Source organism: Stenella coeruleoalba (genome assembly GCF_951394435.1).
Source record: "Stenella coeruleoalba genome assembly, chromosome: 18".
NCBI lineage: Eukaryota > Metazoa > Chordata > Mammalia > Artiodactyla > Delphinidae > Stenella > Stenella coeruleoalba.
In genome coordinates this window covers 868,094-1,444,809 of record NC_137164.1, presented here as the reverse complement: position 1 = coordinate 1,444,809, position 576,716 = coordinate 868,094, and the positions used below count along the sequence as shown (strand labels likewise).

At 44.8% G+C, this 576,716-nt stretch overlaps 12 protein-coding genes across 24 annotated transcripts in view; 7 read left to right on the top strand and 5 right to left on the bottom strand.

The window, feature by feature from the left end:
• The window catches only part of MICU2 (mitochondrial calcium uptake 2), an 85,965-nt gene extending 62,542 nt beyond the window's left edge, over nt 1-23,423 (top strand). Inside the window, exons 7-12 of the mRNA XM_079903370.1 lie at nt 7,997-8,062; nt 12,782-12,879; nt 17,415-17,586; nt 19,352-19,460; nt 19,878-20,035; nt 21,601-23,423. Of these exons, the coding sequence (XP_079759496.1) occupies nt 7,997-8,062; nt 12,782-12,879; nt 17,415-17,586; nt 19,352-19,460; nt 19,878-20,035; nt 21,601-21,705 (708 nt within the window). The 3' untranslated portion in view covers nt 21,706-23,423. The remainder of the gene's footprint in view (nt 1-7,996; nt 8,063-12,781; nt 12,880-17,414; nt 17,587-19,351; nt 19,461-19,877; nt 20,036-21,600) is intronic.
• Nucleotides 23,424-30,900: 7,477 nt separating this feature from the next.
• On the top strand, nt 30,901-104,770 carry ZDHHC20 (zDHHC palmitoyltransferase 20). Of its 4 annotated transcripts, none has more exons than XM_079903072.1 (13): nt 30,902-31,244; nt 58,458-58,484; nt 62,437-62,540; nt 68,108-68,228; nt 76,779-76,848; nt 78,156-78,188; nt 78,782-78,902; nt 88,514-88,646; nt 91,873-91,999; nt 96,321-96,410; nt 97,790-97,905; nt 99,291-99,368; nt 100,749-104,770. In XM_079903072.1, the coding sequence occupies exons 1-12, from the start codon at nt 31,127-31,129 to the stop codon at nt 99,326-99,328; spliced, it is 1,098 nt and encodes a 365-aa protein (XP_079759198.1). In that variant the 5' UTR covers nt 30,902-31,126; the 3' UTR covers nt 99,329-99,368; nt 100,749-104,770. The 4 variants fall into 4 exon arrangements, with proteins under 4 accessions (XP_079759201.1, XP_079759198.1, XP_079759199.1 ...); XM_079903074.1 differs by lacking the exon at nt 30,902-31,244 and adding an exon at nt 37,402-37,635; XM_079903075.1 differs by lacking the exons at nt 99,291-99,368; nt 100,749-104,770 and adding an exon at nt 97,397-97,441 and having other exon boundaries at nt 30,901-31,244.
• A 208-nt stretch (nt 104,771-104,978) lies between these two features.
• MRPL57 (mitochondrial ribosomal protein L57) lies at nt 104,979-105,603 on the bottom strand. Of its 2 annotated transcripts, XM_079903076.1 has the most exons (2): nt 105,550-105,603; nt 104,979-105,440 (listed from the first exon to the last, which is right to left on the bottom strand). In XM_079903076.1, exon 2 carries the CDS (start codon nt 105,433-105,435, stop codon nt 105,127-105,129), a length of 309 nt encoding a protein of 102 aa, XP_079759202.1. In that variant the 5' UTR covers nt 105,436-105,440; nt 105,550-105,603; the 3' UTR covers nt 104,979-105,126. The 2 variants fall into 2 exon arrangements, with proteins under 2 accessions (XP_079759202.1, XP_079759203.1); XM_079903077.1 differs by having other exon boundaries at nt 104,979-105,579.
• A 53-nt stretch (nt 105,604-105,656) lies between these two features.
• Nucleotides 105,657-128,936, top strand: SKA3 (spindle and kinetochore associated complex subunit 3). The gene is given in 9 exon segments (XM_079903071.1): nt 105,657-105,862; nt 109,219-109,280; nt 109,388-109,553; nt 112,701-113,100; nt 116,683-116,768; nt 123,021-123,106; nt 124,988-125,191; nt 126,564-126,611; nt 126,613-128,936. Coding segments are annotated over 9 exon segments (1,317 nt in total). The 5' UTR covers nt 105,657-105,759; the 3' UTR covers nt 126,775-128,936.
• Nucleotides 128,937-132,678: 3,742 nt separating this feature from the next.
• SAP18 (Sin3A associated protein 18) lies at nt 132,679-139,032 on the bottom strand (the record flags this gene model as incomplete). Its single annotated transcript, XM_079902950.1, has 4 exons — nt 132,679-134,441; nt 134,701-134,823; nt 138,664-138,773; nt 138,904-139,032. 4 exons carry the CDS (start codon nt 139,030-139,032, stop codon nt 134,285-134,287), a joined length of 519 nt encoding a protein of 172 aa, XP_079759076.1. The 3' UTR covers nt 132,679-134,284.
• Nucleotides 139,033-139,169: 137 nt separating this feature from the next.
• On the top strand, nt 139,170-220,007 carry LATS2 (large tumor suppressor kinase 2). 4 transcript variants are annotated; one of them, XM_079902788.1, is made up of 11 exons: nt 139,170-139,256; nt 139,826-140,052; nt 171,890-171,965; nt 173,185-173,253; nt 187,981-188,530; nt 207,683-207,815; nt 208,806-210,079; nt 210,998-211,580; nt 212,708-212,890; nt 214,526-214,632; nt 217,843-220,007. In XM_079902788.1, exons 5-11 carry the CDS (start codon nt 188,189-188,191, stop codon nt 218,338-218,340), a joined length of 3,120 nt encoding a protein of 1,039 aa, XP_079758914.1. In that variant the 5' UTR covers nt 139,170-139,256; nt 139,826-140,052; nt 171,890-171,965; nt 173,185-173,253; nt 187,981-188,188; the 3' UTR covers nt 218,341-220,007. The 4 variants fall into 4 exon arrangements, with proteins under 4 accessions (XP_079758914.1, XP_079758916.1, XP_079758915.1 ...); XM_079902790.1 differs by lacking the exons at nt 139,170-139,256; nt 139,826-140,052; nt 171,890-171,965; nt 173,185-173,253 and adding an exon at nt 177,717-178,246; XM_079902789.1 differs by lacking the exons at nt 139,170-139,256; nt 139,826-140,052; nt 171,890-171,965; nt 173,185-173,253 and adding an exon at nt 178,336-178,692.
• Nucleotides 220,008-245,828: 25,821 nt separating this feature from the next.
• Nucleotides 245,829-350,660, top strand: XPO4 (exportin 4). Of its 5 annotated transcripts, XM_079902869.1 has the most exons (24): nt 245,829-246,000; nt 260,595-260,700; nt 265,851-265,992; nt 270,172-270,310; nt 280,258-280,374; nt 281,082-281,235; nt 297,582-297,694; nt 300,695-300,775; nt 301,931-302,088; nt 302,318-302,492; nt 324,060-324,236; nt 324,712-324,854; nt 325,358-325,503; nt 326,352-326,529; nt 329,871-330,030; nt 330,550-330,719; nt 331,495-331,669; nt 334,789-335,082; nt 335,999-336,182; nt 339,321-339,439; nt 340,801-340,932; nt 341,443-341,559; nt 341,972-342,064; nt 344,603-350,659. In XM_079902869.1, the coding sequence occupies exons 1-24, from the start codon at nt 245,932-245,934 to the stop codon at nt 344,798-344,800; spliced, it is 3,540 nt and encodes a 1,179-aa protein (XP_079758995.1). In that variant the 5' UTR covers nt 245,829-245,931; the 3' UTR covers nt 344,801-350,659. The 5 variants fall into 5 exon arrangements, with proteins under 5 accessions (XP_079758995.1, XP_079758993.1, XP_079758991.1 ...); XM_079902865.1 differs by lacking the exon at nt 300,695-300,775 and having other exon boundaries at nt 245,830-246,000; nt 344,603-350,658; XM_079902866.1 differs by lacking the exons at nt 245,829-246,000; nt 260,595-260,700; nt 300,695-300,775 and adding an exon at nt 265,603-265,743.
• LOC307176482 (small ribosomal subunit protein uS19-like) lies at nt 317,529-318,709 on the bottom strand. Its single transcript, XM_079902643.1, has one exon. It carries the CDS (start codon nt 318,426-318,428, stop codon nt 317,991-317,993), a length of 438 nt encoding a protein of 145 aa, XP_079758769.1. The 5' UTR covers nt 318,429-318,709; the 3' UTR covers nt 317,529-317,990.
• A 2,845-nt stretch (nt 350,661-353,505) lies between the features above and the next one.
• On the top strand, nt 353,506-377,284 carry EEF1AKMT1 (EEF1A lysine methyltransferase 1). Of its 2 annotated transcripts, none has more exons than XM_079903369.1 (5): nt 353,506-353,591; nt 367,762-367,912; nt 369,722-369,801; nt 374,087-374,367; nt 375,280-377,284. In XM_079903369.1, the coding sequence occupies exons 2-5, from the start codon at nt 367,769-367,771 to the stop codon at nt 375,414-375,416; spliced, it is 642 nt and encodes a 213-aa protein (XP_079759495.1). In that variant the 5' UTR covers nt 353,506-353,591; nt 367,762-367,768; the 3' UTR covers nt 375,417-377,284. The 2 variants fall into 2 exon arrangements, with proteins under 2 accessions (XP_079759495.1, XP_079759494.1); XM_079903368.1 differs by having other exon boundaries at nt 369,719-369,801; nt 375,280-377,280.
• A 38-nt stretch (nt 377,285-377,322) lies between these two features.
• Nucleotides 377,323-401,684, bottom strand: IL17D (interleukin 17D). The gene is made up of 4 exons (XM_079903367.1): nt 401,597-401,684; nt 400,013-400,484; nt 399,282-399,577; nt 377,323-377,687 (listed from the first exon to the last, which is right to left on the bottom strand). Exons 2-4 carry the CDS (start codon nt 400,361-400,363, stop codon nt 377,405-377,407), a joined length of 930 nt encoding a protein of 309 aa, XP_079759493.1. The 5' UTR covers nt 400,364-400,484; nt 401,597-401,684; the 3' UTR covers nt 377,323-377,404.
• Nucleotides 401,685-403,691: 2,007 nt separating this feature from the next.
• IFT88 (intraflagellar transport 88) lies at nt 403,692-479,727 on the bottom strand. The gene is made up of 26 exons (XM_079902562.1): nt 479,603-479,727; nt 473,509-473,604; nt 470,008-470,070; nt 464,370-464,426; nt 463,187-463,240; nt 462,513-462,576; nt 461,784-461,853; nt 458,787-458,877; nt 457,271-457,375; nt 455,012-455,114; nt 453,829-453,943; nt 451,736-451,967; nt 450,698-450,768; nt 442,895-442,981; nt 437,619-437,718; nt 432,595-432,681; nt 430,271-430,457; nt 427,670-427,778; nt 425,583-425,733; nt 424,974-425,089; nt 423,187-423,239; nt 421,448-421,513; nt 418,045-418,151; nt 408,661-408,727; nt 404,231-404,341; nt 403,692-404,011 (listed from the first exon to the last, which is right to left on the bottom strand). Exons 2-26 carry the CDS (start codon nt 473,596-473,598, stop codon nt 403,890-403,892), a joined length of 2,478 nt encoding a protein of 825 aa, XP_079758688.1. The 5' UTR covers nt 473,599-473,604; nt 479,603-479,727; the 3' UTR covers nt 403,692-403,889.
• Nucleotides 479,728-491,159: 11,432 nt separating this feature from the next.
• On the top strand, nt 491,160-564,184 carry CRYL1 (crystallin lambda 1). Its single transcript, XM_079902642.1, has 8 exons — nt 491,160-491,748; nt 499,328-499,435; nt 512,309-512,435; nt 539,873-540,034; nt 543,583-543,777; nt 557,669-557,774; nt 562,826-562,932; nt 563,287-564,184. Exons 1-8 carry the CDS (start codon nt 491,228-491,230, stop codon nt 563,398-563,400), a joined length of 1,440 nt encoding a protein of 479 aa, XP_079758768.1. The 5' UTR covers nt 491,160-491,227; the 3' UTR covers nt 563,401-564,184.
• The last annotated feature ends 12,532 nt before the right edge of the window (nt 564,185-576,716 follow it).

Sequence of the window (576,716 nt, the reverse complement as noted above, 5' to 3'; positions counted from 1 at the left end):
CACCCAGCAGTCTCCTTTCTGTGTGGGCAGCCTCTGCTCCTGCACCTGTTGAGCAAACCTGCCTCAAAAGCTTTTCAAGTACTTGTTTTAACGTAATAGTTGAACACTCTGAATTTACAGAACACTTTCTAAATACTACAGTTTTTTCCTTAAATGTTTGGGAAATTCTTAGATGACCAATCCATGAATTAAGGAAACAAGAAAAAGAATGTTAGGATACATCACTGATTTTTTTTTTAAGTTTAAGTTTATAAAGCTCAACCTTCTAAGCCTATAAAGGGTTCTTTGTGCTGATCTTAGGAATAAAACACTAAACTTGATAACCCATGAGCATGATGCAGTTTGTCGATTTAAAATAACAGCATAGGGGACTTCCGGTGGCGCAGTGGTTGAGAATCCGCCTGCCAATGCAGGGGACACGGGTTCGATCCCTGGTCTGGGAAGTTCCCACATGCTGCAGAGCAACTAAGCCCATGCGTCACAACTACTAAGCCTGCACTCTAGAGCCCGCGAGCCACAACTACTGGGCCCGCACACCTAGAGGCTGTGCTCCACAACAAGAGACGTCACCGCCTTACAGATGAGGAAACTGTTATGCAGCGCATGGTTTGATTCTAAGTCTGTCCAGCTCTGGAGCTCGCTCTTTCTTCAGTGTTACCCTGCCTCGCATGTGGGAGAATTCAGAGGAGGACCGGGCTGAGAAAGGCTGCACACTGCAATGAAGAGTAGCCCCCGCTCGCCGCAACTAGAGAAAGCCTGTGCACAGCAATGCAGACCCAACACAGCCAAAAATAAATAAATAAATTTTTTTTAAATAAAAAGTAAAATAACAGCATAGAGGAGAAAAAACTATGCTTACATTAATTATTTAAATAATTATTTCATTTCCATGGTCCTTGTGTTAGGACACCTAAGTTTGTAGCATCTTCTACTTGAAAGTTTTTTGTTTTTGTGGTACGCAGGCCTCTCACTGTTGTGGCCTCTCCTGTTGCGGAGCACAGGCTCTGGATGCGCAGGCTCAGCCGCCATGGCTCACGGGCCCAGCCGCTCCGGGACATGTGAGACCTTCCCGGACCAGGGCACGAACCCGCGTCCCCTGCATCAGCAGGCGGACTCTCAACCACTGCGCCACCAGGGAAGCCCTGAAAGTTTATTGAAAGCACCAAACAGTTCTTTTCAGATCAGAAAAGCATATTTAAAAGGCAGGGTTTTGTGGGTTTGTTCTTTTTTTCAGCTTATCTAAATGTTTCCCCTGTGCATTTTATTTGTTGCTAGAAAAGTAATGAGAGTTACTTTAATACCCAAAACATAGATATAACAACGTGATTTGAACAGCAAATGCAAAAGTAATGAAGAAATGTATTAATATAAAGTCTTGTAAAGATGTCCTAAAATACAAATTGCCTTAGTTTATTACTTTTGTGTTTTGTGGTACATTCCTGTCTTATTAATATCCAGATCTACAAACTGTGTTGGTAAGTGTATCGCTTACTTCTTTCTCCCAAGAACAAGTAAAATAGCAACTAAGCGTATAAGCCATTCTCTGTCAGATAATAACACACAGTGCCAGCAATGATCAAAGCCAGTAATAGTAAGTCCATTTAATTTTTACCTTGATGGGTAGTACATCTGCTTATTGGGATGAGTGCCAGGGTTTCAGTGCAACTTCTTTAAACAATAAATAGATAGACTGACAAGTCTGTTTACTAGTATAAATTTCTCCTTAGGTGGTCCTCTGGTTTCACATTGTTTCCATACTGGTAAGAAGGACTGCTCTTAATGCAGTCAGGTTATAATTTTATCATGCTAAATACACCTGCTAGAGTTATTATTAAATATAAAGGCCTTCAGTAGAATTTATCCTTCTTGATTTTGGAACAGTGTTCTTACTCCAGAATTTAATAGTATGATCCATCCTGGAAGCAAAAATAAGTTAGATTGACCCTATGTACTTTCTTCATTTTCAGCCTGAAATTGAAAGTATGGATCAGTATAAAGTCAGTCAATTTGTTGGTAGTTTTTTAGACATTCAGAATTTGTATTTGAATGTGTCTTCCTGCTTCTTTTACCGCTTATGTATAAAAGCTTTACCTTTTTTGGTTTCTCTAAGAAAGCACCCCTGTTTCTGCCAGACTTTGCTCTTACCTCCACCTAGAATGCCCTTTCCCCCATCTGAAATTCTCTTATTTATTTGTTCACTTGTTTGTTACCTCTGGCCCATTAGAATGTAAGTTAACAACAGCAAGGATGTTATCTTTCCGTAACCACTATATCCCAGCACTTAGAATGGTTGCAGGAGAGGCACTTAGTCCGTTGCTGTCATGAATCAGCATCATGCACAAGCCATCTTAGAAAGTATCTTGGTAGACCAGAGAGACCTTTTGGCCTAAGAGGATACCTGGATACAAAATAGTTTCTAATGGGGCTATTATAGAACTAAATATACAGCACTGTAATTTCAACATGCACCAACCTGGGTAACACTCTCCCTGAGTCCAGACCAAAATGTTCTAGATACGACTCTGACAGGACAAGCTTTATGTGGCACTAAACCCACATGGGTAGACTTTAGGACAGACCCTTGTTCTAAATTACACTAAATTGGAATAAGCCAGTACTGTAAAAAGCCTCCTAAAAAATTCGTATTTCAGTCAACTAATCCTATTTGCTTTTTTGTTTCGTTTGTTTGGTTTTAACTATTTATCATAACTATGTGAAGGTTATTATAACATTATTAAGTGTCTTATAATAAAAAAGATGTTTTGAATTTTCTATAAAATTTATCATTTTATGACTAACATCTATTGTTTTTTTAATTATATGATAAATTTTGACTAATTTTCAGTACTTGATCTAGCAAAAACAAACAACAAAAGGAGATCCATATTACCAGTATTAGCAATGAAAAGAGAGAAATCACCAGAGATCCTAGAGGTATCAGAAGGATAAAAATGGAATGTGAACAACTGATTCGTATGTGACTATTAACCTGATAACTCAGATGACTGGACAAGTGCCTTAAAAAAGCAAAACTCACGGCTTCCCTGGTGGCGCAGTGGTTGAGAGTCTGCCTGCCGATGCAGGGGACACAGGTTCGTGCCCCAGTCCGGGAAGATCCCACATGCCGCGGAGCGGCTGGGCCCATGAGCCATGGCCGCTTAGCCTGCGCGTCTGGAGCCTGTGCTCTGCAACGGGAGAGGCCACAACAGTGAGAGGCCCGCGTACCGCAAAAAAAAAAAAAAAAAAAAAAAAAAAGCAAAACTTACCAAAACAAGAGGTGGGGTAGAAATCTAAATAGTCCTGTATCAAAGGATTGGGTTTGTTATCAAAAACTTTCCCACAAAGAAATGTCCAGGCTCAGATGGTTTCACTGGTGAAATCTGTCAAACTGTGCCCAGTTTGCATAGTTTCTTTCAGAAAATACAAGAAAAAGGAACATTTCCCTCATGTTATGAGACCAACATATCCCTGATAACTAAAACTTGGCAAAAACCTAACAGGAGAAGTAAATTATAGACCAACTTTCCTCATGAACAGAGGTATGAAAATACCTAACCAGATAGAACAAAACACATCAAGCACCATATAAAACAATACATCACAACCAAGTGAGATTTATCCAAGGAATACAAAATTCATTTCATGGTTGAAAATCAGTCAGTGCAGTCCATCATATTAACAGAATAAAGGAGAAACCAACATGATCATATCAGAACATGCAGACAGAGCATCTAACAAAATAAGCACTTTTGTGTAAAACTCAGAGTAGGAATAGGAGAGAACTTCTTCAAACTGATAAAGGGCATTTACAAAAAAATTTTTTTAATGTCATGCTACAACACAAAATACTGAATGCTTTCCCCTTAATCAGGAACAAGGCAAAGGATGTCTTTTCTTACCTCTGCTGTTTAACAGTTTACTGGAGATTCTGAAGATAACAGCAATACAGGAAAAGAAAATAGAGAGATAAAAATATTAGAAAGGAAGAAGTATATTTGACTTTATTCACAGATAATATGACTAAGGAACCAACAACAAAATCAAAGCATAGAAGATCAGTATGGAAAAATCTATTGTATTTCCATATAATTAGTAGCAAACATTTGGAAAATGAAATTAAGATCAGTTCTTTTTGGATGGTATAAAACAAGTAGAAATAAATTTAACAAAAAACATACACCAAAAACTTCAGACATCGCTGGTAGAAATTCAAGGAGGCCTCAGTAAATGGCGGAATATACCATGTTAATGGATTAGAAGATTTAGTTCTTCCCAAATTGGTCTAGAGATTAAACTTTGCCAAGCAAAATCCCAGCAGTCTTTTTTTATAGAAGTTGACAAGCCGATTTTAAAATGTTTGTTAATTTATTTTTGGCTGCATTGGGTAGTTGAGGCGAGCAGGGGCTACTCTTCGTTGCAGTGCACGGGCTTCTTGCAGTGGCTTCTCTTTTGCAGAGCACGGGCTCTAGGCGTGCAGGCTTCAGTAGCTGTGGCATATGGGCTTAGCTGCTCCACGACATGTGGGATCTTCCCAGACCAGGGCTCGAACTCATGTCCCCTGCATTGGCAGGCAGATTCTTAACCACTGCGCCACCAGGGAAGTCCCTAAAGTGTATATTTAAAAGCAGAGGACCTGGGACTTGCCTGGTGGTGCAATGTTAAGAATCCGCCTGCCAATGCAGGGGACAAGGGTTCGAGCCCAGGTCCGGGAAGATCCCACATGCTGCAGAGCAACTAAGCCCGTGCGCCGCAACTACTGAGCCTGCGCTCTAGAGCCCACAAGCCACAACTACTGAGCCCACGTGCCACAACTACTGCAGCCCACGTGCCTAGACCCTGTGCTCCGCAACAAAGAGAAGCCCCTGCAAGGAGAAGCCTGCGCACTGCAACTAAGAGTAGCCCCCGCTCGCCACAACTAGAGAAAGCCCACGTGCAGCAAGGAAGACCCAACGCAGCCAAATAAATAAATAAATTTATAAAAGAAAAAAAAGACAGAAAGAAAAAAGCAGAGGACCTGGGAATTCCCTGGCGGTCCAGTGGTTAGGACTCTGCACTTCCACTGCAGGGAGCCTAAGACCCCTGGTTGGGGAACTGAGATCCAGCAAGCCATGAGGCGTGGCCCAAATAAATAAATAAATAAAAGCAAAGGACCTAAAATACTCAAATCAATCTTGAGAAACAAGAACAAATCTGGTTGACTCTCACACTACCTGACTTTAAGACACTACAAAGCTATAGTAACAGTGACACTGTGATATTGCCCACAGGATGGACAAGTAGATAGTGGAGGATAGTAAAGAGTCCACGCTTACATGGTCACTTAATTTTCAATAAAGACACCAAATCAGTTAATGGGAAAAGTCTTTTCAACAAATGACACTAGAACAAACGGATAGGATGTATATATGAAAACGATTAGTCATAACCTCTGCCTCACACCACATACAAAAATGTATTTGAAAAAAAATGTATTTGAGATGTATTATATATCTAAACATAAAAACTAAAACCACTAGGCTTCTGGGAAAAAATATAAGAGAATATCTTCAGAATCTAGGGTAGGCAGAGTTGCTTAGGGCACTAAAAGCAGTAACCGTAAAAGAAAAACCTGATAAAGTAGTCATCATCAAAATTAATAACTTCTGTTTATTAAGAAAACGAATAGGCAAATTGTAGGATAAGAGAAAATATTTTCCAAACATATCTAACAAAAGGCTTGTATCCAGAATATATAACAAATGCTTACAACTTAATAGTTTTTAAAAAATTTTTTAAGTACGCAAAAGACTACAACAGAAACTTCACGAGAGAAAATGTACAAATGGGAGATAGCACTTGAAAAAGTGCTCCACGTGAGTTCTCAGGGAAATGCAAGTTAAAACCACAGTGAAGTAGTACAGTACTTCCAACAGAATGGCTGAAATTAAAAAAACTGATCACACCAAATGGTGAGGATGTGAAGGAACGAGAATTCACTTTGGAAGAGGGTTTGGTGGTTTCTTGTAAAGTTGCACAGACCTAACTGTTCCCCTCCTGGGTATTTATTCAAGAGAAATATTAAAACATGTCAAAAACAGGAAAGTTGGTGGCAGAGCTGTGCTGTACAACATAATGGGTGTAGTTAGCAATATGGTACCCTGCACTTGAAACTCCGTTAAGAGGCTGAGTGTCATGCTAAGTGTTCTTACCACCAAAAAAAAAACCCCAAACAAACAAAAACAGAGGTGATTGATACGTTTATTACCTCGATTGTGGTGATGTATCATGGGTGTATGCCTAGGTACAAATTCATCAAAACGTGTACATTATTGTGTGCAATGTTCTGTATATTAAGTATACCTCAGTAAAGCTGGGAAAACGGAAAGTTTATGGCAGCTTGATTCACAGTAGCCAAAAACTGGAGACAGCAATGCAAACATCTATCATGAGTGAATGGATAAATATTGGTGTATTTATACAAATGGGATACAACTCAGCAATAAGTGAGAACAAACTACTGATATGCAGACAACATGGATAAATCACAAAATCATTATACTGAGTGAAAAGAGACGCAAAGGAACACGTACTCCTTGATACCATTTATTTGAATTTGTAAACTAAGTGAAACTAATTTGATTCTGCCTCTGTGGGGATGCAGCTAGAATGCATTGCCTGGGAATTGACACAAGAAGCATTCTGAGGAAAGGAAATGTTCTGCTCTGTGGCAGAGGATTGGTTACTCAGGTTAAAACTGTATGGCTAAGATGTGTACGTTTCAGTGGATAAAAATTTTTCCAGAAGAGATATAAATAATAATAATTGAGAAGGGAACCAAGAATAGGTAGTAGAAGTATAGCTGGACCGAGAATGGCAGGATACTGTGAACTGTGGAAGCTGAATAGTGTATATATGGTGGGTTATTATAGGAGTCTCTTTGCTATGTCTGAAATTTCTATTATTAAAAATTTTAAGAGGAGGTGTGGAAAACAAAGCAAGAAGTGTTTGGGTATTGAACTTGGCAGTATGTTGATGGTCAATTTAAAAATAAAGGATAAAACAAATGAAAGCTTTTCAACCTCATTCCCTAAAATAAGTGGGGGTGGGAGAATGTTGAAAAGTTTGAGGGCTTTAGAGAACTAGAGATAAACCATATGCCTAAAACAAATAAAATAGAAGCAACTACTTCATTAATTTGGAATTTAGTGGCAGCAGTTTTCAAACTATTAAGAAAGAAGTAGCCTAGAAAAAATGGGTGAAGGTTTGTCTCCTAATTGATTTGAATCCATAGTTTGAGATTTTGTCTACATTTAATTTTTTTTAAAAACTTTTTTTTTAATTTGCTTTCCATGTGAGGATTGGTACAAATGACTCTGAAAGGTAGGTAGGTTTTTTAATATACTCAGTCTGAAGGTACTGGTTTTTTTTTGTTTTTTTGGGTTTTTTTTGAAGGTACTATTGACAGTTTATAATTAGTAGAAATGTAGGCCTTTAAATTATTTTAATGCTTTGTAAATGCATAAGGAGAAAAAGGAAGAGCATTTATATGATACGAATAGCTTTTTAAGAGCTAGGTACTTGAAATGTGGTCATAAAGCACCAGAGATAGAAAAAGAAGAGAAGAGATAGAGAAGAAAAGAAGGGAATAAAAATTCTCTTGAAGAATGAGGGTAATCATGAAGTTTTTATACAGTGATGCCTTTAGAATATATATATGTGTGTGTATATATTTTATATAGATAGATAGATAGATACACACATAAAGTAAGCCAGCTTTCTTAGGAGAACAAATGATCCAACTCATAATAATCTTAATACTTGCATATCTGTTTTCTCCTTTGATTCATATATGATCTAAGGGGTAAAAACTAATATTAGGAGTTACAATGCAAAAATAATTTAATATTTAACAAATAACTAGTAAACATTTTATAATAAAAACTTAGCATCTGTTTTTTAGGTTGTTTTTTAAAATCCAGTAGACATGCATCTAAATTCATGTTTGCATTCTTTCTAGCTGCAGAAGATCATAAGTAAACAGGATGACTCGAAGACAAGAATAACTAATGAAACAGAATGCCAGGTATGTGCAAATGAACTAAATATTTCCAAGCAGATGTTATTTACAATAGCTTCTCTATTCTGTTTGCTCAAATAAGTATTCCCAAATAGTTGGGGAAATTAACAGTAACTTAATTTTTCTAAATATTTTAAATAGATTTTCTACATTCACATGATCCAGACCTCAAAAGACTCACAAGAGGATGTATGCAGGGCAGAGCTTTCCTCCCCATGACCCAGGTCCTGGGTATTCTTCCAGAGATATTTCATGTGTATATAAGCATGTATGTAAATAAGCAACTAAACATTTCCATGTGTTCTTTTTACCATTTTTATACAAGCGGTAGCATACTATACACTGTTCCATATCCTCTCATTTTTTCTTACCATATCCGAATATCTCATTCTTTTTAATGGCTCCGCAGTACTTCGCTGTATGGATGGATGTACCAGTTGATGTAACCATTCCCCATTTGAAAGATATTTAACATGTATCCAGTCTTTTGATATTGCAAATAATGCAGTTAGTAATCTGTAATCATATCACTTTATATATATGTGAATATATCCAAGGGGTAACTTCCCAGAAATTCACTTGCTGGGTCAAAAGGTATGAACATTTCTAAGGTTGTTGATAAACTTTGATAAATATTGGCACATATCTTCTGTAGAAAATGAACCAACTTTCATTCCCACCAGCAATGTATATCCTTAAATTTTCCATTGATAATCTTTTAATCAGTTGTAATTCCACAATTTGCTTTCTGTTAGATTTTCTTAAATTTCCAAATCATTTCATCTTTTAGAGCATGTCTGCTTCAAATTTTGCAAATTATTAAAATCACAATTTTTTTATATTTCGTTCCCTCTGAGCAGCCCTGTGCTGGACTTGTTTCACGTGTGTCCAGGCCCTCTAATGGTGCCCCGCCTCCCAGGTGTGCACCTCCTCTGTGTCCTCAGCTCCCTGCGTGTCCTGCCACACCACCTGCCCCTCCTTAGGGTAATCGTTTAATCGTCTGTGTCTTCTGGAGCGTGCGCATCCTCATTCTTTCTGAGGTCGTGTGAGGTTAGGGAGCAGGCCACGCGACCACCCTTACCTCTGATGCCAGCTGGAGGCTCAGGGGGCCCCCAGTATCACCTTGGGTCTGATAATTCATTGGAAGGACTCATAGCACTCCCCAAAAGTTGTTAGGTCCGGGGCTACGGTTTATTACAGCGAGAGGGTGCAGGTTAAAATCAGCCAAGGGGAGAGACTCATAGGCAGAATCCAGAGGTTCTGGTCATCCTCTCCCAGGGGAGTGTGGAAAGCACTGACTTTCCCAGCAGTGACTGTGACAGCACACACGGAGTAGTGCTAGCCAGGGCTTTGGTGTCCAGAGACTGTTGGGGTCAGCCATGGAAACCTGGTTGGCTGTCCTCGTGGCTGACCTCAGACTCTAGGCCTTCTGGAGGTCAAGCTGATACGCTATGGCCCAAAGCCTCCACCCCAAATCTCATTGTTGGACTACCTGTTGTGGCCCAAGGCCCCCAGGTAAACAAAGACACCTTCTCTTAGGGACCACCTCCTAGCAGCCCAGGGCAAAGGCCAGACATCTGGGTAAGGTTAATTCCTTACTATACAAGTTGTATCTGCATAGCCTGGTAAAGCACCAGGCGTACCCTATATACTCCGTAAATAGTTTTTAATGAATGAAAAAATACCTAATCTTATGGGTATAACACTTTTTTAAAACTTTTTTTTAATAGATTTATTTTATTAATTTATTTTTGGCTGCGCTGGGTCTTCGTTGCTGCGCGGGCTTTCTCTAGTTGCGGCGAGCGGGGGCTACTCTTCATTGCCGTGCGCGGGCTTCTCATTGCGGTGGCTTCTCTTGTTGCAGAGCACAGGCTCTAGGCGCGCAGGCTTCAGTAATTGTGGCATGTGAGCTCAGTAGTTGTGGCTCACGGGCTCTAGAGGGCAGGCTCAGCAGTTGTGGGCACAGGCTTACTTGCTCCGCAGCATGTGGGATCTTCCCAGACCAGGGCTCGAACCCGTGTCCCCTGCATTGGCAGGTGGATTCTTAACCACTGCGCCACCAGGGAAGCCCCAGATATAGCACTTTTAAACATTGACCTGCTCTTGGTCATTAAGACTGTTTCCAAATCTTTGCTGTACGATGCAGTAAATAGCTACATGTGTAAATTTAAGACAGAGATCTAAGAGTCAGGTTGTCGGGTGAAGACATGACTACTTGTAAGGCTTTGACCCATATTGTCAGGCTGCCTTCCACAAAGGTTGTAACAGTCTACGGGCCTGCCGGCAGTCTCTCCAGGGTTGCTATCTTTTTTGTTTTGTTTCTTAATCTGTGTCAGTATGACTGGGGGAAAGGTATCCCAGATTGTTTTTTAAGATAGTTATGTATACCATTCATGTTTCTTATTTTATAAATTTTCTGTTTCTTTTTTTTTAACATCTTTATTGGAGTATAATTGCTTTACAATGGTGTGTTAGTTTCTGCTTTATAACAAAGTGAATCAGCTATACGTATACACATATCCCCATATCCCCTCCCTCTTGTGTCTCCCTCACACCCAAATTTTCTGTTTCTGTTCTTTGGGAATTTCTTTAGGGTTTTTCTTCATATACTTGAGAATATTAACCTAGTGTCTGTCAAAATTATTGAAATATTTTTCAGATTTGTTTTTGTTTATGATGTTTTGGTTATAGATGTTTTTATTTTTAATGTAGTCATGTTTAGCTGTCTTTTTATTTATTCAGTTACTTTCATTCTTTAAAATGCCTTCCCCACATCAAAGTCAGTTGTTAAATACTAACCTATATGATCCTCTGATTTACTTATGGTTTTATTTTCTTACATATAATTTTTTCATTCATCTGAAATTTGTTTCTTAAGGGCATCCCTAGGGATATTTCATTACTTAACTTTTTTACTATTATAAATAGACTCTTTACCCTCAAAGGAAAAATTATTGCTGTTAAGCAGGAAATTCATTTAATTTTTAATGTTTCTGTACCAGTCTATCTTTACTGAATTTTCTTATTTTTTCTGTTGATTTTCCTGGTTGTTCTAAGTATAAAATTATTTCTAAATAATTAATCTTAGTTTATTCCTTTATGTATTGGACAAAATTACCCCCAAAAATGTTTAGTAATAGTGTTCTTGGTAGACATCCTGATCATATTCTAACCTTAACGAGAATACATACGGTTTTGTGTTTTAGTATATCTCCTGAGCATTTATATGGGAATTAAGAAAAAACTCCAGGCATGACTTCCTGCCCACACTTGTGTGGAAGTCCAGTTAAAATCCACATTTGTATTTATAGTGGCTATTTTATAAAATTATTAGACACAAAGTCAAGTGTTTAAGAGTCAGTACTGTGGAAGGCTCTGTGTCAGTCAGCCCCACTGGGACCACCGCTTCCTCCCCATGAGCCGACCCCTTGGCAGGGGCGATGAGGTGTGGGCGAGCCCCCTGCAGCCCTAGGGCCGTGGCCGGCTGGTTGCTGGATGTGTGGGTGACTTGCCTGCGCTGAGTCTCTGCAGTCTGTCCCCTCCAGAACCTGAGGCTGCGCTCGTCTCTGCCTGGCCTCCCGGGAGCTGTCCCCATGTCCGCACGGCCGGTGTCGAGCAGAGACTGAGCAGAGTGTCCGCTTGCAGATGCAGCCCTGCTCACGGGCTGGGAGGCTGGGCCCCCGTCCCACCTCAGGCTCTTTTCAAGTCTGTCGCTGCCTTCCCCGGGCCAGCTCTGGTTCTGAGCTGCAGGTGGTCACGTTTTGATGCCCTGCCCTGCAGCCCTTGCTGGAGGACTAAACTGTGCTCACTTTCCTGTGCTGCCGTAAAGGCCCTAGACCACAGCCCACTCCGCCCTCCAAGGCGCATTCCCCTCTCTGGGCTCCCGATCATCCTTCAGTTGAACAGTGCCCAGAAGGTTCTAAGTCCGGAAGCCGGCCCGCCCTCTGCCTGAGCCCACACGCTGTCTCGGAGCCTCGCGGGTACCAGCCACCTTCTCGCCCACTACACCCAGGCTTTCATGAGTTCTCACCATGTGACAGTCACCCCACCTGCTGCTGTATCTGGGAAGTGGGGGCAGGATTGGGGAGCAGGCTGGACCATCCAGTGCCTGAATTTCTTTCTGCAGATGCTCTTTTTCAGATTATTTGGTTTAAGTTTGTACCCCCATTTGTTGTTTAGTTGCTGCTGATAATCTTTTTAGCAGCTCTGTTTTGTTATTATTTTTGTTTATTTTATTGGAGATTTGAAGGAGGAAGAGTCTATGAATCTGCTTCTCTCGTAGCCTTGAATGGAATCCTCAGCCGGTAACTTTATAACTAGGAAAAGCTAGTGCTTTATTTCTAGCATTCAGCAAAAGGTCCAAGACTTCCCTGCTTTAATTCTCTCAGTCCTGCTTTACTAGAAAATGCCTAAGGGTCACATTTGAAAATAACTCATCTCACTATTCTAAGCTCTCTTTTTGGCCTGATCCAAAATGTCGTTCACTGCTAAAGTCCACCTTGGGTCCTTTGAGCGTTTTAGCCCTGTTGTTTTCCTCCCGCTTGAGCCATGATATAGAAGAGTGTCATGCAGAGTAACAGACAGAATGGCGACATCTGTTCTCGCCCTCTTGTTGTTGTTACAAGAATCTTTTGTGGGTATTGTCCTAAGAATTCCAGGCTACAGGATCCATTTTTTGTTCTTGGTTATATAATTACTTGAAATTATTGTATCATTTTTTTACAGGAACCAACAGTGAAAGAACCTGAAATTAACACAACCCTTCAGATACGTTTCTTTGGAAAAAGAGGAGAAAGAAAACTTCACTATAAAGAATTTCGAAGGTAAATGCAAATATTTATATTCATTTAGGGAAATTTTATAGGTAAGAGGTAAAGAAACAACTGAATACATTTATTTATGTCCCAGAACTTCAGGCCATAAAACCAGATACAGTATCTCAGAGAGCAAAACCTGTGAAATGTAAACTAAAGTTACTATGCTCAAAAATACCTCTAACCTATTATGAAAAGTAGTATTCATTTTACAGACTACAATAATTAGTAACTTACTGTTTGCAGCTAGAAGAGAGAGATGCCCCTCGTATCAGTTAGTTCTTAATTCACAACAAACCAGCCCAACTTAAAACAGTGACCATTCGTTATTGCCATGAGTCTTTGGGTCAGCTGGGTGCTTCTCCAGCGGGGGCCAGAATCGGGCCTTCTAGACTGGACGGGCCCCTGCTGTTGCCGTCTGCTGATGGTTGGCAGGAGCTGGGGCCGGCTCTGCTGAGACGGCACAGCTGGGACAGCCCAGCTCTGCTCCCGCCGTCCCCGCCCCCAGCCCAGGGGTCGGCAGCCCTTCTTTGTAAAGGGCCAGGCAGTGAGTACGGTCTCTGTCCTGGCTGCGCAGCTCAGCCGTCACAGCGTGAAAGCAGCTGTGGACAGCACAGGCCTCTTGATGCGTTGGTACGTGGTGGGCGTGTCTGTGGTCCAGTCCAGCTTGCGGGCGTCGCTGCACTCACGGACGTCGCTGCACTCACGTCTTCATCTGCAGGGAGGGAATCGCACTTACAGTCTGTGGCATCGTAAGCACCGCAGTGCCGTGTCCTGTTCACCTCCTCCCCGGCAAGCACAACTCCATGCGGAACCAGACACTGTGCTGGCGGGCCTCCCCACTAACCAGAGTCTTAGAACAAATACCAGGAAGCAGCTCAGAATGGTGGAAAAGCACCGATTTGGGAGGAAGGAGACGCCTCTTGTCAACTCAGTGCAGCTAACTAAAGACTGACGGAGTGTATTCCACGTGCTGCTATGTGCCGGGCTGTGCCTCAGACGCAGGGCTGGTCCCTCCTGGGAACCATCTAGTAAACGTGCAGAGAACATTTAAACGCATTCGGTCAGTGCTATCACAGGTGGATAGGGTTTGGGGCAGCGCAGAAGATCACTTCTGGAGTGGGTGATCAGGAAGCTTTCTGGGGGAAATAGCCCTACGCCGATCTTGACAGGTGAGCAGGAATTAGCCAGGGAGAAATGGTCGGGGAGGGAGGGACGGAGAACAGCACGAGGAAGGACACGCGGGAGAACATATGGCTTGTCCAGGAATCAGAGAGGGCAGGCATGGTAGAGAAATAAACAAGCATGAGGGGTGGGCAGAGGTGAAGGTGGAGGCCTGGGAGGCGTATGCTTCCCGTGTGAGGGCTCACGCACCAGAAGGTCCAGCTTGAGTTACGCCGTAAGGGAGTAACTCCCTTACGGCAGGCGTCCCGCGCTTGGTTGCCTGGTCAGATGGGCGTCACTCTGGCAAGGTGGTGTGCAACGACAAGGGGGATCCGATGCGACACGAGCCCGCTGGGCTACTGCAGATGAGGAATGACAGGAGCCCTGAACCAGTGGGGTGGCGATAAAGACTTTGGACTGGGAGTTTTCAAGACACATTTAGGAGATAAAATTGTAGGGCTTAGTGATTGTTTAAAGTTGCTTCTAACTTTAATTTTCCTTAAAGGGAATAATTTCATTTAGAATTCTTACTTTAAACTTTTTCTTAAAGTTTCTGTAATTAATGGGCCCTGTGAAATTTGTAATACCATTACGCAATTTAAAAAAAGATCCAATTAACAAAGAATCCAATTAACAAAAAATGCAGTTTTTCAGGAACTTGGCTCTTAGATGGAGGAGGCCACCCCTGAAATTAACGTTACAGGTGCACTGGGCTAGAATTCGGTAATCATAACATGTCTTTAACATTTTGCGTAAGTTGTAAAGTAACAGAAAATAGCTTCCATATATTATATTATATTATGTATATATAATATAATATAAAATTATATATATAATTTTTAACCGGTCACCATTATAGTGGCCAAATTACTCATTGAAATTGCACAAGATGTTCTTTCAGTATGTGTTATGTGGAGCTTATAGTTTTGTTTTTATGGGAGTATGACGTATAATCCTTCCTTATAAAAAGATGTTTGCTTTTCTCTTCTGACCTTTGTCTTAGCATCCTCTTTACAGCTTGTCTGATAAAGGATATTGTTTTATAAGGTACAGCTTATAAGTCTCAAGGAAAGGCAGGGAAGGTGACACAGAGTTAGTGTTGTGGTAGCTAATTATGGTATTTACCTAGAGATACTAGTTTTCTCATTTAGAGAAACAATATTATACTTTGAAAAAAAACACATATTTATGATTTAGACAACCTGGGTTCCATTGCGGAACTTGACAGTTTGCTAAGTGTGATTTGATTTGACAAGCGATTGGACCTGAGCGTCGGGTCTGTTCCTTCACCAGTGAGATGGTGATGATGAGACCCACTCAGTGAGGCTGTTCACAAGCTTACATGTGATGCAGGTATAACTATTATAATAGATCATGTAACTAGAAATTGGAGAGGTGAAATTCAGACACAGGTTTGTCTTAAGTTTTGAGCAGTCACAGAGTTTCTGAAAGAGGTGGTCCTGCAGTTGCTTGCTAGGTGGTTGGGGGCACTGGGTGGGCTTTCAAGGAAGTAGTCCCCCCAGGTGACCAGAGGGACAGATGGTCTTAGTAGATGCCATCAGGTGTCAAGAGAAACTTACCAGTGACTGAGGGAACATGTGGATAAATTGGTGGCTTGTTTGGGTTTTTTTTTTTTTACTTCTACAACTAGTCAGATTCTCCAGCTGAAATACCACTTAGCCATTTCAGTAAAAGCTAAAGTATAATTTAAGTTCTATTTCCTGGAATTTTGGTGTCTATTCATTGTTATGAAATCAACAGGTAATTTAATTGTGAAAATTCAGTTCTTTATCAGCATATATATAGTTCAGGGGAAAAAATACTGAAGCTCAGACTCCGCAGGCAGCTGGCGATGGTGTTTACCCACTCTGTGCCAGTGCCTGTTTGTCTTGTTTGTTTTTCCTGTCTCTTCCTCCCTGTCGTCTTACTTTACTGGGGACTTGTCTTCTGCATTTCTTTTTCTCTTCCTCTAAACTCAACGGTTAGCCCTAAAACTAGTGACCAGAAATAACCCCTGTGTTTATTTCCTGTGTGGTATGTTTGACCTCATTTTTTATTCCAATAAATAGTTAAAACTTAAAATAACTTTGTGACTGAAGATAGGGAAGTGGTTGGAAAGGGAAGAAAATTGGTCTCAAGTTTTCTCATCAGGAAAAATTAGGAAGATATTGATGCAGATATACTTTCTAGGACTGGGATTTTTTTTTTATTCTGAAATACCAGTGATTAGTTGAGGATGTTCTAAATTCATGAAGAGCTTTTATAAATTCAGAGATGTCTGTAAGCAGTGCTGTGCTGGTAAATATATTCCGCGATCGGCTCTCGGGAAGAATGGCCTTGATTGGTAAACTTGCAAATTAGTAGTAAATACTCTACAAGACACTGTGGCCTAAAAAACCCAGATAAGCAAAACAGATTTCTCCCGTTGTTTCCAATTATGACACTGTCTTCCAATTAAGACACTAATTTATAAACTATTTAATTTGTTCAGGATGCATTTGGTGGCCTTTTGTACTGTAAATTCTTCAATTCAGATATTTATGTCCAGTATCATGTCCCAGACTTTCATGTCTTGACAAGACGTATAATTTGAGACAAGATTTTATCATTAAGCATATTTAATGTTCTTCAGAAGTAGTATAATTAGTTAAGATGAAAGAGCTTAAACCAGACAATGGATAGTTTAACAACAATTAAGTTTATAATATTTCAGCCTCAGGTAGAGCCCAAAGAAAAAGAAAAAGGAAAGGAACAGTTAGTAATGTTTTTATACCATATTTTCTACCTCCCTTATCACTGTACACTCATTTGCAAGTAAAACACCCTTTTAACAGTCTTTGTAAGAATCAGTTGATGCCATCACAGCACCCAGTACAGTAAAACTCAGTAAAACGGAGGACAAAGCGTATCACTAAAAGAGTTAGTTGATCAGCCCAAACTTGAAATGCTTCAAATTTTAGATAAAATTCTGCTTTGACCCAAAGACACACGGCATTGATAAATAAATTCATGTATCCAGTACATTCAGAAAATGTTGTAGGAAACCGACTCTTACCTATCACATAGGTAGAAGCCTGAAATCAAACTTCCCCGTCATACTTTTAAGGTCTGCGGAATAAATGCAGGCTCTAAAGCAAGTAAATTTTTAACAGTGACAGTTCTTCTCCCATTGAACGAGAATATATTTTGCTCCCCATGTATATTTCTGTTAAATTGTGACATGACATGTAGTACAGATCTTTTAACACGTGGAAGGTACGTAAGGGGATCTGCAACGTATTGAAACTCATAGAGGTGCTGCTTAAGGTGCCTGCAGTCCGTTTATAGCACTAAGGCGAAGCCATGAGTTACTGACATCCATCTCATATTTTAACATTTAGATTTATGGAAAGCTTGCAGACGGAGGTCCAAGAAATGGAGTTCCTTCAGTTCTCTAAAGGTCTGAGTTTCATGAGAAAAGAAGACTTCGCAGAATGGCTCCTTTTATTCACCAACACTGAAAATAAAGACGTTTATTGGAAAAATGTGAGAGAGAAGCTGTCCGCAGGAGAGGTTGGTGTGCCTTTTTATTACGCTCATGATGAAAATGAAACAGTAAGTTAGACGTGTTTATATAATTCAATAAAGTAACTTCCAAATTAATGAAGACTAACCTACTGTCTATTATATAAGTGTGTGATGCATGAAATGATGATTGTTAATAATAGTTAATGGACAGTGGTAAGATTTTGAGTAATTTTTTACTTTATTGTTCCAAAAAACTTTTTTTTCAAATGGGCAGGTGGTTTTTTGGGGGTTTTTTTGTTTTTTAAGTTCCCTCATTATGTGCCCCGCTACCCCAAATTAAAACCCAGACCTCAGGACTTCCCTGGTGGCACAGTGGTTAAGAATCTGCCTGCCAGTGCAGGGCACATGGGTTCGAGCCCTGGTCTGAGAAGATCCCACATGCCGCGGAGTAACTAAGCCTGTGCACCACAACTACTGAGCCTGCGCTCTAGAGCCCGCGAGCTACAACTACTGAGCCCGCGTGCCACAGCTACTGAAGCCCGCGTGCCTAGAGTCTGCACTCCGCAACAAGAGAAGCCACCGCAGTGAGAAGCCCGCGCACTGCAATGAAGAGTAGCCCCCACTCACCACAACTAGCGAAAGCCCGCGTGCAGCGAGGAAGACCCAACACAGCCAAAAATAAATAAATGAATACTTTTTTTTTTTAAACCCAGACCTCATTTTACCTCTTAGTGGGCATGTGTTTTTACATAATTTTTTTAAATCTATCTCTGTAATGAGGAAAAAGATAATAAAATATAATGAAGATCTCATTTATAATTGCAATAGAGATATATAACAATCAGAAATAAATTTAACAAGAAATATATAGAAAAAACTTTAAAGCCTTGATGGATAGAAAAGAAAACTTATCTAACTGTAGAGACACCCCCTGGTATTGACTAGAATGTCTTACTATTATAAACATAGCAGTTGTCCCTTAAATCACTCTGTAAATGTAATGTTGTACAGTCTGAACAGCTTAGGTTTGCTGCACTTTCACGTTAGCCCTGGAAGCCCAAGGCTGACATGGGAGAGCTTCCTTCTCAGTCATGCTGCACATCCCTTGTGGGCTGGTGGGAGACCCTGCCCACGCAGTTGCTGGGGGACCCACACTCTCTGAGGCTCCGCCCCTTTGGAGCTCCCCCATCTTCTAGAAACGCCAGCCTCAGAGGCAGGAAAAGAAAGGAGTGAGTCACATTCCAGCAATTAAATTTTTTTTTTTTTTTTTTTTTTTTTTTGCGGTACGCAGGCCTCTCACTGTTGTGGCCTCTCCCGTTGCGGAGCACAGGCTCCAGACGCGCAGGCTCAGTGGCCATGGCTCACGGGCCCAGCCGCTCCGCGGCATGTGGGATCTCCCTGGACCGGGGCACAAACCCGTGTCCCCTGCATCGGCAGGTGGACTCTCAACCACTGCGCCACCAGGGAAGCCCCACGTAGGACCTTTGAGGAGATACAGCGGGGCTGTAACACACGCCCACAGCCCCACGCTCACAGCCCCAGGGCCCCCAGCCATGCACTCACGCTCACACAGTGCTCAGTCTGCACGGGCACACCCAGGGGCCCTGCATGTAACCTCCTGGGGTTCCTCCTAATCTCTAGAATCTATAGTTCTGTTGTTATCCTGCATCTCAGATTTTTCAATAGACTTGCTTAGAAGGATGTAAGTGCACAGGCTTTATGACAGAAAAGAGGACGCACAGTTGTATTCATAAAATCATTTAATGTGTTTACAAGATTGTAATAAAAACTCACTTTGTTATTTTATTAGAGCATTAGTTTGGATGAGTTCAAGTCATTTTGTCATTTTGCGACCCACTTGGAAGACTTCGCTATTGCCATGCAGATGTTCAGTCTAGCTCATCGCCCTGTCAGACTAGGTAAGTTACATGAATCACTTAATTTGTATCATCTGTAAACAGTATCACTCTGTTCTTCACCTGGTTGATACCAATCAAGGGACCACTTACCAGAAAAAACAGTTGATTGGCCTTTCAATGAATTCAATGTGGTTATTCCAGATTTACAACAGTTTATTAACAATTACTTTTTGCTTTTACTTTACCTTTCCCCCGAGAAGTAGAAGAAAATATTTAAATATCTGTGTTCAAAACACTGATTACATTAAAATAGCGTGCTGACATTTCTCAGCCAAGTTTATTATTTGAACACATTTTTGTTCTTGTTTTACTTCCCAAGTGATAAATATATAGAGTTGTTTTTACTTCTCAAATAATAAACATTTAGACTTAGACTATTTTACATTGTTGATGAGTTTTTATATTTTCTCCTTTTAGCGGAGTTTAAGAGAGCTGTGAAGGTAGCAACGGGACAAGAACTCTCCGACAATATCTTGGACACCGTCTTCAAGATCTTTGATTTGGATGGTGATGAGTGTCTCAGTCACGAAGAGTTTCTTGGGGTGTTAAAAAACAGGATGCATCGAGGTTTATGGGTAACAGATTTTGAGTTTTTAAATAGTTACATGTTCAAATGTAGTTAAATGAATGGAAGTAAACCTAGAATTTGAGCAAATGTACAGTCTTAAATGGAGTTTTCATCATTTTTAAAGAGATCATAAGCTATAGTTACAAAACTGAAGTATCTCCTACAGATGGGATCCACCGTTTTTCTTTGCTTTTTTTAAAAATAGTCTGAATCAGGAAGTGCTACTCAGAAGTCCTAGCCTAGAATTTTGCTTTGGGCTTTGTAGTTAGACACCTAGACTCAAACCCCAGCCCTATCACATACTAACTGCCAAATCTTGCAAAGACACTTAATTTTTCTGAGCCTCAGATTCCTCATCTGTAACAGTGAGAAACAGAATCTACCAGAAAGAATTATTATGAGAGTTGAGCGTAAAATATTTAATGTAGTGGCTGAGACACTTGAAGTAGATGTTAGCTCTTATCATTGTTCACTCAGATTCACGTAGTGGTCTATACCTGAGGGACAAATCAAACTCAAAATCTTGTTTAGATTAGAATCTGCTAGAGACACTCATGAAAGCCATCCGCAGGCTGAAAACAAGGTTCCAGGAGATGATAAGTAGGTAATGAGTGCAGAAGAAAGGCAGGAGAGAGAACAGGAGAGAGACTGCGGTGGGTTCATGTAAACAGAGCTGTTCAATTACAACTTAGAAGAGCACATTCGTTTTCCTGCTGCAAACATTATTTACGGAAAATGAACAAATAATGATTTCCACTAGCTTGTGCTTATCCAGCACCTCATAGTTAACGATCACATTCCTGGAAATTAAACCAGCCTTTCCAGTTAACAGTTTAACATATCCAGCAGCCTCTTTGCCGTTTCTCAAAAACATATTAAAGAGAAGAGCTTCAAATCAGTGATAGGAAAAGGACATAAATATAATCTGAAATCGACTTTTGCTTCCACTTGGTGGATTTCCAGCCATGCTGTGCATATGACCACCAGGAGCCAGATGGTTTCTAACCTTTGCTTCTCCTTTAACTGAGAGAAACCGTAGCCACACAGTACTCGTGAGAATTACAGTATATTATATATCACCATATCATTGGGTTGGCCGGAGAGTTCATTCGTGTTTCCCCAGACGAACTCTTTGGCCAACCCACTGTTTCTTCTTAAGGCTTCTCATCAAGTATATTGTGACTTACGGTTTCTTTCTTTTTAATTTTAGCCAAGGGTAGGTCAAAGTTTTAGGCTTGTAATTTTTGTTCCACATAGCTAACTGAAGTTCACCAGAAAACCAAAAACATTATGAAATAATTACATTTTAAAACCAACATATGAAAGAAAGCCACACGAAGTCTTTGTTTCCTTGTTGGGGAGGAGCCTCTATTCTCTCGGTACCCTGGGATACTCGCAACTCACATTCACTTCTCATCCTTTACCTTTAGTTTACAGTCTGCTGCAGTCACCTTCACAGCGCCATCACCTCCAGTCCTTTCTGGAGGAATGTGGGACTGTGCAGTGACAAGCACGTGTGAACCGGGTTTAACTCGCAGACTGTGACCCTTCGTTTTCATTTTTGGTTAACAGGTGCCGCAACAGCTCAGTATACAAGAATACTGGAAATGTGTGAAAAAAGAAAGCATTAAAGGAGTGAAAGAAGTCTGGAAACAAGCAGGAAGAGGTCCTTTATAGAAAAACATAATGTGGGAATTACGTTGCTCCAAGTGTCGGAACTGGGGATTTCTTAAAGTACTAGATGGTTATCTTCTTAAGTCTTCATTGATTTCCTTTGTAATATAAAGATGCCTTGTATTTGCTTTCTGATTCAATAATTTCTCAGTAAGATTTCATTACAGAACTTCGTAAAAAGAAAGTATTCTTTTACAAAAACAGACAGTGGACTCTGTCCAAAGCCTAGGATTGAAGTAACACTTTGATAAGATGGAAAACCTGGTCATTCACTGGTGTCAACACAGCAGCACAGCACGTTCTCTGGAGCAGTCAACAGGCGCACAGGAAGAGTCACTGACGTGAGGCCAGGATCAATTCTGCAGTCCTGATGCTCCTAGTAGGGCAAATTAAGTTAAAACATTTCAGGCTTTCTTATCTGTACCTTACATCTCATAGACTTCTTGTACATTTTATTTCAGTGAGCTGTATATTAGTTGTCTTTAAAGTAATATGTAAATTTCAGTATTCTGGAATGTTCTGGAAACAGAATAAAGTATTTATAAAGATAAAAAATTACTGAGGTGCATTTTGTTTTATATGTACTGTTTAAAACTACATTTTGGGGGGCTTCCCTGGTGGCACAGTGCTTAAGAATCCGCCTGCCAATGCAGGAGACACGGGTTTGACCCCTGGTCCGGGAAGATCCCACATGCCACGGAGCAACTAAGCCCCTGTGCCACAACTTGTGAGCCTGCGCTCTAGAGCCCATGAGCCACAACTTTTGAGCCCGCGTGCCACAACTACTGAAGCCCAAGTGCCTAGATCCCGTGCTCCGCAACAAGAGAAGCCACCGCAATGATAAGCCCATGCACCGCACCAAAGATCCATTGCGGCCAAAAATAAATAAATAAATTTTTTTTTAAAAGTGTGATCGGGAGAACCTTGATCACATGATAAGGGTCTCTTGGGATATAGTGGTTTATGGGTGAATGTTTAAAATTGTACTAGAATTTAATTGGCATTAAATATAAATATTTTAAATATGGCAAATAAAAATTATTTTTTAATATGCTTCTCAAGAATAGTGCAAATATTTAAAACATGCTCCACTCTCTGGATAAACAGCTGATTCCAAGACAGGTGCAGGCAAACCTTGGAAATATTATGCTAAGTAAAGTAAGCCAGACACAAAAGGACTAGTATTGTATGATTCCACTTATGTAGGTCCCTAGAATAGGCAACTTCATAGAGACAGAAAGTGGACTAGAGGTTGCCAGGGGCTGGGAAGGACAGGGGATGGGGGATTGCTGCTTAATGGTTACAGAATTTGGGTTTAAGGTGATGGAAAATTATGGAAATGCATAATGGTGATGTTTGCACATTTAATTAATGCCACTAAATTGTGCACTTAAAATGGTTAAAAGGGCAATTTTGTGTGTATATACATATATATCCTTTTTAACGTAATTTTTAAAAATCAGTATTGTAATACACCAATAGACGCTGAATTGTTTATGTGGGTAAACTATATGGTATGTGAATTATATCTTAAAGAAGCTTTTTTTTTTTTTAATTTATCTTTGGCTGCGTTGGGTCTTCATTGCTGCGCGTGGGCTTTCTTTAGTTGCGGCGAGCGGGGGCTACTCTTCATGGCAGTGCATGGGCTTCTCATTGCAGTGGCTTCTCTTGTTGCGGAGCACAGGCCCTAGAGCACGGGCTCCAGAGTGCAGGCTCAGTAGTTGTGGCTTGTGGGCTCAGTAGTTGTGGCGCACGGGCTCTAGAGCACAGGCTCACAAGTTGTGGCGCACGAGCTTAGTTGCTCCATGGCATGTGGGATCTTCCCGGACCAGGGCTCGAACCCATGTCCCCTGCATTGGCAGGTGGATTCTTAACCACTGCACCACCAGGGAAGCCCCTTAAAGAAGCTATTTTTAAAAAACAATGTATGATATGGACAAGGTTAACCAGTGGTAAATAGCTGAGAAAAAGTATTTGGAAATGTCAGAAGCCAAGAAGGGATTCATATCTACATCTTGGTTCTCCACCAGGTGAGACCTAATATCCTTTCCCCACCACCACGATTTTTTTTTTAATTTCTTTTTCTAATGCCCTTATACTATCCTGAAATGAAATTTATACGTAACATAACCTTACATATTTTTAATAACATAAAGCACTAACCTATATTTTTTAATTTATAATAAAATAGCATATAATCAATATGCACATGTTCAGACACTACTATACTAAAGGACCCACCGGGGCCCGCACCACCGTTTGCTCTGTGCGTCACTTCCATCCTCTCTGGCTGCGCCAGGCCCAGCGCAGGACCAGGGAAGTGCTGCTTGGCTGCCGCCGGGGCCAGGGTCCACCCCTGGCCAATCATGTGTGCCCCGAAGGGTGGCGTCTGTACGGAACGCGCGCAGCTTCCTTGACCCCCAGGGCTGGAGGGGGCAGAGAAGGAGGCTTATCAAAAGGGGGTTGCTGCTCCCAGAGGGCGGCGAGGGTGGGTGCTTCCTCCCCACGTGGAGAGTCTAACGGCTGAGACCAGTTTGGGGGTCTCCGGGGGCCCGCAGGTCTATGACTCAGCGCCAGAGATCAGGGGCGATTTCAAGAAGTCGGCTGCCCACTGAGGACTTGCTCCAAGAATTCTCCATATGTAACCCTTTGTCACCAGTATATCTGAAAGTGTTCCCTAAATTAACAGCTATGGAAAAGATTCTCATTTGATTTGTATATTTTATTTTCTCCTCCTCTTACTGGGGCACGTTTTAGACTTTCGGTGAGACGTGGCGAAGCAGAGAGGAGCCGGCCAGGCCCTGTAGCCCCGGGTCTTTTCTCTTTTCTAAGCCTCCGAGTGTCCCGTATCCCGCCACCCCTCACCTCCGCCCGGGTGGTGATGAACAGGAGGAAGGAGAAGGGAGAAAAGGCGGCACCTGCCCTGCAGTACGGGCGCCTGAACCTCCTCTCAGTGACCCGTGAGGCCTTTCTCCAGACGCCGCCCTGTCTGCCGACCTTGTTCCGAAGGAAAGCACAAGGTGAGCAGCTGAGCCGACCTCCAGTCAGCCCGGGACAGAGGCTGGAGCTCAGCGGAGGATTCCTGACCTCTGGAGAGCTGTTCAACTCCACGGTCGCCCCGCTCTCCTCCTAAGCGGCAGGGATTTCCCTCTAAATTGTAACGGTTACGTGGATTTTTAAAGAAATTTCCCCGATCTTCCCCGGGGAGGTACGAAGCAAACAGCAAAATCAGAGTCTGATGCTAAGAAGGAAACAGAGAAGTAGATAAAGGCAGCACAGGGCAGACGAGGAGCTAAGGTGTGTTTAAGGGAAACGGCACGTCCTCAAAAGCTGGGGGCAAACTGACACCAATAGCATCCCAGTGCCGTAGAATAAATGAGACAGAAAGATGAGATTCAGGGAGAAAATGAGGAGAACCCTGCCCGTCCGGGGACGTAGCCCGGCAGCTCCTTTAAAATAAAAGAACTGCAACACAAATGTTCCACAAGATGGCACTCTTGCTTTTCCAAAATAGTTTATCTTCCTTGAGCACCAAGCGTGACCTTTAACAGAAAAACCAAGCAAATACCCAGAAAATTACAGAGTATTTCAAAAATGACTTATTGAAGGAGCCCCGTAGGAGACTTTGGCCGGACGAGCCTTGCTTAAATATCCCCCAGCTCGTAGAGAAATGAACACAGGGCACTACCATGGTGCCCATTCACATGAAATTTGTGTTTGCTTATGTTCAGTGAGGAAGGAAATTAACCTCTGGAATCTCTAGGTGACGCATTGTATTTGGGGTAGGTTATTTCTTCAGCAGCGTTAGTATCAAATCTCTATTGAACCTGCTCTATCCAGTGCACTCTGCGAGGTGCTAGACTTCCCTGTATGGAAGCTTTCTTTCCAAGAGGATGAAACGGGAGAAAATATTTTCCTTCTAACATTTATAACACCTGGATTTACATAATATTTAGACATTCAATCTTGGGAGAAAACAGTGTTAATTAATAACTCCTTTATGGTTTACAGCATGTCATACAAGCTCTCCCCAGCGACAAAATGTTACAATCCAAAGGGAATTGAAGGAGTTTTCATTGCAGCATCATCTCAATTAATACCAATTTAATTTGTATTCATTTGAACTAGCTTGAATGTCCAGCACCATGAAAGTGATAAATAAATTGTGCTAGAGTTGTACAATGGAATTCCAGGCAGTGGTTAACGTGATGAACGCAACAGATTAAGTTCCGTGATTTTGCTAGTTGCTGAGCTGTTGTCTCTGTTCCCAGCCCTCCCTCCCATACACAGTCAGCCTTGTGATGCTGGGTTGGGCCGTGCTCCCATCTGCTGCTGCCCTGCCAATGTCCCCAGAGCCCCAGCCGGCACCCTAGCAGCCCTTGGTACCAGTCTCCCACTGTTCCGGTTGCTGTGAACGTTCTGGCACTCCCAGAACCAGATCGCTGTGTTCTCCCGGACAACCAGCACCATTGGCAGGCTTCCCTCACTAAGCAGCCCGGGGCCGTTCCTTCAAGCTTCTGGATCCTAACACACTGCCCCTCTTCTCTTTGTGCCCCAGCCTCAGGGGTGGGGGGCTCTTCCTGCAGGTGCTTCCTCTGTGGGACCTCAGTCCCCTTTGCTCTTTGCTTCTCTAACACCTGTTTAACCACGTCCTTGTAGTAAATTTTCTCTGTCGAAATACTTAATGTGAATCCTAACTGATAAAATGACCATACGTCAGGAACCATAGATACACTAGATAGGTAGACGAGTATACGTATATTCATACTAGTATATATACACACAGTAGATGTACAGGTTCCTGTATACATACAAGTACATATATACATATTTTTACATATATACCTGTATATACATACATTGTATATAAAATTTCATCTAACCCTCCCACTGTGAGATTGATGCTATTATCCCTGATAGAAGAAACTGAATCTCAGGGAACTTAGATAAATCCCACGATATTATATAGCTAACAAGTGAGGAAGCTGGGGCTTGAATCCAAATGTCACTGACACCACAACCCATCTTTTCTCCACTATGCCCAAGTCACTTTATCCTTACTAGCGTTCCACATCATGGTTCCATCCCTAGGCTGGTCCACAAATGTTTCTTCACCTCATGATATAAATAAGCTTTAACGCTATTCTAATAATACTAAGAACATCACCACCGTATACAAGACTGCTTCTGTGATCAGAGTCATGGGGAGTTTGAGAAAACTGTGGGGAAAGCATGGACACACCTAATTCCAGGTTATGTCAATTAATATGATTCGGTGCCTCTTCTGTGCCCGACTGTGTGCTGGGCTCACCATGGAAGCAAAACAGACCTAGTCCCTCTTTCAGAAAGCTCACAGTCTGGGGAAACTATCTTTAATTAAATAATCATACATAGGAGAAGTACCTGAGTGTATCATACAGGGGTTTAACATAGAGAGGCTGAATGACTACAGGGCAGTTCCAAATACTGACACCCCCTCACGCACACACACACCTACACACGCACAGACACACACTCAAGAGCTTGGCCTGTGCCCCTCTCCTGTCTGGAATGGCGTGTCCACTCTGCCTTTGTTTGCCAGAAACTTGTCAGTTCTCAATCCAGAACAATCATAGAGAGATAACAGCAATGCAGACAGTAGAGCTGCGTAATGTTTCTTAAAAACCTGCTCTTTTCTGGTAGGGAGTCAATGTTCCCTGAGGCAGCAGCCACACCCAGGCTTTCCCTGTAGCCTAAATGCAGTCAGTAACATGTGCCTGGACCGATCAGTGAACCAGTGGCCCGGAAGCTTTCTGGGGACAGATTCCAGATGAGCCAACACAGATCTAACCAAACCAGAAACTCTTGCAGTCATCAGGGTCAGGAATCTATTTGTCATCCCACCGTGACAGCTGAGTCTCTGGACACACTTTTTGGCTGCATTTCATTAGTCAACAAACAGATCATTAGTCAACTACACAGCAAAGAAAAAGAAAAAGGCCTGGTGCGGCCAAGGGCCACCAATGGATGTTCAAATTAGTGGGAGAAGCTTTGCAGAGAAGCAGGATATTTGCATAGCCTCAAAGTACCTCCCCCAAAATTGAACAGATGGCCACAAAGTCCTTGACATTCCTCCCTGCAGGAGGTAGAATTTAATTCCTTTCCCTTTGAATGTGGCTGGACTTGACGACTGTTTTCTAATGCAGAGTACAGGGAAAGGGAAATTGTGACTTTACAGTGGACACAGTACCTTAAGCACGTGATGAAGGCTAACGTCAACAGTAGGCTTGTCAACATCACATCCACCTGCCATGATGAGAAAGGCACACATCTCTGTGCTTTTCTTCCCCAAATCCACAACCGCAGTCTAGTCATGGGAAAACATCAGACAAACCCAGATTGAAGGACATTCTGAAAAATACCTGACCAGTACTTTTTGAAAGTGTTTTTCCATGCAAAGCAAGGAAGACAGACTGGAGGAGACTAAGAAGATGTGGCAACTAAATGCAAAGTGGGATTCTGGGGCAGAAAAGGATATTTGTGGGAAAACTGGTAAAAATCAGCCTGTAGTTTAAAGTGTTGTATCCATGTTAATTTCTTAGTTTTGATAAATACATCATGGTTTTATAAGATGTTAGCATTAGGGAGGCTGAGTGAAGGCTATATAGGAACTCTACTATCTTAAAAACTCTTCTGCAAACTTAAAATTGTTTCAAAATAAAAAGATGAAAAAAGAAAAGGGCGGAAAAGGCACCATAAACTGGAACCCATCTCTGCTGATGGATGGAGCGTTTCTGATGTTTAAGGGATGGGTAGTGGAAATGTTACTTTTACATTCAGTAAAGTCAAGGTCTGGGGAAAAGTTGGTCCTGTGAGATTGGGACCAATTCCTTAGCAGCCAGGCAAGGACAGGGATTAAGGGAAGGCTCCCCTGAGCCAGAGATGGGCCAGGTCTGACGGAGGGGTGGGAGATGCCAGGGGGAGGGGAAGGGCCAGTTCTTTACATTTTCTGCAGAGCAATCCCTTATCAGATATATGATTTGCAAATGTTTCTCCCATTCCATTGGCTGCCTTTTCACTTTGCCTTTGCTCTTAAGTGATCATTTCTCTGGTTATAAAATTTAGGGATATTAATTACTTTCTCTCAGCACTGAAAATACCACTTTGTTGTCTTCTGGCATCTGTTATCGCTGAGAGGGAAGTCAGCTGCCAGTGTAGTTAGTGTTCCTTTGGTTACCAAAGGAAATTTGATTTCTATCTCTGGAATCTGAAAAATCCTAAAGATTTTTCTCTTTATTCTAAATGTTTATAGTTTCACTACTCTGTGTCTAGGTTTTAAGGACTTATGTCTTTCTTCAGTTCTGGAATATTCTCATACTTAATCTTTTCAAAACTCATTTCTTTGACATTCCTCTCATCCTCTTCTGGAACGCTTATCATAAATGTATGTTTAAGTCTGCCGGTATATCTTCCATGCTTTTCATATTTAAAAATTATTCTGTGTTGTGTTCTGGATGAATTAGAACCATCTTCCAACTTGCTAAATCCCTCTTCTCCAGTGTCCAGATTAGAATCTGTCTATTCAGAGTTTTAAATTTGACAATATTTTAATATTCTGAAGATTTCTAAATGGTTACTTTTAAAATCCACCTGTTCTTTTTTATTATTATCCCAATTTATATTCTTTTGTTTCAAAAATTTTTGTTCTTTTCAGATGGAAATTATTTTTTCACTTACCCCTTTGGGCATGCCATATACTGTTTTTATTATATTTACTTTCTGGCCACACCACACACCCAGGCCACGGCAGTAAAAGTGCTGGATCCTCATCACTAGACCACTAGGGAACTCGTGCCATATACTGTTTTTAAAAGCCTTTGTAAGACTGCTTCATAAAATTATTTTCAGTGAATTCAAGTTCTTTTTTTTTTTTGGCCACACCACGCGGCATGTGGGATATTAGTTCCCGACCAGCCCTCCTGCATCGGAAGTGCAGAGCCTTAACCTCTGGACCACCAGGGAAGTCCCAAATTCAAGTTCTTATTGTTAATTATTATTATTTTTTTTTTTTGCGTTCTCTCTTAGTATTAGATTTGTGTGTGTGTTTTGGAATTGTAGTTTAATTCTAAATTTATGAGTTTCCGGGGTTTTTTCTTCTTCACTCTCCATATTTATAGCTACATGGCTTCTGTAAACTGTGTCTAATGGTTTCACAGCTACCTCTAGTTGCCCTTATTCTTCCCCAGCCCTCAGCTCGGAACGGGAACTTAAAATGTCATTTTGGAGTTCCTGGGTGGCGGTGACAGTGGGGACTCTGCAGATGCAGTCCTCAGGGCAGCTGCACACTTCCGGGACGGAGAGCTGCCCTATGTCCTCCAGGCTCTGTTGAACGCCACGGTCCTGAAGGAAGAAGCTGTCCCACAAGGCGGTATGGGGGAGCCGCCTTGGCTGGGACATGATTTGTCCCCTTTACATGAACTAGAACACCTGGCTTAGGGCCTGGCAAACAGGCGTTGTCCATCTGCTTTCGTCACGAAAGAGAAGAACGCGGTACGGGGAGATGAACGTCCACGCCCTGGGCAGGGATGAGTGCCTGCCCTTCCTGTGCTCCCTCCGCGGCAAGGTCCATCCCAGAGGCCAAGGTCAATCCCAGAGGCCAAGGTCACGGACTCACTCAACAGGGTCATCTGTCTCCCGCGAATCTGCAAGCAGCGAAACTTGAAGGTTCTTTAATGATTACAGGCGTTAATGACTACAGCCGTTGTTTAGATTCGCCAGGTAAAAACAAATTCTGGAAATTTCAGTAGTTTTTGCCGGGCACGGAGAGGGTTGTTACCCGTTCACAACTCAACCTTAAATTTGGGTTTCAAATCAAACTGACACACTACACGGCTTCCATTCTAAATCACACGCACCTACGATTTCCATCTCCGAAAACGGAGGGCTTCCGCCCGAAACACGAGCAAATTATTTCAAAGGGCGGGGGTCCCAAATGAGACGCACATGGGGCCCCTGAGGCCACAGCTCGAGTGGGCGCGGTCGCCCCGCGGGGAGCCTCCCACGGGAGCCTCAGTCAGCCAGAGCCGCGCCACGCCCTCGCCGGCCGCCAGGAGACGCTGCACACTGCGCCTGCACGCTCCCTCCGCTCACTTCCGCCGCCCGCTACCCCGCCCCTTCCGCCGCCCGCCGAGCAGGCCACGCCCATTCATGCCCCGCCCCCGGCGGCGGTGGAAGCGGACGCAATGCGACGGGGGCGGGGCCGGGCGCGGGCGCGACGCGGGTCGGGGAGGGGACGGGGCGGAGGCGGGGGCGGGGCGCCGAGCCGCGGGGAGTGCCCGAGTAGACGCTGCTGCTGCTGCCTCCGCCCCCGCCGCCGTCGCCGCCGCCGGGGGTCTGGCGCGCCCCGCCACCCCGGGCAGCTGGGTGCCGAGGCAGCCGGCGGAACATGGCGCCCTGCACGTTCTGGCGCTGCTGCCAGCGCACCGTGGGCTGGGTGCCGGTGCTCTTCATCACCTTCGTGGTCGTGTGGTCCTACTACGCGTACGTGGTGGAGCTGTGCGTGTGTGAGTACCGGGCGGGGCGGGGTGAGGCCCCTCGGCGCGGCCTCCGGCGCCGGGCAGGCGCACTCGGTGGGCAGGGCGCTCCCCCGCGCTCGCGTGTGTACGCCCGAGCCCGGCCGCGGGGCCCGGTTCAGCCCGTGTGTTTCGGGTCGGCGTCCAACCTCTTAGACACAATGTGCTTCTGAGGCGAGGGAGCGGCGGCCGCTGGGCCCGGCCTCTGTGTCCCGGCTGTTTGCGGAGTTGACGTTCCCTCCGCCTGGGTTCCGAGGGCGTTCTCCTCGGCCCTGGGCCCTGAGCGCGGGCGGAGGGTCGCCGCGGAGCGCCCACGCCGGGGCCGTGGTCCAGCCGCCGCTCCCCGGACCCGCCGGCCTCCTCCGCGTCGCTCGGCGTGTCTGCCGCTCGTGTCGGTCCGTGCTGTCGGAAAACCTGGTGCCTTGGTCCCCCAGAATGATCTCGTCTGGGTCTACGCCGAGTGTGCAGTTTTCTGAAGGGCCCAGCAGTGTATACCTTAAGCGGAGAAAAGGCATAGGAGGTAGATGCTAATTGTCTGAATGGGAAGAAGTGGCACCACCCACTCTACTTGGAAGGGCAGAATCGGGACCCTTGGGTCAGGGCCCTGCGCTGGTACAGCTCGCGAATAAGTACTTGGTTAAAACCGAGTTCTGCACGTGAGAGAGACTGCTTTGGCTCAGAAGTTTTGAGAGCAGGTTTTTAAATGAAAATATCCACGTTTGAGAAAGTTATTTTGTACCTATAAAACATTTAATTTTCAAGGAAACTATCCCTGCAAGTAGATCTAGAATAAATTAGTTGTGGAATACATTTGCAAATAATAATGGAGTTCATCTGTTGCATGGGATTGTTTAGTTTCATCCTTTTGGATACCAAAATGTTTGCCGAAAATGTTTGCATCAATTAAAATTGACCAGATTTAGGTATTTCTTAAAGCTACTTCCAGAAAGTGATCATGATCATGGGACCCTCAACAGCTTGGTGATGATACTTTACCTTCTCTTTTTGACCGCACCCCTCTGGCTTGCGGGATCTTAGTTCCCCCACCAGGGATGGAAGCCGTGCCCTCTGAAGTGGAAGCCCGGAGTCCTAACCACTGGACTGCCAGGGAAGTCCCATACCTATTTACTCTGAAGTGGGAATAAGATTTATTCCACCAATCTTATTTCTATCAGAGATTATTCCCTCCCTCTTCTAATTCCATAGTGGTTTTAAAGTAAAGGTTCTGAAGCTTTACTTGAAAATGTGCGTTTATGTTGAAACTGCACATTTAACCTGTAGATGGTTATCATACATATCAAAAGGTGACATCAAACACGAAGGGAGGGACTTTCCTGGCGGTCCAGTGGTTAAGACTTAGCCTTCCAATACAGGGGGTGCGAGTTCCATCCCTGGTCAGGGAGCTGGGATTGGGATCCCACATGCCTTGCAGCCAAAAAACCGAAACAGAAGCAATATTGTAACAAATTCAATAAACACTTTAAAAATGGTCCACATCAGGGCTTCCCTGGTGGCGCAGTGGTTAGGAATCTGGCTGCCAGTGCAGGAGACACAGGTTCGAGCCCTGGTCCAGGAAGATCCCACATGCTGCGGAGCAGCTAAGCCTGTGCCCACAACTGCTGAGCCTGTGCTCTAGAGCCCGCGAGCCACAACTACTGAGCCCACGTGCCACAACTACTGAAGCCTGTGCGCCTAGAGCCTGTGCTCCACAACAGGAGAAGCCACCACAATGAGAAGCCCGTACATCGCAACGAAGAGTAACCCCGCTCGCCACAACTAGAGAAAGCCTGTGCGCAGCAACGAAGACCCAACGCAGCCAAAAATAAATAAATTTATTTTTAAAAAAAATGGTCCACATCAAAAAAAAAATTCTTAAAAAAAAAAGAAAACATGAAGGGAAAGGAACGTGCATGTGCTAGTAGGGGGGAACATTCCATCGTTCTTCCCTTTACCCCTTTCATGCCTCTGAGCATAGGTGTCTCTACAGATGAAGGGAATGAGACTGGTCCTTTGGTCGGTCACACAGCTGTTGAGTGGCTACAGGGGTATGACCCACATCTTTCCACTCTGCATATAACTTTTCGTGAGCCAAGAGGGTCACTGGAACTGTAATTGTTCTGTCCACGATGGGGAATTGGGGCAGAGCTAAGTGGTTGCCCTCTTAGGAGATCAGTTAGGCTTTAGGCCCGTCATTTAGAGATCACACCCCCAGGATTTCATTAAGTTAAAACATTCTGCAACAGTTAAGGCCCAAATGCTTGGCAGAATTTTGAAATACTCAGTGGTGACAGGTCTTACATAGGGACTGCGTTTACTGTTTCTAAGTTATCAGACTTTAACTAGGGAGCGTTTGGGAGCTGTGCAGTGTCACTGGCCTACATGGTGGAGCGTAAAAGCTCATTCACTCTCACATTAAAACTGTCCTTTTTTTTTTTTTTTTTTTTTCCCTGCGGTACGCGGGCCTCTCCCGTTGCGGAGCACAGGCTCCGGACGCGCAGGCTCAGCGGCCATGGCTCACGGACCCAGCCACTCCGCGGCATGTGGGATCTTCCCGGACCGGGGCACGAACCCGTGTCCCCTGCATCGGCAGGCGGACTTTCAACCACTGCGCCACCAGGGAAGCCCTAAAACTGTCCTTTATGCTACTTATGTATAATTTATTTTTGTATAAGCACAGACCATCCTACTGAGATACATCAATGTATAACTTTATAGGAGCTTTAAACTGAGTGAAGTGTGAGTTTTATTTAAAGTGCTGTTTCAATAATTTTTACAGAATTTTCTCCGTTTCTGGTGTTCTTTATCAAATTAGATGGGAGAGAATGATAATTGTATCTTTAGATATGTTAATTTATTTAATTCTCATAATAAAAAAAGTTAAGTGATTTGTGCAGGGTCATACAACTAGTAAATGGCATAACCAGAATTGGAACTCAGGTGGTTTGGCTCCAGGGTCCATGCTTTTATATTTAACTACTGTGCAAGAGTAGTGGACTTGATTATCCAGATCTGGACACTCAGGGCAGATTTCAGTCTTATCTATAATTATTTATATAAGGTAATTTTTTCCTGAAAGGTAGTAGCTGAAGGTTCCTAAATATCTCAGATGGTAAAAATGCATGGCCCACCGTAGGACATTTGAAAAAATAAATTGTTTATGAGAGGCCCTTGTTCCAGCCTAGCCTCTATAACTTCTTAATTCTGTAATTCCATACACATACACACATATATACACATACACATAGAAATATATATAATCAGCAACTCCTATTACTGGTAGGAGTAATATTGAGGATAAAGTTGAGTAAGAAGTAATGCATCTGAGATGGCCATCTCACGGGGTGAAAAGCGGAGAAGTAACGATGGAGTAATTAGTAATATTGGTCCTTGATTTTATTTTTTATTTTATTTTTATTTTTTAAAATTTTATTTATTTATTTATTTTTGGCTGTGTTGCGTCTTCATCGCTGCTCACGGGCTTTCTCTAATTGTGGCGACAAGGGGCTACTCTTCGTTGCAGTGCGCAGGCTTCTCATTGTGGTGGCTTTTCTTGTTGCGGAGCACGGGCTCCAGGCACACGGGCTTCAGTAGTTGCAGCACGCAGGCTCAGTAGTTGTGGCACATGGGCTTAGTTGCTCCGCAGCATGTGGGATCTTCCCGGACCAGGGCTCGAACCCGTGTCCCCTGCATTGGCAGGCGGATTTTCAACCACTGTGCCACCAGGGAAGCCCCCTTGATTTTAAATTAAACTGAAATCCTTCATTTTTTTCCTCAAGGCTAATATTCAGACATATGAGTTTAGTTATGGGTGGATTGACCAACTTTTCCAGCTTGGTCAAGCTGGTTATTGTTGGGGAAAGTGCTAGTACAGTTTCCTAGGATTTTATCAGGTCGTTGGGAGCTGTTAGTAGTAGATGTGTACCTGTTATTTGGCATTTAGATGATCTGAGACCTTAAAGAGATCTTAGAGATGATCTAATTCAATCCCTTTATTTTACTTCTGAGAAAACTATTACTTGGAAGATCTGTATGGTTTGTCCAAGGATGGGCATGCCTTTTATCTTTTTTCAGAGGATATGTAGGATAGAACGGTAACCTCTGAATCTATGTATCTAAAAATTCCTATGTTTCCTGCATAGTTTCTTCAGATTTAGAAAGAGACAAGATAAATAGCTTAAACATCAACATTGAGCACACTGTCTTGACACAGTTGACTCCAATGTATTTTATTGATTTCAAAAGAACCAGCTTTTGATTTCACTTATTTTTCTCTATTGTTTTTCTGTTTTCTATTTCACTGATTTCTTGTCTTATATTATTTCCCTTTCCCTTTTACTTTGGGATTAACTTGCTCTTTCTCTAGTTTCTCAATATGCAAATTGAACTAATTGATTTGAGCCCTTTTTTAAGTGTTTACTCCTATATATCTACCCCAAATACTGCTTTATTCACATCCCATGAATGTTGATGTATTGTATTTTCATTTAAATTCAGTTAAAATTATTTTCTAATTTCATTTTTCATTTCACCTTTGACCCACAGGTTATTTTATAAGTATGCTATGTAGTTTGCAGTTACTTGGAGATTTTTCAGATCTCTTTTTGTTACTGATTTCAAATGTAATTCTGTGTGGTCAGAATTACTTGTCCTTTAAGAATTATGACTTGTCCTTTAAAATATATTCAGGCTTGTTTTATGGCCCAGAATGTGGTCTGTCTTTGAAGCGTCCCATGTGCATTTGAGAAAAATGTATTCTGTATTCAGCAGTGTATTTTGTTGTTTGTTGTTGGGTATTCTGTTATGTCATAATGCTCCATAAATGTCAGTTAAGGCAGGTTGGTTGATAGTGTTTGAATCTTCTGTGTTCTTGCTGACTTTCTATTTGTTTTATCAATTAATTACTCAGAGAGGTATAACAATAATTGGATTTGTCTCTTTCTCCTAGTAGTTCTCTCAGCTTTTGCTTCATGTATTTTGCAGCTCCGTAATTAGGTACATAAAATGTTTAGGATTGTTGTGTCCTCTTCATGAATTGACCCTTTATCATTATGAAGTGACTTTCTTATCCCTGGTGATATTGTTTGCTTTGAAATCTACTTTAGCAGATATTAACATGTCCACTAATCTTTCTTTTGATTAGTATTAGCATGGTATGTCCTTTTACTTTCCCCTGTTTAATTTTTATATTTAAAATGTATTTCTTGTAAGCAGCATATAGTTGGGTCTTGCTTTTTTAATCCAGTCTGAAAATATCTGCCCTTTCTTTTCTTGTTTTAAATTGAGCTTTAATTGACATATAACATTCATTTCAGGTGTCCAGCATAATGAGTCAATATATGCATGTATTGCAAAATGATCACCACAAGATTAGTTAGCATCCATCACCACACATAGTTACAAAGTTCTTTCCTTGTGATGCAAACTTTTAAAATTTACTCTCTCAGCAACTCTCAAATACAGCGATATCACCGTGCTGTACCACCTCTGCCTTTTAATTGGCCTGTTTTGACCATTTGCATTTAACGTGATTGTTGATATGGGTAACTTTAAGTCTTATCATTTGCTTTTTAAAAAATCTGTCCTGTCTGTTCTTTTTTCCCTTTTCCTCCTCGTCCTGCCTTCTTTTGAATTAATCAATTTTCAAAAGATTTTAAATGATTTTGTATGATTCTGTTTTCTCTCTTTTGTTGGCTTATTAGCTGTAACTCTTACTTTAGTCATTGCTTGAAGGTTTATAGCATACATGTTTAATTTATCTTACTCCACCTTCCATTGATATACCGGTTCACGCACAGTACCCTGTAAAAGCGTTCTTCCATTTCTTCCCTCGTAGCCTTTGTGCTGTTAGCATTTTATATGCTATGAAACTAACACTATATTGCTGTTACTTTGTTTAGACAGTTTATTATCTTTTAAAAATATTTAAATAAGTAAACAAATCTTATATGTTTACCTATGTAGTTATCATTTCTGGTATACTTCATTCTTTTTTATAAATCTATATTTCCAACTGGTGTCATTTTCTTCTGCCTGAGGGCTTTCTTTAACATTTATTGTAATGCAGGTCAGTTGGTGATAAGTTATTTCTGCTTGTGTATGTCTGTAAAAGTTTTTATTTTGCCTTTTTTTCAAAAAGCAACTTTATCGAGGTATAATTTACATACCATAAAATTTATTTATTTGTAGTGATTTTTAGAAAACTTAACCAAGTTACGCAGTCATTACGACCATCCATTTTTAGAACATTTTTTATCACCCCAGTCAGATCCCTTGTGACCATTTGTGGTTAATTCCTGTTCCCATCCCCAGTCGCAGGCAGCACTAATCAACGCTCTGTCTCTGCATGCCTTTTCTGGACATCTCATATAAATGAAGTCAAACAGTAAGTGGTCTTTTGTGCCTGGTGTCTTTCACATGTTTTGGAGGTTCATCTGTATTGTAGCATATATCAGTATTTCTCCCTTTATTCTCTACTTCACATTCTAATTTGTATTTTTCTGTTTCTAAAATGCAGTTTTATTTAAGAATATATTTCTAGTAAGCCTCCACAGGTCACTTGTGCATTGAATTAGAATATAAATAAAAACCATACACTTTATTACGTTTAAGTATTTTAAAAATCCTGCTTTTAAGATTTATAGTATGGTTGGGTCCTGTTCATCTTTGTATCCACTAGAGAATCTAGTTACTAGTAGACTTTCAATAAATACGTGTTGAATCAAATGGAATCATACTCCTATAAACTCACTTGAATCATTTTTGAATATGTTGAACAAACATCCACAATAACAATTAAATTATAATTACCAACATATATTTCAACATTCTTTGGGGTTAAAGGCTACATGATATTGTTTATTGGTTCTGCAGTCTCTGTTTTGGATTTTGAAACAATGATTCTTTGAAATTATGATGATACTGTTTTGAAAAAATCTGGCTCCCTAAATCTCATCCTCAACAGAGGACATAATTATAGGAATGACATGAATTAGAGTGTTTTTTAAAATGTTTTAATTTTGTTATTTCATATCTGTTTTTAGACCTGGAGTGTAATACTTTTCTATATAACTTGCCTTTTGAAAGCTATTGTTAAAAAAAAAAAGAAAGCTATAGTGTTCTGCAAACTTCATTATTTGCATTCTTCATTATCCTGGCCTTTTTCTTTTCTTTTTTTGAAGAACAATTTTTTTTTCCTTATGACTGCTAGTGATTTAATCTGGTAGCATTTTCTGTTGATACTAGAAAGCAGATTGGTCTGAGAGAACTCTGTAGATAATACCCCAAAAAACCCAAGCCCAAACGAACAAAAAGAGCTTTTATATTTTCTTCCATATAAACTGAACCTTCTTTGGGCCTTTAGTGCTTTCTTATAAGTCAAGGAAGATGGAAGAGGTGCTGGACAACTTAGAAACCAGGTTAGACTATTTGGAAGAACAACATTATGCCCTAGTCACATGGATAAAACTTTTTTTCTCTGCTGGTCACTTCCACTTTGTGGCAAAGAAGACGTCACATGCTAAACTCCAGCTTCTAATGTCTGTTTACTTGACATCTCTGCTCATATATCTTAGAGGCATCTCAGACTTATTGTCCAAAACAAAGCTCCTTTGAGTTTTTTTCTCTCTGCTGAACTGCGCCTCCTATCTTAGCTCAGTAAATGGCAGTTTCATCCTTTCAGTTCCCTGGTTGAAAAGTCATTTTACATCCCGTTAACCAGCAAATCCTGTCATTAAGTGTACCAAAATCCAGTTGCTTCTCACCACCACCATTGCAGCTATATTTCTTCAAGCCACCATGATCTCTGTCGTGTGTAGTAGGTTGAAAAACGTGGCCACAATAATTTCTACTTCCTCCCAAGAGGTGGAGTCTGTTTACGCACCCAGTGAACCTGGGCTGGCTTTGTACTTTTTTGACTAATAGAACGTGGTGGGGGTGATGTGTGAGATCTGGAGCCTAGGCTCAAAACAGCATGCATCTTTCATGTTAACTCTTCTGGAACGTTCTGGTCACCGTTCAGGCTGGACCACATGGAGAGAGAGGCCAAGGCAAGATGAGTTAAGCACCAAAGTGCCTGAGGTGTGGATGAGCTCCTGCCCCAGTCTAGCTGCCTGTTGACTGCAGCTATAGTAGAAAAACAGCCCAGCAGATCACAGGCTGAACTGCTGATCCACGCGATCGTAGGAAATAATAAATGGTGGTTGTTTAAAGTCACTAAGGTTGGGGGATTTCCCTGGTGGTCCAGTGGTTAAGATTCCACACTTGTACTGCAGGGGGTGCAGGTTCAGCCCCTGGTTGGGGAGCTACGATCCTGCATGATGTGCTGTGCGGCCAGAGAAGAAATGATAATAAAGTCACTAAGTTTGAGCTGGTTTGTTATGCCACATTATCACTTTATTTTTATTTTTTTATTTTTTTTTGCGGTACGCGGGCCTCTCACTGCTGTGGCCTCTCCTGCTGCGGAGCACAGGCTCCGGACGCGCATGCTCAGCGGCCATGGCTCACGGGCCCAGCCGCTCCGCAGCGTGTGGGATCCTCCCGGACCGGGGCACGAACCCGTGTCTCCTGCATCGGCAGGCGGACTCTCAACCACTGTGCCACCAGGGAAGCCCATATCACTTATTTTATTGTAGCACCCTTATGTCTTGTCTCTTCCTCCTCATTTCGCCCCGATCTTCCCACCTGTACCCTATCTTCCACAAAGCAGCCAGAATGATCCCTTTAAAACTAACACCAGATTTGTCACTCTAGTGAAAACCTTGGCTGGCCTCCTCTCTTGTTCAGTGGAGCTCTTAACGCCCTTACTGTGGCCTCTTCCCCTCATTACGTCTCTGACGTCATTTCCTTTCCACTCTTTTAGTTGTTCTGCAGCTGCACACTGGCCTCCCTGCTGTACCTTTTTACTTGTCGAATGATCTTAATAACTCATTTAGCCTCTGAATTTGTCCCTATGGTATAAAACGGGGTAATGCCTGTCTTACAGAATCACGTAAGGTTCTTAGCAGGGTAAGCTTTCAAATGTTACTGGGGGTGGGGAAAGATGTAAATAGCCTCGAGCATACTTTTTCTTGCCTTCCCTTTTTCGGCAGGAAGTGTTTTTTTTAATTCTTAGCGTTGTGTTCCCCCCATGCCCACACACAGTCTTCAGTGAGTGAAGGAGCACATTCTCACACTTTTTAAAAAACTGGCTGCATTTGAAGATCCTGTTGTAAAAGTGGGTTCCTGTTTTGCTATGAGCTTGTGATAGTGTCAGTAGTGTGCATGTGGGAGAACTGTTGTCAAAGGGGGGAGCTCGCCACACCATCATCACGTGGGACTTTAAGAAGATTAGTACCTGCTGCTATTCCTGGGAGCAGATAAGCTACACAGATTTACATACTGCTGAGACATGCGGCACATCTTCTTGAGCAGATGGGCACCTACACTTAAGTAACTGAAATAGTCACAAATAATGGGGATTATGGTTTCATGAAGAAGCGATTTCTCTAAGACAGAGATCCGTAAGTCTTGATGATAAGGATTTCTTTTAATTGTTTTTAAAACGTCTCTCTTCTCTCTGTTCTTTCACTCTTCCCGGTGCTGCGTTATCCTCACTAACGTGAACTGTGGCCCACCCAGCTGGACTCGTAGGAGGGACAGTGATTATTAACATACTAACTGAACAGGAGCTTATTAGACGTGAAGTCCTCAGGGAAGCCTTTTAAACCACTTGCACGGAAAGGATGTCATCAGCACCTGAAGGAAATAATGCCAGCACACCAAAATGTTAACAGTGGTGTCAGCGTTAAGAAAGGAGGTGTGGCGTCGTGGCTGCGGCACACGTCATGTACACACGTGCCCTGGCCTCCTGACGGTCCGCTCTTCCCCCACCCTCCAAAAAGCCAGCGTGAATCTTTTAAAGTCGAAGTCAAGATCTTTAGTCCTCTGCATGCTCCAGTGGCTTCCTCCTTTGCTCTTAATGAAATCCAGAGCTCTTTCCGGAGCCTGTGAGGCCCTTAGTGCCTTGGCCCGCCCCTGCTTCTGACTCATCTCTTCCTTCACTCATTCTGCTTCAGCCAGCCAGCCCTCCTTACATCTCAGGCCTTGCGTGGTCCCACCTGAGAACCTTTGTACTTACTCTTCCTTCTGTCTGGCATGCTTTCCTCCCGGATTTCCACAAGCCTAGCTCTCTCACTTCATCTAGATTTCTGTGGAGATATTCCCCCATCAAAGAGGCTTTCCTGACTACCCTATATAAAATAAGTACTTCCTCTTTCACTTTCTCCTTACCCTGCTTTGTGGTTCCTCATAGCACTTATTAATTCTTGACATGTAGTTGTTTGCGTTTCTCTCCTGATAAGTGTGTTCACTGCTTTATTTCCAGAACCTAAAACAGGTCCTGTGTAATGTGTACTCAATAGATTCATTGAATGAGTGAATTGATTGTGTTTCTGCCACTTCCCGTCCTAGTACAAGAGGGAGAATTGGAATGTATTCACAGAGTAGATAACCCACAATTTCAAATACAGATACTCTCCTGACCTTAAAAACACCCCTATGCTTATTTCAACCTAAATAAAATGTGAATTTTGTTTAAGAAAAAAAAATCTCTATGTTATTTTAGTAATGTAACAAACATGGACTGTTTAGTGTTCCAGGTACTGTATTTGACACTGTGGATTCAAAATGTATAAATGCACATTGTCAGATTCATTTGGACTTTATATAATGGTCTCTATCGTTATTTTCACAGTGCTAATTTGCACATTACACATTTTAAGAAGCCCTGCTGTAACTAAGTATGTAAATTTGTTTAATCCAGTAGTTTTCTAAATTCTTTTTTGCCGTAGAATTCTTTTTCATGAAACATCTATTTAAATCCTTTTAGACTAAGACAGTTGTTGACCTTTGGGAACAAAGCTCCATTAGTGGTGTTGGGGGTGGTGAGCGATCAGAACTGAAGGGACTTGTGCCTCTGAAGGAAATGGTGTTAGCAGTGGATGTAAAGGGTAATAACTAATTCCTTCTACTTTTGTTACTTGATTCATCATATTAATACATTTAGGAAGAAAAATCATGATTTCTATAGATGCCAAAAAGATATTTGAAAAATCCAACATCCATACCCGATTAAAAGCATAATAAAATATGAGTAAACGGTTACCTTTCAAACAAAATTGCACACACACAAAATACTTAATTTCCACTAAAACCAGCAGTAAATACATATCACTGTGTCCATTGCTATGTATTGAATAACATTGTATTGACAAAACCAGTTACCACATTCAATCAAGAGAGAATAATTAGAAGCATAAGATATTGGAAAGGAAGAGGGAAAGCTATTTCTACATGCAGATGACGTGATAGTATATGTTGAAAAGCCAAGAGAGTCAATAACAACAGAACACCTAAACAAAAGGAATTGAGTAAAATGGCAGGATATAGAATTAGCAAACAAAACCCAATACTTTCTATATGTACACAGTAAATAAAATAATGAATAATTGAAAATATGGTAGAAGTCAAGTCTCCATTTCCAATAACATCAAAAAGATAAAATACTTAAGAAACTCAAGAAAAATGCCAGGTCTATAGGAGGAAAGCATTTCTGAAAAACATAGAAGTAGACTTGAACAAATGGGAAAACATTACATATTTCATGTTCATGAATAGAATAACTCGGCATTACGAAGACTTCAGTTCTCCCCAATTTAATGCATAAATCCAGTCCCAGTAAATGGTTTTTTGTTTTGTTTTTTCTGGCACTAGACAAGTTGATCCTAAAGGTCACATGGAAAAATAAACAAGAAAGAGCAACCAAGAAATCTCTGAAAGAATGATAAAGAGTGCAAAACATCACTTGATTTTAAACCACAAATCGCTATAATTAAAACTGTGAGAGCAGGGGGTGTAAATAAGAACTCTGTCTACTTTTTGTTCAGTTTTGCTATGAACCTAAAACTGCTCTAAAAAATAAAATCTGTTATAAAAATTGTGTACCAGTTGTATGGTATGATGTGTGGACAGACATATTGGCCAATGGAATAGAATAGAATGTCCAGAAATAGACAGTAAATATAGAAATTTAGAATAAAGAGGAGAGGAGAAGGTGGGACAACTGGATAGATATTTGATAAGAGATAAAATTGGGTCCATATCTCACACTGTATTCCAAGATAAACTACAAATGGATAAAATACTTTTTTTCTTATATTTTACACTTTTTATTTTCAAATAATTTTAGACTTGTGAAAAATAGTACAAAGAATTTTCATATATCCTTCACCCAGATTCCCTAAAGGTTATCATTTGCTACATGCTTTATCATTTATTCATTCTGTCTTTGAAATATTTGAGAGTAAGTTGCAGACCTTATGTCCCTTTACCTGTAAATACGTCAGTGTTTGTTCTAAAAACAAGAGTGTCTTAGTCTGTTCAGGTTCTTTAACAGAATACCATAGACTTATGTTGGTGGTTTATAAACAGTAGAAATTTATTTCTCACTTAGGGAGGCTGGAAGTCTAAGATCAAGGTGCCAGCAGGGTCTGGTGAGGGCTCACTTCTTGGTTCATAGATGGCCATCTTTTCACTGTATTGTCACATGATGGAAGGAGTGAGGGATCTCTTTCTTATTAGGGCACTAATCCCATTCATGAGAGCCTCACTCTTATGATGTAATCACTTCCCAAAGGCCCCACCTTCAAATACTATCACACTGGGCCTTAGGATTTAACATGAATTTTGGGGGAACACAAACATTCAGTCTATAGCAGAGAACATTCTCTTATATAATCAGAGTACAGATATCAAGGTCAGGAAATTAGCATGATAAAATGCTACTCTCTAATCTGTAAGCCTTACTGGGACTTCTCCAGTTGTCCCACTAAACTGTTGTTCTGCTCCACAGGCCGGGCCGGGCTCACACATTGCAATTAGCTGTCAGGTCTCTCTAGTGTCCTTTGATCTGGAAGAGCTCCTCAGTCTTGTTTTGTGTTTCATGACTGTGACATTTTTGAAGAGTACAGGCTTCTTGTGTCGAATGTCCCTCAAATTAGGTATGTCTGATGTTTCCTCATGTATACATTTTATAGCATGAATACCACAAAAGTAATGCTGTGTCATTGATTGTACTGTCTTGGGAACTGTTTACTTTGGTCACCACACAAGCTGGTATCAGCCAATTTCTCCATTCTGTAAAGGTACAGTTTTCCTTGTAATTAATACGTATTCTGGCAGACCAGACAGCCCACACATATCCCTCTTTGAGGAAGGGCTTGCTCAGTTGTGGCACGTGCAGTCAGCAGACAGCTTCCAGCAGTCAGCTCAGTTTGTTCAGTGTGACTCAGCTCACGCAAGGTCACGCCCTTCCTGGGCGGTGGCATCCAGTGCTGAGTGAGAAGGGGTGGACTTCTTCAGAGCTCCCTGCCTGTGGCTGAAGCTCGGATAGGCCTGAACTATAGTGAGACGTCTACCTCTGCCCAGTTCTGCTTCCCCCACTTCCTTTCACACGTGTTGATCCCTAGTGAGTATCTTGCACCCCAAACTCTGTCTCAGCACCTGATTCCAGAGAACGCAACCTGAGACAAGTGTCTTTGTGGGAAAATCTGTTCGTGGTTACTTGCGCTCACTCTTTTGTAGCATCTGTTGAGGACTCTTGCTTGAAGCAATTACTGTGCTGGTTGCCGAATGGTGATGTTTTAAACTCTGTGATTTCTTCTACATTTAAGAACTGAACTGAAAGGAAGAGCTTCCCCTCCTCCCCAGTTATTTACTTATTCATTCATTTACATCGTCCTGCTCTCATGGGTTCTTATTTTATGGATTATAACATATCATTTATTTTTTATAAACTTATTATTTATTTATTTATTTTTGGCTGCGTTGGGTCTTTGTTGCTGCACGTGGGCTTTCTCTAGTTACAGCGAGCGGGGGCTGCTCTTCGTTAAAGTGTGCGGGCTTCTCGTTGAGGCGGCTTCTCTTGTTGAGGAGCACAGGCTCTAGGTGTGCGGGCTTCAGTAGTTGTGACACACGGGCTCAGTAGCTGTGGCTCGCGGGCTCTAGAGCGCAAGCTCAGTAGTTGTGGCGCACAGGCTTAGTTGCTCCGCGGAGTATGGGATCTTCCTAGACCAGGGCTCGAACCCGTGTCCCCTGCATTGGCAGGCCGATTCTTAACCACTGCACCACCAGGGAAATCCCTGTATCGTTTATTTTGTTGCTCAAATTGTCCCAGATTTAGCCAGTAGGAACCCTTTCAGTTTGGTTTCTGTGTCCTTTTGACATGTCACCATCATTTTTCTTTCCTTATCTTCAGGTGCCAGGAGATTTTTTTTAGGCTTATCTGATACGTTTCCTACCCCTGGAATCTGCCATTTCAAAATGGGCCAAATCTGAATATAAAAAATAAGAACCTTCCAATACTAGGAGAAAACGTGGCTGGACGATCTTACAACCAGGGAGTGAGGAAAGCCTGATTTTAAAAAAAAAAAAAAAAATGGATGTGACATAGTTCATAGGGAAAAAAAAAACAAAAATGGCTTATAAACATATGAGAAGATTCTTACCCTAATTTATTTAATGCAAAGTAAAATTACCCTGTAGTATCAAAAGTCTGAAGATATTTTATTGTAGAGAAATAAGCAGCCTCATGCATTGCTTGTAGGAGTATCAAAATGGTACAACCCCTATAATTGAGTTTGGGGAAAGCAGACAGATTTACTTTCAGTCCAGTAATCCCACTGTTCGAAATCTGCACTGAAGATAAACTTCCACAAGTAAACAACACATGCATAGGGTTATTCATTGCTGCACTGTTTGTAACAGCAGAAGATTGGAGACAACCCAGATGGCTATCAATAGAGGCCTGGTTGTATAACTGGAACACCCACACAGTGGAATACCATGCAGTGCTTTAAAAAGGAAACAATAGTTGTCTCTGTGTACTAATGTGTAGTGATTTCTAGGGTGTAAGTGAAAAAAGCAAGGTGTAGACCAAAATATATAAAGGAAGAAATTAGAAATACATACTTGCTTATTTTGCTAAAAGAAATAGTGGAAGGATAAAACAAACACTAATAAAAATGATTATCTGGGGTGAGGGGGTGAGGAATGAAAGCCAGGCCTTTCTGAGTACCTTTTTTACATAGTTTTAATGTTGAAACATTTATATTTGTTACATATCCAAAATAAAAATAAAACAAAGAGGGGTAAAAGCAAACTGTAAAATTTGAAATCATGAAACGAACTTAATTTTATGAAGTTGGTACTATAACTACACAGAGGAAAGAATTATTTCAAGTGAGTTTTGAAAGTAACACAGGACTCCTTAGTTGGATGTAGTTTAAAGCCAAAACAGAATAAAACAAAAAAACTGCAAAGAAATCTTAAACTAATATGTAGTTTTTAAACTGTTTTATGTATATTTTAGTTTAAACTGAATAAATAAGTAAATTACTTAGGAACTAAGATTTTCATTGTGAAAGTAAAGAGATACAAATATAATGCCGAGAAATTAAGGAAAAAACCCTATTTGTTCTATTTGAATCGTTCAATTTGAATTGGAAATATCAGTGTGAATATAAATATAAATGTATAATGCTCCTTCTGTAACCCAAAGGGCCTAAAAGCAATGAAACTCCAGTAGCTGTGAGTACCCTGAGAATTCAGAGCTTGGTTTCTAAATAGCATTAAAAGGAACCAGTGACCTTTGAAGAAGTGGCTAATGTCAGGTCCAGGGGAGGAAAATATAAAATGAGCCTGGGACATCTTGTGCTGTGCAAGGAAGTGCTCAGAGACTAATGGGATGATCGAGATGCTACAGGAGTCAGCTGGAAGAGGCATTAGCCAAGTGAGACAATTTGAACATAAAAATGAGTGTACTTGATGACACATCGAGTAAATAAAATCTGTAAGTTTCTGTATTGATATTCAAGAAGAGAAAAACTAAATTTATTTGCTAACAATGGAGGTGAATTTTTTAAATTAATTAATCTATTTATTTATTTATTTAGGCTGCGTTGGGTCTTTGTTGCTGCGCGTGGGCTTTCTCTAGTTGCGGCGAGCTGGGGCTACTCTTCATTGCAGAACGTGGGCTTCTCATTGCGGTGGCTTCTCTTGTTGCGGAGCATGGGCTGTAGGCGCAGGCTTCAGTAGTTGTGGCACACGGGCTCAGTGGTTGTGGTTCGCAAGCTCTGGAGCACAGGCTCAGTAGTTGTGGTGCACGGGCTTAGTTGCTCCGTGGCATGTGGGATCTTTCCAGACCAGGGCCCGAACCCGTGTCCCCAGCATTGGCAGGTGGACCCTTAACCACTGCACCACCAGGGATGTGCTGGAGATAAATATTATACCAAAATCTTATTCTGAAAACGGGTAATTAAAGGGAAATAATTATATTTTTGTACTGCCTTTTTAGAATGACTCTAGTTCATCTCCAATGAGGGAAAGCTCTTTACAGAAGAATGCCAGCTTAAAACTATGGAAATAAATAATAGAGGGCTTGGGCTTCCCTGGTGGCACAGTGGTTGAGAGTACGCCTGCCGATGCAGGGGACACGGGTTCGTGCCCCGGTCCGGGAAGATCCCACATGCCGCAGAGCGGCTGGGCCCGTGAGCCATGGCCGCTGAGCCTGCGCGTCCGGAGCCTGTGCTCCGCAACGGGAGAGGTCACAACAGTGAGAGGCCCGCGTACCGCAAAAATAAAATAAAATAAAAAAATAATAGAGGGCTTTTAATGGTGATTTTCTAATTCTACGAAATAATAGATTCAGGCAAGTCATATCAGTGGATGCTAAAACCGTTAGGGGAAGAAGATATTCACATACCCTTAACGTTTTACTCCACAAAAGATTTCGTAAAAAAAAAAAAAAAAAAAAAGATTTCGTGATTGTCCAAGTCAAAAATGGACCTTTACAAAGGAGACATTTGGTGGTCACTACCTTACCAAATGGCCAAACGTAGCATCACTGATAGTGACAAACTTAAATAATGTGTCTCCTGAGTATCTCCTTAAATACTGTACAGTACCCAGATGAGTATTCTTGTCCATCCTCTTCCCCCTGTTCCCTCAAATTATACTCAAGCCATTAGACTTTGAATGGAATGGTAGTAGGAGGAGAAGGTTGGGGTAGATGAAGAAGTAAAGGACACCAAAAAGAAACAAGTTCAGAATGTAGCACATTTCGCAAGACATCTGGCCTCCTCTCTTCAAAAAGTCACTGTCAGGCTTCCCTGGTGGCGCAGTGGTTGAGAATCTGCCAGCCGATGCAGGGGACACAGGTTTGAGCCCTGGTCTGGGAAGATCCCAGATGCTGCAGAGCAACTAGGCCCGTGAGCCACAACTACTGAGCCTGCGCGTCTGGAGCCTGTGCTCCGCAACGAGAGGCCGCAACAGTGAGAGGCCCGCGCACCGCAATGAAGAGTGGCCCCCGCTTGCCACAACTAGAGAAAGCACTTGCACAGAAATGAAGACCCAACACAGCCAAAAATAAAAATAAATAAATTAAAAGAAGGCTCAACATTTAAAAAAAGTCCGTGTCTTTTGGGATTCTGGGAAGATGATGGTAACGGTTTATTATTTTTGAGTCTCCCCCAAATCACTGCATATAAACAGAACAACTTGAATTGTATCTACGACAAAACCAGTTTGCTAGAGAATGAGGATGTGCTTTAGACAACCCAAATGACTACAGAGACAGCAACTTAAACTATGATATGAACATTAAATATGTACATATGTTCTTATAGACCTAAGTGAGGAGGGTTATAAGGAAGAGAAAAATATAGTTTGTAATGGTTATTTGCTCTAACAAAGTATATATGGTACAGCTATTAGAGAATATAGAGCATATATGCAACAAGTTATTTAAACCTTTCAGTAATCATATTACTGGCAGTATTAATGGTCTCATTGATTGAAATAATATCAGGCATCTTATCTGGCCACAATACTATGAGACTAGAAATCAACTACAAGAAAAAAACTGCAAAAACACAAACAAGTGGAGGCTAGAAAATATGCTACTAAACAACCAATGGATCACTGAAAAAATCAAAAAAAATATGGAGACAAATGAAAACAACACAGTGATCCAAAATCTATGGGATGCAGCAACAGCAGTTGTAAGTGGGAAGTTTATAGTGATAAAAGCCTACCTCAGGAAATAAGAAAAATCTCAAATAAGCAACTTAACCTTACGAGAAAGGATGAGAAAAACAAGAACAAAACCCAAAGTTAGTAGAAGGCAAGAAGTAAAAAACAGAGCAGAAATAAATGAATTAGTGACTTAAGAAAATAGAACAGATGAATGAAACAAAGAGCTGGTTCTTTGAAAATATTTTTAAAAATTGATAAACCTTTAGCCAGACTCATAAGAAAAAAAGAGAGGGCCTGAATCAATAAAATCAGAAATTAAAAAGAAGTTAAAACTGACACCACAGAAATACAAGAGATCATGGCAGATTATTACGAACAGCAATATGCCAATAAAGTGGATAACCTAGAAGAAGTAGACAGATTACTAGAAGTGTACAATCTCCCAAGGCTGAACCAAGAAGAAATGGAAAATATGAACAGGCCAATTACCAGTAATGAAATTGAATCAGTAATAAAAGAAATCCCCAACAAACAAACGTCCATGACCAGATGGCCTCACAGGTGAACTCTACCAAATTTGAGAAGACTTAATACCTATCCTTCTCAAACTATTCTAAAAAACTGCAGAAGATGGAGTGCTTCTGAACTCATTCTGTGAGGCCGGTATCACCCTGATACCAAAACCAGACAAAGATATCACAAAAAAGGAAAATCACAGGCCAGTATCGCTGATGGACATAGATGCAAAAATCCTCAACAAAATGTTAGCAAGTCAAATTCAACAGTACATTAAAAGGATCATTTACCATGATCAAGTGGGATTTATTCCAGGGGTGCAAGGATAGATCAGTATCCACAAATCAATCAGTGTGATACATGATATTAACAAATTGAAGAATAAAAACCATATGATCATCTCAACAGATGCAGAAAAAACTTTTGACAAAATTCAACATCCATTTATGATAAAAACTCTCCAGAAAGTGGGTATAGAGGGAACTACCTCAACATAATAAAGGCCATAGATGATAATCCCACAGCTAATATACACAACAATGAAAAGCTGAAATCATTCCTCTAAGGTCAGGAACAAGACAAGAATGCCACTCTCACCATTTTTATTAAACATAGTATAGGAAGTTCTAGCCACAGCAGTCAGAGGAGAAAAAGAAATAAAGGCACCCAAATAGGAAAGTAAGAGGAAAACTGTCACTGTTTTCAGACTACATGGTACTATACATAGAAAATCCTAAAGACCCCAGCAAAAAAACGACTAAAGCTCATCAATTTTGGTAAAGTTGCAGGATACAAAACAAATATCAGAAATCTGTTGCATTTCTGTATAGTAACAACAAACGAACAGAAAGAGAAATGAAGGAAACTTGCATTTACCATCGCATCAAAAAAAAAAAAACACACCTAGGAATAAACCTACCTAAGAAGATAAAAGATCTGTACTTAGAAAACTATGAGATACTGATGAAAGCAATTGAAGATGACAAACAGATGGAAAGATGTATTATTTTCATGGATTGAAAGAAATAATATTGTTAAAATGACCATCCTACCCAGGCAATCTACGGATTCAGTGCAATCCCTATCAAAACACCAAGGGCATTTTTCATAGGACTAGAACAAATAAGTTTAAAATTTGTGTGGAGACACAAAAGACCCCAAATAGCCAAAACAATCTTGAGAAAGAACAGAGCTGGAGGAATTACGCTCCTTGACTTCAGACTATACTACAAAGCTACAGTAATCAAAACTATGGTACTGGCACAAAAACAGACACATAGATCAACAGAACAGGATAGAGAGCCCAGAAATAAACCCACTCACTGATTGTTAATTAACCTATGACAGAGGGGGAAAGAATATATAATGGGGAAAAGACAGTCTCTTCAAAAGTGGTGCTGAAAAAACTGGAGAGCTACATGTGAAAGAACGAAATTAAAACATTTTCTCGCACCATGTACAAAGATAAACTCAAAATGGATGAAAGACCTAAATGTAAGACCTCAAACCATAAAACTCCTGGAAGAAAACAGGCAGAACACTCTTTGACGTAAATTGTGTCAGTATTTTTTTGGATCTATCTCCTAAGGCAAAGAAAATAAAAGCAAACATAAACAAACGGGACCTAATTAGGGGACTTTCTTGGCGGTCCAGTGGTTAAGACTGCGCTTCCACTGCAGTGGGCGCAGGTTAGATCCCTGGTCAGGGAACTAAGATCCTGCATGCTGCGAGGTAAGGCCAAAAAAAAGGAAGGAGGGGGACTAATTAAACTTACAAGCTTTTGGACAGCAATGGAAACCATCGATAAAATGAAGAGACAAGCTACTGCATGGCAGGAAATATTTACAAATGATATGACCAATAAGGGGTTAATATCCAAAATATATAAATAGCTCATACAACCCAACATCAAAAAAAAACCTGATTAAAAAATGGGCAGAAGACCTGAATAGACAATTTTCCAGAGAAGACATACAGATGGCCAACAGGCACATGAAAAGATTCTCAACATTGCTAATCATTAGAGAAATGCAAATCAAAACCACAGTGAGATATCACCTCACACTTGTCAGAATGTCTATTATCAAAAAGGCCACAAATGAGAAATGTCGGCAAGGATGTGGAGAAAAGGGAGCCCCTGTACACTGTTGGTGGGAATGGAAATTGGTGCAGACACTGTGGAAAACAGTATGGAGGGTCCTCAAAAATTAAAAATAGAATTACCATATGATCCAGCAGTTCTACTCCTGGGTATATATTCTAAGAAAATGAAAACACTAATTTGGAAAGATACATGCACCCCAGTGTTCATAGCAGTATTACTTAAAATAGCCAAGATATGGAAGCAACTTAAGTGTCCATCAACAGATGAATGGATAAAGAAAATGTGGTATATATATTACCATGGAATACCACTTCATCATGAAAAATAATGAAATTTTGCCATTTGCAACGACATGGATGGAACTAGAAGATATTACACTTAGTGAAATAAGTCAGAGGAAGATACTATATGTTATCCCTTATATGGGGAATCTAAAAAAAAAAAAAACTAGTCAGTATAACAAAAAAGAAACAGACTCACAGATATAGGAGAACAAACTAGAGGTTACCAGTGGGGAGAGGGAAGGGAGGAGGGGTAACAACTGATGGAGGATTAAGAGGTACAAATGACTACGTATAAAATAAATAAGCTACAAGGATATATTGTACAGCACAGGGAATATAGCCAATGTTTTATAGTAACTATAAATGGAGTATAATCTTTAAAAATTGTGAATCACTATGTTGTACACCTGAAACATATAATATTGTAAATCAACTATACCTCAATCTTTAAAATGCTGATTTATAATTGCATCAACAAATTAAATAAAAGGGATAAATCTAACAAAATATGTGCAGGGTTTGTGTATTGATCAGGTAAAATCTAAAGTGAAGAGAGACGCTGGGATCATGGAATGGAGACGATACTATAAGGACATCAGTTCTTTCTAAAGTGATCTATAGAGCCATACAGTACCAGCCAAAAATCCCAGCAGGCTTTTGTTTGTTTGTTTGTTTTTTGGGGTTTTTTTTGCGGTACGCGGGCCCTCTCACTGTTGTGGCCTCTCCCGTTGCGTAGCACAGGCTCCCGACGTGCAGGCTCAGCGGCCATGGCTCATGGGCCCAGCCACTCCGCGGCACGTGGGATCCTCCCGGACCGGGGCACGAACCCATGTCCCCTGCATCGGCAGGCGGACTCTCAACCACTGCGCCACCACGGAAGCCTGGCTTTTTTTTAAAATCAAAGATGAGCTTAAAATTTATATGGAAATGCAAAGGACCTAAAATAGCCCAAACTCTTTAGAAAAAGAAGCTGGAGGAGTCATACTGTCTGATTTCAGGATTTTCTAAAGCTGCTTGGAATCAAGTCAGGGGGGTGTTAGAGTAGGAGTGGACTATATAGATCAGTGGGGCAGAGTAGAGACTTCAGAAATAAACCCTTACAAATATGGCTGATTAATTTTCATGAGACAATCCAAGGTAACTCAGTAGAGAAAGTATAGTTTTGTTGGCTAACGATATTGGAACTATTGTCCATCTCTAGGCAAAAAAATTAACCTCAGTCCTCACTTCATACCATATTTTTTTAAGATCAGCATTTAAAATCTATTACAGACCTAAATGTAAAACCTATAAACCTTATAGAAGTGAACATATGAGAAAGTCTGTGTGACCTTCGGTTGGCAAAGATGTGGAGGAGACCCATCTTTAGAACTGGAAATTTTAGAACTGAAAAATACGATAGCCAAATTAAAAAACTCATAAAAGTCTAGTCAGTAGCAGAATGGAGAGGGCAGAGGAAAGAATCGGCGAACTTAAAGATGGAATAAAAATTACCCAGCGTGAACAACAGAAGAAATTAAACTGAGAAATAGAAATGAATAGATCATCAGGGACTTGTGAAACTATTAAAAAAAAATCTAAACTATGTGTCATCAGAGTTCCAGAAGGAGAGAAGAACGAGAGTGTGGCTGAAAAAGTACTTGAAGGAATAGTAGCTTAAATTTTTGCAAGTGTGACAAAAGACATAAACCTGCAGGTTCTAGAAGCTGAGTGAATACTAAATAAGATAAAGAAATCCATGCCAAGACACATCATAACCAAACTTGTGAGAACTAAAGACAGATAAAATCTTGAAAACAGTGACAGAAGTTTACCTTACCTATGGGGGGAAGTTAGAACAACAGCAGGTTTTTCATCAGAAGCTGTGGAGGCCAAAAGGAAGTGCTGTGGCATTTTTCAAGCGTGAAATGAAAAGAACTGTCCGCCCAGAACCCTGTACCCAGCAAATAGTCCTCCCTCGAGGTTGAACGCTGGCAGTTACAGATTGTCAGCACATCCTTACATTATAAGTATGCAAAGCAAAAACAGGGTGAAGGCAGTAATACGGCTTTCTCCTCACATGCTTTTCACTTGTCAAGGAAGAAAAAGGTTTTTCCACCATAACTTTTCCTTTTCCAAAGATGTATCCATTAGCCAAAACTGTATCACATGGCCACAGTAGATGCAAAGGATGGTGGTAAAGTGAGAGTATCTGGGATTTTCAATCTCAATTAGTGGGGAGTAGGTGAGAAAAGGGGGCAGTTAAGTGGAGAAGAGCATGTGGCCAGCTCTCAGGTTCACAGAGAAACTTAGATTAATTTAGATTAATATTATCTGCAAATGAGATTATACATGGTCACTGACATGACTGAAAAAAGGACATTCATTATACCTTTACAAGGCACATGTAACCATTAGTATGTGTAATGTTTTTTATAGTTCTGACTTTATCATCAAAAGAATTTTTAAAACTATATTGGGATCCTCAGAAAACGGAATATCCCCCTGTGAGGCCAGAGGCTCTGCAGACGGCCCAGTGTTGGTTGTCCCTAACTGTCCTTTGTCTGTGTAGTCGGAGGGGCAGCTAACAGATCCTGAGGGCTGGCTCCACTCCACCCTGTGCCAGGCGTTAGTGACTCAGTCGTGTCCCTTCCTCCAAGAAAAATCTGGAAGGAACTACAGATTAGAAACTAGTAGTTACATACCAGTGCCAGGAGTGTTATGATAAGGGAATTGTATAGATTTATTTACGCCACTCCTGTGGTCAGGAAGGCCCTCTTGACGAAGTAGTTCTGGTCATTCTTGGTTTGTCTAGCTTTGTTTTTGGTATGGAACAATTTTGTTGCTTCCTGTAGTTGCGTGCTGTCTTAGTGGGAAGTTGGAAGAGGCAGCCACCAGAAACTGTTAGCCAGATGCAGTTTAAATCAGAACTCTGCTCTGACAAGTGTGATCACACAGTATGTTATCAACTTTTGATCTGTACTAATACGATTACTAAAAATGGTATCTTCTTGTAGTTTTACTTTGGATTTCTGTTATGAATGAGGTTGACCATCTTTTTTATGTTTGAGATGTTTGTATTTCCTTTTCTGTGAAAAAGTGGGTTGTTTAAAAACAACTCTTATTGATTTGTAGGTACTCTTTAAACAGAGAAATTAGTTTTTAGTCCATAGTAAGGATTGTGAATATTTTTTCCTAGTTTCTTGTTGTCTTGTAGTGATTTTTTTCGAGCGTTTATTTTTACTTTTATGCAGTCAAATATATCAGTATTTTCCTGTGGCTTCAGTGTTCTGTGTCATACTCTGAAATACCTACTTAGCTCCAAAAGCGTATATATTTTAAATTTCCCTTGTTTCACGTAGTACACGCATGATTTTGTTTTTATTTTTTGCATTTAAATCTTTGATACTTTTGGGATTTATCCTGACCTGTGTTGTGAATCTCAGTGGTATCTTTTTTCCACATGGCCACCCGTTTATTCTGATGCTATTTATTGGCTCTATCCACACTGATTTGAAATCCCATGTTTATCACATAGCGAATTCTTACATGCATTTGGTTCCATTTGGGAGCGTTCTGTTCTGTTCCAGTGATGTATTTATTCATGAGCCGGTACAAGTGTTTTAATAATTGCGGCGTTTGTAGTATTTTTAGAATACTGTGCTCTAGGATTTGACTTGACTAGTGCTACTTCATTATTCATCTCTTTCAAAATTTTCCTACTTCATCGTGTAAGTTTATTTTTCCACAAATGAACTTTGGAATCTGACTGCTTAAAAAAAAAAAGTATTTTTATTGAGATGACACTAAATTTATAAGAATAACCTCAGGAGAATTGTCATTTTAATGATGACTCCTCTATGTAAGAATATAAGCCTTTCCACCTGTTCAGATTTTTATTAGTGTCCCTCAGAAACATCAAAACGTTTCTTTTTGTATAGATCTTGCTCAGTTCTTACATTTATTCCTAGGAACATTATTTTCTTAGGTGGCTTTGTAAATAGAACTTTCTTTTATTATAACTTCTACATAGTGATTACGTGTATATTGGGAAACTACTGATTTCTGTATATCAGTTTTTGTACACTATCACCTCTTATAATAGTTTTTCAGTTGGTTTTCTTTGACTATAAAAGAATGTAGTCATATAACCTACAAGTAGTGATACATATGTCTTCTTTTCAATTTCTATACAATTAACTTATTTCTCTTTTATAATTGTGTGGCTACTGTAGTGCTTCCCAATCATTTCATATCATGGCACGTAATGAAGATTATATTTTTAGTAGTGTACACTAGCATAAAGGGGAAATGCTTTGTGAGGCCAGAGGGGACCAGCCCAGGGTTTAACTACCCCAGACCATACCTGAATGACCTAAGATGGGCTGGAAAAAACCCTATGCCTCTCTGAAACAATATTAAAGAAAAAAAAAAAAGTAATGATCATGAACCTTCTTGTTATGTTATGTTCCTGACACAATACTTCTATTGTGTTTTCTCATTAAATTATGTTGGTTTGGGGATTGAGATAGATATATTTTAGTTTGTTAAGGAAGTATCCAGATACTCCTGGATACTTTAGTCAAAAATGAGATTTTAGTCAAAAATGGATATTGAATTAATAAACATTTCTTAAGCATTGTTGCTGTATGCCAGGCTTTGGAACTAAAATACTGAATAAAGTGAAACACTCCAGGAAAGAATACAAGTCCAAGTAGACCTGAGTTCAGATTTTTTTTAAATTAATTTTACTTATTTATTTTTGGCTGTGTTGATTCTTCATTGCCGTGCACGGGCTTTCTCTAGTTGCAGCGAGCAGGGGCTACTCTTCGTTGCGGTATGCGGGCTTCTCATTGCGGTGGCTTCCCTTGTTGCGGAGCACGGGCTTCAGTAGTTGTGGCGCGAGGGCTCAATAGTTGTGGCTCACGGGCTTAGTTGCTCCGCGGTATGTGCGATCTTCCTGGACCAGGGCTTGAACCCGTGTCCCCTGCATTGGCAGGTGGATTCTTAACCACTGCACCACCAGGGAAGCCCTTGAGTTCAGATCTTACCTACACAGCATGTACTAGCTCTGTGACCTCAGGGACGTCCTTTAATTATTTTGAGTCTTAGTTTATTTATCTGTAAGAAGGAACTAATGATAACTGTTAGGTTTGTTATTGTTCTAAGACATGATTCCACACTAATGCAGTCCAGCGGGGTGAGACAGACATGTCAACAAGTAATTGTGAAAAATGAGGTGGTATGGTAGAGATGGAGGGGTGAGCAACGTTGAAATAAAGGAGTGACCCGCTCTGCCTAGAGTGGGACTCAGGAAGGCTTTGCCAAGGAGGGAGTGTATACACCGGGTCTTGAAGGATGAATAGGGGAAGCAATTGTGTGTGAAACATCTTGATGTATTTAGGAAACTGCAGGTTTTTTTCAGGATAATTAGACCGTGGGTATGGGCAAATGACAAGAGACTGGAGAGGGGGACAGATTGTAGATCACAGAGGGCCTATAGTGTTTGCTACTCTGAAGATTGTGGACTTTTTTCTGTAAGTGACCGGTGGGTGTTGAAGAGTATTCCATCTTCAGATTTGCTGGTGATGAGGACGTGTTAAACTGCGAGTAGAGTTGCTTTAAGCTATCGCAATTGAGAAAGTCCTAAAACAAGGCAATGGGAGAAATGGGAGGGGGAGGCGGATGTGAAGAGACTTAGGTAGTAGAATCAACAGGACCCAGAGGCCATTGGACTATCCAGAGAGGAGGAATAAGGAGCAGTTCCCAGGGTTTCAAACTAGGAAGAAAAGTGCTCTAAAAATCACAGGATAAGTTCCTCTTTTTTTTTTTCTGTAGAAAAATAACAATGTGTTTTGTGTGTAGCTTTTACAAAAAGTTTGGTAAGTTACATCACAGACTACTTAATTAAGTGCCCAATGAGTGCCGTAGAGGAGAGTTCTACTCATTCTGTAGGTAGCATTAAGAAAAGAGCTAAAGAAAACATCATAACTATAACCATATAGATACACTTAAAATTACCAAAGGTCTGAAGAAAAATTTTAGTGTGATTGCAATGTTTATGGTAAAGAAGAATTTGAATTTTAGTGTTTCCGTGGTTTTTGAGTGTGCAGTTCTGAATTTGCCTTATTGTTTACATTTTACAACTAAAGTTTATGTTTATGAAAATGATATTAAGGTGATGAATAGTCAACCTGAAATAAAGGTTATATACGAGTGTTTAAAATATATTCACTGTGTTTTCTTCTATTCTAGTTACACTTTCTGGAAATGGAGAAAACGGTAAGGCGCTTTTAACTTTTACTCTCAAGTTAAGTAGACTACTTATGGTATCTTAATTACAACCCATATACTTGTTATTTAGTGATGACTCTGTGTGTTTTGGTTTCCAGGAAGGAGATATATATTCTTAAAGCTTAAGTAATTAAAAGGAGATGTGTTATTAGGTTTATTTTTATACATTCAGTATATTCTCATTTGTGTTATTTATGTAAATTGAAGTTGCTGTTATTTTGTAAGGCATCTGGTACCCAAACTTCTTTGATGTATTTATATACATATTTTTGCCTTGTATATTCTTCAGAACTCTTTATAGTAGTGGTTCAAAGATTTTTAATATCAGTTCTAGCTAAGTTTGAGGAGGAGGTGTTTCATGATGTCTAAATTTTATTGGTGGTTCTCTTGTTTATGCATTTGTTTAAAATAGTACTTCACTACTCATAGTCATTTGATTAAGTAACCAGACTCTGAATTTGTAAATTGTATTACTAGTTCATTTTGAAATGGAATTAAAGTTTTAATGACTAATCAAAGAGACAGTGTCTGGAGAGAAAAATCATTACTCAAAATTTTATTGAGATAAAAGAAAATTTTAAGTCCTTTGAGATCAAATTTCAAAAATAAAATTTGATTTGAGATATGAAAATCCAGAGGATTTCTCAAACAGTTGAATAATTAGAAATTTTTTTGTGTGGTGGTGGTTTTTTTGGCCGAGCTGCGTAGTTTGCAGGATCTTAGTTCCCTGACCGGGGATCCAACCCGTGTACCCTGCAGAGGAAGCGCTGAGTCCTATCCACTGGACCGCAAGGGAAGTCCCTAGAAATTATTAATAAATATTCTTATTGTTGAAAATAGAAGGCATTAAGCATGTAAATCTCAAGTTGACTTTGGATCTAACTTCTCAGTAACAATAAATATAGACTCAATCTTGGTAGGCTTGTTTTTCTTGCTTAAAATCAAAACTGTTTCCTGTGTGTTGAAAGCACAGACGTAGAAAGCAGAGAATTTCTGAAGTTCTTATAAAAGAACTTTTAACTTGGATCATTATTTCTTGGGGCTATTTTCCCCATGTCTTTCAGAGAGTCTTTGAGTAAAGTTTTTTGTTTGCTTATTTGTTTCTTAATTCAGTTACAGGTGATTTTTGAGTCAGACCTTTTGATTTATAGGTTCAGTTTTTCTTTGAACTTTGATTTAATTTGATGAGTTAAGCTTTTACTTTAAGTATTACTTCTAACCAATAGTTTATAGCATATATATGGGATTATTAGTAATCACACTAATTTGAACTTATTTAAAAACAATATCTCCTGTTATTATTTATATTATAATTTGATAACTACCGTCTATTAAGTGCTTACTATATTCCAGGCAATATACTAAGAGATTTATTTTATCTTTTCTTTCTTTAACTGAAGGTTAAGATTTTTTAAGGCAAAAACCATGTGCTTTTGTTCTCACGGAGAGCAAAAATATTCTAAAAAAATATTAAATGTTTAAAAAATGTTAAAGTATATTGTTCTGTATTCTAGCCTTAGTTGTAAGTAACTCAGTGATTAAGAAGTTTAAAGTTAAAGTAACCAAGCTATGCAATAATACGTAGATGAGGATTGACAAACTTGATTGAATGTGGGGGCAAGGCAGTAATATAAAGAAGTGAGATGAGCTATAGGTGAAGATAAAATTGCAGGCTTGAAAAATGGCTTCAGTGTTGGTGTAACAGGAGACTGAGCTCCAGCCTGTTTTTCCAAAGGAGAAACAAATGAGGGGATGCTTTTGAATCCATTGGTTAGACCATGGGGTTTAGCATAGAGGGAGCTGGAATGATAGAGAATGCAGATTTTGCGAAACCACAGTATTCAACGAGGATGACATCAGTTTTTGTGAAAGTGAAAAGAAGCATATTTGAGAATAGAAGGAAGTTGTGGTTAGGGCTTCGTCTTGGCACCAGATGTTATCTCTGAAGTAGGATGTGACCACTAAGATAATAATTTAAAAAGCAGAGGAAAATTAGTTTAGATATGACACAGTGACAAAGACCTTGGGTTTTTATCAAGCATATATGGGTTTGAATTCTGGCGTTATCATTTAGTAAGTAAGTAACACTGGGCAAAATATTAAATTTTCTGAGCCTTCAATTTCACATTTGTAAACTGAAAGAATACCCACGAGACCATTGTGAGGGCTAGAAATACGGTAACGTTATATGTCTTCTAGTAGACTTTCAGTAGGTAGAAGGGCTGACTTGAGTAGCTATAGTTAAAATAAATATGGTTACTAGGAAGTTTCAGAGTTTTAGAATGCATTCATTAGTCATGTAGGTGGAGCTATTTCCCAGGAATTGCATAGCCAAGGGGGATAAGAAACGGTGAGCCACATATCTTACGCTGACCACTGAGATGGATTGGAAGCAAGAGACTGGAAGGCAAGGGCGCCCATTGGCTTGTGCAGTGACCCATATGAGATGAGCAGCAATTTAAGAACTATTGCACTAGCAGTGAAAAGAATGAGAAGTTTACTTTGAAAGAGATTTTAGGAGCTAGAAGTTGAAGTACGCGCTCTGTGCTGATTAGCCAGCCATGCGTTGTGAGGGCCATCGAGCCCTGGCTTCCTGCATCAGTCATCTGTGTGTCTCAGGGTTCTGCTCTGTTAGACCAGACATGGACCAGTATAATTGAAGAAGAAAATGCTGGGGTCCAGCAAGTTGTCAATTTTGTATCATTATTTTATGTGAAAACAATTTTTAAAAACCAAAAACATAAGGAAAAGTAACCTCAGACCAAAGGAAGGACAGTACTTCAAATTGAATACATGTTAGCTTTATAAAAACTTCACTACATTTTTCTTAATGTTTCTCATTTAACTGCAGACCAGTGAAAACTTTTATCAGTCTATATACTTGGGTAACACTGAAATAGGGAATGCACAAAAAGAACCAGTTTTTGAGAATAAGGAACTACTATACTTGGACAGCAAGGATGATAATAGCCAATATTTATTATGTGTCAGACACTGTTCTAAGTGTTTTGCATTTATTAACTTATCAATATTAAGCAGCTAACTTAAAGGAAACACATTAAGTGCTTTAATTGAAGTCTGAGTAAATTATTTGGGGAGAATAGTATGAAGGGATAATAAATTCTGAAAGTAATGGAGGAGGCTTTTGGAAAAAGTAACATTTGATCCAAACTTTACAAATGAGTAGAATCTCAAACTTTTGTGCTCATCTCTGCTTTGTTTTCTTCAGTGAGTTTGTGGTGCTGCATTCCAAACTGAAAAAGAATTTAAGCACTTGGTAAATAGTTCTGGCTTCTTAATGGAAACCAGTCCCACTTCTTACAGATAGAAAAACCACAGAACACAACAAAAAGTTTTTAGTTATATCAGTGAGTTAATATTTGGAGATAAAGATGTTGCAATGTTACACTAATCCACTTAGGAAACAGTTATGGCAGAAATTCAGAGTGGCTAAAATTTTTTCGTTACCCCGTGTTGAAAACGACAATGGAATTTAGGATACCTTTCCTGACAGTCCAGGAATTGAGTTGTTTATTTTCAGTATATAGTTCCTTGGATTTAATGTTCATAGTGAACATTAAATAATAATTTTTAAGTCATTTAAAATCTAACTTTTAGGAAGTGCTTTTGAAGGAGGTGCTCATAAGAGTTCAGCTTAAATCTTCAGCAACTTAATGAAATCAAATCTCATCTCAGAATACAGTCTTTATTTATAAACCAGGCCAATAACCCTTAAATGCAGGAATAGAATGTTTTTTCATATCTGTAATGTTAACGTCATGCAGATAAAGGAGTGTATATATTTGATGTTTTTAATACATTTTAATTAAATTTTTTATTGGATCGAGCCTCCTGACCCTAAATATTGTGTTTTAATATGTAATGCTTTTTCCTGTTTTCACCTGGATTCAATGAAATGTTATTTGTTTTTATTTACCAGGAAAGGCCGTTGTTTACCTTGTGGCTTTCCATCTGTTCATTGTTATGTTTGTATGGTCCTATTGGATGACAATTTTCACATCTCCCGCTTCCCCCTCCAAAGAGGTAAATTTAATGTTGGTAAATTACCAAATGTTTTCACTAATTATGGAATTATTTTCCCTGTGTTACCTTTGTTAAAACTTTATTACATAATGCATTTGTTCTGTTTTCATTCATAAATTGCTTGGTAACTCTACATTGTGAGTGTGAGTCATCAGCGTATCCCTCAGATACAGCCCACTGACGCAGCCTCGTAAAAGTTGGATGATGGCGCTGAGGTTTAGCTGTGCTAATATTCTTCTGCCATGCTATGTTTTCTTAAATTAAAGATGTACTTTATGTCACTGGAGTGAATAATCTTAAGGGACAGAATTGAGTTAGGAAAGTAGAGTTTATTTTTGGAAACTTTCAACATTTATTTTTTCTCAGGCCTGAACAAATAAGCTGCAACTAAATAAAGTGCTTTGATCGTGGGAAACAAATTGTCTGTGCTGTGGCTCGTTACACCTAGTGTGGCTAGTGTTTTTGCTGCTTGGAGGTTCCACTTGGAAATAATATGAGTACACATTTATGTGGAGTAGAGCTGAAGACCACTATGTCTTTTTTGCCTTGATGTAGCTGACTGAATTCTCTTCACCTAAAGTTTAGAATAGCTAGATAGATAAGAATATATTCTCTGGAGTTAGGACTGCCTGAGTTTGATTTTCTGCTCCAACACATTACTTAATGAATCCAAGGCTTAGTTTTCTATTTGGAAAGTGGAGCTAACAGTCATGCCCGCCTCTGTAGGATGTTTGTGAGGATTAAGTGAGATTCATTCATGTAAAGCATTTAACATAGGACTTGCCACATGGTTAGCACTCAAATACTAGATGATGGTAATAATGTAATTGTTTCCCTTTGTATTAGATCCATCAAAATCCATTAAAAGTTATAGACGTATGTTTAAAGATATCAACTTCCATTTAACTTTTTATAGAACATATATGCAGAAAACTGTACATGCCATAAATGTACACTTGACGAATTTTCATGAACTGGACACGTGAGTAACCAGCACCCAGTTCCAGAAGCAGAACGTGACTGCTTTCCCATGAGCCCCTCACACTCCCTGCAGCCACTGCTCCCCCGACCCCTGCCCACCCAGTTACTGCATCAGCTGGCTTTGCCTGGTCTGCGCCTCCCGTGGATGGAGTCACACAGGATGTGTGCTTGCGTGTCTGCCTTCTTTCATTAACGTTCTCTTCGTGTGCGATGCATGCATGTTGTTGTATACAGCCGTGGCTCCCTCCTCTGCTGTGTTATAAAACACAGTTTATCTGGTCTGCTGTTGATGGGCGTGGGCGGTTGGGCAGCTTGCAGTCTCAGGCTTCTACACGTAGGACTGCCGTCAGCATTCTGGCACGTGTACGTACGTACGTAGTCCTTAGGGGCAGATGCCCAGCAGGAGCATTGCCGGGTGCTGCCCGTACATTCAGCAGTAGTGGGTAACGCCAGACTCTCACTGCCCGTTGCTTCTACTGGGGGCTTTTGTTTTAAGGGATAATGTAAACCACAAATCAAGCTTACTGTTTCTTCAAATATATTCTTCAAACATTTGCTAATAATTAGTCGGCCCTTAAAGTTATATTACAAATTGCCACCCATATCTTAATCTCTTAAGTTGAAAAGGACCTAATTTTATCTAATCAATTACTAGTAGTGATGGCTGTTGGAAACATAGCATGTGTGAAAGTAAATAGTTTTTATTACAGGAAATAAAAAATATAATAAGAAAAACAATTGGCAATACTTTTGAGAAACAGGATAGTACAGAGGTTCAGAACTCAGGCCCCAGCTCCAGACCCCCTCGTCTGCCTCATCCCTCTGCGTTTCTAGCCGCGTGACGTTGGACACACTCCTTAGCTGTCTGTACCTCAGGTACGTCCTCTGTAAAGTGAGGATGGTAGTCGTATGCACCTTATTGGATTGTTGTATGGGTTAAATAAATTAACCATACGTACATGTGATTGATGGTATTTATAATAATATATAATTAATGCTATAGGGCAAGTGCTTAAAAGAATGCCTAGCACATTAGTGCCATCTAACTTACTTTTTTCTTTTTTGGTTGTTGTATTTGCAATGTTGTACCCATTTAGCATTTAGCCCAGTGCTTAATTAAGCCTTTACGTCCACTCCATCCTTCATGCTCCCCTATTCCTGTAAGTGTAATTGTAAGTGTAATTGACAGCCTGTGTCCAGTGGCCCTTCTATGGCACGATCTACCTTCCCTGTCATGGACCTTGTCATCTAGTATTGTAATTGCTTACCTGTATGTATCACCTTATTAAATTGCCGGTTGTTTAAGGGCAGGGATCATTTCTATCACGTTCTCCACTATATCCCTCTCCCACTATCCGGCACACAGTGGGCATCAGTAAGTATTGAATGGATTGATTATTCAGTCATGAAGGGACAGCTAAGCTAGGCTGCAGTGACAACCAGGGACAGGAATGTAAGATTATCTTTCTGAATAAGCTTACTCTGGGCTGCCTGAGTAGCTCTTGATAGGAAATCGCATAGTTGTGAGATAGATGTTCATGACCGCATTACAAGGACTCTAAACGTAGAGGCTCGAGCAGCACTTCAGGCTTGGATCTAGGGGGATTGGTTGGGTCGAAAAAGCAAAAACTATACATTTTTAGGGAAGTTAAGTTATAAAGGTAGACATTCTTTTTTCATTCTTTCAGGCGGCAAGTATTTCCTAAGCATCTGCTCTTTGTCAGACTGTGGTGGGCTCTGGGAATAAAAAGAACAAGACAAACATAAAATGTTATAAATCGTGATACATTTAGAAAAAGGACGCGATGATGTGGCAGAGCATAACAGTAACAGCTATTAGGAAAAAAGCTGTTTTAGATAGTGTGATCAAAGAACTCTCTGAAGAAGTGGTATTAAAGCTGAGACCTTTGTAAGTTATCTCTTCCACTAAAGGATAAGCTTTTTGAAGGAAGACTCTGTTATTTACTGCTGTATCTTCATTGCCTAGAATCAGACCTAGTATATAATAGATTGCTAAATACTTGAGTGAATGAATGGTAAGGAGGAAGCAGCATAAGAAAAGCTGGTAGGCATCTTCCATCACTAAGTGTCATCTTTCTAAAAAGAAAATACGGTTCTGTCGCTTCTCTGGCATTCCTGCAGAGGTTGCCAGTGGGCTGGTCATTTGCCTGGTACACAGACCCTTCACGAGCTGAGGTCCTACTTCATGTCCATTGCTTCTTCCTGGAACTCTGTATTCAAGTAGTGTGTTGCCCTGAATATACTATTTTCACCTCTTTGTGTTTTCCATATGCCGCTTCTTTTGCCAAAGTTTTCTTTCTGCTTTGTCTTCCTGGACGATTCCTGTTGATCTTTCTAAACCCCGTTTAGGTACCTCTTCTTCCAAGAAACTTTCATTGACGGCCCTCACCCCTCCCAAGGGAGCTTTGATCACACCTTGCAAAGAATTGCTGATTTGTAATTCTATGTTTACGTGGTTAACATTCTTACTGAACTATAGGAATGTGTTTTTGAAGGCAAAGGCTGTATTTTTATTCATCTTTGGATCCCTGGTACCTGGGACAGTGCCAAGCTCTTAATTGGTGTGTAACAGATACTTAAATTGAACCATTTGAACACTAAATTTAAAATAATGGCATTTCATAGTTTGAATTCTGTTCAGTAGTATTTAATGAAAAATAGACAGGAATAATTTCAAACATCTAGCTCATTTTAAGTTTTGTTTTGTTCCATTCCTCATCTAAAATCCTGGTGTCTCTTGAGATTTTCATTTGGTTTAAGCTTTTCGTAATTTATAACCATAGTTCTTACGGAAAAGTAACGACTTTGAGGCCTGGCTAGAAACAGCTCAGCCCAGGAAAATTCTGTTCAGATTTTACAAGGAAACTGTAAAATTTGATTAGAGCATCTTTCTTCCAAATATATATTTAACGTTATACCATATGATTTTTATTCTCTGTTCTGAATGTTTCAGAGATGCATCATGTCAGGGAAGAACTTTCTAGCAAGTTACAGTTCTCTTAAAGGAGAACGGGCCGTCTTACAAAGTAGGAAAGTATTTTTGTACCTGACAGTATTCGAGGGGGTGGATCTCAGAAATGTCTGAAGATTCCAGCCTGCCTGGAGTTTAGCTGAGTGACCTCCAGAGTGTCAACGTCAAGCTTGTGTGTGATTTTTTTCTGTCCTGTTCATGTGTCCATGTTACTTCTTGTCCTTTATGAGCAGCTTGGGGGTTTCTTGTGTGCCACCAAGATTTAGTTGTGGGAGCTGGGCTGGGCCATCTAAGTGGACTCTGCTACTTCTTAAGCCATCGTGTTTTGGCCAGGCTAGAGTAACAAGTCTGTAAAAAGAAAGAACACGTATTTCACATGAGCAGCACAGAGGGAAACATACTAGGGTAGAACTCAAGAGACTTGTGTTTTTATATCAGCTCTGCCAATAATTCTGCAGCTTTAGAAAATTCCCTGAGCTGCTTGGGATCACAGTTTCCTCACCCCAGAGCTCTTAATCCTGCCTGTGCTGCCCTATCGCCCCATTTGTAACAGAAGAGGCTGCATCAGGAAGGCAGTGCCGTTGTTGACAATGAGGCGTTGAGAGTGTGGAAGACTTGGCACTTGAGTTCGCAGGTAGACCAAAATACTCAAATTTTAAAAGATAAAGTTTAGTCACGACCCCTTAGACCTTTTCAAGCAAAACCCTGTAAGTAAATAAAAATTGAGGAACAGTATTGTTAAAGTATGAACTATGATCAAGAGCATGTCTAGGCCATTTTTTTGTTTTTTAAAAAAATCTGTGAAATAAAGACCAACAGACACTGAAAAATAACTCCTGGTTACATAAAATAGAGGCATAAAACTGAGGTCCTTGAGATGCTGGGATGACATGAAAAGAAGAGCAACTGAACAAGTCCTTTGTAAGGAAAATGCTATTTAAAGAAATAGACTGGAGGCTGCCCACACACGGGAATTAAAACTTCAGAAGTGGAAACTGGAAACAACTCTATAAAGGAATCTGTCCTTGAGAAAAGGAGATTGTGCTTACCTTGGCAATCCTTAATACTTCTGGAGAAAGCACCCTGATTGATTAGCTTTTTAAAAGCAAAAACAGAGTAGTGAAAGAAGGACTTGTTGTCCTCATTGAGAAATTTGGCCAGAAAATAGTAGGGCCCCATGCCTGTGATATAGCCTGTTACGCAAAGCAAGTGACTCTTTGGACATTCTTCCAAATCTCTTGACACTAACTTTCAAACACCAGAATTTTTACTAACAGAAAATATATATTAAGCCCTTTTTGATGGGGAAAGTTAATCTTCTCTGTAAAAAACAAAAATGCAAAAAATATTTAGTTCATGTTCTTTGCCATCATTAGTATGGAGGGCAAATATTTCTCAATCTGTCAAAGGTATGTGTGTGGTTTTGTTAAAATGTGCTTGATTTAGCTTCCTAAACAAATTCGAAGACAAGTTTTGCCTTTATAGAAGGAAATATTTTTGTTTTTTCTGTTCTGGATACAACTTTGTTTTTCTGAGCCTGATAGTTAATAATTATGGGATTAAAAAGAATTAATAGTTATTTCTCCTTTTATAGTTCTGCTTGTCCAATTCTGAAAAGGAACGTTATGAAAAGGAATTCAGCCAAGAAAGACAGCAAGAAATTTTGAGAAGAGCAGCAAGGGACTTACCTATCTACACCACATCAGCTTCAAAGAGTAAGAAAAACAAATCTTAAGCTCTTCTTCCCAAATAATGTTTAAAATATGGTAATTTTTGCCAAGATATATTTGCATGATTTGACAATTAAGTGGATATTGCGGTTGCCACAAATAACATCTGTGGGAACAGGATTTTCACGTGTTGTGTATCTTACATGGTATTTCAGATAATAGGTATGTACATATGTTGATATAGATTTTTCAAATGAATTTATTTATTTATGGCTGCGTTGGGTCTTCGTTGCTGCGCGTGGGCTTTCTCTAGTTGCAACGAGTAGGAGCTACTCTTCATTGCGGTGCACAGGCTTCCCATTGCAGTGGCTTCTCTTGTTGTGGAGCACGGGCTCTAGGCACGTGGGCTCAGTAGTTGTGGCATGTGGGCTCAGTAGCTGTGGCACGTGGGCTCAGTAGTTGTGGCTCACGGGCTTAGCTGCTCCACGGCATGTGGGATCTTCCCAGGCCAGGGCTTGAACCCGTATCCCTTGCATTGGCAGGTGGATTCTTAACCACTGTGCCACCAGGGAAGTCCCCTGATATAGATTTTTTAAGGAGCTCACTTTAATGTGGATCTCTTTTTTCTGCATTTCTTTTTTTTTTCCAACTCAATCTTCATGGCTAAAAATTTCATTTATAATTTTTAGCAAACCGTCATTTTGGAAATCCTGATTTGAATTTGAATATTTTGTGTCATCACTGAGTAATTTTTTTAAAAATCAAGAACGTGGTAACTTAGAATGGGGAGAAATAAAAGACATCAAGGGGAAGAAGCTTGTTCAAGGCTATAAAGCTAGTATTCAGAGAGCCAGAATTTGAAGTCAGGTTTGTCTGGTTCCGAAGCTGTGTCTGTCCCACTGGCCCCCTTGACGTTTGTGACTGCAGCAGCTTCCTTTTCTCAGGGGCAGAGCCTTACTGATAGGGATGGACCTGTGAGCGGCCAGACTGGTCATTTAAGTACAGGAAATTGTTTTAAATTATGTATTATACATCTCACTAATTCATGCAAATACCAGATAATGGTGATAGCTAACAGTTACTCTGACCTAAGTTCTTTACACATACAGACTCCTCTAAACTTCACACCAGCCTGTGACGGAGACACTGCTCTCTCCATTTTACAGACAGGTTAAGTAACTTGATGAAGGTCATACAGGTAGTCATACAGGTAGTCATATAGGTAGGTCATACAGATAGTATGTGAAAAGGTGCTCTGCCTATAGAACCCCTATGCTTCTCAGCTCTGAGGGGAAATAAAAGGAGCTTTACCTTTGTATAATTATGTACACATTCTGACTTAGGAATTGTAGAAGGAGATGTTTGACCGACGTTTAAATGTTTCATGCACTTCATATAGGCACACCTTGGAGATACTGTAGGTTTGGTTCCAGCCCAGTGCAATAAGGTGAATATCACAGTAAAGCAAGTCACGTGAACTTTTTGGTTTCCCGGTGCGTGTAACTGCTATGTTTACACTGTACTGTAGCCTGTTGAGTGTGCAGTAGCATTATGTCAGAAAAACACATACATACCTTAATTTAAAAATACCTTATTGCTAAAAAGTGCTAACCATCATCTGAGCCTTCAGCAAATCATAGCAGTAATATCAAAGATCACTGATCACAGATCACCATAACAAATAAAATAATAATGAAGCTTGAAATATTTTGAGAATTACCAAAATGTGACACAGAGACACAAAGTGAGCAACTGCTGCTGGGAAAATGGCACCAATAGATTTGCTCGATGCAGGGTTGCCACAGACCTTCAGTTTGTAAAAAAAAAAAAATACAAAAAAACGCAGTATCTGTGAAGCGCAATAAAACGAGGTATGCCTATACTATCCCTTTGCATAACCAATATATTACCGTATAGAATGAAAACATGGATTTCAGATCAAACCCCAGCTTTTCCATTGCTAGTGCAATGAGAGTCACTTAAACTTCCTAAGCCCTGGTTTCCTCATTTTAAAATGAGAATAATAGTCTCTAAATCTCTGGAAGTATACAAAAATGAGACAAGCACTTAGTATAGATCTCAGTGTACAGTAATACATTTTCAGTAAGTGAGAGCTTATTTATATATTTATTTTTAACGTTTATTTATTTTTGGCTGCGTTGGGTCTTCGTTGCTGTGCGCGGGCTTTCTCTAGCTGCGGCGAGCGGGCCTGCTCTTCGTTGAGGTGCGCGGGCTTCTCATTGCAGTGGCTTCTTTTGTTGCGGAGCACGGGCTCTAGGCACGTGGGCTTCAGTAGTTGCGGCGAGTGGGCTCAGTAGCTGTGGCTCGCGGGCTTTAGAGCGCAGGCTCAGTAGTTGTGGTGCACGGGCTTAGTTGCTCCACGGCATGTGGGACCTTCCCGGACCAGGGCTCCAACCCGTGTCCCCTGCAATGGCAGGCAGATTCTTAACTGCTGCACCACCAGGGAAGTCCGAGAGCTAATTTAAAATAATCCCTTTTTATATTCAATTATAAAATGTTTAGTTTACAGCAGTTGTTAGTAGCTGCAGTTATGTAGATTAGATTTTTTTTTTTTTTGGCCATGCTGCGGGGCCTGTGGGATCTTAACTCCCTGACAGGCGAACGAACCCATGTGCCCTGCAGTGGAAGCGCAGAGTCCTAACCACTGGACCGCCAGGAAATCCCCTAGGTGTTTTTAACCCAAAGTCCCAAGATTTCAGAGAATTAATGAAACCGTGAGATTAAACGCAAAATTTGGGGTACTTTTTGAAGTAACCCGTTCTTTTGATTTCCAGAGCAGTACCTATGCCCCAAAGAGTTAAAAGCTGCTAACGTAAAGTCTTTGCCTTTAAAGCTTTATTACCTTTCATTAATTTTAATGGCTTTCCACTACTCTGAAAAATGCCCTTCCTCTGTTGAGTAGTGCAGGAGAATTTTGCTGAGCACTTCATGGTGATTATTTACGCCCCTCTGAGACAGTGCAGCACTTATCCCCACATTAGAGACAAAGAAGTGCGACACAGGGAGGGCCCTGACGTCCCCGAGTGGCAAGGTCTGGGATTTACACCTTATCTTCTGACTGCAGACAGAGCCCCTGCCCTTGAGCACCGTTTTATACTGCATTTCTACTGCTTAGAATCCCAAAGAACATTGGGGGTTTTTCTTCTTTTTTTCTTATTATAGAAATAATATCATGCATTCTTTAAAAAATGAAATTACAGAACCACATGTTATAGAAAGTGGGTCTTTCTTAGACCAGAGATTAGTGAAAGTGACGGAGCTGCCTTCGTGGAGGGGCGTGGGGGCTGTCACTGCGCTCCTTTTTGTGCTTTTTTGAACCACGTGGACATCTCGTCTATTAAGGAAGCAAAATGAGTCTTTCTAAACCTCCGCCCTCCACAGTCTGGATACAGCCAGTGTTTCTCTTTAGCTTTCTCCCGCTCCATTTCCCTGTGTCAACTCCGCTAAAACTCTGTCCTTCCCCACCTTTTATTTTTATGTCTTTTCCTCTTCCTAGAATGATAATTTTCTCCTCCCTAAATCTACTTTAAAGTTTTAATTCACTGTCCAGCTCTCTTCAACCATTTCTATTCACTTAAGCAAGAAGAGATTTTTGAAATCTTCTCTGAACTTCTCACACTCTTGCCTTGTAGATCGCAGGTCGCCGTCTGCTGGTTGTCTGTGCTCCTCCCTCCTTGACTCTGTCCTGAGGCTCTGGCACTGGGATCTCCGTCCACGGCCCTAACACAGCCAGTGCGTCACCCCCCAGGCCCCCAGGAGGCGTTTGTGGGATGAATCTGTTCCTGGGTGTTCTCCATAATGGCTGCTCATACACTTGAAAGATCTCCGTAGTTTTCTCCCCTTCACTAATTTTTCCCATCCTAGAGTCTCACTTTGTGTTTTATCAAAAACAATAACATTATTGTAACGATAATAACTGCTTTACTGGGAATTTGATATGTTCCATATTTTTTTTGATCTGCACAGTAGTCCTTTGCGCTTGATATTATTTGCATTTACAAAAGAGGAAATTGAGGCTTTCAGAAAGTGAGTTACTGACCCAAGGTCACAAGCTAGTAAGTAGGAGAGAACGAGTGTGAAATATGGCGGCAGAGCCCCAGCTGCTTCCAGGCTCGGGGGCCGCCCTGCACCTGCACGCACTTGGCTGTCCCTCAGGACCTCGCTTCCTTCTTGGGGTCTGCATTCTTGTCCTTTATTAAACTTGCATAAAGACTGCTGACCTCTTTCTTCCCTTCTCCCACAGTTTGCTCCTAAAAATCTTCTTTACTTAATAATTTCCAACCCATTTCTTCCCTCTGCTTTCAGGTATACTTCAAAGTGTATCTCCTCTTAAAAACAACAACAAGGGGCTTCCCTGGTGGCGCAGTGGTTGGGGGTCCGCCTGCCGATGCAGGGGACGCGGGTTCGTGCCCCGGTGCGGGAGGATCCCGTGTGCCGCGGAGCAGCTGGGCCCGTGAGCCATGGCCGCTGGGCTTGCGCGTCCGGAGCCTGTGCTCCGCGACGGGAGAGGCCGCGGCAGTGAGAGGCCCGCGTACCGCAGAAAAACAACAACAACAACAACAAAAATTTGGTTCTTACGTGTTCCAACTACCATTCTATTTTCTCTTCCCTTTGACCGTGGTGGGTCCCCCATAAGTTGTCTGTACCCTGGGCCTCTTTTCCTTCCCAGCAGATTCCAGGCAGCTGGCTTTCATTCTTCCTAACCAAGTTGGGTGGCTTTTCATTCTAACTGCTTGAAAAACTTTCTTCTTTGGAAAAGCTTTCTTCTTCGTGCTTTCTCATCCTAGTTGTTTCTGCATCTTTGAATGTTTATTCTTCCTCCTACGTTTTTTTAACCCCACTTCACAAGGGCGCCTCGTCCCAATTCTTTTTGTACTGTTCCTTCAGCTGTTTTTAACCATGGAACTCTGACACCACAATATTGTGATCGTTGGTTCACTGTGTCTCAGACGATTTGTTTTCTTTAATAGTTGTCAGACTGAGTTATCTTTCCTTACTGTGAACTAGCAGATTGAGGGATGTTGTCACACGAGCATACGCTTGCTGCCCAGACCCTTTCTTGTTGTCAGGCAGAGGGGTGGACTGCAGCTGCGCCTTCAGAGGGGCGAGGCTGCCTTGCCCTCCCCCAGGGCCCTGGTCGGGGCTTTGGCACTCCCCTGGGCATGTGCGCCCACTAGAGCTCCATTCTCGTATCCCCACCTTCCGAAGGATAGCTGTACCTGAGTGACCTGTTATCCCAATTCAAGTGGAGCAAAACCTAACACCATGGGGGCAGGAGGGAAGTCTGTCTTGTTCAACTTTATATTCTCAGCATGGAGCAGTGTTTGTCACAGGGTAGAGACTGAGTATTTGTTGAATGAATGAACGAAAGAAAGAAAAACAACCTAACCCCCCTCCCATACCCACCCACTCCCTCCACCCGCCAGCATCAAGCTTGTTTCTGGCACTGGCAGCATCACTCTTCTGGCCACCCCTCCTAGAAACTGCAGTTTTCTTGGACAGCTGCTTTTACTTCAGTTCTTCTATCTACTCAGTCATCAAGACCCTTAAAAAGGCTTCTTGAAAAGTCTGTTTCGTTTCATCTCATCTCAGAGCAACGGCAGAATTTTGAGTGGAGGAAATGTAGAGGAAGAGGAAATAAGACACCGGGCTTCTGATCCCGATCTGACCACTCGTTTAGAGAGAGAGGGAGATAATCTTGGGCAAACTACTTGTTTTCTCTTTAGGTTTTGGGGTGTTTCTAACCTAAAAAATGAGAGGTTGAGTTAGAAGACCTCTCAGGTCCTTTTTACCTGCTCTGCTTTTCCTACCTTGTATGGGTTCACTTCCCTAGTGTCCAGTCTAGCCAAGGTACTACAGAAGGCCCTCAGTAAGGTACACGTTATTCATTTGATAAGGGGATATTTGTATAAATTCCCTTCATCTTGAAGTTTGGTTTAAATTATAAAAGTAATACAGGAACATGATTTAAAAAAATTGTTTTAAGGATACCAAATGAGAAGTGTCTGCCCCTTACCCTGGCATTACTCCCCAGAGGTTGCCATGCTTCTTGTATATCCTTGCAGAAATTTTTTATATATAACAGAATATTGCAAAACTTATATACAATCAATTAACATTTTAACAATGAGAGTGGATAGGTATTAACCAGTCCAGATTTGGTTACCTGGGTAGCTGCCTTCTAACAGGTGTAACTGCTAACACTGCTTCAAAATGACACTTTGTGTCTCTCTTATATATGTTAATTCAAGTCTGAAGGTGGATGCATTGTATTGGGATGAATAATAGAAAAATACATATATTCTTCTCCCCCCTCAGAGATATGAAACATGCTGTGTATCAAACTATTCTGCAGTTTGCTTTTTTCCACTTAATATGTTTGCACTCTTCCAGTTTAGGGTATGTGTCTATTTTGTATGGAGAATTCTTGTTAAAGTCTGTGTAGTGTATCATAAAATGCTTAACTACCTTCATAATTCGTTATTCCTAGTGCTTTGTTATTGAAACCATGTTGTGGTGAGAGCATGTCTATAGAATAAATTTTCTAGCGGCAGAGATCCCGGGCAGAGAGTGTTCATGCCTTACGCTTTTATAGATATGGCCAAATTCTTTTCCAAAAACACTAACATGACATGGTCCATCTACTTTTTAGAGGGTATGTTTAATTTAAATTTTTATTTGAACCTGTTTTCTCTGCTGTTACTATGTCTGTTAGCCCTAATGATCACAAGTAACAGACAATAGCGTAAGCTTTTTAACTCCCCCTTCCCTCCAAAAGAAACTACCATAACGTACGGGGTGGTGTAAGAAAGTGGTGGGTGTCTCCTGTGCCCTGAGGGCAGGAGTGCAAGAAGGGACTGGAGCTGAGACCCGGGGGCCAGAGGGGCTCCTGCAGCTGTCCTTGCTGCTCCCTGGCATCTGCTCACTTCCTACACTGTCGCCCTTAAAATGATTCTCCCTTTCTTATCCCATCCATGTGGCGAAGCGCGGCCATCGCGTGTTACTCAGTTCCACCCCGTGAGATACAGCTCACTGCCCCTCAGCCCTGATTCGTAGGAGAGAGCGTGGACCAGAAGGGGGAGGTGGGTGGGTTCACACAGTCCAGGTAGAAAAGGGGTCTGAAATCCTTTCCTGGAAAGAGAGTGGCCTGTAGACCAGGCGGATACCCCCAAAGAAGTCTACCGCACTTCCAGTAGATCCCGCAGAGTATGTATTAGTCAGATGCTCTAAATCTGTGAACGTTTCAGCTCTAGCGAAAGACCCGTAGTCATTTGTCTTGTTGCCAAGAAGCATTTGTTTGCTTTGGAGGCCACGATGTGGAAAAAGGTTAGTATCTCACTGTCATTTTATTATTCTCTGTTCATCCAAAATAATGGTTTTAAAGAATTATTGATTTGTGAAGTCTTGGGACATTTCCCTCATAAATCTCAAAGAACTAGTTTGTCACTTACTTAGATTTCAAAAACCAGAACCTCAGGTTCTGAATGTTCTGCAGGTTCTGGTGGAGCTCTTCGTTCAGTTGGCTTTTTGTTTTTGTCTGTGCTGTGTGGCATGCAGGATCCTCGTTCCCCGACCAGGGATTGAACCCGCACCCCTGCGTTGGGAGCATGGAGTCCTAACCACTGGACCACCAGGAAGTCCCCTCCAGTTGGCTTCTTTTCTCTCAGAGTACTTGAGCGGAGTGGGGAGAGCAAGCCTTACCTGATGCGGCTTCTCTGACCCTGCCTTGTGTCCTCCTCCTCTCCCCTCTGCTCCAAGCACACCGGCCCCTCGCTGTTCGTGCACCCTGAGCACCCTCCCACCCGAGGCCTGTGCCGTCTCCTCAGATTCCTCTTTTCCCACAGATCTGTGTGACTGACCAGCTCCCTTCTTTCAGTTTCAGTTTTCTCAAATGACTCTAAAATTACATTACCCCAACTCCCCTTCCCTGCTTTATGTTTCCTGTCAGCACCTATCACTAATATACGACTTATTTTGTCACCTTGCCTTGGTTATTACTCCCCGTCTTTTCCACTAGAGCGTGAGTTCCGTGAAGGCAGGGATTTATGCCGAGAGCAATATCTGGCCCCTAGTAGGTGCTCATTGTGTTTTGAATGAATGAAGATACAAACTGTATATATTAGAATTCAGTGGGAAGAAGTTTAGAGTTCTTTCGCAATAGTATGTTTGCAATTTTGCTATTTATCTGGGATGGGGTGGGAGATGATTGAGAACGTTTGTTTTGATATTTTACTACAGACATCATGGTACAGTAGGAGAAGATACTTGATTCAGGTCTTAGTGTATCTGAGTTTTGCCACTAAACTACATGCCTGACTTTATACCAGTCCCTTATTTCCTTGGATCTCCTTATGCATCTGAACATTGCTGGGCCAGCTACATTTCTGAGGTTCCCTTCTGCCTCCCGACATTTGGATTTCATAAACTCTCCAATGAACTTTGGTATTATTTTAAAATTATTAGTTGTCAGTTTCCTAGAGTTGTTTCTAAGAAATGAAAGCAAATTTTATAGTCAAATGAACTCAACTCTCAACATACATTCTTCAACAACTTCCTTTTAATTCTTAAATGTAGCCATCAGATACTGTGAAAGATGTCAGCTGATTAAGCCTGACCGTGCGCATCACTGCTCAGCATGTGACATGTAAGTGTTTCTCTTTGGCTTTCATTTAACCCCAGTACTGGAACTGGAGATGGGAGAACAGAAAGTGAAGGAACTTAGCAAAAGCACTGCAGCCTCTCCCATTATTTGCTCTGTATGCAGAGCTAACATAACTATGTATATAAGCTGAATATACTTTGAAGTAATCTTTGATAACAGTTCCTGTACCAGTTGTTAGAATTTTCTTTAAGTATGTGTACTTCTTGTGCATATGCTTAATGTGGTATTGATGACCAAGTAAGTAATACCCCCCCCTTGAGAAAGATAACTTTAATTCCTGGATGAAAAAGACCATCATGACACTTTTCTTGTTTTTATTATTAATGTTGGTATTAAAGCCTAACAATCCACAAAAATATTACTTTCTTTTTTTGATATTTACTTATGTATTTATTTGGCTGCACCGGCTCTTAGTTGCAGCACGCAGGATCTTTAGTTGTGGCGTGTAGGATCTAGTTCCCTGACTAGGGATCGAACCCTGGTCCCCTGCATTGGGAGCATGGAGTCTTAACCACTGGACCACCAGAGAAGTCCCATTATTACTTTCAGTTACCACCTCTGAAGTTGTTCCCCCAAAAATTTCAAAGATTTTATCCCTTATGCTCTTGTGAGAAGGTAGTGTGTTGAAAGAAAGACCCCTAGTATGGGAATTCCAGTGAGTCCTTGAACTCGAGTGAGACAAGTCGTTTAACCTTTTGGGTATCAGTTTACTTATTTGTTGTATACTTGAAATGATCCCTTGTCTAACTTTATGCAAATATACATTACGTATACTGGTGGGGAGGCAAATTTGGGGTTTTTCTTTTTCTGATTATAAAAGTACAGTGGTTCTTATACATGGGATAGAATTGTATAAAATCTGTGGAAAAAAAATAACCACCTACAAGCCCATCAGTGTTAATATTTTAACAATATTTGCTTCTAAAGTTTTATCACTTGCACGTTTGAAATAACTTTCATTTTACTTTCCTCAGCTGACTTTGTAAACTAGATCTAGCTAGTGTACCAAGTGCTATATGCACCACATCTGTATATTAAAATGTTGTTTGATGTGGTCCAAGTCAGCTGGCTGTGCTCAGCTGATTTCTCAGTGTGAAAAGTCATTACTTCTTACCTACGAAAGTATTTGTGGAAATAACAGAAATGGTCTCTAACCTAATGTCTACAGGGTTGGTTTTTCTAAGATGTATTGCTGAAGAGAAAATTTTAAGTAAAAAACAAAAATTATCAGAAATTAGAATCAGGGAAATTTTTCTACGTGGATTTTCTTATGCTCGTTTGTTTCTTAGGTGTGTTCTTAAGATGGATCACCACTGCCCTTGGTATGTGTAAACCACAGAGGAAATGACGTGGGGCTGGAGAGGTGGGAGGGGGGTACTTGGAGTGATTTACCTCAGCATTCCTAAATGTTGAAGGTTAATTTAATTACTCATAGATATCAAGATTGATCTAGTTTTATGTTTCTGCTACATGTTTTCCTTTAAAAATACATTCTGATGTTATTAACCCAAATAATTGTCTACTAAGAATTAACATTGAAATTCCAAATTCCTTACAGAATTTATTTAAAACACACATCCATAATTAAGACACTGCTCTCTACTTCCCAAATGACCCATTTTCTAGTTATAGTGATTTTAAGTTTTTTCATCTGTCCTATTTGTTGTTATTATGGTAAAAAAAACCATTAAATTTGCCGTCTTAGCCATTTTTAAGTGTACAGTTCAGCAGTGTTAAGTATGTTCACATTGTTTTGCAACCAGCGTCCAGAACTTTTTCATCTTGCAAAACTGAAACTCAGTACCCATTAAACACTCCCCACTGCCCTCCCCTCAGCCCCTGGCAAACACCATTCTAGTGTTTGTTTCTGTGAGTTTGTCTTATTTTTACAGTGTGATTTTCTTTATTCTTCTAGGGTGAATAACTGTGTGGGATTTTCTAATTACAAATTCTTCCTGCTATTTCTATTGTACTCTCTATTATATTGCCTTTTCGTGGCTACAACAGTTTTACAGTACTTTATAAAATTTTGGACGGTAAGTCTTTTTTTCTATCTTAAAACATATATTTAGGGCATTTTAAGATGCTATTTCATAAATAATTCCTTCATTCTTTATTATAAGTAGACATACTTAATTTTACTAGTTAGAGTTTATAATGGCTCAGAAGACAGTTGGGGTTAAAATTTACCTTCATATATACATGTTTGTAAATAAATGAATATTAAACAGGATATAGTGAGCTTCTTTTAGTAATCCAAACTGTTTCGAACCATACTATCAGTTTTAGGGAAGTAATTACTTTTATTTCAGATGATGAGACTCAGTGCAGTTTTACGGTAATAAAAGTGAAATCCCCAGCCCCAGGCAACCACTAATCTGTTTCCTGTCTCTGGAGATATTAATACTTTTTCTGTTGTGAGTTGCAAATTGTGAGTTTTTCCGCAATTTTGATCGATGTCTTGTAACCCTGTTTGCTTTTGTTTTTACTAAATCAAAATTTTATATTTTTAAAGCAGTACTTTTAAATTACGATTTCTGGCTTTATTCTGCTCACTGTAAATTTATACAGATATTTACCCAGCTTTTCTTCTGGCATTTTTATTGTGTTTTTTTTTCCTCCCTCCATTTAAATCTTTGATTTTGAAGGTGGGGGTTATTGTGGTTAAAGGTACTTCTGTATTTACTCTTCCTAAAAATCCTATGAAGGTATTTTATTTGATTTTATTTATTTATCTTTGGCTGTGTTGCAAAACCATTGCGCCACCAGCGAAGTCCCCATGAAGGTATTTTAAAATGTAGGTTTTATTTGTCTTCAGGTATGGTGAAGCTGACAGATCAGGAGATGATAACCATTGAAAAGATAGTTTGTTACTCACAGTTCCAAGGGAGGGTTCATGCCACCCCGTGCAGGGCCACACAGGGAAGCACCAGAGTTGCTTAGGAAGCAGAAGGCGCAGGGCCCCTGGGAAAGCATGGTGAGGCAGGGTAGATGCACTTAGGGTTAACTAGTCTGAATGATTTCAGTGGTCTCCGAGGATGCAGGCTGTCCCCCTAGAGTGTGAGAGCCAGAGAAAGGAGGTGTTTTGGAGTATGGGCTCTGGATTGATTAGTTTGTATATGAGAGGTACATTCCTTGCTATCTCGGTAAGAATTGGATGGCCCTGGGAGAGGCACTCTCTCCCCAGTCAGCAAGGCTCCAGATGCGAGAGCATCAAGAATACAGAAAGGAAGAAAGTATAATGAGTGCAGAAGGAGCTACTATTATTCCAGCTTTCAGAGTTGGAAACTGAGGTTGCAAAAGTTAGGTAACTAACCAGGTCACATACTTAGTAGTATAGGAAGCCAAAACTTTAACTTAGATCTTTCTCTTCCGACATCCAGATACTTGAGTCATCAAACAGAATTAATTTTCCAGGAAATGTCTAATACATTTTGGAAGGATTTTCATTAAAACATCATTAGACTTTTAAAGCTTGGGTATTTAAAACCAGGGTATGCTAGCACTTGCAGTCCCTTTGTGCATATTAGAAACGAGCACCTCAGTTCTGTGTGGTATCAGCCTAATGAATTTTAGCCCCTGTTGTTCCCCTGGTTGGGCAGCTTTGTTCAGTGTACAACCTACTTCACCATACTCAGTGGTCCTATTTAAATGAAGAGGAGGGAATTCCCTGGTGGTCCAGTGGTTAGGACCGCTGCTTTCACTGTTGTGGCCCAGGGTTCAATCCCTGGTTTGGGAACTAAGATCCTGCAAACTGTGCAGCACAGCCAAAAATTCTTTTAAAATAATAAATGAAGATGAATCTGTGCCAGATGAAAGAAGTCCAAATTGTAGAATTTCCCATTTCTTTATCAGAAACTTATGTTTGCATGTGATGATTTATTAATTAAAATATAAATATTTTAAAACTTTTTGAGGGCTTCCCTGGTGGCGCAGTGGTTGAGAATCCGCCTGCCAGTGTAGGGGACACGGGTTCTAGCCCTGGTCCGGGAAGATCCCACATGCTGCGGAGCAACTAAGCCCATGTGCCACAACTACTGAGCCTGTGCTCTAGAGTCCCCGAGCCACAACTACTGAAGCCTGCGCACCACAACTACTGAAGCCCGCATGCCTAGAGCCCGTGCTCCACAATAAGAGAAGTCACTGCATTGAGAAGCCCGCATACCACAAAGAGTAGCTCCTGCTCGTCGCAACTAGAGAAAGCCCGCGCGCAGCAACAGACCCAACGCAGGCAAAAATAATAATAAACAAACAACAACAACAAAATTTTTGAGTCAAAAAAAAAAAATTTTTGAGAGTCATCATGAGTAAGGAAAGACTAATAGACTAAAGTCTACTTTTTTCTCCATTCTTCAACAATTACTATGTGCCAGGCACATATGTTCTAGGCACTTGGGATATATCAATATACAGAAGAGACCAAGAGCTCTGTCTTTGTAGAATGTACTTTTGAGAAAGGGGAAACAAATAATAAACATCATAAATAAGTACATTATATTGTATATTAGAAAGTAAATGCTGTGAAGAACAAGTAGAGCAGAGTAAGGGGTTTAGCAAGTGTGTGGGGAGGGAGGTATGACGGGCACAGGTTATAGCACTAAAGAGAGTGATCGTGGCAGACCTCCATAAGAAGATTAGATTTGAGCAAGACTTGAAGGAACTTAGTGGATATCCGAGATAAGAATATTTATGCGGGATTTCTCTGGCGTTCCAGTGGTTAAGACTCCACGCTTCCAATGCAGGGGGCATGGGTTCGATCCCTGGTCAGGGAACCAAGATCCCACATGCCACACGGCACGGGGGAAAAAAAAAAAGAACATTTATGCACGCAACAAAGGAGCACCTAAATATATAAAGTAGATATTAACAGAAGTAAAGGGAGAAATAGACAGCAAGACAATGATAGTAAGGGACTTTAATACCCCACTTTCATCAGTGGATGAATCATCTAGACAGAAATGAAATAAAGAAACATTGGACTTAAATGACACTTTAGTCCAAATGGACTTAACAAATTTATACAGAACACTTCATCCAAAAGCAACAGAATACACGTTTTTCTCAAGTGCATATGGAACGTCCTCCATGATAGGTTACGTGTTAGGTCACAAAACAAGTCTTGCAAATTTAAGAATATTGAAATCATAGCAAGCATCTTTTTTAATTACAGTGATATGAAACTAGAAATCAATTCCAAGAAAAAAAAACTGGAAAATTCACAAATATGTTTAGATTAAACATGCAACTGAACAACCAATGGATGAAAGAAGGAATCAAAAAATATCTTGAGACAAATGAAAATGGAAATACAACATAACAAAACATATGGGATGCAGCAGAAGCAGTTCTAAGAGGGAAGTTCATAGAGATAAACCTGTGTTAAGAAGTAAGAAAGATCTCAAGTAACCTAATTTTACACTTCAAGGAACTAGAAAAAGAAAAAAGCCTGAAGTTAGGGGCTTCCCTGGTGGTCCAGTGGTTAAGACTCCATGCTGCCATTGCAGGGGGCTTGAGTTCAGTCCCTGACTGGGGAACTAAGATCCCACATGCCCTGCAGAGCAGCCAAGATTAAAATTTTTTAAAAAGCGCTAAAAGGAAGGAAATAAAGATCAGAGTGAAAATAAATGGAACAGAAACTAAAAAGATGAGTGAAACTAAGAGCTGTTTTTGGGGGGTTTTGTTTTGTCTATTTTTGGCTGAGTTGGGTCTTTGTTGTTGCACGCAGGCTTTCTCTAGTTGTGGTGAACGGGGGCCTCTCCTCCTTGTGGGTGCACAGGCTTCTCATTGCGGTGGCTTCTCTTGTGTGGAGCACGGGCTCTAGGTGTGTGGGCTTCAGTAGTTGTGGCACGCGGGCTCAGGAGTTGTGGCTCGTGGGCTCTAGAGCATAGGCTCAGTAGTTGCAGCGCACGGGCTTAGTTGCTCCACGGTATGTGGGATCTTCACGGACCAGGGATCGAACCCATGTCCCCTGCATTGGCAGGCAGATTCTTAACCACTGTGCCACCAGGGAAGTCCTCTTTCATTTCTGATTTTGAGTCTTCTCTTTTTTTCTTGGTGAGACAAGGGAAAGGCCTGTCTATTCTGTTTATCTTTACAAGAAACCAGCTCTTAGGGCTTTCCTGGTGGTGCAACTAGAGAACCTAGAGAAATCCAGTGCACAGCAACAAAGATCCAACACAGCCAAAAATAAATATTAAAAAAAAAGAGAGAGAGACATTACAACTGATAAATACAAAGGATCAAGGAGATTTCTATGAACAATTATATGCCAGTTAATTGGATAACCTAGAAAAAATGGATAAATTCCTAGAAACATACAACCTACCAAGACTGAATCATGAAGAAATAGAAAATCTGAACAGACTCATTAATAGTAAGGAGATTGAATAAGTAATCAAAAACGTCCCAACAAACAAAAGTCCCAGACCAGGTGGCTTCACAGGTGAAGAGTTAACACCTGTCCTTCTCAGACTTCCCAAAAATGGAAGAGAGAACACTTCCAGATTCACTTTATAAGGTCAGTGTTACCCCAATAGTAAAACCAAACAAGGTCACCACAAGAAAATTACAGGCCAGTATCCCTGATGAACATAGATTTAAAAATCCTCAACAAAATATTAGCAAACCAAATTCAACAATACATTAAAAGGACCATACACTATGATCAAGTGGGATTTATTCCAGGGAGGCAAGGATGGTTCAACATCTGCACATCAGTCAACGTGATACACCACATTAACAGAATGAAGGATAAAAATTGTATCATCATCTCAATAGATGCAGAAAAAGCATTTGTCAAAATTCAGCATCCATTTATGATAAAAACTGTCTACAAAATGGGTATAGAGGGAATGCACCTCAGCTTAATAAAGGCCATATATTGACAAGCCTACAGCTAACATCATACTCAGTGGTGAAAAGCTGAAAGCTTTTCCTCTAATATCAGGAACAAGACAAGGTTGCCCATTCTTGCCACTTTTATTCAACATAGTATCGAAAGTCTTAGGCAGCCAGGACAGTTAGGCAAGTAAAAGAAATAAAATGCATCCAGATAGGAAAGGAAGAAGTAAAACTGTCTCTGTTTTCAAGTGACATATTAGAAAATTGTAGAGTCTACAAAAAAACTGTTAGAAAAAAATAATCTGTGATTATGGATTGGAAGAATTCATATTGTTTAAAATGTCCATACTACCCAAAGCAATCTACAGAGTCAGTGCCGTCCCCATCAAAATTCCAATGCCATTTTCCACAGAAATAGAACAATCCTAAAATGTGCGTAGAACCACAAAAGAGCCAAATAACCAAAGCAGTCTTGAAGAAAAAGAACAAAGCCAGAGGCATCTCACTTCCTGATTTCAAATTATATTACACATCTGTAGTAATCAAAACAGTATGTTATTGGAATAAAAACAGACACATAGATCAGTGGAACAGAATAAGAGAGCACAGAGATCAACCCATGCACGTACGGTCAGTTAATTTATGACAAGGAGCCAAGAAGGTACAATGGGGAAAGGACAGTCTCTTCAGTAAAGGATGCTGGGAAACCTGGGCAGCCACATGCAAAAGAGTGAAACTGAACCTCAATCCTACATCATAGACAAAGATCAATTCCAAATGGACTAGAGACTTGAACATGAGACCTGAAATCGTAAATCTAGAAGAAATACAGGTGGTAAGCTCCTTGACATCAGCCTTGGCGATGAGGTTTTGGATTTGACATCAAATGCAAAAGCCACAAAAGCAAAACTAAACAAGTGGGACCATGTCACACTAGAAGCTTCTGCACAGAAAAGGAAATCATTAACAAAATGAAAAGGCAGCCTGCTAAATGGAAGAAAATATTTGAAAACTGTGTATCTGATAAGGAGTAATATTCAAAATATATAAAGAACTCATACAACTTAATAGCAAAAACAAAACAATCTGATTAAAAAATGGTCAGGGGCTTCCCTGGTGGCGCAGTGGTTGAGAGTCTGCCTGCTGATGCAGGGGACACAGGTTCGTGCCCCGGTCCGGGAAGATCCCACATGCCGCGGAGCGGCTGGGCCCGTGAGCCATGGCCGCTGAGCCTGTGTGTCTGGAGCCTGTGCTCCGCAAAGGGAGAGGCCGCAGCAGTGAGAGGCCCGCGTACCACCAAAAAAACAAAAACAAAAACAACAACAACAACAACAAAAAATGGTCAGAAGATCTGAATAGACATTTTTCCAGTGAAGACATGCAGATGGCCAACAGACACCTGCAAAGATGCTCGGCATCACTAATCATCAGGGAAGTGCAAACCAGACCACGGCAGGGTACCACCTCACACCTGTCAGAATGGCCATTACCAAAAAGACAAGAAATAACAAGTTTTGGCAAGGATGTGGAGAAAAGAGAGCCCTTGTGTGCTGTTGGTGGGAGTGTAAATTAGCGCGGCCATTATGGAGAATGGTACGGAGAGTCCTCAAAAAATTAAAATTAGAACTATTATACAATCCAGGAATTCCACTGCTGGGAGTATATCCAAAAGAAAGGAAAACACTAACTCAAAAAGATATCTGCATCCCTGTGTTCATTGCAGCATTGTTTATGACAGCCAAGACATGAAAACACTCTTAAGTTTACATTGGTGGATGAAGAAATTGTAGTATAAATATGCAACGGAATTTATACCGTTGCATAAATGGTATAAATTCTGCCATAGAACAAGAAGGAAATCTTGCCGTTTTTGACAACTCAGATGGACCTTGAGGGCATTATCATAAGGGAATAAAGTCAGACAGAGAAAAACAAATACCATATTATCTAACTTTTATGTGGAATAAAAAAAAAACCCATAGATACAAAGAACATTTTGGTGGTTGTCAGAAGTGTGGGGTGGGGGATAGGCGAAGTGGGAGAAGGTGGCAGAATAAGCCTGGGGCTGTAATGTACGACATGGTGACTGTGGCTAATAAGTATATTTGGAAGTGTCTAAGGGTAGGTCTTGAAAGATCTCCTCACAAGAAAAAAGGTTTTGTGACTCTGTGTGGTGATGGATGTTAACTAGACTTACTGTAGTGATCATTTTGCCATTTAGACATATATGGAATCATTATGTTGAACTACTGGAACTAAAATAACATTATACGTCAATTACATCTGAAGTTTTTTAAGCGTGATTGTGGTAGGCCTCAGTAAGAAAGCTGAGCGAAGACTTGACGGGACTTAATGGATACCTGAGAGAAGAGTGTTTCGAACAGAGGAGACATCTGACCTTTAGCGTAAAGGCCCAGAGGAGCACCATGCCAGACCGCTGGCAAGGCTGGCCTAGATGAACAGGGGAACGGGTCCAGGAGGCGGCCAGAGATGCAGGGTCTTTGCGGGCGTTGCAAGGGCCGTGGAATGGGGAGCAGGGGGTAACGCCATCGGCCTTATAAAGGGTCCCTCTGGCTGCTTTGTGGAAAGTAGACCGGAGGGGAGGAGACGGCACCCCTTGGAAGGCTACTGCAGTACCATTGAGGCAGGTGAGAAATTATTAGATCTAGCTTTTAGAAACTACTCATCCGAAGCTTTTAAAAACCTGTTTGCTAAAAAAATCAATTTTATGCTTTCCTAGATACAAATCTCTGTTTTAAAAACTTTGTGGAAAGGTGTGTAAAGTGTACCCTAAATGTGCTTGGAGAGCGGAATGTTCTTTTGTGGTTTTTGAGGAAACGTCGTTGATGGCCTTTAGAGAGCCACGTCTTAGTGGTCCTTCCAAACATGAAAGGTTTATAACAATAGTGCGCAGGATAGTTTTGTATAAAAAGTGGTTTCTTGGGCTTCCCTGGTGGCGCAGTGGTTGAGAGTCCGCCTGCCGATGCAGGGGACACGGGTTCGTGCCCCGGTCCGGGAAGATCCCACATGCCGCGGAGCGGCTGGGCATGTGAGCCATGGCTGCTGAGCCTGCGCGTCCGGAGCCTGTGCTCCGCGACGGGAGAGGCCACAGCAGTGAGAGGCCTGCGTACAGCAAAAATAAAGAAAAAAAGAAAAAAAAAAGTGGTTTCTTAATGCGTTGTCTCTATTTATACAAGCTTTGCCACCGGAAATCTACAGAGTTGTCCAGAGGTAAAATACATCATTGCAGGCCTCCCTGGTGGCGCAGTGGTTGAGAATCCACCTGCCAATGCAGGGGACACGGGTTCGAGCCCTGGTCTGGGAAGATCCCACGTGCCACAGAGCAACTAAGCCCGTGTGCCACAACTACTGAGCCTGCACTCTAGAGCCCGTGAGCCACAACTACTGAGCGCATGTGCCGCAACTACGGAAGCCCACACGCCTACAGCCCGTGCTCTGCAACAAGAGAAGCCACTGCAATGAGAAGCCCGCGCACCACAACGAAGAGTAGCCCCTGCTCTCCACAACTAGAGAAAGCCCGCACGCAGCAACGAAGACCCAACGCAGCCAAAAATAAATAAATTAAATAAATTTAAAAAAAAATACATCATTGCCATGATATTCTTGCCATCTTTTTTGTGACATTGATAGTGAGTATGTATAGTACTCATTTGTCTCACAAGATGGGGAGATAGAAGAATCACTTGATGTATTTAAAAGGTATTGCGGCTACTCTGGAAGAGAAGAGGAGAAGATAGATGTCAGAATCACCTAATGCTAAAAACCGTCCTGTTAGCCTGTAAACAGTGTTTAAATCAAGCAGGAGCAGCTCTTGTTGTGTGAGGCTGTGGTTGGCTGTGCGGCTTTGTCGTGAGAGCGAATGCGTAAAGGCTTCCTTCTAATCCTCATGCTAGAGACTGACTTCTTCTGGGTTAACGCTTTGCTTCTGTTGAAATGAATCTAGCCATTAGAACGGGTAACAGAAGCTGTTTTCGTTCACTAGTGCCTCGTGGCAAATTGACATACCAAAATCGGTAATTACCAAAACAGGCTCTGTAGGAAAGGAGAAAGGATTGAAGAGGTAGGAATGGAAGCAGCTGAAGGGATGACTGTGTGCAGTGGTGTTCCGAAGACAGAGACTAGGGAAATCCAAAAATAAATTTATCACAATTAGTTTCTGGTTATATAATTAAAACAAGCAAATAGTAGCGTAGATGGAGAAAACCCTCGTGTATCCTGGATGTTGGGGAAAGCCTGAATATGTGTATAAAGTACAAAAGAAAAACGTTGGGTAAAAATGTCCATCCTTTTATTTTATTACTGAAACTATTGCTAAAATTTAAGAGCGGTTTTTTACTTTTGTGTGTGTGTGTGTGTGTGGTACACGGGCCTCTCACTGTTGTGGCCTCTCCTGTTGCGGAGCACAGGCTCCGGACGCGCAGGCTCAGCGGCCATGGCTCACAGGCCCAGCCGCTCCGCGGCATGTGGGATCTTCCTGGACCGGAGCACGAACCCGCGTCCCCTGCATCGGCAGGCGGACTCTCAACCACTGCGCCACCAGGGACGCCCAAGAGCGGTTTTTAAAGTGACTCTTTCTGACATGTTATGTAAGCAAGCCCCTCTGATAATACCAATTCTCTGCTTTGGGAAATGTTGTTTTGGATGTATTACCTAATTTATTTTATTACTTCTCATATCTGGTAATTTTTTGGCGAATTCAGCAATCTTCAGGAAGAACCAAATTTGTAAGAGTATATTTTGGAGGTTGACTATTCTGAAAAGTAAGTGTTCTTTTTTCTTTCCTCAGAATGAACTCTCAGATACACGTGCAAAATTCCACATACTTTTTCTATTCTTTGTGTCGACAATGTTCTTCATCAGCGTATTGTCACTTCTCAGCTACCACTGCTGGCTAGTTGGAAAAAACAGAACAACCATAGGTAAGTAGGTTAAAATAAAGCATAATTATTTAGGAAAATGGACACAGATGAACATGAAATCTAGAGAAGGACAAAAGATGATAAAGATAAAATAATTCTGTATTAAAATTAACTTGGACGGGATAGGAACAATGGCTGTTTAATAAATGTAAAGGTTCATAATTCTGAGAAGGTTGAGGAAGTAAGATTGACTTTTCTATAATTTTTCAGTAGTGTGTTGTACATAAAAGTAGAGAACTGACTATATTTTATAAATTTTAATAAAAGCTGTTTCCTGCATTTGTTGTATCACTAATGTTAGCACTTATGTCCCTTTTTTGCTCATTTTTTTAAAATGAAAATATTGGGGAAGAATTCAGTAAGGTATTCCAATAATTGGACACACACTTTTTTTTTTTTTTTTTTTTTTTTTTTTTTTGCGGTACGCGGGCCTCTCACTGCTGTGGCCTCTCCCGTTGCGGAGCACAGGCTCCGGACGCGCAGGGTCAGCGGCCATGGCTCACGGGCCCAGCCGCTCCGTGGCATGTGGGATCTTCCCGGACCGGGGCACGAACCCGTGTCCCCTGCATCGGCAGGCGGACTCTCAACCACTGCGCCACCAGGGAAGCCTGACACACACTCCTTAAACAACAGTGGTGTGGCGCTCAGACTAAACCATTGGCATGTAAACAGCAACACCAGCCATAACTGGAATATTGAGGTATTGGCTAACAAAATGGGGATCTGTCACAGCGTTTCCAAAGAAAGTTAAACACTCCCTGCTGTCTAAAGGAGAGTTGGACATATTTTAACACAGAAAGATGCAGACGCTGTAGGGAGATTCTTAGGTACTTTTTTATTTGGATCACTTTAATCTCGTGTCTTTGGAGTCCTGTAAAATATGACGGCTTCCAGGGTAAGGGTGCGGTGCCCCGCCTTTCCCAGCTCACTCTGCTGTTGCTTCTCCTCCACTTCCCATGCTTTCATCCCTTCCCATGTGAATAAGCTTCCTCATGTCAATTAATTTATCATCGTCACAGAATATCCTGTCATCTCTTCACCTTTAACCCGAGGTCACAGAAGGCAGCCCACATGCAAAGCCTAGCTCTTCAGACCTCCCAAGCAGCTGGACACTGAGAGATTTCTCACAGAAAAGGAGATTTCTTCTTTTCAAAACTGACGGCTCTGGTGGCCCTCTTTTCCCACCTGGTGTCATTCGGTAGGAGCTCAGTAGTGGCTGACTGCTTCGGTGGCCACGAGCATTTAATTGGCCTCGGTTCCCACCCTGCTTCATTTGTTTCCCACCCAAACCCTGTAGGTGTCTGAGAGGTGAGTGCTTCCTGGGAAACACATTGTTCTTTTAAAAACAATCTTTTTCAAACGTTTTTACCAGTGACTCCGGTAAGAAATGCATCATTTTATATCACTACCTAGTGCATGCACACACATTTATAAAATTATGTAAGTAGAAAAAGCAGAATCTTCGTAAAACATCATTAATGTCTACTCTGTCCAAAATACTCTAATATTTTCTGTTCCAGTTCTTTAAAAAGAAATGCTGGTTTCAAAGCACTGAATTGATTTTACAGCCTATTCAGATGTTTAAACCCACACTTTGAAAAACCTTCCCCTAACACACCACTCCCCACACACCCTGGTGTTACCCAGCTCTCCACTGCTGCTTCCAGATGTCCTTTGGGGCATCACTTGTACCTTCCTCATAGCTGTCACCGCCCTACCTTGAATCATTTCTCATGTTACAGAGTTTCTATTAATACATTCAAACTGCCGCTGTCACCCCAGAAAGGCTGGTTGGTCTCTTTGATCCTGATAGCCAGTCATTCCTGTACCCAAACACTGAACCTTTCATCACTTGAAACTGAAGAGGCCTCACATTTTCACCTTGAAGTTTCCATTCTCTGACCACAGTCTTTATCTGTTCAGTTTTCCCTTTCCGTGTTCCAGTGCGCGCCCTTTTTAGCTTACTGAGTCCTCCACACTCCACCACTTTTCTCCCACGTTCCTTTCCCTTCTGGTTTTGTTTCTCACCCTTTTCCATTCTAGATCCTATAATAAATGCCCCCAAGCTCCCAGCAGCACCCTCGCATTACACACGCCCCTAAGTGCCTCTTCTCCCATAACGCCTTTGCCAGCCCCTGACCCAGGTTATTCCAGCGATGCATTCTTCTCCCAGTGCGATGGGGCTGGAGAGAGCTGGTGAAGGCCGTCTCGCTCCCCCAGAGGTGGTCACAACTACAGATTCAAAGCCTCAGACCTCACTTAGACCCTCAGCTCTATTTGGCAGTAATGTCATGTGTTTCTGATCAGGTTTGCCACCTTATTACCCACAATAGGTATTCCAGACTTTCATCATCCTCCCTATTTTCCTTACCTATTTTGTGAACGCTTCATAGAAAAATTAGAAGTTGCCACAAGTAAATTCTTATCGTCTCACCTTTATAACCTCACACAAACATTCCTACTTTCAAACCCATCACTGTCACCCTCTTTCTAACTTCTGCGGACACGATGTCTTTTCTGGTATCTGTCTCTATCTGGTATCTATCTAATCTTTAGAACTTTTCTAAAGGCCATCCCATTTCTTCTACAACTTTCTTCCATCAGTTTTTACTTCACTTTTCTGTGTCATCAACCTTTCCCAATCCGGCTCTCCCTGGCTCCTTCTTATCCATAGCTTATAAAACATTCCGCAATGCATTCTTTCTTTAAACAGAGATCCTAGGTTCCGGCCCCCATCAGCTTCCTCACTTGTTATTATTCATAGCCCAGGATCGAGCTCAGGCGTCACCTCCTGCATATTTACCTTCCTTGGCCACCACCCCGCCTGTGTCTCTATCACACTGTCATTCTGATAGACGTTTGTTAGACTGGGTTCTCTGGTCAGAATTTCATCTGCTTTACCTTGGGATCCCAAAACCTGGTGCTTTGCCATAGGCACGTAGTAGGAAGTTGATACATAATGAATGAGTGAAGTTGCAAGAGATAGAATATCTTTAAAAAAAAAAAAGAAAGGAAAAGGCTACGGTGTATTGAACATTCTTCAGTCGATCTTCCTTAATATCACATAATTATTTTGACATTTTCATTTTATAAGGGTGATGAAATATTCAAGAGGTTATATTTTTTCCCAAAAGAGTTTAAAAAGAAAAAAAATTGGTACTTTCCTTCCCTCCTATAATTTTCGAATAGGTTAACTCTTCTTTTTTGTAATATATATCTGTAACAGAATCATTCCGTGCACCCACATTTTCATATGGACCTGATGGAAACGGTTTCTCGCTTGGATGCAGTAAAAATTGGAGACAAGTCTTTGGTGATGAAAAGAAATATTGGCTACTTCCAATATTTTCAAGGTAGTTTATAAAATGCACGTCTCAGGAATTATGGAACCTGTGATTGTCTCTCTGATTAAATGATTCAGAGAATACAGTATATTATGACATTATGAGCCTTAAGAATGAAAACTCAGAATATCTTGATTACATGAAATATTTTATTTGTCATGTTTTTTATAAGGGTGAAGGAGAGTTGAGGCATATATTTGAATGAGAAAAAAAAGATGATTCATAGAAAATAAGAATCACTCTTTTTCTTTCAAAATGAAAATGAGTTTGTGAAGTAAAGAATCATAAGAATTTATATTTATTAGCCATATCTTCAAAGATTGCCAGTACAGGTTATGTATTCTGTTGTGTCTTAAATCAAAGAAGACCCAACACATAATGCAGTTTTTACCTGCATTTAAATTTAAATGAGAATATATGCTCAAGATGATTCATAAGTTCCTTTTCTCTCAAATTCTCAGCCATCCTAGGCCATGTATATACCAAAAGTCATTATAGAGAAGGAAAAAGTATTTGAAATTCAAGTACCATATTTGTAAGTGTTGTGGGTTTTTTCCTTTTTTCCCTTAACAAGGAACTGTATTGCTTGTTATTTTGTCTGAAAATGACATATTTGCATTCTTTCTTTTTTTTTTTTTTTTTTTTTGGCCACGCCACATGGGATCTTAGTTCCCTGCCCAGAGCTTGAACCAGGCCCCAGCAGTGAAAGTTCAAAGTCCTAACCACTGGACAGCCAGGGAATTCCCAATTGCCTTCATTTTTTTTTTTTTTTTTTTTTTTTTGGTACACGGGCCTCTCACTGTTGTGGCCTCTCCCGTTGCGGAGCACAGGCTCCGGACGCGCAGGCTCATGGCTCATGGGCCCAGCCGCTCCACGGCATGTGGGATCTTCCTGGACCGGGGCACGAACCCGTGTCCCCTGCATCGGCAGGTGGACTCTCAACCACTGTGCCACCAGGGAAGCCCTTGCCTCCATTTTTGAAAGACGTTTTGCTTGGTTGTAGAATTGTGGAATTGTAGGTGCTGCTTGCATTGTTTCTGATGAGAAGTTTGTGGATATTATGTTTATTATTATTTGTGTAATATGTTTATTATTATTTGTGTAATATGACATTTTTCTCTGGCTGCTTTTAAGATTTTGTTTATCACTAGTTTCTTGCAATGTGATTATGACATGCCTGGTGTCGTTTTCTTCATGATTCTCGTGCTTAGGATTGTTGAGCTCCTTGGATCTGTAATTTTTAAACTTTCATCAGATTTGGAAAGTACTTTTAAGTATTTCTTCTGCCGCCTCCCTCGCCTTGTCCCTGCAGGGACGCCAGTTACACGTCTGTGGCTCCTCAGGAGGCTCCGCCACGGCTCACTGGTGGCTGCTCACCTTCTGTTCAGTCTTTTTCCTGAGTTTCATCTTCAAGTGCGCCGGTCTCTTCTGTGCGCTTTATCTGTTGTCTCTTACGTTCAGGTGTTTCCACTCCGACTGGTTGGAACATAGACTATTATTTTTTAAGGTTATTTTCTCTAAACAGAAATTTCAATGTTGGCAGTTGGGTTTTTTGTCTTTGTTTTTTTTTCCCCTTCTTTGAAGATGTTGTTCCATTATCATCTGGCTTGTGTTGTTTGTGTCAATAAATCAGCCTCTCTCTTATCTTTATTCCACTGTTTGTACAGGCACACCTCGAGATTATTGCAGGTTTGGTTCCAGACCACCGCAATAAAGCAAATATCATAGTAAAGTGAGTCATACGAATTTTTTGGTTTCCCAGTGCATATAACAGTCTATAACCATAGACTGTTAATTGTTCAATAGCATTATGTCTAAAAAAAACAATGTACATACTTTGATTTAAAAATACTTTATTGCTAAAAACTGCTAATCGTTATCTGAGCCTTCAGCAAGTCGTAATCTTTTTGCTGGTGGAGGGTTTGAAGTATTGTGAGAATTGCCAAAATGTGACACAGAGACGCAAAGTGAGCAAATGCTGCTGGGAAAATGGCACTGATAGACTTGCTCAATGTAGGGTTGCCTCAAACCTTTAATTTATAAAAATCACAGTATCTGCAAAGCACAGTAAAATGAAACACAATAAAACGAGGTATGCTTGTAAATTACTATGTCTTTTTTTCCCCTGTGGCTACTTTTAAGATTTTATCTTTATCACTGGTTTTAAGTAGTCTGATGATGATGTTCCTTAGTATGGTTTGCCTTGTGTTTATCCTCTTTGGAGTTCATTAGGCTTCTTGGATCTATGAACTTGTAGTTTTCATCAAATCTGAATTATTTATTTATTCATTTGGCTGCGTTGGGTCTTCGTTGCTGTGCGCAGGCCTTCTCTAGTTGCAGCGAGCAGGGGCTACTCTTTGTTGCTGTGTGCGGGCTTCTCATTTAGTGGCTTCTCTTTGTTGCGGAGCACAGGCTCTAGGCACACGGCTTGCAGTAGTTGTGGCACACGGGCTCACTAGTTGTGGCACATGGGCTCAGTAGTTGTGGCTTGCGGGCTCCAGAGCGCAGGCTCAGTAGTTGTGGTGCATGGGCTTAGTTGCTCCATGGCATGTGGGATCTTCCCGGATCAGGGCTCTCACCTGTGTCCCCTGCATTGGCAGGAGGATTCTTAACCACTGTGCCACCAGGGAAGTCCAATCTGAATAATTTTGAAATAATTTTCAATTGTTTTTTCTGCCTGCTTCCCTCTTCCTGTGCCCTTCCCCCACTAGCTTTTCAGTTCTCTTAAATGTATGTCGTGACCCACCGGTCATTGCTGTTGTCCCTCCCTTCTCCCCCTCCATCTTTTTTCTCTTTGCTTCAAATTGGATTGTTTCTGTTGTTACGTCTGTGAGTTCACTTATCTTTTCTTCTGTATTGTCTACTGTTAAGCTCATCCAGTGAATTTCTTATTTCAGATATTCTATTTTTCAGCTCCAGAAGTTCAATTTGGTTCTTTTTTATATCTTACATTTCGTTTCTCTTTATATCCACTTTCTCCAGTTAATTCATGGACATATTTATAGTCACTGGTTTAGCGTCTCTGTTTCAAGTGGTCACGGTCATTTCTAAATCTTTTCTGTTGACTTTATTTTCTTCCGGTTGTGATCACATTCTCCTGCTTTTTAGGCTGGTAATTTTTGATTGGATGGTGGACATTTTGAATTCTGAGTGTTTAAATTTGGTCTCCCTTTAAAGGATGTTGAATTTTGTTTTGGCCGACTTCTGTTTCAGCTTAGTCCTCCTGATGCTTGCTGAAACCTGTGCTTGGGTGTAAAGTAGCATTTTCTCTAGGGCAAGTTTAGTCCTACAGCAAAGGTGAGAGCCTGCTGCGGTCTCTGCCGTATCCACATGTTCAGTGAGGTCTCTCTACTCTGGCAGGTCGAATGCAAATGGCTTTCAGTGCTGGGCAGGCTCTGAATTGTTCAGCTTACACTCCCCAGTTGTTCTTTTCCCAGATTCACATGTGTGGCTTAGTATTCATCAGAAGACTCAAGTAAAACCCTGTGCAGATTTCTGTAGCCCTTTCTCTGCACATATCCCTCTTCCTCAGCTCTGTCCGATAGAAGCAAACCTCTTCGTCTTCTCGGAACTCCCATCTCTGTCACCTTAATTCAGTGAGACCACCTTGCTCTGCACATCCCCCTGTTGGTGCTCAAGTTCTGGCAGAAGCTGCAACTCCTTGGTTGGTTTCTCTTCTTTCAGACACCACAGTTCTGTGCTGCCTGTTTTGAAAAGAGTTGTTGTATGTACTGTTCAACAGGAGGTCAAATATACCGTTTAATCCATCTTGGCTGGAAATGGAATTCCCTGCGGTACACAGTTTTGATGTTTTTAGAATGTAGAAGGCATAGCTGTACTTTTTTTTAAGTTGTGAACTTCTTGAAGCCAGAGATTTTCTTTTCTTTTGTTCAGTGGTATATCCCTAGCACTTCAAATGGTACTCAGAACATCCAGTATATTTTCGTTTAATGAACGTTGTTGAATAAATAAATATGTGGAACTTACATCTTGAATTTCAGTTTGAGCATTTATGATATCTTTAAATGATTGTGATAAGCAGGTCAGTTACCCAAATATTTGAATATGTATGTTTATCATAACTTTAATAGACATGATCATTTTAATAGTCATGGAAGATACTATTTTTAACTATATGTAAATTATAAAAGAAAAAGACTTACTTCCTCAGTAGAGTCTAATAACTGTCTAAATTAGAAATCTTAGAAATCATTCTCTGAAAGACAAGTTGTGATCATTTTATACCATGCCTCTGGAAAATAGGTGTTAAATTGACCACTTAGATTGAACTGAACATGATTAAATTATCACTGATATTTTTCTTATGCAGTCAGGGTGATGGCTGCAGTTTTCCGACTCGTCTTGTGGGGACGGATCCAGAACAAGCATCTGTTTCAAACCACAGTGAAAATACCAGAAGGTGCGCTTCTTGTCATTACGTTTTTCAGAATTCATTATAGAGCAAACTGTGTGTGTGTGTGTGTGATACATAGATGAATATAGTAGTGACGTAGCAAGCCAGCACAGATAAAGAGAAATTCTATTCAGTTTTTTTAACTGAGGGTTAAAATGTGGATATAGCTGATATGCTCAGGATAACCATATTTTTTTATGATTCAAACCAGAACACTTTTGAGAGTAATAAAGTGAACGCTTGCTGTTAGTAGTTGAAGCAGGACAGTCTCATGTCACTGGATGCGTCTGGCAGGGTAGGAAGCACGGCTACGCTACCTGCGCTGCCTCTTCCTAGAAACGAAGACTCTTTCAAGATTTGATTATGTTGGTTTATATCAGTTACATTTTCAAAGAAGTTAGTCATTGTACTATTCACCATTTTATTTTGATAAACAGATTTTAACTGCAGCGTGAAAATGATATTAATGAGGATTCAAAAATACAAATACAAAATTTTTCTTCTTCGTCTTAGAGGATATTTTCTCAGAGTTTGTATGGCGAGCACACTGATTCATAAATTCAGAGAAATAGTTCATTTTAAATGAAATTTTAAAGGAGATAGAGATGCTTCTGTCAAAGTGAAACACTTGAAACTTACTGACTACAGAAATAAGTTGTGGGGGAGGAGGGATTATAAATTCCAAGCTAGCGGATTAATTTTGGAAGAACATAGGCCTTAGAACCTAGGACCTCAGAGCTCCAAGAAGTTACTTAAACTGTCTGAGCCTCAGCTGCCAGCTCTATGAGAGGAGGATTTGTACTCCCTTCGGGGGTTATTGTGAAGATTGCGATGGTGTGTAGAAAGCACCCAGCACAGCGTCTGCCCATAGTGGGTCCCCAACAATACTAGTTCCCTTTTCCTTCTTTTTTTCCTCCATTCCCTCCCTCCCTGGATGTCTTAGCTAGAAAACTAAGTCTACGCTAAATCACTAAATCATTTTTTCCCCTTAGATCTATACTGCAGAGGTAGAAAGCAGAAAACTTGGGAAATGACAGGTAATCTTTTTGTCCTGGCCACAGACATAGATCCTCACCTGTCCTTGTGCTACCTTACGGCTCTTGATTAACATGTTAAAAATGTTTCAGATTGGCCTCTGAAGCTGTTTTTCTTTCATCTAATTGTTTTCGTTGGCAGTGCTGAGTACAAGTTCTTGGGTCTAGAGAGCCATTTAATGCGGGGGGTTGGGGCACATTTTCTCCTGAAGATGGAGCTTTTTCAGAGTGCTGAGATCTCATGAGTTGCCCTCACATATTTAGGAGAAGGAATACTAATTTGCTGCTTATTAATTAAGTATTATTAATTGAGCATTAGACTATTTACTAAATTATTTGCTCCTCTTTCAGTGTTGGCTCAAACCCACCCTTTCCTATCAAACCGCTTAGTGAATCAAAAAACCGCTTGTTGGACAGTGAATCTCAGTGGCTAGAGAATGGATCTGAAGAAGGTGTTACCAGATCAGGTAATGCCGTCATCTGAAAACATTGCTTTGTCTGGTTAAAATGAAAATCACCAGGTTTAATAAATGTGGAAAAATTAAAATACATTATGTGCTATTTTAAAATACTAAAATATTTGAGACTTTTTAATAAAATATCTTACACGTGGGCCGTTAGCGTTTACTGGTAGCTTTCACGGAGGCGAAGGTTGAGTGAGGAAGTGTAGTGGCTGCTGCTGTGTTTTTTTCTGTTCATAATTTTGTTTTTCCTTGTTGTTACCCAGCCGTGTGTTTTGTCACCTCAGATGTAGAAAATTCTTTCGGCATAATATTCTGGATAATGCTTAAACAAGGTTAATTTGGGGGTCATAGCTTTTGCTTATTTGAAAATAATTTTGAAATGCCTTGTACTCTTTGGCTGTCTTGTCTTAGTATAAAAAGAGTGCACTGAATGTATTTGAACCATGATGACTCTTAATCATTTCATGAACTGTGGTACATTATACAACAGTTGATAAGACACAAGTGGGCTTTTGAATCAGGCCTCGGTTTATAATATAGTCTGGCCACTCACTAGCATTATAGCTTAAAACATATCTGTGGTTCTTAATAATACTAGTAATAACATTCTTCTTGCACTGTAGGAAAATGGTTTGGTACTAACTCTAGGAAATACCCTAAAACTTGAAAGCTTGCTGTCACGATTTCTGATTTGTTGTTATTGTCATTTTGGCTTTCAGCAGCATTTAAATTCTCTTAAATTAGTTTCATTGAGACCTTCATTCAGGGGACTTCCCTGGTGGCCCAAGGGTTAGGAATCCACCTGCCAATGCAGGGGACACAGGTTCGAGCCCTGGTCCGGGAGGATCCCACATGCCACAGAGCAACAGAGCCCATGTGCTGCAGCTGCTGGGCCTGTGCTCTGGAGCCCGTGAGCCACAACTACTGAGCCCGTGTGCCACAACTACTCAAGCCCACGTGCCTGGAGCCTGTGCTCCGCAACAAGAGAGGCCACTGCAGTGAGAAGCCCGTGCACCACAACAAAGACCCAGCACAGCCAAAAATAAATAAATAAAATAAAATAAATTTTTAAAAAAAGATCTTCATTCAGGTCATTAGACCCTCAGTATAAAATAAAGGGAAAAATCCATTTGTGAACTTGAAATTATTGCTCCTGAACATCTTTAGAGCCAATGGACGTTTTTACAAAAATAAGCATAAAACCAGACTTTGAGATTTTAGCACTGCTTTCCTTCCTTCTGGGTTCTAACGGAAGGCAAATGGTTGGCACCAGAAGCCTATTTAGTGCTTACATATACTTGCTTTTACTGTAATCATCAATTTTACCATTTAGCCAGAAACTTAATACTTCTTTTTTTGTCATGTCATATATAATTATGTGCTTACAGGGACAAATAACCATGTAACAGTGGCAATAGAAAATTGAGTACCACTTGTTCATAACTAACCAGTTGAATAAGAGCAAGGTAAGACAGTATAAAGGTAATTTCTCCAAAAATTAGTTTATTTGCATGTCATAATCTCAAAACAGTTTGCAATTCAGTCTTTTTTACTCTTTCCATTATATCAGCAAAATCAGGTAGTTCAGGAGAGATTGGAAGGTAACGTCTGCCTAACTCCCATTTTTCTTACCACTCCTAGCATGATCTTACTGGATATTTATTGGTAGATTAATGAGGAAACTAATAAAAATTGTTAGGATTGGTATATGGACAACTACCCTTTTCACTGAACGGTACCTTATTAATTAGTTTAAGGAAAAAAGGTGACTTTTGCCCACTACTGAAGATATTTGATCCAGAGAAGAGTGACTAAGATTAAAGTCTGAAAAAAAGACTTAAGAGGTTCATTGATGTTATTTACTTGGTAAAAGATACAGCAGAAGAGCAGCTTACTGCAGCCAAGTACATGAGTCAGTGATGCCTTTGCAGTAGCCAGAGGAGGCGCGGTAGCCAGAGGAGGTTGATTGAAGTAGGAATAGAAGCCCTTCCCCATGGGCCAGTAGGAGCAGTGAGGGCAGTGCTAACACTGACTGAATGCAGGGATGTAGTGAACTCTCCTGCTGCTTAAAAACAGAGAAGACAGGTATGCACATTCAAGTCGGAAGCTAAGCTCACTGGCTCAGCAGCATCACGCGCAGCTGTTAGAGTTTTGAAAACCTACGTGTAGTGTTTCTTGGTTACCTATTGCTACCTAACAAATTATCACACACTTAGCAGCTTAAGACAACACACCTTTATTACCTCAGTTGCTCTGTTCTCATCTGTAGTCTCATCTAGGGGACATCTGCTTCCTTGCTTGGTGTTTATCATTAGCATTCAGTTCCTTACAAGGACCTGGAGTCCATGTCCAAGTCACAGCCAGAGCCTAAGACTCAGAGAGCATCAGAAACAGCCCCCGGTGGGGCTCCGGGCAGGCAGAGGGCAGCAGGAGCTGCAGGCGGTGATCCCGTGTCATTGGCAGCCCCACCGCGTCTTCTCAGTGTAGGCTGTCGGCGGAACAATGGCTGATGCTCGCGATGGTTGAGAATCCTCACTGAAATTCCCATAAACATCTGATAGCAGTCTTCTCAGATTATGCCCAAGTTAACACTAAGGGAAAAGTGTAAGGATCTGCCTCTATTAAAATGCTCACTTAATGGCTTCAGGGAAAGTCAGTGATCTGTCCCTTATTTACAGCATCTAAGAACCTTTATTATTATTAGAATATTAGTAATATTAAAGTATTTCTTTCCTTTTGTGTTGTATTAGCAGCTTTATACCTTAGCCCAAAGAACTATTTAATCTTATTTTCAGAAATATAAAATCAAGTTTTAATCAATAATTCAATTGTTTCCGGTTTTATAGGTTTATAAAAAACATTATGGACTGAATATTTTCAGTTTTATACGCAAGATGATGATCAGTGGAATTAAATAATTGAAGTATAAATGAAGATATATTTTTTAAAAAAGGAAACCTTTGTACAGATTGTTGGATCCACAGAAGCACTGCTCCAGAGCTGGAAGATGCCTTAATCTTAAATGAGCCCACTTGTTCAACACTGACTTACAGCTACAAAAGTGACTTAATTTTACTTTGGAAATAACATTTACTCATAATAACGTATTATGATATGCTATAATATGAGCTGTCAGGTCACATGTTAACATGGCGTATGTATTCTTTTGATACCTGAGTTACATTATTAGAGTTCTTAGTATCCATATAAATTTTCACTCCAGAAACACAAGGTAAAAAACTTGTTTTAAGTGAAGTACATCTAGGTCAGTATGGTGGCTGAGAGTGCTTGTACTGTGTAAGAAAAAGAAAATAATTGCTTTAAAAACAACTTGGTGTTTGCTAATTTATAGTTACTGTTTTATACTTTTCAACATTTTTACTAAAGATTTTTTTTATTGTTGCTATAAAATAACACTCAGAAGGATTTAGATACCTAATCATTTAAAACATGGAGCATATTTGTATAATTCATTGAAGGCTTAGTTCTAAGCATTAATTAAACCATGTGCAGTGTTGTGCCCAAGGCTTAAAGAAAATTTGGCAGTATAAGAAATTTTTTTGTTTCTCTCTGCTCTCAATATACTCTTGTTGAACTTTCATGGGTATTTATACAGGTAGAGAAACAAAGGTTACGTGTGCTGTAGAAATACTGGACACAGTAGGATTGGGTAGAAGTGGCTGGAAGAAAAATAAAGCGAAAGACAAGCTACAGAAAGCTGTTAAAGTATGTTTTCAGAGTGCTGCCTGCTGCTGAGCTGACTTGCAAATTTCAATTTAGGTAATGACTGAAATTTGCTTTGAAACTTTTTACAGTAATCCTATAATAGCTTAAACAGCAACATAAAATACAATTTGAACTAGGGTCAAACTGTTCAGCGTAACACTGCTCTCGAGAAGGAAATTCTCACTTGAGTATCATTCAAAGCTTCCATTCTCTGAGAGGTGGATTCCACTCTTACATGCAGGATTTTAAATCTGACTTCCTAACAGCAACCCCTTTCTGCCTAGACACTTATCCCCCTTTTCCTTTTGAAATCCAATCTAAGTGACAGGGATCGTTGCATTGATTCTAAAGGAAAATAGTGTCCTATAGCGGAGAAACAATATACAGATGTTACTCCTCCTTTATACTCTGCTTAGTCAGACACACACAAGCTAAAATGACTGATTGCTTCCAGTGGTGGGTGGAGATCAGTTTTAACCAGCGTCTGTAAAAACATGTTATAGTTTCCTTGTCTATAAAATGGGGTTGGGGAGAGGGGTGTTAAGAATGATTTCGACTGGACGACCTTTAACATTCTTCAATTTCTAATTTTGCATAATACCTTACTTAACATTCGTCCAACAGGTATATTTGGAGTTCCTTCTGGACGCCAAACAATATACTAGGGATAGCTCTATAATCTCCTAATGTAGCACAAATTTTATAGCCTACTATTCCAGGTTTATAATTTATAGGATTTGTCTAATTCCATGGGCTATATTAATATTAGATGTTAAAAGCAAGTAATTATTTCCCCCTTTGAACTAGAGGAATGAGTTTAGCTTTGAAAATATAGTTTGGAATACTGTAATACAGTTTCTACCTTTATTTCAACACTGTAGTCTTAATAATCTTGATTCTAGAAAACTTATGAGAGTTAAGGGATATCAGTTTACCAACCAGAAACACCACTTCAGTTTGGCGGTTTGAGTATTATAAGGAAATAGTAAATGTTTAAACGTAAGTGACTGCTTTCAGAAATGTCCTGGTACTTCTTGTGGGTATTTTTACATTCAGGTCAAAGGATTTGCATGCACCTAACAACTGAGGAAACTTACTTTTCCCTTTAACCTATTTGGGTGCTTTTGTGGTGTTTCTTTTTCAGTTCTTTCACTATGTTAACATCATCTTAATAGCATTAGTAAACACCTTTTCAGGAATTTTCAGCTAAAGCCTTTTAATTTAGTTACCTTTGGTTTAATTAATTTATGGCCAACATTTGCCATGTTCTAAATATTTGGCTTCGTTTAGTTGTACATATTAATGACTGTTGGCAAGGGCCTACAAGTGGTATGGGAATCAGGGAAAGGCTGACTCTTTGGTATTTCTCTGGGATTGATTAGTGCTGCCAACCTTTGCGGAGAAATGGTCAGAATGAAGCCCTGTCAAAATTTATTAGTACTGTCTTTGTTCCTTCAAACACTTGAACAGTTGTGATAATACTTAAGGAAAATAAAAGTTGAATTTCAGGTCTTGCCATTGCCATTAAAAACAAATTAGACAGGAAACTTGGTTTTACGTGGGTACAAACTTACTTGAATATTCAGTACCTGAGGCACCTGACCACTGTCACTGTGCCAAACCAAAGAGCAGCTACAGCTTAGTGGTCACTGAACTTGCACCGCTTACATAGTATAGTTTCATCTTTGCATATGGATGATTTTTTAAAATCCTTTGACATATTTAGTGGTTATGATCCAAAGTGTCATAAGTTAACTTAGCTTAAATCAAATATGCAATGTTTACTTGAATTTATTTCTATTAATAGCAGATTTTGACTGTTTGTAGGATTTTCAGATTTTCAGTCATGTGAGATTTCCCTTCCGTCATCTTTAAAGCAGATGCATTTTAAGGGCTCAGTGTTAGGATCTGCATATTTGGGGCGCTGATAAGACAACTGACTTACAGATGTTTTGCTTACATTTTGTTCTAGGACTAGCACTGCTATCAATGGAAAGTATTTTTAACTAATCTGTTAGAGAAATTAACCATATTTTTGCATTTCAGCCAAAATAAAGACCGTATCTCATATTCTATAAGATACAGCTAATATGTAAGTCTAAAATTCATGTGTTTCTTATGATCTGAACTATATTTTCCAACTTAAATTAAAAATGCAAGATAGATTCAGCAAGGTCCATATTTTTCTAACGACTTCACTTCGTATTATTTTGTTGAGTTGCATAAAGCAGCAAGGAATTGTGTTTGTATTAAAAGCTTCAGAAAGCTGTTGAGTTTATCACATTTGTACATGATTGCAGGTTAGTCTATGCCCATTTACAGAAAAGGTGGACACTATTTTAAAGTGATCTTTAATATGTTTTTATATAAACAAATTTGAAATAGTTTACTTTGGTTGTTTTTACATATCATGTCCCGTAAATCTTGTATTTCTTTTTCATAAGTGTAACCCTGGACCATGACTTAATGTTATCTTTGCTTTGCCTTTTGGGTGGCCTAACCTACATTAACATGAAGGCTGAACATTTTAAAACTTGTTTTTTTCCAAAAATCGTAATAATGATTACTTTATTAATAAATAAATAAAGTCCTGTATTTGAACAGCTGTTGTTGCTGTTGTTGTTGTTAGAGTATGACTGTTGCTTTAGTCACCTGGCAGGTGTGGCAAGGTACAGTGTTGCCTTGGGAAAGCGATGGGGCTGATCCTTCGGGTAACCACGGGGACTACCTGAGTGCGACGACACTGTGGTCTGCCTACGCCAGAGCACACACGGCTTTATCAAAAACGTTTTAATTTAGCTTTTATTGAACAATTTTCAATTGTCCCCTTCATCAAACCTAAGAACTTCCATTCTTTGAAAGCCATTCTGTTAAAAGAATGAAAAGTCGAACACTGGAAAAAGAATACCTGAAAAAGGACTCATATCCAAAACACATAAATCATCCTTAAATTTCAATACTGAGGTGACAACCTGATTTTTTTTAAACAGACTATTGTTTGGTTTGTTTTTTGGCTGCGCCGCCTGGCTTAAGGGTCTTAGTTCCGGGGGAAGTCCCCCAAAATAGACGCTGTCCAATTGTCCAATTTTTGGAGCAAATCTCACCAGAAACCGCTATTTTTAGGAGCGCGTTTAACTGGAAAAGTAGATTTTTTTCATGTCCGCTTAGGCAAGACCTGTCGGCAGAAGGTAAGCGAGCATGCACGGCAAAGCCCCCGGCAGAATCTCGCACCGAGGCCCAGAGGCCAGAGCGCGGTCGGCAGCTTTATTGCGGCTGCGCGCAGGTTGCGTTCCGCATCCCGTAAGACGCAGGCGCCGTCCGTTCCGGCCTCAGGACAAGAGAAACGAGACGCGATCCGACCGAAACACACTGCGGGCGGTGGGGAGCGCGGGCCCGGGGCCTCCGTCGCAGGCACTCGCTCGGCTTGGCCGGGGCTCCGTGGGGCTCCGGCCAGAGGCTCCCGCTCGTCGCCGCAGGACGCAGGCGGCGTGGCGCGGGTCAGGACCACTTCCCGGTGACCTTGAGGTGGCCGAGCTGGTCCTCCAGCCGCCGGGACGCGGGGAACTTGGACGCCTGCGCCGCCTTGAGCGCCTGGAAGGCGGCCGCCCGGCGGGCCGCCGCGTGGCCCCGCTCCTGCTCGGCCGTTAGGAAAGGCCGGCTGAGCCAGTAGTGGTTCTCCGCCTCGACTTCCAGGCGGCGGACCATGTTCTGCTTCGCCTGCGCCGACACGGGTCGCGGCCGCCGGTGCTTCCCGATCCACTGCCGGCCGGGGATGCGGCCGCGGCGCAGGAGCGCGGTCAGGAACATGGCGCCTGCCGAGGGCACAGAAGCGGGAGTCGGCAGCGCGCCGGCCACGGGGAGAAGGGAGAGGGGAGCCCCGCCGCCGCCCGCAGGCCAACCCGACCGCGCCCCAACACTCACCAGCCGCGCCTCACGGCCGCCCTCCTCACACCGGCACACGACGCCGGAAGCCGGAAGCCGCAAGCGCGCTTTCTCGACGCGCCGCCCGTCTCCTCGCGCGAGGCTTCAGCTCTCGCGAGAAGGGCCTTGCGCGAGTCGCGGAACCAATGGCGTTTCCGGCGCCGGGATTCAAACGTGCGCGGGCGCTGAGGACGAGCGTGGGGCTGGTCCATGGATCTGATCCGGGGCTTCTGCGGGAAGCTGCGGTCTCTGGCCGTCACCCTGGACGGCGAGACGGCTCGGCTGCATCGAGCGCTGGACGGAGAGGACAGCGGTGAGTGAGCCGCGTGAGGGGCGCTGGCGCGCGCACTGGCCGACCGACAGGCGGCTGACTGTGAGGAGCCCTCCCGGGGGAGGCGGCGGCGCCCTTCGCCCCAGGCACCCCCGGGCCCGACCAGCGCTGCGCGCAGCCTCTGCCCCACCAGGGACGCGGGGCGGAGAAACAGCCGCACTTAGAAACCAAAGCCCTAATCGAGCCGGCAGGCTGGGCTCGCAATGCACACGCTCATTTACACACGACGAGCTTTCAAGTGCACGTAGTGGGGGCTTATCAAGAAAAATACGACCAAGAGAACGTTTCTTCTAACCGCAGCCGCTCAGCCCTGTTCTTGACATGTAGAGTGACTTTGGTCTCACCCAGATGGTCCACAGTTGCAGTGTCTGTATTTTTCCCAACAAACCGTACTGCCAAAACGAAAGCTAATACGCAGTACTGCTTTTTAAGATATAGGTAAAGCAAAATTCTCCACCACTAACGTTTGTATTAAGAGACTTTTTGAAGTTGTTGCAAGAGTAGTGCAGATTTTGAGATTATTTTGTGCGTCATAACTGTAATCCGCCTTAAAATATCGCACCCTGTAGACGCAGACTCATTTTCCTTTAACTATATTATGAATAGTTTTCCAGCCATTTAAAAATGTTTATGCTTGTGCCTGTGAAAGCAATATTATGTGCACGGCAAAAAATTTGAGGTAACAGAGAAGTAGAAAGAAGAAAATAAGTCTTTGCTATAACTTCATCGTCAGAAGACACAGCTATTAATAGTTCAGTAGCTTTTCTACCATCCTTACTTTTAGCGTTGCCTTGTTTTGCTTGACTTTGTTTACGTAGTTGAGATAACACTATAAGACACAAAACTGTATTAATGGTTTTGGAATTTTTAGACAGCTGAATAGTTTTCCATAAAGCTTTTGCTAATTTACCTCCTTACCAATCTATTGCCTGGTTACACACATTCTTTCTTTTCTTTTGGTTTTACAAGAAAAAGTTGGAATAATTTTTTCAATTCCTGGCCTGCATGTATTACAGAAAATATGGAATTGTGATAATTAGAGAAAATGAACATCCCCTAAATTCGCCTTCTATGATCACAGTTATGAATCTCATAAAATTCACCATGTTAAAGGATACAATTCAGTGGTTTTCAGTATCTTCACAGAGGTGTGCAACCATCATCACACTGAGTTTAGATTTTCATAACCCCCCGAAACAAACCCCGGTGACTGTTGACAGCCAGTCCCCGGAATCTTGCTCCCACCTACCGCACTGCTTTATGCGGCCGCTAATCTACTTTCTGTCTCTCTAGATCTGCCTATTACGGACATCTCCTATAAATGGAATTGTACAATCTGTACTCTTTTGTGACTGACATTTCACTTAGCGAAGGGTTGCAAGGTTCATCCCTGTCATGGTAGCATGTATCAGTATTTCATTACATTTTATTGCTGAATAATATTTCATTGTATGGATTTACCACATTTTGTTTATCCATCAGTTGATGAACATTTGGGTTGTTTCTACTTTGGCTATTATGACTAATGCTGTTGTAAACACTCGTGTGCCAACGCTTTATGTGAACGTAATATCTTCAGTTCTCTTTGGTATGCATTTAGAAGTGGAATTGCTGGGTCATATGGTAAATCTGTGTTTAGCTTTTTGAGGAACGACCAAATTGTTTACCAAAGTGTACCACTGTACATTTCCCCCAGCAGTGAATAAGGGATGCAGTTTCTCTACTTCCTCATCAACATTTGTTATTGTCTTTTTTTTTTTTTTTTTTTTTTTTTTTTTTGCGGTACGCGGGCCTCTCACTGTTGTGGCCTCTCCCGTTGCGGAGCACAGGCTCCGGACGCGCAGGCTCAGCGGCCATGGCTCACGGGCCCAGCCGCTCCGCGGCATGTGGGATCTTCCCAGACCGGGGCACGAACCCGTGTCCCCTGCATCGGCAGGTGGACTCTCAACCACTGCGCCACCAGGGAAGCCCTATTGTCTTTCTTTTTAATTATAGTCATTCTAGTGGTATGAAATACAATATCACTGTGTTGTTGATTTGCATTTTCCTAATGAAAATTGGTCAACTCTTTTTTTTATACAGCAGGTTCTTATTAGTTATCCATTTTATACATATTAGTGTATATATGTCAATCCCAATCTCCCAATTCATCCCACCACCACCACCACCCACCCTCGCTTTCCCCCATTGGCGTCCATACGTTTGTTCTCTACATCTGCGTGTATTTCTGCCCTGCAAACCGGTTCATCTGTACCATTTTTCTAGATTACACATATATGCGTTAATCTACAATAGTTGTTTTTCTCTTTCTGACTTACTTCACTCTGTATGACAGTCTCTAGGTCCATCCACATCTCTACAAATGTGAAAATTGATCAACTTTTAACAGGTGGAAGGAGATAGTCTTGAAAGGACGCATATTATAGAAAAGAGAAATCTTTTTAAAAACTGCTTCTATGTCAGGTATATGACCAACTGGTTAATTAGAAAGGTGATGGTACAGTGGATAAAGGATTTCTTTTCAGTGCCAGGTCAATTGCACACTCATATGGAAAAAAAAGAATGGATCTTGATCCTTACCTCTTGCCATACACAAAAATCAATTCCTGATGGATTGTAGCTCTAAATGCAAAAGGCCAGGACTTCCCTGGTGGTGCAGTGGTTAAGAATCCACCTGCCAATGCGGGAGACACAGGTTCGAGCCCTGGTCCCAGAAGATCCTACACGCTGTGGAGCAACTAAGCCCATGCACCGCAGCTCCTGAGCCCGCCTAGAGCCCATGCTCTGCAACAAGGGAAGCCACTGCAATGAGAAGCCCGCACACCTCGATGAAGAGTAGCCCCTGCTCGCCGCAACTAGAGAAAGCCCACGTGCAACAACGAAGACCCAATGCAGCCAAAAATTAATTAATTAATTTAATTAATGCAAAAGGCCAAACAATAAAGCTTTTAGAAGAAAACAAAGCATTGTCACTGGCAAAGATTTTAAAAATAGGAACCAAAACGTACTCACCATAAATGAAAAACAGATAAGTAGGACTACATTCCCTCTTCCTTCCTCCAGTCCCTGCTCTGAGTGCTGATTACATAGGTATGTTCACTTTGAAAGTTCATCAAACTATATACTTATGATTTCTATACTTTTCTGTATGTATGTTATAGTTTAATAAAAATTTTAAAGAAAAGTCTTAACACTTTTCTTTGCAAATGACAGGATATAAATTATAAATAAGTATCTACAAGGATTTTGTAATTCTAAATAACTATACTAAATTACATTTTCTTTCTTTTTCCTCCTTTTCCTTGTTATACTTTTTTCTTTCAATATTCATATTGAAGACTTTGAAGATTATCCAATGAGAGTTTTACATGACCTTCATTCAGAAGTCCGGACTCTAAAGGTATCAATCCTACAATATTAATTTATCATTTTTATGTGGTAATTTAAAAAAACTAAATAGACTTAGTCAAAAGTTAAATTAAAATGTACTTTCTTTCCTCATAAAAGGATGATGTCAATATTCTTCTGGATGAAGCAAGCCTGGAAAGTCAAGAAAGCATTGGTTTCATAAAGGCAACAAAAGTACTGATGAAAAAAAATTCAATGGATATCATGAAAATTAGAGAGTTTTTCCAGAAGTATGGATATAATCCACGTGCCAAGGAAAATTCAGGTGTGAATAACTTGCATTTTATAGCATTTGTTTTAGTATTAAAGAAAGAAGGCAGCATGATTAAGACTACTATAGGCTTGGCCATTGTTTCTAGTTCTGACTCTGCCATTATATGATAGTCCTTTGATCATTTATTCAGCAATCACTGTGTTCTAGATGCAGTGCTGATCACTGGTACAATATAAAGACAGTCCTTGCTCTCCTTTGCAAATGCTAGATGAGAACCAACACAGTGCTAGATGAAAGAAGGGTACCAGATAAATCTATGTCACTTGAGGATAGTTGTTTCTGGTCAGCTCTGCCAGTAAACAGCTGAGAGACCAGCTTTAAGGCATGCTATTTCACTTTTCTCGTTCTCAGTTTCTTCTTCCATAGAACGAGAGATTTTTGGCTATATAAATTCGTAAAGTCCTTTTTAGTTCTAAAATTCTAATGAAGGGTAGGATAGCATGATGGTTTAGAATTATTAATTCTAGCTGTATTAATCTTTGACCAGTTACTTAACTTTGTACCTCACTTTCTCATCTATAAATGAGAGAATTTTTTTTTGTTTTTGGCTGCGCCACATGGCTTGCAGTATCTTAGTTCCCCGACCAGGAACTGAGCCCAGGAACTGAGCCCAGGACCACGGCAGTGAAAGCACCGAGTCCTAACCACTGGACCACCAGGGAAGTCCTATAAAGTGGATATGTTTAATAGTATCTACCTCTGAGGCTGTATAAGGATTAAATGAGATAAAATTTGCTTAGAACAGTACCTCGTATGCTAATCACCCATTGTTAACTATTATTATTGTTATACCCATAACTGTGAGTAACTAATTTCAATATGCTTCAGTGTCTTCATTTCTGCTATGAGAGTCTTTGTACATAAATAAAACATTAATTAGATTCAACAAATATGTATATATCGAGGATATATATGAAGCTATATTAAATAATCCGCATGGTATAATGGAAAGAATTCAGTTGACTTTGGTGTGGACAGGTTGACTTTGGTTACTCAGAAACTGGTTCCACCAGTTACTACAAGTGTGACCTTGGATAATTTCTCTAAATTGCTTTTCCTCACTAGTGAACTAGAGATGCTAATACCTCCCTAAGAGGTAGTAATAATGGTGATAACTTTATTTTATTAAACTCATCAGTGACAGCCTTGTAATTAAATTCAACAATAGGTTTTTTGGTAGTTCTTGTAACATTTCTCAAAATTAACAGAAAGTACAATGCCAGAACAGCTCTGAATCAGCAGCTCTTCCAAGGGCCAAAAGCCACAAAATCAAAGTTTATAACTTTTTTTTTAATGGTGCATCCTGCACATTTAACATGTCATGGCTTATCATGCACAAAAAGCAATATCCTATCCTAGTTCGTTTCGGTTGCCAATCAAAACAAGGACAGTAATATCTTCATAGAAAAAGTGTGTACCTCTTCACCTCCTTCAAGCCTTCACTTCCTTCAATCTGTAATGACTCCTAAAAAATAAAAAAGTATAAGTATTTTCTTTTTAATATTTATTTATTTGGCTCATTGGTCTTAGTTGCAGCGTGTGGGATCTAGCTTCCTGACCAGGGATCAAACCCGGGCCCCCTGCACTGTGAGCACAGAGTCGTAGCCACTGGACCACCAGGGAAGTCCCTTCCCGGTATTTTCTTAAAAAGGATGCAACAAACAGGAAATTTTAGAAAATTTTATTTCCCATTTCTTTCAATAAATATGCATGATTATTACAATTAATATTTCCCATTTAGCAACCAAATGTTATCTGTTCAAAATTATCTAAAACAAATCTCTTTATTAACTCCCTCCGAATGCTTAAACATAAGGCAGCATTTAGAATCAAAAGATGTGGGTTCAGATCTTGGCTCTTTAAATTCTATCAGCCGAATGTTCTCCAAAATGTTGTTAAGTACCTTAATTTTTTAAATGAGGAAAAAATATTCAAAGATTTTTTTTGTGCTTGGAGCAGTTAATATGAAAATTAAATGGAGTAAAAATTAAATATAAAAATGCCTATCCAAAAAAAAAAAATGCCTATCCCATCGGGGATTCTAAATACATTTTAGTTTCTCTTCCTTCATCTCACCCTCTCCTCTGTCTCTTCTTTCTATCAGCCCTTTCCAATTATTGGTTAATTTTCCTTCTCTACTTCATACTACATTTCTTTAATACACATTTTATATTTGTTATTCTGCATTTTCTTCCACCATTCCATTCTCTACTTTATACCTTTATACCTTGCTATCTCACTGTCTAACTGAAGCCCTATCATTTGTTAAATTAATCTCTGCCCAAATCCTGACCAAATCCACTTACCTTCTTTCTAGGTATCCTCTTTCACTTTCTGTTGTCTCTCACACCAAAAACTAGTATTTCTCCTTCTTGAACTCTTTCTTGGCATTGTAAGTCCTATCCTGGATCCAACCTAAGTTCCACACCAAACTTATTAACCAGTGGTATACCCAGGAAATGGCAGAGGACTGTGGGAAAAAGTATAGTTGTTAGTAAAATTATTTAGTCTGAAATGTACAGTGTAGTGGTTAAGCATATGGGGGTCTGGAGTCAGATAAAACCTATTAAAGATTGAGAAACTACTTGTCCCACTAATTTCTCCTCTGATTTCTCTCAACTAGGTTTTTGATACAGGTGTTCCAGACTGACTTAGGTTAAAAATTTATATTTGTGTAATAGTCTTTCCTTTTTACCTTAGGCCATCTGTAAGTTAGAAATCTAAAATAATATTATTTTACTTTGTGTTAAATCTAGATAGTAGTTAACTCCACGCTGTAATTAAATGTCATTACATGATAAGATAGTTTCATAACATGTTAAGAAAGACTGGTAAATCACATTAACTGAGAAAGTAAGGAAATTACACCTTTATTTGTGAGTATTGTTTTTTCATCTTTTAACATTTTAGTTTACTCCCCTTCTCTAATGTAATCCCCTAGATGACATATGGATGGACAAGGCGGTACATGTCAGAAATTTAAAGGGACAATTGAAATAAAACCTTAGAGAATAAGGAGAGAGTCAGGACCTTTGCTGATTTGGGACATTTCAAATGGAGCTGTTTTATGTGGTTTTAGTGTATGACATTTTCTAGTCTGCTGTTTGACCAGAATATGACCTTGGCTTTTCCTCCCAGGGGATGAGCAAGAAGTCGTTGACTCTAAACCAGAGAACAATAAACGTGAAAATCCTGAGAAGCCTGATGTGAAGGGTGATTTGTCGGATTCCGCTCCTCCAAGCAGTTCTGTTTCTGAGAAGCCTCCACGTAGTCCACAACTTTCCGATTTTGGACTCGAGCGGTACATGATATCCCAAGTTCTGCCAAACCTTCCCCAGGCAGTAAACAACGAGAAGGAAGAGCCAAAAATTTTAACTCCATTTTCCAAACGGCCACTAGTAAAAACTCCCAAATGTGCACTAAAGATGGATGATTTTGAGTGTGTGACTCCTAAATTAGAACACTTTGGTATCTCTGAATATACTATGTGTTTAAATGAAGATTATACAATGGGACTCAAAAATGTGAAGAATAACAGGTAAGCAGCTTTCTTAAAAGGAGCATTTTATCTAACTTTCTAAATCTTTTGTATTTGATTTTTTTTTTCCCTAGAAGAAGTATGTTTCAGACAATATCTTTCCTTCAAAGATTTTCAGATACTTCATATTTCAAACTTCTCTGAATCACCAATTCCATCAGTAAAGTGTTAGCTATTAGTTTCCTCAGGTTAGAAGATATAGAAGGAATGGTAAGAGCCTGAAAACAGATGGTATATGGTAGGATAGAGAAGAAGGGATAAAATAAAAAGTAAAATTATTAAAAACTTATGACTGATTTGGTATGGAGACTTGGGAAGAGAAGAGGATCTTGGGTAAATCACAGATTTCTGTTTTGTTGCCTGAAGTGATGCTTGGGAACTGAAATAGAAATACCTGCAGCTTGGGATGCAGTAAAGGTGATGAGTTTCCTTACATGTTGGTTTTGAGGTGCTCTTAAGCTTAGGTATTTTAATATGAATTTGAAGCGCAGTGATGAATTCCATGCTAGACTAAAGAGATGGGGAGTGATTAGTATGGAAGTGGTAATTAATGAGTTACAATGAAAATGAAAATACCGCATATCACAGTACCACATATAAATCCATACCTTTAAGAACTGTGGTTATTAAAGAAGGAAAATAAACATTCAACTCAAAGTGTCAGAAGAAACCCCACAATTGTGGGGAAAAGTGAAGAGAGTGAACACTAAAGATAAAATGTCATTACAAAATATTTTCAGAAGGGTAAAACTGATATGTTGAAGAATTGGTTCTTATTTAAACATTAATGTAAATGGCAAAACTAGGAACTATGGGCTATATTTTTTATTTTTCAAGCTATTAGAAATACTATAGGGTATAATACTGGGAAATTTAGAAAATTCAGATAAATTAAAAAGTTTTGAAAACAACACAAAATTATCAAAACAGACTTGAATTAGAAAACCTATATAGACCAAAAATCAGAGAAGAAAACTAGAAAAGTTACCAGAGAAGTAGCTCCAAAAAGCTCTGGGCACAGATGGTTTCCTGGATTGAATCCTTTCATAATTTCAGAGAACATATACCTTCCATCTTACATAAAAGTTCTTTTTCTGAGAAGGAGACATACGTTCTAGTTCAGATGCCAACACCTAACCTGGGGACCTCCAGACTCACAAACGCTAGTGAAATGGATACAGCCATACCCATCCTGCTTGCATAGAGTTAGTGGGGTATAGTGGATAAAAAATTATAAACTGCCTTAAGAATGAGACACTATGAAAATAATGATTTTTAAAAAGAACTGTCATTCTCAGGGGTCTTCAAACTATAGCCAGAGACCAAACCCAGCCTACTGCCTATTTTTTGTAAATAAAATTTTATTGGAACACACACTCAAAAAAAAGTTATTTTTCTAAAACTAGAATACGACAGAAAACTCTGCAGTTCAGTTTGACATTGATATACCCTTGATACAAACACAGAAAGAGCACACCAAAGGAAGCTATGGCCCAATCTAATTGCGAATATACATGTTAAAATCCCAATTAAAATACTCATAAATTGAATTCTACAGAATAGTAAAACTATAATGCATAACTTCCACGTTAAGCTTGTCCCAGGAATGCAAAGATAGTTTAATATTTGGGAACTCATAAAATACACCATTTCTATGATTCAACAAGAAAAAAAAGAGGACTTAACCTGGTGGTGCAGTGGTTAAGGAACCGCCTGCCAGTGCAGGGGACATGGGTTCGAGCACTGGTCCGGGAAGATCCCACATGCCGTGGAGCAACTAAGCCCTTGCGCCACAACTACTGAGCCTGCACTCCAGAGCCCGTGAGCCACAACTACCAAAGCCCGCATGCCTGGAACCCATGCTCTGCAACAAGAGAAGCCACCACAATGAGAAGCACATACACCACAACAAAGAGTAGCCTCTGCTCGCCACAACTAGAAAGGCCCGCATGCAGCAACAAAGACCCAACGCAGCCAAAAATAAAATTAATTAATTAATTTAAAACTAGGGTAATCTCAATAGATTATCCTATTATTCCTCAGTAAGGAATTTTATGAAATTTGACACCTGTTCTTCATTTAAATTGTTTGGTCAAATTCTAAGTGGAAAGATACTTCATTAACATAATAAACAATATGAATATCTAACTTAATAGTGAAGCTATCTGTTACCACTATTAAACATCATTTTTTTTTAATGTCATTCTTGATGTTCTGGCCTATGTAATGAGATAGGAAACAGAAATAAGTATTACTCTGATGTATTTCTAGGCCATGTTTTGTGCCTGGGCAACTCGAGAAAGTCACATCTAAAATTTCTAGAAATAATAAAAGTTCAAGAAAGAAGCTGATATATTGATAAGATGTATTTTATATAGTTATAACTATTTAAAGTAATATGCTTTCCTATATTTTATTAATAACTAATTGGTAAATACAGGGGGGGAAATCATTCAAATTTGAAACAGAAAGGTAAAATACTCATGCCAGTTGTATGTGAAAGACCTATATGAATAAAACCATTAAATATTTCTGAGTTATAGAAAGGGAAAATTAGGATGAAAAAATAGACCATAATCCTGAATAGAATGACTGAATATTATTAAGATGTTCAATCATATCAAGTTAATTTATGGATATCATACAATTACAATAAAACCTCCTTGGGATTTTTTTTTAAGGTAGAAAGTGAGGGATATTTGACAGAATTATTCTAAAATTATTTGGAAGAATAAAAAGTAAGGATAACTAAGAAAATAATGAAAAATAACAGTAATGAGGGGACTTAACCTACTAGTTATTAAAATATATAAAGCTACAGTAAGTAAAGCAGTATAAAATTGTGACAGAATGGACCTATTGCAGGAACAGAATAGCCCAGAAACAGCCTCTAATTTACATAAGAACTTAATATATACTGAAGGTGTTTTTGAAGTAAAGATTATTCAGTAAATTACACTAGGACAGTTGGTTAATTGAACCATCTTCTAGTATTCAGTGATACTCTTCTTTATAACTGTATTTCAGACATCTGGGTAATTGGCTAGAACTACCTTAAGATAGCAGGATGAGTCTTCTTAGTCTAAAAAAACGTTCTTAATCTCTATCTGTATACTGGTATAAAATTCCACTTTATGATTTTGAAGCCATGAGCTATACAATTCCTATATTTGAACTAATGAGTTGAACTCATAGCTTTCCTTGAAGTCAAAGTTGTTTTTGGGTTTTTTTGGCCGCACGGCATGTTGGATCCTAGTTTCCCGACCAGGGATCAAACCTGTGCCCCTCTGCAGTGGAAGCGCAGAGTTCCAACCACTGGACCGCCAGGGAAGTCCCTACGTTAAAGACTTTTAACCCACTTCTAAGTCAAAACTGTCAATACAAAATGGTTCTTAACCTTTTTTTGAGCCATGGATATACATTTAAAAACAAAAAAACAATTTGTTCCGTGGGACTACTGTTCCATAAAACATAACTGAATATTTGTCCAGACTTGATGATATATAGTAAGATTAAATTTTTTTCCAGAGGTTAAATATTAACTTTTTTTTGACCTTATTATTTCCTTACGAATCACGCCAGTGAGGAGGCCATAGAAACAGAACCAGTGACCAACAATAATGTCTTTGCCACTCCTGGCCCCATAACCCAGCCATTGGAAAAAAATGGTAAGTGTGAAAATCAAGTTACTTCTCAGCTATACTCTTTTCAGACTATCTTTGTACAAAAAAATGGTTCTATCACCTGAGACATTCTAACAGCCTTCTGCATCTTCTCGGTTCATAATATTGAATTACAGAAAGTGCCATTCCATTCAGGTTCAGCATGATTTCATACAAGAGAAAAATAATTTTCTGGAATGTTTTTCATACTCTTCCTGATTGTATTCAGTATTTTTCAGCTTGTTTGTTTGTTTTTAACATTTTAACTTAAAACATAAATATATATTCATTCACCAATCTTTTGATGTAGAGCCAATAATACTTTTTTTTGTTTTAGTTTAGCTTCTGCCTGTTGATTAGAGTTCTACATTATCTTCCTTATTTAAACCACGCCCAGAATACATCAGCTACCATTTCAATTTGGGGTTTTTTTAATAGTACAAAAACTGAAAATCATTTTCATGTAGTGTTTTCGTATTTGTCCCAGCAAACATGAAAACACTGGTTTTCACATACTATAAAATGAAAAATCCTGGAGTTTTATGATTTCCCTGAATAATTATTTATAATCATCTGGTCTATACCAAATTTACTGGAAAATTTTTTAAAGTAACTTGTCTATCAGGTCTTTCCAAAGTTTTGGACATGTTTTCAGAGAAATTCTTTTTTTGCACTATTTGCACTGACTTGTTATTAAATTAACAAATACTGCTGGCATAAACAGGTTTGAAAAAATACAACTGGGGGCTTCCCTGGTGGCGCAGTGGTTGGGAGTCTGCCTGCCAATGCAGGGGACACGGGTTCGAGCCCTGTTCCGGGAGGATCCCACATGCCGTGGGGCAACTGGGCCCATGTGCCACAACTGCTGAGCGTGCGCTCTGGAGCCCGTGAGCCACAACTACTGGGGCCCACGTGCCTGGAGCCCATGCTCTGCAACGGGAGAGGCCACCGCAATGAGAGGCCTGTGCACCACAGGGAGGAGCGGCCCCTGCTCGTCACAACTGGAGAGGGCCCACGTGCAGCAATGAAGACCCAAAGCAGCCAAACATAAATTAAAAAACAAAAATACAACTGACTCATAGTAAGCTGAGCTCAACTTATAAGAGCATGATTATATTCAATAAAGGCCTTTTTTTTTAATAGAAAGAATGAACCACTACCTCCTTCACATCATACTCAGAAATCAATTCCCAATGGACTATAAACTTTTTAGAAAATGATAAAGGAGAATATCTTTAGGCCTTCTGAAGTGGGATGGATTTTCTAAAGAAAAGCTTACCAACTGAGATCCTTTAATATACCATCAGCAGTATATTTCACGGAAGGAACAGAATGCTTACGTTTACCCATTAGTAATTTGGTTAAGTGGAGGCTTGTTTGTTAATAGAGTTTCTACTGTATTTAGTTTGACCCTATTTTTATGCCACAAAAGTGTGATTATTACAGTTTTTACAGTCTCTACTTACTAAAATTTAGTAATTTACCATTGCTTCTTTTATCCCACTCATTCCTTCTGGGTTTAGATTTCCCTTTTTTTGTGTCATTCTTTCCCCCCCCCATGCTATCATTTATGTTATTTACTTATTTTAAAAATTTTATTGAAGTATAGTTGATTTACAATGTCGTTGCTCATTCTTGAATGATAATTTAGCTGGATATAGACGACTAGATTGACAGCTTGTTTTTCTTGAACGTTTTAAAGAAAGTATTCCATTGTGACCTGGTGAGCTGCTGGTGAGCAGAGTGCTATTGGTCTGATTAGCTTTCTTTTGTGGAAAATCTGTCTTTTTTTTTCCCTGGTAGTCTATAAGATTTTTATTATGTTTAGAATTTAGTATGATTTTTCTTTTTTTTTTCACATCTTTATTGGAGTATAATTGCTTTACAATGGTTTGTTAGTTTCTGCTTTATAACAAGTGAATCCGCTATACATATACACATATCCCCATATCTCTTCCCTCTTGTCTCTCCCTCCCTCCCACCCTCCCTATCCCACCCCTCTAGGTGGTCACAAAACACCGAGCTGATCTCCCTGTGCTATGTGGCTCCTTCCCACTAGCTATCTATTTAACATTTGGTAGTGTATATATGTCCATGCCACTCTCTCACTTCGTCCCAGCTTACCCTTCCCCCTCCCCCTGTCCTCAAGTCCATTCTCTAGTAGGTCTGCGTCTTTATTCCCGTCCTGCCCCTAGGTTCTTCATGACCTTTTTTTTTTTTAGATTCCATATATATGTGTTAGCATACAGTATTTGTTTTTCTCTTTCTGACTTACTTTACTCTGTATGACAGTCTCTAGATCGATCCACCTCACTACAAATAACTCAATTTCGTTTCTTTTTATGGCTGAGTAATATTCCATTTTATATATGTGCCACATCTTCTTTATCCATTCATCTGTCACTGGACACTTAGGTTTCTTCCGTGTCCTGGCTATTGTAAACAGAGCTTCAGTGAACATTGTGGTACATGACTTATTTTGAATTATGGTTTTCTCAGGGTATATATATGCCCAGTAGTGAGATTGCTGGGTCGTATGGTAGTTCTATTTTTAGTTTAAGGAACCTTCATACTGTTCTCCATAGTGGCTGTACCAATTTACATTCCCACCAACAGTGCAAGAGGGTTCCCACCTCTCCACACCCTCTCCAGCATTTACTGTTTGTAGATTTTTTGATGATGGCCATTCTGACTGGTTTGAGATGATATCTCATTGTAGTTTTGATTTGCATTTCTCTAATGATTAATGATGTTGAGTATTCTTTCACGTGTTTGTTGGCAATCTGTATATCTTCTTTGGAGAAATGTCTGTTTAGGTCTTCTGCCCATTTTTGGATTGGGTTGTTTGTTTTTTTGATATTGAGCTGCATGAGCTGCTTGTAAATTTTGGAGATTGATCTTTTGTCAGTTGCTTCATTTGCAAATATTTTCTCCCATTCTGAGGGTTGTCTTTTTATCTTGTTTATGGTTTCCTTTGCTGTGCAAAAGCTTTTAAGTTTCATTAGGTCCCATTTGTCTGTTTTTGTCTCTATTTCCATTTCTTTAGGAGGTGGGTCAAAAAGGATCTTGCTGTGATTTATGTCATAGAGTGCTCTGCCTATGTTTTCCTCTAAGAGTTTGATAGGGTCTGGCCTACATTTAGGTCTTCAATGCATTTTGAGTTTATTTTTGTGTATGGTGTTAGGGAGTGTTCTAATTTTATTCTTTTACATGTAGCTGTCCAGTTTTCCCAGCACCACTTATTGAAGAGGCTGTCTTTTCTCCATTGTATATTCCTGCCTCCTTTATCAAAAATAAGGTGACCATATGTGCGTGGGTTTATCTCTGGGCTTTGTATCCTGTTCCATTGATCTATATTTCTGTTTTTGTGCCAGTACCATACTCTCTTGATTACTGTAGCTTTGTAGTATAGTCTGAAGTCAGGGCGCCTGATTTGTCCAGCTCCGTTTTTCTTTCTCAATATTGCTTTGGCTATTCGGGGTCTTTTGTGTTTCCATACAAATTGTGAAATTTTTTGTTCTAGTTCTGTGAAAAATGCCATTGATAGTTTGATAGGGATTGCATTAAATCTGTAGATTGCTTATGGTAGTATAGTCATTTTCACAATGTTGATTCTTCCAATCCAAGTACATGGTATGTCTCTCCACCTATTTAATTTCTTTCATCAGTGTCTTATAATTTTCTGCATACAGGTCTTTTGTCTCCTTAGGTAGGTTTATTCCTAGGTATTTTATTCTTTTTGTTGCAGTGGTAAATGGGAGTGTTTTCTTTTTTTTTTTTTTTTTTTGCAGTACGCGGGCCTCTCTGTTGTGGCCTGTCCCGTTGTGGAGCACAGGCTCAGTGGCCATGGCTCACAGGCCCAGCCACTCTGCGGCCCGTGGGATCTTCCCGGACCAGGGCACGAACCTGTGTCCCCTGAGTGGGCAGGCAGACTCCCAACCACTGCGCCACCAGGGAAGCCCGGGAGTGTTTTCTTAATTTCACTTTCAGATTTTTCATCATTAGTGTATAGGAATACGAGAGATTTCTGTGCATTAATTTTGTATCCTGCTACTTTACCAAATTCATTGATTAGCTCTAGTAGTTTTCTGGTAGCATCTTCAGGATTCTCTATGTATAGTATCACGTCATCTGCAAACAGTGACAGCTTTACTTCTTCTTTTCCGATTTGGATTCCTTCTGTTTCGTTTTCTTCTCTGATTGCTGTGGCTAAAACTTCCAAAACTATGTTGAATAATAGTGGTGAGAGTGGGCAACCTTGTCTTGTTCCTGATCTTAGTAGAAATGGTTTCAGTTTTTCACCATTGGGGACGATGTTGGCTGTGGGTTTGTCGTATATGGCCTTTATTATGTTGAGGAAAGTTCCCTCTATGCCTACTTTCTGGAGGGTTTTTATCAAAAATCGGTGTTGAATTTTGTTGAAAACTTTTTCTTCATCTATTGAGAATATCATATGGTTTTTATCCTTCAGTTTGTTAATATGTTGTATCACATTGATTGATTTGCATATATTGAAGAATCCTTGCATTCCTGGGATAAACCCCACTTGATCATGGTGTATGATCCTTATAATGCACTGTTAGATTCTGTTTGCTAGTATTTTGTTGAAGATATTTGCATCTATGTTCACCAGTGATATTGTCCTGTAGTTTTCTTTCTTTGTGACATCTTTGTCTGGCTTTGGTATCAGGGTGATGGTGGCCTCGTAGAATGAGTTTGGGAGTGTTCCTCCCTCTGCTATATTTTGGAAGAGTTTGAGAAGGATAAGTGTTAGCTCTTCTCTAAAGGTTTGATAGAATTCGCCTGTGAAGCCATGATTTTTCAAGCTAAGGACTCATGTCCTTAATTCTGGAAAATTCTCTGATATTACCTCTTTAATAATATTACTTCTCTCCTAATTCCTCGATTTTTTTCCTCAGATTCCTGTAAGATATATTTTAGAATGTTATCCTTCAGCCTCCTTGGTTTTCTGTTTTGTGCTGTTTTTTTGTTTTTATAATTTTATTTATATTTGGCTGCATTGGGTCTTCATTGCTGTGCGTGGGCTTCCTCTAGTTGCAGCGAGCGGGGGCTACTCTGCGTTGGGGTGTGCGAGCTTCTCATTGCGGTGGCTTCTCTTGTTGTGGAGCACAGGCTCTAGGCACATGGACTTAAATAGTTGTGGCATGCGGGCTCAGAAGTTGTGCCTTACGGGCTCTAGAGCACATGCTCAGTAGTTCTGGCACGTGGGGTTAGTTGCTCCATGGCATGTGGGATCTTCCCAGGCCAGGGCTCCAACCTGTGTCCCCTGCATTGGCAGGCAGATTCTTAACCACTGTGCCACCAGGGAAGTCCCTATTCATTTGTTTCTTAAGGGATAGTTAAATTGTTTTTGTTTGTTTGTTTGTTTACTATTACAGGCAGTGCTCTAGTTAAATTGTCCTTTGGACACATGTCTCTCACATCTTGGAGTAGAATTTCTAGATCAAAGGGGATGCATATCTTTACTTATTCTAGAAAATGCTAAATTGCCACTGTCAAGTGGCTATTGTGGTTTATTCTCACCAACAGTGTTTGAGTTTTTGTTTCTCCATCTTTTTCAGCACTTGATGATTAGACTTAATAAACTTTTGCCAGTTTGACCATTTTGCTAACATGTTTACTTTTTCTCTTTGGTATTTTTAGGGTGCTTGCATACTTTGTTACACATAGCAAATGTCCATATACACATGTTCTCATTTCTAGGTTCTCTCTTCCATTCCAGTAGCCAGTTCTTCCATCCTTGGCCAGTGTTACACTGCTTTTAGTTACTACAGCTTTAGAGGAAGTCCTCATATCTTGGAGGGCAAGTGGCCTTCCTTGCCCTCTTCCTCCTCCGTTTTCTTCTTCAGAAATTTGATTTTGCCATAAAGGTCTTACACAGTTTTTAACAGATTTATATGTAGGTATCTTATCTTTTTTGTTGCTATTGTAAAAAATATTCTTTTTCAAATATATTTTTTATTGTTTGTTGATCTTATACTAGAACTTCATTTTTGTGTATTGCATTTGCATCTTGCAACCCTGCTGAACTTTTATTAGTGCTAATGATAATTAGATTGTGAATATGACAGTTTTGTTTTTTCTTGTCCAGTCAAGTACACAACAGTTATAATTTCTTCAGTTATTAAAAATAAAGTGCACAAATTAAACTGACAAAGATTATAATATAAAAGTTAAAATCTTTATTTCAACCTTATTTTCAAATATGTATTTCATGCCATTGTACGTGTCTTCTAGATGCCGAGCATACACATTCTCCTGTGGCACCTACATTCTGCACTCCTGGTTTGAAAATCCCTTCTACAAAGAACAGCACAGCTTTGGTAAACTTCTATAAAATTGAAAGTGCTAATCTTTTCCCTAGTGAATCCGATACACTATTTCCAGACTCAAACAGTCTGTTTAAAAAACGTAGACTGTTGTAGCCTTTGGGAGTATATTTACAGTGTTTCCGGAGAGTTATTCGGCAGGAAATATCAAGAGCTTTAAAATTTTTCCAGGGCTTCCCTGGTGGCGCAGTGGTTGAGAGTCCAACTGCTGATGCAGGGGACACGGGTTCGTGCCGGGGTCCGGGAAGATCCCACATGCCGCGGAGCGGCTGGGCCCGCGAGCCGTGGCCGCTGAGCCTGTGCGTCCGGAGCCTGTGCTCCGCAACGGGAGAGGCCACAACAGTGAGAGGCCCGCGTACCGCAAAAAAAAAAAAAAAATTTTTCCATACCCTTTAACCAGCATTTATTCTAAGGCACATTGGGACAAAGATAATTTTTTTTTTTTTGGCGGTACGCGGGCCTCTCACCGTTGTGGCCTCTCCCGTTGCAGAGCACAGGCTCCGGACACGCAGGCTCAGCGGCCACGGCTTACGGGCCCAGCCGCTCCGCGGCATGTGGGATCTTCCCGGACAGGGGCACGAACCCGTGTCCCCTGCATCGGCAGGCGGACTCTCAACCACTGCGCCACCAGGGAAGCCCAAGAATAGCATTATTTATAAGAGCAGAATATGGGAACAAACTAAATGTCAAATGATAAATGGGAAGCAAAGTATATTATGGTAAATCCATAAGAGCCAGTGTCACGTGACTAGGATGTTTTGAAAAACAGATAAGAACATATAGAAAGAATGTCTTCAAGAAATATTTAATGATATGGAAAATGATATATATGTGTATGTATATAAATACACACATACACATATATATATTTTTTGTTTGTTTGTTTTTGTTTTTGTCTTTGCGGTACGCGGGCCTCTCACTGGTGTGGCCTCTCCTGTTGCGGAGCACACGCTCGGGACGCGCAGGCTCAGCGGCCATGGCTCATGGGCCCAGCCACTCCGTGGCATGTGGGATCTTCCCGGACCAGGGCATGAACCCGTGTCCCCTGCATCAGCAGGTGGACTCTCTCAACCACTGCGCCACCAGAGAAGCCCCATATACACATATATTTTATTTTAAGGAATAAGAATGGATAGAAACACACCAGAAAGTGGTTATCTATGGGTGATTTTTATGCCTTTGTTTTCCAAATTTTTCCCATTGAACAAATTTACTATGTAATCAGAACCTCATCCCTGTTGAAAGTTGGTATGAACACTTAAGACAAGCAATATGGTAGATTGGGCCGTCCAGCGGATCTTTCAGCAGTGATGGAAATGTTCTGTGATCTGTGCTATCCAGTGTGGTAGCTAGCTGCTGAGCACGTAAAAGGTGGCTAGTGCATCCGAGAAGCTAATTTTCAGTTTTTTAAATGTTATTAATGTATAATTAAATTTTAGTAGCACCATGCGACTTGTGGTAATCCACTGCCTATGTTCCTGGCCTCATTGCTGACTCTGCCGTAGGGAGACGGGCCAGGTTGGCGTGAATGGGCTTTCTCCCTGGCAGCAGTGAGGGCGTAGCTCATCCTCCTACGACTCTTACCTGGCCCAGGATAGTGTTGCCTGAGTCTGGGTGGTGAATCCGTCTAAATCTGGGGTTCAGCCAACAGGCCTATTTAGATTTCACATGAAGCTCTTGCTCAGCCTTCAGTAATGACGATGGTACTTTTTCCTCCATATGCCATTTCTCTGTGTCCTTGATTTTATTTAGTTCTTGGTCAGGGAAGAGGGGGTAATTTGGGGGCCTACTTAGAGATCACAACAGAACTAACAATTTTTATTTACTATATTACTTTATACCACCATAATTTAATTATTTCTTTTTATTCTATAGGTATCCACAAATTATCCCTTATCAAAAACAAATAGTTCATCAAATGACTTGGAAATGAAAGACAGTACATCGTTAGTTTTAAATTCAGACGAGTGCTTTGAGAATTTTGCGGATCCCTCTTCTCCTACGATTTCTTCCTATGAGAATCTGCTCAGAACACCTACACCTCCAGAAGTAACTACAATTCCAGAAGATATTCGCCAGGTTATTTTTCTAGGCTATTGTTTGTTTTCTGCAAAAATACCTTAAACCATATTTAACTGTGTTATTTATCATCGGGCTAATGTGCTCGTTTGGATCTAAATCTAAATTCTGGGCTGTTAAGCCTGTCTAAGACCACCTGGCTAAGGCTCTTCAGAGCTGAGCACAAGCTAGTGATGTCATCATGCCTTTGTTCCCTCATGAGGCATTTTCTCTTTAACTTCTTGTTCTGAAATGTATTCTCATAATATTTTCTAATCATTGTTCAAATGTGATCACCATGGTGACCATTGTTTCCACTGGCGTTTCTAGCAAAGTCAGAAATGTCATTTACCCTCCAGTTCTCCAGAGTTGGAGTATCATGCATAACTTGTATCACTGTTTCTTGAACTTGAGATGTCTTGGGCCTCAGTTTGAGAAACATTTGTTTAAACGTATTAGAATATCTGATTCTTTTTTTTTTTTGGCCACCGCAAGGTTGGTGGGATCGTAGTTCCTTGGCAAGGGATTGAACCAAGGCCCCCAGCACTGAAAGCGCCGAGTCCTAGCCACTGGAACACCAGGGAATTCCCACAGAATGTTTGATTCTTTAGTACAACATAATTTACCAGTAGTCTGTTACTGGTTTATAGCAACTACCGACTCTACTAAATAACCACCAGCCTGATTCTTTGAGCATCCCCTCTTGATAAAAGTTACGGTGTTGGGGAGTTATTGCTTAAGCAAATGGAATTCTTAATAATCATTCTAGAGACCTTCCTAGCTTATGGAGAAGGATAAAGCTACTTGGGAAGGGACTCATCCTAAGACAGCAGTAAAGTATTTGTTATCCTTCCTTCTCTATCTTTTGTGCTTTCCCGGCACTATAATAAACTGCGGAAGGAGCAGCTTCTGTCTACAGGCATTATATACAGTTTCCAGTTGGCCATGGTGATCCTTCTCTCTTCACTTCTGTGTTAAAGGAGGGAAAACTTGCATTTAATGTATTACTTCTTTGTGAAAAAATCATAGTTGACATTTCAGGTTCCTGTTTTTATAATCTTTATAGCTAATGATCCTTCCTTGAGCGTTTGTCTCGCCTCTTTCCTATGCAGGTCCCCTACCGCCTTTGTGCAGGCCTGGCCTGCTCACAGGGGTGCACTGCTGCTTGCTTCCGCTAACCCAGCAGTGCATTTAGCTTTGGAAATCCCCGCTACTCCCAAGTTAAACTTCTAATAGCTCCACCTCTGTGCTGCTGAATGTCTGTGCTGCTAAATACTCTGTTTTAAATAACCCAGATCTTCAAATTTTCCTTGGTTTTTCTTGAATGTTTTATAACAGCTTCCAAATTTATGTTGTTCATATGACTTGGTGAAAGGAGTTTGCTTTCTTTTAGATTTTATCAAAATACAACTCAAACCTAGCTACTCTGGTAGCAGTTAGAGAAGTGCCGCCCAGCAGAGTGTTCCTTCCTCGGTGTGAAGGACAGGACGTCCGAGACGCTGGCAACAGAGAAAACTGGTGAAAGTGCGTATGTTCCCATCCTAGAGGGACTAGATTTGTTACCTGAGGAGAACACTGGAATGGTAATAAACACTTGTAATTGACATCTGCCAGCTAGGTAACGGCCCATCTCTCTTTTTTTTTTTTTTTGCGCGGTATGTGGACCTCTCACTGTCGTGGCCTCTCCCGTTGCCGAGCGCAGGCTCCGGATGCGCAGGCTCAGCAGCCATGGCTCACGGGCCCAACCGCTCTGTGGCATGTGGGATCTTCCCGGACTGGGGCACGAACCCGTGTCCCCTGCATGGGCAGGCGGACTCTCAACCACTGCGCCACCAGGGAAGCCCCCCATCTCTCTTTCGGTCCAGAATTCGTGATCCCTGCATCTCAGGCTCCCACACTACCATGTTTTACAATGTCACTGGGAATCTACTCTCAACCATATTATAAGTGTAAAAATAGATGGCTTCGGTGTCATTTGTTTCATTGAAGGCTATTGGTTATACCTAATTGATATTTTCTGTTTGTATCTTTCTACAGAAATTGTAGTGGATCCATCCTTCCATTATAGAAACTGAAAGATGAAAGCAAACCTGCTCTTACTTTGTTTTTCACATTCCCCGACATCTTTCCCCTTTTGAAAATCCAACTCATATTAAAGATGAGCACGGACACTGATGTCATTAAATGCTTTTTATTAAGTTTGATTTAGTCTAACCTCAGTCTTGTTGACGTGTAGTTCAGTTACTCAGTTTGGAAAGATCATTACTATTTCACTGATTTCAAATTTACCCTGCCTAATGGAAGAGTATGGTTTAAGTAATATTAGGAAGCAGGATAAATAATTTTTGAAATTTAAACGTTACAGTTCGCTACTCAGATAAGGCCACTTTCAGTCTTCTTGGGCTAGACAGTTGTTGCTAGACCTGGGCTTCTTCCTTGGGTCTAGCTCTGCCCTTCTGTCTCGTCTCATGACTATCCCAAGTCTTTTACACCTTTTATTTCAACAGTGCTCTTTTAAGGCACTGTTGTTTACAAATGACAGCTTAAATTAATTTAGGAAGAGGAATTTACAGGCCTAGGTAACTATACTGAAGTAGGTGTCTTGGACTTTTGGAAATTAGACGCTTGCCTGCAGTCAGGACGGATGTTTTATTTTTACTTGTCAGTTTCATCCTTTCAAATCACCTCTTACCAGCATGGCTGCAACCTCTCCAGGTCCCCCTCCAGCTCAGCAGCCCAACAGAGCCTGAGCCTCACACTCTGTGGAGGGTCCCAGGACTCCTCCTGGCCAGGTGCTCATCTCTGGACTGTCCGCTGTGCCTCTAGAGCTGTCTGAGAGCTCCAGGCTGCCCTGTCCATGGAGCCCAAGATCCTTCCGGCCTAAGTAAAGTTGATGCAGCAAAGATTATCCTCTTTTATGGTTGGGCCTTGAAAGTCAAATGTGAAGACCTGTCACATTGTGAATCTTCGTTTTGTCAGAAAATTGCCACTAAAACAAAACAATTTATTCTTTGTTCTAGGAACTACTGTGTAATAATTTTTGCTAAATATTGATACAATGTAAAATTCAAGATATTTAGTTTTATTTTTCCAGGTAAGCTCTGGTCAGCCTTGTATATACGATGGTGACTCCCAAATTATATCAGCCTTTTATACACTATTTACCATGGCTCTGTGTACCTAAGTCCACAGAGTGGACAGATTGCTTGAGGGAGGGAGTATATTCAAAGTGCATGCAGGGCTGAGTCCTGGAGTTCCATTTTAGAAGATGGAAAGAGGCAGAAAAATCTAGCAAAGGAGATGAAGAAGCTGGTGAAGTAGGAAGGAAATACTTCAAGCCAAGTGATCGATTCTATCATCAATATTGCTGAGAATCCAAGACAAGACAGAATTACCACTGGACTTGGCAAAATTGCTGTTGCTGACAGCACTGATGAATTCTGACAGAGCGCTCAGGACGGACTTCTGGGGTGGACTGGAAAGGTCGGAGGTGAGGAAGCAGAGATCACGGACTGAGACGGCTCTTTTCATGAGTTTTGCTCAAGAAGGGAGAGAAGAAATGGTGCTGCAGCCAGAGGGGGTGTGAGTGAAACCAGGTTTTTGAAGATGGGAAATAAAGAACGTTCCATTAATCATTTCCGATGGCCTGCTGGGTGTCTCCACCTGTCTTGTGATGGCCCCTCAATTCAGTTTGACCAGAATTTCTCTTTCCCTGGCCCTTACCACTCTCCTCCTGGGATCTTAGTTTCTGTTCCCTAGAACTAGGATGCTTCCGGCTTATCAAACTTCAAATGTTACCCTTCAGTGTCCTCCCACTGCTCTCAAGAGGAATCCAGGGTCCCAACATGGCCTCCAGGACCACCCCCCTGTGACTCGACCCTCAGTTGCCCCTCCCTCTTGTCTCAAAACCTGGGCTCCAGCTGGCAGCCGGCCTTTCCTCTCCTTCCCTTCGTTCCTGCCCTGGGCTTCATAGGCCCCGGGCTTCACAGGTGCTCTCTCTGCCCAAATGGCTTCTCCCACCCACTCTGCTCAGCTGACTATCCCTCACATCCTTATGCTGTAGATACTTGATGTTTTTGTCTGCCCACCACTCCTACCCCCTTAAAGGAAAACGCTCCGATTTTCCCTGAGCTCAGCCCAGTTCCAAGACCAACCAAGCAGGGTCACAGTCCCTGACCAGTTGGTATTGGGCACGTGACCCACGTCATATCCAAGAGAGCCAATTGTGGGACTTTGGGGAACTACTAGGAAGAGCAGAACGTTTTTCTGGATGTGCAGAGATGTGTACCCGGAGCCACGAAGGGGGAGGCCGAAGGTGGAGCTGCCACCGAAGTTCCAGCAGGAGACGTGGAAGGGCTTGGAGGCCAACTCTAACCCCAATTTTTCAGGTAAATGATTCATAAACTCCTTGTTTTCTCGTTTCGTGAAGCTCTTAACAGTCCTGCCTCATCTGCTTCAGGTCTCAGATTAAATGTCATTTTATCAAAGATTTTACCGATTTTCCCAGTCAGCGCCCTATTCTCATCCTTTATAGTACTTGGTAGAATCTGTAACAGAATATTTGAGTGTACATTTATTTAATGTTCATTGCCCCACTGGACCATAAGGTCAATGTGGTCAAGGACCTCATTTGCTTGCCTTGTTCATTATTACACTGGTACCTGCCAACTTAAAATATTTACTGGTTAGTGATAACATCAAACACTTACTGAGGTCTTACTATGCTAGGCATGGTTCTAAGTACATTCATTAACCCATTTAATTCTTAAAAAGTAACTCTTAGCAAATAGGTGCTAGCATTTCGACTTTTCAGATGAGGAAATTGAGGCTTTAATGATGGACTTCTCTTTTCACGTCCCATTTTCCCAGCCCAGACCTTGCTGACCGCCTCTGGGCTGTGTTCCCTCCCCCCATCCTCCACCACGCCCCCGCTTGTCACCTGACGGCAGAAGCATCCTACGGTCCTCTTCATCCTGATCTCTGGCCAAACTCCTGGTGAGTGCTCCGGTGTTCCTGGCGTTTCAGCTCACGCCACCCTTTATCTACTGGGAGCCGAAATCCAACCCCTGTGGGCGCTGAACAAGGTCACATGCCATCCTCAGCAGCAACTTGTCTTTCTCACGACACCTTCTAATCCGCCTTTGATCATCGGCACTTACACCTTTTGTTACCAGACTGCGGCTTTCTGAGGAAGGGTCTGTGTGTCGGGTCTGTCTGCACCCCCAGGCCCACGGCATTCATCCCGTATTTTATTCCCTGAAGTGTGGAAGGAGCTAGTACTACTACAGATTCTGACGGTTTCCAGTAATGTATGCAGATTTTGGAAAGGCCTCGGGTGGTTCACCTCATTCATAGTTTCATCCTCTCCTGGACGCTTTCTGAGGAGTTGTTGGCTGCAGCTGGGCTGGCCCGCCAGCGTGGGCAGGAGCAGGAAATTCTGACAGCTGAAGGCATGAAGTGAGGGGGCTACATATGCCTTTTTTCTTCTTTGTTTTTAAAACAGCTGTTTATTGAACATGCCCTCTCTACCAGGCCCTCCTCTAAGCCCCCTTTCATCTGGCTCTTCTCAACGGTGTTCTGAGGTAGGCGTGTGATTAGATCACCTTTATAGAGTAAACTCACAACACTCCCAGGCTGATGGGTTTTGCTTATTAAAATTATTTTAGTATTTATTATTAAAACTGCTTTTTAGGTTTCAGCTTATTCCTCCTAGGGATTACAGGGTGGGGGGAGATCAATGACTGTCTTCATAGAAGAGTTGCCTAGTTCATGATTAATCCTAACAGAATAAATATGCTTCCTTCAAGCTTGTTCCATTACAGGTTCCAAGAAACTGTAGCAATTTGTAAGAACAACCTATATCTAAGCAATACAATACACACCAGAACACTCAGACCTCACCTGGCTGCTCTTGACACTCAACCTGGAAACCATGACCATATCATTTCCTTAAAAGACAGGTGTTTTGGTTTGCACCAGAACTGAAGCATGCCCACATACTCTGGATGACGGTCCCCTGGCAGAAGTCTGTAATGCAGACAGCTTCACCGCAAGAGCAGTACCAGTGCAGCCGGTGGAAGCCAGCTGGCAGTGAGCTGAGGAAAACACAACACTATTTTTGGAAACGTATGTTTCAAGTCATCTATTGTTGTCTACCTAGAGGTTCCCAGCCCACTTGTGAGCTGTTACTTAAAGCAGGCCTCCACTTCGGCTGAAGTGAAAATGGTAGCCACTGCCTGCACCTCAGTGCTGAAGGTTACATGAGGTCAGGCACCACCCGAGCTCCTCAGCACAGCTCAGCACTCAAATTATAAGCTGCTCCATTTCACAACAGCTAAGTTTGGAGTTTGTGATAGAATAGAAACAGGTAGGCTGAGTTCTGCTCTACGTAAGAGTAACAAGAGTTTGCCTAACAGTTTAACAGCTTTCTTTCCCCTTCACAGCTGCCCCTACATGCACACACACACAGTTGATGTCTGAAACATCCCCTGAGCCAGCGCCCACGATGGTAATGAAAATTTAAGTATAAACTTAACTTCCACTCCCTACCGAGGATCCGGTAAGTAGCTGAAAATGCCAAGCTCCTGTATGCTGTGAGAAAACTGAAGATACCAACCTCCGAAGGGAAAACACTTCAAGAGCCTGTGAGGCAGTCAGGACACTGAAGGCTGAGCACATGCCGTCACGGTGACCGTGAAACAGCTCAGCTGCTCACTCAAAGCCGTACTGTCACAGCCAGAGGTGAATAAGGACCAAGTACAAGTCTTTTCATTCTTAGCATTATATTCAATGATAAATTCACTAGGTATTCTTTAACTGTACTTTTGATGGAAGAATTCCATGTTGGGACATAGAGATGGCCAACAGACACATGGAAAGGTGCTCAACATCACTAATCATCAGGGAAATGCAAATCAAAACCACAAAAATAACACCTGACACCTGTCAAAAAGACGAGATAAGTGTTGACAAGGGTGTGGAGAAAAGCTCTCTGCACCCCCATGTTTACTAAGGAATTATTTATAATAGCCGTGGTTTGGAAACAACCTTAAGGGTCTGTGGGTGGATGAATGGATAAAGTTGTGAGATACATACAGACACATACATACATGCAATGAAATATTACTCAGCCATAAAAAAAGAAGGAAATCTTGCCATTAGCAACAACTTGGACCTAGAGGGCATTACGCTGAGTAGAATTAGAGAAAGATATCAAGTACTACATGATCTCACTTAGATGTAGAATCCAAAACACAAAACCAACCAACCAACAAGACAAAACCAAACTCATAGATAGAACAGATTGTTGGTTATCAATGGTGAGGGGGGCAGGGGTGGGCAAAAGGGTTAAGGGGGTCAACTGTATGGTGACAGATGGTAACTATAGACTTGTGGTGGTGATCAGTTTGTAGTGCATACAAATAATGAATTATTCTGTATACCTGAGACTAACATATTGTTAGGTACCAATTTTACCTAAAAAAAAAAAAAAAAAAATCCACGTTGGAGCCAAGCAAATAAACCGCTTTATTTTCAACTCGCCTGGAATTACAGGCAAAGCCCCCATTGTAGGAGTTCACACCATTATGAAAAGTTGGCTTTCAAAGTCCTTTAATGCGTTCCTGCCTTCTTGATCTGCACAGTATGTATCTTCTCCACAAACAGGAAGGTAATCATGGCTCCTCTTCTCCAAAAAATTAGGTTTAAGTTAATTGTGTGACTTAAGGAGCTCAAGCCTATCTAGTGTGAATGAATAAAGAATCGAAGGGTCTGTGCAAACTTCAGTGGAGAAGAGGCCCTAGATCTGGGTTGCAGGCTTGCATCTGTCACCTGTTGACTGCACCGGGGACCCCAATCCTACAGTCATTAGATTCAAAAGGCTGCTTTTGTAGGTACAAGATCAAATTAGTGCAATTTTACTTTGCTAGTACATTTTTTCAAATTTTGGAATACACATTTTCAAAATTTTCCACTGCAGTAGACTAAAGGTAACTGGCCTTATCACATACCGCACACTGTTTATAAACTTCAAAATGAGACGGTAACAGTGCTGTGGAAGAGACGGCACCCGTTCTGACTGAACTCTATAGTTAACTTTGTTTCTTACACGTCAAACACTATTCTAAGCCCTCTGCAAACATTTAATTAGTCTTCACAATCCTGTGGGCTGTTAACCTCCATTTTACAAATTTTAAACAAAAAAAAAAACAGGTTCAAGTAACTTGTCCAAGGTTGCTGTTAGTGTAACCAGGATTTAAATGTTCAGCCCAACTGCTTATAACCACTGTGCATACTGCCTCTCAAATCAGAAGCGAGTCAGCCCCAGCACTGAACAGGGTGTGTGAACATCCCCTACTTAACTTGACCTCACCCCTGACCTTCTCCCTTGATCTTAAGATTCTTCTTTCATTCCTCCCTGCATTTTCAGATCTTCAAGGTAAACCTTTCCATCCTTATCCTAAGTTCTAATCCTTGTTCCTCTATACTACTTCCTGCCCTCAGAATGCCCCATTCTCACCATTTTTAAAATATAAAAAGGCATCACTGTGGCACCCATTCTCCTTTTCTCTAACTTGTCATCACACCTTGATTCAGGCAGGCCGCTCCCTTCAAACACAGACAGCTTCTTCAACTTGCCTCAGCTCAGACTGTTCCAAAACGCCTCAGCTGCCCCTCTCACCTTCCCAAAGGTCTTCCCAACTCCATACAACCTTCTGGGCGACAAACTCCTGCTCTATTTAATACAATCTCATGGCTTTCCTGTTCTGCCCCATTTGGGCTTAAACATACCAACTCCACTACTTAGTATAAACCCCCAATACTAAATTAAACCCTGAACCCATGCCCCATTAACTTTCACACTCCAAGTGACTGCAACATAATACAGTTTTACATATGATGCTAAGAGCACTTTTCATATTTTACAGAAGAACGTGAAACATGGACTTTCTATTAATATTCATACCACAGCAAAGCCAAATCTAACTCCTAAATAGATGCATTACAATTTGTTTAGAGTTTAAAGGCTTAATGGCAATAAGGGGAGGACGAAAAAGCGAAAGTTTATTTTACATAACTGAATGGAAAATAAATTCAAGAAACAGTAAATAAAATTCAGTATGGCCTCATGCGCCCTGAAGGAGGTGGTGCCCGATTTGGAGGAGTGATTGCTATGTCCAGATAGTCTCCGATTTGGAACTTCTGCGACTGCAGCGTCATGGAGTCGTCAGTCCCCTTTCTCCCAGACATGGTGCTGCCAATCTCCTTTACTCTGCAGGGAAGGAGACCAACTGTTAAAGGGTGGCTGGTCAATGCCAGTGTGTGCTACAAAGTGACCGTGGGGCTGGACTTGCTCCCTTATCTTACAGCACAGTTAAAATGTAAGTACTGCATTAATCTAAACCAGATATTAAGATGTATAAATCTGTAGTCCCCCCCACTGAAGGGATTCATTGAAGGGATTATCCCTATCAGTCAGAACATACTGAAATCAAAGAGATTATAGGGGTTAAGAATGAAAAGTTACCTACCGATAGCCAGGCCTTTTAAGATCTGTAAAAACAATTGCAAAATTGAAGTGTGTGCCCTTCTTTCTGGCTTCTGGGTAGACTTCTTTTACTAAACTAGTCAGTTCTTTCAAGGTTGCATCCATCCTGAATTTTTTTTTTTTTAGAAAAAAAGACATTACATTTGATTAATCAGCAATGATGTAACCAAGGATACTGACACACAGTGAGTTAATTACCTGTGTCTCAATTGCAACTTTACCTTAGAAACTGTCAGGGTCTTACAACTGAGTTAATTTTGAAGCACCTACTAATACTATTTGCCCCCAAATATTCCCCTTACCAGCCTCAGTGTTTGAAATTTTCATGAATTAAGGTCAGACTGGTAATATGCTACAAGGGAGTTCAGAATTACATACGCTACCTTTTGTTGCTGTGTAACATCTCACTGGCCTAGTGATTTACCCACTTAAGGATAACTAGTCCAAATTAATCCAAATTCTTAAAATAATTGTTTTTCATTATTTCAAAGACATACTTTTCTACATTTTAGCATCTCCTTTCTAAGACTGAGTGTTCTGATGAGTTTTACAATAGATGGACTCCTAAAGCCAATGAAACCTACGGACTTTTCAAGACTAAGCATAGGCTCCTTTCACAATATATATTCTTGTCCTGCCAACTTCTATTTGAACTCAGAATTTAATATAGTCCCTTGAGCTAATATGGCACAATCTGGAAAAACCTTTTAAAATATAAGCATCTTGTATTATAAGCAACAGTCTAAGTTTCTGAATTGTTTTCTTCCCTGACAACTGGGAACATGAAACAGAGGACTTGGAACTTGAAGCAACACAGCCTGCAGAGTGCTATACAATGACCCTGGACACAAGGCACCTGTAAAGATGACAATTCCAATGGACAGCATCGAGCAGGGAATCAAACACCCAAGGCATCATCTAGCTTTAACTCTGCACCCTATTTATACCATCTCTACCACATTATCCTCAAGTAGAACCATGGCTTCAACTGCAGTGAGAACAAAAACATCCACGATGACCACATCGACTTCCGTTCTCTACTGCTGCTGAATCCTCAATATGCCCGTAACAGAACTCAACAGTGTCCCCCGCAAAACATACCCTTCCTCTCATATTACCCTCAAAACTACCGTCACCCACTTAGATGCCCAGGTCACAAACCTAAGCATTGTTCAGTTCTTCCCATCTCTATCTTGTTGTTTCTACCTCCTAAAGACAGATCAAACTGGACTTCCCTGGTGGTCCAGAGGTTAAGACTCCACGCTTCCACTGCTGTAGGTGCAGGGTCAATCCCTGGTCGGGAACCTAAGATCCCACATGCCACGTGGCACAGCCAAAAGACAGATCAAATCTATTTTTTTCTCCATCTCCACCATCACAGCTTTATTTCAACCTCTCATTATTCAAATCTCTGTATGTTGCTTCCAACTCATCTCAACTTTTTTTTTTTAACCTGACATTCTAATGATGTTTATTGTGTCAATTATTCCCTGGTATGTACAGTGTATACTTATGTACCAGAAAGGACTCTTTCTTCCTTTCCAACATTTCCCACATATTGTCATCTTGCTCATAATGAACGTGGGGAATTCGTTTCACACCTTTTGTCAATCCTAAACAGTGGGAGTCCTCCACAAGCTTCCCACCTGCTGAGGACTCTCCCCAAACCAACAGTTGCAGTGCCAAGTGTTGCTTTCTGATTAGCAGTCTAAAAGGTGAGTACACAGGTGACAAATGCAAGAGCTTTCTCGGGGTTGAAGCCTTTGCTAGGTGACTGTGAGGGTCAGTTTTATGTGTCAATTTCGAGAAGCTACAGCCCCTAGTTATTCAAACACTAAGGTAGGTGTTGTGTAAGGTGTTCTTTAGATGGGATTAAAGTCTATAATCAGTTGACTTTAAGGCAGATTATCCTAGGTAATCTGAGTAAACCCTTTTAATCAATGAGTGGGCCTCATGCAATCAGCTGAAAAGGCCTTCAGAGCAGAGCTACTGAATTCCCTGAAGAAATTCAGCAGCTTATGCTGCAGAGTTCCAGCCTGCCCTTTATCATAACCTGCACCACAGGTTATGCACCACAGACTAGGGACTTAAGTACCTAAGCAGTCCCCACAATTGTGTGAACCAATTCTTTGCTATAAATCTCTTTATATCTCCTATTGGTCTGTGTTTCTGATTGAACCGTTACAGTGATCTACATAATTCTCTTCCCATAACCTGTTTAGTGGTCACCCAAGCACAGGATGTATCACTCCTGTGTGGGTATTCCCACAGCTCCACACAGTGCCTTGGACATTAGCAAACTCAACTAGCTTCTGCTGGGCTCCTCTGGACCTCACTCCTTTTTCCTTGATTTGTCTTAAGGCCTCCTACTTTGGCCCCTCAGTCTACTTCTACAAATTAAGAATTCCCAATCTTCCCTCATTACTGCTTCTGGGAGTGGCAGCAGGGCTCTGTGCTACCCCTCACCAACCATCCTGTCTTTCTTTAGCCACCATTTTGAGGTATAACATAAGGTTGTCTTTCCTAGTTTGGTTGCAGTTTATGGACAGGACAGTTTAGGACAGGAAATTTTTGTAATTTCTTTCTTGATTGAGAGTAGAGAGTCTGTGGAACAGTCTCACCCTGCCATCTCCACCCTAAAGTCTTAATTAGCATTTATTTCATCTGCTTTCTCTCTGAGATTGTGTTTACTCTAGAGAGGGGCAGTACCCTCTTTATACCCTCTGGGTCTAAGCAAAGCACCTGGCAAATAGGAACTCTTAATTTGTTGGAGGAAATATAGACTTTTAACATCTGAACAGAGGTGTTCATCAATCTATTGATAACAGTTCTTCCCTATAAGTTAAATCAACCTTCCTGAACTTTTATCCTGGAACAATACTTAACTAGAATCATACTACATAAATTTCACTGAAAGGTGGAAACAACCCCTTAAGTGTTCATCAACAGACAAGTGGACAAAATGTAGCACATCCTTCCAATGAACTATTATTCAACCCTAAGAAAGAATGACTTTTCATTATATACTAAACCATGAACCTCGCAAACATAAGTGAAATAAGCCAGACACAACAGGACAAATCCGATATGAGAGCACTTATATTAAATACTTAGAATAGATAAATTCATATAGACATAGAGGAGTGTCTACCAGGAACTGGGGTAAGGGAGGAATTCCCATTGTTACTGCTTACTGGGTACAGAATTTCTGCTGGGGGGAATTTAAAAGTTTTGTAAATAGTGGTAATGGTTGCACAATGTGAATATATTTAATGCCAGCAAATTGTACCCTTAAACAATTAAAATGGCAAATATATATTTTACCACACTAGATGTATTTTTAAAAATTATACACCTTTTACAGCTACTAAAAAGCCACGGTAACGTCCAACCAAGGAGCTGCATGCAGCTTGCTGTATGTGATGCTCCTAGTCAGACGCGGGGTAGGAAAGGTACGCTTGAGTGGAAAACGCTCAGGGGCAGGTCTTCAGGAAACACACATCAAAAGTTTCTCCATTAAGCACCACAACAAAAACCACCCGGTTCTGTTTTTTTCCATGCTAGGACACCTAAGGCTTAGTATTATGTGCAGACGCTCTACGAGGACGACAAATACCACCGAACAGCGCCACTCCCCCGCCCCATGTTATTCTAGCACCACAAACTCGACCAAGTTTAGGGGCGGCTACCGCACTGAACGACCTACGTGTCACTTTCGTACCAAGCAGCCAAGACAGTGACAGCAACCTTGGCTCAATTCCCTACAACCCAAAAGTTTCAACCTCAGACGTAAAAGCGCCACAAGATAAGCAAACACCCATTTCTCCAACAGCTGAGACCCCGACTTCCCGCGAGTTGCGCCCAGAGGCCCCGAGCGCTGGAGGAACTGAAAACGCGCCAGGCGGGCCCCCAGCGACCCCCGCCCCGACGCCAGGCCCTGACTCACCAGGTGTAGATCTGCAGCTCACTAGACGGCACGTTTCCGCGGGAGAACTCGTCCATGCGGTGGTGGCGGCCGTTGTTGGTGGTGAAGACGCGCAGCAACAGCGGGCAGGTCTGGGGGCGGGAGAGGCGAGAGTCAGGAGGCGGCGAGCGCGGCCCCTTCCTTCCCCTCCACCCGCGCACGGCCGCCCCCTCCCGGCCGCCCCTCCGCCCCGGGGCCCCCTCTACCTCTCTAGACCCGCACCTTCTCCCTATCGATGGGCTTCTCGGGCTCCTTCTTAATCTCCTCCTGAGTAACGCGCGACTCCACCGCCATCTTCCTCCTGCGGCCCGCTAGACGCTCGCCCTGACCTCCGACCCCAACAGCGAGCATGAGAATCAAGGCTCTCGCGAGGAGACGCTCGAGAATTTATAGACGACCGGCGTGGAGGGCGGGGCGTCTCTCGGCGCAGGCGCACTAGGCGGTGCGGTGCGGGGGCCCGGCGGGCGCGCCTGCGCGCTGCGTCCTGGGAAAGGGCGGGCGCCGGCGTAGCGGGCTAGACGCTGAGGGACGGGCGCGCGCGGAGGGGCTGCTTGAGGGAGGCGGACGCCGGGAAGGTAAGGGTGAGCGCGCTCTGGGAATAACCGTGAGCCGCCTTCGCGGCCAAGGGATGGGATGCGTGGTACTACAGGCGATAACGGGAGAAGGCTGGCAAATCTGACTAAAGTGAAAAAAAAAAAAGAAAAAGGCTTCTCAGAGAAACAAGCCGCAGGCCCGGAGGAGACGCCCGAGAGGCGTGTGGTGTCTGGAAAGCTAGTGTCCGGGAGGCCCAAGGACTCCTGGAGAAAAGCACAGACATCCCGGTGGGAAGTGGGCAGAAGAGTTGGGCAAGTGCTTTAAAACGGAGGAATCCAGGTGTCCGGTCAACACAGAAGGCGTTCGGGCGCAGTGCTAACCCGGGGACGCGTTAAAACCACAGGGACTGGCTTAGGCTGGTTGGATTTTAGACACACTGCACCCGCTGGCTTGGCGGAAATGAGACGCTCCGACCTGCGCCGTGGGTGGACCGCGGGGATCCTCTGACGCTGGCGGCGGCCTAGGCCGTGCGCCCACTCTGGGCGGTTGAGGGTCGTGAAGGTGCGTGTACTTGCGATCTAACAATTCCGCTCTGTGGTATTTACTCTAGAGAAAACCTGGCTCAAGGACACCCGGAGACGCTACAGGAATATTCCTGGCGGCGTCGTTAATAAGGACGAAGTCTGGAACCCCCCCGCCAAGTGTCTAAGGCGACGATACTTCAGTGAATTGTGGTAGACTGTGCCGCAGCACAACTACCCAGCAGCAGTGGGTGGCATACGGCAACCAGGACGAACGGACTGTTGCGGTGGCCAAGACGTTCGTTCGTTTTTCCCGGTAAGCTGTCTCTAGCAGTACCTAGTTGTCTTTCACTTCATTGGAAAGTTTTGTTAGATTGTATGTGACAGCTATCATATCAGCGTGCATTTAAAAAAAGACTTATAAAACTTGGTGAATTTTTGTGTAGCCATCTTAGTGTTGAAGATGGAAGGAAAAAAAGCAATATTTTCGGCATGTCATGCTTTATTAGTTCAAGAAATGTAAAAATGCAGCTGAAATGCACAAAAAGATTTGTGCAGCGTGTGGAGACGGTGCTGTGACGGATCGAACGTGTCAAAAATGGTTTGTAAAATTCCTCGCTCGGGTTAGACCAGTTGAAGTTGATAGCAATCAAATCGAGACATTAATGGAGGACAATCAACGTTATACCACGTGGGAGATAGACAGCATACTCAAAATATCCAGATCAAGCGCTGAAAATCCTTTGCACCAGCTGGGTTTTGCGAATCGCTTTGATGTTTGGGTTCCACATAAGTTAAGCGAAAGACACATTATTGACCATATTTCCGCGTGCGATTCTCTACTTAAAGATAACGAAAACGTTCCGTTTTTAAAACAAATTGTGACGGGCGATGAAAAGCACATAATGTACAATAATGTGGAACGGAAGAGATTGTGGGGCAAGCGAAATGAACCACCTCCAACCACACCAACATCACTGGAGTTCATCCAAAGAAGGTGATGTTGTGTATATGGTGGGATTGGAAGGGAGTCCTCTATTATGAGCTCCTTACAGAAAAACCAAACAATTTCAACAACTACTGCTCCGAATTAGACCAACTGAAAGGAGCACTCGAAGAAAAGCGCCTGGAATTAGTCAACAGAAAATGCATACTCTTCCATCAGCATAATGCAAGGCTGCATGTATCTTTGATGACCAGGCAAAAACTGTTACAGCTTAGCTGGGAAGTTCTGATTCATCCGCTGTTTTCACCAGACATTGCTTGCACCTTCGGATTTCCATTTATTTTGGTCTTTACAAAATTCTCTTAATGGAGAAAATTTCAATTCCCTGGAAGACTGTGAAAGGCAGCCGGAAAAGTTCTTTGCTCAAAAAGATAAAAAGTTTTGGGAAGATGGAATTATGAAGTTGCCTGAAAAATGGCAGAAGGTAGTGGAACAAAAGGGTGAATAGGTTGTTCAATAAAGTTCTTGGTGAAAATGAAAAATGTGTCTTTTATTTTTGCTTAAAAACGAAGGAACTTTTTGGCCAACCAGTAGCTACACGAAACAGCATGAAATTCGCAAACATAGTTCTGGGTATAGGAAGCCAAAGACAAAGGAATATTTACTGGGGGAATCCATTTTAACATCCAGAAGTAGGCAGTACTAAACTATGTTGTTCAGGGTGCATTTCCAGGTGTTGTAATTATAAAGAGAAAAGCAATGAAGTAATTACTACAAAAGTCAGAATGGTAGTTACCTCCGAGCAAAGGAGGGGACTGTGATCATGGAGGGTCAGAGGAGGCGCTTCTGGAGTGTTGAGAACATTCTATTTTTTGACCTAGGTGGTGGTTACTCAGTTGTTTGATTTAAAAGTATTCTTTATAAACAGTGCTTTCGTGTTGTGCATACTCTTCTCCATGAATGTTTTTTCTTGCTATTTTTTAAAAATAGCACCTTAAAGAAAAAACGAATGCCTATGAATCAGTAAGGAAAAGACAATCCAATAGAAAAGTGGGAAAAGACATGATAGGCATTTCATAGGAGAGAAAACACAGATTACATGGAAACATGGAAAAGATGCCCAACCTCATGAATAATCATAATGCACATGTAAACCACAATGAGATAACATTTCACTCTACTAGATTGGCGGGAATGTAAAAGTCTGATGACCAAGTGCTGGCAAGGATTTGGAGGAAAGGGAATTATTATGGGCTAGTCTCATCCACTTTGGAAAAACCAGCATTACCTAGAAAGACTAGATATGTGCACCCCTTAAGACTCATCTATTGCACTCCTATTAGTATACTCTAGGGGAACTGTTACACATGAGCACCAGGCACCATGTTGAATAATGTTCTAACATCTTTATTCATAATAACTAGAAACAATCTGAATGTCTATGAAGACTATTTATAAAGTGGAGTACCATAAAGACTTGAAAGTGAACGAATGAATCAACATGCTTTTTGAAAAGGTAGTATAAAAAAAGCAAGTCACAGAAAACACAATAAGATTCAATTTATGAAAAGTTCAAAAATAGGAATGCACCCCCCCAAAAAAAATACTATATAGGGAAGCAAACACAAGTGTTAAAGCTATAACGAGAAGCAAGGGGATGAAAACACTGAATTCAGGACAGTGTTACCTCTGAGAGTAAGCTTCATGCAATTTTGAAGGGCATCCAGGGAGTTTTTAAGGCACTAGTAATGTACTCTTTCTCACTAAAAGCGGCGTGGTTTTTCATTCTTTACATTGTAGCTATACATTTTAGATTGTCTTTTATGCATGTGATTTACATCACTGTAAAAACAAAATTTTTTTTAAGTTGGTTAGGGATGGGACCTTGCATGCATTCAACTTTTTAAAGCATGATACTTAAATTTCCTCCCCAGTTCTGATTCCAATATTAAATCTTTTTCAAAACCACCGTAGTATAAAAATACAGACACATGAGGGCACTCTAGTCAATCAGTTAAAGGGAAAACATTGAAACTGTGAAAATGAAGAACCTCACAACCTTTTATTGGTGCTATTGGGGAGGTTTAGTTTCTTAGATACAAGCTCTCATTTTGAACCTTTCCAAATAATAAGCTCTCATCAAAACAGAATTTCCCAATACCTTGAGTCAGTGGAACTATAGTTTTATCATAGAACAGTTAAGGTAGGTTTTCAGGCATCCCTTAATCCACCTCACTTGGCCTTCTAGGTCCAGCTCTGAACACACGTTTTAATATTTAAGTATATGCATCCATTCTCTTTTTCTTTAGAATTTACTCAAATGAGTATTACACGTCCAGGTATATACTGAAAAGAATTGAAAGCAGGGACTGAAACAGCTATTTGAACACCAATGTTCATAGCAGCATTGTTCACAATAGTCAAAAAGTGGAAATAACTAAGTGTCAACAGATGAATGGTTATGAATACTGTGGAATATTATGCAGCCTCAAAAAGGAATGAAGTGGACTTCCCTGGTGGCACAGTGGTTAACAATCCGCCTGCCAATGCAGGGGACACGGGTTCGATCCCTGGTCCGGGAAGATCCCACATGCCTCAGAGTAACTAAGTCCATGTGCCACAACTACTGAGCCCACATGCCACAACTACTGAAACCCGTGTGCCTAGAGCCTGTGCTTTGCAACAAGAGAAGCCACTGCAAGTGAGAATCCCGCGCACCAAAATGAAGAGTAGCCCTCGTTCTCCGCAACTAGAGAAAGCCTGCGTGCAGCAACGAAGACCCAACACAGCAAAAAATAAATAAATTTTTTTAAAAAAGGAAGTAAATACTGGTACTTGCCACCATAGTGATGAACATTGAAAACATTATGCCAAGTGAAATAATCCAGACACAGAGGAGCAAATATTGTATGATTCCACTTATATGAGGCACCTATAATTGACAACTTCATAGATACAAAAAGTAGAATAGAGGTCACCTGGGCCTGGCAGGAGATGGGACTGAGGAGTTATTATTTAGTGGGTACAGAGTTTCTGTTTGGCACAATGAAAATTTCTGGAAAAGGACAATGGTGATGGTTGCCCAACATAATGAATATACTTACTGTTACTGAATTGTACACCTAAAAATAGTTAAAATCATACATTTTATGTTATATATATTTTACCACAAAACTTTTTTAAAGAGTGAACATTTGAGGTATGTGAAAATAGGTCATCAAGCTTTCTTCACTTTTCCTTTTCTCCCTCTTTCTTTTACATATTCCGGCATTTCAAATTGAGAGAAAGGTAAATTATCCTAATTAAAATCAGAAATATGTAATGTGAAGTTTTACAGAATACTCCTTAGTCAGTGACTATAGCTCCATGGCTATTTCTGATGCTGAGGTTAAGGACAGCTTCTGGTGGCAGGAAAATAGGCATTCATGAATATGTACAGAACATGTTTCTGGAAAAGATTTAATAGAATATATTTTTATAGAATTTTCTGACTCTTGATAAAAGTTGTGGATTGTACATTTGAACCTCTCTGGGGGCGTTATTAAACTTTTCAGATTTTTCCTTCATGTACATCTGTGGGAGACCAGGTGTATGGCATTTATAAGCACAATATTTATTTATGGGTTTCTATTTCAGAAAAAGGTGTATGTAAATACTCTCAGTAAAGCATCTGCTTGTTACCAAGAGTAGAAAAAAATATATGCATTTCCATAACCATTCCTAGAAGAATTAAGCCTAGAGGCAGTATAATTATTACTTAGAAGATAGGTTGTTTTGTATTCCCCTAAAAAGTGTATTTTTTACAAATGAGCATACGTGCCTGCTTGGCATTAGCACTACAAGCAGTGCTGCCATGAACCAGTCCTGATGTCCCTAAGTGGTCTTGCTGTGTCATCTCTAGTCATTCTTCGCATTACAGCTCGGGGCGGTTGGTAGCGTTTTTTTAAAGGCTACTCCCACTACAACACACTCTGAGGTATGGGATTTGGGAGTCCATTTTTTAAGCCCTTCCCTGGTTCTCAGAACCATCTCATTTACAGAATATGGAATATTCTGTAAATCCTACACAGCAGGAATGGCCAGATGCTGGGAGGAAGTCCAGAGATGGTTCTCAGAACCATCTCATTTACAGTACATTTTAAGCCAATGGAACAGAATGACGGGTCACATTTGCTTTTCAGAGAGTTGAAATATCTCTCACTTTTTAAAGTGACCCCCTGTTTTAAGCATTTAAATGATTATATTGAAAATTATTTTTTATATAAATTTTATTTTATTTATTTCTGGCTGTGTTGGGTCTTCATTGCTGCACGCGGGTTTTCTCTAGTTGCGGCGAGCAGGGGCTACTCTTCATTGCGGTACATGGACCCCTCATTGCGGTGGCTTCTCTTGTTGAGGAGCATGGACTCTAGGTGCACGGGCTTCAGTAGTTGTGGCAGGCAGGCTCAGTAGTTGTGGCTCGCAGGCTCTAGAGCACAGGCTCAGTGGTTGTGGCGCATGGGCTTAGTTGCTCCGTGGCATGTGGGATCTTCCAGGACCAGAGCTCGAACCCTTGTTCCTGGCATTAGCAGGCGGATTATTAACAACTGCGCCACCAGGGAAGCCCCCTGAAAGTGATTTTTAAACAGATATGCTATTCCTCAAGAGTCTGCAGAGTGTCAACAGTGTATTTACCAGAAGCAAGTTGTGGAAGGCAACCAAAAAGCTTAATTAATGCTTAAAAAGCTTAGGCTCTGAAGTTAGATAGATATTAAGTTTAAACTTCAGCTCAGTCGGTTGCTAGTTGGTTAATCTTGAATCACTTAACTGCTCCAACTCAGATTCCTGATCCATATTAGGATAACAGAATACCAAATAACCTGTTATGAGGAATAAATGCATCTAAGACAGTTGGCATAGTGTCTGCTATATATACTAAGCACTCAACAAATGTGAGCCATTGTAATCACCATCATCATCTTGTAGATTCTGTTTCGTTTTGCAATGAGGCAAGGGGGACAAAATAAGAGGCTAATTTCCTTCAACTCCCTCTATTGCCCAAGGGTAAATGATTTCATGAAAACTTCATGAAAAAAATAGCATTGCTGTCATAATTACTTAATTATACATTTCTGCCAATTCACTACCCTGCACATTCAAATAAAGATGTACTAATCTTGGGATTAAGATGGTCCAGTGGTTAAGACTTCACGCTTCCACTGCACAGGGCGTGTGATCAATCCCTGGTTGGGATCTTCATGTCTGGGAAGCGGCACAGCCAAGAAAAACAAAATAAAATTTTAAAAATATTTTCATTTTTTATTTTCATGTGGGAAATGGTGGGTTTTTTTAATATTTATTTATTCTTTTATTTATTTGGCTATGCTGGGTCTTAGTTGAGGCATGCAGGATCTTTTAATTGTGGTATGCAGGATCTAGTTCCCTGACCAGGGATCAAACCTGGGCCTCCTGCATTGGGAGCATGGAGTCTTAACCACTGGGCCACCAGGGAAGTCCCCAAAAAATATTAAAAAAAAAAAAAAAAAGTTACACATGAAGAAAGATCTCCAGTAATTTATTTGTTAGTTCTTTGGGATTAGGAAATGTATGTGAATAGATTCCTTTGTGGTATTGATGTCCACCATGGCCTGAATATTAAGATTCTGCTTTATATATATGAGACAGTAAAATATGTGTTGAATGCTTGAAGACATTTTAAAGTGCTTAGATAAGTATCCCAGTATCATAGTCTCACCTTTTAGATTTATATGGCAGTAATAATAATAGTATTTAATCATCACTGTATCAGTTATCTTTTTATTGCTGTGTAACAACCACCTGAAAACCTAGAAGCTAAAGTAACAACCATTTTATTTGGGCTGGTCTCAGCTAGGCAGCTCCGGTCTCGCCTGGTTTCCCTCATGTAATTGTGGTTATCTGAGAGCTCAGCTTGGAGGAAGGGGGTTAGGTGGTCTAAGGTACTTCACCTCCCTATCTAGCTGATGGCTATGGCTGTTGTCTGGGCCATGTGTCTTTCACTTCGTGGTCTCAGGGTTCCAGTAGAGTCAGACCAGAAGCTGCAAGGCATAGTAAGCACTTGGCTCATTAGCTACACAACTTCATTTTTGCCACATTCGGTTGGCCAAAGCAAGTCGCAAAGCCATGCCAAGAATCAAGGAAGTGGAGAAGTAGACTTTACTTCCTGGTCAGTTATAGCTAAGACACACTACAAAAGGGCATGCACGTAGGATGGAGGAATTTATGGCCATTTTTAACAATCTACATGCTAGGCACTTTACACGTTTGCATGCATTATCTCATTTATTTTTCACAACCATCCTATGAGATGTGTATATTATTGAACCTATTTTACAGATGAGAAAACTGAAACACAGGGATGTTATGTAAGTTAACATTTCTATTTGGAAAATGTTTATTAAGGGTTCTTAATGGGGCTTACCTGGTGGTGCAGTGTTTAAGAATCCACCTGCCAATGTAGGGGACATCATTTCGAGCCCTGGTCCAGGAAGATCCCACATGCCACGGAGCAACTAAGCCCGTGCGCCACAACTGCTAAAGCCCGTGTGCCACAACTGCTGAAGCCTGTGTGCCACAACTACTGAAGCCTGCACGCCTAGAGCCCGTGCTCCGCAACCAGAGAAGCCACCACAATGAGAAGCCCGCGCACCGAAACGAAGAGTAGCTCCCGCTCACTGCAACTAGAGAAAGCCTGCGCACAGCAACCAAGACCCAGCGCAGCCAATAATTAATAAATAAATAAATTTATTTTTTAAAAAAAGTTCTTAATGACTAAAACTATGCTGGTAATAGAATGTTACATTCAAAGGAAGCATAAAATATTATAAATAAAGTAATTCAATTATGTTTTTAAAATATATGCACACAAACATTCTGGGAGGAAATATTCAAAAATATTAACAAATTCTTCTGAGTTGGAAAGTAATGGATAATTGTGATTCCATCTTTTTTTGTTTTCCACATTGTTTATGAGTATATATTTACTTTTAGAAATTAAAAGTAATGTTTAAAAAGTAAATCTCTATAAAAACTCACAAGAAGAAATAGATGATCTGAATAGACCTTTGTCTATTATAATGAATCGATAACTAATAACCTTCTAAAACAGAAAGCACCAGGCCCACATGGGTTCACTGGTGAATTCAACCAAACGCTTAAGGAAGAAAGTATACAAATTCTTTACAATCTCTTCCAGAAAATAGAAGAAGAGAGAACACTTCTTAACTCATTCTGTAAGGCCAGCATTACCCTAATACCCAAACCAGACAAAGACATTACAAGAAAGAAAAACAACAGACTAATATTTATCATAAGCATAGATGCAAAAATCCTTAACAAATAATAGCAAATCAAATCCAACAATGTGTAAAAAGTTATACATTATGACCAAGTGGGATTTATCCCAGATAGGCAAATCAGGGAGCATGATGCCTCCAGCTTTACTTTTCTTTCTCAAGATTGCTTGGCTCTTCAGGCTCTTTTGTGGTTCCATACAAATCTTAGGATTGTTTGTTCTATTTCTGTGAAAAATGCCATTGGAATTTTTATAGGGATTGCTTTTAATCTGTGGATTGCTTTGGGTAGTATGGATATTTTAACAATATTAATTCTTCTAATCCATGAGCATAGAATATTTTTCCATTTAGCTGTGTCTTCTTCAATTTCTTTTCTGAATGTCTTATAGTTTTCAGTACGTAGGTCTTTGACCTCCTAGGTTGAATTTATTCCTAGGTATTTTATTCTTTTTGGTGCAATTGTAAATGAGATTGTTTTCTCAATTTCCTCAATGTCTTACAGCTTTCTTTCCAGCTTAAAGAAGCCCCTTTAACATTTCTTTTAAGGCTAGTTTAATGGTGATGAACTCCTTGAGCTTTTGCTTTCTGGAAAACTCTTTATCCTTCAATTCTGAATGATAACTTTGTCAGGTGGAGTATTCTTGGTTGCAAGTTTTTTCCCCTTTCAGCTCTTTGAATGTATCATGACACTCCCTCCTGGACTGAAAAGTTTTTTTCTGCTGAAGAATCTGCTGAGAGTCTTATGGGGGTTCCCTTGTATGTAACAAGTTATTTTTCTCCTTCTATTTGCTGCTCTGTTGAGTTTCACTGCCTTGTCTTCATGTTCACTGATTGTTTCTACTGCTTCATCTTGTCTGCTGTTGAACCCTTAAGTGTATTTTTCAGTTATTATATTCTTCAGCTCTGTTACTTCTATTTGATACTTTCTTATATTTTCTATCTCTCTGTTGAAATTTTCACTGTGTTCATCTATTCTTCTCTTCATTTCAGCAAGCATCTTTATGACCATTAGTTTTAACTTTTTATCAGGTAAATTACTTATCTCCGTTTCATTCAGTTTCTTCTGAGATTTTATCTTATTTTTTCATTTGGAACATATTCCTCTGTTTCTTCATTTTGCTTGACTTTCTGTGTTGGTTTCTATACAGTAGATAAAACAACTACCTCACCCAGTCTTGAAGGAGCGGCCTCGTGCTGGAGGTGAAATTTGTCATTCAACCCTGCCCCAGCTCTTGGTTGTCTCTCAAATCTTGTGCTTGTCCAAACAGCTTATTATTTTTTTTATTCAAGTATAGTTGACTTACAATGTTGTGTAAATTAATTTCTGCTGTACCCCAAAGTGTTTCAGTTATACATATATATGCATTCTTTTTCATATTCTTTTCTATTATGGTTTATCACAGGATATTGAATATAGTTCCCTGTGCTCTACAGTAGGACCTTGTTGTTTATCCATTTTATATATAATAGTTTGCATCTGCTAATCCCAAACTCCCAAACAATCCCTCTTCCCACACCCCTCCCCCTTGGCAACCACAAGTCTGTTCTCTATGTCTGTATGTCTGTTTCTGTTTCGTAGATAAGTTCGTATGTGTCATACCACATAAAAGTGATATCATGTCATACCACATATAAGTGATATCATATGGTATTTGTCTTTCTCTTTCTGACCTACTTCACGTAGTATGATAATCCCTAGGTCTATCCATATTGCTGCAAATAGCGTTATTTCATTCTTTTTTTTATGGCTGAGTAGTATTCCATTGTATGTATGTACCACATCTTCTTTATCCATTCATCTGTCAATGGACATTTAGGTTGTTTCCGTGTCTTGCCTATTGTAAATAGTGCTGCTATGAACCTTGGGGTGCATGTATCTTTTTGAATTATAGTTTTGTCCAGATATTTGTCCAGAAGTGAGATTGTTGGATCATATGGCAACTCTATTTTTAGCTTTTTGAGGTACCTCCATACTGTTCTCCATACTGTTTTCCACAGTGCCTACACCAATATACATTCCCACCAACAATGCAGGAGTGTTCCCTTTTCTCCACAGCCTCTCCAGCATTTGTTATTTGTAGATTTTTTTTTACTTATTTATTTATTTTTATTTTTGGCTACATTGTGTCTTCATTGCTATGCGCAGGCTTTCTCTAGTTGCGGCAAGAGGAGACTGCTCTTTGTTGCGGTGCACGGGCTTCTCATGGTGGCTTCTCTTGTTGCAGAGCATGGACTCTAGGCGCACAGGCTTCAGTAGTTGTGGCACATAGGCTTAGTAGTTGTGGCTCACAGGCTCAGTAGTTGTGGCACACAGGCTTAGTTGCTCCGCAGCATGTGGGATCTTCCCAGACCAGGGCTTGAACCCGTGTCCCCTGCGTTGGCAGGCAGATTCTTAACCACTGTGCCACCAGGGAAGCCCCTGTAGATTTTTTAATGATGGCCATTCTGACCAGTGTGAGGTGGCAACTCATTGTAGTTTTGATTTATATTTCTCTAATAATTAGCAATGTTGGGTACCTTTTCATGTGCCTGTTGGCCATTTGTATGTCTTCTTTGGAGAAATGTCTATTTAGGTCTTCTGCCCATTGTTTTTTTTTTGTTTGTTTTTGTTTTTAAATGCCTGCCTAGAAAATGCACAGGCAAGAACTAAGTAGATGAAATTTTTTGTGTGGTTTTTTTTTTTTTTTTAATAAAGGAGGGTTTTCTTTTCTTTTTTTATATTTATTTATTTATTTATTTTTGGCTGCATTGGGTCTTTGTTGCTGCACACAAGCTTTCTCTAGTTGTGGCAAGCGGGGCTACTCTTTGTTGCAGTGCACGGGCTTCTCATTGTGGTGGCTTCTCTTGTTGTGGAGCACGGGCTCTAGGCACGCAGTCTTCAGTAGTTGCAGCACGTGGGCTCAGTAGTTGTGGCTCATGGGCTTGGTTGCTCCACAGCATGTGGGATCTTCCCAGACCAGGGCTCGAACCCGTGTCCCCTGCATTGGCAGGAGGTTTCTCAACCACTGCGCAACCAGAGAAGCCCTTCTGTCCATTTTTTGATTGGGTTGTTTGTTGTGTTGTTGTTGAATTGTATGAGCTGTTTGTGTATCTTGGAAATTAATACTTTGTCAGTCGCATCATTTGCAAATATTTTCTCCCAGTCTGTAGGTTGTCTTTTCATTTTGTTTATGGTTTCCTTTGCTGTACAAAAGCTTGTAAGTTTGATTAGGTCCCATTTGTTTATTTTTGCTTTTATTCCTGTTGGGTCGGCAGACTGACCTAAGAAAACATTGGTACAACTTACGTAAGAGAATGTTTTGCCTATGTTTTCTTCTAGGAGTTTTACGGTGTCATGTCTTATATTTAAGTCTTTAAGCTATGTTGAGTTTATTTTTGTATAGGGCGTGAGGGTGTGTTCTCAATTCATTGATTTACATGCAGCTCAAACAGCCTATGATATTTTTACTTGCTCCCAGTAAAAGGCGTGTGCCAAGACCTGCCATGTCCCAAAGGGGAGGGTCTCACCACCTGGATTCAGGCTGACTGGAAGCCAGACCCTCAGGCAGCAGCTTTTAAAAGAATGCAATGTATACAGCCCTGTGGGACTGCAAGTGTAAGCCCCACTGGCCACCAGAGCCAGGCTATCTGGAGGTGTCCCCTGGGCAGCGGCTGCAAAAACTGGGACTCCAGACGAGCGTATAAGCTCTTCTCTGGGAGATACCAGTGAGCTAGAGAAAGGTAGAGGGAGCATGCCCAAATGATCCACAGCCCACGTTCATTTTGTTTTGTTTTAATAGAGGTCACCCACTATTGAAGTGGTATCTTATTATGGCTTAGATTTTCATTTACCTAGTGATTAGTGATGTTGAGCATCTTTTCATATGCCTCTTGGCCAGGTATCTGGGTTTTAAACTGTTATAGAGTGCTGAATTGTAGCTGTTTTCAGCCAATCCTCGTGTCTTTTGTAAGACTACATAACAAAAATAGCTCACAAACAATCTAGAGACCAGTGAGCTTTTTGAGGTGCCTCAGAAGTTCAGCCCATGTCACTTCAGTTGGGTTCTAACACTGTTGAGTTGGAGACCTTCAATGTGGCCCAAAGCGTGTAGCAGTTCTAATTCAATCACTGTTTAAGTAAGTGGATGAATACTCAGAAGGATATAAAAGCCTCTTAAAAGAGAAGGAATGTCTTATTACATACAGAAAACTCTAGGCCTACATGGTTCCACTGCTGTATTCTTCCATCCATTTAAGGAAGAAATAAGACCAACTCTACACAAATGTTTCCAGAAAGTAGAACACTTCCCAACTCTTATTATGAGGCTGGCATTGCTCTGATCCCAAAGCCAGACAAACGCTCTCTGCAGAGGGCCCTCAGACCTCCTTCCTAAAGCACACTGACTGGTACCAGTGGGAGCTGACTGGTGAAGCTGGGCCTGGAGCTCAGTGCTGGAAAGGGGGTGGGGAGGTGGTACAGGCTGGGGTGCTGTGGGAGTTCAGTCAGGACGAGCACCCTGAAAGGAGCTTTACAGAAGCGCAAGTTCTCCGGGTCCTGTGTGTGATGCAGCAGGAGGGGCCTCCTTCAGAAGCAGCTCGCTCATGCTGTGCAGTGTCTTTTTCCTTCTTTAAAGTTTATTTTTGTGTCCCGTTGAGTGAAATGCACCTTCCCACTGTACAGAACAGAAGGAATAGTTACTCTGCTTTTTCATCAAATGAGAATTTTTCTGGCAGTTTTGCAGTGATTGACGTGGTTTAGCCATTTTCACAAAATTCCTCCCCATTCTTTTTACGCCTGTTTTGTCCTGAGTCCTTAGGTTTCTGTGGTCCCCAAGGTCCATGCACTTGGCCTGCTCCCCTGGCTGTGGAAGAAGAGGGGGCTCCTGCTGTCTCCCCCAGCTCCGTCTGCTGTGCTGCCTGCCAGGTGGAGTGAAGGCCACATGGGACCATCAAAGCCCTTTCCATCATCTTAGATCCTGACCTTCCCATGAAACCTGCCCAGGAGGATGGGGTGACACCAAGAAGGAGGAGAAAAGCTAGTGGAGTAAATACTAAGACCTGCAGGTGAGCTTCAAGGAGAGATGTGGGCTGGGACACGGCGGGGACAAGCCCGGAGGTGTGGACGCCAGGTGCTTGGCCCTCCCTGCTCTTAGCAACTGGCGGTTAAGCAACCACAGGGCTGGGATTTCTGGCAAAGTTTTCTCCATTTTACTCATCTGTAAGGGCTCAGCACTTCTCATGAATTAGTGCATGGAAGGCTCACAAAAACCTTGCGAAGTTATATGACTCTTCTTCCTTTTTCTTTCAGGTGTGGAGACCCTGAGTCCCGTCTGGGAGCCCAAGGATGCAGGCAGGGTCCCAGCGAGGGCGGCTCAAGACGCCTTCCCTTGGCATCCTTGTCATCGCAGCTCAGGAACTGTCCAAGAGCACACAAGGCACGTCCAAACCCGGACCTAATGCAGGACTCACCCCGCGGGGCACCCACAGGCCCTCAGCGAGGAGCGTGTGCCCCACGGAAGGCTGTACCATGCTTGCCAGGACTGGAGAGGCTGCCTGGAAACACTTTTTTTCCTGCCTTTAGAAATTTGCTTGCACTTTCTAGAAAATATACATTATATATATATTTTTTATATGTAAAAATATAAATACACACACATATTCAGATGTGTCCCTTGAAACTGTGATGCCCGCACGTTAGCATTCTCATCTTAAACAGAGAACACTTGGCTTGGGGGTAGAGCTACCTGTATGCTAAATCAGCAGCTGTGGCTTGTCTCGCCCCTTAGGTTTCAGATCTGCCTGGCCCTGTGAGGCACGAGGTTCCCCTGGGCTTTGATGTCAGAAGAACTTGAGGTGCCCTGTCCCTCCCTCGGGTCCCCACACCCTGGAGCCTCAGCTCCTCCATCTCTGCTTACCTGGCACGAGATGCAAAGTGCCCGGGGCAGCTTGGCGCCAATGGACAGAAACTCCTTTAAGCAGCTTCCAGCCTTGGAGGACCCAACAGATCCAACTTTTTCAGTTTTACACTCAATGTGCAAGTATATTGAACATGAATCATCTTCATTTATCACCCAAGTGAGAAAACATGGGGCTTTTAAAAACCTACCAAATGTAAACTTTTCCTAAGACCTCATCTATACAAAGAAGTAACTACTAGTTGGACTGATCTTTCAAGACCTTTCTCTATGATTACTTATTTCCTGAAATGTTTTATTTTTTATTAAAATAACATGTATTGCACAAAATTCAGAAGAAAATATCAAAGTGAAAGAAGAAATTTTTTAAATTATCCATAACCCTGTGAGGTAGAGTGATAACAACTATGAATATTTTGGTGTTTTTCATTCATTTTGTGTGGATACACATGTATATAAATAAATACGTGCCAATGTGGAATGACATGGTAACATTTATTTGATAATCTTTCTCTAAACATTTCATCAATATATACTACAGAAAAATGCACAACCTCCTTTTATATGCAATACATGACAATCATCTTAACCTAGCATTAAATCCTCTTGTATAGCAGAGTGTAGATTTCCTCTGTGAACCTGCTGCCTCTCCGGGATTCCGGAATTGCCTGAGGTCAAACAACCTTCTGATATGAGTTTCAGTTCTTCAGTAAGATGTTTTCTGTCTTTTTTTTTTTTTTTGGCCTTGCCACGCGACTTGTAGGATCTTGGTTCCCCGACCAGGGATTGAACCTGCGCCCTCAGCACCTCAGCAGTGAAAGCACGGAGTCCTAACCACTGAACTGCCAGGGAATTCTCCAGTAGGACTATTATTTCAAGGTCCTGCACACTCTCCCAGGTCATCTATGGAAACTCATGGGCCTTAGGACCACCTGTATCAGGACCCTGGGGCTCTTGATTAAAATGCAGATTCTTGAGTTCCCACCTCAGCCTTGCTGAATAAGAATGTCTGGGTTTGGGGCCCAGGAATCTTCATTTTAAATACGCCCATCTAGAAATTCTTATGAGCATTAAAGTCTGAGTGACCCTGGCCTTTGCCCACATTAATGTGAGCATTCCTTCTTGGGGTGTTGTTTTCCAGAATGGTTGAGGAGGTATAGCCCTCGCATTCTTCATGAAAGGGGCTTTGTGTTCCTCAGTGACGCCTAGATTGTAGGGTCTCTGCTTAACAGGAGGTTGTGTGGAGATGAGATGCCTTGGTGGCGGGGGAGACGAGCCGGCTGCATTACCTACTCAACCACTTTCACCCCTCGGAGCCTGGATTTTCTCGCTGCAAAACGGTGGTGAAAATAATTATCTCATGGGGTTGCTCCAAGGATTGCATGAGATAATGTTTGGGAAAGTCTCTGCAAACCAAAATCTGCTCTACAATATTATTCTTGTTATCCACAGCTCAACACTTTTCCCTCTCAGCCATGGGGGGTCCTGGTTAACCGTTGCCCCTACACGTGTGATGCCCTTATACAGTAGCCACTAGCCACCTGTGACTTGAACATTTAAAATGTGGATAGTCTGGGGGATTCCCTGGCACTCCAGTGGTTAGGACTCCGTGCTTCCACTGCAGGGAGCCTGGGTTCGATACCTGGTCGGGGAACTAAGATCCCACATGCCGTGCAGTATGGCCAAAAGAAAAAAAAAGTGACTAGTCTGAATATTGTTAGGGTTTTTTTTTATATTTATTGAAATAGAGTTGATTTACAAAGTTGCATTAGTTTCAGGTATACAGCAAAGTGATTCAGTTATATATATATATCTATATATAGATATATAGATATGTTCTTTTTTAGATTATTTTCCATTATAGGTTATTACAAGATATTGAATATCGTTCCCTGTATTATATAGTAGATCCTTGTTGGTTATCTGTTTTATATATAGTAGTGTGTATCTGTTAATCCCAAACTCATAATTTATCCCTCCCCCCCTTTCCCCTTTGGTAACCATAAGTTTGTTTTCTATGTCTATGAGTCTGTTTCTGTTTCATAAATAAGTTCATTTGTATCATTTTTTTAGATTCCGCATATAAGTGATATCGTATGATACTTGTCTTTCTCTGTCTGACTTCACATAGTATGATAATCTTTAGGTTCATCTGCTGCTGCAAATGGCATTATTTCATTCTTTTTTATTGCTGAGTAGTATTCCATTATATATATGTACCACATCTTCTTTATCCATTCATTTGTCAATGGACATTTAGGTTGCTTCCATGTCTTGGCTATTGGACATAGTGCTGCTATGAACATTGGGCTACATGTATCTTTTTTTCTTAATTTATTTTTGGCTATGTTGGGTCTTCGCTGCTGCCCACGGGCTTTCTCTAGTTGCAGCGAGCGGGGGCCACTCCTCGTTGCAGTGCGCAGGCGTCTCACTGCGATGGCCTCTCTTGTTGCGGAGCACGAGCTCCAGGCGAGCGGGCTTCGGTAGTTGCGGTGCACGGGCTTCAGTAGCTGTGGCTCGTGGGCTCTAGAGCGCAGGCTCAGTAGTTGTGGCACACGGGCTTAGTTGCTCCATGGCATGTGGGATCTTCCGGGACCAGGGCTCAAACCCATGTCCCCTGCATTGGCAGGCGGATTCTTAACCTCTGCGCCACCAGGAAAGCCCTGTCTTTTCGAATTATAGTTTTCTCCAGATATATGCCCAGGATTGGGATTGCTGGATCATATGGAAGTTCTATTTTTAGTTTTTTAAGGAACCTTCATACTGTTCTCCATAGTGGCTGCACCAGCTTACATCTGCACCAACAGTGTAGAAGGGTCCCCTTTTCACCACACCCTCTCCAGCATCTGTTATTTGTAGATTTTTTGATGATGGCCATTCTGACTGGTGTGAGGTGATACCTCATTGTGGTTTTGATTTGCATTTCTCTAGTAATTAGCAGTGTTGAGCATTTTTTCGCGTGCCTGTTGGCCATCTGTATGTCTTTGGAGAAATGTCTATTTAGATCTTTTGTCCATTTTTTGATTGGATTGTTTGTTTTTTGGGTTATTGAGATGTATGAGCTGTTTGTATATTTTGGCAATTAATCCCTTGTTGGCTGCATCATTCGCAAATATTTGCTCCCATTCCATATGTTGTCTTTTTGTTTGGTTTATGGTTTCCTTTGGTCTGAATATTATAATAGATATACTGTAAGTTAAAATACACACCAGACTTTGAAGACTCAGTGCAAAAAAAACAGAAAGTAAATATCTCAATAAATTTTTAGTATTGACTACATGTTGAAATAGCATTTGGAGTTAAGAAAAATATATAATTAAAATCTATTTCACTTTTTTTCATTTTTCCTAATATGTGATTTGCACTATATTTTTGTGGGTCGTGCTTTTCTAGAGACCTTTTCAATAGAATACGTGAAGTAAAATGCACAAGTAAAAAAGAAGGATGTCAATAAGTAAGAAAACAACCAACCCAATTTAAAAAATGGGCCGAAGACCTTAACAGACATCTCAGCAAAGAAGACATACAGATGGCAAAGAAGCCTGTGAAGAGATGGTCCACATCACGTCATCAGGGAAATGCAAATTAAAACAATGAGATACCACTCCACCCCTACGAGAAGGGCCAAAATTCAGAACACCGACCACACCCAATGCCAGCGAGGATGTGGGGCAGCAGGCGCTCTGGTCGCTGGTGGCGGGAACGCAGGATGGTGCAGCCCCTTGGGAAGACCGTTTGTGCACCCCTCCTCGAAGCTGCCGGCCCGGCCGGGCTCCCGAGTGGCAGTCAAAGCACCACAGTCAGGAACCTGCACACGACAGGCCTGACTGGCCGGAAGCTGGACTGACCAGGGGCACCTCCGTTTTCTGGTGGATCTGTCTCATCAGATAACGTAACGAAGATGTTTCAGAGTATTTGAAAATGGGTTGGAATAACCTTGAACTACTAACACAGCATGCTCTGTACAGTGATTATAGTCGTCCCTCTGGAGTCACCAAGCTGTTGAGTTGTAAACGTGAAGGAAAGAGTTCCACGTGGGTGTGTGACAAGTCAGCATTTGTATTTTACACAATTAAATGGAAAAAATAAATTTTTTAAAAGTCTTTAAAGGAGAAGAAGAATGTGTTGGCCTGAAGGAGTAATTGGCCTAAGAGTAGGGTAATGTTATAATTTCACATTCTCAGCCCTGCCGGCCACCCGTGGAATCACAGAGCACTCCGTCCTAAGCGTTATCAGGAGACCGAGGGAGGGGACAGAGACCCAGGCTTCATGAAGTCATTTTAAGGAAGTGATAGCTACATAGTAGAAAACATGACTGAGGCCCAGGGAAGGTGAGGTGCCGGTCGCTGCTAAGGCCAGAGTCCAGTGCACAGCATTCTCTCGAGGGCGGCTGTTAGGAGACTTTTTTATTATGAATTAATTAATTAATTTTTGGCTGCGTTGGGTCTTCGTTGCCGTGTGTGGGCTTTCTCTAGTTGTGGCGAGCAGGGGCTATTCTTCGTTGAGGTGCACGGGCTTCTCATTGCGGTGGCTTCTCGTTATGGAGCATGGGCTCTAGGCACGTGGGCTTCAGTAGTTGTGGCACGTGGGCTCAGTAGTTGTGGCTCGCGAGCTCTAGAGCGCAGCCTCAGTAGCTGTGGTGCACGGGCTTAGTTGCTCCGCGGCATGTGGGAGCTTCCTGGACCAGGGCTCGAACCCGTGTCCCCTACATTGGCAGGTGGATTCTCAACCACTGCGCCACCAGGGAAGCCCCGTAATTCACCTTAAAATACTCCAGTGCAGCCGGTGTGAGATAACGTGTGTGCCAATCAGCTTCACATCTAATTCTGAGAATGTGCAGCCAACCGCCTGCTACCAGCACTAAAACACAGCTCAGCCATGACCGGCGTGAGCCACCCACAAGGCAGCTCAGTCTCTGTTCTGTGTGCTCGGGGAGACGGCTGCACAGCACCTAGGGCCTTCCAGAAAAGGTGACTCTCAGGTAGATCAGTGCACAAATGGACTTATCCACCAAACAGAAACAGAATCACAGACACAGAGAACAGACCTGTGGTCGCCAAGGGGGAGGGGGTTGGGGGAGGGACGGACTGGAAAGTTGGAGTCAGCAGATGTAAACTAGTATATAAAGGATGGATAAACAACAAAGTCCCACTGTACAGCACAGGGAACTATATTCAATATCCTGTGATAAACCATCATGGAAAAGAATATAAAAAAGAACGTATATAGAGACTTCCCTGGAGGTCCAGTGGTTATGACACCGCGCTTCCACTGCAGGGGGCACAGGTTTGATTTCCAGTCAGGGAACTAAGATCCTATATGCTGCACGGTGCAGCCAAAAACACAACCGAAAAAAACAAACAAAAAGAATGTATGTATGTATAACTGAGTCACTTTGCTGTACAACAGAAATTAACATTGTAAATCAAACTATACTTCAATAAAATTAAAAAAACAAAACAAAAAACAGATCAGTGGCCACCCGGGGCTCGAAGCTACTACGAAGGGGCTTAGCGAACGTTTTATATCATAGGAAAAGTTCTATATCTTGACTGTGGTGCCCAGCTTAGATATTTGTCTAAACTCATAGAGGGGAGTTCCCTGGTGGCCTAGAGGCTAGGACTTGGTGCTTTCACTGCCGAGGGCCCGGGTTCAATCCCTGGTCGGGGAACTGAGATCCCACAAGCTGCACGGCCAAAAAATTAAAACAAACAAACTCATAGAACCCTATACTGAAAAGGGAGGTTTTTGCTATATGTAAATTGTATTTCAGTAAACTTAAAAAGACTGCACAGTCCACATTTCACTGTAAATTTTACTTCAAAAAATCCATTTTGGAATACTGGCATCTAGTTGATGTCCTGTTGGCACGTTTAGGGGTGCTGGGCTGAGGCCTGCCACCTGCCCCGAAATGTAGCAGAAGTGAGAGGGAGGGTGGGAAGGTCAGACACAGATGTACACAGACATGCAACAAAGTAAATGTGGCAAAACTTTCAGGTAGCACCAGGGTCTGTGGTTCCCTAAGTGCTGTGCCAGACCGGCAGCAGAGCCTCACCTAGAAGCTTGTTAGAAATGCGTATTTTCAGCCCAGAGCCGCTGCTGAATCAGAGCTGGAGGGAGGCCCCACAACGTGGGTTTTCACAGACCTCGGAGGTGATTCCGACGCAGGCTGCAGTCTGAGAACCGTCGATTAGAGGCTGGTGTGTTGGTGTTCGTCGTACAGTTCTTCCGAGTTTTCTGCATGTTTTGAAAATCTTCATAACGAAGTGTTGGGGCAGAGACTGTGTAGCCTGGAAGCTGGCCCCCGGCACTGACTCAGGAAGGGACACCCTCAGGGTGGGGCTGTCGCCAGCCCTCCGCCGACTCCATCAACAGCCTGGGCTTCTCTCATCAGCGTCCTGGCCGTCCAAAACGGGGTTTTGTGGGTAGAAGTGGTGTCTTGTTACTTAGCACGATAAATGCCAAAAATGGGCTCGCGTTGGTGAAATTAAAGGTATTTAAGTAGGGATCGGTTAGACTGCCAGAGCAGGCATGGGAGTGTGGAGGCCCGTGGCCTGTGCCCCTCAGGCTGGGCCTGGGGTGGGGCCTCATGGGGGCTCAGCCTTTGCAGCTCAGGAATGTTGCATCCGCGGGTGTCGGGCAGGCAGAGGACTGAGAGCGGGCACTTCTTTGAGCCTCCAGAACAGGTTGTAGGAGCCATTCTGTGCCTGTGTTCTAACCAGTATCTCGTAAATGCCTGTTTGTATCTGAATCCAGTCTGAGACTCACTTTCATTTTGACCCAGGGGTGAGATGTGGTTGGGCCTCACTCCAACCACTTCAAAGTTCTGTGTCCGGGGCTCCCCTGGGGGCGCAGAGTTTGAGAACCCGCCTGCCAGTGCAGGGGACACGGGGTCGAGCCCTGGCCCGGGAAGATCCCACACGCCGTGGAGCAACCAAGCCCCTGCGCCACAATTACTGAGCCTGCGCTCTAGAGCCCGTGAGCCACAGCTACTGAAGCCCGCCCGCCACAATAAGAGAAGCCACTGCAATGAGAAGCCCGCGCACCGCAACAAAGAGCAGCGCCCGGTCGCCACAACTAGAGAAAGCCCGCTCGCAGCAACGAAGACCCAACGCAACCAAAAAAAAAAAAATTTTCTGGCAGCCGTCACCCCCCAAAGGAACAGAGGGGCTGTGTGTGACCACATGAACTCAGACCAGGTGTAGCAGCAGGGGACCGATCACTTGATAGCTGGATGGTTCAGGAAACGTCATGTGGTTGCCTGACCACAAGTTCAGCCATTTGCCGTCAGTACTTTAGGAATTCCTTCTTAATTAGTCATTGCAGGCATCTATGGCTTCTAGACTTTCTTTGATTCCTGGTTAGCCTTCACTACAGCCTTCTTTTGTTAGCAGGACTTGTCCTTTTTCTCCAAATTTTGCAAAATAGTTACTGATTACTCCAGAAAGCTCATTCCACGTGGAAGGAAATCTAATGACGTGAGATGTATCGTGATCACCCCTAACATTTCATTCCGCATTGAGCCTCTTTCCAGGCTGGCCCTTCGTGTGGGGGATACTAGTCCAGGGCTCCTCACCTGAGGGTCACAGATCCCAAAAGTCTGTGGATGGAACTCAAGAGACTTGTGAACTTGGACGGGGAAAAGTTACATCTTTATCTTCTCCAACTTCGAACTGAAACTTAGCATTTCCTTCCAATTACAAATGTGGGCAGCACGATACAGGCAGGCCAGCAGAACCTGTGCCTTTGTCTCCAGTAGAAATCAGAGATATTTTCACATCACATGACAATTTTGTAGTTATTCTTGAAAGACCATTTATGGTCATCACTGCTTCAAAACTAGGGAAGTTGTTAGATCTGCCAACCCATCTTAATGCATGAATGAAGAAACACATATATTACTATATCACCAGATTTCTAAAATATTTGATCAATATTTGTATTTCAATAAAACAGGTTTCCTTTGGAATCATATGTATTTTATTTTATGCCTTAGAAAATATTCTGAGAAGGAGTCCACTGGCTTCCCCAGACTGTTAAAGAAGTTCCTGGCTCTAAAAAGATGAAAAAAATCCTGCTTAGCCAGATTGAGAGATGTTATTCATTTCTGAAATTTATTTCTGAAACATGTGAGGGTTGGAAACCCACCCCCACCATGGCTCTCAGGGCACTGCCAGCCTGACTTCAACAATTGCTTGGAATTCAAAGGAGCTGAAGGGAGGGGAGGTGGCCAAGGGCAGGGCAGTGGAAACAACACTTGCTTAGGGACCAGCCCTCCCATCTGGGCCTGGGGATTTGCTGGTATTTCATCATCACGGTGACAGCCTTTGCTCTTAAAGATAATAATCTTCAGATTCCTCAGTTTTGGTGTGAGCCTCAGTATTTCCAGTGGTTCCAAAACAAAAGTAGATTTACTGCAAATGGACTGCATAGTTTTCAGTGAAGCTCAACCTTGGCCCGTTGTACAGAAACGCATGAAACGGCCCCTGCTTTGCTGGCTATAAAACCCAACTGGAAGCTGTTCCAAGCTCAGGAGGAAGAGGGTTGTTTAATAAGGAGGAACAGGAGGGGAGAGCCCTGTCAACTCTCTTGGAGACGCTGAGAAGACGGGCACTGGCCGCCGGCACGCTCTGGTCATAGTACACAGGGAGCCAGATCTGGCTTGGAAACCTGGCTTAGCCACTTACTAACTAGATTTGGGGCGAATTAAAGCCTTTGAGCCTCCTTTTCGTCTCTGTGAAATGCAGTTTATCAGTGGATATTTTAACTTTCACTGATTTCCACTCAACTACACCACTTCCACCAAAACATGACCGTGAAGCCAAGCATAAATGGCCGAGCCCGTTTTGAAACCAGTATTCCGCTCGTTAATGCCTTTTGTCCTATCACGTGCCACGTGTTTAAGAATAAATTGTCTTCAAACCAAATGTCAGTCAACTGTGCAGCGTCACACAGACCAATTTTTTGTCTTTTACATGGAAATAACAGTTCAATAGTAACAGATACTTTTTTTTAGAATACAATAAAAAATATTTACTTCTTCCTTCTAGATCACAGGGGTGAAATGATAGGTCTCTGAGCCTAATTCTCAGGAACTATCTTAAAATCATTTTTCCAAGCCCCCAGGCCTCTCACCAGAGCGGGCCCCCTAGCACCTCGTTTGTGTTTTCCACAGCTGCCCTCATTTGAACTTCAGATTCCAGCTGTGATACCCCATGAGCATTCAGCCCTTGCTCTGTTAGTCTCCTGTCCTGATGCTGCTCTGTAAATAGCGCCCCGTTATGATTCCTCTTCCACGTGGGTGGCGGGATGTCCCTCCATCAGTCCTTTGTGTTCATTCTCTCCGAGCCCTTGGCACAAGAGTGCTCAGCGGACACTACCGGCTGCCACGCAGTCCTGTCCCACCTGTCCTACCTGTCCCGCTCAACAGCGCACCCACGGAAACGGAGTGTTACACGACTGTGCGATCCTGGGCCTTTTACACAATACAGTAACCTGCGTCACCCAGACCTGTGCTCAGCGTTTAGCACTGGAATCACAAAGGCAACTTCAAATATGAAACCTGTTCTCGGCTGAGCAGAAAAGTACTTGTTTCTCACACAGATGAACCCCATGCGTCAGTGTTTTGCCAGTTGTGCTCTTTGCAGCGCTTACGTGTGACGACCTCACTGCACAGTAACGCCCAGCACTGCCAGGGAATTCTCAGGGCTGAGAGCCCCTTGGACTGCTCTCTGGGTTCAGGTGGCCCACGTGGCACTTTAGACCAGCCCGTTAGGAGAGCTGTTTCCTGGAAGCGAAAGGGCAGCATCCTCCACGCAGTCCTCACGGTGGGGGTATTGCTCCTCTTGGGGAAGAAACTGAAGTCAGTTGACCATCTCTCTTCACCCCTAGTCTCAGGTTCCTGACATTCTGAGAGGTTTTCAGTGACACATTCCGATGGGTGTGTGACCTGCCCACACGGGGTGTGGCCTCGGAGTCCCCCTCTGAACCAGCCTGACCTCCGTTTCCAGCTGAGATGGAGGCCATTTTGTGTGTGTGCATGCGTGTGTGTGTGTTTGACAAACGATAGGGCTTGACTTTGATCAATTCAGCTAATTATGCAATGAGTGTAAAAACACTCAAAACAGGTGGAGTGGTGACATAATACTATCGGATGTCAACAAGTTCAAAGTCATCTGCATGTTCCCCGTCTAACCTGTAAACCCCACGTTTCTTCTCTTTGCGTAATAGCATTAAAAGAAAACTAGGACTATCCCTGAACCAGAACCCTGAATTTCAGAGACCGACCATAACATGTCGCTCTGCTCTCACCAAACAAAATACTTGTCAGGCCTTAAAATGGCTGAGAATTAATTCCACAGCTGGCAGCTGTGATGTTCACCCTGTGGTATTCCTTCCTGAGGTTAGGGAAATTCCATTCAAAGTCCCCAGATTCTTCTATTTTTTTCAGTATGTACAGCATGTAGAATTTAATATAGCTCAATAGTTTTACAAAACAAAATTCACTATCTATAGGATGTTGGTCACAAAATCATCATAAATGCCTTTTTTAGATTTTCTGATCATGATTCCTAAGAATGCACAGCTGTGGGCTGTAACTGGGAGCAGACGGCGCTGTTACCTTCTGTCGAAATTCACTTCCCTCCCCAAATGTGACATTAATAATTTGATTCATTAGATGGAAAACTGACAGAAAGATTATTGGCTTTACCCTCCCTTCTAAATAAGACGTTCTTTTCCCTCTTGATATTTGGTAAGCTCCAGCTCTTCAGGATTTTTCCTTGGATAAAAGTTTCAACAAACACCTACCGCATGCTGGGGACTTCACACGTATGTCTCTCTCATTTGGTTCTCATGACACCATGGGACAGAAGTGAATCCCTACTCTATAAAGGAGGAAACCAGGGCTGTGAAAAGTTCCAAGAAACTGGGTCAAGATCTCATTACTAACCAGATCCGTTGGCTCCAAAGGCTGGGTCTTTCCAGTCCACTCAGCTGCCTCCTGGACCAGAGGTCATGTGCTTGCAATCCAGGATCAGGGAAGGCTTCCTGGAGGAGGTGGCAGGATGGGGAGCTGATTCAAGATCAGGGTGATGGAGCTTTCAGAGCAATGAGTGGCAAAAAGAATTAAGGATCAAAATCACAAGGGAAATAATTAGAAACACAAGGTACACATAGCATTCCTGGGCACCTGCTAATCACCCCGTTGGACAGCAGTTAACTTAAATTGTTGTACCAGATTTATTGGTCACTGCCCATGTGCCAGCCCCTGTTCTCGGCGCTGAGGATGGAACTAAGGCTGAATGGTTCCAGCGCTGTTGGCCGCAGTGGGGTAAGGGCTCTCCTTCCTTCGCCTTCACCTACTAATCCATCCACCCCTGCCTTTTCCAGGAGCCTCGGAAGCGCGTGCAGGGCGCGTCCAGGACGCAAAGCTCAGACAGAAGCCTGGCAGCGGAGCAGCGCGAGGAGGGTCTGTCTGTCCTGAGCTGTCACCGGGGTGGGGGTGGGGGTGTCACGGGAAAGGACCCGCCGGCGCCTGACCAGATCCTGGTCCACTGGTCCACTGTCTGCGCCTTTGACCGCCCCTGGCCCCGGCTCCGCGCCCCCGCCCCCGCCTTGCCCGCATCCCAGCGGCATCCCGTCCCTGGGGATGGGGGAGGGCTCTTCCCAGCTACCTTGGCTCCACGCGGCCTGGGAACAGGCGCCCCAGGGTAGGGACAGAGCCCGAGGGGCCACCGGCCGCGGAAGGAGCGGGCGCCCGTGACTCTGGCCCGTCCCCTCCCTCTACGCCTCGCTGGCCTCCACGCACCGCCCCGTCGGGTAAGACTCGGAACCAGCCAGCCCGCCAGAGTTTGGTTTCCAGATGGGTTTTGTTTCGTCAGCAAAGTGTTTTCTCAAAAACGGACTCTGCAAATTTCTAGGCGAGTCGCGCCTGCCGCCGCGGGTCGGATATGGTTCCTTCCTCGGGGGGCCTCACCTGGTGGTCCTCGCAGGTACCTGCCCCTCCTGAGCCGCTTGGCAACCCTGAGGCCAAGCTGGACCCATCCCGCATCAGCAGCCCCCTCGTCCTCCGAGCCCGCAGCTGTGGTTGGCGGAGGCTTCAGACAAAGGACGCGACAGCAAATACCGGGGGTCTGCTGGCGTGTCCCTCACAACTGCTGCCGTAGGGCAAAAGCGGCCACAGACAGCACCGAACGGGTGCGCGTCACTGTGTCCCCCAAAAGCTTCATTCACAGACACTGAATGACGGATTGCATATCATTTTCACCAGTCATGAAATATTCTTTTTCTGATTTTCTCCCCCAATCATTGAAAAATGTAAACACCATTCTTAGCTCATGGACCACATAAGAACCGGTGGTGGGACAGACCTGGCCCGTGGGCCACAGTTTGCTGACCCCTTGTACAGGGTGAGCTGTGTTCCTCCAGAATTCCTGTTGGAGTCCTCAGCCCCAGGACCTCAGACTGTGACCTCATTTGGAGAGAGGGTCCTTGCAGAGGAAATCAAGCTGAAATGAGGTCTTTAGGGCGGGCCCTAGGCCACGTGATTATGTGTCCGTACACACAGGGGAAGTCTGACCACAGACACAGACAGAGGAAAATGGTGTGGAGACCCCCGCGGCCACCGAAGCTGGGAGAGTGGCCTGGCACACACTGTCCCACGGCCATCAGTGGGACCCAGCTCTGCGGACACCTTGATGGCACACCGCCAGCCTCCAGGACTGAGAGCCAGGAATTTCCGTCGTTTGAGCCCCCAGCGTGCGGTGCTCTGTTAGACGGCCCCACAAACCGCTCCAGCCCTGGCCTCCACTCTTCCCCACCAGCCCTGCCATCCGCTGTCCACACAGAGGTGTCCAGAGGCCATGTCCCTCCTCAGTGTGGACCTTCTCAGTGACTCCCGTTGCTCTTGGGTAGATGAGCCGCACCGCCTCGCCCCTCCCGGAGGCCCAGCGGCTGTCGCGCCTTCCTCCACGGCACCTCTCAGGGCTGTGTGATGACCACTCCTTCCCGGGCCCCTTCCGCCGTAAAAATTACAATGCTATTTATACCTGTGTATGATCCAGGCTGGACTTACTGTTATACATTCATTGTTAGTACATTCACATTTTTCTTCTGATTTTAAAACACTCAAAATTAAAACATTTCTTTGGGGCCTGGGCCCGATGGTGAGGCTCACAGGGGATGTGAGGGGGATCTAGGTCACCAGCGTCCTCCCTCACGCCGGCCCCTCCAACTAAACATGCCGCTCGGTGAAAACAGTACTGCTCTGCAAAAGCAGCTTGGGGACAAGTCCCCACCCTTACTCAAGCCGACTGGGGGCCCTACCAGCGCCACCAAGAGGGAGGCTGTTTGGTGAAGAAAATGGAGGGGTGTCATCTAGCAAGAGCGGTGAAAGCTTCCCCCCCAGGCAGCCTGTCCCCCAGCACCCCGCAGATTCTTGAGCCTCAGGGCCTGGGACGCTGTGTGTGCCCACCCTCCCTGCCCCGTGCCTGGCTAGCGCCACTCCCTCTGGCGCTCAGAGGCCACTTCCTGGGGAAGGCCAGACCCCACGTGATTTGGTTGGAAGTTCACCTCCTGGAGGCTGTAAATTCTACGATGACAGGGTCCTGTCTGGTTTGCTCACCATGGTGATCTCAGCATCCAGCACTGTGCCTGGAATTCAGCACACATGTGGTGGATGAATGAACGAAAAAATGTTTATGATTCCTGAAATTCCACCTAAAGAGATTCAGTCATTGGAACCTTAAAGGCTTTCCATCTCCTGGGTTCCCTCTAGAGCACAAGTACCCGGCGGTTATCAGTTACAGAGGGAACGTGGTCCAGAAGGGCCAGACGTGGCCTCCTGAGTGACCACACGTGGGATGGAGAGAACAGCATCTCCTTCCGTGGGAATCAGGCCAGGACTTCAAAGGGCATTTTCAAGGACCCTCCCCTCTTACTTTTGCCCCCCTCTTAGGGCCCGCTCATAGAAAGGACCTGGGGGGGCTTCCCTGGTGGTGCAATGGTTGAGAGGCCCGCGTACCACAAAAAAAAAAAAAAAAAAGGACCTGGGCTTGGGATCATATGTGATCCTACACTATCTTTATTGTCCTTAGGAATTAAAAATTAGTCTGGAGAAGAGACTGGTAAACGTGTCCAGAACGGTTCCCCAGTCGGGGCGGGGGAGGGGTGCGCAGGGGGAGGCGAGGCGCGTGCAGCAGCCTGTGTTTGCAGGAGCGAGTTCCGGGCACTCAGCCCCCTCACAGCCGGTTCCCTCCCAGCGTCCGCCCCCGCCAGCTGCACTTCTTGGCTTCTCGCTCTGTGTTCTGCCGCTTCTTCCCTTCCTAGCTAGTTTCTGCTACAGTTTCTCCAGATTTCTGTAGCTGTGATTGGAGTAGTTACACATTTGTTAGAGGACTCTTCAAGATGCTTCACGTCTCTGCACTTTTTTTTTTTTTTTGCCGTACGCGGGCCCCTTACTGTTGTGTCCTCTCCCGTTGCGGAGCACAGGCTCCGGACGCGCAGGCTCAGCGGCCATGGCTCACGGGCCCAGCCGCTCCGCGGCATGTGGGATCTTCCCGGACCGGGGCACGAACCCGCGTCCCCTGCATCGGCAGGCGGACTCTCAACCACTGCGCCACCAGGGGAGCCCACATCGCTGCACTTTTAGTTGTGTGTAGAATAGGTGGAAGTGAACTTGCCCTTTTTAAAAAAAATAAATTTATTTACTTTTGGCTGCATTGGATCTTCATTGCTGCGCGCGGGCTTTCTCTAGTTGCGGCAAGCGGGGCTGCTCTTCGTTGCGGTGCGCGGGCTTCTCATTGTGGTGGCTTGTCTTGTTGAGGAGCACGGGCTCTAGGCGTGCGGGCTCGGTAGTTGTGGCTCGTGGGCTCTAGAGCGCAGGCTCAGTAGTTGTGGCGCACAGTCCCTGAACATGCCCCTTGATCTGGGGGAAAGCTTTTTTTTTTAATCTATTTTTCTCTTTCTAAATCGCAGTACAACTTATATTCACCATCGTCATCTTTCCTCCATCATAATTTCACCCTGGAAGAGAAACATTAAAATGCAGACTTAGTCCTTCAGGATAAGCCAAGTCCTGTTTCGTGCGAATGTAACTTACTATTATCTATTATCGGTAGTATTGAGAAAAATAATTCCTTGGTGGTCAGCAGCCATTTACAAGAGAAAGTGTCTCTTTATCCATTCTTATTTAGTATTAATTCCTTAAAGTTCCAAAGTCCTCTTCTGAGGAAAACCATGGAATAGAACTGAATTAAAACTAATTACATGGGACTTCCCTGGTGGCGCAGTGTTTAAGAATCCGCCTGCCAATGCAGGGGACACGGGTTCGAGCCCTGTTCTGGGAAGATCCCACATGCCGCGGAGCAACTAAGCCCATGTGCCACAACTAATGAGCCCGGATGCCACAACTACTGAAGCCTACACACCTAGAGCCCATGCTCTGCAACAAGAGAAGGCACCGCAATGAGAAGCCCACGCACCACAATGAAGAGTAGCCCCCGCTCACCTCAACTAGAGAAAGCCTGCACGCAGCAACGAAGACCCAACGCAGCCAAAAATAAATAAATAAATTAATTAATTAATTAATTAAAAAATAAACAAATAAAACTAATTACATGACAAGAATAATATTTCTTGTTAACAGAAAATATTCAAATGGTTTTGGGGCCACTGACTGAGGAATGGCTTCTAATTTCAGAGAGATTCTATTTCACCTGAGGGAAACGAGGTGCGAAAAGCCCGCTTACTGTGGTTATTTTGTTTCTGCCATGTCCATGGGGACGTCCATGTGCTGACTTATTAGGTAGAAACAATTACTGAGTGACTTCTGGGTACTAGGCAAGGGGCTAGAGAGTTTGGCAGCCACTGTACCCACCCAGACCCTGGGCCCTCACCTCAGGGAGCTGGAAGTCTAACAGGAGAACTAGCAGGGTTCTGGAATAAACACTTCTCAGCAGGTGCCGCTGGGAATTCAAAGGAAAGGAAAGTGGTCCTTTCCAACGGAGACCATCAAGGACAGCTCCTTGGCGATGCTGCAGTAGAACCAGGCCATGACAGAGGGTGTAGTACTGACAGTTTCCTCTTGCGCCGTAACAATTCCACCAACGAGGCTAAAGCGTCACGAGTTTATCATCTTCCAGTTGCGGAGGCCAGGAGCCCACACGGGCCTCACTGGCTACAACCAAGGCCTTGGCAGGGCGGCCTGCAGCCTGGAGACTCTAGGGAGAGTCTGTTTCCTGTCCATTTGGGTTGTTCTTTGTGGTTGTAGGACCCAGGGCCCTGTTTTCTTGCCGGCTGTAGGTTGAGAGCTTTTCAAAGCTTCCGGAGGCTGCACGTGGCCTCTTCTGACCTACCTTCCCATCGTCAGGGAGTAAGCGTAGGCTTCTTTAAGTCACTACTTCGTGGTAGTTTGTTACAGCAGCGGTAGCAATCTCCCATTAAAAATAAAAATAAGGGGCTTCCCTGGTGGCGCAGTGGTTGAGAGTCCGCCTGCCGATGCAGGGGACGCGGGTTCGTGCCCCGGTCCGGGAAGATCCCACATGCCGCGGAGCGGCTGGGCCCGTGAGCTATGGCCGCTGAGCCTGCGCGTCCGGAGCCTGTGCTCTGCAACGGGAGAGGCCACAACAGTGAGAGGCCCATGTATCGAAAAAAAATAAATAAATAAAATTAAAAAAAATAAATCCTCCCTGTGAACCCTCATTCTCCTCCAGCTGCTTCTTGATCACTTTCCTCCCCTTTCCAACCGTATGTCTCAGAGTGTTTTGTCTTCTGCTCCTGTGCTCATCACAGTATCTCCCATCTAGCAGCTCCTCTACCAAAAGAGCTCTTTGCTGAGATTCCAGTGGCCGCCACGTCTTTAAATCCAGGGGGCACTTTCCAGCTACCATTTTACTTGCTTCTTAGTAGCCTGTATCTTGGTTGACCCCTCTCTCCTTGAAACACTCTTCCTTTTGTTTCTGAGAAGCCCTGCTTTCCTCCAGCCCCCGGCGGCTGATCTGTTTCCTGTGCGGACTCCCCCTCCGCTTCACTATGAATGTTGCATTTCCTCAGCGTCAGGGCCCCTCCCATTCCATCTACACTGTCTGTGAGGCTCTTCCTCCACACCTTATCCACGGTACCTGTAGGGCAACTCACATGTTTGCATCTCCCCTGCTACAAACCTGTTGTCCACGATGCCCTCCGTAACATCTCCATCCACTCCACAGCAGCTCAGAAGATACCTCCAAAAACAAATTTAAGGTGTTGGTCCACAGGACGGCACCAGCACCCCCGTTACATAAGTGAGAACCCAGGAGCCACGCCCTTCTCGCGTGGTCCAGACGGTCAACCCATCACTGGGGTCTCAAAGTTTGACCACTGTTATTTCTCCATTTCAGCTACTTTTTCCCTCGTCCATTGTTACCATCCTGGCTCAAGCTGCATCACCTCCCTCTGCAACTAGTAACACTCTGGCCCCCTGTCTCCACCCCCCTCCCCCACTCATTCCCACACAGCTGATCCTGTCATTCCTCTACTTGGGATGCTTTCATGACTCCCACTGTTCTGAGTATTAAGACTGAAATCCTTAAAGTGACCTTAAAGGCCCTGGGTGCCTACCTCTCCTTCCTCACCTCCAATCTCTCCCTGCATCTCTGCACTCCAATCACAAGGGTCTTTTTCAGTGTTTGAGACGCTGGGTCTTGGTTCCTTCCACCACAGGGCCTTTGCACATGCAGTGCTTCCCCCCCCACCCCACCCCCTCTCAGAATGCTTTCCCTGTTCGTCTTGTTAATGTCTTCTCTGATTTTGCATCTCAGCTAAAGTGCTTCCTCATTTCCTAGACCAACCAGGTCACATCCCCTCTATGATAAGAGCTCAAGGAGCTGTGTGTCTTTCCTTTACAGTATTAATCACAATCCAAAATTTCCGTGAGTCTGTAGTGTTACCTGGTGATTATTTGCCTCTCCGCTAGACTCGGAAGCTCCACGATAATGTCTGTTGTCACTGTTCTGTCCCCAGGGCCTAGCACATCTGGGTGCCCAATAATGTTGAACAAATTAGATGCTGCTGGAGAGGGTGACAAGCCCGGCATATCGTAAGTTCTCAATAAATATTTGTCCTTTTGACTTTCAAAGGTTGTCGAGACACAAACGGGAGAATGTCTAGCAAGCAGCTGGAAGTGGGAAAATGAAAACATTGGATTTTTGTGATGCAGATCATCACTTTCGTGACCCATGAACACACCAAAAATTCCCATTTATGCAAAATACCAGAGAGAAAGGGTAGGCAAACTCAACACCTTGCTTTTCCTTGAGGTCGTCTTTCAGTGTGGACATAAACCATGCTCCGCCCTTTTGCCCTATGAACCCTGGGCACTGTGCTGCCTTCCACCAGAGTGTAGTCCTTTCACCTCCAACCTCTCCTTGAGCTCAGTTAAATTTTCTCTCACCTCCTGTGATAGCTCCCAAATATTTTTTCAGCTCCTCTTTTCCCCAAGGATCGACTCGACAGCACATGGTCACGGAGCTGCCATCCACCTTCCCTCTGCTCTCTCTGAAGCCCACTCTCTGCATGTCTTAAATGCCTGCCTTCCTGTGACTTGCTTCTGCCCTGTCCCCCTTCCCAGATCTTTGCCTTGAACTCTAGTTCCTCCTCTCACCTCTGACTTTCTGAAGGGTATTAGCTCTGGGACATTTTTCGAGTTCCAACCCCCAAGCCCAGAAACTCTTCTTCTCCTGGGGTTACAAGCAACCAGATGCAATCTGCATGCCTGCTTCCCAACGTTTGTAGGTTTCCCTTTGCTCTTTCAAGTTGGGCAGCCTGTCTGTCGTGGGCCTCCTTCCACTTCTGCACATGAAATCACCTTATGATAATCTCATCATGGGTTTCATGATCAAAACCCATTTATCCAGCATCTGAAGAAAACACACTCAGTTTTTCTTTTCAGGTTTGGTTGATAAAGCAAGATACGTGGTCTTAAAAGCAACTGTTCAATGACAACCATAACGACACTTAGTAGTTAATTATAAATTAAAAGTTAAAAATAGACCATGAAAATGTTCTTTTTACAATTACACAATTAAATATTTCCTGTCAATTTAGATTGGCTCAGATGTTTCCCTTCGAAAATGTTGATTTTGTTATAGAGATTGATTTTGTTGAGACAAGAGTTGGAGGCTTACACTTTTTGTTCTTCCTAGAGCAAGTTTTACCAATGTTCACTGCAAAAGACTAGATTAAAAACCTGAATGGAAAGTTTTAGAACATCTAGGAGCATACAGACCTTCACAGTAGGATTTTTCTTTCAATTACAGACACAAGAACATTCTGCTCATGTCTGCAAAGGAAACAGAAGTTGCAGCCAACTATAAATGTAATGAGAAGTAAGTAAATAGCTGGTGTCTGCTGTCACAGCTCACTCAGCATAAAAAGTAAAGTAACGGAGGATGTGGTAAGAAAAGAAAATGCGTTTTAGCAATTGTCTCTCAATAATGTAAAGTGTCAACATAAGAATTCTTTAAATGCAGAATGTGATTTTTATCTTGACAGTGTTTCTTTGAAGTCTTCTGGGAACACGTCTTAACTTATTGAGCAATTCTGACTTATGCAATCACATACTTCATTATTCATCTGAGAAGCAGAGTGGCTATTCGGAGAATGAAGCTGGGTTCTGTGTTGGAAAGGGCTGGAAAAGTAGGTCTGCAGGGACTGGCAAGGTGGCCACCCTGTAGGTCCTGCTGTGACCCTGGGCCTTTCCCTAAATATGCCCTAGAGGTTTTTACCAAATTTTCCAGGAAGCTCTGTTTTCCAAAATGGCTCAAAGCAATTAGAAATAAATTAAAATCAGAGAAGGTTTACTCTCTCATGATTTTAAGATTGGAAAACACATGTAAGAATTGAAATTTAGGGAATTCCCTGGCAGTCAAGTGGTTAGGACTCCACAATTCCACTGCAGGGGACATGGGTTCCATCCCTGGCGGGGGAACTAAGATGTTGGAGGCCACGTGGCGTGGCCAAAAAAGAAAAAGAAAAAAAGGAAAAATGGTTAAGATGGTAAATTTTACATCAGTATTGTTTAGCACAATTGAAAAATAAAATAATTTTCAAAAGAAACCTAGTGGTAGAACTATTACGTACAGGCTTTTGAAAAAAATATAAGGTATGAAATATTTCCGGTTATTCATCTACTATCTATTAATTGACTACTCTCTTAAAAACAATAATAATCCACTTTTCCATAAGTGTGACTTCCAGTAATATAAACCCTTTGGGAAATGTCCAGAAACTGAGGACAAGAGATGTTTTAGTACTTGAAATAGCATCACAAGGCCCTAGCTCTCCTCTGCATAGGAAAGGCTTTTAGGAATAAGGTTCTGGTAGCTCTTAGTTTACGTACAGTTTTGAGAAGCGAAGTCATCTTCCATAGCCAACAGCAGACTAAAAGCAGAAAATCAGTGGGAATTCCCTGGCAGTCTAGTGGTTAGGACTCCATGCTTACACTACAGGGGGCACAGGTTCGATCCTTGGTTGAAGAACTGAGACCCCGTAAGCTGTGTGGCAGAAAATTACCTAACAGAGGAAAACAACAAAAAATCCCGCAAAAGAACAAACAAGGTGGGCAGGGAAGTAGGGTGTTAGGTGTTTAATGTGGACAGAATGTCAGTTTGGGCAGATGAACAAGTTTTGGAGATGGACGGTGGCGATGGCCACACACAATGGGAAGGTTCTTAATGCCCCTAAGCTGTACAGTTAAAATGTGATAAAATGGGAAATTTTATATTATGTATATTTTATTACAATAAGAAGACAGTAAAAAAAAAAAAAAGAAAAAAGAGTTCGTCATCAAAGCAGATCCCCCAACTAATAAACTTGGTACTGCCAAGTCTTTCTAGAAGTTCCTACGAGTTTGCAGAACCAAAACCTCCAAAGAACAGTGTACCAGGAGATCTCCCTGGCTGACCCAGAGTGCTTGGTCCTGAGAAAAATGTGATCTTTAAAATTTTGATATTTCAGGGCTTCCCTGGTGGCGCAGTGGTTGGGAGTCCGCCTGCCGATGCACGGGACGCGGGTTCGTGCCCCAGTCCGGGAGGATCCCACATGCCGCGGAGCAGCTAGGCCCGTGAGGATGGCCGCTGAGCCTGCGCGTCCGGAGCCTGTGCTCCACCACGGGAGAGGCCGCAGCAGTGAGAGGCCCGCGTACCGCATAAAACAAAAAAACAAACAAAAAAATTTTGATATTTCGGACATTAAAACAGCCTTTAAAAGTTCATTCAGTACATTCAGATCAGCAGTTAAGTTCTCTATATGTAGCTTTGGGGGGAGAAAATGGTCCTTGTTCTTGAGGAATTTATAATCTAATTAAGGAGACAGACCACATGGGTATAAAAAAAATTAAATCAGTGTAGCACACCTTCTTTCTAGTTTTCCAGGCCTTTCACAGTCTAACCCTACTCTACTTTTTCACTACTCCCCATAGAGAACATTCTTTGTAGTTAGCGGATTTGCTGTGTGTCCTCCACGGATTATTAACAAGGAGGCCTTTTCTTTCCAAAAAGACAAAAATTGTGTCTAGAGACCAGAGCCTGCTTTCCAGGCACTAAGGTATAAAGAGGCTGAGTCATAATCAGGCTTCTTGCATTCACAGGTGGGGGAGGGGTGGGGGAGGGGAAGCAGGTAGGTAGTCTCAGGGCACATTGCACAGCAGCCTCAGGGAGAACCCGTAAAACATCCTGGCCCCGCATCTGCAGGTGAGGTGATGCTGGTTCCTGCCAGCCCTCGGCCTCTGCCCTGTCTGCTGCGGGAGGCCCTGGGCCCCCCTTCCTCACTCCACAAAGACCATTCCTCTCCCCTCAAAGTAAAAGGGAGCTGATTTGGTTTCAGTTTCCTTATTATTAAGTACATTGTGATCATGACTGTTTGAGATTACCTGAAGACAGCCTTATAATTCAGTGCTTCCAAGCTCTGGCGTCAGATCTACCAAGGTTGGAATCCCAGCTCTTTGGTCTCTGGTGAGTTAGTTGGGCTCAGTGTATTTTAGGGTCTTCTTCTATAAAATGGGGTTAATAACATGGTTGACTAGAGGATTAAATGAGATAATACACAAGTTTAGGGCAACACCTGGTATACACACATAGTAGACGTATGTTAATCAATTAATTTATACATGGAGAGGTTGCCACTGCCACAGGCTTTGTGCTCAGTGGGACTCGTGCTGTCTCTCTTTTCTCCTCTTGGCAACTGGATGCATTATGTGGATGAACTTATGTAGCTGATTATTTAAACAGTTTTTAACTATCCTCTTTAGAAGTATCAGGAATTATAAGACAGAAATCACCCAGAATCACTATATCCAGAGAATACCACTTTTAATATTTGGCTGCATACTTTACTGGACATATATACATATTTTTGTTTGTTTAATATACGTTATATTTTATATAATATATATCATTTATATTTTATGTGTATAGCTTAAATATAAATACATGTACTTATATCGTTTCACCAAGTTAGATCCTGTACCCTATTTTGTCACTATATTTCTTTTCTTTTTTTTAATTTTATTTATTTATTTAAGTTGTGGCTGCATTGGGTCTTCGTTGCGGTGCGCGGGCTTATTGCGGTGGCTTCTCGTTGAGGAGCACGGGCTCTAGGCGCACAGGCTTCAGTAGTTGTGGCTCGTGGGCTCAGTAGTTGTGGCTTACGGGCTCTAGAGTGCAGGCTCAGTAGTTGTGGCGCACGGGGCTTAGTTGCTCCACAGCACGTGGGATCTTCCCGGACCAGGGCTCGAACCCATGTCCCCTGCACTGGCAGGCAGATTCTTAACCAGTGTGCCACCGGGGAAGTCCTATCGCTGTGTTTCTTGAACGCATCAACAAGAGTGTAAGCTCCACCAATGGGTGAATCGTGTAGTTTTGCTCACTGTAGTACCAACCGTGTTTGGTTTAATCCATGGTTCCTGGTAGGTCCTCAAAAACATTTAAAAAACAAAAAACCCAAAGGAATGATTGACTGCATGTCAATAAACACAATGTTCTCCTATATGGTGTATCAGTTTCCTCAAGTAAGCCTCTATTTGGAAAATTACCCGTTTCCAATTTGTTTCATATATATATATATATATATATATATATATGTAAAAATGTTTAAGATATTTTTTAAAAGGCACAAAGAATAACACACTACACATTATTGGATCTAATCACTCAGAATCAACAAATTTTAAGATTTGGACAATTTGTTTCAAATAAAGAAAGCAAGCACTGGAGAGAAAGTCGTTGTCCTTACTTTTCTCTCGAGTCTAATTTCTGCACTCCTTTCTACACCGGCCACAGCTGTAATGAGTCTGGTGTGTACATTTTCAGTCCGTGACTCTACTCGTATAAAGAACGTGATTAGCATAGGTACTGTGGGATTTTATTTCTCAACATGGTATCATAGTGTAAATATAATTTTGCCACTCCCTTTTCTCCACTCTACAAAGATTTTTGAAGTCTATCTACATATCCTTTGAAAAGTACAGCTAGTTCATTCACTTAGCTATTTTACATATTTTATTTTCCCACAGTTCCCTACTGCTGGACTTTTAGGTTCTTCCTGATTTTTCACGATTGCAAACAATTCTATAATGGTCATTGTAATCCCAAAATTTGATTAGGTGTCTCGCACATAAATTGTAAAGTCCATTAAATTCCTTTTATTTACGATATATTTCTTTCAGTTAACTATGTTTCTGTCGTTGAAGACATAGCAAGGGCAGGACCTTTACCTGCATACAAAGGGAGGAGGGGGCCAGCCCCGGGGTGGGGGCGGGGGGGAGGGAGGCCTGTCCGGGTGCGAGCGCCCGGGGCGCAGGTGAGGGCGGAGGCGGCGCCGCGCCGGGCCGCGAGTCCAGGTGAGCCTCGCGGGGGGCGGGGCGCAGGTGAGCCGGATCCCGGCGCTCAGCGGTGGCCGGGCCATCGGCGCGCGGGGACCCCGGGCTGTCCCCTGGCAGACAGTCCGGAGCCCGTCCGCGCGGGAGGACGCGGGACGGCAGCGCCGCGGGGGTGGGGGACGGCGGCTGAGGCCGCGGACCCCGCACGGACGGGCGGACGGACGACCGCCGGGCCCCGCGCCCCCTGGGCGGCCGGCGGGCGCGGGCGGGGGCGGCGCTGACGCGGCGGTCACGTGACGCCCCAGGAATGCCAACAATGTAGCGAATGTCCCGCTCGGGCTGCGCGCTGGGCCGCGGCGCGAGCGCCGGAAGATGGGGCCGCCCGCCCGCCCGTCCGCCCGGCGCCCCGCGTCCCCGCCCGCCGGCCGCCCCCGGGCTCGGCGTCCCCCGCGAGGCCCCGGAGCCGCGGGCCAGGCGGCCGCGGACGGCGTAGACGGCGCGAGGTGAGCGGGGCGGCGGGGTGCGGATCGGGACTCGGGACTCGGGACTCAGCGGCGGGCGGGGCCGCGCGCTCGGGCAGAAGGGGGTCCGCGCCGTCGGGCCACCTCGGCCCTAGGCCCCTCGCGGGCAGGTCGTCCCCGGACGGAGGCCGCGCCGCCCCTCCCCCTCGCGGGCCGCCCCTCCCCCCGGGCCGCGCCCCCGGGTCTTCCCCTCCCCCACCTCCCCCCACCCCCACCCCGACCCCCGTCTGGAGTCCGGCCTCCCGCGGCGCCCCCCTGCGCTCGGCGCCCGCCGGGCTCCGGACGCGGGTTCCGACCCGGTTCGCGGCGCCTGGCGACCCGGCGGAGGCAGGTGGGGCCGGGGAGACACACGTGCCCCGCCCGCAGGCCTCGGTGGGACCCGGACCGTGCGCGCTGTGTGCGGGGTTCTTCGTGTGGACCGATTACACGTACGTGGGGGGCAGGGGAGGGGGTCTCCCTGGACAGGAGTCCAGACTTCAGAACTCACTAGCCCGGGACTGTGTGAGACCCAGCGCTTGGCAGGTAGAAATGCAGTGGCCAAACAGCTCTCTTCCCAAAGTGTTCAGCAAATACGTGCAATTGTAGAGGAAGGTTGCCCCCATTTTACTAAGAAACATGAATGGAAAGTCACAAAATGTGTGATGTTCGCACAGGTGTTCAGTTTGAATTTTAACCTAGGGGTTGACAGGCCTTCCCTTGGTAATAGAGAAAGTAACTCCTGGCCCATTATTAGGGAAATTGTGCTCAGGAGCGCTGGATTCCTAGTTTTAGTTGAATCTCACCTCAAATCCCTGCTTGATGGATCGTCATTTCTGAGCGCTCAATCAAGAGACTAAGCTACTTTGTATCTTTTAAAAGTTTTTTCTTTAGCAAATGTATTAATAAGAGAGTAACAGAAAAATCTTCAAAATAAGAATGCATAGACTGTTTAAGAAAGTTTGTTTTAAATTATAATTAACAAGACACTGTGTTATTCAGCCTGTCATAAAATTTGGACTCATTATCCAGGTATATAGAGCGCTGTTTAAAGAATATGCCAGCATTCCTTTGAAATTAAAATTGCTGAACATTTAATGAATCTCAAAATGTCAAGCAATTTAAAATGATATCTGGGCAGAAGCTGTCATGAAACATTATTAAGGTGAATTATGAGAATCTTGGAATTTTTGAACTGGAAAAGATTCTTCTAGCTTCTTCATCTAATTTGAAATCGTTTTGACTTAGGTGTAAATGGGAGCTGTACATATTTCTTTCTTTAGCAAATCGCAGGGTTGGGGGAGGGACTTTCCTTTGGTGGGAGGGGAATGTTTTTACAATAAGATGCCTTGTTATTTTAAATGATGTTTTGTAAGTAGCCAGCCCCGGGCTCCTAAATCCCACTGCTTGTGTGGGTTGGGCGTGAGGAGGGGTGTTGAAGCTGATAAATTCGCCGTAAACACCCAGGAAACATTTGGGGGAACTTTGCGAGGATGTTCTGATTTGTATTGGAAAAACCAGACTAACACAGGTTTTGAAAAGCTGCTTTTATGTTTTATTTCATGGTTATAATAATGTGAAACTTCTAAATAATGTTCCTTACTGACTTTTAAAAAATAAAAGGTTTGAAGAAGTACAGAGGATAAATTCACTGCATTTACTTTGTTTTGACTGTAAATCTGCTTTAAAAAGGAGCAAAATATTCTGATCAACAGAACGAAGAGCTTGGGCTTGAACATTTCTAGAACATTTCCGACTTCCAGCATGAAAAATTCCCTGAATCTCCTTCCTTTTTTTTTTTAAAAAAAAAGCCTATTGCTCGGTAATTCCTATGGACAGAACTGGGCGTCCCGAGTCCAGGGGTCACCATCCGCATTGTGTGCTGGTGGCTGACGCTCTGTGTGGGGCGGGGAGTGGGCTTTATTTCAGAGAGCACCTGTGACAGCTCCCAGAGCCTGGAGGTAGCCCTGTTTGGCCACTCAGGTCACTAAGTGTTAGTGTTAGTACTTTTGAGCCTAATGCTGTTTGATTTACAGTTTCATTTTGAAAGTATGATTAGAACAAGGTAATGCTGGAAATAAGGATAATAGTTACGGTGCTAAAATTAGGGTGGAAACTGGACGTTGTTTAATGTTTGCCGTTCACTCTACGAAAGCTTTATTTCGCTTGCCACTCGACCACGTCAACCTAATAGTGACAAGTGGTTGTTTAAGTTAATTAAATACTTTTTGTTCATATACCAATATTTGACATTCACAGGAATTTTCTGGAGGACAAGGGAAGCTCTCATATTGTGTCGCAGTGGTTTGTGTTTACCGTTAACTGTTCCGATACTGTGGCGTAGAGCAGAGCCTATAGTCTCTAGATTCGTTAGCACGGTGAGAATCTTTTCGAGGATGTAAGCTGGCTTTTGAATGGAGTGGGCTCCTCTTTGGAGTACTGACCGCCCTTCTCCAGGCCGTGGTCTTCAGCAGGAGTGCTAGGGACCAGCTCGTTCCTTCCGAATTAATTAACTCCATCCTGTCTCACGAGTGTCACTCCTGTGTTTTCATTAAATGTACCCAGATGCACCTGCCTCGCTCCCCGACGTTATCTGCCTGTTCATCTTTTCTATGTTTGAGCCTTTTCACAGGAAGTTCCGGACTCCAAGAATAGCTTCACACTTCCTCCATCAAATCATAGCCCTTGCGCCTTTCCAACTTTGGTGAAGTGATCCTTTCTCTGGGAGGTTTTCTCCAAATAGGCCTGTGCACTGGGATTCCTTGGATGGTCATGTATCACCTCTGTCCACAGCAGTGACTCTCCAGTGGCATGGGTGGTCCAATCCCTGGCCGCGGAGTTTCCGAAACTTGAAGGGGAGAGGGTTTCAGAGGAGGTGAGGCTTCTCAAAGAGTGAAAGCCCCTGCCGGGGTGTGGAATGGAATATAAGGAGACCCATCCTGTTGGGTTGCTTGCTGTTATGATTGCTACAGAGAACAGGTGACAGATTTATCTACAGCCTGGTCATTCCACGTGGTCATCTTGAGTACAAACTTCTATAGCTCCGGGCTTCCCTGGTGGCGCAGCGGTTGAGAGTCCGCCTGCGCTTGCAGGGGACGCGGGTTCGTGCCGCGGTCCGGGAAGATCCCACATGCCGCGGGGCGGCTGGGCCCGTGAGCCATGGCCGCTGAGCCTACGCGTCCGGAGCCTGTGCTCCGCAACGGGAGAGGCCACAGCAGTGAGAGGTCCGCGTACCGCAAAAAAAAAAAAAACAAAAAAAACCCTCTATGGCTCCATTTTTTAATGCTGTTATTCATAATGTGTGTCTCTAAGTGTATGTATGTGTATATCTATATACACGCGCACACACACACACATATGTGTGTATATATATCATACAGATATCATGTACAAAGCAACAGGGCATGTGGTAGTTTGTTTTCCCTGGATCATAAACTTATTTGGGGGTGAGGCCCAGTTCTACCTGAGTGAACCCATATAATGTCCGGTACGGCCTTTGGCCCGAGTGGGAGACCTCCGTACCCGCTGAAGCCTTGTGACTGTGCTCTTGGTTGGAGAGACGTCCTCAGGGACCCTCCCGGCGCGGGGTATCCCCTGTGAGGGCTTCCTGGCTGGGGCAGCCCAGGGGAGGTCCTGCCGCACAGCGGTGCACGGTTCTGACATTCGGCGTCCGGCTGCAGGCCCGGCCCGGCTGCCTGGTTTATCTCAGCTTTGCCAGTTAGTTAGAGTAAGGATATGATTTAAGTAATAACTGGAATTTTAGGTCCGAGAAATACTGTTTTAAAAGTGCCAGCATGTGTCCGTAGTGCGGCCCTGCGGCCCGTGGGTTTGGTCGGTTCCTCCGTCGGTCGGGGCTGCATGTCTGTTTGGCAGCCAGTGTGGGTTGTGAAGTACTGGGAGAAATTAGAATAAAAAGTCTTGAACGTCTGATAGCGTTTTCCAGGATTGGTTTAAGAACCAGAACTGGTTTGGTGGGGCCAAATTAAGGGGTGATTAAAGTATTGCTCTCACGTTAAGTTTTTACAGGAGCCTCCTATACTAGGAATAGGATTTAGTAGTTGTCACAGCTCCAGATTTGAAAATGACTTGTTTCTGTCTTGTGAGCTGTATTGCAGTTTTTTGGGGTTTTTTTGTTTTTTTAAGAAGCATGAGAGAATAACACTTCATTGTTAGGAGATAATACAGGGGCTTTCTTTGCACATCGAGAGTATTGCAGTTTTAAAATTCCAGTGTCTTGTACTTTCTTTTACTATTTTATTTATTTATTTATTGGCTGTGTTGGGTCTTGGTTGCTGTGCGCGGGCTTCCTCTAGTTGCGGCGAGCAGGGGCTACTCTTCGTTGTGGTGCGCGGGCTTCTCACTGCGGTGGCTTCTCTTGTTGCAGAGCACGGGCTCTAGGCGTGCGGGCTTCAGTAATTGTGGCTCGTGGGCTCTAGAGCGCAGGCTCAGTAGTTGTGGCGCATGGGCTTAGTTGCTCCGCGGCATGTGGTATCTTCCTGGACCGGGGCTCGAACCCGTGTCCCCTGCATTGGCAAGTGGATTCTTAACCACTGCGCCACCAGGGAAGCCCTGTAGTTTCTTTTAAAGTATATTTAAATCAGTTGATGTTACCTAAGAAATTTCTAAAATTAGATTACTTTGCTTGCTACCCCCGTTTGTTTTCTTTTTTCTTTTTTTTTTTGGCTGCACTGTGGCCTATAGGATCTTAGTTCCCCAACCAGGGATCGAACCCGAGCCCCAGTAGTGAAAGCACAGAGTTCTAACCACTGGAGCACCAGGGAATTCCACTATCCCGATTTTCTAAAGACCCATCCATGAGGCTTTAGGGTCGTATTTGTAAATTCTTGATGAGAGAGCTTAGTAAAATGATACAGTAGTGTGTCAGAGTAGCTCATTTCCAGCTGCAGTCTTAATTTGACTGATGAGTATTCTTGTGAAAAATGCTTTCAGAAGTTCATAATTTCACCATGAAATCAACTGTCGTCAAACTAAAGTCTAAAATACAAGGTCTCAAGCTGAGGAAATACTTTCATTCTTTGTGTAACTGAAGGAAAGTTTCATCCTTACCGAATTATTCAGGCAGGACCAGTTTGCCTGTAGGTGTCCTACATGCTCACCTAGGAAGCCAGGTATGCCCAGGAGACCGTGGTGGGAAGGCGATGAGAAGGGGGGGGGTGTCTTCCCCCCCCCCCGCCCCCGCATGACGGAGCTTTCCCAGGCACGGCTTTAGGAGGTATCACTGAATAACTCTTCCAGCTTTCCTGTATGTTTGAAACTTTTCACAATGAAATGTTGAGGGAAAAGGAACCAGGACGTCTGATCCGGATTCTGTTTGTGGGCACCTCCACCTGGTATTTCTTAGCTCGGGTAGAAATACAGATGTCGACACAGAAATGTCTGGTCTCTCCCGTGCTGCTTGGCTTTGGAATTGGAATGTTTGTGGGACACACGGGCACTTAAACCCCCAGTATTTGCAGGCGCATGGCTCTGGGAAGCCCCTCCCCGTTGTGTGTTTCAGTGTCCTGGTGGAGTGCGGAGGGGCAGGAGGTTCAGACCTCCTGCGAGGAGAGTTTGTCCACTGCCAGCACCCAGTCCTGAGGTCCGGCCTTTCCTTGTGGAGCTGTGTTTAGTGAGGGAACACGACCAAGCACTAGCTAGCTGGATGTGAACAGTTAGATGACTTTGCATAATGCTCGTCATTGTAACCATTCCTAAGTGTACAGTTCAGTGGCATAGAATACATGAACATTGTCACTGCAGTCAGCACCACAGTCTGTATTACAGACTTCTTCATCGTCCGGGACAGAAACTCTGTACCCATTAAACAGTAACTCCCCCTCCCCGAGCCCCCGTGACTCCAGTCTTCGTGTCTCTCTGGATCTGCCCCATAGGAGCGGAGCCCACGCTGTTCGTCCTTCGCTGTCTGTCTCATGTCGCGCAGCGTAGCGTCCTCAGGGTTCATCCACGCTGTAGCAGGTGGCAGAGCTTCGTTCCTTTTCTGGCTGAGTAACATACCGTAGTCGTGCAGCCTTTTATAGGAGTTTTGTGTAAATGGCAGGAACACTGTGTCTGAAACCTCAGAGAAAGGGCACTGTGTTTTCCGAGGGCCGTCCCCGTCCACAGCCCGTGCTGCGTGTTCTCCCGAGGGCGCCGTGGGGCAGGTTTTACCCGCAGTCCGGGATCGCGGGGACGGACTCAGACGCTTCCGGGCAGCGGGCAGGGGAGCCCCTGCCCTCGTGGCGCTTACAGTTCAGGTGATTGAGGAGGAAAGTGGCCACACTTGACAGTGCTCTGCGGGGCTGTGGGTGGCCTGCAGGGTCTCCGGGGCTGGGTGGGTGGGAGACCCTCTGCCGTGGGTCACAGCTTTCAGTGCTTCTCCCTTTTAGAGTAACTCCCAGGGAATTTACTCAGAACCCTCCTGGCGGCCCCACACCCTTCTCTGCTGCCGTGGCCAGGCAGGGAGGCCGGCCCTGCGTCCTGGCTTTGACCTTCTTACAGCCCTTTTTCCTTCTCCATGGACCATCTCCAGGGGCCGAGTGGAGAGCAGCTTTCCCTATCCTGCCTGTGTCGCCTGGCAGCGGCCTGAGGCCCATCACAGCCTGCTGCCGCTCTGAGGACTGCCGCTCACCCGCCTAACTGTCCCTGTCCCCCAGGGGTGTCGCTGCTTCTCATCTAGGCCCCTGTCGTCCACCTGGAGTATCCCAGCTTTGTCCCTCCCAGCCCTCTGTCCAGTTGGCTTCCTGACTCAACCCTCTAAAGGGCGCTTGGCTGTGTCACTTCTTAGCTCGGCCGCAGACGGTAGCTCCCCGTGGAGTCCAGACGTGGCCGTGACCTGGAAGGTCCTCCCCATCAAGCCCCTGGGCGCCTCCCAAGCATCACCCCTCCAGACTCCAGGAAAGGCCTCTCCGCGGCCCTCAAGCTGGTGGAGGAGCCTGTGGACGGCGCATTCCTCTGCTCCTTTGCTTATGCTGTTCCCTGGGCTGGAATTCCAGTCTTCCCTGCACAGAGGTTTAGTTCTCTCTACTGCGGAGATTTTTCTGACTTTCTCCTGTATTCTCCCATTTGCCAGATGATTCTTTTTCTCCTCTTGGGCATCTCTTTCTTTGGAGCAGTTTATCTGCCTCCCTCACCCGCTCCTCTCTGCAGTGTGACCGTTTGCAGGGGGGATGGGTTGGGGAGGGGTACCGGAAGGACCCTCCCTGCGTGTTGTCAGGCCCCTCCTTCACATCGGTTATTTATTGCGAGGACAGTATGATTTATGACTTCTGTATTTCCATTTTCAAAGGAAGGGAAGAGAGCTAAAGATTGGAAACAGTAGTTTGTGTGAAGGTCGTAGGAAAAGGTACAACTCCTGTCTGTTCTCAGACTCCAGACGTGCTCAGCAGCTCCTTGAGAATCTGTTCATTTTTGTTGGAATGTGAACTTGCGGTTTTAGACAGTTAGGTGTTTCAGAACAGATGCTTAGACCACGAGGTCACTGAGAATGAGTGTGGGTGCAGTGTGCCCCATATTACACCAGTGCAGCAGGGCTCTGGGCTCGGGTCCACTGCACGGGAGCCTCAGCTGTGTCTCAGCCAGTAGGTCACTATCGCGTACTCAAGGGCGTTTCAGCGACTTTAACGTATTAGATGTTGTGTTTAAAAATATGAATTTCAGGGCTTCCCTGGTGGCGCAGTGGTTGAGAGTCCGCCTGCCGATGCAGGGGACACGGGTTCGTTCCCCGGTCCGGGAAGATCCCACTTGCCGCGGAGCGGCTGGGCCCGTGAGCCATGGCCGCTGAGCCAGCCCGTCTGGAGCCTGTGCTCCGCAACGGGAGAGGCCCACGTACCGGAAAAAAAAAAAAAATTGAATTTCATGTTGAAAATTTTATGTAGCCTGCTTTTCTTACTTTCTAAATAGAATCTTCTTGTAGTTACAGTGAGAAAAGGGACAGGTAAAACCTTCTGAGACCTTCCATCTTCCCATCTCTAAGAAAGGAATAGTAATTTTAGGTCATTTTTTCAGGTTTACTGTTGTATATGGTAATGTAATAGATCTATGTAAGTTAATTCACATGAAATGCTTAGAACAGAGCCTGGCACTTAGTAAATACTGGATAAACATTAGCTATCTCCCCACCACAGTGGGGGAAAAGGGGTGAAAAAGGCCGTGAAGCACGGTTCCATTTTACGGTTAGTTTCTAAGCTCCTCACTGAAAGAAGTCCAGACCCCTGTGCCCCTCCTTCTAAAGGAGGCTCCAAGAAGGGGTCAGTTTTCCTTTGTTCATTAAAACTCAAAGTGATTTTACTTCACTATCTGCTCACTGGGTTCTGTGGTCACGGCCACGCGGGCTGCCTCCAGGGCAGGACAGCTCAGGATGGGAACAGCAGTGACCACGGGACGCTGAGCCTCACTCTGTGCTCACCCGCTGCTGCCACCTGTTGGACGGAGGGGAGGGAGGTGACCTCACCTGTCCCAGGCTACGCAGCCCTGAGCCCCTGAGCCAGGTGCTGCCGGGCAGCTGGCAGCTAAGGGCAGCGTCAGGGCGGGGCTCGCCTTCTGACTGCGGCATGACAGCACTCAGTGCGTTAGCCGGGAGCAGGTGGAATCATCGTGGGGAAGTGCCCTTGTGACTGCGAGCTCTGCACAGAGAGTCTGCTTCCATGCTGAGGGGTGGGTGCCGCACACAGACGACTTGCCTCTGCACAGCCCTTGTTACTGTCGTCACCGTGTGACCACCCACATGCTGTTACCAGACCCCTCCATGCAAGTGTCAGTTTCCACAAGCGAGACATTCTCATTTTATTTTTATTATTTATTGATTTATTTTTGGCTGCGTTGGGTCCTCGTTGCTGCGCGCGGGCTTTCTCTAGCTGCGGCGAGCGGGGCCTGCTCTTCGTTGAGGTGCGCGGGCTTCTCATTGCAGTGGCTTCTCTTGTTGCGGAGCAAGGGCTCTAGGCGTGTGGGCTCAGTAGTTGTGGCTCGTGGGCTCAGTACTTGTGGCACACAGGCTCTAGACCGCAGGCTCAGTAGTTGTGGTGCATGGGTTTGGTTGCTCCGTGGCATGTGGGATCTTCCCGGACCAGGGCTCAAACCCGTGTCCCCTGCATTGGCAGGTGGATTCTTAACCACTGCGCCACCAGGGAAGCCCCGAGACATTCTTATCTGGTCAAAATGCCGGTAAGAAGTTGACCACTTTATAAAAAAACCCAGAGGAGTCGTGACCCTCAAAGTCTCATAGCACATTGTGCGAACCTTCAGCGTGGCAGGCTGTGGTTTCTCTCAGGAGGTTTGGGAGGGCTTTATAAGAGAGAGTTCCCAAGGTGTGGAAGGACCACCGGCTGAGGTGAGTGGGGAGGCTTGTTAGTCATGCTGTGGGGATGCAGGGCGTGGTGTGGACCAGCCGGTGAACCCTCGAGCTGTGGATTTCCAAGTGAAGTCATATTATAAAGGAGCACTTTAAATGAGCTGTCAGTTGTTAGTACTGTTGTTCTTGCCCCAAATTGAGTATTTATAAGAAAGTATTGGCTTCTGCAGCGGTATGTCATTGCAGGTTACATGTTACAGGAGACGCCTGGGGTGGCCCTGCCTGTCACGTGCTCGAACCAGAGGTGAACCGTATCTTTATCTTTTCTGAGAGGTGGTATGTTCTTTCTTTATCTTTCCAAGTGGAATATTTTCAGGATCATGGTCCATTTCTGAAAAGTGTCATTAACATTATGTGGGAACCACAAATGAACACCTCTCATTTTCCTTTTCAGGTAGAGATGGTCTTCAAAGTGAAGTCTCTGGAAAATGTTCGGTTCTCTGCAGAATCTACAGAAATGGAAGGAAAGAACATTTTCAAAACAACATTGTTGTGAAAGTGTGTTTACAACTAACTGATACTGTTGACAGTTTTGTTTTCGTTTTAACTAATAAAACACTTTAAGAAGATTGTATTTATGGTCAAAGGAAACTGGACTAACCATGCGGCCGAAGACTTTTCCCGCCACGACCTACTCTGGGAACAGCCGGCAGCGGCTGCAGGAGATCCGCGAGGGGCTGAAGCAGCCGCCCAAGACCCCCGCGCCGGGGCCGCCCGCGGGGCCGGGCAGTGACGCCGCCCTGGATGCCAAGGCCCTGGGGGGCAAGGACGCGGCTAGGCAGCAGCAGCAGACGAGGACAGCCCCGAAGTTCGGGCCTTACCAGAAAGCCCTGAGAGAAATCAGATACTCCTTGCTGCCCTTTGCTAATGAATCGGGCCCTTCGGCCGCCGCAGAAGTAAACCGACAAATGCTGCAGGAATTGGTGGACGCGGGCTGTGACCAGGTGGGTGGACGCTCCAGGGAGGCTGCGCATCTGGGGTGCAGAGGAGACCAGCAGAGGTCCCTGGAGAGGGGTTTCTAGGCTACAAACCCGAGGCCCTTTCTGCGTCCCATTGCACTGTTTTCCACCTTCTCTCCAAAACCATCTTGTTAGCTGCTTTCCTTTTCAGGCAAGATCCAGAGATTTCTCAGCTCTCCTGAAGCTGTGTCCCGTGCGCTTTCTGTCCTGTCCCTGTGAGGACGGGAAAGCTTTCCCACGTAGCCCTCTCCTTGGGGTTTTTTGGCTTATCGTGAGCTGTCGTGGGGAAGAGACTGGCTTCCTTGAACTTGTGTTTGGTTTGTGCATTTTTTAACTCAGCTAAGGGGAAGGTTGGTTAACATGAGTCGGCTCTTTGCCTCTGTTTTCTCCTGTTTTAAAAGATAGCATCTATGCTATTAGAGGAGACGTAACTATATTAAGGGAATGAGAAAGACTAGAAAATAAAAAGCTTGAGAAATCATCAGAATGGTGGCAACACAGCCTGACTTCTCACGCTTAAGCATAAAGGCCAGTTAATGGAGGAGACATCAGTTACACAGAAACACACACGGGGGCCGTGCGTACGATCCTGTGCTCTTCACGTGGCTGAGTAAAGCCCGAACCGAGGGGCAGGACCGTATGAAATGGAGGTCGTGTCCAACCAGGTAAAAACGTGTCCGTGACATGTAACTAGTAAAAATGCAGCTGTCTTATGAAACGGCTTCTGAAAGCAAGTGCTGTATCATCACCTGTCGTGTGAACGTCAGAGCTGCATGAACGTGGAAATAGACCAGGCACGTCTGCCGCCCTGCAAACTGAGTAGGATTTCACGCGCAGAGCGCATCAGGATGGCTTGGGCACTTCTAGTTTCTTAGAAACAGCGTAACTACGTACTCCTGGCCTCACAGTCATGGGAACTGGGAGGAAAGAGAAACAACGCCGTCTTTTATTTCCAAAAGCTACCTCAGCCCTCTTATAGTTTCTTACCGGAGAGCTTAGATTTCTCAGATGATCTGTTTGGGAAACTAGTGGTGCTGTTTTGTGGGGCTTCCTTGACCCTTCGGGATGTGCCGGGATTGACCTGGGTAACGAGCTGCTTTCGTGAAGCCCAGGCTGTGAACGGCGGGTGCAGAGGGTTAGCAGCGCGAGCGGACAGCACAGCCACGGCCTTTCTCTCTGTGAAAACATGAAGCTGTCCCCTGACCAGCAGAACTTGTGCTTTTGGAGATAGGCTGGAGCCGTCCCAGGGAAGTAGTGGGTGACATTGCAGATACTCAGCCCTATAACAAAGCTGAAAGCCTTGTGTAAATCACTAGCAAACAAGAGGGAATCAGAGCCGCTGTTCTCGCAGTTGTGATAAAAACAAACAAATTGGGCACACGATCCAGAATCCAGGTGGGCTCTCATTGTGGTAAAATCCATGCGTGATAACTACAGCGCAAGAAATAACGAAGCTGGTGCCGTTTATAGTAGAACACCAATATGGCAAAATTAAGGGTCGGGACACCCGTAAGTTCCCATCAGCATTTAATTTATGGTAATTGCTGGCAGAAAGGACCCTTTACCCTTTTGATGCTCCTGAAATAATCCGTCAGATTGGTGCATAGCGTTACTTTGTGGCTTAAAACAACTCTGCCTTCGGTCTGACCCTCCAACTCAGACTTTTCTGGCCTGGTTAGAGGGTACATTTGCTTTCAGAGAATTCTGGTTGCAAAGTCATTATGTGAACCCAAATAATGTGAGGAAAAGCTCAGCAGTACCTCTACAGTTGTGTGTCTTGGATAAAGCAGGTGATTAGAATTCCCGTGTAACAGGTACAGAGAATTCCTGTCTGTGCAGCTTTTCCCCTTGCCTCCTGTTGTATTGCCTTTTAATCTAGGTTCAGTTTTGTTTCCTTATATTTTGAGTTTAGATGCCATTTCAGCCCTATATTTATAAGAATGGCAGTAAACTCCCAGTTTCCCCAAGGTCTTACAGGTCCTGTTGGTGACGACACACTTTTATATGCAGTGTTTCATCTACTGCATGTGCACACACACTTTTTTCCCCATTTTATTGGGACTCTGATTCAGTTTCTGGGAAAACGTAAAAGACTGTTCACTGTGTAATGGTATAATGTATATGTCAAACGGTGTAATGTTCATAAATCTTTTGCACGTAAATCATTAAAGACTTACGACAATTTCTATAGGGCAAACAAAGAGGCCACTAGGTTAATATTTCTTAAGGAAGGAGCTGTTCTTTAAATATAGATTTAAGGAATTGGAAAGATATGTTTTTGATTTTGATTTTGAGCATCCTGTTTTGTAGTCTCTTATTAGCACAAGTGATGACTTAAATTTAGCTCTTACTTTATCTTTCTTATAAAATTTAGTTTCACTTTTTCTTTTAATCTTTATGGTTCCAAACGACCATATTACCAGGTGTTCCCTCTTTTTCTTCCTGAGACAGTTTTAGAAACGGCTGATTCAGTGTTGCCGCAATGTTCATATGTGTGACATTGCTGCTTCTCGGAAGCACTGACTTGTATTCGCCTGCTGCATTGTGGCGGGTTAGCGCAGGTAGGGCGCCCTTGGGGCCCCTCAGAGTCTGTGCTGGGGCCTTGGGAGAGCAAGGATGCCCATGGCTCCTGGGCCCTTAGAGCAGCTGAGCGTTGCATCACGGTGTGTCCCCAGAGGGGGACTTAGGTGAGGAATTTCTTTCAGACGGGAGTCCTGGGACTTGTTCGTGCTTTTTCCCAGTGGATGGCCTGTGGCCTGACCCTGCCCACCTCCCTCCTTGCTCTGCCACGGGCGGTGCTGAGTCCAGGCGCGGCTATGTTCCCCTGGTCCCGAATTTCTCTGTTGGTATAATTTTCCTAATCCTGACTTAATCCAGTTTTCCTCACTTTATTGTATGTGTTTAAGTGAGTAAAATCTTTAACTAAATGCAGGTAGGAAGAAATGTAAACAAACAAATCGATTTCTTATGCCCAGTTCGGCCTGAGGAAGAAAGCCAGTGGTCAGGGACCCGAGCACAGCACCAAGTAGACTGGGGTGACTTGGTCAGGAGGAAAAGGGAGAGAATTCTTGGCATCCTCAAGCCGAAAAGTGCCAAGGAATCACGTTTCCCAGCCCACCACACAGGGTGCTCCTTGACCCAGGTCCTTTGCAGAGGCTGCGGCGCTGGGCGTGCTGCCGTCACAGTGGAAGGACAGGCCCTGGTGGTGGCTGCGACCGTGTGTCCCCGCGCTGTTCTGAGACCGCGTGGCAGCAGTCAGAGAGGACTCCAGTTGCGACCCCATTGACTCAGGCTCCCCCCACCCTGGCAAGCGTGGTCGCACGTGCCTGTCACACACGCTTGAGCGGAGGGAGGACAGCGGTGCCCGCGGAGGGGCTTCCTCCTCAGCAACTTGGTCCCCTCCTCTCGCCCCCCTCCTCCCCCCGGCCACGCTTGCCCAGCCCCCCTTCCCCCGGACAAGCTCACGCCGGAGCTCTGTGGACGTGTCACACTGTGTCGGCGGTGATGCCATCTCCCCTCATCCCTGTCTGGATCAGCTCACCTCCTGCAGGAACCCTGGTTCTTGCCTCCGGGTTTGAGCCGACCCTGGTCAGACCACCAGGCTCCGTTGTTTCTTCTTTTTTTCTTTTTGGCTGCGCTGCACGGCATGTGCATGATCCCCTGACCGGGGATCGAACCCCTGTCCCCTGCACTGGAAGCGCACAGTCTTAACCACTGGACCTACAGGAGAGTCCCGGGGTCCGTTGTTTCTAACTCGTAGGCCCATGGTCGGCCGCCCCTCTCGGCGCTGGACCCGCGAGTCTGCCCCGCGAGTCTGCCCCGTGTGCCCTGGAGGCCCCGCGTGGCCATGGGGCTGTGCCCCTCATTCGGCAGGAGCAGTAATGGTGGGAAACGCAAGCTTTGCAGAGAGGATTCCGGGCGCTGGTCCACTAAACTGTCCCTCAAGTCTCAGGCACTAGAACAGACAGAAGCACAGCTCTGCCTCACTGGCCGTTATCAGGAAAGGGCCAGGGGGTGACCCTGAGGGGCGCTGACGCGAGGCTGCCATCTCTTCATCCTGGTGACAGGTGGCCTCGGTGGTCTCACTCGAAGGCCGAGGTTTTGCTAATGAGGGAGATGCAGGGATTCAGGTGACTCGTATGTTTCCTCCTCTTCCTCTGGAAAGGGGACTAGTGTTCAGGGTTGTCACTGCCCTGAAATACTAATAAGAGCAGGAGGAAAAAAGAAACACTTGAGTTGAGGAATGTCAGTCCTGTAACAGGAAACTGTCTTAACAATGACTGTGGGTGTAGCAGCCTTTGCCTTTTCCCCCTGTTTTTTCTTTTCTTTTTTTTTGATTTTCAAATTAATTTCGGCCCTGCCAAAAGATAAACTATACCTTTCTAAATAGGATTTAGACAAGACACTAGCAAATCATACCTTTGTGTCGTACCTTCCCCCAGGCTTCCCCAGGTCATTAAAGTAGCGTGTGTTCATTGCATACTTTCGGAAAATACAGAAAAGTATAAAGAGAAAATGAAAATTGCCTGTAATTGTATCAGCCCACATATGGCCACTCTGAACATTTTGGTATAAAAGTGGCCAAATTTTTTTTCTAGTTAAAGGAAATTAAGGGAAGTTATCAAGGAGCGATGTGCCCAGGGTGACAGGTGGAAAAACGCTGGTCACAAAACAGCACGTACAATATGATCCCAGTTCTTCTGTTGCAGAAATATACGCGCTGACTCTCTCCCTGCTCGCCTTCCCGCTCAGCTCTCCCGCCAGGCCCGGGACCGCAGGGCTCCTCTCCCCATCTGTTCCCTGCACAGAACCCTCTGAGCGGTCACTCTGGAAAGGAAGGAGCCTGTCCTTTCCCTCCGGAAACCTTCCCACTGTGCCGGGGACGAGTTCTTGGCCTCAGGTCCCGCCCTTTCCCGCGGTCGGCACCCTGGCCCCGCCGGCTGTGTGGCCTCTTCTCAGGCTTCCCAACTCCAGCCCCCCCTTGCCTGGGTGATGCCCTCTCTCTTTGGAGGCTTGTCTTAGTGTCATGGATTCAGAAAAGCCTTTTCTGATCCCCAGTCTAAATCGGAACCCCCTGTTTTCGTTCTTTCATGACCGTGGAAGTTCCCTCCGTGGCGTTTATCAGAATTTGTTTCTATGTGTGTAGGTGTGTATTTCGTTCAGTAACCATCTCTCCCTTCAGGTTGCAGACCTGTGAAGCGGTGGCTTTGTTCTGAGATCACCATCCTCTAGGCCCTGAAACTGTGCAAACCCTCAGAAGTGAAGGGATAAAGATTTCATCATAAACATTTTTGTCGGTAACATCTGTGTTATATTCCATTGTTCAAACAGATGTTCTGTAATTTATTGTAAACAGCTGGTGTTAAAAGGTAAACCGAGGCATATTAAACATTTTAAGAGTTTATTTGAGCAAAAATCTATTTGAGTTGGACAGCACCAAGTCGGAAGTGTTAGGAGCTCCAGGGACCAGGCAGGGGAGAGGGAAGCAGGAGGTACTGGTGGGCTGCAGCGAGGCCTGGCCACCGCGAGGGGCAGAGTTTCGGGCTCGTGCCTGGGCTGACGTGGCATCAGACCACGCGGGGCTCGCGGCCTCCTCGTGTGAGCAGCTCAGCGCTGGCGATGAACAGCCTTCTGCGGGAATCATAACGGATTTCACTGATTTCCTGGGAATAAATTTTAGGGATGGAATTACTAGGACAAGTGATAAGAGCATTTTTATAGTTTTTATTTGAATCGCCACATTTCTTGACAAGTGTTTAAATTGCACTTACGCTTTCAATCCTTCCTGCAATGAATGAGATTGTCTTGGACTGTCCCTGACCAGAGCCTCTCCTTCAGTCATTGTTTAATGAATACTTTCCCCGATGCCTGCAATTTTTTCCTCCTAAGTAGCTTTCACATCTCTGTCTTTTCCGTGCTAACACCCTGCCCTACCCTAGATTCTCCTGAGAAGTCCCCCGACCCCCATTCCTCCTGGTGGCCTTTTCCTGAAACGCGGCCGCAGCCACCCCCTTGGGAGCCGCTGCACTTCCTCACCCGACCCCGTCCTTTCTCTCGTTGCCAGGCACACCGCCTGCCCCGGCCGTATCCCCCTCCTTACACGCCGGCGGCCTCCAGGCCAAGTAACTGCCCCGCACGCACTGTCCGTCCTCCCGCTGGGGCCTCCCCGGCAGCCCAGCTGCATCCCACCCCGCCAAGGCCCGCTTCTTCCGTGGTCCATCGTGTGGCCTCCTTGGGCAGTGGGTTCCCGCACGAGCCGCGTTCTCCCTTCCCTGAATCCCCGTTTCCATCAGGACCCCCCAGGCAACCGTAGTGGCTTACACGGGGTCTTAGGGATTTGCTGGCCCACCTGGCACGTTTCGCAGGTGAATTAGCTGAGAACCCACAACAGTAGAAGGAATCGGTGAAATTAAATATGGATCAGTGGACATCACACAAGCAAAAAACATAGAAAAGATTGAAGAGAAGTAAACAGAATCTCAGAGGCCTGTGGCACAATACCGAGGGGTCCAGGATGTGTGACGTGTGTGAACTGGAATCCCTGAAAGGAGGAAGGGACAGAAAAACATCTGAAGCAGTAATGGCTGAAAACTTCCCAAATTTGGTGAAAACTTTCAGGTACAGTCAGATCTCAATAAAACGGGGCTTCGCTTTGTCGCGGCTCACGCACCGGGGGGTGGGGCTTAAGTGGAGATGCCACTGACCCTTGAACGACTTGGGTTTGAACTTCACGGGGCCACTTATCCACAGATTTTCTTCAGCAAATGTGTCCCACGCACTCTGTGGTAGGTTGAATCCGCGGACGTGGAACCACGAGTGCGGACGGCCGACTGTACAGCTGCACACGGGTCCTCAGCTGTGTGGGCGGTTGAAACCCCCGTCCAACCCCCATTGCTCCGGGTCAGCTGTAGCAAGGGTCCTATATTTTTCCTGACACAATTAGAAATCAACATTTAAGTAGGTGGTGGTAAGTTAAAAATGCATGTTGCAGCCTTTAGAGCCATCACTAAAATACAGTTGGAGGAGACAGAGCTACAGAGTCAGTGAAGAGTTAAAGCGAACGACTAAAGCAGCATTTGATTAACGTGGAAGGAGCCGGGGAGGGAGGAGTGGTGGAGTGAAAGCCAGATGCGTCAGTAGGAATGCAGACCTAAATAAAGCCATAGCGATCATTACACTCGCCGCGTAAAGCGATTAAGCACCCCAATCAAATAAAAATAAATAAAATGAATAAAAAAGCAAGACCCACCTCTGTCCCATCTACAAGGCACACCTATTACAAGGACACAAAGAGACTGAAAGCCAAAGTCTGGGGGAAATGTCTGCCCTGCAAACCGTAAACATCAAGTAGATGCGGTGGCGACGTTGAAATCAGACAGTCCCCTTCAGGGTGAGTGTTGCTTGAGACAGAGGGACACAATAATAAAAGGGCCAGTACGTCCGGATGATGTACCAGGGAGAACACACCTGAAGACAAAGCTTCAGGCTCTATGGGGTGAGGGGTGCCACGCGGGAGCTAAAACCCGGCTCTCCCGTGGTCGATGGAGCGGCAGACAAGGACCGGTGGGATGCAGGACACGCAGCTCCGCGTCCCTCCAGCCTGGAGCATCGTGCGGGGGTCCTTCCTCCGTGCTGAGGGTGGGAGGCCCCGCCCTCCGTGCATCAGCCGGCCACTCATGTCGTGATTCTAGATGCTGACGGGGACAGTCGAGGCCCGGATTGGGTAGGTCAGTAGTTTTGATCCCGAGCCAGTAAGAACCAGACAGGGTTTCAGGGTGCTGTGCGTCCCGTCACGGACAGAGCTGAACACCCGACTGGCCCTGCTGAAAGGCACTTGCAGAACAAGAAGTTGCCACCAGCTTGGGCGCCTTCCCCCTGAGGATTCCTTGCATGGTGTTCCGCAGGTGCGCCCGTGCTGGCCCCGGGACACCAACAGAAACTTCTCCGTCAGTGTACTTGAATTCTAGTTCAAGAACGGTGCAGAACTCACTGGGAGTAGTAATAGTAGCTTAGACGTAAAGGAATACTGACGTAGCTGATAATAACCTGTTAAATAAATAAAAATCCATGAATCAAAAAGCAAAACAGAATGAGACGGCCAGTCAGTGGGCAGCCGCAGCCTTCCGGATTCTGCAGTGGGCGCTCTGTGGGCCCGGCGGAGGCTCCCAGGCCCTTACGGCCCATGGGGGGCGCCTGCGCTGACCCTGGCGACTCGTCTGAGTTGAAGTCTGCGCTGAGCCTGATACACGCCTTATTTGGAGGACTTCGTGCAAAAAAGAGAATGTAAGATATCTCTGTACCTTTAATATTGATTGCACTTGAAAGAGATATGGGGGTAAATAACGTATTAACACTAATTCCACTTTTACCTTTTTCTTCTTAAATGTGGCTACAAGAAAATGGAAGTCCCTCTGTGGCCCGTGTTAGCTTTCTGTCGGGCAGTGGTCAGTTGTGCCAGCGAAAGCAGTCGAACCCTCGCCCACTCCCTGCCCAGACCTCGTGCACTAGAAATGTCAACCAGCTTGGAAAGGGCAACTCATAATTTCATGACTACTATAGGTGTATTGTTTTCAAAATCGTAATTTATGTTCGTTATAGAACATTCTAGACATTGTAGATGAAAATGAAAGCAGCTGAAAATCTTACCTCTGAAAGACAGCCACTGATAAGATTACGTTTTTAACATCAATATTTTGATAGATAAGCACCTTCAGTCTTTTGTGTGTGTGTGTGTGTTTATTTATTTGTTTAGTCCGAGCTGGGTCTTCGTTCACGGGGGTGGGGGGGTGGGGGGTCTACTCTTCATTGCGATGCGCGGGCTTCTGATTGCCGTGGCTTCTCTTGTTGCGGAGCACGGGCTCTAGGCGCGCGGGCTTCAGTAGTTGTGGCACAAATGCTCAGTAGTTGTGGCGCACGGGCTTAGTTGCTCCGCGGCATGTGGGATCTTCCCGGACCAGGGCTCGAACCCGTGTCCCCTGCATTGGCAGGTGGACTCTTAACCACTGCGCCACCAGGGAAGCCCGCTGCAAGTGCTCTGAGCGCCTCTCCTTCCTGCCTGGTCCTCGCTATCACTGTGGCTTAGGGTAAGTTGCTAATCCATCTTACTCTCTCGGTTTTTGCATCTCTGACACTTGGCTGGCGGCACTCATTTCTCGGGGTGATTGTGGCGGACAGGACGGGGCTTACATGCAGGGCCCTCTGTCCACACATTCACTCCACAGGCCTTCCTGCTGCTCATTTCTTTAGAAATCTGCCAACAGCCTGCACGTGCGACTCTCCGAAAGGGTGCTAATGGCATTTTCTAAGAGCATCGTTTTAAAGTGGGACCACTGCTAGGTAGAAAGTTTGGCTGGAAGATTTCCTAGTGGAGCTCCGGCAGGTATTGATGAAGCTTGTCGTCTTTGGAACTCTTAACTCTGCAGCGGCCCAGATGTTTGAAATTCCTGGCCGAGGGCAGAGCGTCCCATTGTACGGACCTGTCCCAAGGTGTGTCAAAATAGCTGTTTTCTCAGGGAAAACGAGATCGTGCACTTCCGAGCACTTGTGTGGTTATTGTCTGGTGTTTAGTCTGCTGCCCGTGGGCACGTGACCAGCTGGAGAAAACAGGCCTCCCTGTAACGAGGAGCATCCCTGCAGTGGTGTCACACGTGTCCATGGAGGGTGGAGAAGACACGGGTTCTGACCCGCAGCTGGAGCTGACACCCACGCACGGTCTCTAGAAGCCCGTCTCGATAGAGCCGAGAGAAGGAAGCAGATATTTTTAAACAGCAGCCAAAGAAGAGGTGAGAGGAAGTGAGGGGGGGGGTCGTGGGTCCCAACACCAGGGAACCGGGCGGTTACTTGGCTGCGTTTCTGGAAGATCATCAGGCCCCCATCGCTCTGAGGCGCCACCGCGAACATGTCGGTATCTGGTGTGATTTTTTTTTAATTTACAGAATGAGGTCATATCGTGTGTGCTGTTGGGTTTGTTTGCTTTGGCTTGAGTTGGAGGCTGTTCGTACCTGGGAGTGACGGCCACAGCGCTGATGGCAGGGGCTGCGCTGGAGGCCGGGCTCACTGCTGCCCACGCCGGGCTTGGCGTCTCTGGAGGAGGGGAGACCCTCAGCTCTGTGAGGTGTCGTGGCTCCCTTGACCCTCTGCCTCACTGCTGTGCTGCCCGTCGGCCCCTCGCTGGGCTGCAGTCTCTGGTCGGAGCTTCGGGTTCAGTGTCCCCAGGGGAGGGCCGGGCCGGGTGGGACCCTGGGTCCTCATCCTCTCCTGCCCGGTGGGCTCACAGCTTGCTCCTGGGCGTCTCACCCCCTCCCTCTGGCTTCTCTATTCCAAAACGTGCTGAGGTCCCTTCTCCGCTGTGATTGTCGCGTCAGAGCACGGATGGAAAATGATGAGAGCGATTTGGCCGCTGACGCACCAGGTAGGAGCCGAAGCCCCGTGTGTGTGTTTGGGACCCACTTTTTGTGCTTGGCCTGTTTTACTTTACATATCGCAAGCATTGCCCCGTGTCATTTTATTCTCCGACACACTGTCTAAAAAAACAAAGTGTCGCGTTCCAGTGAATTGATGATAGACCTCGGTCTATTCTGGGGCACCCAGGTTGTTTGAATGTTGTCACCCATAAGCGACAGCCAGTGGGTCACTCTTTCACTGCCTGACGGGACCCACTGGGCCACAGGAGGGGCTGTTTGAGGCAGGAGCAGGTGCGGAGGGGGGTGGGATTCGGCGCCTCTAGAGCCTCCAGGGCGGAGACCACGCAGGGACGGCACTCTTCCCGTCCCCTGTGCGCTCACGAGATGGGGCCGCCAGGGCAGGAAGGGCTGGGTTTTTGCACGTCTGTTCCTTCGTCCGTTCATTGCTTTCCGAGTGCCCAAGCAGTCCCTGTCTGCCAAGCCGTGGACACAGACGTGAGCAGGACGCAGCTTCCGGCCCCGAGAACTTGAGGATGAGCAGGCGGGATTGTGGACAAGGGGCACAGGCCGCGCGTGGGCAGGCAGCGCTGGGGCTGGCCTTCCTGCCAGACATGCTTGTGATGACTGATGATGATGTAATATTTCAAACGTTTATAGAAGTAGAGAGAATGATGTAACATTTTCCCACCTTGTTCCAGAGACCTTTGGGAGAAACGCTGTGTCACATGGAGCAGCTCCTCTGTGCCTCCGTGCTGGGTTCCTCATTCCCATTTGTGTTCGGTGCCGTTGCTTCAGACGCGTTCTGTAACCAATCTGCCGTATTGTTTTACAAGGTTTTTAAAACCCTGTATAATGTGATCTTGCAGCTTCCTTTTCCCGTCTGCATCATGTTTCTGAGGTTTATCGACGTTGATGGACGAGGCTCCCGTTCATTGTAATTGCTGTCATTTCACCGCCACTTACGTCTCCGTTATCTCACTACTGGATGTTTAGATCGTTTCCAGTTTTCCATTCTCGACAGAAGTGCAGCAGGTGTTCTCCTGTGTGTCTTCTTGTGACACGTGGGGACTTTCTCCGGAAGTGGGGTGTGTGGGTCACAGGATGTGAGCATCCCTGACTTTACCAGATGCTGTCACAGTGTTCTGTGTGGTTTACAGGTCAGCATCTCGTCCTCGGCCTCTGCGGGGCGGTCTTCCCTGTCCTAGCCGACACTTGGTGGTGTCAGGTATTTTAAACACTTGTCCATCTAATGAGTGTGAGATGGTCCCTTATTTTAAAAAATGCAGCCTCTGATTACTGGTCATGTTGGACTTGTTTTGACTCTTTGGGTTTTGAGTTCTGACTTTACCACTGACTGTGTGAACTTGGGAAATGATGACTCATTCTGAGCCTCAGTCTACTGATTTTTTAAAAAATATTTTATTTATTTATTTGGCTTCGCCGGGTCTTAGTTGTGGCATGAGGGATCTTCCTTGCCGCGTGTGGGATCTTTAGTTGCGGCACGCGGGATCTAGTTCCCTGACTAGTGATTGAACCCGGATCCCCTGCATTGGGAACTCGGAGTCTGGACCAGCAGCATCCAGCTACTGGACCAGCAGGGAAGTCCCAGTCTCCTGATTTTGATAAAATACAAGCACCTACATTTTAGGGCGATTCCAAGACTCGGAGACTCGTGCACAGCTCCCGCTCCCTCTCTGCCTCAGTCCCGAGTCCTCCCACCAACAGGGCCCACGAGGCTGCGCCTCCACTCAAGAGACCCTCCCAAAGGCTGGTCTGCAGCACGAGAGGAGCTGAGCTCCCTGTGGGCTGCGAGGGCCCTCCCAGGAACCCAGCAGGAGTCCGTGGGGACCTGGACAGTCGGTGCGTCTGCACAGTCACGCCGGCCCCTTAACCTCCCCCATCCCCCTTAGACTGTGCTCTCCACAGCGCAGCCAGGGGACCCTTTTAAAACAGAAGTCGGATCTCGTGCTCCAAACGCTAGGTGGCTTCCTGCCTCGATCAGGGTAAAAGCCAGCGTCCTTGTCCCGGCCTACTCGATGGGCTTTCACACTGGGGTCAACATCCATTTCAACCCTGAAAACAGTTTAAAGGATTTCAAACATGTTTTTTAAAAAATATTTATTTATTTATTTGGTTGCCCTGGGTCTTAGTCGCGGCACGCGCGTGGGATCTAGTTCCCCGACCAGGGATCGAAGCCAGGCCCCCTGCACTGGGAGCGTGGAGTCTTACCCACTGGACCACCAGGGAAGTCCCAGTTTAAAGGGTTTCGGAACCACGGGGTGGAGTCGGCCAGAAGGGGGCCTGCATAGCAGCTATGTGCCTGTGTGCGGAGCTCCCCAGTGTGTGTCCATTTCAAGGTTACACTGTAACTTTTTCTTTGCTTTTTTTTTTTCTTTTTAATAGATTTTTTTTTGTTTTGGGGTTTTTTCTGTTTGTTTGGTTTTGTTTTGGGCCGCGTGAGGCTTGCGGGATCTGAGTTCTCCAACCACGGATTGAACCCGGGCTACGACAGTGAAAGCCTGGAATCCTAACCACTAGGCCACCAGGGAACTCCCTAACTTTTTCTGAAAATTACATAAAATCTAGCTTGGGAGTTTGTCTTCAGTACCATATTTCATAATTAAACATTTTTGTAAATTTCACTGTATCTTTCAAGGGTGTAGAAGTAGCAGAAGACTGTCTTCCTTCTTAAATGAGCCCACAGCTTTCTAGATGGCCCCGTTTACTTGATAACATTTAAAAAAAAACCACAGAGAGGAGAGCTCCCTGAACTCTGCATTAGACGTCCCTTCCCTTTGATGCCTGTGGGCTGACGGTCCCCAGCAAAGTGGGACGGAGGCCGTGCGGAGGGCTACAGGACACAGGAGAAGAGCAGCTACTCATTGAAAGCTCAGAAAGGAGCTGAAGGTCTGTGACGAAGGATGCTCGGTGGGGAGGCCCGTGTGCCGTCTGTGGGTGAGACGTCTGAATGGCAGAAGTTGACGGTGGCCCTTGTCTGCACGGGAAGCCTCTCCCCACACACTCAGGCCACTGAATTTCAGGAGCCGAGGCGGGCTTGTAGCCGATGAAGAATCTCTTCTTCCAGAATCACGCTGAGCCGCTGGCGCCTGAGCTCTGCCGGCTGGTCCATCTCCCGGCGTCCTGACGCCCATTCGCGGTGCAGGTCTGGCCTTCGTGGCTCCGTCTTGTGTCCGCAGGTACCAGGCGGTGGGCAGCCCCCGCCCCCGTCCCCTGGGCCCAGGGTCCCGCTGCTCACGCACTGGACTGCCACCTCCAGCTTCGTCGTCCGGCATCGTGGGCTGAGACAGAAACCGAATCCTTTCCTTCGTGAAAACCTTGTGCCTCTGACGACAGAGTTCCCAACAAGAGTGCGAGCCGCAGCTGCCCATTAAGCCCCCCTTGATTCCCCTCCCAGCCCCGGAGGACAGTGGCCGGAGGCTCTTGGGCCTGCCCTCTCCCGGTGTCTTCTCTCTACCCTGTAGAGCCCACAGTGCAGTTCAGAACCAAGTGTGCAGAGCTTGGAGCTTGGCAAGCCCTTCCTTCTGAACCCTTGTCCCGACCTCCGATCCTGCTCTGAAAGGAGCCGGGGCCCTGCCCAGCGGGGGAGCAGGAAGGCTGGCCGTGGGCCCCGTCGCACCACGTGCCCCAGTTCAGACATCCAGTGAGGCTGTGTTGTCCCCAGGCTTTCTCTGCCTGAGGCCTTTTCTTCTGAGCTCTGCCCAGCCCCAGCCCCACCCTCCGTCTGGCATCCTCAGCTCAGGCTTTGAACGCGCCTGTCTTTAACTCCGCATCCGGTTCTTCGTGTTGGGCCACCACGGACCTCTACCCACTCGTGTCGCCAGGCTGTCTGGCTGGTGGTGACCAGCTCCCCCATGGAACCTGACTTCTGAGGGGCCCGCACCGCCCACCCCTGTGCTCTCTGCCACGGGCTCCTTGGTTCCCCCAGAACTCAGAACGCCAGGGCTCGTCTGTCCCTGGCAGGGACGGTCTGGCTCCTTCCTTGTTTCCTGGGGCAGAAGAGACTGTCCTAGAGATTTTGTGGTTTTGTGTGTGTGCCTATTTATTGCGTGACTTGTGCAAGCCAGGTGTTAGAGGACCTGTCGGCCTCCCTAAAAGCAGGCATGTGCCGGTGAGGGTGCGGTCAGGGGGTTCCTGCCAGAGCACGGGGGGCGGCCATGCTGGGGAGGCCCGGCAGAGCCTGTTCCCTGAGCCCAGCGGCGGGCCCACTGTGTCCACGGGCAGGTTCATGCCGCTGACCGTCCTCAGGAGGCCCTGGCCCTGGGCAGCACATGTGCTGTTAAAACTGGTTCCCTACCCTTTCCTGGAACACGGCTACGTGTTTCTGTATGTTATATTCTATTTCTCTATGGCTTTTCATTATTGACAAAAATGGGAGTGTTTTTTTCAAAAAGGTTGGACCTAGGTTATCGTAATAGGCATATCCAGGAGTGTAGTGTTCCTTTAAGAACAAATCCCACGAAGATGTAAGAATGGTTTTGTAGTTAAATAGTAACCCAAGTAAAATACTTATTTAAGGGCCTGTGCAGTTGCAGGAGCATGTAGAAAGCAGTGCTTCCTGCTGACGGTGTAGCCAAATTATGATAAATGGAAGCAAAGTAGGTATTTGATGATTGGGCTCATAGTAGGACAACTGGAATAACCCGCTGGATAGACTGAACTAAAGACGTTATTTAGGTTCTCAGACTTCACTAATCACACCAGTAATCAACATTATGATAACGCTCTCATCTCCTCTGTGTGTGTGTGTGTGTGTGTGTGTAAACTCAGGGGATTTTGGTAGTTTCCCTGGAGTGGGTCACACCTCCGCTCACCTATCTCGATAGTGCCAACAGTGAAATCCTTAATGGTTTAGCAAACATCCCTTGAAATCGTGGAACCTTACAGCTGAAGGGAGCGCTGGGATGACCCTGTGACATCTTGCCCTCTCACTGGACTCAGCTGTGATCTGGAGGATTTCTGTCATCTGCCCACACCTATGTAGCTGGATAACACCGGCAGCTTTATTATAACGGAACTGGACATACGCATAAGTATTCTCATCATCTTACGCTCCTTAACAAGAAGAAAGCATTGCATATTTCAACATAGAACTGTCAAACTTGTTTTCCTCGTGTTCTGATCAAGCCCTTGTTTGTGGACGATGCTCAGACACATTTTGCACGTCACTGTTTCTTCATGTTGTTTACGCTATTGGAAGTCGCACATTTTGTTCACTGCTGTGTACTCTGTAGAGAAGAATATTAGATGCTTAGTGCTTCTCCATTAAGAGAATTTGGCCATAGCAGGTATTTTTGGGCTGCATGAAGTGTATCCCAGGGAATACTTTAATTATAATGAACATAATCATTCTCTCATTGGATTATTTAAGCCCTTTCTGCTCCTGCCCTACACCCTTCTGTTTTCAGGGGCTGATTTATTGTATTATATCTAATTCGGACAAACATCTTTATGCAAGTTGACTTTTAAAATAGGATTCTTTTAAATTGGCCTGAGAATTTTAGGAAGTAAAATTATTAAATCAGGGCGCACGTTTAATAACTTTTGGTACTTGTTAACAAATAGTCACCTCAAAGGACCAAAAATATGTGACTGTGAAGAGTTTCACCAGCCATTTGCCTTTATAACTATTTTGTTTTGGTGTTAACAATTCAATATAAAACGCTATTTTATTAAAAGTGTTTCTTTGATCCTTGGTAAGGTTGAGCATTTTCCATGCTTGTTTAATTTTAGCCCAAATTTCTTCTTCATTCCCTACCTATAAGTTACTCTAAAAAACATCTTTTTCCTCGGAAGCACTCAGTGGGCGCCCTGCCCCGCGGCCTTGCTGTAGGGCCTTGAGCTGGAGTTGTGCCTCATCTTCTCGTCACCCACTCACAGTTCAGATCCAGAGGCCCCTTGCGGGTTTTCCTGGCTTTAGTTTTCTCTTCTCCTTCTCCGGGAACCGCGCGGGTACCGGGTGTGTCGGACTGGCGCGGGATCCACTCGCTCCGTGGGGGCCTGCGTCTCTGGCTCCGGCCCCAGGCAGGCTGGGTCGTCCTTTCCTTCTCCTTCACAGCCAGCCACCCGCCCTTCAGGCTCTTGGAAGCGCCGGGAAACTGCCGTGAGGAGCTGCCCTGCCCCCGGGCTCTGGACTTTCAAGCCGGGCAGCTCGGCCGGTGGAGCGAGGGAGGGCAGGGGGGAGGGGACGTGGGTCTAGAAGCCGAGGGGCAAGGGGGTGGCGCGGGGGCAGCCGTGCAGACCCTGGGCCCCTGCTCACCGGGCTCCCGAAGGCCCCGGGGGCAAGCGTGCTGTCCAGCTGGGGCGGAGCTCAGGGGCAGTGTGTGGGCGTCCCTGGGCACCGCTCTTACAGCGGCACACCACGCTGCTGGCCTGACATCTGGGCACTGGAGTCACAGAAACGGTGTCCTGCTGCCTGGGGGGTGGAGGCAAGGCAGGGTTGTGATTCCTGATGGGTTTAAAAATGATCCCGAGTTTCCTGCAGTGTGTGGGGTTTTTAGTATTTATTTATTTACTTACTTATATTTATTTTGGCTGTGCCAGGTCTTAGTTGCGGCATGCGTGCGGGATCTAGTTCCCTGACCAGGGATCGAACCCGGGCCCCCTGCATTGGGAGTGCAGAGTCTTACCCACTGGAGCACCAGGGAAGTCCCTTCCTGCAGTTTTTAAAGCACGCCTATACATATATGTCTAGTGGTGTCTCTGAGAGATAATGTATGGAAACTGCACACTTGCTAAATTTGGTGGAAGGGACAGACGGCAAGGGCAAGACTGCCTGACTGGGTTGTTTAGTAGACAGGAGGGCTCATTAGCGTGGTCGGGTGTGTGATGGGCATATGGTTAGTTGGTCGGTTGTGCGATTCGAAGCAGCCCTGTGAGCACGTCGGTACCTGTGGTTGCCTCCCGGTGTTCTTGCTGGTTAAGTTCCTCGACTGGAAGCGAAGCGTTGGGAAGGTTGGAATCTTGAGGCTGAGGCCAGTGTGCAGCAGGGAGTTGAACACACACTGTCTGACGTGGTTGGTCCTCAGAGTCGCCGTTTCCTTGACACGTAGCCGGTCTGAAGCGACGCACACGTGCAGCCGGTCACCCCAAAGAAGCCAAGGCTTCGGTCCCGTCCCAGACACAGCAGATAGGCGCTGTCCGCAGAGGGCTGGCTCTCCCCCAGCTCGTGTCCTTTCCTTCGATCCCAAGGCAGCTCTGGCCACCGCTGCCCAGCCTCGCGAGCCGTCCCTTCCGCTGCTTCCCCCAGAGGCCGCCTCCCCCCCAGCCCTTGGCTCACGGGCGGGGCTCTTCCTGCCTCTTCTCTCCCGAATCCCCGAGGACACAGGCACAGGTCACGGCCGCGTGCGCGCTTTGTCCAGCCACCCCGTGGGGCCCGGCCAGGATGGAGGTTAATATTATGTACACAATCAGTGGATGTGAAGCACCAGAGTCCTTCCCGTCCCTGTGTTAGGTGGGTGGGCGCAGCCCTGAGCCACAGGAGGGTCAGGCCCCCAGGCTGTCGCAGTCCTAACAGACGGGCAGACACACAAGCGCGGGGACAGGTCCACTCTGTTAGCCTTGAAAAGCCCCTGGCCCGGCAGGCGGGGAGAGCGGCTCATCCGTCCTCAGGGTCCGGGGCATCTCCTGGGTTTCTGCCGTGGCTCTTTGCTGACCGGCCTCTGTCCCCTGGGGACCTGGGGTCCTGCTGCCTGCTCACTGCCTTCTCCTCTCCTGTCCAAGCTACAGCAGTCTCTGTCAGGGCTCTCCCACCCCTGCTGCTCTGAGACCCCTCCCCTCCGGTCACCACCCACTTCCTGCATTTGCAGTTCCCTCCTCCTTGCCCACCCACCCCTCCACCTTCAGAAGACCCCTGTCTGTCCACAGAATCCCCTCTCGCTGCCCCTCCCGGTTCCATCCTTGAAGGCTGGCTTCCCTGTCTGCCCTCAGCTCTGCAGAGCTGGCCCAGGGCACCTGGGCCACAGCCCTCGCAGCCCTCCCCCTCCGGCCTGAGCACCCGACCACGGGTTCTGCAGCTCTGCCCCTGGCCCATCCTCTCACTGACCCCGACCCTGCTTGGAAAGCTCCCGCGACTGCCTTCAGGTAGGCGGCCCGGTCTGTGGTGCCTCCCCGCTGTCCTCTCCCGCCTCCCCGTTCTTCCCCCACCAGGCCCCTGCTCTGACTGTACCACCTGCTGCCAAGAATACCTTTCCTCCACTGAGCCCTCCTGCTGCCTGAATCCCAGCTGTCCGTGAAGAGCCGGCTGTGCCTCCGTCTGGCCTGTGATCAGTCCCTGGTCCCTCTCCGTCCTCCGGCCCTCTTCCCCGGTGCTCATCCCGCCAGCAGTGCTGGGGCCTGTCCTGGGCTGACGTCCTCTCTCGCCCACCGCCACCCGCATGGGCACAGGGCACCATAAACAGCAGATGTGCAGGTCTCCCCTCGGGGCAGGGGTCCCTCCCCCAGGAAGCCTGGGCTGGGGAAGGCCAGTTCTCTGACTTCCACAGGCTAGATGGGAATTTCAGTCCAGTCACAGAAGTTTTCTAGCAGGAGCAGGACGTACGGTCTTCCAAGCCCATCGTCGTGGTCTGGGGGTCAGCGAGGTTGTCATCGGCGACTGAGGACACGTCCCCAGTGGTGCTGGCTTGGAGCCGGGCGGGAAGGCAGTCCTGGAGGCTTCGTGTCGAGGGCACGCGCACCCAGGCCCCCACTGATGTCTCTGTGTCCACCCCACCCCCAGGAGATGGCGGGCAGGGCCCTCAAGCAGACCGGCAGCCGCAGCATCGAGGCCGCCCTGGAGTTCATCAGTAAGATGGGTTACCTGGAGCCGGGCAAGGAGCAGATTGTGCGGGTCGTCAAGCAGACCTCCCCAGGTGAGCACGCTGGGGGCTGCGGGCAGGGGCCATCCTGACGGTCGCCCGAGGGCGGGGACGGCGGGTGGCAGATATGACACTGAGCTGGGTGCCTCCTACTTGCTGGGTTTGTGGATTTGTTTTGCTTATGAAAGAGCGGAAAATTCACTGGATATTAAAATGAGGCAACCCCCGCAGGTTCTTTCTGCTTTCTCTTGGGCTGTGGGGGAGGCTTATTTCATTGATTCTGAAACACACCGTTTCCCACCCTGTGGCCTCTGAGAGCAGGCTGCCCAGTGGCAGGTTCCTCCAGAGCTGGACACCTTGGGCAGAGGTGTGGGAAGGCCCCCTGGTGCCCCTGGGGAGGGCCAGAGGCCCCAGCACCAGGTGTCTGGCCTTGCTGCCTGTCACTGAATGTTTCTGTTTGCTGGTAGAGCAGATGGGGCCCATTTGGGGACCTGAGGTCCTTGGGTGTAGTAAGGGATTCAGGATATTGAACAGGAGTGTTCCCTGTTTTGTGGGAGACCTTGGATAAGCCCAGTTCATCTGCTGAGGGGGAAATTGCACGGGCTTTGTAGCCGTATCTTCTTTGTGAAGAGGACACAGGTTTCTGTCTTCTTCTTGACTGAGGAGTTCCCTTAAACAGTGCCTCACTGGCCACCGTGTCCAGACTCTGAGGGTCCCGGGGTCTGTGTTGCAGCCCAGCCCCTCAGGAGGCAGCGCCCACTCTCTGATGACCCCGCACCTGCCTTGCTCGTGGTCTTTGTGATGCATCATCTTAGCCTGAGAACACAGTGTCATTTGCCGTGGCTTCTGCTGGAAGCACAGCTGCAGAGGGTCAGGGCTCGGCCAGGTCCTCCGCGGGGGCGTCCTCGGACAGGCAGGGCACGGCCTTTGGACTGGGAGCCCGGCGCCGCCCACGCGGCCGTCACTGGCGTCAGGGGCCTTCCCAGGCCTTCGGCCGCGGAGTAGCCGTGCCGCGGCGTCAGCCTCCCGTTCCCTCCTCTGCAGGAAAAGGCCTGGCGCCAGCCTCTGTGCCGCGGAGGCCGAGCTTCGAAGGAGCAGGTGACCCTTTCCCGCCCTACGGCCAGGTGAGCGGGCCGGCCTTCGAGGGCCCCGCTGCCCTGGACGAGGCGCCCCGCCAGTACCCGGACTTCCTCTTCGCCGCCGTCGGGCCTCACTGCCGTCCGCACCCACCCAAGGGCTATGCCGCCGCCGGGGAGGCCGCCGGGATGAGCCTCCCCGGCCCCGGGGGCCCGGCGCCCCCGCTGCAGGGCCCGCACTACAGGGCCCCCCTACTGGTGCCCGGGGAGCCCCTGGCCTACGGCGTCCAGCGCAGCCCCTCCTTCCAGAGCAAGACTCCGCCGGAGGTCGGTGGGTACGCGGGCCTGGCCGCCAAGGGCCCGGCCGTGCAGGTGCAGCCCGGCCTCGCGTTCCCGCCCCCGGGCGGCGCCGCTGCGTACGCGCCCCACCCGCACCCCAAGCAGCCCCACCCGGTGCACGCGGGGGGCCCCCGGGGCGCCGTGTTCGCTGGCGACAGCCCCCCGCCGGGCCTGGCCACCCCCTCCCGGACCGGCCTCGGCGCCGAGCGGTTCGAGCCGAGCGCGCCCCCCGCGCCGCAGTGGCCGAGCGCCGGCCTGGCCCGGCGGGACTCGCTGCAGAAGCCGGGCCCCAGCAGGACCGGCTCCTTCAACGGCCACCAGGCGGCGGCCGCGCCCTCCCCCAACGCCATCACGGCCGTGACGGCCGCGCACATCCTGCACGCGGTGAAGAGCGTGCGGGTGATGAGGCCCGAGCCCCAGACGGCCGTGGGGCCTTCGCACCCCGCCTGGGTGCCGCCGCCGGGCCCCGCGCTCGAGGGCCTGGAGCCCCAGGACGAGCATCCCCCCGCCCCGGGGGGCGCCGAGGCGCGGGGCCGGCCCCCGCCCTACCCCCGGCACCTGCTGCGGCCGCAGGGCCGCGCCGAGCAGTACGACGTGGACGGCCTGTGCGCAGGGCTGCAGCAGGGCCTCCGGGGCAGCCGGGCCGCCGAGCCCCCCGACGGGAGCCCCAGGAGCCCCAGGGGCGCCAAAGGGGAGAAGGCGGGCAAGGACCGCAAGCAGATCCAGACGTCCCCGGTGCCCGTGCGCAGGGGCTGCCGCGACGAGGAGAAGCGGGAGTCGCGCATCAAGAGCTACTCGCCCTCCGCCTTCAAGTTCTTTATGGAGCAGCATGTGGAGAACGTGCTGAAGACCTACCAGCAGAAGGTGGCTCGCAGGCTGCAGCTGGAGCAGGAGATGGCCAAGGTGGGTCGTGGGGTCGCCGCGGGTCCCTTCTTGCTTCTGCTTCACGCACCTCCCCTCCAGGCCGGTGGTCTCCTGGGGAGGGGGGCTGGTACCGGGGGTCCCACCTGGAGAAGTCCTGCACGTTGCGTTCCCCTTCCCCCTCGCTCTCGGGAGGGGATGGGCTCTGCCTGACGTGCCGGCGCGTAAATGAACACATTGGTTTTTATGGTGTGTCCTTACTAGTGCACAAATCCACCAAGTTTTTCTAACTGCTAAGGAAACATTTTGAAAGAGTAGAAAGGTTTGAGGTTTTATACATTGAAATTGTGGGATTTATAAAGACAAATATATCTAGTAGTGATTCATCTATTTCTTAAGTCTATAGTTAGAAAATAAGGTTTGAAATATACCCTAGTTGGCACTAAACTGTCAGAAAAGGTAATTATTAATGAAATTATTTAGATTAAAATGCTATGGTCAATTTAAATCACACAGAGCCAGTAACTGCAAATTCTAAAAATAAGATTTGTGCCCTTCCCGCTGTCCCATTTTCGTTGACTTTGTTTGTTTTCCCATTTTCCCCTGAACTATTATTAAATTATTACATTGCTCTTAGAGCTCCAGGAATTTTGTGGTTCCCTTTCCCCCAGATTTTGATTAATATAAGTTTCCTGTAGTTTTTAGAGCCTAAAGTCACCTGGAGAAAAAAGTCCCTGTTATTATGTCTTCCCTTTCGATTCCAGATCTGCGACTCTGTGTGGATGTAAAGAACAAAGAGTTATTTTCTCGCTTGTAGTGTCTGGCCCCATTCTTCTGCACCCTGGTTTCCACAGATCAGTTGGGGTCCCCTGCGTTCTGGGGCCTCTTCCCCACCCCCGTCCCCCACCCCTTCCCCCTGGGCTCCCCCAGGGTGACCCTCCCCTGTTTCCTCCTGCACAGGCCGGGCTCTGTGAAGCTGAACAGGAGCAGATGAGGAAGATCCTCTACCAGAAGGAGTCCAATTACAACAGGCTCAAGAGGGCCAAGATGGACAAGTCCATGTTCGTGAAGGTGAAGACCCTGGGCGTCGGCGCCTTCGGGGAAGTGTGCCTGGCCTGCAAGGTGGACACGCACGCCCTGTACGCCATGAAGACGCTGAGGAAGAAGGACGTCCTGAATCGCAACCAGGTGGCCCACGTGAAGGCCGAGAGGGACATCCTGGCGGAAGCAGACAACGAGTGGGTGGTCAAGCTCTACTACTCCTTCCAGGACAAGGACAGCCTGTACTTCGTCATGGACTACATCCCGGGCGGCGACATGATGAGCCTGCTCATCCGCATGGAGGTGTTCCCCGAGCACCTGGCCCGCTTCTACATCGCGGAGCTGACACTGGCCATCGAGAGCGTGCACAAGATGGGCTTCATCCACCGCGACATCAAGCCAGACAACATTCTCATAGATCTCGACGGCCATATCAAGCTGACAGACTTTGGCCTCTGCACTGGGTTCAGGTGGACGCACAACTCCAAATACTACCAGAAAGGTACCGCCTCAGGCCTTTCCTTCCCCTCCTGGGGCGCAGCTGTCACCGGGTGATTTTATAATTTGGCGTGACATCCTTTTCTCCCTGAAGAAGTCGAATGACGTGTGAGGTGGTTTTTTTTGTAAGTTAGTGGCTTCAAATTTTACTAATACGTTTTTAGGACAGTAGGCCATAGCGTCTCATGGGGCCTTGCTGAGGGGCCGTCACTCTGCCCTATTAAAACAAGCCTTAAAACACAAGCCTCCCAGCCTCCCAAGGAGCCCTCTCTCACAGCCACCCTGAGTCTACCTGCAGGCACAGACCTGGCTGTGGATCCAGCTTAACTCCACCTCCTGTGGTCCTGCTACCTGGAAAAGTCAGAAACAGCTGGTCATTATCTTATCTATGGCTTGAATTTTTATATTAGTGATTTTAATACTCTATAGCTCAGGCTTCTTGTTTTTTTTTTTGCGGTACGCGGGCCTCTCACTGTTGCGGCCTCTCCCGCTGCGGAGCACAGGCTCCGGACACGCAGGCTCAGCGGCCATGGCTCATGGGCCCAGCCGCTCTGCGGCATGTGGGATCTTCCTGGACCGGGGCACGAACCCGTGTCCCCTGCATCGGCAGGCGGACTCTCAACCACTGCGCCACCAGGGAAGCCCTCAGGCTTCTGTTTTTTAACTCAAAACTAGTCCTAAATCATTTTGTTCATTCCCATTTTTTGGCACTGAAGTCATTTGTGCTCGTATTTTCTAAATCCTCTCACTCTTTTCCATGCCCGTCTTAAAACATGTCTATCAAACAGGTGGTGTTAGCCTTTGAGACGGGCCTGAGAGGCTCTGGGGCCACCATCCTACAGTCCCTGAGCCTTTCTCACTGGCCCTGCACTGTCACCCAGCACAGGGCACAGCCCCTGCGGCCGCCTCCTCCATGCTTCCCGTGTTGGCACAGGAGTGCACCTCACAGCTTGGGTGTGAGGCCCAGGACCTCAGCCACCTGCGAGATGGCGGGAGTAACCTTTCTCTCACTGTGTCAGGAGCTGGGTTGGATTACTTTTCCTTTTGAAGCTATGGATTTGTTGCATTGTTGAAGAGTGAAAATTAACTTTTTCATTCTCTTCTCTCCTCGGCTCGCTTCCTGGGTGAAAGGGAGTCACACCAGGCAGGACAGCATGGAGCCCAGCGACCTCTGGGACGACGTGTCTAATTGCCGCTGTGGAGACCAGCTCAAGACCCTGGAGCAGAGGGCGCGGAGGCAGCATCAGCGGTGTCTGGCTCATTCCCTGGTTGGGACCCCAAATTACATCGCCCCAGAAGTGCTCCTCCGAAAAGGTGCGTGCTTCTGCCCTGCACCCAAGCCAGTGACCTCTGAGGGTCCCGAGCCCCAGCTTTCAGAGACTTGAAGTGTCCCCACTGTGTCTGTGCTCACAGGAGCCCGAGAGCTGGATTCTTCCCTTAGCAAACACAGCCTCCAGTGTGTGTCCCTCTGTTTGGGAGCTGCCTTTGCTTCTGGCCCGTCTCCACTTGCCCCTCCTCAGGCTGGAAGTGACAGGCCGGGTGCAAGGTTGGCTTGCTCCCTGGAGCCCAGAGGAGTCGCTCCAGAACTGGTTTTGACAGAGTCCTGTGATAGACAGGACTTGGGGGGAGGGATGCGGGGGGGTCCTACCTGGGTCAACCACCTTCACTGGTCAACGGGTGTGAGGATACAAACACTGTGTCCTCCAGTTCTCCGCCGCAGGTCCAGAAGCACCTTCAAGGTAAGATCTGGGGACAGCAGTGCTCCGTCCCATCCAGAGGGCGCCTGGCCGAGCACGAGAGGCATCTCTGACAGTCAGCTGCAGGGCCCGCAGCGGCCGCGTTTGTTCATCTGATTCCGTTTGATGAACCCAGAGAGCAGTGGCCTGTCTGTTCTCACGTGTTGTTTCCAGTCATTGGAGCCAGGACCCTCTGTCCTCACCCGTGTTCTCCGTGAGCTGTGTGACCCAGTGCGGGTTACTAGCCTCTCACCGCCTCACGTGTAACAGCAGTTCCTCGAGAGGTTAGAGTATTAACCTCCCTGCCCAGTAAAGCTCTCCCTCCCCCTCCTTTCAAAGAGGGAGGGGTGGGTGCTGGCCTGCGGGGGAGGACACCCGTCTCCCCCAATCCCCCGTTCGCAGCAGCCCAGCAGAGCCTCCGGGGCCAGACGGGCAGGGGCTGCAGGTCACACTTAGCAAGAATTCGGTGACAGCAGGACCGGAGCGGGGCTCGGACTGGGATGTGGGACAAAATCAAAGATCAGCCTGCTCCGCAGCCTCCACGAGGCCGCCCTGCCCGAGCACCGGGCCGCCGGAGCCCTGCGGGGGGGCCTGGCTCCCTCGGTGCCCCCAAGGGGCGCGACAGGTGGCAGCCGTTCCCTTTGCCAGTTTCCTCCCCCCGGTTCTCCCAAAACCTCCCCAGGAAGCCTCCCCGGGAAGCCTCATCACTGGTCTCACCTGACCTCAGGTCACAGAATTTCTGCTTTTTAGTTTCTATGATTTTAACTTGCGTCTGTTCGTGTTCTTTAAGAACCTAAAATTCTGGTTAGTATTGTTACTAACAATAACAGTAATCTTTTAAAATTAAAAACCTTTTATTACAAGAGCATCCTGTGTTTATCACAGACTAATGGTGGAAAATAAGAAAATGCTCGTGACCACGCTTCTCCCACGTGGAGACCGTGGACGCCCTGGCAGCGTTTTTCTCGCAGACTGTTCTGAGCCCCGCATGCCGGAGGCGGTGACGTCACGCGTGCGCCGCCGGGTGCGGAGACGGTGGCATCACGTGTGCGCCGACACGTGCGGGAGGCCGTGACATCGCACGCGCGCCGTCAGGTGGGGCGGTGACGTCACCTGTGCGCCACCTGGAGCTTCCCCCCGACGTGAGCCGGTTCTCTCAGGGTGTGTGAGGAGGGTGTGTGCGGGGTGGGAGCTGAGTGACGCTGTCTTTCAGGATACACCCAGCTCTGCGACTGGTGGAGTGTTGGCGTGATTCTCTTCGAGATGCTGGTGGGGCAGCCGCCCTTCCTGGCGCCGACTCCCACGGAGACCCAGCTGAAGGTAATGGGGCACGTGGCTTTCTGATGAACCCAGGAGGCTTAGGCCAACATTTGACCTTTTATTCTGAATGGTGTAGGGACGTCATTTGTATGTCATGGGATGTTTTCAAGTATGCTTGTTATTACCTATTAATTTTTTATCTGGGTAAGTAGAGGCACAGGGTCAGAGCTGAGCTGTCATGCGCGCGTGAACCTGAACCATGGTCGCCTGCCGATGTGGTGCTTGCAGGTGAGAACTAGGGGTGGGCGGAGCACCGAGGCCGCAGGTCTGGGCCCGGCGGCAGGTGCGCCGTGCAGCAACCAACACGGCTTTGAGACTGTGCCCGAGGAAATCGGTTTGATACTTGGATGTTCTGTCGTTACCGTTGGCCAGTTATAAGCTAGTTGTGCACAGTTCTGATATTCATTTCAAGTAATTAAAAAGTTACTCCGTCAAGTAACAACTAAGCACTGAAGAATTAGTTTTAGAATGGTAGCCATTTACTGTCTGAAATGAATGATTTGATTACTTAAAGACTGAATAGAGAACCTGATGAAACCTTTGGAACTTCTCAGAACAGTGCCCCTTACACATGTTCACTGACAGTTCTAGGATGCAGTCACATACCCCGGAGTCCCCAGGAGACCCGAAATTAATAACCTCTTAATTAGAAAAACCCTAAATGAAGGCTTGGTTTCTTTACAGTAACAGTGAAATTGGAATTTGGCATTATCTATATCCTAATTGAATTGCTGAATTAGTTACCAATTTGTCTGCATGATAATAACCCAATTTTTAAAATTGTGGTGAAGTTTACCATTTTAACTACTTTTAATTGTACAATTCAGTGGCGTTAAGTACATTCATAATGTTATGCAACAGTCACGGCTACCTATTTCGAGACATTTTCACCATCCCAAGCAGGAGCTTAACTACTAAATGATAACTCCATTCCTCCCTCCCCTCTGTCCCTGTAACAGCTCTTGTGTCAATACTTTCTGTCTCTATGAAGTTGCCTATTCTAGGGACCTCATAGAAGTGGAATCATACAGTATTTATCCTTCTGTGTCTGGCTTATTTCATTCAGCATAATGTCTTCAAGGTTCATCCATGTTGGAGCCTGTGTCAGAATTTCCTTCCTTTTTAAGGCTGAATGATATTACGTTGTATGTAATATTGAGTAATACTCCATTGTGTGTAAATAACATTCCATTTTTTTAATCCATCATCTGGCAACGGACATTTGGGTTGTTTCCACCTTTCGGCTCTTGTGAGTAGTGCTGCTGTGAACATAAGTATGTGTACAAGTATCTGTTTGGTCCCTGCTTTCAGTTCCTTTGGGGATATACCCAGGAGTGGAATTGCTGGGTCATACGGTCATTCTATGTTGAAACTTGCTGAGGAACCTCCATACTGTTTCCATAGTGGCGGCACCATTTTACATTCCCACCAACAGTGCACAAAGGCTCCTGTTTCTCTACATCCTTGGCAACACTTAATTTCCTTTTGTTTTTTTTAAAAATAGTAGTTATTCTAGGGGGTGTGAGGTGGTATCTCATTGTGATTTTGATTTGCACTTCCCTAAGGTTTAGTGATGTTGAGCCTCTTTTCATATGTTTCATGGTTGTTTGTAGATCTTCTTTGGAGAAATGTCTATTCAAGTCCTTTGCCCTTTTTTAATTCGGTTCTTTGGGTTTTTGTTGTTGAGTTGTAGTTCTTTATATAGTCTGGATATTAATTCCTTGTCAGCTATATGCTTTGCAAATACATTCTCCCATTCCATGGTTTGTCTTTTCACTCTGTCAGTAGTGTCCTTTGATGCACAAAAGTTTTAAATTTTGATTAAGTCTGTTTTATATATATTTTTTGTTTTATTGCCCGTGCTTTTGGTATCATATCCAAGAAATCATTGCCAAATCCAACGTCATGAACGTTTTCCTTTATGTGTTCTTCTATGAGTTGTATAACTTTGGCTCTACTAAAACAACAACTCAGTTTCAAACCAGCCCTCGCACCGCCTGCCCCGTGCCACTCCTGGTTATATTGGCCTTGCTTTATCCTGACTCCAGGTTTAAACAAGAAGTCCCTTAGGCTTCCTCCTCACAGCAGACAGGTCTCTGTGAGCGTCCTGATGGCTGATGTGTGTGTGTGGGGGGGTGGTGGCTTCCTCGCCCTGTGCCTCAGGCTGTGGGCTCCTCCTGAAACCACACCGACCGTTTGTAGCTGCTCAGAGCCTCCTATGTCTGTTCTGTTCTCCCATCGTGAAATTATCAAGATCTTTTTAAATTAAAAAAAGTTATTTTTATTGAAGTATAGTTGATTTATAATATTGTGTTAGTTTCAGGTATAGCAGCAAAGTGATTCAGGTATATATTATTTTCAGATTCTTTTCCATTACAGGTTCTTACCAGATATTGAATATAATTCCCGGTGCTATCCAGTCGGTCCTTGTTATCTATTTTATATATATTGAATAGTAGTGTGTATCTGTTAATCCCAAACTCCTAATTTGTCCCCTCCTTCCCTCCCTCTCCCCTTTGGTAACCATAACTTTGTTTTCTATGTGTGTGAGTCTGTTTCTGTTTTGTAAATAAGTTCATTTGTATCATATTTTAGATTCCACACATAAGCGATATCATGTGGTATTTGTCTTTCTCTGTCTGACTTCACTTAGTATGATAATCTCTAGGTTCATCTGTGTTGCTACAAATGACGTTATTTCATTCTTTTTTCATGGCTGAGTAGGATTCCATTGTATATATGTAACACATCTTTATCTATTCATCAGTTGATGGACATTTTGCTTCCATGTCTTGGCTATTGTAAATAGTGCTGCTATGAGCATAGGGGTGCATGTATCTTTTTGAATTATCGTTTTGTCCGGATATATGCCCAAGAGTGGGATTGCTGGATCATATAGTAGCTCTATTTTTAGTTTTTTGAGGAACCTTCATACCGTTCTCCATAGTGGCTGCACCAGCTTACATTCCCACCAACAGTGTAGGAGGGTTCCCTTTTCTCCACACCCTCTTCAGCATTTATCATTTGTAGGCTGATGATGGCCATTCTGACCGTTGTGAGGTGGTGTACTGCATTGTGGTTTTGATTTGCATTTCCCTGATGATTCGCAGTGTTAAGAAATGATCACGTTCTTTAACACCCTGTCCCGGGACGGCCCTCGTCGGCCTCGAGGTTGAGGAGGAAGGAACACCGGGTGTATTGTCCCCGCAGGTGATTAACTGGGAGAGCACGCTGCACATCCCCGCGCAGGTGGAGCTGAGCCCCGAGGCCCGGGACCTCATCGCCAAGCTCTGCTGTGCGGCTGAGCACCGGCTGGGCCGCAACGGGGCCGACGACCTGAAGGCCCACCCGTTCCTGGGTGCCATCGACTTCTCCAGCGACATCCGGAGGCAGCCTGCCCCCTACGTGCCCACGATCAGCCACCCCATGGACACGTCCAACTTCGACCCAGTGGACGAGGAGGGCCCCTGGCAGGACGGCAGCGAGGACAGCTCCAAGGCCTGGGATGCGCTGGGCCCCCCGGGCAGCCGGCACCCCGAGCACGCCTTCTATGAGTTCACCTTCCGGAGGTTCTTCGACGACAACGGCTACCCGTTCCGGTGCCCCAAGCCTGCGGTGGCCGAGACCGGGACTGAGGCCGAGCAGCCAGCTGCGGGGGGCCCGGCCCCGGGGGCACAGGCTGGGAGCTGCCAGCCGGTGTACGTGTAGACCCTGGGGGCCCGGGAGGTCAGCCCCTCAGGTCAGTCGGCCGATTGCCCCTCGGAAGTCTGGTCTGCACCCAAAACCAAAGCAGAAAAGCTTCTGAAAGAGGACTCGCCTCTGACGTCTCCTCCACATTCTGGTTGATGGCGGGGCGGGTGTCAGCATGGCCTGGAATTGGCTTTTGAGGACCTTCACTGCATTAAAACAATATTTTTTAAAATTAGTACAGTTTAGAAAGAGCACTTATTTTGTTTATAGCCATTTTTCTTACTAAATTATAGGGATTAATTTTGACAAATCATGCTGCTGTTATTTTCTACGTTTGTATTTTATCCACAGCACTTATTCACATTTAGGGAAAGACGTAAAGATTGAAGAACATGTGATAAGAAATCTCTGTGCAATAATGTAAAAAAAAAAAAAAAGATAACACTGTTCTGATGTTACTGATACCATTTTATTCACACAGTGGTTTTTGTTTTATATTTTTCCCACATTTCAAAATTGTGATATATGTTAAAAGCTGCTTTTGTTTTGTTCTGTTTGCTTTTTGCATATTATAGTATAATAGGAAGTGTGAGCAGGTGATCACGCAGGTGTGACTTCAGATGCCAAGTGTGGAGAGATCGCTGCATGAACAGGGTTTTTCTGTTAAAGCGTGACCGTGTCTTGCCATTCACAGCGGGTTCTGTGAATACGTTTTGAGTGAGTAATTCTGGACAGTGTGCTGATGCCGTGTCGTCCTGTGGTGACTTCCTCGCTGTGACTGCACCCCTCCTCTCTCGTTGAGGAAATGCACATGTGCCTGAGAGCTGATGTGACTGTATGTGTCTTGGGTGTGATTGGATTCTTTGGGGGGCAAAGACGTTTGTCCTACACAACACTTGTATACATCAAAAGGGATTCTCTTAGCTCTGCCAAAAAAATGTAAGTTAGTCGTGGACCTCTGTCTGCTTCGCGAGTCAGGATGCTGTCCTGGTGGTACAGCCGCCATGGGTAGCCGGAGCCCCACCCGGCAGACGCCCTGTGGAAGGGCAGTGATCTTAGGGTTCTCTCACCGTGTTTCTAGTGTGCTTTGAAGGATCCATCTTAACTTGGTTTTAGAAGCACATTTTTCTAATCTTTGTGAAACAGCAAAGTGATGTTGAAAAAGAAAAGATATTTAAGCCATACATATTTTCTTAGGAGTGTAAATGTATATGTAACTACGTAGATAAACACAAAATATTCCTATTTCAAATTAGTATGATTCCTATTTAAAGTGATTTATATTTGAATAAAAAGTTAAATTCTTTTTTTGCTTTTTAAAAACCTGATGCATCATATTTTTCATTATATTATTCCACGTATTTTTCCTTGAGGTTTTTAGCGTAATGTATCCATTAGTTAGTGTATCTCTAGGCAGCACACGTACGCGTCTATCGATGGCTAAACTGAAGAAGATGATTCCTGTGTACTGGTTTACATGTGTGTGAGTGGCAGGTTCTGGCTCTGCTGTGCTGTGTCGTGACTGTCAGTGTTTCTCTAGTTGTGCAGTAACGCCGCGTTGTTTGCGCTCTGACAGACGTCATGTGGTAGGTTCTTTCTCAGGAACTCAATTTAACTATTATTTATTGATATATCATTGCCTTTGAAACGCTTCTCCTGGCACAGTTTATTATTAAAGTTTTGAATCCAAATCCACTGGTGTCAAGCTTCATTGGAATCTGTAAGTTCTTGCTTATATCATGTGTTGCCACTCCCCCAGGCTTTCCTGTGATTCGCGCGCAGCCAGGGCTGCCATCGGGAGGGGGAGGGGGAGGGGGAGGGGGAGGGGGGAGGAGACGCCCCCCCCCCCCAGAGGAGATCGGGTTTCAGGTCAGCACACGGTCCAAGCAGGGGTGCGGTTGTGTGACCAGCTTCTCTTCGCGAAGGTGGTGACAAGTGTATGGCATTAGATTGTCGAGCGGGTAAAGTGGGGTGTCAGGGAAATCGTGAGTGGGAGCTGATTCTCCTGCTCGGGACAGTTACACTGACAGGACAAGGCTAACACCTCACCTTTGCTTTAAGATGGTTGATGGCATTAAGAAATACAGAAAATATCGTTTGTTTTACTCTGAGTTGGTCTTTTGAAAGGTGCAGTCACGTGGTCCCCACTGGGCAGTCACGACTCCACCAGGCCGCCTCCGACCCTGTCCCAGCGGGTAGGGGCCCCCCTTACTGCCGGCCCCCGCTTTCCTCTTAGGCTGCCACGTTGGGGAGGCATCGTCAGCCGACGGGCGTGGAGGTCCCAGCGTCCTGCCCTAGCAGGAGTCCCGGCACGTCACCCCAGCAGGACGCTGGGGGCTCTGCTGGCAAGGCCGGGGGCAGGGATTTCTGGTCTGACTGGCTGTACTGGAGCAGTTACCGCCCGTCTGTCTGCCGTCTCCTCTGCGTCGGGGGTCGGGCTGTCGCTGGGACCCGGCTTGCTGGTACTTGCAGGTTGCTGGGCTCAGCTCCAAGCCTGGAACCGGAAAGAAACCCCGGAGCACGTAGCGCTGCGTCGTTCCTCAGGCCCCGAGGCCCAGCTCCTCTGCCGCCGCCTCCCCACCTCTCAGGGTCTTCCGTCCTGCCTGCCGTGTCCAGGGGTTTGAGGTGTACTTGGTGGGAGGCGTAGGAACAATCTGCTCCATCTTCCTGGAGGTGGAAGTGGGTTTCGGTTTCAATTTCAGTTTCGAGTAATGAAGGCTCACAGCTCACCTCCGTCACGCCGGCCACGTTGCGCAAGCTTGTCGCCGTGGTGCTCAGCGGCCCACGCTGGACAGCACGGGTCTGCGCAGATCCTCTGGCTGTGCGTTAGCCCTTGCGCTGACACCTGGCAGAATCTGGGCGCTAGCGGAGCAGTTGGCCTTCATCTCTTTCTCATGTGTCATTCCCTCTTGGGTAGTGGAGAGACCACCCTTCCTCGTAGCGGGTCAGCTGACCTGACCACCCACAGTGTCCAGCCTTCAGCTCCAAAGCATCGCGCCCTCTTCCTCTCCTGCTTGCCCGCCGCTCTGAACGCGCGGACCCTCCTAAAGTCACCAGCTTCCTGCCTTTTCTAAGCCGGTGACTGGTGTCTCTAAAAGGATCAGAGTAGCTTATGGGTCCAGGACCCGGGTATAGACGTGGAGCCCGCCTCCCCACCCCTGCAGTGGGAGCTCGGAGTCTTAACCACTGGACCGCCTGGGAAGTCCCCAAATTATATTATTTTCAGAAAAAGAGTCTCTGTCCATATCTCGCCATTTCCTGCTTCCCAAACACAGCCTCTCCCATGTCTTCTATGTCATTTTTCTGGCATTTTCACTGATAGGCTCTTAATGATATTTCTTGATTTACTTATTTTAAATATTTTCTATCAATGACATATATGGTAATTCTCTTATAGGCCTCCTTCAACCTCTGTTTCCTAGTGTAAGTTCTCTCACAACTTTTAGTTAAATCAGTTATCAACGTAAATATTATGAAGACTATGCTGGGGAATTCCCCGGCTGTCCAGTGGTTAGGACTTTCACTGCCGTGGCCCCGGGTTCAATCCCTCGTTGGGAAACTAAGATCCCATAAGCCTCGAAGTGTGGCCAAAAACAAAAACAAAAGACTGCTAGGTTGTCTTTGAGCCAAACAGTGTATTCTGATTATGTTTCCTTCTCATACAAAAAAATTTTCCTCTTGGACTTAGTAATTACCTTGTTTTTTCATTTACTTTGTTTTCTTTGAAAGTACACGTGTTTTGTCCATCCTTCCGTCCTTCCCTCCTTCCTCCCCTCCCTCTCTCCCTCCCTCCCCAGTTGCTGCGATGGATCTGTCAAATCCCAGACTGCTTTCCAGGAGCACGAGTGCTGTGTCTACCTCGTCCTGCAGTCTGGACCAGCTGCCCTTCAAGCCTGACAAACAGCTGTCATCTTGGGAATTCTCTTTGTCACTTTCCTGTGTTGGATCCCATTTTGCCAAATGCCGTATCTTCCTTTTCCTCAGTTTACACCTGGAAAAAAGTTGGGGTTCTTGCTTGTCCAAAAATGTCCCTTTTCTACTTTATTGAAAATATAAATAAATCTAAGATTCTAGGATGAAATTCACGCAGCATTTTGGAGGCATTAGTCCTCTGTTTCCCAGGTTCACAGTCTTGTTGAATACCCTTTCTCTCTAGAAGCTTCTAGAATCATCTCTGTCTACCCTGTGGTCTACACTTTATGGCGATGTTCCTCCATTGGTTTCGTTTATTGTCCTGAACACTGAGGCTTCAACCTAGAGATGTGTGCCCTTTGGCTCTAGAGAATTTTCTTGCATTATTTTTAAAAAATATTTATTTATTTATTTTGGCTACACTGGGTCTTAGTCGCGGCATGCAGGCATCTTAGTTGCCGCATGCATGGAGGATCTAGTTCCCTGACCAGGGATTGCACCTGGGCCCCCTGTATTGGGAGTGCCGAGTCTTACCCGCTGGACCACCAGGGAAGTCCCTTCTGGCATTATTTTGAACTTTATTCCCTCCAAAGATTCTCCAACTCCTCAGCCGATTCTCTGATTTCTTATATTTATTTCCTGTCATCCATGTTTTTTCTATTCCACTTTCTGGAAGGTTTCATTGACTTCATCTTACAGATTTCATATTAAATTTTGGGGGTGAAGGTATTATCTTTTTAATTCCCAAGAGCTCATTCTTGTTCTCCAATCAGTCTGTCCGTCCCTGTTTTATGTCTTCAGTATTTGTGTTTGTTACCCCCTTATCGTTTCAAGGGTTTTTAAATTCTGCTTCCAAATTGTCTGTATTTCCTCTGGGCTCCTTTGTATTATGTTTTTGCTGCTTGTTCTTTGTTTTACTCTTTCTCCAAATTCATGTTGGAGGCTTTCCTTAAATGACTCTGACCATCTTTTTTTTTAAAATAACTTTAACGAGATATAATTCACATAAGTACAAAAAATTCACCCAACTAAGGTATATCATTCAGCAGTTTTTGTATATTCACAGACTTGCAGAAACATCACCACAATCAACTTGAGAACATTATTATCACTCGAGAGGCCGGGTTCCCTTCGGCCGTAACTTCCATTGTTCGCGACCATCACAAGTGCACTCCTCAGACAACCACTGATCTACCCCCTGTCTACGGATTTGCCCCTTTGGGACACGTCATATAGATGAGATCATACAGTAAGAGGCCTTTGGTGACTGGCTTCTTTCACTTAGCATCATACTTTAAAGTTTCACCCACGTGGTAGCACTGTCAGTATGTCATTCCTTTTTATTGTCAAATAGTATTGCGTTGTGTAGATTTATCCCATTTTATTTCTCCTATTTATCCAACAGTTAGTGAACATTAGAGTTATTTCTGCCTTTCGGCTATTGTGCACAGTACTGCTCTGAGCATTCATATGCAAGTGTTTGTGTGGACATACTTTATTTCTCTTCGGTGTCAGCCCAGTAGTGGCTTTACTGGGTCAAATGGCAACACTGTGAACCTTCTGAGGTGGTGCTAGACTCTTTCCAGAACAAGTGCACCATCTTACATTCTCTCCAGCAATGTATGATGGCTCTAATTTTTCCACATCCTCACCAATTTCATTTTTTCTTTTTGGTGTTCTTTGATGCCCCCCCCCCATTTTTTTATTTTGCTGAAGTCCAATTTATCTATTTTTTTTTTCTCCCGTTGTTTTTGCTTTGGGTGTCCTATCAGAGAAGACTTTGCCCAACCCAAGGCCATGAAAACTTACTCCTGTATTTTCTCCCAAGACTTTTATAGTTTAACCCTTCATTTAGGTCGGTGATCCATTTTTAGTTTATTTCTGAGCAGTGAGATGAGGGGTGTGATTTCACTAGTGTGCGCGTGAGTAGCAGGGAGTCCCAGAACCATTTGTTGAAAAGACTAACCATTCTTTCCCCGTTGCATTGACTTGGCACTCTTGCCGAAAATCAACTGACCCTAAAGTTTTAAAGGTCTGTCTCTGGACTGCCCATTATGTGTACTTGCCCTAGCGTCAGTCCTTACCGTCCATTCTCGTGTAAGAGCTCAGCACTGACCACTGACTGGAAGCCCCCCGGGGGTCAGGGAGTGTGCTTTGGTGGCTGTAAGCCTGAGGTCTTTTTGTGTTTGCAGGGAGGGCATGCCTGCTGGTGCCTGCTGGTGGTCACACACCCAGGTACGGGCCTTCCCTGTGCACCCCTCCCCCTCCCTCGAGAGCCCTGCCCTGCTGCTTCCACTTGGCCGTGTGCTCCGTCTCCGGGAAGGATCTTCCATGGTGTGGAAAGAAGCCTCCTTGCAGCGTGACGGCTACCTGAAAAGGGTCCCCGGTTACTCGGCCTCTGGCCCTGCCGGCCTGTCTGTGACTCTTAGATGGGCCACTGCGGGCCCTCCTCACTCAGTGCCTTGTTCCCGCGCTTTCTGTTTGCACTGAGAACTCTGCCTGTCTCCCGGGACCACAGGGGACCGGCTCCTCCTGTCTCAGTGTGTTGTACGGGCCCAGCTGGCTACGGATCAGGCCTCTGGAGGTATCTGCATCCTCCCACTTCCCTGACACCATTAACGTGACAGGAGAGAGGTTTTATAAATTAACAAAACTTATTTTTCAGAGCAAAATGGAGCGGAAGTACAGAGAGTTCCTGTCCACCCCGTCCCCAGACACACAGCTTCCCCCCAGTGTCAGCATCCCCCCCAAGGTGGTACCTTTGTGACGGTCAGAGAACCCACACTGACACGCCGTCATCTCCCAGAGTCCACAGTGTGCATTAGGGGGTCCCTCTTGGTGGCGTACTTGCTATGGTTTGGACAGATGTACAATGACGTGTATCCACCTTATACTCTCACGTGGAGTAGGGCTGCCCTAAGAGCCCTCTGTGCTCCACCTATTCACCCCTCCCTCCCTGTAACTCCTGGAAACCACTGAGGTCTTTTTACTGTTGCCATAGTTTCGGCTTTTCCACAACTATGGAATCACACAGTCTGTAGCCTTCTCAAATTGGCTTCTTTCACTTAGTCATATGCACTTAAGGTTCCTCCAGGTCTTTTCATGGCTGACAGCTCATTCCTTTTTAGCACTGAATTATATTCCATTTTCTGGATGGACCACAGTTTATTCATTCACCCACTGAAGGACATGTTATTTGCTACCCAGTTTTGGCAATTATGACTAAACCTTTCATAAACATCCAGGTGCAGATTTTTGTGTGGACATACTTTTTGACTCATTGGGGTAAGTACTAAGGAGTGCAGTTGCTAGACTGTATGGTGGGAGTGTGTTTAGTTTCGTAAGAAACCGCCAAACTATCTTCCACAGTGGCTGTACCATTGTGCATTCCCACCAGCAGTGAGTGAGGGTTCCTGTTGCTCCACATCCTTGCCAGCTTTTGGTGTTGTCAGGGTTTGGGATTTTGGCCATTCTAATAGGTGTGTAGTGTGGGTCGTTTTAATTTGCTTGCATTCTCCTGATGATACGTGATGCGGAATGTGTTTCTGTGTGCTTTCTTGCTATCTGTACCCCTTCTTTGGTGAGGTTTCTGTTGAGACCTTTCGCCTATTTTTTGACCACGTTGTTTGTTTTCTTACTGCTGAATTTTAAGAGTTCTTTGTATATTCTGAATAACAGTACTTTATCAGATGTGTCTTTTGCAAGTATTTTCTCCCAGTTTGTGGTTTATCATCTCATTCTCTTGACAGTGTCTTTCACAGAGAAGTTTTTAATTTTAATGAAGCTCAGATAATCAATTCTTCCTTTCATGGATTGTGCCTTTGGTATTGTATCTAAAATGTCATCGTTGGTACTTCCCTGTTGGTCCACAGGTTAAGGCTATGCTTCCAATGCAGGGGGCGCGGGTTTGATCCCTTGTCGGGGAACTAAGATCCCACATGCCGTGCAACTCAGCCAAAAACAAAAGTCACTGTCATACCCAAGATCATCTAGGTTTTCTCCTATGTTATACTCCAGGAGCTTTATAGTTTTCTGTTTTACATTGAGGACCATGATTTTTGGTGAAAATAATTTTTGTGAAGGGTGTAATGTATGTGTGTCTAGATTCACTTTTTTGCATGAGGATGTCCAAGTGTTCAGGGACCATTCTTTTTCTTCTTCTTGTTCGTTTGTTTTTTAAAATCTGTTTCTTCTTGTGTGAGTTTTGGCAGCCATTGTGTTTCAGAGAACTGGTCCGTTTTATCTAGGTTGTCGGGTTTACCCTCCTAATGCTCATGTGCTGGTGATAATCCCCTCTTGCATTTCTGATATTAGCAATTTGTGTTTTCTCTCTTTTTTTGTTAATAAGTCTGGCTAGAAGCTTATTGATTTTATTGATCTTTTCAGTGAACTGGCTTTTGGTTTTATTAATTTTTCTCTTCTGATTTCCTATTTTCAATTTCAGTAGTTTCTGCTCTCTTAAGTCTTTATCATTTATTTTCTTCTGCTTACTTTGTATTTAATTGCTCTTTTTCTAGTTTCCTAAGGTGAAAGTTTAGTTTATTGATTTTATATTCTTCTTCTTTTCTAATATATGCATTCAATACTATAAATTTCCCTCTTGTCACTGCTTCTGCCACATTCCACAAAATTTGATAAGCTGTATTTTCATTTTCTTTTAGTTTAAAATATTTTAAAATTTTCTTGAGATTTCTTCTTTGACCCATGTGTTATTTAGAAGCATGCTGCTTAATCTCCCAGTATTCTGGCATTTTCCAGACATCTTTCTGTTATTGATTTCTGGTTTAACTCCATTGAGGTCTGAGAGCTATGATTTCAGTTTTTTGAAAGTATAAAAGTGTGTTTTGTGGCTCAGAATTCAGTCTATCTTGAATGTTCTTACTAAAATGAAGAGGATTGGTTGAAAATCTGTTTTAGAAGTTACCCAGATCATCTCCACAACTCTAGCCAGACAAGTGGCTGCCTTTCCCCCAACTGGAAAAAGACGGGAAAGTTTTCTCTGAGGATGGTAAGCTGGAGGGTTGCTATGGTTACAAGGCACTCTGTTTGGGACAGAGCTATGAAGTGAATATGTGCGTATTGACTCCTTCAGCCCTCTTCTCCCACTCAGCGCTCGGAATACCGGCAACAAGGTTGTCATCCTCTGGGCAGGAGACTGGTGGTCTCCTCTGGGGCCTCTGAACAGCCCAGGAGGAAAAGACTGGAAGATACTGATATCAAGGTTCTCCAAGTAGAGGGCCCGGCGGGATTACCTCGCATGGCAGCTTCCTGTGCACACGCAGAGCTTCCCATCAGCATTTCCACGGCCAGCCCTCGCATAGGAACCTCTGAAGAGTAATGTGAGGCTGACGTGGACGACGCAGACGAAAATGAGCCCGAATGAGACTGTAGAAGAAGAGCTTCAACAAACTGTCACTGATGTTCTCAAGGTAAGAGAAGATGTTGCAGCCTTGAAACAAGAAGAGAATATATTTAAAAGGAACATTCAGAGGACAAGAGGGAGGACTTTGGAAAATTAACAATGCTAGCAAAAATTGAAGTCCGTGGAAAGTTTGGACAGTAAAGTCAAGGAACTCTCCCAGAAAAAAAGAGCCAAAAAATGAAGAAATGGAAAATAAAAGGGAAATGTAAGGAACGTAGAAGATACGTCCATGTCTATATCGGAACTGTGGCAGTTTCAGAAAAAGAAAAATACGTTAATGGAGTTGAGGAAATCTTCAACTCAGTAATTCAGGAAAATGACCTAGAGCTGAAGGATATGTTTTTAGATTGCAAGGAGCTGAAATGCCCAGAACAGTGGGTAAAAATAGACCCATACAAATGTGCATCATAAGATATTCCGGAACGTCTGGAACAGAGAGAATGCTACAAGCTTCGGAGAGATAAAACGGTCCATATACACAGGATCAAGAATCAGAAGGGCTTTGAAGGTAACACCAGCTCTAGACGTTAGAGGGTGATGGAACAAGGCCTTCACATTTTGTGAAAATAATTGTTTTCAACCTTAAACTCTATCCGCAGACAAGCTATTAATCAAGTGTGAGGGTAGAATAAAGACATTTCAGACATTCAAGAATTCAGAATGTTTTCCTCCCATATCCTCTTTCTCAGGAAGCTGGAAGCAGACATGGGGTCCAAGAAACGGGTCTGACAAAGGGGAGGAAGAAGGGGCTCAGTGGGAGCTGCTGAAGGGGTCCCAAGTGACAGCTGTGCCCCAGGTGCAGGGGGCAGGCTGCTCGCTCGGGACCAGCGGAGGGTCTAGGGTGGCCTTCGCTGGGAAGAGGTCCTTCGCCTGCCTTAGAGGAGATTCGGTACTTGGAGAACAGTTTGGGATTGGGTTTGGGTTGAGGATATAAAAAACTAAGCAAATGGAAAACACGAGCCACTTATTAATTCTAGGGAAAACTAAAGGTTGTATGGAAAAGTGAAAGTGAGTATAGGAATAGTGTGGTTCGTTTGGGGATAGCGTTTACATAGTCGTAGTAATATGTTAATTATTGACTTAACCAAACATCCAAAAGTCTGACAACGTGTATTAGGAAGACAAGGGAATGGGAAGGGCATGCCTGGGTATCGGGGAAGAGGGTTTAAAAGGAGCTAAATTCTCATCTTCCATAACGGGAAGTAATTACATCATGCCGAGATGAAAACTCAAGACACTGCTTTACAAGGATGCAATCTGGGCACAAGTCCTTTGTCAGATGTACATATTGAGAATATTTTATCCCATTTCCTTAATGGTGTCTTTTAAAGAGGAGGTTTTAATTCTGATGAAGCCAAATGTATTATTTTTCTCTTATTGTTAGTGCTTTTGCTATTCTATTTAAGAAATCGTTTCCTTCCTCAAGATCGTGAAGAAATTCCCCTGTGTTTTCTTCTAGAAGCTTTTTAGCTTTAGCGTTTATATTTGATCTGTGATCCATGTCTAAGTATTTTTGTGTTTAGTGATTTTTGCTAAAGTGAACATGTCTTACTCTTCCATTGACTTCCGGTGCCTTTTTGCACATAGCAGGCACTTGTTAATTTGTTGTATTTTATCTATATGTTTACCTATATGTTCCTTCTGAGCAGGACCTATGAGACAGTCATTTGTGTTCTCCCTGACCCGTCCCCATCACACACCGCTCCACACGGTAACAACCCTCCGAAAAAGGAGCCCAGAGGAGCGAGGGCACCAGCCACGGCTGTTTGTCCCTGTGCCGCGGAGCCAGGCAATGCTGTGTTCCTCAGATGCAGCAGGTGCATCTCGCAGGCACAGGTAGAGCCCGCCTGGGAAGGCCGCACACGCTGGGCACTGGGCATGGGCAGTGGCTGGCCCTGGGGTCCGTCTTCTGGCCTTTTCTTCCTGGGATTTCACGTGCCCAGATGCTGGCGTTCAGTTTCCGCGCTCTGAATTCTAAGCCAGCCTGTAAGCCACGGCCACTTCTTTTCTCCCTGGGAACTCTTTGATCTTAAGCTTTATCTCCCAGTAGCATGGAGTCTCGTTTCAAAATAAACCCCACCTGGGAGTGCACACAAAGTCAATATTAGTAACTCGTTAGTGCTTAGACACAAACATGTTTTTACTTTCATCTACCCAAATACAAAGTAAAAAGTCAACCACAATCATGGAATGCAGCCACCAGCTTCCTGCTGAGAAAACCCAAATCTGCAGGGACTTCCCTGGTGGCGCAGTGGTTAAGAATCCGCCTGCCAATGCAGGGGCCATGGGTTCGAGCCCTGGTCCAGGAAGATCCCACATGCCGCGGAGCAACTAAGCCCGTGCGCCACAACTACTGAGCCTGCGCTCTAGAGCCCGCGAGCCACACTACTGAGCCCACGTGCCACAACTACTGAGCCCGTGAGCCTAGAGCCCGTGCTCTGCAACAAGAGAAGCCACCACAATGAGAAGCCCGCGCACTACAACAGAGAGTAGCCCCTGCTCACTGCAGCTAGAGAAAGCCCCCACGCAGCAACGAAGACCCAAGGCAGCCAAAAATAAATTAAAAAACCCCCCAAAACAAAAAACAACCAAATCTGCATTGGTTCCATCACCATCGAACAAGGACAGGAGCAGGGGGGACACTGAGGGCAGAGCTGGGCCGAGATCCTGCCGCATCTCCCAGGACACTCGCCAGCTCTGGACTCGGCCATGGCTTCCAGCCCAGAGCATGTCCTTGTCCTCATTTCTCCGCGCGAAGGAATGACGTGAGGGGCTGTGGAGGACCAGCCCTCCCCCACCCCCTTGGGGCCCTCGAGACCACTGCCCGGACGTGAACTGCTCGTGCCCGCGTCCCGGAAACAGCCCCAGTCTGAGTGAATCATCTCCCTGATGAAGCACCTTCCATGATTTCCGTTGCCCTAAGACAAGGTGGTGCAGCGCTGGAGAACCTGGCCAGCCCAGCCCAGGCCCCTCGCCTGCGGGGGATGGAATCGTGGGAAGCTTCGGCTTCGGATGGACTTGACTTTCAGTTCCTGGCGGGTCTGAAGCTGTGTGACCTTGGGTGCTTTTCCTAACCTGGAAGAGTTGCTAAACACCTCAGAGGCTCAGGGCCCTTAATTCCTGAACACAAAATGATAACGGTGCCAGTGGGAGAATTAAATGAAAAGCATCTGCAAAGTGATGCAGATACTCTAGATGCCCCTGCCCGGCCGGTTCCCCTCTCGCCTCCCGCCTGGCAGCCACCTGAAGCCACTCCCACATGAATCCCTGTGCACTCGGCCCTCCTTTGCCTCTTTCCTTTACCTGAAATGTGCTTGCCTTCAGGCCTTCACTCGAAATCTACCACGTGCCCTGAACACCAGGTCACCTGCCGGCATCGCCGCGAGGGCACGCCCGCCTAAGGCACCCGTGGTCTAGCCCAGCCAGGGAGCGGGCCTCTGGCCCAGGAGCCACACCTGTGTTGTCAGGGCTGAGGCTCCTCCGAGGCTCCCTGGAGGCATCGCTAGGACCCAGCACCGCTGGGCACAGAAGGAAGCACTTGAAGTGTCTGCTGAGTAAATGAGTGAAAATTAGTACCTGTTGATCCCCTCCCACCCTGGCGTCTGAGGGAGGGGTGCCGCCCTTGTTAAATATGACCGCAATCTCTCTGAGCCTCAGTCTTGTTGTCTGTAAAATGGAGCTAATACTAGTGTCTATTTCAGAGATTTTACTGGTAAAGATGAAGGGATACACTGCAGGTAAGGGATGCACTGATGATCTTTTAAAGCATTGGATCGCTGTCATCAAACCGTGCTGCCCTGGGTAAGTCACACAACTGTTCCTTCTCAGCCTGTGCATCTGTGAGAGGACAGCGCAGAGCCAAGTCATTTCTAAAGCTATTCAAGCCTTCAAGGATTTCTGTAAAGTCAGTGTTTAACAAGCTCATATGATTCTGACAGGGCGTTTATAGAATAAGCTCTCTTTTGTAGTAAGAAATTTGCAATTCAGGGGCGTGGGAGCACGGGACAGAGTCTAAAGCAGCTTTAGTAAATGAGTACAGCTGAGAAGTGATTCACTGAGAAGTGATTTTTATGGAATATTTTTTAAAAGTTTCTTAAATATCTACACAACATAGAGAAACTAGTTTTCAGCTATTAAACCTAACTGCTGATCCCTTTTTGTGTCGGGAAGCCTCTCCAAACCTGCCTTCCCAGTGTCCATCACGAGAGCGCACTTCCCAGTGTCCATCACGAGAGCGCACTTCCCAGTGTCCATCACGAGAGCGCACTTCCCAGTGTCCATCACGAGAGCGCACTTCCCAGTGTCCATCACGAGAGCGCACTTCCCAGTGTCCATCACGAGAGCGCACTTCCCAGTGTCCATCACGAGAGCGCACTTCCCAGTGACCATCACGAGAGCGTACTTTCTGTTGGTCCCTCAGAGAAGTAACAGTTTACACTGGATGGTGTTTTTCAGCTTATTTTCATGCCTATGATCTCATTTAAAATTTGTCACGGGGAGGGACTTCCTGGTGGCCCAGTGGTTAAGACTTTGCCTTCCAATGCACGAGGTGTGGGTTTGATCCCCGGTTGGGGAATTAAGATCCCACAGGCTGCAGCCAAAAAGTAAAAAAAAAATAAGTAAATAAAGAGAAGATAATTTAATAAATAAATAAATAAACAAAGAGATAAAATTTGTCACAAACCTGAAAGATGGCAAATACTGGCAATTCACCGTTCAGCTGAGGAAACCAAGGACAGGGAGACCTGCCTGGGAGAGAGAACGCGTGTCACCTCTGTGCTCCCAGCCAAGGCTTCAGACTGCGTGTCCTTCTCAAAGACTCTGTTCAAAGAAGACACGCGTTCTTCAAAATAAACAGCCCCGCGGTGGTTAGTTTTATGTGTCAGCTCGACCGGCCATGGCCTGCACAGATGAAACATTATCTGGGTGTGTGTGTGTGTGTGAGGGTGTTTCTGGATGAGACGAGCATCGAATCGATGGACTCATATTTTCTGTATATTTCTTAAGTTTCCTACAGTGAAAGCGTGATCCTCTACATCCTAATTGTAAGAAGGTAGAAATGGGGGCTCGGCTCTAGGGTCTAAGTGCACTTTTCGCTCTAAAATTCCATACGGTTCACAGTTCACAGCACACGAGGGTTTTTCCCTCCACTGGTATAGCAGGATGTAGTACAGGTTTGCTAATAGCAGTGCTGTCTGGCATTTCGCTTCTAAATCTCGGGAAGACTGCATTGTTATCTGTAGAACTTAAGTGCTGGGTTGTGTTCGTCTGCGAAGTTTGTCCACGCTGCCTGAGGACCAGACTGCGCTAGGACAGTAACGCGTGGAGAAGATAATAACATTTTACTTGTAAAGGTGACGTCACAGTGTCAGGGCAGCTGGTGCAGCACTTACTCATCCCAGGGGCGTGTTCCTTCCTCCAAGATGTGGTAACGCTTCTGACAGTTTCTTCAAGGCAAGGCGATGAGCCCAGCCTGCTCAGAAAGGCAGACCCAGGGGTGAACCCGGCGTCTGCGCGTGCGGCCATGTGCCGTCAGTCCCGATTTCCCGTCTTTGTTCCCACCTGGGGAGGTGGTGTGCAGAGGGAGAGGCGGGCGGTCTTAACAGCCTGCGCCGGGGCGGGGGTAGGGGGCCCCTGGCTGGCCAGGCCTGTCTTTGGGGCAGTCCGTTGCAAGGGAGGGCACTGCCTGCCTCGGGTCGCTGTGGGGGGCTGGCTGAGGCCCCGGCAGTCTCCTCTGGTGGCTCATGCGAGGGCAAAGCGGGGTCTCCAGCCCGGACGGGTCCCAGCCTGAAGCCCCTCAGCTTCTTGACTCTGCCCTCACGGTCAAGGCGGTGGTGCCCCTTCTGGACAAGTATCCTGGACCAGGTCCCAGGCCTTGGGTGATGACACACGGATTCCCGTTGGTCCCTCCCCTCCCCCGTCTGTCCCACGTTGAGTCCCCTCCCTGCAAAAGCCCGTTTCTCTACTTTCACAGCCGACCTTTACACGCCCCCTTAAGGCCAGAACCCGCATCTTCAGCACTCGCCCCTCCCCAGATGTGTTCCTGTCTCCTCCTGAGCCAGGGTGGCTCCGTGTGGTGGGTGCCCCTCTTCCACCAGCTCCCGGTGGGTGGCTCCGTGTGGTGGGTGCCCCTCTTCCTCCAGCTCCCGGTGGGTGCTGTGCTAGTCGCCCGAAGCCACGTCTGGTCCGGAGGGGCAGGTGCTTTGCGTCCCTCCCCACGGCGCCCCGCTGGGGACTGTGCGCTGCTTCCCCTGGTCAGGCCGCCCCGCGGGAGCAGCGACCACCCGGCGGTCTCACGCTGTTCTTCCACAGGAAACAGAAATACGCTTGAGAGAAAAGAAACAGTTTCTTTTTGACAAATGCATGTCTTTGTACACAAGTCTTTTCTGCATCTCTCGTTATACCCTTTAGACATTTCCGAGTGGATTTTCTGGAAGGGGTGTGCTAACTTACACCCCGTGGGAGCGTGAGCTCTTAATACCGTTTGTGAAGGTTCTCTTAGTCTTTAAGTTAAAAACATTTATTTATGTTATTTATTTGGCTGTTCCGGGTCTTAGTTGCGGCATGCAGTATCTTTAGTTGCGATGTGCGGGATCTAGTTCCCTGACCAGGGATCAAACCCAGGCCCCCTGCATTGGGAGCGCGGAGTCTTACGCACTGGACCGCCAGGGAAGTCCCTCATTTCTGTATTTTGAATAAATGTACGACGTGATGTTTCCTGTGGGCTTTTCCTTCATTCCAGGCTCAAAGGCTTGGCCGGAGGTTGTTAAGATCTACACGTTCCATTCAGGGAGCCTGGGAACACCTGGGCTTCCCGAGGCGTGCAGGGCGGCGGCCCAGTTGCCACCAGTCAGCCCTCCAGACCCTCTCACTCCTGGCAGCAGAGACTTCTTCACTGGACGGACGTCGGCTCAGCCAGAGCTGTTGCCCGTCGGGAACCCTGTGTCACCCCAGTGGGAGAAGGAAAGCTGGGGAGAGGTGAAGTTTCAGGGCGGGAAGGGGAGCAGCTCCCAGCTGGCCTTGGGGCCAACCCCTCCCTTGGGTGACGTCGAGGCCGTGGGTGACAAGCGGACCTCAGGAAGCCAGCTCAAGAAGGTACGTGGGAGATCGGGTCCCAGGGCAAGCAGCAGCCTGGCCCCGGGCCTCACTCCTCCGGCCCCTCCGGCCCCTCCAGCGGCTGGCCTGGGACCCGTGCAGCCCCTGCGCGGGGAGGGCCACCCACAGGGCTCGGGTCCCTCAGCCCGAGGGCAGGGGGTTACCGGCGGGAGTGGGGAACTTACCATGAGGAGTCAGGTTCCAGCTCCAGGCCCCTCACCTGTGTGAGCCGTTTCTGTGTTACTACCTGAGGGTCCCCAACCTTTCATACAGTTTTATGAGCTTCATATCTTGATCTGCACCTGACGGGGGTCACAGAAGGAACCCTCGGTCTCCCACACACTTCTTTCTCTCTCCATCAGAGATGGCAGGAAGGAGGAAAAAGGGGGCTGATGCACACCTCCTCGACTCCCACTGCAGGCACCAAAGCACTTACGCAGAATGCATCAGAAGTCACGGCATCTGCCCAGAACGTCTCTACGGGACTGGCTACCCAGTGGGAAGTGGTCGTTTGATTTTGGACAAAGTTCTTGGAGGTGAGGGTGGAGATAAATATGTGCTGTTCCAAAGGATTGAGTCACCCAGGTTGGAAAGTCATAAAAGGATGTGTCGCTGTGGCTCTCAAACTGTGTGCCGAGGTGCCCATGTGCCGCCCACCCACGGGGCAACGAGGGGGGTTTCAGACTCTCAGGGAGACAGTGATGTTGGTTGGCTAGACTCTACCTACAAGCCAAGGTGGCTCACAGTTTCCACAGCACCTACACCACATTCCTCGCAATGACATACATCTTTGCAAAGCTGGGGTTTTACGGGTGCCTTGATGAAAAGCAAGCTCCTGGTGAAAGTCACTGTGGAGTGGGAAACAAAGGTGGCGGCAGCGTCGGGTCTTGTGCCAGGATTTGAGGAGTCGTGCAGTGCCCGACAGGCACACACATCCCACTCGCAGTGGTGGTTACTTAAGAATGAAATTAAAATAGCATTTTCCTTTCAGTTTACCGTATTTTTTTCCCAGATGGCTACTAGGTTTTTAGGACACAGACACTTCTTAAACTGTTTGGAACGAACTACCTAATAAACGAACTGCTAGGCAGTCCTTTTGTCATAGAAGCCCTGAGAGAGCTGCTAAGAACCCATGAAGTGAGAACGTTTGGGAACCTGCCGTGGGCATCCCACCCCACCCACGGAGGCAACCGCAGATGCTGGGTTTTGGTCCGTCCTAGAGATATTTAATGCACGTGATAGCAGCTCACATTTATTTAACTTTTACTTTGTGTCAAGCGCTGTTCTAAGCTTTGTGTTTCTTAACGAACTTAATCCTAGAGATGAGGCCACAAAAGCGCCCGAATCCACATCCCCCCACCCCACCCCCAGTAAGGGCTTCAGGGGCCGAGCTGACACAGACCTGCTCTGCCTTACCTCTGTGCAAAGTCGGGGCATTAGCTTTAAATACGTGTCAATTTGATAGGAAAAAATAGCAGTTGTTAGAATGTTAGTTTCTTTAAACGCTTTTTTGTATCTTTTTTGGTCATTTATATTTATTCTTTCCATGACTGTCCTTTGTGAACATCTTTAAGCTTTTGAAATGTCACCGCTTTCTAGGTGTCTCTACAACATTAATGTGTTAATTATTTTGAAACACCCAATCAGGGGAAAGGTTGTCGTGCTAACTGGAACCTTCTCCTCCTCTAAACTTCAGTAGGTCAGATCCATTTTTTAAAATTAGGTGTTTACCTGCTAGACTCAGAAAACTAATCTTGAGCTTTTCCCTCATAGCTTCTAGGTTAAAATGGTTATTTGAGAAAAAATAAAAAGAGAAGACTCTCCCTACCTCATAAAAGAAACCTTAAAACGTTTGTCTCGGACAATCCATGACTGTGGGCACCGCAGAAGTCACTTCTGCTGATTGATTTTCTCGTAACAGGGGACTGTTTTTCTCCAAGTCTGAGGAAGAAATCGATGCTGTGTGACATTTTCTTATCCAGGTTTTCTGATATTCACGGCTGACCTTTGCTGACTGTCCTTCACTTCTCCACGTGAGACCTTGTTCCGCATCCTGGTTGGTCTGGAAGGGCTTTGGTGTCGCACTGCTGAGGCCTCCATTTACTGGCTGGCAGCCCCCTGAGTTCACGTGAGGAGTGGAGTTCTGAAGACTCATGTAGGTTTCCTTTTATTATATTACTAGTTAGTCCAGATAGCTAACCTGCAGCACAGGTGTGACGAAAACAAACTTGGGTGTGCTTGCCCCAGCGCGATAAAGCCAACCCACTGCCCCCAGGTTGTGGTGAGGAAAGGGCAGCGTTTATTGTGTTTAACTGCAGGCCCCAAGCAAGGAGAACAGGCAGCTCAACGCTCAAAAGACCCAAACTCCCCGATGGCTTTCAGGGAAGGCCTTTTAAAGACAGGGGGAGGGAGGGGGCTTGTGGAGGGCGTGATCAGCTCGTGGACGTGCTTCTCATTGGTTGGTGGTGAGGTAATTGGGGGTCAACATCATCAACCTTCTGGTTCCAATTGGTCTGGGGTCTCCGTGCTTGTGGGCAGCACGCAGTTAACTTCTCCCACCCGGAGGGGGTTTTAGTATCTGCAAACGAGCTCAAAGGACATGGCTCAGAATATGATCTACAGCCCTGGAGGAGGAACTAAAGGTCCTTGACTTTGTTTAATGGCTAAACTATTATCGTTTTGTCTTGCTTGACTGTTTTCCTTTCTTTCTGCATTTTCTCACTTCTCTGATTAATTTACTCTTTGGAACTCGGGGAAGACCTATGAGGCAAAGTTTTCTCTATAGACAAGAGGCAGGTGGAGGGCATAGCGGGGATGGGGGAGTGGGTGTGTGTGTGGTGTGTGGGTGTGTGTGTGTGTGTGTGTGTGTGTCTCTCTGTCCTGGGAAGGCCCCACAGAGTCCCAAACAGTCACATGTCAGCTATGATCTGGACTTCAAGAAAAGGTTGTTCCCATAGAGTTGCTTTTTCTTGGATCACTTCACTTTTTTTACCCAAAGAGTGATTGTTGTATAAAAATATAAAGGATTCCTTTTTCCAAATAAACCTGTCTTTTCCAATTAATCTAGGGTCCTTAGGAACTAGTAAAATAATGTAGGTGAAATACACCAGGTATATAGGTATTAACAGAGGAACAATATAGAAACTAAGATAATGCACTTTATAAGTGGATCTATGAGTATTTTTTAAATTATTATTTACTTTAATTAAGGAGAAATAACTAGAATCCACCTTGATGATTTCAAGAAGGCTTTAGTACTTGGAATGAAAAATAGTTTGAAGCTAGGGAAAGAAAATAAAATTGTTGCCCTAAATACAGCTGCAGGTTTTCTTCCTAATTAAATTAGTTGTTTTTCCCCCAGAATTGTGACCTTAAAGAGCTGATGAACTGAAGATGAAGGCTTCAGTTCAAGGCAGAGGTGGCCCCAGGGCATCATCTCGGCAGCTTGGGGATTTTCTATTGAAGTGGCCAGTTGTTTGGATAAGTGGGGCTTCACACCTAGAGGCTTTAGAACTCCATAGGTGGGTTTGGCTACTCTGCTCTGATCTTCCACAAATAACTTCCAGAGATCATCTGAATTTTGTTGAGCAGATTTTTTTTTCATGTTTCTCTTCTGGCCCATGTAATTTGTACTAAATAGATATAAATAAATGTTGCAAGTCATTTCTTCGCAATAAGAGGTTATATGATCACAGCTGAAACAAAAACAGAGATACTATTGAATATAATAGTAAGAATATATATAGAAATGCTCTTGTGCAAATGTGTTTGGTGGTTTGATTTCCTTTACTCTGGAATATACATACAGAGTAGACTCGCCGGTGCCTACTCCACTAATAATTTATCCTGAATTCTATACGGAGTTTTAGTCCCAAAGGTACCATAGGTTCTCTGAGTTCCAAGTTCAACCAACAGACAGCAGAGGGAGCCGGATGCTTTTGCAATTGAGATTTGTGCTCACCTTGAGGGCTCACAAGATGTCTTGGCATGCCCTTTCCGTGGAGAGGAAAGTAGGGATTATTATTAAACCACCCGCAAATTGCAGTGTTTTCTTTTCACATTTTTAAAAAATTGAAGTATAGCTGATTACAGTGTTGTGCTAATTTCTGCTGTACAACGAAGTGACTCAGTTATACATATATATACATTTTTTAAAATATTCTTTTCCATTATGGTTTATCTCAGGAGATTGGATATAGTTCCCTGTGCTATATAGTAGGGCCTTGTTGTTTATCCATGCAATGTTTTCTTTATTTCTTTTTATATCTATATATGCTGGGAAGGTGCTGTTGAACCTACACAGTCACTTAGAAGTGATAAATACTGTGCAGATTTCTATGTTAAGGCAAATCTGCATTATGTGTCCTTCCCCTTCCCTCCTCCCCACAATTTAAAAACTAGACAATTGTCAGGGGACCCTGGAATGGCGTGGCTTACTCTGTTCTTGAAACACTGTGGGTACCTACTATTTGTGCATCACACATTGAGTCAACAGAAATATGTCGGACAGCACTGTGTTCAGTGTGTCCACTGAGCGCCACCTGGCACATGTTGAACCCTTCAAATGGAAACTTGAATGTTTTAAAAGCCATGGGAGTCTCTACATAAATTTGTCACAAGTTTTTTGCAGGACGAACAGTATGAAGCAGATGGGATTAGCTGATTCAGTGAATAAGTTCTCTAGTCATTACTTTCCTCAGACTCGGAGAGAAGATTATTTTAAGGCTACGGAAAGAACAGAGTTTTACCTGAAACATGACTTTTCCTTTTACGTAAACAGTGCGGGGACACAGTCGGGCGAGCCGGCGGGGGCCGTCTTTGAGAAGGGGTGGGCTTGCACTTTGTTGGAGGGTACACAGGACCGCAGTCATCACAGGAGGCAGGGATGCGGCTCCAGCTGAGGGTGGCAGTCGTGGGGACCGTGGGACCAGACTGGCCAAGGTTGTTAGAAAAGCAAGCAAGCAGCACTTGCCAAATGCTGTGTTCCTTCCAACCAGACAAACCGGAGGACGCGCTTCCAGATGGCTGCATTCACCAGTGCGGCGGTTCTCAAAGTTTCGTTTTGGATCCTGCACGGTCTTTTTTCTAAATATAAATTTATTTATTTTATTTATTTATTTTTGGCTGTGTTGGGTCTTCATTGCTGTGCGCGGGCTTTCTCTGGTTGCGGTGCGGGGGCTACTCTTTGTTGCGGTGCGCGGGCTTCTCATTGCGGTGGCTCCTCTTGAGGAGCACGGGCTCTAGGTGCGCAGGCTTCAGTAGTTGTGGCACACGGGCTCAGTAGTTGTGGCTCGCGGGCTCTAGAGCACAGGCTCAGTAGTTGTGGCTCACGGGCTTAGTTGCTCCGCAACATGTGGGATCTTCCCGGACCAGGGCTCGAACCCGTGTCCCCTGCATTGGCAGGCAGATTCGCAACCACTGCGTCACCAGGGAAGCCCTCCTTCACACTCCTAACAAGTACTGACGGCCCCACTGAGCAGGCTGCTGGCTGAGCTGTCAGGTCGGGAAAGGAGTTAACAGCGCTCCTTCTGGGCCTCTGTGAGGCAGGCCCCTCGCCCCCCGTGGCTGCCGGGTTTACCTGTTTTGCTGGCATCAGGTCCACGCTGATGACACAGGGCTTTGTCCAGCAGGTAGAGGGATGGATCCAGAAGACCCTGCAGGGAGAGCCCATCCTCCCAGGAAGAACTGAGGAGGATAAAAATGAGACCAGAGGCTTTAAAAAGACCAGAATATTTTGGAATGTTTGGCAAAATATTGAAAGTTGCCATCAATAATGACACATAATACTCAGGTCAGGGCTTCCCTGGTGGCGCAGTGGTTGAGAATCTGCCTGCCAATGCAGGGGACACGGGTTCAAGCCCTGGCCCGGGAAGATCCCACATGCCGCGGAGCAACTAGGCCCGTGAGCCACAACTACTGAGCCTGCGCGTCTGGAGCGTGTGCTCCACAACAAGAGAGGCCACGACAGTGAGAGGCCCACGCACCGCGATGAAGAGTGGCCCCTGCTCGCCACAACTAGAGAAAGCCCTCACACAGAAACGAAGACCCAACAGAGCCATAAATAAATAAATAAATAAATAAATAAAATTAAAAGTCCAGTTCCTTCCTAACTCCACTAATTAATAACTTGTCCTTTCTAAACTTGTTTCTTCATCTATATAAAGGAGCTAAATTCTGCTTACTTTATAAGGCATTGTCAGGTTCATACAAAATACTGCCTATGAAAGTCCTCAAAAAAAAAAAAACAAAAAAAAAACCCTCAGGTCAGAGGGTCCAAGTGCCAGTGTTAATGGCACCTGTGTCTGGTTGGAGGATGCTCTCAGGGCTCAAAGTGAGAAGACAGCTGGGTGGAGATGGCAGGACACCTCTGCCCCCAGGCCCAGAGCTCCTGCGGGTCAGAGGACAAGGCCAAACACATCAAGAACATGAACAGAAGCTGCTTCAAGACATTTATAAATTAAATCCCCACTTTCTCAAATTACCCGTTGGCTTCAAATGTGAAGAACAAAGCAGAGCTCTGCTGACAAAGCCCCAGACCCTCTCTTGGGGGCCTAGTGATTATTCCCAGGGACATCCAGCAGGGATAGCCTCCACCAGCCCTTGTTCTGTCAAAACCAGCCCAGGCGTCACTGTCGGTTCCTGGGTAGCAGCGCTCGAGCCCCTGTGGCAGGGGCAGGGACAGAGTCGCAATTGCTGTTGAGACAAACCAACCCCGTCCCTGGGGGGCCTCCTCCTGGCCCAGTTCCTGGGGACTCACAGCAGAAGCCGGGCCATGTTGTCCTTGGATGTCAGCCCTCTGAAGTCATTTAAGAGCCCCATCAGGCCTGCTTGAGGGGACCTTGGCCCCGCTGCGATCCCCTTGCTGCCTCCACCCTCAGCTCTGCCGGGGCCCCGGGCTCTGACCCTGACGGCCAGCAGCACCCCTGCTGCCACCTCTCCATGACACCTTCTCAGTCTTGCCCCGAGGCGCCCGCAGTTTCCATCTTCCGGGCCCGGAAGCCCCTGCTCTTCGGTGGCCTTCCCGTGCAATGACATCATGCTCTCTTGAACGGTATGGCAGCCTTTCAGATGGTCACTCCTTAGCTGGAGTCTCTGGCCAGGGCGTCAGGAGGACTCCCAGCAGCAGGAGGCTCGGTTAAAGCCTTTGGGAATCTGTGAACAACTCATGTCTTTAGGTTGTTGGGTCGTAGGGACAATTCCAGAGATTTGTCTGGAAAAACAGAGGTCTTTATCACCATCTCAAAAAATTGTAATGGGACGGATGTCTTATAATGTTGAGCTTTATGAGGAAGGTGGCGTATTGTACTTGGTTATTGATTAGAAGCATTTTACTTAATAGGAGAGTTGCTAAGATTTTACATATCATATAAATTTTAAAAAGAAAGAAAAAGAAAAATAGACTCTATAATTATGGTGCCACCCTGCTGAATAGGGTTCAACAGCATGAGAAAGTCTTGATTTCATGTTGTAAAAGTAAAGTGGTTCAGAAATAAATTTCAAGATGATAGGTTGTGAGAGCAGGAGGGATAAAGCCACAGACTACGTTTTGCAATTACTTCGATATACACACATCAACACTGTGCTATATTAATCAAGTATTTAGTATTTAAGAACTCCAAAGAGTAACATTTCACAGACATATCATATGTGCAGAAATACACTTTATGTACAAGAGAACTATTTTAAAGACATATTTCCCTTTTGGTCTCATGTTTCTGTTTCTGGGGAAATATATTAAGTTCCTATAATTTGATACCATAATACTTTCGGTTCTATACTGCTACCTTGAAAGGTTTCAGAACTTTGGGTTATAAGATCCCTTAACACTTTTAGATCAGGTGTCTTCTATATCAAAAGGAATTATTAAGTGTTCTCATCTAATTTGGGCTTTAGAGATGCCTTCTAAAAGAGAGATTTTGTTCTTCTATGGAGTCTCTCAAGTAAAATAGAATAATCTCGCACTCTGTTGCATAATTCATCTATATTCATGTAAGGGCCTCACTGTAGTTTTGATTTGCATGAAATTATTTTCTTAATTTCCTTTTCTGATGGTTCGTTGTTGGTATATAAAAATGCAACTGATTTTTTAAAATTGATTTTGTATCTTGCAACTTTGCTGAATTCATTTATTAGTTCTAACAGATTTTTGTGGAGTCTTTAGGATTTTCTATATATATGATCACATCATCTGTGCACAGAGATAATTTTATTTCTTCCTTTCCAATTTGGTTGCCTTTTATTTCTTTATCATGCCTAATTGCTCTGGGTAGCACATCCATTAGTATGTTGAATAGAAGTGGTAAGAGGGAGCATATAGTTCGATCCTGTTTTTTATCCCTTTAGCCAATCTATGTCTATTTTTAAAGTTTTTTAAAATAAATGTGTTTATTTTATGTTTATTTTTGGCTGCGTTGGGTCTTCGTTACTGCGCGTGGGCTTTCTCTGGTTGCGGTGAGTAGGGGCTACTCTTTGTTGTGGTGCGTGGGCTTCTCATTGCAGTGGCCTCTCCTGTTGTGGAGCACGGGCTCTAGCCGCGCAGGCCTCAGCAGTGTGGCACGCGGGCTCAGTAGCTGTGGCTCGTGGGCTCTAGAGCGCAGGCTCAGTAGTTGTAGTGCATGGGCTTAGTTGCTCCGCGGCATGTGGGATCTTCCCGGACCAGGGCTTGAACCCCTGTCCCCTGCACTGGCGGGCAGATTCTTAACCACTGCGCCACCAGGGAAGCCCCCAGTCTATGTCTTTTGATTTGTCTATGTCAATTTAAAGTAATTACTGATAGGATGATAGCCATATGAAAATTCTTTTGACCCAAGACCCTCTGATAGGATCTTAGGGACCTACTAGGTATTCTGGGACTTAACAAGTGTCCCCAGGCCACACTTTGAGAACTGCTGCTCTAAAGTATTTCATCAATATGTTTATGTTGACAAGATGTTTATGACTTGACAAAAACAAACAAACCCACACCAAACCTATGTTTCCAAGGAGAAATATATAATATACTCAACTAATCACTTTTGGTTAAGAATAAGTAGGAATAATTTTGCACCCCATGACATCATAGGTGTTAAAGGCATACCCTAAAAGTACAGGGGATGTAATATCTGTGAAATGTTTTTGATTCCAGGAACATTTCGAGCAGATTCTTAGGCCATAAATATTTCTCTTTTGTGTCTAGTGAGAAATTATTGGAATTTGCGCAACTTTCTTCCCTTCTACTTCAGGATATGAAGAGCCTGTGGCTAGGCTGGACTACTACTCCTTACCCCGTCCCGCACCCCCAGGAGAGCGCTACTGTTGCATAGTAAACCAAGAAATAACAAGAGTCAGGCATTGGAGGGGAGGTTAAATTAGTGGGCAAATTCTAGAATCTTCCAACAGTGAAATTCTACAACTCTGCCCTAAAATTCATGGCTCCATTATGGGAGATGTAACTTCAAAATGCTAATTTGATAGGAAGCATACTCATTCTCACATTTAATACTTTTCCTTCTTCCTCTTTCTTAAAGAGTGTCTAGATGTAAAGTTCTTATGTAATTGCACAAAACAAATGCTTTGGAACACAGGGCCCAATCTGAAGCATCATAAGCCTCAAACATTTAATGTCACAAATACTCATTTGTCTACACTTTTGCAGATATATCATGGAACTGCCGTAATTACTATTTGTAGTGGGTAGAGACATTTTGTAATCTTTTGTAGGTTGCTTTATAAAGATCTTCCTTGACTTAGGATGGGATTATGTCCCAATAAACCCATCGTAAGTTGAAAACATCCTAAGGTGAAAATGCTTTTAATACATCGAACCTACCAAACATCACAGCTTAGCCTCCCCTGCCTTAAACGTGGTTAGAACACTTAATATTAGCCTACAGTTGGGCAAAATCATCTGACACAGAGCCTGTTTTAGAATAAAGTGTTGACTGTCTCATGTAGTTTGTTGAACACCGTACTGAAAGTAAAAACCAGAATGGTCTTAACGGTACCAGTGGTTCACCCTCGTGATTGTGCGGCTGACTGGGCTCTGTGCCCCACGAGGGTATATCGGACAGCGCATCGGGACCGCACATCGCAGCCCCGGAAGAGATCAAAAATCGAAGCACGGCTTCCAATGAATATGTAACGCTTTCACACCATCAAGAAGTCGAAAAATCGTTAAGTCCAGACGTCTGTACTTAGTGAAGTATTTATTGAATGCCTACTACATGTTAACCACCTAGTTTCACACAATTCTTAAAGTAAAAAAGGCCATTCACTGCACTCTGCCCTTTTGTAACGAAATAAAAGGTACTTCGTTTCTCAAGCAATAAAAGCCTTGTTAATTCACTTCCTCAACTTCAAGTTGTAGAGATGCCCAATATAAGAAACCCGTTTTTCAATGGAGCTAATAATGCAATTCTGTTGCAGGGACATAAAAAAGGGAAAACCCCAAAGTATGGCTTATTTACCGCTGAAAGAAGAGATAAAGGAAGACGTTAACAGAGGAAACTTAACGGACACCGAAATGAACGTGACTTTCTGTGCAGCCCCAAGAAGCAGAACAGCACCAAGAGCTAGAAACCTACGCGTAAGTAGGTGTCAGCTCAGGACAGAACAAGGTTTCCAGCAGTTGGAGCTGCTGTGGGCGCTGAAACAGTGAGGGGAGGAAGGGTGGGTTCCGAGGTCCCCTAACGGACCTTCCCTCCAGGCTCCACACCGAACATCGCTGCTGCGAGGTCCCCACACGGCACAGCGGGGGCGGCGCGCTCCACCGACTCCGGAAGCTAGGCTGCCCGCCGAGGGGGCTCCGGCCTCGTCCCCGTCCGGTGCCCGCAGCTCGGGGCTGTGTGAGGGGGGGGGGGGGGACGCGAGCGGGGAGGACGCGCGCTCCGCGGGGTCGCAGGCACTTCTAGTCCCGCAGGTCGCCCTGCCCCGGATGGAACGCGGCCGCAGAGGACACGTTCGGGCCGGAGGCGCCCCGGGTCGGGCGGCGGGCGGCGGGCGGGCAAGCGGGCAGGCGGGGACCGGCCCCGGGCAGGGGAGCACCCCGTCGCGCGCCCGCAGCCCTAACCCCGCGACCCCGCGTCGACGTCGGCGGCGGCGACGGCTCCGGCGGGAGCGCGCGAGCCCGGGACGCCGCGCGATTGGCCGGCCGGGCGCCCGCTCCCAGAATGCAGCGCATGGCGCGTCATTGAAGAGAGACCATGATGGCGGCGGCGCTGGGGCCCCCAGAAGTGATCGCTCAGCTGGAGAACGCGGCCAAAGTTCTGATGGTGAGTGGCCGCGTCCCCGCACCCCGCGTCTGCTGCCTCCGGCGGCCCTGCTGCGCTCGGCCTTGGCGCCCGCCGGGCTGGCGGCCGGCCGCGGCCTCCCGGGAGCCCGGGGCTGGAGGGGGCGGCTGGCGTGGCGCAGGACTCTCCCTCCGGCTGTGCGCCTGCCTCCGTGCCCCTGGCCGGACTGTCCCTTCCCTGGGTGTCCGGCGCCCCCGCCGCGCAGCGGAGTGGTGAGCCGAAGGAAAAGGGCTTCTTGCGCCCCAGCCCTCCCGCGCGGGGTCGGGGAGAGGCGGGCGCGAGGTCGGGGGCTTGTGCGCGCCGCTGGGGGGTGGGTGCTGGCCGAGGGCTGGCCCGGCCCCGGTGCTGTTAGCAGCGTTCGTTCCCCTCGTGCCTTCGGGTCCGCGAGTGCTTTCTCCGGCCTGCAGCCACGGCTGGGCAACCGCAGTCGGCCGCACGTGGAAGGACCGGCGGGCGGGCGGGCGGGAGGGAGGGGAATCTTAGGGACCAAGGTCATTGGGGCAAAACTTTGTCTAGTACTGAGCTCTGTGCGGGTCGCGCGTTGAGAAGAGTTGGGTCTACGGTCCTCGTTGACTTCTTTCTTCCCCTTACAGTACAGTGAACAGAGCAATTTAGTGAGTAGGTTATTTACCTACTCGAGGAGTTGAAGCCTTCCACGCAGGGAGTAGAAGTAAGGATAAACCATATTTAGTTACTCAGTAAACTGTATTTGCTGGCTCAGTTTTGTTTTTTGTAAATCATGACTTCCGTGCTTGTAGATCTCTTTGGAAGCTAGAGGCTTATTTGCTTTCTTGAATTGACACAGCCTTTCTAAGAATTGAATGTAGCCAACTTCGTTACCTTTTTGCACCTTTTTTCCCCTTTTGGTTCGGTGTTTGGGTTATGTGTTCAAGCATCATAGTTTAAAATATTTGAACTAATTCTAGCATAGTTTGTAGTTCCTTTTCTCAAGTTTTGTTTTCACACACAACACCAGGTAGCTCGTGAAATTTAGCTCATGAAACTGAGAAGCCTAATTAAAAGCAGGATTTACTTGCTGCATTATGAGCGAAGTTAGGTGCATCGTTTTGTCACAAAAACTGACTTAGAGAACGTTTTCAGACTCTTCCAAGTTAAGTCCAGAAAAAACTAGCTACTATTCCCCCTAAATACAAAGTTTTTAAAATCTCTGACTTACAGCGTTTCCTGAAATATCTGAAAAATTTCTAGGAGCTAGAGGCCCCATTTTCATTAGACTTTGGAAGGAGTATGTGACCCCCAAAACACTGCTTTAGTTCTAAGGTCGATAAGGTAAAAATGTGCCCTTCATCATTGGCCTGAGTATTTTTTTTTTTTTTTTTTGCGGTACGCGTTGTTGTGGCCTCTCCCGTTGCTGAGAACAGGCTCCGGACGCGCGGGCTCAGCGGCCATGGCTCACGGGCCCAGCCGCTCCGCGGCATGTGGGATCTTCCCGGACCGGGGCACGAACCCGCGTCCCCTGCGTCGGCAGGTGGACCCTCAACCACTGCGCCACCAGGGAAGCCCCCTGGCCTGAGTGTTAATTAGCATTTGTGCTTGCTAGGACCTTCTGTCTTCCCTGGCAAAGCTAGTTTTATCACCTATAAGGGAGTAGCTGAGAAGAATCGGAATAAATACTGTTAATTGAGTGCACATTGCCTGCCAGATGCTGTGCTTGATGCTTTACACACTTTGTTAATCCTTGCAGCCGCCTTACAAGGTTGAGAGAGAGCTTAAGGTGGCCCAGGTTATGTAATTACTAAGTGGCTGAATTAGGTCTAGAACTCGCATCTGTCTGGCTCTAATACTCGCTCTCTTTCTACTCTACCTTACCACTTCTCATATGTGTTGTATAGGTATCCATTTACGTACTTTTAAATCTTTCCATAAGAGTATTGAAAAAAATGTTATTAAAAATTGGAAATTCCTGGGAATTCCCTGGCGGTCCATTGGTTAGGACTCCATGCTTCCACTGCAGGGGGCCCGAGTTCCATCCCTGGTCAGGGAACTAGGATCTCACAAGCCTCGAAGCACGGCTGGAAAAAAAAAAAAAAAAGGAAATTCCTTTTTGGAAGTGTCCACTTACTATTTAAAAATGTGGAAGAGTAGCGCTTACTGCATGATTTCTCAGTATGAAAGCTGCATTCCATTTTATTATAATTAACAATAATAGCTCACATTTTATTGGGTGCTTACCGTGTGTGAGGCACTATGCAAGCACTTTGCATATATTACCGTATTTAATCATCAGTGACTCTGGTAGTTATTACTTTCATTTCCATTTTCTGGACTAAGGGACTGAAACGTGTAGATGCTAAGTAATTTACCTGGATTTTCAAGGCAAGTAGCAGAGTGGGGACTCCAGCTCAGCTTTGTCTGTTATCAGCCTGTGGTTCTTGGCCTGTGGGGTAGTGGGACTAGAAAGCAGGTAGATTCATTAATTTGAGGATAGCTAAGATTGTCAAATCTCCTTCAGTTACTTAGCATTAGAAGATTAAAAAAAAAAAAACAGGTGATCGTAGCATTTATCGGGTCTGTGGGTCGGATGGATATCCCTCTAAGGAAATTTTTTTTTTCTTTTTTTTTTTTTGGCCACGCCACGCGGCTTGTGAGACCCTAGTTCCCCGGCCAGGGATCAAACCCGTGCCCCCTGCAGTGGAAGCGTGGAATCCTAACCACTGGACCGCCAGGGAAGTCCTTGAGGAAATCTTGTTTGTATAAAACTGCTGTGTATTTTAGCTGTTAATATGTTTTGGGATTCAAAGTAATTAGTGATGTCTTTCACAATTATGTTTGCTTAATTTTTCCATTTGGTAGTCCATATATTTCTTTCATGAAAATCAGCTTGGAGTTTTAGTGTGTAAAACAATCTCAGGAGATCTTTTCATGCAGAGGTCTTAGGGAGTTCACGATGGGTATTAGAAGGAAATTGTAAGTAAGTTTTTGGGTGCAGACATAACATTTTTGGTAATAGGGTTTATAGCTTTTATCAGCCTCTCTCAGGAAATAGAGACCCTGAAAAAAAAATCTAGTTTAAGTGTTTTGCCTTCCATTCTACGGATGGGGAAACTGAGGTTCAAAGATGTAGAAGTGACTTGCCAAAGGTAGGTCACAGAACAAATTTGTGATAAGAGTGATCCAGAACCTAGATCACCAGACTCCCATTTCAGAACTCTTTTAAAATTTACTTACTCAACCATGTTACTTCTCAAAGTCATATTATAATACTATAAATGTTAAATTTTATTGCTTGATGGGAAATTTCAAAATGTGTTTTTGGTTATTGCAGTTGCTTCACTGTGAACACCTATATTCTTTCCTCTTTAGGTTATTGGATAAGCTGCCAATAAAGTAGTATATTAGACCTTCAGAGTAAAAAAGATGTTTATGGGATTTAGAGATGTAGGTCTCAACATAAAGCCTGATTCCCCGCCCCCCACCCCCAAAGTAGTAATAGGGAGTATTTTCTGTACATGTTTGTGAATACTGCTTAGTCTTCTGATTCAAGACAGTGAGGTTACTTGCTGGAAAATAAATTTGAAGGTGAACAAACTAGAATGAGGAAGGGCTTTTGTAAATTAGTAACAGTATGCACGTGACGCCATCTATTCTGAAAACAGTGTGCAAATGGAGCGTTGTTTAAATAGGTCTTGAAATTTTCTGTTCCAAAAAGATTCCAGTTGTTGGCTTCTGCTGAAGATACCTAACCATGCGTTTTTGAGAGGATATTAAATACATACAGAGTAAGTAAAGTGGACCACACTTCTGTGCTGACGTTCTCAGCAGTGAGAGTGACTGTAAGAACTTATAGCAGGTTACAGTTACAGACCTGAGAATTCGGTGTTGCTGATACATTTTATGTCATTTACAAATTATGACAGTAATACTGGAACATGTTATTTTAAAGTACATCAACAACGCACAATGTACAGAATAACAAGTGTTCCCTCCTTTCCCCACTCTCAGTCCCCTTTCCTAAGCAATCTGTATTAAGTTTGAATATACTGTGACCTTATTTCCTATGCTTTTACAATATACATTATGTAGTGCTTTCTGTATAAATGATACACTGTAAATATTATCCTTGATTTAAAAAAATCTTATCAATGCCTTTCTGAATAGTAAGAAATTCAAGCTGTGCAGAAAGGTATATGGGGAAAGTAAAGGCTCCCTAAGCCCCCATCTCCTCTCTTCAGAGGTCACTGTTCCTTGGGTATCCATCTTGAAGATCTCTGAGCATATAAGAGCACACATATGTTCTTTTTTAAAATAATCAATCAATTTATTTATTTTTGGCTGCATTGGGTCCTCATTGCTGTGCGCAGGCTTTTCTCTAGTTGGGGCGAGCAGGGGCTACTCTTCCTTGCGGTGTGAGAGCTTCTCATTGCGGCGGCTTCTCTTGTTGTGGAGCATGGGCTTTAGGCGCGCGGGCTTCAGTAGTTGTGGTACACGGGCTCAGTAGTTGTGGCTTGCGGGCTCTAGAGCGCAGGCTCAGTAGTTGTGGTGCACGGGCTTAGTTGCTCTGTGGCATGTGGGATCTTCCCAGACCAGGACTCGAACAGGTGTCCCCTGCAGTGGCAGGCGGATTCTTAACCACTGCGCCACCGGGGAAGTCCCTAATGTATTTTTTTACATAAATGAGGTGGTGTGATCCATATCTTCCTGCACTTTTCTTCGTTGACTTCATTGTGGATGAATTTTAAAGAAGTTTATTTCCATTTTCTCCTTTATGTGAATAGATATAAAATAAAGGATGTGTTGGGATTTTACAGACACCATAATGGAGAAACCTAGTATTCTTTTGTTATTAATATTGCATTTGTTTGAACCATAAATCCAAAGAGTGATTTATTTATTGTCTTAAATTTCCTTGGTTTTGCTCCCCTGGCTCCCTTGGATAAAGGGTTGTCCATAACAAGTGTGTGCAGGGACAATATAAAATAATGCAGAGCACATATGTTAATTGATACTTTATAGGAAAGTAATTTCATGTATTTGTTTTAAAGCTGGAATGGATTTTAATAAACCTAAATGCAGCTTCGATGAGAGAGATTCATGATTGGTTTTCATGGCTTTTATTTTGGAATTTGGTTAACATTTTAAAAGCATCTGCAAAAATGTGCTGTAGAGCAATCCCTACCATCTTGTTTGATTTACGTATTCTGCAGCATTTCTGCAGTACACGTGTGCTGGGCACGATGCTGTGTATGCTGAGGAGACAGGAGAAACAGGCCTTGTTTTCAAGGAGAACAAAAGTCTAATGGGGAAGAAAGGCAAAACTATTAGCGAGTATTAGGTGATGTTATAATAGGAGCATATGCTGCTGCTCTGTGAGAGTACAGAGGAGGGACGTCTATCTGAGGCTGAGATGGGACCTAGAGAGGGCTTCTCAAAACCTAGGTGATCCTTAAGCGGAGACATGAAGGACAAATTGGAGTTCTCCAGTTGGATAGGGGTGTCCCAGGTAGAGGGATATATTTGTGTGAAGGCCTGAGAGAACCAAGTGCAGTGTGTTTGGGGACTAGTTGAGCATTTATTTTGTGTTTCCTGAGCCTCTTCTATGTATAAGGTATAGTGCTTTTTGTATGTGTGTGTGCGCGTGCGATCAATAGTGCACGTCATAAAATTAATAATTTTGCTTATAGAGTTTACTTTTCGTATTGAAAAGATTGATTGTATCGTGTAAGCATTTTATTTATTTCAACCTTGTCTTTTCATCTCTGCTGTGGCGCTAGATATTAGACTGGCACTAACAGTTCTTTTTCTCAAAAAACTAGGTAACGGGAAATTTTTATTTAAAATTCAGTTTAATTAAATTTGTATTTTGCAGTTGGATTTGTGTCAAACTCAGCTACCTGGACTATAACCAGTGATCCAAAGAAGAAAGACATTTGAAATCATCCATAGATAACCTAAAGGCAGCTGATAAAATTTAACAGCATTTTATGATTAAAATTCAATAAATTAGGAAATGATGAACATATGATAAAAATAATTATTTGAAACCACCAGTAAATGGAGATAGTCTTACGAGTAAAAGAGGGAGTTCTAATAAAACTATTATTCAACACTTTCTGAAGGGGAGGGCCTAGCTGATACAGTAAGATAAGAAAAAGAAATAAGGGACTTCCCTGGTGGTCCAGTGGCTAAGACTCCGTGCTCCCAATGCAGGGGCCCGGGGTTCGATCCCTCTTCAGGGAACTAGATCCCACATGTTGCAACTAAGAGTTCACACGCCGTAACTAAAGATCCTGCATGCTGCAACTACAAAAAAGAAAAAAAAAGATTCTGCCTACCGCAACTAAAGATCTGCATGCTGCAACGAAGACCCAGTGCAGCCAAATAAGTAAATATCGGAAAGAAAAGTAAAAAGATCATAATTTGCAGGTGATATTCAGAAAGAAGAAATCCAAGGAAATTAACTAAAAGACTATTACTAGAACCAATAGTTGTTTGGTAAGGTGGCCAGATATAAGGCAAATAAACCAATTGTAAGAGTTCCTTTATACCAACAACGGTCAGCCTAAAAATGGAAAAAAATCTCATTCTGTTAAGAATAAAAACTGGAGGAATAAACTGTAGGACACTATTTAATAAGAAACATACAACATTTTTGTGACAAAAACTAGACAGCTTATTTGAAGAATGTAAAAGAAGATCTGAATTAAATGAAGGTTGTGTTCCTCAATTCAAAGAGTTAATCTGGTTAAGGTGGCAGTTCCTTCCTCATTAGGCTATATACTGAATGTAATATTAGTAAAAATCCCTCTTCCCTCCTCACCCTTTTTTGAGGTGGGAGAAAATCTTGACTGATTAATTAGAAAATATATATTATCTGGAAGAATATTGCATGACAGTAACAAAAAACGTTAAGAAAAAGAAGAAAGGAGGGTTTGGGGGAGTTTGTACCCGTTATTGAAATGTATTCAGAAGCTACAGTAATTGCAGGGTTGTGGTGCTGGCGTGGAAAAAGAATGGGAAGTTGGAATAGAGTAGTGCAGAAACAGACCTGTGATTGAGACGATGTTTCAGGCTGTGGATGTATGGAGATGGACAGCGTGTGTGGACGCATAGCAGGCTGCACGTTTGGGAGATGGTCTGGAGGTGTGTTACAGGAGCCTTGAAAGTCTGCATGCCCTCTGACCCAGCTGTTCCACTTCTGCCCCTTCACTCAGCCTCCCGAAATACTTGCATATGGGAAAAGCACTTACTGTAGTGTCTATATACCTTGCTGTAGCAAAGAACTGAAACAGTGTGCATGTCTACTTGGAAGAAATTGTGGTAAATAAAACGTGGTACTCTGTATAGTGGAATATTATGGAACTTTCAAGAAATGTGGGTCTAATATGTGATAGTTTTTTTTGTTTGTTTTTTAATTTTTTGGCTGTGCCGCATGGCATGCGGGGTCTTAGTTCCCTGACCAGGGATCAGACCCGTGCCCCCTGCAGTGGAAGTGTGGAATCTTAACCACTGGACCTCGAGGGAAGTCCCAAATTTAAGTTTTGCTTTTTGGAACTTTCTGGAATTTTTTCCCCAAATATTTTCCATCTGTAGTTGGTTGAATCCTCAGATGTGGAACCTGTGGATTCAGAGGGAAGATGATAATTATTTACAAGTGTAAATTGTAGTACATTTACAGCTCATGATTCTTGCAGAACATTTTTTCTAAAAAGATTGAACTCTTCACATAAATCAGTTTCATGTGAGTTTGAATTTAATTTTAGGTGTAAATTTATGAATATTTTAATGTTCCTGTGACAGTTATTGTTACTTGCAGAGGTTATACAAGAAACCACAAGTAGCTTAATGATTTGTATGTAATTAAAAACGCCCATTTATGTATCCTGTGGTTGTATCTTCAATTGTAGGAAAAAAGTAAAATTGTCTTCCTCATTAATAAATGGTTCATACAGAGCTTTATGTTAAAATAGCATTCTTCTCCATTGAGTGTGACAATCTCTGAATTTAATTTCTATTTCTAAACCTGTAGATGTTTGCTTTGCTGTAGCAATTTGAAAATCAGAGATTCTTTTTAAAAAATATGTGTTTATTATTTGGTTGCACTGGGTCTTAGTTGCGGCAGGTGGGCTCCTTAGTTGCATCTTGCCAGCTCCTTAATTGTGGCATGTGGGATCTAGTTCCCTGATTAGGGGTTGAACCCGGGCCCCCTGAATTGGGAGCACAGAGTCTTAACCACTGCGCCACTAGGGAAGTCTCCAGAGAGAAGAATCAAACTTTTTGAAAAATTCTGATAACTCCCTGAAATGCTTTATTGTGGTGTCCGTGTGTACATTTTTGTTTTGTAGTTTACTGAGAAAGTTTACTGACTTCCTGTCACAGTGCTCAGGCTGGAGAGTTAATGTCTGTGCAGGTGCCTCAGGGATGGGCTCTGGGGAGGGAGATGCAAGCTGGCCTCGCCATGGGTCCGGGTGCTGCTGCCTGCTTGGGCCCAGCTCCCACCCTAGCCACCTTGACCCGGTGCCCCAGGCTGCCTCGAGACACGTGCACGTGTGCCTGGCCACCATCCTGTCCTCACTACTCCCATGCACGCTCCATTGTCCCATTGGGCTTCGCTTACAAAACACAGGTTCAGAGATAAAATGATTAAGAATTTCAGGATGGCGAGCGCAGAGTATTGCATTAAGCATGGGGCCCTGCGGAGAGTTGGGCCCCATGCTACTGCCCCGGTCATACACTGAGGAAGCTGGCCTTGGGCTGCGCAGACTGGGCATCCGTCCACACGTTGGATCTGCTCTCTCCTTCCTGAACCTTACACGCATGGATTCCCTCGGCTTAGAACACCCTTCTCCCTCTTTTGCCTAGTTGACATTTAATTTTTCAGATCTCAGTGTAGGTGTTTGCTTTGACAGGAAAGTCTGACCGCTCTGAACTAGGTTAAATTCTCTTCCCATGGCGCCATTTGCTTTAGTAACATTGATGGCATCCACAGTTTTCTGCTGCTTATTTGATTATATGATTGACTTCTCTGCTGGATTGTAAGCTCCTTGGGAACATGGATTCTGTTTGTTTTTGTTTATCAGTGACTCACTGTTGTGTCTGAAGCATCTAGCACATTGCCTGGCACATAGTGGACATTTGTTCGTAATTTGTGCATGGAAATATGCTGTAAGGGAAGGGTTCCAGAGACAGATTACCCAGGTTTGAACTGAAGTTTTATTACTGCTTTCCCTTTGTGAGGCTTTGGATAAGTTTTTATCTTTCCAGCTTCTTCCTTTTTTTTTTTTTTTTTTTAAATTTATTTTATTTATTTATTTTTGGCTGTGTTGGGTCTTTGCTGCTGTGCGCGGGTTTTCTCCAGTTGCGGCGAGCGGGGGCTACTCTTCGTTGCAGCGCGCGGGCTTCTCATTGTGGTGGCTTCTCTTGTTGCAGGGCACGGGCTCTAGGAGTGCGGGCTCAGTAGTTGTGGCTTGAGGGCTCTAGAGCGCAGGCTCAGTAGTTGTGGCACACGGGCTTAGTTGCTCCGTGGCATGTGGGATCTTCCCGGAGCAGGGATGGAACCTGTGACCCCTGCATTGGCAGGCGGATTCTCAACCACTGCGCCACCAGGGAAGCCCATATTTCCAGCTTCTGAGGACCCTTCTCCCATCTTTTTTTCTGCATCAGCCACACTAGTTCTTTCTCCATCCTTCCCTCTCCTGTCCTTGGTCCTGTCACAGAACCTTTCATACACTGTTCCCTCTGCCTAAAACGCTCTTCCTCTCTCTCACCTGATCCTTCAGGTCTCCCCATAGTCGCTTTCTCAGGAAAGCCTGCCTTAGCTTCTCAGAAAGGTGAGACTCACCTGTCCTATACTTAGATAACACCTGCCCCATCTGGAATTTTACATTTATTTGTGTGGTTAATTAATGCATGTTGGTCTCCCTAGCTAGATGCTAATATGTGTTAGTTTAGGGACCTTGTTTGCACATAGTAGTTGCTTGGTAATATTTGTTGAATGAAAGAAATGAATAAAGGGGGAAGGGAGATGAGCCTAGAGAAATAGGCAGGGGCTGGGCTATGTAAGGTCTTATTTGCACAATAATTAGCTTGGACTCACCCTGTAGTGTGACATGTCAGTTCTGTGGTTTCACTCTGACAGCAGTGTGAAAATCTCATCTGAGGGAAGCAATTTGTGAGGTGGAAGACCAGTTAGGAGGCTGTTAAGTTGTTCTGCAAAGAGATGATGAGACTCTGAACAAAGCCAGGGTGGAAGGGAATATATTAATATTCTTAAAATTTGTTTTACTGCTAAGGTGACTCTTATGGTAAAAAGAGAGTGAATATATATTTGGCGGGAGCTAGGGAGTACACCAAAACAGCTTGTATAAGCTAAAATTTCTCAATTTTTATCTTAAAAAGTTAATAGAGGGACTTCACTGGTGGTCCAGTGGTTAATAAGACACCACGCTCCCAATGCAGGGGGCCCGGGTTCGATCCATAGTCAGGGAACTAGATCCCGCGTGCTGCAACTATGCAACTAAGACCTGGCACAGCCAAATAAATAAAATATTTCAGAAAAGGTTAATAGAAATTTTATTCTAGTCCATAATATATCCATGTTTTAATATAAAATTATTTGACCCCAATCTTGCTGGTCTATCTATATTTTGTGGATTTGTGGCAGGAATTAGAGAACTAATTAGAAAACAACAGTAGTATGATAGTGACCTAATCAGATAAGATGTTAGAAAAATCACCCTATTGCTAGACTAGGCAGCACACATGGAGCAGTGTTGACATTTAGGAATTGAGCAGCAGTAGAACATAGAGAGTCTGGAGCCAGACTGTTTGCATTCCTCTTGACTCCACCCCGTGACTAGCTGTGTGACATTTGGCAAGTCACTTAACCTCTATGCGTCTGTTTCTTCTTCTCTAAACTAGGAAAATAATTATTTCCAGGGAGTTAATGTGTAGATTAAATGATTTCATTTACATTAAAAGGAAAGTGTTTAGAATAGTGCCTCATACATAATAAGTGCTCTATAAGTGATAGCAGTTATTTTGTACATTAATCTATCACATAACATCGCATCAAATCATATGAATCTAGGTAACCTTATAGTAAGCACTCTGTAAATATTTGTTGAATTAATTAAATTTCTTCAAGAGTAGCGTCTTCTATATCTGCACTCTCCAGTGTGGTGGCCAGTAGCCACATGTAGGTGTTGAGCTCTTGAAACGTGCCTTGTGTAGAGGAGGAACTGAATTTTTTACTTTAATTAATTTACATAGTCAGTGGGGGTAGGGACTGCCATATTGGGCTGCGCGAGTCTGGAGTGTGACTGTATCTCTTTGCGTTCATCTTCTGCTCTGTAAATATTGAGTCCAGGTTTCAAATACTCTTCATGGGTCCTGTCTCTACTCCTGGTTGTTACATTCTCACCCTCAAAATGCAGTACTGATTCTAGACATCAGATGAATCTTTAATACATTTTCGCTTATTATTCTGATTCTTTTTCCTGCTTTAGAATCATCAAAACAATACTTTTGAAAACATTGATGGCATTTAATATTTTATTTATGTACGTATGTATGTCTGTGTTGGGTCTTCGTTGCTGCGCGCGGGCTTTCTCTAGTTGCAGCAAGTGGGGGCTACTCTTTGTTGCGGTGCGCGGGCTTCTCATTGCAGTGCCTTCTCTTGTTGGGGAGCACGGGCTCTAGGCGCGTGGGCTCAGTAGTTGTGGCACGTGGGCTCAGTAGTTGTGGCTCGCGGGCTCTAGAGCGTAGGCTGAGTAGTTGTGGTGCACAGGCTCAGTTGCTCCGTGGCATGTGGGATCTTCCCGGACCAGGGCTCGAACCCATGTTCCCTGCATTGGTAGGCGGATTCTTAACCACTGCGCCACCAGGGAGGTCCCAATGGCATATAATATTGATGAACAGAAGATGACCATATTTTTTGCTTCCTAATTGTGAGTCATTTTTATTTTTAGATTTATAGACACCAGTTAGAATGAGCAAGACAATTACTTTTTTTAATTATCTTTGTATACACACCTGCCTTTAGCATTTATCCTTTAATGAACTGTATCAAGCAAACTTTTTACACAGATATCGTAAGAGAGTAAAAAATACTGTCATATCCTTTTAGCAAAACAAGTTGGTTCCAGTTATTGTCACAGAATATTGGGTAATAAAGTAATTCTAGCGTAATGACTGACTGGATGAGAATAGCATGTTTCCTTTTTGTCCTTGGAAGTATATTGTTCATTCACTGATTCTTGAGCTTGAGAAAATTCACCTGGGGCAGGGTTTCTCAGCTTTGTCACTGTTGGTGTTTTGGGCTGGGTTGTGCATTGTAGGATGTTTAGCAGTGTCCCTGCCCTTTATACGCTAGTTGCCAATAGCACTCCCCAGTGTGGCAACCAGAAATGTCTCCAGACATTGCTAGATGTCCCTTGTGGGACAAAGTTGCCTCAGTTGAGAACCACTGATCTAGAATATCAGTATCTCAAGACTCAAGTTCTGAGGTTACACTTATATGATTAGTTTTATCATCGTTAATGGAGTTTGTCTGTTAAAACTTTCTGCAGTGATAGGAATGTTCTGAATCTGTGTTGTCCAGTGTGGTAGCCACCAGACACGAGTGCTATTAAGCACTTGAAATGTGGCCAGTGCAGCCAAGGAACTGAATTTTTTTTTGTTTAATTTAATTTTAACAAATGTGGCTAGTGGCTGCTGTTTCGGACAGTGCAGGTTTAGTGTGCTGCTGTATGTCTTTTTGCATTCAGCTTCTGACTTATCTCTTAATTGTGAAATGCCTTTCCTTATCAGTTTTTTTCTCTTTGTCATTATGGGTAGAAAATTCTCAATTCCCAACACTCTTCAATGAAACCTTAAAAAAAAAAAGACTACAAAGATGGTGTTCCCAGATTTCATTTATACCTTGCTGAAAGATCATGTTATACTCTGAGCAACGTAGTAAAAAAGTTGAGGATAATGTAATAGTGCTGATTGATTTTTATTTTGTTATTGTATTACTTTTCTAGGTGATTTTATCATTTCTTATTTATCTTTTTAATAAATTATTTATTTTATTTAATTTTGGCTGCATTGGGTCTTCGTTGCTGCTCGCGGGCTTTCTCTAGTTGCAGCGAGCGGGGGCTACTCTTTGTTGCAGTGTGCGGGCTTCTCATTGCGGTGTGGCTTCTCTTGTTGCAGAGCACGGGCTCTAGGCGCGCAGGCTTCAGTGGTTGTGACACATGGGCTTAGTTGCTTCGCGGCATGTGGGATCTTTCCGGACCAGGGATCAAACCTGTGTCCCCTGCATTGGCAGGTGGATTCTTAACCACTGCACCAGCAGGGAAGCCCCCATACTCAGTATTTTTGTAGATTATATTCCATTATAGGTTATTACAAGATAATGGCCGTAATTCCCTGTGCTGTACAGTGAATCCTTGTTATCTATTTAACGTAGTTCTTTAATGGAAATATTTTCATTTTTATCTAGAGAGCTGTAGAGGGTGCTATATCATTAGGAATAGTAGTCTGAACTGGCTTTAGCTAATTATAAGAATTCCTTTAGGCAAGAGAATCAAAGTTAATTTTTCTTGGATTTACTTCTTTTTTTTCTATTTTAACTGAAAGTAGAGTAACTAATGTTGCATAATTGATATAGTTTGTAATGAATATTAATCTAATATACCTGGTTATGTTTTTCATCTTCCAGAGTCTTTGAATACAGTTGAAATGATGATTTCCCCACTTTATATTGGTTACAATAACAAAGGTTTATTTTCCTGCCAACTCCCCTCACCCTCCCCTCCCCTCCCAAATTGAGAAATCTGATATTTTGATCTGTATGCTGTATAAGCAATCTCTTCTCCTTCTCTTCAGATGGGTCTCAGTAAGGTCAAAGATAACCTTTGAAAGTATATTTTAGTAATGTATATTTTAGGTAGCGCTGTTCAGAAGAGTATTATCTTTGGAAGAAAGACTGTTAGAACAAAATGGAATTTAAAAACCTGAGCAGACTTTTAGGAGCTGTTTTTGTTGAGAGAGAAGGCTGGCTTTTCTGGCTGATTAATTGATTATTCAGAAAGGAGTTTGGTAAACTCCAAACTTCGCTGTTCCTAATTTTTCTGGTTTAATAGTGATTTTAGAAAACTAGAGGTAGAATTATCTGATAATATTTCTATCTTAAAGGATTGTTTTTAGAAGTTCAATTTTTAGTAATTTTGGATTCATTTTCACCAGGGCTGAAGAATAGAAATTATTTGAACTTGGTCAGTTTAGATGGAGTGGTATATTTCGGAATAAAAGGCAGTGAGTAGGCTATGTTTTTTTAAAAAATTACAAAAAGATGTTAAATAAATATATCTTTCTTAAATGTAGGCAACTTGAAAGGATTCTGATCCAAACCTTGTCAGGAATTTGTTTCTTTTCCCTGAAACTGTATTTTAAATATTTATCATGAAGTTAAATACTATAGTTACTTAAGAAAAATTAAGCAAGAATTTGTACTCCCGTAGTCCCCTGAAAGTGAAAGTATTTCTCTTGTTGTGGGTAAAAGGATTGCTATTGTTCAAGCTTCCTTATTAAACAAGTGTGCTCTGTGTTTGTGTTTGTTTTTAAATCTCAAGGCACCACCTTCCATGGTTAACACTGAGCAGCGCCAGCATGCTGAGCATATATTCTTATCATTTAGGAAATCAAAATCACCATTTGCAGTTTGCAAGCATATTTTGGGTAAGTGTTTACTTTAAAAATACCTAGTTTTTCTATCTTGAACTTTAGATATTTTAAATTCCTTTAAAAATAAGCAGGTTTGTACAGTTATAATTTTCCATTAATAATCATTCCACTGAAGTGGCTTTAAAGATATTCCATAAAGCCAGAGAGAAAACTCTGATTTTGCTTTGGATTTTTCTTCCTTAAATAAAACATTCAATAAGTTGTTTTATTATTGACCGTAATATCAAGGCTGTTAATGGTGGGAGGAAAATCTAATGTTTTTTCTGTTGTTTTCAAGTATGATATCACTTACAGGAAATGTACTATAACGTATTCCAGTGTTTTAAAATTAAGATTATTTTGGGGGGTTTCTACAGTTTCTTTTAGTTGTTTTTTCATCATTTTTTAAAAACCATGTAGTTTGTACTCAGCTCGCTTAGTGAATATTGGTTAGTTATGTGTAGGATCTTCATCGTATGTCCTAAAATGAAGCATTGATTTTTAAGTCTTGTAAAAAATGTTTTGTGAGTACCTTATGTCTGACATATGTATGGAAGTGATCTCTTTCCTTTAAAAATTATCACAGAAGTCATAACTTATTCAGAGATGGCATTTTCTCTGCCTCTTAGGTATTTTTCAATAATAGTTAAGAGAGATTTCATTGGTTATTGTTATTTTATAATCTGATAATTGTTGGCTGTTTTTCTTAATTGGAGCCACTTTTTTTGTAACCCATATTGAAGGCTTAGAAAAGGAGGCTATTTGAGTTGTCCATGACCACAGAATTGGTTAGTTGAGTGTTAGAAACTAAACTATCTGACCTTTTATCCTTGTGCTTTTAGGAAGACTAATCCGTAGCCACCAGCACTCTGGTTTCTGGATGGAAACAGCCTGCCATTCCAGCTCTGTGTGCAGAGTGCTCTCCAGCTCAGGGCTGGGGCGAGGACTGTGGGGCTCAGTGGGCAGGGCCGGGCGCCAGGGTGCCTGCGGCCTGGAAGCAGCTTGAGGAAGTCACTTCACCTCTCAGGCCCTTTTTTCATCTGTGAAATGGGCATAATGATGTCGTTTGCCTTAAATGGACTTGACTGTCTTAAGTCGTAGTGAGGTGCAGATGTAGTAACATATGAAAGCACTTTGTGAACAGTCATGTAAATGTCATTGCCCTGTTACTTCATTTCAGATGGCCTTTGAAAAATGCTCTGTCCTCTGCACGGAGCTAGCATCGGCGGTAAAGGCGGCCTTGTCTCCTTCAGGAGTTAGATCTTACATTAGAGAAGCAGTTTAATAACCACCTTTAATTCTAAACGAGGCGGGGATTTTTGTTTTTCGGGTTTTTTTGAGTAGTCTGTTTTTATACTCGGTTGAATTTGCTTCTGGCACTAAGGAAATTTGTTATCTTGTGGAGAATAACTCAGTGTTAAATTAAAAGAAGCAAAACTAAACATCATTAAGAATTTAAGGGAGCCTTACTTCATCCTTACTGCCTTGAAACTGCTGAGCATTAATAGATGTAGAAACCTCAGATGATCTGAGTCTGGCTCTTGTGGCTGTGCCCTCGCTGCATAAACAGGGTCCCAGCGGTGTTTCATCTGACTTCCGACTGACTGTGACTCAGTTGTCCTTCTGTGCTAGCTGGAAATACCCGATCTAAGTGATAAGTATGTTATTAGAGTGTATTTGTTTATACCACTCTTTCCTTTTTAGAGTATGTATATTTTATGAAGAACTATTGCTTTGTTATGATGTGAGCTTGTTTTAGAATACTTTTGTTTTCCTGATAAAAATTTCTAAAGAATAGTATTGCTAGTTCCAGCCGCGCTATTGGAAGCAGTTTGGGTTTTGAGACGTTAACTGTTTAAAAGGTTGGGTGCATGTGTAATAAGCATAATCATTAATGTACTGCAAAGCCTTGTGTTACATTAATGTTTACATCTACACTTCACAGAAAATCTTAACTCCTTACTCAGTTGCCACCAGCCCAGAAAGGTTAATTCCTCTAAGAAGACTTCTCATGCACGTGGCAGTCGATCGCAATCCAGAATTTTCACATTCTTATTTCGGGATTATAAGTCATTTTTATAGAATGTCTGGGTGATAGATTCTAATGAAGGGGAGACTTTCTCTTGGATGCTTCCCTTTTCTGGCCTCTTAAAATTCTTCCTTCCCACTTCTAACTTAAGTTTTATTATGTTTCTCATTTTATCTCATTTCTTTCTCGTCTTATTCTTTTGTTTTCACTGTAGTTTTAATTTCTTTGCTCTTTTCTGTGTGTTTGTGTGCGTGCGTGCGTGTGCATGTTGCATGCTTGTGCGTTTTGTTAGAAGAGCACTTTCAGACCTCTTGGCCTCAGAAGTCTTTGGCACTTAGGAATTTACCAGTTTTATAGGGTCAGGTGTTCCTTCAAAAAACCTGTGAATTCTGCTCTTGTTAAAGAAATACCCCCAGACCTTGAGGGGTCGGTCCAGCACTTCTGGAGCTAACTTAGCAGCTTCCTTTTGCCCTTTTCTCAGGGAGAAAAGGATTTCTTTCGTTTCTTATCTTGGAGGTAGCCGAGACAAAACAGAACGAGCCTGAGACTTATTCCATTACTGTTGGTGTGCTTGTGTGTGTCACTGTGCAGCTTACGTTGCCTCTGCTTTGGACAGGAGCCCCAGGGCCGGAGAGGGGAGCGTAGTTGCCGGAAGCCAGAACGCAGTGCTCTTCCTCTTGGCCCTTACTTTCACTCTCGCTTTAGTCTTCCTGGCTCGAATTCAGATGGCCGACAAGATGTGTGTGAATTTTATTTACGTAATTATTATTAAAGAGTTACTGTGGTAGGAAGTGAAAGCTTCCTGCTAAAGTGGCTTAAACTAAACTGTCGTCTAAACAGTGTCCTAGTCAGTGGGAAATCATCCCTAAGAGTATTAGAATTCTAGATGAACTGTGAGTTCTGCACAAGGACCTTGCAATTTGGAGCATCTTTCCAGCAGGAAGCAAGAATAAGGCTCCTGTGTGTGTCAAGTCCTCATCCTCCACTGGCAGGCTTCCGGAGCTCCGGCGAGCATCTTCTGCACATTTCTGTTGTGTTTAAGTGCAGTCTATGAAGGCCAATGGCAGTTTTTATGAGGAAGTGTAATTTATTAGGTTAGGAAAACTTTTAATTTTGGAATCTGGCTTCTTTTTTTCAGATTCCTCCATTCTTAGAGACAGTTTCTTATAGGAATAGTAATTTAGAGATCTTCATTGATACCAGACAGAGAAATCTAAGGAAAAGAGGTATCTTGAAAACTTCTGAATGTGATTTACTTTCTGTAATTGTACCCCTACTGACCCTTGCAAAAAAGGGGAGGGGGCAGAAAAAAGCTAGGCTGTAAGCACAGGGAGTTAGACAGGAGCGTGTTTCCTTGCTCACGAGAAGCAGGAGTATGTGCTGGGCCTTGTCTAGTTGGCACCTGCGCTTAGGGCAAGGCGCGTGTCACCAGAGGACACCACCCAGCCACGCGGGCTGCAGTTTCCTCTCACAGTCAAGTGCAGGGATCGGATTAGATGATCTTCGGAGTTCTATTTCTAAAATTCTATGAGTCCCTACAATTTTGCTTCCTTGTTAAAATCCATGGTTAAGAATTTCAGGTCCTTAAAATGTTTACGATTTCAGTAGAAAGTACAGATAGGCAAACAACCATCATTTTCTTTCAAGAAGAGGTTTATAATAAGAGATGATTTGAATTACCTTTATGAGGCAGTACCATATTTCTCCTTAGTGAGCAAAATAGATAGAACTGGTTTCTGTTTCCAGTCCTCTTTGAATAAAACACTTTTTGTTTTTCTCCTGGAACTTTAAACACATCTTTTTATAATAGGTTTACATTTTTGGAAGCTGTTGCTTTATTTATTCATTATATTTTAAGGTTTCTAAATTTTTGTGAGTTCTGATTACCATCTCAATTAGAATTCATGTTAAGATGGCATGGACTAATCAGACTTAAAAAAAAATAAAGGTCCAGATTGGTTCCTCTTACTAGTTTTAATATGTTCAAAACTCCCGTGCTGCAGTCTAGTGTGATAGGAATTGATGTAGGCATACCTTTTCTCGCACGTTTTTATAGAAAATTGTGTCAAGATCACTTGTAATATTTTTAAATGATCTGTGCTTGAAATGGAGAGAAAATGATGTGCCTGCCTGTATCTTCATACTCTTCTGAGAAGTTCTTGAAGGTGTTATTCTGTGCCTAGAGGTATTTCTCGGGCTTCCAGGCACTCCTGTCTAGTGATCTTGGCAAATACCCAGGAGTTGAATCAGACTCTGCATGGGTTTCGCATGATGGTTATTTTGTAGAGCTTCAAAAAATTTCTGCTTTTTCTTGACTTCATTTTGACTGTTTCTCCCTTTTGATAATGCTATTTGGAAACTGATTGTAGTGGTATTGCTGAATTAAAGAAAAAATAGAAAATTAATGTAAAATATTTCTTCAGTATGTTAATTTTCTATTTTTTTCCCCTCCTGATTCAGTTCTTAGTTCGGATACTGTAACTTGCTAGTTAAAGCTGGATCTTTCTGAGTGTAGCTTTGGGATTTTACTCAGTTTGATCAGTATTGCAATCAGAAAATGCACAAGAACTTCTCACCTTGTGTAAATGTGATCCCCCCCCCTTTTTTTTTTAACATTTTGAGAAAATGAACATGATTGTGTTTATTTCTGAACTTGCTATTGGAGATGGGCCATCCTGCTGAAAGCTTAATTAATTACTGAACAAACATATTTTGACAGCATGGCTCCTCGCAGATAGTAATGTTCAAAGACTAGTTTATTAGATACTTTTCTGATACAAAGTTCTGTTTTGCACAGGGTGAGAATCTCTTAGGAAATTTTCTGATTGCTTTATATTTTTATTTTATTTTTTTTAAAGCTGTGTTATTTTTTAGTTCTTCATGCTTTGGAAGTAACAGTTGAAGAGAGGTGAGGAAAGTTTGTGAAAATTGTGATCGGTGATTAGCTGCCACCTGCCTGAGGTGTCTTCTGAGAGGAACTAACCTCTTTGTGGTGCTAGAGCAAAGGTCACTGGATAAAAAAGGAACAGGTAACCATCTCATTCCTTGTCTGAAAGTTCTCTTTAAAATTAAGAAATGCAGAATGTTCAGGGGAAGGTGAGCTGCTGTTTGAAGAAAGTGTCTGTTTCCTCCTTAGAAACGAGTAAGGTAGACTACGTCCTCTTTCAAGCTGCCACAGCCGTCATGGAGGCCGTTGTCCGCGAGTGGATCCTCCTGGAGAGAGGGAGCGTCGAGTCACTGCGCACATTCCTCTTAACCTACGTCTTACAGAGGCCTCAGTAAGTGCGCAGGGGAGGCGCCGCCAGACGCTTCCCTGAGCCATCCTTTGGGATGCTTTTTCCTTTACTTTTTAATGATTGACATTTATGGTTAAGCTCTTTGTGGGCTTGTATTTTAAAAACCCACACACGATTGTAGGTTGTTTGGGGACTTAATGAAAGAATACTTTTTAATTTAAGCTTGTGTCACTGGGTTTTTTTTTTTTGAAGAGATTGTGCTTCGATGTTAGGGTTTTTTGTTGTTGTTTAGTTCCGGGATTTTGGTTATAAATAAAAGTTAATCTTTGACTCTGTCGAAAATCCTTTATACTTAACTTGATCTTCTTTTGGTTCTTGGTATGTATTATAAGACGTAAGTGAGTAGCCAGGAGGGTGAGGGGAGATCAGGCACCATTATCAAACCAAACGTTACATGTATATATATGTGTCGATACATAGAAACGTGCATTGAAAAGGTTGTAGAAGAAAAAGTACCAGATTCTTTAATGATTTTTTTTGGATAGGGGATCAGATTTGAGGAATGGGATGAAAGTGAATTTTCTTTTTATATTATACACGTATTGTTTAAAAAATTTACAAGATTGTATGTATTCATTGCTTGTATGATTTAAAAACAAATGAGGAAAACTATTAGCCGTACAACTTTGGGAGAAATTCATTTACTCTGTATCTTTTTTTTTAAAGTCCCCTTAATTCCAAGTTGTCTTCTAAGACGAGGCAGCGTACATTGTATGTATGCAGTTTGTGCCGTTGAATACTTTTTTCATAGATACTTAGTTTCACACTCAGTGAAGAAAATGTTACATAATCAGAAATGCTGGCAATTCGGAATGTTGATTGACGGCAATAAAGATGCATAAAACTTTCGAGCGTGCTGTCATACCTTTGTTCCTGCTGACTTCACTGACAGCCTCTGAGTTCATAATATTTGATAATAATTACTGGCATGACTTTTGCACTCAGTAAAGTGCTAATAAGTGCTTCACATATCGAAAAATGTATGAGAGGAAAAAACCAAGTGTTACTTAGCCTATTAGCATTACAGGTTTAATGGACAGCGTGTTCCAGGGATGAGCAGGTATACATATCTCTGAGTGAGGGTGTGGCTTATTTTTTCTGATTTTAACAGAATAAGGAAAACTTGCCCCCATTTCAAACCTTTCTCTTCTCCTTCATGCTGGTTTTCTTCCTTTATTTACATTTTAATCCGTTGTTTAATGAACCCTTTTGGGTGGATACCAACTTGCCCTGGAGCTGCTGATTTATCACAGCCCCACCTCCACCCCCCACTGAGCTCGGCCGGTTTCAGCTGTGTTTATGGCTGTGTTTATGCATGTCATCTCTTGTGTCATCCAGAATCATCTCACTGTAATAATTTTGATTCAGGAGTTATTTTAGAGTTGATTGTAGGGTTCCACATTGAAATAGTTCACTTATATATTGTCTCCCAAACTCTTTCTTTTTTTTGCTGTGCAGCTTGTGGGATCTCAGTTCCCCCACTAGGGACTGAACCTGGGCCATGGTACTGAAAGCCCAGAATCCTAACTACTAGGCCACAGAGAACTCCCCCAAACTTTTATTTTGGAAAAAAGAAAAAAAAAGTTTTCAGCCAAGTTGAAAGAGTAGTACTGGGAATAGTACTGGGAACACTCACGTGCCCTCTCCCTAGTAGAGGCTCAGCCAGCATTCAGTGATACTACATCCCTGAAGACTGCAGCATGTCTCTTCTAAGAGATCATCTCAATACTCCTGATATAATTACTATATTTATATTATTTAATATAATTCTGACCTCATATTTTGATATTCCCAATGTTCTGGAAAATGCTGTTTATATCCTTTTCCTCCTTTATAGGTTACTTTTTTGATCCAGGGTTTAGCCTCAGATTACATGTTGTATTTAGTTGTTGTGTCTCCTTTTTTTTTTTTTTTTTTTTTTTTTTTTTTTTTTGCGGTACGCGGGCCTCTCACTGCTGTGGCCTCTCCCATGGCTCACGGGCCCAGCCGCTCCGCGGCATGTGGGATCTTCCCAGACCGGGGCACGAACCCGTGTCCCCTGCATCGGCAGGCGGACTCTCAACCAGTGCGCCACCAGGGAAGCCCTGTGTCTCTTTTAATCTAGAATAATTCTGCCTTTTTTTTGTCTTTCATGACACAGACATTTTAATCTTGTAGAATGTCCGATGAATGGATTAGAGTCAAGTTAAAACTTTTGGTGCTCTGCATGGGTAGAATGCTACAATACTGTAGAATACAGTATTCTATACTGTAGAATACTAAGTACGTAATGTTCTCTACTTCCCATTGCATGCATGGAAGTTTTCCTTTTCTATTTTTTCCTCCTAATTGTGATTAAAATTTGCACAGAGTGAAATGCAGGGTACACTTTTTAATTTTTATTTATTTTATTTTTTGGCCACACTGCATGACATGTGGAATCTAGTTTCCTGACCAGGGATCAAACCCACACCCCCTGCATTGGAAGTGCAGAGTCTTAACCACTGGGCCACCAGGGCACACTTTTTTAAAGGCAGTATGGCATAGTGGTTGAGAAAGGGGCTGTGAGTCCCCCTCTGCCACTTAACTCCATGACCGTGGGCAAATTATTTAACCTCTCTGTGCATTAATTTTCTGATTATTAAATGGAGTGAATAACAGTACTGATAGTACTTTACTAAAAAGATTGTGAGGATTAAGTGTACTAATTTTTGTGAAGTTAGTTTATATAAAGACAGGTCATAGGCACTCAATAAATGTTGGGTATTATTATTTATTTTCCTAGTAATTTATAATTTTTGCCAGTAACAATGTTTAAAGCTAGCTTTATGTACATTTCTAGTAGCAGTCAGTGTGTTTGAAACTATCGTGTCCCCTCAAAAGTACGAATATTCCCTTTGGTCAAGTCACACTCTTGCACACAGTAGGATCTTTGCTTTTATTCACTTAGTGAATGCTTCAAGTCTGTTTTGAAGGAATACTTTTCGTTCTTGACAGAGCGAGACACGTTCGTTCGTTTGTGTGAATGTCTGTTGAGTGCGTGTTATGCAGCAGGCGGCGTGCTTCTCTGTGGGACTACAGCAGCGTGCTCGGCGCGGCGCGCTTCGTGTTGCGTGAAGTGTGAGGGAGCCCTTCTGTGTACTGACCAGCCACGCGCAGAGAGTGGCATTTACAGGCCAGGAACTGAAAGAGGTTTGGTGTAGCTGTGGTCATGAGAGTGCGTGGAGGGGCTGCGATGAGAGGGGAGCAGATCCCTGGCCATGAAGGGCCCTAATTAGAAGTGGGTGGCCATATCGTTTATGTCCAAATGGGGACACCTTTCAGAGTAAAAGAAAGCACTATTCATCATTGTTCTGGACAGCGGGTAAATTGGGAGTACCCCAGGAAGGCTGGGATGGGACCCACTGTTTATAAGCCGTGTTAGGGAATTTGGGTTTTATCCCAAGGGCATGTGGTGGTTGTATCTGTACGGCATTCTAGAGGCTGGATTATAGTTTAGGATTATGTTTTCTGAGCCTTCTTTTTAAGAAACCGTTGTGAAAAGGCAGTTAAATCCGTGTGCCCTTGTGGCCCAATGGCCCTTTGTAGGAGGTCTCCATCTGAGGTGGGTGCTTCTGCCACCAGACTGAGGGACAGATATGAACATTAGATATGAACATTTACAAAGGTTTAGAAGAGCGTGTATGTTTCCATAATGTTGTATCTTGGCTAGCTAGCATGTTGCCTTTCCATGTTAAAGGGAATGGATCTAAGATGATACTGCTGGTTGGAGATGGAGATTAGGTCCGAATGTGGCTCTTAACTGGTAGAATGTTCATCTGGCTTAGTGAACTGATAACACCACCCGGAGCTGCTGACACTCACGTAGCGCTTAGTGTGCACGGGGTGCAGTGTTAAGAATATGTAATTCTTGTGACAGCCCTGTTACTGTTATCCCCATTTGACATGTGAGAAAACTGAGGCTCTGAGTGTGAACGGTCTTGCCCAGGGTCACATAGCCAGTAATAACTGGAGTGCGGATTGGAACCCAGGTCTCTGGCTGTGGAGTCAGCGCGTAACCAGGAGCACGCTACCTCAGATGTGAGCCGTGCTGTCAGCAGCTGCAGGCACAGTGAGAAATTGGGGAGTATTCTTATATTGGATTTGTGTAAAAGTTTTCACAATGATTTTTATGTTTTACAGCCTCCAAAAGTATGTTCGGGAACAGATTCTATTAGCAGTAGCAGTAATTGTAAAACGAGGATCATTAGATAAATCAATTGACTGCAAAAGCATTTTTCATGAAGTCAGCCAGTTGATAAGTAGTGGCAACCCCACTGTGGTAAGTGTGCTAACTATTCGTAAATACTTAAAAGTTTTATTTTGTATTACGCAAATACCGTTATAGCAACAGTAATGGATATCTACATAAAAGAAAAAAGGCACAGTCTAAGAAATCAAGCAATTTCCATTTGTTCATGTTTTCCTCTAGTCTGTTTTTTACATGTGTACGTACTGTAGATACAGTATACTTTGCTTTTTCATTTCATTGTTTTTTATGTTGCCAGTGTTCATAGTCATCATAAGTTCATAAACCTCGTATGGTTTTTGTAATCCTGTTTAATGGTGTCAAATATTACAAGCTAATGTACCATAATATTCTTAACCATTTCCCTTCTGTTGAACATTTCCCCCTATTTTTAATAAACCTTTGACAAGTACTAGTGATAATGGAAATGTGAATAAAATATAAAATGATATCTGACATAAAAATTCTTAAATGTTGCAATACTAATAGGCCAAGGTATGCCATGACTACCAGGTGTGACTGTCAGCTTCCTGAGTTTTCTGGGAAGCCTGGTTGGTTTTTCCCCTCTCCATCTCCTGTCTGCCTGTGAGAACCGGTCAGCTGGGAGGGTGACGGGTTGTGGCCGCCCTGTCAGAGGCCAGAGGAGCTGGAGCTGGTGTTACTGATCAGCTGTGGTTGTTGGCTGGAACCATTGACTTTTATCAGCTGGGTGAGATTTAACTCATGTTGAATTGGGGTTGGCAATACCTAGCTCTTCTTTTTTTTTTTTTCTTTTTTCATTGAATTACAGTTGATTTACAGTGTTGTGCCAGTCTTGGCTCTTCTGATTCTCAGGTATTAAATCTTTAAGTATTTTGGGTAGTCTATTCACTTTCCCAGTTTCTTTAATCATTTGAAAGATATCTGTGAGGCTGTACCCCTTACGATTCTGTATGGTTGGTGTCTTCAGTGGGCCCTCGGCGTGTGGTGTGATTTTAGGTTGTTTGTGGTGTGAGTTAGGGTGCTGTGGTCATTTTAGGAGGACCGCGCGCACCGTCCCTTCCCTTTCACAGTGTCTGGGTCTCTCCTCGCCACACAGACGTGTGCTCACCTTCCCGCTCCTGCTGTCTGCCCTCCACTCTGCTGGGAGTGACCCAGCAGGGTCTCCACCGAAGGAATAAATGAGCAAGTTGTCAGGATTTCCTGTATCTACCCTAGGTATTTTTTGTTTTTCCTTTGGAATTTTCCTTATCAACTTTATTGAGGAGTAATTTACATACGTTACTGCGTCCATTGAAAATATACACTTCAGTGAGTTGTGACAGTTCTGTGTACCAGTGAACAGTCACACAATCAAGATACAGAATGTTTCTATATGTGTTTTCATTATTGATTGTGTAGATATTGTGTTCTATGTCATTTTTGTGGCAGGTTTCTTCCGAGAGTAGTGCTGTCCAGTAGAACCTTCTGTGTTGATGCAGTTTTCAGTATCTTTCCTCTCCAATGTGTGGGACCGCACTAGCCATATGCTGATTTTGAGTGTTTAAAATGTGACTTGTGTGACCAAGGAACTGAATTTTTAATTTTATATAATCTTAATTAAATTTTATTTGAATTCAGATAGCCACATGTCGCTAATGGCAACCATATTGGACCATGTAGTCTAGAGACTTTAATATCTAAAGGTCTAATTTTATGTTCTTAACACTTAATCTTAGTATTCTAAAATTTAATTGTTTATCTAAAACTAACAACTTCGAAGATGTGCATGTTTGAATCATAACTTTTTTTTTTTTTTTTTTTTGCGGTACACGGGCCTCTCACTGCTGTGGCCTCTCCTGTTAAGGAGCATAGGCTCCGGACGCGCAGGCTCAGCGGCCATGGCTCACGGGCCCAGCTGCTCCGCGGCATGTGGGATCTTCCCAGACCGGGGCACGAACCCGTGTCCCCTGCATCGGCAGGCGGACTCTCAACCACTGCGCCACCAGGGAAGCCCAATCATTACGTTTTATGAGTTATTTTGGCTTTGTTTTATATAGCGAGGAGCTCTGTTGAAAATAGTCCCCAGATAAGATTCCATTTACAATGTTTTGAGGTGAAAATGATTGGGAAGCTACTTTTTACTAATAATAACCTATATGCTCTCAAAATTCTCTCTATTGGTAGACATAGTCTCCCATTTCTGATGAAGAGCTTTGCTCTCGAGATACTGATGCTTCAGGGCTGCCCACATTCATTGTGTCAGTACATCCGTAGTCTTACATTTCCGTGGATTTCTGTTAGCATTTCCTGCCTAACTAATGGCCGTGTGCGCAGTCCAACGGGGACGTCACTGTTGGTCAAGGGAAAATCAAGTGGTGGTCTGACTAGCCAGAACTCGTAGGGAAAAGGCTTGGAACGGAGGCTGCTACTCGGAAATATTATCCCAGCCCCTACTGCTCTAAATCAAGTTACTCTTCATCATTTTGGCTCTCTTCGTAATGTGTCAGGTGACACATTGTTTCACTTGACAATCTGCAGTGAAGGAGTCCAGCTCATTGGATTGACCAGGATTTAAACTTTAGGAACTTAAGCAGCAACTCTGGGATCTCTGCTTTTATGATTGTAGTTGGGTGATCATGTTGACTGGGGTTTCAGTATTAAGGTAGGATTTCTACAGTCTGTTCTCACCCCCACGAGTAGCTTCTTGGCAGCCGGATGCCGAAGGATCCGGAGCCCTGGCCCCTCAGGAATGAGCACACACTCGGGAATTGTGTTCTCCGCTTCCTCTCCCCTGGGTAATTTGACCCACCATAAAAAGTAGGCCCACTGCAACCTGGCAATTGGTTTTTTTGAGCCACTGAAATAACTGATGTTCTGAGAATGATTGGAACAGATGTAGCTGTCTAGTTAGAGAGGATTTTGCTCTGTTCACAGTACATACACTTTGAGGGGAGTGGATAAATTTAATATCCTCGTGAAATATTCCAAAGCAGGAAGAGTTTTTTAAAGTTGAATTTCTGCTAACAGGGTTGAGAACTTCTGTAGCGGTAAGAAGTCAGTAGCGGGGGGTAGAATTTAATTTCAAGATTGCTGGCTGAATTTATTTTGGTGCCCACACTGAAAACACAACTCAGAAAGCATTCCTGCGTTTACGTGGCAAGTTCAGAATTCCTGCCTGGAGCCATTCCTGCTCATTCAGCAGGTCTAAAAAATGAGGTTAGAGGTTACAGACCAGTAAAACATTTTAATCTATCTTCCTCTCTGTCTTCTTCTCAGACTGTTAAGAATTTGTGGGAGCGCTTCAAGAATTTACTTAAGATTTTCTTAGTCTCAGAGACATGCATAACAGTGGGAGAGAGGTTTAAAACTTTGATAAGAAAGTAAAATGGTAAAATCAGAATATTGATACAATGTTGGCTAGAAACTTTCTTTATAAAGGTGATTTTAAGAGATATTTGAAAGGAAGAGAGAACTGACTCTGGTTTTTTTTTGGATGAAAGAAAGGGTTGACCTCATGAATTATTAAGTTAGGTGACTAACTTTACCCTTGCACATCTTCTAGAATGATGCTTCCAATCAACCCTAATTGACTGGGAACTGTATGTAGTCTGGCTTTCCTGCTTGCTTTCTAAGAGTGTATTTTTTGGTCCAGCATCATGCTAGTCAAGTATGCATGTTTAAATGAGTTTAGGGGCAGGATAACATGATACAACACAGATTTTGATTTTGGATTTACACTTAGGTTCAAATCCTAGCTCTGCCATTTACTACCTACTTAACTTGAAAAATTGTTTAACTTCTCTAGGTGGTGATTTACTAATACGTGGAATAAATGTGGTAATATCCAGGCCCAGAAGAGGAAAGACAATATTAAGTGCATTTAGTAAGCATTCAGTGAATGTTTGTTTTATGTCCCTAGTTAGTGGTTTCACAGCCCTTTGTTTATAGAATCTTAGGACATGAACTGTCATCTCTTTCTATCAAATAATATTTCAAGTGTTGAAAATCAGAAGAAAGTATTTATACTATTATCCATGGACGGAAACTAATTGAGTATTTAAAAAATATATAACCAACATATTAGCTTTCCTTTAAACGCTCTGAGAAGTATCTTATGGTCTTTGTTCTCTGTAGATATTTATGAGTTAAACGATTTCCTGTGGAGATTGTATTTTGTAACCCCATTCAGTTTTCTGTGTATCGTGATGTCCTCTCAGAGGGACAGTGCTCGTGCGGCTCTTACGTTCTGTGCTGTCTGCTCCAGTTTGTGCACAGGCTGTCCTCCCTCTGTGGCTGCTTCACCTTGCTTTGCAGTGGTGTTAGACCTCAGAGGGATACATACAGAGGCTTCACTTCCCAAAGAAAGTGGTCAAATTTTTAATTTTAATTAGCATTTAAGCTAAATTTTTAACCTATTGCATGTTTGTTTTAGTTCCTTTGAAAGAAGTAGGCCTATTTAAGTCACTTTTAAAGCTGTTGAACGCATCATTTAAGCCTCCTTTCTTCCTCTTTGCCATGCTAGAGAGAAGAGGGTGAGAAATTCCCCGTGTGCTGCAGTGCTGCCCCGGACGTGATAGCAACTTAATCTCTCTTATCACAAGTCTCATTGATGTTTGCTTAGAGGAGCAGCTGGAAGTCTGCTTTATGTATGGCAACCTTTCATAAAGTTTATTCTTGGTAATAAAGCTCCTGGGGTAAGAGCCAGGCTATTATAAGAGACAGTCCTCTCTCTGAACAAGAGTATTTTATTTTGTCAGCTGGAGTTAGTGTTTGAGTATCTTGTTCTTGTGACAGTAGGCTGGAGAGTAAGGCAAACTGTCTCTGAAGGGTGTTTTTCCACTGTCATGAAATTAGTGTCTTTTACTGGAAATGAGAATTCTGCTGAAAGATTTTTAATGCGAAGACAGCAGTTACTTCAGTTGTTAGCCAGTGAATTAACTTGTGATTTTTTAGTACTTCAGTGAAAGAAAACATATTAGACTCTTTCATAACCTCGAGACCTCATTGAATTTCTTCTACTTGTTTTACATATTTAACTTTTCTCTTTGAAATTCATCAGTAGGGAAAAAAAATAGGGAGCACATCATTTATTCATTTTCTGCCTTCCCTTGTGTTAATGTCGTGTCAGGCACAGAGGCAAACATTGGTTTATTAATCCAGGTGATGTTTAGTGAGTATGCACTCTATTGCTCTAGTGATGCTTTAGTTTAGTATATATTTTTTTTAATGGATAACTTATTTTGTGATTTTAATTTGGTGGATTGCAGATAACAGTCAAGAAGAACTAAGACGCCAAAACAGGTTTTTTCTGTGTTTTTTTTTTTTGCGGTACGCGGGCCTCTCACTGTTGTGGCCTCTCCCTCTGCGGAGCGCAGGCTCAGTGGCCATGGCTCACGGGCCCAGCCTCTCCGCGGCACGTGGGATCTTCCCGGACCCGGCCACGAACCCGTGTCCCCTGCATTGGCAGGCGGACTCTCAACCACTGCGCCACCAGGGAAGCCCCCGAAATAGGTTATTTTTTATGATAAGGATGAGAATACTGTTGCCGCTTCACCTTATATCTTATCAGAACCTGCTACATTTACATAGTACTTTTTGTTGCGTTATCTGATTTGAAGGTTAGGACAATCGTGTGAATTCTGCAGTGTGCAGGGTAATAGCCCTTTTCATAGATAAGAAAATCGAGGCTCAGGTAGATGAAGTGGTTTGCTCTCAGTTACTTGAAGTGGTAAATCTTGGACTCTCAGAGCGCAGATTTTCTGACTTCTTTTTCTGCACTATTGAAAGAGACTGCAGAGTGTTGTTATTCAGAATTTATTGGGAGATAGTTGTGATAACGATTATTGTTTGGTTTCTGACTTACTGAAAATGAAAGCTGTCACTTTGGGACTGCTTGTTAGTGCTGGTCCAGTGGCCAGCAGCAGCGAGTGACAGGCACAGACAGAGTGATTGGGCAGAGCGGTGGGCAGACGCGCATCGGGGCTTGGGGCTCTGCCCCCAAGTGTCGTAGGCTGGGAGCCCTGCCCTGTGTGTTTCAGCAGAGTCCAGGTGCTCTCCTTGTCACCACGTCATGTAATCATTGCCTTAGAAATGATTCTCTTGGAAAATTTTACATGAAGGAAGTTTCATTAAAAGTGTTTGCTTGCTACATTTGGAAAATTAAGATACTACCTGAATTCTTCATGATCCTGGAGAAGCATTGCCACGTGAGCCGCTTGGAAGTCTAAGATTTGTACTAATGGTACTCTATACTGGCTTCATCCCTGTTAACTTCAGTGTTACAACCCCATATATGCTGCTTACTAGTCAGTCCGTCACCTTTCAGCTGGTTTCATTGAGACTCACCTCTCTGCAGTACCCACCACAGGTTTTGTCTCCGACCCTCTGAAGTATTGGCATCACCATCTCTAGTACAGAAATAAGATCCAGCCCTGCCTGAGGCAGAGGCAGCCCTGGAGGCACTGATCCGTCGGGGGAGGGAGGGGGGTCAAGAGGTAACACACTCGGGGTGACCCCTGACACCTAGAGTGTGAAGCAGGTAGACGGAACGTCCACAAGGGTAAGGACGACAAGAACTTGTGGGTGCCTTTCCCCCGCTTCCTTCCTCCGTTTCTCTGTCCCGAGAAGGAGCTTCCCTAGCTGTCTCAGTGCCCCTGCTCCGCAAGTCACTTTATGTTAGTGAGATTTAATTATGTTAGTGAGAATAAACGTATCGGGTAATGCGTCTTAGACACACGGTGTGTGCTTGATTCCTCTGTGAATAGGGAGAAGTGCTTTGCTGATCTGTGCAGAGTGCTTTGCTCTTTTAATGTACAATCAGTGCTTCCTATTCATCATTCTCCAGGAATTTCTTAATTAGCACCTCTGAGCCACAGTAGTATAATCTTCTTTTTTTTTTTTTTGGCCACACCATGCAGCATGTGGGATCCTAGTTCCCCCACCAGGGATCGAACCCGGGCCCTGACAGTGAAAGTGCCAAGTCCTAACCATTGGGCCGCCAGGGATTTCCCTATAATTAATGTTTATGATGCTAATCTCAAATCCTTTCAGGGCTTCCAGGTTAAGGAGCAATTAAACTGTTTGGTTATCTTTTAATGATGAAAATATCTTACTGAATTTTAGTTCTTATAAAGCTGGTAATTTTAGGTGGGTCAAGGCCAGGACATTTGACTTCTGGCATTACCACAAACCATGCTGCATAATTTATTTTTATGTATTTCTTAAGTCTTTGAGTGGTAAATTTGGTAAGGAGACACTTGTTTTGGAAAATTTGTCCTTTTATTTCATAAGTGGAAAGTGGAAAAAGTAGAATACAAAACAGTACATTGGGTTAATAGTAATGGTATTGTAATAAATAATGTATAACTGCATTTCAAAATTGGAAAGCTGTAAACAAATATTACAGTAGTAACCTATGGATGGTTATTTTTGTAGGAAGAAAAAGTTATTTAAAAACAAAATATTCTTATGTTCAACAAGCTAATTCCACAATAAGAATGTGTTTTGTTCATACTTATGCACTAAGAACACACTTTCTTTTATGGGTGAATTTGTACTTCATTGTCGTGAAGTTTGTAGCTGTGGTGGGATGTCTTTATTGCTACATCTCAAAAGCAGTCCCATCCCACCGAGGGCTCCTTGTTTGTCTGCTGAGGCTTTTACTTTTAAAAACTCTTCCTTTTCCTAAGTAGTAACCTCAAAAAGCTTGTCCCTTTTCACTGCTCCTGCCCTTTTCTGCGCTCACTGACCACAAACATATGCTTGTAATCCTAGGAAGTGTTTATTTCACAGAAAAATAAAGCTTTATTGTGAGTACATGTTGGCTTCAATCATTAATTAGAGTTGTGTTACTAAAAATTTAAATATGGTCATAGTCTAAAAATATGTTGTTTTGTGGTGAATATAGTTTGGCACTAAAAAACAATTTGTGGCTAAATTACTTGTGCAAAACTACTATAGATAATTTATTGGTAAGAACGATAAGTTTGTGTTTGATGGTGCTTCTGGGTTCTTTTCAGCTTGCATGTTTTTGTATAAGTTGTGCATGAATTCTGTTTTCAGTAGATTGATTATCTCACCTGAGATTCCAAAATTAGTTTCCTTTTTTTAGTAAGACGCATTTTCTTAAACATTTAGGTATCTGTTCATAGTGTCCTGTTCACTGAAGTCTTATTTAGAAAGGGTAGGAGAAGAGCAAAAAATATGGGGAAAGATTGTTTTCAGGATCATATGGTCTTGTAATCCATCATGGTAGATCCTTGTAAGTTAACTTTTCCTTTTGAATTTCATTAATTTGAATTTAATACTACCCACTTTCCCCACCAAAGCCTAGCTGTATTTAAAAACTGTTCATGGTTGATCCCAACGGTATTTAAATGTATCTGAACTTTTGATTGCTGGCACTTTGGTCATTAATCACCATTTTAAAAGAAAGCCATTTTTTAAAATACAATTTTGTTAACTAAAAAAGTGAACGATTGTACTTGATGTGTTTCTAAGGTCTCTTTCAACTGTAAGATGAAGTATGTGATAAACTGTTTCTCTGTAAGAGGCTCTTCAATGCTTGGTTTCTTCCTCCTTGTGCCTGGGTCCATGCAAAGGCAGTTGAACTTACACACTTTTCTTGAAAATTGGGTAAAAGGGGACATTGTAATGTTAAAACAGCTGTATCAATATATATATATTTTTTTATCAATATATTTTGAAGTACAATTACAGAGAGAGATGGGGGGGGGGGGGAGAGAGAGAGAGAGAGAGAGAGAGAGAGTGTTTAAGCTAAAGGAGCTATAGTCAGAGGACTTACTGTTGAACACAGCCCTGTCTGTATACCCCCGGATTCCCAAGGGTATTTGCACGTATTGTGTGTTGTTAGGGCTTCTTGGTGTGGAAAAGTCTGAGAAACTGCTTGAGTCTCTGGGCTAGTGTGCCATCATAATTGCTAATTATACATCATACTTACCCTAGTTAAGACTGAGGCAAATAGGAATTTAATTCTTTTTTACATTTTCTTAGAGGAAAGTTTTAGACATATACACAAATATACAGATATACTACAAATAGTCTGTTGGTCACCTATGTAACCATCATTCATCTTCAACAAATATCAACTCATGCTAATCTTTAGGAATTTAATTTTATGTATATTTGCTAAGATTTGCCAAGATAAGCATCTGTAAGGTCAAGGTACTGACATCAGAAGCATTTCTGAGCAAAGATGTTGCAGTTGGTGGGCGGGTAGGACCGTGCTCAGCTGTCGTATAAGCTGCATAAATAGTATCATCTTGACTTTAATCTTTCGGTTGCTCAGAGGTATGTGCATATTTCTCTGTAACCCTTGGAAACTTGCCAGAATAATTTGTATCAGCCCCATCATGGCACCTTGACTCTGAATAGTCCATGAATAAAAGCAGCGAGTTGAGAGTAGACGCTTGTTGGATACAGCCATTGAGAAGGAAAATCGTCATTTTCAATTTTAAAAACTTGGGAGTACTACGTGGTTAATGTTTTGGAGACCATAAAATCCGTTTCACTTTTCATCTATTTGGAAATACATTTTACAGACATCAGAACGTAGAGTCAGACAGACCTGGGTTCAAATCTCAGCTGGCCCGAATTACCTGCCCTTTGAATCTCACTTCTTTCAAATGTAAAATGGGGATAGGGATTGTTGTGTGAATTCAATGAAATGATATGTTAAATACTGATCATCTTAAAATATCATTTACACTCTGTAGTTGAGTACTAGTAGGAGTACTCAGGAGTGTGTCCTGAGTTCAGGTCTCAGATAGGTTTGTGTAACTGGAGTGAGGAGGAATACTAAACAGTCCCAAGGCCACTGGGAAAGGAGAGCTAATCTTTATCTTGTCATATCTGACTTTCTGGCTGGTAGGTATAAGATCTCAAGATACCATGGAAGATCTAAAGATAAAAATGTTTCATTATGTTTGAACAAATATTGTATTGAAACAAAGCATCGGGAAAATAATGCCTCACAATGATTTGTTATCAAATAATTACAGCAAACTCTGGCCTGTTCTATTCTAACTGCACTATTGAGTGAATTCTCAAGTTCAAGTAAAACTAGCAACATTGGACTGAGTATGGAGTTCCACGGCAACTGCAAAAGAGTTTTTCAGGTACCAGTATTTTTGTTCTTGTGTTTTAATTATTAGATCACTCACTTTTCACTCAATTTGTTGCTAATGGAGTGAGGACATTGCTTTTATCTAGTTGAACAATAGCCTATACTTGAAGGTTTGCGTTGTGATTTCACAGGATATAGTAAAGCGATAGGTATGGTGAACATCGTTGACGGTTTAAGATTATTTAATTCTAGTCTTAAAAAGGAAATGCTACTATTAAGACCCTTAGCTTATTAATTTTGTTCTTATTGTGTTTAGATAGAACTAATTCAATTGGTGGGACTCCGCTGGCCTTAAAAATAGGCCTGGCTATATGCCAGAGAGGGCTGTGTATTTCAGTGTTATTGCAGATGGTGTGGGCTCTTTGTTTCGTGTGTATTGTTTGGCTCTGAAGTAAAGTTGTGTGAAGGCACTGGTTTCAATCCGAGGGCTCCCACTGAAGCTGCTGAGCCCTCAGCTCTGTCGGGCTCGTCAAGACCTGCTTCTCTAGGGAGTGGCATTTATGTGACGGTAAATGTATTCAGACTGGCATCACTGTAACGTAAAAGCAGGCCTAAAAATGGAAGATGTCCTTGAAGAAGCGATATTTTCTGTTGGAAGCTTTAAGGTTTTTATTTGTTTGTTTTGTTTTATGGTTCTAAAAGGGAACATATCTTGAATGAGCTTTAGATACAAAAACACGTGTGGTTAATTTACTGCAGGAAGAAGACCTCCGTCAGATCTTCCTGCTGACGGTGGAAGTCCTGCAGGAATTCAGCAGGCGGGAGCACCTCAGCGCCCAGATGTCATCCGTGTTCCAGCGCTACCTGGCCCTCGCCAACCAAGTCCTGAGCTGGAACTTCCTTCCTCCAAACTATATCCTTTCAACAACCGAACGGTTTATGTGTGGTCACTTTCGTAGATTGAATTAATTATGGCTAAAAGTACTTTATCTCTGCAGATTTATGAAACATGTTGTTTGAAAGAAAATAAGAATCTTTTAGAAATGGAATTTTACTTTATTTTATAATACCACAATGCAGTAGAGTACTTAGAAAATTTTCAATTTCATTCATAACTTTGTAGAAGAGGGTTGAATAAATGGAAACATTTGGTGGGTCATTGGGCTGTTGCTAACCAAGGGATAGGAGTATGCCTTAGGAAGGGAAGGGAAAAAGGTGGGAAGTGCATTTTACCAAGAAACGGAATCATTTTCTCCTGTAACATGTAAATTCCATTCAGATTTTGACTGACTTTCCTTAAGGCGGGCTTGGAGTTCTCTATTTGATCTTTGTGGATTACAGTTGCTCAAGTGTAGATAATAAGGTAGTAACATGTTTACCCTTCGGAGAGTGTTCCCAGTATAAAAATAGGAAAATTCCATTTCTAGCAGGTTATTTATTAGGAATACAAATTAAGTTTAAATAGGTTATATTATAGATACAAAGTGTCTACCTTTTTATCATTTACTAAAGTGGAGAAATTTGTGTTAGAAATGGAATTCTAGTTCAGAGTTTATGATTTGCTTTTCTAGAACATTGCTACCTTGATAGATTAAAAGCAGTCATGTACGGTGGGCTGCCCGTATGTATCATAGTTGAGTCACACAGATCCAGGCTCAAGGTTCAGCCAATCGCAGGCAGGTTACTTAACGTCTCTGAGTCTCAGTTTCTCCAAATGTAAAATGAGGATATGGATTGTTGAGTGAATTGAAGGAAACAATACATTTAAAATACACTCAGGAGTTAGCTCCTGTTTATTGAGCTCTTGGTAGCCTCCTTGAAGTCTCCTCCTCAGCTTGCTGTGCTGTGCTGTTTCTTCTTGATCTGGTATACTGCTTATGGTATAGGAAATTACGGGAAGTTTACTTTAACCTGTTCTAGGTATTGTTAATAGGAGGACAGCGGTGGGGGTCTATTTAGGAGAAAAGGGCAGATGATAAGCAAATAGGACATAGATATCCAGCCACTTGAGAGATGAGGATGAGCCGGGAGCCCTGCACTCACCGACACATATCTGAGCTAATTACCTGGGCTGTAAACTGTGAGGTTTTTAAGGGGGCACGAGCGGGGTGTAACTCTTTCTTCTGTTTTCAAGCGAATAATTCATGTAATAGAAAATGAGTTGTAAGATGCCATGTAGGGTGCGAGGTCTCTGACGGGAGCCCCGAGTTCTCAGTTCTTTCTCAGAGGCGGTCGTGGTGAGTGGCTGCCTTGCAGGGCAGAGCTCACAGGGAGGCTAGTCATGCCCCCTTCTACCCTAGTCGCTAATCCTCCTTCTGCTAATAGTCAATTTTATATCTTCAGTATATTCCTTTTGGCTGGAAAGAGGCACATATTTTCTTAGGTTTGCTTTTAAAAAATTTTCCCCTTTGTGTTTTGCTATCTAATTTTTGCTCTAGTTTTTGTTAGGGAAAAAAAAGATGTTGAAAAACTTTGAGACAGATTTAAAAAGTAACAGGCCATATGGAGCTATCAAAACATTAATTATATATGGGAAAATCAAGGAAAGTTACACTGCATATATTGTAGCCAATTTTAAAGTCTCTGTTTTAGGGGAAAATTCAGTTGGCTGAAAAGTGACTGTTTTGTAAAGGGAAACAGTGCTCTGGGAGTTTGGAAACAAAGTTTGTCTAAAGATACACACATAAAATATTTTTATAAAGCATGTAGATAAAGCTTTGGAAAACTTGTCATCTAAAAATGATAGGCAGGACTACAGTGTTGCTGAAGGAAAGAATTCATCGTTTAAAGAAAAGTAGATCTTGCTCTTGATGTACAATGTTCTGTTTCATGGCTTACAAGTGAGCTTCTTTGTGCCTATATGTGTTCCTACCGCAGCCATTTGTTGGGTAACAGCTACAGTTAAGCATTCCTTCCTTTAAGTGGATTAGCTTAAGTGTAGGACAAGAATATGGCAATGGAATTAAATGAAGCTGCGTTGTCAGTGCTAACAAAGAAAACTAGTTTCAGGGAACCCAATTCTGCCATAATTTCTAATTTTGGCGATTACTTGCTGATCTGTTCAATAAGCTGGGAAGGAGTTCAATAATTATTTAGTTTTTTAAATTAATTAATTAATTAATTTTTGGCTGCGTTGGGTCTCCGTTGCTGCGCGCGGCTTTCTCTAGTTGCAGCGAGTGGGGGCTACTCTCCATTGTGGTGCACGGGCTTCTCATTGTCGTGGCTTCTCTTATTGCAGAGCACCGACTCTAGGCACGCGGGCTTCAGTAGTTGTGGCATGCGGGCTCAGTAGTTGTAGCTTGCGGGCTCTAGAACGCAGACTCATTAGTTGTGGCGTATGGGCTTAGTTGCTCCATAGTATGTGGGTTCTTGCTGGACCAGGGATCGAACCCTTGTCCCCTGAAGTGCAAGGCGGATTTTTAACCACTGCACCACCAGGGAAGTCCCAATTATTTAGTCTTATACCTTGAAAAAGGTCTAATGATCATATTTAACTTAATTAATATATTGAGTTGATGTCTTTTTAAAATACGATTTGTCTTTTAGGATAGACAGAATAGCAGGTAGACCTTGTAAAAAATACGTTGTGTGCTTTGTATCACATCTATTTGATCATTTAGAATAGTATGTTAAATGAGTCTGTGTTAAATTACCAGTATCAGTTCCTATTCATAATTTTTGTAATCTGCTATCTTTTTTGTATCTTTTTATTTTGAAGTAATTTTAAGCATGCAGGAAATACTACAAGGGTAGTTGAGAGAATTGCCGTATGCCCTTTACCAAGATTCACCTGCTGTTAACATTTTGTCCCATTTCTTACTCTTCCTGTCTCTGTCTCTCATTACACACACACACACACACACACACACACACGTGTACGTGCGTTTGTATGACAGTATGTGTATATTTAAACACATTTCTTCTGAATCATTTGAGAGCACTTGCAGACATTATACCCATATACCTCTGAGTACTTCACTGTTTGTTTTCTTGTGATCAAGAATTTTCAAATTGCACTGCGGTTCTTATAGGAGAATGTCTTACAAAACTCTAGTATGATTTTCAAAACCAAGAATTTAATGTTGACACATTGTTACTATCTAATCTGCAGTCCATATTCAAATATTGTCAGTTGTCTCACTAATACCTTTTGTAACTGTTTTCAGTACTTTGTATTTAGTTGTCCTAAGTCATCTTTGATCTGGAAAGCTCCTCAGCTTTTCTTTGTCTTTCATGAATTTGACATATTTGATGTGTATAGATCAATTACTTTAAAAAAATACCCCTCAGTTTGGGTCTGTTGGATGTTCCCTCCTGATAGTTCTGGGTTATTCATTTTCGTAGGACTACTGAGTAGTGGTTCCTTTATGTCAGGAGGAGTGTGATCCAGTTTGTCCCATTTGCAGGGAGCGGGGCGGTTTCTCTTTGATCTTTTGGTTAAGGTGGTGTGTGCCAGGTTTTTCCATTGTAAAGTTGCTGTTTCTTTTTGTAATTAATAAATGATTTGTGGTGTTATACTTTATATAAATATCCTGTTCCTCCTAAAATTTCAACCATTAGTTCTAGCATCCCTTGGTACTCCTGGCCTGAAACAGCTGGTGCGGTCGTTGCACATTGGTGATTTTTCTGATCCCATCATCTCCTTTTGTGCTTATTTGCAGATTTCTGCCATAAAGAAGAGGTTTCCTTTCGTCATTGATTTATTCATTTATATCAGTATTGACTCAGGGATTCTTCTTCTTCAGAATGGATTGTGGTCTGTTGCTGTCATTGTGTATTTTGCTGCCCACGTTGTGCCGGGTCTGGCCCTTGTCAGCTGCCTTCTGTGTCCTTTTGGTTTGTCCCACTGTTCTAAGTTTTAACTGAAACAACCTGGGTTTAAATTTTTAGGAATGAATGACTTATTTTAGATGTTCTATGAAGAGTTCACTCTAATTATTTAAAAGTTTTCTTTTAAATGTTAAGAAATTTAAACACTGAGCTCCCTTAAACAAAATATCTGCATTGGACCCACTTTGTCTGTGCCTGTGCTCAGGTAGTGTCCGTTGCAGTGATAATTGGTTATTTTGTAGGACAGCTTTATTGAGATGTATTTCACATACCAAACCATCTGCCCATTTAAAGGATACAATTCAGTGGTTCTTTGTGCGATCATAGACTTGTACAGCACGACTGTCGTTAACATTAGAACATTTTCATGACCCCAAAAAAGAAGCCCTTGTATCTGTTAGTGGTCATTCCCTGTTTCCCCCAAACACCAGCCCATGTCACTCACTCATCTCCTTTCTGTCTCTATGCTGGACATTTCATGTAAATCGAGTCATATAATATATGGTCTTTTGTGACTGGCTTTCATTTAGCCTGATGTTTTCAGGATTCATTCATATTGTAGCATGCATCAGCACTTCATTCCTTTTTATTGCCACATAATATTCTGTTGTAAGGATAGGCCATATTTTTATTTATTCATTGATTAGTTGATTGACAGTTGGATTGTTTCAACTTTTTGGCTATTATGAATAATGCTGCTATGAACATTCCTGTGTAGTACAAGTTTTTGTGTGGACTTAATATTTTCATTCCTCTTGGGTATACCTAGGAGTGGAATTGCTGGATCATAAGGAAACTCATTGTTTAACCTTTTGAGGAACTGCCAAGCTGTTTTCCAAGGTGGCTGTACCATTTTACAGTCCCAGTAGCATTATATGAGGGTTCCAATTTCTCCACATCCTGGTCAACACTTGTTATCTGTTTTTTGTTTATAACTGTCTTATTTCGTATGGAGTGCTATCTCATTGTGATTTTGATTTGCATTACCCTCGTGGTTAATGTATCAAACATCTTTTTTGTGGTCATGGGCCATTCGTGTATCTTCTTTGAGGAAATGTTTATTCATATCCTTTGTCCATTTTTAAATTGGGTTATTTGTCTCTTTAAAATTGAGTTGTAACAATTTTTTATATCTTCGGATAAAAGTCCCTTAGCAGATAAATGATTTTCAAATATGTCCTCCCTTTCTGTGAGTTGTATTTTTACCTTGTTTTTTTAAACATTCATTCATTCATTCATTCATTTATTCATTTATGGATGGCTGCATTGGGTCTTCGTTGCGATGTGCAGGCTTCTCATTGCAGTGGCTTCTCTTGTTGCGGAGCATGGGCTCCAGGTGCCAGGCTTTAGTAGTTGCGGCACGCCGGCTCAGTAGTTGTGGCTCAGGGGCTCTAGAGCGCAGGCTCAGTAGTTGTGGTGCACGGACTTAGTTGCTCCGCGGCATGTGGGATCTTCCCGGACCAGGGCTCGAACCCGTGTCCCCTTCATTGGCAGGCAGATTCTTAACCACTGCGCCACCAGGGAAGTCCCTGGTTTTACTTTTTTATGGTGAACTTTGAAGCACAGAAAATTTTAATTTTTATGATATTTAATTTATGTCTTTTTTCCTCTTGTTGTCCTGTCTCAGAAACCATTGCCTGATCCAAGGCCATGAAGACTTATGCCAGTGTTCTTTTCTAAGACTGACTTCTTACATATAGGCTCTTATATTGAGGTCTTTGATCCACTTTGAGTTAATTTCTGTATATCATGAGAAATAATGATGCAACTTGATTCTGTTGCATGTGGATATCCAGTTATCCTAGCAGATCACTGACGGTTGATGAGAAGGAGGAAGAGTCTGGTGGAGTAGGAAGCACTGGAGAGAGAGTGGTGGTGGGCGGTGACTGACTGCAACTTCGTTGCCCTAACGTCATTTGTGGGTTATTCGTCTTTTTAAGATTTATGAGTTGTGGGACTTCCCTGGTGGTTTAGTGGTTAAGACTTTGCCTTCCAGTGTAGGGGATGCGGGTTTGACCCCTGGTAGGGGAGCTAAGATCCCACGTGCCTTGCAGCCAAAAAACGAAAACATAAAACAGAAGCAATGTTGTAACAGATTCAATAAAGACTTTAAAAATGGTCCACATAGGGGCTTCTCTGGTGGCACAGTGGTTAAGAATTCACCTGCCAGTGCAGGGGACACGGGTTTGAGCCCTGGTCCGGGAAGATCCCACATGCTGCAAAGCTACTAAGCTTGTGGACCACAACTACTGAGCCTGCGCTCTAGAGCCCGTGAGCCACAACTACTGAGCCCACGCGCCTAGAGCCTGTGCTCTGCAGCAAGAGAAGCCACCGCAACGAGAAGCCTGCGCACGGCAACGAAGAGTAGCCCCCGCTCACCTCAACTAGAGAAAGCCTGTGCACAGCAACGAGGACCCAATGCAGCCAAAAATAAATAAATAAAAGAAAAATTTTTTAAATAAATAAATAAAAATGGTCCACATCAAAAAAAATCTTTAAAAAGAAAAGATTTATGGGTTATAAGAGTTCTTTGTGAACTCTGAATATATAACACAAATTCTTTAGTGGATGTATGATTCTCACATATTTTCTCCCATTCGGTGGTTGTCTTCTTTCTTGATGATGTCCTTTGAAACATAGAAATTTTTAATTTTGTTGATGTCCAATTTATCTATTTTTTCTTTTGTTGCTTTTGATATATTTAAGATGGCTTTGCATAATCCAAGGTCACAAAGATTTTTTAAAATAGACTTTTGTTTTTTAGAGCAGTTTTCGGTTCATAGCACTCTTGAGCAGGAGGTACAGAAAGTTCCCATGTGCCCTCTCCCTGACACGTGCATGGTCTTCCGTCATCACCACCCTACCAGAGGGGGGCTTTTTTTAATAATGGAAGAACCTGTATTGACACATCATTGTCCCCAAAGTCCGTAGTTTACATTAGGGGTCACTCTTGGTGTTCTGTAGGTTTGGACAAATGTACAATGACATGTATCCACGTTGCTGTCTCACATAGAGTAGTTTCACTGCCCTGCAAGTCCTTTGTGATCCACCTGTTCACCCCTTCCTCTCCCCGTACGCTAGGGACCCGCTGATCTGTTCACTGTCTCCACAGTTGTGCCTTTTCCAGAACGCCATATGGTTGGGATCATACAGTGTGTAGCATTTTCAGATGGGCTTTCCCCGAGTCACATGCAATTAAGGTTCCTCCATGCTCCTGCATGGCTGATAGCTGATTTCTTTATATCGCTGATTAATATTCCACTGTCTGGATGACAGTGGACTCAGCCATTCCACCAATGAAGGACAGCTTGGTTGCTTCCAAGTTTTGGCAGTTATGAATAAACATGTGTGTGCAGGTTTTTGTGTGGATATAAAATTTCAGCTCCTTTTGGTAAATTCCAAGGAGTGCAATTGCTGGATTGTTTGGTGGGGGGGTATGTTTAGTAAGAAACTGCTAAACTGTCTTCCGAAGTGGCTGCACCAGTCTGTGTTCCCACCGGCAGTGAGGGAGCGCTCCTGCTGCTCCACACCCTCAGCAGCGTTCGGTGTTCTGGATTTGGACCTTTCTCCTAGGGGTGGGGTGGTATCTCATTGTTTTGCTTTGCATTTCCCTAAAGACCATGTGATGTTGAACGTCTTTTCATGTGCTTATTTGACACCTGTATGTCTTCTTTGGTGAGGAGTCTGTTAAGGACCTGGGTCCATTTTTAACCAGATGGTTTGTTTTCTTATTGTTAAATTTTAAGAGTTCTTTTTATATGTTGGATAATAGTCTTTTATCAGAGATGTCTTTTGTACATATTTCCTCCCAGTCTGTGGCTTATTGTCTTATTCTCTTGACAGTGTCTTTCACAGAGCAGAGGTGTTTAATTTTAGTGAAGTCCAGCTTATCAATTCTTTCTTTCATGGATCATGCCTTGTTATTTTGCTAAAAAGTCATTGCCAAACCCAAGGTCATCTAGATTTTCTCCTATGTTATCTTTTAGGAATTTTACGGGTTTTTGTTTTTTTGACCACGCTGTGTGTCATGTAGGATCTTAGTTCCCCGACCGGGGGCCAAACCCGCACCCCCTGCATTGGAAGTATGGAGTTGTAACCATTGGACTACCTTACAGTTACACATTTTACATTTAGGTCTTACAGTTACACATTTTACATTTACAGTTACACATTTTACATTTAGATCTATGATCCAGTTTGAGTTGATTTTTGTGAAAGGCGTAAGGTCTATCTGTATCTTGATGATTTTTTTTTTTTTGGTATGTGGATGTCCAGTAGTTAAGTACCATTTGTTGAAGACTTTTTTTGGCTCCATTGCAGTTTACTACTTTGTTAAAGATCATTTGACTTCACGTATGTAGGTCTGTTTCTGGTTTCTGTATTCTGTGCCGTTGATCTATTTATTCTTTGTCCAATACCATACTGTCTCGGTTATTGTAGATTTATAGTAAGTTGAGTTGTGTCAGTTCTCTGACTTTGTTCTTGTCCTTAAGGTCACAAAGATTTAGTCCTATATTTTCTTCTAAGAGTTTTATGTGGGTCTGTCATATGGTAGGTCTGTGATCCATTGTACGTTTTGTGGAGATATAAGGTATAACAGGATCCTGTTGTTCCTGCATCATTTGTTGAAAAAGGTATTTTTTTTCCGGTCGAATTGTTTTGGCCCCCTTGTATAAAATCACCTGGCTGTAAATGTGACAGTACTTCAAGATTATTTAGTCTTCTCTCTGTCTCTTTCATATCCATTTGAAGTTTAGGATCAGTTTATCAGTTTCTGCAAAAAAGGCAGCTGGGATTTTGATAGGGATTATGTTGAATCTGTAGATCAGTTTGAGGAGAACTGCCATGTTAACAAATGGCAAAATATTAAGTTTTCCAATGCATGAACATGGGATGTCTTTCCATTTTTTTAGATCTTTAGTTTCTTTCAACACTGTTTTATAGTTTTCAGAGTAGAAGTTTGAACTTCTTCTGTTAAATTTATTCTGAGTATTTTATTTTTTAATTCAATTATAAATGGAGTTGATTTTACAGTTATTTTTGTGTTCATAGTGGTGTATAGAAAAACACAGTCTTGTATATTGATCTTGTACCATGTAGCTTTGCTGAACTTATTTTTTAGTTCAAATAGTATTTTTCTGGATTTTCTGTGTATATGTCTTCTGCAAACCTTTTTTTTGGGGGGTGGGGGCAGTGCCATGCAGCATACGGGATCTTAGTTCCCCCACCAGGGATGGAACCCGTGCTCCATGCGTTGGGAGCGTGGGGTCTTAACCACTGGACCGCCAGGGAAGTCCTTGCAAACCATTATTTTTCTTAAAGGATTATTACATGTAGGTTTTATACATGTAGAAGATGATTTAGGAAAGCATCCTCCACTCCAGGCCTGGTGCAAAGTCTATAGCTCCTGGGCTTTGGCAGGTGTTAAAATCATCTCCTGGCCCAGTGAGCTAATTGCTCTGGCCATTCTGCCCTGGTCTTACTGTCTTGAAAGATCTGAGATGAAATCCACCTGCTTTTCATTCTGTTTTAGATTATTATTGTGTAAAGAAAGTACCCTAGTCCTAGGATCCTCTGTTGTACCACCACCCCATTTACAAATGGGCGCTAGGATTCTGGATGGTCTGGTCTCTACCTTTCTCTCCGAACTCTCTTTGTCCTCTTTCTGTTGGTGCTGCACCCACAGGGCAAGTTTCCTTCTGCCCTGGCACCTTTGCAGGTGAACTTTTCCCTTGCCTCCTAGTTGTGCCTCCGTCATTCACTCCAGACCAGGTCAGGTTTCTTTTGATGTGGCTTTTTTTTTTTTTTTTAATTTACATTTTTGGCTGCGTTGGGTCTTTGTTGCTGCGTGTGGGCTTTCTGTAGTTGCTGCGAGCAGGGGCTACTCTTGGTTGTGGTGCACGGGCTTCTCATTGCGGTGGCTTCTCTTGTTGTGGAGCACGGGCTGTAGGCGCGTGGGCTCAGTAGTTGTAGCTCGCAGACTCTAGAGCGCAGGCTCAGTAGTCGTGGCGCACGGACCCAGTTGCTCCGTGGCATGTGGGATCTTCCCGGACCAGGGCTCGAACCCGTGTCCCCTGCATTGGCAGGCGGATTCTTAACCACTGCACCACCAGGGAAGCCCCTGCTGCGGCTCCTGATATGCATGTTATACACACTTCTCTCCCATTTAGCCCACTTGTCCATTGTAATTTTCCTTTTGTTAGCCTGCTGGAGCAGTACCTGTTTACTGCTTGTCTGGAGGCTCAGGAAAGCACAGGCCGTGTTTTGTCCACTGTGTTGTCCACACTGTGCAGTATCTAGCATGTAGTAACAGATGCCTAACAAATAGATATGTTTTAGTTATTGAGACAAGGTGATTCAGAAGTAGTGTCTCCGTTCTTGGCTGTCTGTTCATGCTGCTCGTATTGTTTAGCCATTAGCTCACCTAGCGTCCGTAAATGCTTCGGGGTTTTGGCAATGCTAATCATAAATGACAATATCGTTTTGTAATAAGAATGCTTGGCAGGTATGTTTGGTATGTTGGCTTCAGTAATAATTCTTTTTTTAGTTTGGTTACACTGCCTTTTATTGGTATTCTATTTTTGTGTATCTGATTTGGTTTTGGTAAAAATTTTTTCAACTCAAGCTCTTGGGGAAAGCTAACTAGATCATAAAATAGTAACGGGACACAGAAGCTTTCACCTAAATTAGGATTTCCAGTAAAGCCAACGTTACTATTTGGAGGCAAGGCTTTGGAAAACATTCAGGTGAGGTCAGTTCTCCTTTATTTCAAAGGACTTTGGTTACTTGGACTAAGTGCTATGTGAGACCGGGCTCAGTGGTTCCGTGCTGTGCCAGAAATAGCAGTTTCTGTTGTTAGAAAAGTTAGTTGTGACGGAGATTAAAAATATAAGAAGAAAAGCTGGGCTTCCCCTGCTTCTGAAATGTTGTTTTACTAATGAGGTGGGGTAAAAAGAAGATGGGAAGATGGGGAAATTAAAGTATTCCTCTTGTAAAATGTCCATTGTTGCTACAAGATCTTCCTGTATTGTGAAGTTCTTATAAGAATAGGCAGTGGAGATTTTCAGACTTTCCATGTTTGCCTGAGGGTAATTTGTAGCTGTTGTGCGCCTCTTTTGCTGTTTTACTGTCGGTCACCACCACAAGATGATCCCCATACAGAAGGTGTTCATAGATGGACTAGACCTCATTTGCATGTGGAAGGCCCGGTGTGTTTCAGAGGTGACCACCCCCCTTCTGTTAAGAGCATGCACTTACAGGTCACACTGTGTGGTTGACACAGAAGACTTTGTGGGTTTATCCAGTGGCAGTCGTGGCCGCTGCGGCTGAGCTCTGTCCTCCTGGCTCCTCAGGTGTGTGTGGTGCTGGCCGGCGTGTCCAGGGCAGGGCAGGTGCTGCGTGTCTGTGCCTCTGGTTTCTCAGGAGCGGGTGAGCTTCCCCAGCAGAGAGCTTTAGAGCTCGGTAGGATGGCCGTGGGAGAAGGGCCAGGAGACGGAGAGTTAATTCTTCAGTGTGTGTGCGAGGTTGAGTTGACTTCCAGCTGTGACTGATTTCCAGGGGACTGAGAGCACAGAGGTCAGAAGACGGGCTGGGTTTTCGGACTTCAGAATTGCAGCCTTGCTCACAGACGGGCTTGTACGGTGTCCAGTGACAGGAGAGTCCTTGTATGGTAGCTCCTGGTTCTCGAAGTGGTGAAAACACGGCAAGGTGAAGTGATGTTGATGCGATGACAGATTTTTAAAAAGACATAGGATTATTAAAGGCTGAAAGCAGCTCTCTATGGCTGTCACGTGGGTTGAATTTTATTTGATCACAAAATGAATGATTCTGATACAAAATATAAATTACCTGAGTTTAGTATTTATTTTAGAAAAATATGTAAAGCCATAGCCCCAGAAAATTCTTGGTTTAAAATCTGATTTGAATTTTGGTAAATAATTGCTATTTAATGGTATCAATCTGGTGTGACTCATATGTCTCCTAAAATCTAACAAGCATATAATAAATGATCAATTAGTAAATAATCACTTCATTGTCAGACTTCTCTTTTATTGGTAATATATTTGGATAAAAATAAAGCAGTATAATGTTGATATTATGACATGGCTGTTAAAGTAGTTCTGTGAACTGAAACTTCTGCAACTTTTAAGTAGGAACCTGCTGCTTTATTAAAACTGTTAGAGACTATTGCTTTGTATAACAGTTTTTTGGGAAAAGTTATTTTTGGATATCAGGAAGAGAGAAACATGATTAACATTTGTATATGATAGTCTAGGCTTGGAGAGAATTATAGGTTATTAAACAAGAACTTGAAAAAAGTAAAGATTTTTGAGAAGGAATAAAGGAAGGCGCAAAACTAGGAAAGAAGGAGGAAATACTGCTTGATTTAAATTTTAAGTCATTAAAAAAATATTGTCTTAAGAGGAGAAGTGATAGAATTTTAGTGATGGTCTTCTCCTTGTTGTTTTTAAAGTATTCTACATTAAGAATTATCTGGGGAGAAGTGGTATTTTGGGGTCACTTATACACAGATACAGAAATAGTTGGTAATACCAAATTAAAAGTTGAATTGAATGTGCAGAAACGGTCCAGATCTGCATGTGAAAGTCTGTTCACACTGTGATAAGCTTCTAACTAGCTTTTTAATTGAAAAGTAGTGCATGCGCCTTCTTAATAACAGTATTTCAGGCAACACAGAAGGGCCCTTATTCCCTCCTCTTTACAGGCAGCGCCTTCAGCAGATTCACAGTCCAGTGTGCTGACTACAACGTGTATTTCTTGTTCGAATAGCACTGTTCTTAAAAATTTGTTCCATTCATTACTGTACTGTTCTTTTTGCCGTTTTTATGTTAAGTTTGTATTAAAATGCTTTTGAAGATAATTACATGTTCTTTTCGTAGAGAGAGAGAGATTATTTATAACTAAGTCATACGGTTGTGTCTCACTGTACACACTGGAGCATGTGTTCATTCTTATTATGAACAACTGGTACCGGGTGGCAGTGCTAGGCTGGCTGGTAAAAGGGAAGGTGGGTTAGTCTGCAGTGCTGTAGGGTAACTCTTCAAAGAACAGTTAGTGTGGCCTCTGTGCCAGGAGCGCTACCAGTGAGCTTTCTTAATAGGAGGCAAATGTCATGCCAGAGGTAAAGATCCTTTCCAGGTTTGGAGTTAAAAATAAAACTCACATGGAACTTTAAAATAATTATTGGAGAAAAGTATTTTATGATTGTGTCAGATATTAAAGTCTCAGATCTCCTTGTGCTGTGGGCAACATGCAAGGAATGACAATTCTAAAACCATGCTGGTCGTCAGCGTTTTAAGAACATTTGGCCATACAGACTGGGCACTGGGAATAGTGTGTTTAAAACAGGCCAAGATCAAGAGAAGCTAACATCAGGATTAAAAAAAATAAATAAAAGATTTGAGGATTATTTTGCACCTGATGTTTAGGTGAGCAATTGCATTTAATTCCATCTCATAGCTGGAAAAAAGGCTTCTCTCAAACTTACATCCTTCTGTTTCCTCTTAATGTAAGTAACTGATATCTACAAGTATTTATGGAGTGTCCACATTTTGTAATTGAATGAAAGATAGCAAAGAGATCTTGGTCTAGGTCTCATTTCCTTTTGTAATATTTATTAATCTTTGACGTTAATCAACTCTCACTTGCTAAAGGACCTGGACAACCCCCTGTTGTTTTGTAACTGGCAGTCTTGGTCAGTTGCAGGGCTCTTCACTCACTTGAAACGAGCTTTTCCACATTTCCAAGACTAGCAAAGTCCATAAACACCACTCTTTGCGTCCGCCCCCAGCGCCCCTCCTCTGTGTTGGGCCTCTGAGGGGCCTCCGCTGCTCCTCACCTGAGGGCTGTGTGCATTTGCTCTGCCCAGGTGGCTGTGCGAACGAGACCCAGGACAGGTGGCCTGACCGTTTCATTACGGTTCAGTGACTCTGTCTCACATCCCACCTAAGGTAAAAGTAAAATCATGACGCCGTTAGTGAGCAGATAAAGTATTAAGACATTCTGTTATTTTCCTCATGGAAAGTGTTTAGTGATGATACACATATTTTGTTTGTTAGATTTGGGTGTCTGACACATAAAGTTTCTTACCATTTTAATGTCAGATTGCAACTCCTTAAAAAATGTAACTAGATTGTCATAATTTGTGCATCTTTGTTCAATGTAGAACTCAATATAAGTATTTAATAAATACTTTTCATTACTGAACAATTTATATACCAAAAAATTGCCTTTTAATTGAAAAAATAGGACACTGAAAATTAAGGGAATTAACCTGGAAAAGAAGTGGAATATTTTTTATGAAGTACAAAAACTTTGTCTTACTCTCAGGTGCTTTATTTCATGTGCTTGAGCCTCCTTGTTTTTTGGTTTTGTTTTTTTTTTGCAGTACACGGGCCTCTCACTGTTGTGGCCTCTCCCGTTGCGGAGCACAGGCTCCGGACGCGCAGGCTCAGCAGCCATGGCTCACGGGCCCAGCCGCTCCGCGGCATGTGGGATCCTCCCGAACCGGGGGACGAACCCGTGTCCCCTGCATTGGCAGGCGGATTCTCAACCACTGCGCTACCAGGGAAGCCCGAGCCTCCTTGTTTTATGTCCCAACTCTTACTGTGGAAAATTCCAAAGGTGCACAAAAATAGAATACAGCTTCATCAGCTGTAAGTTTTATTTCCTCTCTGCTCTTCCAGCCCCAGATTATTGTGAAGCACATCCCAGACATCAGATTTCACCCACCACCATTTCAGTTTGCTTCTCTAAAGGATAATCAAGCCCCCGTTTTTAGATAACACATGGAAAGACCTAGTGTTTAGCTGTTGTGTTCTCTTCTGGGTGAGAGCCCAGTACTAACAATCTCACACCAGCTAGGTGCCTCGCGAGAAGATGAAGTCGTTCTAGAAGCTACGGACACACCAGTGGCTCTGGGTCAGGAGGCCCCGCGCTGCTGCTGTTTCAGAGTTCGGCAGCTCCTTCCTTTTGGCCCCAGTTCTCCCTGCCCTCCACAAGGGGGCAGACAGAGGAAGAGAAAAGTGAGATTTAAACGAACCTGGTTTGAGTTTCAGTTTTATTCAGCAATTAAGTGCAATCACAGAACATTTCTGGAGTGATTGTTCAGAAACAAGCAATGGCTTCTTTTCTGAAAGAACTCTTGGTGCCCCTCCTTGCTCTTCAGACACAAAATAATATTAGTTATTTTAAAAGAGGGTTAAACAAAAATCTTTTTAAAAAATTTCCATAGCGTTGCCTTTAATTTTCTCTGTTAATGATTTGGGCTTTAATGAACATGTAGAATTTGAACTTATATCTAATTTTTGCAAACCGTAGTTTGGATAACTTGTTGAAATTTCTCATTGGGTGATGAGAATGGTCTGGCTCAGGGGTCCCCAACCTTTTTGGCACCGGGGACCGGTTTCATGGAAGACGGTTTTTCCACGGGCGGGGCGGGGGGCGTGTTTCAGGCGGTGATGCGAGCGATGGCGGGGTTGGGGGGGTAGCGGCAGAGGAAGCTTCACGTGCTCGCCCACCGCTCACCTTCTGCCGTGTGGCCCGTTTCCTAACAGGCCGCGGGGCTGATGCTGGACCTCGGCTCGGGGGTTGGGGACCCCTGGTCTAGTTGGGCATTTGATGAGCGTGGAAGGGGCGTAACGCTGTCTGTGCCCAGACAGGTTTCTCCTTTCCTGAAACCTCAGTTACCGTGTCTGTGTCCCTGAATGAGTTACGTTCACAAACACCTGCAGGTGTATTTTATGGTTACTCTCTGTGTGGTAAAGACGGTGTTCTGTTTGAAGCAGCTTGACAGTGAACACCTGAACATCATAAGCGTTGCTTTTTAGCCTGGGATAGAGTTTTATGTAAAGTGATAATTGTCTTTGTGTGGAGTTGATGATCTGATGTTTGGAAGTTCTTCTTCGGTAGGATGTGTATTTGCTCCTCCTTTACTCTTTTTGTGTCCCAGTAAGTGTATTTCTTTTGGGAAAATGCTATTTTTCCAAGCAGACTGTATGAAACTCACATTTTGTGTAAGTGGTTTTAGCTGCTGTAAGATATTGGGGGACATGATGGGATCAACATGTAGAAATGGGTTCTTTTCTTGCATGTGTTTTGGCATCTGTTTTGCGTTAGTGTTTCTCCTCCTGTTGCCACCACTCAGATCACCTGTGCTCAGACTTTATGTACCCCTGCAGCATGATATATAATTATGATGAAACTGTTATCTACATTCCTCTAGCATTCTTTTTTTCAGCACTTAATGCCTTTTATTCCTTAGCTTCAGGCGTGAATTATGTAGCATATGTGAAGAGGCTTAAACTGTTTCCATTACATTCTTTCTGGATGGCTCCGTTATATTTAGGATATACTTACATTTTAGACAAAGTCGGAATGTTATTGTGGTTGACCTTGACCCCAGCTAACTGGGAAGACATTATATAGCCATGTTTGAGTCCTCGCAAAATGTGCTCCTGAAGCCCACGGAGTCCTGGCGGGAGGCCCTTCTGGACAGCAGGGTCATGGAGCTTTTCTTTACCGTAAGTCCTGCTCTCCCTCGCCACAGGGAAGCCACAGAAAAGTGCCACGGGAAGAATGCGTGCTTTTGTATCTTTTTTAAGTAAATCAAGACAGATTGCTTTTCTCCTCCAAAGCCTTCTCTCCTGATCAGTATATTTGCTTAAACAAAGATTATATAGAAATGTTTTTGCTGGTTTATTAAAATGTTATATAATTATGAAGGGTTTAACGTCGTAGAGCTCAAGCTTTTTGGTCTCAGGGCCTCTTTACGCTCTTAAAAATCATCGAGGACCCCGAAGGGCTTTTGTTTATGTGGGTTATAGCTATTAGTGTTTACCATGTTAAAAATTCAAACTGAGAACTTTAAAAAGTAATTTATTAATTCACTTAAAAATAGCAATACCAAACCACTACATATTAACGTAAATAACATTTCAGTGAACAAATAGCTATGTTTTTTAAAACAAGCAGACAGAAAGTTTAGTGAGAAGAGTGGCATTGTTGACATTTTTGCAGACCTCTCCAATGTCTGGTGTCACAGAAGACAGCCAGGCCCTCTCATCTGCTGCTGCGTTCGCTCAGTTGCAGTGTTCTACAGTCACGTAGAACGTGGGTGTGTGACGGTAGGAATGGAAAAGGCAAACACTGCCTCAGTGGTATCATGAGAGTAGTTTTGACCTTACAGACAACCTGACAGGGTGTCAGGAACCTTTGGGGACCCCTGGGCCGCACTTTGAGAAGTGCTGTTCTAGAGCAGTACACTTGTTGTGTACTGATGAGCAGCCGTGGGTTAAGTTAGAGTTACTGAATACCAGTTTATTTCAGCTGTAACTTTCAAATACCAGGAAGTTAGGAATGTGCTCCCATGTTTGCCCTAGAGGGCCCCCCAGTGTAATAGTCAAAAGCTGGAGAAAATATGGAAAATACGTGTGTGTGTGTTTTGGATACAGGTTTGCAGATGTAGGGCAAGCATGCAAGTTAGTTAGGTATAATGACTAGGGCAAAAGTCCAAATAAAGACCAATTAAAAAGAAAAAAGAAAGCTATTTTGCTAAATCCCAACCATTAATTATAGTTTACCTTTTCATGTGTTTTAAAGGTACTATTCACGAGCCTTACAAATTTCACCCCTAGGTGTACATAAAAATATTTTTCTATAGAAATGTTTAGACTGAGTATTACCTTGCATTTTCTTCTTTAAATCCGAGAAATGATGGCTAAAAACGTTATCAGTATCAAAGATAATTGTAACTACATTTTAACATTCTGTTGCCTGCCTCTGGCAGAAATTGTTTTGATGTGTATCCAAGTTCAGTTCTCTGTGTTATTCATTTGACTGAAATTGGATCCCGTTCCAGCAGTTTTTGAAAAGGTGAAAAACTTGCTGGCAGTGCTGGAAACAGCTCCCCTGTCTGAACAGCTGTCTGGATGCAGTAGACAGCTGCTCCTGTCAGCTGGGAGCCTCCACATGCAGATAACTTCTGCATCTGAAAGTTAACCCCTTTCACCTTGTGATTTTAACAGTTTTGTGTTTGTGGCCTATTACTTTTTCATGTATGCACTTATGAACAATTTTAATTTTGTTATTTGTTAGAAAAATGTCAGTGACTAATCTTTTCATTCACTTCTTTTTTTTTAAGTTTATTTTCAGTTATGTGAATTCATTGCCTATTTGAAGCAGTTTTCCACTGCATGTCACTTTTTCTCTAGATCTGAATCGCTGCACTTATGTGTACTGTGTCGTGGCCTCGAGACCCAGCTGTGACCCATCTGGGTTCAGGAGACCTTAGATGGCCTTCTGCCCCCTACAAGTTCACAAACTTCTCCAGTTTTCTTCTTTCCATTAGGTGTTGGAGAAACCACTCTCCTTAGTTTTTCCTTTTTGACATATTCTTCCTGATCTCATTTATGGTCTCTTCTTACTCTGCTCGTTGGATAAATACTGGTGTTCCTATCTCAGTTCTCAGCTTTGCTGACTGTGTACGTGTTCCTTGGGCTTCTTTTTCCACTCGTAGCTCACCGAGCGACACTTCTGCACCAAGGACTCCTCGTCTGTATTCAGCACAGGCTGCTCCTGTGTCCCAGAGCCTCGTAATCCTTGCGCTGGGCGCTTTAACTTGGATGCCCGAAGTCGTCTCGGATTCAGTGTGTTCCCATAGGACTCAGCGTCTTACTAACGTACTTTTCTTTATTCCTTGTCCGTATTTCTTGTCTTGCTTCTCCAGTCACCTCCCTGGGTCTTCCGCTAGACTTTGCTTTTCTTTATCCCTCTGCTTTTCCCTATTCAGGTGGTGAATTCAGGTTTTAATTTGTGTAACATGGTTCAGATATGGTAGAATTCCTTTGTAATGGAAGAGAGCAAGAATCTACCGTGTTATGTAAGAGTCAGCCATTGATTTATCATGTTTTATGTGGTTCATATTTTAGGAAACATAAGTATGCCCAGTAAAGTCACGCTCTGAGGACAGTTTCTTATTTTTATTTAATTTAATTACATAATCCATGTTGGCTGTTTCTTTTGCTTCCTCATGTCTGGACCAGGATTGAGCAACCATTTGGCTGTGTGGGTGGAGAAGCAGCCCTCTGTGGTCCCAGGTTGCGTTGTCTCTGTCATGTTTAAATGTTGATAAGGTTAAAAAAACAAGGTGACAGAAATGTAGTTACAGTTTTCAGATAAGGAACTTCAGAATAAGCTGTGTTCAGAAGTTCTTGAATAGAATGGATATATGGATTTGTGATTGTACTTTAAATTTACTATATATAAAACTTAGAATGTATTTTGAAAAACCCTTGTGTTGTTCTGGACCAGGGATTGGCTGGGTAGAATATTAGGCTTTGCAGGTCATTAGTTCTCTGAGGCAGCTTCAGCTCTGGCCTCCCAGTACAAGCAGTTACAGCAAAACTTCACTGATGGCTGTTACAACGTGAATTTTGTATAATTTTCACATGTCTTGAAATATTATTCTTTGGTTTTGTTTTTCCCAACCACATAAAAGGGTAAAAACCATTCTTACCTCACAGGCCGCACAAAAGCAGGCAGGAGGCCAGGTCTGGCCTGTGGGCTGTGGTTTGACAACCCCTTTTCTAAACCCCTTTCAGCATGTCAGTAGATAAATTAACTTTGTAACTTAACAGCGAGTTTTTAATATTTTAAATTTCTTAGAACCTTAAGCAGTTCAGGAATTAAAGATCAATGGAATCAACCAGTGAATTAAGGGTTTATGAGTATTCACTGTGTCCCCGCACTGTACCAGTGAATAGTTGGGAAGCATCCTAACTTCAAGTAATTTATAAATGATTGCAGAGTCAGAGTGAAATAACCTGACACAGATAGAGAATAAATGTTTAAATTGTGTGACACTCAGAAAGCACAGAGATTTGTGTAGGGAAAGAGGGGCTGGAAAATTCAAATCCTTGTGGAAAGTGGAAAGTGGCCACAGTAAATGTGGTGGATTAAGATAAACAATTACCTGTGATTTCTCTGCTAAAAATGTTTTCCTGGTCTGTTTTAATTATGTAAGTCTGAGGATATTAATGACACTGTAAAATTAGGGAGCAGTATTTTGGGAGTGTTTCCTTCATCAGAACACTGTATGCCAGGTGTTTCACCTCAGTATTGCAGCATTGAAATAAATTCTACGTGAGGTTTAAAGTGAATTTAAATATAATTTAAGTAAAATTTAAACATTTAAAAAATTTATTAATAGCAATGATATAGGATAAAAAGAGATTCAAATAAATTGTAGGCAATATCAGAGTTGATGAAACACCATGTTAATATATTGTTTGAATGAGTGAATTTCTAGGGATTGGGGGGCATGCTGGTTTTGCGAGTGTGTAACTGTCTGCTTCCAGCGAAGCAGCATCTATATGCTCTTGCCCGAACTTTGCTGACTTTAGCAAGAAGCTGCAGCGGGGCATAGTTAGCATAATACAGATGACTGTCGTTGCTGCTGTTTTTAGAAAAAGCAGTATGTCTGACTGGCCGGCATCTGTTTCTTTGTCATAACACGCCGGAGACAGTTCAGTTTTCAAAATGTAGGTAGCTCTCCACTGACAATTAATTGGTATGTTTAAAATCATGGCCTATAACATAAAATGGACTGAGGGACAATTTTCAAATTTAGTTTAACTCGGGAATTAGTTGTCTAGAAATGCTCAGCTACAGTGAATTTTTCTCTCACCTCGTTTGGCACGATAGACACGTGACCCTTACAAAAGAATTTATGTTTATGGATTAGCGATTCTTTCTAACAGGTACATCGAAAAATCAGAGAAGATTCCGACATGGCACAAGACTCCCTGCAGTGCCTCGCCCAGTTAGCTTCTCTTCACGGACCCATCTTCCCCGACGAAGGGTCCCAAGTGGATTATCTCGCACACTTCATTGAGGGCTTACTGAATACCATCAATGGGTAGGTATCCTGGCCCTTAGGACCAAAAAGGAGCTTCAGTTCTTCCTCATGATTAACAGTGGAGGAAAAAAGAAACTAGCGATTCCCTGCTTTTATATTTTAGAGGAGAGTTACATGTGTCAGTTGAAATGAGTACACAGAGACGTGCCTTTGAAAATGAATGGGTGCATGTTTGGAAACGAGTTACCTCTGCTCCACTTAACGCTGATGCTCATGCCTTGGGTTGTAGAATTGAGATAGAAGATTCTGAAGCTGTGGGGATCTCCAGCATCATCAGCAACCTGATAACTGTGTTCCCTCGCAACGTCTTAACCGCCATTCCAAGCGAGCTCTTCTCGTCCTTTGTGAGCTGCCTGACACACCTCACGTGCTCTTTCGGGCGCAGTGCTGCACTGGAGGAGGTGGTGAGTGGCTCCGACTGAACCGCGCTATCTCGCAGGGGGACCTGCTCTGCCTCTGAGGCGTGTCTCATGGCTGCTAATTGTTTTAAAGGAGTGCGTGTTTGTTTATATGTGCAAATCATTTGGCAGTCTGTGCTTGGGAACATGACTTCTTAAAAATTTGTGGAAAATCACTTTAGTAGACTAAATTTTATTTGTCTCAAGATTTTATTTTATTTTATATGTTTTAAAAATTTGTGGCTGCGTTGGGTCTTAGTTGCTGCATGCGGGCTTTCTCTAGTTGCGGCGAGTGGGGGCTACACTGTGTTGCGGTGTGCGGGCTTCTCATTGCGGTGGCTTCTCTTGTTGAGGAGCACGGGCTCTAGGCGCGCGGGCTCAGTAGTTGTGGCTTGAGGGCTCTTAGAGCGCAGGCTCAGTAGTTGTGGCGCACGGGCTTATTTGCTCTGCAGCATGTGGGATCCTCTTGGACCAGGGCTCGAACCCGAGACCCCTGCATTGGTAGGCAGATCCTTAACCACTGTGCCACCAGGGAAGTCCCTGGTCTCCAGATTTTAAGTTGAGATAATTTAGTACCTGAAAGTAGGAAATGGAATGAAATGTTTTTATTAAAAACTATGTTGAAAGCCATTTTAATAATAAACTCCTTAAGTTCAAGGGGTGCTAGGAACTTTATGGTATGGTTGTGATTGTGTATAATTTTAAGTGTTTTTTGAGAATTTAGAAATCTTGGGCTTATCTGGAAATTGTGTAAATATAATTTAGTTCAAATAATTGTAACCCTGCTTATTTTGATTAATTTTTTTGGTGTTTTTTTATGGTTTTAATAATATATCTTGGTAAATTTTAATTTGCATTAAAATTAAGACCAATTCCTGTAGTAAAGATGTTTTTTGGTACAGATTTTTAAATGCTTATCTTCCACATTTTATATTTAATTTGGAAAACTCGTACTAAACTCCTTGACAACACGGCTGTGTTTGTAACAGTTACTGGGAATAACTACGTTAATCTTGGGAAGTAATTGATTTTTTCCCTACCAAGTAGTTATTAAATTGTTGAAACTAACTGTTTTTTTAACGAAATGTAGATTCTTTTCAAAGATTGTAAGGGTAAAAAGAATACTTGTAGACCTCTGATAGAATTTCATGTTAAGTCCGAGCGGTTGTTTTGTTGGGGGTTTGGCAACATGTGTGGGAGTGATTTGTGCCCCTTCAGAGGTGTCAGAGCACGAAGAACTCGGGAATGACTGTGTTCACAACAGTGGGCGCCCCAGTGGTTTGACGGGAAAGGAACCAGGCCAGGAAGTTATTTATGTGTTGGAAAGTGTCGGTCATGGAGGAATAGAAGTTTACGGGCCTCATATGTGAGGTCTGAATTTCTAGGGAGAAAAATCATGTACTAAGCATGGGAGCAGAGGGAAATTTTAAGTATTTAAGCTGTACTCAAACTCTTTTCAAATGACCACAAATTCTGAATCACTCGGGTTTCACGTAACATCCCCCTTTCCCCCACCCCCTCCCCCTTGGTTAAATGGCACGTTGGTCACATGTTTAGAAACACAGCTGCCTTTTATTATAGTTTGTGGGTTAAGGATGCTTCTAGAGGACTTGCTGGAAGATTTGTAACATTCTTGGCTCGCACATTTGAGGTTTAGAATTTATTTATTTTGCCTAGGGGACTAACAACTTGGAAAACAATTTTTCTGCCAAGGTTTGACCTAGAAGTGTTGGGACACAGGGAGCCTGGATGCGCTTTCAGAGAGTAGATGTTTAATTGTGCTTCACAGGGAGGCATGCACTGTACCTACTGGGCCTCATTCAGGAAAACGGCTATTTCTTTTCCTTTCTTTTAATCGGTCGATTTCTTTTAATCTGTTTATGACATTTAAAAAATGGTGTTAGAAACAGTTGGTTACCCATTGAAACAGGCAGAGGGAATAGATTTGTCTGATGCTTTTGCATGACTCATAGCAGCCAGATTGGCGAGGGTTGGTGAAGTCGAGGGCTAACGGGGGTCCCTGCACGATGAGTTACCAGAAGACTAAGCGAATCCTAAATGTATCTCAGCCGCATGGGGTTTTCATTCTGGCTGTGTGAGGTGGGGGCGGGGCCTGGGGAGTGGGCGGCGGGGCGGCGAGGTGTAGGGACAGACCCAGCCCGGCTGCGGTGGAGCTTCTGGGACGCAGGGCAGGGCACCTCGTGCACAATACATAGTTGTTGACCTAAGATGGCAAAAGGTATAAAGAAATGAGCTTATACGTAAAAATCGAAAAGTTGAGGCATATTAAAAAAACTGCTTTGGGGAGTCATGCGTGGTGAGAAAGATCACGAACTTTTGAGGGAGACGCTGCGGCGTGAGCCAGAAGGAGTCCTCAGCTGCAGGGCCTTGGGCAGGTTGCTTCTCCTTCTGTGAGCACGTTTCCGTGCGGTGTAGTTAGGATGCTGGTCTCTTCTGATGTTTCGTGGGGTGGATTAATGTGTAGGTGCCCCTATGGTGTGCACAATAAAATGTGGAATTATAATGATACAAATGAACCTTTATAATGGGCTTTACTAACAGCCGTATTATGTGTGCTGTCCTATGAGTAAGACCAGATCTTGAGTTTTGTTGTTTCATGCAAATCAGTAATATTATTTGTTTATTTTTTAAAATGTTGTCTTTTGTGATTTGCTCTCAAATTATATCTTTTTATTTTTTTGCAGTATGCGGGCCTCTCACTGCCGTGGCCTCTCCCGCCGCGGAGCACAGGCTCCGGACGCACAGGCCCAGCGGCCATGGCTCACGGGCCCAGCCGCTCTGCGGCACGTGGGACCCCCCCAAGACCGGGGCACGAACCCGTGTCCCCCTCATCGGCAGGTGGACTCTCAACCACTGTGCCAGCAGGGAAGCCCTGTATCTCTTTTTTAAAACACAAATTTATTTATTTATTTATTTTTGGCTGTGTTGGGTCTTCGTTGCTGTGCATGGGCTTCTCATTGCAGTGGCTTCTCTTGTGGTGGAGCATGGGCTTCAGTAGTTGCAGCACGCAGGCTCAGTAGTTGTGGCACATGGGCTTAGTTGCTCCGTGGCATGTGGGATCTTCCCGGACCAGGGCTCGAACCCGCGTCCCCTGCATTGGCAGGCAGATTCTTAACCACTGTGCCACCAGGAAAGCCCCAAATCAATAATTTTAATATTAGGTTTTTAAAAACAATTTTAATCTTGTGAAATGTTTTGTTTTTCTTTAATATTGAAAGAGTTTCTTTTCCCAGTAGGAAAACAGATTCAGCAAAACACTTTTCTTGTGTTTTTAGTTGTGCTCAGGAAGGAAGGTTTTATTTTTATTTTTAACATGTATTTATTTATTTATTAACATATTTGTTGGAGTATAATTGCTTTACAGTGGTGTGTTAGTTGCTGCTGTATAACACAGTGAATCAGCTATACATATACCTATATCCCCATATCTCCTCCCTCTTGCGTCTCCCTCCCACCCTCCCTATCCCACCCCTCTAGGTGGTCGCAGAGCACCAAGCTGACCTCCCTGTGCTATGCGGCTGCTTCCCACTAGCTATCTGTTTTACATTTGGTAGTGTGTATATGTCCATGCCACTCTCTCACTTCGTCCCAGCTTACCCTTTCCCCTCCCCGTGTCCTCAAGTCCATTCTCTACGTCTGAGTCTTTATTCCTGTCCTGCTCCTAGGTTCATCAGAACCAATTTTTTTTTAAGATTCCATATATATGTGTTAGCATATGGTATTTGTTTTCCTCTTTCTGACTTACTTCACTCTGTATGACAGACTCTAGGTCCATCCACCTCACTACAAATAACTCAATTTCGTTTCTTTTTATGGCTGAGTAATAGTCCATTGCATATATGTGCCACATCTTCTTTATCCATTCATCTGTCGATGGCCACTTAGGTTGCTTCCATGTCCTGCCTATTGTAAATAGTGCTGCAGTGAACATCGTGGTACCCAGCAATACACTTTTGTTTTACTGTGGTATTTTTTCAAAACTATATTTATTTAGGAATACATATAGATTGTCTCTTGTTTTAGGAACTCGTGTCTTAGATGGTGATTATGTTTCTGTAGCAAGAATTTAAAAAAGCAACTTCATGGGAAGAAAAATTCTTGATACTAACATGTATTCTTGAACTATGTTCTTGTTTGGTGGTTGTAGCGTGTGTATGAAGAGAGGCTGTTATTTATGACTGCCCTCAACTTGCAGTGAACTTGAAAGTCTCTGCTCAAAAAGAGCAACTCCAGTCTTCAGCCACTTTATTCTGTTGGCTGTTAAAATTTTTAGGTGTTGGGCTTCCGTGGTGGCGCAGTGGTTGAGAGTCCGCCTGCCGATGCAGGGGACATGGGTTTGTGCCCTGGTCCGGGAAGATCCCACATGCCGCGGAGCGGCTAGATCCGTGAGCCATGGCCGCTGAGCCTGCGTGTCCAGAGCCTGTGCTCCGCAACGGGAGAGGCCACAACAGTGAGAGGCCCACGTACAGCAAAAAAAAAAAAAAAAAAAAATTTCTTGGTGTTACTTGAGGCTTCCTGAAGCCAAGAATTTTTTCGTTGCACCCGAGAAATCAAATTTTTGTCTATTGCTAGACTGGAGAAGTGAGATGGATTATAAGATGAAATTATTGCCTTAAAAATTAAAATCCTAACAAAATAATTGTTCATATTATTATGTCAACTATTTTATAAAATGTCTATAATACTAGTATATGCATTTGAATTGATTCAGTGAAATTTGAAGAGAATATGGCTTGAACTCTAGACTCTCATTTGTTTCTTGGTTTCTTTTGTCGGTTAAGTTCAGCCCCCAGTAGGTTCATCAGCCAGAAGCCACATAACATGTTAACTGAACAGAGCAACCGTCATGGTCCTTAAACTTTGAAGTGTGTTTGTGTGTTTGTGTGTGTGTGTGTGTGTGTGTACGTGCGCATGAGGGCTGTGGGTTGGATATGTAAGGCAGGTGGGAGGTGATGGTAGTAAACTTTGCAAAGGAAGAACTTCATATTTAATTTTAGTACATTTGTTCCCTAACCTCAAGACCAGCAGGCCGAGGTAGAAGAAGAAAAATCTTGATAAAGTTGTTGGGAAGTCCATTATAGAATGTAATGCAGTAAAATAATTTTGCAGTTCCTTAGGTGAGTGAGTGCATTTAAAGTTCAGCATTCTTAACTCAAAATCTAGGTTCTCCAGCTCGATGGATAATTACTCTGTGGAGAGGAGGTGTGGTGAAAGAAATGCATTGAAGCCAAGTTACAAATGGAGAGGTGGGAAGCAGGAATTTGGGGGTATTTCAGGGATAAGAGGGAATAACTTACTGTCTGGAATGGTGATGTCAGTACAACACAAATGTGTGGTCGACCCTGCACCTTAACTCCCGGGGGAAGGGATGGTTTGAGAAGCTGTGCCAACCTCCCTACCCAGCATTCTGCTGGCCGGGGAGGAATGAATGGATGATAGTCCAGACGGCGACCCAGCTGTCCAGCTGCGCTGTGTGCACTCATTTCCTCTGCTTGTTGATCAAAGAAGAATTAAATGAGATGCATGAGTAGCCTTGCACATTTAAAGTATGCTTCTTTTTAATCCTAACAGTGGCTTTACCTCTGTTCAGGATATTTGAAAGAAAATTGGTTACTATTACAACTTAAATACAGATTCTTATTAAAAGAAATCCTTAAAATAATTTCTATGTTTCATTTAATTCTGGTTGGGTCGTAATTTTGCCATGCAGTGTTTCCTAACTTGGATATGAGTCAGCCCTGATTTTTCAGTCTGCTCCAGTCCTAGCACAGAACCAATATTTGTTTTACAGAATTCTTGCACTTGAGATAGAATGTAGTGGATTTAGATTAAAGCTTATTTATCGTCATAACTGTGGTTTCATATAGTAACCTTTGTATTGCTTACAAGACTAGCATTAGAAACATAACCAGAGCTAATGGGCCAGGGTTTTGAAAATGGACGCTAGAATGAGGTGGAAGAAGAGATGGCCCTCCTACCTCAGGTAAGGCAGGTGAGTCCCAGCAGTGCCGGCCCCTTGGAGTACTGCTGAGTCAGTTCAGTTCCGTGAATATTTACCCATCACCTACATGTGCCAGGGACTGTGTTTGATAAATATACGTTCTTTAGCATTAAGAATTTGGAAATACATATATGTTTCCAAAAGGAAGAAGTTACGTTAATCTAGGAGTGTAACATTTAAAAACTCTCTGAAAATTACACCTTGGACTCCTGGTGCGTTTGTGGGGAGTCAATTTTTTTTACGTGATCTATTTATAGGATTCTTCTAGCAGCTGCACTGCTTGTCCACTAAGTCAATTTCTCTTGGGGGATTTCAGAAGCCAGGAATACTGTCAGCTGCATAGGTAGTCTGGAGTCAAATTAATTCTGTGCTGTCAGGACTGGCTATGGAAAAAAAATGAGAGAATGAATTAATTTCTTTTGCATTTGACATTCAAAGACTTCTAAATTCTTTTTAAAATGGAGAGCTCATGATCTGTTTGTGACATTTCTGCGATTTTTCTCTGTATTGCCATTGTTGCTTTCTATGATGCTACACTAGGAAGGAATATTTATAGCAGATGAGTAGCAGCATGAACTATTATAATTCAGTCTTTAATCTTTCATGTGCCCTTTCTTATTGTTTTACACCATGCAGTACATGTATTATTTGACCTGTCATTGGACTTGGGGGTTATGGCTATGCCTGTAAATTTTAAACTTACTGTGAAATATTCTGTTCACATAAAGTAAAAGCTTTATATATATATATATATATATATATATATATATATATATATATATATATATAAACATTTGTAAAGAAAAATAAAATGAACAACTGTCTGCCAGCCATGCAGATTAAGAAACAGTATATTGATAGGACCTTTTCCCCCTTCATTTACCTGGAGTTTCCCCGTCTGTTGTTATAAGCACAGTTTATGTTGTGCAGACTTATTTCTGCCAGTTGATTTTGTATCATGTTTGCAAATGAGCGCTGCCAGGGAACCCCTGGCCAGTGCTGTTGGCTCCTTTCCCACCCTCTGCGACCTCTGACTGTTCAGTTTGCTTTCGTTCCCAAGTCCTTTGAGAGCAGTAGAGCAGCCCCAGGCTCTAAATAGGGAACACCGAGTTAAACAGGGCTATTCCTCAGAAATGAAACATTCCATGTGAGAGCTAATGGCCCACACCCACCTTATTGCAATTTTTATGTCTATGAATCATAATGCTTTTCTTTTTTGTTAATAAATAAGTAAATTAATTTATTATTATTATTTTTTGGCTGTGCTGGGTCCTCGTTGCTGCGCGCGGGCTTTCTCTAGTTGCGGCGGGGGTGGGGGGCTACTCTTTGTTGTGGTGCGCAGGCTTCTCATTGCAGTGGCTTCTCTTGTTGTGGAGCATGGGCTCTAGGCGCACGGGCTTCAATAGTTGTGGCTTGTGGGCTCAGTAGTTGTGGCTTGTGGGCTCTAGAGCGCAGGCTCCGTAGTTGTGGTGCACGGGCTTAGTTGCTCCGCGGCATGTGGGATCTTCCCGGACCAGGGCTCGAACCCGTGTCCCCTGCATTGGCAGGCGGACTCTTAACCACTGCGCCACCAGGGAAGCCCCTATGGATCAGAATGCTTCTCTTAACTGACTCATGTAACTTATGTTTACATATGAAGATAGCACTCAGGGTCAAAGAAAGAGCTTTCCGATTTCATGGAGATGATTCGGAGTTGTCACGTTGGTTATTTGCTCCTTGTAGAAAAAAAGCTATTGGAGTTCTTTGCAGCATAACATATATTAGAACTACTGTAGCACAGGATTTATCATGTATACTTTTACAGTATCTAACATTAGGGACACATGCATACACTTAATTTTTTTAGAGCAGTTTTAGATTCACAGCAAAATTGAGTGAAAATACAGAGTTCCCATCCCTGCCCCAGTACACCCAGCCCCCCGCCATCAGCATCCCTACCAGAGAGTGCATGTGTTACACCTGATGAACCTGCACCGAGGCCGTCATCATCCTGAGCCCATGGTCTACATCAGAGTTCACTCTTTGTGTTGTACACTCTGTGGGTTTGGACAAATGTGCAGGGATGTGTAGCCACCGTTACAGTCTCATGCAGGCTAGTGTCACTGCCCTGAAAATCCCCTGAGCTCTGCTCTTCACACCCCCACCCAGCCCCTGGCAACCACGGATCCTTTTATTGTCTCCATAGTTTGGCCTTTTCCAAAATGTTGTATAGTTGGAATCGTACAGTAATGTTAGATTTTAATCTGAAGTTCACATCATTGTGAAAAGGCGGAGCAGTTCCACATACTGAAAGGTGTCTTTCCCAAGCTTCATTTGCCAGCATGTCCAGAGACAAAATGAACTGCTGCTTCTATATGTCCAAATACTCACCAGACGCAAAAGCAGATTTCTTTCTGCGGCTGAAGAGCTGCAGGTTCACCTCCAGTACACTTGCAGGTTAATTATGGACGTTGACATGTCAGTGCTGATAGCATGTTTTGATTACCTTCTCCACCCTCCGTTCCCAGATGGGGGAAAGTGGAGTCAAGTCGCCTCCTAAGCTCTGCGCCCCTCTCCAAAGCCCTCCTGGCAGCAGGCCTGAGACACCCCAGGCACGAGCAGAGTGTCTGGCTTGGGCCCTCGTCATCTTGGGGCACGTGCTCCGGCTTGGCGGCTGGGTCTTGGCCAGAGGGGCTGTGGAGCAGGGCCAAGGTATTAGGAAAAACCACTCGGCTGGGTTTCAGTTCTCTGTGATTAGCCTGAAAGATTTAGCTGCCAATTGTCATCAGCCAAATTGCTCACACTTTGCCTGATGAGTTACTTGTATTGGTTTCCAAGTGGAACAGAGGCCCTGTACAAGTTTGCAGTTCTTATTTTAAACCACCATCCAGTGATAGGGGCTCTGATGGTCCGCCGTGATCTTCTGTTTTGTCTAGTATCAGGGCTCTGTGGGAGGAATTATGGAATGCTCTTCCAATAGTAAAAGGCTCATAAGGCTTTCCCATTTTATTTGTACTTTTCTGTATCTGAATGATTACACCATGATAAGCATGCATTGTATATGTGCTAGGGAACAACAGAGGGAGTTCTTAGAAATGCCTACTGCTTCCTTCTGAGCGGTGGGGTCAGAGGATGCTGTTCCTCTTAAGATATGTTCCCAGTCTGTTTATTTTGGCAACATAAACTGTTAAGACTTAACAAATGATTTCTGCAAAGCACATGCTTTAAGTATGCAGAAACGGTCTTACTCATCTCCTGCTCCGGTACTTAGCTGGCATTAGTGATTTCTGCTGCAGGCACACACCAGCTGCTGCAGCGACCAGATGGGCACTTACCTGGCCTTTTGTTTAAATTTTTTTTAACGTCTTTATTGGAGTATAATTGCTTTACAGTGGTGTGTTAACTTCTGCTTTATAACAAAGTGAATCAACTATACATATACATACATCCCCATATCTCCTCCCTCTTGCGTCTCCCTCCCACCCTCCCTATCCCACCCCTCTAGGTGGTCGCAGAGCACCAAGCTGATCTCCCTGTGCTATGTGGATGCTTCCCACTAGCTATCTATTTTACATTTGGTAGTGTATATATGTCCATGCCTCTCTCTCACTTCGTCCCAGCTTACCCTTCCCTCTCCCTGTGTTCTCAAGTCCAACCTCTGTGTCTGTGTCTTTATTCCTCTCCTGCCCCTAGGTTCTTCAGAACCATTTTTTTTTAGGATTCCATATATATGTGTTAACATACGGTATTTGTTTTTCTCTTTCTGACTTACCTCACTCTGTATGACAGACTCTGGGTCCATCCACCTCACTACAAATAACTCAATTTCGTTGCTTTTTATGACTGAGTAATATTCCATTGTATATATGTGCCACATCTTCTTTATCCATTCATCTGTCGATGGCCACTTAGGTTGCTTCCATATCGTGTCTGCTGTAAGTACTGCTGCAGTGAATATTGTGATACATGTCTCTTTTTGAATTGTGCTTTTCTCAGGGTATATGCCCAGTAGTGGGATTGCTGGGTCGTATGGTAGTTCTATTTTTAGTTTTTTACGGAACCTCCATACTGTTCTCCATAGTGGCTATATCAATTTACATTCCCACCAACAGTGCAAGAGGGTTCCCTTTCTCCACACCCTCTCCAGCATTTATTGTTTGTAGATTTTTTGATGGTGGCCATTCTGACTGGTGTGAGGTGATACCTCATTGTAGTTTTGATTTGCATTTCTCTAATGATTAGTGATGTTGAGCATCCTTTCATGTGTTTGCTGGGAATATGTATATCTTCTTTGGAGAAACGAGGTCTTCTGCTAAGTTTTGGATTGGGTTGTTTGTTTTTTTGATATTGAGCTTGCATGAGCTGCTTGTATGTTTTGGAGATTAATCCTTTGTCAGTTGCTTCATTTACGAATATTTTATCCCTTCATCTTGTTTATGGTTTCCTTTGCTGTGCAAAAGCTTTTAAGTTTCATTAGGTCCCATTTGTTTATTTTTGTTTTTATTTCCGTTTCTCTAGGAGGTGGGTCAAAAATGATCTTGCTGTGATTTATGTCATAGAGCGTTCTGCCTATGTTTTCCTCTAAGAGTTTTATAGTTTCTGGCCTTACATTTATTTTTTTAAAGTAAATTTACTCATGTATTTATGTATGTATTTATTTATATATATATATTTATTTATTGTCTGAGTTGGGTCTTTGTTGCTGTGTGCGGGCTTTCTCTAGTTGCGGTGAGCAGGGGCTGCTCTTCGTTGCGGTGCATGGGCTTCTCGTTGTGGTGGCTTCTCTTGTTGCGGAGCAGAGGCTCTAGGCGCGCGGGCTTCAGTTGTCCTGGCACGCAGGCTTCAGTAGTTGTGCCATACGGGCTCTAGAGCGCAGGCTCAGTAGTTGTGGTGCACGGGCTTAGTTGCTTCGTTCCCTGTGGGATCTTCCCAGACCAGGGCTCGAACCCGTGTCCCCAGCATTGGCAGGCGGATTCTTAACCACTGCACCACCAGGAAAGCCCTGGCCTTACATTTAGGTCTTCAATCCATTTTGAGTTTATTTTTGTGTACAGTGTTAGGGAGTGTTCTAATTTCATTCTTGTACATGTAGCTGTCCAGTTTTTCCAGCACCACTTATTGAAGAGGCTGTCTTTTCTCCATTGCATATCCTTGTCTCCTTTATCAAAGATAAGGTGACCATATGTGCGTGGGTTTATCTCTGGGCTTTCTATCCTGTTACATTGATCTATATTTCTGTTTTTGTGCCAGTACCATACCATCTTGATTACTGTAGCTTTGTAGTGTAGTCTGAAGTCTAGGAGCCTGATTTGTCCAGCTCCGTTTTTCTTTCTCAAGATTGCTTTGGCTGTTTGGGGTCTTTTGTGTTTCCATGCAAATTGTGAAGTTTTTTGTTCTAGTTCTGTGAAAAATGCCATTGGTAGTTTGATAGGGATTGCATTGAATCTGTAGATTGCTTTGGGTAGTAGAGTCATTTTCACAATGTTGATTCTTCCAATCCAAGAACATGGTATATCTCTCCATCTATTTGTATCATTTTTAATTTCTTTCATCAGTGTCTTATAGTTTTCTGCATACAGGTCTTTTGTTTCCTTAGGTATGTTCATTCCTAGGTATTGTATTCTTTTTGTTGCAGTGGTAAATGGGAGTGTTTCCTTAATTTCTCTTTCAGATTTTTCATCATCAGTGTATAGGAATACAAGAGATTTTTGTGCATTAATTTTGTATCCTGCTACTTTACCAAATTCATTGAGTAGCTCTAGTAGTTTTCTGGTAGCTTCTTTAGGATTCTCTGTGTATAGTATTATGTCATCTGCAAACAGTGACAGTTTTACTTCTTCTTTTACGATTTGGGGTCCTTTTATTTCTTTTTCTTCTCTGAATGCTGTGGCTAAAGCTTCCAAAACTATGTTGAATAATAGTGGTGAGAGTGGGCAACCTTGTCTTGTTCCTGATCTTAGAGGAAGTGGTTTTAGTTTTTTACCATTGAGACTGATGTTGGCTGTGGGTTTGTCATATATGGCCTTTATTATGTTGAGGTAGGTTACCTCTGTGCCTTCTTTCTGGAGAGTTTTTATCAAAAATGGGTGTTGAGTTTTGTTGAAAGCTTTTTCTGCATCTGTTGAGATTATCATATTGTTTTTATTCTTCAATTTGTTAATGTGTTGTATCACATTGATTGATTTGTGTATACTGAAGAATCCTTGCATTCCTGAGATAAACCCCACTTGATCATGGTGTATGATCCTTTTAATGTACTGTTAGATTCTGTTTGCTGGTATTTTGTTGAGGATTTATGCATCTGTGTTCATCAGTGATATTGGCCTGTAGTTTTCTTTCTTTGTGACATCTTTGTCTGGTTTTGGTATCAGGGTGATGGTGGACTCGTAGAATGAGTTTGGGAGTGTTCTTCCCTCTGCTATATTTTGGAAGAGCTTGAGAAGGATAGGTGTTAATAGAATTTGCTTGTGAAGCCATCTGGTCCTGAGCTTTTGTTTGAATTTCAGTGCTTGTGATTGTTCTGTTTATATTTTCTATTTCTTCCTGGTTCAGTCTCAGAAGGTTGTGCTTTTCTAAGAATTGTCCATTTCTTCCAGGTTGTCCATTTTATTGGCATATAGTTGCTTGTAGTAATCTCTCATGTTCCTTTGTATTTCTTCAGTGTCAGTTGTTACTTCACCTTTTTCATTTCTAATTCTGTTGATTTGAGGCTTCTCCCTTTTTTTCTTGATGAGTCTGGCTAATGGTTTATCAATTTTGTTTATCTTCTCAAAGAACCAGCTTTTAGTTTTATTGATCTTTGCTGTTGTTTCCTTCATTTCTTTTTCATTTATTTCTGATCTGATCATTATGATTTCTTTCCTTCTGCTAACTTTGGGGGTTTTTTGTTCTTCTTTCTGTATTCTTGTTTCTTGAGGTAGGATTGTATTGCTATAAACTTCCCTCTTAGAACTGCTTTTACTTCATCCCATAGGTTTTGGGTCGTCGTGTTTTCATTGTCATTTGTTTCTTGGTATTTTTTGATTTCCTCTTTGATTTTTTTCAGTAATCTCTTGGTTATTTAGTAGCGTACTGTTTAGCTTCCACGTTTGTATTTTTTACAGTTTTTTTTCTGTAATCCATATCTAGTCTCATAGTGTTGTGGTCGGAAAAGATACTTGATATGCTTTCAACTTTCTTAAATTTACCAAGGCTTGATTTGTGACCCAAGATATGACCTATCCTAGAGAATGTTCCATGAACACTTGAGAAGAAAGTGTATTCTGTTGTTTTTGGATGGAATGTCCTAGAAATATCAGTTAAGTCCATCTTGCTTAATGTGTCATTTAAAGCTTGTGTTTCCTTATTTATTTTCATTTTGGATGATCTGTCCATTGGTGAAAGTGGCGTGTTAAAGCCCCCTACTATTATTGTGTTACTGTCGATTTCCCTTTTTATGGCTGTTAGCATTTGCCTTATGTATTGAGGTGCTCCTGTGTTGGATGCTGAAATATTTACAATTATTATATCTTCTTCCTGGATTGATCCCTTGATCATTATGTAGTGTCCTTCTTTGTCTCTTGTATTAGTCTTTATTTTAAAGTCTGTTTTGTCCGATATGAGAATTGCTACTTGAGCTTTCTTTTGATTTCCATTTGCATGGAATATCTTTTTCCATCCCCTCACTTTCAGTCTGTATCTGTCCCTAGGTCTGAAGTGGGTGTCTTGTAGACAGCATATATACGGGTCTTGTTTTTGTGTCCATTCAGCCAGTCTGTGTCTTTTGGTTGGAGCATTTAATCCATTTACATTTAAGGTAATTATCAATATGTATGTGCCTATTACCATTTTCTTAATTGTTTTGGGTTTGTTTTTGTAGGTCTTTTCCTTCTCCTGTGTTTCCTGTCTAGAGAAGTTCCTTTATTTGTTGTAAAGCTGGTTTGGTGGTACTGAATTCTCGTAACTTTTGCTTGTCTGTAAATGTTTCAATTTCTCTGTCGAATCTGAATGAGATCCTTGCCGGGTAGAGTAATCTTGGTTGTAGGTTTTTCCCTTTCATCACTTTAAATATGTCCTGCCACTCCCTTCTGGCTTGCAGAGTTTCTGCTGAAATATCAACTGTTAACCTGATGGGGATTCCCTTGTATGTTATTTGTTACTTTTCCCTTGCTGCTTTTAATATGTTTTCTTTGTATTTTATTTTTGATACTTGGATTAGTTTGTGTCTTGGTGTGTTTCTCCTTGGATTTATCCTTTATGAGACTCTCTGTGCTTCCTGGACTTGATTGACTGTTTCCTTTCTCATGTTAGGGAAGTTTTCAACTATAATCTCTTCAGAAATTTTCTCAGACCCTTTCTCTTTCTCTTCTTCTTCTGGGACCCCTGTAATTCGACTGTTGGTACGTTTAATGTTGTCCCAGAGGTCTCTGAGACTGTCCTCAATTCTTTTCATTCTTTTTTCTTTATTCTACTCTGCAGTAGTTGTTTCCACTATTTTATCTTCCAGGTCACTTATCCGGTCTTCTGCCTCAGTTATTCTGCTATTCATTTCTTTTAGAGAATTTTTAATTAATTTATTGTGTTGTTCATCATTGTTTATTTGCTCTTTAGTTCTTCTAGGTCCTTGTTAAACCTTTCTTGTATTTTCTCCGTTCCACTTCCAAGATTTTGGATCATCTTTGCTGTCATTACTCTGAATTCTTTTTCAGGTAGAATGCCTATTTCCTCTTCATTTGTTTGGTCTGGTGGGTTTTACCTTTCTCCTTTATCTGCTGCATATTTCTCTGTCTTCTCATTTTGCTTAACTAACTGTGTTTGGGGTCTCCTTTTCACAGGCTGCAGGTTCGTAGTTCCCGTTGTTTTTGGTGTCTGCCCCCAGTGGATGAGGTTGGTTCAGTGGGTTGTGTAGGCTTCCTGGGGGAGGGGACTGGTGCCTGTGTTCTGGTGGGTGTGGCTGCATCTTGTCTTTCTGGTGGGCAGGGCTGCGTCCAGTGGTGTGTTTTGGGGTGTCTGTGAACTTATTATGATTTTAGGCAGCCTCTCTCTTAATGGGTGGGGTTGCGTTCCTGTCTTGCTAGTTGATTGGCATGGGGTGCCCAGCACTGGAGCTTGCTGGCCGTTGGGTGGAGCTGGGTCTTAGCGTTGAGACAGAGATCTCTGGGAGAGCTCTTGCCGATTGATATTATGTGGGACCGCGAGGTCCCTGGTGGACCAATGTCCTGAACTCAGCTCTCCCACCTCAGACGCTCAGGCCTGACATCAGGCCGGAGCACCAAGACCCTGTCAGCCACACAGCAACCCGTGCAGATGTCGTATTGCCAACCTGGTTCCAACTGACACTGTGAGGAAGGAAGGAACGCCGAACCGCCCTCACCAGCAGAGCGGGAGAGGCGAGTGCCTCCCCCATCCCCCGTCATGCCCACTGTTCCCACACTCTACTGTCCGACGCCTCTACCTGGCCTTTTTAAAAATTAATTAATTAATTTATTTATTTAGACAAGTCTCTACCTTTATTGGCCAGCAGGCTACTTAAGGGGGATGAAGCGGGAGGAGTGGGTGGCCCCAGTGCCGGGCCGGCCGTGCTTCACAGGCTTGTAGGTGATGGAGAACTTGCCTAGGTAGTGGCCGATCATCTCAGGCTTGATTTCCACCTGGTTGAAAGTCTTGCCATCGTAGACACCCACCATGCTGCCCACCAGCTCGGGCAGGATGATCATGTCGCGCAGGTGCGTCTTCACCACCTCGGGCTTCTCCATGGGCGGCGCCTCCTTCTTGGCCTTGCACAGCCGCTTCAGCAGCGAGTGCTGCTTCCTCCGGAGGCCGCGGTTCAGCTGCTGCCGCTGCCGCGAGCTGTACAGCTGCATCAGCTGCTCATAGGACATGTCCAGCAGCTGGTCGAGGTCCACGCCGCGGCAGGTGAACTTGCGGAAGGTCCGCTTCTTCTTCTGCTCCACTTCCGCCATCTGGTCGGCTCTTCAGAAAGGCTACCTGGCCATTTTATATGCCTTTTCTTCTGTCCTCAGAACCAGCATCAATGACTTTATTATATCATATATGATGAAGAGAAAAAATAAAACAGATAATAAAGTGACAGTGGGAGAGCCCACAGCCCAACTCGAGAACTTTCCTGGTCCTGAGGTTGCTGTAACTGGAGTGCTCATCCACTCCTGTTGCTAGCTGCCCGCCCCCCTGCAGGAGAGGTGGCCGCTGTTCTAAATTTTAACATTCCCTGTCTTAACTTCTCTGATCATTTATATGGTAAGCTGTGTCGTTGTGTGAATATTATACCACACCTTGTTTTCCCATTCTGCCGTAAAGGAAATTTTGGGTTTCCCTTTTCTGCCGTTACGGTGTTAAAGTAAACGTTCTTCCACGTGTTTCCTAGCAACTTTCGTGAGACTTTCCTAAGGTCTAAACCTCAGAATGGAAGTTTTGGATCATAGGCTATGTAACGTTCGGTTTTCAAAGATAGTTTCCCGGAACTTCCCTGGTGGTCCAGTGATAAGACTCTGTGCTCCCAGTGCAGGGGGCCCGGGTTCGATCCCTGGTCAGGGAACTAGATCCCGCATGCTGCAACTAAGAGTCCGCATGCCACAACTAAAGGTCCCACGTGCTGCAACTAAGATCAGGTGCAGTCAAATAAATAAAATGAATTAATAATAATAATAATAAAAAGATAGTTTCCCATCGTTTGCTCAAGTGACTGGACTCCATGCTCACGGTGGTGTCTGCATTCCCGTTGACCCACATCTTCACCAGCACAGCTTCTGCCAGACTCACAGTATGAAATATGATCTTAATTTGCTTTCCCAGGTACTAATAACATTGAGCATCTTTTCATACATATCAATACATAATTCCCATGATTATTATTATGAAATGCTTGTTTACTCTGTTGCTTGTTTTCCTATCAGATTGTCTTTTCCTTACTGATTTAAAGAAATTCTTTATATAGTCTGCACACTCATTTCTTATTGGTTTATTTGTATTGCAGATCTCCTAGTTTTGTGGCTCCTCTTTTCACTTTATGGTATCTTTTTTTTTTTTTAATTTGGAATACTTTTAGATTTACAGAAAAGTTGCAAAGCTAGTACGGTATTCCCATATACCTAGTTTCCCTAATATTACCATCTTGTATAGCCATGGTACATTTATTAAAACTAAGAGATTAACATTGGTGCATTTTTAAAAAATTTTTTAAATTTTTATTTAAAAAAAATTTATTTATCTGTTTATTTTTGGCTGGGTTGGGTCTTCATTGCTGTGTGTGGGCTTTCTCTAGTTGTGGCAAGCGGGGGCTACTCTGTGTTGCGGTGCACAGGCTTCTCATTGCGGTGACTTCTCTTGTGGAGCACGGGTTCTAGGTGCATGGGCTTCAGTAGTTGTGGCACACATGCTCAGTAGTTGTGGCTCGCGGGCTTTAAAACGCAGGCTCAGTAGTTGTGGCACACAGGGTTAGTTGCTCCATGGCATGTGGGATCTTCCTGGACCAGGGCTCTAACCTGTGTCCCCTGCATTGGCAGGCGGATGTACAGTCTTGATATTCAGGCTGTAATATCTGTATATACAAGTTTGACTTTTTAGAAGGGGCTGAAGATACAGTTCCTTAGGAGGATATCATGCAAAAAGAGGAAGCACACCTGCTTCTCAGAGGAATGTTTCCTAATAATAAGTAAAAAGAAAAAGAAAAAATCTCTTGCAAAGCTTCATATAGTGAACGATACGGAATCCTCAATCCCATGACAACAGATGATGCTGGAACAGGTTTTATTCGGCTCTTTCTTACAACATTGTTTAACCCTCAGTATACCACCAGGGTCTAGTTTTTGAGTTTCGTTTTTGAACAGTTCTAACTATTTTAAATGTCAGTTTTTCATAACTTTTATTCTTTCTTAGAGACTTTAGAACAAAAAGAACATTTATTACCATGTAATTATCTTAGTATAAGTCTAAAACACATTATGGATTTTTAGTGATCTGATTTCTCCCATATCTTGAAGCATTTTGCTATTTCATGATCTTGGGAAGTATTTCACCATTACTCATCAACTCCCATCCATAATAAAAAAGAGACTAAAAGAATAAGAAAATGGAAGAATGATAGAGTCACCTACAAGGATGGTATAGTAGTGAAATGAATCACCACAAATAGAATAAATGGCTACTCTTCATTATTTTTCAGTTTTCTAATTGCATTTTCCAAAATATAGCACAGTCTTTCAAGAAGTCTTGAAATAACCATCTTTTACGTTTTGTTGTTAATTGTTGTTTTTAACATTTCATTGGATGCTATTTGAAATTCAGAATTTTTCATTTTTCTGCCCATAGTAACAAAGAAAAGGAAATTGTCAGAATAAGATGTTTCAGTGATAAAACAAATCAGAAGGTGAATGTAAAGAGACAGTTGCACTCTGAGCCGTAATAACGTTGGTAAAATTGATAGTATAAGTGAAATCTGGGACTGAGTTTTAGGTGATCAGTTTTCTCAAGCTCAATAATTTATGAGCAAACAGTATATTTCCAAGGACAAAACGAAAATATGGCATTCCCATCCAGTCAGTTATTCCATGGAAAACCTTCACCCAATATTCTGTGAGTTTAGAGTTTACTAAAGGATACTGACAGTATTTCTGTATCTTTTTTGATGTTCATGCAACAGCATTTACTTAATATGGTTTGTAATTGTATTGATGGTGAAAGCAGTATTTACAAAAGGGGTTGGAAGGAAATAAATGATGTAATGAAAAATATTGGTTGAATTGATCATTTTTATTGGTATTTATAAACCTAAATGAATATGTTATACTGCATTTATGGAACCAGGAATATGGCTGTCCTTCAACAAAATTATGAGCTGTCAAGGTTTTAAAAAGTGTAAAGCATTTTGATGGTACATGAGCGAGCAGAGCCAGCATTAGTAGTAAGTTAGAACCTCCTAGAGTTAGATTTTGCAAGTACAGTTGGTCCTCATCATTTGTGGATTCCATATTTACAAATTCACTTCCTTGCTAAAAATCCTTTGCAACCCCAAAATCAGCACTTGTGGAACTTTTCATGATTGTTCATGGACATGTGTGTGCAAAGAGTGACAAAACGTATGATCCGCCGGCTTGCTTGTTCCCAGCAGGGGTCAAGCCGGGCGGTCGCGCTCTGCCTTGTTGTTTTCACCCTCACACCATAAACAGGTGTCCTTCTCACCGTCTCCAGTGCTTCATTTTTCGCATTTTTGTGTGAAACGGCATTTTCCAAAATTCTGTCACAAAATATTGAAGTTCTTGCAGTGCAATGACTGATAGGATGATTTTGCTGTTTCCGACGGCCTCCGGGTGCTGTGCCCAAGTGCAGGGAGGGTGGGGTGAGCCTTAGGGAGAAAATGTGGGTGTTAGATGAGCTTTGCTGGACAGGCTGCTGGCCATGAATCAGCAGTGCATGTGAAATAAGGTGTCTGTACACAGAAGCACACATAAACAAGGTGGTCACTGACCTCTCCACCTGCGCATGGTGAAAGCTGCAGTGACCAGAGTATTAGCTAATTCAGTGTTTGCGGGGACTTTGTAGGACACAAACACCACAGGTAATAGTAGGAGTCCAGTATTCACAACGTGAACATGTCCTAGTTAGTTACATTCAAAGAATGTTGCCTGTTTTCAGTATAAACACTTTCAAGGCCAGAAAAATAGGAATAAAATTTGGGTTTGCTATTTTAAAATTCTTAATAAAATTATCTAGTGAAGTTTTTTTCACTTTCCCTTTAGTCTTATGTAAAGTTTTCACAAAATTACTTTAAAAAAATAAATTTATTTATTTATTTATGTTTGGCTGTGTTCGGTCTTCGTCGCAGTGCGCGGGCTTCTCATTGTGATGGCTTCTCTTGTTGCGGAGCACGGCTCTAGGCGCACGGGCTTCAGTAGTTGCAGCATGCAGGCTCAGTAGTTGTGGTGCGTAGGCTCAGTAGTTGTGGTGCACGGGCTTAGCTGCTCTGCAGCATGTGGGATCTTCCCAGACCAGGGATCGAACCTGTGTCCCCTGCATTGGCAGGCGGATTCTCAACCACTGTGCCACCAGGGAAGTCCCCACAAAATTACTTTTAAATATTTTTTAAAAATTTAAAGGTTCATTTGATCCAGAATATGACAATTTTTCTTTGTATTCCGTGGGTTAATAAAAGCGAAAGACATAAAACACCATTCACTGGAAGCAGCTCCTTAGGCGCTTGTGTATTCTCATCTGGAGGTGGTATCCTGATGGTCCAGCTTACGCTGGAATACTAGAAATAGATCGCCCATTGCTTTCTTTTTGGAGTCATTGACAAATTGCTGAAATAACAGTTTGGGGTGGCGTTCTCTGATGGAGGTTCTAGAGTTGGTGTATTTGTAGGTTGAGGCCTGTTTTGGAAACCAGGAGAGCAAGTTGTAGACCAGACCTGTAGACCTTTCGTGTTCCTGGTTCGCTACATATTAACAGAACATCTGAAACTGTGCCAAACAGAACCTTTTCAGGTGGAATACATAGCTCGAAGGCTCTGCTCCTTTATTTCTAACAAATTACTTACGAGAGATGCCGTTATTAAAAACTGACCCCGGAGTGTATGCTTACCTCTTGTGGCCTGTAGTGTATTTTCTGCAAGTGCTTTGCTTGCTTCTCACTTTCTTCCATTGGGTTGAGCCTGAAAGTCAATGAATGGTATGTTATTTATGTTTTTGCACCAAACATAGTGCTTGACACCTAAGTGTCCCGAGTTTCACTGAATAGTGATCTAGTGAATCTGTGGATGAAGAAATCGATGCAAAGATTGAATTATGTACCACATTACTAACTAATGGCAGAATTCGGACGTGGATTCTTGCCGGCATGTGAGAAGATGAGCAGAGCTGTCTGGCGTCCTCCGTGTGAGCTCTTCCTCCTCAAGTGGCAGAATCCTTTACTCTGAAGCTGTGTTAGGACCCAGCCTGTACATGGTGGTCGCATCCAGGCCTGGCTCCTTCCAGTCCGTCTGCTCGCCGTCCATGGGGCTTCCCCGTGGGTCCTCACACGTGCTGCGCTGTTCCCGAGGGCCCTCCTGCCTCTGCGCCCTCCTCCGGCTTCTTTGAGGCCCATCCTTGCCTTCCTGGTTTCTAATAAAATGTCAAGGAGCATCTGTGAAGCTCTCCCCATGTGTTCTTAAATATGCTAATTAGGCCAGTCTGTTCTCATCATTCTTCAGTTTTTCTAAAATCATTTAATCTTACTTTAATCTAACAGTTCTCATCTTGACTACAGAAAAACATTAACATTATTTTTGTTTGAAAAACACATCTGCAAAGCGCTGAATGGCTAGTCTTTTACAGAAATAAACATTAATTCCTATTTGCCTAAGAATTTAGATTGTTAGAAAGATTTTAGAAAGTTTAATAAAAAGCCTACACATATTTACTGCAATGTTTGAATTGATCAATTAATTTTAAGACGAGCTCAGTTAGCTTGATCATTGATTAATAATTGGGAACCTTTGTTAAAGGAAAACCTGTAACCCTGTCTGTCTGGCTGTGGGATGCTTGCTATGATGTCCGTCTTACTCTCTGGCCATCTGTCTTGTGAATGTCCTTTGCTCTCAGCTGGATAAAGACGACATGGTGTACATGGAAGCATACGACAGGCTGCTGGAGTCCTGGCTGACGCTGGTCCAAGACGACAAGCATTTCCACAAAGGCTTTTTCACCCAACACGCAGTTCAAGTGTTCAATTCCTATATTCAGTGCCACCTAGCAGCTCCCGATGGCACAAGGAATTTGGTAAGTTTTAAGCCAGATTGTAATTAAAAATCTATTTCATCGTATAATAAATACTAGAAACATAGGTGAGCTCCTTCAGAGGACTTGCTGAGAGCATCAGATGGAGAGCAAAAGTCTAAACAGGTTCGTGTTTTGTGGGATGTGGCTTGTAGTTACCTTCATCTCCTTAGTTTTCAGTAACCCACCTGTGCCCTGTTAGTTGTCAGGTGATATCCAAAGGACTGTGGATCTTAAAGGTGTCAGATCTTTTCAGTGACAGAAGTTGAAGTCTCTGGTGTGGGAGGTGGGTGGGAGGTGTGCACTGGCTGTGTTTACGTGCGACAGTGGGGGGGCCATACCCCCACTCTTGCTCTTCGAGTTTCCCCCTTGTTGGTACCTGCCTGGGCGGCCGGCATGGCTCTGCTCGGCCTTCCTCTTCGCGTGTGGTGTTGCGGTTACGTGACAGCTCCGTCTTTATTTCTTTCATCGATAACAGACTGCCAACGGAGTGGCCTCTCGTGAGGAAGAAGAGATAAGTGAACTGCAGGAGGATGATCGAGACCAGTTTTCAGATCAACTAGCCAGTGTAGGAATGCTAGGACGCATTGCTGCAGAGCACTGTATACCTCTCCTGACAAGGTACACACAGTCCAAAGACACCCCATGGACAAATACTGTCTATTCACAATCCCCCGGCGAGCACTTAAAGTGTTTAAAGACTTTAAACACCCCCTCCCCGTACCCCAGCACACGGAACAAATGGACAGAAACACACTCACGATTGCGTTCCTTGGCTTGTACATTTGGAGCCCAGGCACCACAGCATAGATGGCAGAGAGATTATGGAAAACATGGTATGAGAAGTGATGGGACCCGTATCAGTAACATCTTGGAATAACCGGTTTTCAAATGCCTGTTGTAATAAACCTTGATTGTTTGTAAAGCGATGTTTTAATTCTATGTCATAAACAATAAATCACAATTCTTATAGCGCCATGAGAACATTGTGTACATAATAAATATTTTTGTATATGTGTTTTGTGCTAACATCTTAATTTCTGCTGTCTAATAAGTGGCAATAAGTCGTTCTGGGTCTGTGCTTACTGAGCTTCACGAAGCCGTTGATATTTTCCTTCTTGTAGTTTATTAGAGGAAAGAGTAACGCGGCTCCACGGGCAGTTGCAGCGGCGGCAACAGCAGCTCCTCGCTTCACCTGCTTCAGGCTCTGCCGACAGCAAGGTGCTGGATGATCTGTACGAAGATATCCACTGGCTTATTTTAGTTACAGGTCGGTTGGTTGTTTCTTTGTAAAATGTCATTGCCAGCAGAGTAGTCTCAGCCCCAAGAGAAGCTTCCTGAGTTAATAATGGTAGTTCATACGTAGGGTTGGCTTGAGATCTGGATACAGCTGTGGTATGTCACAGAGCCACGGCTGCTTCTCTCTACAGTACTGGCTGGCACGTGTTCAGTGCCTGTTCTGTACCACATGTTTTATGTGGAATTCATTGTAGCCCCTGCATTAGTACTATTATTAGGTATTATGGTTGTCCTTGTTGCTGTTATTATTACTGTCATTGTTAATTATCACCCCGTCTTATACGCAAAGAATCTGAGACTTGGAGACCAGCCCTGGTCACACTGGTGTTAATGTTTGGAGCCAGAGTTCAAATCCCAGCAGTCTTACTTTTCTTTAGGGTCTTCTTCTGTAACCATGTTGTCAGTGTTTCTGTATTTTAAATAATCAGGGAAAAAAAACACACAACTTTAATGTTTGGAAAGGCATTCCCAAATACTGACTTTTGATAAAGATAATAGTAGAATTCCTATTAACTTTACAGAATATAGTACTGAAAATTATTAAAAGATTACAGAATAAAAAGCCTACATGTCAGTATGAATTATAAAATTGGTGAATAAAACTTTTGTCCTTTGTCCTTTCCTGTGTTTTTTGAGGGTTAATTATCTTAGAAACAGAAAGTTTCTCATCAAACTTGAATTAACATATTAACATGTATAATTTACTTTTACATCAATTTATATGGTGTATATAAATCAGATAAAACTGAAAACATTTATAGTACAATTTGTTAAATGTCGATTGTTAAGTGTTCATTTTTAATTTTTTTTAAACTGAAGGCTACCTCTTAGCTGATGATACTCAGGGAGAGACTCCGCTAATACCTCCAGAAATAATGGAATATTCCATTAAGCATTCATCTGAAGTTGACATTAATACAACACTTCAAATTTTGGGATCTCCAGGAGAAAAGGCTTCTTCCATCCCAGGGTACAACAGAACAGATTCTGTGATTAGGTAATATGACCTCTATAGCTGTGCTCTTGTAATTGATTCTGTTTTATAAGTTCTGAGTTGACGGGTAGATGACTCGAGGGACAGGCGGGTTGTAAAGCTGACACACGAAAGAAGATAAAACTCGGAGAAGCCTTGAAACAAGCAAGGATGGCAAGTACTCAGCACATTTGAGCGGTACCACTCTGGTGGGAATTGGCAGCTGTGTCCAGTACCGAGGAGGACAAGTGTAAGGTTATTCTGGATGCATGAGGCCTTGAAGGGACATTTGGTCTAATTCCTGCAGACACAGCCCTTGACCATCAGAAAGCAGTGCTAATGCGGGTTCAGGCACCTGAATGAAAGCACCAAGAGTGGGAAATTCTTAGAAACCAGGTGAACGTGAACACGTATTTATTGTTCAGGAAGCTGGAATGACTTTCCGGTGGCTTTCCTGGCCTCTCATAAAGTAGAAATATTTGTCCTGAGTGTGTGTGAACCTTGAGAGCCCTGCTATAAGATGGCAGTGTGCCTCAGATGAAAGAATTCACTGTGATCTTCCTGAGAGGAGTGGTAAAACTTCCATTAATTCTTGATGGTGAAGTTAAGGAGGGATGAACCTGAACTAAATATCCTCCTAAAAGTGGATTTGAAAACAGCAATTTAAGTTTCAGCATCTTAAACTTTAAATTAGGTTGCAGACAGAGAGAATAATGACATAATATTGGTTTTTGTCTGTTGCAAAATCATGAACTCAAACAAGGTGCTGTCCCCTCATTCTTTTTATTTTAATGCAAAATAACATAGATACCATTTAAACCTGTGCAACAGAAAATATGTTTTTTTTTAATTAAACTGTTAAGTGGATATCAAGGAAATGTTTGGGAATTTATTTCCTTTATTGTTGCATTCTCTGATTTGAAATAAAATGTCAATGTCAATGCTCTATTGGAAAAGTTTTATTTCTTCCTTTTGGGATTGCTTTCAGCATTAGGTGGAGTAATTGCTTTGGTTTGGTTCATGGTGAATGTTAACTGCGGAGTCAGTTCATTTCAGGGTGCTGTCCTGTTGTGTTCTGTGTCACTGTTCTTGCCTGGGCAGTACCCTCAGGAATGCTTTCCTTGTATTTTCAGTGCTTTTTCAATTTTTGCCAGTCTTGGGTATCAGTGAGGGAGCAAAACATTTTGGTGTCTGAGAGCAAAGCCTGTGAAGGGTTGAGGTGGGGACCGGAACAACAGGAGTCACCGTTGTTCTTCAGTCCAAAGAGCGAGTGTGACATTGAACGGCAGGAGGGAGACAGACCTTGTTTACTAAGAAAGTGGTTTGCATTTCTTGAAGAAATCATCATTTGACAAGTAACTATCGAGTGCTTACTCCGTACCAGGCACTGTTCTAGAGCAGACAGATTGCTCCCCCTTTCAAGCTCCTCGTGTGGGAGAGGGAAGAAGTAAGGGAATGGCGCGGTTGTTAGCAGACTGTCAGTGCCGTGGGAAGGAGGCCGGCTGCCCGAGGGCCAGGTGTGCAGACCTCAGGGTGTTACAGACCTGTCGGTGTTACAGGGTGCCGTCAGCGTGAGCTTTATTACTTCACGTACTTGAGGGACCCCACTGTTCTAAAGACGCCTCCCATTAATTTATGTGAACGCGTTTTCTCAGTGCTCATATCTATTGAAATGAAAAACAGGAATCAAATTACACATGGACTAATTTGGAAAAATCAAACCCTGCCACATTAATCTTATTAAGATACATCCGTTTTATTTATTTATTTTAATATTTTTAAATTGCAGTATAGCTGGCCTACAATATTGTGTAAGTTACTGGTGTAGAATATAGTCGTTCACAGTTTTTTAAGTTTATGCTCCATTTATAGTTAGTATAAAATATTGGCTGTATTCCCTGTGTTGTACGTAAAGTTTCATTTTTAATAAATGTGTTTAATAATTTATTTAAATTTGTGTGATATTTTGCTCAATTGTGTACTACTAAGTTTTGTAACGATAACTCAATCCAGAAGACATTTTTAACACAGTCTTATCACTGGAAAGTTTTAAAAATTATATTTTAATATCTATACATACTTGTTTCAGAGAAGTATATGGTGTGATCGATAAAGCGAGTAATAGAAGTTTATTATATTAGGATAATAGTCTGTGAGGAAATGAAATAGGAATAAAAATTTAAGGCGAAAAAGAAAGTGTAAAGCTTCCAACTGTGAAAGAAAAACTTGTTTCTCTTTCACATGGATGGTGATGGGTATCAGAATTCTAGGGTAGTTAAATCCCAGTGCATACATTTACATGGTTGCTGTGATTGCTTAGTGCACGTTCTGAGAGCCTGCAGATTACATCATTTAAGCTCTTTATTCTTATGGGGAAAATTTGATACTTCAACTTAAAATGCATTGTGAGATCGTTGGCTTAGTTTTGCTCACATACACTCTAAAATCATTTTTAAAACTGTGAGCACTGTTGGCATAGCGAGTGTATGTAGTGAAACAAGAAGACCGTAAACCCACCTGTGTAAAGAAGACGGTCAGAGAAGGGGGATGTCGCCAGCTGCGAAGGAGGTAGCAGTGGGTCAGGGGCTGAAACTGCCGTGAGGTTTCACAGCAGGGAGATGGCTTCACTCACCCTGAGAGCAGCAATGAAAGCAGCGTTCCTGCCTCAGCGCTGATATTCCTAGAATGGTGTCATGATGGGCTCTTTCGCCTAAGTCCTTTGCTTCTTTGCCTTTTAGCTAAAGTCAGGTTAAATACAGATCCCTTGTGCCCCCCTTCCAAACCCAGAACAAAGCCTTTTTTTTTTTTTTTTTTTTTACTGGTCTGCATATCGTGCTGTGTTAACGCTGCTCAGCGTATGAATTCGGTAGTGTAGAAAGGACAATACATGCACTTATGTAGGTAATTCTAGCAACATTTTTATTTAAAAATAACGTTAAAAGTCAAGTTTGTTAGGAAATAAATAGGACTGTCAGATTTAGAGACAAGACTGAGTATTCAGAACGTTCTGGATGAGTCGCTGGCCCGTCCCCACACCATAAAACGACCAGTGTCCGTGGGTTTTAAGTAGCTTTTAACTGTGTGCATTTCTCTGTTTTGAACCTGAAAAATCTCTTTAGACAGTAGTGCTGAGACTCGCACGTGTAATCACAGCCCAACAGAGGCCATGACTAGTCCAGCCACGACTCTCTTCCTTTTCTCCTGCTTCCTGAAAGGTCAGCAGTAAAATGGGGCATCTGTCTCCAACCCTCTTGAAGAAAACTTCAGAGAGTTGAGAAACAGAAAAGGGCTTTTTAGGAAAAAAATATGGTTAGACAGCCAATAAACTGATAAAGGAATAAGTGACTTCCTTTTTGTACCTACAGGCTGTTGTCTGCTGTTCTCAGAGTTTCAGAAGTTGAGTCTCGGGCAATAAGGGCAGATCTCACGCACCTGCTAAGCCCTCAGATGGGCAAAGATATTGTTTGGTTTCTAAAACGCTGGGCAAAGACTTATCTCCTGGTGGATGAGAAACTGTACGATCAGGTCAGAATGTAAAACCGTTTGATTTCGTTTGGATTTATGAGCATGGGAATTATAGAAATGAGAACATTTTTCTTGGTGATTTTCTCATCAGAATGTGAGCAAGAGCTGAGCATCTTCCACACTGGAGAAGACTGTGTGGACAGCGTGCCGTTTTGTTAACTTTTCCTAGAGCATATCATGTGATTTCTGCTTATTTTAACCTATATTAAGTTCAGAGTACTGTTTGGGAATGGATTAATTTATGTTCTTTGTATTTGGTGTGAATGTGTGACTGTGTATGTAATATGAGAATAATTAAAGCTAATAGGAAAACCACACTGGGAAACATCAGTGGATTGATGATGTTCCTTTTTGGACTTTGGAAATGAATACATTTAGAAAATTGGTGTGAAGTAAGCAATACTTCTGATTTAGTGCTAATTTCAGTTTGATTTCTCTACGGGTTTTTTCGTTTTTGTTTTCTTTCCTTTTTCCGGCAGATCTTTCTTTCTGACCTTAAAAAATTTGTTTTCTCTGAAGATAAGCGTGCCATTCAGCACAGCGTTTGGAGCAGACACAGAGGGCTCTCAGTGGATTGTCGGCTACCTCTTGCAGAAGGTCCTCAGCAACCTCTCGGTGTGCAGCAGTGAGCAGGACCTCGCAAATGACACAGTGCAGCTGCTCGTCACTTTGGTGGAGAGAAGGGAGAGGTGAGCTGACATGTGCGACTTCAGTGGAGTCTTTTCAAGTGGTGAACGGTTACACGGTCCTAAGGTTTAGGTAGACCCAGCGTTTTTGGAGCAGTGTGTTTTAAAAAATATATCATAGTCTTGTTACAAGTGCAAACAGGGCTTTTCCATGTTACGACTGAAGATTGCATAGATGTTCAAGGATTTGTCATCAGAGAATCTTTATGAGTAACATATTTAATTCAGTAATTTACAGTTTTAATATAGAATAGTCTTATTTGAATTTTCAGCTATCGCATTAGTATTATCCCATTTTAAAGATGAGAAAAACTGATAATTTGACAATTAATAATTTAATTTTGCAAAGTAAAATTTTTAGTGCTTTCTCCAACAAATTCTGGAGATGTTTTCAGTTTTCTTACTATATAGGAAAATGATTGTTATTATTACTGTCATTGGCTACTATTTATTGAATTCTTGTAATTTATTAGGTACTGTTGCAAACACTTCATATGAAGTATCTGATTTAATCATTTCATCAGTCTCAGCCATGAAATTTAGGGCTGTTATTACTGTTGTTATCTTTATCTTACAGATCAGGAAACTGATAATTAAGAGAGATTAAATAAACTTTACGTTGACAAATGGCTAGTTGGGTCTGAATACAAGACTCCAAAGTCTATACCAAGTTGTCTGTGCTGGACTTGAAACAGAAGTTGAAGCTCGTAGCCCTGCACTTTGTTTACTTAGTGCACATGCAGTGTAAGCAAGTAATGCGTCTTGTCTCTCCCTGCAGGGCAAACCTGGTGATCCAGTGTGAAAGCTGGTGGAACCTAGCCAAGCAGTTTGCGAGCCGAAGCCCACCTCTGAACTTCTTGTCCAGCCCCGTGCAGAGGACGCTGATGAAGGCGCTTGTCCTGGGGGGCTTCGCTCACATGGACGCAGAGACCAAGCAGCAGTACTGGACAGAGGTAACCATCCCCCTGCCTTTGACGGCTTTTCCACGTCGCCCTGCCGGCGTTTCATCTATGTGTTGCCGCAGACAGTCTGTAGAAACATAGCTTTTCTGGTGTTTTCCCTCCTAACGAGTGGGTTGGCGCTTAGAGTTTGTCCGACCTGCTGACCTGCTTGCGTGAGGACGTTGAACGCTGTCGAGTGCCCGGCACTTTAGACACCTTTTCCCCAACGCGAATGACAGCCTGAGCTGGTGTGTTGCTTCTCCATGAAGAACCCGTGACATGTTCCTTTGTCTTGGACAAGGACATACAAATTAACCACTGCGTTGGCTTGCTAGGGCTGCTTTGACAAAATACCACAAACGTAGTGGATTAAACAACGGAAATTTACTGTCTCACGGTTCTGGAGGCCAGAAATCCAAGATCAAGGTGTGGGCAGGGCTGGTTCCTTCTGAGGCTGTGACGGAGGGCCTGGGGTTCCCGGCCTTTCCCGGAGCTCCTGGTGCTTTGCTGGCAGTTTGCGGCGTTCCTGGGCTTGTGGGTGCATCACCCTGATTCCCCTGCATCTCCGTGTGCCCATGTCTGTTCCAAATTTCCCCTTCTTATAGGAACACCAGTCATACTGGGTTAGGGGCCCGCCCAAAGGACCTCATCTTAATAACTAATTACATCTGAAACAGCCCTATTTCCAAATAAGGTCATGTTCTGAGGTACCAGGGGTTCAGACTTCAACACATGAATTTTGGCGGGATGTAATTCAAGCCATAGCCACCACCCTGGACACGTCGTCTTATATAATAAGGTTTAAATTGGGAACCAAGAGTTACCAGTGCATGTAGGTTGCCAGCCTGTAATCCCTGTGACTGGATGCCCTTAGTGTTGAGAAAGGGCACAGTAACAGAAATAGGCAGTAGTCTGCGACTTCAGAGCCAGAATGGAAATCAGCCTGACCATGTGTTTCCAGTTTAAATCATTTATTTTCATACGTGCAGCTTTAAATAGAATTAAGAGATCCTCTTCATGAATGTGCCTGTTTACTCTTATACCCAGGGGAGTTGGAAGGGGAAAAACAGGCTGGAGCTTTGTGTTGGTCTTCACCCAGTAGGACAGAGGCTGGACATTGCAGCCCACAGACCAAATCTGGCCTGCTGTTTTTATAAATAAAGTTTAAAAAAAATATTTATTTAGGGCTTCCCTGGTGGCGCAGTGGTTGAGAGTCCACCTGCCGATGCAGGGGACATGGGTTCGTGTCCCGGTCCGGGAGGATCCCACATGCCGCGGAGCGGCTGGGCCCGTGAGCCATGGCCGCTGAGCCTGCGCGTCCGGAGCCTGTGCTCCGCAATGCGAGAGGCCACAACAGTGAGAGACCCGCGTACCGCAAAAAAAAAAAAAAAATTATTTATATATTTGGCTGCGACGGGTGTTCGTTGCAGCATGCAAACTTCTAGTTGTGGCACGTGGGATCTAGTTTCCTGACCAGGGATCGAACCCAGGCCCCCTGCATTGGGAACGTGGAGTCTTAAGCCACTGGACCACCAGGGAAGTCCCTATAAATAGTTTTATTGAAACACAGTCATGCTTAACCGATTACATCTTTTCCATGGCTACTTCTGCACTACAGTGAAATCATAATTGAATAGTTGGGCCAGAGATAGTACGTCCTGTAAAGTGTAAAAGATTTACCCTATGGCCCTTTATGAAATAAATATCTTCTCTTTTTTTTTGCTAATGGGAAAGAGATGAAGATAGTGGCAGAATCCTGTGAATGGCGTCAAGGAAGTCTTTTTTTTTCTTCTTTTGAACTTAAATTACCTAAGGAAGTATGATGATAGCATGCACTTATATTTTTTCCATAAGTAATAATTTCTTTTTTTCAGTTTTACTGAGATGTAATTGACATACATCATGGTATAACTTTAAGGTGTACAGCATAATGGTTTGACTTACATATATTGTGACACGGACAGCATCTGTCATCTCACAGATACCAAAAAAAGTAAAAGAAAAAAAAATAATTAAGGAGCATTTTTTTCCTTGAGATGAGAACTCTCTGATCTCCTCTCTTCACTTTCCTACATCTCATATAGTCATCATGATGTACGTTACATCCCCAGGGCTTTTTTTTTTTTTTTTTTTTGCAGTACGCAGGCCTCTCACTGTTGTGGCCTCTCCCGTTGCGGAGCACAGGCTCCGGACGCGCAGGCTCAGCGGCCATGGCTCACGGGCCCAGCCGCTCCGCGGCATGTGGGATCTTCCCGGACCGGGGCACGAACCCGCGTCCCCTGCATCGGCAGGCAGACTCTCAAGCACTGCACCACCAGGGAAGCCCCCCAGGACTTATTAATCCTGTAACTGAAAGTTTTTATCTTTGTCTTCCTCCCTCCTCGATTCCACGTATAAGTGAGATCATACAGTATTTGTCTTTCTCTGTCTGACTTATTTTACTTAGCATAATGCCCTCAAGATCCATCCATGCTTTCATGAGTGGCACGATTTCCTTGCTTTTTATGGCTGAGTAATATTCCATTGTATATATGTACCACGTCTCCTTTATCCATTCATCTGTCGATGGACACTTGGGTTGCTTCCGTGTCCTGGCTATTATAAATAGTGCTGCTATGAACATAAGGGTGCGTGTATCTTTTCGAATTAGTGTTTTCACTTTTTCAGATAAATATGCGAGGTGAAATTGCTGGATCCTATGGTAATTCTATTTTTAATTTTTTGAGGAACATCCGTACTGTTTCCAAAATGGCCGTACCAATTTGAGTTCCCACCAACAGTGTACGAGGGTTCACTTTCCTCCACACCCTCGCCAGCACTTGTTATTTCTTGTCTTTTTGATGGCCATTCTGATAGATGTGAGGTGATATCTCGTTGTGGTTTTCATTTCCGTTTTCCTGTTGACTGGTGATATGAGCACCTTTGCACGTGCTGTGTTATTTATTTGTTTGCCAGAAGTTAGGATCCCCTTCAAAGTGGGGCTTGTAACATGTGGTTCGGGTATTTTTTTGTTTTTTGTGCTTTTTTGCCTCCAACAATTAGAAATGTTTTGGAAAGTAAATATTTACCCAAGTTGAAGAAACTAAGCATGTAAATCAGACTTTTAAAAAATTCACGCTTTATTTTTGTAGGTTCTTCAGCCTCTTCAGCAGCGATTCTTAAGAGTGATAAACCAGGAGAACTTTCCGCAGATGTGCCAGCAGGAGGAGGTGAAGCAGGAGATCACTGCCACGCTGGAGGCCCTGTGTGGCATTGCTGAGGCTACCCAGGTCGACAATGTAGCCATCCTTTTCAACTTTTTAATGGACTTCCTTACCAATTGCATTGGATTGATGGAAGTTTACAAAAATACCCCCGAGACTGTCAATCTCATCATAGAAGTTTTTGTTGAAGTTGCACATAAGCAGATATGCTATCTTGGAGAGGTGAGCACGGTCTACTTTGATCCCTTCCAGATCAAAACTCCTGATAGCTATAACAAAATGATAGATACTTTGCTTCAGATTAAATGAACGTTATTTGAAATAATATTTCTATACCTCCAAAAGATTTTTCAAAAGAACTCAGAGTTCAGAGGAAGGCATATTGAATGAATGTAAACTCTTGCCCTAAAAATGTTAATAATGAGGCATTTCTTTGGGCTAATATGTTACTCTGTCAAACTCATTCACATGAGGAATATTTGATAAAACAGATGGATTATGGTAGAAAATGTTAATAAATTGCTCTGTGGTAGAACCCTAGGACTTAGCATTTTAAGTGGCAGTTTGCATCTTTGTTTTGTAAGTCAGATGAATGTTCAGATACACTAAGTTCTTTTATATTCAGTCAGCAAGGATGTTCGTGATTTGTGTGTTTGTTGTTGTTGTAGATCAAAGGAGCCGGCTTAAAAGTGAGGTTACATTTGGTCAGTGTTACAAAAGTCGTCACAGGTGCACTGTTCAGAGCTCAGGCCAGTGCCCTTTATTCTAATGCTTGGTGCTCTGTGCTTCTGCACCTTAAACCATTCTACAGCTTAAAGTAATCCACGTCGTACAAGAAGTTAAAGAGCAGGAGTAAAGCGGTTCTGTTGCCAAAATTGTATTGTCTTTCTAGTAGGCACAATCTAATGCACACAAAAAGAGTGTCAAATTTTATTGTTAGAAAACTAATGTTTTAAATATAACCGTAATCTTTATGCTTTCTCATTTTTGTCAGTGCTGTAATGTAGTTTACGACAAGCGTTAGAGCTGCTGTTGGGATTCAGAGTAAATTTATTGGATTACATCTTGGACTTCTGTAGTGTTTATGTTCCCCAGCCAGGCTCCCCCAGCAGCCTGACCTCTGCCTGCTTTTTCCCAGTCCAAAGCCATGAACCTGTACGAGGCGTGCCTCACCCTGCTGCGCGTGTACTCCAGGAACAACGTGGGGCGGCAGCGGGCCGACGCTCCCGCGGAGGAGGAGGAGCAGTACCAGGACCTGCTGCTCATCATGGAGCTCCTCACCAACCTCCTGTCCAAGGAGTTCATAGACTTCAGCGACACAGGTAGGCGCGCCCGCGCTCGGCCTCTAGGCCTGCGCTTGCTTCTGTCCAAGCGAAGCAGTGCTTGCGGTATGTGACGTCTCACGAGGAGGCCCCATTTACAGAACAGGCGGAAGCCAGCCGGTCCCCGCGGCCACGGGCAGGGCGGGACCAACAGCCCTGTGTGCCTGGCCTTCCTCTGGTAGAGATGAAAGTGCTGGTGTCTTCCCTGTCCCAGGCTCCTAGCCAGTGCCGGGCACTGTCCCTGTCATGGCAGCATGAGTCTGGTGCCACTGGTGCACGCGTTTTAGAGGCCAGGAAATAGGCCCAGGAGTTTACACCACTTGCCTGCAGGTGTGCAGCTCGCGCACCCCAGCGTCTGACTTCAGAGGCCAGTGTCAGAGCTCGCTTTACTGACGAGTTCCCCCTCCGTGTCCTCTGAGGAAGCCCCAGCCCTGTGCCCACTGCAGCTGGGAGCCACTGGACTTGGGGGCTGACAGGCGACACTCCAAAGCCCTAACCTGGGGCTCCCCAGCAGCATGACCTTGCGGAGTCTGTTGCCTTCCGGGGCCTCCCTTGCCGTCACAGGGGCTGTGACGATCGGTGCCTGCCAAACTGTTCACGATGTGCCGGCAGGTACCTCCGGTGCCTGCCGTTGCCATTCTCGTCACCGCTGTTGTCACAGGCAGGCGTGTCCGGGTGCCCGGAGCCCCGCGTGTCCGCAGCTCTCCTTCAGCACCTCTTGCCCACCGCCTGCCTTGCCTCAGGACACAGGGGCCTCCAGCTCCACGGGGAAGATGTGCTGTCCACGTCTCCTCCCCGGGCTGAGCTGCCCGCAGGCAGCCGGTGGTGCTGCCCCTCCCTCCTCCGACCCCTTCTCGCCCCCTGCGCTCAGCACACCTGACACTGGACGTGTTCTTCTCTGTTCCCTCCACCGGTTCACTCAGCAGAGGTTTCTGGCAGAGCTGCCCTGTGCCAGGTACCGTCAGCTTCAGCCCAGGAGCTTCACTGCCCTGGGCGGCTGACAGGGCACCAGGTGAAGGGCGTCCGCTGCCGCTGTTTCCAGGCCCAGCCACTCGTGCGCGTGTCGGTCCCAGACTTTCTGATTCCTTCGGGCCGGGGTTGCTTCACCTTTTCTAGATCAGATGTGCCTCTGAGGCCTCAAGTTGTTCTGAGCCTTTGCCTTGAAGGGTGTATGTTACATGACCCGCTGAGGTTCACATGCCGTGTTAGTTGATTTGTAGACTTCCCAGGGGTGTAAGGACCAGGATAAGAGCCCTGTACCCTGATGAACTGACTCTCAGTTAAGAACTGATACTGAGAGGGATGGGAGAGCTTTGTATGAAGGGCATCTGGAGGGGACAGAAGCCCTCTCAGGCTCCCCTGGGAGTGAGCTGTGGAGTAAACAGTATGGGTAAGTGTGGACGGGCAGGTTTTCAAAAGAAAAAAGCAGAAGGATTGAAATCGTAATACAATGTTAGAAAAGAAATTGAGGCCAAAATGCTCAGGATTGAAAGTACAAAATAAGGGTAAAAAGAATAGAATAAGGTGGATAGGGTTGAGGTCTAGAAAAAAGAAAATGAAGACAATTAAAATAGGAAATGATCAAGCAACAGATAAAATAGATGGTAAAAAGGGAGAGAATATTTTTAAGTAATTATTAAAAATAAAATACAGATAATAGGTGAGATAAGAGAAAATATTTTAAATATTATGAAATAAAATTAACATACCAGGTGAGCTGTAAAAGCATAACTGAAAATGAGCCTCTGCGTGACACTCTCGAGCCCCTGGCAGAGCCCCTGGCTGCAGAGCTGAGTCCCACAACCCAGGCCAGGAGCCGTCTCCCGAGCAGACCCAGCGGCGGTGGCCAGCCTGCCATGGCCCCGGCCCAGCAGGCCCAGGCTTCCTACTGGATGGATCCAGGCTCGCCATGCCCGGCTTTGGAAAATGGGATTCTTGCAGCTGGAACTGAGGCTCTTGGAGAAAAGTACAGAATTAGGCTGAAAACGTGGTTTTTAAGTGGAAGTGCTTTTTTACCACATTTTGTCCTTTTTTTCCCCCTTGTTCTGAAAGTAAATACGCTCATAATAGAAAACACTTGAAGTACAGGGACAGAAAAATCACCCATGCTTTGACATAATCCAGAGTAATTGCATTTTGTTAATTTCCCTTTTGGTTATTTTGTATAATTTTTTTGTGATTATGCTCCAAATATAATTTTATATTCTGCCTTTTTCATTAATGTATTTATTAGCCTCTTCCTTGTCATTAAAATTTTCCATGACTTTTTGATGGCTGCGTGGTAATCCACATTTTGGAACCTAACCCTGTTTTTGTAATACAGGACATCTGGAGTATTTACAACTTTGCTGTTACAGTGATAAACTAATTACTTCCGTGGATGAATCACTGTCTAAATTTATGTTTATATCCTTACTATATACAGCGCTCAAAAGTCTCTTATTATATTGCTTTTGAGGGTAACTATCACACTGTATCCTCACCACCATTTACATGTTATCATTCAGAAGTCACTTGTAATCTAATGAATCAGAAGTAGTACCTTCAAAAACTTTGTATTGCTTGCTTAATGATTGGATCGAACTTGTTTTTTTTCATTGGGCTTATGGTTTTGTTAGGTGTTTGTCTGTGGATTTTGGTCCTTTATCTGTTAAGGTTTAGGATTCTGAGTAATTTATGTGCCTCCTTTATGGATTAAGGGTAATAATCCTTTGTCATATTAGTAGCTTTTTAAAAAAAACTTTCTTTTTTTTATGCAATATTTAATTCCTATATCTCCCCCCATTCCTTTCCAGCTTAGAAAAATCCCACACACCTAGGAGAAAAGTGAATAGTACTGTGGAAATTATTTAACTCACAGTATGACCAATGTGTCAGTGGGGTCAATTTTACTTTTCAAAAAACATTGATTAAGCGTTAGTTTTACTTTCATCGTCGTAGAATGATAATGTAAACACAATATCTGCGTCCAGTATTCAGACCCTAAACAGGACAACACGAAAGGCTGTATTATCCTCTTGTAGATTTATTTTGTCTTGGGGGCTTGACTTCGCTTTCACTTTCATGCAGGAGAACATACCCACCTTCGTAGGTTTATTGATGTTACGGCTGTAAGACTGCGTTGTTCTCACTTTATAGATGAAGTGTTTAGGGGTCAGGAGCCTGGGCCAGCAGCAAACAGATCTGTGTCGGCAGCCGATGTTGTGTTATATGGAGTGAACCTGATTCTGCCCTTGATGTCACAGGACCTCTTGAAGGTAAGTGAAGAAAGGAATGTGAAGTTAAAACCGCATATGCTTGAACTCGAAGGTTCAAGATATTTCAGGCACGAATACACGTCCGATTTAATTAAGGGGGCCAGTACCTACTCATCTGTTAAGTGTGTGTGGAAATAAAGTGTTTGTGTGGCTGTCCTGTGTCCTTCACACCCATGCCTTCCCTGGAGCCCTGCACTCACTGATCCCTCAGTGTCAGGGAAAGGCTGGTTCTTCTAGAACCCAAGTGCCGATGTTCGCGGTTTTGATTCCCTCGTCATTTGTCGTTCAGCAAATACAGGAAGTTTCATGTGTAGTGTATTTCTCTGGTGCTTTCCCAACATCATTCTCAGGCTGAGGGTTTGGGCAACAGAGGGCATTTCCCAGCCGCTCCGTGGAGAAATGGAATGGTAAGAAACCAGGGCTCACACAGCTGGTCAAGTTCCATACGTTCTGACTGTACTGGGCCTTGGTTTCTCTCACTGGTTGATGTCAAGGGTGTGGTGGTGATGAGGCTGCCCTTTCTCCCACTCTGAGTACCATCGAGGGAGGGTGTCTTCTGCGTTGTCAGGAGGTGGGAGGTTGGAGAGGAAGAGTGAGGTGGACAAAGTAGAGGGGCAGAGGGAGGGGCCTGGGGAGGAAGCAGGGCTGGGAGGGGCCTGTGCAGTTGAGGGTCAGAGTGAGAGCTGTTAGGTTCCCAGCGCGCGGCTGTGACTGTAGGCTGGTCCCTCCTGGAGAAGTGTCTGCGGAAAGCAGCCAGCAGGATGGGAAGCTTAGGAAGCTCTGTGTATTGATTTGCTTTTCGGGTTCTTTTGTTTTTTGGTGTTTATTCATCAAATAAACCATTAGACATGTAGATGTGTATTTTCTTAAATGAGGTTAGCTGTAGATTACCTGCTTTTTGCCTCAGTTCTCCAGGACTGTGCAACCAGTAAATAGATGCTGGAAGTGTGCAAGGCTGAATACTCCGTTCTAATCCTGATTTTAAGTTTGTATTACGTTCCTGTATTTTTCCACATGCTTGAATGCAAATGCTTTTATTCACAGGCCATTTAGTAATTTGAGATTTGGCTGCTTTGTTCACTTTTCCAAGGTAAACACAGAATACCTGGAATTGGCTATGGCTTTGGTAACTATCCAGAAGATGACTGTTTCTGCTACGTGTTACTTTCATATTAGTTACTAAAGTGTTCCCGTTTTTGTAACTCACTTTTACATTTAATTAGGTCTTTGTGTTTTCTGTATCCTGTATATGTTTTAAACAAATCATTATACTTAGAAGCTTGATGGTTATTACTTTATTCCATTAATGAAAACAAGTTAGATATCATTAAACATCTAAATATTTAATATTTCTTTTTCAGTTTCCAACCCTTTGTAATCAATACTACAAATTAATCACATTTATCTGTGAGATTTTTCCTGAAAAAATACCACAGCTTCCTGAAGATCTTTTTAAAAGTCTGATGTACTCGTTGGAACTAGGAATGACGTCATATCCTTTGAGTGAACATCGTGATCACTTGTCACTAGGGAAAAAGAGGTTGCTAGAAGAAAAGTTTTCAAAATTTGTATTTTTTCTTTTGTGGTTCAGTCTTATTTCTTTAAAAAGCAGTCATGCCTATAGCTGCCCTACTTCTGTGTTTCTTTCATTAACCTGCCCCCTCGTCCTCCTTTCACAGACCCAGAGGCATTCGGCCCCGGGCCCCAAAGTCACTGTCTCATGGAGCCCAGGTAGTAGTGCCACATCCTGTTGCCGCGTCTCTGATCTTTGCCACTTGGTTGTGTGCATCACAGTCAGGACACACACAAAGCTCCAGTCCTGGGCCCCAGACACATACGGATAATCTTGGAAACACTGGGACTCTCCTGTCCTCACCTAGCTCAGTAAAGACTCACCGACGTACTCACCTTCTAGAAACAGCCATCCATTGGAGAATAGCTTTAATTGTTTATCTTCTGTAAGTCAAGTATCTCTAGTTTGTTCTTTGACCTTCGTGATCAGAATGAGTTCGGAGGTTTGCCAGCTGTGCCTGGAAGCTTTGACCCCGTTAGCTGAACAGTGTGCAAAAGCACAGGAGACAGACTCGCCACTTTTCCTGGCAACACGGCACTTCCTCAAGGTGAGATGTTTGGGTGCAGTCATGGCCCGGGGAGGGCGGGGGGGGGGGGTCTTCCCTCCAGGGGGCAGCACCTTCATCCACGAGGAGATCATGCCTTTCTGTTCACTGCAGTTTTTGGAGATCAGCTTTCTTGGATACGTTATCCTCCACGGTTATTTTGTGTTCCTGAAATTTTATGTGGTGAATATAACATGGAATTTGATAATTTGATTATTTCATACACCACAGCAAGCAATAACATCTTCATGTTATCCTTGGATTTTTTAAAAACCATTTTCTTTACTTTTCAGATTTGTTTAATAAAGAAGAATAACCTCTTTGTCCTTCTTTTTCCCTTTCGCAATGGGGAGCGGCTGGAGGGTTATATGGTCATCATGTGTCTTTATTGAGAGGTGTCACTGTGTACTTTCAGCTGGTGTTTGATATGCTGGTTTTGCAAAAGCACAACACAGAAATGACCACCGCGGCTGGCGAGGCGTTCTACACGCTGGTGTGCTTGCATCAGGTACTGGACGCGCCTCCCCGGGCCCCTCGCTCTGTGTAGTGAGGGGATTTTCAGACAGATGGGCTGTTTGTCCCTCAGTCCTCAGAGGGTCTGTGCCTCGGTGCTTCCGCACCATTCAGTGAGGCTGTATTTCTTTTCTTTTTTATTTATTTTTGGCTGTGTTGGGTCTTCATTGCTGCGCGCGGGCTTCCTCTAGTTGCGGCGAGCGGGGGGCTACTCTTCGTTGCGGTGCGTGGGCTTCTCACTGCGGTGGCTTCTCTTGTTGCAGAGCACGGGCTCTAGGCGCGCAAGCTTCAGTAGTTGTGGCTCGCAGGCTCTAGATCGCAGGCTCAGTAGTTGTGACGCACGGGCTTAGTTGCTCTGCGGCATGTGGGATCTTCCCAGACCAGGACTCGAACCCGTGTCCCCTGCATTGGCAGGCGGATTCTTAACCACTGCACCACCAGGGAAGTCCAAGGCTGTATTTCTTCACACTCTCAATAGCTCTAACTTTTAATTTTGTGTTTATCTGACAAGCTGTTAATAGCAACTACTACTTTCCCTTCTCCACTGTTATGAACCGTCCTTTATGTCGATCGCTGCCCTAAAGCTTGTCCTTACACAGCTGTGCTGGGAACCAGGACTCAGGACAAAGTAACGGAGACACAGTCTCTGTCCTTGAGGAACTCGCAGCTTTGCAAGGAATCGAGATGGATAAGCCTGGGGACCCCGACGAGTCTGCCTTCAGAAAGCGTGGAAAGCCGCAGTGTGTTGTTTTGTAGCGCAGTCTGGAAAACTGGTTGGCTGGAGCCTGGAAAGCCTCTGCAGCACTCCGTGACGGGGGCTATAGCAGAGGAGAGTTAGGCTGGCTTGCCTGTCCCTCCCTGTCCCTGTGGAGGGTGCCCATCAGGTGTGCGAGAAGAGCTGTGTCGGCTCCTCAGCTGCCTCGGTTTCCAGTCTGTACCCCCACCCCTCCTCCCCACGCACAGGCACACAACCCAGCATGACCAAGTCATCGGCCAGAGCAGCTTTTTTTTTTTTTTTCCTTCAGTATAGAGGCTGTAGCATTTGCTGTGACTGGTACGCAGGGTTTGATTTTATTTCCCTTCTTTTAAAAAGGGAGGATTTTCAGGAGTCTTGCATGATACTTAAAGACCCCCTTCCTGCAGCACCTGCGCCCCAGGTGGGGCGGCTCTGGGCTCATCTCTTGCCTCTGCCCTGGATACTGCCTTCTGCGGGTGGTGCCCTTCTTGGGGGTGGACCTCCTTGCTCTGCATACATAAGCCGTTGCGTTCTGATGTCTTTTTTTTTTTTTGCGGTACGCGGGCCTCTCACTGTTGTGGCCTTTCCCGTTGCGGAGCACAGGCTCCGGACGCGCAGGCTCAGCGGCCATGGCTCACGGGCCCAGCCACTCCGCGGCACGTGGGATCTTCCCGGACCGGGGCACGAACCCGTGTCCCCTGCATCGGCAGGCGGACTCTCAACCACTGCGCCACCAGGAAAGCCCCTCTGATGTCCTTTTAAAAACCTGGGTGCACGTTGTAGACAAGGGATCAGGGACTGGGGCTGGGCTGGCCCTGGAGGCACTGCCATTTCTCAGGCAGGGGGCGCGGTGGGTGGGGGGGACTTGAGTTTATACTTATCCCCGTGCGCAGGCCTGCCTCTGGGAAGGGCAGCTAGCGTGGCCCCATGGACTCGTGCGGTGGGGGCGTGCCTTACTACTCTTTTCCAAATGGAGTTAACATCTGGTTTCCCCATTTGCATCTATCATGACATCCCAAGAAGCTAATGAGGAAGAGTGACAGGCCTGCTTTTCTCATGAGAGCTTAGCTTTGAGAGCTGCCCCGGTTCCGTTCCCCTTAACCCCTTAACCCTCTCCTCTGTGTAAGGCTTTACATGCAGGGCAGTAAACCCAGGAAAACTCCAGCCATGCCCTACTGTTCTGTGTCGCTGAGCCCCTTCCTCGGGGAGCCCCTCTGCACAGCGCTCCCTTCCGCCCCTCGCCACCTCCCACGCAGCCCCCATCTGCACGTGTGCGCATCTGCTGTGTCGTGGCTGCCGCCGTGTGGGCAAGACGTCTGTGTAAACCTCCAGGAAATTTGAGAGTCAGCTTGCAGACTTAGGGCCTGAGAATCTACCGTAAATCTGTCGTACTAAGAATCTATCGTAAAATGCAAAAAAAAAAAGTGCTTTGAAAACACAGAAGGAAGAGGCAGCGTGACAAGGTAGGTGATCGTATGGGTTCTGGCGCCGCGTGGCCGGTTCTTGCTCAGAGGCCTGTGCTCTTGGGTAGGTTGTGTGATCTCACTGTGTGGAAGAACTTTGGTGTGTAAAACAGGGATATAAACGATATCTTCCTCACATGGTTGTTATAAAACAGTGAGTTACTAATGGAAAAGCTTGGAACGGTACCTAGATGACAGTAAACTTTTAGTAAATGTTAAATATTCAAAAGAGCTGTCAGACCCTGCCTTTGGGACCCCCGTAGCCCACTACTTTGTATTTCGTGTGGTGTTGGAGGAAGGTGCGTGTTCTTATGTGTACTTATCTCTTCAACAGGCGGAATATTCTGAACTGGTTGAAACATTACTGTCAAGTCAGCAAGACCCAGTTATTTACCAGAGATTAGCAGACGCCTTCAACAAGCTCACTGCAAGCAGCACGCCCCCTGTGCTGGACCGGAAGCAGAAGATGGCCTTCCTGAAGAGTTTAGAAGAGTTTATGGCAAATGTTGGTGGTCTCCTTTGTGTAAAATAAACAACAGAGCTTTATGCTTAATCAGATCCTTCCTGCAAAGTGCACTGAATTGCTAACAGTTGACTTGAGTCTTGTCCTTTTTGTCAGTTCGTTGGCCGTTTGGATTTTGGGAGCCTGGCAGGGCACTGTGTGGTGCAGGGAAGCATTACCCTCAGTCCGTCGTAGGTCTTGTAGCTTTTGAATGGTGATTTCAGATTCTCAAAATGAAATTCCACATATGTGCAAAGAGATATGGGCACCATGAAATACGTATTCAGTGCCTTTTCCCTCTTTATCAAAGCATTAGGTGGCTACCCAAAGTTTAGCGTTTTCACTATCAGATATCAGCTGGATATCTGCTCATCTGTGTCACTGAGGAGCTGGTTGAAAAGACAGATTCCTGGGCCCACCTGTAGACAGACCCTCAGAGTCAGCATTTGTTTGTTGGACCTTGGATTCTTGGTTTTGATAAGCGCCTCTCCTCTGCCACCCCTGCAGTTTTCAGTCAGTGCAGAAGGCCGGAAAGCGTCTAGAGGGGTGTGCTTGCCCAGCCCTCCCTTTGAGGAGGGGGAGGGACTGGGCAGGGGGAAGGGCACCGCCAGGTGTTTGGCTTCCTGTTACCACGCTCTCCCTGTCTGTCTTGTGTCACAGCAGCCTGGTAATTGCAGGTTTTATGAACCTACTCTGATGCCTGAACTTGAGGAGGAAAATACATGTATATTTTTGTTCCATAAGAAGAACTTTAGGAACTGTAGCCATTTCATTGCCTTAATTTTAAGAAGGAATTACACAAAGCAGATTTGTTTAGTAAGAAATCCAGTCTTGCTGCTTCAGAGTCGGGTTAGGGTGTTAGCTGCTGTGAACGTGGGGCCCTCTTGATTGTGTGTATTTATGTGGTTTTATGGGTGAAGTGAAAGGCTCATTCAGATGTAGTGTAACTTTCTGAGTATGTTTCTGTCCAGCCACGTAGCCCATGGCTAATAAGTTGCTCTGAATGGCTTGCTTAAGCAATAACTATTTTAAAGGGTGTGAATTACTGATTCATATAGACTCTCACACATTGGGACATTAGGGCAGTAATTATTCTAGAGTGGGTGTTATACTCATTTCACAGGAGCCGTGTAAATTTAAGAGATTAAAAAACTCACTTTAGATCCTGTAGTTTGATTTTTCTAATCAGGATTTTTGTACTGCTGCCATGCTCCCCTTAACTCTGTGTGCCAGCTTAAATTATGGAAACGAAAGCTAACTTATAAACACCGGGCACGTGACACTGCCCACTTCAGTGTCAGAATCACACAGCACAGTAGCAGTCGCGTTCTGAAACTGCGCCTCCGGCGGGCGGGCTTTGTCGTCCCGTCCTTAACATCGTGTGCTCGGCTGACCTCCGAGTGTGGTGGTAACAGCTGGACTGCACAGAGTGGATGCGCCTCCCCATGCACGGCTGCACAGCGGTGAGGGCAGCTCCGTGCTCTGGGCAGTTGCAGTTAAGCAGACGGAGCATCTGAATTCCACCCAGCCTGGGCAGGCGCCGCTGGACGCAGATGAAAGCAAAGCCTAGAGCCACGGCTTTCTGAGAACATAACCGAGGTGGAGCAAAAAGTCTTAAAAGACATCTAGGGCAAAACTAGTATCACTCTTTCTGAAGCGTACGTATTATTGTGTTCTTAAACATACTTTGGACAGTGCATTTACTTTTAGATTTCTTCTTCTTTCCCTTAAAGAACTTGAAGTCAGAGGCAGCGGTAGTCACTTTGTTTGCATTGTTTCTGGTGTTTCATGTTTCCCAGCTCCCTAGCGCCCAGCAGTTGTGAGCTAAATATGTCCCTGTTCCTTTGCCTGAGGGCACCAAGACACGCAGCCGACTGGATTGGTCCACTGACTGTGACAAAACTGTAATCAAGTTGTTATTGAAAATAAAGATGAGTAGGAAAGGAATGCCATGGTAAACAAAAAGGGCATCTGTATCTAATATCTTTTATCTAGACAGATGTATTTGCTGTTTGCCCAGATTTTATTACAGTCCTGCATTTTCATTAGACCGCTTTTAATTGAAACAAGAGTTTCTTCAGATTGGACCAAATAATACATAAGATATCATCAGAATGTTGGTTAGTGGCAAACTGGAAGGAAACGCCACCACCGTTTTTAGGTAGTGGGAAAGGCCACTTAATTGCAACAGCCAGGCTCTTTTCAGTTGTTCGCAGTTTGTTTTCCTGATTGGATATTTGTTTAGTTTGGGGCTTTTATTTTGCCAAGTTTTGTCTTCAGCTATGTTTGTTGGCTTTTCAGTTTTGGGGCGTTTTGTTTTAATGCTTTTGGCCCAGTGGGTGTCAAGAATACTGGCTTAATTCTAGTAAATTGATTTTTACTGCTAAAACTGTTGTCAAAGGAGTTTTAAGAACAAAAACATTATTTGTGCCCCTTTTTATATATGTTAAAGGGACACTGTTGAGTATTTGATTTTTTATAATGCTGTGTTTTATAAACTTTCTCTCATTCATACACAGTATCCTATCACCTCCGTTTTCAGTTCGGTCTTTGCTTGCTTTTATTTTCCTTGGCCCTTTATTTCTGAAGGCACAGTCTCTGCAGACTTTGTACCTTCACAGTTTGTATTTGTGTGGCAGCACCTGTAACTGATTCTTGTAGCTCTGTTTGAAGGATTGGTTTGCATTTGTGGTCCTGGATGGGTGGCTGCCTGGGGGGTAGGCCACCTGAGACAGTATCTGACAGTGTCCCTGCTGTCTCTTCATCTGTTGGGAGACAGTGGCATGTAACCATCACTGCAGTGAGTTTTCAACAGTGTGACCTTTTATGTAAAAAAGCTTTGGAATTTTTTTCGAACTGGTTTTAAGAATTTAGTCTTACTTCGTTGTAAACCGTGTTTCTAATTATATTACATCACTGTTCAGAGGAGATGGTTGGTACTGTTTTTTCACAGTTTGCATTTCAAAACCAAACACCTCTGTGATACTTACCCCAGTCAGCATTATTTAACTTCCCTTACTGTCTTTGAACTTTCTCTTCTACCAAAAAATGTCAAGTCTTCGTATTTTTCCTATCACCATATTTCCCATTTCTGTTAATACTTGTATGAACCCCTCAAGTATTGAAGGGAACAAGTTGTCAGTTTCAAGGATTTCAAGTTTGAGTATCTTAATTTACCGTGTCAGTTGGACCCTTAAAATACTATTTTTGTCTGTTACAATTTTACTTCTTTCTGTTTGCCACCTCTGTCATTAGAGGTGTTGTCATTAGACCTTAGTAAGTTCGCTGTTTCTGACAGATGATTATCATTGTTAGCTCCTGAATAAAATATTAACTGTTTCGAAACCTCAGTACTTCTTAGGGGTTTTTCAAAACCAGAGAATAAGGCACTGATTTGGATATGAGTTCTTAACATTATAATTTTCTGTAAATTCCTCTATAAAACAACATAGCTGATTTGAGGACGTAATAATGTTTTAAATTATTTTAAAATGTAGGTGGATATTCTCTGACTTGGTAACTATATTCTGAAAACACTGCATCTAAGAATTCTTGAAAAATCGATTTTCTAAAATTTTAAAATGTCCAGCTTTAGGTATATTGCTGAGCTCAAATTAATTTGCAGTGAGTGCCATGGTTCACGTTGAACTTTAAACGATTTAATTTAGATGTAAGAAATGTGAAGTATTCCTGATGGATTATAATGGGAACCCATGACGTATTTAGCCAAAGACTGTATTTGGTTCAGGTAAAGATAAAAGCTTAATAATGGGCATCCATTCTGTTCTAAAGAGGATGGATGAGGGGATGTGTTTCTGGCCCCTAGCTCTGTACACGTAAGCCTTTGTAAAGGCGGAAACGTGGTGGCGGGGAGGCCCGTGTGTTAGCCCCCCGAGGCTCACACTGCAAACTATCTTTGTCCCCCTCGTCCTCTGTGGTTTGCTCTTCGCCTGGTCCCAGACTTCCCAGCAGTGGAGAGATTTTGTTTTTGGCTTTTCTTCTAAGTCTGTTTTCTTAGGCCTCTCAGCTCTTAGGAGCTGTCAGAATGTACTAACAGCTAATTTTCCTAGCCTGACATTCAGCACTGCATCTGCACTATGTACCTAACGGGGATGTGACCTCAAGTGTGTCCTGAGCCCGGGCTACCTGGTGTGGTGTCTTTTACCACATACAATTATTGACAGATTGCAAAGGTTGGTATTGTGATTTGGTTCTCTGTACAAAGGAAAAGGCTCCATGCAGTGAGTTTCTGGTTTAATGGTCACAAAATGTTAGCACTGCTACCATTCAGCACGTGTAAAATTTTTTAAATTTATAAATATTAAAATTTTAAACTTATACTGACTTTTCAGTTTTTTTAAGAGACCCAGGGATGAGTATACTGTTTAAATATTTACCTCTATTAACATTATTAATAAAGGTATAAAGTTGCATTTAATTTTTCAAAAGATGCTACAATACGATTTTAGGAAATAAGGCCATGTACTGAGCCAGTTACAAGCTGAATATAAAATTTTATTTGTATTTTTTAATCCATAAATGGGAGTTAAAATATGTCTTTTCACTAAATATTTTTATGACATTTTTGTTTTGACCATGTGTGATTTGTTCATGGGTGTCTAGCTAGACTGTTGCATGAAACTTATTGAATGGTGCTATAGTTCATTTACCAGCCTAGGGTGACTGACACTGGGGACATTACACAATCAGAATAATTTTAAATAAAAAACATGAGGACATATCTGCACAGGTAAAATAGGGATTTGCATTACCTTCTGGGAGAACACCCAACCCTAATAGAATCTCCAGAATTCAGAAAGAAAATCGAAGTTTCGTTTATACTCTGTAATATTGAGCATATTTATTTTTATCTCAGCTCACAATCTTAGAAACAATTTCAGAGTTACTAGTTAAATCATTGGATTCAGGGCATATTTGTAGTAAATGTAGTTTGGGTCATTCTTTTTGGCCTTTCAGGGAAAGTGGAAAAGTACCATTCTTCTGTGTGTCAGACAGACTTTCCTTTTTACCTAATTCTAAATCTTGTAAACATATGCAGTGAAAAGTTATTTTTTTTAAGGAAGAAAATGCGTTTTGAAAATATATTTATTTTAAACTTTATATTGCTTGGAATGTTCATTGATTTGTAATGGTATCTCTTAGGTTATATTGAGATCTGATTCCACTCCAAGGATGGATAAAGAACCATTAGGCTGTTTAGGAACTAAGTAGAGCTCATTCATTTTCAAGGGGGAAGCCTTAGGCCCAGGCTGATCACCTTTCATTGGAGGGAGCTGTGGATGATTTTAGAGGCCCCAGATATAAAAATCTGGTATTGTTTCTTAAAAGACATCTTTAAAATATTGGTGCTCTCTAAAAATACAGTCTGTTTATATTGAGTGGTTTATGAATGATGACTTTGGTGCATTAATTAGATTGTGAAACATTTTTGTTTGTTTCTTAAACATAGGATCGTGCACTCTTTGTAATCTCGAATGGCAGATCTTTTAAAACTAACTGGAAGCAAAGGGCATATTCGGTGATACTAAGGAGAAAATCTTTTGCTTGGAGTCTCCATACAGTCCCAATGGTAGCATACTCTGTCGGTCCTAGCACGTAAGTCAACATCCTGCTGAGCTCTTGCAGTGTAAATTACTTGATCCAGCAAGAGAGTGAACTGTGGTTAAGTCATTGATGCTTCCCAGAACTGATAAATGAAAAAAAACGGAAGCAAAGAGAGTTTATTTTTATTTATTTATATTTTATTAAAAAAAAATTTGGGCTGTGCCACGCAGCATGTGGGATCTTAGTTCCCCGACCAGGGATCGAACCCGCACCCCCTGCATTGGAAGCGCAGAATCTTAACCACTGGACCTCCAGGGAAGTCCTGCAGAGAGAGTTTAAACAGGGATGTGCTAAGTATTTTTATTCCCATAGTAGTTAGCAGTTTTGTTTTTAAGTTTCGATAGTGTTCACTACTGATTACTTTGCCAGGTCAGTTTTCAAGTATTCCTTTTAGTAAGCTCCAAATCTTAGGCTGCAATTTTGCAGCTCATAACTGCACTGCCCTGGATGGTCCTTTCTGAGGACTGATTTGGTAAAGCTCTTTGAACTGGCAGAGTACAGGGTAGAGGCCGGGAGACCTAGATTCAGTTCACAGCTACACTACTTAGGGTTTACATGGATTTCCACAGTCTGTCATCTTATCATAGGACCAGAAGTGTTGTTAATTCCCAAAGAACAAATTGAAAGCACAGTGATGGATAAAATATAATAGTAGATGCTCAATAAATTCCATTCTGTTTAAAGATCATTGATAAGAACACATTTTGCTCCACTAGATAAATGTGTCCTAACACAAAGTCTGACACCTGATAGTCATTCACTCCGGTGGTATTATGATAGAGTTAACTATTATTTACTGCATCTTCTTTTCTAAATGAGAGAATTGATCTATTTAAGTCAGTGGTTTCAGTTTCTGTTGAATATGCTCGTATTATTCCCACAACAAAAAGGCCTAATAGTGATTCCCCAAATAAGTTTCATGCGCCACTAATCCTTTGTAACTTAGCTGTTACCAAGTAATTGGAGAAATAAAACTAGTTTCTTTACTGTGTGAAGTTAAATGCTTTACTGCACAAGTGCACGTTGGGAGGCTGTAGGGGAAGATCTTAATCCGACTTTCCTTACGTGGTGGCCTCTTCACAAAGCACCTTATGGGACTAGACTTCTAGGGACTATCCTTTGCAGCATACTTGGGTTAATTTGAGTAATTGGGTAACAAACCACTAAAAGAAGGAAGAAAAACCTGAATCTGTGTTCTTGTAAGTATAGGTTATACTAGATATTTTTAGAGAGGAAAACCAAGTCTCGCTCCATCTCTAAAGAGGTCTTTCCAGAGTAATCTCCATTTCTTTTATGCTCCGTTTCTGAAGAGTAGCATGACGAACAAAAATCACTTCTGAATACACAAAAGGAGTAATTCCTGAATTAAGGTTGATTTGAACTTGCCTGGCAAGTCCAGTTTACTGGACAAATAATTTTCCATTTATTTACTTACTTAACTTAGCTCGCGGCTTGTGGGATCTCAGTTCCCCAACCAGGGATTGAACCCTGACCCTCAGCAGTGAAAGCGTGGAGTCCTAACCACTGGACCGCCACGGAATTCCTGTAATTTCCCCTTTATTTCAATGATGATAAAATTGCCTCTTAATATTTTAAATTTTTTATGATTTGCAAAAACCGTTACATTACATTGCAAAAGTCTCATCTGGAAAATTCTGATCTTCATGTATCACTGTGACATGCTGTCTGAGCAGTCAGCACTATTGGTGGAGGTGTAACTATTTGAACTTCCTGACAATTATGGTCACTTTAATTATAAAAACAACATAGTAATACACATTACATGCAGATAACACTATCGTGTCACATGATATGAAAGCAACTGAAACTTTGAAAGCTTAAAATAGATCTGTTTCAAACCAAAACTAATTTGCTTTAACGTAAGCCTTCCTGTTTCGCCAAGGCAGTTTCCTATGTATGGAACACTACCTCTGTAAAAAGTATACTGCCATAAAAGTTGGTGGTTGTTTCTCGGTTCATGTTGCTTTCTTTTAGCTTGTGTATGTTTGCTTTCCTGCTCCTTTGCTAATAAGTTACAGCTGGTTTTGAAATACCTGGCTTAGTGGAGTTGTCATCAAAGCAATCAAAGAAAAAAAAAGGTATGGATTGCTGTAAGCCCGGAAACAGTTTTTAAAATGGAACTTATGGTACTGCCAAAGCTGTAAACCTGTTTTTTCATTTATATCCTTACCTTACACCGAAAGGATGTAAAGCTATTTAGCAGAATTTAACTTAACAAGATCATAGGATTGGTAAGGAAAATGAAGGAAAAGAAGGTAGGAACATAATACAGATAGATAGCCTTGGAGAATGGAAAGTGAATTCATCACTTATAATTGGTAACTGCCAGGGTGGAAGGGAGCCTTCCTTTCCGTGTGCAGGTGCTGTGTTGGGTGCCTTAGAGCCGGCCTGCGAGCGCACTCCTCCCTGGAGGCTCTGAAAGACTGAGCCAGTGGGCTGACCAACACCATCCTACGTTTGGGTCATTTCCATAGAAATTGTAGTGGCTTCATAATGAGACTATTTGCCGGAGTAGTAGCTGGTCTTATTTCAGCGCGGAGACAGCGCGTGCGTCTTCGGTTCAGGCGCCTCTCGCCCTCTTCACAGCGAACCCCAGCGTGACAGGTGCAGGTGCTGGTCTCACCTTAACCACGTCAGGTTTGGGAAGGGAGAGCACACCGCGGAGGAAGTCGAGCGCAGGGTTTTAAAGGTTTTTTCTAATGCTATCTTTACTATAAAGCTTCAGGTTAATGTCCGAATTTCTCGATTAGACGGAGGAGACGGAGCAGACAGAGCCTTAATGTCTGTGAAACGTACAAGCGTATCGAGTGCAAAAGAGCAGGTCCCTTCGTATGCGTTTGACCTGAAGGGAATCTAGTTAAAACCTCAAGTACCTTTTATTGCCTCCATCTGAAGCACCTGCTGAGTGCGGCACCTCCCACCAGCACGAGGCGGTCCAGCGACTGACGCGGGACCCAACCGCCTGCCGGAAGCGCCCGAGTGGGCGGTGTACGCGTGCGCGTAGCCAGCCACCCCGCCCACGTCCCTGTTCTGCTGGTTACTGCGCGTGCGCGGGCGGGGCCCCGCCCACGCTTCCGGCCTGGCGGGACAGTGTGCGCACGCGCAGAGGCAGTCGGCTGTCCGGGCCAGCGACGAGAGGCGGCGGCGCAGGGGCGGAGGCGAGTGGGGCGCGTTGGTGAGTAACCAGAGCAGCCTCCGTGCTCCTGTGTTCGGGTTTCTGCTCCTTCGGGTTTCCCGGCGCAGCCTGGGGGCTGCGGCTGTAGTCAGCGGGGCCGGGGTAGGTGGGAGCTGAGGAGGGTCAACCCCGGCTGGCGGGGGCGGGGCGGAGGGGCTGCCGCCTTCCGTCCCCTCAGGGCGGCCGCAGGGGCTGAGGCGTCTCGGCCGGGCAGAGGGGGCGGGGCGGGCCGGGGGCTCGTGTGCGTCGAGCCGCGCTTCAGGCAGGTGGATTTCACCCCCGTGTCTTAGTTGTAAAATAACAGGGTAGAGTTTTCGAAGGCGGGAGAGCAGGCGCCGTACGGAGCGGGAGACCACGCGGACCGCCCGGGCTGTTCCGCCGGGTCACTCGGGAGGCCCCCGCGCCCCGCCCCCCTCCTGCGCGGCCCCGGGGTGGCCTTGGCCAGGAGACACTGTGTGCATGGTGTGGACAGGGAGGAGCGGCCGGCTGTAAACCTGACACGTGGAAGTAGGCTTGTGTGCGTTTGAAACGTGCATGGCCTAAGGTTGCCTCTTGTGGGAGGGTCGCTTTGGTTTTGTGGAGTTGTTCGCGGCAACGCAGGGTAGCCCGCTCCTCCCTGCTGACGCAGCTCCTTGACGTGCAGCCTTCGCGCGTGCTGTCCGCATGCACGCCCCCTTCCGCATCCTTGCCTGTCCCTCAAGGCCCAGGTACGAGCCACCTGCTGCTTGTCTCCGCCCTCCACCCGCACGCGCTGCTCGTTCTGCTCTCAGGGCACTAAGCGGTGCCCCTCGGATAGAGGGCTCGGCACGTTGCCACACTCAGCTGCCTCCTGTGCGTCTTTCTGCCGAGAGCAGGGTCTCAGCCCTAGCGCTGGTGACTTTGGGGCCGGGGAGTTCTTTGCTGTGGAGGGTGATTCTCTAAACCGTACGGTATTTACCAGCATCCCTGGCCCCTACCCATTAGATGCCAGCGCACCCTCCGCAGAGACCCACTGAGCTGCAGTAGCAGCCACACGAGGCTTAGCATCAGTTTAACAGCAGTGTAGCACAGCACTTCCCAACTCTTCTTGGCTCCCTTTTTTCTTTTTTGGCTGCGCCAGGCTGCTTTCAGGATCTTAGTTCCCCAACCAGATCTTGAACCGGCCCCCGGGCAGTGAAAGCATGGAGTCCTCATAACCAGCGGACTGCCAGGGAATGCCCTTCCCAACTCTCTTGGAATTGAAAATCTCACAGCAGTTTCACAGGCCCACTTAGAAAAATTTTTAAAGATGCTAAAGATATGATGAAGTAGTGACTTAAGCTTAAAAAAATTTACTGTATTACAACTAAAGTTCAGTTAATTTAGAGTTTAGTAATGTTTATTATATAAACAGATTTTAATTTTTCCCACTTGTGATGCTCTCATGAACTCACTCTAATTATGTGAAACAGTGTATGATTGCTAACATTTGCAGTTCATGTCTCTCCATTGAGCGTCTCTTACCGTAATCCAAAATATATTTTATTCCTATTGTTTGTTTTCTCCCTGCCTCACTAGAACGTAAGCGCCAAGAGGACAGGGACTTGGAGTCCCATCACCAAGAATAGTGCTAGTGCGAGGTAGTGCCTTGGTAAATGATTATCAGCTTTAAAAATAAACTTAGGGCCCAATTCATATTGAAATACAGATTGAAATTTAATTGCTTTTTACAGCCACAAAAGTAGGCAGTTTTCTTAAATTGCTCTTTGGAATTCTTTCATTTGAACGAAGTCAACTTTTTTTTTATGGTTTTCATGTGTTATTTCTAAATAATTAGCTAACAGATTCCAAGTTGCAAATGAAAACCTTTCTCCATCCACAAATGCAGCTGTGGAAAGTGTTTAGTGCTAATAAATAAAAATTCAGATATCCCTGTCTGTATGAAGGATACACACGTATATGTGTATATATGACTGTATGTGGACACACATGTTTTTCTTTGTCCTTCTTCTAGACAGTACTCTTCTAGACAGTATTCTTCTAGACAGTATTGTGGGGCAGCTTGGATCAGGAATCGGTTGTACACTTCAAATTTCTCAGGAGACGTTGGACTTTAATATTTGCCTGATTCTGACTCTTGAAATACAGGACTAAAATGAAGCCTCTTAGTACTTTGCAGATAAGTTTGCTGTGTTCTCAGACTTCCTCAGCTCAGCATTGCACACACTAATAATTCTCCCTTCTTCTTTTCTTCTTCTGGGACTCCCACAGTGCGTATGTTGGGCCACCTGAAGGTGTACCCCATCTCTGCTGATATCTCCATTTTGTTCAAACATTGTTTTCTTACTGTTCTCCACATCTTTTAGTTCTTTTAGCATCTTTAAGACAGTTGTTTTGCCATCTGATCTTTTTCAGGGATGGTTTCTGTTGGTTTACTTTTTTCCTTTGAGTGGGCCATACATTCCTGTTTCTTTGTATGCCTTGTGATTTTTTTGTGGAAAACGCTGGAAATCTCAGATTCTCCCCCTTCCCCAGGATTTGCTTTTTTTGTCATTCTGTTGTTGTTGCTATTATTGTAGGCTGTTTTTGTGCCACGGATCAGCCTGAGGAAACTTAAGGTCTTTCTAAGCCTACACCTTTTCCTGGGCATGCATAGTGACCTTCTAAATTCCTCCATATATTCAGTTGCTGTTTATAATGGTCTAGTCCTTAAATGTGTGGCCCCCAAAAGGGCGAAAAGAGAAAAATGGAAGCGGGGGAGGTGCTGGCACTTTAAATCCCCTCAAAGTTGCTTCTGCTGGAGGGGGGAAGTGCTAACAACAATATGAGCCTTGCAGCGATGGCTGCCTGACTCTGTCTTTGCCTCCATGATTAGAAGTAGCTGTCAACGATCAGAATACAGATCCCCATTATTTGAAGGGCGGGTCCTTATTGCCCACCTTGCTCCCACAGGCTGCTCCTGGAGCTGTTGAAATTGTGTGTTCTCAGACTTTATTATGTTTGTCTACTTGGCATCCATTAATTACAGGGCCAAAGTAATGGCCCTGTAATTCCTTACATCTTCTCTGCACGTTAGCTCTCATGGGCACGTGAAAGTCATATCACAGACCTCCCAAACCACACATTATAGAATGTGTGTTTTCCCTTCTTGCCCACTGTCTTAACAATAAAGACACTGTCCCAGTTCTCTCTCTGCTTCCTTGTTCCTGCATGTGACAGGTTTCATGTGGTCCTTCACCATGTGCTGTGCCTCTCATTTCCTGGGGAACTGTGAATAACAAACTCCTCTTTCAGTGGCATTGACCTCTCCATATCCTCATTCAGCTGTATAAATTAATCCCTGAGCACAAAACAGGTATTTGTGCACACCTTCCTGAGGCAGGAATGAGGAGTGAGGAATGGGTAGCCACTGCCGAGTTAAGTGCCCAAATGGAGTGAAATTAACCAAATGTTAAGTCTTCCCCTGGGAGTTGCAAGCCTTTGAATAGACTCTAGGGATCCAAGATAGTTACATCAGATAGATTTTGCCAGTAAAATTATCTAGGTATGGAGACAGTCTTCCCAGAACCTTCTAATAACCTTTATACACACTCTCTCACCATTCACTCCCATTGATACCACCTTGATGGTGTCAACCTTCAGAACAAGTCTCACCTCTCTGACCACTTTATTTTGAGGCTGTAAAATGATAGATCTGCTATATCTGCATTTTGTCTAAAAGTGATAATAGTGATAACTGTATTTTATCAAATCTCAAGAAAACATGCTGACAATTAAACTTACACTCATTTTAAAGCCATTTGTTAAAGTAATTTAAAAAAATGTGTATCTTAAGTCTGAATGTGATACATGTGACAAGTCAGTCAAAGTCAGTCCCGCTCCAGGCAGACAGCATCCACCGTGCTCCAGGCAGACAGCATTCACCATGCTCCACGCAGTTTCCTGTCACACTTCATAGTATTCCCTTTAGTTACTAATTTCCTGTGCTCCAGTTTCACTCATTCCCTCTTCTGCCAATTCACTTTTTGTAAAGTAGACAGTCATATGAAGGTACTAAACTGTCTTATTTAGTGGTTATAACAGATACCATATTATTAGTGGTATACTTACAACTTCAGGGAGTACTGAAAGTAATATTTGTGTTCCTGTTGTGTGCCAAGGACTATTAGGCACTTTATAGATAGTAATTCATCTAACTCAAAATAACCCTATTAAGTAGGTGTTTGTTAATATTTGTCCATTTTATAGATGAGAAAATTGAGGCATAGAGGGGTTAAATACTTGCTTCAAGCTATGCAGTTAGTAAGTGGCAAAACCATGATTTAAGCCTAGGTAATTTGGCTCCAGAGGCCATGCTCTTAATCCTGTATCATGTTTTTCTGAATGTCTAAATAATAGCAGAAATACTTTTTCACAATTAGTATAAAAAATGTTATCAAGTATAAAAAATGTGATCATCTGCTTCGAGTAAGAGTTGTTTATATGATCTAGTCCAGTAAAGTATTAGAACATCTACATCTTGAGATGGGTGTGTGCACAAATTACAGATAGTTTACAATGAAAAATTTCAAACGTTTAAAACGACAGCCTGTAGTAAGAAGTTTGTATCATGATACATGACCCTGTACACACATGTGTATTTTTTGCTAAAACATTTCACAGAGCAATACTTAACTTCTACTATAAGCCATATACTTCGATACAACTTTTTCTATTTAAAAAAAAAATGCTGGGCTTCCCTGGTGGCGCAGTGGTTGAGAGTTTGCCTGCTGATGCAGGGGACACGGGTTCGTGCCCCGGTCCGGGAAGATCCTACATGCCGCGGAGCGGCTGGGCCCGTGAGCCATGGCCGCTGAGCCTGCGCGTCCGGAGCCTGTGCTCCGCAACGGGACAGGCCACACCGGTGAGAGGCCCGTGTACCACAAAAAAAAAAAAAAAAAAGCTGATGTTGTCCTACTATATTGACTTCATAACTTAAGGGAGATCACTGTACAGTGTGAAAAACACGGATAGAAGAATAGATGAGCTGTTCCACGAGATTTATTCTAAGTTCTTTCAAAAAGTTTAGTGCCCTGGGGTGGCATCAAACTGTTTGGAAGCCATTTTAGGCACTTTTTACTTATATAATCAAGTCCATGGGTCTCTGCAGATATGTAATAAACATTTAAAATATTATGTGTATCCTCACTCCCAGAGGTAATCACTGTCTTTAAGCTTCAGTTTTTCATTAACTTGCTTTTATCTTCATGTTTCTGAACTTCATTTAAATAGAATTATTTATACTATACGTATTCTTCTGTAACTTAGTGACTTACATGTTCTTGAGATTCATTCCTGTTAGCATATATATGGCTGTAGTTAATTATTTTTTACTGTTGTGAATTTCCACTTGGAGTAACAAGGGCTAAATTTCCCCTCCCATCTGATATAACTAAAACACAACAACAACAAAAACCAGATAAAATATGTGGGAAAAAAATGTCTTTGAAAATATTGGCCACAAGACAACAAAGGGCAGTGGTCCCTGAAAGAGGGGAACAAACAAAATGAGCCTGATGATTGCCCCATCTTACTACCTGAGAGACTTTTCAGACTGCTGTGCAGGGGAGGGAAACCCAGACAGAATCCAGAGACCTCTCTGAATTGAGGAAATAGTTCATAGATCCTGGGGAAGCCACATGGGGCCAGAGTGCAAGGCAGAGTGCTGTACCAGAGAAAGAACCCTAGAGAACTGCAGAGGGACCTCCTTGAGAAACTACCTGAGGCTAGAGAAGACAAATACCTGAAAGGATTTGAAGGAACAGAACTCACTCAAGACTGGGAATAGTGACTGTTTCTACCAGCTGTACTGAAAAACCTCATAATTCATGGGGCGTTGGATAAAGTACTTAGAGATACTGCTATTTTGTTACAGTGGTGAGCAGTAATTAGTGCTAGAATAACTGCTGTTCTCCTCTCTACTAACAGTCTTAAAAGCAAGACCCGAAAGGATAAAATTGTTTCCAGGTAACTTTACTGTGTCCCAATACAAATCTCAAGAATACTTACATTTTTAAATACTAATTTATGTTTATATACTTAAGGAGTACAAAAATACCTGCCATCGAACAAGTTACATTTCATAATATCTAGCATTCAATAAAAAAAATTAACCAACCATGCAAAGAAGAAAATATAACCCATAATGAGAAAATCAGTTGGTTGAAACTGACCCAGAACAGACACAGATGTTATAACTAGTAGACAAGGAAAATCAACAGTTATAACTGTATTCTGCACATTCAGAAAGCTAGAGGAAAGACCGAACATGTTAAGTAGAAATATGAAAGAAAGATTGGGTTGGCCAAGTGCCTTTGGGTTTTAAGTAAAAGATACATTTTTCATTTTCACCAGGAACTTTATTGAAAATGTATTCACCGTTTTGTTCCACTACCTTCTGCCATTTTTCAGGCAACTTCATAAGTCCACTTTCCCAAAATGTCTTATCTTTTTAAGCAAAGAACTGTTCCAGGTGGCTTTTACAGTCTTAAAGGGAACTGAAATTTTTTCCATTAAGAGAATTTTGTAAAGACCAAAACATGGAAATCCAAAGGTGCAAAGGTGAATACGGAGGATGAATCAGAACTTCTCAGCTGGAATTTCCCTGGTAGTTCAGTGGTTAAGCCTCTGTGCTCCCAATGCAGGGGGCCCGGGTTCGATCCCAGGTCAGGGAACTAGATCCCACATGCAGGCTGCAACTGAGACCTGGTGCAGCCAAATAAATAAATATATTTTTTTAATTAATTTATTTTTGGCTGCATTGGGTCTTCGTTGCTGCGCGCAGGCTTTCTCTAGTTGTGGTGAGTGGGGGCTTCTCTTCATTGCGGTGCATGGGCTTCTCATTGCAGTGGCTTCTCTTGTTGCAGAGCACAGGCTCTAGGCGCACGGGCCTCAGTAGTTGTGGCTCGTGGGCTCTAGAGCGCGGGCTCAGTAGTTGTGGCACACGGGCTTAGTTGCTCCGCAGCATGTGGGATCTTCCTGGACCGGGGCTTGAACCCATGTCCTCTGCATTGGCAGGTGGATTCTTAACCACTGCACTGCCAGGGAAGTCCCATAAATAAATATTAAAAAAAAGAATTTCCCAGCCAAGCTGTAATAGTTTTTGCCTGATCATCAAAGAAACGTGCTGTCGTGCGTTATCCTGATGGAAGATTATGCGTTTTGTTGGCTAATTCCGGACACTTTTTGGTGAATGCTGCTTTCAGTTGATCTAATTGGGAGCAGTACCTGTTGGAATTAATCGTTTGGTTTTTCCGGAAAGAGCCCATAATAGAGGGCTCCCTTCCAATCCCACCATATACACATCACCTTCTTTGGATGAAGACTGGCCTTTGGTGTGGTTGGTGGTGGTTCCTTTTGCTTGCCCCACGGTCTCTTCCAAGAGTACAGTATCCACTTTTCATTGCTCTTCACAAATTTGTTTTAAAAATGGAACATTTTTATTACATTTAAGTAGAGAATCGCATGTGGAAATCAGTCAAGAAGTTTTTTCCACTTATGTGGAACCCAAACATCAAAGCAATTAACATAACCAAGCTGTTGCAGATGATTTTCAGTACTTGATTTGGGTATTTTGAGTATGTCGTCTATCTCCTGTGTGGTATAATGTCGATTGTTCTCAATTAATGTCTCGATTTGATCGCTGTCAGCTTCAGCTGGTCTACCCAACCTTGAGCATTGTCCAGTGAGAAATCTCCAGCACAAAAGTTTGCAAACCACTTTTGACACGTTCGACCAGTCACAGCACCTTCTCCATACACTGCACAAATCTCTTTTTGCTTTTCAGTTGTGTTTTTACCTATAATAAAGCATAATATGCCAAAAATGTTGTTTTTTCTTCCATCTTCAATATTAAAATGGCTACACAAAAATTCACCAATTTTGATAAGGTTTTTTTATTTTTTTAAAAAAGATGTTGGGGGTAGGAGTTTATTAATTAGTTTATTTTTGCTGTGTTGGGTCTTCATTTCTGTGTGAGGGTTTTCTCTAGTTGTGGCAAGCGGGGGCCACTCTTCATCGTGGTGCGTGGGCCTCTCACTATCGCGGCCTCTCTTGTTGCGGAGCACAGGCTCCAGATGCGCAGGCTCAGTAGTTGTGGCTCACAGGCCTAGTTGCTCCGCGGCATGTGGGATCTTCCCAGACCAGGGCTCGAACCCGTGTCCCCTGCATTAGCAGGCAGATTCTCAGCCACTGCACCACCAGTGAAGCCCTGATAAGTTTTTTTTAATTGGAGTATAATTGCTTTACAATGTTAGTTTCTGCTGTACAACGAAGTGAATCGGCTATATGTATACATAGATCCCCTCCCTGTTGGACCTCCCTCTCACCCTCCCCCATCCTGCCCACCTGGGTCATCACGGAGCACCAAGCTGAGCTCCCTGTGCTATATCGCAGGTTCCCAGTAGCTATTTTACACATTGGTATAGTGTATTTGTCAAACTTAATCTCCCAATTCATCCCACCCTCCCCTTCCCCATCCCACCCCCACCCCCACCCCCACGTCCACACATCCATTCTCTATGTCTGTGTCTCTGTTCCTGCCCTGGAATTAGGTTCACCTGTACCATTTTTCTAGATTCCACATATATCCGTTAATGTGCGATATTTGTTTTTCTCTTTCTGACTTACTTCTGTATGACAGACTCTAGGGCCATCCACATCTCTACAAATGGCGCAGTTTCATTCCTTTTCATGGCTAAGTAATATTCCATTGCACATATATATATACCACATCTTTATCCATTCATATGTCGATGGGCATTTCAGTTGTTTCCATGTCCTGGCTATTGTAAATAGTGCTGCAATGAACATTGGGGTGCATGTGTCTTTTTGAATTATGGTTTTCTCAGGGTATATGCCCAGTAGTGGGATTCCTGGGTCATATGGTAGTTCTGTTTTTAGTTTGTAAGGAACCTCCATAATGTTCTCCAGAGTGGCTGTATCAATTTACATTCCCAGCAACAGTGCAAGAGGGTTCTCTTTTCTCCACGCCCTCTCCAGCATTTATTCTTTGTAGATCTTTTTTATGATGGCCATTCTGACCAGTGTGAGGTGATATCACATTATAGTTGTGATTTGCATTTCTCTAGTGATGTTGAGCATCTTTTCATGTGCCTTGTGGCCATCTGTATGTCATCTCTGGAGAAATGTCTATTTAGGTCTTCTCTTGTTTTTGATTGGGTTGTTTGTTTTTTTGATATTGAGCTGCATGAGCTGTTTGTATAGTTTGGAGATTAATCCTTTGTTGCTTCATTTGCAAACATTTTCTCCCATTTTGAGGGTTGTCTTTCCTTGTGCACTTGAGAAGAGAGTGTAATCTGCCGCTTTCTGGTGGAATGTCCTATAAATATCAATTAAATCTGTCTGGTCTGTTGTGTCATTTAAAGCTTGTGTTTCCTTATTTTCTGTCCGGATGATCTGTCCATTGGTGTAAGTGGGCTGTTGAAGTCCCCCACTATTATTGTGTTACTGTTGATTTCCCCTTTTATGGATGTTAGCATTTGCCTTATGTATTGAGGTGCGCCTATGCTGTGTGTATAAATACTTAAAATTGTTACATCTTGTTGGATTGAACCCTTGATCATAATGTAGCGTCCTCCCTTATCTCTTGTCACAGTCTTTATTATAAAGTCGATTTTATCTGATATGAGTATTGCTACTCCAGCTTTCTTTTGATTTCCATTTGCATGGAATTTTCTATCCCCTCACTTTCAGTCTGTATGTGTCCCTAGGTATGAAGTGGGTCTGTTGTAGACAGCATATATATGGGTCTTCTTTTTGTATCCATTCAGCCAATCTGTGTCTTTTGGATGGAGCATTTAATCCATTTACATTCAAAGTAATTACCAATATGTATATTCCTATTACCATTTTCTTAATTGTTTTGGGTGTGTTTTTGTGGGTCTTTTTCTTCTCTTGTGTTTCCCGCCTAGAGAAGTTCCTTTAGCATTTGTTGTAAAGGTGGTTTGGTGGTGCTGAATTCTCTTATTAGCTTTTGCTTGTCTGTAAAACTTTTGATTTCTCCATTGAATCTGAATGAGATCCTTGCTGGGTAAAGTAATCTTGGTTTTAGGTTTTTCCCTTTCATTATTTTAAATACATCCTGCCACTCCCTTCTGGCCTGTAGTTTCTGCTGAAAAAATCAGTTGATAACCTGGTAGAGATTCCCTTGTATGTTATTTGTTGCTTTTCCCTTGCTGCTTTTAGTAGTTTTTCTTTGAATTTATTTTTTGTTAGTTTGATTAATATGTGTCTTGGTGTGTTTCTCCTAGGGTTTATCCTGCATAGGACTCTGTGCTTCCTGGACTTGGGTGGCTATTTCTTTTCCCATGTTAAGGAAGTTTTCAACTATAATCTCTTCAAATATTTTCTCAAATCCTTCCTCTTTTTCTTCTTCTTCTGGGACCCCTATCATTTGAATGTTAGTGTGTTTAATGTTGTCCCAGAGCTCTCTGAGACTGTCCTCAATTCTTTTCATTCTTTTTTCTTTATTCTGTTCCTCAGCAGTTATTTCCACCATTCTATCTTCCAGCTCACTTATTGTTCTTCTGCTTCAGTTGTTCTGCTGTTGATTCCTTCTAGTGTATTTTTCATTTCAGTTGTGTTGTTCATCACTGTTTTTTAGTTCTTCTAGATCTTTGTTAAACATTTCTTGTATTTTCTCAGTCTGTTCCTCATTTTATTTCTGACGTTTTGGATCATCTTTATTATCATTACTCTGAATTCTTTTTCAGGTAGGTTGCCTATTTCATCTTCATTTATTTGGTCTTGTAGGTTTCTACCTTGCTCCTTCACCTATAACATATTTTTTTGTCATCTCATTTTTTTTTTTTTGATGGGTGGGGCTGTGTTCCTGTCTTAGTGGCTCTTTGGCCTGAGGCGTCCAGCAGTGGATTGCAGGCAGTTGGGTAGAGCCGGGTCTTGGTGCCAAGATGAGGACCTCCGGGAGACCCCACTCCCCTTAATATTCCCTGGAGCCTGAGTTCTCTGTTAGTCCAGAGGTTTGGACTTGGTGCTCCCACCACAGGAGCTCAGGCCCGAACCCCGGCCTGGGAACCAAGATCTTGCAAACAAACAAACAGAAGAGCTGAACAATAACAATAAATAAAATTAGAGAAATAAAAAATATATTAGAAAAAATAAAAATATAAATGAAACAACAACAACAAGGTAAAACAGGGACTTCCCTGGTGGTCCAGTGGGTAAGACTCCGTGCTCCCGGGTTTGATCTCTGGTCGGGGAACTAGATCCCACATGCATGCTGCAACTAAGAGTCCACATTGCCACAACTAAAGATCCGGTGTGCTGCAACTAAGACCCAGCATAGCCAAAACAAACAAATAAATAAATAAATACAACAAGTTAAAACAACCACAACAGCAAAAAAAAAAAGAAAAGGCCTTGGCTGTGGGGGGCGGGGCTTAGGCTCTGGACCCTGGCAGCCAGAAAAGGCCCTGAGTGGGCGGGACAGGCGCAGGGCTTAGGCTCAGCATGCCTGGAGGGGGCCTCAGAGTGCGGAGGATCAGGCCTGGGACCTCAGCAGGCTCCCCGGGGCCCGAGTGGGCGGGGGAAATTCTGGCTGTGTTCCCTTCTGATCCTCTGATCCCCCAAGGGTCTCTCCCTGTCCCCGTTGATCCCCTCACTGTGAGTGGGCCCCTCCCCCAGCCACCCCTCAGGGATGCTGGTCCTGTCCTGCCTCCACTTCTCCTCCCCTCTCCCTCCCCCCTACGTCCTACCCCGTCACTTGGGAGTTCCTCCCGTCCCCTTAGGTGTCCGAGGTCCCCCACCAGCACCTGGTAGGTGCCCTAATTGTGAGGAGATGCAAACTCCACATCAGTAAGTTTTTTTAAAATGCATGCTGATATGACAGCTGTCACAATACAATCTAACAAAACTGTTTCAAATGAAGGTAAAGACATCTAAGTGCTACTAGAGCCATCTTACAGAAAAACCCAAATGAACTTCTTGGCCAACCCAATAAAAGAGACCCAAGTCAAACTTCTGGTCATAAAAACTACAGTATCTGAAATAAAAAATACACTGGGGCTTCCCTGGTGGCGCAGTGGCTGAGAGTCTGCCTGCCGATGCAGGGGGACGTGGGTTCGTGCCCCGGTCCGGGAAGATCCCACATGCCGCGGAGCGGCTGGGCCGGTGAGCCATGGCCGCTGAGCCTGCGCTCCGCAGCGGGAGAGGCCACAACAGTGAGAGGCCCGCATACCGCAAAAAAAAAAAATACACTGGATGTGATTAACATCAGGTTAGACATTGAAGAATAAAAAATTACCAAACTCGAAGACCAGAAATGAAAACTTATCACAAATGAAATACAAAGAAAATAGTTTTGTTTTTGTTTTTTTTTAAGTGAACAGAGCATCAGAGAGCTTTGCGACAATTTCAAGTTACCTAACATTCATGTATTTGGATCCCGGAAAGAGAAGGACAGCAGAAAAATATTTGAGAGGGCTTCCCTGGTGGCGCAGTGGTTGGGGGTCCGCCTGCTGATGCAGGGGACGCGGGTTTGTGCCCCGCTTTGGGAAGATCCCACATGCTGTGGAGCAGCTGGGCCCGTGAGCTGTGGCCGCTGAGCCTGCACGTCCGGAGCCTGTGCTCCGCAACGGGAGGAACCACAGCAGTGAGAGGCCCGCGTACCGCAAAAAAAGAAAAAAAAAAATTTGAGAAATAGTGGCCAAAAACTTCTCAAATTTCAGGAAAACTGTAAACCCACAGATCCAAGAAGCTCAGTAAACTCAAAGCATAACAAACATGAAGAAAACGACACTGAGACACATCATAACCAAATGCTCAAAACCAGTGACAGAAAAATCTTAAAAGCTACCAGGGAAGGAAGACACAAACAAAAAGTAAGAAAACTAAGGGTGACAGCAGATTTTATGTTGGAAATAATGCAGCTAATAGTGGAGGAATCTCTTTAGGGTACTGAAGAAAAACTCAACCTAGAATTCCATCGCTCCAAAAAATAAAATCTTTCAAAAAGCAAGGCAATGTAAAGACAGTTTTAGACATAAAAGCTGAAAGGATGCATCAGCAGTAGAACTGTGCTACAGGAAATGTTAAAAGAAGCCATTCAAGCAGAAGGAAAATGACAACAGATGGAAATATTAATCTGTACAACAAAATGAAGTGCAGTGTAAGTGGTTACGAAGTAGGTAAATACATAAGGTTTTTAAATTTAATAGTGTGGTGTGGAGTTTATAACAAATGTAAAAATAAGATGTTGGTCAAACAGTAACACGAAGGATTGGAGGAGAGAAATGGAAGTTATAAACAATTATAAAATTTTTATGTAATACAAGAAGTGATATGTTACTTGAATGTATGCTGTGATATATATATACTGTAAACCTTAAAGCAACCACTTAAATAACAAAGCTATAGGTGGCAAGCCAACAAAGGAGAAAAGGGTGATATAAAGTGTTTTCATTGCTGTATAGTAGTATCCCACTGTAGGAATATAGCAGTATATTTTATAATGTCCAGTGGGTGGATACTTCAGTAATTTTAGTTGTTGCTAGTACACATTTCTACTTTGAACGTATTTTACATGTCCATTTATGTGAATTACAGGAGTTTCATATAGTTATATGATCTATATGTATATACAGAATTACTGAGTTGAAGCAAGGGTAAGGTCAAATTGTTTTCCAAAATGTTTTCATCAGTTTACATTTCAACAGCAGAATAGGCAATTACCATTACTCCACATCCCCAAAACATTTGGTATTATCAGTCTTCTTAATTTTAGTCAATCTGGCAGGTATATAGTGGTGTCTCATTATTATCATAATTTGCATTCTCTCGTCCTTTTTATTTTTCATATCTCTTCCTATACCCCTCCTTTATGATCCTTCACTTATCCTGTCAGTGACACCCAGGAGCCTTAGGTCACCTAAAAACAGTGACATTCACACATAAAAAGATCTTATTAAGAGAATCTACTGTGAATTAGCTGCATGTGGCCGTTGGGGCACCAGAAGAAAGTGAAACATCTTTATAGTATTTATGGTAAAGATTTCACTCTGCAAGGGATCATACAGGTGTGTTTCCTTTATACAACTCATTTTCAGTTTGGATCCCTGCTGTGAGATAAAATTTTTTTAATCGTTGTTTGATGGAAAAGAAAAAACAAACATCACTTATAGTCATTTCCCTGCAGGTGTGAAATGAGCAACTCTGAAGATGAGGACCTCCCCCAGCTCTCTTCCCATGCCCTGGCAGCTCTGCAGGAATTTTATGCTGAGCAGAAACAGTACACCGACCTCGGTGGTGATGACAAGTATAACATTGGAATAATAGAAGAGAACTGGGTAAGTTAATGCATTCCCCACCCATCAGGAAGTGTTGGTGTGGAGCCTGTTCTGTACCTAGTCCAGTGTTTGTCTGTATCTGACCTAATACCCAAGTTTATCTCACTTGTCACTACGAAGCTGATAACCTGTTCAGGAGCTAAGACAGAAAGCAGTCCACGAACATTTTAAGACAGTATAAATGCAGATTTTCCTAATTCTGACTCTCAGGCTGCCTGGTGATCAGAGGAGGGGACATTTCAGATAGAAGAACAGCGTATCATTATATCCAACACAAACTGTGCTTCCTTCTTGTATGCAGATGCATTCTGTTGGTTGTTACGGAGCCCAGCAATCCTTGAGAAAAGGGAAAAATTGATCATTGCAGTAATGGGGTGACTGGACTTAAACATGTAGTAAAAAAATAGATGAAACTGAGTTTTTAAGAAGATATTAATAGTTTCTGGGGCACACTATGTATTTTAATTGTATTTTTATGGTCCAAATAAAAATAGGAATTTAAAAAAGTGAGTTCAGAAAAACTAACCTAACCTGGAATGTAGAAATTTACATTTTTGAAGGAGATAGTTGAGAAATAGATGAGGCTTGAAATTTCTGTCTGTGACTACCCCTTGATAATAGATCTGCCTCTCTTTGCAGCCGGAAGGAGGGGTATGTGTGTGTTTAAGCAGACGTTTACATTTTGTGTCAAGTTCAGATCTCTTAAGTTATATAAAATTTCCCTGTTTACCATCTGTTTGAGACTGGGACAAAAATGTTTCTTTACATTTATTCTAAATGTTCCACTTACTCAGATGCCTCTTTCTCACTGCTTCCCTTCTTTATGTGCTTTTGTCTTTAGCCTGATTCTTTGAATAGTCAATATTAGAAACTTGAAGTACGTTATTATTCTTGAGGTGGTCTTTTTCTCTTTTCCTTCTGCTAATTTAAATACTATGTACTTTTTTCTGATTCTAAAAGTAATCTATGGTTGTTGTAGAAAATATATAAAAACATGAACAAAAAAACAAAAGTCATAACTCCACTACCTGAATTAACTATTTGTATATTTTTGACACTTTCTTTTGGTTTGTTTTGTTTATAAAATTAAGGAGATCTCCCAGGAAGTTGGGGGGTGGGGAAAAAGACGATGATACAAATTATAGAAAGAAAACATAAAATTAGAGGATAAATCCAGGAAGCTCAATATTCAACTAACTGGAGTTCCAGAAAAATAGAACTGAAAACAAAGAGGGGAGGAAACCTTCTAAGAATGATATTAGAAAATTTCCCAGAACCAAAGACCCTCACTAAGACACATTATTATGACTGAAAATTCTGGATATAGGTGACAAAGAAGATCCTAGAACCTTCCAGAGAAAAGCATGACACCTACAGAGTCTCAGGTCTACAAGTCACATTGCACTTCTCAGTAGCTTTACTAGAAACTAGAAAAAAGTGGAGCAATTCCTTCAAGATTTAGAGTGAAAATTTGTTCAGCCTAGAATTCTACACCCAGCTGAGTTACCAGTCAAATGTGAGGATAAAAGTAAAATGTTTTAGACATGGTAAGTCTCACAACATTTACCTCCTACGCACCACTTCTCAGAAGCTGCAGGATGTTGGGAGAATTAGGGATAGGTTCAAAGAACCCAAGCAAATGAAACAATCATGTATTAACTCTAGGAAAAACGAGGTACCATATATTACTTGGCCCAGCAGTGAACACTGATAATTGATATAGTATATATTGATATAGTAGATATAAATTAAAAGGATAAACTCTATGCCAGTTGTAAAATGATTTCACTCATTCCTCTGTCATAGCAGCTGAGCCAGTTTTGGTACACTCCGGAGACCGCCCTGCGCCTTGCAGAGGAAGCCATGGCAGCTGCTGGGGAAGGTGGCAGGTGAGATCAGTTTCATTTCTCTTTTGCCTTTTAATCTAAAGTAATATTTTAAATGTCCTTCCTAGATGGGACATGGTTGGTAAGAAGGCTGAACTGTAATCTGCAAAACCTGTAGTTTGCGATTCGCAGAACATGAGGAAATAAGAACTGCTTCACTGTTGAGTCTGGGGACACACACAGAAATCTATTCAGTGTAAGATATCTTATCTCTGTTCCTTATTTTAACATTTTCTACCTGTTACTTTTATACCCCTAGAGTTTGCTTTAAAAGAAAAAAATCTTGACCTTTTTGAAGTTTTAAGAATAGATTTTTTTTTTAATTTGGTTTTTACTTCTGTCAAAACTCTGCACGCATATAAAGTCTAATGGTCCTAAAAGACTTGTTCAGAAAATAATCCACTGTTAATTTTCCCCTGGTCCACCCGCTCGCCTTTTCAGCTCTTTCATTGGCCTGTTGGTATTTACAGACATTTCTAAATAATGTTTCTCTTGGCACTTCTTGACTTGTCACTCATAGACCTTATTTCTTGACTTCTCACTTTAAGAGAATGAGGACTTGGCTCCCTTCACTGGCCACAACTGCCACATACGTGTCTGCTTTCTGTCCACTCTCCCGATAGAGTTATATCCTTTTTTCATTTTCTTTTTTTTAATGGCTGGACTCTTTGCTAATTTTTTGTGTGTGTGTGGTACCCGGGCCTCTCACTGTTGTGGCTTCTCCCGTTGCAGAGCACAGGCTCCGGACACGCAGGCTCAGCGGCCATGGCTCACGGGCCCAGCCGCTCTGCGGTATGTGGGATCTTCCCGGACGGGGGTACGAACTCGCGTCCCCTGCATCGGCAGGCGGACTCTCAAGCACTGCGCCACCAGGGAAGCCCCATCTTTGCAAATATTTTGTTGAGGATTTTTGCTTCTATGTTCATGAGTGATATTGGTTTGAAGTTTTCTTTTATTCTCTTGGTTTGGGTTTCATATTGGTTAATGGTAGCTTCATAAAATGAGCTGGGAAGTATTGCCTGTATTTCTATTTCCTGGAAGTGATTGTGTAGAATTGGTGTTAGTTATGTCCTAATTTTGGTTAGAACAGGGTTTATGTTGTTAGGACAACATAGATGTTCTTTATAGCTGAGTCTTTTCCTTTTCTGTGCAATGTTTCATCTTCCCTGAAGAAAATAATAATTTTTTTTTTTTTTAGTATTTCTATGTCCATATTACTAATTAACTCTCAAATTCTCCCCAGTGGTGTGAATCTCTTATCAACAAATTCAAACATATTTTTCAGCTCCTTGAAAAAAATGACTTCCAGGGCTTTGCACCCTGTTCCATGTGGACTGGTTGATTTCTGGGTTTGCTGCAGCTCTGGTCTTCCTCTCTCGTGTTCCAGACGCCCTCTGTCCAGTACCCCAGGTCTTAGTTTACAGCTTTATCCTGGTTGGGTATATCCTTCAATAGTTTCCATGGGAGGGAAATTCTTAAAACCTTTCATGTCTGAAAATGTTTTTATTCCACCCATTCTCTTCATGTGTTAGTTTTGCTGGCTGTCGAATTCCAGGTTTTGAGGGCATTGCTTCATTGACTGCACGTTTCGGTAGTGCTATTGGAAAATACAGTGCCATTGTGGGAAACCTGTTTTCCCATCCCTGCCTACTGCTAGCTTAGGATTTTCTCTTGATCCCCAGTATTCGATGTGTCTTGGTGTGGAGCGTCCATCTGTTGTACTGGGTGAAAGCCCTTCCATCCTCATAACTCAGGTCCTTCAGTTTGGGAAAATAGTCCTAAATTATTTGATTTCCTTCCCACTTTTTTTTTCGATTCCTCTTTCTGGAATGCCTATTATTTGAATGTTGGACCTATCTACTTGTTTTTCTGTCCTTTTTCCATCTTTTGACCTTCTTCTGGGAAAATTCCTCAACTTTATCTTTGAAACTTTCTACTGAATTTACCATTTCCGCTGTCATGTACTTAGTCATCTATACCATAGTTCTTTTTTGGGTCTCTGAATATTTATTATTGTATCTTGTTTATCCTTCTGAGGATATTATAGGATTTTTAAAAAAAGAGCTCCCTACGCAGTCTCTAACGAACTGCACACATGCATCTTGTTTACTTTGGCCTCTGGTATTATTAGATGCTTTCCTTGAATGTCTGCTGTCCGTCCGTATTTAAGGGTGAGGCGCTCTAGGGCTGGAGGTTCTGATACCTGGGCAGGACTTCTCCACTTGGGTGTCTGCAGATGGCTGTTTCCCCATCAACGCCCAGGGTCAGCATGTCCAGGCCTTTCCTTGTGGGCTGGTTAGAGCCCCAGGAAGTCTTCCTGCCTGGAAGTCACGCACCTCGTTGACCTCATCCCAGAAGGCTTATTTCTGAAAGAGGGTTGGGGGTCCCAACATCCAATGGGTTTAACGTGATCCTTGCCATTTCCACATGGTGCCTGGCACCCACCCTTCAAGCCCCCCCCAATCCAGAGAACATCTATGGAGGCTTGGGATAGGGAAGAGAATCCTGGGGGGGTGCATTTTCCTGTTTGTTGCCCCACCGTCCCCCCCGCTCCTTGAGTCACCTGGTTGTGCAGCTTCCTGAGCCACGGGCGCTGTGCTGTCAGCCAGGTTCCTGCTCAGCCTTCCTGGCTGCCAGTTTGGGACCTGGCTAAATGAATGTGTTCCCTCTGCCATCTTGAGCTGGAAGTTTAACTGGAAGTCCAAAGGTTTTCTTTTTTCTGTCCTTTTTCTATGTAGTTTATTACGTTTTTCTTAATGACATGTTTTTACCTGTATTTTCTTATTTTTACATATAAGGGCTTTGGAAGCAACTTATTTTTTCTGAAAGGCATCTTCAGTATTTTTAGGAGTTATGTCATAATTTTAAAGATGAGTAGTAAGAGTAGCATTTATTGAGTACTTACTGTGTGTCCTGTCTCCTGGGTAAGTGCTTTCTGAGGGTCATCTTGTTTAACCCTCACACCTCTGGAGGTAGTTCCTGTTATCCTCTCCATCCTAAAGACGGATGCTGAGGCCCACGCGGTCACATCATTCGCACAAGGGCCCCAGCTGGGAGCAGCAGGCCGTCCGCTTCCCCTGCCACTGTCGCCACACCCTGCTCCTGTGCCGTCCTCCACCTCAGATCACTGTCCTTCCGTCGGAAGTACCTCCTCTGGGGTTTTTAGGGAAGGAGGTGCTGCTGTGGTTCAGGTCCTCTGCACCCCCGGCCCAGAGCTCTGGCAGCAGGCGGGCTGGGGTCTGGTCCCCACAGAAGGCGGTCAGGATGCCCCCAGACTTCTTACGTGCTTCACGTGCATTTGGGCCAAGAAGCCTTTGAGCCCAGCGTGGGCACCTAACCAGACGTGTAACACTTCTCTGAAGAAATGCATCTCACAGTTTTAAAGCTGAGTTTAATTCTCTAAATAAGTAGTTTTCTGAATGATTTTATGTGTGTGCGTGTGTGTGTGTGTGTATAATAAAAATCTAAAAGTGACAAAGGGGATGGAGACAAAAAGTCTCTTTCCCATTGTCTGCAGACAAGCTGTGTATCTCCAAGAGGTAAGCATAAACCCCACTCCATGGAAGCTCAGTTTACGCTCTCCTGAACTTGACTGTCTTGGAGAGTAATGACAACATGGTATTCCACTGTAATAGACGTACCACAGTCAACTGAGTAATTCAACATTTAAGGTACTTCTAGCATTTTTGGCAGTTGGCTTTAAAAGTTAACTACTGGAACACTACCCATTCATAAACTGGAGATGCTTGTAATGAGACAGATTCTTTAATTTACTTATACAAAACAGCAGCAGAAATTCGAAGTAGTCTGTCTGCACTGAGACCTAGTTTTAATGTACTTTTTTGGAAAACTAAAGTTGTTTAGGAAGTTATTTGGAGTTTTTTCTTCAAGACTATATTACAAAGTAACTTCAAAATATTTAGTTTGAGGCTAAAAAGTATTTGAAATAAATGTTAAGAGACCACCATGAAAATACTAAGTAAATTCAGGCCATGGGCTTCATAACCCTTGTCCTAAATAATGTTTTACATTTTTTTTTTACCATGAAAAGCACATTTATCCTTTCATACTTTAAAATTATGAGTTGTAGATTTGTAAACAGTAGATTCCTTAAAAGTGAGGCAGTAGAAAGTCTTCTTTCAAAATGTACTGCTGTTATTACTTCAGTTTGCATTATTGTTTCCTTTAAGAAAATCTGGACACGGGGACTGTGGCTTTTCAGTGAAGTGGTTATTGACGCCATGTGCTGTCACAAAGCTCAGTCACGAGTTGGCTCCTTCTGTTCCAGAGTAGCATGTGTGAGTGCCCCCAGCGTTTACCAGAAGCTGCGAGAGCTGCACAGAGACGACTTTTCTATCTGCATCTTCGAATATGACCACAGGTTTGCCATATACGGAGAGGAGTTTATCTTCTATGACTACAATAACCCAGTGGATTTACCTGAGAAAATTGCTGCACACAGTTTTGACATTGTAATAGCAGATCCCCCTTATCTCTCTGAGGAATGTCTCAGAAAAACGTCAGAAACCATCAAGTACCTGACCCGGGGCAAGATTCTGCTGTGCACAGGTAGGTGCCAGATTGGCAACACACATCCCATGACTTTTATAAACAAGGTTCTTCCCCTCTCTGTGCCCCAGTCGCCTTTTCTGTACAGTGGGGCTGAGATGCTGCCTGCCTCTCAGGGTTGGGGAGAATTAAGTGGCATGATGCCTGGGAATCGGGGTTCGCCACTGGGTGAGTGCCCACTGGGTGAGTGCACCAGGAGTGTTACTTGTACTCATCAACGGCAGTAACAGTAACAGTATCTCACTCAGCCCGTACAATTGATAAGGAATCTCGGGCGTTAAAGTGGATGCCAAAGGTTACAGCGCTAGACATTAGATTAGGTTTACCAAAGCTGAGAAAGAGACTTCCGCACTGGTGATGTGGATATATTTTCTTAAGGTGGATATACTGGCATTTGACTGAGAACGAAAACGTTAAGTGCTGGTCCCCCTACTTCCGGGCAGCTTGGCATCCAGGCCTGCTGTGCGGGCCCTGCTTCCCCCAGTGCAGTGGGTGCGGAGGACAGGGCTGGAGGGAGGGATGGGCTGCTGCGAATGTACTGGTACAAGTTTGCACGATTTGCTACTATTGAAAAAGGGGTTGTTGACTCGAAGTTGGAAAATGGTGGTTTTTAGTAATTATTTTTGCTTTCCTTATGTTACTTTGTGGAATATAATTATTATCTCAGCCTTGCAGATGTAGGAAAATTATTAAATGAAAAAGAAAAGGGAAAACATAGGTAATATGCATAAATGTTGGAGGAAGTAAAAAAGGAATATAGAGCACTGACCTGCCCCCTTATCGCTGAGTGGTACCGTCAACTCACCGCTTCCCGCATCTGGTCGAGAATACCTCCCTGGCCGGCCTGGTGGGTGTGGAGCTGAGACATGGTTGGTGCCTCAGTCTCCGGGTTCATCTGGTTGTTCTCTTCAGGTGCCGTCATGGAGGAAGAGGCAGCAAAACTTCTTGGAGTGAAGATGTGCAAGTTTATTCCAAAACACACTCGAACCTTGGGAAATGAATTTCGCTGTTACGTGAATTATGATTCTGGGCTGGACCGTGAACTGTGAACGCAGCTGGTAATACAATGTAGTAAAGGACCCATGTGACATTTCCCTCTTTTTATTTTCTTAGTAGATTGAAAAGCTACGGCCTCCCCTCCGCCCTCACAAACTGGGGCTCCCCCGGCCTAACTTTCAAGATGAAGAAGACAACATCTTGTTGTGATTTCCTTAGTGAGGGCATCCCTAGAGCTTGGGATGCTTGTGCCAACTTGAGTCAGTGGGATTATATTTGGAGAAGCCATAGAAGCCATCTAGTCTACTCTCCACTTAACGCAGGTAAAGAGCAGAAGTACAGGCGGCTTAGTGATTGGCCAGGACCTTGGCCTCTGCCTTGGGCGCGTCCTGTGTCCTACGGGTGGCTGCGGACACCTGCGTGTGCTTTGACAGCCATGCGGTTTGGAGTTGTAGCTGAGGACGAGGGCTGTGTCCAGTTCGCAGTTGCCTTCCCGGAGCTCAGTGCCCAGAAGAGGGCACATGCTCAGTAAGTATTTGTTGAGTGTTCCAGTCAGAGAAAAAATGCAAATACAGGTTGCCTTTCTAGATCTTGGAAGGGAAAGCTGATTCTTCCATTGGAAATGCGTTACCTGTTAACAGCTAACGTTAGTTAAACTGATGCTTAATACAGTTTATGGAATAGCAGTATTATCCCCATGCAAGCCGTTTACTCTGCTTCAGTCCGCTCCTCTGATGTCTGCACTATTTACGTTTGAGGAGTGGCTAGACAATGTTACACCACAGTGGCAATGCTTGAAATAATTACCCAAGGTTTGAAAGGCAGTTTTTCTTTTTAATTTGTGGATTTCTTTGTTGACGTATGCTAGATATACCACCACTAGGCTTACCTTTTTTTTTTCCCCAGAGGTTGAGCACAGAAGTAAAGTTCCCCAAATGGTATAGAAGTACCCACAGCTATCAATTTCAATTTTGAATTTTTTATTTGGAATTTTGCTCAGCAGTGTTTTTCATGCACAACCTCTGTCAGTATTTGGTACAGATTGAAAGTTCTCTCGGTTGACCTTCTGTCCAGATCAAACCAAGACTGATTGTAAGTAGGGACAAGAGCATATAAACGAGGCCGACTCTGCAGATCATCTTCCTTGAACGTTAACCATAAAATTAAGATACAGTGATAGACCTTAATTACCACTGTTTCCTCTGAAAATTAGTGGAGCCCTTAGTGGAGCCCAGAGAGAAATGCACAGCCAGCATGCCCTTCACCTACAATTGTTTTAAGGATTTTAAAGAACTTTTAAGCCTAAAGAAAAGGGTAAAGGTTTAGCTCACGTTGCGGTCGTAGAAGAGGACTCCACTCCTGATTTCTGGGAATCGTAAGTCTGCAAGTGAAAAAAATTTCTAATTGTATAAACCTTGTAAGTGTGAGATTCTGGGGTGAGCTGAGCCTCCCAGAGGGAGGGCAGGTCCTAGGCAGCCATGTCCACTGGTGACCGTCGGCAACAGGCGGGGTTCAGGGACCCAGGCCACAAGGCGGGCTAGAGGGTGTGCTTCTAAAAACTCCTGCCGAGGAAGTGAAAACAATGTTTATAAAATGTTTACATGTCAAGTAAAATGTTTTTAATATACTTGCTCAAAATGGCTAATATAAAAACTTTCTGCCCCTACTGAAAATACCTGAATAAACAAGAAGGTATATATTCTACTTTTTTAAAAAAAGGTGGTAAGTGTTGTCCTCGAGGCTCTGTGCCCTCCCAGCAGTCCTTGCAGTGCGATCACCCGTGGTTGAAGGGGCCGGTGGCCGGGAGCCTCAACGAACTCTGGCGAAGCAGGTCACCTGTGGTGGCCCCAGCCTTGGGCCGCCCACACAGGGCTGCGACGTGGTTGGTTCCCGCCACCTTTCACTGCCCTGCGCTCCTGCCCAAGAGGAAGCCTGGGGGATGCAGGAGGTCAGGCTCACACGCAGTCCAGTCCAGTCCAGCGCTGGGTGCTCCGTCCGAGTTTCCTCGGGGCCTCGGGGTCCCCGGATTGGGGATGGGTGCTCAGGGCCGGGCCGGCTTGTCCAGGCTGGAGTTGGCGCCGTCTGCATCCTTGTCTGGCCCGGGCACGCAGGTGCAGCCCACGGGGATGGTGACGTACTCCTCGGTATAGACGGCGCGGCCGCCCGCGCAGGCCGGGGTCCGGCGCAGGACCACCGCGGGCACGAGCACTGGGGCGCTGCGCAGCCGCACATCCTCCTCCCCGCGCGGCCCGGTCAGGCAGCCCCGGCACAGGCAGTAGGCCTCGGGCAGGTACCTGGGGAAGCGGCCGGGGTCGTAGGAGATCCTGCAGGGAGAGGACGGGCCCTGAGGGCTTGGCTTCTGGGCCGGTGGGGCTGGGGTCACTGACTACGCGAGGGGCTGAAGGCGAGCAGCCCCTGGCCTTCACTGTATTAAAGTGAAGACGGTTGACGGCCGCCACGTTCCCTGAAAACGCTCAGACTCTGCACCAGTGCCCGCAGGACAGGTGTACACCACACAGCCCGCGTGCTCCATGAGATGCCCCCAGCCACCCTGCTCTGGGCCCTCACCACCCCACGGGCCCAGGCTGGGCCGACCCTGGCCTCCCCGCCACTGACAGAGCCTCAAGCAGAGGCGGCTGCCAGACACTACCTGTCCAGGAGACCCTGCATCCCACTGTCCATCAGGGTCCACGTGCCCTCCCTCCCGCGTGTGGGAAAGGGGCCGAGTCACAGCAGGCGGTGGGGGGCGGGCAGGAAGGACTGGCTGCCCAGGACAGGTGGGAAGTGAAGGATGCCTTGAACTGGACCACTTCCGTGTTCCTCCAGGTCTCCCTGCTTTCTGGTCAGATGCCAAGACCCAAGTGTCGGCAGCCAGGACGATCCTGTGGCTGCTGGCTGGACCCTGCCCTCGCCTCCCTGAAACCAGGAGGTCACTGATGGAACCCAGGGCTCCTCCCTAACGTCCCCTTGTATGGGGACGCTTGCCCCACCTCATGGGATCGCCAAGACCCCAAACTCTCATTTCTGTTCATCTGCCTTCTTACTTTTGGAGCTGGGTCCTTGTGACGCTGAAGTCTGAGTCACAGCCGTGACCTGACCTCGCAAGGGACACGCATCCATACGTCCACAAGCACCACGCCCGGGAAGGCCCCCGAGCGCTGGCCCGAGGGGAGCCGAGGAAGGAAACGGGCCAAGCAAGATGTGCCCAAGCGTGCCCAACCCTGGGACCTGGGGCTCCGCGGGGAGGGCGTGGCCAGGCTTCCAGAAGCTTCTTGTCCCTCACACGCAACTTCTGTGGACTAGTGTCCCTCGGCCCTCACCGTGCAGGACTGCAGGGCACCAGCCAAGCTAAGAAGTTTCCAGGTGAGAAGGACCTTCTGAGAACCAGTTAACGAAAGCGCAGAGGTGGGAAGGCACACAATGGGTGAACTGGGCAAACTGGGCCGGGAGGCAGAACCTGACCAGCTGTCAAGCGTGCGGGACTGGAGGCCGCGTCAACCGGGCCAGCTGCCCATGGCCTGTGGACAGCCTCAGGAACGGTATCTTCACGCTTGACACCAACTGCATGCCACTTACACAGCAGGAAAGAACTAAGGCAGGGTCAGGCCTGGGCCCGAGCTGGGCCCGAGGGAGGGAGGAGGCCGGTGGGGAGGGGCGGGGCGGGCCTCAGGATGCGACCAGACGGAGGGTGGTGCTTAAACTCAGGGACCACACCGCCCTGCCCCTGAGCATCCCAGAGCCCAGAGGGACATTTCTGAGTCCTTGGCCACCATGTGGATGTGGGGATGAGGTCAGGGGAGAAGTCGGGGTGACCAGGAGGATAGCAACGGGGGGCAGGGAGGCCTGGCTCTGACTCCCTTCTCACTGCTGTGCAAGGAGGGGCCCTGGAAATCTGTGCGCCAGGAGGAGGGCAGCAGGGCTGGCCTGCGAAGGCACCTGCCTGCCCCCGGGACACGGAGACCCACAGCAACCCCACCCGGCCCGCATTACCACAAGCAGGTGAAAATCTTTTATAAGCGTCTCATCGCTTTTCCCTCCGTGCTGCCTTTGGAAGAACTTTACTTTTCCAGCTTTTCCACCCCCATAATGCCTCATTCCCACCCCCTCCCGGGGCAGAGGCCCCCCCACACCCCCTGTCGGGCAGGGGCGGTCATGTCAGGAAAAACCCCAGCTCCTCGGCTTCGCCTTTAGAGGCTTCCGCGACCTGCCCCTCGCCCACATACCTTCCCAGCCGTCCGCGTGCCCGACACCCGCCCCCAGAGCGGGACGCCTGGCAGGGGCCACGGCTAAGCTTTGGCTCAAGATGAACTCTCCCCCAGACCAATCTCAACTCAGCAAAGACTTGCCATGTTTTAAGGTCCAATGCAAGTCATTATCTTCATTATCTTCCAGAGTTTTCAGATTTCCTTCGTCAGATTTAACCTCTTCTTTCCCCATATCCTCATATCACCTTGGGCCTCTCAGACAAAACTGCACATTTTCCACGTCTTCCCCTGGGAGGGAAGGGTAAGGACTGTATCCGGACTCACTCTCATGCTCTAACAAGCCCACCACAGCGCCTGCATAGAGGAAGAGTTCAGTAGACGGTAAGAGGGTGGTGGTGAGTCTGGACTCCTCAGCTTCCTGTCCTCCAGACCCTTAGGTCAAGATTAGACCCTAACTTACATTGAAGGAAAAGGAATTTATAATGTCTGCAATCACATTCAACATTCATTCAACAAACACCTAAGGGCCAGTGGTGTTTCAGGCAGTAGGAATATAGATGAAATACTATAATAATCTACCATCCAAGGACTCACCCTCTCAGGGGATAAATATACAAAGAAACAAAGAGTTAAAGCAGGCCATCACAGCAGAGGAGGCTTCCTGGTAAAGTGGAACCTGGGTGGATTCATCCAGATGACGAAGGAGAAAGGGCATTTAGGGCAGAGGTCAAAGCCTAGATGTGAGGGACCACGTCAGTTATAGGAGCCGCAGCACAGGAGAAGAACCAAGAGCTGGGGCTGGAGCCATCTGGGGGGGCCTCCAGGGGGGCCTCCAGTTCCTAACAGGAATTTGGATCTGACCCTGAAGGCAAGAGGAAGGATGTTAAAGAGAAGTGACCCCGTCAGACGGAATTTTAGGTCCCTCAGACTAGAGTGGAAGCCGGTCTGGAGCCCAAGAGAGATCTTGGCTGGAGACGGAGATTTTTAAATTATTAGATATGAATAGTAGTTAAGTGAGATCATTCACATAAGTGTATAGATACCAAATAAAAGAAACTCAACAGAGGTTTCATTCCAAGAGGGAAAAAAGAGGCAGGGGAACCTAAATATTAAAAGAGCCTTGAGAAATCATCAACAAAATGAAAAGGCAACCCACTGAATGGCAGAAAGTATTTGCAAAGCATATATCTGATAAGGGGTTAATATCCAAAATACAAAGAACTCATATAACTCAATACCAGAAGAACAATCTGATTAAAAAATGGGCTCAAGACCTGAATAGACATTTTTCCAAAGAAGGCATATAAATGTCCGATAGGCACATGAAAAGATGCTCAAACATCGCTCATTATTAGAGAAACGCAAATCAAAAGCACCTCACATCTGTCAGAATAGCTATTATCAAAAAGACAAGAGGACTTCCCTGGTGGCGCAGTGGTTAAGAATCCACCTGCCAATGCAGGGGACATGGGTTCGAGCCCTGGCCTGGGAAGATCCCACATGCCGCGGAGCAACAATGCCCATGGGCCACAACTACTGAGCCTGCGCTCTAAAGCCCATGAGCCACAACTACTGAAGCCCACACACCTGGAGCCCGTGCTCTGCAAGGAGAGGCCTGTGTACCACAATGAAGAGTAGCCCCTGCTCGCTGCAACTAGAGAAAGTCCGTGCGCAGCAACGAAGACACAACACGCCCCCCCACCCACCCACCCAAAGACAAGAAATAAGTTGGTGAAGATGAGGAGAAAAAGGAAACTTGTGTACTGTTGGTGGGAACATAAGTTGGTGCAGACACTGGAAAATAATATGGAGAATCCTCAAAAAAATTAAGAATAGAATTACTAAATAATACAGCAGTTTCACTGCTGGGTATTTATCCAAGGCAACAAAAACACTAACTTGAAAAGACGTATGATCACTGCATTATTATCACAGCATTATTAGAACAGCCAAGACATGGAAACAACCTAAGTGTCCATTGAAAGATGAATGGATAAAGAAGATGTGGCACATATATACAATGGGATATTACTCAGCCATAAAAAGAAACGAAATTGAGTTATCTGTAGTGAGGTGGATGGACCTAGAGTCTGTCCTACAGAGTGAAGTCAGAAAGAGAAAAACAAATACCGTATGCTAATGCATATATATGGAATCTTGAAAAACAAAGAAGGTTCTGATGAACCTAGGGGCAGGACAGGAATAAAGATGCAGACATAGAGAATGGACTTGAGGACATGGGGAGGGGGAAGGGTACACTGGGACAAAGTGAGAGAGTGGCATGGACATATATACACTACCAAATGTAAAATAGCTAGTGGGAAGCAGCTGCATAGCACAGGGAGATCAGCTCGGTGCTTTGTGACCCCCTAGAGAGGTGGGATAGGGAGGGTGGGAGGGAGGCACAAGAGGGAGCAGATATGGGGACATGTGTATGCATATGGCTGATTCACTTTGTTCTACAGCAGAAACTAACACAGCATTGTGAAGCAATTATACTCCAATAAAGACGTATAAAAAAAACAATATAGCATATTCGAGAGTTGCTAAGAGAGTACATCTTAAAATTTTTCATCATGCACAAAAGATGTATAACTCTGTGGTGACGGACGTTAACTAGATTTACTGTGATCATTTTGCCGTATATGCAGATATTGAGTCATTACATTGCACACCTGTAACTAATAACATGTCAACTGTATCTCAATTTAAAAAACGGAGCACCTTGAGCAGAGTGATAAAAGTACTGGGGCATCGCTGACCTGGTTTACACGAGCCGACCAGGTGCAGCTAGGAGTTGAGCCCCAATTCCCAAGTGTTTCCATTTGGATGAGAAACCATATGGTTGCTTAAAAAACATATCAAACCCTTAGGGACATTGGACAAAACAATGGGAAGTGTCACAGCCACGAGAGACAAAGGACTGAGGGACTGTCACAGGCTGAAGGGCCCTGAGCTGCAGAGGCTGGACCCTGGGGCAGGGAAGAGGCACGAGTAGGAACCCTCTGAAGGTCACAGTTCAGAATATGGCGCCATATCCACGCAGCGCCTCATCTTGGTAACTTCGCTGAGCTGTGATGCTGACATTTGGGCAGTCTGGGTAAAGGGTACAGGGATTTCCTTGTACTAATTTCACAAATTTTCCTGTTACGTTTAAATTTCAAAGCAAAGAATTAAGTAATAAAAGAAAAAACTTTAAGTTTTACAAATACGAGACAATCAAGAAAATCTAAACTGGACTATTTGAAGATATGAAGGAAGTATTCAATTTTAGGTGTGTTCAATGGTATTGTGGTTTTGTTTAACAAAGAGTCTTTACCTTCTAGAGAAACTACCAAACTTGTGTGTACACACACACACACACACACACACAGAGTGACCGTGTGCCTCTGAACCTGTCTCAGCAGGTCAGCAGTGAGCCTCGATTTTCAAGCTTCCGCCGCGCAGCCAGGGGTCGGACACACCCGCGCGTGGGACCCAGGGGAGGCCCAGGGGTGAGGTGAGGCCAGAGGGCTGGGCTCGCAGGTAGTGGGGGAGGGAGCCAGGGGAAGTGGCGCGCGCGCGCGCGTGTGTGTGTCTACACGCGTGTGTGCGGTGGGGCAGGGACTTGCGAAGGAATCTGCGACGTGGCAGGACCCCTGAGCCCAGAGCAGAGAGTCTGGAGTTACGGGTCCCGGAAGCCACAAGGGGCTGTGAGACGCAGACAGGTTCAGGCTGACAACAGGAAGCTCGTGCCGACGGCAGTGTAGACGGCTGTGTGGACGCAGCCATGGGACAGAATCGGGGGTGGGAGGGAGGCCCCAACCTGAGGGCGTAAAGATTCCTTTCAAACAACTGGGGTTTCTCTTTCTACACAGGTGACAGTCCCCGTGTCACGTGCTAGTTTTGTAGGTGGACCTGATGGCCGCCTGGATGTGGTGACGGGTCAGAAGCCTCATCCGACTAAAAATACCCCCCCGACTCCCGCCAGTTGGCCCGAGGGACTGAAGTTTCCACTGTCACAGGGACACCTCTGGCCAAGGCACTGTGACCATGGGACCCCTGCCCACCCCACCTGGGATGGGAACATGGATGGCTCAGCAGTCATGGCCGGCGTTTCTCTCAGGATAGAAATGTGCTCCCACGGGATGGGGTGCAACGCGTCCATCCCACCCGACACCCAGCACTGCAGGTGGGGGGCCGGCGGGGACCACGACGGGGCGTGGGGCTCAGGAGCAAAGTCCAGAAGCCTCGGGACATGGGACAGACGCAGGCCCGTCACCCCACCCCCCTGCCCTGAGATTCTGGGAAAATCCTCAGGAGTGCTTTCGGGGTAAAGAAAGCTGCCAGCAGGGATCCTTTGTCGCCCCGCAAGGACACGCGGTCGAATGGCCCCCAGCGCCCACTGCCTCAGCCTTCCCGCTTCTGCTGCCACCGTGCGCGCGCACCCAGCCAGAGGGAACATGCAGGAGCGAGGCCAGGTCCCCTCTGCAGGGACCCCACGTGTGAAGCTTGGCCGCAGGGAGCGACAGCTGGCCCAGCTTAATCCAAGAACAAAGGACGTGAGGAGAAGGGATGGAAACCGAGCCCAGAGGAATGTGAGTGACGGCAGGGCCAGAAAAAGAGCCGCTCGGGCCCTGGACAGGGTAGGAAACAATTCGAGGCAGTTCCCCGAGGAGTGCAGCAGGTCACCGGCAGAGCCGCCACCGTGTTTATGCATAAACCCATCCTCCCTCTTTGCAAAACACAAATGAGTTTAATTTCAAACAGCAGAGGCTGTGTGATCACTTCTTTCACAGCAATCCCAAGACCCCAGGCCCCAAAGCCAGGAAGAAGTGGGGAAAGGCCCCTCCGCCCAGAAGCAACGGATGGAACCAAGTGGCCTCAACAGTCCGGGGTCCCCAGATCCCAAGGTCAAAACAGACTTTCTTAAAGGGGTGGCCTGGAGTCAGTGTCCTGAACCTACAATTTTGGTCCAACCTGGTTACCAACCAGTGACACTGGACGAGTCATCGCCCCTGCTGGTTCTCTGCAAAGTGTATGGGATGCATTTGATGGGCGGGCTGCTTCCTCCACCTTCTTGATGGCAGGACTAATAAAGTGATATTTTTATCAACATTTTCTGCTTAGAAGAGACGCCTGTAATCCCCTGAGTTTCTAAGATATCAGAGACTCTCCCCGAAGTAATTTATGAAGTCAGTGCAATTCTCGTAGATTTCTCTTAGGACTTGGCAGGCGGATCCTAAAACTCGTACAGAGAGAAAAGGGCCCAGAGCAGTCTAAACAGCTGCGAGGAAGAACAGGAAGGGCTTTGCTCTACCCGCCTTCAAGACGCTGGTAACGGGAGGACATCGGGCGGCCCTCGGGGAAGCTGAGGGGGACAGTGTCTTTTCCCAAGCGCTGTTTCTCCTGGACGTGGGCAATTAAGGCAGAAACAAGGTTTCCAAACTGTGGTTTTCAGAACCGTGTGGCATGGGGCCTGTTCAACCCCGGATTCCCACACTTCCCTCCACACTCAGGAGCTCAGCCCGCTGGCTGCCAAGTGACCGCCTGGCTCGTGTCTGGGAGCCCCAGACAGAAGCCCCCCAGCACCTCCGAGGGGGTGACTGCACACAACCGGGGCACTTCCCCATCCCCCCAGCCCCCATCTCAGGACCCTCCCGCTGGACGCCCATGCCAAGGAGTCTAATTAGCCCACAAGGTCACTGCTGAGCCAGCATGGACAGCAGCGCTGCGACTGGCTTGCTCCCTGCTGGGATGCTGTCCCCTCCCCAGGGCTGTGGAGCTCAGGGGGGCGCAGGGCTGGGCCGGGCCAGGTCTAAAAGCCCCCTGGACAGTCCTGACCAGACCCGGGGGAGGCCACTGGGCCCGGGTCTGAGAGACCACAGGGCACTGAGGCGGGTCTGTGCCAACGGGTCTGACCACCTGGGGCGCAGGGACAGGAGACAGCAGCCCCCCGTGCGGCGCCGCCGGCCCTCCTGTTGCTCCGGTCGAGCCGGACGGGCTTTCACCACGGCTGCCAGTAAGCCCCGAACACGGCCCCACCCGACGAGAACCTGAGTGTGTGTCCCTGGGGAAAAGGACATGGGACCAGCTGGGAGGCAGAGGGACCTGACCGCATGGACCCTGAGGCCGTCCCCGCGGGCGCACCTGGCCCTATGCCGGCGAGGACGTCCAGGGGTCAGTGACCCTGGGCCGAGGCCACCGAGCTGCGATCCTCAGCCTGGCCTCGGACAGCCCTGACCCCAAGCCAGGGAGGCCGACGCAGACCCACCGGCTCCTCTGCCGCCAGGCTGGTCCCCGCGGAGCCTGGAAGGCCCGGCCCACCCCCCAAGGGTCAGCCCTGCACGAGGGGCCCGAGGCCCCCAGGGGCTCAGCCCTACCACCACGGGGCCATTGGAAAAGGGTGACCCGCTGATTCCATGCAAGACCTGACCACCTGGGAGCTCAGGGAAGAGCAGAGACACTTGGAAAGAATCTGGAAGACGATTCAGGACAAAAGCCCTGCTGAGGGACAGAGAAAGGGAGCCAGGGAACGAATGAGCCAGAGCTTCTCTAGGGCCCTTTTCTCCCTCAGGGCAGATGCCACACATTCCGGGCAGCTGGGAAGAATCTCTTCAGAGGAAAAACAGAGCTCCTGCCACGGCGGCCTGGACTCTCTGTCCAGGGAAGCCGCAGAATCTGGCGTTAGAGCCACGTCCGCTGCGTCCGTCCTTGGGGCGGGCGGGCCAAGCACCTCGTGCGCGGTGTGAGGAATAATCCACACGGAACACGAGCCCAGACGCTGCGCCTCATCCTGGGAGCATTTTGGAAGGTCATTTTCCCCTTGACCGCGGGAGCCAGGCACCCACTGCCCTCCTTCAAGCCTCGTGTGTCGTTTCCACAAGACCAAGGCCAAGAGCACGCGGCAGGCGTGCTCGCCACCCAATCCTTCCACCCGCGTGAAGGACACAGACGTTTTATTCAGGGGACGACGGGATGGAATATTCACTCATCTTACGTAGAACAAGACCCAGCAGTCAGAGAAGACAACCTTCAAAGCAAAACGAACGGCCTATTTTCAGGAGAGACCGTCACCCCACGACGGCGCTCCCGACAACGCTTCTATTTCTTACTCTGGAACGCTGGTGGCCGCAGCCCAGCCCGCTGTGTGCCGAGCAGCTCAGAAAAAAAGATCGTGCAGGACGTGGACCAATTAAAGTCACTTATGCATAAAAATATTTGGGGGGAGAAATACCACCATTTCCTACCAAGCTGCTTTAAATGATGAGTTTCTCCTTCTCTACCACGGAGTCTGACGATGTCCCCTCCCGAGCCCAATGTCCTGTGCTGTCACTGGAGCCCCACCCCCAATGGCAGTCGACTGCCTCCGTCCTTTCCTCCCTCCCTGCCCTTCTTAACAGAGAGGACACGACACCTGTACTGAGAAACCCGGGAAGGCAGAAAGGCTTTGCTTCTAAATCATTAGAATAACGAAGCCCGGCGCCAGGCGTCAGTGAACTTGCCAACGGAAAACAGACAGAAGCAAGGTCTCCCCAGGTTCAAAGATGACCGGGGCCGGCGGGCGGGTGGGTTGGCCGGTGCTGCCCCCTGCCGGCCACCTCCCTGGGAGCCGCGGCTCCTGTCTGTGGGGACCTGGGCTCTCGGTGCCGGGACACAGTCTGACCGTGCACCCGGGGGGAGGGGGCGCACGAGAGAAACAAGCGGGAACATTAGAAAGGGGGCGGACCTTCTCTAACATGATGCTTCTCACCTCTGTACTTTCTCTAATTAACATTCTTTTACAATTTGAAGGACAACATAATGAAGAAAAAGCGATGTCCACAGCACCGCCTCGCACAGTGGATTGGACAACTGGGCGACACTTGTTGGGGAAGGGGCGCGGAGGCGACGCTCGGGGGTGGCGTGGCGGACTCAGGGTCGGAGGAGGGGCGAGCAGAAGCGCCCTTCCTGTTTCAGCCCTCCTGAAACCAGCGTGGCTAGATATCCACCCACCGGCTCGTGGGAACGTGTAGGTCATCGCCGCGGGCATCTCGCTGGCCCGGCCAGAGACAGTGGTGACCTTCCCCCCGCCACGAGCTGGGAGCTGTCGCTGCTGCCGCCCTGCTCCCAGAGTCCCCTGCTGAGAGTCCCGGCCACAGAGCAGAGCCAACCTGGGTTCTCCGTGCGAAGATTCCACTTTCCTGACGCTTCCTAACACCTGGCCAGCGCCCCTGCTGGTACCCCCAGTGCAGGCTCACCCGTAAAGGGCCGATGTGCCCACAAGCGGGTGGTCCCCCTGCCCCTCCCGTTAGGTCCCTCGACCTCCCTGTCCTGTTTCTTTTTCTTTCCATTTATTCCCTTGCTGCTATTGTGACCCATGGAGTTGTCTATTGCAAAATAAACGTAGGTGTAGTTGCTTAAATTCCCAGGAGGAATTTATAAAGAAAAGTAGCAAAGCCTAAAAATAAATTGTTGTGCATTATTCACATCCTAGAGAAAAGCTACCTTTAGACTAAGACCCAAAATTGAGAAATGTAAACAAGTTACGTGGAGTGCTGGTGGGCGTGTATCTTCGGGGTGTCAATGTGTGTCTTTAAACTGTAATAAACCTCAGTACTCCTACAATATGTTTCTTACTGTGTCAATGTGACTTTAAAAAACTTACTGAGCAATCACATTGATTTTATTTTTGTCGTATTTGTTTCTAAAGCTTAAGAGAAACAAACACGATGACACAAAGTAAGTGAGAAAATATTTTTATATTCTGGAGGCTGAATGTTGCTTTTCTAACAGCCCATATGTGGGGAGCACAGCCAGGGGAACCAGAGCGGTCTGGACCTGGGTCCTGGCTCTCCCCACCCAGTTCCTTGTGTCCCCAGGCTGTGGCTCCCGGGGGCTCTGACCTCCGTGAAGGCAAGTAAGGCCTCTGCCGGGAGCCCACAACTGGCGAGAGCAAACAGTTCCCTTGGAGCCAAGACTCTTGGGAAATCGACGGCTGTCGTGACCCGCTGAAGCTCGGTTTCTTTAGTGTCTGCTCTTTCCTCGCGGTTGGTAAATTTCCCTTCTTTCCACTTTAAAGTTAAGATGTTTCGGCCCCTTTCTTGGAGCTTGGCCATGATGGTGGAGCAGGAAGACCCCCAAGCTCACCAAAATGACAAATATTTACAGAGCAACTACCAATAAAAAAAAGACCAGAAACTACCAGAAAAGATGTTCTACAACTAAAGATATAAAAAAGGAAGCACAATGAGATGGAGACGGGTAGTAGTGGCAGAGCGTATACATAGGAGCATGATACTGTGCATAGAAAATCCTAAAGACACTACCAGAAAACTACTAGACTCTTCAATGAATTTGGTAAAGTTCCAGAATACAAAATTAATACACAGAAATCTGTTGCATTCCTATATACTAACAATAAAATATCAGAAACAGAAATTAAGGAAACAATCCCATCTACCATTGCATCAAAAAGAATAAAATACCTAGGAATAAATCTACCTAAGGAGGCAAAACACCTGTAGTCTGAAAACTATAAGATGCTGATGAAAGAAAGTGTAGTGACACAAACAGGTGGAGAGATATGTTCTTGGATTGGAAGAATCAATATTGTTCAAGTGACCATACTACCCAAAGCAATCTACAGATTCAACGGAATCCCTATCAAATTACCAATGGCATTTTTCATAGAACTAGAACAAAAAAATTTTAATTCATATGGAAACACAAAAGATCCTAAAGAGCCAAAGCAATCTTAAGAAAGAACAACAGAGCTGGAGGAATCAGGCGCCCTGACTTCAGACTATACTACAAAGCCACAGTAACCAAAGCAGTATGGTACTGGCAAAAAACCCCAGAAATATAGCTCAATGGAACAGGACAGAAAACCCAGAAATAAACCCACGCATCTATGGCCAATCTACCACAAAGGAGGCAAGAATGTACAATGGCGAAAAGACAGTCTCTTCAATAAGGGGTGCTGGGAAAACTGGACAGCTACATGTAAAAGGATGAAATTAGAACATTCTCTAACACCATACACAAAAATAAACTCAAAATGGATTAAAGACCCAAATGTAAGACTGGATACTATAAAACTCTTACAGGAAAACACAGGCAGAACACTCTTTGACATAAATCTCAGCAATGTCTTTTTGAATCCACCTCCTAGAGAAATGGAAATAAAAACAGAAATAAACAAATGGGACCTAATTAAACTTAAAAGCTTTGCACAGCAAAAGAAACCATAAACAAAATGAAAAGACAACCCACAGAATGGGAGAAAATATTTGCAAATGATGCAACCAACAAGGGATTAATCTCCAAAATATACAACACTGTAGCTCAATATCAAAAAAACCAAGGAATCCAATCAAAAAATGAGAAGACCTAAATAGACATTTCTCCAAAGAAGACATACAGGTGGCCAAAAAGCACATAAAAAGATGCTCAACATGACTAATTATTAGAGAAATGCAAATCAAAACTACAATGAGGTTTCACCTCACACCAGTCAGAATGGCCATCATCCAAAAGTCTACGAACAACAAATGCGGGACTTCCCTGGTGGTCCAGTGGTAAAGAATCTGTCCTGCAATGCAGGGAACATGGGTTCAATCCCTGGTCGGGGAACTAAGATCCCATATGCCATGGGGCAACTAAGCCCGTGCGCCACAACTACTGAGCATGCATGCCTCAACTCAAGAGCCCTCATGCCACAAACTACAGAGCCCACGTACTCTGGAACCTGCGCACCACAACTAGAGAAGAGAAAACTCACACACTACAACTAGAGAGAAGGCTGTGCGCCACTAGAGAGTAGCTCACACACTGCGAGGAAAGATCACGCATGCCGCAACGAAGACCCGATGCAGCCAAAAATAAAAACTAATTTTTTAAAAAGAATTAAAAAAAAGAACTATAAATGCCAGAGTGTGTGTGGAGAAAAGGGAACGCTCCTACACCATTGGTGGGAATGTAAATTGGTGCAGCCACTATGGAAAACAGTATGGAGGTTCCTTAAAAAACTAAAAACAGAGCTACCATATGCTCCCACAATCCCACTCCTGGGCATATATCCAGAAGAAAACATAATTCAAAAAGATACATGCGAACTTACCTGGTGGCGCAGTGGTTAAGAATCCACCTGCCAATGCAGGGGACACGGGTTTGAGCCCTGGTCCGAGAAGATCCCACATGCTGCGGAGCAACTAAGCCTGTGCGCCACAACTACTGAGTCTGCACGCCTAGAGCCCGTGCTCTGCAACAAGAGAAGCCACCGCAATGAGAAGCCTGTGCACTGCAGTGAAGAGTAGCCCCGGCTCACCACAACTAGAGAAAGCCCGCACACAGCAATGAAGAGCCAATGCAGCCAAAAAATAAATAAATAAAATAAAATTTTTTTAAAAAGGTCTACAAACAATAAATGCTGGAGAGTGTATGGAGAAAAGGGAATGCTCCTACACCATTGGTGGGAATGTAAATTAGTGCAGCCACTATGGAAAACAGTATGGAGGTTCCTCAGAAAGCTAAAAATAGAGTTACCATATGATCCTGCAATCCCTCTCCTGGGCACATAACTGAAAAAGATGAAAACTCTAGGGACTTGCCTGGTGGCACAGTGGATAAGACTCCGCACTCTCAATGCAGGGGGCCCGGGTTTGATCCCTGGTCAGGGGACTAGATCCCACATGCATGCTACAACTGAGAGTTCACATGCCACAACTAAGGAGCCCTCCTGCCACAACTAAGGAGATCGCAAGCCACAACTAAGGAGCTGGTGAGCTGCAACTAAGGAGCCTGACTGCCGCAACTAAGACCAGGTGCAACCAAATAGATAAACATTTTTTTAAAAAGATGAGAACCCTAATTCTAAAAGATACATGCACCCCAGTGTTCACAGAAGCACTATTCTAAATACCCAAGACATGGAAGCAACACAGATGTCCATCAACAGATAAATGGATCAAGAAGGTGTGATATAGGGGCTTCCCTGGTGGCGCAGTGGTTGAGAGTCCGCCTGCCGATGCAGGGGACACGGGTTCGTGCCCGGGTCCGGGAAGATCCCACATGCCACAGAGCAGGTGGGCCCGTGAGCCATGGCCGCTGAGCCTGCGCGTCCGGAGCCTGTGCTCTGCAACGGGAGAGGCCACAACAGTGAGAGGCCCGCGTACCACCAAAAAAAAAAAAAAAAAAAGGTGTGATATATATACACAATAGAATATCAGCCATAGAAGAATGAAATAATGCCATTTGCAGCAACATGGATGGACCTAGAGATAATCATACTAAGTGAAGTCAGAAAGAGAAAGACAAATATCATACGATATCACTTATATGTGGAATCTAAAATATGGTAGAAATGAACTTATTTACAAAACAGAAACAGACTCACAGACATAGAAAACAAACTTGTGGTTACCAAAGGGGAAGGGGAGGAGGATTAATTAGGAGTTTGGGATTAGCAGATACAAACTACAATATATAAAATGGATAAACAAGGCCATACTGTATAGCACGGGGAACTATATTCAGTATCCTGTAATAAACCATGATGGAAAAGAATATGAAAAAGAATATATATACATATATGTGTGTATATACATAACTGAATCACTTTGCTCTACACCAGAAACTAACACAAAATTGTAAATAAGCTATGGTTCAATTTAAAAAAAAATTTTTTTTAAACCAGTTCTAAGAGGGAAGTTTACAGCGATACACACTCAGGAAAAAAGAAAAATCTCAGATAAATAACCTAACCTTACACCTAAAGGAACTAGAAAAAGAACAAACAAAACCCAAAGTTAGTAGAAGGAAAGATACCATAAAGATCAGAGCAGAAATAAATGAAATACAGACAAAACAAAACGAATAAGAAGATCAATGAAACTAAGTGCTGGTTCTTTGAAAAGATAAACAAAGTTGATAAACCTTTATCCAGACTCATCAAGAAAAAAGAGAGAGGGTCCAAATCAATAAAACCAAAAATGAGAAAGGAGAAGTTACAACTGATACCACAGAAATACAAAGGATCATAAGAGATTACTATAAACAACTGCATGCCAATAAAATGGACAACCTAGAAGAAATGTACAAATTCCTAGAAGTGTACAATCTCCCAAGACTGAACCAGGAAGAAATAGAAAATATGAACAAAGCAATTACCAGTAATCAAACTGAATCAGTAATTGGAAAAAAAAAGAAAAAAACTCCCAACAAACAGAAGTCCAGAACCAGATGGCTTCATGGGTGAATTCTACTAAACATTTAGAGAAGAGTTGAAGAGTTGATTCCTATCCTTCTAAAACTATTCCAAAAAATCAGAGAGGAAAGAATGCATCTGAACTCATGCTATGATACCAAAACCAGACAAAGATATCAAACAAAATAGAAAACTACAGGCCAATATCACTGATGAACACAGATGCAAAAATCTCCAACAAGACATTAGCACATTGATTCCAACAATACATTAAAAGGACTATACACCATGATCAAGTGGGATTTATCCCAGGGATGCAAGGATTTTTCAACATCCATAAATCAATCATTGGGATACACCACACTAACAAATTGAAGAATAAAAACCATTACGATCATCTCAATAGATTCAGGAGAAGCTTTTGACAAAATTCAACATCCATTTCTGATAAAAACTCTCCAGTAGTGGGTATAGAGGAAACATACCTCAACATAACGAAGGCCATATATGATAAGCCCACAGCTAACATCACACTCAATGCTGAAAAGCTGAAAGCATTTACTCTAAGATCAGAAAGAAGACAAGGACGCCCACTCTCACCACTTTTATTCCACATAATATTGTAAGTCCTAGCCACAGCAATCAGACAAGAAATAAAAGGGATCCAAACTGGAAAAGAAGAAGTAAAACTTTCACTGTTTGTAGCTGACATGATGCTATACGTATAAAATCCTAAAGACACCACCAGAAAACCACTAGAGCTCATCAATGAATTCAGTAAAGTTGCAAGATACAAAATAAATACACAGAAATATATTGCATTTCTATACACTAACAATGAACTGGGAGAAATGGAAATTAAGGGAACAATCCCATTTACCATATCATCAAAAAGAATACTTAGGAATAAATCTAAGGAGGTAGAAGACCTGTACTCAGAGAACTATAAGACACTGATGAAAGAAACTGAAGATGACACAGATGGAAAGATACACCGTGTTAACTGACTAGAAGGATTTATACTGTCAAAATGACCATACTACCCAAGGCAATCTACAGATTCAAAGCAATCCTTATCAAAACACTGATGACATTTTTCACAGAACTGGAACAAATAATTTTAAAATTTGAATGGAAACACAGAAGACCCTGAATAGTCAAGCCAATCTTGAGAAAGAAGAACAGAGCTGGAAGAATCACACTCCCTGAGTTCAAACTATACTACAATGCTACAGTAATCAAAATAGTATGGTACTGCCACAAAAACAGACACACAGATCACTGGAACCGAATAGAGAGCCCAGAAATAAACACACACACTTATAGGCAATTAATCTATGACAAAGGAGGCAAGAATACATAGTGGAGAAATGACAGTCTCTTCAATAAGTGGTGTTTGGAAAACTGGACAGCTACATGTAAAAGAATGAAATTAGAACATTCTCTAACAACATATACAAAAGTAAACTCAAATGGATTAAAGACCTAAACGTAAGATCAGACACCATAAAAGTCCTAGAGGACGGCTTCCCTGGTGGCGCAGTGGTTGAGAGTCCGCCTGCTGATGCAGGGGACATGGGTTCGTGCCCCGGTCCGGGAAGATCCCACATGCCGCAGAGCGGCTGGGCCCGTGAGCCATGGCCACAGAGCCTGTGCTCCGCAATGGGAGAGGCCACAACAGTGAGAGGCCCGCATACAGCAAAAAAAAAAAAAAAAAAAAAGTCCTAGAGGAAAACATAACCAGAACACTCTGACATAACTTGTAGCAATATTGCTTTCAATCTGTTTCCTAAGGCAAAGGAAACAAAAGCAAAAATAAACAAATTTAAAAGCTTTTGCACAGCAAAGGAAACTACTGACAAAAGACAATCTACTGAATGGAAGAAAATATTTGCAAGTGTTACGACCAATAAGGGGTTACCATCCAAAATACATAAACAGCTCATACAACACAATATCAGAAAACAAACAAAAAAAAACAATTAAAAAATGGGCAGAAGACTTGAATAGACATTTTTCCAAAGAAGATATACAGATGACCAAAAGGCACATGAAAAGATGCTCAACAATGCTGATCAGAGAAATGCAAATCAGAACCACAATGAGATATCACCTCATACCTGTCAGAATGGCTATCATCAAAAAGAACACAAATAACAAATGTTGGCAGGGATGTGGAGAAAAGGGAACCTTTGTGCACTGTTGGGAATGTAAACTGGTGCAGCCACTGTGGAGAACAGTGTGAGGATTCCTCAAGAAAAAACAAAAATAGAACTACCATATGATCCAGCAATTCCACTCCTGGGTATGTATCCAAAAAAAAAAAATGAAAACACTAATTCGAAAAGATACATGCACCCCAATGTTCACTGCAGCATTTTTTACACTAGCCAAGATATGGAAGCAATCTACGTGTCCATCAACAGACAAATGGATAAAGAAGACGTACATACTAGCCATAGAATATTAGCCATAGAAAAAGAATGAAATCTTGCCACTTGCAGCATTGTGGATGGACCTGGAGGGTATTATGCTTAGTGAAATAATTCAGACAGAGAAAGACAAATACCATGTTGTCATTTGTATGTGGAATCCGAAAAAAGAATATAACAAAACAGAAACAGACTGACACAGAGAACAAACTAGTGGTTGGTTACCACTGGGGAGAGGGAAGGGGGAGGGGCAAATAGGGATTTGAAATTGTCGTAGTTAATACCTAACTGCATAAAAGCTGTACCAGTCACATCCCCAGTATAGGGAGAGCCTTCCCCTCACACCGTGCCAGCTCGCCTGGACGGGCACTCCCACCAAAACACCTCTCTCAGCACAGTGATTTTCTTTTTTTTAAGAAGAGTTGGCTTTGTTTTTTCTTTTTCCTTTTGGCTGCGTTGGGTCTCTGTTGCTGCGCAGGCTTTCTCTAGTTGCGGCGAGCGGGGGCTACTCTTCATTGCAGTGGCTTCTCCTGTTGCGGAGCACGGGCTCTAGGCGCGTGGGCTTTAGTAGTTGTGACACACGGGCTTAGTTGCTCCGCGGCATGTGGATCTTCCCGGATCAGGGCTCGAACCCCTGTGCCCTGCATTGGCAGGCAGATTCTTAACCACTGCGCCACCAGGGAAGCCCCTTTAATATTTATTTAGTTGGCTGCACGGGGTCTTAGTTCCAGCACTCAGATCTTCGTTGCGGCATGCAGGATCTAGTTCCCCAACCAGGGACCGAAGCCAGGCCTCCTGCATTAAGAGCGTGGAGTCTTAACCACTGGACCGCCAGGGAAGTCCCAGTACAGTTTTGTTTTTTGTTTTCGGTACGCGGGCCTCTCACTGTTGTGGCCTCTCCCGTTGCAGAGCACAGGCTCCGGATGCGCAGGCTCAGCGGCCATGGCTCACGGGCCCAGCCGCTCCGCGGCATGTGGGATCTTCCCGGACGGGGGCATGAACCCACGTCCCCTGCATCAGCAGGTGGACTCTCAACCACTGCGCCACCAGGGAAGCCCCCCAGTACAGTTTTAATACGCCTGAGGGCGAAGTCTGTCCTCCTTTCAGAGTTGGGGTCATGTGACTTCCCTCCATGAGGACTGACCACGGCCTCTGTCTTCCTTTCATTGGGTCTTTTTTTTTTTTTTTAACTTTTATTGGAGTACAGTTGCTTTACAATGTTGCTAGTTTCCACTGTATAGCAATGTGAATCAGCTATACATATATATATATCCCTTTTGGATTTCCTTCCCATTTAGGTCACCACAGAGCACCGAGTAGAGTTCCCTACACTATACAGTAGGTTCTCATTACTTATCTGTTTTATACATAGTATCTATAGTGTGTATATGTCAACCCCAATCTCCCAATTCATCCCACCCCCTCTTCCCCCCTTGGTATCCATACGCTTTGCTCGCTACATCCGTGTCTCTATTTCTGCTTTGTAAATAAGATCACCTATACCAATTCACTGGGTCGTTTTCTTGGTTTGTAGGAGCTCTTCATGAAACAAGCCCTTTGTCACATGGGTTGCAAGTTTAGCCTTGTATTTTTTTCCAATTTTGCCAAGAAGAAATGGCAGATAATTATGTAATTAAATTTATCAATCTCCTCTTTAATGACTTTGGGGGCCTGTGAGCTACAAAACAGGCCTTCTCCACTCAAGAGTATAAATATAATTGACTGCGTTTTTATGTGTGTTTGTGGTTTTACTTTTCACGTTTAAGTCTGAGTCATCGGGAACTTATTTCCATACACGAGTGAGATCCAATTGTATCCTTTCAGCTGCTTACCCAGTCCCAACGCTATTTATCAAATGATCCATCTCTCCCCTAAAGATACGGAAAGCCACCTTATACTCCAAATTTCTATTTTAAAGCCTAGCTTACCCAGCTGAAGTGATCCTTTCTGTGGCTTTCGGGTTTGACGTGCAGTCCATTTCCCTATCCATCTTTAAGAGTTCTCTGTTTGTAGCCTTAAATAGCACTTCTGAGTCTGAGCTGACACGGCACAGGTGAGGCCACTCTTCCGCCCGCGATCCCGCCCGGCAGTAACATCTAAGCACACCGCTTAGAAGAGGCTCTGGGGTGCCACGTGTATTGCTTTATCTAATCTTCCCAGAAACTCGGGAGGTGGGGAGGTGATCCGAGGTCAAGGCGCAGGTCGGGGTCTGCCGGCAGCACCAGGCAGGGCCGGCTTCAGCGGCCAGCCACCTGCAGTCCCGGCCCGTGCCCATCCTGGAAACCATCCTTCCCGCAGAGCGTGGAGCCACTGGCCCTCCCCGTGCTGAGGGGCAACCTCACGAGGCTCGAAATGTCTGAAAAACGACGCAGGCGTAGCTCCTGGCCCAGGCCCGCGAGGGGCAAAGGCTCCCCAAGCAGAACCACGCGATGCTGGGTTCCTTCCTGACAGCTACCTGCCCAGGCCGCGCCCTGCTCCCTCCACTCTGGGGTCTTTCCTGGGGAGACACAGGCGTCAGTGCCAGCAACGTGCAAGGGCAGCTCAACTCCACCACGGGGAGCTCTCGGGCTGACAACTCCTGGTCTGCGCTCCAGCCCCGACCTCTCGCGAGACCACACCTCTGCCCGCGTGCTCTCAGGGACCGAACTCAGCAGCCCAGCACTAAATTCGTTTCCTCCAGGGAGCCTGCTTCCTCGTCCTGTTGCTAAAATGCGTCCACAACCCAAGCCAGACGCGTGGCAGACGCGCCCAACAGGAGGTCCTGAGTTAACAGTTTCCCTGCTGCCTCGTGGTCCTCGTGGTCCACGGGCCAAGGCCTGGCCTGGGAGGAGAGTGTAGTCTGTTTTTCCACGATGCCACCTCGCACATCAAGGGTGTGACATGAGGCTAGAAAGAGAGGGGCGGGACAATAACCCACCCTTTGGGGCCCTGGGATTGGTGGGGAGAAAGAGGAAAAGGCGGAGACGAAGCACCAGCGTGAATGGCTGGCAGGTGTGTCCCGAGGGCACCAGCCGCTGGTGGGAAGAGCCAGCACGCGGGGCGGAGGGGGCTGGGCGCCATGGCAGGCGGGGGAGGTCTTCGCACGTCCCCGCACAGCACACCGTGGGGACTGGGACGCTGTGGGCCCCTCCGTCCCACACGGAACCATCCTCCACTAAATCCTGTCCCTTTTCCTTTAAGCAGTGCCATTCAAATTGGTCCTGGTCTCACCTCCTCCACCATCCTAGCTGCGTGTGTCCAGTATTCCCCCCTCAGGGACAGCTTCTCGAAACACAAGTGGCTGTATGGCTTCCTCGAACGAAAAAACACCCTCAAGGATAAATGTCAACCTTGCAACACTGCTAAGGGCAAACCCAGGCCTGCGCTCCCCGTCCCCCGCTCCCCCCCCGCCCCCCGCCCCCCGCCCCGGCCTGAGCTCCTCCCTCCCTTTCCTCCGGGTCACCCCGTCCCTTTCCCGAGGCTGTGGCAGCGAAGGATCCCACCTTCTCCAGCCTGAGAGCCCCTCGGGACGGTGACACTCCGCAGCGACAGCAGGGAAAGAAGCGGACGGCCATACGTGCGCTGAAGACACTCTGACCACACTGTGCCCTGTCTGCACGCCGCTGCTTTCCTGCGAGATAACCTCTCCCCCGAGCGACCCCGGAATGACGCCCGTCCTCCAGCGTGCTCGATGCCCCTCCGTCCTCCCCCTCCCCCCGCTTAAACCACCGCACACTTAACTCCTCATGTCCAATCACGTCCCGCCTCGTCTGCTCCCAATGACCGCCACCCCCCCTCCTGTCGACCACAGGCTTGACGAGCTCGGAGGGTCGAAGGCCAGCAGCACCTGGACCAGCACAGGCGCCCGAGAAACGTCCGCAAGACCCCACGTCAGACCCCGCACAAGCCTCCTGCGCAGAGTCCTCTAACAATCAACGAAGGCTCCCCGGGCTCGGCCGCGTAGACCCCTCTTAACCACGTACCTGACAAGGTACAGGTGCTCAAGAAACTGGGGCGTCGGAAAGACCGGAAAGGTGAACGGAGAACGCGGGTCCCTCGGAGGGAGCTGCCCGGCCTCTGCGGGAAGGAGCCGCTGCAGGTCCGGCGCCCCCCGCGCCCCCCGGCGCGCCCGCTCACCTGTAGGCCCAGGGAGACACGCTGCGCAGGTTGGTGGGCGGCCGGAAGCGGCGGTCGGCGGGCCTGCCCCCGGCCGGGCAGCTGGCGTTGCGCGCCTGCTCGCGCGGGCCCAGCTGCAGCGTGTGGTGGAAGGCGCCGAGCACGCCGGCCGCCAGTCGCCCGTACAGCTGCTCCAGAAGCTCCTCGGGCCGGTCCGCGCAGCCCCGCGCCCGCGCCGGCCGCCGGCCCGCCCTCGGGGCGCCCTCCGCCCGGCCCGGCGACAGCGCCAGCAGGACGCCGGCCACCAGCGCCCAGACCTGCGGGACAGGCCGCGCTCAGCGCCGCGCGGAGGAGGGGCCCGCGCCCCGCCCCGCGCCCCCGCCCCCGGGGCCCCGCCCCGCGCCCCCCGCCCCGCGCCCCCGCCCGGAGGATGGGTGCTGACCACGCCGGCCCCCGCGCGCCCTCCCCGCCCGCGCGCCGCCCGCGGGCACCCCGGGGCCCTCCCCCGAGGCGGCCCGCTCGCCCCCCGCCGCCGCCGCCCCGAGCAGGGGTCCGCGTGGGCCGCGGGTGCGCGGTGCGCGTGTGCGTGTGCCGGCCGGGCTGCTGCGCCGCGGGCTGCGAGTGCCTATGACGGCGCCCGGGCCCCTCGGCGGCCCCCGCGTGTCCTGGGCGCGCGGGCCCCACGAGGCGGCCCGGGACGGAGGGCGGCGGCGCCCGGGGACCGAGACGCGGCCGCTGCGCCGCGCACTCACCGGCGGCCCCAGCATCGCCCCGAAGTGGCTCCGGTGGTCGCGGAGGCGCGGACACGTCCCGAACGGAGCCGCGCGGCGCTGAGCGGAAGGAGGCGCCTCGGCTGGAAGGGAAGTCGGCCGGGTCCGGCCGCCGCGAAGAGCCTCCCGGACGAAGGCGCCGCGGGAGCGGGACGGGCACCTGGAGAGGCGCGCGCGGGGCCTGGAAGCAGCTTCTTCGCCACGACTTCCTCTGAGGGACTGGAGATGGAGAGCGTTCCGAACGGGGGGCGGGGGCGCTTCTCCTTCCCCCAGACACCAGGAAGCGGTCCTTATCTGCCCCACTAGCACCTCCGAAATCCAAGCACCAAACATTCTACCCAGCTTGCACTTTTATGGCCGGAACTGGGCATCCTTGGGCGCTACAGGGTCAGGAACTCCTGCTTCGTGATGCCGGGACTGTAAGCGCGCGCAGTCATGTAAAATAAGCCTAATACTTTGTAAATAAAGAAAATATACTTACACGAGGGAATTCTATTTCAAGAACCAAAGCAAACGTGCTCGTTCGTTCATTCTGTAAATGAATGCTTAATGCTTTTTAGGTGGTGGGCTAGTGAATACGCTCATTTTACGGCAGTCATACTTGGCCAATGAAAACAAATGATTGATAACAGCTGAAAGGTTTTCGAAGGTATAGAAAATACATAATTGTTCTCTAAATGCTTTCCAGCTTTGGTATTTGACTGCCTTGTAAATCACTGGTTAAACTACATTTCAGTTATGCTGTGTAGAAAAACAACACTTGTATGCCTTGAATATTCTATAACTGAAGAGTTTAGGGATTGTTCTATTGACTGCTCAAAATCCCACAGAAATCTCCAATTTAAGCCATTTAAGCTATTTACAGCTTGGTGAGTAAACGTTTGTTTTGAGGTTACAAAACTTTTTCTGATTAGTAGAGAAATTGTGTTCTTTCTGGTAAAATGGGAATAAACATATCAGTACACGAACACATACTGTTTTTTTTTAAATGTGGTAGAAGTGTGGGAATCCTTTAGGAGACGGCAGTTTCATCCTTTGAAAGGTAAGGCAATACAGCGCCACACCGCTCATTCTATATATTATTCAACAAAATATCTTCCATTGTCTGATAACATGGCAACTTCTCTCTCCTCCCCTGTTACTTGGAAACGAAGGTATTTACTTTCCAACACTTTTCATTTTATGAAAGATCATAAACTACTGAAGATGCTTGCCCACTTGATACAACATAAAATGCATTTCTGTGATGCTAAGCAGAGTTGAGAAATTGTCTTCTCAACAGGTGCAAAATGTCTGCAGTCAATTGCCCTCAAACCTGAACATATTTATGAACGTGTGAAATAAACATGCTCTTAGTTCGGTCCAACATTAAGACGAGTGAGAAAAAGGCGACAAAACACTCAAAGGCAGCCTCGTCACGTTCCCTTGGAAGCTAACTCCTCTACAGTGTTCTCCGCAACGAGAGCCGTTCCTCTCTCAGCCCCTGGATCACTCAGTCCCCCAGTGCCAGACCGGCTGTAGCTCCCTGGCATGGGAGCCGGGGTAGGGGTGGCTACGTCCACTTACCTTCCTGGGTTACTGACGGATCCAAACCTCCTTCCCTCCTCCGAAGGTCAGGTCTCCCCACCAAGAGTTCTTTCTGTCGTCTTCGCGGGCAGCACCTGGAGGTCCCACCACGCCTGCACCTCATTCCCGCACCTTTAACACCTGTGGAGGAGCCACCCAAGACCTGGCCTCTAACTGGCTACCCCAGCTCCACCTGCTTTCCCCCAGCACGTCTCGACTCTGGAAGCCTGTGCTCCCCCACCGCAACCCCTGCGCTCATTACCGGGAGCGGCTCCCCGTCCGTCCGAGTGTGTGAGTGGCCCCCGACACCAGCACCTTCTCTCCGCACCTGTCCTGTAGCTGGCTGTCTGACCTCGTCTGCTGCCCCTGCCTTTTCACCAGCCACCCCACGCAAGTCCTAGTCTCCCTTCTCGGCTGGGGCAGAGTTGGTGGTTCGACGCGATCACCACGCCCCTGCAAATACCCTGGTCCCTTGTTCCTTTTTCGCTCTGTGACGTCTGCCTGGAACAACCCCACTCTGTTCCGTTCATACAGCTGGGCGTGCGCCGCATCTCAGATGGCCATTCCACACGCGGGCCTGTCACACTTTCCGAGTTATATACTTCTCCCGAGATGACTAACTTCCGTCTCCCTCCTCGGATCTCTCCTCCCCACCTCTCGCCTGGGCTCCGAACGCACGTCTGTCGCTTAGCCCTGCCGCTCGCGGCCCTCCTGACGCACAGCACACGGTCTGCTCGCTGCTTTCCCGGGGCCCTAGTGTGGCAGCACTGGCTGCCCTGACGCGACCACCTCAGAGAAAGGCAACCCCGGCCGTTCAGCGCCTCCGCCACAAACGCTGCCATCGTGTTCTCCTCTTGCTCACAACCCGCACACAGGCCACCGGTAACTCTCCCGAGCTCTCCCTCCCAAGCTCTCCCTCCCAAACGCGTGCTGGGCCGCACCGACCCTCACAGCCCCCAGGCGCCGCTCTCCCACGCAGGCCGCCCGCCCCAACCAACCCCCTCAGGGCGGCGGGCTCGCTGCTCCCGAGGTTAGACCACGTCACGTCACGCGCCCTCCCCCAGCGAAACCTGCCAAGGGCGCCTTCGCTGTTACAGAGTGAAGCCTCAGGCGCCGCTGGGCTCCACGAGGCCCGGCCCTGCCCCGGGGGCCCGGGCCCTTCAAGCTCCCCACCGGCGCGCAACACCCCCGAAGCGCGTCTGCCTGCTGCTGACACAAATGCCCCTGGAGGGCTTCCCCAGCTCGCCCCCTCCACCACCGTCACGCTCCGTGGCACTCCTCCACTTCACTCTCTTCGCCGCCCTTAACAACACCCAAAGCCCATCGAAAAAACACACTTGTTGTCCGCGTCCCCCGCCAGCATTTACGCTCCTTGAGGGCAGGGCCCTGCTGTCTCCGCAACGACCGTAGCCTCACGCTCTCGCACACTAGCCGTTTAGTGTATTTGGTGAACGCCTGCCCCACCAGATCATAACTTCTTCTGCGCGCAGGGAATGTGCTCTGCTTTTGGCGTTTCCTCTCCCGCACCCAACACAAGTGTGCATGCCGTGGAAACAGCGTAAAGTGAGGTGGAGGGTCCACTCTCTCTCATGAGGTGTGACAGACCGGCCGCGTCTGCCCTGACTGCCCACCACCACACTCCTCTGGACGATGCCCGCCAGCCAGACATACCGTAAGAAGGATGCACGCAGTCCTGGCTTCGACCCCGCATTTCACCGGGAAGCACAACTCGAGGCTGCCGCGCTGGGGGCTGAAGGGGCCACGGCTGCTGCTCTCTCACTACTTTACTGCCCCCAAGCAGCTGCTTTACTAGCGCTGGAATCCCCACAACGCAACACTTCCAAAGCAACTTACCTGAATACAGACTCATCAAGGGCGTGTCCCAGCACAGCTGTCAAGCTGCAAACCATGAAATCACTAGAGTGTCTCCATTACTCACACGTCGTCTCAATGAAATTACAGAAGACAGCAGCACACACTGCGGTAATCAGCGAGTAATAATACTCACGTGTGGAGGCCCTAGGGAGTGCTGCAAGATCTATTTCTTACTGTGGGTCAATGTTTTCAAGAGGGTAAGTCAGTCTCTGGCCTAAAGTATTATTTTCACATGTTTTTATTCCATTAAAAGCAAAACAAAATCTAAATCCATACTCACAGAACAGAATACACTTATTTAAAGTTTTGACAGTGTGCAAAATTAAAGTTTGGGTATTTAATCCAAACTTTAACATGAGTATTATCTTGTAAGGCGATTCCTTCCCTTTAATTAATAAATAATACATTAAAATATATATTATTCTGGAAGCAAATCATCTCCTAATTCTTCATCAGCAAAATCATCCTCGTCGACTCTCTTTTTGGCTGCAGTTCTGGGTCTTTCTATTTGCGGGCCAAGCGGATCCACATAGGAGGCGTCTAGGTTTCAGAACAGATGGTTGCATTAGAGGAACAGGGAAAAACAGCAAATGTGAAACCAATGAGGCTCATCTTCAAAACTGAACAACCCAGAATGAAAAGAAACGCTCTCCCAAGTCATGTAAAACTTCTGTCTGTGCTGGAAAACCCTTAATAACGCCCAGGTGGACGCGTCTGCCCGTCCCTTCCAGTCCAGACCTGCCAGGCCCGGGCACTTGCCTAGCTCCTTGTTACTGCTGCTGTCGTAAGGCTCCTCCGTCCTGGGCAGGGCTCGGAGCTGGGCGCTGAGCCGCTCGCCTCTGCTACCGGCACCACAGTTCTGGCCGCCGTCTGGAGACACAGGAGCAAAAGCACATGTGTTCAGCACGGTGGGCAACATCACACTGCATTACAAATCTTAACGTCTACTTATCTGTCAAGAAACAGGAAGGCTGTTTCATTTGACAGCCAATTTCCAAAGGATGTAATCCTTGTTTTTTGAAATTTAAAAGAAATCTCTTGTTGGGAACCTATAATATAGTCAAAGCATCACTCAAGAGTAGGCTTCATCAGACCCTTTCCACCGTGTGCTTGGAGACACTGGCGAACACCCCCTGGCGTGGAGTGGGGCAGCGGGTGGGGGGAAGGGGCTGGGTCGTCGCCCACGTGGAGCCTGGGAGCCGTCAGAGGCCTGGGCAGGTGAGGGGCGGGAGAGGCCAGCGAGCCTGGCCCAGGCACCGCCCCCCAACTCTTCACAGGCCTGGAGAATGAGTACAGAAGGGGTCAGATGTGCCCGGCAGAGGAGGATAGATTCTGGCCCAATTTAAGGAAAAACCTTAAAAGGATTATAGAATCCAAATATGGAATGGAAATAGTGCATAAGAGACGTTCACACCCAAGACAGAATAAAAATTAGACTGAAAAACGCAGTAAACCATTAAGTATCACACGCAGTAAACGACCAACAATTTTAACACAAAACCTTCAGAACCCAGTACGCGGAGTCAGTCAGCAAACCCGCTGTCCCCCAAGGGCAGACAGGGCCGCAGGAGAGGCCACCTGTCCGGCTCCCGGCCTCGGGAACATGCTGTCCCTCTCACCCCTCATCCCTGCGGACGCTACGGGGCGGCCATGTGGACCCTGAACTCGTGGAGCTCAGCTCTGCCTGTGCACGTGCATTTGATTTAATTGTTTTTCTCAACTGATGTTTTGGCACCGAGCTGTTAAAACCTGAAGCCAAAATTTTGCATTTAAGGGTAATGCATTTTTTATTTCAAGTACTTAAAACAAGTTCATTTCATTTTAAGCTTATTCTGTAAAAAACAAACTAAAGTACTGAAAATCCTGCAAAGCTCTAAAGCAAACGCTGCTGCTTCCCAGCGCGATTTGTGTAAGTGATAATAATAACATACTGTTTGCCCAGCATCGGCGTGTGCAGGCGGGTCTCACACCACCTCCCGGGGGGAACCCCCTGTGGGTGACAGAGCCCGGAGGCTGGGTGACCAGAGACTGCCACATACGTGAACGTGGGTTTGGTGGTAGTAGTGGTGGTGACCTTTTACATACACGAGGCCGCATGTAATCTGCATTCTCTCCTTTGAGATACAGCATTGGTTCTCCAGGTGTGGTCCCAGGACCAGCAGCGGCAGCTGGGACCTGGTCAGAAACACAGGACCCCGGGCCGGTCACCGGGGTTGGGGGCTCGGGTCTGTTTTAACCAGCCTTCCCAGTGACTCTGCTACACACTCAAATCTGCTACACGTGAGGAAGGGTGCTGAGGTCAATCAGCAAATTAACAGAGACCAGAGTCTGGTGCACAGAAAAAGAACAATTTTCAAGGGCCCTCAGGCATTTCAGAAACAGCCATTTTATACAAACGAATAATTATGATGACATGTTCCCTATGGTCCTCTCTCCTAGGCAACACTTTTAAAAACCTAGTTGTAGGCGCTGCACTTAATTTTAACACATCATACTTAACAGCTCCAGGCTGGCCTCACCTGGATCCACATAGAAAATTGTCCCTTTCCCCTATTTGAGCTGCGGGTCTCATCCAGACAGAGTGCCAGAGAGTTCCAGGCTGAGACGTGTGCTGCTGGGTCTCCCGGGGCAGAGGTGGAAGGTGGTGGGCCCCGGGCACCCTTCAACACGCAGGCCGTGCTGGGAGCTAGAGGGATGGCCAGCGACCTCGGCCCACGGGGGGCTGCAGGGGGCGGGGGCGGGACGCTGCTGAGGGGGGGCTCATCCACGGGGCCCAGGGTGTTCCGGGGGCCGCAAGGCGAAGCAAGGAGGAAGCCCAGTGGGCTCAGACCCCAAAGCTGGGCGGGCCGGTCCCCGGCCTGTGCGAGCTGGAGGGGGGCCGAGAGCCAGGCTCCGGGGACAGGGAGGGGCCCCAGGAGGAAGTGGGGTGTCGGCGATGATGGGAAACAGGAACAAAAGAGCAAGTGTAGAGAGAGAGAGAGGCAAGCCCCCCGGGAGCCGGGAGCTGCTTTAAACCTGCCCCAGAGCCAGGTCCACGACCCCTGGCCCACAAGGCCCACGGCCGGAGCTTCGGCTCCAAGAAGCGTGTTTGTGCCCCAGGACTGCCTGTTTGTGCTGGGCTGCAACGCACTGGATGGGAGAAAGGAAAACCTACTAAGAGAGAAACGGCAGTGGTGGGGAGGCTGGCCCAGGAGGCGCCCTCCTCTGCGCGGGGTGGCACGTGGGAGGCGGGTCGGGGGCCACTCTCTGGGGTGGACACCATCATCTGGGCTCCGGCTCAGCACCGGCAGCTCTCAGGACACCTCGCTTGGAGGGCTGGAGTCTCCCAAGTGGACCCTGAACATGAGGACCCCCAGGGGCCTCAGCGACACGTCACAAGCCCACGGTGACCAGGGAAGGCCCTGCGGACCGATGGGTGTGCGTTAGGGTTACTCTGAGCTCAAGATTTTCAGCGGGACGTGGAGGATCTTAGAGGGTGGTGAATCTGGTCCTAGAACTCAGTAAGTAACTGACACTTCCCTGGGGGTTACTCCTTCAAGGGACACGCAGTTCAAGAGCTCCCACCTCGGCCAGCTGGCGGGCTGCCCAGACCCTCCCCAAGCTGCTTCAATGCTTTTGGCAGACGCAGGCCCACAGCCCCTCAACGACAATCCAAATTCCAAAAAGCTCTAAAGCCAGGTTTCCAGGCAGAAACACAACTTCACGTCAAGAATAAAACCTGACTTGACCTGCAGCTATTCCGGGCCATTGCTTATCCTTAGTGTGAATATTCACGCTTCCCTGAAGTAGTGAGACTCCTTGACTTGGAGGTGCTCCCCAGGGGAGGTGCTCCCCAGGGGAGGTACAGGGTACATGGCTCATGCGTCACAATACATACTTCTCTAAACTCCGCAAGATGCTGAATTCCACCGCAGGTGGCCCTGCTGGACAAGGGACTGAGAGCTGCTGGGACAGGTCTCCAGACCAGGACCTGGATGGAGGGCCACCCACACGCATGGGACGGGGAGGGGCAGAGGCGGGCAGGTGAGGGGCGGCCCCGGCACACACAGGGCCCAGGCTCAGGGCCGCCCTGCCAACTTCTCAAGCTCTGGGTGCTGGTCCCTGGGACCAGGCCTGGGGCTTCTGCTGGAGCAGCGGGACTGACCCTCGGGGAATCCAGATGTCCCGCAGGACCAGGCACGGCACTGGCTGTCAGCGCCTGGGCGCACCGAGGGAGCAGAGCTCCGCCCTCGAGGGTGCTCTCCGTCCCAGCTGCGCCCCCACCCCCGCCAGGCGGCGCCCTCAGCAGATCAGGGCCCGAGTGTCTTTCCAAGTCGATCCTGATTTCCTTGAGGGCAGGGGCCCCATCTCATTCGTCCCCATGTCCTCGGCACCCAGCGTGCATCCAGTAAATGAACGAACGAACGAAAGAAAGGCCTCCCTAAACCGAGGGTCGCATTTCTCTTTGTTGTGACTCCTGACCACAGACAGACACAAGAGGATGACGTCGGGTCCTGTCTGCACGACGGTGCTACGAGCCGACATGATACGGATCCCAATTTAGCATTTGTTTTTCTAATTAGTTTCTTTAAAACCATCCAATTTCCCCTAAATATAACTTCTACTATCCCCTGAAGTAGAGACAGAAGGTAGATTTTGTTGATGGGGAAAAAGGGGAGGAAAACTTAACAAACCTTCTTATTAAGTAACAGTGTCCCCAGCAGCCACAGAATCGCCCAAAGCGACAGCATTTGCGTGGCTGGTCCAGAGACACAGGGCTACGGCTGGGACCATGGCCATGCCGCCCAGTGCCCACACCGGCACCACTGCTACACTACAAGTGTACAGGTCTGTCAGCATCCAGGTGACGACCCCAGGCCCCATGGCGCCTCCTCACAACGCAACCTAAAAAACGTGACACAGTAAAACCCACTAGTATGGACACCCGTGATAATCTATCCAATGTGAACTGTCTATTCATCAATTAGCAGAAACAGGTCCGTTTATTCAGGAACCAACACCCACTAACACCTACAAACACTCGATTACACAGCAGCCTGATGCTCACAAAAGTAGAGTAGGGGAAGTTTAACTGTGTATAAAACAAACAAACAGGACATCTTCAGATTACTTCAAGGTGCTTCTAGAAGCCCGTGTACTAGAAATCTGTCAACTGGCACGTCCGGGGAGACAGGAACAGGGACACTCACCACTGCCAGCGCTCCCGTCTCTCCTGCCGCGGGGACCCCCGCTGCCATCCCTGCCGGACTTGGTGCGCTAAAGCAAGAAGGCGACACGTTAGAAGGACATACTGGATGTCAGCTGTACTGTAATGAAAACAGGAATAAATGATAGTCCTTCAAGGTCAACGATAACCAAGCACCGATTTCTAAAACACACGTTAAACTGTGCGTCCCTTAGGCCTTACTGTCCTGCCTCCCGAGGCTGGGCTCACTGGGAGTGGCCCCTGAGTCGGCCCCGCAGGAGGGAGGCCCGGCTGCCTTTTAAGTACGGGGGAAACCCTGAGAAGGGCCACCAGTCCCGCCAGACACGCGAACGGCACTCAGGCTTCAAAGTGCAGGGTCGTCCTTGCTTCTGCAAACAACTTAAAAACCAAGTATTTCCCAGATGTGAAAGCTCAGGTCTTAAACGCAGTGGCTGAAGGGGTGGAGGGAGAAGGGGACCTTGCGAATGGGCTATTTCTGCTTTAGCCCCACTTGACATAATTAAAGGACAACAGGGTTTTGAAAGTCAGCTTCCACAATAAAGGCACTGTTAAATCTCTATACCTAAGATCTGCCCAACAGTCTACTTTCTTACACATCAACTCACCCTTAAGACATAAGAATTATCTCCAAACTGTGACATTCTTAGGTTTCTTTTTACACGCTTTGCTGCGCCTAAGTTAGAGCTTCTGATTAAATGCTGACTCCAGGCTCTTGTATGAATAATGGTTTGTTTAGAGAAGAGGGTAGTCAGTGAGCAGAAACAGACGGCTTTTGACAACTATTTACAATTGAATTAAAATTTCTTAACGTAGATTGGTATCTTATTTAGATCTCAGTAACGTAAACATAATTTCATCATTAATTCAAAGGACACCATTTATTCCCCCAACCCTGACAACTCCCCAAATATTTATAAATTATCAGGTCACAGATGGGATTACTGACATTGTAGTCTCCTAGGAAGAAAAAAAACAATCTTTTTCAATGATTCAAGACTCATTTCTGTAGAGACACAGATGTAGAGAAACAAACGTATGGACACCAAGGAGGGGAAAGTGGCAGGGGGGTGGGATGGTGGTGGGATGAATTGAATTGGGATTGACATGTACACACTAATATGTATAAAATAGATGACTAATAAGAACCTGCTGTATAAAAAATAAAATAAAATTCAAAACACTAAAAGACTGGGCTTCCCTGCTGGCGCAGTGGCTGAGAGTCCGCCTGCCGATGCAGGGGACACGGGTTCGTGCCCCGGTCCGGGAAGATCCCACATGCCACGGAGTGGCTGGGCCCGTGAGCCATGGCCGCTGAGCCTGCGCGCCCAGAGCCTGTGCTACACAACGGGAGAGTCCACAACAGTGAGAGGCCCGCGTACCGCAAAAAACAAAACAAAACAAAACAAAAGGCTCATTTTTATAAAATGAAACACTCTCCTAAAACTTAGGAACTTCAAATATATGTAAACATGCTTGAGTTTTTTCTATTAAAAAGAAACCTCCCCAGAACTCCATCTCTCCCTCTGCCTTCACAAACAAAAGAAAATCTAAAAATGATGCAACAAAATAAATATTTTAATATCTCTAATCAGATTTTATTTCAGATTAGTAATTGCCAGCATATCTGTAAGACGTAGACAATAAAATAATTAAACTCATAAAAACAAATGTCCACATAACTTGAAACTTTTTTCCAAATCAAACGTGGGAAAAGATCTAAGAAACTGTAAGCTTAGCACAGGACAACCTAGGGAAGCGAGCACGTGCATCGATGACTGTGCCCCCGTCACACCGTCTTTGCGCCTGTCTAGAACCTTCCCATGCTTTGGCTTTCACCCGCCTTTGCCTAATGCACCCCCGCAAGCCCTCGCTGTTTTCCAGCCTGGAAGCCCCCTGCCATGGCAAGCCCATCTGCATCAAGACCCCCAGGTGGGGCACGTGGGGACGTGGCCTGCTTTGCTCCCAGGAGACCCAGAGCCGGCTGACTCAGCCGAGCCCCATGGACCCGAGTGGACTGGCGCCCGCCGTGGGCTCAGACTCCATCCTCCTGGGCCCGGGACCGCACGCCCCCTCCCCGGTGCGGCCTCCTCCTCGTGGGCTTGTCCCCCAGCTCCACCAGCTCCCCCGGCCAGCCCCCCTCACTCCCCGAGGCCCCCATGACTCCACTCACTCGTCTGTGGGTGGAGGTCAGGGTTCTCGTCCTCTTCCACCCATTTGCCACTGGAAATCAATAAACCCCACCGTGATCAATCTTGTGTCCCCGTCGCCATAGCAGCTGGAGCAGTGAGTCCGTGTGGAGGTTACAGAGACGGCGATGTCACAAGTGAGACAAGAACGTTTACCGGCACATAGGCTCGATAAGGTTCTAAGTTTAAAGCAATGTGACCTGTGGAGACTCGGCCAAGTCTTCTCTCAGACCATCCACACCCAGAGGCTGGGTCGCGGGGCCTTCAGGGGACAGAATGAAGGGGAGCCCTCAGAGGGTCAGGTCCCGCCACCCCCCAGAGCCCCGGGAACTAAAGGGACAGGGAGGGGATGACAGAGCGGGGGTCTGCCAGGCAGGTTGGAAAGGTCAAAGTGGCCGCTACATTCACACCATGGCCGTGAGGGTCTCGGGGAGGGACGCGTCAGCCGCGTGACTGGAGGGGGTTAAGACGAGGTCCAGTTTGGGGAAACCTTCTGGAGAAAGAGAACATGAAACTCTGAAAATAAAGTAGGCACAACAATAACAACTTATTGGGAGGGGCCGGTGCAAACGGGCCCCAGCCCCACAGCGAATGCCAGGGGGCAGACCACAGGCCCAGGGACACAGGCGCACTAGAGCGTCACGTTTTGTTCTCAGCAGGAGACACTGCCGCCTTCTCAGAGTTTCAACGCCTCATAAAGTTCCCAGGAATCCGGACTCACTTCCAGGGGTGTGAGGTACGGAAGCGGGACTGACAGAAGATTCTCATCACAGCAACACTGACACGTCAAACAGCCACAGAAAGGGGCAAAAAACGACAGAGGCCTGCCTTTGCTGACATGGGAAGCTGCCATGTTATCTTCCTCAGTGAGGGGAAAACTCAGGTTACAAGACAGTATTTTTATAAAAATCCATTTTTGTTTAAAAAAAAAAAGTCCCATTTAAAAAACGTATTGATAGGGCTTCCCTGGTGGCGCAGTGGTTGGGGGTCTACCTGCCAATGCGGGGGGCGCGGGTTCGTGCCCCAGTCCGGGAGGATTCTGTGTGCCACGGGGCAGCTGGGCCCGTGAGCCATGCCGCTGGGCCTGCGCGACGGAGCCTGTGCTCCGCAACAGGAGGGGCCGCGGCAGTGAAAGGCCCGCATACAGCAAAAAAAAAAAAAAAAAAAAACGTATTGATATGTTTGCATATATTTGTAAAAATGCCTGGGATTATGAAATGTCAAAATGCTAACAGTGATCTCAAAGTCGTGGCTGAACGATTTTCACTTTTTCCTTAACACATTTTTATTTGAATTAAAACGTTACTTACAAAAGTAATCTACCTGAATTTTTAGAATAACATTTGTTTCTTCAATAATATGAAAAAAAAAGATGCCATACCCACTTTGGGGGAAACAATGAGAGAAGAAGGTACAAAGAGAAGAGGAGCAAAGTAGATATAAATAAAATGATGGAAAATTGAACAGGTAAGTGTTGGGAAAGTGTTTTCTCCCCGCCGTGAACACACGACACTGCTCTCCTGCAGGGGACAGGCAGAGTCTCCAGGACCCGCGCAGCCCCACATTGTCACACTGTCACCTGCCCCCGGAGGACAGTGGTCACAGGACCCAAGGGTGAGGGCTGCAAACTCTCGCAGCGATTTGACGTTTCTGACATCCAAGGATGCGGTCGTTTTCTAGCAATGTCGGTGACAGACTGGGACAAACCTAAGTTCACCATGGACGGTTGTGAAGGCCAGCCGAGAACACTGTCCTCATCTTACGGAAGAGAACCAGGTCTGGAGCGGACTGGGGTTGGGGAGGAAAGCCCAGGGTTCCGTCCATCATCCTGGGCTTTTATTCCGTAAGAATTAGATTTCTGTCTTAGAACAAGGAGCAGTTGTTACCTAGTTAAGGATCCTTAAGAAGATTGGCTCTGACTTCAAATTCAAGAGAAAACAGAATTTAAGACGCTTCTTTGCAGCTTCAACTCCAAAGAACTCACGAACGTGGCCGCACCTTCCTGCCCTCGGACCTCTCTCACACCTTCCCGTCTCCACGCCAGGCCCTGAGGTCCAGCCACACCTCCCCCGGGGACCATTCGGACCCCTGGTCGTGGGCCGAACCCCATCCAGTGCACACGCTGCGTGTCTCTGCTGGGCAACAAGCGACCTGTGTTTGTCTCGTTCTCCTGCCAGGTGACGAGCAGCTGGAGCACCTCGTCCATGTCAAGTGTCTCCTGAACAGGTGAACCAAGGACCCAGCACAGGGTGATGCCAGCAGGCGAGGACTCCACGGCCTTTAACCAGAGCGTTGCGGAGTCTCACCCTGGAAAACGTCACGGCCCAAATCACCACACACTTGATACCAAGGATGAATGCTATATGAATTATCCTGTGTTTCTGTTGAACTTTATAAATGCAGTAATGTATAAAATGGGTGAAACATTCTCGCAGCTTTCATTACATACGTAAACTTTAAAAATTTTGCATTTTTCCTTCACAGTTAATTTAAAGCTGTGTCTTTATGAGACCTTCATACAAAATCTTCTTCTTTTTAAGAACTTTTAAGAACGCTTTTGAGACCAAAAAGGTTTCTGCTCAACTAGCTTCTGGTAATAACTGGAAATTTGAGGATAAGTACCAACTATATTTTACATTAGTTTTGAATGTCACATATTATTTTAAGTTGGCCAAAACAAAGAATTTCTTGAAATTATTTGACTTCTTTGGGGGGAAAATGGCAAATACTGGGAGAGGAATTCTCCTTTTGAATATTGTAAAAATTTAGAAATTCGATTTTTAAAAAGGAACAAATTATTAATGTACTTCATTTGTGAATGAGCAATTAAAACTTTGTGTTTTGGGGGCTTCTCTGGTGACGCAGTGGTTGAGAGTCCGCCTGCCAATGCAGGGGACACGGGTTCGTGCCCTGGTCCAGGAAGATCCCACATGCTGCGGAGCGGCTGGGCCCGCGAGCCATGGCTGCTGAGCCTGTGCGTCTGCAGCCTGTGCTCTGCAGCCGGAGAGGCCGCAGCAGTGAGAGGCCCTCGTACCGGAAAAAAAAAACAAAACAAACTTTGTGTTTTGTAAACTCTCTCTTTCCCCATCTTCTTTTTCCCTCCTAATCGTTTCCTTTTGTCCCTTAATCCTCTTTGGTGTGGGCTGGTATTTTTCTCTTCCTTGGCATTTTTAAAATACTCAGCCTTCAACTCCTGTCTTCCCATTTTGCTCTCTTCCATTCGTGCAATAAAGTTTGAAGAGTTCCTTGCAGCTAACGTTCTTCTGTTCAGCGAAGCGAAAATGCGAACTGTCTCTTAAAACCCAACAGTGCTGGGGGGCGGCTCCACCCAACGCCCGGGACTGTTTGCCACGGCTCTGCGAACAGGGCACAAAGCTTCCTCCCCGCCCAGGAACACAGGCCCCCAGCACAAAGGCGAGAACAGCCGCCTTCTCCATAAATGTTCCAGAAGAGGACGCACTTCTCTGAAAAGTCAGCCCAGAGAAATGAGTTTCTAGCTTTCATGCTTTAAGACTGGAGCTGGGGGCCTGGGGAGGTCCATCACCCCCATCCACATAACCCTGAATCTGTTTATCTTTCCTTCTTAGGTCTACACAAATTCCTTTCCGTTTTAAAACAGTTTTTAAAAATCCACGGCCTGATTTATTTTGTGTTTACTTTTCCCCTTAAAGCAGATTCTGTATCCTGAGCTGGTGTTTGATCGTTTGAAGGTAACCCTTCGGAAGCATAACACTACACCAGTGCTTCTGGAATGTCTGTGAGTAAAAAATTAGTTTGAGAACTTGTTTAAAAACCACATAGATTCTTGGACTCCATATCCGGAGACTTTAATTCTGGGGTTGGGGTAGTCTGGGGTGAGGCCCAAGACTTTGTAAGAAGCCCAGGCGATTCTGAGGCTCTGAGGGTCCACAGGCCACACTTGGAGAGCACTGTTCTGAGGTCCTAGCTCTGATCAAATTAGAGTGAGCTCACAGAGGTACATTCCAGTTTAGCTCATGGAGTGAGCTACCAACTTCCTGGATGCAGAAAAGTAAGGACTATACACCAACTGAAAGTAATTACTCTCATCATCCTTTTTCTCTACTATCTGTAAGGGAGCAGAGCATGGCAGCCAGGAGCCTGGACTCAGAAGCTGGCCTTCCTGGATGTGAATTCGAGGCCTACCCCCCAACAGCTGTGTGACCTGGAGAAAGTTGCTTTGCAACCACGGGCCTCAGGTTTCTCATCTTAAAGAACAGTAATAATAAAACCACATCCAACATCATAGCATAGGACTCCTGTGACGATTAAACTGGCCAGTACGTGCAAAGGGCTAGAGCGGCCCACACTCATCACGCACTGGGTGTTGCCGCTGCTGGTCGCTGATGTCCAGCTGAGCAGACGTCATCAGGTCGGAGGAGGGGAAACTGCAAGCAGAGGAGGGAGATCAGGAAAGGCCACCCAGCCTCTTCACTCCTTTTCTTTTCTGCTGCCAAACTTCTGTCACTGTCAGCACTTGCAGGGGAAAGGACGGGATAAAGACTGGGGCTGAGCTCTGCATTCCTTCTAGCAGCTCAGGTAAAGGTGTGGCGTGGTTATCCAGGACATCCCTGGTCTCAACCCTGTGGCTGGTTCCCAAACGTCTCCAGTTAACAATATGGACGAGCTCGACTACAGACGCTCACAGAGGCCCACAGTGCTTTAGCAAGGAACACCTGAAAGCTAGACAGACTGTAGAAAGTCACCAACTGGAAAAAAGATACCTAACCATGTGGAAATATTCAAAGAAATCAAGATATATCTGTACAAGAGGTATTACACAGGCCTCGGCAATTATTTTATGAAGAAATCCTAATTACGAAGGAAAAACGTTAAGTTTTTGCATTGAGACAGATTCTAAACAGGAGACACACAGGAAAAGTAACAAGAAGTTTTAAGTTCAAATTTAGAAAAGGATAGCATCCTTACTTCAGGCATTGATTTGTGACATTTTGTTTCATAACGAATAGCGTCTCATGCACCACGCAGCCAGGAAACAGGGCGCCTGCCCCACGGCTCACAATCTAGACAAACGCATGGGGGCACGCAGCGATTTCCCGAGTAGGCTGCTCTCATACCCACAGGACACCTTCTCTGTAAGCCTCTGCTCTCTCTCCTAGGACTGACCTTTTCCACTAATTTCCCCCTCAATTTTGTGTTCATACGTAAAATATAAGTGAGAAAACACCAAGAAAATGTTTCTCTTTATGTAAGATTTAATAAGCAGTCCCGAAGAACAATGGAGAAACTGATCTCAAGGAAACAGAAAGAAAGTGCTCTGTGGATAAGGACTGCGACGTAAAGGAAGACGAAGGAACGGCTGGGACGAGAGCGTGTATCTAAGTGATGCAGGTGCAGTGCGGCAGTGATAAGGCATTAGGAAGAGAGACACTGCTCGAGCACAGCGACACAGCACTCACATGGGTGAGCAGGTAAGGTAAGCACTGCGTAATTTAAATGCATCAACTGTAACTCGTCTGAGCTTACTAAGTGTCCTTAATTACGCCATGGCGAGTACAACATAAGGATAAAAGGTCAGGTCTATGAGAGACACAGACAAAAGCTGACTATGTTCACTGAATACACAAATACTGTGATGAAGAGGAATCAACAGGCCGAGTAGTAATTAGAAAGGGAAAGCCACTGCAGTGACATTCGGTACTCATTGACAACAGTAAAATCACAAGCCCCCATGAGCAAACGAGAACAATCAGGACAGGGGGTGCAGTGCGGGGGGGGGAACCGCGGAGTGATGGGCCGCCACGTCAGGAGAGGAGCGCCTGTAGCGGCCCAGGCCGTCTAGATTCAAGGAGGGCAGGGGCTGGCGGGGGGCTCTGAGGAGGGTGCGTGGTGGGCACAGGTCTCGACCTGACCCCTCAATTTCACTTCCCAGGAGTCCTCGGAATCCATGTTTCCTAAAGCCTGAGTGCGGCCCCCGGAAGCAGGAGCTAGAAGGCTCCCAGCTCCTCACTGGGGTGGGGGGCGTCCGGCCGGGAGGCCCACTCCCACTCGGCTGCGGGGTCAGCACATGGGCCCCATGCGGGATCCAGAACTTGCCTGAGCTCATGTGCACCGTTCGGTCACCATTCATAAGTGACAAACCACTGATGCTTAAACTTACGAAGTCTGAAGACTTCCAGATGCACCCACGGTTCTACACTAAGTAACTTCACAGAACTAGTTTTGAGCTCCAAAGAATTTCATGGTTTGAAATAGATACTTCTTTTTGATTCTTCTTCATGAAACAAATGTAATAGTAATTATGATGATAGTTATGATAATTTGATCTTCCAATTTGTACTAGTTTAATTTTACAAAACTTTCACACAGGTTATCTAATTAAATTAGCAATTGGTATGTGGTATTCAGCTGGTCTTCACAGCAGGTTGTAACTATATACCCTAGCAGTGGCATTTTAATACCAACTTGATGTTTTATAGGATTTTTAAGGTCATGCTCATAATGCTTTTGCAACTGACAATTTAAAAAAGAGAATAAAACAATCAGGTCACATCCTCAAAGCAAAAACAAGATAACGACATTTTGAAAGCAAATACGAAATTTAGATTTAATTACCCAAGGTAATTAAATTTTTGGAAAAGCTTAAGCTTAAAGAATTTTCTTTCTATGAAAGGCGGATACTCAGAAATCATGTTAAAGTTTTAAATATTCTAGGCTCAAACACAGGAGGGATTATTCTCTCACAGAAGTAAAACACTGCAGGGAACACAGAAATACACCTGAAGCCTCTGTATCAGCCATCCTCAGAGCCGTGCCCTACGATGCAACACAGCAGCCCAATGAACTGCTGTTGTAGGCAAGTGACTGTCTCCTGGTTTCCACAGGCCACGAGACTCTCCAGCTGAAGTTACGTCTACAACTTAACCTGCAGCTATTTTGTACTGGAGAAATTACAATTGTTAGTCTATTAGTAGATTTCCACTAAAGACTACACTGAATCTACTGCACTTTCTCTGATTAGGAACTAGATTTTGACTGAATTTTATCCTAAAACTAGAGTTTTAGTTATTTTTCCTTTCATGCCACAGCAGAAAAATAACTGCAACTTAATTTTACTGACAGAAGCCCAGACATCACTCAGCTGAGCTACAGAAGGCTGACATTTTCAAAACTGACAGCAGTTTTCGGCTCACATGACATACCTGTTCCCTGATTTCTTTCATTTTTTCCAATCTCTTGAGTTTTGTTGCATATTCTTGAACTTCTTTTAATCCAATATCTGTGCAGAGACGAACCAAGAAACGTAGACCTAAATTATGAAAAATATTTTTAGAAAAGTATTTATCCATGGTGTTCGAAGAACAATAAATCAGTAAGCTCAGTCTTCTGGGACCCCGGTAGGAATGCTGCTCACAAACAGGGTTTGTTTCTCTTGAAAAATCACTGCACTTTGTATTCCTGGCCCTCTGAGAACTGACCTCCTGGGAAGACGGTTTAGAGGGACTCTGCCACCCGCCCTTCAGGAGAGACCACAGCATCTATAATCCGAGCCTTTATCTCCTCACCTGCTTCTCCTTTATACCACTTACGACTCCTGACATACTATATACTTGTTTATTGTCTTTTTCTTCCCACTAGAATCCAAGCTCCATGAGGCCAGGATTTTGGTCTGTCTTGTTTTCTGCCACACCCACAGGGCGGGAACAGTGCTGTGTACCAGCACTGCAGTCACCCCATAAGAATTTGTAAGTTAGTGACTAATTCATGACCATTAATGTATTACAAAAGTAATGGTACTAAAATAATCTAAAATGTCACACATTACTACTGCGTAAATTGCCTATGTATACATTTACCCTGATAATGCACAGTAAGAAGGTAATTTATATTTTCTACAAATAATACTCGACTACAGGTCAATTTTTGATAACAGAAGAATGTATTTTAAGACAAAATCACCCTTTGGGTTCATCAGAAAAGTACTCTGCTCAAAGTGAGACCTTACATGAGTGCAAGTGTTTTTCCTATGCTACCATAAGGCAGACTACTGATTACACCTGTTTTGAAAATTAAACAGGCCAAAGTACCTTGGACATTCCCCACGGCACAGATAATCACTCAACTTTTTTTTTTTAAACAGTTTTTCAAAAAAATAAATTATTTATTTATTTTTGTCTGCGTTGGGTCTTCGTTGCTGCACGCAGGCTTTCTCTAGTTGCAGCAAGCAGGGGCTACTCTTCATTGCGGTGCATGGGCTTCTCATTGCGGTGGCTTCTCTTGTTGCGGAGCACGGGCTCTTGGCGCGCGGGTTCAGTAGTTGTGACTCGCGGGCCCTAGAGCACAGGTTTAGTAGTTGTGGCTCATGGGCTCTAGAGCACAGGCTCAGTAGTTGTGGCACACAGGCTTAGTTGCTCCGCGGCATGTGGGATCTTCCCGGACCAGGGCTCGAACCCGTGTCCCCTGCACTGGCAGGTGGATTCTTAACCACTGCACCACCAGGGAAGTCCCAATCATTCAACTTTTACAGTGAATCTTAAACTCTCTCTAAAGAAAGAAAAGTGGCCTTGCTTGGAGATGCTCTCTTTGCTGTCCGGTGCGGAGGTGCTGCAGCTACTGCAGTGGTCCTCAACCGGCAGCAGCTGCATCCCCAGGGGACACCTGACAATGTCATAACAGGAGGTGTGCTCCTGGCACCCAGTGGGTGGAGGGCAGGGATGTTGCTAGAACATTCTAGAATCCACAGGATGGCCCCACAGCACAGGATTATCCGATCCCAAATGTCAGTGCTGCTGAAGCTGAGAAGCTCTGCCCAGCGGACTGCTGGGTTTCCATTCCCCAAAAGCTATTACTGCTCTCATTTAATCTTTAAAGTATCAGTTCCCCAATGTGACTGAAGTTAAGAATCACATTAAAAGCTGTTAAAAAAGAAACAGGAAAATAAATAGATGAGAAAAAAAAAAAGAAATAGGAAAAATCAGATATCTGGGTCCACTGCAACCTGAATGAGAATCTCTGTAGGTTGGGCTACAGATTTGTAGTTTTTACAAGTTTTACAAGTAATTCCCATGTATCCGGTTTTCTGACTGGCATTCAGAAACTGCTGTGAGCTAATGGACCCACATGTGACCAGCATTACAAAACTCCTCGCCCCTAGGCTCTTACCAAAGGCCATAATTCTGAGCTCTCTGCTTTCACAGAAGTCAAACTGAGAAAACTATTACTGAAGGAACATGCAGCACATCTAACCCCTGGATCAGGCTGCGCCACTGAAAACGTGGCCCAGAAAAGATCTGTTTTTACTGAAATGTGCTGTTTTGTGTGCATGGTCATTGAAGGACAACATTCAAAACGGACTTTTCAAACACATTATTTTATTTGTTGGACGGATGTTAGTAAAGCTAGGAGCTATGACGTCTTCCAGTGACCTTTTATCTACTCTCCTCTGTGTCTCAACACAACTGAAGTAAGAGTTGAAAGGATTTTCTTCTTCCCAAGGAATTACTTTTTATTTTCTTATAAATAGTAAAGATTATAAAACCCACTGTATCTTCCCTTTTTCCTTTAGTCACAAAGCTACTGGGGCCATATATAGTTTAGTGAGAATATGAGACCTATGAATATGGTTATTTTGTACTTTTCCGGATCCTGATCTTGTTGCTGTTACTGTAACACTGTTACTTCAGGTTGCATCAAATCCACTGTGCTATAAGATTGGAAGAAATGAATATTTTATACAAAGCCAACTTTATAAAAGGGAAATAAGTTACATATAACATAATGTTTTAAAATTAATTTGCTACCAGTATCAGCAAGATTATTAATGTTCTATTATCATAAACTCTAAAGGTATTTTTTCAGTCTCAAAAAGTTATAATTAAATGGATGGTTTAAAATGCTTTTCTAGGGCTTCCCTGCTGGCACAGTGGTTAAGAATCCGCCTGCCAATGTAGGGGAGATGGGTTCGATCCCTGGCCCAGGAAGATCCCACATGCCGCGGAGCAACGAAGCCCGTGTGCCACAACTACTGAGCCTTCACTGTAGAGCCTGAGAGCCACAACTACTGAACCCACGTACCACAACTACTGAAGCCTGCGCGCCTAGAGGCTGTGCTCCGCAACGAGAAGCCACTGCAATGAGAATCCCACGCACCACAACGAAGAGTAGCCCCCGCTCGCCGCAACTACAGAAAGCCCGCCTGCAGCAACGAAGACCCAATGCAGCCAAAGATAAAATAAATAAATTTATAAAAAAGAATTTTTTTAAAATAAATAAAATGCCTTTTCTATAAAATACCAGTTTATGAACTTTAAAAAATAATAAAACAAAATTTATTCTTAAAATTTCATAAAGCTTTGAAATATAGATCTGTTTACTACTGAAGAGAATTCAGTGGTATATTTAAATCCGTCAAGAATTAAATTCTATAAAAATGTGTACTTGCATAGTCAAATTTTCTGATCCTATAACCACATATTTAAACATGTACCGCAAATTATAGGTTGGTATCTATGTATGCAATTACTGTAGCAAAGGTAATTATTACATATTAGGACATAAAATGTGAGAACCTATACTTTCAAAGTTACAAAATGTAGTCTCACTTACATTCAACATTTTCTGGAAATTTTCTGTGAATATCTTTGTAAGTATCTAATGCTTTTTGGTAGTTACCTATAAGTGAAGGAGGAAAAACAAACATACTAGCAGATTATAGAAATGAACAGGTTCAGCAAAATACTAATTTAAATTCAATATTCTGGCACCATTTCATTGGTTTAGAAGGATGACTTCCATGTTTGCCACAGGCATAAACAACCGTTCCCAATATAACTTCTGTTTTTTGTTTGTTTGTTTTGGCTGTGCAGCATGTGGGATCTTAGTTCCCGACCAGGGATCAAACCTGTGCCCCATGCGGTGGAAGTGTGGAGTCCTAACACCTGGACCGCCAGGGAGGTCCCTCAATATAACTTCTGGAAGAAAATGTACAGACAAAATAAATCTGAAAAAGGCGCAGAGCGGAAGTAAATGGTTGAAACTTAGTTCTACTTCTTAAAATGAAGTAATAACATTAATTTCAATGTTATTCACTTGGAAAAGATGAAAAATAACTTGTTTTGCAGTTTTTATATTCAAACATTAAAAAGTTTACAGAAAGCATTTTGTTTTGTAATAAAATAATTTAGCTTCACATGGCAGCAAAGAATAGGAAAAACGAATTTTGGATCAAAGACCTTTGCTAAAATCTCAGGAAAGAGTTATGCCCTTACGTCTGGGTCTCCTGCACAAGGGGGTGGCCCGCCGGCCTCGGCGTCGGGGTGGAGGCTGAACAAGACGGAGAGCGGAGCACCCAGAGCGCGGCCGGGCCGGCTAAGGTGGCCGCTCTTCCCCTGGACAGACAGACACACACACACACACACACACACACACACACACACACACACACACACACACACACACACACACACACACACACGTCACAGGACAGGCACTACACGTGCGCAGGCAACTCGGACTCGCCCTGACATAAATGAAATGTGTATACAGAGAGGTCTTTCCGCCAACAGGAAACACGGTAACATTAGAGACCAACCCGCAAAATGACCTGAGGTCACACCGCACCTGTGTCCCGCTGCCACCTGAGGCGCTCTCGGAGGCAGACAGAGGGCCCTAAGAAACGGCGGGGACCGCTGCCGGTGGTCACGGCTCGCGCTTCCCTGGGTGAGGGAGCTCTCCTGGACATCTGGTTGCTCTATAAGAGGGACTGCATTTTTCACACTTAACTACATTAGCATGTTATTTTAACTAAACATTTTAACCACAGTGTTAACATTTATCTCCTGCTTAATCCTGACATTTTAACAGTATCATTCACTTCATGGCTAGTCCCAAACCATTAACACACTGACACTGCAGAACAGGCCAGCAGCACAGGACGAGATAAAGACTGACACTGAAAACACAACCAGGATGACTAGTGACATCTGCTGTACAAAATCAGGTCCTGCGGCCCCAGTTCTGGGCTCTCCTCAGCTTTTCAGGTGTGAGAGAGGCTCACACATTGGGCAGAGCACACAGGATGTTTAGAATGAGGTGACTAGATGGGACTTCCCTGGCGGCCCAGTGGTTAAGACTCCCCGCTTCCAATGCAGGGGATGCGGGTTAGTAAACGTAACTTTTAACTGTACGTAGTAAACACTGTGTCTTTCGTATAATGTTTGATATGTGTACTATCAAAAGTTAATCTTAATAAATAAATCTACAATAGGAACACATTTATATGCATAACTACCTAAAAGATAGAAACAAGCAACATATATTAAAGTGAATAAAATTAAAGCATTTACCACTTCTTCTAAAACAGCTAGCTACCATCAGCTGCCACTTCACTTGTGTAGGCCTGTAAAAGAAATTATGTGAAATTAGAGATGAAACAAAAATAATCTGTGATGGCCAGTTTTATAAAGCTAAGCTACATATCGGTACTAGCTTTCAATTACTTTTTGACATTTGATTAGGTCGTCTTTATTATTAACAACAGCATATATACAATTTCCTTCATTATTATCTGTCATACTGATATTAGGAAATTTACATTTAGAGCCCTTCAATTAACTCACACCTTTGTTTAGACATTCTTAGAAGAACTGCCTCGCCAGTTTGCGTAAAGACCACAGCATTCTATTTTAACCATTTTTATTACCTTTGCCATATCTTATACTTAGTACCTAAGGCTTAGAAACCTAGGTTTAGGCTTGCAAATTTAGTATCCAAGAGGCAATTTTTGACCTTGTGTTTGAACAATTAGACTTCAACTAAAAAGAAAGTAAAAAAGAAATCTATTCATTCTTTTTTTTCCCTTAAAATAGAAGTGAATTTCTTTTCTAAAATAAACATGACCAGAATTTCTAAAGACTACTACTAAAAATTTCTGAGAAAAACAAAATTTGAAGGAATAAAAGACTAGGGAATAATTTAATGCTCTCCTCACTTCTCTTTTATTTTTTTTCAAATTGAGGTATAGCTGATTTACAATATTAGTTTCAAGTGTACAACACAGTGATTCAAAATTTTTATAGATTATACTCCATTTATAGTTATTATAAAATATTGGCTATATTCCCTGTGCTGCACAATACATCCTTGTATCTTATTTATTTTATACATAGTAGTTTGTACCTCGTAATCCCTTACCGATACCTTGTCCCTCCCGGCTCCCCTTTCCCCATATCTAATGTTAAAATTCAATTTGGCCAAACACAAAACACAACATGACATATCCCAATTATTTTTGAATAATGTATAAAACATTCTGATATGAATTTAAAGACATTTTTAAGAATTTGATTTTTTTATAAGTTTGATTTCTGTTCTGTCTGAAGTTAATATTGCTACTCCTGCTTTCTTTTTTTTTTTTTTCTTTCTTTTTTTAAAAAAATAAATTTATTTAATTTTGGCTGCGTTGGGTCTTTGTTGCTGCACGCAGGCTTTCTCTAGTTGCTGTGAGCGGGGGCTACTCTTCGTTGCGGTTCGTGGGCTTCTCATTGCCGTGGCTTCTCTTGTGGGCTCTAGGCGCGTGGGCTTCAGTAGTTGTGGCACATGGGCTTCATTAATTGTGGCTCGTGGGCTCTAGAGCGCAGGCTCAGTAGTTGTGGCACACGGGCTTAGCTGCTCCGTGGCATGTGGGATCTTCCCGGACCAGGGCTCAAACCCATGTCCCCTGCATTGGTAGGCGGATTCTTAACCACTGCGCCACCAGGGAAGTCCTGATTTTTAATATATAATGTATATCAATTACAAACTGAGACCAATGAAACATTTCAATTAGGACTCTTTCAGAAATGAAACTTTGTCTTTGGAATGAGAGAGTCATTTTCTGATTGATAAAGAAATAATACCTGTTTACTGAGATGTGAAAAAGAAAAATACACACAGAAAAGTACCTTGAAGGTATTTTTTAAAACATTTGCATAAAAAGGAAATATATTTATCATAATAAAGACCAAGTCAAATGAAACACAATACAAGAAAATCAAAACGATGCCTGAATGTTCACTAATAACTGTTCATGAACTCAGTATGTCTATCAGATTGTAGACATTTAACTAAACATAAAATCGTAACAGTTACCTACTGTATAAGAGAAGCTCTTTCAAAGTACTGAATGGCTTTTTCACAAAACTGGGTGTCGATGTAATAGGCCCCAAGCCACTCGATGACTTCAATATTGGACGGGAAATACCTATACGACTGGAAAGGGAGGTGTGACAAAAGAACTTCAGTCACAATGCACAGTTCACTCCCCAACACCTTCCCCACCAGCTGCATTAATGTATACAGTGTGACACTTCTTACTTAAGAAGTATGAGCTGTGTCACAAGTACTGTTCAAGTTTTGAAACTATATAAGATTTGGAAAACTTAAGATTTGTTTGACACATTTTCAATTATCTATAAATATCTTTTCGATGTACTGATATATGATCTGAGTCAAATTAAGTATGCAATAGACTCAAAAGGGATTAAATCACCCTTCAAGAGAAAAATGCACTGGTACCTTTTATTTTACCTTTTATTAAAATAATCAAAAACTAACTTTATATTCCACAAATGTTTTATTTTAAATTATTTATTTAAAAGCTAATAAGCATTTATAATTTTTAAAAATTAAAAGGCCTGCTGTCTTTTTTATAACAATTCATAAAAGGCTAAAAAGCAGAAGGAAGGCAAGACTGCACACCCACCTCATAGTAATATTGGAATGCTTGGGATTTATCCCCCTCACTGTCATATAATCCTCCCAGTTTAGACAAAGCTCTGGAGTCAGTTGGAACAACACTGATCAGCTGCATTAACCATTCCATAGCTTGATTGGGATCTTCCATTAACTCGTATCTTAGACAATTTCAATGAAGGATAACACAATTTTTCTAAATTCACTGATCAATAAGCAAACCTAAAACCAACATTTCATAAAAATATTTCTTAGTCTATACTAATGTGCTACTTAATACTGTTTACTCTGGATTTCGTCAGGGATGAGGATGAAAAATGGTCAGTAACACTTCTGTCCCCTATACATGTATATGGGACACATATATACACACACACACACACACACACATCTTGCTTTTCCTTTTACTTCATTACTACCCACTAAGATCAACTGCCACACTAGTAGAATTAATAGTGTGCTGTTTTATTCAAAGTTTTGTCCAAAATTTGTCCTTAATAAAAATGCCTGGGGCTTCCCTGGTGGCACAATGGTTGAGAGTCCGCCTGCTGATGCAGGGGACACAGGTTCATGTTCCGGTCTGGGAGGATCCCACATGCCGCGGAGCAGCTGGGCCCGTGAGCCATGGCCGCTGAGCCTGCGCATCCGGAGCCTGTGCTCTGCAACGGGAGAGGCCACAGCAGTGAGAGGCCCACGTACCGCCAAAAAAAAAAAAAAAAAAAAAAAAAAAGCCTGAGTGCTGTGTTTCAATCATTCCACCTCTCTTAAGTGTTCAACATTTTAAAGGAATGGTTTCCATGTATTTTCTGGTGAGTTTTCCCTAATTACATTACAAGCCCAAGACAGTTTTTTGTAGCTTTAATGCCTAGTAAGTCCTCTGCATGCACTCAAATAATTTATTCACACCAGTACTTATTGATTACTTACTATTTATATTAGCTGCCCTAATGACATGAAAATATTCCAATCCAAAGTTTCATTGAAAAAGAAGAGCCTTGGGGCCTCCCTGGTGGTGCAGTGGTTAAGAATCCGCCTGACAATGCAGGGGACATGGGTTCCAGCCCTGGTCCAGGAAGATGCCACATGCCACGGAGCAACTAAGCCCGTGCACCACAACTACTGAGCCTGTGCTCTAGAGCCCACAAGCCACAACTACTGAGCCCGTGTGCCACAACTACTGAAGCCTGCTCGCCTAGAGCCCGCGCTCCGCAACAAGAGAAGCCACCACAATGAGAAGCCCGTGCACCACAATGAAGAGTAGCCCCCGCTCACCACAACTAGAAAAACCCTGTGTGCAGCAACCAAGACCCAATGCAGCCAAAAATAAATAAATAAAATAAATAAATTTATTTAAAAAAAAAAGAAGAGCCTTCTACTTTTAATGATGACAAATGTGATACCATAAGAAAAACATTAAAATAAGGAAATGTATTCAAACAGCCTCAAACACAACAACTGCTTGACTGGATCGACACTGATCAGGAACTGGGCACCAGCAGGTCATGACACTGGCACCTTCAGAGAAATGAACTGGACAAAACAAAAAGGCTAAAAGAAATAACTATGCCGCTATCTGCTCTAAAATTAACATTTTTTATCAAAAAACTTTTATCTACCCTACCAGAAGCACAGGAGACAATACTTAAAATTTTTTCATCATTATCGTTATTTATTTATTTATTTTTTGGCTGTGCCACACGGCTTGTGGGATCTTAAGTTCCCTGATCCGGGATCAAATCTGGGCCCTGGCAGTGAGAGCGAGGAGTCCTAACCACTGCACCGCCAGGGAATTCCCTAAAGGGTCTAAATTATGCTCAATGAACATCTTGTGTGGACTCGACATGATACCCAATTACTTCAATTACTATGTCTAAAAATTAATAATAGTTGCAACTTCTAAATAATTCCTCCTATAATGCAAATGACCCTTTAAAACAGGATCACTCAAATCATATTTTCATCACATATTAATTTGATAGTCAGGTTTTAAAATATACCCCCATCAATTAATTCACTGGTTAAGCTTATTTAATAAGTGGTACTCAATCACCAACTGAGTGAATTAATAACTGTCCTTAAGTTTTTCACATAAGATACATATTTGCTATCTGGTAAAGGACTTGGGCGCTGTTTCTTAGGATTGCGTGAAGTTTCAGGAAACAGTCCAAAGCTTCATCAAGCCGGTTTAGCTTCTTACAGGTAAGGCCTTTACAAAGAAGGAAGAGAAAGAAAGGTAAGCTATAAACACCGGTACTGGCAGTAATTTTCTCAAAGTAACAGAATGAATATTTAAATATAGGTAAATATTCATCCAAAAGAGAAAATAAAGATAAACACAATTTAAAAAAAAAAAGGAACAAGGCAGGGGCAGGAAATTCCACTAATGTTTGGCAGACACTAAATCATGAAAGCTTTAGTGTATGTTTTGAAGTGTTGAGGGGAGCAGGAATGACAAACATTGAAAGAACAGCACAAACAGTTCAGAAATGGGCTGGGTTACAGAATTCAGTTAAAGTCAGGGAGGACTAGGACTTCCCTGGTGGTCCAGTGGGTAAGAGTCTGTGCTCCCGGGCTTCCCTGGTGGCACAGTGGTTGAGAGTCCGCCTGCCGATGCAGGGGACACGGGTTCGTGCCCCGGTCCGGGAAGATCCCACATGCCGCAGAGCGACTGGGCCTGTGAGCCATGGCCGCTGAGCCTGCGCGTCCGGAGCCTGTGCTCCGCAACAGGAGAGGCCACAACAGTGAGAGGCCTGCGTACCGCAAAAACAACAACAAAAAAAGTGCTCCCAATGATGGAGGGCTGGGTTCGATCCCTGGTTGGGGAACTAGATCCTGCATGCATGCTGCAACTACGACCAGGCGCAGCCAGAATGAATGAATGAATGAATAAATAAATAAATAAATATTTAAAAAAAATAAGCAAACTCAAGGAGGACTAAGGGACAAGTAATAAACAGTGCCAGGACAAGTGATTACACATGACGAAAAACCCACACATTCCTCTCTTGAATTTATTCCTTTTTCAAATAAATTCAATTTTTATTCAAAACTAAATAGAAAAACAAAGCTATAAAAGCATGAAAGGAAAATGATTTTGTGATCCTGGGGTCGGGAAGGGCTTCATAAAGCAATGAACAAATGAAGCCACAGATTTTCAAAAACCAAATTTGACTACATAAAAAATAGAAAAATTCTGTTTCACAGAAGAAATTATAAAGCTCCCTTAAGCGACGGACTAAGAGAGGCATTTAAACATATGAAGAGGTCAAATGGACGGAGGCCTGGTGAGTGACCTCGTGCCCCCCAGGCCCCCATACTCACCCCTCTTCTCCTAACCCCTCAGTGCCAGGTAGAGTTGCTAATGCCCCCTGCCCCTCCCGTCCCACCCAGCCCAGCCCGGGGAGGAGAGATCCAGCTGCCTGGACACCCTCAGGACACAATGAGACAGACGGTGCATGGTGGGGAGTGGGCAGGCCTCGAAGGTCCCACTCCGCCTCAGCTGCAAACTCCTAGATACGAGGAGAAGGCCAGGCTCATCAGACAAGGAGGAAAGATCGTCACAGTAAAGAGAGGATAACATGAACAAGCCAACCAAAGAAGCAGGAGAAGAAACCTTCAGAGGAAACTTCACTGAAGCCAAGACATGAGCCTGCACTGCATCAACATGTGTCTGCAACAGCACGAGCTCATGATGGGGTGGGGGTGGGGGAGATGAGGGGGACACAACAGGGGGATGCCACGACGGGGGCACACGATGGGGGTCATGACTGGGGGACACGACGGGGGGGCATGACCGGGGGGGCATGACCGGGGGGGCATGACGGGGGGGCACAACCGGGGGGGCACGACAGGGGGACACGATGGGGGTCAGGTGACCTCTGACAGGCAGGGGAGGGATGGGGTGGTGTGAGCCTTCAGGTCTTCAACAGTTTATTAAAGACAAAATCTGAAGTAAAAATAACAAAATGTAAAAATGTGTTAAATATAGGTGGTAGGTACAGAGGTATGCTTTTTCTCTCTCTTTTTTAATGTTTGAAATATGTTTGTAATTAAAAAGGAAGGGACTTCCCTGGTGGTGCAGTGGTTAAGAGCCCACCTGCCAATGCAGGGGACACAGGTTCAAGCCCTGGCCCAGGAAGATCGCACACATGTCACGGAGCAACTAAGCCTATGTGCCACAACTACTGAGCCTGCATGCCACAACTACTGAGCCCACGTGCCACAACTACTGAGCCCGTGTGCCACAACTACTGAAATCCATGCACCTAGAGCCCACGCACCGCAAAGAAGAGTAGCCCCCGCTCACCGCAACTACAGAAAGCCTGTGCGCAGCAACAAAGACCCAACGCAGCCAAACATAAAAAAATTTATAAAAGAAAAAAAAGGAAGAAAATGAGATTTTTTTTCCCCACCTATCAATTTGGCAAAAGTTGAATTATAATATCCAGTATTAGCAGGAATTCGGGAAACATTCTCATACCACGGTGGGAGGAACCTGGAAGTCTTTTTAGAGGGAATTTCGGCTACATCTACCCAAATCTCACAAGCGTCCAGATTCTGAGTCATTAATTCCATTAAAAATAGTCTATAATCCAAGAGTCTTCTTTTCAACTTTTTGTTGCAAGGAACCCTTCCTCTCAATGAATTGGAGCTTTATAAGCAAAAAAAAAAAAAGGCAATTTTGCCTGTTTCACTTACCAATATTATAAAGTGCTTCAGTACAAGAAGAATCATTTCTTAGAGCCTCTTTATAGAATTCAGCTGCCTTCTCATAGTCACCATTTGCAAAAACTGTATTCCCTTTATTAGTAAGAGCTGACGGGTTATATCTGTCAGAGTTCACAGCTAAATCTGCATAGCTACTGGCTTGTGAGAATTCATTCTCCTAAAGTACAAAAATATACAAATTATTTGAAGTTCATTGTACCCCTTCTGCCTCTTCTGAGATTACAGACATGATAAAGGGACTTTCTGAGATTACAGACAGGATAAACAAGCACATAGTTTACATATCTTGGTCTCGCTGGACTCACTCCACAAAAGGTTTTACTTGTCAAGAAGTTTCTTACAACCGACTGCTCCGCAGTCATGGTCTGGACACCACCACCACTTCCATAGCAGCGGTTCCATCTCCAGCACCCACTGACTGCAGGTGGGAGCTCCCCACACCTATGGCACCCACACAGCTAGAGGCCCCACCACCCTCCTGCCCCGTCACCCTGGCTGCATGGCCGGTGGGTACCGCATCGCCACAGTCCACGCCTCCGTTGCGTCCCCACCGCCAGTGCCTAATTAGGACACGGCTGGGCTGGCATTCACCTGTGCCGCGAGGGCCTCGCGCCTCTCACAGCGTAGCTGCTGGTGCCTCGTGGGCGTGGCTGAGGGAGGGGCACTGCTTCCCACCTCCCATCCCCCCCCCCCCCCCGTGGTCCTTGTCCAGTGGCCGTGGATGTGAACGTGTGGCGGCACCTTACCCTCTGAAGGCCCTTCCCAGTCTCGCCCCCCCCCCGCCCAGCTCACCCTCGCTCCCCACCCATGTCCAGCTCTTCCTCCTGCAGAGGACCCAGATCCGCGCCGGGCTGGGCTGTGGACCACAGAGGGCATCCGAGTCCCACAGACCTCTCCACCAAGTTCATGGGCACCTGGGTTGTTTCCACCCACTCCTGGTTATCATGAATAACGCTGCTCTGAACATTCACATACAAGTATCTGTGTGGACTCCCTAAGAGCGGGGCGCTGGTGTCATAAACACTAAACCGTGGAACACCGTCTTTTAGATTAAGCTTCAGGCACAACTTAGAAGAGCAGTGACGGGCTGCTGACGGGACTGGAGAGCTGTGAGGGGATGACCTCAGGGTCCCTGGACGGGGAGGGGAGGGGAGGGGCTGGGGTGGGGGGAGGGGAGGGGAAGGGGAAGGGAGGGGAGGGGAGGGGAGGGGAAGGGAGGGGAGGGGAGGGGAGGGGCTGAGGTGGGGGAGGGGAGGGGAAGGGGAAGGGAAGGGAGGGGAGGGGAGAGGAAGGGAGGGGAGGGGTGGGGGAGGGGAGGGAAAGGGGAAGGGAGGGGAGGGGAGGGGAGGGGAGGGGAAGGGGGAAGGGAGGGGAGGGGAGGGGGGAAGGGAGGGGAAAGGAGGGGGGAGGGGGGAGGGGAGGGGAGGGGAGGGGGGAGAACACAGGCGGCTGCAGGTGCAAAGGCCCAGCCCTGCTCCAGCGGACCATCCTGCAGGGTGGGCTGAGCCTCGCTCGGCTGCATTGGCTGAGCCTTCCCCCGCCCCCCACCCCGGGGACCTTCATTCTCTTGTGCCTCCTCTCCGCTCTCACGATGCCTGCCCCCCGAAAGCCGTCATGCTTTGCTAGTTCCTTTCCTGTCTCCTCCACGGATCTGCACTCTGGCCTCCTCAGCCCCCAGCCCTGCGCCCTGCTCACACCCTGGAGACACCGCCTGCTGTCTGCGTACCAGAGACGGGGCTTCAACAATTCACAGTTACTTCTCACAGTTCCAGAGGCTGGAGGTCGAAGACCAGGGGATCAGCAGGCCTGGTATCTGGTGAGGGCCCACGTCCACATCTGCAGATGGCCTCCTTGCTGTGTCCTCACAGGGCACAGGGCTCTGGTCCCCTTCTCCTCTAATAAAGGCACTAATCCCATCATGGGGGCTCCCCTCATGACCTCAGCTAACCCTAAGTCCCCACCTCCAAATACAGCCACGTTGGGTGTTAGGGCTTCACAGATGAATTTTGGGGAGACAATCATTCCGTCCATGGCATCTGTCATCAAAGCTTAAACCTCTACAGAGACAACCACGCATTTTATCTCTAACCCTGATTTCCCATCTGAGGTCAGCTCCACAGGTCCTCCCTCTGTCCTCCTTCTGAGATGGCCTCGCGCTCACATGCACCACCCAAGCGGCCCGCAGACCAACCCAGCCATGCTGTCCTTCTCCACCCCACTTCTCCAGAGCCCCTCCTTGGGCAGCAACCTAAAAATACCACAGTACCAACGTAGTCATGAAAAGCAGAACTCACCAAATAATACAGGAATGAGAGGTTGGTTGCAGCTGCACTCTTCACACTACTGTCCTTTTTTTCAAACATTTTTAAGGTCTCTACAGCCTAAAAATGAAATGTCTGCCAGTTATTACCTCTGTAATATGATAGCATTTAGGCTTCAGTTTGGGGACAAGACCAGGGAATGCAGAGGGGTGATTAGTGTGTTCAGGAAAACAGATGACAGATGAGAATTTCACTTGATTATCAGTACTTGTGAAAAAGAATTCTCAAAACTGGGATAGAGGGGCTTCCCTGGTGGCGCAGTGGTTGAGAGTCCGCCTGCCGATGCAGGGGACACAGGTTCGTGCCCCGGTCCGGGAGGATCCCACATGCCGCGGAGCGGCTGGGTCCGTGAGCCATGGCTGCTGAGCCTGCACGTCCGGAGCCTGTGCTCCGCAATGGGAGAGGCCACAACAGTGAGAGGCCCGCGTACAGCAAAAAAAAAAAAAAAAAAAACTGGGATAGAAAGCAATTCTGGGAGCGTCACAAAGTGACCTGATACAGATCCAAATGTAACTACACTCTGAAGCCATGAGGAATTTAAAGCACGTTTTTACCCCCTGGCAAGTCTGAGATGCCCCGACATGGCAGGACACTTGGGATGCCAGGCTCCTTGCACGGGAGGTGGATGAGTTCTCCACCTAGAAGTTACTGAGAGGTACCAGAAACAGGAAAAAGACGTGGTTTTTCCTTCCTTCCTTTACACTACATTTACTGAATAGAAAATGCTTGGCCGCTGGCTCCTGGGGAGCAGCTGTGTCCAAGCAAAGCCCTGCTCAGCTTCTGCAGGGGCCGCAGCTGCTGCTGCTGGACGCCCGTGCGGTCCGAGCCCTGCGCCGGTGGACGCCGTGCGGTCTGAGCCCTGTGCCGGTGGGCGCTGTGCGGTCCGAGCCCTGTGCCGGTGGACGCCATGCGGTCCGAACCCTGGGTCGGTGGACGCCGTGTGGTCCGAGCCCTGTGCCGGTGGACGCCGTGCGGTCCGAACCCTGGGTTGGTGGACGCCGTGCGGTCCGAACCCTGAGCCGGTGGACGCAGTGCGGTCCGAGCCCTGAGCCGGGCCACCGAGCACTTGACTCCCCTGCGGCCAAGGGCAGGAGACCTGCACACCCGGTCGTAGCGCAGTAAAGAACTGCTCTCTTAAAGGGTCTTGATTACTCGAGAGAAAACTGTTGGAAGTTTCTAGACCATTAGTTTATAACCCCACAAAGTAAATTCTGTAAGAGAAAAACCCGAACGCCACACCGTCCATCTTGAGAGCCCCTTTCTCACTTTCTTTCTCGGAAGGCTCTTCCATAACAAGAAGCTCCTAAAACTTACCTGGAAGTGATTCCCTGCAGAAGCTACCTCACCAACCCTACCCAACCCCCAGCTCCTCTTCCGAGCCTCTAAGCTTTACAAGCTGCATTTCACACTGAATAAGAATTGAGATGTTTTTATCTTTACTTTCAGGTTGTGTCACTATAAATGTATGTGCTAATTTAAAATATAAGGCAAGTGGGGACTTCCCTGGCGGTCCAGTGGTGAGGACTCCACGCTGTTGCTGCTGAGGGCGTGGGTTCAACCCCTGGTCAGGGAACTAAGATGCCACAAGCCGTGTGGCATGGCCAAAAATAATTAATTAATTAATTAAATATAAGGCACGTGAATAGGCATAACTCACATATCCACTGAATCCTCTGACTCAAGTAGACTGCAGAGGGGAAGAAGGCTGCTCTCTGATATTTCTGACATCCATAAAGCAGAACCGAAGGCAAACTAACGACAATGGTAATTTTTTAAAAACAGAACACTATCAGTTTATATCGCTGCTTTCAAAGCAGCTGTTCATATTACAGTCAAGGAAATGTGGGGGCTGGATCTTAAAATGCTGATATTTGTTAATCTGTGGCTCATCGATAACAATACTTTAAGACTACGTTTAACACCAAATCTATTCTCCCCACAAGATCGCTACGAATCCCTGGGGGCTTCCCTGGTGGCGCAGTGGTTAAGAATCCGCCTGCCAATGCAGGGGACACGGGTTCGAGCCCTGGTCTGGGAAGGTCCCACATGCCGCGGAGCAACTAAGCCCGTGAGCCACATCTGAGCCTGTGATCTAGAGCCCACGTGCTCCAACTACTGAAGCCCACGCGCCTAGAGCCCGTGCCCCACAACAAGAGAAGCCACCGCAATGAGAAGCCCACACACTGCAACAAAGAGTAGCCCCCGCTCATCGCAACTAAAGAAAGACCACACGCAGCAATGAGGACCCAACACAGCCAAAAATAAATTAACTAAAAAAAAAAAAAAAAGAATAAAGTTGTGTAAAAAAAAAAAGATTGCTACGAATCCAAACAATACATAAAGAACAATGCAACCCAAAGCTATTACTCAGAAGAATTAACAAAAATATTTAGAACTTAAAACATTCATTTAAAAACATGGACAGAGTAAAAACATATTTCAAATTTTAAGCTTCTAAACTACAACTATCCTGAAAAGGCTAAATATTCTAATAAAAGGAACATTCTCAGGTATTTTTGGCTTTGAAATAGGCTGTTTTCATACTGTTCTTTACACATTCAATGAATGCATCTCTAATATTTGTTTTTAAAAGTAAAATAATGTAAATCAATTTATAAAGAAAACAGATAAAAGTTCACAATAAAATTTAGTTGTAAATGGCAAAACAAATAATGAAAATAAACACTGTTAGTTTGGGGTTTTTTCCCCAAGAAGAATTAGGAAAATAGACAAATCTCCGTTTGGGTTTTCTTTCCTGGCTGATTCCGTCCGCTACGGGCTTCAGCTTTCCTCTGGGTATGTCTGTCCACCACCACTGGCCTTCACCCCATCCACCTGTGGCTTTAGTGGAGTTCTTTCTCTGCTACAAAACAACACTATCACCACAAAAAACCATACTCTGAGATTCCAATTTCAGCATTTTTTTTTGAAAAACATTTACAACATTACGCCAAGTTGTAAGTGAAGCATCTTCGGGCTTCCCTGGTGGCACAGTGGTTAAGAATCCGCCTGCCAACGCAGGGTACGTGGGTTCGAGCCCCGGTCCGGGAAGATCCCACGTGCCGCGGAGCAACTAAGCTCGTGTACCGCAACTACTGAGCCTGCGCTCTAGAGCTTGCGCGCCACAACTACTGAAGCCCGCACGCCTAGAGCCCGTGCTCCGCAACAAGAGAAACCACCGCAATGAGAGCCGGTGCACCGCAAGGAAGAGTAGCCCCCGCTCGCCGCAACTAGAGGAAGCCCGCGTGCAGCAATGAAGACCCAATGCAGCCAAAAATAAATAAATAAATAAAGCATCTTAATCAATGATCCTTATGAGTTAAGTCAATCCAATCCTTTTTAACCTAAAAGTGTTCCTTCCAAACTGCGACTGTGTTATACCTACCTCGTCATACTTACAATACACAACAAAAGAAACACAAAGTAAAAGCAGCGATGTAAAAGAAAGCAGAAGTTACATTTTTAAAACATCAGTAAAATAACTGATATTAAAATTGTATATAGGCAAACGGAACAAAGAATATTTTGAATGAGAACAGCTAGGAAAGCAGCAAACAATATGATTTGGGTTAAATGAATTTAAATATGAAAAAATTAGCGGGTTTATTCCTTAGTGAACACACCTTTAAAACATGGACGATAATACAGTGTTAAACCTTTCTAAAAAGACCATTTAAAAGTATCAACAGAAAACTCGGAAAACGGCTTTCTCTATTTTGTCATCTGTAACAGTACTTCTCACACAGACACGAACTTATTTTTCTTGGTCCACAGATGACTCCAGCAAGACAGCAAAGACCAATCTGTCTCACTTCACTTCTACTTTTCAGCATCCCAACAGGATCAGAGTTTCATCTGTGGCATTTTTAATGCCCGAGGGTGTGATGCTCAAATGGCAGAACAGACACGAAGATACCTAGGAAGTCTTCTTATGCTTTACAATCATTAAGCACGCTGAAGCCACACACACCGTGGGCCAGCCGGTGCTGCCCTAGCCTTCACGACACAGCAACGCCACGGGCACCGGGCTGCTTCCCCTTCGCTCACGTCCTCGGGGCAGATGCCCTTCTCCCTCCTCCCCGAAAAAGGGGTCAGTTACTTCTACTGTCTCCAGGAAAACAGAAGGTCTTAAATAGGAAGAAAGCCTGAAACCTGGCTCAGGAGAGCGTGGAGGAAAGACACTGGGGCTCCCTCTGGCCCTCACTCTCTGGGTCTAAACGCGGAAGAGCTGCGTTTTCTACATTGCAGGCATATATGCTACTAACCACTGGTTCTATAAACTAGGGTATCAAGTTTCATTCTCTATTCTCCTTTGTGATCCCCGCCCCCTTTTAAAAAGCTGTTCTTCTGTTCTCCTGTGAGGCAGACTGTGGAAGGGGAGCACCGTTCCACCCCACCCCAGGCGGCAGGACAGTGGTGAGCCCAGGGACAGATTCCTTTCGTGCCCAACGCAACGTCAATGAGTAAACCAAACACGTAAAACAGATGCCAGGAGAGCTGCTCAGGCACCAGGCTGATGCTCCGGCTCCTGGCCTCCCCCACTGCCCGTGTACGAACCCTGACTCTGAACAGCCTCTGAGCTTCAGGAAACACTTTGAAAACCTCTGGGGAAAGCTGACCTCTGGACTAGAATACGGTTTAGTCATTTAGCAGCCATGTTTTACATGGCAAGCGTTTATATTTTAAGAAACAGGACAGGGGAATTCCCTGGTGGTCCAGTGGTTAGGACTCCACGCTTCCACTGCAGGTGACATGGTTTCAATCCCTGGTCAGGGAACTAAGATCCCACATGCCGTGCGGCCAAAAAAAATGAAACAGGACAAACAGGTCAAAATTAAAACCATGATATATTAGAGGAAATTATGTTAAGGTAGAAATAAAAATATTATTCAACTTCAGAATAATCCCAGGTAACAGTAATCTAGAAAGGAGTTTCACAGTATTATCGCTTTGACCAGTTAACATTAACTTCCATCTAAACATTTTTTTAAACTTACTTGATTAAAGTCCTTTTGTCTCAGGTACATAATTGCTTTGTTTATTTCCAGATCATTTGCCAGCTCTACGTACTGAGAAGCTTTCACAACTTCAACACACCTATAAAGTAAAGCGTAAAAACGGTTATTTTATTTTGTTTTAATATATCTAGGTTTTCTTAACTGTGACTTTTCAAAAGTGTTTAAAAGTGCCCCTAGTGTTCTGTAGGACTGAGCACCTGACTCCTTCCAACACAGGCATTAAGTTACAGAGCTCTTCAGTTCCAAACCCGTTTTATCAGCCAATTCTTCATTAGCCTCTTGCCACGTCTAATTATTTATGGTATTTTAAATAAAATTCTCATTTTAAAATTAATAAAACAACTTCAGTTTGTAACAGGCAAAATCGTTTCTATATATTTTTTCATCTTAAATGCTCTGATGGTGAGAAAAATTCTACAGAACTTGAGAATATATTTAATTTTTTGTGTACAAACTTGAACAGACTTTCATGGATCCGTTGCTCAGGGCACACAGAACATCTACCGTTAACTAAACATCAGGCAATGTGCCAACTCCTGTAAGCATGAACACATTTAGTCCTCACCACAGCCCTGAAAGACGGGCATTATCTCATGTCATAGATACAAAAATAAATCGCACAAGTAGAAAACTGCCAAGTAAGAACTTGAGCCCAATTTCTATTGCTACCAAAGCCCACTGCACCAAGACTAATGCTTTCGAAATTGAGGGTCATGACCTTTCAAATAACAGAAGAGAAAAGGTATCAAAGGGTTGTGCATAACAAGGGCAAGGCGGTGCTGCGTCGTTTTCTCACTGAGGGTCTGGTTCAAAGAGGTTTCAAAGCCACTGGCTTAGACAAATAATCTAAAAATACTGGGACTTCCCTGGCAGACCAGTGGTTAAGACTCCACGCTCCCAATTCAGGGGGCCGGAGTTCAATCCTTGGTCAGGGAACTAAATTCCGCATGCTGCAACTAACACCCGGCACAGCCAAATAAATAAATATACAATTTAAAAAAATAAAATTAAAAAATAAAATTATTAAAGCAAAAGATCCCTTTCTTCAAGCAGAACATTTTTTAAACCCTGATTTATAAAACAGTCCTTCTGCTTGGAGTGGTGAGAGAGGATGTGAAACCCAGCCTGTCAGGCCCCCCTGGAGGACCCTCTCAGCAAAGCAGCGTGAAGGGCTCCCCAAAATAAGGGGGAAACCCTCTATTCCACAACGCACGCAGCAAACAGTCACCGAATGTCTACAACGTGTGAGACATTACGTCTGGTACAGGGCTACCAGGACACACAAAATACAGTTCTTGCCCTCGAGGGGAAGCAGACCTGTAAACTGAGTTAGGTGTAAGAACCACAGTGAAGAAATACAGGAATGGAGGGGTGGAGACACTAGGAAAGGTATTCCAGACATGTCTGAGCTCAGTTTAAGGGAAAAGGATGAATCGATTTGACAAAAGGGGAAGGGTGTTCCAGGAAGAGGGGCTCACAAACCCGAAGATGTGGAAGATTAGAAAAGTGGGAAATATTTAAGACACTAACTCATTCCCTGAGCTGCCGTCAACAAATCAAGTGGCTCAAAGACAAAAGCATGATGCTCTTCCCCTCCTGTTCCCAAACAGGATTCTGCAAAAGGATTATGCCCCACAGAAAATTACTGGAGTCACTTTTTTTCTCAATTTTCTAAAGATGGAACAAAGCTCCCACCATGCTAGACAGACAGGATGCCTTAGAACCTTTGGGCTAATTATCCAGAAGAATCTATACAGGAAGGGCTGCCAACATCTCGGCCCTTGAGACACTCTTCCCTCTACTTACAACATCCTCCCTCCCTTCCCCCACTTTTATTCCTACTAATCTTTCAAGCCTCAGCCCAAATGTCACTTAATCTGGGGAGCCGTCCATGACACCATGACAACAAACTACAGTAGCATTAGCAATTGGGACTAAGAAATCACACAGCACACAATAAAACACAACTTGTTACATTAGTATAACATAGCACTTACAATGCTTTGTGATTGCTAATATAATTATCTGTCTACTTAGCTAATCAAGGAGATCTTAGGTGACAACCAACATTAGCTAAACTGTAAATTTCTCGAAGGCAGATACTTTTTATCCTGAACTTCCAACTGGCCTGCAATAAACAATAAATTTTTTTTCTTGTTATATACAACACTGTAAGTCAACTATAATTCAATAAAATATTTTAAAAAAGAAATAATGGCTGAGAACTTCCCAAATCTGGGGAGAGATGTGGACATCCAAGTTCATGAAACTAAGAGACAACCCCAAAAGTTCAACTCAAAACAATTTTCTCTATGATACGTTGTAATAAAACTATCTAAAATCAAAGATAAAGAGAGAATTTTTAAATCAGCAAAAGAATCTGCCTGACAATGCAGGCCCTGGTCCTGGAAGATCCTACATGCCGTGGAACAACTAAGCCCATGAGCCACAACTACTGAGTCTGTGCTCTAGAACCTGCGAGCCGCAACTACTGAAGCCTGTGAGCCTAGAGCCTGTGCTCCACAACAAAGAGAAGCCACCGCAATGAGAAGCCTGTGCATCATAATGAAGAGTAGCCCCCGCTTGCCACAACTAGAGAAAGCCCGCGCGCAGCAACAAAGACCCAACGCAGCTAAAAATAAAATAAATAAAATTTTTAAAAGTCTAATATGACAAAAGTAATTAGTTTTGATAAGTTAAAATGTTAAATTAGTGGAAAATTTCACTCAGACTGGTTGGCATTTTATAAATACTTAAAATTTCACTTACATACCAACTACTAGATTGCAAAGACACAACTATAATCATCTTCTTAAAAAGCTAAAAACATTAGAAAATTAAATGTATATGATTTAGTAAACATTAAGAGAATTCAAGTTAGATTTAGTAACAGTAAAACAACATTTACTATTCAGTATAATTAAACATGAACAGAGTTCATTTACTGTGAGATGCTTGTCTCCCAAATCAAGGAGATCTTAAGGTTACAACCAACATTTGGTGTTCACAGAAAGGGACAGAGTGACTTGTACTATACATTGATCAAAACATATGTGGAGTACATGTACAGATACAGGGACATTTTAAGGAACTTGTTTATAAACTAGGCAAGCAACCAGTCAGGTAGAAAACCAGCCGTTTTAGAAAAACACATTGTATCTGAAATGGATGAAAAAAACTGGAACTGTTTATCTGAAAAGAGAGAAAACTTTGAAGAAAGCCCTAACCTCACTATCAGCAATAACTGGCAGAGCCGCTGATTCCAAACAGTAGCAGGCACGCGCTGTTTCCCATTGCTGCCCCCATGAGGAGCGCCATCCTGGAAGCGTGAAAAGCGTGCTGGCTTATGAAGCAGGGAAAAGGAGGCTACAGTAAGAAAGTGACACGGAGCAGGGCGCTTCCTGCTCCACGTGAGGCTGGGGATCCCGGATGGGTAGCGAAGCGCTGAGCTGGGCAGCGGGAACCACTGACCGCCATCTCCGCCTGCAGACCTCCCCTCATACTCAACAACGACAAAGAACAGCCAGAGAAAAAGAACGTGCTCTTGGAAATGTAAAATAAAACAATTAAATGGAATAGTTGAATGAGAAATTCAAAGAAGTCTCCGAGAAAGCAAAGCAGAACCAAAGTTGGAAAATATAAGAAAGATAAGTGACAAGGAAGTCCAAATCCAATTGATAGAAATTTATAACTGGAAAAGGAAGTAAATTAGCAGAGAAATAGTATAACATTTTCTCAAATTAAAGAAAACAGACTGCAAATTGAGGGGTCTATTGAGTGCTTAAGAAGAAAATAGAAAAAAAAAGACAAATTTAAACACATTATGAAATTTCAAAACAAAGCTACAGAGAAAATGATAAAAATTACCAGAAAGAAACTGCAGGTCACCTACAAATAGCAAGGATGAGACTAGCATCAGAATTCTAATCAGCAACAGTGCTAGTTAACAGTGAAGAAATGCTTTTTGAGTTCTAAGAGAAAACAAGTTACAACTTAGGGTATTATACCCGATCAAATAAATGATCAATCAAGAATGAGGACAGAATTAGACACTTACAGACATGCACAGACAGATCTTAGGGGGTTAATTCAGGAAGAAATCAAGGAAAAAATAAAGATGATGTTCAAAAAGAAAGAGGATCCAACATGGGAAAAAAATGAAGGTAAACCCCAAGATGACATTCAACGCCAGCCTAAGGGAACCAACGGCTTACAGAGACTGGGGCAGGAAGAGTTCCGAGAGGGAGAACTCCAAATAACCTAAGAGAAGCAAAGAGTGCAAGAGAAGACAGAGAGGTAACTGGAGACACCAGAAAAACAAACGTCATAGGCCAAATATGAAGCCTCCAGAACAAACTAAACCAGGGAGACAATGGATTCCACGGTGAGAATCTGGATCGTAATGAGGATATGGTAAAGAAAGCATACGTTACTTCCACCAAGAAGAAACATGAAAGTAATTAGAAAACGGGAGCTGTAACTCTTCTGTACTTACTTGGTTTTCTAACCATGTACATGTATCTTGGATTTTAAAAATTCTGGTAGGGTACCACGCAGAACAGGTCACAGACTCACTCTATACTGGTTCGAAAAATCATAGAAAAGAGTTTCATGAAGGGCAACGTTGGATTCAATACAATGAAGAATTTTCTAACCCTTAGAGATGTTCAGAAATAAAGCAAATGATTTGAACACCATAAGAATCCAAGCAGAGGATAGATGGTACCTACATGGGATGCTATAAAGAGGATTCTCGTACCGGGTGGAAGAAACAAATTCAACTACTCATCCAAAAAATGACCTAAGATTTTTCCAGCTCTAAAAACCCTTCACTCCTATCTGGGAAATATATCCACAGACAATAGCCTTTTTAGGTGTGAGAGGTATTGCTCAGGATAAAAAGTTTAGTAGTACTGACAAATTTAAGGTAGAAAAAGGACATAATGAGAAAAGATAAAGTAAAAAGGAAGAGGGCACAGGCTGGAATTTATACAATGAAAGCAATTATGTACCCACATATCAAATGTAGCACACTTGCCTTAGTACTTAATTTACAAAATGACATGAACAATAAGAAAAATATGTTAGAACTTTTAGAGTGGCCTATACTAATCTTACCATATAATAGTATTTGCTTGATAAGTAGAAATCAATATTTGCAATTATTTACTTTTCTAATAACAAAATTTTAAATCAATAAAAGTATAAACTAGAAAACATCATGTCCATCCAGTTATACTGAATTTCTCTCTTACCAATCATAACCTACAGCAAAAGATGTTTCAATTACAGGAGCAATGAGTTTTGCAGCTGTCATGATGTATTTTTCTGCCATGGCTTTCCTATATCAAACAAACAAAAAATATTTAGAAATATGGTATAAAAAGAGTTTCGATTTATTTCTTAAAATGTAAGTGTAAACATTGTCTGGGCAGCTATGCTAGCAATCTGTTTACAAATCAGGTTGAAAACCACGACTGGGAAATGCGATCAGTAAGCCATGACTGCCCTTGGGGTCAGCAGTTCTTGGTCTGTGATCCATTCTGAGGAAAGAAGGAAAGAAAGAAAGTGGGGGAAGGGAGGGAGAAAGAAGGAAGGAGAGAGAGATACACAGGACTCTGCAGCTGAAGCTGCATAATCTGCACTGTCTGTGGAAATGAAAGGGTGAAAACTGCCACTACAGTGGTAAATACTAAAACTGAACTACTACACGTCTCTATAGATTTGCCTAATCTTCACCTTTCACTTTATAAATGGAATCATAGAATATGTGGTCTTTTGTGACTGCCTTCTTTCACTTTATCACAATGTCCTCAAGGTTCATGTGTACTGTAGCATATGTCAATATTTCATTCATTTTAGGGCTAAATAATATTCCATTGCATGGATGGAGCATATATTTTTTACCCATTCATCAGTTGTGGACATTTGGGTTGTTTCCACTTTCTGGATACGAATAATGCTATGAATATTCCTGTATAACTTATTATGCTATTATGTGGATGTATGCTCTAATTTCTTTGGGGTATGTATCTAGGAGACAAATTGCTGAGTCATATGTTGTTTAAGAAGAACTTCCAGACTTTCCCAGAGTGGCTGTACCAGTTTACATTCCCACCATCAGCATACAAGGTTTCAACTTCTCCACATCTGCATCAACACTTATTATCTGTCTTTTTGATTCAGTCACACTAGTGGGTGTGAAGTGCTACCTCACTGCGGTTTTGAGTTGCATGTCCCTAGTGAATACTGAAGTTAAGCATCTTTTCATGTGCTTATTGCCATCTGAATATGTTTTGAAAAAATGTCTATTCATATCCTTTGTATATTTTTAATTAGGTTTTGGCGTTTTTATTATTGAGTTGGAAGAGTTCTTCTACCTACTGTAGAAGTAGGTCCCTTCTTGGATACATGGCTTGCAAATATTTTCTCCCATTCATTAGGTTGTTTCCACTTTTTTTTTTTTTTTTGGTGGTACGCGGGCCTCTCACTGCTGTGGCCTCTCCTGCCGCAGAGCACAGGCTCTGGACGCGCAGGCTCAGCGGCCATGGCTCACGGACCCAGCCGCTCCGCAGCATGTGGGATCCTCCCAGACTGGGGCACGAACCCGTGTCCCCTGCATCGGCAGGCGGACTCCAAACCACTGTGCCACCAGGGAAGCCCTGTTTTCACATTCTTGATGGTGTACTTTGAGGAATGAAAGTCTTTAATTTTGATGAAGTCCAATTTACCTATTTTTTTCATACCTAAGAAACCACCGCCCAACACAGGTCAATAATATTTACTTCTATGTTTTTTTCCTAAGAATTTTGTAATTCTAGTTCTTACTTCTAGGTCTATGATTCATTTTTTTTTTCTTTTTTTTTTTTTTGCGGTACGCGGGCCCCTCACTGTCGTGGCCTCTCCCATTGCGGAGTACAGGGTCCGGACGCGCAGGCTCAGCGGCCATGGCTCACGGGCCCAGCCGCTCTGCGGCATGTGGGATCTTCCTGGACCGGGGCACGAACCCACGTCCCCTGCATCGGCAGGCGGACTCCCAACCACTGCGCCACCAGGGAAGCCCTATGATCCATTTTGAAGTAATTTTTCTGTATGGTGTGAGAGAGAAGTCCAACTTCATTCTTTTGCATGAGCATATTCAATCGTTCCAGCACCATTTGCTGAAAAGACTATCCTTTCCCCATGGAATTGTCCTGACAGTTTTACTGACTATAAACGGAAGAGTTTATTTCTGGACTCTCAATTCCATCCCATTGCCTTTTATGTATGTCTTTATGCTTCTAACATAAAGTATTATCACACTGTCTTAATTAGTGTCGCCTTGTAGCTTGAGTCCTCGAACTCTTCTATTCTTTCTCAACACTGTTTTGGCTGTTCTGGACTCCTTACATTTCCATATGAAGTTTAGGATCACCTTGTCACTTTCTGCAAAAACACTACTGGGATTCTGATAGGGCTTGCACTGAATCTGTAATCTGGGGGGCACGGCCATCTTAGCAATACTAAGTGCCTATGCATAAACATGTGATCTCTTTCCACTTATTTAGCATTTCTTCCAATGATGTTTTACAATTCTCAGAGTACAAGTTTTGCATTTCATTTGTTAAATTTATTCCTAATAAATTATTTTTTATGCTACTGTTAAACGTAATTGTTGATTTCATTTTCAGATAGCTCACTAGCACTGTGTACCACACTTCTCTAGTATTCTGTTGATTCTTGCATGTTTATCTTTTACTCTGGAACCTTGCTGAACTCGTTTATCAGTGGTAAACTTTTTTAGTGCATTCCTTAGGACCTTCTATATACAAGATCATGTGATCTTCAGAGGTAAGTTTTACTTCTCTCCAATCTGGATAAGTCTTTTACTTTTCTTTCTGTCTTTCACCATTAAGTATTATAATGCGAAACTGGGGGGTTTTCATAGATGTCCTTTATCAGATGGAGCAACCTCCTTTCTACTCCTAGCTTTTGTTGAAGTTTTTTGTTTGTTTGTTAAACAAAATCCAATATGGATTTTGGATTTTGTTCCCCCCCAGTTTTCCCTTTTTTTTTTTTTTTGGTTTACTGAGATGATCACGTGGCTTTTGTCCTTTGTTCTACTGATATCCTGTATCATATTAATTGAATTTTAGATGGTAAACCATTCTTGTAGCCTTGGGATAAATCCAAATTAGTCATGGTACATAATTCTTTTCCTATTGTGTTAGTATTGTTGGTTTGCAAATATTTTCTTGAGAACTTTTAATCTATAGTCATAAGATATTTTTCTGTAGTTTTCTGTCTCTTCTGTTTTATTTTGGTATCAGAGTAATACTAGTTCATAAAATGAACTATTTTCTGGAAGAGACTGTATAGAAATGATGTTTATTCTTTAAACATTTTCTAGAATTCTCTACTAAAACCATATAGGCCTGGAGATTTGCCTTATAAATTCAATTTCCTTAACATTCAAAGGGCTATTCAAACGATCTATTTCATATTAACTGAGTTGTGGTAGTTTGTGTTTTTTAAGAAAGTGGCCCATTTTGTCTAAGTTTCAAATTTATGTGTACAGGGTTGTCTGTAGTATTTCCTTAATACCTTTCTGATGTCTGCAGGGTCTGTAGTGATAGCTACTATTTTGTTCCTAATACTAGTATTTTGGGTCTTCTCTCTTTTACCTTCATCAGTCTCGTTAGAAGTTTGTTAACTTTACTGATCTATTCAAAGAATCAGCTGTTTCACTGATGTTCTGTATTGTTTCTCTCTTCAGTGCCAATGATTTCTGTTCTTTTATTATTTCTTTCCTTCTGCTTCTTTTGGGTTGACTTTGCTCTTCTTTTTCTAGGTTCTTTATTTTTTAATTGAGGTATAGTTGATGTACATTATATATATATAAAATATATAATACTTGAAAAATCTTTATATATATAAAATCCCTGAAACTTATAAGTTTCAGGTGTACAACATAGTGATTCACAATTTTTAAAGGTTATATTCCATTTATAGTTACAAAATATTGGCTATATTCCCTGTGCTGTACAATACATCCTTACAGCTTAATTATTTTATACTTTTTCTAGGTTCTTAAGCTGGGAGCTTAGGTTATTGATTTAAGACTTTCCCATTGTCATTCTAATTGCTTTTCCCTTATGGGTTGTTTTCTCTGCCTCCTTACAAGACTTTGTGATTTTAGGGACTTCCCTTTTGGCCCAGAGTTTGAGACTCCACACTCCCAAGGCAGGGGGCCTGGGTTCAATCCCTGGTCAGGGAACTAGATCCCACATGCCGCAACTGAGAGTTCACATGCCACAACTAAGGAGCTGGCGAGCCTCAAAGAAGATAGAAGATTCTGCATGCCACAACTAAGTCCTGGCACAGCCAAATAAATAAAATAAATATTTTAAGAAAAAAAGACTTCGTGTTTTTAATTTTCAGAAGTTTAATCATGATATATCATGACATGGATTTTCTTGGGTTTATCCTCCTTGGGATTTCTTCAGCTCCTTGTACTGTAAGTTTATTTTCCTTGCCAAATTTAGGAAGTTACCAGCTATTATTTCTTTAGCCTAATCCCCTTCATCTCTCCTTCCCAGATTTGATGACACAAATGTTGGTTCTTCTGTAATAGTCCCAGAGATCCCTGAGGCTCTGGTTGTTTTGGTTTTTGGTCTATTTTCTCTATTTGTTCAGATTGGATAATTTCCATTTTCTCTTCCAGTCACCAAATCTCTCCTGGCTCCCCTTCATTCTCCTGTTGAGTCCCTCCACTGAGCTTTCCATTTCAGTTGTTATATTCTTCGGTTCTAAAATTTCCATTTGGTTTTTCTTTATATCGTTTCTTTGCTGAGACTCTATTTCTTTTCTGAGGCTATTCTGTCATTTGTTTTAAGTGTGTTCATAATTGCTTGTTGAAGCATTTTTATCATGATTGCTTTAAAATTTGTCAGATAATTCTAACATCTCTGTCATCTCAGTGTTGGCATCTATGGACTATCTTTTTTCACTGTTTGAGATATTCCTGGTTCTTGGTATGACGAGTGATTTTTGATCAAAACTTGGACATTCCCTGGTGGTCCAGTGGTTAGGATTCCAGGCTTTCACTGCCGTGGCCCAGGTTCAATCCCTGGTCAGGGAATTGAGACCCCCTGCAAGCCACGGCACAGCCAAAAAGAAGCTTGGACATTTTTACATTATGAGACTGAATTTTAGAAGATGTGGTATATATACACAATGGAATATTACTCAGCCATAAAAAAAGAATGAAATAATGCCATTTGCAGCAACGTGGGTGGACCTAGAGATGATCATACTAAGTGAAGTAAGTCAGACAAAGACAAATATCATACAATATTACTTCTACATGGAATCTAAAAAAATGATACAAATGAACTTACTTACAAAACAGAAACAGACTCACAGGCATAGAAAATAAACTTATGGTTACCAAAGGGGAAGGGGGGGTGATAAACTAGGAGTTTGGGATTAAAATTTACACAATACTATATATAAAATAGCTAACCGGGACTTCCCTGGTGGTGCAGCAGTTAAGAATCCACCTGCCAATGCAGGGGACACCGGTTCAATCCCCGGTCCGGGAAGATCCCACATGCCGTGGATCAACTAAGTCCGTGCGCCACAACTACTGAGCCTGGGCTCTAGAGCCCGCGAGCCACAACTACTGAGCCTGCATGCCACAACTACTGAAGCCCACGTGCCTAGAGCCCGTGCTCCGCAACAAGAGAAGCAATCACCAATGAGAAGCCCGCGCACCAACAAGAACCTACTGCATAGCACAGAGAACTATACTCAGTATCTTGTAATAACCTATGGAAAAGAATCTAAAATAAATATATATATAGTAAATCAACTACATTTCAATAAAAAAGTAAAAATAAAATAATGTTCATTCAGGCTCTTCAATACTACTTTCACCCTGATTCTGAAGATTTGGGCAAGTGATGTATTTTTATTTTGTTATTTATTTTTAAAAATTATTTATTTTATTTTTGGCTGCATTGGGTCTTCGTTGCTGCGCATGCATGTGGGCTTTCTCTAGTTGTGGCGAGCGGGGGCTACTCTTAGTTGTGGTGTGCAGGCTTCTCACTGCGGTGGCTTCTCTTGTGGCGGAGCACAGGCTCCAGGTGCACGAGCTTCAGTAGCTGTGGCACACGTGGGCTCAGTAATTGTGGCTCGCGTGCTCTAGAGTGCAGGCTCAGTAGTTGTGGTGCACGGGCTTAGTTGCTCCGCGGCATGTGGGATCTTCCCGGACCAGAGCTCGAACCCGTGTCCCCTGCATTGGCAGGTGGATTCTTAACCGTTGCGCCACCAGGGAAGCCCCAAGTGATGTACTTTAAAGAGCTGAATGCTTTTGTATTTTATTGTGAAAAAAAGAAAAGTGACGTAGAAAAAAAAGACTGAATTTTATTTAAATCTTCTGTTTTAGCTGTCTTTCCTGACACCACTGCAGCAGGGAAAGAAGAGACACCACCGCATCACAAGCCAGATAAGGGGAAAAGCCCATATTCCCCGCACAGCCTGCTTTGACACCTACGTGGGAAGAGGTCCTTGCTTCTGCTGGGTGGGATGGGAGTCCCTGCATCCCCCGGTCCCTACTGACACCATGGTGGGGTGGTCTTGTTATGGCTGAGTGATGACTGAGGCCCTGATTCCCCACTGCCCCTCTGACATCAGGCAGGAGGGAGGGTCAAGAGCGCCCTGTTACTGCTGGGTAGGGTGGAGTTCCAGGCTCCCCACGTGCTGTCCACTACACCACAGAGTCAGAGTGGCAGGGCTCCATGAGGGCCTTGGGGGTTAAAGTCCTGCTCCCTACTTGGTCTGCTGGGGTACTGAGTGTCTCCTTACAGCCCTGGGAGTTGGCTGTTGCTGGCATGTGTGGGGATGGGACCACAGCTCTTTTCTGTGCATCTGTCTGAAAGTTTTCTGTCTTGCTAGCCTACCCCTTACCTTGTCCTCTGGCTTTTCTTAGAGCCTTTTTTAAAAATGCAGCCCCTGGCTCTCTGACTGCCAGCTTCTTCAGCTCCAAGTCTGAGCAATGTGAGGGGAATCACTGCCATGCTGTTCCTCAAGCCCCCGGGTCCCTTGATGATTTGCCCTCTTGTCTCTACCTTTCTTCTCATTTTGTTGTACATACAATTTCTGGGGTTTTAATTTGTACTCAGAAGTGTAAGTTTAATTTTTACTGTTAAACTAAAGATTAAGGGCCCTCCATTCACACAATGGAATATTATTCAGCCTTAAAAAGGAAGGAAATCCTGTCACCGGCTACACCGTGGATGAAAAGTGAGTCACAGACAGACAGTACCGTGATTCCACTTCCATGAGGTCCCTAGAGCAGGTCACATTCATAGACAGAAAGCAGAGTGGTGGCTGCTGGGGGAGGGGGATGGGCGTTGTTTAGTGGGTACAGAGCTGCAGTTTGGAAGATAAAAAGAGTTCTGGAGACTGGCTACAAATCAATGTGAATGCACCTACCACTACCTTTGAAATGAAGAATTACATATCTTGGTTAAGATAAATTTTATGTTATGTGTATTTTATCACAATTAAAAAAAAACAAACTAAGAGCCCTCTGTGATGTGATATAACTTCTAAGATACCTGTTGCATATTCAATAAATATTAGAAGGTACAAGCCATACTTGACAGAGACTAGGTACCATATCAGAGAAAGGAAAAAATGAAATAAATAATTTTGTCTTTGGGAGTTGAAATTTATTTGGGGGGCATGATAAAAATACAGAGAGATATAAATTTTTGAACAAAGGTAATATGAACAAAGTTCTAATATTGCACCAGAGGCAGAGGGAAAGCAAATTACAGAGAAATAGTAAGAGTAACTGAGTAATAATAATTGGGATTAGCATGAGGACTGAGATTATATTGAAGGAGAAAAAAGAATCTGGTGGAGTATAGAAATGGTGAAACGACAGCACTATTCAAGAAATATACTGAATACAACAAGTTTTGAAAGAAATCATCAGAATGCACATTCAACTCTTACAGAAGTTAAGACTACATTATTAAGTTTTAATCATGAAGTGCCCAAAATATTACCTTTCACGTTCCATTTGCCTTAGATGATCATTTTTTATAGCTTCAATCACTAAATTAGTATGTGGGTCATCCTGGGGGAAAAAAATGAGTGATTCAGAAGTAAGAATCAAGAACTAGATTTCTAATCAACCTCACCCCTAGGCTAGCTGTATAAAATGGAGAATATATTAATCTTTCTAAACTATTTTCCCTTATGTAAACTTTTTCTTCTTACTTCTGATTACCTATCACATTCTCCACCGAACTAACATAGATTCTAGCAGCTGATACAAGGTCAGGCTGGAAAGAATAGGGCCAAGTACACAGAAGCTGTGGTTGTTAGTACAAATGTGTGATATTATAAATTCTTAACTCAAATATAAATGCTTTAATGATCATCAATTACTTAGTATGATCCATATTGCTACTTCCTATTGAAAACATAGATGATTTCTTTCACAACATATATGACTTTTTCTCAATATGGAAGTTATATATAATAGTTAACATCTACCCAGCACTTCCTATGTTCCAGGTACTATTTTAAGCATTTCACATGCATTACCTCATTTAATCCTTACAACCCTACATGGTAGGTTGTTATAATTAGTGCTATTTTAAATATAGAGGAACAAGGAGAGTTAAGTACTGAGTAGTGGGGCCAGCCACTATGCTGCGACACCCTTACACCCCATCAGGAAGACCTATTAGGTTCAATTTATGAAACTGACATTACTATACATTGTGATGTATCAACACAGGCAAGTGCACAGGGTACGACTCCATATAAAATAACATTAAAGAATGACAATTTTTCCTAAGATTCTCCTTTTTGTTTTTTTGACTAAAATTGTGCAGTCTGTTTTAACCACAATCTCTAGCCCTATTTCAATAGCCCTGGTGTCGACCTAATTTAAATAACAAATGAAAATGATAAAACACATTAATACAGGGCTGGGAGAAACCTGAAATGTCATCCACTCCAACTTTCTCATTTCTGGAGACAGAAAAGCACAGGTAATTAGGAGCTGGCTATGTAACAGTTTTCCTCATACTCACATTTGGTGAAATGTATTTACCATCTTCATCAGTTTCTAATGGAACAGCAATCAGCTTTTGGAATGCCTTCTTCATTTTTTCTCGATCTCCAACAGCAAAGTAACTAAGAATTAGGTTGAAGCCTGCCTTCAGGTTTGGTGCCACACTCATTATGTGCTCAAATGAATTAATGGCATCTGAATACTGCCCAGTTTTAATAAATGTAACTCCAATGTTCTGCATAATTTTAATCCTAGAGAAAAATAAACATGGATTCGCTTTAAAGGTCTGAACTCCCTAGTATGGCAATCAAGACATTCCACAAATAATTTCCTTCTTTTCTTTCCCACTTTACTTTTTTGTTTTGTTTTGTTAAAGCTATATTGATGTTTACTTTACACATCATAAAATTCACTTATTTTAAGTGTATGATTCAATAATTATTGCTATATTAACACAGTTGTGGAACCAAAACCACATTCCTACTTTGTCATTTCCATCACCCCAAAAAGAACCTGTGCCCACCTGCAGTCATTCCTCGATCCCACCTCTAGCCCCAGGCAAACACTAATTTACATTCTGGCTCTCTGGATTTGCCTTTCTAGACATTGTACATAAATGGAGTTACAATATGTGATATTTTGTGTCTGGCTTCATTCAATTAGCATAACCTTTCTGAGGTTCCTCCATATTACAGCATATAAGAGTACTTCATTCCTTTTTTATTGCTGAATAGTATTCTATTGTATGGCTATACCACATTTTATTTATCCATTGACTACTTGATGGACATTTGGATGGCTTCTACTTTTTGGCTATTATGAATAATGCTGCTATAAACATTCATGTACAATACTTTGTGATAACACATGTTTTCATTTCTCTTGGGTATATACCTAGGAATGGAATTGGTCATATGGTAAATTTGTGTTTAACTTTTAAAAAAAGCAACCTAATTATTTTCCAAAGTGTCTGGGCCATTTTATATCCCTAACGTATGAGGATTCCAATTTCTCTACATCTTCCTCAACACTAATTATTGTCCATATTTGATTATAGCCATTCTAATGAATGTGATCCCACCTTATTTCTAACCACTCCTCAATATAACCCCATTTGAACTAAATCCTTTTACTCCTAGTTCTCTGATCAGATCACAGTATTTCCCGGACTTTTCTCACAGTGCTCCCTTTGTCGGGAATGTTATCCCTTCGCTTGTCTTCACTTTAGTAAGCAATCCAAGTATACCTCCTTTCGTTAAGCCTTTCTTGACCTTTCTTGTTCTCAATAATTATTCCTTCAACTTAATTACTATACTATCTCTTGATTATGGACTGTTAAGCACTTAACATATACTATATAATATTACTATCTTTTTCTAAAATGCTCAAATTCTTGGCCTCACCTGGGTTAAAAGTACCTCAAGGGCATTGTGTTCTGTAAGTTAGATATTTGCTGATGATAATGAGATATCATGCATAATTCGAAAACAAATTATTGTGAAAAGTGGTATTTACAAAGAAATTAACTTTCACAGAGGCTTTGTACTGTGCCTAGGAGAAATTATGACCAGTGAGTATCCTGGTACCTTCCTATGTTCCCATAGTTATAACCAGACCATAAGGTAGTCTACTGTTTCTGCTCCTGAAATACTGTAAGAACAGGAAACATCCCAGCATCCCCCTCTTCCCCCCTCTTCTAAGATTCAACAGTAACCCTTCCTCTCACGCTTCCCTTCTCAAGCTGTAGTAAGAATGTAAGGAGGTCTTGATTTCCAGTCTTGCATTCTGGAGTCTGGTATGTTCTAAAGAACCGCTGTTTGATTTGGTGTTGGCAGTAAGCTGTATTCTGGCGCTAATTGCCCGCAGCGTTATTCCCTATATAGGCCCATTAGCTTAGTTTTACTCCAACTGATCACATATTATGCCTTCAACCTTTAACTTCCATCACACAAATGCATGCAAGTAGTCACAAGGGGACAGACCAAAGTACTACAGCTACAACAAGAATCTAACACCTCTCATGTACAGATACCATAAAGCACTCAGCCCACTGGCAACGCGTCAAGAGTGACCTTGTTTCTGAAGAACGACACTTAAATTCTACACACTTACCTCATTTCTTTATGGACACTTGGAATTTGATCTAAGGCCATTCGGTAGAATTTAATGGCTTTGGAATAATTTCTTTGCTTTAAATAAATATTTCCCATATTCACTTTCAACCGTCCTAATTGAAAAAAATTTAATGAATATATAATATCCTACTTTGTTCACTTTTTCTATGATATTTTAGATGACCTTAATTTATATTTTTTGAAGGTCTTCTCAACTTATGAAGCTTCAGACATTAACTAAATTTCTCACTTTAAAACAGTTATACTATTTTCATGTATGTGCACACTAAACTTCTGCAAGGAATTGGAACTTAAGACAGATGGATTCCTGGAAACATGGCTAGAAAACAAGAGTGACATTATAAAACTGGAGTTCTGTTCTTCTAAGAAAACATGGGACTTAAAAAGTATTAGATAATTCAAAATTAGACCTTCTTTTGGGCGTTATTCCAGCATCTCCCAGAGCTGCAAGATGTACAGTTTATCCTTTTTTCCCCACATTTTCTACGGTAAGCATTTATGAATTGGTGAGAAAAAGTGTTTCTACAAAACTTGAGACTCAGCTCAAATGCAACATCCACTCAGAAAGCTTGTCTAGACTTTCCAACTCGTACTCAAGTGACCCCACACCTCTTTTCACCAGGACCTGGGGGTCTGAGGTAACGGTCAGCTCTCCATAGTCCTGACCCTTCTCCACTCTGCAGGGCCCACCCCACGGCGCAGGATGAAGAAGCCTGGAGCTCAGGAACAAAAAGAGTACACTTACCCGGTTTAAACTATATGATGTAATAGTTTAATAAAATATTAAAGAAAATGATATTCTGATACACTTTAATACTGAGACCAAAAAATTACACAATATAAATGCTAAATATAAACAAAGGTCTCTTGTGGATAATTATACAAGGGAAAGCATGTTCTGTAGGTTGCCCTGGCTCATTCTACCTGTGATACAGAATACTGTTTTCATTTACTGTTAGGCAATGTATCTTATACCAACTGTATTTCTTCATTTGTATTTGTGTGAATTTTCATATCTTTAAGCAGGGCACCTCTATCATAAATATGAATTTGCTCAGAGTACAGATCATTTCATTATAAGAAAGCATAAAATGAGGAAATGGTAAATTAACGGTACAAAAGAACTATACTTATTGGAAAAACTGACTATACACACTTACCTGCATTGCTAAACATCTTATTTTTCACTATAACTTGATAGGTGTTTAGTGCTTCAGGATACATTTCATTAGCTGAATACTGACTGGCCAAGTTGAAAAGAACCTAAGGAAAAAATATTGCAAAGAGACACATAATGATCATTTTAGGTCCCTTTTGCCTATAATCTTTCTAGAGATTAAAACCCTATAACAAAGTTAGATGCTTCTATCAAGATTCCCAACCCATTAAGCAATGAAGTACACAGAGAACACCTTGCATTCCAATATGAACCAGAACATTAAGACAGGTGGGAGCTTCCCTGGTGGCACAGTGGTTAAGAATCCTCCTGCCAATGCAGGGGACACAGGTTCGAGCCCTGGTCTGGGAAGATCCCACATGCCACGAAGCAACTAAGCCCGTGCGCCACAACTACTGAGCCTGCGCTCTAGAGCCCACGAGCCACAACTACTGAGCTCGTGTGCCGCAACTACTGAAGCCCGCGCACCTAGAGCCCGTGCTCCGCAACAAGAGAAGCCACCACAATGAGAAGCCTGCGCACTGCAACAAAGAGTAGCCCCTGCTCACCGAAACTAGAGAAAGCCCACGTGCAGCAACAAAGACCCAATGCAGCCAAAAATAAAAAATTAAATAAATTTATAAAAAAAAGACAGGTGGAGCTTTCCTCTAAATTTCACCTAATTTTCCATGTATTCTTTCTAATTAATGGATTTGCTATCTTTTAATCTCAGGAAGACCCACAAAGAATAAATGTGTATTATTACTATAGCTGGTAATAAAAGGAGTAAGGAAGAGAGTGGACCAAACTCTCTTTGTAAATATAAATTAAACATCATGTGGAATACCTTAAACCTTAATTTGTACAGTATTGCTGCTCTACGTGCAAATTTATAATTTAAATCATTAAGTTACAGTAAATTATGTTCCTAAAGGAAAAAAAATAATCATCACAAATTATTCCCAAATCTAAAGACTCCATGGAATTTAAAAATATTAGCTATAAAAAAAAATTAGCTATAAATAGTAAACATATAAAAATTCTTCTTGGGCTTCCCTAGTGGCGCAGTGGTTGAGAGTCCGCCTGCCGATGCAGGGAACACGGGTTCGTGCCCTGGTTCGGGAAGATCCCACATGCCGCGGAGCGGCTGGGCCCGTGAGCCATGGCCGCTGAGCCTGCGCATCTGGAGCCTTGCTCCGCAATGGGAGAGGCCACAACAGTGAGAGGCCCGCGTACCGCAAAAAAAAAAAAAAAATTCTTCTAAGTTCTAACGTCCTTTTTTCCACTTGTTTAGCATATGAAGACTTTTCCTACTGAAAACATACCCTTTTAAACAGCAGTATAAATATCAAAGAAGTGTCTTTTCAGAATTGAATAAATTTTGCTAGAAATTAGCTGGTTTTTTCCCCCTACTCTCCTCACAGAACATTATCTTATTCACCTAGTTTGAAGTTCTCTAAAATCACAGACCAAAAAGTCCACATTAGAATCTCGTTATCGGAACCTCCCTGGTGGCGCAATGGTTAAGAATCTGCCTGACAGCGCGTGGGTTCGAGCTCTGGTCCGGGAGGATCCCACATGCCACAGAGCAACTAAGCCCGTGAGCCACAACTACTGAGCTTGAGCTCTAGAGCCCGCGAGCCACAACTACTGAAGCCTACACGCCACAACTACTGAAGCCCGTGTGCCTAGAGCCCGTGCTCCGCAACCAAGAGTAGCCCCCATTCGCGGCAACTAGAGAAAGCCCACGCGCAGCAACAAAGACCCAACGCAGCCATAAATAAATAAATAAATAAATAAATTAGAACCCCATTATCTCTCTATGTTTGGTGACGGATGTTAACTGGACTTATTGTGGTGGTCATTTCATAATATATACAAATATCAAGTCATCGTGTTGTATACCTGAAACTAACAGAACACTGTATCCCAATTATACCTCAAAACAAAACAAAATGAATCTCGTTAAAGTATCCACACTGAATAGAACCCAAATATTAGCAATCTTCACAAGTCCTTGGCTGGTAGGTTTACAAGTATTTACTACATTATTAAAAATGACTAATTAACTAACTAAAGAAGATCACTGTACATACCAAAGATAAGAGTGGTCCCATGAACTAAAGAGTATTATTAATCTAATTCTGGGCACCTTAAGTCCAATAAGGCTTAAAGAACAAGAGAAAACAAAAAAGAAAAAGAAGTTCTGGAATCTATAAATTCTCGCCAAGGTAACTGTACTCAACAGGTACTTCATACTTACTGAGTAAGTTAAATCCAAATTGATGTTTTCTGGACTTGTAACTTGTTCTCGTTGCCTCACCAGGACTCTCTCTTTTCTTCCTGCATCTTTTGCCTTTTCTAAGGCCTGAAATCAAATGTATACTGTGTAAACTCCTCTGAGCACTCACACGGAATTTGGTGCATTCGGGAAGTGTCTGCGGGAAGCAGGGGTGGCTGCCATTACCCCTGGCTTCCCTGATGCCCCGTGTGCTCCTACCATAAACTCCGTTTCTATTGTTTAAACGGGAGCTCTTCCTCCCGCATGGAAAGGCTGAGTGTCTTCTCTGGGAAAAAAGAGGAAGCGTGGGGGTTAAGACCTGGAGCACACCTGCTCCACGTCGAGGTTCTCCATCACCTCACCTCCCACCCCCTTTCGGTCTGACCATGTCTATCTACTTCCTTTTTCCTCCCAACTCCTGAATCTTTGGTGTTTTAATTCAATCTCATGAGGTAGGAATTTAGGTGGATTTGTTTGGTTCCTCGGATGCTCAAAATACAGACAAGTATTGGATCATGGATCATGGATAACTGCTACCCAATACGACAACAGATCCTTAGTTTCGCTCAGATCTTACTCAGGATGCCAAGAACCTTTTATCAATTTCCACTGAGAGACTGACCACAGTCACATTAATTAAACATGGAATTTTTTTTTTAGAACTAGATAAAAAAGCACAGGTTCTGTGAGCAATAAAAGTAGCTTATACTGGGGCTTCCCTGGTGGCGCAGTGGTTGAGAGTCCGCCTGCCGATGCAGGGGACGTGGGTTCGTGCCCCAGTCCGAGAGGATCCCATGTGCCACGGAGCGGCTGGGCCCGTGAGCCATGGCTGCTGGGCCTGCGCGTCTGGGGCCTGTCCTCCGCAGTGGGAGGGGCCACGACAGTGAGAGGCCCATGTACCGCAAAAAAAAAAAAAAAAAAAAAGTAGCTTATACTGAACCTTTCTAATGGTATTCATTGATCTGATAACTAAGTCACAGAAATTATATTTATGTGGTATGATGACCAAAGTAATGTGAACAAAGCAAACTAAGAGAAAAGATTCAATTTAAAAAAAAGCAGCAGAGTTGGATTGCCAAGAAGCAAACCACGATTTTGCAGTTTACTTAGGACAAAATACTTTAGAGCAGTCAGCCTTGAAGGAGAAAACAGCCCTTAGTGCTGTGTGTGGGCCATGGGCTCCACCTGCAGCAGGCTGTGCGTCCCAATCAGCAGTCCACCAGGCTGCAAAATTTAGCCAACCGATGCAATGGAATTTTTTCCCCTCCTTAAATGACCAATGTGAAAAATTACAAAATCAGCCAATTGTTTTGACTTCAGAGTTTATGAAGCAGAGTTTCAACTGCAGGTTCTCAAAATAATTATTTCAGTGAAAACTCTAAGGCCAGTCCACAACAAAATGGAAGTATTTATCTATACATGTGCTTACATAGGTACACACATAAAGATACATATGCACACACTTCACAATCTTGAATCTTATAGTTTATGAACTCACCAATTTTAAGTCTCCACAACTGTTAGCAATACAGCTTTCTTCTACCAACTCATTTACTTTCTTCTCTAATTGTCTTATCTTTTCTTCTGGACTGTTAAAGAAAAAAGTAAGTATATTTGAATCATTCAACCACTAACAATACACACAAAATTTAACCTACTTTTAACATTGTTCATCATGTGCTTATAAACTTTAAGAGTAAGTCACAGATAAGACAAATATATAAGGGGCCTTAAAGAATAAATGTGCCACTGTTTTTAATAACTACATTATATAATTATTCATAATAGTAAAAATAACCAACATTTATTTAGCATAAGTGTAATTTAATTTTGAGCTAAATGCTTTACCCTAATTATGTCACTTAATCTTCACAAGAATATTTGATACAAGTACTATCATTATCTCATTTCACTGACAGGGAAACTGAAGTTTAGAAAGTTAAGTATTGGCGGTCCAGTGGTTAGGATTCTGTGCTTCCACTTCAAGGGGCATGGGTTCGATCCCTGGTCAGGGAACTGAGATCCCACAAGACACACAGGGCGGCCAAAAAAAAAAAAAAACGAAAGAAAGTTAAGTACTAAGCCTGAGATCATACAGCTAGTAAGTAACAGAGCCAGGATTTAAACACATGATAAGGTAACTCTAGGGCCATGCTATTGCATTACCATCCCCAAAGGAAAGCAGATTCTATGGCAAATGAAAACTTTATCTATGGTTAGAAAGACTGAAGACCCCATAAAAGAGAGAAAATTATTTACTACCAAATAGATGCCACAGAGACTTTTTTTTTTTTTGGCCGTGCTGTGTGGCTTGTGGCATCTCAATTCCCCGTCCAGGGATCGAACCCGGGGCCATGGCAGTGAAAGCACCAAGTCCTAACCACTGGGCCGCTAGGGAAGCCCCACTCACCACAGAGACTTCTAACGAGGTGAGGAAGTTTAAAACCCTGACTTCATTAGTAGCAAACGAAGTGTCCCCAGATCAGCCATGTTTCAAACACAACACCAGTGTTGCTTTACTACCACTTTCTTTCAATAAAACACAACACTCTGAATGTACGTTACTGCCTAAATAAACTTTTACTACAAATATATCACAGTAAACATCAATTCTCTTAATTCTCTACAAATGGACTTTTAAAAAGAACACAGGAATAAATTTCACAGTATAGGTTTGTCTATAAAATCATATTCTTCAGTAAAACCTGGGATTAAGACAACATATTTTATTAGTTTATAGAGATTGCAAAATTCTAATAATAGATGGTGGCTTTCTAAAGGTTAAAAAGTTCAGAATTCAAAGTACGGAATTCTATTTTCAAGCTGTCTGAAACACTCTAATAAATGCCTTTAAATGTTGCTTACAGGTTGTTATAATTAAGCCTAAAATATCAATATAAAAATGTAACGCTAAAACTCTGTAAGAGAATTTTATGAAGACAGTGAAAGTCACTACCCCATCCCTACCAGCCGCCAGGAGAATGAATTCTGTGCAGACACTGCTGGGCGCCTCCACAGGAGCCTGCCGCCGCCCTGCGTCCCTGAACGCGAAAGCTAGGCTACAGGAGAGTCTCACCCTCCTGCCGAATGTCTGGTTCCATCAGGCACGTGTGATGAATTTCTGGCCAATGAGAAATGAAGACGCGTCTGCCTGGGGCAGATGTCTCCCGGAAAGATCCCTGCTCTTCAAAGAGGACCTAAGACTGAGCACCTTCTGACTCTAGGTTTTATCAACTACAGGAAGGTTGAGGATGGGCAGGCTCTTGAGAAGAGCCAAGAGAATCAGAAAGAAGCTGAAGCAGCGTGAGGTTATTGAGAAGTTAAATTAACCATCCTCCAGGCCTCCTGTTATGGGAGATAATAAAACATTCTTGTTGTGTGTGTTTTTTCTGACGTTTCCAGCTGTTAGCAGCTGACAGGATCCTAAATGACATATTTAAGTAAGATAACATGTATTTGTTAGCAAACTTGCTGTCATTAACTAGGATACAAAGTACACTGACTTTCTATATAAGTTCCTTATTAGTCAAAAAGAGAAATTATGTAGTTTATACAATAGCCCAAATACCAGGTTTAAGAATTACAATTTAAAAACATGAGCCCTGGGGCTTCCTTGGTGGCGCAGTGGTTGAGAGTCCACCTGCCGATGCAGGGGACACGGGTTCGTGCCCCGGTCCGGGAAGATCCCACATCCCGCCGAGTGGCTGGGCCCATGAGCCATGGCCGCTGAGCCTGCGCGTCCGGAGCCTGTGCTCCGCAACCGGAGAGGCCACAACAGTGAGAGGCCCGGGGACCGCAAAACAAACAAACAAACAAACAAACATGAGCCCTGGAAGTAGACCGCCTGGGTTCAAGTCTCAGTCCTGCCGTGTACTAGCCTGACCCAGCGAGCTCTCCGTGCTTCCCTCCCCCTGAACTGATGACACAAGAGCTCAGGGAAGCTCGTGCACAGCGCAGGGCACGCAGTGATCGCACAGAGAGCACTCGGTAAATGCTGGCTGCTATCACTATTTGTAAAATCTAATGGTGCTTAGATATCAGTAAATGTACACAGCTGAATTTACACCGTAGCTTTTTAGCTACTCTCTAGTCAATGGCACAAAACTAAGTTAATTCTATAAAAAATTATATTTCTCAATATCAATATGACAAACTAACTTATACATTTTCTTAATTTTTTTCTTTGAAATATTCTTTTAAAATAAGAATATCTTATTACATGTACAGCAACATGTGGCCTTCAAGAGAATCAATACTGGCACGTACAAAAATCAGATACATCTTCGAGTCAATAATATTACAGTAAAACTGCATGGAATACACAGGGCTGCTTTTCTGAGACTTGATTCTTTTGCTAGTTCCGAGAACCAGGGATGATGCTTTGGTTACTATTCTGCTGACATGAACTTTTCAAATACGTAAGGATTATGTACTTGAGAAGTAAAAGTTAAGAACATGCAACCAACCACAGCAGAGCAGCACAGGACTTGCATACCTGTCTTCGTTCCTGGCCTCCAGGGGCGGTGCAGGGCCCCGCGACTGACCGAGGGGGTCGAACGCAGAGCCTGAGACACAGTCAAGAGTTCACGTTTAGTGCTCAATCCAGCACAACTGAACGGATATGAAACCGCGCACATGCTATTTAATTTACCTATTTATTAAATGGAATGGACATTTTTATGCTTACATAAATATTTTGCATATGAAGAAACTGGTAAGATTTTTAACATACATAAAAACATGTAAATAAAACTGTGTGTTACCATGTAAAAACAAAAATAAATATCTCTCAGTATTTATTTCTCCCCCATAGTAATCTATCCCTATTATGAACTCTAAATGGCCAATCATGTGAGTAATAACCTGGTATTAGCCTTTTAATTTTCCATTACTGGTATAATAATCATTAATTTTTGTCATAACAATTTTATTTAAAAATTATTATTTAACTTATCATATATTTAAATACTGTTTTCACCTTTAATTCTTTAGCTCTAACTCACATACAAATTTTAGATGTAGAGCTCGGCATGTTTTGGCAGATTACATGCCAGTGTAACTACCACCTCAACTGGGATGCAGAACATTTTCATCACCCCTTTCCTTTCTTAATGGTACCTAAAATAATCAATGGCATGTTAGATATGGTAATATATTTACACATACAAAAACATTTAAAAAATTTAAAGATCTGAAAAAAATTAATAGCTGAAATAGAACAAACCTCTCAAAGCTGCTTTGGTAAAACCAGCTGCTCTCACTGCTGTCATGGGTCTAGTAACTCCATCCTTAGGAGAACAAGCATCATTTAAAGAGCATTCTTAAATAAGACCTGCCTCTTACTTGCAGAGCTGCACGACACACGTTGTAAATACAGCCTAGCGCGTAACACTGGTTTCGTCCCCTGCCGGCTTGCTCCGTGCTCCCACCTCCTCATGTGCCGGCCTGTCTGCACTTCACCTTTCCTCTGTCAAATTCTGATTCCTTGTCTAACTGGACTTACTCCCAGTTTGAAAAGAAAAGCACTCTTAAGGATTTTTAGATAGTACCTTACGCAGCTTAGTAGCTGGCTACTCCCCTACTTTTGGTTGGTCTCCTATATGCCTAAGAGAGAAACCACAGAAACTGCTGTAAATGACAGCAAAGGAAGAGCGGGTCCCAGAGTACATCCTACAAGCAAACTATCAGGCCTATGTCCATTCCCAGTGGGATTTCATTTGAGACCTGAGTAAATAAATCCAAAGAGACTTTGCCACCAAAGATTTCAAAAGGTCCAAACTTCAGCCCACAGTTTAAAGAACCAGGGTCACTATATAAGTAACAACTTAAAAAAACTTTGGTAATAATATTCTAAGTCACAGGAAAGGCCCAAAATGAACACCCACACAATGGAGATACCTGAATAGCCCCTGTCATTGGTCTTCCCATTGACGATGCCAGGGATGTCTTGGACTAGTAAACAAAAAACTAAGTTAAAACGATTCCAAAAAATGCCTACATTTAATTTTATAAACCAAAGTATAAAAGTTTTCTTTATAACATTTTTTCCTTCATCCTATTGGCAAGTAAACCTAAACATAATTTTTTTCCATTTATCTCCCGAGGATATAGGATCAAACAATAAAACTCTAAAACAGGCATTGGCAAACTATAACCCGCAGCCTTTGTACTGGGACACAGCCGCAGTCCATTTGCCTGTACATCGTCTGTGGCTGCCTCTCTGAAAATGCTGAGCTGGGTTCCGAAGAGCCTAAACCACAGGGCCCTTCACAGAAAAGCTTGCTGTCTCCTATTCAGAAACATCACCAAAAACCAAATTTATGAGTGATACCTGCTTTGGCTGATTAATAAACGTATGCATCACATGACACACCGTTATATAACGTATAAGGCCACTTTCTTCATTCACAGGAAGGGACACTTGGAAGGCAAGTGCCCGGGACCTCTAGGTTCTAAAACCATTTTTATGACCCCTAAGAAATATTATCATAAAGACTAGGAAACACTATTTCACCTCATTCCTCCATTTTTCTCCCATTCCTTTATTATTTCACATAAGCTAAAATATCCAAATTGTAGGTACTTTGGGCAAGATTTAGAAGATTTTATTTTATGGATTTTAATATAGCATCTTTCCTCCAACGATCTCAAATAAAAGCAAGACCCAATTATATGCCTCTGAAGTTTTTCTTAAATTTTATTTTTTCATGTATTAATTATTAAGTTTTTAAAAATTATAAACATTATGTTTAAATAACATCTAACCTCACATAAGATATATGAATGGAATACACATGACATTTGGTTATATTATATAGAAAATGAAAAGAAGTCAATCAACAAACACGAGGTTTACAGGTAGGAAAAGACAATAAAATATTTTCTGTTATATTTAAAACCAAAATGACGAGAATATTCAAAGCTATTAATCAACAATATATAATGTTCATCACTAACCAAAATGGAAAATATATCCAGGTCATGGGCTGAAAGGTAGCCAGACTTATTTAGAACTAACTGCCTAAACTGAACTTATGTATGAGAAAATGCATCTTCATATCTTCAGCTTAAGAAAACCTACCCCACATCCAGTAGCTACAGGTCTAGCAACTGCTGTGCTTGGTATTTTAGCAGTTATCTTGGGGAGGAAAAAAAACATAGTTAATAGAATTCAGATTAAGTTATATAATAGAAAACTGGAAAAGAAATAGAAAATATAGGCTCATCAATAGAGAAATATTTATATAATATTTAGAATAATTTCTTTTAAATTATTCTAAATATTAACGAGCTCAAGTATTTTAAGTATCAGGAAGGAGACCTATTCTGGAACTCATTTTAAAGGAGAAAAGGGACTTTAGAATGACTTGAGGGGCCAATAAGACAGATGAGTCTTCACGGTCACGCCTACCATTCATTTTGCGTGATTATCACTGCCAGACCGCTGGGTCTAACAACAGACAGAGGATCTCAGGGAATCTGGGGTTGAATCTCAGCTCTCCCTCCACTTGCTTGTTTATTTTATCTCTTTGAACCTAAATGTTCTCATCTCTGAAATAAAGATACAAAGTATGTTGATCACAAAGTTGTAACTGGAATCAAACAGGACCACAGAGGTGAAAAAGTGCGCTAAACAGGTTAGCTGTTGGGCATCTTTGTTTAAGTATTTGATTAAAACATCATTTTTAGAGGAGTTCTACTTCTGGCTTGACGGACCACTGTTTTAAACATCTCTCCCTCTAAGAACTACTAAGGCGGCTGGGGACAAAAATATTTTTGCTAAAAATCAGTTTGTATACATTAGAGAACCATCAAGGCCATGAGGAATTACAAGGCCTCAAGCTGAGGAACAGAAGGGAAGACTGAGGGCTGAGCTGCGTCTGGGCTGCTCTTCTCCCAGGGGTGTCTGTTAATGCGGAAGGCCAGGCCGCAAGGGTGAACAGAGCTTTTCACAGAAGACAGGACTGAAGACATAAACCCTGGAGCTGGGCCTGCTGAGGTGGCAGCCCTGGGAATCCTCCAGTATTCAGACTTGACTAACCTCCAAAGGCTACACTCAGACTGGAAGGGAAATCAGAAGGACACCAGCCCTTGTAAGACCTGAGCCCAATTCAGAATCATCTCAAACTCAACTGGCTTGAGGTGATTCAGGGTTCCTTGCATCTCTGAGGCCATAAGCAAAAGTAAATTCTCTCCAGTAAAAGGTATCTGTCCTGATAAGGCAGCCACTACCCACATGTGGCTGTTGAGCATTTGAAGTGTGGCTCAGGCAATAGGACCTGGATTTTAAAACGTTACTTACTTTTAAATGATTTAAATAATCACATGTGGCTAGTGGTTATCACACTAGACAGCAGAGACATACAGCCGTAAATTATCTCTAAAAATTTTCATTTACAATGCCTGGCATTCAATCTAAAACAACCAGACACATAGGAACAAGACTACCTAACCAAAACCAAGAGAAATAAATGGAAAGACAGGCAGAAGGGGAAACATGCGATGGAAACATCAGACACAGGCTTTAACACAACTATGGTCGATACGTTCAGTGAATTAAAAGACAAGATGACAATTTCAGTAGACAACTAAAAACTATAAAAAATGGATGAATGGAAATTCTAGAACCGAAAACTGAAAATAACGTAAAATTCTGGCATTGTCCAGAAAGTTGTAAAATACTAAATTATACTAGACTTTGATAAGTTAAAGATGAGTATTGTAATCTTTACAAAAACACTAAAAAATGGCTAAAGAATGTAAGCTCCCAAGATAACAGAAGGAGAAATGGAATAATAAAAAATAAACAAAAGAAGATAAGAGGGCTTCCCTGGTGGTGCAGTGGTTGAGAGTCTGCCTGCCGATGCAGGGAACGCGGGTTCGTGCCCCAGGCCGGGAAGATCCCACATGCCGCAGAGCGGCTGGGCCCGTGAGCCATGGCTGCTGAGCCTGCGAGTCCGGAGCCTGTGCTCCGCAACGGGAGAGGCCACGGCGGTGAGAGGCCCGCGTACCGTACCGCCAAAAAAAAAAAAAAAAGGAGATAAGAAAGGAGAGAAAATGAAACATAAAAAGGCAGGAAAAAACAAACAGCAAATACTAAGGCAACAAATTTAAACCAAATCCGTAATTTCATTAAATGTAAATAGACTAAAAGAAGAAGATTATCTGACAATATTAAAACAAATACAAAAAACCCAGAGCTCTATTCATGCTGCTAATAAATACATCTTAAATATACAGATATGAGAATGCTGGAAGTAAAAAGATGGGAAAGACATACAATGTAAACACTAGACAAAGAGAGCCTGAGTAGCTCTAGCAATATACTAATATTTGACAAGACAGACAAACAGCATTACTAGAGATAGGATATTTTATAACAATAAAAGGGTCAATTTAACACAAAAATATAACAATTCTAAATGTCTTTACTCCAAATATATAAATCAAAAACCTAAAAAAAGGAAGAAAACCACAATCACAGTGTAAGATTTGACCGTTTTTCTCACTAATAGAACTGTAGTTCCTCTCCACAAAAAAAAATCAGTAAAAATACAGAAAATTTGAACAAAACCATTAACAAACTTGACTTAATTGACAGATAACAGGTCTTGGAAAAACATGAAAAGGAAGGATGTGGGTCTCAGCAACATTTTTCTGTGAGAACAAATTGAAGGAAAGAGACCGTTTTTCTTTCTAACTACTCACTGATGACTAGATCTGTTCTTCTGGGTTTTATGTTTGGCACTGGACTGATCTCTTAAGTGGACTGGATCCTACGTTACCTCTTTCTTTCTTCACCTTGCACCCTCACCCACACTGCCTTTCCTCACAGATCTCAAGGGCAATCTGAACTGTGCACATCCTTAAATATTCAACTGTAAATCTATCTTCTAAGCAGCCTCTTCTGATTGTCCCAACTAGTGATAAAGAACTTATCTTTGTGGTCCCATAGCAATTTATACTCTTTTTACAACACATAATATATTATGCCTTGTAATTTCTATTTCTGTCCATTTTATTCTCCTCCTTAAGTTCCTCTGGAGCTAGCTGGAATTTTATCCCTCTTAAGTGAGCCCAGTCCCTTTCATATAACAGTTGCACAAATTTTTCCCATTTAATACAGTATGTAAGGTGTGATGAAAATATCATTCAAGGCGGCTGGAGACCTGAACTCTGTCCTGGTTACAGGTAAGTGTGAGACCTCGCCTCCCCAGGCTTGTTTTCCTCATCATAACGTGAGGATCTCTGAAGTCATTTCTAAATATGATGAAGGACCAGCCTGGAGACATTACCACCTGTCTGATACCCAGAATCACTAAACTGAAGACAATGTTTGCTTATTTACTAAGTCATGTGATAAAGATCTGTGGAGGACCCACAGCAGGCAAAGAGAGAACAATATGATGGTCTGCCTCCTCAGAAAGCTTATGGCCTTGTCATTAGCCAAGTGTAAGGACTTAGCCTACAATTTTCTTTCCATAATGAAGGTAAACTTAAAATTAAAATATAGCTTGTGGAATGTGTAGTCAAGAATTGACTTCATCCAAAGAGAGGTCTGGCTTTGCCCTTTGCTACTGGGAGGAGATCTGCAGGCCCCTGGAATGTCCTGTATGACACACCCCTGTTTGCCTGGGGGCTTTGGCCACCAGACAGTCTAAACTTCAGACTTATGAGCCTGAACCTCCAGGAGGGGCTGGAGACTAACGGGCAGCCATGAGGACAGTATGTGATGGAGCTCCATGAAAACTCTGGACACCACAGTGGTGGGAGCGCTTCCTTGCTGGCAATCCTCCCAAGTACCGTCACCACTCAGAGTGGCTGGGAGGTTAATGCTACCCAGGGCTCCACAGGGAAAGGATGACCAGAAGCCCCACGTTTGGACCCTCCCAGACTGTGCCCTGTGTCTCTCTTCTCTGGGCAGATTTAACCTGTATCCTTCCCCTGTAATAAACCGTAAGCATACCAGCTTTCAGCAAGTTCTGCAAGTCCTTTCAGAAAAGGACCAACGCTGAAGGTGGTTTTGCAACTGGTGTCAGAAGTGAGGACAGGGGCTTCCCCGGTGGCACAGTGGTTAAGAATCTGTCTGCCAACGCAGGGGACACGGGTTTGAGCCCTGGTCCAGGAAGGTCCCACAACCGCGGAGCAACTGAGCCCACGAGTCACAACTACTGAGCCTGCGCTCTAGAGCCCGCGAGCCACAACTACTGAGCCCACATGCCACAATTACTGAAGCCCGCGCGCCTAGAGCCCGTGCTCCGCAACAAGAGAAGCCACCGCAATGAGAAGCCCGCATGCTGCAACAAAGAGTAGCTCCCGCTCGCCGCAACTAGAGAAAGCCCGTGTGCAGCAACAAAGACCCAACACAGCCAAATAAATAAATAAATAAAAATAAAATAAAATAATTTTTTAAATAAATTAATTAATTTAAAAAAAATTGGTCAAATGATCTTAAGCAAGGGTGCCAAGACCATACAATGTGGAAAGGTCAGTCTCTCCCAAATGGTGCTGGGAAAACTGGATATCCACACAAAAGAATGAAATCAGACCCTTAATCTTGTATCACATACAAAAATGAACTCAAAATGGATTAAAGGCCCAAACGTAAAAAGACCTAAAACTATAAAACTCCTAGGAAAAAAACATAGGGGAAAATTTCATGGCATTGGACTTAATAATGATTTCTCAGCTATGACACCAAAAAGCACAGGCAACAAAAGCAAAAACAGACCAATGGGACTACATCAAATATAAAAACTTTTGTGCATCAAAGAACCCAATCAACAGAATTTTAAAAAAGCAACCTACAGAACGGGAGAAAATATCTGCAAAGCATATACCCAATAAAGAATTCCTACAACTCAACAACAAAAAAATCAAATAACCCAGTTAAAAAATGGGCAAAATACTTGAACAGACATTTCTACAAAGATGATCTACAAATGGCCAAAGAGCATAAGAAAAGACAGTCAACATCACTAATTATCAGAGAAATGCAAATCAAAACCACAATGAGAATCACCTCATACCCATTAAAATTGCTACTATCAAAAGAATAGAAAATAACAAGTGTTAGTGAAGCTGTAGAGAAACTGGAACCCTTGTGCACTGTTGGTGGGATTGTAAAATGGCGTAACCACTATGGAAAACAGTATGGAGGTTCCCCCAACAATTAAACATAGAACTACCATATGATCCAGCAATCCCACTTTTGGGTATATATCCAAAGAATTGAAAACAGGGTCTCAAGATATTTGCACACTCATGTTCGTAGCAGCACTATTCACAACAGCCAAGAGGTGGAAGCAACCCAAGTGTCCATGGAACAAAATGTGGTCCATCCATACAATGGAATGTTATTCAGCCTTAAAAAGGGAGGAGATCCCGACACAGGCTATACCGTGGATGAACCTTGAGGACATTATGCTACATGAAATAAGCCAGTCACAAAAGGACAAAAACCGTCTGATTCCACTTATATGTAGTACCCAGAATAGTCAAATTCATAAAGACAGTAGAAGGGTGGGGACCAGGGGCTGGCGGAGGGAGATGGGGGTTGTTGTTTAATGGGGACAGAGTTTCAGTTTGGGAGGACAGAAAGTTCCAGGGATCTGTTTCACAACAATGGGAATTAATTTAACACTACCAATGTGTACATTTAAGAACAGTTAAGATGGCATAGGATGTGTTTTTCACCACAATAAAAAAAATTCACTTACTGGAGGTCTTCTGCCGTGACTAGTTTTCACAGCTTGCTGAAAAGCTGTGTCATTCTCCAATTCCTAAAACGAAAAGGCAAATTTCACATCCAACATGAAGTGACAATTTTTTAAATGTTTAACCTCGACTGCTTGGTGTTCATGATCCTCTATAATCCACCGTCCTCCATCTGCTGACATCCAGGTAGGGCTCAAGGACTCCCGTCCTCAAATCCCCCTCACACTGTACAAAATGCCAAAGTCCCTTCCCCCCTCGGGGAGAGGAGTAATGACAATGTCAGTCAAGTTTAAGGCCATTTCACTGGCTACTGTTCAAATGGGTGCTATCAACACACGTGGTTAAAAGATCAAGTCTGCAAGGATATGGCCTTTCTACTGTTTCTCTTTTCCAAGCAGCTGGAGCAGTAGGAACAGAGAATCACCCCCATCCTTTTTCCCTCTCTCCCTCCCCTCTCTTCTTCCATATTCTGGACCATGGCTAGGAGCCTTCCCTGAGAAAACCTTAGGACAGAAAAGGCTGTATTCTCTCCCAGAAATGGGGCAAACACTTGCTCTGGTTTCATCTCTGCTTGCCCAAGTGAAAATGGCTTTTCATCTCACGGGAGAGGTAAAGTCTGAGATTCAGACTAGAGCCAGCCTAGGCTCCAGCGGGTCCAACCTGTGATGCCACTTGGAACCAAAGCCTCCGTTGAAATAAAACGTTACTATGCTTTGCTGATTCCTGACCTATGCTTACATTCTCCCTGAGGAATCTGAGGAAAGTAACATTAGTCAAGTGCAAGATACCAGTGTTTCCGAGTTTCCTGGACAAAATGCCATTGTAGCCTCTCTCAAAAGCACCAAGCCTCGCCAGCTGCCAGTCTAAGCAGCCTTTGTCCCCCGTCTCTTCAGCAGCACAGGTTCGGCTCTAGCCCTCCAGACATGTGTGCTCAGTTCTCACACTCACCTCTGATTTACTGCAATCTACTTCCCACAGAAACATACTTGCTGATTATTAAAAAACAAACACAAACAATACACAAAAAATGGAGTCGATATCAATTAGCTTTTTAAAACCTTGGAGACAATTAAAGTAAAACGTTTGTATAACCAAAACGCTAATACAATGTACTTTAAATGTGATTATGTACAAGGATTCTTCTTTACTTTTACTTCAAATAATCTTCATAATCTTCCATATCAACTACATAAAATGAAGTAAGTACACAAGTCTCAGCCATAGAAACCAGGCAACTTTCACACGAAGCACAAAGCCACGGGCTGCCTTTGAAATAATTATACTACCTTGGCACATCTTTTAGGAAAAGCCTTCCAATATTGCTCAATTATTAGTAAAATTTGATTAATCAGCTCAGTGAAGTCTCAATGACAAACTAAAAACTGTCAACAAATTCTCCATTACAAATACCAAATCAACACAATTTTTGTCATTTTTTTCCTTTGTTCATGATTTGATTAACAATTTGCATAATCTATGAACACCTTAGCAACTGTTTCAAGTAATTCAGCTATATATTAATTTATACCAATTAATTAAAATAAAAGAAAACCACGGGTAAACCAAATTTTTTATTTTACTGTGTGATTTATTTTTGTGTATGATATTCTGAATATTTGCTTCAAGTTAAATAATGAAGCCACACTGTGATGACCTGAAGAGTTAGGAAGTTTCTCTGATGTTTTTAAGAATGATTATGATGATATATTAATTCCACTTGTGGGACTCTCCCCAAGGAAATGTTTGATCACAATAGAGAAAATTATTTATGCATAAAATTGCTCATTGTGCTATTGTTATTAATAGGGGCAGAAAACTATAAATAATTATCCTATAGTCAGAAAATAATCAACTGTATATAGTCGGTATTATGCAGCCATTAAAATTATATTTAAATTTTTAGGACCATGAAACTTTGTTTATGATGTAGCCAAATGTAAATAAGCAAACAGAAAAGTAAACATTAGTTCAATTCCAAACATGCTAAAAGAAAATTGTATGTGTATGCATGAACGAAAGACAAAGCAACAAAATGTTAACCGTACTCATTTCTGACTGCTGGGTAAATTATGGGTAATTTTGTTTTTCAACAATGAGCACATATTTTTTTTTTTATACATATAACTTTTACGACTGGGAGAAAGGGGGCAATTCAATGGTTTTCATAATTTATACTAGCTTAGGAAAATGCCCATGCTTTAATACAAATTTTTAAAAACTAGTCTATGTAATCATATCCGTATAAGTGTTTGTATACAGGGACGGAAGAACCGGAATATATTAAAAGACAAGGGAATACAGCAAAGCATCGGGTGATATATCTAATACAGGTGATCTTCAGGTAATAGTATTCATGTCATTTTATTTTTTTCTCCAATCTTATGTATTTTTCAAATTTTCTATGATGAACAGTATCTCCTAGATTTTTTTTTTCTCCTAGATTTTTATTTCATATAGAGTAAGTGAATGATTTCTATTTTCTTTTCTTGCTTTCTCTCTAGGTCTCCAATTCACAGGCAAACTTTTTTCTCCAGAGGAAAAAACAATTCAAAAATGACTGAAAGCCATATGAAAAACTCTAGAATGAGATTTCCTAAATTAGTTTAAAGTCCTCTAAATGCTAATATTTGATTCTTAAATACTAGCAAGTAAATTAACGCCCACATCCTTCATCCTTACTTTTTTTTCACACGCTAATTAAAGATAACTTTATAAAGAGTTTTCTTTGGTTTTTGTCTTTTACAATTTGGAAACTATAACTCTCACAATAATGTAAACAGATTTAAAATATTCAAGTATTTGTCTTAGCAACAATTTCATCCTGTAATTACTATACTACTAAATATTAAGCAGATATAGGTTTGTTGACATAAGCGAATATTCATAAAAGGGAAAAGGTTACGAAACAGTACACACAGTATGATACCATTTTATCCAAAAACATACAGATACAGTATACATATACACATACATATGTGCATAGGGAAACATTTAGCATTAAGCACTGTAAGTTAGTTAATGTTTATCTCTGGGTGGTTTATTTCTGGGTGGTTTCATAGACAGTTTCTATGATTTTAATTTTTCTTTATATTTATTTCTATTCTCTAATTTTTCTATAAAATACTTGTATAATTTAATTCAAAGAAGAAAAATAACTACATGACATTTCAAATTTAGAGCATTAAAAAAAACTGATTTTAGGTACTTCAAGTGATCTAAATCTTGTAACTTACATATTCAGATAATTAGTACAGAAGAATACAAGTATATAATTGATCCTAATTCTTTCCCATAGACTTTTTCACATCTTTATGCTGCAATTATTACTATTGGTAGAAAGTACAGTCTTCAGTAAATAGCACTTTTCTAGGCTTTTAATCAACTTACTTAATCTAAAGCATGATAAAGCAGAACCCTCAAATCCAAAATTTCCATGAACCAGCTGGTTAGCAAAGACCAATGTAAAAAAAAAAAAGAAAAAAAAAGCAAATTTTTTTTTTTACCTCGGTATCATAGGTTGGATTGTAGTCATTATAACCAGAATAAAGATCATCTTCATCTGTCTCTGGGGCCAGGTGTACATTTTCCATCATTTGTACCTATGAAAAATCACTGCTGTAAATGTATTCTTCGAATAAGAAATAATTGTTAATTGAAATAAAGTGTACCTATTTAACAACCTTTCTGGTCAAATTTATCTCTACATGTGTTTATGGCTTAAACTTTTTTTCATTTCAAATTCTTAAAACTAGATATCAAAACAGACACAAAGGTCAATGGAACAGAACAGAGAGACCCCAAAAAACCCATACATATATGGTCAACTGATTTATGACGAAGGAGCCAAGAATATACAATGAGGAACGGACAGTCTCTTCAATAAATGGTGCTGGGAAAACTGGACGGCCACATGCAAAAAACAAATCTGGGCCCCTACCTTACACCGTAAACAAAAATCAACTCAAAATGGATTAAGGACCTGAAACAATAAAACTCCTAGAAGTAAACATAGACAGTAAGTGCCTCGACATCGATATCTTTTTTGGATCTAACACCAAAAGCAATGGCAACAAAACTAAAAATAGATAAGTGGGACTATATCAAATTTAAAAGTTTCTGCACAGCAAATGAAACCATCAACAAAATGAAAAGGCAACCTACTGAATATCTGCAAATCATATATCTGATGAGGGGTTAATATCCAAAATATATAAAGAACTAATGCAACTCAACAACAACAATAAAAACTCGATTACAAAATGGACAGAGGGGACCTCCCTGGTGGCGCAGTGGTTAAGAATCCACCTGCCAATGCAAGGGACACGGGTTCGATCCCTGGTCCAGGAAGATCTCACATGCCTCAGAGCAACTAAGCTCATGTGCCACAATTACTGAGCCTGCTCTCTAGAGACCACGAGCCACAACTACTGAAGCCCGCACGCCTAGAGCCCGTGCTCTGCAACAAGAGAAGTCACCGCAATGAGTAGACATTTTTCCAAATAAGACATACAGATGGCCAATATGTACATGAAAAGATTCTCAACATCACCTATCATCAGGGAAATGAAATCAAAAGAGATTTCAGCTCACACGAGTTAGAATGGTTATTATAAAAAAGATTGGGATTTCCCTGGTGGTGCAGTGGTTAAGAATCCGCCTGCCAATGCAAGGGACACGGGTTCAATCCCTAGTCCAGGAAGATCCCACGTGCCCCAGAGCAACTAAGCCGTGCGCCACAACTACTGAGCCTGCGCTCTAGAGCCCACGAGCCACAACTACTGAAGCCCGTGTGCCTATAGCCCGTGCACTGCAATGAAGAGTAGCCGCTGCTCTCCGCAACTAGACAAAGCCCAGGCGTGGCAACGAAGACCCAACACAGCCAAAAATAAATAAATAAATTTTAAAAAGAAAAAGAAGACCCAACACAGCCTAAATAAATAAATAAGACTAGAGATGGTCATTCCTTGGCAGTCCAGTGGTTAGGACTCCATGCTCTCACTGCAGAGGGCCCAGGTTTGATTCCCTGGTCAGGGAATTAAGATGACATGAGCCGTGTGTTGCAGCCAGAAAAATAAAGACTAGAGATAAGCACTGGTGAGGATGTTGAGAAAACGGAACCCTCATGTACTGTTGGTGGGAATGTAAGCTGGTGTAGCCACTGTGGAAAACAGTATGCAGGTTCCTAAAAAATTAAAAATAAAGTTACTGTATGATCCAGCAATTCCACTTCCGGGTATTTATCTGAAGAAAATGAAAACACTAAGTCAAAAAGGTATTTGCACCACTACGTTCATTGCATCATTACTGACAATAGGCGAGATATAGAAACAGGGCTTCCCTGGTAGCACAGTGGTTAAGGATCCGCCTGCCAATGCAGGGGACCCGGGTTCGATCCCTGGTCCGGGAAGATCCCACATGCCTCAGAGCAACTAAGCTCGTGCGCCACAACTACTGAGCCTGTGCTCTAGAGCCCACGAGCCACAACTACTGAGCCCACGAGCCACAACTACTGAAGCCCACGCACCTAGAGCCTGTGCTCCGCAACAAGAGAAGCCACCGCAATGAGAAGCCCGCACACCGCAAGGAAGAGTAGCCCCCGCTCACCGCAACTAGAGAAACCCCACGTGCAGCAAGGAAGACCCAACGCAGCCAAAAATAAATTAATTTTTAAAAAAACGAAACAAAAAAAACTAGGTGTCAAAACATTCATTCATTGCACTTGTTTCACATTTATTCCACACCCACTACATTAAAAGGACAGTGATAGACACAGCTGATTGTACTGATTTTCAAGGAGCTCAGTATCAAGTGAAGAAAGGTATATAACAGTCAATTATAATGCAAGGCAGAAATCACTGAACACCTACCACAGGGCTAAATTAAAGAGACCAATAACACAAAACGTCAGCAAGCATATGGAGCAATGGGAATACTCATATGTTGTTTAGTGGCAGTGTAAAATGGTACAATTTGAGGAAACAATCTGGCAGTCTCATAAAATTAACATATATCTCTTATGACCCAGCAATTCCACTCCAAAGTATTTATCCAAGAGAAATGAAAATATATGTCTATAAAAAGATTTAAGTGTATTTACATGAGCTTTATTCACAATATCCAAAAATTGGCAACAGACCATACCCATCAATAGAATGGATAAGCAAAAGGTGGCATATTTAATGCAATGAAGTACTACTCAGCAATAAAAACCAGTGCACTGATGACATTTATAACAATACATAAAAATCTCAGTTATGCTGAGTGAAAGAAGCCTCACACATAACAGTACCTAATGTATGTTTCAAGTCCTAGAACAGGCAAAACTATGGCAGAAAACAATCAGAACACTAGTTGCTTCTTAGAGGTGGGGGGTCGGGACTGAATGGAAAAGGGCATGACAGAATTTTCTGAAGTGATAAATGTTCTATATCTTGACAGGTGATTTGATTACACAGACGTATGCATTTGCGAAAACTCAGTAAATGCATATTTAAGATTTCTTTTTACTGTTTGTAAATTTTTTCTTGAATGAAAAGACTATAAACAAATATTGAACTATAATTAATATACATACTCAACTATTTAAAGGCAAACTTAGTATCTGTAATTTAGTTTGAAATGTGTAAAAATAAGATGGATAAAAGGATCAATGTGATAAAGCAAGTACAGAAAAATGTTAATGGTAGAATCTATGTAGCAGGTATGATGTTCACTGAAAAATTCTTTAAAATTTGCTGTAGATTTGCAGAGTAAATTTTCATAATAAAATGTGAAAAAAGTACAAAACAAGATGAAACAGATATCAAAGCAAAGTAAAACAGAAGCATGGGAGAAACGTAATTATTGTGCATGTCTACTGTAAATGTGGTAATTATCAGAGAACTGGGGACGAATTCCCAGAAGACCACTCATTCAAATTGAGTCAATATTTTTGGCAATTTGGGAAGGGGGCTGTCCAGTTACCCAAGAAATGTAGTACTGAATTACTTTGTGTATCTCAAAATACATATTATCTTTAAAGCCTGTACAATATTAAGTGCGTCAGTAAATTCCTACAAAAATTTCAGCTTAATCTTATTGCTCAGTAAAATGCCAGATATATGTGGCCACTCATAAAATTTTAACATTACTTTAATAATAAAATTATTAATCTTTTGATATAATTCACATACCATAAAATTTACCCTTTAAGTACCGTTCAGTGATTTTTAGTATATTCACAAGGTTGTGCAGCCATCACCACTATCCAATTCCAGAACATTTCATCACCCCATGGAGAACCCTGGGGCCCTTTAGCAGTCACTCTCCATTTCTCCCTCCTCCTGTCTCAGAGGATTTGCGGATTCTGGACATTCCATAAAAAAGGAATCACCCAATATGTGGTATTTTGTGTCTGGCTTCTTTCACTTAGCATTTTTTCAAGGGTCATCGATGGTATAGCATGTATCAGTACTTTATTCCTTTTTATCGCTGAATAATATTCCATCATAAGGATATACAACATTTCGTCTGTTAATGGACATTTGGATTGTTTCCACTTTTGACCATTATGAATAGCTACTGCAGGACTTCCCGGGTGGTCCAGTGGTCAAGAATCCACCTTCCAATGCAGGGGACCTGGGTTCAATCCCTGGTGAGGGAACTAATATCCCTTTTGCCGCAGGGCAACTAAGCTTGTGTGCTGCAACTACGAAGCACACAAGCCACAACTAGAGATCCCACGCACCACAACGAAGATCCTGCACGCCGCAACTAAAGATGCTGCATGCCACAACTAAGACCCGATGCAGCCAAAAAATAAAAGTAAATAAATATTTTTTTAAAAAACTACTGCACTGGGGCTTCCCTGGTGGCGCAGTGGTTGAGGGTCCACCTGCTGATGCGGGGGACACGGGTTCGTGCCCCGGTCCGGGAGGATCCCACATGCCGCGGAGCGGCTGGGCCCGTGAGCCATGGCCGCTGAGCCTGCGCGTCTGGAGCCTGTGCTCCGCAACGGGAGAGGCCACAACAGTGAGAGGCCCGCGTAACGCAAAAAAAAAAACCAAAAAAAAAAAAAAACAAAAACTACTGCACTATGGGGAATTCTCTGCCGGTCCAGTGGTTAGGACTCAGTGCTTGGCAGAGCCAAAAAAGAAGAATCCCTTATATGTTCCTGATACTAGACCTTATCAGATAAATGACTAGAAACTATTTTCTCCCATTCTGTGCACTCTTTCCCCCTCTTGACAGTGTCCTTGGAAGCACAAAAGCTTTTAAATTTGATGATGCACACATATCTTTTGTTTGCGCTTTGGGTGTTACAGCTAAAAAACCACTGCCTAATCCAAGGTCAAGAAGATTTACACCTGTTTTCTTCTAAGAGTTTTATGGCTTTAGCTCTTAGATTTAGGTCTTTTGAGTTAATTTCTCATTACTTTTTGGAGATGAAAATTCACTATGAGAGCAAATGTCAATCATATAGAAATGTTCATTCCAAAATAGCCCCCCAAAATATTGTCAGTGGTAGAAGACATACAAAATATTTTAACTTAAAAGCTTTAGGTCAGGTAATGGGACACCAGTGGTTCTCAAAGGTCAGTGTGTGTCAGAAACCCAAGGGCTGGGACTTCCCTGGCGGTCCAGTGGTTGGGACTCCACGCTTCCACTGCAGGGGACCTGGGTTCGATCCCTGGTCCAGGAAGTAGGATCCCACGTGCCATGCCGCGCGGCCAAAATAACAACAAACAAATCTATGCTAAACTGATAGGCAAAGTAATTTTGAAAAAACGAAAGAAACCCAAGGGCTTGTTAAAATCAGACTGCCACTCCCCCATACCGGTTTCTGATTCATCAAGTCTCAGGTGGGAGTCGCCAGCATCCCCCTCCACCCCTTGGAATGTGGATTTCTAACAAGTTCCCAAGCGTTGCTCCTGCTGCTGCTCCGGGGACCACACTGTGAGGACCACTGTGTTCAACAGAAACCACCTAATTACAAGTCCCATTTAAGTCAATTTAGCTTACACATCTCTCAGAACAACAAGCAACTTTTACAACTGGAGATCCTTTCTTCTGGGCTGTCCCCAGACCAAAACAGTTCAGATCTGAGAGAGACTCGGGGTGACCGACGCGGAGGGTAGGGTGCGGTGGGGAAAGGTGAAGCACTCAGGGAACAGCTAAGGCGGCGAAGGTCCGCCACAGCCCGGGTTTCCCGGGTTCTGCTGCCAAGGCAGCTCCCGGGCTCGCGCCGTCTGGACTGAGCGCGGGAAGCGCCCCCCACCCCGCCTCCCCGGGGCCCCGCCCCCGTCCCCACCGGCGGCCTCTCGCCCCCCGGGGGCCGCACCGGACAGCCCGGCCGCCCACTGGAGCGGACTGACTCCGGCCCGGGAATGCCCACCTCCGCGAGACGGGGCCCGAGCTCGTGCCTCCCTCACCCGCCGAGCCTTCCCGGGAATTTCTGCGCTTCCCGTCACGAACGCTGGGTCAGGGGCTCAAGGGCCGCGCGCGGGCTGCGGGCGGGGGCGCACGGGCCGGCGGCGGGGGAGGGGCAGAGCCCCCGCGACCCCCCACGGCCCCCCCGGAGGGCGGCGGGCACCCGCGCCGCCCGGGGCCCTCTCCTACCTCGCGGCGAGGGGAGCAGGGAGACCGCGAGGGCTGCGGGGTTGGCGCGGCCTTTCCGGAACTCGGCGGAGAGCTGCGCAGCCGTGGCGTTGCCACGCGCGGATCTAAGGAAGCCGCTCCCACAGTGCTCCGCGAGGGGGCGGGGCGATACAGGTGGGCGGGGCCGAGCCTGGAGGGCGGGGAGGGGCCTGAGCGGAGAGGGGCGGGGCCGGCTCCGGCTAGGGAGCTGGAGCCGAGGGGCCCCGCGGAGGCGGTCTTGGCGGGCGGTGAGTGGGACAGGAACTTGGGGGAAGCCCACGTCTCCTAGATCCTGATGAAATCATCCGGAAGGCAGATCACCGGCGGGTGGTGCTGGTTGCTGTGAATAGCTCCGGTGGCCGCCGCACTAGCTGTGAGCCCTGGAAGCGCGTCCGGGCAGGCAGCTGGCTGTCTGGACCCCTCCCGCGGTTCCCCCCGGTCCTGGCTAGAGCCCAGGCCGCCCGCGCGGCCCCGCGCACCTCGTGGTCCTGTCCTGTCCTGTGCTCCTGCCCTGGACACGTCGAGGGCGGCCCGAGACGCGCCAAAGCCGGCACCCAGCCTGAGTGACGCTAAGCAAGAGAACGAGGAATGAAGTTAATAACCGGTTCACATCTTTAAAGTTTGTCTTAAATTTTCAAGATAAATTGGCGGGGAGGCGTCTAAAGACACCAGTGTAATTAGTGAGTTTTGGAAGACTGAGATGTTGTCTCCCTCCAGTGCAAAGGGCGAGTTATGCTCTCTGGCATATTAGGGATGATGTCTGAGCATCGTGCTGGCCTGCAGTTCATCATAAAAAACTGAGGTTTCCAAAGTTTAGGGCCCCTCAGCTGTGACACAAACTCACTGTGCGTGCAGCAGCCGCCTGCGCTACCCCTGTGGGACTGGGGAGGTGTGTGGGCAGAGGGAGTGTGAAGCTCAGGCTGCTTGCTGGGCTGTGACAATAAGGTCCTCTGTCTCTGACCAGGTGTTTCTGCCAGCTGTCAGGACACCCTGTTAGCTTGTCAGCTTGGAGACCTGGTCAAGTCTTAACACGGCTCTTGAGAGTATCTAGCCACCCAGCCTGGCTCAAAGTAGCTGTTCACTACATGTTTTGTGAGTTAATTCCTGAACACTGTAGAGCCCTTCAAATCACTGCACTTCGGTATATGGAAACCATTTTCATTATCTGTTTAGATCTCCAGGCTGTAAATTTGCAGCTCCCTCGATTGTTAAAAAATATATTTATTTATTTATTTATTTTGGCTGTTAGCTGGAGCATGCAGGATCTTCTTTATTTATTTATTTTTGGCTGCGTTGGGTCTTTGTTGCTGTGCGCAGGCTTTCTCTAGTTGCGGTGAGCGGGGGCTACTCTTTGTTGGGGTGCACAGGCTTCTCATTGCAGTGACTTCTCTTGTTGCAGAGCACGGGCTCTAGGCGCGTGGGCTTCAGTAGTTGTGGCACGCGGGCTTAATAGTCATGGCACGCAGGCTCTAGAGCTCAGGCTCAGTAGTTGTGGCGCACGGGCTTAGTTGCTCCGCGGCGTGTGGGATCTTCCCGGACCAGGGCTCAAACCCGTGTCTCCTGCATTGGCAGGCGGATTCTTAACCACTGTGCCACCAGGGAAGCCCCCTTCATTTTAAATGTTGTAATGAAGCTACTATTTTTTTAATATATTTATTTATTTACTTGGCTCCATCGGGTCATAGTTGTGGCGTGCGGGATCTTCCTTGCCGCATGCGGGATCTTTAGTTGTGGCAAGGCACACTCCTAATGCAGGGGGGCCCGGGGTTCGAGCCTTGGTCGGGGAACTAGATCCCACACGCCACAAGTAAGAGCTCATATGCCACAACTAAAGATCCTACGTGCTGTAACTGAAGCTACTATTTATTAAGCACATGCCTACATCGGCAGACAAAATGTTAAGGTCACATAGCTCATATTACTAAAATACAAGCTCCAGAGAGAACAGAGATTCTTGTTTCCATCACTTCCAACCTGGAGGGCTAGGCAGCAGACAATCACTGCATTTTGTGGTGTTTTTCTGGGCAGAAGAGGTGAAAGGTTTTCACAGTGCCTAATAAATTACTTATTAGATAAACCAAGTGTTGCCAAGCTGGGGTGGGAATCCAGTGGTGGTAACACCTATGGTGTACTTGAGTAAACTTTTACGAATAAACAGTAACTATAAAACTATGTTATGGGACTTCTCTTGTGGCGCAGTGTTTGAGAGTTTGCCTGCCGATGCAGGGGACACGGGTTCGTGCCCTGGTCCGGGAAGATCCCACATGCCGCGGAGCAGCTGGGCCCGTGAGCCATGGCCGCTGAGCCTGCGCGTCCAGAGCCTGTGCTCCGCAACAGGAGAGGCCACGGCAGTGAGAGGCCCGCGTACCACAAAAAAACAAACAAACAAACAAAAACTATGTTATGAGCTCTGATAGTGGTAGATCCACAGGACCTCACATACACCAGGTGTTAGGGACCGAATTGTCGCCCCCAAATTCAAATGTGGAAGCCCTGACCCCCAGGACCTCAGACTGTGACAGTATTTGGAGACAGGGCCTTTAAAGAGGGATTAAGTTAAAAGGGGGCCTCGCGGGTGCTCTTGCCACCTGGTTTCCTTCTCTCCGGGCTCTTCTCACCACCTCCTCAGCACTCTTGCATCTTCTCTCTTGCTGTCACTCAGTCTGTTTTCCACACTGCAGCCAAAGTGGTCACCCTTCAGTGAAGGTCTGATCACCTCGTTCTCTGCGCAGGACCTTTTGGTGCCCTCTCTCCCCACTGGCCTTGACCTCTGGACAAAGTCTAAACTCCATGTTGTGCCTTACAAGGCTCTTCAGGGGCCAGGACACAGGAATCTGTTGCAGCCAAGAAAAATCAATTCTTGCTAACTGAAGCAGAAAAGGAATTTTTTGGAACGATGTTGGGTAACTCAGAATTGTCAGAGAGGCTGAGGAGCAAAGTTTGGAAAAGCAACAGCAGCTCAGGCAGGCAAGGCCCAGCCAAAGTCGGCTCACAGGAGCGAGCTGCCGAAGTCATGACCAACCCTCGCCGTTTGCTCAGGCAAACCAGGAGCAGTTGGTCGCCCTGCTTAGCCGGCTGCTGCGGCCCTGCCATCTCAGTACCTCAAGGCCCTCTCGCCGGTGGACGCGCTCTCACACAGCTGTGCTCTGGCACGTAGCACTTCACCACTGGACCCTGGTTCCATCATAGCCACTGGGAACCATTTCTAACCACCCTGCCCTTTGTCTGCCTCCTGAGCCCCAGATGGGAATGCCAGCTTGCTGTGTGTCGGTCAAAGGCCGTGTTCTGGCTTCCAGGGAGCTCAGACGGAGGGTGTCTGCTCCCCGAAGCTTCCTCCCACCCATTTTGGGATCCTCCTAAAATACGAAGGGTGTCAGATGCTGGGCAGCCAACAATGTCCATGGACAAACGTCCACGACACCACTCCTCCCCTTGGCCTCCTCGCCGGCACGTCGTGCCCCGGCCATACGTGCTTTCAAGTCTTCCTCACCCCCAGGCCTTCACAGCACACTATTCTCTTTTCCTAAAATGATCTTTCCTACTGTCCTCTTAGCCTGGCCACCTCTGTCCAGAAGGCCTTCCCTAGTCGCTGAGTACTAGTTTGCTAGGGCAGCCGTAACAAAGTACCGCATGCTAGGTGGCTTAAAAACAGAAATTTACTTCCCAGTGCGCTGGAGGCTGAACTTCAAGATCAAGGTGTGGGCAGCGTGGTTTCTTCTGAGGCCTCTCCTTGGTCTGGCCGCTCTCTGCTACCCCTTCACATGGTCTCCCTCTGGGCACCCTGTGTGTCCTAATCTTCTCCTCTTATGAGGACATGAGTCACATTGGATGAAGACCCACCCACAAGGGCTCCTTTTAATTTAATCCCCCGTCTCCAAATACTGTCACATTCTGAGGTCCTGGGGGTCAGGGCTTCCACATTTGAATTTGGGGGACACGATTCGGTCCCTAACACCTGGTGTACGGTGGATCTACCACTATCAGAGCTCATAACACAGTTTTATAGTTACTGTTTATTCGTCAAAGTTTACTCAAGTACACCACAGGTGTTACCACCACTGGATTCCCACCCCAGCTTAGCAACACTTGGTTTATCTAATAAGTAATTTATTAGGCACTGTGAAAACCTTTCACCTCTTCTGCCCAGAAAAATACCATGAAATGCAGCGGCTGCCTGTTAAATATTTTAAATTATCATGGCTTTTTTTTTTTTGCCCCAAAAGCTAAAAGCAAATTAGCCTGAAAATGTAGAGTGAAATTTTTTTCTCATCTTTTTTAAAAAATAAATTTATTTATTTATTTATTCATTTTTCCCTGCATTGGGTCTTCATTGCTGCGTGCGGGCTTCCTCTAGTTGCAGCAAGCGGGGCTACTCTTCCTTGCGGTGCGCGGGCTTCTCGTCTTGGTGGCTTCTCTTTTGTGGAGCATGGGCTCTAGGTGCTGGGGCTTCATGAAACAGTGAAATTCAGTGCTTTCTACTGTCAGCATTAAGTATTTTTATTGCTCTGTGTCAGCTATATTCAGGGTCTAACAGTAGCATTTGTTCGTTTGTTCATTCATTCATTCAACTGTAAGAGTTTCACCAATGGATAAGCCAGAAATAAGGCATTCCTGGCAGATGGAAAAACGTCTGGAAGCTGCACTGTCTAATATGGTAACCATTAGCTGCTGGTAACTATTTAAAATAAAGTTTAAATCAATTCAATATAATTTTTATTTGTTTTATTTTTGGCTGCATTGGGTCTTCATTGTAGTGCATGGGCTTCTCATTGTGGTGGCTTCTCTTGTTGCAGAGAACGCGCTCTAGGCGCACGGGCTTCAGTAGTGTGGCACACGGGCTCAGTAGTTGTGGTTCGCGGGCTCTAGAGCTCAGGCTCAGTAGTTGTGGCACATGGGCTTCGTTGCTCCGCGGCATGTGGGATCTTCCTGGACCAGGGCTCGCACCTGTGTCCCCTGCATTAGCAGGCGGATTCTTAAGCACTGCGTCACCAGGGAAGCCCTCAATTTAAATCAACTATAAAGTTTAGTTCCTTAGTCTCATTAGCTGCGTTCCACAGGTGTGTGTCGGAGACTCATGTGCAAAACTTTTCCATTATCACACAAGGGTCTACAGGCAGTGCTGGGAGGATGCAGAGAACATTAAACTCACTGGACTGCACCTGAAAACAGTTGGAATAAACTATAGTAGTTTGTAAGTGCCAAAGCATGATCTAAAGAATCATCAGTGACCTGATAGTATTTTTTTAAATATGTGTGAGATAAGTTCTTCTAAATATCTGTAATAATTCAATACAGAATGTTGAGAAATGAATTATTGTTTTTGTTTTTTATTTTTTTGGCCATGCCGACTGTCTTGCGGGATCTTAGTTCCCCAGCCAGGGATTGAACCTGTGCCCCCTGCAGTGGACGTGCCGAGTTCTAACCACTGGACCGCCAGGGAATTTCCGAGAAATGAATTATTGTTGTATTTACATGTGCTCTTCAAAATTCTCCGTATGAAGAACAAGATATCACTTCACTGAAACACTGTTAGTCGCCACATTCATTCGGTTCCTGTTTGAGTGGGTTTGTTTAATTCCGGGGGCACATGGGGGTGGTTTGGGAAGATGTTAGGTTTTGTCTTTTTGAGGTGGCTTGTATATAACATTGTTGAACTGCGTCAAAAGGCAAGAAAAATCTCTCTTTTTTATTGCAAATGTGTCTCTATCCAGCAATGACTTTGAAAGGGAGATCTAAGTACTTTCTGTACAACCCCAGAAAAGAAAGTCGAGGTCCCTCAGGGTGAGGGTCCTGCCTGTCCTGCTTGCTTAACTGAGACCCCCTGCTGGTTGACTGAGCCCCTTACCTTCTGTCTTGGTTTCTCACCCTGAGCCTTCTGCCACCCCCAGAATCCTGAGCCCAGGCAGAGATGAAATCCTTGAGTGACATCTTCTCTGAGTGAATTCAGAAATCATCTGGAGGGAATTCCCTGGTGGTCTAGTGGTTAGGGCTTTATGCTCTCACTGCTGAGGGCCCGGGTTCAATCCCTGGTTGGGGAACTAAGATCCCACAAGGGGCTGCCCATGTGGCCAAAAAAAAAAAAAAAGAGAGAGAGAGAGAGAAATCATCTGGGCAGAAGCCATAGTGACTATAATGGTTATGAAATGCTGAGTTTCTGACAAGGAGCTACGATCTATCTGGACACAGTTACATTCAAGCACACGGATTCTCTAGATGATATTATACTCATCACAGCCTCTGTCATATATGGTTGTACAGGTTGTGTGCTGCAGAAGGGGGCGACATCTAAGGAGGGGTTATTCACATAATAGTTTTCATAGATTTGCTGCTTATAATAATAAAAACAATTTTCCAGAAGATGGCAGTAAAGTATCTTGTTCGAAAACATCAGTATAGTATGACAATTTTCTGGGGGTGGGAATATAGTGTTTTGAGGAAAAAGTGCCTTTTTCTTACTTACAGAAAGGTGTGAAATGGCTTATCACTTGCTCTAGGTCCTGTAGAAAATCAGCCCTCTATTACTGGCGAAAATGAACAAATGAAGTTTAATAGGTAGAGGAAAGGAAAAAGAATTATCAGGGATATATTTCGAAATTCTAGCTTCCAAAATGCCGACTCTTTGTTAAAATAATAATATCAATATATTATATGTGTTATATAGTATGAATAATACAGTGTAATTTAAGCTTTCCTAGACCTCATGGGACCGTGGGTATAAATGTGCTTTATGAAAATAGAGAGGAACCCTTTAGTTTTGAGGTACATGTTTCTGTCTCCTCAAAAGTCTCCCCCCTAAAATACAAACTGTCTTCAGTCTATGGTTCCTCCCCCAAAATACACATTTTTATAGCAGTTACAAAGCTGTCCCTGAGACCCAAATTCTCGAACACTAAGCTTTACCAGGTATGCACAGATCCTTTCTTAACTCAAAAACATAAATACCATGGCCTCTATTCTCTTAAACCTTTATATACTTACTTCTTAAGAAATATTTTAGGGGGAGGGATAAATCAGGACCTTGGGATGAACGCACACACACTACTATATGTAAGATAGATAACCAACAAGGACCTACTGTATAGCACAGGGAACTATAGTCAGTATTCTGTAGATAACCTATATGAGATAAGAATCTAAAAAAGAATGAATATATGTATATGTATAACAGAATCACTTTGCTGAACACCTGAAACTAACACAACATTGTAAGTCAACTATACTCCAATGAAACTAAAATATTAAAAAAAATATTTCAATAATCCGAGTCTTAAAAGTAAATTGGGGTCACTTAAGAGCAGAGCATTTGACCAGATATCCCAAGTGGATCTTCTCATTGCTAACGACCCTCTAGGCTGAGTGCTAGGTCCACCGAAGTTGCCCCATTGGTATCTGAACGCTTTCTTGCCTCTGGGCACACAAGCCAACCTGGTACCCTTCCTGCACCAAACACACATCAACAATTTCTCCGTGGAGTCCTGGTTCCTTTTAGTGAAAATGGCATTACAGACCAAGATTTGGGCATCTGGGGTTCAGATCAGATTTGAGATACTGGGTATTGTTAAGCCTGGGCTGTTTCAGCGAGCAGAGCTGGAAAATACCTTTTTTTTTTTTTTTTTTAAGGTGTGAGTTCTTACTGATATTTTCAATTCAATTCTAACATCACAGCATTCCTCTTTAAACTCTTTGTTTCTATAATTATATCTTATTTTATGGTGAAATCTTCCTGCTAAACGAAATCAACATATTTATTTGATTTGTCTAGAATACAAAAAAAAAAGTTAAGAATAGCAATATGATATTGGTGTGAAATATAAAACGACAAAATGAAGTTCAAGATTTTCTTGATGGCCAGTAGGCGCATGAAAAGATGCTCAACATCATTAATTATTAGAGAAATGCAAATCAAAACTACAGTGAGGTACCACCTCACACCAGGCAGAGTGGCCATCATTAAAAAGTCTACAAATAGGACTTCTCTGGTGGTGCAGTGGTTAAGAATCCACCTGCCAATGCAGGGGACACGGGTTCGAGCCCTGGTCCGGGAAGATCCCACATGCCACGGAGCAACTAAGCCCCTGCACCACAACTGCTAAGCCCCCGCACCTAGAGCCCGCACGCAGCAATGAAGACCCAATGCAGCCAAAAAGAAATAATAAATAAATAAATAATAATTTTAAAAAGAGGGCTTCCCTGGTGGTGCAGTGGTTGAGAGTCCGCCTGCTGATGCAGGGGACGCGGGTTCGTGCCGCGGTCCAGGAAGATCTCACATGCCGCGGAGCGGCTGGGCCCACGAGCCATGGCCACTGAGCCTGCGCGTCCGGAGCCTGTGCTCCACAGCAGGAGAGGCCACAGCAGTGAGAGGCCCGCGTACCGCAAAAAAAAAAAAAAAAAAAAAAAAAGAGAGAAACTGCCATTGAGGTGGTTTCATCTTAGAAATGAGTGGAAATACACAAGGAATTCAGCCTCTGAAACGTGCCCCAAATTCACCTTAGCCATCATCTGGCCCATCTTCAGTGGCTGAATACTTGGTTATATGTGCAAGATTTGTAAAAAGGAAACTTTGGCGGTGCAAACCCATTCCAATGAATAATACTTGATTTCTAATTATGTTAGAATCTACATGTTTTCATGGGCTGGATGCAGTTTTAACTTCATCAAGTTAACAGCTTCCTCTTCTGAACCACGGACCTTCCTATCATACTTGAGTCTCAGGCTACCCAAGGTGAATTTCCAAAGATAAATTAGAGTCTCATGGGACTTCCCTGGCAGTCCAGTGGTTAAGATTCCCCGCCTCCATTGCAGGGGGCACGGGTTCAACCCCTAGTTGGGGAACTAAGATCCCTCATGCTGCGTGGCATGGCCAAAAAAAGAGAAAAAAAAAAGAATCTCAGAAATCTATAACCAAGGTGTATCAAGATCAATTTCAATTAAGCTAATTAAAAGAGGGAAAAACATGTCAGAGATTACACATTTAAACTATCACCAGGAAGTTCATATGAAAACCTCTCCACAGATTCATATGGATTTCAGATGACCTGGGTTCCAATAGAACTGATGGATAAACACAAGCTGTCAATATTTATACAAGTCAAAATTCCAGTCTGAAACACAGAAACCACCCAGATATTTCAGCAGAGTGTCTATCTATCTATCTCTCTCTCTCACTCAACAGAGAATTTAATATGGAGAATTTGTTCTGTCATTCTTGGACTGAAAAGCACAGAACGTCAGGAGGGCCGCTACTCCTGGGACTCAGGGATGCAGGAAGATTTGGGGACTAGCAGAGGAGGGGCCTGGGGGGGAGTAGAGCCTCTGAGGGGTGTGAGAGGCTGTGCCTGGGGGGTCACAAAGCTGGAGGAGGAACCAGCGGAGGTCACCCGGGCGATTGTTAGGGCGACACTAGGAGGATCAGCAAGTGACCTGCCCTGTGTTTTGTCTCCAACCCCCCGCTGGTGGACCGTCACAGGAAGCCAGCGTCAGGGTCACACAACAGAACATATGTAGAAGGGTGGATGTGGAGCAGAGAGACAGCAGTTTAATAATAACTGGCACAGTCTAAACACGCTTCTAAACATGGTTGATCTTTCATGTCGCAACAGTGAAGGCCATGCTTTCTCCTAAGAAGATGCAGTTCTCTCCCCCACAGAGAGGCCCTAACCCTCTCGCCCCAAAGGGAAGAAAGAGCTAAGAGTCGTGGCACCCATCTCTGGGCAACACTCTTGGTGTCCATGTCTAATTTGTTTAAGTCTCACCTGAGGATTTTGTGACCTAATGACTAAATTATAACGTTACACACTACCAACAGCCCTTACATGAAATAATAAGGGAAAAGGAGGAGGGAGGCAAAAGAAATTAGGTCACACACACACACACACACACACACATACACACACAGATAAAAATAAGAAAAAATGAATGGCTGCAACACACACCACCTCTGCTACTGGTCAGAACATAACATTTATGACTTCTTTTTCCAACTACGTGTTGCAAGTGTACCCTCATCCAGCATCTCAGCTGATCAAGGTTTTGTGTGGTGTTTTTTTCCCTAGGTGGGAGAGGGGTGCAGTGAACCAAACATTTATTCTCAAAGGATATAAATCATCCAAAATCCTACTCCCCCCAAAATCAACTTTATTGAGGTATATATGTATAACTGACATATAATATCATACACTCATTTAAGTGTATATTTCAATGAGTTTTGAAAATTTATACACCTGTGTAACAATCACCATAATCAAGATACAGAATACTCCTATCGATGCAACATTTCCCTTGTGCTCCTCCTGAGGCATCATCCCCTGCCCCCCCAGGCCCAGACAGCCACTCATCTCCTATCCTTAGGGAGTAGATTAGTCTTTTCTCGAGTCACATGTAATTTGAATCACAGGTCCGGGTTTCCTGCTATCTGGAAGTTGAGTGTTCCTATGAGTTTTTTCATAAGCCGAAATGGGTAAATCAAAGGAGCAGTTACCTTAGGACACGTCTTGCTAAGGGGAGCACAAGATAAATGAGATGAAGCACAGATGCTCACAGACACAGTTCAGAGCTCTGGCATCTGATGCTGAGATGCTGAGTGTAGTCCCCGGGCCGCCCTTGCTGCCTGGGCCGTGCGCTGCCCCTGTAACGGCTCGCTGAAAAACAAAGGCTGAGCACTGTTTTCGATTTTTGCCTTTTTTCACGACTCCCGTGACTGCCACGAGTCTAGGGACCAGCACCTTCTTAGCAAAGAGCTAGCTAGCACTGCAGAGCAGCGAACAGCCCAGCTGCTGCCACCCCGGGAGCGCGCCCTCCAAGGTGCGCACTCTGCACGCGCCTTGACCGGCTTGCTGCCTGTGTGGCTACGGAAACCGCTCAGATCTGGGCTGGGGAAGCCTTGCAGTCCGGTACCCTCAGCACCAGGGGTACCTGACGCTCTCCCAACTACGTACCACTGTAGCATTTGTGCAGGAAAGAGGTGTGCCTCTGAAAGACTTCATTGCCGACTTGGGAACGTTATCAGTCTTCATAATTTCAGCCAGTCTGATGGGCGAAAGACGACCTCTTTGTTGTGTCACTTTTCATTCTCTTCTCTAAAGTGAGTTGAGTGCCTTTTCAAATGTTTATCGATAACTTGTGAAATTGCTCTTGCTCTGACATTCCTCTTTTCGCTCCTGACCGGGGAAGACAGAGGAAGGGCTCCGTGCGTCACCCTAGTCTCAGAGTCACGCGTTTCCGCTGCCTAATCGTCTTGACCTGGATGACTGGTGTGCCCCCGTTTGTGCTGTGTGGACAGTGTTGTCATGGGACATGTGATGCCCTTTCCTCCGGTCTGTTTCCAAAAAGAGCCAGGGGTGGCGCGGTGACGTTTCCTTCTCCTGGAGCAGAAACCATCTAGGCCTTCGGTAGGAGGAAACACAGTCTAGCTGCGGCGGGCTCCACAGCCTTCCAGTTTGCCCCTCCCCCCTCCCCCCAGCTTTTCTGCCTGCTGTCCCAAGGCTCCTGGGCCTCGGCCTCATCTGCGGAGAAATTTGGGGTCTTCCCAGAAACGAACTACCAGTGTGAACTCAGCACTAACCGTCCTCAGCTTAAGGCCTTGAGCTGGTGTGGACGGAAGTGGTGCTAATGTCTTCACACGGGAAGGGGATTCCAGTGATAATTTTGCGGGGTCCTTTAGCGGTCACGCCTTGTGCTGGTCTGGAGGTGTCCTCTCCCCGTGCACCGACTTTAGGGGCGCCGTTGGGAAATGACCAAAACAAAGTGAGTTACTGGAGTCCGAAGTGGCTGCTCTGCCACCCGGCGTCCAGTCCACGTGGTCCTCCCGGCAGCTCCTCCCGTGCGCGCCCCGGGGCGAGGGGAGGTGGATGCTCCGCGCGCCCGCGATGGGCCAGACGGCCCCCCTCACCCGACGCTGTGCTAAGCGCCCCGCCTGCCGGGCCCGGAGCCCGGCGCGCCCGCGGGGCGTGGAGAAGTGGAGGCTCCGCCCGCGCCCCACCCACGGGCCAGGCTCCCCGGCCCTGTCGCGGCTCTGGGGCGGGCGGAGCCAGTGTCCGGGTGGCGCGCGCTGCAGCTGTGGGCTTGGGCACCGCGCGGGCTATGGCGTCCCCAGCGTCCTCGGCGCCCGGTGGGGTGGCAGTAGTCGGCAGGTAGGGCTGGAGCCCGCACGGCCGGGAGGGTGGCGGCGGGGCGCGGGCGCTGTCGCCCGGGGGGCTGGTGGCGCGGCTGCGGTGGCCCCGGCGCCTTCCCGGGACCCGGCCGGCCCGGGCGCCGGCGGGGGCGCACTACGGGGCGCGGCTCCGTTTCGCCCGCGCCTCGGCCCGGCTGCGGAGCGGTGCGGGTGCGGGCGGAGTTCGGTGATGCGGCCCCAGCGGGGACAGTGACGCTTGGCGCTGCGAGTGGACGCAGAGCTGTCGGGCCGCGGGTCCGCACAAGGGTGTTCTCTCACGTTCTAGCCCCAGGGATGGGCGCTCGGAGGCACGGAGGGGCCGGCGCGGCGGGGGGCTCTCGCGCGCTCCGGCCCGAGGCTGTCACCCGGCGAACCCGCTTGGGGGCGGGGGGCGCGGCCCGCGCGATCCGAATCCGCGCCTCCAGCGTGGCGAGGGCCCCCTATCCCGAGGGCATCCGGGTTCGCCGGGGGTTGTGTGTCAGGTTAGCAGCTTAAGTTCCATCCACGGTTTTCTGGTTTGTGCTCCATCTCTCTTGTAAAACAACTGCTGTTTTAAAACACGCATCTACGTGCACCTTTCCGTTGGTAAGCTAGCATAGCAGTCTACCCACTTGTCGGTAGTTACAGTTGGTCGCTAGGCGCACCTACTGGGTGGCTCAGTGTCCGGTTACAACGCCGAGGTGCTGGCCTGCCTGACCCCCGTCACAGCCCTGTCCTGAGAACAAGTCCCTGTCCGGGTGTCTCCTTAGAGCCCTCTGAGGATGGAGACAGGACGCTGTGTCAGATTCCTTTACATGGAGAAGTGGAGTTACCTGTGCCTCTGTCCTTTCCAGGCACGTGGGCATGTGGCTGCCTCCTGAAGGGATATAAAATATAGAAAAAAGTGTACTTTGTCCCAGGCGTGGTGACTACGCTTGCCTTGCACCTTTTGTCCAGGGTCAAGTGTGTATCAACCACGGCCTGGGACTGGTGCCCTGCCGGCACCCAACAATGTTGAGCGAAGTCTGGAGTTGACTGTACAGGTGACCCTTGGACCACTCGCGGGTCAGCGGCGCCCACCGTCCATTCCCACCAGAAAAGTCAGTTTAATTGACAGTCTGTACCCAGCCCCAGATCCTGCTTCCCATAGGATTTACCATGTAAGAAAGCCTGCATGTAAGTGGCTCTGCGGTGTCCAGACCCTGTCGTTCCGGGGTCAACTGCGCCCTTCTCCGTCTCTGGTTCTTGCGGGAAGGAGATACGAAGGGGAGTCAGTTTACTTCTGATTCCTTGAGGGAGGCTGACAAAAGAATTAGACAAGGGCTGGAGAACTTCATTCACCACACGAATTAGGAGACGGTCCTGTCTCCCCCGCATTTTTTTTTCTTGGCTGTGTTGGGTCTTTGTTGCTGCGCGCAGGCTTTCTCCAGTTGCGGCGAGCGGGGGCTACTCTTCGTTGCGGTGTGCGGGCTTCTCACTGCGGTGGCTTCTCTTGCTGCGGAGCTCGGGCTCTAGGTACACGGGCTCAGTAGTTGTGGCACACGGGCTCTAGAGCGCAAGCCCAGTAGTTGTGGCGCACGAGCTTCATTGCTTCGTGGCATGTGGGATCATCCCGGGCCAGGGCTCGAACCCGTGTCCCCTGCATTGGCAGGCGGATTCCTAACCACTGCGCCACCAGGGAAGTCCCTCCCCCACACCTTTAGCACCTCCGAAAGCAGCCATCTCTGCTTCTGCGGCAGCCCTGCTTTCCTTCCCTTCTTCCTCCCTCCTCCCTGTCCCCTCCTCTCCCCTCTGGTCCCTTTCTCTCTCCCATCTCCCCTCCTGTACCCCTTGTCTCTCTCTCTCTCTCTCTCTCTCTCTCTCTCTCTCTCTCAACCCCATAGGTCATTCCAAGGGGCATCCATTCAAAAGATGGGCCTGGGGAGTGTGAATTAATTGGCTAAAACCTGGTTCACTTTCATTCTTGGATTTCAACAGACCAAAATATACATATTTCAAAGTTTAGAGAACATACTGGGCCATTGTTTTTCCATTTTATCTTAATAATTACCAGACTCCCTCTTAAAAGTGCACGCTAGGAATACAACCCCTATTTAGTTCTTTTCCATTGATCTTTTCGTCAAGGGCACTTAGCTTTCCTGAGAGCATGCAGGGTGAGCCCCTTCAGAGCAGTGGGCCTGAGAGAGTAAGAGTGTGTTTTTGAAGAATTAAGAAAGGAGAGAAAACCCCCTTGGGTCCAGGGCTGTGCGAACATTAAAGGGGGAGAATCTGGAAACGGCAGCTTTACAAAATGGCGGTAGAGATGGGTCTCCCCGAATCCATCCTAGCGGTGTTGCCAGGCCTTACAGACCACGGTGTTTCTGAGCCGAAATATGACTTCAGAGCTCCGACGTACACTGCACTGTGTTCACTGAGGTTTTAGGCCTTGAGCTTTGAAGGTAGGATCTGCCCAGGAAGGCCAGCGTGGTCGTGGTCGTGTGTTCCTGGTGTGACCAGCCAAGGTCCTTGGACTCTTTAATCAGCAGAAATTGATAAGGTGCCAGAGGAGAGACTCAGGCAAGGCTTTACTGGGACTCGTGCTGAGGGGGTGTGGGGTGGTGGTGACCTTTTTCCTTACACAGGGCGAGGGTGTGGGCAGATCCACGGTCCGCCAGAGGGGCGGCTCAAGAGGTCTGCCCACCCCCCTGGTGGTGCTGTGTGCAGTGGTCATGCACAGGACCTTGCCCCTAGCACCTCAGATGAGGCCGTTGGGTCTTTGGCCTTTTTGTATCTTGTTCATAATTTGTCCCCACTGCTCATGCGCGCAGTTATTTTTAGGTCCCTATAGTGTCTTTGTATCTGTAGCTCGAGGAGAGGTGTGTACGCAGGTGTAAGCACTGCGGCAAAGGGTCCCGGGTCCCGGGTCCCAGCCTGTCTCACTGGGGCCCCATGTGCCCTCTTGCTGTCCCCTTTTTCTGGGCACACTCCTCTAGGACTGAGCTCAGGGACCAAGTCCTCCAGGAAAAGTTCTGCTTCTGGGACCCTCCCCTTAGGGTAGAAACTGTCATCTCCAATTGTATGTCCCTCCTGCCTGGTCCTAGTAGACAGATGTTTGAGCTATTGTAGCAGAGATGTGTAGCGGGAAGGCTTGCTAGGATGTTGTCCTATATCACGCTATGCATCCCCTGAACTTGTTTTCATTTATTTTATTCCAGAATTTTACTTTGAGGTGACTACGTACATTCTTTATAAGAAATTTTGTGAGGCATACATTTTTTCCTGCTACTTCTGCATTAAAGCACAAGACACACAGACATATACACAGACGCACAGAGCAAACCCTAGGACGCTCCAGCTGCCTGTCGTCAGCTCAACACTAAACACGCTTTTCCTAGAAATATTTAATAGCTCTTATTGGCAAATATTCCGTAGCCAACTGAGATTAAGACGGTTTTACTTCAACTTTTGGCCAGTAAATAAGTAACTGTAGAATGGAAAAGTACTTTAAAAAGTATCTAGAGTGGACTTGTTCAAAGCTAAGTGCTGTTAATGATAAAATTAGAATTGAACCAATTTTGTTACTTCACTTTTCTCCCTGGCTGCTTTGCTGCCGTGTAACAGAATAAGTTACCTTTGAATAAGCAGCCTTTGAAATACCAATTCAGATCTATGAATTTAGAAGCTTTAAGGCGCGGTCCCCAACCTTTTTGGCACCAGGGACCGGTTTCGTGGAAGACTGTTTTTCCACGGACCAGGGGCGCAGGGGAAATGGTTCAGGCGGTAACGGGAGCGATGGGGGACGGCAGATGAAGCTTCCCTCGCTCACCCGCCACACACGTCCTGCTGTGTGGCCCTGTTCCTAAAAGGCCGAGGACCAGTACTGGTCAGCGGCCCGGGGGTTGGGGACCCCTGCTTTAAGGCATTAGTCATAACGGTAAGGACCCGTTCTATTCCCCAGGCTTGTAGGGGTTCAGGAAAAGTTAGCAAGATGTCACTGGCTCTAAGGCCAGGAAGCTAATTGTATTTGGGCCCCAAGTAAGGTAGTGCTGGGGACCGGAAAGCCGTGGGAAAGCGGTGAGCCAGATGCTGCCCCTCCCTCTGGGGTCTGGCTGTGACTCCCTGCTGCACCTGTGCCCGCCCTCCTGCCCCCGCCTGCCCACCCCCACCGCTGTGTCCCCAGCGTTATCATCTTTCAGCCCCAGTAAGTACCTGATGCTCACGTACAGTTTCCATAGTTTAGGCCCAGCTTTAAGGAGATGGGGGCTCAGTCCTCTTCAAGCACAGGGTGCTGGTGTCCGCTTCGTGGTGTCATCGGTGACTGACAGCTGGGGGAGGGGTCCCCCAGGAGTGGGCCTTCTGCTCTCCACCCCTCCTCTAGGGGAATATAGGCCATACAGACCTTGAAACCCACGACAATAAAAGTAAACTGACTTTGCCTTTAATGCCTGTTGTATGGAATACAACTCATCTCTCCCCAACTTTTTTAAATTTTATTTTATTTTTTAAATTTTTTATTTATTTATTTTATTTATTTTTTTTTTTGTGGTACGCGGGCCTCTCACTGTTGTGGCCTCTCCCATTGCGGAGCACAGGCTCCGGACGCGCAGGCTCAGCGGCCATGGCTCACGGACCCAGCCGCTCCGCGGCATGTGGGATCTTCCCGGACCGGGACACGAACCCCTGTCCCCTGCATCCGCAGGCGGACGGACTCTCAACCACTGCGCCACCAGGGAAGCCCTCTCCCCTTTTATTATGAAAATTCTCAAACACAGAAGAGTTGAAATATAGAAAAAAGAATACCCACATACCCACCTCTGTATCCAACAATGGTTAAAAAAATTTGCTCTATTTGCCTTTTCGGTATATGATTTATTTAACCAATTCTGAATATTAGAAGGTTAGTTTTTACTTTTTTGCCAGTACAAATTCTACCTTGAGTAGCTATTTGTGTGCATTGCTTATATTAACCTAAGATAAATTCTGGAAGTAAAAGCCCTGGGAGCTGGGGAGGGGGGTCCCCATCTCCTTACCAGCACTGAGTGTGATCCGCCTCTGCCACCTGATCGGGATTTATCTGCTGTCGTTGAACTAAGGCAGTAAAGTATGTTTCCCAGTTAGTTTGTTCACGTACTTTATTCAGGTTCCCCCCTTTTGTTTGGCATGTTCATCTTTTACTTTTGAGCTTGTAGAACTTTTTGTGTCTTTATCTATTACAAATATTATTTCCTTTTGGACATTTGTCTTCTGTTGATTCTTTTAGCCATAAACAAAGTTATGAAGATGAGTTAGTTTACCTGGCAGCCAGTATTCAAGCAGGAGCATCATGGCGGCCTAGAGTGTGGTGAAACATCTTTGATGGGAAGGTTGGAACAGTAGCATGAGATCTGTCTCCCAGTGCATTTGTCGACCACGAGGAACCACAACCTCTGGGAGATTGACATGTGACTGACTTCTGTGTGAGCCCAGCCTGGGAGCATAGTTGGGGATGAACTAGGTGACCCAATGCCAAACTAAATACAAGGATAAATGATTGAATTATAGTTCTAGACATCGTTTAAGTTGCTGCTGCCCCTTAGACCAAGAATGCAAGCCACAAAGGCAAGCCACGTGCATAATTAAATTTTCTAGTAGTTACATTAAGAAAGTAAAAAGAAACAGGTGAAATTAATTGTAATATATTTTATTTAACGTAATATTTCCAAAGTGTTATTGTTTCAATGAATAATTGATATAAAGATTATTGATGAAATAGTTTACGTCCTTTTTTGGGGGCAGTCTTCAAAATCCAGTATGTTTTTACACTTGCAGTGCATCCCAGTTCCGATCAGCCAGTTGTTGGTGGGTCAACTGGGATGACCAGCATGAATGGTACTGGCCTTTACCTGCGCCTTGCAGCTTGGAGAGAGAGAGAGGAGAGAGAGAGAGAGAGTGTGTGTGTGTGTGTGTGTGTGGACGAGGATGTCCTCATGCAGGACTATCTCGTTCAGACTCTGGCTTGGGCCCTGCAGGATTTCTTTTTTCCTCCTATGCTCTAGAGCAGCTCTGCAAAGATGGAAATGTTCTGTCACCCCTGCTGTCCAAGGCGGTGGCCGTGATCACATGTACCATCGAGTACTCTGAAACGGGTCTCTACTGTGGATGGACTGAATTTTCAAATTTAATTCTTCTTAATTTAAATAGCTGCGTGTGGCTGGGGTCCACTTTATTGGACAGTGCGGGTCTAGGGCACTGAGGGTTTAACAGAAAATTTGTTTGTACATAACATGTAACTTTGCATTATTTCATAGTGCGGAAGAATCTGGAGTACAACCTGCTGTGTAATGCTGCTCCCTGCTCCAAAGTTGCATAGAGATGGTTTTCGTTGTTTGCACTCGGCATTTGGGACCAGTGGCTTCACGGAGATACCTTGAAACCAGACAGTGGCCCCTCTCCGGGCTGCCTGGTTGGATTAGGGGCTGAGCGCCTGGGACCGTGGAAGGATTTTGGTCAAGAGGAGGCCTGCTCTGCGCCTCCCCTCAACCACTCTGAGGCTGGGAATGTTTCTGAACCTGAACTGTAGATTAGCTGAGTTGGGGGGAGGGGGGCTGGGGGGCCGGAATGGGAAGAGTCCTCCTTGGAGCCTGTCTCCAGGCTACTGCTCTGGCCCCCCTTCCCCGGAGCTGCTCACGCAGTCACCATGGTGAAGCCTGTGGGCCGTCTGTTCCATCTACTGGGAAACAAATGATGCGCTTTGCTACGGTTCCCCGAATGCTGGGGAAACAGAGACTCGGGGTCAGAGATAGAGGGTTTCACTGATCACAGCAGGCCAACAGCTGAGCCCCCCTTTGCACTGGCTCCCCTTTCCTCTCAAGTCCCACGGGGCGACGTCAGGGGGTCCAGGTGGATCCGTGCAGATTCAGTGAGGATGCTTCAGGGGAGGGACGCTGAGCCCGCTTCCTTCATTGGAGGTGATATTAGAAACCAAGGTTTGGGCGCTCTGCATTCATTTCTTTTCTTTAAATTAAAAAATATATTTATTTATTTGGCTGCACCGGCTCTTAGTGGTGGCATGTGGGATCTTAAGTTTCAGCGTGCGGACTTCTTGCGGCCTGCATGTGGGATCCAGTTCCCTGACCAGGAATCGAACCCGGGCCCCCTGTATTGGGAGCACGGAGCCTTACCCACTGGACCACCAGGGAAGTCCCGAGATGTGAACAGTTTTTATGTTGCCTCAAGTGCTGGTGGTGGTAGCAGAAATTATTTATTGGAGGAGGAGAAGGAAAATGCTGTCTCTGTTCTTCAGATTCAGTTACTTGTCTGACAGTGGTCAGTTGGGGGTCCCCAGAGGGGCCTTTCCCCTGGGCTCCCTGCCCCCTCCCTGCTGGAATTTTGGTCTCTGCCATGCCCCCCGCGGGGTCTGGACGGGCACTGGAGTGAGGACTCAGGAGCTCTTGCATGGAAGCAACAGTTTAAGTAGATACCGCTGTTAGAATGTATAGTTTTAAGATATCAAAGATTTTAGGAATGGGGTGCCGTGTAATTTGAAACTTTCCTCCTGGGCCGGGAATGGAAATGCTCCATTTTCAAGCTAACGGGCGGCCTCTCAATGTCTCTCCCTGCAGTGGCCTCATCGGGCGAAGCTGGGCAATGCTGTTCGCCAGTGCAGGCTTCAAGGTGAAACTGTACGACATTGAGCAACGGCAGGTAGCATACGCCCTGGACAGCATCAGGTGAGTCCACTGTACCTGCGGAGGAATCCAGCAGCCCGTGGCCTCAGGTGGTCTTGTTTTCCGTGTCCTCAAGGCTGTTAGTCCTGTGATTTCACTCTCCTTCGCTGTCGCAGCCTTGGAGCGGGTGAAGGCCAGGCTGATGGAGAATGGGATTCACACCAAAGCAGGGACTCAGATTTTGAGGACAGGACTTAGGGCAGTGAAGACATGTGAGGGGCGTGGAGGAACTGAGTGTAGACCCTCAGCTTCCAGCCCGAGTGAGTCAGGGAGCTGCTCTCCTGTGTCCCACGCCCTGGAGCTGTGTGGACTCTGCGCTTCAGAGAAAACTTAGGTCTGTGAACAGTCAGGAACCCACTCAAGGACATAGTAGGACACAGAGTCCAGCCGTGGCTTATCTGACATGCCAAGGACAGGCATCCTCGGCATTTGTCTATACTGTTCGTTTTATAGAGATTCTGCAAGTATTACTTTCCATGTTAAATATATACAAAAGAACAGGTCGCTTATACTAGTTTATGAAGACTGGAGTAAAACAAACATTCATGAACTTGAGGTCTAGAGTAGTATTATCAAAACCCTGTGTCCACCTTTTGAATCTGACCTCCATCTTCCTTTATTTTGTATCTACCATTACCTTGCCTAAAAAGAAGTTTTATCATATATTTGTTTCCCTAAACAATATATAGTTTAGTTTTGCTTGTTTTTGTGCTTTATAAAAATATTTTTGTGAGATTCACCCATGTCATTGCTTATAGCTGTAGTACATCTGTGTCCATTGCTATATAATATTCTGCTGTGTGACTTTGCTGTTATTTATTTATATTTTATCCTGAGGAACGTTATAGCTGTTTCTAGTTGGGGGCTAATGTAAACAGTGCTGCATTATTATCCTTTCGTATGTCTCCGGGTGCTTAAGGGCAAGAGTGTCCACAGTGAGATTGCTGGGTCTGTTTTCCTTCTGGGATTCTGATTATATGTATATGGAACCAACTCATTCTAGCCTTCACATCTTTTAAAGTCTCTTTCAACTTTCCATCTCCCTCTCTCTTTGCAGGACATTCCGGGTACATTCTTTAGATCTTTCTTCCAGTTTACTGATTCTAGTTTTAGCTGTGTCTAATCTGTTATTTAAACCATCCACTGAGTTTATTTCAGTAATTAAATTTCCATTTTAAAAGTTCTATTAGCTTCTTTTCCAAATATACCTGCTCATTTTTAATAGTTTCTCATTGTTTGCTGATTGTTTGTGGTTCCATTTTTCAAACCTTTGAGCGTTTAATACATGATTGCTTTATATTATATATCTGATAATTCCAGTACCTGGGGTTGTCTTAGATCAGGTTCCTCAGAATCGGAACCTGAGACAAAGATTCCAGGGCCAGTGATTTATTAAGAAAGTGCTTCTGGGAGAAACCAGTGAGGGACTGGGGTCGGGATAAGGCAGACAAAGGTAAGATTTTGGGAGGAGATCCAGCCTCAGCGAGTTTGCGTGGGAGTCCTGGAGCGTAAAGTGCTCTGCAGAGTTTTCATCCCTGGAGGCTAGGGAGCTGCCTTCACACTCCTGCCTGGGTGTGACTCCCAGGCTTCTGGGTCCAGGGTGGTGCCCTGAGGGAGGGGGCAACGAAGAATTCACAAGCTGGGGGGATGGGCTGGTAAAGGGGATTCGGGGAGATCTGGGGGATCCCCCATGCCTCCACTGCAGAAACCATTGGGGAGTTTGAGGTAAAAACATTCTTTCCTGACTTATTCCCACTTTCATGAATTCAAAAACCCTGACTGAGCACCTCCTGTGTGCTGGGCACGGAGGCTGAAGATTAAGTGGCAAACACAATAGACTAAGACCCCAAACCTCGAGGGGAGGGGAGCGGAGGGGGGCGGACAGTCCAAAGGAGTCACTGGCATGCTTGGTGTCTCAGCGTCAGCTCTGGCAAACCAGGCAGCTGGCCAAATCCGGGCTGCGGTGTGTTTGGTGTATCCTGTGAGCTAGGATTGAATGTAACACTTTTAAGGATTATAAAATAAAAAAGAAGAAAAGTATGTAACAGAGACCTCATGTGGCCACAAAGCCTGAAATATCCCTATGTGGCCCTTTACACAAGAATCGCTCGACCCACGTGTTTAATAGTTGAGATTCCGGTTTCCACTCCTGACGTGTGGGTTTTCCCTGACCAAGCAGTTCTCCGACCCCAGTTGCCCGTCCTACGACTCAGCTCACTTCTGAGATGCCATCAGGCTCCGCAGGTGAGGGACTCGGTCCCGCGAGCCCCTCAATCCAGACGCCAGTTAAGCCCAGTTGTCACCTGTGCTCCCGCCCTGTGGATCAGAGGTTCCCACAGCCCCCTCCTTGGCTTTGCTAACCGTGGCTAGAGCGGCTCACGGGTCCGGGAGACTAGCTACTCACTAGATTTCTGGTTTATTACCTACGGTGTTAGGGCTGCAAGTCAACAGCCAGATGAAGAGAGGCGCAGGGGACACGTGGAGGGGCGGGGAGTGTTCCTGCCCTCTGGGGACCCTCCCCTGAATCTCCACCTCTTCAACCTGGAGGCTCTCTGAACCCCGTCTTTGGGTTTTATGGAGGCTTCATCATTTAGGCACTGTTGATTAAATCCATTAAATCATTGCCCGCTGGTGACTGAACTCACTCTCCGCCCCCAGGTCAGGGGCAAGGCTGTAATTACTGGGATGGTGCCACAGGCAACCAGCCCCTGTCCTGAGGGGCTTTCAAACGTCACCGCATTAACATAACAAAAGACACATTTGTTGCTCTTTTCACAGGAAGTTCCAAGAGTTTTTAGGAGTTCTGTGCCAGCTCTGTGAAGACCAGCTACATCTTTCTTATTGTAAGTCACAGTATCACAGCAGTAGTAGGTGCTAAGAAGAAAAACAAAGTTTGCGGTGGTTTATCACGGTAGGGGTGGGAAAGTGTCCCCTTCTTCCCTTCTAGGTTCTTTGGCTGGTCTGATAATTAAACTGATACAAGGCAGATTAACAGGAGAAAACCAGATGTAATTATGTACAGAGGGGAGCCCCCCAAAGCCATCAGGACTCCCCAGGCTTAGCCGGGCAGCTGAGGCTTCTGTAAATCCTGCCTGGGCGGGACGTCAGGATACCGAGGAGGGAAGGCCTTTCCCGGGAAGGAGAGGAGGCCTTGGGATAACAAAGGCTGCCCTATTGTGCAGGGGTTTCTCAGGTAAAACTGTCTCTTCTGACCCAGGCCCCCTTTCCAATGTAAATGTAGGCAGTTGAGGGGGAAGGAAAGAGCCTTTCCTGAATCTGCTGGGTTTTGATTGCTTTTATCTCAAAACAGTCCTTGTGCCAAGGTGGCATATTTTGGGGTGAAAAAACCTGTTCCCCTTCGTTGCCTTGTGTGTTTGGTGACCTCTGAGCTCGAATGAGTTTGGCCGTAGTCTGTGGAAAGCCTGGGCCTGCACTGGACCTAGTGGAGTGTACTGCAAACTCTCCGCTGGGGGTTTTCTCAGTCATGCTCCTGGGTCGGGGGACTGAGGGTCTGACTTTGTCTCCTTCACTCCTGACCCGGGGTCTCAGACACAGGCCCCTCGTGCATGTACCCTTAGGACAACCCTGCCTTTTGCTGGCTTCAGTTCTTTTGTTTTTTTAGTTGATAAATATTTTTTTAATGAAACAGCTCCTTTTTAATACCTACATTTTCTCTTTTTATTTTATTTATTTATTTTTAAAATATTTATTTATTTATTTGGTTGCACTGGGTCTTAGTTGTGGCAGGCGGGCTCCTTAGTTGCAACTCCAGGGGTCCTTAGTTGCAGCTCGCCAGCTCCTTAGTTGTGGCATGCAAACTCTTAGTTGTGGCATGCATGTGGGATCTAATTCCCTGACCAGGGATCGAACCCAGGCCCCCTGCATTGGGAGTGCGGAGTCTTATCCACTGCGCCACCAGGGAAGTCCCTCTCTTTTTTAAAACAGATCTTTTTATTTAGAGCAGTTTTAGGTTCACAGCAAAACTGAGGAGAGGTATAGAGCTTTCCTGTGTCCCCCCCAGCCCCAAACACATGCACAGCGCCCCCACTGTCAACATCCCTCACCGGATGGTACATTTGTTACAACTACAATGACACATCATCATCATCCAAAGACCACAGTTAACATCACAGTTCACTCTTAGTGTTGTATAGTAAGTCCCCTACACACGAGCCTTCAAGTTGCAAACGCGTGTTCGCATGTCCATCCACGTAAGTTAGTTCCCCTGTCCGGCGTACACTGTCACGCGTGTGCATCCTGTACAAGTGGACGGCCACTGTGCTTTTGTGTACCTTACTGTACAGTACTGTCTAGAGTACAGTAGTACAGTATCTTCATTTCAAGCCCAGGATGTCCGGAAGCAGGCGTAAACGCAGCGGTATATATAGCTGATTGTGTTAGTTGGGTACCTAGGCTAACTTTGTTGGACTTACGAACAAACTGGACTTACGAACGTGCTCTTGGAATGGAACTCGTTTTGTATGTAAGGGACTTACTGTACATTCTGTGGGTTCAGACATATGGACATGTATCCACCATTATAGTATCATAAGGAAAAGTTACTGCCCTAAAAGTTTCCTGTGTTATCAAATGAAACTTCACGTGCCTGATGCACAGTGAGGCCCAAAAAACCAAAATGGCAGAGTATGGAGCAGAGAAAGGTTTACTGCAGGGCCAAGCAAGGAGAACCGGCGGCTTGTGCTCCAAAGACCCGAACTCCCCAGTGGTTTTTAGGGAAAAGTCTTTAATAGGCAAAATTTGGGGTGAGCGCTTCAGGGTGTGGGACTTCCTTCTGATTGGTTGGTGGTGAGGTAAGAGGGCGGAGCTTCAGGAATCATGTGCTCAGCCTGAAGTTACCATCCTCCACCTGGGTTCTGCAGAAGAGCTCAGACAGGTATTGCGATGTGTATTCCTTGAGGAGGAAGGAGGAGGGACCCCGCCCCAAGGCTGCGCTATTTCCTGACTGCTCCTCCCTGGTCTCTGCATCCCCTCCCTTCCCTGATCAGCAACTGTTTGAAGCTGCCCTTTGGAACTCAGGGAAGGTCTATGAAGCTGAACCCTTTTTCCTGCCAACAAGAAAAGGGGACACAAAAAGGCTTTTGTACCCGGGAGGGCCCCGCAGGGTCCTGCTCCATTTCACCTGTGCTCCCTCCTCCCAAGCCCTTGTCAGCCACTGAGCTTTATACTGTAGCAGTTTGGAATCACAGTCTGTAGCCTGTTCACGTGGACTTCTTTCATTTAATAATATGCACTTAAGTTTTCCCCATGTCTTTTCATAACTCATTCCTTTTAGCACCGAATAATACTCCATTTTTGGGATACACCGCAGTTTATTTATCCATTTACTTACCGGAGGACATCTTGGGCGCTCCCACATTTTGACAATTACGAACCAAGCTCCTATAAACGAACATCCACGCAGGTTTTTGTATGGACATGTTTTCAACTCCTAAGGGTAAATACCAAGGAGTACAATTGCTGGATCATATGGTAAGAGTTTTTTTTTTTTTAAATAGATTTCCCTTTTTAAAAAAAATACATTTATTTACTTGCTTATTTATTTTTGGCCGCATCAGGTCTTCGTTGCTGCACGCAGGCTTTCTCTAGTTACGGTGAGCGGGGGCCACTCTTTGTTGCGGTGCGCGGGCTTTTCATTGCCGTGGCTTCTCTTGTTGTGGAACACGGGCTCTAAGCACAAAGGCGAAGTAGTTGTGGCGCTCGGGCTTAGTTGCTCCGTGGCATGTGGGATCTTCCCAGACCAGGGCTTGAACCCATGTCCCCTACATTGGCAGGTGGATTCTAACCACTGCACCACCAGGGAAGCCCTAGAGTGTTTTTAAAAGACATCAAAGGAACAAGGCAGCACAAAGAACTTAGTATTTAATTTAGTGGAGGATGAAAAAATATTGATAGTTAATCTAAGAAAGAAGTGGAAAATTTTATTTGAGCCAACCTGAGGATTATAACCCAGGAAACAGTCTTTCAGAAAGTCTGAGGACTGCTCCTCCTGTGAGAGGTCAAAGCACAGTTGTGTAAGTTTTTGGGATGAAGATGAAGGGTTATATGTCAAGTATGCATATTTGTTATTGAACTCACTGCTCAAAAGCCACTACTGGAGAGACCACTGTTGGTTGGAAAGGAAAGGTTGCTTTATTCAGGAGGCCGGCAACCTGGGGAGAAGGTGGGGTCATGTTCCAAAAAAAAAAATCCAAAGATTCTCCTCAACCATGAAATTAAAGGGAGAATCATTGGGAGAGGGGGTCAGTCTTCCTCGTCTCCCACTGTGTGCAGACTTTCTTCTGATTGGTTGGTGGTGAGTAAAGGGCGGAGCTCCAGGAATCTTGAGCTCAGCCTGAAATTGCCATCCTCCACTGGGTTGGGGCCTTAGTTCCGGTAGAAGAACTCAAGGTATTGTGATGTATATTCCTTGAGGGGGAACCAGCACCCTGCCCTGGTTTCTCTGCCCTGGGCAGAGAAAAGTTTTATGTTTAAATTTTCCTTGAAATTTACAAATGAAGTTTATAAATGTATAGATTAAATGTATAAATAAGTTCATAAATTAAATTTGTAAATAAATTCATAAATAAAATTCCTTGAAATACGAATTTTATTTCATCACGGTGACGTAGGGAGCAATAGGAATTTATCGTGAGTGTAACAACCATTAAGGGGAATACAGTCTAAAGAACTTTGAGGAATTTGTGGCGTTCCTAAGTAGGTGAAATTACACTGACTTTGATAAATTTATCTTTTGTTCCCACATTAGTGGTTTGTCTGAGTCGGGGCACAGGGAGTCCCTATGGGGATGGTAGTGACAGTCGTGCTGGGCCTCACAAGCTGGGGTTTTACTTGGCTTTCTGGCAAGCGTGTTGGTGGAGGCGGTTTGGAGCTGAGAGTTTAGCTCAACAGCAGGCCCAGGGTTGGAGGGAAGCCCAGCCTGGAGAGGCGACCCTGAGCCAGCCCGGTGCGGGCTGCAGACCAGCTCGGAAAGGCCAGACAGTAGAGCTTTAGGCCTTTCAGTTCCTCCTTGTGGAGCTGAAGCTGCCAGTCCGTGTGCAAACAAGGGGCAGGCCTGCGTCCCAGCAAACTTAGTGTGTTAGCACTAGCTTTGGAGTCCATAAAATTGTCACACGTCACAAAGTATTGTTTGTTTGTTTGTTTCAACCATTTAAAAATGTAAAAATCGGGCTTCCCTGGTGGCGCAGTGGTTGAGAGCCCACCTGCCGATGTAGGGGACATGGGCTCGTGCCCCGATCCGGGAAGATCCCACATGCCGCGGAGCGGCTGGGCCCGTGAGCCATGGCCGCTGAGCCTGCGCGTCCGGAGCCTGTGCTCCGCAACGGGAGAGGCCACAACAGTGAGAGGCCTGCGTACCCCAAAAAACAAAACAAAACAAAACAAAAAATGTAAAAATCATCATTCTCTCTCAGGCCTTATGGGAACTGGACTGTAGTTTACTGACCTCTACGCTTTTCAGTTCTGTTATCGTTTCATGTTTTATTTTGTAGACCTAGTTCCAGCGCAGCTGTAACCAAGAGCAAACTCTTATGATTCCTCATTGAAAAGTCCTTTGTCCTGCTTCTTGGGGTATTTGTATTAATAGGCCTTATTTTTTAGGTGTATCATTAAAGATCTTGGCCACTTTTAAAGTCCTTTCAGTTATCAGGGAGAACATGGGGAAATTATAAGTAGGGTTTTCTTGTTGCTTTTTTTTTAGGCCAGATTAAAGGCTTTCCTATTTTCCTACTACTTTGCTTAATTAAGATCTAATACTTTAAACTATTATTGGTGGCCAATTAGATTGGCCTGTAAGATTTTTCAACCAAAAAAAACGAAACAAAACAAAAAACACCAAACCAAAACAATTACTATTAGCATCCTTGTTATAGAACAAGCAAGTGTACTGAATTCTTATGTGTCTTAAGACTTGAGTACACACAGATCTTTCCTCATACAGTGGCTTTGTTTTCATAACCCACATATGTGTAAGTCGAGTTCACTTTAATATGCAGAACTGGTTGTACTTCTGACAGGAAGTGGGATTTCGGGATATCTTGTGACTGCCTCTGCTCAGATTGTTGCTGGCAAAAGCCTCCGGGAGAATTGGGTTTGAGTGCTGTCTGGTCACCCTCCTAGGTGGGGCACCACTCAGTTTTAGGTATTGTGACTAACGTAAGGCCACCTGCCCCCCTTTCTTAAATCAGGGGATTTTCAAATGTGCCATTCCTGCACCGGAGACCAAGTTCAGAGCCTCGAATCCAAGCCTTACTTTTGGTAATATTTTGGTCAGGAAGATGAGTTCTGAGTGTCACAATCTTTTCAGCCAGGAAAGAATTGTCACTGCTTCTTTCAGTAAGAAAACCATCAGCCTGCAGGCCGAAATGGCTGTCGGCTCACGTCGACAGCAACACTGGGTGTTGGCTGTGGTCCTGAGAGGTTCAGGACCCCAAGATGAAGTATCCCTGGCCATGTCTTAGGCACGAGGCTTAAGGAGAACCAACTTTATCCTTTTGTCAAGAAGCATAAACGGTGTATCTTCCCGATTGGGTTAAATTGGCTGATGGGTCGTTGTTGTGCTCAAGGAGCATCCTTATTATTTTTTAATACTTATTTATTTAGGCTGCATCGGGTCTTAGTTGCGGCATGTGGGATCTAGTTCCCTGACCGGGGATCGAACCAGGCCCCCTGCATTGGGAGGGCAGAGTTTTACCCACTGGACCACCCCAGGGAAGTCCCAAGGAACATCCTTTTGTGGCCCCTGTTCTGTGGTCCTTGTTGTCACACAGGTGAGGACAGAGCTGTGCCTTCCTCTCGGCACCCCTCGGTGTTTGATCTCCAAACACCAGCCAGGATGGGCGCAGAAATAAAGCGATTCTTGTCCCCAGAGCCTAGAACATATTGAGCACTAGCTCAATAGTTGTTTTAACTGAGTCATAGGAACGTTTTCTAGAGTCTGTGGCTGTGTTTTTCACAGACTTTTCTGCCGTCTATCCCGCCCTTGCGGTTTGCCTCACTTACCATATTCAGTTCTTCTGAACATCCTGTAGTAGAAAATAAAATGTTGAAACTCTTTTTTTTTTTTGAGGTACGCGGGCCTCTCACCGCCGTGGCCTTTCCCGTCCCGGAGCACAGGCTCCGGACGCGCAGGCTCAGTGGCCATGGCTCGCGGGCCCAGCCGCTCCGCGGCATGTGGGATCTTCCCGGACCGGGGCACGAACCCGTGTCCCCTGCATCGGCAGGCGGACTCTCAACCACTGCGCCACCAGGGAAGCTCCAAGTGGCTCCTATTTTTAATAAAAAGTTTGGTATTTTCCCACTTCAGAGACACTGAAAATGATAAAAATGAGATGAATGAATGAAAAGAAAGCGTCCGCACAGCATTCCACCGCAGGGGCCGTGGGCGCCGCGGCACGTCGTCCCGACGTAACTGGGGCCTTTGTGAGCATCAGCTTGACGCACTTGAGCATCCCTGGGCCCTGGGACACGTCTGGCCTGGCCCCTCGTTTCCCAGCTGCCCCCTGCCCTGTGCCTCTGTGATTTAGGATTTTTGTTGGCGGAGGCCAAGTAGACTTGCGTTCGTGAGCTTGGTCCTGCCTGGCTCTGCCCTCCCGCTGCATCCTCTCCATCTCCAGCTGCCTCAGTGCCTCAGACCTCAGGGAAGCGGGGGGAAGTAGAAAAACCTGCCCCAAATCCCTTTGTCACTTCATAACAGGCTGACAGTGACGCTCCTCGTGGAGTTGGCCGCAGACAGGAAGCAGGCAGCGAGGACAGGGCTACAGGCGGAGTGCAGAGCACAGGACACCAGGAATCCTCTGAAACAGCTCAGTGCCTAGGTTGTTATATTTTAAACAATTTTATTAAGGAAATGCATGCATAAAGACAACTATTAACTAGAGTTTATAACCCAAACCCACAGTCTCCTGTCCCCCGTCCCTACACCAGGGCTTAGGATCTGACCTGGGAACACATTCTGCTGTTTGGGAAATACTTGTGTTTTATTTCTTTGATAAGTTCTTATCTTTTTAAATTAATAAATGTCTGTTTAAAATAAAATCTCAAAAACAGAAATATACAAAAAGATCACCCATTTTGGACCCTATACTGTTAATTGTTAACATCTTTTCTCCTAACTTTGCTGAAGTTAGGAGCCTTGAGTCCTGGTGCTGGGCTGCCCTCTAGAGGTCAGGCTGGGGCACTGCAGCCTCTCAGCGGGCGTTCTCGGCCTCCGAGTAGTGAGTGTATGAGGCTGAGAAGCCAGCTGAGAGTCGTACCTTTTCCAGGTATTTATGTTCGTCCCCTGCAAAGCTCGAGGCAGAAGTTCTTCCAAAACACTCAATGAAGAATATTGGAACTCGTGTAACTAGCTTTTTTGGTTTGTTTTGGCTGATATACCACAGCTCTTCCAAATCATTTATATGATAAAACTCTCACAGATTCTGCCTCCTTTTAAAAAATTGAAGCCTGAGTCCCCTGCATGGTGATGGCCTGCGAGGGCTTCTTCGCGAAGCCGTCCCAGAAGCAGGAGGGGCTGCGTCCGCCTGATGCGTCGTGGACCTGTTCTCTTTGCCTGAAGCTTCTTTTTGGTAAAATAATAAAGAAACCTGTATTTCAGCACATCTTTCCGTTTTTTCACAGTAACAGTAGCAAGAAAGTTTCTCTTCCTCAATTTGTAGCTAAAGCAAAATACAAAATGCACAGCTTTAAGAAAAAAACAGAACAAGGGAGCTGGCCGACCCACGTGGGCCCTGGTGCCTCAGGAGTACCGGCCTCCCCGGGACAGGGCAGGACAGGACAGGGCAGAGCAGGACAGGACAGGACAGGACAAAGCAGGACAGGACAGGAGAGGACAGGACAGGAGAAGGCAGGACAGGTCAGGACAGGACAGGACAGGACGAGCAGGGCTGCCCATGGGTTACCTCGGCTCAGGGATGCCCTGCGGACACTGGCCCAGGGCCGTCCCTCCTGTCCAGGCCTCACTCACATGATGCCCGGCCTTCCCGTGGTCTCCTGTTCCCGCAGTGCCTGGTGACCTGAGACCCAGACCCTCCAGGTAACTGGCCACGCTCAAACCATCGCCCCAACCCAGGGCCTCCCCGACCCCTGGCTGACACCCTGCACCCAGGAGCGCCAACCCAACTTGTTCCCTCCAAAGGACTCCCCGACGGCTTAGTGATAAAACCTGTGGCCTGAAACCATGTGAAAGTGGCTGAGTCACTGGCAGAGAAATCCAGAGAATGTTCTGGAAAGCCTGTGCACGTTTGTGCGTGTGCTTACCTTGTGTATTTAACGTGTCGTGAGTTACAGCCACGCAGCCCTGGTCCACGTTGCGAGGCGCCTCCTTGTGCCCCTGTCCCCAGGGGCCCACTGAGGCTGAACAGCCACTGGTTTCTGGTTTTACCCACCATGGGCCTTGTTTCACCCTTTAAAGATTTTTTTTTAAAAAGTTTAATTTTAAAATTCATATAACATAAGATTTATTGTCTTAATAACTTTTTGGTCCAGTTCAGTGATATTAAGCGCATTCACACTGTTGCACAGCCATCTGTCTCCATCACTCTTGTCATCGTCATCTTGCAAACTGAGACTCTGTCCCCATTAGACAGCAGCCTACTCCAGCCCCTGGCAGCCCCCACTCTCTCTCTGTGAAGTTGGTTATTCTAGGGACCTCGTACAAGTGGAATCGTACAGTACTTGTCCTTTTGTGGCTGGCTGTTTCACTGAGCATAATGTCCTCAAGGTTCATCCATGGTGTTGTAACCGGAAGTGGGGTCCGGCCACTCGCCACTCAAAAGCCAATAAAGAGGCCAGGCTGGTGGAAAGGAAGGTTTGCTTTATTTTGCAGGCCAGCAGCCGGGGTGGGGGCGGAGGGAGACGGACGCCTGTCCAAAGGCCGACTCCCCCCGCTGACAACCAGGGGGCAGGAGCTTTTCCAGACAGCTTTTATTCCACCGGCAGAAACAGCACAGGCAGCTCTGACAGTCACCATGAAATTGGTCATCGCTGATCTGACCGACGTCATCTTGATTGTTTTAGGTACAGTTAACCTTCAGTTCCACATTCGGTTTGCTTCCATCTCTTTGAGGCCAGTTCTCGGAATTGTGGCAGCTTCTGTCATGGCTACAGTCTGGTCATCATGGAGTTAACTTCTTTCACCCGGTGAGGGTTTCAGTATCTGCAAGACAGCTCACAGGATACGGCTCAGAGTATTATCTCTATCCCTTAAGGGGGAACTAAAGGTCCTTGACTATGCTTAATGACTAAACTATTATTTTTTGGTCTCCTTTGACTGTTTTCCTTTGTTTCTGCATTTTCTCACTTCTCTGATTAAACTTATTCTTTGGCTAAAGTTTTTCCACAGACAAAAGGCAGGCTGAGGACATAGCGTCCTGCTGCGTTTCAGTGTAGCCTGTGTCAGGGTTTCCTTCCCTCTTAAGGCTGAATAACATTCCATTGTGTGGTTGTGTATCCATTCATCCGTCTGTGGACATTGGGTTGTTCCCCTCTTTTGGCCACTGAGCAATGCTGGTATGGACACTGGGGTACAAATATGTGTTTGAGTCCCAGCTTTTAGCTTTTGGGGGTATACACCCAAAAGTGGAGTCACCAGTTCATGATAGGCCTATTTTTAACTTGTTGAGAAACCACCCAACATCTGCCCCCCTGGCTGCAGCTTTTGCATTCCAGCCGGCAGTGCACAGGGTTGTTTCTCCACATCCCCGCAAGCGCTTGGTTTCTTCTCTCTTCTGTTCCCCGTCACCATCCTAATGGGCGTCCCGTGGTTTTGATTTGCATTTCCCTGCTGATGAGTAACATAGACCTCTGTTTGATTTTGAATTGTTTCCGAATACTCACGGCTCACTCTGCACTGCTTTCCAGAAAAGAGATGAAGTTGCTGGAGCAGTCGGGCTCCCTGAAAGGCTCGCTGGGCGCCGAGGAGCAGCTGTCACTCATCAGCAGTTGTTCCGACATCCGGGAGGCGGTAGAGGGCGCCCTGCACGTCCAGGTGAGTGGGGACACCTGCCCGCCGGGGTTGGAACAGCTAGCCTTCCAGCTCCTTGGGTCAAAGGCAGTCGAAGGCGTGGGCATCGTGTACCTGCAGGTCAGGATGCCGTTCACGTGACAGGAAACACTGTCTTTAACCGTCTGGTACATGGGCTCCCGTCAAACCCCTGGGATAGTGTTATCTTTCAGGGGTGTTAGAACGTTGAGCAAAAATACATTTTCTGGACAGCTGACACTGTTATTTTGTTCTTCTTCTAATTGAATGAGAGATTATGTTCATGTTCTCATATGCAATTGTGTAAAAGCTGAAAGAAATCACCCAAAAGAAACCCTTTCGTTTCTTGTGGCATTTGCATTTAGTTTTTCCAACAACGTCACTCAGCAAAAGCAGGCGCTCTGGGGGCCCTGTTCCCACCGCCGAGGATGCTCCAGGCCGAGCGGGAGGTGCCCTCACAGGGTCCAGCCCACCTGGGCCCACAAGCAGCTTCTGCCCCACTGAGACCCCGGTGTCACCCCGGCTTCTGAAATGTGACACTTACTGCCCAGGGTTGACGCGGGCTTCGCTCCGGAGCCCCTCACTGTCTGTCCAGTCAGTGCTGATGTTTCGTCTGCTCTGTGACGATGGTTGAGCTGAGAATGTGGGAGCAAACCCGGGGCCCGAGCGTGTTTCCTGGTCCAGAGGCCGAGGGCCTGACGCTCCTCCAGTTCACACAGCAAAGCTCCCCATCTCCTCCTGGTCTTTCCACCCGGATCTCGTGACACCGAGGGCTCTGAGGGGCCCCGGCGTTACTGCTTAGCCTTCCTGACGTGGCCCTGAGCGCCCAGGGGTCCTCCCAGCACGGTCCCCGCAGAGGAGGGTCTTCACGTGGTTAGCTCGTTTTTAAGGGAAGTGTCTTCTCTTCTGCGACCCTGCTGGAGGAGGGGGATGTAGGTCGTGCAGCTCGTGGTGCCAGAAGAGACCCCCTGCAGGGGCGAGGGGACAGGGGACCGAGGGCTCCAGAGCAGACCTCGAGCCGCCCGCCCTGTACTGAGCAGCTGTGAGGGCCTTTCTCCGGCTTCCTGACCCGACCCCTTGTCCTGGTCCGGCGAGGGTGGGACACCCATGCCTGGGTCATCGTGGTCACATCAAGTGACCCTAATGCAAGGCCAGGCTCCGTTGCCTCCAATGAGAACATCAATAAATTCCTTTTTGGGGTCAATTTGATATATAATATTTCCGCGATGGAAATGAAAGTTTATAATGACACGTATGATGACCTGACATGTGAACATGTGACCACAGAACACTTGTTCAGACTCTTAACGGTGTCTGACTTGGCGTCTGTCTTCACTAAGTGACTTGAGCCGCTTTTCTTTTTTTTTAAATTAATTAATTTATTTTTGGCTGCATTGGGTCTTGGTTGCTACTCGTGGGCTTTTCTCTAGTTGCGGTGAGCAGGGGCTACTCTTCGTTGTGGTGGGTGGGCTTCTCATTGCAGTGGCTTCTCTTGTTGCAGAGCATGGGCTCTAGGTGTGTGGGCTTCCATAGTTGTGGCTCGTGGGCTCCGTAGTTGTGGCTCGCGGGCTCTAGAGCGCAGGCTCAGTAGTTGTGGTGCACAGGCTTAGTTGCTCCGCGGAATGTGGGATCTTCCCGGACCAGGGATCGAACCCGTGTCCCCTGCATTGGCAGGCGGATTCTTAACCACTGCGCCACCAGGGAAACCCGCAACTAATGCATCTTAATTTCACCTTATGTTTTCCAAACAAATGAGAAAATAAATCCGCCCCGATCAAAACCTGCCTGATGTGATACCATGTGTTTGTTAAGTTATATTAGGTTTCTAAACATTTATTTTAAAGAATAAAGAAAGTTTGGGAGAATCCTACTCGGGTCCATTATTCCAAAAATGTTTTAGTACTTTCCTGTATTTGTATTTCTTTCCATTTCTTCTGTCTATTTTCTCTCTTTCTCTAACATACTTAACATTATACTGTAAATAGAATTTTGCCTCACGGTTTTTCTTTAGGACTTTACAACCTTTCTTGCCTTCCTGTCTCTATCAGATAGAAGTATAATTTTTGGACTTAAAAAAAAAACTGTTATGTTTATCATGTGATATCTAACCTGAGAGAACCTTCCATCTAAAAATGACCTCGGGGCTTCCCTGGTGGCGCAGTGGTTAAGAGTCTGCCTGCCGATGCAGGGGACATGGGTTCGTGCCCCGGTCCGCGAGGATCCCACATGCCGCAGAGTGGCTGGGCCCGTGAGCCATGGCCGCTGAGCCTGCGCGCCCGGAGCCTGTGCTCCGCAACGGGAGAGGCCACAGCAGTGAGAGGCCCGCGTACCGCAAATAAATAAATAAATAAATAAAAATGACCTTGAAGCTGAAGGGCCAAGGCCACGGCTGCATCCGCCCCCGCCAGCCTCGCGGCAGCTCCCCGTCCTGGTGCCCGGAGGCTTCCTGCCAGCCCAGCCCTTCTTAGCAATTCCTTATGGTTCCCTTTTTCCCAATTATAAAAGGAAAAATTCTCATTGTAGAGAAATTAATCCAGGCTACTTGGAGGCTTTTCTTTAATAAAAAGAGAATGATCATTACTTCAGTGAATTGTCCAGAGTCAGGAGGCAGAGCGCGTGAATTAATACAAACAATGCTTCCACCACAAACCATCCAGTTGTGGGATTTACTGAGTCCCGAGGGTCACAGCCCCAGAAATGTGAGCGTAGTTCTTTGTGGTCAGTTTGTCTTCTACCCAAACCCCAGCGGGCGGGAGCCTGGGTCAGAAGGTTTCCTAACACTCTGCTGAAATGTGGGAGCGTGCAAGAATGGAACCTGAATTTCTAGAACTTAGTGCAATTTTGAAATCAAATCTTGCCTGGCAAGAGAATCTACCGTGCTGGAAAAATAAGTTTATTCTGAAAAGCCCGTCTAATGCATTGGCTGTTACAGAGCATTAAGGCTCACTAGCTGTGGTACAGAGGCTTCATCTTACCTCTGGAATTTCAGACCTGAGATCAAGGTAGCTGGTAGGAGCCCTGGGAATGGTCATGGAATTAAGTATGAGCTTTAAGTGGACTTACCTTACACAAGCAGGGCAGCAGCCGAGATCTAGAAGTAAAAATGATATTTATCCATGTGGATGTGAGAATTTGCATCTGAACCTTACCTGTAAAATTTAGAAAATGCTAGTCTTTTTTTTTTGGCTGCGTTGGGTCTTCATTGCTGCGCGCGGGCTTTCTCTAGTTGTGGCGAGCCGGGGCTACTCTTTGTTGGGGTGCGCGGGCTTCTCATTGCGGCGGCTTCTCTTGTTGTGGAGCATGGGCTGTAGGCACGAGGGCTTCAGTAGTTGTGGCACGTGGGCTCAGTAGTTGTGGCTCACAGGCTCTAGAGTGCAGGCTCAGTAGTTGTGGCACACGGGCTTAGTTGCTCCGAGGCATATGGGATCTTCCCGGACCAGGGCTCGAACCTGTGTCCCCTGCACTGGCAGGCGGACAGGTGTGAGCTGTGCTCTGTCTGTACCTCCTGGTGGCCTAGGCCCTCCCGCCAGCTCACACTCAGCAATTTGTTGGGCTTTGGGTTGACTTATCACCTGCTTTAGTAGCGCCTGCAGTTTTCCTCTGAGCTCTGCCCCAGGGGACAAAGCCTCCAGTCTCTCCTTGGAGAGGCCCGTCTTTCCTTGGATTTCAGGTTATTGGGTTGTTCTGTGATCTCAGCTAGGTCCAAGAAAAGTTACGATTTTGTAATTTATCTGGCTTTTCCTTGTTTTTAGGGTGGGAGTGAAGTTCTCCACTGCTTTCACGTCCCCATAGGGTCTTTATTATCCTTAGTTTTATAAACTGGAATATAATGTTTATATTTAAAATAGGAATAACATTTCTTCAGACATTTTTTGTTGTCCTAAAAATTTCAGAAGTGGTTCACACTTGTTGGAGAAAAAAAAAGAAGCATAAAGTTGTATATGAGGGGGACTTACCTGGTGGCGCAGTGATTAAGAATCCACCTGCCAATGCGGGGGACACGGTTTCGAGCCCTGGTCTGGGAAGATCCCACATGCCGTGGAGCAACTAAGCCCGTGCACCACAGCTACTGAGCCTGTGCTCTAGAGCCTGCGAGTCACAACTACTGAAGCCCGGGTGCCTAGAGCCTGTGCTCCGCAATAAGAGAAGCCACCGCAATGAGAAGCCCGTGCACCACAACGCAGCCAAGAATAAATAAATAAATAAATTTATTTTTTAAAAAGTTGTTCGCCTCCCAACCCCTGGGGGTGAGTATTGTGAAGAGTTTGGAGTTTATTTATCCAGAGTTCTACAACTCTTGTAATCATATATTACAGACTTAACATTTTCATAATAGGAATCCTATTATGATATAATGTTTTACGACTTGATTTTTGTACTTAATAATACATTATGATTGTTTTTTTCCATGTCCTTGTATACTGATCTACCTAGTCGTGTATTTTCTATAGGTTAGGAAATCATTCATTTGTACACTGTTCAATTATTAGCTAAATAACGTGTTTTCACAGTTGAACATTAATGTTTAGAAATAAAACAGTTTAACACATTGAAATAATCTTTATAGTTTGAAGATTAAGAATACAAAGTAAGGCACTGTACATGGTATTGTCTTGGCCCCTGAAAGTTTGTGTGCTAATAAGTTTTAATATACGGGTCGGCAAATTTTTAAAAAATAAAAGGCCAGCGAGTAAATGTTTTAGGCCTTGAGGCTGAGGACAGCCTCTTGCATATTTTACAGTCCTTCAAAAATGTAAAAGCCATCCTTGGCTGTGGGCCATGGACTGAGTTGGCCTGGCTCATAGTCTGCTGACCCTGCTCCAATATGTTGGAGACGTTTTCTTTCCCCAATATTGAGGACTGGCTTCGGATAGGGAAAGACTTTCACCAGTCAGCCTGGCTAGAGGCTCTGAGGGCCTTTCTGCCCTTTTCTGGAGATCTTATCTCTCTGTAATTCCCGTTAGCAGTTTGCCTCGGCCTCTCTTGCTCCCCCTGGTGTCCATGTGCGGCACTGCAGGGTCTCTGGCGCCTCAATGAGCTGTTCCCGAGTCCCCTTTGTTCTCAGCGGCCCCCAGGCATCCAAGGTGTACCATCCCCGTCAGCGCTGAGAGTCAGGTAGACTGAAACCAGCCCCTCGCAGCCCACGAAAGCAGCCATGTGGGTGTGCAGCATCCTCCCGAGGAGAAGCTGTGGGTTGGGCCTTTCCTTCTGGTCCTGAGCGTGACGGCTTAGGGGAGGGGTCTCGTAGATGACACCCACTTCCACGCACTTGTTCTTGGCTTTGCGCCCGCCTGGTCCTGCGACTTCCTAAGTGGCTTCTGGAGTTCTCACAAAGGCTTTCTGGGCTGAGGTTGTTGCTACGATTTTGTCTCCGGGGCTTCCTATCCCACCGTCTTGATGATGTCACTGTAAGAGTTGCACGACAGAAGAGACAGATCTGGGCATCAGGGATGCCATGACACGCCATGGCCCGAGATGAGCTCGTCTGTACACGTCTGTCTTGTGCGCTTTCTCTGCGAGGCCCCTGCGTAGGTGGGATTCGGTCGATCGAAATCAAATGCCGTTTAGAAAACGGCGATCTTACTGCTGCTTGCAGTATTTTACTTTGACAAAGGAAACTTGGTTGATGATCGCCGTGTATCATTCTTCTGTGTTTTGAGTTACATTTCTAAGGGCAGGTTCATTAATGGAACCACGAGGCGTAGGCCCCTTTCTGGCCCTTGGTGGCTTGTTGCTGGCCTTGTGAATTCCCGGCTATTAAGAGCGGCTCATTAAGACAGTGGATTTCAGGCTCACCAGTATTGGGTACATTGATCTTTAAGATGCTTATTAAATTGATTAATGAAAACAGGCATTTCATTATCCACATTTGTAACAACAAACGTGTCATTGTCCCAACGTTGACATTTTTAATTTGGTTCCAAAATTACTGTGAAACTAAATGAGTGACCCTACTTCCCCCTAAACTTAAAAAAATAGAAGCTCAGATCTTCGTGCCCCGGTCCGGGAGGATCCCACGTGCCGCGGAGCGGCTGGGCCCGTGAGCCATGGCTGCTGGGCCTGCACGTCCGGAGCCTGTGCTCCACAACGGGAGAGGCCACAGCAGTGAGAGGCACGCGTACCACGAAAAAAAAAAAAGCACTGCAGGACTCTTTTGGAAAGATGGGGTGACGACATTATAACAAAAACTGTACATAATAGAAATCTAGATAGAAATCTAGATATCTATATGTATCTAAACCTTTCTTTATATAGACAGAAACTTAATTATCCCTTATGCCTTAGAAGTTGTAGGTTGCTGAATTAATACTCAAAGTCAAAATCAGCATGTGTCTAATATAAACATATTTATTTTATGAAATCTGTTAGGTGGAGTATGTAGATACCAACTAAGGAAATAATTTTCAATCTTATTGCTCAGTTAAAAACATGGTAAGTCCATTTGAAAGTGGCCATGGCATGCATATTTAATGCTTGGGAAATAGTAAATACTTTTGCAATTGTAATATTAGCCTCCAGTTATTTTCCCCAAAGTGTTTTCCCTTTTTGCTCTTGGTGGTGGGTGGTCATTGTTGACCGAGAACCTTAGGTACCATACAGCACGTCATGGGGTCCTACCTTTCTCAGAGGTGTATTGTAAGGCATATGAGGGAATCTGGGAATTTAATATTACAAAACACCCAGGAACACCTGGGGCATAACTCCGTGCTGGTGAAAGTCCGGGGGCCCAGCATCCTGCCGCAGGAGCCTTGGGGGCCCCGGGCTGGCGCTTGTTCCCCCCAGCTCTCGGGCCCCTGCTGTTCCTGGTGCCACAGGCATCCAGGGCTCAGAGCTGCTTACTCGGAGCCACCGCGGTGTTTATTTTCATCTGAAAGTCAATATTCAAAGGCTTGTTGCCCGGCGTATCTGTTTGAACAACTGGGGAAATGGTCAGAAGGTTTCTTTCAAGTTGGTGGCTGTCACCTTTTAGGAGCTGGGTTGTGCTGTGTCAGACCCGGCCGCCCAGGGCAGAGCGGCCTGCCTGTCACTCAGGAGCCTAGTCGCCAGCACGCACCAGCCGCACCTTTGTGCGAGGGACCGAGCTCCTGTCGTCCTGGCCGAGCTTCCCCTGGCCCACGGTGTGTGTTGCGATCGGGTGGGGAGCCTGCGAGGGGTGGTGACTCAGCCAGGCCAAGGCGGAGGCCTTCCTGAAGGAGGTGCTTTCACGCTTGGAACACTTTACGGCATCCCTTCCTGCTATTAATCCGTGTGTTACGGGGAGTGTCGGGGCTTTCCTGCGTTGCTTCAGCTGAGCCACTGCCTCTCATCACATGAGCTGCTGGTGGTGTGAGGGCTTGTCCCCTCCGGGGGAGGCCCCCGCACTGAGCGGCCCCCATGTGCCAGTGTGGCTCTGGGGCCGGACCCGTGGCTGAGGAGGGGCTGGGGTTTTGGCTGGGAGGGCTTGGGGGGAGGGGGAGTTTCCCGTGTCCCCTGTGGGCACAGCTGGTCTCAGCAGCTGGGGCCCCCCTGCACCTGAGGGGCAGGAGGCTGTGTTTATTCCAAGTCGTCCTCCTGTCCTCTTGTTCTTTCCTAAACTGACCCTTGGAATACTTGGTTTGGCTGTGGGAAAGTGTTACTAGTGACAGTCATTTATATGGGTGGAATTCCATGCAATAATTATGCATAAAGCCAGTTGGTTATGGAAAAAGTGCAGGAAAGTATGAAACACATATTGTCACTGCCTTACGACCCTGACTCTTTTCTGCCCTTAAATGGAGCGATTCTCAGCAGCTGTGGCTGAGGTCCAACTGCTGCTCTTTGTAGAATGCAGGGCCACATACCCACCACGCTTTTTCGTTTGTACCCTGATATATATATATTTTTTAAACAAATTTTATTTATTTATTTATTTATCTTTGGCTGTGTTGGGTCTTTGTTGCTGCGCGCGGGCTTTCTCTAGTTGCAGCGAGCGGGGGCTACTCTTCGTTGCGGTGCACGGGCTTCTCATTGCGGTGGCTTCTCTTGTTGCGGAGCACGGGCTCTAGGCACGTGGGCTTCAGTAGTTGTGGCACACTGGCTCAGTAGTTGTGGCTTGTGGGCTCAGTAGTTGTGGCGCACGGGCTTAGTTGCTCCGCGGCATGTGGGATCTTCCCGGACCAGGGCTCGAACCTGTGTCCCCTGCCTTGGCAGGCAGATTCTTAACCACTGTGCCACCAGGGAAGCCCCTGTACCCCGATATTTTTATTAACTGTCTACTGTCTCCCTCACCTCTAAGTAGGGAATCCCCTTCTTCAGAGATTAAGAGATGGAAACTGATGTCTTTTATGAAGAGCGTTGAGAGTACAACTGAATTACCCTGTGACTTAGGTCCAATTAACCAGATACGTTTTGGGTACTTTCCTGAGACGTTATTCCTGAAATGTTAGAATAGGTGAGAGTCATTGTTCTAAAAATGAGTTATCTTGAGTCCTGCCACCTCACAAATTACCTGTTTCTGTTTTTCGCTTTCTTTTGATCCTTACAGAATTTTGTGAAACTTTATTGTGTTTCCCCACCCCCACCCGAACCGAGGGTCTCGTTCTACGTTCCATTCCTGCTTCTGGGATAGAGACTGTGTTACTGTCAGGTCGGCGGTGCGGGTGCTGGGCATTGGGCTTGGTCCCCTGGCTGTGTGGCCCCCATCCCGTGAGGTCACAAGAGCTGTCAGCACAGAGGCCCCGGGCGGTACCAACGGCTGAATCTGGCCACATACAGTTTAAAAGCAAAATGTTTTGAATGGCTCACTGATGTTTGAAAGCCAGGATACTTTCACACACAGCGTAGTTTTCTAGTGGCTCTTCAGAACCTGATCATCCGGCAACTGTGAGACTGTTCTTGTTGCACCCTGTGCTTCCTTGTAATTTATTTTTTATTTAAAAAAATTTTTTTAATTTAGTTTTTATTAAAAATTTTTTTTTTTAAATTTTGGCTGTGCCGGGTCTTAGTCGCGGCGCAGGATCTTTGTTGCAGCACGTGAGATCTTTAGTTGTGGCACACGAGCTCTTAGTTGCGGCATGCACGTGGGATCTAGTTCCCTGGCCAGGGATCAAACCCAGGCCCTCTGCGTTGGGAGTGCGGAGTCTCACCTACTGGACCACCAGGGAGATCCCCCAGTGCTTCCTTAATCCTAGACCCCAGGTCATTTTCATGGTTTTGCACTGTTTTCCTTAGAATGGAGAGGAAAATGAAGTATCTCTTATATCCGTGTCTCAGGAAAACAGAAACTAGATTGGAGACGAAGGATTTCCCACCACGTGGCTTAGCTCACGTGCTCCCTGTCTGAGCTGGGGGGGACCCCTGTGTGGTTCGCTCCCTCCCACTCCCCATCCCTGCAGGCCCAGGTCTCACCCCCAGATCCTGACATCCTGACCGTCCTGATGGCATGAAGAGGCACAGAGTGAGTCCAGAGACAGGTTCCAGCTTCCAGGCGCTCCTGCCCCTCCCCCTCCCTCCCCTCCCCTGCCTGACGCCCCTCTCCTGGACCCTCCTTTCCCCAGCGACCAAGACCCACGCTGCCTGCACCTGGGGACTGGGGACTGGGGAGCGTTCCAGTACCGTCAGCCCCTCCTCCGCGCCGGGGGCCGCCCAGCCATCCAGCCCGATCGTAAAGGAGGCACGTTTTTCTTACATTCATGTGAGTGGCTAGGGTGTGCGATTAAGCATTGACCTTCTGTCCTGTATGGCAGGTGTACCATCAGACACACACACGTGTGCGCGCACACGCGCACACACACACACACACACACACACACACACACACGGCCTTTGACGCACATCACCTTATTTTCTCATCAGAAGTATTTACCAGTCTCTCCCTGTGCAGAGTCCTGAGTTCCGTTTCCCTGATCACTTGAGAGGTTGGATACTTGAGCTGCTCCCCCTTCCCTCTTCCTTGGTTTTCTGGTGAAGTAACTGTCATATTCTTTGCCCATTTAAACAAAATACTGTAACTTTTGTTTACTGATTTGTAGCAATTATTTAAAAACCTTAGGTACAAAATCCTTTATTTTAATATTTAATCAGTTTCCAGGCTGTGTTGCTTGGTTTATGCTGTCTATTTATGAACATACTTTTTTTTTTTTTTTTTGTGGTATGCGGGCCTCTCACTGTTGTGGCCTCTCCCGTTGCAGAGCACAGGCTCCAGACGCGCAGGCTCAGCGGCCATGGCTTACGGGCCCAGCCGCTCCGCGGCACGTGGGATCTTCCCGGACCGGGGCACGAACTCGTGCCCCGTGCACCGGCAGGCGGACTCCCAACCACTGCACCACCAGGGAAGCCCCATTTTCTTCTTGAGTAAAACTAAGCACCGTGTGTCTTAACAAACTTCTGCTACAATGGCTGGAAAGTTGCAGAGCGTGAACCAATTTGTGCAGTGATCTGACTTTTCAGGGAAAATGCTGGGAAAAAACACAGGTGCCAATAAATGATTACCTCCTGGAGGCGGAGTTTTGTGAGGTTTGTCTTTTTCCTTGGTCATGTTTTCTGAATTTTCAGCAATGAACATGTATTACTTGTGTGGTAATAAAACACACGGATTCTCTGGCAGGTTCATTGGGGGCACCTGAGGGTGCAGTGATCGAGACCCGGCCCTGGGAGACCGACAGACATGGGTTCAGGTCCCGCTTCTGTTTCTTCCTAGTTACACGAGCTTTGGCAAGTCCTCAGCTCTGCGCAAATCAGCTCTCACATTTCTAAAACGTGTAATACATGAGGATGATTATTCTGAGAATGAAATGAAAAGGTATACAAAGTGCTTACCACGTACCAGGTACGGATTGAAATGCTCAGGAAATACCAGAGTTTCTTTTTATTTATTTAAAAATTAAAAAAATTTTTGGCTGCATTGGGTCTTCATTGCTGCGCGTGGGCTCTCTCTAGTTGTGGCGAGCAGGGGCTACTCTTCATTGCAGTGTGCGGGCTTCTCACTGTTGTGGCTTCTCTTGTCGTGGAGCACGGGCTCTAGGTGCGTGGGCTTCAGTAGTTGTGGCTCGCAGGGTCTAGAACGCAGGCTCAGTAGTTGTGGCGCACGGGCTTTGTTGCTCCGCGGCATGTGGGATCTTCCCGGACCAGGGCTCGAACCCGCGTCCCCTGCAATGGCAGGTGGATTCTTAACCACTGTGCCACCAAGTCCCTGAACACACTTTTTAAAGTGGCTCTTGAGAGATTTGCACTGTGAGTTTTGGTTGTAACTGTTGGCGGAATGGATGCTGTTGCTACTTTGTTAGCAGGTGTCCCTGGGCCCAGAACCGCCCAGCCCGTGTGGCTACTGCAGGCCCCGTGTGGCTGGAGCACTTGAAACAATGCTGGTCAAACTGACACAGGTGTAAAATCCACACTGGATTTCAAAGACTTGCTGAGGAAAAAAGAAAAGGATGTAAAATATCTCGATAATTTTTAGTGCCAATTATATGCTGAAATGACAATAGCTGGGTATATTCAGTTAAGTAAAATAGGTTGGTGAAACTAAGTGCACCGATTTCTTCTTGCTCTCTTAATGTGGCTACTGGGAAACTGAGAACTGTGTACATGACTCATGTCGTTTTTCCGTTGGGCGGCTGGTCTGGAGCATAAGCCTGCCTGGCCCTGAACTGGGTCACTTGTCTTGGTCCCTGCTGTTCCCCTGGGCAGGGCCTGCCCTTTTGGTTACTGTTTAGAGGGAAATAACCGCTCGTTTTACTTACCTTTGCACATCTGACCAAGCCTCTGCCTCGCACTGTGCTTCTGCTGGCGCGTTTGTTTCCAAACCTCGGGGAATATGTTTGAGTGAATTACCTGTGAACGTGCTGTATGACACTATATTGACGATGCTGTTGATTGTAAGACATCTTCCAACGTGAGAACCATTAAGGAAAAAAAATGCAAATTAGAAGATGACACAGCATTAGCTAACCCTTGACCTATGTGGTGCTTTGAGTTTCTTCCTCTAGTTTATTTGCAGATGAATGAATCAAAATATTCTGTAACTTTTTGAAAAGACCTTTAGCATTATTGACTCGGCGTCCAGGAAGTTGAAGAGTCCGGCTTCGGAGGGGGACTGCCTCACCCAGCTTCTCAGTGCCTCGGCCTCGCCCTCTGTAAAGTGAGGTGGCGGCGGAACCTACAGCTGCTCCGTTGTCATGAGACCTGCGTGAGCGTCTGTGAATTAAAGCAGCGCCTCTTGTGTCAGCACCTGAGCAGCGCCCGGCACGGAGCAAAGCCCGGCAAAGAGGGACCATCCTGCAGTCCTTGTGTGTGTGGGGGGGTGAATCCCCACCTACAGACCAGGGAACCAAACTCACCAAGGTGACACAGGTAGTGAGCGCCAGGTCAGGATTTATCTTCTCGTATCAGACTGAATTTCGGAGCTAGAAGCGAATGTAAGGTCTCCGGCTCAGTTTAGTGCCACAGGCTCTAGCGATGTGTCTCCCACCATGATCCAAGAATTGGATGCGTGTTGCATTTCATGTGAACTCGCTTCCGCATCAGCTGTCCTCACAGAGTTAGAGAGACCAGCTTAGGTGGGCAGGGAAACTGACGGCCTTCCAACAGGAACAGGTGGCACTCAGCCCCAGGAAGGGCACCTAGAGTGGCCCAGACCTTCTGATTTTTCACATTAACCAAGCAAGTGAGAAGTTGGAATTTTTATCTCTGATTTTTAAATCTTGGCTCAGATTTTCTTTTTTTTTTTTTAACATCTTTATTGGAGTATAATTGCTTTACAATGGTATGTTAGTTTCAGCTTCACAACAAAATGAATCAGTTATATATATACATATGTTCCCGTATCTCTTCCCGCTTGCGTCTGGCTCAGATTTTCTTAATCACATTGCGGTTATGTGTGACCTCTGGTTACAATCTGGTCTAAATGTTAATTCTGACTGACGTTAACATTCCCTTCCAGAACCTTCATGAGTATTTTCTTCCTGATCACTTTTGTTTTACTTCCTTCAGAGACGTTTCTCTGGGGCTGGCGGATACGTATGTAACACAGTTGTTTCGACAGTGACTTAAGGAGTGTTAGACTTTTTTTTTTTTTTAATATTTATTTATTTATTTATTTGGCTGTGCCGGGTCTTAGTTATGGCGTGCGGAATTCTTAGTTGCAGTGTATGGACTCCTAGCTGTGGGATGCCCGTGGCATCTGGTTCCCTGACCAGAGATCGAACCCGGACCCCCTGCATTGGGAACGGGGAGTCTTAACCACTGGACCCCCAGGGAAGTCTCTGTGTTAGAGTTTTATATCCGGTCTTTATTACAAAAACACATTTTAGGTAGGAGGAGGTCTAGGAAAGACTTATCTCTCCTTAACGTAGATGTAAAAATCCTTAACAGAACTAATAAGAACCTGCTGTATATAAAAAAATAAATAAAATAAAATTCTAAAATTCAAAAAAAAAATCCTTAACAGAATGTTAGCAAATCAAATCTAAAAAAATACAAAGAGAATTATATATCATGACCAAGTGGGATTTATCCCAGGTATGCAAGGCTGGTTCAGTACTTGAAAATAAATTAATGTAATCCATTTCAATGCACTGCTACCATTTTTGCTTTGGGTGTTCACTTATATTTTAGAGCAACTGAAAACAAAACATTGATTTTACCTTTGTTTACCCATTTCCAGTGTTCTTCATTTCTTTGTATAAATCCAGTTTTTTGTCTGGTTACTTTTTTCCTTCTGCCTGCAGACTTTCCTTTAAAATTTGTTCCTATTCATAGATTCACAGGTTGGCTGGGAATGAATTCCCTAAATTGTTGTTCTTCTCAGAAAAGTTCTTGTTTCTTCATTTCTGAACATATTTCTGAAATAGTTTTACTGGCTATAGTAGCATTCTGAGTTAACGGGTTTCTTTCTTTCAGCACTTAAAAATATCACCCCATGACTTTCCATCTTCTATGATCTCTCACAAAAAGTCTTGCAACTCTTTTTTTTTTTTTTTGCGGTACACGGGCCTCTCACTGTTGTGGCCTCTCCCGTTGCGGAGCACAGGCTCCGGACGCATAGGCTCAGCGGCCATGGCTCACGGGCCCAGCCGCTCCGCGGCACGTGGGATCCTCCCGGACCGGGGCACGAACCCGTGTCCCCTGCATCGGCAGGCGGACTCTCAACCACTGCGCCACCAGGGAAGGGAAGCCCCTCTTCCAACTCTTCATTTTGTTTCTGTATATTAAGTGACTTTTTCTCTGACTGCCTTCAGTATTTCTCTGTCTTCCATATTCAACAATTTGAATATAATATACCTAGATGTGTGTGGATTCGGGGGTAAAGAGGGGTACTTACCCAGCATTGTGTTGTCTGAGCTTCTTGCCTATGTGATTTGGGACTTTCATTAGTTCTGGAATGTTCTTATGATTTCTTTGAGTGTTTTCTTCTGCCCCATTCCCTGTCTGTAGAAACTTCGGGATTTCAGTTACACATATGTTAGGTCATTTGATATTCTTCCTGCAGGTCTTGCATGTTTTATATGCGCTTCTCTGTCGTTTTGCTCTTTGTTTTTCACTTTGGATGATCTCCTTTGACTGATCTTTAAGTTCACTGATTCTTTCCCAGCTGTGTTGAGTCTACGGATAAGTCAGTCAGAGGCAACCTTCATCTTCCTTTGTTTTTCATTTTTAGCATATCTGATATTCTCTTCTAGTTTCTATTTCTCTGCTAACATTACCCGTGTGATATTGTCCACAATTTCCCTTTAGAGCCTTTAGTGTATTAATCATTTAAAATTCGACGTCAGATTATCCCACCATCTGAATCATATCTGAGTCTGATTCTAATGATCACTTTGTCTCCTGGGTGTGCACTTTTTTGTAGCCTCACAATTTTTTGTTTTGGAAAGTCAGACATCCTGAGTAGGACGGCAGATCTATGCCTGGGATTTGGCCTTTCCTCCTGTGAGGCTTTTGTGTTTTTTTTACATCTTTATTGGAGTATAATTGCTTTACAACGGTGTGTTCGTTTCTGCTTTATAACAAAGTGAATCAGTTATACATATACATATGTCACCATATCTCCTCCCTCTTGTGTCTCCCTCCCTCTCACCCGCCCTATCCCACCACTCCAGGCGGTCACAAAGCACCGAGCTGATCTCCCTGTGCTATGCGGCTGCTTCCCACTAGCTATCTACCTTACGTCTGGTAGTGTACATATGTCCATGCCTCTCTCTCGCTTTGTCACAGCTCACCCTTCCCCCTCCCCATATCCTCAGGTCCATTCTCTAGTAGGTCTGTGTCTTTATTTCTGTCTTACCCCAGGTTCTTCAAGACATTTATTTTCTTAAATTCCATATATATGTGTTAGCATACGGTATTTGTTTTTCTCTTTCTGACTTATTTCACTGTGTATGACAGACTCTAGGTCCATCCACCTCATTACAAACAGGCTTTTATTGTGAGGATTTGAGCTAATCTAGTTAGGAGTTGGGCAAGTGTTAAGGTTTTTAAATTGCTATAGTCACCCTTGGCGCTTACAGGTTTCAAATTCCTTTAGCAATACCTTGTGTTTAAGATGAGGACTGCTGGCCAGAGGGCTTTTCCCTCAATATCGTTAAGTCTTCCCTTTGCACTGCCCTCGGAGAGGATCTCTTTCCATGTTCCTGCCCTGTCCCTTCCCAGAAGTATTCTTCTGTTACTCGTTACTTAATCCTTGCTAGCCTGGGGAAGGGTCTTTCCTTGGGGCTCTGATAAGCCTTAGTTTCAGGCAGGCACTGTGTCCCTGGGGCTTGGGGATGGGAGGTGGGGTGGAGGGGAGAGATAAGGGGGGACCTAGCATGCATTCCTTTTCCTCCCCCAGGGATAAGGGTTTTTATTTCAGTTCCCTTCCCCCACCTACAGTGGGTTTTCAGTAATGGTAGGTTTTTTGTGCTTTTGTCTCCAGTCATTTCAGTGAATTAAGATGTATTTGTATCACATATTGAATGAGTCAGATGTTGAACCACAATTGTTCCCGATTATTCCCTTAGAGTTTTCTTGTTGACATTTGGACTTTGAGAACTTTATGTCTGAGACTGGTCCTAAGTATTGGAAAATTAGTGGGCCTCATTGTGTCCTTGCCGGGGTGTCTGTCTGCGCTGGGAGTAACATCGTCAATCTGCTCTCAGCACCAGAAGCTGTTATAACATGAACAGAAAAACTCAGCCACAGGTTACTCTTTTTGGCATATATATAGACTTACAAGAAATGATTGCTGAAAATTTAAACACTAAATTATAAAATGGTTTTGCCACAAGAGAAGGACTTTTTTTTAAGTACTTAGCAAGCAATATTTTAATATTTTAAAATATTTAATATTTTAATATCACAGGAGTACCAAGGAATTTCCCTGACACTGTTGTTGGATTAACCAATGGGCAGGTGTGGGCGTTATTTAACGCTCAGTTAAAGCTGAGCCTGCCTTTGAGCTGGCCTTGGAGGTCTTTAGCCAAGACCTTGCTTCAGTTAACGTAGTGGCGTGACACACAAAGCTGTGCTCCACTGCCGAAGCCACACGCGATGTACAAGGTTAGATGTTTCTGTGGCACAGGTGGCTGCGTAAGATGAGGGCAAGCCCCCCGCGCAGCGCTCTGACTGTCCTCACGTCCTTGCATCTGCACGCAGAGGGGGTCTTGCTTGATGAAGAGGTGGTCTCCTCAGTGAGCAGAAAGGGAAAACTAGCCAGGTCAGCGAATCAGCTGATGACCAGTGGGTAACAGAGCTGCAGACAGCTTCTCCTTGGTTCTTTTTTTTTTTTTTAAAATATTATCAGTATTCAATTTAATATTAATTTTCTTAATCTTCAATATTAATATTCTTATTATTCAATTAAGAATAATAAAAATAACAGTGTTGTGTTACCTTCCATTATTCCATCATTTCTTCTGTAACGCGCTTCCCTTGTTTATGTAAATTACTCCTCGGTTCTTAAAATAGAACTCATCCCCTTTTAATTTAAGGCTCTGACTCAGGGCTTCAGAAGTTTGTTTTGTTTTTTAAATCAGGAAGGATTGCAGTTTTGTTAATCCAGAGGCTCTGAGTAAACGCACACCTGTTGGTGGGGTATGTGTTCTCATCAGCTGTTGCCAGACGAGTAAACCATTGGGGGTGTTGGTGCTTGTGCAACCCTTTAAGGTCTGCAGTGGGGAGGGGACTTTTCCTTTCTTAGACCAGAGGTATAGGACTGATATAGAATTTTAATGGATTCTTAAAGTCATCCTTGGGCCAACACTCTTTATTGTGAGACTCGTTACCTTTTTTCTTTTCAGTGCACATGGGAAAAGAGACCAGAAAACACTTTTTCTTGGTTACATGGGGACCTAGCTGCGGGGAGATGATTCCCCATGGGTCTTGTGTTTCTGCACATCCTGTGAGCAGAGGCACCGACTGCCCTTTCATTCTAGACTAGCTTTTCACGGATGCTCGAATAACTCACAGCCTTGGAAGACGGGGAGAGTGTCTCCCTCTAGAGTAAAGGGCCACTTTGCCGTCTCCCCCTGGGGCACAGGTCGGTCAACTTGCTTGTAGTCAGTCGTAAAGGATTTATGTTCCCTAAGCTGTGACACAAACCCAGGATCCACTTGGGTCCCTTTGCATCACCCCTGTGGGACTTGAGGGCGATGTGAACATGAAGCTCGTGCTGCCCGATATCCTGTCAGTAACAGTCTTTTGTCTCTGACCAAAGAGTCTTGTGTCTTCTAAGAGCATCTGTGAAACTGTGGCAGGTTAACTTGTTAGCCTGCAAGCAGCAAAAATCTCAGACTCTTTATACTTCCTGACACCGTCCTTAAACATTGCCCTGCCTTAAAACTAATATAAAAAACTTGAAAAATAGAGGAAAAAAATCACTTTTAATGCCATCACTCTAAGATTATAATCTTAATAATATTTTATGTACATCTTTCCAAATACATATTTCAACATAATTTTAATCTTACTGTAATACAAAATCATATCCTGCTTTCAATAATCAACACTCTTCTGCATATAAAGTAGTTCATTGTAATTGTAGACATTAGAAAACTTGGAAAATGCCTATTGCCCAGCGATGGGGTCCCTATCACTATTTTCTGTATTTCCTTCCCATATTTTATGTATATTTATTATAAAGTTATAAGAAAGAATATTACACTCTTTATTCACCTAGCATCACGTCTGGTGTACTTTCCTATTTCATCAAATACTGAAGAATAGTCTTGCTTGCTTTAATGATTATAGCATCGCATTCTTTGGAGGTCCTTTTATCATAATCATTTTACAATAATTTTTAAAATCAATTTTGGAAATTCATTACCTATTTGTATATTGCTTCTGCCTCTCTGTGTCTCTATTTCTTTGTAACCCGCCTCCCTTCTTCTGGGACTATACTTACCTGTATGTTAGAACTTTTCAGCATCTCCACATGCTTTCCTTGTGTTCTTTGCTGTACTTTCCATCCCTTTGTCTCTCAGTACTTCAGTCTGGGTATTTTATCCTGACGTACCTTCCAAGCTATTATTTCTTTATCTAAGTCTCACCTGCTTTTAAGTCTATCTTTTAAAGTTTTTAATTGTATTTTTCAGTTGAATTTCCATTTGATTCTTTGTATAGCTTCTAGTTATATGGTAAAATTATTTAATATCTCTTAGTTCCTTAAACATTACTTACAGCTATTCTCATGTCTGATAGCAGGACTCTCCGGCTGTCCTGTGGGTCTGTTTCTAAAGCCTGTGTTCTCTCTTGGCTTCCAGTCCAGGCTCCTCCATCTGTTTTGTTTTGTTTGTGAGACATTGTTATGAAACGCTAAGGCTCTGCTTGAGGCTCTTTCCTGCAGAGGAGCTTCCCTGGAAGAAAGCCAGGCTGGGGGCACAGGTCCCTAATTTAGTCGTGGATTGGGATGAATTGAGGCGTGTGAAAGCTGGTTCCTGTTCCTTCCAGGGTACAGCCCTTGAGGGTCCGAGCTACAAGTCCTGGCAGTTACAGCCTTGGGAGCTGATTTTCCCTCATCGCTGCAAAAAGCTGCAAAAAGCTCTGCTTATCTCTGCAGGCATTTTGTCTGTGCTTCTGCAAAACACAGGTACCTTGAGGATGAAGGTGGAGTCAAGTGTTAGGCTCGTAGCTCTGCTTCCCCTTTGACCTGAGCCTTGGCCCCGCGGTTCCTCAATGCTTTGGTTGCTTCCCAGTAACTTCAAACTGATTTTTAAAATAATACATTTTCAGCTTTTTAAAAGTTGTTCTCAGCAGGAGGGCTTGTCCAAGCAGTCCAGCCTACCGTGGCCAAAGTGGAACAGTCTCCACAGCTCAGTTGTTGCACATCCCCTGCTGTGCAGTGCTGGCCCTGGGGTGTGGTGGTAAATGAGACCTTTTGGAGGCCAGATGGGAACATTTTAATGTTCCTTCTGTTATTATGTGTGTGTTTTTTCTCCAGTAATTCCACTTAAGAGCAGTTTGTGATACTACATTAGTATTCTGACTTTGACCGGATGGCACTGGGAGTGTCTGTCTGTCCTCAAGGCAAGTGGACAGGCATGGCCCGCTGGTGTGGTGCCTTTGTGTCGTTCTCCTTGCTTTTTTTTTTTCTTCGTTACGCGGGCCTCTCACTGCTGTGGCCTCTCCCGTTGCGGAGCACAGGCTCCGGACGCGCAGGCTCAGCAGCCATGGCTCATGGGCCCAGCTGCTCCGCGGCATGTGGGATCTTCCCGGACCGGGGCATGAACCCGTGTCCCCTGCATCGGCAGGCGGACTCTCAACCACTGCGCCACCAGGGAAGCCCTCTGCTTGCTTTTTTGTTACAGCACCTTGCCTGCTCTCTTATGGCTACGTGCATCTATGTTCCCCACCAGCACTTGCGCTTCTTGAAAAGCAAGGACTGCATCTTCTTCTGTTTCTTGGCAAAGTTCCTTGCATAGACTAGTTCCTCAGTAGAGTTGTGTTTAAATGCACACGTTAAAGCTAATGTTTCGTGACTTGTCCGTCAATTTCAGACTTCCATCTACCCAAGGTCACCTCAGTGGATCTACTTTTGCAAGATTCCCAAATACTTCTAGACCAGTACACAGCCACATACACCACGAGAGGCTTCAGTGGGACGTGGCGCAGTGTCCTGCTTTATACTGGGCGTGAGGCGGAAGTCATTGCATTGGATGCAGGCGAGAGACTTTTCTTCTATTAAAAAATGCCAGAGGTCATGCTTACAATGGAGAACTATCTGTGGGATTAGCAGCGTGGCTAGTAGCTGAATAAATGGGGGGAACGCCAGCAGGTAGTAGGCGTCATGCTTACGGGGCCCATCCACTGCACGTGTCCCACAGCTCCAGGAACAGCTAGTACTGCCCCATGGGCTGCACAAAGGCAGGAAATGTCCTGTGTTTGCTCTTCAGCCCACTTTAGTCATTTCCTCTAAAGTAATGTGAGGCTAGAGGGCAGTAAATACGCATCCACTGAAGTTGTATTAAATTGATTACCACGTTACAGAACTTGTCATTCATTACTTCGTTAATTGATTCAACAGGCGTTTACCGACTGCTCTTGGAGCTGGGGATATAGCCATAAACGAAAAGTAAGAATTCCTGCTCTCGTGGGACTTGCATCTTTGAATCCTGTTTTCCAGTACTGATGTTTTTAAAAATATAACCATTTTTAAAGTGACAGTTCAAAAGATGGGCAGTGTTCTCCTAATACTTTTATTTTCTCCTACATGTGAGGCAGCTTTTCTGAATGTAGGAATATACAGCTGCTCCTCCCCAGTCTTGGAGTTTGCACCATGTTTATTTGTATCCCAGTACACCCAGATGTGGTCAGATGGTTACTGGAGGAAACGGCTTTACTGCATCTTTAAGTATATAGCAGGTGTTTAGGAAAAATTTGTTGCTTACTGTTAGACTGCATTGCTGATTATAAATATTTTTTATCCCATAAATCTGATGTTTTAGAAACATTTTACAAGATAATGAGGCTCACTAAGGTAAACCTAGTGATCTTGTAGGCAGGGGACTGGAATTATGATGCTGCTTTTCTGTAGATCATTAGATTAATAGATTGTTAGGGTTCTTCTTTCTGTACTGGCAAGTTAATATATCAGCTGGCGCTAGAGAAGGGGACCAGATTAGATGAAGCATCCGTGTGACGATGGTCTGAGAAGGAGAAATAAATGTGAGTCGACTTTCCAGGTCGGTGATTGAAGCTGTGGGCCTGCGGAAGGTTTCCTAGGTGAGTGGAGGCCTGGGGCTGAGCGTGGAGACCTGTGCCCAGTGACTGGGCAGAGATGCTTCTCCAGAGGTTCGCCATGTTACCAGTCTTTATGGGACGAATTTGGGTATTGGTTTCTGTTCTTATCTTTATTATGGTCTTTCTATTTTCTTTAGATTTATTCTGTTCTATTTCTGATTTCCTAAACTGGATTTTGGACTTACTTCTCAGAGCTGTTTTAGCTGAACTCACATACTTTGATGGGCAACATTTTATTGCTGCTCAATGCTAAGTATATTTTAATTTCCATTAGGATTTCATTTTGACCCATGAACTATCTGGAAGTTAATTTTCAATTTTCCAAGTCTATTGGGTAATGTCTTGTTTGTGATTTCTGTCTTAAAGACGTTGTAATTAGAGAAAATGGCTCATGTGATATGAGTCCTTTGGATTACCGAAGCCTGCGTTGTAATTTAGTACGTTGGCACCGTTGATAAATGTTCTGTGTGTTTGGAAAGGATGTGTATTTTCTGCAGTTGGCTGCAAGGCTGTCCATGTCCAGTAGATCAAGCTTGTTACTTGTGTTTATTTCTCCCATGTGCTCCCTGAATTTTTGAATGCTTTTCCATAATAATTGAGAGAGGGGTATGGAAAGATCACAGCATATGGTAGGTCTGTCTGATTCTCCTTGATGACCTGTCAACTTTTGCCTTTCTGTGTGGCATTCTGGGTCCTTTCCTGGCCTCTGTTTTGTTCATTAATTTTCCCTTCAGCTGTGTTTATCCTGTTGCTTAACTTACTCAGTAACTTTATTTTTAATTCCAATTTCTAGATATTATACTTAGTGCTTTTCCAGATCATCCTGGTCTTTCCGGGTTTGATTCCTTTCTTATAGTTTTAATTAATTTAAACATACTTATTTTACTAGGCTCTCCTAGTTTTCAGTTACGCGAGGTTCTGTCCTTCGCTGTGTCCACGTGGTCTCGCGTGTTTACAGTTGTCGGTGGTTTGTTTTCTTCAGTGTGTCTTTACTTGTGAATCCGAGGAGAGGTGAGGCCTCTTCAGCAGGTGTGCCTCCAGGGTCTTCTTGAGTGTGTGTCTCCTGGTAGTATCATCACCAGCCTGGGAGAGATTTTTATGTAACTTTCTCAGCTTGTGAGTGTCCAGACCACATGTGTAGTATAATTTTGAACCCCAAACCTGGGTGAAATTCAGGCTCATGAATATGAATTCACATATTTGTTTTCCTCTCCCTCCACCCTGTGACCTTCCCAGCTGGAGCCCAGATCAAGACAAGCTCCCTGTCTTCTCCCTCAGCAGATGGGCTGTTTTTGGTTTAAACTAGTTGGCCAGTTCCTGAAGATATAGCCTTTTGAGGGTCTCGGCTGTATCACAGGGGCCCTGACTGCAGCTCCCTGAATCCTATGGCCTCTGGTTCGGCTCTTCCTGCGGTCATTTGAACGTCCTCCCTCCCCTGAGGGTCACAGGTCCCTCTAGTGCTGGCTGCTCTGCTTTTCCTTACGTTCCTGAGAGGTCAGCTGTCAGTTAGAAGGATGACTGCTTTTATGTGGAGTGATCCAGTCTGTGGAGGGAGGACTTTTAGGTCTCCTGGTCCCTCACATGACTGGAAGCAGGCGTCTCCCTCAGTTTACGGGAGAAGCTTTTATTAGCATACATACTCTTCTTTTTTAAGTTTTAAAATATTTAGCGTGAATTTGCCTGTGCACCTTTGTTTTCAGGGTTATGTACATTTTCTTGTTTTAACAGTTGTTGCGCTGCCAGTTGGAGGAATCTGAAGAGGGCCTATTTTTAGCTAAATTCTATTGTAGGCCACAGGTCAGTTTTCAGTAAACACACGCACAAACCCATAAACAGACGCATATATACATTTCTATTAACTGTCTTTCTAAATTCACCTGTTGTCTTTTCTGACTGGGAGGTAAGATATTAGGACTGCAGGATGGAGGCAAGCCCAGCGCCTCGGTGTTGGGTGGCCTGGGACTGCGGGTGATGGAAGCAGTGAGCCCACCCTACTTTCCCGGACACTTCATGGTTTGGGATGGAGAGACTCACATTTAAGGACCAGAGGTGAGAGGTCATGGCTCTGTTACAGAATCTGGCAAGAAGCACGTGGCTTGGTGGCTTTCTGAATGTTTAGCAGGACAGGACGGGCAATCGTAATGCCGCAGTGATTCGTGTATGACCCCACGAGCTTATACTCACTTTATTTAGAGATGCTGTGAAACTATATGCTAATTGCAGGCTTATGGTGAATATTTTAAATTATAATATTTTCATGTCAAGCATTTTAACTTAATTGTAAATAAATGATTTCATAAAAGGTACAAAAAAAATCATTGGAATGAGGATGGAAATAGACATCGCATTAGGACAGCAGCTGATGCTGTGCCCCTCTGCCTGGCCTCCGTTCCCTGTGGTTACGTGAGGAAGGGCTCCTGTTTAAAGCGAACCAGTCATCCTGGTCATACTCACACCTAATCCCCAGGAAGTCACATTCCTCAGTACAGCCCACACTGGGTTTTGCTTTGGAAAGATCTCTCTTGATTGGGTATGATTTGTTCTAGATTATTGTAGAACTCTGTTTAGGACTTATAATATGCTTTAAAAAAACTTTTATTTTTATTTATTTATTTTTTTTGCGGTACGCGGGCCTCTCACTGTTGTGGCCTCGCCCACTGCGGAGCACAGGCTCCAGACGCGCAGGCTCAGCAGCCATGGCTCACGGGCCCAGCCGCTCCGCGGCACGTGGGATCCTCCCGGACCGGGGCACGAACCCATGTACCCCGCATCGGCAGGCGGACTCTCAACCACTGCGCCAGCAGGGAAGCCCTTTATTTTGATTTTTTAGGAAAGATATGAGCCTCTGGTTAGGGCACAGTGCTGTTTATTGCCTGTGATATTGCCAACTTGTACTTTTCCTTTGTTTTTCTTTAACACATGCTATTTCTGCTAGAGCAAGGAGGTTTGTCTTTTTTTTCCTTGGTAATCGTGACATGCACCTCTTGAGAAGACTAGTCATAGCAGTCTCTTGATGTGACGGATTTTAGAGATTGTGCTCTTGCAAGAAATACTGAAAAGAAATTGGTGATGATTAAACAGGTTGAAGCAAGAGATTTAATTAGTGCTAAGAGACAGAACTTACAGTAGATCATGTCCATCTTCAAGTTGAGAATGAATTCCCTCTGCCATGATTACAATAGGATTTTAGTTCAAATTTCCTTTCTTCCCATGTCTTTCCTGATAAAATTGGCTAATAGAGCTTCTTTGCATGTAAAATACCTTAAGTACCAAAGTCTTCTAATTTAGTTTTTCTTTCTTTCTGGAAAGAACATTGAAGACTGCTTCCAGATATTTCGCATTAGCAAAGTAGATTTTCTAGCAACAGGATGCCTATCTAAAATGCCTGAATTGACTTTAAAAAAATCAACTAAATTTCATTTTCCCCATGAAAGTATTTGTTTTGGAAAACGCATACGGTTGCACAGCATGTGGGTAAAAACTTCAGCGTTGAGCTCTCGTCCAGCGCCTCCTTTGCCTGGGGCTCATCCAGTCCACTGACTCGTGGCCACGCCCCTTTTCCAAAACAGGCCTATGGGTCGGGTGCTGTCATTGGTGACTTTCACTGATAATAAAACACTAAAGTATATGCGTTATTTACTTTAAAATTTCAAGTAAATGGGGGAGAACAAAAAGTTAGACCTATAATACCATCATTCAGTTTCTTCCTTTCAAGAATGGAAGGGAAAAGGGGTGTTTAAACGTAACCCCACCTTTTAAGTGTCTGAACCCCCCTTTTAAGTATCTTTTAAGTCACGCGTAAGCTCCCTTTGAGGCACCATTAATAGCTGTGATGCTTGGAAGGTTCCTTAGTGCTTTCCTTGTCCCCAGAGTTTTGATTGTCAGAACCTGAGCTTGTGGTTGTGCGTGAGAATATCACTTATTATGGGCTGCGTCTCTCTCCCACCTCAAAACAAACGAAACACAAATAGTTGCTTTGAAAATGCTGTCAGAGTTTAATTAAGCCAAGTCCAGCTAATTACCTTCAGCAGTGAGAGAAGTTTCACTCTGACACTTCCCATCTGGTGGCTTTCCCTAGACAGGCCCCGGAAAGACACCAGGAGCCCACCCGGGGATTCGCACCCGGCCGCGCTGCTGAGGTCAGGAGAGAGCGAGGTGTGTGTCTCTCGCTGTTTGCTGTCCTTCCCTGCTTCCCTCCCAGCCATCTGTGGGAACCCAGCGACTGCAGCCGCTCTCAGCTTTGTGATCCACCCAAGTGATGACGGTCCTGCGTAACAGTTTGCAGGCCCCCTTCCTCAGGCAAGCCATGAGTAACAGCAAGGAGATGAGCTCAAGGCTTGACAGGGACAGAGGCGTAACCCTGGCCCAGTACATGGGACACAACTGGGTCACTATTAACAACAACAGCAATCAAACTTCAAGCAGATGCGCCGTTAAAACCCTTGCATAATTGTAGCAGGTTTGGGTTTCCTCTGGTTCAAGTGTTCTTGCCTCTTTGATAATCAAATGATCTGAAGAAAGGCATAGAATTTCAAGGGAGAATCTGCAGGACAGGCTCACAATGAGGCCATTCACGGGACTCTTTTATTAGCTTACACTGTATCTGCATCACGTTTAGCCCCTGGCGTTACTACAAGGCTCCATTTAAACTTAACCCAACTTGCAGACCTAACTGATCCAGGAATTACTCAATACAACCAGGCAGCTACTGTAGCTTCCCCCTCTGATAAGGGGATGTAACACAATGGGCTTCACAGTTCTTAAATGACTCCGTTTTTTTCCCCCTGTCTTTGAGATGTGGTGCTTGTGTGACCTTTTGTTCTGAATAAAATTCCACATGGTTTGATTATATTTTTTAAAAGTACCAGCAGACACAGTATTGACTTCTTACCCTTAGAGGAGAACGTTTAAAATCTTGTAGATGGTCTAGAAATGGAATTCATGTCATAATATTTACACAGCTAATCTCACTATATTAGATATTATTAAACTTGAAAGTATTTTATTTTTGGGGGGTGATTCTGATAAAATTCCTGGTAGTACTTGTGCATTACACTTTGACTTTTGCACACTTCCGGTTATCTGCTGGTGTCTGTGCCGTTTCTGCTACCACAGTGCTGATAGACTCACCTGGGCACACTCGGCCAGTATGTGGAGGGGAAGCGGCTGGGGAGCCTGACCTCAGAGTGGGAGACCCTTGAGGATGGATTTGGTAGCAAACCACTGAGAGCACTGTCGGCCCCCGCTTTGGATCACACCTCAGAATAGTGGGTCTCAAACTTTAGTGAACAAAAGTCATCAGAAGTTTGGATAAAAATGCAGACGCCTCGATTCCACACGCAGGACGTCTGAATCGGTAGGTCTGGGATGAGGGCCTGAGAATTTGCATCTTTAGCAAGCACCAGTTGATTCTGTTATCTGACCCCACTGAGAACCATTCCCCCCGATTCACCAGGGATTGGGAGCTCAGGGACCCTCCTGGGGAGGCGTGACCCTGGTGGGATTTCCCCAGGGGGTGGCAGGCGGGAAGGTTGCTCTGGAATGTCCAGCCAGTATCCTCTTCTGTTCCGCCTCCTTCCACAGCAGGGCGGCACCCGCCGTGAGCACCGCGTTCCCAGGGACGTGCGTCACCCGTGGGCCTGTGCTTGGGTGTCCGAGAACGTCTTCTCACCCCCAACCCCTTCTGTACGTCGTCAGAATTTCCGAGCAGTTGTTATCTGCGGTATTTAATCCGAATTTGCTTCTCTAGCCTCCCCCGTTACCGCCCTATTAAAGTAATTTTAGATTTTTAGAAACAAAGGTCTTTGTCAAAAGATTTCCAATTAGAAGCGGACTCTCAGGAAGCCTTTTGGGAGTTATGGATGTAACATGTTTGTTCATTTCAGGAAGGTAAGATTCTTCCTTGAAGATAAGTTGATCTGGTGATCAGGACAAACAAGTGGTGATGACTGCTGTTGATATCCCAGCGCTTTGCCTGCAGTGCTGTCGTGTGTTCTGTTTGTAGAACCCACCCCCAACGCGGTTGAAGGACTTGTTTATTATGAGAATTTTCAGTCCGACACACAACTGGAAAATACAGTTCCCGTATCTGCGTCACCTGGTTTCCAGAGTTACCAAGATTCGTCATACTTTTTGGCAGCATGTTTTTCCCCTGTTCCTAAATTTTGCTGGTCGTTTCTTAATTGGTTCTTTTTGGAATGACTCAAACATGAAACGCTTTGCTTGGGGTCTAAGTGCGGTGATCCTGTGTAGTAACTGGAAGATGTCCTTTTCAGGAATGTGTTCCAGAAAACCTAGAGCTGAAGAAGCAGCTCTTTGCTCAGCTGGATGGAATCGTTGGTGACCAAGTTGTCCTGAGCAGCTCCAGCTCCTGCCTCCTGCCCACCAGGCTGTTCTCTGGCTTGGTACACGTGAAGCAGTGCCTCGTGGCGCATCCTGTGAGTATGTCGAGCCTGGAGATGCAGTGAGTCTCACCTGGCTTTCCGGGAGCAACGTGTTTGGATGGATCTGCTAGTGCTTTGTAACTGCTTTACTGAGATATAAGTCACATATCACACAATTCAACTTGTACCTTTCAGTGGGTTTTAGTACATGTAGAGAGTTGTACAACATCAGTGTCTTACAAAGAATTTTATCCAAAAATCCCTTGAACTGTGTATCTTGTCCCTCACGCACTGTGGGAGAGAATGATCAATTCTTACAGACTTTCTCCTTAAGTAACTCACCGTCTAGCTGAGGGGAGAGACTGCTCATCAGATCATCCCAGTGCCAAGGAAAGGTGCCACGTTAATGAAAAGTCTAGACCACATGGGATTCTGCAGGTGGGTCACCTGTACTGTGTGGTTTCCTGAACTTAGCTCAGAGTAGGGTCACTTGTGCTGATGTGCAGGGTCCGGGTCCCCCCCGCCCCGAGATTCCGGTGCAGCAGCTCTGACTTAAACCCTCCTTTTTGTGGTCCCTTCCACCAGACGTTGCCACTGACTGCGCCAACGCACTCACCGGGCGTGCGCTGCGAGGCGTGTTGGACCATGAGCTCCAAGTTGGCACGTGGGCACTCAATCTTTTTGCGATTAACGTGTTAATGTCAGGAAAGGGGAATCAGAGTGGGGATTCAGGGGTCATTCGGTGGACGTTTGAGTACCGAGTGGAGGTCAGTGTGACCTTGGAGACCTGGGACAGCCTGCTAGGACAGAGACGCCACTAACTTAGCTCAAGCCCACCCCGGGCCAAGAACGAGCATGGGCCTCGTAGAATTGCCAGGAGACCAGCTTGACTGCAAGAGCAGGAGAAAGGTGGACGGCTTGGTAATACTTGGGTCATGGAGAATCGAGAGAGTTACTCTGAAGAATGAGAACTGGCAGCTCCTGCACGGAACTTGGGGCAGAATTCCCAGCACGAGTGGCCAGGGCCTAGGGAGGTGAGGGGTCCTCGAGTGGGGAGCAGGGAAATGCCTCTTTCTGAGCAAGAGGAGGTTAGAGGAGGAGATGAAGACCCAGGGGAGTCATAGATGCCTGCTGCGTCTTCCATGCTGCTCAGAGGGACAGCCTGGGAGTCATAGATGCCTGCTGCGTCTTCCGTGCTGCTCAGAGGGACAGCCTGGACCACCGTTTACGTGACTGAGTGGTCTGGATGTCCTCACACTGAAGTTTAATGGAAGGTGTAAAAGAATGGTTATAAGATAAGGAGACTTAGACCCAGAGCACAGAGAAGAAAACCAAGCACTTAGTTACCACTCCATACAGGTGAAAACAGCACCAGAGAGACCTTAACGGACGCACCCAAATACCAAGTCCCATGAAGCATGTCATGTCCTGCTTCCGTGACATATGTGTGTCCATAAGAAGCCTCTTAGACACCGTGATTGTTACTTGGTTGCTTCAATAAAAGGTGCAGGCCTCTTAGTCAGGAGCTTCCGTTTCTAACCAGTGTTTTTACTTCTAAGTCAGTTTAAAAAACAACTGAATCAAATTGTTCAGAAAACATCCCCTAAGTCCTCTGACAGGGGTTTTACTCCATCTCTCTCTTTTTTAAAAAAACTTTATTTATTTATTTTTGGCTGCGTTGGGTCTTCGTTGCTGCGCGCAGGCTTCCTCTAGTTGCGGCGAGTGGGGGCCACTCTTCGTTGTGGTGCGAGGGCTTCTCATTGTGGTGGCTTCTCTTGTTGCGGAGCACGGGCTCTAGGCGCATGGGCTTCAGTCGTTGTGGCACGTGGGCTCAGTCGTTGTGGCTCGTGAGCTCTAGGCGTGTGGGCTCAGTAGTTGTGGCGTACGGGCTTAGTTGCTCCGCGGCATGTGGGACCTTCCCAGACCAGGGCTCGAACCCGTGTCCCCTGCACTGGCAGACAGATTCTTAACTACTGCGCCACCAGGGAAGTCCCCACATCCCTGCTTTATAGTAAAGAGAAGTTCACCGAGGAGAGACATGCTTCCAGTTCTTATCATTCTGCTCTTAAAAAGGCTAGAGGTTAAACATTTTTATAAGAATTCAGTGATGATAGGCAGGAGACAAGTGATTCAACTAAGGCATTGCTTTGTAATTTATTTGAACTAGATGCTATCCTCGCTTGCTTTCTAGGACGGATGCGACAGGGTGACCAAGACAGGCTGGGAGCAGAATAAACCTCTGAAGTGTGGGACCAGCTGCCTCTCCCGCCAGTCCTAGGAGAAATAGTTTCTTCTCTCTTCTGTAGAAGAAGTCCTTTTAAAGGATGCTTCATATAGTTACTTGGTAGATGTGAGATTCTACCAGTTTTCACCCCAACATGGAGGGAAGACAATTTACAGTCAAGCCTCATTCGGGGAACAGTTTCGTGTGCATCTGCTTAGTGGTGAGGCTGATCAGCAGCCTTTAATCAAACAGCCTTTTCCTTTTTCTGTTTTTGTTTTTTGGCCGTGCCCGGCGGCATGTTGGATCTTAGTTCCCCGACCAGGGATCGAACCCGTGCCCCGTGCAGTGGGAGCGCGCAGCCTTAACCACTGGACCGCCAGGGAAGCCCCTCAAACAGCCTTTTCTTTAGATGTAGGAGAATTTTCCTTGAGAATCTTCAAGAGTGGTTTCTCAAAGGAAACCAAGAACACCAGAGCTGGGTGGGCAAGCATTTCCGCTTGAGTGGACAGACTCTTCCTGTCTTAGCATCTATCACGATGTTGAGGCTGAAGAGAGCTTCTGATGTTGTGTGACTTCTGGGTAAGGTATGATTGCGGAAGCAGATGTTTGAGGCTCGACATGGAGAAGTTAAGGAAATGCCAACGTTAGGGAAGATACTGCCAATCCAATCATTTTTTTTAAATTAATTAATTTATTTATTTTTGGCTGTGTTGGGTCTTCGTTTCTGTGTGAGGACCTTCTCTAGTTGCGGCGAGCAGGGGCCATTCTTCATCGCGGTGTGCGGGCCTCTCACTGTTGTGGCCTCTCCCGTTGCGGAGCACAGGCTCCGGACGCGCAGGCTCAGTAGTTGTGGCTCACGGGCCTAGTTGCTCCACGGCATGTGGGATCTTCCCAGACCAGGGCTCGAACCCGTGTCCCCTGCATTGGCAGGCAGATTCTCAACCACTGCGCCACCAGGGAAGCCCTCCACTAATTTTTAACACTGACACAGTAGACCGGCAATGACTGTTGTGGAAAGAGGATGGCTGGGGGCAGGGTAGGTAGAAGCTTACGAGGTCAAGACGGCTGGGCAGAGAAATCCCGAGGGAGGTCAGGGGTTTGGAGGTAAGCGGTAAATGTACGGGACGGCAGTTTGCACGCTCCGATGTGGACCTCAGTGTTGGCTATGATTCATGCAGTTCTGTGCTCACGTTCTTTCGTTTCCTCCCTGCTCTGTGCATTACTTCATTTCTCGAGTTTCTTGTCACTGGTGCTGAATCTCGAGGGGCCCCGTCCGCCCTGCTGCTGACCCTTCGGAACAGTGAGCCAGCCCTGCTGGAATGACGCCCAGACGCCAGTGCCGTCTTCCTGACTCTCTCTGCTCTGTCTCTCTCCTAAGGTAAATCCACCCTACTACGTCCCGTTGGTGGAGCTGGTCCCACACCCAGAGACGGCCCCTGCGACGGTGGACAGAACCTACGCCCTGATGCGGAAGATCGGCCAGTCCCCGGTCAGACTCATGAAGGAGGTGGACGGCTTCGCTCTGAATCGTCTCCAGTATGCCGTCATCAGCGAGGCCTGGAGGCTCGTGGAGGTGTGTGCGCCGCCCTCTGTCCTGGCAGCTGAGCAGAGGAGGCAGGAGCCTCTGGGCACGCCATGCGGGTGGGAGAATCAGACACTTGCTCTGTTCCGGACACCAAGGGCGAGCTGTTTCTCTCTGTGTCTCAGAGGTTCCCCTGTGCGGTAGGTCACTTGACATTCGGATGTGATGATGGGCTCCTCTTCCTGCCCTTTCCTGTCGTTACCACGTAATTATCTCTGTGACATGCTGCATTTTCCCACTATCTCAGATTCTGCTCCCCCTACTCCCAGTATTATAATTTTTCAGGAGGAAAAATAAATTATATTTTGAGTAAACTTGTATCCTCTAAAGGAACCCAGTTTATTTCAAGAGCTTGAGGAAGAAACAGTGGATGACTTTTTTTTTTTTAATTTATTTATTTTTGGCTGTGTTGGGTCTTCGTTTCTGTGCGAGGGCTTTCTTATAGTTGCGGCGAGTGGGGGCCGCTTTTCATCGCGTGCGCGGGCCTCTCACTGTTGCGGCCTCTCTTGTCGCGGAGCACAAGCTCCAGATGCACAGGCTCAGTACTTGTGGCTCACGGGCCTAGTTGCTCCGCGGCACGTGGGATCTTCCCAGACCAGGGCTCGAACCCGTGTCCCCTGCATTAGCAGGCAGATTCTCAACCACTGCGCCCCCAGGGAAGCCCTGGATGACTTTTAAACTTGTTAGTAGCATGCTTGTCTCACATATAGACAAGAGATTATTTATATATATAAATTTACACACATCTCTATTTACATACGTGTACATTTATATACATATATGTTTAACATCATCCTTGAATTAAAAGATTTTAGACGTGACTTTAAAAATTGCCTGGCCACACGCGCTCCCACCTGCATTTGTGTGAGGGGCCTGGTCCCTGGCAGGGAGACGTCAGGGCAGCTCCACACCTGGGAGTGGCCCAGGCTCTGCCGGTCTGTGCTCCATCCCTCACTTTCTGATGCTTCCCCAGCTTCTGAACTGGTCAGTAGCGTGCTCTGCCCACACCTGTCCTGCTGAAACTCGGCAGAGTGAGCAAGGGTCTGTCCAGGTACGTGCGGCGAGAAGGGGGCTCGGGCTCAATCATCTTCACCTGGAATGGATTCACAGCCTCTAGTCTCGACTCCCGCGGATGCCTGGCGGTCCCAGCCTGAGACAGAACAGGGAAGCTGGCCTGGGGGCACCGGCTTTCAGCTTCCCAGTGCAGGATGCACGTGACCCTCCCACAGAACCCTGGCTGTGGCATTTGGTCACATCCCTGTTGGGTTCATCATCTGAGCTGACTGCTCACACTAGCTGCAGTTCTGTGTCCTCACTGTTTGAATCCAGTTAATGCTCCTACATCTTCAAGATGCAGTGTTGGGATTCCCACTGTGAAGTTTTCAGCTTCAATTTCTCGGTGACTGTAAAATGTTTTGGAATGTCAATCAGTGGTAGAAGCACTGAAGTAAAAACAGCCCCTTGGAGATCTGTTTAAAATATTTCCACCAGGACTTCCCTGGCAGTGCAGTGGTAAAGAATCCGCCTTCCAATGCAGGGGATGCAGGTTCGATCCCTGGTCGGGGAACTAAGATCCCACAGGCCACGGAGCAACTAAGCCCGGGCGCCACAGCTACTGAGCTCGCGCGCCTCAACGAGAGAGCCCACGTGACACAAACTACAGAGCCCACCGCGCTCTGGAGCCCGCGCGCCACAACTAGAGAGAAGCCCACGCGCCACAACAGCAACAGAAGATCCCACATGATGCAGCTGAGACCCGACGTGGCCAAAAAAATAAAGAAAATAAAATAAAAATATTTCCACTTGTCTAGAGTACGGGAACTTAATATACCGCAAGAAAAATTCACTATTACAGTGAAACGTTGCGGAGATTTTAGGGCGACTTTTATTTGTAAGATATCTTAGTGCCTGGAAGAGATGGAGAAAAGCCCTGCAGTTGAATTTTGCTTTCTGTCATCTAAACGAGGAACACCAACTCGAGGAAAACTCAAGAGTTGGGAAGTTTTCCTTCCTCTTCTGTTTTCTGGAAGAGATTGTAAAAGTTCTGTTAATTCTTCCTTAAATGTTTGGTCGAATTCTCCAATTAAACCACCTGGCCTGGAGAATTCTTTTTTGGTCTTTAATTACAAATTCAGCAGCTTTAGTGGTTGTAGAACCATTCAGGCTGTCTGTTTCATCTTGGATGAGTTTTGGCGGTTTATGGTTTTGGAGAAATCGGCCCTTTTCTTCTGTCGCTGAACTTACGAGCGTGAAGTTGTTGGTGGTGCCTGTCGTGACATCCCTGGGTTCATTCCTGTTGTGGGTGATTCATGTCTGCTCTCTTTATCTTTGTCATGCTAGAGATTTATCAGTTTTGGTGCTTTCCTGAAGAGAAGGCTTTTTGTTTCATTGATTCCCTCCCCCTGCCCCCCCACTGTGGTTTTCCTGTTTTCAGTCTCACTAACTCTGGAGGGAGGGTATCCCTTCATCCTTGCAACCAAGCAGGAGAGAGAAATTCCAGGAAAGACAGGGTGGGAGCGGTGTGTGTGCGTGCATGTGCGCGTGCATGTGCGTGCGCACGCGTGTGCGTGTGTGTGTGTGTGTGTGTGTGTGTGTGGGGTTCCTGCACGGGCCTGTCCTTCGTGGGGAACCAGGGGAGATGAGCCAAGGTCGGGAAGAGGCTGCGCAGAGCACACTGTCCCGTCCCAGCCCGTGAGCTCCGCAGGGCATCCATTGTGGGAGCAGGACGGGTGCCCCGGCTGCAAGGGCACGTGGGCGCTCACAGCCATGCAGTCCGTTTTTTCCTGGACCGTTTGGCTGCAGAATTGGGACGGAGCAGCCCCTGTTGGCTGGGAAATGCCAATGGCTATAGTCTAGTCATCCGAGGTTAGGTCACTGGGTGACAGGATCCTGTTGGCCAGAAAAGTGATTTTCAGTCGATCTTTAGCTGACGAGCACAATAAGGGAAGTAGTGTTGTAATAACAGACTCTCGCCCAGACAACAGCTGAGCTTGTAGTGCCCGTAAATTCCTGCCCTGTTGAGGGAGGGTCCGTGGAGGCGAGCGGGAGTGAATCACGGAGCCGCCCTTGGGTTCTCAGCCCATCGGAATGTGCGGGTGGTAATGAGCTTTAAATTGCTTACCTCCGGTTTTGTTCATCCTTCTGAGAAAGGTAACATCCAGGTGATTTCTGCTCCTTGGGCCTCTGGCGTCTTGCTCGGGGCTGTGGTCTGTGCGGGACCCTTTGAGAGATTCCAGGCTTCCGTGGTCCAGCTTTCGTCCTGGCACGAGCACAGCTGTTATGAGGGCTGGTTTCAGCTAATAAAGTGCATCTCCAGGATCGTGTGGTAAAGTTCACAGATGAGACATTTTGTGGTAAAGCCACTCAAGGGTTTCTGTTGGATGTAATTTAGGAGAGCACAGCGGTCCCTCCAGCATATTTGAAGTCGTGTCTAGATTACTTCCAATACCTACTACAACCTCAGTCACGTGTAAACAGTTGTTCATACAATGTCAGTGCATTTAAATAGTCATAAATAGGATGTAAAAACTGTGTAAACAGTTGCCTTTCTAGCAAATTCAACTTTTGCCTTTTGGACCTTTCTGGATTCTTTTTCCTGAATATTTTTGATCCACGATCAGTTGAATTCGAGGATGTGGAACCCGTGGATACAGAGGACTGACTGTAAAACACAGGAATGAGGAGTCTTAGCACAGCAAACCACTGAGAATCATCTCCTCATCAGTGACTTCCGTTTGTATATAGTATTTCAGAGCTTACAAAGTACTTTACATTTCTCATGATTTTCAGAGTTTTTCAGATCATCCAGTCCTAAAACCACGAGAGACATATTGTTATTTTTGCCTTTACAAATTAAGTGGTTTGATCCATGCTCCCCGGTCTGGTAGGGATTCAGACCTGTGCCGCCTGTGTGCCACGGTGTCTGCATTTGTAAGTGAAGATGACAACGGACTGTTCCCCGTCAAGATCTGCTGAGGGTTGGACGGGTTATGTCTGTAAAGGGCTTAGAACGTGGCTGGCGTGTACTAATGCTCGAGTAGGTGTTATGGTTACAGTGATGAGGTGGCAACCACGTTTTCTGAATCCCAGAGTCCAGGGATGTAACAGCAGTCACCTGTGAGTTAGCTCCGAGCTGCAATGCTCACATGCCAGGGCACGAGTGAGGTCCTGGGGCTCAGGGTGGCAGCGCGGGCGTCACCTGGGCGCTTGCTGGAGGGTCAGCGTCTCAGGCCCCACCCCAGCCCTGCGCAACTGGACTCTGCATTTTTGCAACCCCCTCCCCTCCCAGGGGATTCCCGTGCATCGTAAAGGGGGAGGAGTCCTGGCTCAGCCCTGAGACCTTGGCCTCAGCCTTGACGTATGGAATTCCATCTGTTCTAAGATAAAATTGATTTATTTTTTTTACATTTTAACATCTTCGTTTTATTGGCAGCATTTTTCTTCCATAATGGAGCGTTAAATGCTAATTTAACTTTCAATCAATGGAGTCTTAACTTCAATGAGATACAGTATATTCTGCCGTCTTTCTCAGTTGCCTTTTCCCCTTCCATGTTTTCTGTCTTTGCGTGTCTCTTGTTTCTGACCCTCTTTATCTCTGACTCAGGGCTCACAATAGATAAACATGCAGCTCTAACCATCTTTGCTTAGTGGAAAGACTCTTACATGGTCCCGATTCCTAGTCCTAGATTTACGGCACTGAATACCTCTGGTTATCCCGAAAAAAATGTGAAAATTGATTTTAAGACAAGATTTAGTTCACTTGTGATTAAAACACAAACACAGCAGAACACACGAATGCTAGGTTTTCACTGCTCCTCCAAATCAAAGCTCCCGTCCCCCTCAGTCCCCCAGATGCTGTCTTCCCCGTCACGCCGGCCGCACGTTTGGCATCAGCGATCCTCACGTGGCCTTTGGTTTCCGGAGCAGGGATGCAAACCGTAGTCTGGTTTTCCTCATTTGTCGCAGGCCTGTGTGAACAGAGTGTCCCTCCAAGGGTGACGGCTCCTTGGGCCTGAGAGGCGGCCCTGCCGGCCCCCGCGAATCCGGTGCTCCCGGGCTGGTGCTGTAGGCTGGGCTGCGGGTTCCAGCCTCGCCGTCAAGCTACACCGAAACTGGAGAGAACTGCCAACTCCTTTACGGAGGGGCCGACACCGGGGACCGATAGTACTGAGCGGAGTTTGGGGGGAAGATGACCTAACGCCGTAGACTCGCTGCCCGAGCTACCCCTTAGGTTTCTCTCACTTGGGCTGTGATCGCGTGGCGGGAGGCGGTTGTTGGATTTCGCTCTTCTTTTAGAAGCCAGTGTGAGCATGGGCCCAGTTCTCCAAGTTCAAGTTCAACCCCAGAAGTTTGCTTCTCGCACACGGAGCCTTCTGAGAAGGAAGCCAGGTCAGACAGCGAGCCGCCTTGCAGCCGTCCTTTCCTGAGTCTGGGGGGGCCTTTTCTCCATGAATGTCACCCTGAGTACGTACAGGACCTGCCAATGACTCGGGAGGCAAACCAGCACGAACAGGTGGCGAGGATGAAGAGAAGGAGAAGCAGGCTGAGTCACTTGCTCTGCAGGCTCTGGGATCAAGGAAGGCTGCAGAGACTCGTGGCCTGAGTGGCCCGACAAGAGAAAGCACGTTCGAAGCCGTGCTTCCGGGCAGGTGGAAGGCGGGGCTATTTTAGAAGCTTTTATTTAGAGAGAAGGTGTTGGAAACACCAGGACCGCTTAAGGCTTGGCTCCCCTGGAGCGCGGCCAGTAGGAAAAAGCTGAGGCTTGAGCAACATGTTACAGAAGAGACCTTGGCGACACCCATCGGTGTACTTGGCAAGAAGAGTCATGTAGAAGGAGTGAAGGGCGGTTAAGGGCGCCAAGAAAGAGGCCAGCTCCTGCCCTCCCCACCACACGCTCAGCTGTAGGATTTTCTACATGTTACGTCTTTTAAACTTTAAACTTAAAAGTTTAGGGGTTGCGAATTCCCTGGCAGTCCAGTGGTTCATACTCTGAGCTTTCACTGCCGAGGGCCTGGGTTCCCTCCCTGGTCGGGGGACTGAGATCTTGCAGACCACACAGCTTGGCCAAGTAAAGAAAGAATAAGAAATAAAAAGCAAATTTATTTCTAAAAAAAACCGTCAACTTTTTTTGTTTTTTGGGGGGGGCCTTGCTGCATGGCTCGCTGGGTCTTAGTTCCCTGACCAGGGATCGAACCCGGGCCCTCGGCAGTGAAAGCGCAGAGTCCTAACCACTGGACATCCAGGGAAGTGCCTATGTTTTTCTCTCACACAAGTAAAGTGTCTGAGTGGATTTCCTCATGGTTGCCTTTTCCTCCCCCAGCTCTGAGCCTCGGTCCTTCCAGGAAGGTTGCTTCCTCTGTTTGCCGCTTTCAACCGGGGCCTGGGCAGCTCTCCCTGCCCCACGCAGGGCTCGGCTTCCTGCGCCGCCGGGTGCCCGGTCCATCCCTGCTTGGTGTTCATCTGCTCCAGGGTCCACGAGTCTTATGACTGCCCATCACCAGGCGCCCTAGGTCAAAATTCACCCATGGAAACTTTTTCTAAAACGTTTTCCTGCCATCTCTGCATTATTTATTGTACCTCCTGAAAACCTAACCTCGACAAGGCTGAGGGAACTGTCTTCCCCCGGCCCCTGGAGCTCACCTTTCAGCCCTGGCCCACGTCCCTGTGCTCACCTGGCCTCTGTCTTGCCTTCCGAAGCCTGGGTCAGCTTGTCCGTGGCAGGAAGTCCATCCCCAGAGGACACTGAAGGGTTCTCTGGGTTCCAGCTGTTCGAGCTCTTTCTCCCGTGCAGTGTACCGAGCCTGCTGTGGACCCAGCTGCACTGCCATCCTCCTTAGCTTAGCCTGCTTCTCGGGGGACGCATCAGCTGGGACTACAGGCCCTTCGGAGCAGGTGGGCCACCCCCTTCATGAGGACCATCCTCCAAATTAACTGAGACCTGCTTTCTCGGCTGTAAGTTGGAAGAGCCTCCTATCAGTGGCCTTCCGTTCAGAGGCGGATGGAGAGGGAGGCGTTTCTCGTTACAGGGCAGCTCTGGAAGGACACCAGGGTCTCAGCATTTTAAGAAGCCCCGGAACTATATCAGGACCCACACCTGTGGCTCAGCAAGTGTTTCATGTCCTTCACTGACCACTGGGAGGCGATCAAATTAACGAGAGGCCACTCCTGGCCGATGCGCGTTAGGCCGCGTGTGACAACCTGTGGGCGTGCAGGCACGGCAGGAAGGCGGGGGGCACTGGGCTGCAGGTGCGCGTCTGGAGCTCCTGTTCCTGCTGGCGCCTCCTGTGCGTGGAGCTGGTCCGTCCAGCTCTCCTGAGGTTCCCTCCTGCATGGGGAGCGCCTGGCCCAGCTGCAGCCCGCAGACTCCGACGGTCTCCCTCAGGGCGGTACAGCTGAGAGACTTGATCTGCTGGCTGGGAATCACCAGTCAATTAGAACTCTCCCGGCAGCGACGGCCTGTAAGAAGTAGACCATTTCTGTAATAGGATTTACCCTTTTACGGGAGGTTATTTTCTGAGTAGCCGCGCTGGCGAGCAGCAAAACCCTACTGAAAGGAGAGATTCTGCTGACTTACTGTTTCAGAGACAACTCCAGCCCCATTAACAGATACACGTAATGAAGACACCAACCACATACTCAATTTAAAAAACCTGCTTGGCATGCCTGGGGTTACTGCAGCAGTGTTTAAAGTAGAAGCACCTATGCTAGGATTCTGACCGCTCTAAAAGAAAACCAGGGACTTCCCTGGCGGTGCGGTGGCCGAGACGGCGCCTTCCAGTGGGGAGCTGGGATCCGCGTGCCTCGGGGCCGGGAAATCGGGGCGCGGGGCACAGGCTGTATTGTAGCGAGTTCGCTGAAGACTTTAAGGATGTTCCACATCCCAAAAGAAAAAAAAATCTTTAAAAAGGAAAAGAAAATGAAATGCTGTCACTCTAACACCTGACTGGTAATCCCCACCCACAGCTAATCGGGCAGTGATGGCTTTCAGGTCCTCTGCTGTGAGCTGGAAAGTTAACAGGCAGGGCGGGGGAGGGCGGGGGAGGCCGGCGCCCCCGGTGGAGGACAGAGGCGGAGGGAAGGCGTCCGCAGGAGAATGGGCAGAGAGGCGAGGCGCAGGTGACCTCTGGGACAGGGAGCCTGAGGCCCGGCCATCCTGCTTCCCGAGGTGCAAGCGGGAGCGGCCCTGCCCGGCCATCCTGCTTCCCGAGGTGCAGGCGGGAGCGGCCCTGGGGGTGCGAAGCTCCGTGGCTGGTCGTGAGGGGCAGGCGGCCACGGGCCAGGGGTGCCTCGGCGTGGAGGCCGAGGGCTTCCGCTGCTTGGCGCCCACCTCTCTGTCGAGAGCCCTGTTCCCGGACGACCCCAGTTAGGGCTCCACCACCGCAGCGAGCCCTGGTGCGCTTACATTTGCACGAACGGATGCCTTGGGCTTTGGCTGTATTTAAGGTCCAGGCCTTTTCTTTGTGTTGGACTCATAATACTGGTGTTTTTCTCCCTGAAAGCTTTGTTACGAGCGCAGCAAAGTAAGAAAAATCACACGAGGGTGTCGCTGCCGCGGCCCAGACAGCTCTGGACTATCCCTCGGGTTAAGACAAAGCCTTTCCCCTCTTTCCTTTTCATTTTTTGGTTTCTTTCCGCTAAAAGCTTTATTCTTAAAAATATTCAAAGGGAAAATACCACTTACGTTCCCTACCCTGAGCCAAATTGCTTTTATTTTTCTGTGTTCTTGTCTAGCCTCTGTTAAGAATACTTTCCTCGAGGGCTTCCCTGGTGGCGCAGTGGTTGAGAGTCCGCCTGCCGATGCAGGGGACGTGGGTTCGTGCCCCAGTCCAGGAAGATCCCACGTGCCGCGGAGCGGCTGGGCCCGTGAGCCATGGCCGCTGAGCCTGCGCATCCGGAGCCTGTGCTCCGCAACGGGAGAGGCCACAGCAGTGAGAGGCCCACGTACCGCAAAAAAAAAAAAAAAAAAAAAAAAACTTTCCTCGACTTTTTATTCATTTCTAATGGCTTCATGAGATTTCATTCCACTGATCCTTTTGAAAAAATCTAATCGTTCGCCTGCTGTGGGTTGTTTTAAGGTCATTTCAAGTTTTCTGCCGTACGATGCCTCTTTGCACATACGGTCTCCTCCTCTGGCGCCTTCTTCTCCCAGAACAATTCGGGCAGTGGGATCGCCCTGTCGGGCCGGACACCTGCCGAGGATGCGGCCCCGTCTGCCCCTCACTTCCCAGTGGCCTGGCTGGGACCGTCCACCGTGAGCTCTCGTCTCCTTGCCCCGCGTCCCCTCTGAGGCGCTGGATGCAGGGGTTTGATGCGTATGAGTCAGTGTCCCGTTGCATCAGCTAAATGTGTTCAGTCAGCTCTTCTCCAGGGTCGCACGGTTTGCCTGTGTCATCCCGCAGGAATGGCCCCGCCCCGCTTCCAGGAAAACACAGGGTGCTGAGCGGCTCACAGACCCGACAGCCTCTGGGTGACAGCGGGGCAGCACTTAGCAGTCTCCCCTTTTTCACCTATGAAAGTCCTGTCCTTGCCTCGCCTTTTCCCTGGAAGGAAGTGTGGGTGGGGACGGGTGAATCAGGGCTTCGTCACTGGCTCCGGAGCCAGTTTTCATATTGTGTGTGGGAGACGCAGTGCTTAGCGAAGAATGTAGGAAACAAAGGCATGCAGGCGTACGTGAGTGGAAGGAACTAACTCATGGTTCTAGCTGGTTTCTTGTGAGAAAAACCCGAACCCTCATCATCGTGATAGTCCTTGGTTTAAACTCCACGATCAGTAACTACGTTATTACTCTGTACCGTTTGTTCATAAGGGCTGCAGGGATGGACTTTCTAAAGAGTCCAGTGCCCCGACTCGGGCTTGACTATCTCTGCACCGGGGTCACTGGCGTCTGGCTTGACACTGAACGTCTCTGGGGATCGGGGACTAAGCCTGAGGTGGCCTCTTTCTCTGTAACCCCTTCTCCTGGGCCTCTGACGGGGGGGTGACGCTGGACCAGCGCACGCTTCCTTCACGCCCCTGGATGTTGCATTTCGTCGTCTGACACACTAAAGCTTTTTTTGTCTCAGTTAAGACATTGGATTGAAGCCTGCGCAGCTCTGGTTGGGGGAACTTGTGTATAACCTCGTCCAGATTCCTGGGAGGCGGGTCTGTTCCTCGTGGTGATGGTGCCGGCCGAGGTGGAGAAGTGTTTGCGCAAGAGAGACTTGAAAATTCAGGACCAGGTGTGGTGAAAAGTAGAGATCAAAAGCTGGGAAATAGTAAAAGAGAACCAGACAAGGAAAGACGGCATGAGAAACGTGAGAAAGGCAAGTGACTGCGAGGCCATATGCCAAAAGTATGTGCCTCGAACAAGAAAGTTTAATATGAGAAGCGGGTGATTAGAAGGAAGGGGATTTCTGGGCAGCTGGTCATCAGTAGAGGAGACAGTCCCATGGCTCTCCCTTCAGCAGATTTTGCATTCCTGAGCTACGCAAGACCCCCGCCGCCTCCCCCTTCTTTCGCGTACCCCCGAAGGACAGGCCGAGCACCACGGTCCTTATTTTAGTGGTGTCTTCCCATCCTCCTCCCCCAAGTACCAGACCCAGGATGCCCGAGGGTAAGGATCGTGCTCTGAGCTTCCACTCTGCCCCCTGCGAGGATCGGCTGGGCTGGGCCAGAGGGCCGCTCATTCAGTCACAGCCTGTGTTTCTCTGAAGATGTTTTATAGATGCGATTAGCAGCTACAGTCAGTTGACTTGAGTAAGGAGATTATGCTCAATAATCTGGGCAAACTTCATCCCATCAATTGAACAGCCTTAAGGGCAGAGCTGAGGTCTCCACCAGCGGCTCCCGCCCTGGATGTCAGATGTGCCGGTGTCCACACGCCGATTCTTTGGCATAAATCTCTTGGCGTATCTATAGCTGAGCGGTTCTGTCTCTCTGGTGGGACCCTGACTGGTACATCCCAGACCTTTCATTGCACTTGAAGTTTGCACCTTGCTTGTGGGTGGCAGTCTGGGAACCTCCTGTGAGCACGCCAGGTGCAAAGTGTATGCCCAGGCCGTGGGTGTGTGTTGGTGTACTGTGGAGTCTTAGACTTTAGCTAAAGGAGGTGAGTTGAGGCAGGAGGTGTTCAGTGAAGGGGCTCCTGCCCACTCTGGCTGGGCTGTCCTCATCCAGTGGTTTTTCAGGACATGATGCAAACCACCTTTTGAACTAGCAGTGATCATAGTGTCCATTGCTCTGTCTGAGATTTAGGAAACTTTTAACCACTTGGGGCTTTTCCTTGTACGTGTGACTTGAGAATTTTACCACGAGATAGAGGAAGTACTGATAGCTATACTGACCCCCCAGGCACACTGGAATGAGGGAGTTTCAGTCCTCAAACTGCTGCGGGGGTCCTGTCTCTATCCAAGGAGTCGTCACCAGATCCATTCATCTCAAGCGCTTGGCCCGCCTTTTATGCCATAGCAAGGATTTATTTAGTTATTATTGATAATGTTAACATCTAGGCCACAGGTGGCACTAGGGCTCTGGGTGGAGCGGAGCTCACAGCACAACTTGACCTTCAGAATATCCCGAACATGAAGCTTCAGTTCTGCGCTGAGTGCAGCAGGGATGAACCCGGGCACCTGCCTCAGTGGCGTGGACCCTAATCAGCGAGCATCTTGGCTGAATTTCTCGTGGCCGATTCTTTTCTTTGGATTTAGCTTCTGGGTAAAAACTCAAGCTTAGAGAAATCTGCCTCAGAAAATTCAAATCGGGCAGAAAGCAGCAGTTAGGAAGAGGAAATATTAAACCTTTTTCTCTTTTCTAACTTGTTCAGCTAATGAATAGCAACTGGTCAAAAACTGACCGCCCTCCGTGGATGCAGCAGGAGTGAGGGAAGTGCAGGTCCTCTCCAGTGTGAGGGCGCGGGTGATGGAGAAGCCCTCTAACGCTTTGATTGGTCGGGTCACTGTTAGCGCTCACGACGCTTACAAATCAGAATTTAATTACTCTGAGTGGCTCACTGCGCGGGTATTTTGAAATCTTTGGAAGTCAGCTCTGAAAGTACTGAACACAGTTTTGGGAGAAGAGAGTCAAGGCAAACACCGCCGCAGGCCAGGCTGGCTTCCGGGTCCGCATCCTTCCCAGTTTGGTGGTGGAATGGAAACTCGAGGCTGTTGGAATGTTGACCTGGGGGCCAGGGCCGAGGGAGGGTCGGCAGCCCCTGCGTGGCTGCCTTTCACGGCGCTCCCGAGCCTTGGGAGCCTTGGGTGCGGGAATGCCCTTCCTGCCCAAGACATGGCGCGGAGGGAGCGAGGGAGAGAGGCGGCCGGACCCTGCGGACCAGCAGTCGTTTCTTGGTGGTTCTGGGCGGCACCACCACGGGCCTTGTGTTCAGTGTTTCCTCCTGGTGCCCATGCCCCGCCCTCCCCCCACCAGCTCTGCCACCAGGAGGGGAGGGCGGGCGACTGGTGAGTATCTGAGTGAACTGAGTTGATTTGCTCTCAGTAGCAGTCAGATGAACCCAAGGATGGTTTAGAACTAATAGGAAGCCCCTGGTCCGCGCCACCTAGGGACAGCGACACGGGTGCAGCCACGTCGGCTCCCAGTGGAGGACGCGCCAGGCCGCGGCTCTGCAGTCGTTTACGGTGGAAATGACGACAGCCCAGATGTTTACCAACAGTAGGACGGATGAGGAAGCCGCGAGGACGGGCGCCTACAGCAGCACACGGCTATGGTGAATCTTGAAAGCGTGAGGTGGAGTGAAAGACGCAAGTCAGAAAAGAACGCACTGTGAATCCATCTCCAAGAAGATGGAAAACAGGCAAAATGCAGACTCCATGTTTCGGGAACGCGGAGGAAGGGATGGTTATTACGAAAGTCAGGATGTTTGCCTCTGGGCGAGTCAGGAAGCCTGGAGGGGCCGCGCGCTCAGCTCCGCGTGCGGCTCTGCGCGTCCCCGTCTGTCACGCGCGCGTGCGCACGTGTGTGCAGCCACGCGGAAAGGGCTTCTCACCCAGGGTCCTCAGTCGTCCCGAATCACCCCTGCCCTGCGTGGGCCCCCGGCCCCCCCTCCTCGCAGACGCCCACAGGGGCCCGAGGGACTGTTTTCTCCCCCCGGCAGCTGGGCCGCAGGGGTGAGGGGCGCGCGGGCCTCCTGGGGGCCTGGACTTTGGTGGTGGAGCCCCCGGCCCAGGGGAGGGAGGGAAGGCGGGCGCCGGGCGGGGGGTGTGTGCGCGCCGGGGCTGAGGGTCCAGGCTTGCTCCACCCCCGACTCCCTGTTCCCGAAGCGGGGCCTCTCCACGTGGAGGAAGGCGCTCCGGAAACAAGAGCTGGAGACTTTGCAGCCACCCTGACAGCCTGGGCCGCTTCCCTCTCCCGGCGGCCGCGCGGGTCATCACCTCGCGTCCCTGCTCCTTCCGCAGGCGACCGCGTGGAAGGTAGGGCCGTGTGAGCAGCACGCACGCACGCACACACACACACTCACTGCTCGAAGCTGCCTTGCATCAAAGAATAGCACTTGTTTACGAGCACATCAAAAGCTGAGCACGGCCGGGCTTGCAGGCGGACGAAGCCTGGAGGACGCTCTCCAGCTCTTCCGACAGCCCCGGGTCTCAGGCAGAGGTGCAGAGAAGGCTTCCGCCCTTTGCTTCCGACAGGACGAGGGTTGTAGGTTAGAGAATGGGGGACAGCGGAGGGGCTGGAGATTGAATTGGTATTCGACCATTTCACAGCACACTCTCCTTTCAGGATCCGTTTGTATCCTACAGTTCTGTGATGCCGCGTTTGATGAAACCTGTGATAGTGCTTTGCAGAGAATTTTGGGATCCCGCTCTAGAGAAGTCAGGATGAAAATGATGGTAATGAAACGGTCTTTCCCGAGGACTCACCACCTTGCCGACCCCTTCTCTCCACTTAGGAAGGAGTAGTGTCCCCGGGCGACCTTGACCTCGTCATGTCGGACGGCCTGGGCATGCGGTACGCGTTCATTGGGCCCCTGGAGACCATGCACCTCAACGCCGAAGGTAGGCTTCCGTTCCGTCGGGTTCAAGGTGGGATTCTGTGCTGTTTAGTGCTTTCATGGTTTTGTAACGGTCAATCTTGCCTTTTCTTACAACTGAATAGAAACAGTGTCGTGCAGGAGATGGCGGCCAGTCCGTCATTCACAGGGAGGGGCTGAGGGGAAAGTCCACGCGGGCTCCACGCACCTCCCTGTGGCAAGAACTGGGGGGCGGGGGTGAGATGCTGCTGACACCGCCAAGGACCCTCCAGCCTGAGGAAGGCAGAGCTGTGTTTCCTGAGAACGATGGTGAAGTGCTTTACAGAGGCAAGAAGAAGAAATAGGACTGGGGACATGACCACCGGCACCTCGACTGCACACACCTTCTGCCCAAGTAGGAGCAGCTTCTGGGCGTGTTTGCTGAGCGTGGGTCTCCTTCCAGAAGGCGGGGAGGCCTGAGGGAGGGGCTTCTGCGGGAGAAGGGCTGGTGACAGCTGCGGGGACAGGCCTGGCTGGCGGCTGCCCCAGAAGCCGACCTCCAGGGGCTGGGGGAGTAGGTGAGAGCCAGTGAGCTGGTGACACTGAAAGAAAAATAACTTGAGAAGGGGAGACTCTCCCAAGAATGAAACTTTCAGCCCGACTTTAATCAACTGAAAAAAAGGACATCATTTGAAAAACAAGCAATAAAACCTACAACAAACTAAGACAAAATAAATCAAAAAAGCTATGCATAAAAATCTGGGAAAATGTCACCTAAATGTTATTACTGCTGCTGTCTCTTGGTGCTGAAATGATAAGTAACTTATCCTTGTGCTTTTTTATGTTGTCATAAATTTGTACAATTTTTGTGTATTGTTTTAAGCATTAGGTTATTAAGTTGTGAAACTTGAGTACAGATAGAAAACAAATGTTGTGTTCAGCTCCATGGTCTACGTTTAACGAACGTGTTGAGAAACTGGAGCATATCCAGAAGAAGGTGACCGGAGTAGTGTGTGTCTGTCTGTCTGTGTCTTTTGTGGGGCTGGAGCTAGAACAGAAGACCGGAAACAGCCGGAGGAACTTTCTAGAACCTGGAGCTGATGTGCGGAGAGGCCCTGCCGTGAGAGGGGAGCTGAGGGGCCGGAGGCTGGTGCCCACCTGCCAGACGCTTGGGTTGAGAGGAGACTCCTGCAGTGAGGTTGGAGGGCGGGGGGCCGGAGCAGGTGACCCCTGGGAGTCTGTTGGACATAGATTTTAGAGTTCGGTGTTTTCCTGTTCGTTCAGTCACTTCTCACCACAGTAATTGGTGGAATATAGTTTCCAGTGAGTGAGTCAAGCAGTTTCCTAGATGTGTTGGTGCCCGGCTGCACACGTGTGCGCCCAGAAGCAGTTCAGCACGGGATGGTTCTCCCCGGGGCGGAGCAGGGAGGGGGCAGCGCTGAGCACGGGGCTGCGCAGAGAGCAGCGAGCAGGGGTTCCCACGATCGCTCATTAAAATGAAGCCTTGGAAAATTTCAAATGTTTTTTTCAACCAGAACCTTAAAAGTGAGGAACATATTTAAGCATTTGAAGTGGACGTAGACACTGCCTGGTAACCGTCATGTTTTTCTTTTTCTTTCTACCTTTTTTTTTTTTCTTGAGAAAAATAAGATAATTCAGGTATCACAAGAAATCTATAGGGAGAGACTGAGAACAGCTTTAACTCTCAAACAAATAGAAACAGAAGCCGATGAAACCAGAAACTCAAGAATCAAATAGTGTGCAGACAGGAAGGAGGCCCACAGCAATTTTTCAAACAAAGCAGAAATGATAAGCAAACCTAATTGGCTTAATATGATAGTGGTGGACGGATGTAGTTTTCAACTTCAGAGCATTCCAGAGACCAGAGTTAGACGGTTTCGAGATCTGGCTTGGCATCAATGGAAACGCTCGTTATTCCTCACAGTGTCACCAGAATATATCAAGAATCCTTCCTCTGGATATAGCTTTATATAAAGCGACGTCTCAGGTTAAGGCTAGTTATTAGTCTTTGAAAGCTACAGTTTATCTGGACGTGGTAGAGGTATTTTAGGATCTGAGAAGCAGGAGGCCAGCACGCCTCCTCCGTCTGGCTACGTTTTAAGGCAGCGCCGGCTCTCAGAGTGGTGGGTCTGGCTGGTGGAGTCAGCCAGCGCCCCGCTGACCTGCAAGCTAGATGACCTTGGCAGGTCAGTGCACTGCACCTCAGTTTCCCCACCTGTAAAAGGGGTATAGCAGCAGTGACCCCCCCCCACACACAGGGGTGGCATGAGAATACATGGTGTGGAGACACTGGGCTCGTTAGAAACCAGTGAAATGAGCTAAATCTAATTTCATGAGAATCTGTTCCCCCCCCTCCCCCCGCCGTCTTTTCTTATTCCATATAAGCATCTCTTAAGAAGTTAGGTTCAGGGCTTCCCTGGTGGCGCAGTGGTTGAGAGTCCGCCTGCCGATGCAGGGGACACAGGTTTGTGCCCCGGTCCAGGAAGATCCCACATGCCGCGGAGCGGCTGGGCCCGTGAGCCATGGCCGCTGAGCCTGCACGTCCGAAGCCTGTGCTCCGCAACGGGAGAGGCCACAGCAGTGAGAGGCCCGTGTACCGCAAAAAAAAAAAAAAAGTTAGGTTCAGAGTCTTCTAAAAAGGTAAGCTCTATGAGTTTTTGGAAGAGGGTATTGTTGACAGAGCAGAGGGCATGGATGTAAAGAAGATATGGGGGAAGGGCAGACTAGTGGGATAAAAGGTGAAGTGGTTTTTTTCCTTTCCATTTTTTTTTTTTTACATAGTTTTTATTTATTCATTAGCCTGTGTTGGGTCTTAGGGGCTGTGCGCAGGCTTAGTTGCCCCACCCCGCGGGATCCCGTGTGGGATCTTAGCTCCCCGACCAGGGATCGAACCCGCGTCCCCTGCATTGGCAGGTGGATTCTTAACCACTGCGCCACCAGGGAAGTCCCTAATTTCCAATTTCAATGAAATTGTTATTCTAGAATAATTCCCACTCAGTTCACCTTTCATGGTGTAGAGAAGCCAAAATTATCGTTGGAAATATTTAAAGGCCTCCTTTTTTACCCTCTAATGGAAGGGGATGTGTTGCAAATAATAGTAAGAGTGATACCTTCACTGGAAAGTTGTCAGTAAGGCAGGCACACCGCGGATCCTGACTGTAAGTCACTGTGAACTTCCTGTGTCTGGAGCGAGTGGAGGCTCCCAGCCTCGCCACAAACAACGGGCTGTTTACCCTGAGAGCTGAGTGCATGTTATAGAAAGTGTTTTTATGCTAATGAGACTGAAGTTTTAATTGGTTTTCTGAACAAGTTGGGGAGAAGTTATGAACTGTAAAGAGTTTCACCATATTTTATTCTGTTCTGAAGAAATAAAAGCCCTTTTAAAACTACAAATTGTATAAAGGGCAGTAGGGAAAAAAAGATTCTAGAAAGCCCCTGGGAGACTCAGATGACTTCACAGGGGCAGTGAAAGAGGGACACTCGTTCAGAAAACGTAAAGTGACCCAGAGGTGAAACACGGCACCTGAATCGAGTCCCGTGGCCCATTGCTGGGGGTTGGGGGCCGGGGCAGCTTGTTTCTCCGAAAGTGGGTGAGTTCGCGGCTGCAGCACATCTGCCTGCTCTTTTCTCACTCAGTGTCTCCAGCTCACTTGGTTCAGCGTCTCTGCTTCCCCAACACGAGTCAGCTGTATTTGTGTCTGGATTTTATCACTTTGAGTTTGAATAAACCAACAAATCGTAACAGTGAAGTAAATATTGAGCTCTGGACCATCCCCTGGTGCTTCTGGTAAACACAGTGAAACCCCTCATCTTAAAAGGGAGCGTCCACCACTTAATTGCAGGTGCTAACGTCAGAGACGTTGCATTTTCCAATTCTCACCCTTCGACCCACTTTCTCTTCTAAGACAAAGTGGGTATCATTTTATCACCCTCTGAGAGAAGGCAAACGATTTGGGACAAATGCAGTTGAAATCAGCGAATTTAGGAGATGCACCAAAAGCAACCCCACAGAAGCTGTTTTTCTTTTTTAAGGCGTAACTAGCGGAGATCATTTTTATTTTAAATGAATCGCGCAGCTTTCGTGGGGTCGGTGAGGGCCCAGCTCTGGATCTCTGCAAATCCTGCAGTTTCGTTTGTTCCCTTGTTATCTTTTTAGCCTGACTGACCAACTGCCGAGTCTCCCTGGTTTTGAGAGAGGTTGGCAAGGGGCCAGCGCAGCTCAGCGGCTCCGGGGCCAGGCTCCCGAGGCGACCTGCCTGGCGGGCAGGAGGGAGGGATGGGGGAGGGAGGGCCACGCTGTGTGCCGATTGGTGAGTCCAGGCAAGCCCGCCCCGCGTGTGGGCAGCTGACGGGCTTCCTCTTGGAGTCGGCCTCCGCCAGGCAGCCCGCGCGCTGCTCCTACGTGCGGCGCTTCCCTCCCCCCGCAACCCCGCCAGGATGAGCCTCTTGTCCATGTGCTTCTCCACCAGAATCCTAGGGCTCCATCTTCGATCGAGGGCCCGGCGTAGTGGGAAGTCGTGTGGCCGGGGCTCAGATGCAGGTCGGGGCGGGTGGCTGGCGGCGCCCTAACCCAGCGGCCACAGCCTAGCCAGCCCCTGGGGTGAAGAGCCCGTGTTAAGGCCGCCGCCGCCCGGGGGGGTCAAGTGCCAGGTAGAATCCAGGGATAAGAGCGGAGTGGGCAACGGAATTAATTGAACTTGACATCTTTGGTTCTTAGAAAATGCATTCGAGCCATGTACACGAGTAACCTCACAGATACATCGTTGAAGGAGACGCTTGTGGTGAAAACAGGATTCATGTGATAGTCGAGGAATCAAAGCAGGAACGTGGGCCGACCCAGCGTCCCTGAGAGGCGCTGACCCAGGCCTGGAAGTCGGGTTGCTTCTCGGGCCTTTATTACCGAGAAAAGCTTGAGGAGTGAGCCCAGGGCCACTGACAGGGGTGCCTTTCCCACCCGCAGCCCTGCTTCGTCCACGGGAGGGTGAGCCCAGGGCAACACCCTCCGGACACATTCTTGGTTTGAGCCGCAGACAAGAGTTCTCTGACTTGGGCATTCTTGTTTTCTTGTGCTTCCAGGTATGTTAAGCTACTGTGACAGGTACAGCGAGGGCATGAAACATGTCCTAAAGACTTTTGGACCTGTTCCAGAGTTTTCCGGGGCCGCAGCTGAAAAAGTGCACCAGGTGTGTAGACTCCCTGCCGGTGGAAGGCGAGGATTCGTTTGTAGCCAGGCTCTTTGGCTTGACTTTGAGGTTCCACGTCCCTGACTGTTCATAGCCCCGTCAGGGTCTCAGGGGACCCTCCGAGCGGTGTGACCAAGGAACTGGCAGGTCATTTTGACTCGTCTGAAGGAACCGTCGGCCCCTCTGGATTTGGAAAGTTACATTAGTTTAGGGTTTGCCAGGCTTCTTTTGTCTCTGAAAGCAAATTCAGAGTTTGCATAAATAGGAGAAATTTCCCTCCTGCCAAGTTAGTTGCTCTTCATGCTTCTTTTCCCTTTTTCCCTCTTGTCTTTTCTTTGTCTTTCCTGCTCCCAGGCCATGTGCGTGAAGGTTCCAGATGACCCGGAGCACTTAGCTGCCAGGAGGGAGTGGAGGGACAGGTGCCTCATGAGACTTGCCAGACTGAAGAGCCAGCTGCAGCCCCAGTGAAGCCTCGCGCGACCACTGCCGCCCGTGCTGGAGCCCGTTCGCTGGAAGCACGAGCCCCTGTCAGGTGGCTCAGAGACGCGGGGAGGCCTTGGGAGCCCAGCAGGCAGAGCAGGACCTGCTCTCCACTAGGCAGGCGCCCCGGGGGACTGGGGGTCAGAGCAGCGCTGAGGTCTGCGGGCTGGCTCCCCTGCCACCAGGGCAGCCAAGAGAGCAAATCGCCTGAAGATTTTACCATTTATTTCCCGTGTGGTTCCATGTGGATGCCCTTCATAGCCAGTGATCGTAGTTTCAGGTTACTTTAATCTGCTGCACAATATTTTTATCGTTATTTTCCGACCTCTCGCTGAGTACTCTGTGGCCCTGCATTTATGACGCAACTGCCTTCATTTTCTTGATGCTTATTCCAAATAAAAGCGTTTGATTCCATAAAGACGTCTTTTCCTTCTGTTCTTTCTGCGCAAGTCGGTGATCCTGATGACGAACGTTATCTCGAGTGACCACGACGGTCGAGTCGTAAGCGGATCCTTTGTTCAGGGCCCTCTGTCATTCGGGGACAGCCCACAGTTTGGGCCAGAGTTTCCCACGGCGCCACGGTCGGGTGTGCTTGGGAAGCCCCTTCTGGGGGTGGCGTGCAACCCACCGACGCCGCCACAGCGAGCGCGTGACCGATGACACGGCCCGTCTCCGGCCGTGAGCAGGACGAGGTGATCCTGGGCTGTGGAGGCCGCACCCATGACGGGGGCTGGGCAATGGCTGGGGATCCCGGGCCGGCCGGTGTCCGCAGGGCAGCCCCCGGCAGGGAGAGGGCGCTGGAGCGCACAGACCTTCGCTCGGGCCGCGCCCCCGCCCAGTCTTCGGAGCCCCTCCCAGCCCCCGGCGGCGGCGGCGGGGGAGGGCGGGCCGGCGGGAGACCCCCTTCCGGCTGTAGCACGGGGCGCTCCTGGGCGAGACCCTCGGCTCCCCTGAGCCGGCCTCGGGCTGCCCGGCCGGGGATCCTCGCCAGGTTCTGACTGGCCCTGGGGACCCTCCCAAGCTGGACCCCCTTTGCCACTCTCCCTTCGCCACGGCCGAGGGCTTGCTCTTGTTGGACAGCCCGCAGGGCCACCTTGGCCTCTGGAAGAGCTGCCACATTGTCCCTTCCTGGGCTGTGGCCCGGAGCGCGGGCTCTGACAGCCACCTGCTTGTTTCAGTCCGGACCCGGGGCCGGGCGTCCCTGGCGGGTTTTCTAGGTTGGATGGAACCATACTTGGCACTACAGCAAGCGGAGAGCTCACACACCCCCCCACCCCCAAATTGTCATCTGCCCAGGTGGCGCTGGACAGGTAGGACTCGAGCAGCACGAGGACACCTGGCACTCTGCCTGGAAGTCCCTCCTGTCCTTTAAAGGGCGTCGCGTCGCCAGTCCAGTGCTGGGGCTGCCTGCCCCCCCGGAGCATCCCTCAGGTTCGAGGTGGTGACATTTTGTTTCCCTCCTCGGCAGGGAGCTCGTTTGTATTCTGCCGAGGTAAGAGCTCTGTTCCATTCCCTTTGGCCCGGCGTTGCTCCTTTTTTCAGATCTCCAGTCCCACGAATTTTGGGTCACTGCCCTTCCCCCAACACGCCGCTCGGAATTCACTCCTCCCGCTGGCGTCCCGGCTGCCCCGGGCCCTGGGCACCTGCAGGCCTGTGGCTCCCTGGGGCTCAAGCTCTGGGTCCCAGCCAGCCAGGCCTGCGGACGCTGGGTTTCAGCCCAGTCCCGGGCTCGGGGCTGGTACACTCCTTTCTTTTCCATAAGGATCTGAAATGACCCCTTCACATTTTTGGAAAAACTGCCTTTTAATTTTCTGTCCTTAGATATGCTGTGCTTCCTCTTCTCTTTTCCTTTTTTTTTTTTGCGGAGAGTGGAGCTGGCTTTAACCTGAATAATTCCCGAGTAAGTTCACCTCCACCACCTCTTTTCTTCCAGAAGCTGGCTGTAGAGGAATACACAGCAGATCAAAGTTTACCTCCTAGCCCTCAGGCCTCTCGTCAGGATGACTAACTCTAAGAGGCTCCCCAGAGAGGAGATCGTGGACCCCAGACGTTTCCTCTGTTGCACTTCATGTTTCTGTGTAGCGGCTGGGTTAGCGTGCGAAGTGTGGACCAGTAGACAGGCCTGTGGGCTGGGCCCGACCCCTCCTGGGCACGGGTGCCGGGTGGGTTCAGCTGGTGTCGGGAGCTGCTGGTCCCTGCGGTGCCTGCCGGGTTGATGTACCAGCTGCGGCTGAAGGCGAGGACGGTGATGCCTCCCATCTCACATGTGTGGGCCTGGCCGGTGCCACCTTCCCCCGGAAGCCCTCCTATCCCTCTGCCAGTTCCCTGACACTCTGCCTGGACCCGCGTGTGTCACCTCTTCGTTCTGCGCAGCAGCTGCGGGGTCACACGTCGGACCCCGGCCAGCTGCAAGGGCTGAGGAGTCATTCGATGTCTTGCTCCCGGTGGCACCCAACACAAAGCACGTTCCCAACAAACCGGCCCAACCAAACAACAAAGGAACTCGACATGTCCACTTCAGGCCACCTCTGGCAACGACTGGGTAACCAGCCCTCTGCTGAGGACGAATAAGAAACACATGCACAAAAATCTTCTTAAAACATAGAAGAGCTAAAGCAAGACGTGAGGCATCTGGGCCACGGTCTGAAAACCCAGGGAGGGCACACAAGCAAGGACACTTCCTGAACCACTGGGGCCGCGTTGACGCAGCCTGGAGCTGACAGTGGGGCTCTCTCTGCGTCAGTAAGAAAAGCAAACCGCCATGTGCTAAAGCACAGTAAAGTGTCGAAGTCGGAGTTTCTTTTTCTTTTTTTTTTAAATAAATTTATTTATGTTTGGCTGTGTTGGGTCTTTGTTGCTGCGCGCGGGCTTTCTCTAGTTGCAGTGAGCGGGGCTACTCTTCCATGCAGTGCACGGGCTTCTCATTGCGGTGGCTTCTCTGTGGAGCACGGGCTCTAGGCGCGCAGGCTTCAGTAGTTGTGCCTTGCGGGCTCTAGAGCACGGGCTCAGTAGTTGTGGCACACGGCCTTAGTTGCTCCGCAGCACGTGGGATCTTCCCGGAGCAGGGCAGGAACCCACGTGCCTTGCATTGGCAGGTGGATTCTTAACCAGTGCGCCACCAGGGAAGTCCCTGAGTTTCTAATGAAACTAAGAAATTAAAAAACCTCAGGACTTTCCTGGCAGTCCAGTGCTTAAGAATCTGCCTTCTAATGCAGGGGACGTGGTCAGGGCACTAAGATCCCACATGCCACAGGGCAACTAAGCCTGCATCCTGCAACTAGAGAGAAACCCGCACGCCGCAACGAAAGATCCTGCATGCTGCAAAGACCCGACGCAGCCAAAAAAAAAATTAATAAATATTAAAAAATAAAAAGAAATTAAAAAACCACATCAGTCGCTTTTGGAGCTGTTACAGACCAACGCGTTGTTGTAAAAAATGGCAAATAAAGGAAGGGACACGTATCTGTCATCTGCCCTCTCATCAGGCCCCCGCACTGCATGCACACATGGCACCCACCGGGCACTAGGAGCTCCTGGACACTGGGCTCACACCTGTCTCCCCAGGTCCCTTTTCTAGGTGACCCACTGGCCCTGGACCCTCCCACTGGCTGCTGGGCAGCTCTGCAGGCTTGGCCATGGGGGCCCCTCGTGGGCATCTATTCCCAGCTCTGTGTCCCCTGATGTCAGATCGAAATCGGCCACCATGTCCACCATGGTGTGTGTACACGTGTGGGCATCCGGAACTCAGCAAGGCTCAGAATCAAGGCCTGTTTTTGGTGTGTGTGTGTGTGAAGGTTAAGCCCTCACGAGCACAGCACAAGCTGGCATCAGCCTGGTGAGTCCTGCTTGGAATATACAAATCAAGTGTTCCGAAACCACCACACAGAAGGAATCGGACCCACCCGACACTTGTTAAAAAGACAGATTCTGGGTCTTCCAGAAAGTCCTGCTGACTCGGAGTGTCCACAGGCAGGGCCCAGGGGTTTGTGTTTTCGCAGGAATTCCAGGTAATGCTGGTGCAGCCAGCAACACGCTCATCCCTCCCCACCCACCTGACATCCTCCTGAAACCTCTGCAAAGACAAGTTCTGAGCCCCTCCCAGGGGGCCTGGATGACCCTTGGCTCCCGGTCAGTCCACGAACCAGCCTCCTGTCCTGCTGCTCCTCTCTGCTCCCGCCCTTTCCAGGACCATTTGTACAACCGACCCGAGGGGTCTCCTCTCTCATGATTATGGGATTCTCCTTATGCAATTGGAAGGGCAGCTATGTTTCAAGAAAATGGTACTTTCCGTAAGAAAAAGGGAATTCTCCAAGTATGTGAGATGCAAGTGAATTGAGCTCTTTTGAAACTTTGAGTCACGTCGTGTTAAACGTGCCATGAAAGGCTTATACAACCAGACCCGGTTCAAGGTTCGACATTTACGTGGCTCAGAGACCTGCTGCTCGGGCAGCGTGACCTGAGAAGGAAATAGTGGAAAGAAGCATCTCTTTATTAGTCCGAGATCTGGAAGCCAGTGTCCATGATGGGCCGTGCTAAGAAGACGGTCTTGACAGAGTGAGAAAGTTCACGTGTCACAAGAAAAGCTAACCTTTGATATTAGTGAAACTTTGAAAACTGAACCAACAATTCTTAAGACTAAGGATCGGGAAAACTGTTTCTGACAATGTAGGGAAACACAAGTCACCTGAACCAGGCACCCCTCCAAGTATTAGGGCCACTGCTGCGCTTAGAACAGTAAGTGCTTTAGAACAGTGCCCTGCACAGCTGAGCAAACCGCGCCCGGCCCAGCTCGGCGGGAAGATACTTACCGCTTTCAGGCAACCTATAACTGAAGACCTTCTCATAATATACATGCAACACGTTCACTGTCTGTCTGTCTATATCCCTCCCTACATAATATATACTGCAGATATAACTATATATAACATATTTTCTATCCATATCATATATTATATATGGTATTCTATAGATAACTATATATGTATAGTTATATATATATGTAACAGTTTCTCTCCTCCCCTCTCTCTGTGTACATGTCACATCCTTTTGCTCTTGAATAGCTTCAGAAGTTGTTAGATCTATAAAACACTCTGCCTTATCTTAACCCATAATGGAAAACACTGCTTGCTTATGATGAGGGGCCGAAAAAGCACAATATTTTGATGGTGCTTGATTGACATTTTCTACAAGAGAATTTGGGGATTTCAAAATATACAAGTAGAGTGTCTTCACGTTGTGTTACCAAAGCCAAGGTAAGTCCTAGTTTTCCTAGCTTAACAGAGTATTAGTTCCACTCTAGTGCTCTGATCCTAAAATACAGCTTTGTCTCTTGCCTTTATCTACAGTGGAAAACCCACTGGGATGTTACAGAAGACATGTACCTCAACATTAACTTTCTTACTTTGAAAATAATGTCTGAGTTGATGTGGCAACTGAGCTCTATTAGTTGGTAAACCTCCTCACCTCACTCTAAACCACAGTACAACCCTTTTATCAGGTGGCAAATTATAGACTGCTGGAGTCTGAAGAAACTTCAAAGGTCAGATAACACCATGTGATGTATAGTGCTTTACAGTTTATCATCGATGCCCTCATTTATCTTTACCATTATTATTCCCACTTTGCAGATGGAACTAAGATATTGGATCACAGAGCTGGTAGGTGGTAGAGTTGGGTCTAATCTATGGTTTCCTTGCCCCAAATAATACTATTTAGCATTTTATTGTGCACCGACTGTGTTTCTGACACTGTGATGGGCTCTTTTTTTTGTTGTTTTTTTTTTTGTTTTTTGTTTTGCGGTATGCGGGCCTCTCACTGTTGTGGCCTCTCCCATTGCGGAGCACAGGCTCCGGACGCGCAGGCTCAGCGGCCATGGCTCATGGGCCCAGCCGCTCCACGGCATGTTGGATCTTCCCGGACCGGGGCACGAACCCGTGTCCCCTGCATCGGCAGGCGGATCCTCAACCACTGCGCCACCAGGGAAGCCCTGTGATGGGCTCTTTATATACATTATCTTTGATCCATAAACCACCCTGGAAGGAAGTACTTTCTTTATGAATTTTGCAAAGGAGACCAGAATCCAGGTCCGTCTGGTCTCAAAGCCTGTTCTTTCCCCTCTTTCACTTCCTTTACTATTAGGAAAAGCATAAATGTGTTCCCCAGGCAACCTAGGGAAGGGTTAATAGCAAAGACTTGGAGGACCCTGAAATGGTGCCCACGATTCCCAAGTTGTCTTCCATCTGCAAAGGAGCTGATCACAAGTTGGTCTCTCCTTTCAGTCAGTCTCGGCCTGTCCTTTTGTGAATGAATCCTTCTCTGCGGGCGGATAACATCACAGGTGAACTCCCAGGAATTGCTCACAGGAATTCAGCATCGCTTTTGCTGCAGATGGAACTTTCTTGCCCAGATTCCCCAAATCGAGCCTTGTTAAGTAAGAGAGAGTGAGCGAGGGGAAGCCTGAACAAGGTGGCACAAGAATTTGTTCCAAAGTAGCTGCTTCAAAGATTAATTCATGTTGATTGGAGTCTTTGAGGTAGAATTTTTGAAGAATCACCTCAGGGATGAGCTTTCGTGGTGGAATCTGTGTCCCTACCCTGGGGGTTGCCTGTCCCCTTGTTTGTAGGTGAATTCCCATCTATGACAGATTCACTCAAAAGACAGCACCCTCGGCATCGTGGGGATAATAGTTGGGAAGAAGAATCAGGCCCTAGGTTACAGCCTGGAAGGCACTGTTCGTTGTGAGACCAATGGATCTGAGCTTTCTTGGGGCTGGGGCATCCTCGAGACGATAGGACGTGTGATTTTCTCTGGGCAAAGCCTCAGAGAAAAGGATCCCCATGGGCGGTACCATTTGATACCAGCATGTTGCTGATCCATTCTGTGGTTTATGAGGCCCTGGGTATAGTTACATGTAATTGGTGGTCAGCCAGATGGAAGTTTGGTAGTAAGGGAGCTTGGTGGGACAGTGCACTTTCCAAATTTGGGTCCTCCGGGGAGAAATGCACAATGCTGGCCGTTCCACGGCCACGAAGGATGAGAAAATGAGTGTTGTGGTTCCTAATGACTCGTTTCAGGAAACAGGGCATCGAATGAACTCCTGAGGGGTTAGGTGAGGGGTCCGGAGGAGAGAGCAGCGGGTTTAAACCCAGAACTTGCCACCTGGTCAGTTCCCCAGGGCGGCCGCTGTGAGCCAGGGACACTAGACTCAGCACAAAGGGAAACAAAAGGTTAGACTTGATTGTAATAACCAGATTCTGTTTTTAGTTCCCAGAAATTTTTAACGGGCTCTGCCGGCGACAGGACTAGCGCTGACCGGAGATTCCCGAGGGGCTGGTTTGAGACTCCGTTTCCAGGAGACCCGAAACCGGCATGAAGCTCAGTCTGGCTTTGCTGACGGAGGGTTTAGCATAAGAGACTCCATTTTGGGCCCTTTGTCTTGTTTTTTAACAACAGTAATACAGAGATTGGGGGGCAAAAAGTAGAGCTGCAGAGCTGCCCTGATTCCTACCGTTGGGAGCCCAATTCCATAGCCTTCTTTTCGAGTCTTCAAGTTACCCGATAGCCTCTCCATTCGATCCTTTCTTTCTTTTTTTAATTTAATTTTCATTTTATATTGGAGTCTAGTTGATTTACAACGTTGGGTTAGTTTCAGGTGTGCAGCACGGTGGTTCAGTGATGCATATGCATACGTATCTAGTCTTTTGCAGATTCTTTCCCCATATAGGTTAGCACAGAATATTGAGTAGAGCTCCTTGTGCTATACAGTAGGTTCTTGTCGATTATCTATCACAGTCAAACTTTAATTTCGTGCCGCTCCACATACAATGTGAGCACCTCATAGCATTATAATTCAATTTATGCCCCAGCCCTTTATGCTGTCTTGTCACACGTTTTACTTCTACTTACACAGAAATCATACAATAAACTCATTTTTATTATTTTTGCATTTTACAGACCACGCTTCTAAAGAACTGTGTTCCCGTAGGTTTACCACGCGTGGTGGTTTTCATTCTTTCCTGCAGATTCAGGTTTAGATCAGGGATTTTTCCCTTCAACCTGGAGAACTTCCTCTAGCAACGAATTCTCTCATTTTTTGTTCTTCTGAAAATGTCTTTTACTTTGCCTACATTTTCAAAGGAGATTTTCGCTTGACCTAGATTTCGAGGTGGCATTTTTTTCTTTTTGAAGGTGTTTTTCAATTCTCCTTTAGCTTCTATCCCTTCTGTTCATGTCAGTCATCATCATTTTTGTCATTTCTCTGAGGGTAACGTGTCTCCTTTCTTCTCATTAGTTTTTTTCGAAGATTTTTCTCTTTATTTTCATTCTTCAGAAGTTTGGCTAAGATGTGTCCTCTGCGTTTATCACGCACGCGGGTTGCTGAGCTTCTTGGCTCTGTGGGTCGTCTTATATCAATTTTGGGAGCAAACGGCCGTTATCTCATTCAATATGCTTCTGCCCGTTCTCTCTGTCTGTTCCTTCTGGGCTCCAATTCGTATGTTAGACCAATCATTTGCTGTTCTTCCACAGGACTTTTCCTCTCTGTGGTTCAGAAAATGGATCATTTCCACTGACTTGTTTTCAAATTCATGATCCTCTTCTAGCTGTGTAGTCCTTCGTGAGGCCTAGCCACTGAATTTTTAATTTCGGCCCTGTTTGTTCAATTCTAGAATTCCATTTGTTTCTTTTTGACATTTCTAGTTCTCTGCCAAGACTCTCTCTCGCGCGGCCCTCCCTCTTCTTTCCCTCTTTCTTGTGAATCCCTTACAGATTTGTCAGAGCTGTTTTAAATGGTTCAACTGCTAAATTCAAAATTTAAGTTATCTATAAGTCTATTTCTATTATCTTGATTATGGGTCACGTTTTCTGTTGTTTTGTTTTGTTCTTCTGCTTGTCTAGTGCCTTTTTAAGGATGACTGTTGTTTGGGGAACTGTGGATGATGTGTTGTGGGGACTTTGAGTTGCATCATCTTCCTCTCCTGTGGGTTGCCTTCTGCTCTGGGGTGCGGTCAGCTCCTGGCTGGGCCTCAGGCCTGTGGGCTCCGGCTGTCACTGTCCCAGGGCACAGCCTTCAGCCCCTGCTGAGCTGTAGTCCGTCCGGTTTCTCCGGAACAGCCTGCGGGTTCACTGAGCCCGGTCCTGAGCTCAGGCTCCGGGGACCTAGGCCTCCACCTTGGCTTCCTGCGTGTCCCCGCACTCGGGCTGCCACTGCTGAGGACACGGGGGAACCTCACACTGATTCGGTGCTTCCCCTCCATCCGCCATGCTTCCTGGGACGTTTCACCTCTGTCTTCAGCCCAGTTCGATGGCCACTTTCTGCTCAAGTACCTGTTTTGCTGTTTGGCGACTAGACAGCTGGTCGGTGTGGAGCCGGCCGGGGTGCTGTCCTCCCTTCGGGGAAGGGGCTGTACCTGCCCTGGTATGTACCTGCCACTGGTCTTCACACTCTGACCAGTTTGTCATGGTCATGAGGATGGTTAGTCCAGTACGAGCTCCCCTCCCGCGGCTGGGACCAGAACGACCTGAGCAGCTTCGAAAAGCCTGGATGCTGTGTCTACACCCCAGGCCACCTATGTCGGAGTTTCTGGGTGCGGAACCCACCATCCGTATCTTTTTTTCTTTGTTGTTTTTTGTTTTGCGGTACGCGGTCTCTCACTGTTGTGGCCTCTCCCATTGCGGAGCACAGGCTCCGGACGCGCAGGCTCAGCAGCCCTGGCTCACGGGCCCAGCCGCTCCGCGGCACGTGGGATCTTCCCGGACTGGGGCACGAACCCGTGTCCCCTGCATCGGCAGGCGGACTCCCTACCACTGCACCACCAGGGAAGCCCAACCGTCGGTATCTTTTAAAGCACCCAGTGATTTCTGTGTAACCAGAGTTACTGGAAACGTTTACTGAGCCCTCGTATGTCTCAGTTCCTCGCAGGAATTATTTTTCTTAATTCTATGGTAGCCTCATTGTTTTCATACAAGGGAACTAAGAGTTAGATGTGCAAACATTCCAAGGTCACACCGAACGTTCCAGAGCCAGGGCTTGATGTAGCCAGCCCGACCTCAGACCTGCAAGTTAACTCCACGCTTCACCGCAGTGCGTGAGGACAGCAGGCTCACAGGAGACCGAAAGTTTAGTTTTGAATGAGTAGGACTCCATCACGTCGCCATCACTGACTTTGGAATTTCCCCTGTTGTAGGAGAGTCATGATGTTGTCAACATTTTTCCCCTTGTAAAGTATTCTGCATAGAATATTTTGTACCTAAAGCTAAGTGCGTCTCTGTTTACTTAGGATAAATTATCAGAAGAGGAATCAGGTTGTCTATAGATAGAAATGTTTAAAAATCTTGGTACATTCTGCTAGAGACTGCCAACAGTGTACCTGAATGCTGGGTAGACCAGAGCTGTGGGGACGTTTTTCACTGGGAAATAAAGAATAGGATTGTTTTTATTTTAACCCAGCCATCTGGACTGGGAAATTTGACTTCTAGTACATCTTTCTGGTAATGACCTTAAATGTACTGAGCTTCACATCTGCCCACTGGAACGTGCGTGGGCTTCCTGGTGGGACAGTGGCGGCGAGAAGAGCGTGCAGGGTGTCCGTGTCCACGGCGTGAGCACTCCTGTCCTGGATCAAGCAGGTGTATCTGGCTGCGGCTGAGTCAGCCATGACAGGCGTCCCCTAAGCCACCTGAGTTTCCTTGCCATTGTTACCTTTTCATAATCCTTTGCCAAATTTATCCTTGGACCGATTTGTGAGGGTTGATAAAGTAATAAGATGAGGTTTTAAAAAAACATGTTCCACCCTTTCTGGACTGACTACCTCCTTGTTCAGCGGTGAAAAGCAGGAAAAGAAGGGGAAGAGACGACAGGTGTGCGCAGGGCTGATGTGCCCAGGGCGTGATTGGGAGAACTGGCTCGTGCTCTGAGTTCTTTCTTTTTTAAAACATATTTATGGGCTTCCCTGGTGGCGCAGTGGTTGAGAGTCTGCCTGCCGATGCAGGGGACACGGGTTCGTGCCCCGGTCCGGGAAGATCCCACATGCCGCGGAGCGGCTGCGCCCGTGAGCCATGGCCGCTGAGCCTGCGCGTCCGCAGCCTGTGCTCCGCAACGGTAGAGGCCCCCGTACCGCAAAAAAAAACAAAAAACATATTTATGACAGATGGATAACATGGCATTTGTAGATAGTTTCAAAACACTGTTTCTAGTAGAAAATACAATGTAAATCGAGGCAAGTTTTCAACACACACAACTCTGCGATGCAATGTCCGGAATGTTCCTTCCTTTTTCCCTTTTTAAAGTGGCCTTTTCTGGAGAACTCTAACACAGAATTGGCAGTTCCTCCAAGGCAGAGCAGCGCTACATGGAACATTTAAAGTCAAGCTGAAAAGCGCTTCTGAGGTTAAATCTGGGACCTGCTGAAAAATCCAAACAACTCCCTGACTCCCGTATGAATCTATACTATAGCCAGTGTGAATCTATACCACAGCCAGGTAAAAAAGGGTCCTGCTCAATATTTTTATGAAGGTTACTAAACTCAGAACCAATTTCTGTCACGCCCACAGACGTGCAGGAGGGGGCGCCTTCCCCAGACGACCAGTCGTGAAGACGCCGCTATTGTTTCCATGAGGTTCACGGACGTGTAGTTTACATACAGTAAAATGCACACATTGAAGTCTGCAGTGTGAGTCCTGACGAATGTGTGCACCTGGGAACCGCCACCCTGGTCGAGACATGGGACGTCCTCCTGAAACGTGGGTATCCCTGTGCCCCTAGCCCTCCCCTACCCGCTGCCCCGGGCGACTACTGGTGTGGTTCCTGCCACTGGGTTGGTTCCTGGGCTCTGGACTCCAGGGACGCGCAGGCGGACGGCGGGGCTCTGTGTCCGGCTTCTCTTCTCCCAGCTCTTGTCATCACTCTGTCGTGTGTGTCCGGAGTTCATTCTCTTTCTGGTGTGCAGCAGCCTAGGTTTCTGTCCTCTGGCCGTTTATCCGGTTGTCCATCACCAGCAACAAAGACTTCTTGTTCCCGCATGGTTTGGCTTTTATGAATAAAGCTCCCATGAATGGTTTTTTTTTTTTTTTTTTTTTTTTTTTTTTTTTTTTTGCGGTACGCGGGCCTCTCACTGCTGTGGCCTCTCCCGTTGCGGAGCACAGGCTCCGGACGCGCAGGCTCAGCGGCCATGGCTCACGGGCCCAGCTGCTCCGTGGCATGTGGGATCTTCCCGGACCAGGGCACGAACCCGTGTCCCCTGCATTGGCAGGTGGATTCTTAACCACTGCGCCACCAGGGAAGCCCTCAGTTGTACTTTTTAAAAGCAACACCGTGTCACCTTTTCTGGGAGAAATGCTTCATGCTGAGAATGCAGAGCAGACTTAAAGGACTTTGAATGAATTGGGGCTTAGGTTTGAGACAGATGTGCCGATCTATCAAAAGTCAGCTTGCGTTCTTCTCCTCATCCCAGGGGTGCGGAGAGCAATCTGGGGAGAGGAGGAATTCCCCTGATGCTTTCCCTTCTCTCCCGTCTGAACCCACCCCCGGCCCTCCTCCTGCATCGGCTGAGCCGGGATGGGCCCCTGTGGCGGCCGTGGGACCTCCCTGGGGCGGAGAAGGGAGAGCTGGGCTCCAGAGTCTTGAGGGAGGCCTCTCCCCTGCCTGTGTGTTTTGGAGAAGGCGGGAAGGAGAGGCTGGGTTCGCACCAGCTGTAACTAATTCCTGCGGTGGGGCCCGCACCTCGTGCCGCGTCTCCTGTCTCCTGCTCTGTTCGCTTCCCGTGTCCACGGGGCAGGGAGCCCGAGAGGAAGACCCAAGGCCGAGCCTCGTGGGCCAAGGTCTCGGGCTCGCCTGCAGTGGGATTTGGGAAGAGGGAGGTTCCACTCGGCAGCGGGTGGTGGAGACCTCGGTGCCTCTTCCTGCAGCTCATCTCTCGGTCCTGACCCACCACACACACGGAGAGGGGCTGCCGTGACCACCCGTCCACGGTGTAGGAAACAGGCTCTCCTGAGGGTGGGGGTCTAGGGGCTTTTCTGTTTCACCCTGAGCTGTGAAATGTCAGGGAGACAAGACGACCACAGGCCGGGTCCCCATTTCTCCTCCAGGACTTTGTGATCCAGTCAGAGACTCGAGACTATCACACAGGAAACAACAGGAGGGTGACTGGTGTCCTCACAGGCTCGGGCGACGCACATGCCCAGTGGTTTGGAGGAGCCTGTGGGGCACAGCACGCGGGAGGGACCTCAGGAGGACAGAGGGGCTGAAGATGTGGCCTCTTGTAAAGGCTGGGAGGGTCCAGGCTGGGTGCGGGACGGGCGCCGAGCTG

Coding starts and splice junctions, on each gene's coding strand:
- ZDHHC20 (XM_079903072.1), top strand. CDS start 31,127: ATGGCGCCCTGCACGTTCTGGCGCTGCTGCCAGCGCACCGTGGGCTGG. Junction 78,903..88,513: donor ACTTTATAAAATTTTGGACG/GTAAGTCTTTTT, acceptor TTCTTTCCTCAG/AATGAACTCTCAGATACACG. Junction 88,647..91,872: donor AAAAAACAGAACAACCATAG/GTAAGTAGGTTA, acceptor TATCTGTAACAG/AATCATTCCGTGCACCCACA.
- MRPL57 (XM_079903076.1), bottom strand. CDS start 105,435: ATGTTCCTGACCGCGCTCCTGCGCCGCGGCCGCATCCCCGGCCGGCAG.
- LATS2 (XM_079902788.1), top strand. CDS start 188,189: ATGCGGCCGAAGACTTTTCCCGCCACGACCTACTCTGGGAACAGCCGG. Junction 210,080..210,997: donor TGGAGCAGGAGATGGCCAAG/GTGGGTCGTGGG, acceptor CCTCCTGCACAG/GCCGGGCTCTGTGAAGCTGA. Junction 214,633..217,842: donor CCACGGAGACCCAGCTGAAG/GTAATGGGGCAC, acceptor TTGTCCCCGCAG/GTGATTAACTGGGAGAGCAC.
- XPO4 (XM_079902869.1), top strand. CDS start 245,932: ATGATGGCGGCGGCGCTGGGGCCCCCAGAAGTGATCGCTCAGCTGGAG. Junction 297,695..300,694: donor TCATGGAGCTTTTCTTTACC/GTAAGTCCTGCT, acceptor CTTACCTCACAG/GCCGCACAAAAGCAGGCAGG. Junction 300,776..301,930: donor TTCTAAACCCCTTTCAGCAT/GTCAGTAGATAA, acceptor TCTTTCTAACAG/GTACATCGAAAAATCAGAGA.
- LOC307176482 (XM_079902643.1), bottom strand. CDS start 318,428: ATGGCGGAAGTGGAGCAGAAGAAGAAGCGGACCTTCCGCAAGTTCACC.
- EEF1AKMT1 (XM_079903368.1), top strand. CDS start 367,769: ATGAGCAACTCTGAAGATGAGGACCTCCCCCAGCTCTCTTCCCATGCC. Junction 369,802..374,086: donor GCTGCTGGGGAAGGTGGCAG/GTGAGATCAGTT, acceptor CTTCTGTTCCAG/AGTAGCATGTGTGAGTGCCC. Junction 374,368..375,279: donor CAAGATTCTGCTGTGCACAG/GTAGGTGCCAGA, acceptor TGTTCTCTTCAG/GTGCCGTCATGGAGGAAGAG.
- IL17D (XM_079903367.1), bottom strand. CDS start 400,363: ATGTTTGGTGCTTGGATTTCGGAGGTGCTAGTGGGGCAGATAAGGACC. Junction 399,578..400,012: donor GGGCGATGCTGGGGCCGCCG/GTGAGTGCGCGG, acceptor CCTGTCCCGCAG/GTCTGGGCGCTGGTGGCCGG. Junction 377,688..399,281: donor GTGTCTCCCTGGGCCTACAG/GTGAGCGGGCGC, acceptor CTCTCCCTGCAG/GATCTCCTACGACCCCGGCC.
- IFT88 (XM_079902562.1), bottom strand. CDS start 473,598: ATGATGGAAAATGTACACCTGGCCCCAGAGACAGATGAAGATGATCTT. Junction 453,944..455,011: donor TAAGATGTTTAGCAATGCAG/GTAAGTGTGTAT, acceptor TTTTTCAATTAG/GACGGTTGAAAGTGAATATG. Junction 442,982..450,697: donor AGGCAAATGGAACGTGAAAG/GTAATATTTTGG, acceptor TGTTTGATATAG/GAAAGCCATGGCAGAAAAAT.
- CRYL1 (XM_079902642.1), top strand. CDS start 491,228: ATGTCTTCACACGGGAAGGGGATTCCAGTGATAATTTTGCGGGGTCCT. Junction 499,436..512,308: donor TACGCCCTGGACAGCATCAG/GTGAGTCCACTG, acceptor ACTGCTTTCCAG/AAAAGAGATGAAGTTGCTGG. Junction 543,778..557,668: donor AGGCCTGGAGGCTCGTGGAG/GTGTGTGCGCCG, acceptor CTCTCCACTTAG/GAAGGAGTAGTGTCCCCGGG.